Below are 576716 nucleotides of genomic sequence, written 5' to 3' on the forward strand. Positions count from 1 at the left end.
ACTATAGTGAGCGCTGTGAATTGTGTAGGACTGATGAATCACAGACCTGTACCCCTGAAACAAATAATACATTATATGTTAATTTAAAAAAAATTAAAAAAAAAGAAAAAACCCCAAAACAAAAAAACAAAAACAGGCTGCAGGCCAGATGTTGCCTGTGGGTCCATCACAGTTTGTCTATATCCTGCTTTAAAATAAACATTTAAGACTATAAAAAAAACACACACAACCCCCCCCCCGAAAAACCACAATGGCTTGCATCTAAGTGAAATTAACAAGCACGCAAAGAAATAGGAAAACGCAACCCTTAATGAGGAGAAAAATCAATGAAAATAAACCCAGAAATGACACAAATGGTAAACTTAGTAAAAAGGATAATAAAAGATTAATCATGACTCTATATATTCAAAAAGCTGGAGGGAAGACTGAGCAAATCAGACTTCAAAAGATAAAAATTATGATTTCTGAGATAAAAAATACACTGGATAGGATTACCAGAAGATTAGATAATAAAGCACAAAATACATATTAATAAGACATAACAATAGAAGATATCCATAATGAAACACAGAGAAAGAATACTTAAAAGTGAAAAAGTGTCAGTGAACCATGAGACAGATTTAAGCACCTAAGTATACATTAATTAGAGTCCCCTAAGAAGAGGATAAAGAAGGGGGACTGAAAAAAATATTTGAAGAAAAAGTAGCTAAAATATATCAAAAATTGGTGAAAATTATAAACATGTAGACCTGAAAGTTAAAAGAATCTTAAGTACAAGAAACACAAAGAAAATTATACCAGGTCACATGATAATCAAATTGCTTAAACCAGTGATAAAATTCAAAATCCCTTAGAAAATATATACCTTATGTACAGAAGAACAAAGGTATAGATTTCTCACTAGAAAGAATAGAAGAAAAAATAAAGGTGCAGTATTTTTAAAGCACTGAAAGAAGAAAATCTATCAGCCTACAATTACATATCCATCAAATATATTCTTCAGAAAAGAATATTGGGATACCAATTTTGACTATTCACAGGCTTCATTGGCTGAGGGTCAAAGTAAAACCAAATGGGCACTATATATATATTTTTTTCTTTAAGATTTTATTTATTTATTTGACAGAGACACAGCGAGAGAGGGAACACAAACAGGGGGATTGGGAGAGGGAGAAGCAGGCTTCCCGCAGAGCAGGGAGCCCGATGTGGGGCTCGATCCCAGGACCCTGGGATCATGACCTGAGCCAAAGGCAGACATTTAACGACTGAGCCACCCAGGCACCCCTGGGCAAAATATATTAACAAGTTTTCCTTGTGCACGTATGTGAGAGATTCCCTAGGGAACCTATCTGTGAATGAAATTTTGGATCAAAAGGAATTTCTTCACATGACTTCTGGAGAAGTGAGTTTGTCTCATTCATTCATTTGAGCATCGCAGTTACAAACCTGTAGTATATCATGGAGTTAATTTGGACCAAACTGTAAGGGAACTTATAATATTTCTAAAGCAAGATGTCTCTTTAAGGACCAGGCTGCACCACCATTCAGAACTTACAAATGTGATAAAGATAACTCATCAAGCACATAAATCAAAGACAAATTAACTTGTATTTGAAAAATGACAGACCCCTGTTAGAAGAAGGCAACACTCTCAAAGTTGTGAGAATCTGTGAGCATCTCCAATGAAACTGAAATTGCATTCTTCTGTGAAGAGGATTGAGAACTACAAAGCTCATCCCATTTCATCCTAGTGAAAACCTCATGGGGGCTTCCTTTTTTACAAAACTGTATTAAACTCTTTATTCCAGTAGTGAGGTTTTTGAAATTAACAAACTTAAAAAAATTTTAAAGACTTATTTTATATTACTTTTTTCATGCATACATAAGTTGCAATAATTCTTCACACAGAGATCTGCAGTGTAAGACATGTTAAGATAAGTCCTTCAAGAAGATGTAGATTATATCAGATGGAAACCTGGATCTGCACACAGAAAGGGAAAACAACAGAAACAGTAACTACATGGGTAAATATAGGGACTTTTCTTTTTCACTTTAAACACTTTAAAAGGTGATTAAGTCTTCAATAAAAAATAAAAATGCATTGGAATTTATACATAAATAAAATGTATGAAAGAAAAAGCATAAAGGCATAAAGGTAGAAGAGAATTGGAAACTTTCCTTTAAAGAAATTTTGTAAAAAAAATCTGTAATTTCTTGTATTATAAAAGAAATGATAAAATATCACCTAGAAGCAAATTGTGATAAATTTTTAAAGTGTATGATATAAGCTCTAAAGTAACAACTAAAATAGCATATATGTATATATATGTGTGTATATATATATGTGTATATATATACATATGTATGTATATGTATATATATATATACATATATATATAGCTGTTAAAACAAAAAGGAGATAAAATGAAATAAAAAATGCTCAGTCTCAAAGAAGACAGAAAAAGAGAAAAAAATAACCAAAGAACAGTTGGAGTATATAGAACAAAACTAACAAGATGGTCTGTTTAAACCCGAAGGTATTTAAAAATCACATTAAAGGGCACCTGGGTGGCTCAGTCAGTTAAGCATCTGATTCTTGGTTTCAGCTCAGGTCTTGATCTAAGGGTTGTGAGTTCAAGCCCTGCATTGGGCTCCATGCTGGACATGGAGCCTACCTAAAGAAAATTCAATCAATCAATCAATCAATCACATTAAATGTAAATGGTATAAATATCCTAATCAAAAAGTACAGATTGTCAAATTAGATAAAAAAGCAGGACATTATTATATGCTACCTATAAGAAACTTGCAAGAAACATTAAATATAAAGACACAGCTAGGTTAAAAATAAAAAGGATGGATACAATATATATATAACATAGTAACTTTAATCAAAAGAAAGCTAGGGTGGTTATCTTAATTTTAGATTTCAGAGCAAAGACTATAACCTGGAATAAAGAGGGTAATTCCATAATGTTACAATGGGTCAATTTATCAAGAGGAAATAAAATTTCTTCTTTTTTTTTTTTTTAAAGATTTTATTTATTTATTTGACAGAGAGAGACACAGCGAGAGAGGGAACACAAGCAGGGGGAGTGGGAGAGGGAGAAGCAGGCCCCCCGCAGAGCGGAGAGCCCGATGCGGGGCTCGATCCCAGGACCCTGGGATCATGACCTGAGCCGAAGGCAGACGTTTAACGACTGAGCCACCCAGGCGCCCCAGGAAATAAAATTTCTAAATGTTTGTGTACCTAATGACAGAGCTCTAAAAATAAATAAAGCAAAACTGGGTAGAACTGTACTTGACAAATCCACAATTACTAAATATTTTAATGCCCTATCTCAATAATTAACAAAACAAGTAGAAAACAAATAAAGATATAAAGACTTGAAGTGGGTATTGACCAATTTGAACTGTGTCCTTTATAAAATTATCCACCCAACAACAGGTACTTTTCAAGTGAATAAGTGAAAGCAAACACTTATTAAGGTAGACCATATTTTGAGCCATAAAACAAATCTGAATACATTTTAAAGGAGTCAGGTCATACTGTGTAATGTTCTCTGAACAAAATTTAATTTTAAATAAGTAGCCAATAACAGAAAGAGATCAGGAAAAACCACAATATTTAAAAACTAAAAAAAAATTTAGATTAAAAATCTAAAAAAACAAAAAACAAGCAAAAACCAGAGCTCTTGGGTATAAAGAGCAGATTGTGGTGGTTGCCTGAGGTGGAGAGTGGAAGGTGGGCAAAATCAGTGAAAGGGTGTGAAAAGGTACAGATTTCCAACTACAAAATGTATAAATCATGGGGATATACAGCATGGTGACTACAGTTAATAATACTGTATTGCATATTTGAAAGGAGGTAGGACAATGGATTTTGAAAGTTCTCATCATGAGAAAAAACTTTTATAGCTATGTATGGTGATAGGACCTACGGTGGTTATCATTTTGTGGTATATACAAATATCATTATGTTGTATGCACCTGAATTCATATAATGTTATATAGTTATACCTTAATTAAAGAAATTAAATAACATACTGCTAGTAATCCAAATTTCAAAGAAGCAATAAAAAATTAAAAATATTTTGAACTAAATGGAAATTAAAACAACTTATGAAAATATGTGAGATGCGGGGGGAAATTTGTAACACTAAACAACTTTATTAGAAAAGAAAAATAATTCTCAAATTAGTGATCTTAATTTTCATCTATTAAGAAGCTAGATATAGAAAAGCAAATGAAACCTAAATTAAGCAAAAGAAAGAAAATGATAAAGATCAAAGAAGAAATGAATAATATTGAAACATAAACCAAACAGAGAAAATCAATGAAAGTAAATGTTGATTATTTTTGAGGAGATAATAAAATTGATAAACCTCTAGCCAAAGTAATCAGGAAACAGAGAAGATGCAAATCATTAATACGAGTATTGAGTTAGGTGACATGATTACAGATTCTACAGACATTAAAGATATTAAGGGAATATATGAAAAAATGCCAATAAATATGAAAAATTAAGTGAGCAAATTTCCTGAGACCACAAACTTTCACAGCTCACAAAAGGAAAAAAAAAAGCCCCACACCAGATAATCAGATTAGCCCTATAACTATAGAATAAATTAAATTTTGTTTAAAACCTTTAGTTAACCTTTTACCATAGTCATCCAGTTTCCACTCTGACATGTAATGAGTGTGGAACTTATCCTTCAGATCCTCACGATGAGGAAAAGCTGAACAAATGGAAAATTAAAGACTTTTCTTGGGCCTTTTAGCAAGGTGAAATCTTAGGGCAAACTGCTACCCCCAAATCTGGAGAGATGGACACATCCAGAGAGATACAGAAATCAAAATCTGCTTACCTGGAAAAGAAACCACTGGAACCTTCAACTCTAGTAGGAACACTTGCATGGCAATTTGGATGAGTTGCTGAAGACTGTGTGGACTTGAGGAAGAGGGAGAAATTCTTGGGGCCAAAGCATTAGGGGCTCTCCACGTTTATAGTTAGTTATTTGGGAAATGCAAATTAGAACCACAATGGGATACCATGATACAATTATTAGGCTGGCTAAAATTAAAAAGATTGTTTGTATCAAGTGTTGATGAGTATGTGGATGAATTGGAACCATCATACACTGTTAGGAAGAATGTAAAATTTTATAACCACTTTGGAAAACAGTTTGGAAATTTTTAATAATGTAAATATATACCTTTCATAGTACCCCAGCACTCCATTCCTAATATTTTCCCATGAAAAATGAAAGCATATGTCTATACAAAGACTTGTACAAGAATGTCCATAGAAGCTTTATTTATAATAGCTCCAAACTGAAAAAACTCAAGTGCCCACAGCAGGTGAACTGACAAACTGTAGAACAGTCATACGGTGTTATACTACTCAGAAATCACAAGAAACCAAGTATTGATTAAAAACTTAAAAAAAAAAAAAAACAGTTTGGTTGAATCTTTAAACAATTATAGCTCAATGAAGTCAACAAAGAGTATATAATTTGTGATTCCATTAGTACAAGGATCTAGAAAATGCAGACTTATCTATTATGGTGGAAGGCAGCTCAGTGGTTACATTGGGGCAGAATAGGGTGTGGGTCAAGGAGAAATGGATTACAAATGGCACCAGAAACTCTTTTAGGTGATGAATATGTTAATGATTTTTATTACAGTAATAATTTCATGAATGCATAAATATATCAAAATTTATCAAATTGTTTACTTTATTCATGTGGATTTTATTTTTATGCCAGCTATACTTAATACGATTTAAAAAAATTACTGATCTAGGACTAGTGAAGGCTTTAGAACTTTTGCAGTAGAAATGCAGAACTTTATAGAAGCAACTCTTCTACAATCCAGAGTACTTGAGACTGTCCAGGAAAAAATAGCCCTAGAAGAACAGGTCACAAGAACAAAACAATTATAAACCATTCTGTGTGTTGTATGGAAGTGCTGAATCACTATATTGTACACCTGAAACTAATATTACACTGTATGTTAACTAACTGGAATTTAAATAAAAAAAGAGTGAATGTATTAAGTAGTAAATTAGGTATAATTAAACAGAGAATTAAGGAGCCAAAATTGGCACTGAAGGAAGTCATGTAGAGAACAGAATGAAGTGATTGAAAGTATAAAAGAGTGACTGAGAAAACAGAGAAAGACATGTATCATATGATCTCACTGATATGAGGAATTCTTAATTGCAGGAAACAAACTGAGGGTTGCTGGAGTGGGGGCTGGGGTGGGAGGGATGGGGTGACTGGGTGATAGACACTGGGGAGGGTATGTGCTCTGGTAAGCGCTGTGAATTGTGCAAGACTGTTGAATCTCAGATCTGTACCTCTGAAACAAATAATGCAATATATGTTAAGAAAAAAAAAAGAAGAAGGTAGCAGGAGGGGAAGAATGAAGCGGGGGAAATCGGAGGGGTAGACGAACCATGAGAGACGATGGACTCTGAAAAACAAACAGGGTTCTGGAGGGGAGGGGGGTGGGAGGATGGGTTAGCCTGGTGGTGGGTATTGAGGAGGGCACATTCTGCATGGAGCACTGGGTGTTATGCACAAACAATGAATCATGGAACACTTCATCTAAAACTAATGATGTAATGTATGGGGATTAACATAAGAATAAAAAAAAAAGTGACTGAGAGACATGGAAAACATTTTAGAATAAATATAAGAGATGGGCCGCCTCGGTGGCTCAGTCAGTTGAGCAGCTGACTTGATTTTGGCACAGGTCATGATCTCAGAGTCCTGGGATGGAGCCCTTCATCAGGCTCTGCACTCAGCCAAGAGTCTGCTTGAGATTCTCTCCCTCTCCCTTTGCCCCTCCCCTCCTTGTGTGTGCATGCACGCTCTCAAATGAATAAATAAATCTTTTTAAGTAAAAGGATAAATACAAGAGAGGTAATATGGAAAGAAGTAATGCGTAAGAATTTTCCAGAAATCAAGAATTCATTAGATAAATAAAAATAAATAGAAACCTGGACACATAGTGAACTTGCAGTACCTCAACGAACAAGATTTACCATTTAAAAAGCCACCGGAAAAGAAAGATCATCTGAAAGAAGTACCAATTAGATTGACACGAGAGTTCTTATCAGAAAAAATAGTGGCATAATGGAATTAAGCATAATTAGACATAATTAGGGCATAACAGAGGAATATATTGAAAATTCTGAGCAAAAAATAACTATCAACTGAGGATTCTATATATGTACTGTTTTCAAGAATAATACTGATCAGAGATTAATCCTCCATGAAAAATCCATTAAAAGTTTGCTTCAGGATGAAGAAAGTTGAATCAAGAAAGGAATACAAAAGTACCCAGGTGAGTAAAGAAATTAGTCAAGAGAGAGTTAAAACTAAACACTGACTGTGGAAAACAATCTTTAATACTAATTAATTTGAGAATTTTAAAAATAAGGTAGAAATAAAATTCTAGATGAAAATATCACATGGAATGTGTGGAGCAGCAAAGCAAGAATTCCAATGTCAGAAAAAACTGTTTCTTTAATTTGCCTAATTTAAACCTATAAAAGAAGAAAAAAATATGACTGTCTCAGTGGATATAGATAAGACATTTCATAATAGCCTAACAGCCATTTGTGTGGAAAAAATAATGACAAACTGAGCATAGAGGGTGATGTCCTTGATTTGGTAAGGAGTAATCTGTGTAAAACCAACAGGGAATATCACTTAAAATGATGAATTTTGTTTGAATGCTCTCATTAAAGTCAGCAACAAAACAAGAATGATTATTATTACTCCTGTTATGATCCCAGCCATTGCAGTTAAGATATGAAAATGGGTAAGATTTATAGTTAAAAACAATGAAACAAAATTGTCATTATTTGCAGACTACAATGTCCACATAGAAACTCCAAGATAATTGGCACATAATTAGAGTGAAGAGAATACAGCAAAGTTTCTTTCTTTTTTAAAAAAATATTTATTTTAGAAAAAGAGAGCACAGGGGGGAGGGGCAGCGGGAGAAAGAGAGATAGTCTTAAGCAGACTCTGAGCTGAGTGTGGAGCCCGATTTGGGGCTCGATCTCCTGACCCTAAGACCAAGACCTAAGCTGAAGAGTTGGATGCTTAACCGACTCTGCCACCCAGGCACCCCATTTTTTTTAAACAGTGTGATCTCTACACTGAACATGGGGCTCAAACTCACAGCCCCAAGATCAAGAGTTGCATGCTTTAGCAACTGAGCCACCCAGTATTATAAAATAATATTGTATTCTTATAGACCAGAAAAATTGAAAATAACGTTAAAAGGTTGATGTCTACAATGACAATAAAACTGTAATGTACTTGGGAAAAACTTAAATTAGTATACTATTTGATCCAAAAATAGATTGACAGAATAGAATAGAGGGCTCAGAACGAGCCCCATATTTATTGAAACTTGATATATGGAAGGTGGCATCTGGAGAGTGATTATCTGTGCATTTAAATTACGTGTAAGGGAAGAGGTTATCCAGGAGGAAGCAAAGTGAAATGGGTCTGTACTTCTAGTAAACTGTATTAAGTGTATGAAGTGGGTAAGTAGAAAATGACAGACACCCTCCTGGACCAGATTTGGTTCAGAGAAGCAGAGACAGGGCTACGCAAAGAACCACACAGACAAGCTACGTTTGTAGCAAACAGTCTGATATTTTAACTATCTGTAGTGTTAATGTTAATATCAACCCCATGCTTATCCAAGCTGGAAAGCATTTGTCATATTATTCTTGTATTATTCTATATGTTTAAAATATAAAAACGAAAACGAACCCAACATTAATGACCATTACTATATTTGAATAGAAAGCCAAATGGAACATTTGCAATGACATGGATGGAACTGGAGGGTATTATGCTGAGCGAAATAAGTCAGTCAGGGAAAGACGTGTATCATATGGCCTCATTGATATGAGGAATTCTAAATCTTAGGAAACAGGGTTGCTGGAGTGGGGGGGGCAGGGATGGGGTGGCTGGGTGATAGACATGGGGGAGAGTATATGCTATGGTGAGCGCTGTGAATTGTGTAACACTGATGAATCACAGACCTGTACCTCTGAAACAAATAATACATTATATGTTAAAAAAAAAAAAAAGAAGATCGTAGGAAGGGAAAAATGAAGGGGGGGAAATTGGAGGGGGAGACGAACCATGAGAGACGATGGACTCTGAAAAACAAACTGAGGGTTCTAGAGGGAGGGGGGTGGGAGGATGGGTTAGCCTGGTGATGGGTATTAAGGAGGGCACGTTCTGCATGGAGCACTGGGTGTTATACGCAAACAATGAATCATGGAACACTACATCAAAAACTAATGATGTAATGTATGGTGATTAACATAACATAATAAAATAAAAAAAAAAAAAGCCAAATGGAAGTATTGGCAAAATTCCCTCACATTGACACCAATTGTGGAATAGCAGTAACTGGTATGTTTACAAACTAGCATATCATTCAGTTTAGAGTTGATTGAATCCCATAGGTCTCGGATTATAAATTAGATATGTTATATAGAGGGTGCTTATATAAGAAATATCAGTGATTTTGGTTGTTCTCTTCTCTGTGAAAACTTACACTCCAGGGGAGGAGATTTTTGGTTGAGATGAACAAATATTAGGTGAGCCATAATTAAGGCTAAAGAAATAACTGCATATGAAGTGAGATTGGATTTATGATACAAATAAGAGGTTGTAGCTGAATGTGTATCTATACACAGCTTTTTCATTCAAAGAACAACTGATGTCTCTACTGATCTCTTACTGTTGCCTCACTGTTGATGGTGATATGATCTGATACACTGTCAGTCACCATGTCTGATTTTTGTTATGCAGTGTCAAATCCAGATATCGAGGAACCTCAAGCTTATACAATTTAGGAACCCTCTTGAAGAAAAATAATATGAAATTACAAATGCAAAATTAAGAACCAAACTTTATATTTTTCTCTTCTGTTTTCATATTCATCGTCTAAATATTCTTACATATTGTGATTCTTTTCCTGAGCTTCATGATTTTGAGGTTTTAATTTTTATTTAAGACTAAATAAAAGAATTAATGACATTTTGAAACTTCTGCCTGCCTACAGATCGACACTGTTAATACAGTATTGGGCGTATTTTAAAATAAAATCACCTTCATATGCTGTAATAGAGCATGAAGAAATCCTTTTCAGAACTGAATGCAGCCAAAGGAATCCAATTACTTCCACCATCTCTAAAGTTGGAATATTCAATCTTCTGGCATATGAATGTCATTTTTGATCTCTTTAATATCTTCTGGAATCCATAGTTTCTAAATCCACATTCCATCTTAAAAGACAAAGCTGTCTGGAAAAGAAAGACACTACACACTTACTGCGGGTCCCAATATTATTTTGAGTTTAGATTTTTAATTTTGTAGAAGTAAAAATTAAGAAACTTCCTGGATAAGAACCCATGGTTCAAGCTCTCAGTAGTCTGTATAAAAACCTATCATCTTACCTCTTACTGAAACAACTAATATTGTTAGTAAAATATTATTAATATGTAAAATGTATGCTTTTATTATTTAAATGTGTTATAATTCTCATAAAATGTTTACCTAAAATTGTTATTGGAAGCATATATACAAATGTCCATCTAATGATCCAGAGATATTACAATTTTGAGAAACATTCTTTAAGTTTCTTGTGACCCCTGAGAGAGTAAGATCTACTCAGCTGAAGACTGCATTAAAGGTCTGTAGGATGTCTGTCTTGATGGAAGAATTGCGCTCAATAGGGTGTATCATCAAGGATGAAGACATTCTTACCCACTAAGATTCTCTCTTTGGAGAAGATATTATCCACACAGAGGAAAGGCAGTAGCCATTATTAGATGCAGGGATATTAAGTAGTAGAAGTGAGCCCACACAGAGAGAAAGGTAAATAGGACACAGACAAGGCAGAAACACACCAGGATATGGAGTAACAGCTTGTTTCTGAGAAATGGTACGTTTACTGGGGCAGAGCTGCTGTAGGATCACTGGGGTGATTTAGGTGTTCTGAAGGATATTGAATGGTGTCTCTTCCCCCCAGCCCCCCCCATCCCCCCCAGTCCCAGAGCACGAGTGCTGGGATGGCTTTTTGTCTTACGTACTGTTGTGACTTTGTTAAATTAACATTTGTTCAGTAGAGCCCCAGTGTGTCAGATGGATTTAACAAAGGACCACAGAGGAAATAAAATAGAGAAGTTTATTACTCCCAAGTCCTGGAGGGCATGCCTGGCAGGGCCATGTGGGGAGGTCGAGGCAGCATGCAGGCAATGAGCACCCAGCAGGATCTGGGGCACGTGCCTTTTTTACAGTCCGAGGGTGAAGTGCTTTGGAGTTCCCCCGGCTAAGGCCAGATTGGTCGATACAAACCAAAAAGCGCTGGGTTTTGGTGAGCTTCTCAGGGGTCTTCTCTAAGGGGTACACCAAGGGAAGGCCCCAGAAGACAGGGAGAATGCTCTTCTCAAGGGCCTAAGGAGCAGTCATAGCAGGAAATCACATTTGCTTGTGACTCTGTGGGCTGTTACCTAGTGCATGCTCTGGGGGTGTGGTTGGGGGAGGGCAGCTCTGCTCTGGGGGTGTGGTGGGGGGAGGGCAGCTCTGCTCTGGGGGTGTGGTGGGGGGAGGGCAGCTCGTGTCAGTTCACAGCCCCTGCAGGCCCCTTGTCCCCACAGAACGGAGGCCGAGGCTGCAAAGGTACGGAGCAGTTTAGCTAAATTCTCAGCATTCGATTCACCCGTTAACATTCCAGTATTCCCATTAGTTAAGAGTGACTGCTCCTTGCAATCAAATAGAGCTTATTTCATAAAGAATAATTCTCATGATTAAAGTAGTCCTCTTAAAATCATCACTTTGTGATGAGGCATGCCACATTTGCAATCTTCATTTTCATATTCTTCCCATTTTTTTCGTTCCTCATTAATAATGTTCAGAATTTTGCTTTTATCCAGTAAAACCAGTTGTCTTTCTAGTGAGTTAAGGAAGTGCTAAATTTATCTAAAATTAAAGATTGGAATTTAAACTGAAAGCTAAGGAACCTGAACCCAAAGGAGCTTTTGTACATAACAGTGCTATGAATTCACTGGTGTTAGATTAACTGCATTCATGTGTAAAATGGCCCAGGGCTGAAGAAGGACAGCCTTAAAACATGAGATAGTAAGACATTGCCATTTATAACAATAAATGAATATATTACGTCCAGTTCAATATGGAAGGAATTTTAGAGCAAGGTGCAGTTATCAAAACTGGTCTTTGATCAGGACATGAGAGCTAAAAGCAATTATTAAAAGCTACATACTCCCATCCCTACCCTTTGTGAACTCAGATTGGAGATAACTTACAGACACATTACAACGTAAACAGCCTATGAAAGGTCCCATTCCAGAGCAGTTTGAGTTTCAGAGGAGAAATATTTTCTTTTTCCCAATGTGATTGCCAGAAATACTGTAAGCACAACAAAGCAACCCATTAGACTTTGATGCTCTCCACAGATTGGTTTGTTTTGGAAAGAAGTAAAATGCTGTCTTCCCACGGAAGCCACATTTCAACATTTTTCACACATACTCACACAGTCACCTCCTGGCCTTCTCATCACAGAAGCACTTAGGGAAACGCCCACCCTAGACAAGAAGAAGATCGGAGATGAATCTGTGTACAGAAACAACTCTGGATAACATGGACTATTTTGTCAGAGGGGTCTTATTTCATAGGAAATGTAAAGAGTGAAACCATGAAGCAAAACTTGCGTTTATAGGAAGTCTTGGAATTCATTAGTTCAAAATCATAGAACTTGAGAGCTAGAAGGAATCCTATGATTTAGGTCAATTCCTTCATTTGGCAAATAGAAAAACTGAAATTTAAAGAAGTTAAATAGCTTGCTTAAGGCCATCCAATTTGCTGGTGGAGATTAGAGACTACATAGAATCTCATCAAAGAAAGCTGAACATTTGATAAATACTTGTTTCGCTTTGTGCTGTATCTATTTATTTAAAAACATTAATTGAAGAGGGCATGTACTGAATGGAGCACTGGGTGTTATAGGCAAACAATGAATCATGGAACACTACATCAAAAACTAGTGATGTAATATATGGTGATTAACATAACAAAATAAAAAAATGTTAAAAATAAAAATAAAAAAATAAAAACATAAATTGATGACCTTTCAAAAGATACACAAAAGCAGAGAGAATAGCATACTGAACCCTTAATTTCCTATCACCCACCACCAATAATACGTGCTCATTATGGTTAATCCATAAATAAACCCTTTATCTATTCCTTCTTGAGCTTTGGTAGTTGGTATATTTCAAGGAATTCATCCATTTCTTATTATTCTTTGAATAGATGGAAGATCTGTAGTGATGTACCTCTCTCATTGCTGATATTGGTAAAGTGTGAATTCTCCACTTTTTTTTTCTGTATTGATCTGACTAGAGATTTATCTGTTTTATTGATCTTTTTAAAGTGTGAGTCCCCTAATTTTGTTCTTTTTCAATATTATTTGGCTATCCTGGGTCCCATAAATTTTAGGAAATATAAATTTTAGTATCAGCATTTTTGTTTTATGGCAGCTGGACAACTGATTTCTTTATGTTGATTTTGTATCCTGCAACTTTACTGAATTTTTGGATTAGTTCTGACAGTTTTTGGTAGAATCTTTAGGCTTTTGTATATATGAGATCATAGCATCTGCAAATAATGACAGTTTTACTTCTAGCTTTCTGATTTGGATGCCTTTTATTTCTTTTTCTTTCCTAATTGCTATGGCTGGGACTTCCAATACTGTACCAAACAGGAGTGGTGAGAATGGGCACCCTTGTTTTGTTTCTGATCTTAGAGGAAAAGCTCTCTACCCTTCACCATTAAGTATGTTAGCTGTGAGCTTGTCATATGGGGCCTTTATTTTGTTGAAATATGTTCCTTCTACACCTACTTTGTTGAGAGTTTTTATCATAAAAGGATGTTGTATTTTATCAAATGCTTTTTCTGCATCTATTGAGATGATCATATGGTTTTTATCTTTCCTTCTATTAATGTGGTGAATCACATTTATTGACTTATGTAAGTTGAAACATTCTTGCGTCCCGTGATAAATCCTGCTTGATCATAGATCAAGCTTAATGTGCTGTTAAATTCAGTTTGCTAATATTTTGTTGAAAATTTTTGCATCTATATTCATCAGAGTCATTGGCCTGTAGTTCTCTTTTCCTGTAATGTCCTTATCTGGCTTTGGTATTCAAGTAGTGAGGCCTTAAAAAATTGAGTTTGTGAGTGTTCTCTCCTCTTGAAGTTTCTGGAAGAGTTTGAGACGGCTTGGTGCTAATTCTTTAAATGTTAGGGACAAAGTGTTTTAACAGTGGGGAGAAACCTGGGAAGACTGTTTCATTAGAATCAGTCTTATAATAGGGTCTATGCTAGTGACTGACCTTGGATCTTGCAGAGGCAGTATGAACAAGAGTGTTGGTCCCAAGGTCCCAAGGAGCCAAAGGGAGATGGTGCAAAAGGATTTTGTGGGTATCCATTCACTAACCTAACACATTTGTGTAACTACCTGTTCCATATTGTCACAATTTCTCCTTTTTTCTTAAATCTGATCTCCACCAACCCTTTGTTTTTTACCACTATATGCAGGTATCTTCCAATTTTCCCTTCCATATGCACTGTCCCCCCTTTCTTTGCCCCAGAATGCTGACCCACAGCAATAGTCTTCCTATTCCTCGAGATTCAAGCTGAACTTGGCTGATGGAGAATTGCAGGTGTTGGGAGTGGTAAGGTCAGGGTATTTATTCTCCTGGGTCCCTCTCTTCAAGGTCACCTTGGGCTTGTTGCTTCCTCCTTGAATGATGAAAGACTGCAGTGCCTTCCACAGGACCCTCCCCACACAGTTGTGTCTCCAGATTCTAGTTATGTCTCCATCCCCTCACCATCATTATTCTGTGTGATTTCCCTGATGCCTGCTCAAACCTTTGTACATAACCCCTTTGTTAAACTCTCCTCAAATTCTCCCATTTGAGTGTACCAGCTCTTTCCTGCTGGGACCCTGACTGATATAATCACCATGTTCACCATCTTGCTGTCTTCCTCACTCTATTATCCATTCTTTATTTGAAGGAAACAAAGGATGAATGCCTTTTCCTTGCAACAGCATGTGTTTTAGTTAGATTTTTTGTTGTTGTTGGCTTGCTTTTTTGTTTGTTTCAAGGTTTCAAGTAGCTGAGACACACTCACCTTGCCTTAAGTAGTATGAGTTTATTATGTGGACATCAAGAAGATAGTAATTTCTATCTCAAAGTTAGCCTTTAAGAAGAAGAGCTGATATTGTACAAAGCTAGATCTCAAGGGAACTGGAAGGCAGTATAGTTTCTTTTAAGTCATAATCCTGACAGAGCACCAGGGAATTCTATACATATTTTTCTAGGTTCTCTCTTGACCTTAACCTCTCCATGGGAGATCCAGATCATACTCATACCCTTTGGAACCAATAAATTCAAGGCCATATGCTTAGTGGCTAGGTGTTCTGGCTCATAGCATCTGGTAGTCCTTGCTTGAATCTTGACTTTACTAACTGGCTCTGTGCCTTTGGGCAAGCTACTTCATATTTTCTTAGACTTAGTTAGGCCATTTGTAAAATGGGAATAATGACCAATCTTACTTTATTTGATTAATGGGAAAAATTCAATCCAAAAAATATTGCCTAATAAAGAATAAGTGCTCAACAAATAAATGTAAGGTACTGCTACTATCATTTTCATTAGAAGCAAAATTGTTTTGGCAATGATTTAGGGGAAAATAAATCACTGAACCCCCAGTTGAGCTACCAGCCCAAGGCAATAGACAAGCCTCTGGTGCTTGTATGATATGATCAAGGACTGTGTACAAAGTTGCTGAAATGGGCATAACCAGGGTCAAGATCAACTATTGTTAGGATACCTTGGGAGACTGGTTACAGCCTCAGCTAAACAGCGAACACTGGTAAACCTTGTGTCTCCGTTCCTAGGTGGGGCTCCTTCACTCCTCCATGGAGTTGGGTTGGAGTAGTCTTTCAATTCTAGGAGCAGATATTCTCATTCATCTCTCATGGCAGGGATCCTCTCCTCTCCTCTCCTCTCCTCTCCTCTCCTCTCCTCTCCTCTCCTCTCCTCTATCCTATTCTATCTCTTTAGTGTGATAGCAGCCTCTCACTTTGTCTCTGCTATATTATGGGTGTTGTAGTTTAGCTTTTGGGTCTTCAATTCTCTGTGTCTTCTGTTTGGACTTTCAGAGAAGTATATGATCAGTACAGGGGGTCACCACCTTCCCTACTGGGCAGAACTTCCTTGTTAACTCATTCCATGGGCCAAGGGATTCCTGTGGGCTGACTGCCTTTGGGTCTAGAGTCCATTCCTTATTAAATCAACTAATTCATAATATGAGGGGCAATGTGGTAGTAGCATGGTGTGAAAGTAGTTAAGAAGGAGCCCCTGGGCAGGAGTCCCTTAGAAGGAGATTTGCACATAATAGGTGTTTCAGAGATTTGGACCACCTAGTAAAAAATATAAATTCTACCACCCAGATGAATTTTATGGCATGTCAGTTATACCCAAATAAAGCTCTTTGATGGGAGTGGAGCAGAAAAGACAAATGATACTGAATAGAGTGTGTGTAATGACCACTGGGGCATCATTAACACCAAATATTTATTGACATCTACCGCATGTCAAATACCATATTAGCTGTTGAATATAAAATTTAAATAGATATATTCCCTGTCCTTGTTGAAATAATACTTGCGTATTATACTGGGGTGTTAAACCTTTATTTCACTTCTTGGTAGAAATACAAGGTAGATGGCATTATAACATAGACTTTGTTTCTCTGGGCATGTGATAAAAAGCTGTCTTTCTATATCTCGTCCGTTAAGCACAAAAATATTTATGGAGTGACACTAAGTGTGTCAAGGAAAATTATGTTTCAGATCAGGCAAACTTTTCCTCTATGCTATCACTTCAAATATAGAGTAGAATTATAATTTTGGTAACTCAATATCTAACTGACAATATAAAACTAACTGTACATATTTTTTCATTTCCTGGAGATGTCAAAAAATAGTTCTTGCCCTCATGACAATGGAAGTAATTTTAAAGCTGCTACTGTTGTAGGTATATAACATAATTATTTTCATGGTCTTGAAGCAATCTGTTTAACCTATCATTTCCGTGACTCACTCTTTCCTTCCTTCCTTCCTTCCTTCTGATCTGAGTTGAAGATGGGTGAGAGAATATATAAGAAATGTTTTGTTTTCCTAAAGGAGCATTTCCAGCTCCACTGTCCAACAAAGATAGTCATTATCCCTTTTTCTTTATACAGGCATACATTGATACTTTACTGTATTTACATATTGCTTAACATTTATTCACTTACCTGCTCAGGGAACAGTTTTAGTACTTTCTTTGTGTCAGGGTATGGCCTTGCTACTGGATATAAAAACACAAACAATGGTCCTTTTACAAAAAGAAATTGCTGCCCATTGAGTGAGAAACAGTGTCCTGAAGGTGGTCTTCCCTTTAAATTTTGTCAATACCTATGTGTCACAGTGTCTCAATACAGGGAAATAAAAATTTAATTCACAAAATCAGTCAGGAGCTGTATCATTCCACGGTCAAACAGCGTTCACTCTCCTAGTAAATGTATCACCCTGCTTGAGCTTTGCCGTACCAGACTCAACTCTTAGCTCATTGTGGTACTTTAGATATGGAATCTCGGGGACACAAAGTACCAGAGTTAAACTTTGGTAGGTTATGTCAAATTGCCCTCCAAAACTGCTGTAATAATTTGTGTTCTTCCCTACAATGTATAAAACTGCACTTCTCATAAACTTGCCAGTCCTGCAAATTACCAGTTTTGTGTGACATTTTAAGCTAAGCTCAGTTTGTAGAACAGATGGAGGCTGAGCTGTAGTTGAGATGAGAGTCTAGCTGGGGAGGGCCACAGCCCTGTCGAGTTGGCTTCCCCTCTCCCTTCCCTGTGGGTCCTTGGTTGCATCTTTCAGGAATCCCAGAACTCCATTAACCATGGTTTGAAAATCGTGGTTTACTAGTTTGCCTTCGTGGCCATAATTGGTCGGTTCCTCATGAGTTATAGTAATACATGTTTTCTGGCATTTGAAGTAAAGGTATTTAGCTTTCAGATTAACAGTGTGTTTCTTTTGTTGGTAATCTTTGACTTGAAGTGGTAAATATTATTTCTAGTTCTCCAGACACAAAACAAAAAGTCATTATATGCTTGTGCATTGTTTTAAAAAAAATTCTAACCAAGATCTCAGTAGGATGCCAATAAAAAAAGCGTTATTATCATCAGTGTTCAAGTGCCACCCTCATTACAAGTTAGGCCATGTATGTCACATTAGCTCTTTCAAGTCACAAGAGAAATATTTAGCAAACTCCAAGGGTAACATCTCTACATTTAATACATTAGTGTATTCCACTGTGGACTTTCAGGCTTTCCAAAGGACTGAACTAATGCCTTTGGAAATATTCAGGCTTAGGTTGGAAGGCTTGTAAATACCAGGACAGTCCAGGGAATGCACAGGGTTCTAACTACACTGTATTAGTCTGGCCAAGGGTGGAATTTGGAAAGATATATCGGTGACAGAGGATCTTTTGGATCACGCTCCCCACTTACCTTTTCCATGAAAGCACATCCTGAAATTGCATGAAGTCTGCATCGGCTATAAACATGGTCTGAAAGCACTGTGATGTATTTACTGGATATGAACTCTCCTAAAAGGGGTGGGTTTCCAGTTCCTCTACACTTGGAAGAAACGTGGAGGAGAGAGCCATGGTGCTCTGCCAATTCAGGAACTCAACAAAGTGGCTCCCACCACAGAGCAGTCAGCTAGCCTTGCTTTCAGAGATGTAAATGATGGTGTCACTGACCACCTGAGGGGTAGCCCCCAGTGATGCCAACTTCTAGGCATTTATACCACTGTGCCATTCTCTCTCAGTGACTGTGGGCTGGACTGAGGGGCTTACTTGTAGGGGACAGAGTATGGCAGATTGTGAGGTGTCATCTGTGAGATGAGGTTATAAAAAAACCGCATTTCTACCTTGGGTTCTCTCTCACTCTCTCAGATTGCTTATCCTGGGGAGAGGCCCTCCTGGTGAGAGACCAAGCCTTCTCAACAACTAGATGAATGGGATTGGAAGTGGACCCCTCAGTCCTCCTCTCCCATCAAGGCTTCAGATGAGACCACAGCCCCAGTTTACTGTTTGGATACAACCTTGTGAGAGACCTTGGGACAGAGGCCCCCAGCTAAGCCCTTCCTAGACTTCTGGCTCAAAGAAATTGCTTTGTTGTTGTTATTTTTAACTGTTAAATTTTGGGGTTAGTTTTTTACACAGCAATAGATAAACAAATAGATTGTTTGAAAAATACAGGAGCTTTCTACAACATTCTGAACAGGGTAAAGGTAAATAAAGGTCTATGCCGAGTGGTCCTCTGTTAGTAAAACTTCAGGAACCTTATCTTTGATGATAACTCATCCAACAGAGAGGCAGTTCACTTGGTCAGTATGACTGTCAGCCCATATTTCAGTATAGCCACCATCACTACTCATTTTATAGCACCTTGGGTTAGATTGAAATGATGAATATTTGACTGACACTACTTGAAATCTTATTGAAGACCAGGGTCCCAGGAGGTCACCTAGAGACTGCAACTTCCTCTCATTTAGTATTTAGAATTTGGTAGCACCATGCTGGGGGTGTCCTATATACTAGTCTATTTAATCTTTGCAGGGGTACCATGAAATATTGAAGTATTACCATTTTCTTAAAGATGTGAAGACAAATTCAGAGATGTTAATAGGTCGATCAAGGAATCATAGGTAGAAAAAGCTGTAGAGTGACTAAGAGTTCAGATCTGCCTGGCTCGAAAGCCAGAGCTCTTGCCACTTTACTACTCCTCCCTCACGTGTTGGGTTGAAACCTAAGGTGAGCAGGATGAACATGCAGGAGGTTATTCCAGGTGTAGAGGACTTTGAAGAGGTGAGCACATTTGATCTAACATGTTGTGCGGGGGACCCAAGAGGCCTGTGGGGAGGGGAGCGTGCACTTCGAGAGAGACAGGATGAAGACTGGAATTCATCAGTGCAGCTAAGAATGAGAGGAAATCAACCTAATCCCATTTGCTCGTGTGATCTGATGCAGCTTGGCCAATTCTAAGACAAAATGAACTGCCAACTACACCCCATTTGGCCTCTTACTATTCCTAATTTATTGTCCCTACGGAGGGGCCCTGAAGTGGGAGGTTGTTACAAATCTTAAAAAAAAATGCATTTTTACAGCAAATCATTCATCTACATTAAATGCACTTACATGCAGGCTTTAGCCTATTCTATTTTGTTGCATGTTGTTAGCCAAAATTATCAGGGACAGTTTTCATAATTATTTTCCTTTTTTTTTTTCAAGCAGTTACAATCTTTATGAAATTGAATTTAAATAATTACATCTTTCTGGGACTTCTTTTTTAAAAAGCATCATGTGTAAGGCTAAATTTCTGATGCTTCATTTAATGTTGCTGAAGGAAAGAACAGATACTAAAATATTTTGAGCTGGAGCTTTACATAGACAAAGAGAAACTTCAAATACTGATTACTAATTACATTCCTATTTTGCACCAAAAAAATCAGGAGGAGTTGCAGATACATTTGACAAGATTCAAACTATGGCATTAAATCCCTTGTGGAATTTTAAAAATTTGAAGCTGTTTTTTTTTTGGTACTTAAGAGTCCCAGAAGGTGAATCCTAATCTGAGTGGCCCCCTCAGGAGGGCTGGGAAAACAGGGTGGTCTATTCAGAGCCCTGTTAACATGAGGATATACAGCAACATGGCTGATGGAGGCACTCTGAAACACTGGGGCTGAGGTTTGTAAATAAAGTAGTGGTGGCGGAGATGGTAGGAAGAGTCAGTGCTGGTACCAACCCGTAAAGTGAAGTCCACAGAATTGTTCCTAAGCTCCCTCTTGGTTCCTTGGACTTGAATTTGGCTGGGTGTTGTGTCCTTTAAATGGTAATGACTTCAGCCTAGCCCAAAGTGCTATAAAATTTAAGGGCCAGCCTACCCTTTTGGAAGCTTAGTGAAAGAGTCAGCTCTTCATCTTCTGTCTGAGATCGGGTCCGAGGGGTTGACCTGGAGAGGACAGGGTCGGCATGTCCAGTCTTTTTTTTTTTTTTTTTTTTTAAAGATTTTATTTATTTATTTGACAGAGAAAGACACAGCGAGAGAGGGAACACAAACGGGGAGTGGGAGAGGGAGAAGCAGACTCCCCACCGAGCAGGGAGCCCGATGCGGGACTCGAGCCTGGGACTCCAGGATCATGACCTGAGCCGAAGGCAGTCGCTTAACCAACTGAGCCACCCAGGCGCCCTGGCATGTCCAGTCTTGATGGGAGTTGCTGGGACAGGACCTCTGGTGTGTCTGATTTGATATCATGGATATTTCACGATCTTCAAAACAACTTTCAGGTTCTCGCTCGTGGTGTCACTAAGCAGAGCCAGCAAATGCTTGCTCTGTCATTCCATCCAGACCCTTCACCCACCGCTGTTGGTGGCCTGTCTTGGATGTTTACTCCTGCTTCTCAGGGGCGTCACGCCTATCTCCCCAGGAGGAGGGAGGGCGTTCTTTTACACCAAGTGCTTGATAGGAAAAAAAACTGAAAGTGTAATTGCTGATTTCTTAGGGTCAAGTTAAAACGTGGAGATGTGCCTGTATCAGGTCAGCTTGTGAGAACATCCCGTATCTGGAAGGCGCAGCTGCTAAGAAAAGGCTCTCATATGTCAGGGTACAGGGTGCACAGACAGCAGAGCTGAGAAGGCAAAACAGCTCCACGGGAGAGTGAGTCACTGATCGGCACCTCTTTACCCTTCCCCTTCTTCCCTCACACCCTCCTCCATACCCCAAATCACCGCAGTAGGTGGATGCGGCCTGTGGACGCAAAGCTGGTCCCTTTGGAGGTTTGGGGTGAAAAGAGAAGACACAGAAGCAGCTAACATTTGTTGAACATGGAATATAAGCCTGGTGCTGTGCGAGCTGCTATTTCCTTCCCACTTAATCCTCGCAAAACCCCACCACGTAGATGAACACAGATCTCATTTGGAAGGATTAGAAATGGAGGGAGAAAGTCTAAATGATTCTGTAGTTATTGCTTGAGCCTGGTTTGAACTTAGGTTCATCCAACTCATGCGATCATCTCAAAAATTTCTGAGGGCATAGTCCTGTCCCCTTGAAATGTTTGGGCATCCTGAATTTTAGGAATTATGGTCTTGCAGGCTGCCTTTTATTCTGTGTGTGTGTGTTTGAATGAACATGTGTGTGTAATAGGTTTGATAAATGAGTGGAACTCCAGGGGATTGTGGGAGGCTGAGTTATTTAATAAGATTGATCATGGAAGATATGGGGCTAAATCTTTACTGATTTGTAATCTATTCTGGCTGAGCAGTAGAAAATAAAATTGATTCTCATTAACTTAGTTATCACAACTTAAAGGGTAATTGGCACTCTATTTAACTGTGGTTCTGAATTCTGCTTTGACAAAGTCCTGCTCTAAGTTAGAAATGTTTTCTTGAGGACTGTTTGCATGGTATTATTTTTCAATCAAGTGCAGTAAAGGGGCAATAATTAGAATTGAAGAGAATTACAGTTTGAGGCGGATCATATAGATTAGCTAGCTGAATTAAATTTGAAGGCCAAGCCAAAAGGAAAATTGGAAGTCTTGCCACTGTTGTTTATGCATAGCAAGAATAAGAAACAACAGCATGAAGGGAAGAGAGGAGGGCATCAGGAAACAACTTCTAAAAACAAATTCTAATACTTGCCTCTATTTTGAGCTCTTTTTTTCTAATGGATCTTTAAGCTTTTCATTATCAATAGTCATTCATGCAATTTTCAAAATGTGTTTTTTATAGGGTGTATACATTTCTAAGTTTATTAGGATTCCCCTGTTAATACTTGTGACTGTGGAAAAAATTTTAATCTCTCCCCTTCTTTCTCAAAAATGTCCCTGCTTGGGGGCACCTGGGTGGCTCAGCCTGTTAAGAGTCTGACCCTTGATTTTGGCTCAGGTCATGATCTTAGGGTCGTGAGGTTGAGCCTCACGTCGGGCTCCGCACTGGGTGTGGAGCCTGCTTAAGATTCTCTCTCTCTCTCTCTCCCTCTACCCCTCCTTCCCCTCTTGCTTGCACATGCTCTCTCTCTCTCTCTCAAAAAAAAAAAAAAGTGTCCCTGCTTGGATGATCAATTATATGGTTTCTCTACTGAACGCCTATTATATGCTAGGCTCTGGAGATGGACACAGAAGTGAACAAAACAAACATGGTTCCCAATCCCCACCCCTCCAAAAAAAAGTCACAGAAAAAATAAGCAAAAATTTACAGAGTAATATGAAGGAATGAAATGGGGATCTGAGATAGTAATTGGGGATGAAGGAACATCTTTAGAGTAACTAGAGAAAGACATTCTGAAGAGGTGTCATTTAGGCGAAAATCTAAGGAGTGAGGAGTTAGCCATACAAAGTCAGGGGAAAAATATCTCTGGCAGATGCAAAGGCCCTGAGGCTCTGGTACTATGGTATATTTGAGAAATTCAAAGAATACAATGAGGATATTGTTTATCAGCAGAGAAGAGTAGTGGACAGGGCCCAGATCATGCAAGGTCTAGGATTTAGACTATAGTAAGAACCCTGGATCTTATTCTAGATAGTGGCAAGCCATCAAAGATACTTTAAAACAATTGTAATTGTCATTTTTAGGCCTAGATTTTCTCTTTTTAAATTGTATAGCATTTAGTTGTTTGTATTTTAATACACAGAAATGCAAAAATTAAATAATTCAGTCTTCTTGCCCAGATAGCCTAATATTTTGATTAAAAAGAAAAGTTTTGTTTTTATACATTTAAATACCCACACGTATGTTTTGCTCTCTTGTTCTGATGCTCTTGCCCTTTTCCCAAGGATAGTCACTATTAAGGTTTCTTGTGTTTCCCTCAAATTTTATGCAAATACTTGAATATTTGTATATAAAAAACAAATGGGATCATGTTTACATTATGTTCTGTATCTTTTCACTGAGCAATATATTGACATGCAGAATATTGCATTCTTATAAAAAGCTGCATAATATTCTATTTTATGGATGTATGATCTTTTTTCTAACCAATTACCTATTGATAGATATTTTTGTAGCTTTCCTTTTGATTTGGTTTTGTCATAGCAGACAATACTGCCAAAAACATCCTTTTAAAAAGGTTTATTTATTTGAGAGAGAGAGAGAGTGGGGGGAGGGGAAAGGAGCAGCAGAAGAGGGGGAGAGAGAGAGAGAGAATCCTCAAGCAGACTCCTTGCTGAGCTCAAAGCCTGATGTGGGGCTTGATCTCACAACCTTGAGATCATGACCTGAGCCAAAATTAAGAGTCGGCAGCTTAATACACCGAGCCACCCAGGGTCTGTCTCCCCAAAACATCTTTGATTATAATTTGCAACGACGTGGATGGAACTGGAGGGTATTATGCTGAGCGAAATAAGTCAAACAGAGAAAGACATGTATCATATGATCTCACTGATAGGAGGAATTCTTAGTCTCAGGAAACAAACTGAGGGTTGCTGGAGTGGTGGGGGGTGGGAGGGATGGGGTGACTGGGTGATAGACACTGGGGAGGGTATGTGCTCTGGTAAGCGCTGTGAATTGTGCAAGACTGTTGAATCACAGATCTGTACCTCTGGAACAAGTAATGCAATATATGTTAAGAAAAAAAAAAAAGATAGCAGGAGGGGAAGAATGAAGGGGGGGAAATCGGAGGGGTAGACGAACCATGAGAGACGATGGACTCTGAAAAACAAACTGAGGGTTCTAGAGAGGAGGGGGGCAGGAGGATGGGTTTGCCTGGTGATGGGTATTAAAGAGGGCACGTACTGAATGGAGCACTGGGTGTTATGCACAAACAATGAATCATGGGACACTACATCAAAAACTAATGATGTAATGTATGGTGATTAACATAACAATAAAAAAATTAAAAAAAATCTTTGATTATAAATCTTGGGGCACTTTTGCAAGTTGATTATTGAGTAACATTATTATGTGTTTTTAAACTTTTGAATGATATTGCTGAATTGTCCTTCACCAGTTTAAAACTGCTACCTCCTGGGGCACCTGGGTGGCTCAGTCGGTTAAGCGTCTGCCTTCAGTTCAGGGATTGAGTCCCGCATCGGGGCTCCTTGCTTAGCGGGGAGCCTGCTTCTCCCTCTCCCTCTGCCTCTCCCCCCACTCATGCTTAATCTCTCTCTCTCAAATGAATAGATAAAGTGTTAAAGAAAAAAGGAAATTATGCCTGGTGAGACTGTAACAAATACGTTTTCCTAGTTTGATATTTTGCAATCCAGAGTTTTGATTTTCAAGCAGTCATATTTATCAAGTTGGTCTTTATGGTGCCCAGATTTAAACCATGATTAAAAGAACTTTTCCATTTTCAGATTATAAATAAATTATAAATAAACTCAACTATATTCTTATCTGGAACTATTATTTTGAATGGTTTCAAGCAAGGAGATGATTTGGTTTGGCTTGTATTTTAAGAGCTCATGTTTGGTTTTGTGTGATGTGTGGACCTGAGGAGAGCAGGGGTGGATGTGGAGAGAGAGACTTGCTGGGTGGCAGGTGGGTGGAAGGAGGTGGTGAGGGCTGGCTTAATGTGGTAGCTGGGGAGCTCTAGGGAAGTGGACAGTTGCAAGATATTTTGGAGATTGTGTTGATAGGACTTAATGTCCTGGGTGTGGGTGCTGCAGGACTGACTTGTATTTTGACTTCTGCGGTTGGGCAGATGTCACGTTACTCACTGAAATGAAGATAGCTGCTGTTGGCAGCAGGGGTGTTTTGTGAGAAAATCTAGTTCTAGTTTAGACGTGTAACTGGTGACATCTCTGAGAGACGTCAGGTTGTAGCTGTTCACTGGTAGGTGGGTAGCTGAATATATCAGTCAGGAGCTCAGACGTAAGGTGTCGCTTGGATGGTGCTTCAGTCACTGAGATCAAGCAGAGAGGAATCAGAGTCAGAAACTCTGGCTTAGGCCAGGATAAAAGAGAAAGAGCCAACAAAAGAGTGTGGGAAAGAATAGCTAGAAAGAGGAGAAGATCCCGGATAGAATGATATTGCTGAAGCCAAGAGAGGAGATTCTATGAGGGAGGGAGAAGTCCAGTCTATAAAGTGCTAGTGAGAAGACAAGTATGTGAGGACTGGATTTGGCCCATGAGCATCGCTGGTGATCCTCATGGAAACTCCCAGTGAGATTTGGGGCAGAAACCAGATTGGATGGATTAAATTGGATGCTGAATACATATTGATTATATTATTCTGCATCGTTCAACACTCACTGTGTCCTCACAGCACTCTGTGATCTGCAGTTACAGGAATAATCTTATGATCATTATCCATGTCATGTCTTTATTAGGACCCTGGTTCCCTGTTGTCTTCTCATTCCCATATCCAGATTCTCATAAGCACCTGTGTATCTCCTATTACATTCTCTTCTGTCTCTTCAACTCCTGAAATCCTTCCACTGTGCCCTCTGAAAATCACAGTCCATTAATGGCAAACGTTTGTATATCTTAACAATTTCTCTGAATGCCCCTTTCTCTTTCTTGCTCTAACTGAAATCTGGCCCTCCCCAGAGGGTCCTGCTTTCCCTAAAGAGATCCTCACTGGCGCTCATGTTCACTCCCATGGGCCCGCACGCCTGGAGATGGGGAATCCCTTGTGCCCTCCATTGCTGTTTTCAGACCTCACTCACTCTTCCCCTTCTAATAAATGTCCGTCTCTGACTCTCATGATTATGTTACCCAGTACCTCTCATCGTTCCTTTTATCTTCCTTCCCCTGAAGCCTTTTACCTACTCCCCACCCCCCACCCCCCATTTTAGCTCCTGCCTAACTGGAACTCTCTTATGCAGCTCACCAGAACTGTTGGTTTTTTCCCTATTTTTTAAATACCTGCACACCCATTCCTTGAGGTTGTCTTCTCCAAGGGTCTGGCCCTGAACCCGAGCAGCACATTTCTCAGGCACATAACCTGGATCTCGTTAACAGCTATACTGCAACCCTCCATCATCTCTCTTTCCACCTCATTGTGTAGTACTCCAATTTCAACATTCGTTAGTTCCACTAGGATCACCAATCTATTGCCTGATTTTTACCTCCTTTTCATTGATCTTCACCCCCTTGATGTCCTTCCCCCCCATTCCCCAGCTTACATTTTATGCTTAATTATTATAGTCACTCCCTTGTATGCTCTTTGACTCCCTCAACCCTCTTGTTAAACTCACATCCATGAACCCCAAGCATTCTCTTAGTGCTGCTTGACACTGTTTTCAGTCATTTTCACACTCTTTAGACAATTATTTCAGACCTTTTCTCTCCTTACACATCCAATGTCACCTTCCCCAAACTATTCTCAGCTTATGAAATGTTCTACTTCACTAAAAAATGAAAGTACTCAGACAGGATCTACCTCAGACACGGACTACCATTCCCACATTTATCCACCTCTCTCAACTCAACCTGTGTCCACATTTTCTGCTCTCTCGCTTGTTACCATATGTGACCTATCCATAGTCCTATTGAAGATCAATCTTGCCATTTGCTGACTACTTTCCTCTCTCACCCCGTCTTACCTACTCAGAGGTACTGCTCCAGCAACTCACCTTCTCTCCTACACGATCAACTGTTTCTCTGCATGGGAACATTCTCATCAGCACGCAGACATATTGTTATTTCTTCTTTCACAAAAACAGAGAAAAGGAAATAAAACAAAATTCCCTTACAGACTTACTTATTTACATCCCCTTTTCAGGAACACCTCACAGGAATTGTTGGTACTCAGGATTTCCACTGTTTCCTGTTATTCTCTTTGTCTCTTAAACCCATTTCAAGTATGCTTTCTCCTTCACTAGTTCACCTAAATTACTCCCGTCAGTGTCACCAATGACCTTCCTGTTGCTGATTTCAGTAGTCCATTCTCAGTTCTCATTTTAACCAAATTTTTATCAGCACTTGGAATTGTCCACTCTCTTCTGCTTTGTATACTTTCTTCCTTTGGACTCCAGCATACTGCGCTATCCTGGTTTTCTTCCTACTTTGAGAATTGCTTCTTTATAGTCTTTGGGGATCATCCTTTTCTCCTTCACCTCCTAATGTTGAATTATTTCATGGCTCAGTCCTTTGTTTTCTTTATTTTCCTGTGTGTATGGACTCCTTTGGTGATCACTTGATGACAATGATTTAGAACTGCGATCTCCAATCTGTGATCTGCAGTTACAGGAATAATCTTATGATCATTATCCATGTCATGTCTTTATTAGGACCCTGGTTCCCTGTTGTTTTCTCATTCCCATATTCAGATTCTCATAAGCACCTGTGCATCTCCTATTACATTCTCTTCTGTCTCTTCGATCTCCAGGATTGAACCGATCTCCACAATCTACACGATCAACTGTTTCTCTGCATGGGAACACTGCGATCTCCAATCGCAGACTTCTCCCAAACTCCAGACTTATGTTTCCAACTACCTACTTGTCATGTTCACTAAGAGACCTCCAATTCAGTATGTCCCCAAACTGAACTCACTGCCCTCCCAAACCTGCTCCACCTACAACATTCCTCATTTCAACTGGTGGCAACATTATTTTGTTCATGCAGCTGCTCAACCCAGATACAGTTATTCATGATTATTTTTTCCCCTTAATCCCCATATCCAATCTCTTGGATAATCTTTTTGATTCTACCTTCAAAATACATTTGAGATCAGACCATATCTCACATTCAAGATCAGTCCATATCTTCACCATATCTCATATTCCTAGTGCTATTATCTTTGTGTTTCTACAAATTATTGAAGTAGCCTCTTAACAGATCTCTCTGTTTCCATTCTTCCCAGCATCCTTCCCCAGTCCATTCTTAACACAGAAACCAAAGTAACTCTTTCCAACGTTAGTCAGATTATGCCACTCCTCTGCTCAAAGCCATGCAGTGACACTTTCTATCCCCACTTTACCCAGATATAACTCTTATAATGTCCTCCAAGACCCTATATGATCTGCACACTCAAATACCCCTCTACCTTTTTGTTGTCTTTTCCCTATTACATGGCATTTAGCTCACACTAGCCAAAATGGCTTCTGCAATGTTCCTTGAACTTTTAGGCATGGCTAAGTCTCTCACCTCCTTCATGTTTTTGTTTGAATGTCAATAAAGCCTACCGCAACCACCCTATTAAAAATGACAATCCCTTCATCTTACTATCCCTTTCATCCTACTCTATATTTTCTCCCCCCATTACACTCAACACATTCTAACATGCTGTGTATAGTTACTTGCCTCTTTATTTTAACTTTTGTTTATTCTTTCTTCCTGTTAGAATGTAAGCTCCAAAAGGATTTTAGTTCTTTGTTGGATCTCAAGCACGTAAATAGTGCCTAGAACATTGCCAGTACTCAATACATATTTTTGAATGACTGAATAATATTTTTGAATGAATGAATAAATTGCTCCAAAGTTACTAGTCAGTGGCAGAATCAGGATCCCATCCTGATAGTCAGGTACTGGAGGCTGAGCTCTTTCTTAATCAGCCAATTTCACTTCCTTTCAAAGCCTGTATGAGACAGAGTAGATGTTGCATGTACAACGGCAAGGGAAATTGGCTCAGACATTTATTACCCTGTAAGACATGACCAAATGGGCCTACTTATCATTCATAAAATCTCTAAAATCTATTAGGCTCTCTAGGGTCTGTTTACTGAAATCAATACTACAAGCCACATTATTAAAGAATTATGATGCCAAAATTGAGTGCTTGAGTGCTTTTGATATACAGCCAAAGATATAGGCAAGTGAAGCCAAAAGAAGACTCACTTTTTAATCTTTTAATCTTCGTGATTGGTTACTATGATCAGTGAATGTGAATTCTTCATAAAATATTTTGTTAACTGGAAAGGGAGAAAAATGCACAGTATCCAAGGTTGTGAGTCTGTGATTAAACTAACCCAAATGGTTCAGGAAAGTTGTGTAGACTAGACAGTCCTCTCTCTACTCACCTTTAAAGAGGTGATGATGATGACAGTGATGTTAATACCGAGGAAGGAATAATTCAGTTCTGCCTTTTAGTTAGATATCTAGATAAACTGGAATATTTAAATATTTCTCAATGCCAAGAAAGACTGTTTTCTTCCACACTGTCCTTGTAGATTAGACAGTGATTTGTTACTTTAGACACAAATTTAGCAACATTTTTGAAATAGAAAGCTTTTCCAAGTTAATTCCTAAGGTTCTAATCCCTCTTCTCCTAACAACGTGGGTGTGTACGTGTATGTGTGATGGAGGATATGCTTATGGGTGGTGGTATTCGTTGTGTGTCGAATATGCTTGCTATCATCCCTTTTCCAAAATACCGCATAATCCGTTAATTAATATTTATGAATTCCTATGTTCCCCTATGGGTAAATTTTTTATAGTCTTTCACAAAAGAGATATTAACCTAGCTGAAGAGCTGGGAGGCTCTGTGTGTGTGCGTGCGTGTGCGCGCGCACGCGCATTTTGGGGAAGAGATGTTGAAGCTCATGCTTGGAACTTAGAACACCTCAGGGAGAGGAAGTCTGTAAATAGGTCTTTAAAATCACCCTGGCATTAGCAGGTGGTGTTGGGGTGTGCTGGTGATGGAAGGTTCTAGAATTTTGGATGTGGGAAAGGAAGAAAGAAAAGAAGATGTTGAATAAATATGTGTTGAATAAATAGATAGTTCATGTATCAATAAAAGAATAAGTGATTGCATGTTCTCTGAGTCCAGAGGGTGACAATAAAATTATCTGACACATTTCACAGGATGTTTGTGGGTGTATATTTCAGAGATCACTGGTGACCGAAGAGTCTCTTACTGGGAGTGAGCAGAGCATTTTCAAAAGAAGTGGTTTTGCCTCTATTCTTCACCCTCAAATCTACAGAAACCATTTTCTATATTCTAATGGCTTTTCCCTTAAAAGAATTTCTCTTTGTTAATATTTTCAAACTTTCCCTTCTTCCTGACTTCTGAGTCAGAAAGATCAGATGACCAAGACCTAATAATTTTAAGTTGACCTTCCTTGCAGGCAGAAGATAGAAAAGAAGATGACTTTAAAGCTCCCCCTCTCTCTAAGTTTTAGAGTTGTTCCTTGTCTTTACCAAAGGTGATCTGTGGCTCTGAAGCTAAAATATAGAATAAATGTAGTGTTCATTCCTTTCTTGATGTGGAAATTTTAAAAAGATGCTTTTAGTTGTTTATTTTTTTAATGTGGGCTTTCTCTCTCCCTCTCTCTCTCTGTATTTATTATATATTATATATATTATAATGTAATTTTAGAAAGGAGGTAGCAAGTATATTTCATTCTCAATTTTATATATATATAATATATATAATTATATATTATAATTATTATAAACTATATATTATATATATAATAAAAATATAGAGGGGACATATTATATATTTATATATTCTCAATTTTATATATAATATATATTATATATAATTATGTGTATAATTATATATATATAATTATATATATATAATAAATATATAGAGAATATATATAATTTTATATACTTATATATATTCTAAAATACCTCAAAATCCACTAATACTTAATAATTCATATATATGTGTGTATGTAAGTGTAAAAATACATATTTTTTAACCTTTGGTATTCTGTTGGAATAGGCAGAGGGGATAAATTCTTAGGGTTTGTTCTTGAAGAAAACAAAGGCCAGGGCTTAGTCAATTTTTTGCTTTGCACACCTCCAAAGCTGAGGTTTATCTTAGAATATTCATGAGGTCATGTCTAGTTATGACACTTCATTTGAAATAATTTGAGGGTCTTGCTATGGGTAAAATTAAGTGGAAGACTTGCACCTGAATAGAACTCCATCAGATTCTGAAAAATCTACCATGGTTCTTTTTCAGAGCTGACTATTTATGCATCCAGAGTTTTCCTGACCCCAGAGCTGTGGCATTATATTTCAGTCTTAGTTACTAATACACCTGCTTCTTAAATAAGGCAGGTTTCAGTTTAAATTTGAAGATGTTTCTATCTGCTTTACGAAGCATCTTGACAAAAGAGTATATTAGGGTTTTCCAGGGAAACAGAACCAATACAGTGTGTGTGTGTGTGTATATCTATATCTAATTGCAGGAAACAAACTGAGGGTTGCTGGAGTGGGGGGTGGGGTGGGGAGGGATGGGGTGAACATCTGTCGCCAACATCTGTTGTTTCCTGACTTGTTAATTTTAGCCATTCTGACTGGTGTGAGGTGGTATCTCATTGAGGTTTTGATTTGGATTTCCCTGATGCCGAGAGATATTGAGCATATATATTGAGCATATTTACATATATAAAGAGATTTATTTTAAAGAATTATCTCATGCCATTATGGAGGCTGATAAGTCCCAAGATCCACAGTGGGCAAGCTGAGGCTCAGGAGAGCTGATGGTGTAGTCTGGGTCTGAAAGTGGGCAGGTTTGAGACACAGGAAGAACTGATGTTCCATTTCAAGTCTGAAGGCAGAAAAAAAAAACAGTGTCCCAGCTTGAACACAGTCAGGCAGGAGGAATTCACTTTTGCTGGGCAGCGGGGGGTGGGGGGGGGGTGGGAGGGGGAAGGGGAAGGGTCATCTATTTATTCTATTCAGGCCTTCACCTGATTGGATGAGACCCTCCTACATTAGGAAAGGCCATCTGCTTACTTAGTTCATCAATTTAAATGTTAACCTCCTCCAAAAACACCATTATAGAAACATTCAGAATAATGTTTGACCAAATACATGGGCATTCAGTGGTCCCAATTCGGCACCCCTACACCTTTTCTTAAGCCATACTTAATCTCCAGGTGCAGATAATAGCAAGGTCATAATTCTGCCTAACACGATACAACAGTCCTGCATATGGGTGGAATATTAGGGACTGAATGCGTGTGTCCCCCTCAAATCCATATGTTAAATCCCTGATCTCCCGTGTGGCTGTATTTGAAAATGGGATTTGGAAGGAAGTAATTAGGTTAAATGAGGTCCTACCGGTGGGGCCCTCATCCGATAGGATTGGTGTCTTTAACAGAAGAGGTCCTGGACTGCTCTCTTGAGCTCCCTCTCTCTGCGTGCATGCAACCAAGGAAAGGCTGTAAGAGCATATAGCAGGAAGGTGGCCTTCTCCAAGCCAGGAAGCATCCCTCACTAGAAGTCACATAGGCCAGAACCTTGATCTTGGACTACCAGCCTCTGGAACCGTAAGAAAATAAATTTCTGTTTAAGCTATCCAGTCCATGGTATTTTGTTATGGCAGCCTGAGCAGAGGAAGACACAGGGAAATTTGTGGACAGAGGAAATCTATTTCTTCAGGGTTCCTGATATCAGAGATTTTTTTTTTTTTTAAAGAGCACATTCCCTGCCAGTTTTATGACACATTAGGAAATGATGAAAGTCATTACAGAAATCCTTTTCGAGCAAGTGTTGCTGTTTGTACTTTGAACAAAATAGTAAGTTATAAACACTTCTTGGAAAAATGAATGAATCATTTAAAATGAATATTGAACATTTATAAATAATTCACATGAAAGCATTAAAAGTTACCTTCACATGGGTATTTCTTACATTACTCTAAATAAGGATACAGCGGAAATGATCTGAATTGTCTACCAGAAGAGGGGAGTTACATAATTTATGATTCCTCTTCTCAGTGGAACCTTATGTATTAACCAGATATGATAATTGTAAAACCCACTTGGAAAAATGGTTATCCTATATGCTAATGAGTAATATAAAATGTATTCTGCTATATTATACTTACTTAAAATTATGCATGCATATTGACAAGATCTCTCTTTTGTTTGTTTTTTGGTAATTTTTATTAGTACTGCTTTTACAAAAATGTTTAAAAGAATGAATATTTATTTAATGACCAAAGTGCCTCCCAGCTGCCCAAGTCTATCATGCTGTACAGCCTGTCCTTTACCATCTTTGCTTGGGCTATAGATCCCGGTGCCTGATGAGCCAGATGGCGTGCATCCATCAGAGAGAACTGGGCTTCACATCCATCTGAGTCACACTAAGTGTTTGTTTGGTTACATGATTTTCTTTCTGTAAGTCATCCTTATTAAGTACTTTCCCTAAAGAGCACATCTTTCCTTTTTCCCTCTGCAGAAGCACATGTTACATTGAAGAAGGGGAATGAAGACTAAAATGGTTAAGTTATCCAGAGGGGAGAAAACTTCGGAAAGTTGAACTGATATTTGCAGTCATCCTTATTGTTAAAGGGACAATAGTCAACTTTAGCATTAGATTATTGCTTCTTTTCTTTTTCTTTTCTTTTCTTTTCTTTTCTTTCTTTCTTTCTTTCTTTCTTTCTTTCTTTCTTTCTTTCTTTCTTTCTTTCTTTCTTTCTTTCTTTCTTTCTTTCTTTCTTTCTTTCTTTCTCACAGAGAAAGAGCACAAGCAGGGGAAGCAGTAGACGGAGGAGAAGCAGAGGGAGAGGGAGGAGCAGGGAGCCTGACATGGGGCTCGATCCCAGGACCCTGGGAACCTGACCTAAGCTGAAGGCAGACACTTAGCCAACTGAGCCACCCAGGCGCCCCTAAATTATTGCTTCTTCTCACACTATCCTTCCCTACTCACACAGTTTCATTTAAGTGTTTCTAAATGGCTCAACACATTCTTTGAGTTTATAGACCACAGTATTTAAAAGGGCCTGACGTATCTTTTATGGCCATGCCAGACCCTTCCCACATGCCTTTTGTGACGATCTTACCCAGGAGGTGACTTGGTACCTGACATTGGCTTCCGGCCATCAGTGCCACGGGGATCTGTGGGATAAAGTTTAGGGAGGTGTGCTGGTCTGACTGGACGCGGGGCTGGGGTTGGAGGTTAGAGAGGACAGGACTCCACAGGTGAGCAACACGAATGCTGATAGTGAGTGTGCCAAGCACACGTGGATCTTTGAGTCTTCAATATTTATGTTACCAGAAAATATTCTGCCTAAAAAGGAGGCTGGGAAAAAAAAAAAAAAGTAGGCTGGAAAGTCCCCAGAGGAAAAGGACAAGAATTTTTGGCCTCAGCACTGAGAATTTTCATAATTTCCATAACATATTGGTCATTTTCGTAGGTTTTTACTTTTTTTTTTTGCAAAATTTCCTCATCGGGAACATTCTCCTTCAGATGTTCTGACTTTTCTCTGTCTGACATTAAGAGGACGGGGAGGGAATTCTCTGATACGTTTCCTGGACATCTTGGGCACCACAGCATGCTCATTCAATTGAACATTCAGAGCATTCAGTGAAGATCCCTGATAGACAGTTGCCAGGGGCTAATCGAGGCTGGGAAGAAATAGATAAAAATCCCCCTTTGTGGAACATGGATTTCATAGAAAATGTAATTTAATCCTGGTAACAGGCTTAGTAGATCATTGTTATTCACATTTTTTAAAGAGGAGACCAAGGCTATGACGAGGTTAAGGGCCCTGCAGCAAGCTCATGTAATTGGAAGAGCCAAGATTCCATCCCCAGTCGGCCCGAATTGGGGGTCTTTCCTGCAGTTGTCCTGCATGACAGTTTCCTGTGCCTGAAATGGTGAAGACGTGTATGGATGGCCTTTCCCAAAGCAGCTAATACAATAAACAAAGATCCATGAGCTCATGTCTCGGTGCAACCAGTACCTCTGGAGCTGGGGACACAGACAAGACTAGATTGGATGGGGGCAGGAGGGATGCAGACAATAAACAAATGAACACATGTGTTTTGCTCTCACGTGATATAAGATGTGCTAGAATTTCAGATAGTGATGAAGGCTCTAAAAAGTAAGGAAATTACAGGGACATTCACTGACGTGGCAGGAGGTGTTTTTATGTGTGGTGGAAACAGAAGACCTCTCTTAAAAGGACATATTTGGGCAGAGACCTGGATGAAGTATGAGACCAGGCTATGACATTGCACTGGGGGGGGAGGGGGGGCGGGGAAGGCACCAGGTAGAGGAAATGAGGCTCTGAGGGGTGAACAAACTTTCCATGTTTAAGGACCAGCAAGGAGGTGAGAGTTGCTTGAGTGGGGTGAGTGAGGATTCGGGGAGGACAGTGGAGGATAAGGTTAGAGCACCTTCCTTCTATCTTAGGCCTGTCCTGACTTGTGCATTAGGAGCTTTGAGTTCTAAGTGTAATGGGAATACAAAATAGAGCTTTAAGCAGAGGAATTATGTTATTTATATCTTACAAAGGGATCTTCTAATAAAGGGATTTTTCGTCAGGAAACCCTTACCAGTTCCAACTGGATCCTTGCCAGACAACTGAGTCCTTTCCCAAACTGCTTCCTCGAATAATTTGGGGGCATCCAATCTCAAAAGCTTTTTGAGGGTTTAATAGAAGGAAACACGACTAAAGGGTTGAACAATAAACTTCCTGGGGAGTAAAGTTTGAAGAATTTTTTTTCCAGCTTCATTGAGACACAGTTGCCCAGTATCACTGTGAAAGCGTGAGGGGCACAGTGTGTTGATTTGATATGCTTCTATATGGCAGAGGCTTCCTGCTGTAGCATTAGCTAACATCCCCATCACATCACTTAATTACTCTTTCTTTTTTGTGGTGAGAACATTGAAGAGGTACCTCTTAGCAATTTTCAAGTATATGACACAGTGTTACTAACTATAGTCGCCAGAGTGAACACTAGATCCTCAGAACTTACCTTGTATCTGGTATTCTGAACCCTTTGACCAGTATCTCCTCCTTTCCCTCCCTTCCCAGCCACCAATAGCCACCTCTCTACCCTCTGTCTATGAATTTGGCTTTTTTAGACTCCACATGTAAGTGATACCATATGGTGTTTTTTTCTCTGACTTATTTCACTTGGCATAATGTCCTCAAGGTCCACTTATGTGGTTGCGAATGGCAGGATTTCCTTGCTTCTCGGGGCTTTTATGACACCACATCTTCTTTATCCATTCATGCATTGATGGACATTTAGGTTGTTTCCATAAATGTCTGTGAATAATGCTACAAAGGCTTTACATTTTTATCTCCTAACAAAAATGAGAGGGGGGGCGCCTGGGTGGCTCAGTTGGTTAAGCGACTGCCTTCAGCTCAGGTCATGATCCTGGAGTCCTGGGATCGAGTCCCACATCGGGCTCCCTGCTCGGCGGGGAGCCTGCTTCTCCCTCTGACCCTCCTCCCTCTCATGCTCTCTGTCTCTCATTCTCTCTCTCGCAAATAAATAAATAAAATCTTTAAAAAAAAAATGAGAGGAAGTTTCTGCAGGAGCATCTGTGGTTAGGCATGGCAGGGAGGCCAGGATGCGTCCGTGTTTGGCCCAGTGGTCAGACTCTTCGGAGAGAGAGCTCCAGGTAGATGCTACAGAAGCTCTTTTAGCAAAGGCATCTGGGAAACATGGGGCTGTAAGCTGTGCCTCTGCCCAGATGGGCAGTATTGGCGCCTAGCTCTGGAGAACTTGGTGAACACGAGTGTGAACACCCTTGGGGCGCTTTCCAGAGGGCTGAGGTATTGCCAGAGTTGGATGGGGCAATCCATACTGACGATCATGATGACTGATGTGCTTTCATCAGGGGGGTGAGACCTGGAAACAATGAGACATAAATCAGATATTGCCTCGATTCTACTTTAATTGTAAGTTGCGATTTTTCCTAAATAACAGCTCTTTTGCCAGGGTGTTGGGGGGGGGAGGGGGCAAGTCCACACAGCTACGTTAGACGTCCACACCAGTTTTAGGAGATATCCTGATTGCACAAACTTGAAAATGTGGAGGGAAAAAACATTCCTTAGAACCAAGGAAATAGGGCAATAAGATGGTATATATTATAATGTGGTTTACCAAATATAATGGCATATTTCACTGGTATCAACTCAGTTGCATCACTTTGTAACAAAAGCTTTGGAGTCAAAGAGACCCGAATTTGTCTCTTGGCTCTTCAGTGGCTGTAAGTTACTGAAGGATTTGGTTAAGCTCCCTGCACCTCAGTTTCCTTTTCGGTAAGCTGAGATCATAATGATTAATTGAGCATCAGAAGAGAGAATTCTTGTAAAGCACTTAGCATACTGAATGGCACACAGTAAGGGCCCTAGGCTATTAGGATTGATAATAAGAAATGTATGTGCGGTCTTTGTTTCTGGCACAGAGCACCTAAAACCTTCGGCATTGCCTAAGTAATGAGAGCAATAAAGATGTCTTTTGTTATGTTGATTAGGTGACTTTTGGCTCCCGATTAAGGGTGGGGCTGGTTGCCGGGAAAACCAACCACGTGATTAGAGGGTTGGAACTTCCAGCCTCACCCCTACCTCCCACCTGCAGAGGGGAGAGACTGGAGGTTGAATCAGTTGCCAATGGCCAGTGATTTAATCAACCACACCTGTGCAATGAAGTCTCCATAAAAACCTCAAACGGCTTGGTTCAGAGAGCTTCTGGGTGGAGGAGCTTGCGGAGATTCGGGGGGAAGCGATGTGCCCGGTGAGAGCATGGTCGCTCCTCTCCTTTCTCCATACCTTGCCCTATGCCTCTGTGCTCCTGAGATAGATCCTTTCATAATCAACTGGTGGTCGAGTATCATAGTAAAATGTTTCTGAGTTCTATGAGCTGCTCTAGCAAATTAAGGTAGCCCAAGAAGGGGGTCGTGAGAACCCCTGATGTATCGCCAGCCTGCCAGGTAACAACCTGGACTTGGGGCTGGCATCTGAAGTCCAGGGTTGGGGTTGTAGGAGCCCCCCGTCTACAGCCAGGAGGTCAGAAGCACCGGGGACAGCCTGGGCTTGTAACTGGTGTCTGAAGTGGCAGAGTGAGCCCTTCACCTGTGCAACCTGCTGCTCTCTGCAGGGGGATACTGTCAGAACTGAGGCGAAGTCTCCTTGAACACCCTTCTGGTGTCCCTGAATCATTTGTTGGCATTGTGGGAACCCCTCCCCCCGCGGGCATTGGAATTGGGTCCAGGACCCCAAAGAGGTAGAAAATGGTAGTTACTATTTTGCTTCTGTGTAGCAGAGAAGTCAAGTTTTACTAGGTACCAAATTACAATTTAAAAGGAACGTTAACATTTGTAGAAGGATAGCTAGGCTGGGGAAGGATCTATTAACCTAATACAAATAATTGCTGAGCAGGTGGGAATAATTTGCTGTGAATAAAGCAGGACGTGGATTGGTGAAGAAACAAGGCATAATTGGTAGCTGCAAAGGTGAAGTGTTGTCATGTATATAAAATGGGGCACAGATTTGTGGTGTAAAAAACCTCGATTTTTGGAAGATAAGCAATCTCATGCATTCAGGACTAGGAATTTTTTTTTTTAAAGATTTTATTTATTTATTTGAGAGAGAGCGAGACAGCGAGAGAGGGAACACAAGCAGGGGGAGTGGGAGAGGGAGAAGCAGGCTTCCCGCAGAGCAGGGAGCCCGATGCGGGGCTCGATCCCAGGACCTTGGGACCATGACCCCAGCCGAAGGCAGAACCTTAACGACTGAGCCACCCAGGTGCCCCAGGACTAGGAATTTTAAAATGTACCAAACTTTCTACATTCTTCCCCAGACCAGGCTCTGCTGGCTTATGTCTGGTCACCACTGCTTTGTCGGATGGACCACACACATGCTGCTTCTCTTTGCTCTTGCTCATTTTCAGATTTGCTGTGTATTGCTTGGAGCAAGAGTGAGACTGTCTGAGGTCAGTGCCTTGGAGATTTGAAACCGACCTAACGTGAGTAGGATTGGCTCCTTGGTTGTTTCAGTGGCTTTCCTCACGCTTTTATGTTGGGCCTCTTTTCTGGTGACGGTTATTAGGACGAGGTTGAGGATGTCTCCGGAGGAACACATTGAGTCCCGGCTGAAGCCAGCTGAGTTTTTGTGCTTGTAATCACCACAAATAGAACCTGAGAAACTTCCCTTTATTCTCTCACACTTCAAGCTCCTTCCCTGTAGAAAGAAATGAATAAAATACCTCCTGTAGAAGAGCGGTTTTCATTTAGGTCTGTTATCAGTTTGACACCACGCTGGAGTGAATGGCAGTGAGAGGAAGATCCTGGAGTGAGGAGGATGAGTATCGCGATGCCAAGATCACCGGGGTATCGCATGTGGCCTCTGGTGTAGGGTTATCCCTTGTGACTGATGGTGAACACTGAATCTTACTCCTCAAATGCGAACCATGGGCCTGGCAGCCTAGAGATGCTCTGTGGCAGAGCGCTGACTTAGTCTGTGTCTTTAATAAGCCTGACCCAAATGTGGCGTTAATAAAGGGCTCTGTGTGACACTGACCGAGAATAGTTTCTTGATAGTCGTGTACCTCCCTTGATCACGTTAATGACTGTGTTTAACGCGCAAGTTGGTATGTAAGTGTTGCATTCCTGGGATGGGAACAGGCACAGGTTTAAGGAGCTTCCAGAACAAAAATAAGGGCAAGCACAAAAGCAAGACAGAAGCATTACCAACCTCGAGCCTGGGACCCAGAAGCTTGATTATAATCTGCTGCTCTATTTCTGTGCTTTTGGCCAAGTGAGTTTTGCTGCTGAGGGCAAGTACGTTTGCAAGACTGCGAGGATGCACACTGAGCGCTAGGAGCTGAGGGTCATTTTGCATGAGCCGGATGGGAGTCAGTGATATGGTCTCCCCCAGCTGCGGAAGCAATGGTCTTAACAGTGTTCCTGAGCTACAGAAGCATCTCCTCATTACTGTGTGCAATTAATTACATGCCACCAGCTTATTGTTTGCTATAAATAGCCACAGATTTGTCTTCATTTACATTTTAGAAGGCTTACTCTTTGCCCAACAAAGCATCATTTTTCATTGGAGCGTGTGTTGGAGAGAGCTCTAAGGGAGATGTGGCAAAATCCTGGCGGGTCTCTGGTATTTTAAAACAGTAACTCTGGATTATCAAGGGTTTCCTATATTGTAATCATTAGGAATCTCTCTCTCTCTTTTTTTTTAGATTTTATTTTATTATTTTTGAGAGAGAGACAGAGAGACAGAGAGCGACAAGCAGGGGGAGGGGTAGGCAGAGGGAGCAGCACGCAGAGGGAGAAGCAGGCTTCCCGCTGAGCAGGGAGCCCGATGGGGGGGGGCGCTCGATCCCAGGACCCCGGAATCATGACCTGAGCCAAAGGCAGATGCTTAACTGACTGAGCCACCCAGGCGCCCAGGAAATCTCTTTTATTTCTTGTCTCCATCAAGCATACCGTGTTTTGAAAATTGTTGTCTATGAAGCTGTATGCACGAAGTAAAATTTCTTCCCATTTTAATTAATAATAGCAGCCGTAACTCACAAGTTCTGATCAGTTATTAAAATTATCGCTAAGAAAGAAAAAAAGAGTGATGTTTTAGCTAGGGTCTTGTTGACGTTTTAGAGACATAAAGTGTAATTTCCATGAATTATTCTTTGAAAATAGTGAAAAACAGTTCTCCAGCTTTTATTAATGCCTTCCGGGGCCCCTAGGAGTCCAGGCAGCTTAGACCACAGGCAACTCTGAATAACCAATGTTGCAGCATCACATAGCTGTTATATGATTATTCATTATTAATGTTAATTACACTTACAATTTCTACTTTTATACAGAATTTTCTTGTCGTATTTAACTCATCAGAATAATTTCTTCAGGTAAATATTTTGTTCCCATAATAGGAAGAAACTGTGAGTCCGAGAATACAAATGACTCGACCAATAGCGCGTAGCTTTTCTGACACTGCATCTTCAAAGTCAGGTTCAAGGCTCCTTTTCAAACATTTTGGTCATGTACATTCTAGAAGTTTTGAACAGCTCCGCACCCCTTCATGCGTTTTTTAGTGCAGGAAGCGGCTCTGTAAAATTTAAGTGGATATATAAAACTTTTCATCACAAGCTTCAAGAGTTACAAATGTAAAGTTTCCAGCATATTGTAGATGTTTCCATTTTAACTAGAAAGCCATTACAGCGGTCTTCTGAATGCATCTGATAGTATATTGTGATTGTGATTATTATCCACTTGCCAAACGCATGGACAAGCTCTTTTTTAATAATCACAAATTACAGGGATGCCGGGTGGCTCAGTCAGTTAAGCGTTTGCCTTTGGCTCAGGTCATGATCCCAGGGTCCTGGGATCGAGTCCCATGTCTGGGCTCTGTGCTCAGCGGGGAGTCTGCGTCTCCCTCTGCCCCTCCCCCTGCTTGTGCTCTCTCTCTCTCTCTGACAAATAAATAAAATCTTTTTAAAAAAATCACAAATTATACATCACTCTTTTCTTTAGACTTGTGGTTTTTATTCCATTTACCCATAGAATATTATTGTAAAGTTTTTATACTCAAACACATTTTATTAATCAGAACATTTTATGTCTTTGCAAACAAAATATACTTGATTCTCATTATTTGTTGATTCTGTGTTTGCAAATTCACTTGCTCACTAAAATTTATTTGTAAGCCCCACACTAATACTTGTGGCACTTTTCGCCATCACAGAGCAGTGAAAAATTTGACTTACCCGTGGTGCATGTTTCCAGCTGAGGCTGAAGGAGATGGTGCTCTGCCTTCTTGTTTCCCCTCTCATGTTATAAACAAAGGTCTCTTTTCTCAGTCTGTTTAGTTGCCACATTTTTCATATTTTTGTGCTTCTTTTTTTTTTTTTTGGTGATTTCCCTGTTTAAAATAGCTTCCAAGTGTAATGCAAAAGTGCTGTCTAGTGTTTCTAAACTCACAAACACTGTGCTATGCCCTCATGGGGAGTACAGATGTGTTCATTAGGCTTTACCCAAGCGTGAGTTGGCTGTTGGCATGAGTTCAATGTTAATGAATCAACAATATATATTAAATAATATATTTTTAAACAAAAACAACCAAAAAAAGTTATATGTTGTTCAGTTGACGAAAATGTTGTGACCAGAGGCTCATAGGAACCTAACTGGATTTCTCCTTGGAGCAATGGTTTAGCATTTGCTAATTCAGTGTTCCTAGCAAATTTACCATGAATAACACAAGTAATGAGAATTGACTGTACAGATATAATTTTAAAGTATTTTAAAAATACTTTATAATCAGAAGCTCTAAGTGTTAATGTATTTTTTCTGTACTGAGCTATCATTAAAATTATTTTTAATATGTAATTAATTAACATACACATATATACTGCACCTATTAAGTCAGTTTTATAGTGTGGGCAATTAAGAAAAAACAGAGGACTGTCAAGAGAAAAAGAAAGATGGAATGAGTGAGATAGAGGAATTATACCATTTATTTTTTACCATGTGCCAGGAAAAGAAAGGAATTAAAAACAGGGAAGAGAGATGGAGGAAGAGAAAGAGAATCAGAGGATGAATGAAGAGAGATGAGGGTAGAACCAAGGGACCAGGGGAAAAGAAAAGGGATTTTACTATATATTCAGGGAGAGTGAAATGTGGAAGAATTACACCTACCTGCAAAATGGAAGTCAGTGGGAATACACACACACCCACCCACACACACACATACACACACATCAAAGATGTCTAAAATGTATAAATCAAAATTCTCATTCATTTTTTAAAAAAACAGAAAGCCTTGGGGCGCCTGGGTGGCTCTGATGGTTAAGCGTCTGCCTTCGGCTCAGGTCATGATCCCAGGGTTCTGGGATCGAGTCCCACATCGGGCTCCCTGCTCCTTGGGAGCCTGCTTCTCCCTCTGCCTCTCTCTCTCTCTCTGTCTCTCATGAATAAATAAATAAAATCTTAAAAAAAAAATTAAAAAAAAAACCCAGAAAGCCTTAATTTGTATCACTTTATTGAAATATGTCACATACTATACAATTCATTTGAAGTATACAATTCAACCCTAAAAGACCTCCTACCCATAAGCAGTCAGTCCCTTTCCCCTCCCCCACCCTGGTCCTAGGCAATGTTAATCTACTTTCTATCTCTATAAATTTGCCTGTTTTGGACACTTCATCTAAATGCATTCATACACTATGTGATCTTCTGTGACCCACTTTTTCTCTTCCACTTTATTGAAGTTATAATCAACAAATAATTTTGTATATTTAAGATAATTTAAGGTAATGTTCTGGTATGCGTATACATTGTAAAATGATTACCACAATCAAGCTAATTAACATATCCAGCACCTCACAAAATTAAGGGGTTTTCTTGGTATGTATGGTGAGAACACTTAAGATCAACTCTTGTAGCAAATTTCGAGTATACGATACAGTGTTATTAACTATAGTTGCCGGACTGTTTATTGACTCTCCAGAACAACATTTAGTTAATCGATTCATTGGTCTATGGAAGTGAATGTCCAATAGTGTTATTTGGGATAAAATTTAGTGAGAAGTTTATGGGAATTATATCATCCAGTGGAAAAGAAGTGTTAGAAGCTGTACAACTTTGTGTTTATGATTTATCTTATTTTAAGAAATCCTCCAAAGGATAATTAAATGCGTCAAGCTGGTAAAGAAGAATCTTTATATTCCAAAATTATTCTTTTTTCAGCAGAGCTTTTTTGGTGGGTACCTTTTAAAGTATGGATGCTCAGTACATTTATACATGAATTATGATCAATTAGAAATAAAACATCTGTGAAAATGTATGATTAAGTATGTCATTTAATTCGTATGAAAATATTACCCAACCTACAAAGTAATTGAGTATATTATAAGAACCTATTTTATTACGTTAAAGTGTCTCTGCTTCTCCAAGGTTGTGTCATTTATATTTAGCTTCATATGTTTCCTTTTAAAGTTAAATGAAATGGTAATATATGAAATGGGTTCTTGGACTGTGTGTTATATTGTCTCAGTGGTGCAGTAAATCAAATGCTGGGCAATATTAAAGTATGTTCATAACTCACGTTATCCTCATGCTTGAATTTGCAGGCCACCTTGACACAGATCCAAATATAAATAATTTTGTAAATTACTGAAGTACCTAATTTAATCACATTCAGTTATATGGTCATGTATGAGTAAATCTCATTCTGATAATTATATATGAGTAATCATGATATTCAGAATCATAGTGTGGTTAACTATCTAAATTAGATAGAAAGAAATATCTATTTTGGATTGCATAGAACAAGTTTCATTTAGCATTGAAAGGTCAGGCTGAAGACATTTTTAAATGGCACTTCCAAAAACTGTAGCGCTTTTATTGCCAAAAGACAGTAAAAAATGCATTTCTCCACATAATTTTGAATGCAAAAAAGGAAATCAAAGAAGTAAGTTTCAGTTTCATCTTTTAGCTGAATGTCACTGATCAACAGGAATCTTTGCCCCAAACTGTCACTCCAAAGTTATAATGGCTGGTGAGATGGTAGACCAACACATTTCTGGTCTTTTTGAATGTTTTAACTTTCCTTATCTAGTTCCTGGAGGCGCCTTTTGGGCTGACTTTTGGTTTGCTGAGCCCAAAACCAAAAAGTTACACAAAGACTTGTTTTGAGACCGGTCTTCTGTGAAAACAGTTATACTGTGAGAAGTGGTTTGTTCAAGGAATCCACAATAGTTAATAGACACCTGTGAATGTCTCTATTGCCTAGCTCACTCACTTTTTCCAATCACATTTAGCCCAGTTTCTTTTGGCTCAAACATAACTTATGCCTACAGTTTCAAAAACACAATAGGACAGTGAGAGCCTTTAGCCACAGTTTGCTAGACTACCACAAGATGGGGCTAAATTATAAGGAAGCTCGCTAACTTTGGGCTCTATGAGAGCAAGCAGCTGCCTAATTTTATTTTTGCGTTGGTGCTGCGGTTGGGAAGGGAGGATGAGTTTATAACAATGTAAAGGTTACAAATTTTAACTAGCAATTGAAATATTTTAAAAAACAACTCTGGGAGAAGTATTTCTTCTTTCCAAATGATCTGGATTTTAGTGGATGTATATAATTTTTTCTTGCCAAATAATGAGTTTGAGTTTTTGCATTTACTATATAGATACCCTGAATTATTGTACTGATTATGCATCTTCATGTACAGCATAAAATGGTACTTCTAAAGAGATCTTTTATAGCCTTCCTTAAGATAAAATACCTCGTCCTAGCTTTCTTCCCCCATTCCTTCTCTTTCCTCCCTCTCCCTTCCTATCCCTCCTCCTCCCACTCCTCCTTTTTCTGTCTCCTTTTCCATCTGTCTCCCATTTTTACCAGATGACTAATATGCTAAGGATGTTTTTTTCATTTCCTATATCTCCTCCCACCACTGTGAATGAAAAGGCTGAGCTAGCCATGCTCAGATAGACCTGAAGGGGTTCTCTGGGTCGGAAGGAGCATGCACTGGAAGGATTTGGGGTCTGCTCTTATGTGCCCAATGTCAATGAAAATTAAATAAATTATATTGATAATCATTCATTAATCAACTATTCATTGAACACTGACTCTTAGCTAGGTAGTATCCTATATGTTAAATATGCATTAGTTATTAAGTATATGTAAATTGGGCGCCTGGGTGGCTCAGATGGTTAAGCATCTGCCTTCGGCTCAGGTCATGATCCCAGGGTCCTGGGATCGAGTCCCGCATCGGGCTTCCCGCTCCTTGGGAGCCTGCTTCTCCCTCTGTTTTCTCTCTGTCTCTCATGAATAAATAAATAAAATCTTAAAAAAAAAGTATATGTAAATTAATTATAGGTATTAAGTATATATTAAGTTAATAAGACAGACATGAGTTCTTTTATCATCAAGTTTTTATAAATGCACGATAAATTTTCAGTTTGATGACTTCTGAAGAATATATTTATCTGTGGGGCCAACAATCCAAGTCCAGATACAAACATTTCATCCCCTTAGGAAGTCTCCTCATGTCCCTTCGATCTATTTTAAGGCATTTCCCCCTGACCACCCCCTGCCTACAGCAACCATCCTGATTTCTATCCCTATAGATTAGCCTGGTCTCTTCTTGAACTTCATAGAAATAGCATGTGCTTTTTTCATATGTGACTTGTTTCACTCAGCATAGCATTTTTGAAGTTTATCCATGTTGTTGGGTGAATCAATAATGTGAGTTTTTACTGTAATGTTCTGTTGTATAAGTATACCACAAATTGCTTGTCCATTCTACTGCTGATGGATATTTTAGTTGCTTATGGTATTTGACTATCACAAAAAAGGATGCTCTGAACATTCTTGTACACATCTTTTGCAGACATATACTTCGATTTCTTGTGGCTAAATATCTGAAAATGGAATTGCTGGGTTGTAGAATAGGTATATTTTTAACTCCCATTTTATACTCTCAACAATAATATGAGCAATTTCCAGTTGTTCCATGTCCTCACCAACATTAAGTAGGGCCAGCTGTGATTTTAGCCACTGTGAAGATGCGCACATAAGTCAATTGCTAACCATACTTCCGTAGCCATGAAGGGCGTGGTGGGGAAACTTGGGAGGTTAAGAGTGAAAAGAGGAATCTTGTAGAGAAAAAACAAAGTAGCATTGGGATGAGATTATAGGTAAGAGGGGATAGATGATCCAAGTCCTTCAATTTGAGCAGCTAAGTAAGAGTCACTGCATGTGCAGGTAGGTGCAAGGAGAGATATCACCTATGTGGTACGTTTAGCTCTGTGTAGCCCAACTGGTAGTTTAAACTTTACAAAGTGTCTACATGATGGTGGAACGTTCGAGTTATGACAGCCCAGAACCTCTTCTTCGTCTTATTCACATGGTACCTTAAAATGCTGGTTATACTCTGTTAGAGTAACCAAGCCTAGTCATAGAAGATGTTTCATCCTGAAGAGTGTATCCTAATTTTAAATATACTCTTCACACTTTGCCCTTTACACAGCCTCACTTACAGATGGGATATTCTCTTTTGAAATAGTCTTTTAATCATAGCCGGAGAGGGGCTTTTTCTAGATCTCATAGTAAGATAAACACAATGCCTACTTAAAGTAGAATACAGAATTTATTGCTACCATAGGTCATCAAAACATTTTGGTGGACTTTTATTGGTCGTAGATATGATGGAGTTAATATATTTAGATCTTGGCATTAAAAAAATCACATCACTGTACTTACATTTCACCATCTCAAATGTTAAATTCTGAATTTTAAAACTTGCCAATGAACTTTATAAAAAATAAACATTTGGGGTGTCTGGGTGGCTCAATCGGTTGATCGATTGACTCTTGATCTCAGCTCAGGTCTTGATCCCAGAGTCATGGGTTCAGGCCCTGCATGGAGCCTACTTAAAAAACAATAAAATAAAATAAAAAATAAAGATTTACTTTGGGATAATTTTGGATTTATAGAAAAGTTATGAAGATAATACAAGAGTCCCATATACCCTTCACCCAGATTGCCCTAATGTTAAAAACTTACATAATCATGGTGCAATTGTTAAAAGTAAGAAATTAACACTGATACTTTACTGCTACTAAACTTCAGACTCTATAGTAGAGCATGGGACTCTTGATCTTGGGGTGGAAGTTCAAGCCCCATGTTGGATGTAGAGATTACTTAAAAATAAAACTAAAAAAAAATAAAAGAAACTTCAGACTTTATTTCGATTTCACCAGTTTTTCCACTAATGTCCTTTTTTTGTTCCAGGATCCAATCCAGAATATCACATTGCATTTAGTTGTCATGTATCCTTAGATTCCCCAGATCTCTGACAATTTCTTAGTCTTTGCTTGTTTTTCATGATCTTGATAGTTTTAAAGAGTCCTGATCAAATATTTTGTAGAACGTCCCTCAGTTTGGGTTGTCTGATGTTTTTCACATGATTAGGCAAGGATTATGGTTTGGGGGGACAAATATCACAGAGGTCCAGTGTCCTCGTCATATCATTTCAGAGATAGATGATATCAATATGACTTAACACTGGTGATTGATGTTGAGCTTGGTCGCTTGGACGAGGTGGTATCTGTCATATTTCTCCATGTGAAGTTCCTGTTTTTCCCTTTTCATACTCTGTTCTTTGGAAGTGGGTCATTAAACTCAGTCCACACTCAACACATGTGTACCTATGGTAGAGAGGTTGTGGAGGATGGACATTAAGTTTCATCTTGTGCAGCGAGCGAAGATCTACTTATATTATCTGGAAAAAGAAAATGTATTTTCTCTCCATTTATTTATTTATTCAATAATTTATATCAGTATGGATCATCAATGTTTATACTTTGGGTTATAGTCTAAAAATACATTTTTCTTCAAATTCATCTGGCGTTGGCCATTGGGAGCTATTTTAGGTTGGCTCCAGTGTTCTTTTGACCTACATATCCCCTATTTATTTCCCTTTTCAGTGCTTTTTTCTTTTTGGCACTGGAAGATGCTTTAGAATCATCTTGTTTTTTCTTCCATAGCAGCCCTAGAATCGGTTATTTCTTCAAGGATCCTTAGTTCCGTTATTGGAAAGTTGTATTTAGAACATTAAGATCTGAGCACTGGGTGTGCCTATTGATGCTGAAGTGTCACGACCTCTAGGCTCTCGCTGAGGACAGAGCTAGGGAGTATGTGTACATATACTAAAAAATGTATAAACATCACTCTGTAATCTATCAATCATCTATCTATCTAATCTATCTTCTTATCCATGCATCCGGCCATCCAGAACATTAGCTCATACTGATGTCTCTGACTCTAATCAAGTACCACAGAGTTTATCCTAGACTACGCTCCCCCATGACTGCTATTTGTAATTTCTTTCTCTGATAGTGAGAAACCTAGATCCTATTTATCTAGCGTTTATTTGCTTATTTTTTTCAATCCTAGTAGACATAAAAAATAGTTTCAGAATATTAACTGATACTCCTGCGAGAAACAAATTCACTGACTAGTGTGCTGTGTTTATGTACAGTTCTTTTTTTTTTTTAAGATTTTTATTTATTTGAGAGAGTGAGCAAGCGAGCGAGAGAGCACAAGCAGGGGAAGCGGCTGCAGAGGGAGAGGGAGAAGCAGACTCCCCGCTGAGCAGGGAGCCCAATGTGGGGCTCAATCCCAGGACCCTGGGATCATGACCTGAGCTGAAGGCAGAAGCTTAACTGACTGAGCCACCCAGGCATCCCTGTAAAAACGCTGTTTCGTTACTTAGGTAAACTTTCTTCACCTCTACTGCCTTCAGTGAGGTTATGTCATACACTTTTATTATAAGTAATTCATTATGCCAATCATCTTTTGTATCAAAAAGCTTATCCTTTCCTCTGTTGCTCTTCTTTTGTTTAGTACTCTATGTGTGCTGGTATATAGGTGTCCTTTATATTTTCAAGAGAGTTTAGTAGCCAAAGTAGAGTTTTCATGGGTAGAGTAGCTAGATATGAATTTGAGGACTGACTCACATACTTAAACTTCTCTGTGGAATTTAAGTTATAATACGGACTTTTCCTTCACAGAAGCAGAACGTTTCTCAATGGCTTGGGAAATACCTGGGCTGGAAATACAGTGGGCGGCGCCAATGTTACGAAAGGCACAAGGCTGATGGAAAATACACACCCTGCGTCCACACCCTGTGTAGAGCTTCTTTTGGTGGACGCAGGTGCTACAGGCTTGACAAATCACTGATGGAGAGTTGGACTAATTTTTCAGATGACTGAATTATATTTTGATGTTTATTTTTTTCAAAACAGAATTTATTGCTGGGGCGCCTGGGTGGCTCAGTTGGTTGAGCAACTGCCTTCAGCTCAGGTCATGATCCCGGAGTCCTGGGATCAAGTCCCACATCGGGCTCCTGGCTCAGTGGGGAGCCTGCTTCTCCCTCTGACCCTCTCCCCTCTCATGCTGTTTCTCTGTCTCTCTCTCTTTCTCTCAAATAAATAAATAAATAAAATCTTAAAAAAAAGAATTTATTGCTTTTAAGCTCTCCTCTTTTAAGATCTTAATCTGAAAACTATCTCTACCACAAGTACTTCTTCCACTAATCCTATGATTATTTGCCATCTTTTATCTTTTTTTATGTTTCCAGATTTGACTCTTTTTTTCTTTACCTAATAAGTCCTAATATTTTCACCACTAAAAAAAAAATCTCATAGAATAAAGCTAGAAATAAAACCTTACTTACATACCCGAACCTATTTTCCACTTTCCACCAGCTTATCCACCTAGCTGGTTAAACTGATTATAGTCCCCTGATCTTGCTCCAGTGATGTTTACTAATGTTGAGGTCTTTGAGACATTCACTTATTTCTTCTTCTCCTTTCAGAGTGAATTTCGGGCATCTGGGGGTCTTATTCCCCATCAGTGTTTTTGTTGTTGTTATTGTTGCTGCCTGAATGGTTTTTTTTTTTTCTATGCATTTTTCTATACTGTAGGGCTTTGTTCTTGTTTTTTTTTGTTTTGTTTTTTCTCTTTCTTCTACAGATTCTTCTCCTGTATGTGTTCAAATTCCTCGGCCATCCTATAGTATTTGACTGGATACCCAAGACCTTTACTGGTTGAGTATCACTTGACAGAGTAGTTGGGGGATATACATTTGTCCATATAAAAAATTATCTGACTGTTTTGTCCTCCATTCCTAAAATTCTGTGACTTGACATTCTCTTGATTTTTTCTGGCCCTTGTCTGATCAATTTTCCTCTTTCTCCTCTGAGGGCTGTTCTTAGAATGTGGTGTTGCTCAAGTATTTTTGTTTCTATTTTCCCAGTAATCTCTCCCTGTGTTGGTTTCCATATTGCTGATGTAACAAATTAACAACAAATTTAGCGGCTTAAAACAGCACAGATTCGGGGTACCTGGGTGGCTCAGTTGGTTAAGCGTCTGCCTTTGGCTCAGGTCATGATTTCAGGGTCCTGGGATCAAGGAATCCCACCTCAGTGGGATTCCCTGATCAGCGGGGAGTCTGCTTCTCTCTCTTCTTCTGCCCTGCCCCCCCCCACACACACTCGTGCTCATTTTCTCTCTTTCTCTCTCAGATAAAAAACAAATAAACAAAAACCAGCACAGATTCCTTGGGAGTGGAGTGGGGGGCGTTATTCAGCCTACCACAGTCTTATCAGTTGCCTTTATTCTTTTTAGAACCCAAATGCTAATGATTCCCATATCTGCATCTCCTATCCTGCTCACTCTCCTGCATTCAAGATCCGTATATCTCACTGTTTGCTAGACATTTTCATCTGAATCTATTTCCAATTCAATTATAAGGAAGAGACCTTATCATCTTTACCAGACCATGTCCTCTTCCTGTGTTCTCTGTATCAGTTGACAGTCTCCAAAACTGAAACATGGGGTCATTCTTAAATCTCAGCCCTCTCTCACTTCCTATATTAAATCAACCACCGTGTCCTAACTTCTCTATACTTATCTAATCTTTCCACTCTAATTCATTCTTATATTCAATTATCAGTTTCCTCATTTGCAAAATGGAATAAGTGTGTAATTCTTTTTTTAGAAAAGATTTATTTCTTTTATTTGAGAGAGAGAAAACTCGGGGAGGGGGAGGGGCAGAGGGGACGGGAGAGAGAATCTCCAGCAGATTCTCCACTGAGCACAGAGCCTGACAAGGGGCTCGATCCCATGACCCCGAGATCATGACCTGAGATGAAACCAAGTGTGACGCTTAACAGACTGAGCCACCCAGGTGCCCCTAGTGTGTAATTCTTATAGGCATTATTATGCCACCTTTACATTGAAAGAAATTGAAGCATAGGGAGATGAGGACCTTGTGTAATGTTACCTAGCGAGAGTTGGGATTTAACCATGGGGTCCAGCTTTTTCTACAGCTCGAGTTAAATTCCTCATATCTTTTCTGGGTTACTCCAATAGCCTCTGAACCGTTTTCCTTGATGACAGTTTAGGCTCCTCAAGGCTCTTCTTCACGGAGTCACATGATCTTTTTAATATGCAAATGTGACTCCTCAATGAGATATACAGGCTCCCTGTGATCTGGGACCTCTCTTCCTCTCATTACCATATCCTGCCCAGCCCTGCTTTTACTCCACACTCCAGCTACTCTGAGCTCCTTGTATTTCTTGATGCACATGTTGTTCTCAAGTTTGTGTCTTTCCTCTGGCTAGCTCGCTGCCTAGAACACTCTGCCCTTGAACACCTCTGCCTTCAAAGTCCTGTTTATTCTGCGAAATTCAGCTTAGACATCTTCATCTTCAAGAATGCATTCAAACTTTCTTTTCTTCTATGTTTGTATTAGGTACTTCTCTGTATCCTATGTGTATCTCCATTATTAAACCTGCCATTAAAACTTGTTTGTCATTTTTTATGTCTATTTCTTCCAAGGAGGTTTTTTTGTTGTTGTTGTTTTGTTTTGTTTTTTCCTTTTTAAACTCAGTTGCTGGGTCCTTGAAGAAAAAGACTGTGTTATACTCCTTTCTCTTTATAACACCTAGTATAGCGCCTGACACAAAATATTAATAAATGCTTGTAGAGGAAGGAATGAATCAACAGATGTATGTTAGTTTTACTATTTTTTTCCCAATAAAACCAGAAACAGTCCATGTGTTTTCTGCATGAAGCCATTATCTCTTAAGTCTTTAAATAATAATCGTAGTAAAGGCAATTACCATGCTGGAGAAAAGGAAACTTAATTCCATTCTTGATATGGATTCCTGTTTTTATAAGGAATTGTTTCACACAAAATAATAAAAATAAATCATGAAATTAATGGTAAATAGGAGGAAGAATGCTTTTATTACCCTTAAGAAAGTGTTTTTTATTTTTTTCCTGTTTAAATAAGTTGAAGGTATAACGAAGAGCAAATGTAAAGAACCTTTTTTCACACAATTTATATTCCTTATAACTAACTAATGGTAGAAGTGAAATCTTTTCCTGTTTGTATATGTATCCATTCAAACACGAAAGTATCAATAACTTGTTCCAAACGATCAGTTTACATAACAGAAATATGTCTCTTTTGTAGCTTAGGAACTGGGTAGGAATAACTTAGAGAAAAAGAAGAGCTTGTTTTTCTTTGTGACAAAATGTGTTACTTTGCTTTAGAGCATTGTAACTTGCCACAGTAGAATGCTAACTTGTCACTGATTGCTGTATTCCAGAGCATTTGATTGTGACAATCTAACTTTGCCAGTGCTGATGTTTACTTAATTTTCAAGTGTATGAAGAATATTATGATCTATTTTATAAATTGACACAGTTTTTTTAGTGATGACTATTGACTTCCCTTTAAATCTGGCCAGATAGCACAGAAATTATATTATGTCATTTGTATAATAAGAACAAATATATTGGTTTTTTTCTTTTGTTTTGTTTTTGCTAATGGAAAGCTACCAACAGAAAGCAAACAGCAAAAGCAAAGGTGTTCATTTTTGAATTAGGACACCAAATAGAGCAAGAACAACTGAGGAAGAAATTCTGCTAAGATAACTAGAAATCAAGGACACGGAGCATCTATGACCTCATCAGCCTGGAGACAATTAATTTTATTATGGTTCATTACATAACGTCCTGGAAATACAAGTGTCGCATAAACTAAGACAAATGAAGGAGCAATGAGAACCACGGATGGGGAGCAAGATGAGCATTTTCCTCTGGTCGCTTGAATGCTTTTGGTTTTGAAAGTACTTTAATTATCCTGTGGAAAGAACAGTTCAGAAGCAATTAATTGTGATATTTGGACAGGACATTTGCATTTATACTTGAGTCAAATTATTTGAAGAACTTTTTGAGGCACTTCTGAACAAAGTTGCAAATGGTGGCTACTTCCTTAAAATGGACAGTGTTTATGGGACATTTTGGGGATACCTCTTTTTCTTTTAAAAATTTTTATTTATTTATTTGAGAGAGAGAGAGAGAAGGAGCAGGGAGGAGGGGGAGAGGAAGAAGCAGACTCCCTGCTGAGCAGGGAGCCCCACAAGGGGGCTTGATCATCCCAGGGCTCAATAGGTGTCAGGGCTCCATCGACAGGGGGCTCCATCCCACTCGGGGTGCCACCCGGGACTCCAGGATCATGACCTGAGCCAAAGGCAGACCCCTAACCCATGGAGCCAGCCAGGCGCCCGCTGAGATGACTCTTAATTTCATAACCACCTTTCACTTGTTTTCACACACACAAGTAATGCACACTCTCATTTGTGCTGTCTCTGAGCAGAGATCCCAATTGTGAAAATGCTCATTAATGTGTTCAACGGCACTGTTTCCTAAGATGTTCTTCTGCGTGTTGAGCTCAGTTGGCAAACTTAACTAGTACGCATCAGTTTTCCTTCTAGTCTGGTCATTTCAGACACAGCGTCTTCACTCCTGTTGGCCAGTATTTGTTCTAGATTTGTATTCATGCTGATTCCATGATATCTGCCCCCCACCAGTTACCTTATAGTCATCTTGACAATCCCAGTATTCACAGGGCCATCTTTCTCTCTCTTTCTCCTCCTTCCTGCCTCTAGGATCTCCAGGACCTGGCTGACAATGTTTTCCAAATATAATTTGCACTGGCCCACTAACTGACAAGAAATTCCTGAGAGCCAATCTTTTCAGTTTGCATGATGAACATTCTCTTTCAGCTGAGGAAACCAAAGGCAGCAAGCTCACAATCTTTCTCTGATAGAAAAGGGAAATGTATTAGATTGAATGTGAGAGCACAATGTATTCGCTATGAAGCAAAGTGGGATGATTTTTCTTGACCAGTGTGGTTTAGAATCCTTTTCACTGAGTCAACCATGTGACTGTCTTAAGACACCAAATGATGGATTTTTGTGTTTGTCTGTGAAGTACAAGACAACACTGACCCTAACACAGGAGTGGGCACTTACTGGGTCTTTTAGGGGTTCCATTTTTTAAAACATGGGTTCTGGAGAGGGTAGCTGTTCCTCCTGTTGGTTTATTAATGACTGATGTGCTTTGAAAATGGGTCATTTTAGAGGATAGGAAGCTGAAATAGGAAGCTGATGTACTTTATCGGCTTGGATTATATCCTCGGATCGTATCATAGGCAGATAATATATAGCAAGTGTACGCCAAACTTGAGTGATATGGAAAATGGTTGTCTGAATGCGTGTGCATGTGTATGTGTGTATTTGGAGGGGGGAGATCATGAAGAGACGACATACTGAGGTTTTAATCACATGCAGCCGATTTCTTGGACAACTGAGGCAGTCTGTTTTGCTGATTTATGTTCTTGGAAATAATGGAGTTTAGAGAGGAATGCGTAGCTGTATAACACTGTCTTTTTTTTTTTTTTTTTTAAAGATTTTATTTATTTATTTGAGAGAGAATGAGAGACAGAGAGAGCATGAGAGGGGGGAGGGTGAGAGGGAGAAGCAGACCCCCTGCCGAGCAGGGAGCCCGATGCGGGACTCGATCCCGGGACTCCAGGATCATGACCTGAGCCGAAGGCAGTCGCTTAACCAACTGAGCCACCCAGGCGCCCCTGTATAACACTGTCTTAATGTCACTTCCCAGTCAAAAAGTTAATCAGTTTTTTCAGTGCTTGCCAGAGGAAGTCCAGAGTAAGGTCTTTTCCAATCTGGTCTTTGTTTTCTTATTCCATTTCCCATGATCGCTCAGTATTGATTCTCCTCCCTTGTTTGAATGGTGTGCACCATGTCCAGTTCGTGCATTTCCATCTTTTCAGATGTTATCCATTCTTCAAAGGCCCATTTATGTCTCATTCCCTTTATTTGGAAATAGGAGTTCATCTTTCTTTTTTTCTAAAATACTGTAACTTATTTTCCATAGGACCTCTAATCCGGTCCTATTTTGTACAGCCATTTAAGTTTTGATATTTTTTAACATTTCCTTATGCTTTTAGAGTATAAATTCTTCAAAGGTGGGGACCATGTTTTGTCTTTATAATGTCCACTGTCCTTGGTTTAATAATGTACTTTAAGTTACTTGCATATGTTGAGTATGAATGGATATGGGTGAATTAACTTAGCCATAACGGGCATGTGCAACTGGATTAATGCAAGCCTATTTTTACTCCCTGAGAAAACCCAGATAACATCCTTTACAAATAATAAGCTAGCCTTTTTTTTTTCTTCCTCTCTCCAAGGGAGTTTTTCTCAGAAACAATCTTCTACAGTAGAGCTATGAAATGAGATTTTACAGTGCTAAGAGCTCTACCTGTGATTAACTATGTGCCTTTGGACCATGGGCAGGTCCCTCAATCTCTGAATACCTCCATTTCTCTATCAACAAATACAGTAAAGTTCCTTCTTCCCTCTGCTTGACAGCAGACGTTAGAGGGAATAATGAGCCCTACCTTTGCCTTTCTTGTTCTAGTCAAACAGAGAATAGTTACCAAGATTTCAGGGTCAGTTTTTAAAAAGAAAAAAACATTAAAAAGTATTTCATGAGATAATATTGTTCTGCTAAACCATTAGCATATACAGCCTTTGGTAAAAAATTATATGTATAAGGAATATCAAAAGCAAATATTTTATGTGTCTTTCCAAATTATTTTATTTCTTACTAGGTATTAAAAGCTTTAGTTGATAGACAATTAATGAGTTGAAATATTATACATTTTAAAATCATAGAATAATGTACTACACATAAATCATACTTAAGGTAATAATCTGTACACAAACTTATTATAGCAGAAAATGACATTAAGATGGACAATTTTCATTTTTCATTTGTAAGCTCTTCATGTCTATTTACTCAGAGTCTGTAAATCGAGATAAAAGGCAAGCTTTTTTGGGAACTTTGGAAGGGCTGAGCAACCAGAATCCTGGTTCCCAAACTGGGCAACAACAGATCCCTGGATGCTGTGCTGAATGCACAGGGATGCAGGGGGAGATAATTAAACATTTGAGGGAAACACACCTATACTTAGCATCTGTTGAAAACTGACCAGACTCTTAGCTTGAAGTAGTTGATAGTTTTAATGCTGGATTGTGCCACATTATTTCACTCACTTCATACATTTGCAAAGCTGGGTTTTTGGAAGTTGCTCTGATAAAAAGCAGAAAGCCACAGGAGAATCAGCATGGAAGAGGAGATGAGGGTGACATGGCTCATTCCCATCCCAAGGTTTGAGAAGTTGTGCAGTCCTCAAGTTCATTAATCAGTTAGTTTAAATAATTAATTAAATAATTACAGTTATTTAAGAATGAATTCTTTTTTTTTCACTTTACACATATTTTTAATTGCCCAGTTGTTAGGATACGAGTTATTGCTTATTACACTGTTTGGGTGCAGGATACCTTATAAATTGAATTGTTAGTTATTGTTTTGGTCTAAGGTGCTGTTAAAATTATGTAGAAAACCTGAAAACCAAGAAAATTTTGGATTTTTCTTCTCAGAGATGGAAGTGCAAAGGCTTGGGGTGCCTTTGCTGGTTTAAGCATCTGCCTTCAGCTCAGGTCGTGATCTCCAGGTCCTGGGATAGAGCCCTGCCTCGGACTTCTTGCTTAGCAGGGAGTCTGCTTCTCTCTCTCTCCCTCTGCCCTTCCCCATTGCTTGTTCTCTCTTTCTCTCTCTAACTCAAATGAATAGATAAAATCTTAAAAAAAAAAAAAAAGGAAGTGCAAAAGCTTTTGGGTTGAGCAGGGATAGGTCCAGTTTATGTCTGCTTAACCTGGACGGAGACACAGAGTCACAGGTGGGGTTTTGGTGCAGAGGACGTGGGCTCTGGAGTTCCTGTCTACCCAGTTACATGGTGCTTGTTCAGAACCGAGGAGTTCTCTGCTTCTATGGCCCTGATGAAACCTTATTGTGAATTAGAGAAATGGAACATTTTCTAGTTCACTGTGGTCGTACAGATGCCCATCTATTTTGGTCCACCAAAAAGAGGAATTAATGCTCATTTTGCTCACTCTAAGGAGAACTGTCAGAAATGAGTAAACATATGCTTTATTTAAAAAGTTTCACATCTTTTGGTGGGGAAATGTTTTAGAATTATTTTAACCACTGTTTGTGCTTGAAGTGATCTGTTCACTCCTGAGGACACTCATTTCAATATCAACCTTGAAACATTTTCCAGAAATGATTATAACAGGAGTACAAATTGTGATTTCTTGATTTTTTAAATAATTTTTCCTATTAATTATTTTAAGGGATCTAAGTACATTACCATTTAATCATTGCTCGTAATGTTTATTTTATATCTAGTGAAAGGGCACATTTCATTCTTAATGGCAATACTTTTAAGAATTCTTGTATTTACATTAAAAGTGGATTTTAAAAGAATAGATTCATTGTTTTAAGACAATGATTAAATAATAGATTGCATATTCATGACAAATTGGGCATATTTAAGTAAATGTCTGTTAACATTAACAAGGTTATACCAACATACTCTTACTGATAATTCATACTTATTATTGTTAGCTGTCAGGCTTAGTAAATTGCAGACAGGAAGATATGATTCCTTTCTATAATATAATAAAGCAGACAGAAGAATTAGGTTATGAAAAGACAGGGAGATGGTGAACATCTAACCAAATACAATTGAGTTGAAATTTTTTTTTTATCCATTTAGTTCTGTGGACCATGTTCATGGCAGCCTTGTGTAAGGAGAAGGTCTTAGGCAGTTAAGGAGGTGATTTGCTGAGGACCTGTGTTCTCAGAAAGGATATGATAGCGAGGAAGAGAAGGTGACCTTATGATGGGTGTGGGGGGGAATTTTTCTAGGCACACAGGGTATGTCTGGAATGAAAATGAGTAACTACACAAATAGAAAAATTATAAAATCTTGGGGATTGATCATACCCTGGAGCTTTTGATTTAGAAGTGAGGGGTCTGGTCCCAGAGAAGTTAAGCAACTTACTTTTGGTCACATGGTTAGTAATTAGCAGTGCAGCTACTAGAGAGTAGAGCTTCTGCACAGATCAGTGGTTTTCCATGACATTTTGTGCCAGGGAATAATGCCAACATGTTAATTGTGTATGCAGTATTTATTTGTAATGCAATAAACCACTCACATTGTGATTTTAATTAATCAGATTTGTTTTTCTCTGTGTTTTTAGGTCGTTTGAGGACAGTTACAAGAGGCAGGCAGGAAAGGTGTTCCGTTTCTAAGCATAGACTTAGGACTCAGGACTGGAATGTTGACTAGTATTTATCAGCTCCATGACCCTGGGGAAGATATTTAAAATCTCTGTGCAAGAATTTTCACATCTGTAATACTGGGATAATACATCCTATGGTGGCATTGAAAAGATTAAATGAAGCAAATGAACAGATCCTGATCCATAGTAGGTTCTCAACAAATTTCAGTTCACCTTGGCTTACATAGATTTGGAAGGCAATGGTTTGGAAATAATTTGGAAGGTAAAAGGTTTGGGTAAAAGGGGGAAAGAGATATTTAGGAAAGTGAGTAAAGGCTTGGGTGGACCACCACTGAATCACTTATTGACAAAATATTGCTCTTATTAGACTTCTAAGAACAATTCTGTGGTCTACAAAAACATGTAGAAAATGGCACAATGATTTTGAAATATAGTCTGCACTTAGTATCTGAAAAAGAATCCCAACTTAAGTAAGGTGTAGAGAGCTAATGATGCTGAGGACAAAATGGCTGGGAACTATAGGAGGCATTGACTTCTAGGGTCTTTCTTTAGAGGAGGATAGATTTCTGCGGTGCATGATGGAGAATGCAAAGCCACTTAGAGCCACTTAAGGAAGAGAGTGTTGTCTGTCAAGACACCAAAAGACACTGATTACTTTCCCTTTTTCTTAACTTTCTTGGATACAGTAGCATCAAAAAGAAGCAGCCATCCCACTCATAACTCATAAGTATCTTTCTGGTGCAAATTCTACTAAGTGTTGCATTAACTTTATTACTTTCCTTCCAGCACCAAGCCCCTTTGCCTTTTCTTGTTTTGAGCGACAAGTACTTCATCATTTCAGCATGGTTTTATGACGGCATAGAACTATAGGATGATGGTCTGCATTGTCTTCCGTGTGTCCTTTAACATATGAACAAAGCGATGGTTCTTCTCAAGTTGCTATGATCCTTAATATTGTTTCACTTACAAAATTATGCAAAAATATGAAGCATGGTATCTCCACTCTTATTTGTTCACAAACTTTCACCAAGAAGGTGTGTTTGCCCTCTTTTCAAAAGGAGAGTGTGAGAAAGTGGGAGGTATAGACAAATCTCTTTCAGGGAGATGTGTCCATGGAGTTAAACTGCAGGTGAGGATTTGTATGTGTGTGTGTGTGTGTGTGTGTCTGTGTGATTATCTAGGTTAGGGATGCAGAAAAACTTGCACTAGTTAAGAATTCACCAGCTACTACATTTCATTAGAGAACTTGCTTTAATGTTATATGCACAGTTCCTGGGAGGTGCCAGATTTATGTAAAGACTGACTACAGGGAGAGATTTCCGCAGGTTTCTGATCTCAGGAAGTGCTCCAGGGAACACTTATGCAGATGTTGCAAGTTTTCTTGCTGGAGACTTAGATGGATGAAAAGAGATTAGGAAAGAGTTTGAAGCTCTGAAATGCAAAGAATTTGGGGAGTGAGGACTGACTGTAGTTTTGTTTGAATTTGATGGAGGTGATTTTTTTAAAAAACTACTCCGGGAAGGATGAACATCAAATTAAATGAGAAATGTAAATGAAAGGAGTTTATAAATAGTGATGTTGTAGATGAAGGTAAGGCACACACAACAGTTTTATGTTTAAAGGGGGACTAGTCACCATCTTAATTAAGGTGGAGAATCTGCTTGCTTTTTAAAAAACATTTTGGAACATTTCTTCCTTTTTTATTGAGGTCAAATTGGTATATAACATTATATTCATTTCAGGAGTATAACCTGATAATTTGGTTTTTGTATATGCTACAAAGTGATTATTACAGTAAATCTAATTATCATCCATCACCATGCAATTGACCCCCTTCATCCATTTTACCTACCCCTACCTGCCTCCCCCTCTGATAACTGCCAATCTGTTCTCTGTATCTATGAGATTTGTTTAATTTTTTTCCTTTGTTTTGTTTTTATAGATTTTGCATATAAGTGAAATCATATAGTATTTCTCTTTCTCTGTTGGAGTTATTTCACTTAGCATAATATCCTCAAGGTCCATCCATGTTGTTGCAAATGGCAAGATTTCGTTCTTTTTTATGGCTGAGTAGTATTCAACTATATCTATAACTAACATATCCTTTATCCACCCTTCCTTTGCTGGACACTTAGGTTGCTTCCATATGTTGGCTATTATAAATAATGATGCAACAAACATAGGGATGCATGTATCTTTTCAGATTAGTGTTTTTATTTTCTTCGGTTAAATACCCAGCAGTGGATTAGCTGGATCATATGGTAATTCTATTTTTAGTTTTTTGAGAGACCTCCATACCCTTTTCCATAGTGGCTATACCAATTTACATTCCCACCAGCAGTGCGCAAGGGTTCTCCTCCAAATCCTCTCCAACACTTGTTTCTTGTCTTTTTTGATAATAGCTATTCTAACAGGTATGAGGTGACAACTCACTGTGGTTTTGATTTGCATTTCCCTAATAATTAGTGATGCTGAGCATCTTTTCATGTGTCTGTTGACAATCTGTATGTCTTCTTTGGAAAAATGTTTATTTAGATCCTCTGCCCATTTTTTAATTGGATTGTTTTGTTTTTGTTTTTGTTTTTGAGTTGTTTGAGTTCTTTATATAATTAGGTTTTAATCCCTTAACAGATATATGATTTACAAATATTTTCTCCCATTTAGTAGGTTGCCTTTCCATTTTGTTGCTAGTTTGCTATGCAGAAGGTTTCCTATTTGAAGTAGTCCCACTTATTTATTTTTGGTGTTGTTGCCTTTGCTTTTATTTTATTTTTTTTAAAGATTTTTATTTGCGAGAGAGAGTGCATGTGACTGCACAAGGGGGGGGGGGAGGGGGGCGGCAGCAGAGGGAGAGGGACAAGCAGAATCCCTGATGAGCAGGGAGCCTGATGTGGGGCTTCATCCCAAGACCCTGGTATCATGACCTGAGCCGAAGGCAGATGCTTAACTGACTGAGCCACCTAGGTATCCCTTTTGCCTTTGCTTTTAGAGTTAGATCCAAAAATTCATTGCTAAGATGTCAAGGAGCTCACTGTCTCTATTTTCTTCTAAAAATTTTATGGTTTCAGGTCTTCTATTCACATCTAATCCATTTAGAGTTAATTTTTGTGTATGGTGTAAGATAGTGGTCTAGTTTCATCCTGTTGCATGTGACTGTCCAGTTATCCCAATACCATTTAAATGTCCATTCACCATTGTGTATTCTTGGCTCATCTGTCATAAATTAATTAACCATGAGAATCTGCTTTCTTAATAAGGAATCCTTTCCAATGCTCGATCAATCCAAATTGAGTCCTCAGGTACCCTCACCAGCCTCATAAACAAACAAAGTAAATTCCTGTATTTTCCTTTTCCAGTAGGCGACTGTGCTTTAAGGAATTTATTGGACTTGTGGGCATGAGTTTGTGCAAAATTTTTCCCCTAAAATCAGAGCACAAACTCTTCATTTTCAGTGGACCATTCTTTCCTAAAGTATTAGAATTCCTTATACGAGGCCTAAGGTTTTGCTTTGTTTTGTTTTTAGATTATGAGAATAGGTTGTATTTCCTTTTGAGTATAGAACATAGCATTCTTCATATTGAGAGCTTTTGAACCCTAGTCCTGCACAGAAATACAAAGGAAACTCTTGAAAGTAATGCAGATGATCTACTGTCTATATTTAGAGCTCCATTTGTTTATAGTTTAAAAATCAGTGGGAAAATCATGATGAAAGGCAGGGTAATTTATACAGAATATTGTAAGACCACTTCATCTGGCAAGGTTCTGTAAAGAGTCTTTGATTCAAATGGTTCACACAAAGCGGAAATGTCCCGATGGTCAGAGCTCTTTCTGGCAATAAACTTCCAGTGTAAACAGGAAGCCTTCTCAGGCCTCTTGTGGATTTTAGAAACAAATGATACTCGTTGCTGTTGTACTCAGTCATTTTCACTTTGAGACAAGAGTTGGAAAGTTTAGGAAATGTTCTGGTTTCAAGTCTGATGTACTGGTATTTACCATTACCATAAAAGAACTTGTGTGCTTGTGCATGTCCTCAAAGCAGTAGTTCAGTAGGAGAATGTGAAGGGTATGTTATTTAGTATCCTTAATAGAAGCTCTAAAATCCTGCGACTCTGAAGAACTGGCCAATTACATCATCATTACTAAAGAAGAGAACTAAGAAGTACAATTTATGCTGCGACGGATACCGCAAAGCAAGACTATTAAACAGTTTCTCCCAAGTTGGAATAATGTAATTTTCTTTCTTTCTTTCTTTTTTTTTTTTTAAAGATTTTATTTATTTATTTGACAGAGAGAGACACAGTGAGAGCAGGATCACAAGCAGGGGGAGAGGGAGAGGGAGAAACAGGCTTCCTGCGGAGCAGGGAGCCCGATGTGGGGCTCGATCCCAGGACCCTGGGATCATGACCTGAGCCGAAGGCAGACACTTAACGACTGAGCCACCCAGGCGCCCCGGAACCATCCATTGAATTTCAGAAAAAGAAGGACCAGAGAAACTTTTTCACAAAATCGATGACTATTCTTGATGATAAAAAGTATAATTTGTATCTAATTTTCAGTGGAAACAAATACATATAGAACTAAAGGAAGTAATGGAAAAATCAACAGAAGATACATGACACAATCAAAATAATCATGGTAATAATAACTTACAATAACTATTATGTATAATTATGTATAATAATAACTATAATTCTAATAATCATATTATTATTTTAAAAGAGAGGCCTGAATGTCCCGTCCTAAGAGAACCTATGCAATTAACAGTTTATTCAGCAGGTTAGGAAAGAATATATATATTTTTGAAGGGACGCATGTGAGAGCACACACTTTTTATAACCTTAATGCCTGTTTAAAATCTGAGAATAAGGGCTGTCTCTGAATTAACTGAGTGGATGTTTCCAAAATATAAAAGGAAACCTCAATTAGAATTTCTGTTTATTTGGGTCCTCATAAACAATTGGGAAGAATTAAAAGCACACTGGGGTTGGGTATAGAGTAAAGTTGTGTGTGTGTGTGTGTTTAAATAAACACAGCAAACAAATCCATCTGCTTTCACCTTGGAAGAACCAGTCCTTAAAAAACAAAAGCAAACAAAACACTTTGGCATCTGTATCCTTGGGGAGCTAAAGCTGGAGCCCCTGAACTTTTCTTCCCAGAGGAGTGGAGAAGGTGGGGAAGGTGCTCATCTGCTTTGCTGCAGGGGGACGCACAGCCTGGGACCCCTCTTTTGGTGACACTCTGATTTGCCCCTCCTTCCCATCCCTTCCCCTAATGTCAGAACAAATCCAGGGCGTTTCTGGAGCTAAATAAACAGGCGCAGCGGGGCCGGGCGCTGAGAGCGGCTGCTGGTTTGCCACGAGGCAAGCTTTGTGGCACGAAGGCGCTCCACCGCAAACTGGCGGCAAGGGATGGGCTCGCGCCGTGGCGAGAGCCTGTTCCTGGGCTTGAAAAAGCCTTTCTCCCCCTTCTCCTCGAGCTTTCGGAGCAGCATCTGCAGCCAGGCGCAAACAGGTCGCCTGCTGGGCGCGCAGAGCAGGGAGCGTGCGAGGCACGGAATCATGCCCGGTGTTCCCCGCCCCCCGCCCGGGTCTTAGGCAGTGGGGTCTACGGCCCGCGGCGCCGGCCGACGCGGCTGCAGGTGGCCGGCGGAGCTGTCCAGCACCGGCGCGGAGCCGGCGGGAGCCCCGGGCCCCGCGCGCCCAGCCCGCTGACGCTCAGCAGCAGGGCTCCCGCCCCGCAGATGCCGTCCTCGCTCGCTGCGGGCCCACGCGGCCTCGGCCCCGGCGAACGCTCGGGCGCACGAGCTGCTCCGGCAGGATGGGCGCGAGCCCCTTGCCCCTTCCCTCCCCTCCCCTCCCCTTGCGAGCGTCTCCCTGGAGTGGGCGGGCGGGACCCGCCGGCCTTCCCCTTCGCCTCAGAACTTAAATGCACTCGGAGGAGGGCAGGGGAAGGACAGCCAGGGACCCTGAGTGCCCCCTGCGCGCCCTCCGGCCTCCCGGGGTGGCTCCGCACGGGGGTCTCCCGCGCCGCGCCCCGCTCGGCGGCTGCCGCCCCCGCCCGCGAGGGCTGCGCGTTCCGGGCTGGGGCCCTCTGGCCGGGCCCAAGCCGCCGCGCGCTCCTCCTCGGAGGACGCGGACGTGGGCGCGGGGAGGCGCTCGGAGGACGGCAACCAAGAGTCCTCGCTGCTCCTGAAACGCGGCGACAGGCGCGGCAGAGGCTCGCCGTGGGTCGGCGGCGGCACGTGATGCGGCGGAGGGAGCGCGTGGGGGGCGGGGGGAGGACGATAAAGGGAGAGGGAGGGGGCGGGCGGCGAGAGGGACGGGGCGCGAGACCGGCGCGCGGGCCGCCGCGGCTCTGCCTCCCGACCGCACGCTCGCAGCCTCCCCGCGCGCCGCGCGCCCAGGCGAGCGCGGAGGCGGCGCGGCCCCGGCCCGGCCCGGCCCGGCCCGGGCCGCGAGTTCCCGCCATGAGCAGCCGCCCCCGCGCGCTCCGCGGCTCCGGCGACTCCCTCCCGGGCGGGCGCGACCGCCCAGCCCCGCGGCCCCGACGCGCCTAGCGCCGCCGCCCGCGTCCCCGCCGCAGCGCCGCCCGCAGCATGTCTCGGAGGAAGATCTCGTCCGAGTCCTTCAGCTCGCTGGGCTCCGACTGCCTGGAGACCAGCCCCGAGGAGGACGGGGAGTGCCCCCTGTCGAGGCTCTGCTGGAACGGCGGCCGGAGCGCGCCCGGAGCGCCCGGGCCCCGCGCCGCCGCCGCCGCCGCCGCCACGGCCGGGGCCACGGCCGGGGCCAGGAGCGCGCCGCGCCGGAGGCGGGTCGACCTGGACTCGCTGGGCGAGAGCATCAGCCGCCTGACGGCGCCCTCGGTGAGCGGGCCGAGCGCGGGGGCCGAGCGGGACGCGCGCGCCCGGCCCGGCCCGGCCGCTGGGGGGCGTGAGAGCGCGGCGGGCGCGGGGAGGCGCGCTCTGCCGGGGGCCCGGTCCCGCGGCCGGGACGCCCCCGCTACGCCGCGCCCCCGGCTCGGTGTCGGTCGCGCGGGCGGGCCGGAGCCGCTTCGCGCGCGGCTGCTCTCCGTCCCGCAGACTTTCCCAGGCCCTGCGTTCTGCACTTGCCCTCTCCAGGCCTCCCCTCTCCGTTCTCCGGGACCCCAAAGGAGCCCTACCCCTTCCAGGAAACTCTTGCGCTCCTTCTTCCCACACTCTCTTGGGCTTCGTGTGACCTTCTCTGACATCTTTGCATTCCGAAGGCGCTCTGCCTTCTGTGTTGCATCCCTTTTCTCAGGAAGCTTCAGGAACTGGCCGTTAGATCCTGCCTTCAAATGATGAAACCTCTGGCCTCTTCCTTTCTCCCCAACCCCCTGCCTTTTTTCTCCCACCCCCCCCCCCCCGAGCATTTACTGGCTCAACTTTGTTCTCTGGGTGAACCTGGTGTCTGCTTTTCTAAACCTGTCTGGTGTTTCTTGAACCCCTCCCTCCTCCTTCACTGCCTGTTCCCTGGGTTCTTCAGTGGTTTCTCCCTAATTTGTGTCGTGGCTACCTCCTGTTAGACCCTTTATAACTATCTGTTGAATTAATCGCTGTCTTCCTAGCCCTCTCTAAACTGGTGCTCAGTCGGGATGTCTGTACCAACAGTCCAAGGTGTACTCCAGATTCCCCCGCGTTCTAGACATTTTTCCGGAGCACTTCTGCCTCATCCCTGCTCAGGCTATTCGGCTACGCTTGACTTTTACAGATTCAGGGATGCCAGACCTCCGTTCCAGCCTTTCTCTGACTGATGAGCTCTGTTTTGAAGGAATCCACTCCACTGCAGCCAGAATCTTAAGGAGATTCCGTGTCAAACCTCCATCCACCTTTTATTCTCATGCGGGTCTTGGGTCCAAGGGCTTCAGTTGCTGACAGAACTTTTAGCTCTGCACCTCTGGGACTCTTCTTACTTTTTTCCAAGTTTCCAAAATGAATGGGAACATTGATCTTATTTGACTGCTGTGGAGTCTCGCTTTTCAAAGTACTCTTGCAGTCGAGGGTAGGAGGGACCTGAGAAAGAGTGGGATCCTGATCAGGGTATTAGTACCAGGCAGTCCTACAAATATCTCCATGGCCCTTGCATTAATGAAGAATGACCTTTTCTTTCTTTTAGCAATGAAACTACTCTCACTCATCTTATTTGCCGTGTGCATTTTCTCTTCAACGTATCTTTTGCCACGTCTTCCCCTGATAACCTAATAACAAAACTCAGAATGGGTTGGCTACTGTTTGCTATTCTTTACTGCAAATATTTCCCAAGAAGCATAATCTTAGGAACTACTTGATGTTGCAAATTGTTGAAATTATAAGCCTTTATGAAAGCAGGACAGTAATCCTGCACGTCTGTAGTTTTGTGTTAGTATCTAAAGTAACATTTGTGCAGTATAGTAATTCCTCAGTACAACAGATTCGTATCCGATACAGTGATTTCACTGAAGATAATGACTAGTTTGGGGAGGTTGTTCTTATAATCTCTGAGTTTTCTTTTTGCCTACAAATCAGAATTTACAAATCTCTATGGCATGTGCTCGGTAATGCCAATGTAACTGAAGATTATTCTTAACAACTTATGTGAGAGGTAGATAAACTAAACTGAATCCGAGTATTTACTGCCTGAATAAGAAGGAGGAAATAGTTTCTTGCCTTTACCTTTACAAGTCAAATTTGAATGACGCTAGCTTTTTGATGGATAAAAAGCACGTACCCACGTAATGGTTATGCTAAGATAAGGATAAGAAATCTATTAGCTAGCATGCTGACAACATACAGGTAAATATAATATAAATCTTTTCGGCCTCATAAGGCATGGATAAGCAAATGTGGCTTGGCTAACCATATCACCTATGGACTTGGTAACACAAAGATGACGGAAAGGTTATATTTCAAAGCAGTGACTTATTTCTGTGATCTCCACCCCTCTGTTTTTATTTGGCAATCTAGAACATTGCTTCAAGAAGTTTCAGTAGATTCATTTTCCTACGTGCCCAGCACTCTAAACTTCTCTGAAAACACTTGGGGAGACAAATGATGTCTTCTCCATTCTCTTTCATTAGAGCTGTCTATTTTTTTTAAATAAATAATTTCGTAAAGAATAGTTATAATTCGGAGGTGGAGATTTCTAGCTGTTTTGAGTATTGGGAAGCTTTTCTACATTCTGTCACAGTATGTTTCAGGAGAAACTGTCCTTGCTGTGCAAGTTCCTGCCTTCTTAGTGGCCTCAGCATGGAATGTCATCTCAGTCACTGGAGATTGGTCCTATATTCGGAATAATCTGGCAAGGAGGAAATGAATTTAATAAACACGAGGATATTGCCAAGTAATTAAGCTAGTTGTTTGATCATTGGAAAATGCTAACTCAGGTTTTTGACATTTTGACAGTCATTTTTAGATGCATTGGCTATAAATATTACAATACTTCACACCATTTTAATGATAAAAATAAATTGAATTGATGAAATTGAAACAAATTCCAGAATTTGGGAGACCTGGTTCTCATTCCCCATGCCTTGGATGACTAGCTGCTTACGTATTTCTGTGCACGTGACTTTCACTCTCTGGAAGCCTTCTCGTCCATAAGGTGTTATACTTATGATCCTTCCCTGCTCTCGCATTCTGTGAAGACATATTTTTCAAGCTTTTGATAAACTGTTACAAGAGCATATAAAAGAAAAGAAGGCACCCACCTATGAGTTTTAAAACCTTGAAGAGAGTAGATTACTTTCCTAAGTAGGGACCTCAAGGTTCTGTTAATTCCCTGCAATTATTACAAAATATCTGTGGCCATCCTGCCGGGCAAGTATTGCACAAAGTGCTGGTGATACGACTTCCAGCAAAACATTCCCATTCTTTGACCTCATGGAACGTCTTTATTATGGCCTTTATTTTAAGGAAGCTGTATTGAAGGAAAACATAAGATCTCCAACTGTCTTGGAGCTGTCTGGGGGAAGTTCATTCATCATTCACTTTGGATAATTTTGTTCCCTGTGAATCTCTGGGGCACCGCCATAACAACAAAAATAAACTTAAAGACCTGGCTGAAGATGCATAGATCGCTTATTACATTATTTATTTTGAAATCATTTACTTGGGAACACATATGGAGAAACAGCTGGGGATTTTACATCAAGGGTGAATTTAGTAACTCATTTATTTCTATTTTGTTCTTATAAATGGGAGTTGCTGAGAACCCTATCACTTAGACCCCTGTTACTGATCGGTTTGGGGTTTGCTAATGTCAGCCTGTCAGTGAAGATATTCCAGGAGACCAACTTAAGGCCATGGCTTCCCTAGTTTTCTTGTCAGAGAACTATGGGCTGTTACAGCCTTGTAGGTGGCCCTGAAGACTCCAGAGGCTATGGGGAGCAGAATGGCAGGAAGAAAAGTCGCAAGACTGGAATGGAAGGGTGGCACATACGGGGAGGAAAGCTACTGACAGAGAATAGTCCAAGAAACTGAGAGAACAGCGAGGAAACAAAATGGAAGGGAAGCCTGGATTCAAGTAGCAAGAAAAACCAGACATTGTTTCATTATTTGTGGAAAGGAAATGATATTGATACATGCTTAGGAAAAAGTGGAAGGACATAAAAATATACATATTTAGCCTCCCCTGATATGAAATGAATTCTCTGACATGGATAAATACTTAAAAAACCGCTTAGAATGTGACCATGTTACTAGCATGTAAATAATGAAAAATAAAGTATATTTGTGAGATAGGATGTTTTATCAATTTACATATCTTATTGAAGTTTTTACAGTTTGGGGCTCAATTGGCTAATAAAGTTCTGAGCAACACATTCATTAGAATTAAAAAGTTAGGCCAAAGGTATTCTAGTAGTTCTATGTTTTCATATTTGTAGAAATTAGATACTATTATCTGAAATCAGAACTTAATGGCCATCTAGGGCTTTTCTCTACTTCCTCCCTAATCATTGGGAAACAATACGGCAGAGCTGAAGGATTGGGAATTTGACAGCTGTGGGTTTGAATAACTCTCTGATGAGCCCCTTAGGAAGTGTGAGACCCGGGAAAGGCAACTCCTACATTCCCAGAGCCTTGGTTTTGTATTTTGTGGCATATGAATAATAATTACTTTGTAGATTTGTTGTGAAAGAGGAGGAGCACAATTCTTTGTGAGATTGCTTCAACTCAGTAAAATGTTAGTTTCAGACCAAGATCCATTAATTTCAACTGAAGTTGAATGTCTCCAAATGGTCTAAAGTTTTTTCTTTCTTTCTTTCTTTCTTTCTTTCTTTCTTTCTTTCTTTCTTTCTTTCTTTCTTTCTTTCTTTCTTTCTCTTTCTTTCTTTCTTTCTTTCTTTCTCTTTCTTTCTTTCTTTCTTTCTCTTTCTTTCTTTCTTTCTTTCTTTCTTTCTCTTTCTTTCTTTCTTTCTTTCTTTCTTTCTTTCTTTCTTTCTTTCTTTCTTTCTTTCTTCTTCCTTCCTTCCTTCCTTCCTTCCTTCCTTCCTTCCTTCCTTCCTTCCTTCCTTCCTCTCTTTCTTTCTTTCTGCTGCTATAATTTACTTGCTAGTAACCTTATGGAAAGAGTTTATGGGTTAACTGGTGTCATATACTAAAAAAAAAAAAAAAAAAGGTGATAAGAAGGAGTTTATGTTGTTGGCATTGCCCAGCCAATCCATTAAAAAAATTAAAACTGGAGTCCCATTTTGGCTCCCTGGCTGGGACTCCTGTGTGTGAACAAGCATCTGTAATCACTGCAGATTCAAATATTTCCAGCAAACTGCTGAATGCTATGTGGCAAGATGAAAACCACTCCTGTAAATTCTCTAAAAATACAAGGACATATATATTTGGTGGAATGTGGGTATTTCACAATAAATCACTCCAAGATTAGAAAGAAAAGAAAGAGGTGACAGAGAAACTGCTTATTTTATTTGCCTGAGCATTTCAAGCATTCCCCATCCATTGCATTCAAACTAGTTTGCACGTGTGTTCAGGGGTTTAGGCAACGGAGATGCAGTGGTTACCCAGCTAATGGCATTTTGTTTTGTGCACAGCACTCTATTCTTGTTTGACTACTGGCTCAGTTATTAAGCCTTTATTCTAAAGATGAATTTTGACGATGGGAAATGCCATTGGTGGTGATTATTAGTTTGTAGGCAGAGGTGATAAGTGATTATATATTCCTTCTTAGTATGTGATTTATCTACCTGGAAATACTTGGGGATGGGTGGGGAGAGTACTGTTATGTGTTTCCCTCTATGTCATCATCACTCTTGTCCTTCTCCTCTATTTTGTTGTGTTCCCTGTATCATATGGAGCTGAAGGTAAAAATTGAAAAAAAATACATATTTGATTGAGTATGATAGTAAAATAAATGCATTGTCTCTAGATATACACGTCATTTGCTGTGAGTTAGCAAGAAGATAGAATGATCTCTTTTGGAATTTCAGACCTATCTAGGAAGAAAAAAAAATTAACGGACATAAGCGGGGAGAATATTTGCTAGGGCTATCTGGTGACTAGGTTTCTCTGCAGGGCCTTATTTGATGCATGAGCTAGAGAGCTCAAAATTTAAAGTTCCTCTTTCTGAATTCTCTTACCTTGATGCTCTTATGTTTATCCCATATTTAGCACAGTACCTGGTACCTGATGGGTGTTCCATAAAATGCTAGAACAAATGAATGGAAGTTCTTTGTTTAGTTGTCCAATTACATTATTTCTATTGTGTTTGATGTTTCTTGTGTTATATTTGGTGCCATCGAAACAAAATATTTAGATTTTGTGCCCAGATACTTTCAAGCATGCAAACCTGTTGGAATTTTACTTACACCTGCCACGTAAAGCAAAACTTCAGGATGAAGTCGTGTTCACAGACAGCAGATGGAAGAGTTTCCTCCCCCTGGAACTTGTCGAGTGGCTCTTTTGTATTTTAAGAAATTAGGTAAATGTGATGACTCTCCTCCACTTTCCTTATATTTTCTGCTTAGACTTTTTGTGCAGTTCTCTCCCCAATGAGAGAGAAAAATGTTTGTCAGCAAGTGGGCTACTGTTGCCAAAAATGCACTGCCAGGGGATGGAATGACATAGTCTTGCTCCCCAAATATCGCTTCGGGACAGGATCTGAAGACCTAGGAGTATGTGCCCTAAGCTCAGAGCACCTCATAAAATTGAAAATTCCAGACTAGAGTGATTTAGGAAGCAGGGGAGCTGGAAATGTCTCCGAAGCCTGGAGATTTGTTGGGCTGTGGTGGGGAATTGAGAAACAGTGAACACTCCTATAAATAGAACAGTGAGAAGTCACTTTCTGTACAGGCTTTATTTGAGGCTTATTAAACAGCTCTTCCTTTATGCTAGTGGTTATCAAACCTCGGTGAACATAAGGAATACCTGGAGAAAGGTATGAAAATGCAGATTCCTGGGCCTTTTCCTCAGAAGGTCTAGTTTGTAGCTCTGGGGAGGGGCCGGGACTCTCATTTTAAACCATACTCCAGGTGATTTAGGCACACCAAAGTTGTGCCAGAAGGAGACTGAATTCTGTACCTTCAGAGTCATTGATCTAGGCTCAGTGAGCTCTGCAGACTGACTTTTTTTTTTTTTTTTTTTTTGGAAGGAATGAATCTGGAAGTGATTCCTTTGGGGTGAATATGTCCCGGGCAATTACTGCCCTAAGAGGAACAGAATAAAGGTGGTGACTAGGAGCCACATCTTATGTTGTATCGTTTGTGTTCAAAATCATCTTGTTGGTTGTGTGGTAGAAAGTATCCGAGGTGTACAGGTTTGATTATTTGTGATTCTCTTCCTGTTTTCCCTGAGGATGCTTTGTTAGCTTTCCCAAGTTCATGTTCAGTAGGTCACGTGTCACTGCCATCGATGTCCTGTGCCCTCTTGCCTCAGAATACGGAAGCAGCTATTCAAAACTGTTGGAGACAGTAGAGGAGAAGGGAGGAGAAGGGTTGTTTCGAGGGTCCACTTGACATTACACTCCGTGTCTGGTTTTCAGAGTGAGACTGACACGGCATTTCTCAAATGTTCCATCTACTGGTTCCTTTTGGAGCAATGACTTGTTTATATGCCAATACATTTTCTTTTTTAAAGGTGAAGGGAGAAAAAAAAGACAGATCTGGATGCCAGAAAAAAAAAAAAGGTTTTCTTAGAAAAGAAGCAATAGGACATTCAGATAGCAGACATAGAGAACCACCCTTCAAACCCTACCAGAGCATGGCAAATACAATAATGGTCGCTAATATCTGTATCTGTAGCCAATTAGTCTTTCTCTCTCATTCAGGGGCTAAGTTGGGTAGGAGTCCAGTTGAACTCTCCAAATAAATGGCGATCCAACAGTTCAAGCAATTTCCATTTACAGAAAACTCTAGAGCCAGTCTGTCATGAGAGGAGGCTGTCTGTGTGGAAATCCTGATGTTATCTTAATTGTAAGTCTTTGAAGTCACCTTGACTCCTTTCACTGTACTATATTGGTTATGTGTGAGTCTGCGGTGCCCGGCAGAGGAAATAAAAACGTTCTAAAACATGCTTCCATTTCTTGTTGCTTTATGCCCATGCTTCTTCATGCATGGCCCCTCCAATGTAATATCGGGAGAGAATGGTTTTTCTAATGAGTTTTAGGCAGACACAAGCACAGACAGACGGACAGACAGACGCACGTCAATCTTGTTTCTTGTCACTGCATTATTTTCCCTATAATGGAACACTAAGTTATCGCTCACATCTCTGTAGTAGGACTTGCTGTGTTGTAATGTGATTTTGGTTTATTTGGCCTCCTTGAGACAGAGATCTACGTATGTTCATGCCTGGCAGAAAGTCTGATTTAGAAAGGCACTCAGTAAATGTTAGGAGAATGAATAAATGTTGAATAAATCCTTGTAGAGTTTGTGGTATATCTGGTAATGCTTTGTAGGCTACCATGATTTTGTGCTACTGTATTTTATTTTATTTTATTTTATTTTATTTATTTATTTTTAAAGATTTTATTTATTTATTTGACAGAGAGAGAGATAGCGAGAGCAGGAACACAAGCAGGGGGAGTGGGAGAGGGAGAAGCAGGCTTCCTGCCGAGCAGGGAGCCCGATGTGGGACTTGATCCCAGGACCCTGGGATCATGACCTGAGCCGAAGGCAGACGCTTAATGACTGAGCCACCCAGGCACCCTTATTTTATTTTTTAAAAAAGATTTTATGTGTTCATTTGACAGAGTGAGAGAGAGAGAAGGGGAGAGAGAGACAGGGAGAGAGAGCACAAGCAGGAGGAGAGGGAGAAGCAGACTCCCCACTGGGGGTCTCAATCCCTGGACCCCGGGATCGTGACCTGAGCTGAAGGCAGCAGACTGAACCACCCGGGTGCCCTTGTGCTGCTGTATTTTAGTTGGTTATTTTAACTGCTCTGTTTGTAGTTTTTGCTCAATCACAAATAAGAGTAGATAGAGTATCAAAAACTAATGATGTACTATATGTTGGCTAATTGAATTAAAAGAAGAGTAAATACAGTTATAACATATTTTAGGGTGTGTTTTATTGTAGCTTCACAATAATCTATAGATTTTATGCCAGTTAGTTTGTACGATTATCTTAAATTATCTTAAATGCCTAAAGACACAGTAACTGTTGGGGGGAACATATGTACTCTCACTGACAGGCGTTTGTGTATTTTCTGTTAAAGAGATGTGGATCTCTGTAAGATACAAAAATAATATCTCCACTGTGCTATTTTATTCATTATTATTTCAAAGCATAAGAAATCCTGTGTTATCAAACAGTCTACTAAATAAAAATCTTCACAAACCAGCACATACCTATATCCACATACCTATCCTACAGTAACCACCATAGACATAATAATGGCACTGGGGCGCCTGGCTGGCCCAGTCGGTTAAGTGGTGGACTCTTGATTTCGGCTCAGGTCATGATCTCAGCATCCTGTGATTGAGCCCCGCGCTGGGCTCTGCACTCAGTGGGGAGTCTGCTTAAGATTCTCTCCCCTTCTCTCTGTGTCCCTCCCCACATTTGTGCTTTCTCTCTTTCTCTCTCTAAAATAAACAAGCCTTTTAAAAAAAAAAAATATATATATATATAAAATGGCCCTGGAGGGATAGAGTCCTTGGGAAAGTGGTAAAGTTAGAAATTGTTGATAGAAGGAATGGAGAAGAAAACTGACCAGGATCAGGTAGATGTATTATTGGGTATTTTTTGAGGGCCCAGGTGAGGTTAGAGATAATAAATTTGTAGCCTAAACTGAGATGGTGAGTATGACTTGGAGAGGTATGAAATGGTGAAGGTATGCACTGTATATTAAAAGGCCTATATGTCAGATTGAGTTTGTGGTGTTTGGGGGCAATCACTGAAGTGGAGGGTTTTTTGTCTTGGGAAATAATGAGAGTGAATGTCGAATGGGGCAGACTGTAATATTCAAAGGCACTTCTAGCCATCCTGTATTGGACGCAGATCTGATATCAAGCTTATTTAATTTATATCTGGGTCTTATTCTTTTGCTAGTGAATTCATTCTGTTAGAATAGCTGATTAGTCCCCCAGGTCATCCTCCCCCCACAAAACCCCCCCCCAGAATCAATAAGTCATATCGAATTAGTGATTGAGAAACTCAGTTCTAAATGCTTGATTGGAATTTACATTATGTTTTCAGAGTTAGAATTAATCCTTGAAACATAGAAGAACATTCAGTTACATCATTCTTTCATTATTTGTGGGCTCCTAGTTGCTACACAATAAGGTTTCCTCCACTCGGACTTGATACATTGCTTCTTGAGTAAGAAAGCCTACAGAACTTAGAGTAATGGTGGCTACCAATACATTTCTTATTATATTGGAGAACACAGTAGTCTTCCTTCCTTCCTTCCTTCCTTCCTTCCTTCCTTCCTTCCTTCCTTCCTTCCTTCCTTCCTTCCTTCCTTCCTTCCTTTTCCTAGCAGATATTTTCTTACCTGAAAAGGTAAAAAAATTAGTTTTGGTGAACCAATCATTCTAAGTAAACTGTTACATATGCAGTAGCAATTTGTGAATAGATGAAATTCAGTAAGATACTCTTAAGGGTTAAGCAATTTTTGTTGTGTTAATCAGTATTTGATAATCCCAGAGCCTGTCTTGAGGGTTTCAGGGCCTCCGTGTCATCATTATGCACTGTAATGACCGCCTTGCTGTAGGTGTGTGGACATTCTGGCAAGTGGAAAGTCCTAGATGACCAGACGCTTACTAACAGGATGTTTCTTCCACATGGAGGCACCGGAGAGCTCCATGGTTCTTGTGGCCTCAGGGAGTTTCTCACACTCCAGCAGGGGTCTCTTAGGCAAGGGGAGGCAGAGTAGGGGTGGATTTTAAAAGAAATTTTAATTTTGAGGTCTCTGTATCATTTGGCTAATGTGCTTGTCTTGTTTTCTTGAAAAATGCCTCGTGTGTGTGTGTGTGTGTGTGTGTGTGTGGACAGAAGCTACAATTCAATAAATGCTGCCTTCTTATTTTTGTTTTAAGTTGACTTTGGGGACATAACTTCCGTCTCTGTTTCCCATCTCTGAAATCACATGTAATAATATGAATCTCTTACTTAAGGATAAATATGTAATAAAACGTGAATAGTGAATTGGAGACATTGTGTTTAACTTTTATGAATTACTTCATTGTGCTGCTACGCTGATTTTTTGAGAACCAATGCTTGCTTCAGATTCTTTTACTCCCTGCATTCTGGGAAAAGAACAGGTTTTGGTTCAGACACGAACTCTGGTCATTATTTTGTGCATTCTTGGATAAGCCTCTATGAGACTTGGTTTCTTATCTATAAAATGACTTTTATAGAGTGGCTGGTTAGCTCAGTTGGTTAGAGCATGGTGCTGATAAAATGAAGGTAATACTTAGTTTATTGGATTATGAAGATGAGAAGGATAATGATAGCATAGTATTTTGAATACAGTAAATAATCAATGTTAGCACCTTTCTCCAGCCCCTACTTATCAGCTATTTTACCAATCTTCATATTGTTAATCACATCTCCTGATACTTTCAGTTACCTTCAGTCATGATTTTTGGCAAAATCTTGTAGATTCTCCCTTTCGTTATAGGGAGTATCTTATTCATCATTCTTGTGCTTTTTATGGGAAATATTTTCAACATTTTTGGGTATGCAACCTTTCAGGGTTATGAAATCTTCCAGGAATTCTGTCCTAGAAATCTAAAAACCAAAGGTGATCTCATTGGCCTCTTGTTCATTCATGCATTCCCTTACCTCTAGCATTCATTCATTCGGAGAGCACGTATTTAGCAGATGAGCACTTTGTGATTCATTCAGCGTGTGCTCAGTGTGTGTTAAACCACATGCATGAAGTAGGACATTCAGACAGAAATTCCATATGGTCCTTTCGGATTAAAAAAACATAAAAGCACATTTAAAAATTACCAAATAATGTCCATGACAGCTACTTCGGCCCCTCTCTCTCTTTCCCTTTCATCCTACCCAACTTTTCCTTATTTGGCATGATGCAGAGGATATATGAACAAAGGAACGGTTTGTGTGTAAAAAGACCATTTAAGCTACAGTGATGATGATGATGATAGTAATAATAATAGTATTGATTTATCAAGCCCTTACCACATGCCAGGCACCGCGCTGAGTGCTGTGCACATTTTGTTTAATTAGATACTCTAACAGTGATGCCTCACCATGGTCTACGAGACATCAAAGAGCCTACCTGTCTGACCTCAGGCAGAGTTCGGGTATAAAGAAGGACAACAGCTTTATTGCTTTGCGGGGGTGAGGGGTGCGGGGGGTGCGGGGAAGGAGACTGCAGCAGCTAAGGTCTTCAAAACTGCAAGCCCGCCGGGAGGGGGGAAGGGACTGCGGGGGGGGGGGGCGGTTTATAGGGAAATACAGGATCTAGTCAGTTTCTTTTTTTTTTTAACTAATTTTTATTTTTATTTTTAAAAAATATTTTATTTATCTGACAGAGAGCACAAGCAGGGAGAGTGGCAGGCAGAGCAGGAAGAGGGAGAAGCGGGCTCCCTGCTGAGCAAAGAGCCCGAGGACTGGGCCTGGATCCCAGGACCCGGGGATCATGACCTGAGCTGAAGGCAGACCCTTCACTGACTGAGCCCCCCCCCCCCACCGGGGACCCCAGATCTAGTCGGTTTCGACAGGAATTGTGTATGTGCTGTATTAGTCCTATGTTTTTAGGGTGGTACCGGGTTCCTGACAGAAAAGGGTAAGGGTAAGGAGGGAGGAGGGGAGGTTTGGGGAAGAGAGAGGAAAAAGGTTGGTTTGAAATTGAGCTTCCCTGAAGCATCAGTGCAACTGTTCTGCTTTTCCTTCAGCTTTCTGCTCTGAAGCGGTTGCAGGCTCGGCAGACAGCTGCCCTCCCCCACCCAGCTCTCGCACGCCACTTTCTTTTCATCGGGGCACTCACCTTCAGAAGTTATCCTCCCCATCTGTTTGCATATGTGTTATCTGTAATTTAAGTCTGGCCCCGGGGCAGAGACAGCCTCTGGTTGCTCTCGGTGGTCAGTGGCCTTTGCAGGGCCTTGAATAGTGCCGGCTGGAGGGTGGTTTGAGGTGCATCTTTATGGACTGAATGAGCAAGTGTTATTTTAAAAAGAAGTCATAGCACTTGGAAGACAAAGAACATCGTTTAAAAAAAAAACAAACACTAAACTTATAGGGTAGGAGGAGGAGAATTAACAAGTGTTAGGCATTTAAGTTTTCCTAATATGTATCTGTGAATTTGTAAAATAATCTTATCAGAGATTCAGAGAAGTTGAGTAACTTGCCTAATGATCACAGTTAATGACTGATAGAGAGATAAGATTAGAATCTTGGCGTGTTTGCCTCCGAACTCTGTATTCCTTCCACTATACTGTGTGTTTTGAGCCTCTGTGAGCGTGGTGGACATGGCCATGCAGCCCCCAGATGCCCCTTCAGAAATGAAGGGCTTATTCCCCTGGAGGCTAGCCAGGTTGCTAATAGCCAGCCTCCCCTGTCAGTCCCCTGGATGCATTGCCTGGACTGGAGACAGCTGCCTTGCCCAAAGTTGCTCCATTCCAGTGACTACTGAGCATGGCGCCATGAAGGCTTGATCTCCCTGTCCTCACTCAGCCAGCTCTGAAGGCAGAGCTCCATGGAGGGTCACCTGAGGCCTCCCTGGAGCGGGCACCACAGTCTAGCTCCTCCCTCTCTCCTGTTCTGCCTCCTTCTATAGTCTTGCTTGGGTATTGATCCCAGGAACACCTCCTCATAAGCTTTCTGCACGCTGATCTCAGAGCGTGCTTCCCCGGGAGCCTGACCTGTGACAGTGGGTCTGAGAGCCATGACAGTGTTAATAAAAACGCCACAGTCAGCAATGGAGGGGGGTGGCATTTGGGAGAACTATAATGATAACCTTGGATTCGGATTTTTTGAATTTGGGTGCAAATGGTTGGCTCTGTTGTGTGAGTTCTTTGAGGGCGCCTGGTGGTACCAGATCACCAGCCTCAGCATGCTCACTGTCACGCAGGAGGCAAGCCGCTCAATAAATGGACTGTTAGAGATTTGGGATTGGGTTTTGGTAAGAGCTCGTGGAGTTAGTAGCTAATATCTTGAAAACTGACAAACTCTCTGAGTGAAAGAGAGAGAAACACAATAATAGAGCACTGAGAAGCACTCTACAAAGAGAACCAGCAGAATGTAGGTGCCCAGAAGCTTTTTGTTTGTTTGCTTGTGGGTGTGGGAGGTGGCTGGGAGTAAGGGCTGCAGTGGTTGATATTTGTGAAGTGATGAGAAATTAAGGATGATATTTTCAAGCCCAGACCAAGATTCTGCTGGGGGCCTTAGAAAAACGATGTCCATCCCACCTCTGAGATAGAAACCTACTTAAAGAGGGAATATCTGCGGAGTACACAAAGGATTTCATAAGCATATATTTCTCATCCAAGACTTTTGGCAATACAAATAAAAAGAGAGAAACAGTAGGGTCTGTGAGGCCAAATCAAAGTGTACTAAAGTGGAGACTCGTGTTTGAGGGTAACAAAATAGTCAAAAGATGTTGGCGATGGATGAGAGAAATAGGCTTTGGGGAAGGATGGTATTTTTTTTTTTTTAAAGATTTTATTTATTTATTTGAGAGAGAGAATGAGAGACAGAGAGCATGAGAGGGAGGAGGGTCAGAGGGAGAAGCAGACTCCCTGCCGAGCAGGGAGCCCGATGCGGGACTCGATCCAGGGACTCCAGGATCACGACCTGAGCCGAAGGCAGTCGCTCAACCAACTGAGCCACCCAGGTGCCCGGGAAAGGATGGTATTAATCTAGTGACCTTTGTGAGCCCCTTTGCCAAGCGTGAGGATACTTTCTCTCTACCCAAGGGGAAAGCAATATGGCGGGTGCCCTAGGGGCCTGATGCAAAGGCAGTGGGCAGAGTTTGGTTTTACTTACACCTACTTTATTACAGTCTGGTCCTGATTTTATAACTCAGTGATTGGTCAGTGATTTTTTATACCTAACGAGTGTTGAATTTAAATTGTCGTGCTCTTTGCAGTTCTCTAGGTGTATTTTAACTATGGTAACCGCACTGATGATGGGGTATCAAATGAGGCCAGAAATGTCAGTAATTCACCCTTCAGAAATTTTATACTCCGATCATAAAGTACCTTTTTTCATTTGTGTATTCTACTGCACATAACTTTTGGGTTGTTTTATCAACCCGAAACGTCAGACTTTAAAAAAAAAAAATACTTTTAAAGATAGGATTTTGTAAGCTGAGCAGCTTGTGGGAGGAGCTGTGTTTTGATTTGTGCTTTTATTTGTGTGTTCTCTTGCAGTTTTAAAGGTAATTTCAGATATATATTTTATATATATAACCCCTGTTCTTACCCTCGCCATGCCTGATATGACTTTGTTTAGTGTTAGAGCTCTTCTTGACCCTGATGGAAAGGTCACTAATGGAAGGAAGTCTCTGGGGATTAGGAGCCAAGTGAATAGGACTCTACTTTGTTGTTATATCAAATGTATTTCACACAGTTGAAAGGCCATGTGGAAGGTAAAATAAGGCCAGCCAGGGCATATACAATCAAATGCAGCTTATTGGCTCTCTCCTTCTCCTCTTCTGGATGAATTTTGCTCAGTTTCATCAAACAAGGATTTTTGTCTATTTTTTATACTGCCATATCCCCAGTTTTCTAGTGCCTGGCACATAGTAGCTGGTCAATAAATATTTGTTAAATGAATACATTTAGAGTGAATGTAAGAATATTTATTCCAACCGTACTGTACAAATGTTGTGAGAAATAAGTGAGTTGATAAATAATGCACTTTAGGATTAAAATCAATAGCAGTAACAAAAAATAAGATTATACAGATGTAAGTAATTATTATGTCCTCTTATTTTTATTCCTTCATTGTGTATTTACTATATGTGCACTGTACATGCTTGACTTTATTGTGTCATGAGCCAAAACACAAGATCTGTGGAGGAGAAAATGGTGCTAGTAATCTGCAGAGTTGAAAACTAAATAGTGTTGGGTTTTCCGTAAGTACTCTTATAATCTGCTGTACCAAGTCCGCTTACATGATGTGCTGGGAGGAAGGAATAAGTTTTTTTCTACTTGATCAAACTATATTTTTTTTTAAAAAAAGAGTTGAACACTACTTCATTAAATAGATATTTGTTGTTGGCTTTTTCTGTGCCAGAAATCGGCGATGTCTTATTTACATGGGAAGAACACTTATAACCTCCCTTGCCCCACTTTTTCTTGTGATTCTGTTGCAAACATTTCAGGATTGAATCTTCAAAAAGATTTTATCTTTCTTCCAACCAATTTCTTGAGTAAAGTCTTCCCAAGGGAAAGCAAGAACTTTTGGAAAAAAAATTCACATTACCCCAACAGCAAATTTAAGGAGAACCTGCTGCTGTGCAAAAAGCCTGTCATCCTAATTCAGTACGTTTCTGGAGACCTCAACAAAAGAAAAAAATATTTTGTTTAAATAAAACCGAATTCTCCCATGACAGGGTTACTCTGTCTTCCAACTTCACGTTTTCCTTGTGTGATTGGATAAATTTGTGTATGAAGGATGTCTTGATTTTTGAACGTTGTCTTATGAACTATTTGATTTTTAGTTTAAGGAATTTATTTATTTGCTTTTCACGAAGGAAAGGATGCAGGGATTGTTTCAAATTTTGTTTTCATTATGGTGTTTACAGATAGAGACATGAATTTATTTGAAGAACATTTTTTTTTTTTTTTAAAGATTTTTATTTATTTATTTGAGAGAGAGAATGAGATAGAGAGAGAGCATGAGAGGGGGAGAATCAGAGGGAGAAGCAGACTCCCCACTGAGCAGGGAGCCCAATGCGGGACTCGATCCCGGGACTCCAGGATCATGACCTGAGCCGAAGGCAGTCGCTTAACCAACTGAGCCACCCAGGCGCCCCTGAAGAACATTTTTGATATTTACCTATTTATCTCTACGTATCTGTGTAACAAATGTGTGTGTGTGTGTGTGTGTGTGTGCATGTATGGATCTGTGTATCTATCTACTATTGATTATGTAGGGCAGAGGGGAAATGGCTCTGTCATTGGATTCTGAATTTAAAAATGCCATTCAGTAGAAATCCGGAGTAGCTGTAATTACTATCGTTGTGTCTTTTAAAAATTTGCGACAAGTAGTGAAATTGTCTCTTACCTCCTTAACAAAAGAATCTGCCTATAAAGGCATTTATTGTAAGGAGTGGTAATGATGAGATAATTGTGTTGTAATGGAACCCAGACTGAGGGAAAGAGTAAATTTTAGCGACTGACTATTGTAATTCCATCTGAAGCTTCAGACACATATGAGGGAGTTTCTAGCATGGATGCTGGAGAAGAGAGGTTTATTGTTTCCTCCTGATGTAAAGATCAATAAACACTTTGTGGACCTGACAGTGTTTGCAAGCTATGAAATCTCCTTCCCCCCCCCCCTTGTGTAAACTTACTGCCATTCTAAACACATTTCAAAGAAAGCCAGTCTTTCCTTTTGTTCTGAAATAAATTATCCAAAAGTGTGCTTGCAAAGTACGAACCTAACTTTGGTGCTGAAGGAGAATGGATGGCATTTATCCACAGCTTGCAAGGAGCCAACTGTGCAAAGTCAGGTATGAGGCTGCTGCCTGCTGGTATTTTAAGCACTTGGGCACTTCTCTCCTTATTCAGCTGCGTTCTAGGGATGGGAGTCAGGAGAAGATGGAGGAATTCAAATACTAAGTTAAGTTGTAAGTGTAATTTTCCACCATTAGCCTTGCATTCTTGACTGTTGAGAAAAATTGAGGTCTCAAATATCTAGTTAACACAGATATCCAATTATTCTGATTATAGCAGTGGGATATATCATCTTAATCAATGGCATTAACGATGACAGTAATGAAAGAAATGACCAATTCCATTGGATATGTAATTGGAAAAAGCATTTTACTACAAGTTACCCCAGGAGACAGAGTAATTTTTCAAAGAATACATATTACTAAGTCACTTTCAAATGCAGGTCAATAAAAACATTACCATTTTTATGGTAAAACTATAAAATATGAGGCTAAAAGTGTGAATCTAAAAATAAGATCAGACTGACAATTCTTGGCCATTAAATAAGGTATTCAGCTACTTTATGTGATTTATTAATCAAATCAAGATATGCCTGCCTGGAAACATCTTAAAAACCTAAGATAACAAAGTTTATTGTTTTGTTCTTCCAGAGTAACTAACAGAAATGAAGTGGAGGGCATATCAAAGTAAAGCATATCAAAGTTTCTGCCTTGGTGTTTTGTAGTAGTTTAAACCCTGATATGTTAGGAGTTAAGGTTGAGAAGAATTGTGAAGTAAGGACATTTATTTCTGGTTGTCCCTATTCTCAACCCCTCTCTCTCTCTTATCAAAATCTCATGCCACAAAAATCTCCCATAAGTCTCTCCCACCAGACAAATTAGACTGTGTATATTTTAAATATCTTATATTAAATTATTAGTTGAAAAATACCTCCCTTGATTTTAAGCACCTTAAAGGAGTGGAAACTAAGTTTGGGGCGGAGAGGACTGGGAATGGATGGATTGGAGATAATGCTCTTGGTGCCCCCCAAATCCTCAAATCAAACCTGGTTGTCTGGTCTCACAAAGCTCCAACATATACTGATGAGTATAGAAGTGATATCTGGCTGCTTCTCAGGCAGCCATCTGGAGGGTTCCTATAGCTACAGTAAATTATCAAATGTTCTTGGTCTGTAGAAATCAAGTAGATATATTGGGAGATATACACACACACATATATATAATTTTTGGTTATGTGGTATATTTATTAATTTGGTATCATAAACTATTGTGTGTTATTTTAAAGAGCTATTACTGCTATTTCAGGGTTTATTTGAAATAAAGCTCATAGGGCCAAATGAGGCAGATGGTGTCCTTATGTTTTATAATGCTTAGAGATTCTGGAGATTTTGCTCCTTAAATGAGTAAATTATGGACTGATATGTGTTGTGCCAATTACGGACGCCCCTGCAGTGGGTTTGCCTTGGAGACTCCAGTGAAGAGCCCTGGTACACATCAGGAAATTAAAGTGTTTTTGGAGCTGGGAAGTACTGAAAGCTGTCCCATCAGTACCTTGCTCCGAAGCATCATATCATTACAATTCTGTTGTTTGGTGTGAATGTGTAGACATGACTTGTGTGGGTCAACATGGTATTTGTAAAGCTGAATGGCAGAGTAAGACATTTAAAACTCGTGTAGTATTCTAGAAAGAATTTGGAAAAAATAATACTGTGCCAGAAACATTTCTCTTCTGTAGGCAGCTGTTCCCAATATCCTTTTCTTACTCACATCCTTCTACCCCCCCACTTCTTTTCCCACTTACTAATTTTCCGTTCGGTAATGAGACAAACAAATGGCTAAGAATTACTACATAGCTGAAAGTTTGGTTCTCATATGAGCAAGTTTTGATGTCTTTTGTTGGAGTTCTTCTAAAATGACCACATCAGTTCTTATTATGATGGCCATTTTTGTGATAAATGGCTTATTTTATTAGTTTTTAGGGTAAGCCGATTTGAAGAGAATTTTGAAAAATCAGGGGCTTTCACCAACTGTAATTTTTTTTCAACACCCAAGAACGCAAAGCACTAGTGACATTTTTTTTCCTTCTTAATTGTCCCCACTTCAGGACTGTGAGGGAATGATGTGCTGACCTACACTTTCCATACCGAAAAGCCACTAGCAATGAGTGACATCTGTTTAGAGTTTACAAGGCATGTTTTTAACACACATTATCCCCCCCGGATTCATGCAGGAAATGAATGAGATAGGCAGCGCAAGGATTATTATTAACTCCAATTTAAGGATAAGGAAACCGAAGTTCAGAGAGGAGCAGTGACTTGCCTAAAGTGAAGGAGCCAGAAACCATGTGCATTTTAGTGTCCACTTCTCTTGTGTCTAGCTCTTTCCACCATGATGTGTCTGTCCACGTGCCCACGAATTGTTCCAACCTCAACGTACAACGTACACATTGTACAGCAGAGACTCCCTATGTCGCCCCTCGTATGCTTCCTGCGTGTAAGACTTGCTAAGGGACGGCTGGTAGCAATTTCCTGTTGGTTTTCCTGAACCTAATCTCCTCTTGCCAGTTGCTGAGTTCCTGAGCGGGCTTTGAGTCCCCCATAGACCTGTGTTAGAAACCACAAGGGCTCTTTCTTCCTCAGGGCTCTGCTTCCAGGCTGACCTAGTTCTCCCGTCCATCTCATGTTTGTGCGCTCCAGGCTCCCATGGGTAAGGCAGCTATGAACGGAGTGACAAAAACCATCATGACCGCCAACTGCTTAGCTTACACTGCAGGGTCTGCAAAGATCAATGGCGTTAGTTTGATTTCTGAATATGAAGGAAGCCAGAGTATCCTAGAAATCGTTACATAAGTGAAGGTATATATATTCTCTTCACAGATTGCATAGAATTGTGCATAACCCACCCATACACATATCTTGGTGTAATTAAGTACTTGGCTCGAAGGAATGGGGAAGCAGTGTAATAGTTACTATATGATGGAGTGATCCCTAGATTAGAAAAAAGAGCTCACGTAGTGTTCAGTGAAAAAAAGTAAGGCTTTTCACATCATGCAGTATTAGCGTTCTCCTGCCTGCATGTTTTTTCCAGGGTGACGTGTGATGATTTTGTACCTCTGCTCAGGAATGCAGTGCCTCATAAACACTGATGACGTCACCCTCATTATCTGCCAAGTAAGCACGTTTCATATCCGTTTGGATCATCAGACTGTAGTTAACACTAGATTTGATGATAATTTAGTCCCTTGTTGGGTTTTATCTTCCCAGGGAGGTTGAAGCAGCTGAGCTGGACAGGACCCACCCGGGGTAGTATTTGGATGGTTCTGCATGGTTCAGTATCTGAGATTTTTAAACTCCAAGGACCTGTTCTTGTCAGTGTTCTGAAATCACCAGACTCGCAGCCTCTAACTGGGTAAACAAAATGGCCCTTGTCACTTTGGTTGGCATTTGCATGACAATTTACTTATTTACAGTGAGAAATGACTGGGAAATGAGGCTTGTTACTCAAAGTCTGTATGATCAGTACATCTCTTACACGAGGAACCAAGTCCTCATTAAAAATTTGCTTTAATCCACTTGGAGTCAAAGCAAAATGAGTTTTATGCCAAATTCTTCAAGCGGGTTTAAGGAGCTAGCTCTCCGGTTGTAGGGTTCAGCCTTGCTAAAGAGACCTGATACTCCAGGGCCGTTCATAAGAGTCCCTTTTAGTTAAGGTGGTTGGAGAATTTCCTTAGTTTAGAAATAATCTTTCTCAATGTGACAGAGGGCCAGTATACCCCTGTACAGTGTTGGATATAATGTTTCATAAACTATTCCCCTCCCTTCTCTTTCCTTTGGGCTGCCCTCTCTAACTTGGCCTTCTTTTCCTGCATCCCCTTTACAAATGTTTCTGTGGCTCGGTGGCCCACTTTGCCTGGAGCTGCACCTTGGGCTGGATGATTGGAGAGAATTCTCTGTTACCCCTTTACAAATTATTGTTTAAGCTGGTTCATTTAAGGTTGGCAAAACATTTCCCCACTTTCTGTGTTAATTTTGTAATTTAACTGTCAGGCAGGAAATATGACTTCCCTTATTTCCAAGCTCTTGTTGGGAAAACACCCACCCTGTGGCTCCCCAGCCCTGGAAACAATAGGGAATTCTTTGGAAATGCTCAAGCGGAGGCTGCAAAGAGGTTGTAAAGAGCTAGAAATTATTTCCTGACATGAGGACCATTGCTGTCCGGTAGGGTATTCAGGAGTCGAAATGGCACTAATTAGCTTTGCGGCATCTAATTGGCATCTTTGGGCTGTGAGGCATGTCTGGCAACCATCCTAGATGTTAGACATGGGCAGTTTAGTTCAATTTAACAATTTTTTGACTACTTGCTCATCAAGAGATTTTTTTTTTCATAGAATCATCATATAACACACATATGTATCATACTTTGTACTTTTATCTCATTTTGACCTTATAACAACCCTGAGCAATAGTTATGCTAGGAATTTCTCTATTTTATAAAAAAGGAAACTGAGGTTTAGAAAAATAAAATGCTGTTTCCAAAATCACACTATCTAGCCAAGAGTTAATTCCTTTCAACTGTAACCTTTTCTGCCTTGAAGACAGAAGAAGGTATTTCAGTTTAGAAAAGCAGATTAAAAGCTTGGCTCTTTGGAGGCAGGCGGACAGAGATGAGACACGTAAGTAGACTTAGACGCTACCTACGTGACTTTGGGCATGTTTTTTAACTTGTCTGGGATGAGTTTCCTCCACATTTATAACATTGGGGTAATACTTCTTCCTCTCTTACAGGATTTTTGTGAGGACTCAATGAGGTGTTGCGTGTAACATGCTGGGCTTAGTGTTCGACCCTTAGCAGTCAACAGCGTGTTTAATCCAGAAAGCCCAGCATTATTTCACTTTGTGGACTGACAACCCTGGGCGCTCTGTGAGATTCTTTGTGGTGTGAGCGTTTAGGACTAGAGCCATGTTCTCCACAGGTTTGTAGGATAGCATGATCCGCTGCCCCGAGAAGGTATCTAGAAACAGTACCATCTTGTTTCAGTATTTTTATTCGGTCATGATTTTTATTCAGAAGGCCAAGTGACCAAGATGTGACCAGTAAAGCATGTTTCTTCCAAAGTTACTGGATAAAGAAGTTAACCATCTTACCAGAACTATTTAAATAACAGTAACAACATTTGTGAATTTGGGAAAACACTATGACAACATTGTTTTCATATCCATTAAAAACAAATAAAAAGAAACAAGGGATAGATACATGGAAGGCTATTTTAATAGTTAGCAGAGCCAAGTAAGTTACTAATGGGGGAAGATGTGGAGAAAAATCACAGGAGACCTAACTTTTTGTCTTGTTGGTGGCTCTTTCCAGCCTTGTAGCTGAGGCAAAACACCTTGACCTCTCTGGATCTCCATTTTTTTCATCTGTAGAGTGTGGATAATTATATCTGAGACTCAGGAGGTTGTTGTGAATATCAAATGAGATGAAAGAAAAGAAAGTGATTGGTAAACTGTGAAGTGTTCTACAAACTGAAGGTGGTGGTGTTATTCGTTGAAAACATCCAAAATTCTTGGATAACTTAAATGTGCTCTTGCCTGAAGGTAGGGGAAGGACTGAATAAATCACCCTTTGGAGCTCTTTCAGTTTAAGCAATGTGTGTTTTCAGCTTAAATGGGTGTTTTTGGTATTAGGTCTTATATCAAATTGAAATTCAGTGGCTATTTTTGGAAAGGGGTTAAAATAACAAAGGGGGAAATGTTTGGAAAGCAAACATACTTTGTATAGGAAGACTTAATTATACTGTCGATTATGTGGTAGGTATATTCAGTTACAATCAGTAATTACAATGATTATAACCACTGTGCTTTGCTAATTAGAACATACTTCTAATAAGGCCAAGGTCATCAGTTTGAAGCCTTGTATGGGTCAATCAGCATAATGTCAGCCTTCACCCTAAGCTCTCGTGGGGCCACTCAGATGTATACTTGTGTTCACAAGGAGAATGAAACTGAGATCGAAGGAAATCATGCAGATTTTCCACCAGTGTGGGTAGGAAGAACTCTACCTTAGAGGGCATTTCTAGCTTTCATTTTTTTTTTTTTTTCTTTTAGCACACTTACCACTTTTGCTTTTTGTGATTAATTATCTGGACTACCAGTTTTGTTTAGCAAATTATTGGTATCATTCACTTGAAATGGTACTGCCCAGCTTCCTGAGAGATGGTGGATCTGACCCTCTGTTTTCAAGTGCTTAACTTTGCAATGCTTTTCCTCAAAATGACCCTGAGAACTACGAACTTCTTACTAGCTTTTTCAGATGGGAAAATAGAGGCTTTTTTTTTTTTTTCCCAAGGTTTCCTACTCCCAGGTGAAGAGATGTTGGCTAATTTTATAAAAAGGTCAGTAGCACAGCTGGGCTTGAAATACAGAGGTCCTGACTCAAAGTTCTATATTTAATTTGCCGTCTATTTTTTTGGGGGGGGGGGTTATATGTAGTAAGTTTAGTCAGAGGCTGGGAAAGTGAATATTTTGTCTGCATATTTAGCAAGATTGATGATTACTGCAATTACATCTCTTTCCAAAGTATTTGAGCAGCTTGTCGGAAGTGACCTATTGTTGTTGGACTAATTTTATTAGTAATACCAACCATATCATTTGATCCATTGGTGTCTACAGGCTTAGCCATAAAGACCGGGTAGCTACAATTTTGGTCACGTTCAATGACGGAATTTGGCATATCATGTCCTAATACACGAAATGCTCTTAGGTCCTGGAGAATGTGGCGGTCCCCATAGTGTGATGTCGAGGAAGAGAAGTGCTCCTGGCCCCCGGTTTAACTCTCACTGAGAAGCCTATTTACCACAGTCCCGCTGTTAGTGGTTCAGACCATGTTTTATCCTGTAGGGAAGCTCATTTTTTACCATCATCTACATTAGGACCGGGGATCACATTTTTGAGGAAATGGAGGTGTGACTCCTTCTGAGAACCATCGGAGATCAGGGTACTAAAGGGATTGACAATTTTGCTGAGAAAAGGAAGGAGAATATGCAATGGTGATTTCTGGAGACCTGTTTTGGGAGTTTAGGTGATGGGGGTAGGGATTTGGCCCATCAGAATGCAGCCTGAATGTATTAGATGTCCAGCTGGTAGGGAAGGGGTGAGCCAGAGGAGGGGGAGAAGCTAAGGGAGGAGAAGTGGAAGTGAGTCTTAGATGACTCGGCGAGTTTGCCCATGGCGTTCTTTGTGTATGCAGTTTCGATGGAAAGAATGTTCCGTGTGTTCTCAAGAAGCAGACAACTAATTTGGATCCATGTGATTCTTTAATTGTATGTTGACATTAAAAAAATGCTATCTTATTGAAGACAATTTCCGAAGGGAAGAGTTGCTGTCCTTGCAAAAGAAGACTCGTAACGTCTCTAACTTTGGTTCTTTTTCAGTCAGATGGTGATCATGGCACCAGCCGGACTATTCAACTGGACTGGTGCAAGGGTCAGTTGGGATACCATGCATTAGAAACTGTGAACTGTAAAGCGCTCAACCAAATACAGTTTTAAATGTTATGTGCAGTGTAGGTCGGAGATTATGTGCTTGGATTCTGGAGCAGATTACCTGGGACTCAACCCTGGTTTTGTCTCTTTTTGCGTGAGCATAGGGCAACTTAAACTTTGTGTGTCTTGGTTTTCTTAGCTGTAAAATAATAACCCCCGTCTCATGATGTGAGTAATTGTCCCACTAGCCGTGATGTTGTATGTATGTGTCCGCACAAAACCTAATGCTGACGTAAGTGCATGGGAGTGAATTACGTGGAAATTTAAAAAATCCTGTATGTATGCCTCAAGCAGTATAGCTCTTTGTTTATCTAAGAAATTCATATTGGGCGCCTGGGTGGCTCAGTCGTTAAGCGTCTGCCTTCGGCTCAGGTCATGATCCCAGGGTCCTGGGATCGAGCCCCGCATTGGGCTCCCTGCTCTGCAGGAAGCCTGCTTCTCCCTCTCCCACTCCCCCTGCTTGTGTTCCTGCTCTCGCTGTCTCTCTCTCTGTCAAATAAATAAATAAAATCTTTAAAAAAAAAAAAAAGAAACTCATATTTGATTATTAGCCGTTAGTGACAGTTAATGAACGAACTGTGTTGAATTTGGTGGTTATGTATGTACAGCTCTCAGAAGCTTACTTCTCTTGATATTTGAATAAAGAAACTGTTCTCATGAACACTGACTTATTCAGTTCAAGTAAGGTTTCTACAGGATTACTGGTCTTGATCATCATGTTTATACCTTAAACGAAAGGTTTTAAACCCTGACCGCACGTTAGAAGCAGACCAGTTGAACTGGAAAATTTGGAGGTGGAGCTCAGGCACTGGTATTTTTTAAAAGCTCCCCAAGATGATTTTAATGTGCAGATAGAATAGAAAACCACTGGCTTAGTCATCAGTAATTAAATGTATATCCCTATCATTTAGTTTCTGACATTCATATTTAATTTTCTCATGTTTAAGTAAATAAAATGACATGGCTATTTACAGGTATTTCTTTAAAGGAGGATGGATGTATGGTTTCCATCAATTCTATAGCAGATGGATCTGTGCCGTAAAGCAGAACTAGGAGAAGTTTGTTTTTAAATTGTGTGAAGTTGTGTCTGTTTTTGGCATGATGAAGTGCTGCCAATATTAAACAATATAGAATCCCAGAATGTTCAAGGTAAGAGGGACCCTCAAGGCATCTAGTAGAAGCAGGGCACACTTTAAAGCCAGTCCTGGCCTGCAGTGGTTTATTCACTTACTAGCTTTGTGATCACGGGATGTTCACTTAACCGGTCTGAGCCACAACTTCTTGATCTCTAAAATGGAGGTGAGCGTCTGCTCTATCTGGTGACAAGTGTGTGTTTCCTGTGCACGCACGCGTCTTGATTCCCTGCCTCCTGCCTGATCCCCAGTCCATCTGGTGCGGATCTCCAGAGCAGGGACTGTGCCGGAGGCTCCGGGGGCTGCTGAGCCTGCAGGGCCAGCTGCTGGGAACGGCTTCCTCCCACTCCTCAGGGACCACTTGTCTGGCTCTGCGGGGACCGTTTCAGGCCTGGCTGTTTGGATCCCATGACCTTCTGTGAGCATCACATTTAGTCTGCGGGGTCAGCACTGCTGGCCAAGCAGAGCGAAGCTGTTCCTGAGACTAGAGATGAAGGTGGCTCCTGGTGGCTACGTGATGGCAGCTTCTGAGTACCTTCTGTTTAACCCCAGACTATTCTTGTGCAGGACCCAGACCGCTGCCTCGTCTGTCCAGCGGTCTTCCTGTCCGGTGCTTCTTGGTGTTGAGCAGGGACAATAGGAGACCACTCTCTCTCTCTCTCTTAGTTTGGGGTGAGCAGAGAACAATCGCAGATCTCTTTGATTGTCTTTTTGTGAAAGGAAGAGTGGATTTTTGTCTTTTTCCCCATCCTTGTCTCTCAGATCCTCCAGCATCTGGCTATGAAATTATAAGGCCACCTGGTTCTTCTGTTGCACATTCTTTGTGTCTTAGGAAGGTGGTTCATGGCTTGTTTCTTACTTCTTTTAACGCTTAATGCTTGGGGTCCTGATCTCAGCTGTGGTGCCTTGGTGTCCTGCCCACTTGTAAGCCTGCTTTCTCGGTCTGTCCTCAATCTTCATTTTCAAAATTCTGCTTTTATCACCATCTCTGGACTGATCTGAAGTTTTCATTGGAAATATTTATACTTTCTGCTGCCATTTTTTAAATTGTTTCTTCTGTCTACTGAAATTGGCACTCCCTTACGGGTAGTGGTAATGGTAGCTTTATTGATTTTTTTAGGTGATAAGAATCTTGAAACATTACACTTGGGGGGTGGACAGTCTAACTTGTGCTCCTCCACTAGATTACAAGACTCTTGAGGGTAGGAGCCATGTTTTTCAGCTGAGCATAGTCATAACTATCATTTATTATGTATCTACTGTGCACCAGAGACTTTGCTTTATTTGAATTAATTTCCATGGAAAATAATGTCTACATAAGGAATTGATCTCGAGAGCTTAAGTAAACTACGCAAGGTCATCTAGCTAGTGAGTCACAGAGCTGGATTTTGAACTCACTTTGGTATTAAATCTTCTTTTCTAAAATCGTGTTTCTAAACTCCCTCTTCAAAGAAGGGACAGATACAGGTAAGAGGAATGGGATCTTGGCCTGAGGACCTGTTGAGTAGGGGACAGGTGTGGAGTTGCATTCTTAAAGAAGAGAAGGTCGGCATATCTTCAAAGTCCCCGTTTTTCCCACTAATACACTGACTTGCATCACTGGTGTATGTGAACACTAAGAAATGTACCCTACGACTCTCCAGGAAGGAGTCACCCCTGTGGAAGGCTTTGGCCCCCATGTGGGTCTTCGCTTCATGCTATTTTATTCAGGTCAGAGAGACACTGAGATTTCATGAAGATGTCTCTCACTGATAAGAGCCATTAGTTGAGCTGTCAGGGAAACTCTGGAGAGAATTCACTGAATCCACGGTGATAAGATGTTCTGGGGAGTCAGGTGTGTGTGGAAGTCAGCGTGCCTTGCTGAGGAGGAGGAGACACTCTGCACTCAGCTTCCAGGCTCCTGGTTTAGACCCTCAGAACGTGCCCATTGGCTTCGGCAAGCCATAGGAAGTATGTAAATGCTTTCCCAAGTTGAAGCTTTGTTGGATATGCCCAGAGAATGTTTTCTTTTTAATGTATTTGGAAACTATAAATTTAACTCCTGCTGGGGAAGAAAAGTAATTGCTTCACAAAAGAAAAAAAGTCAGCTCTTTAAAAGGCTCCACTCCTTTTACAATCATGTGCTTTTTAATGACTGGGAAATTCCTGGTGCAGGAAAAAAAATGTCCTTATGTACAAATGAGGTCATTCTGGTCTTTACTGGCCCTGTGCACTTGAGGTCCTGCTTTCTGTTCCATGTTTTGTGACCAGAGGTTATTGGAAGGATAATCCCTCTGTGCATATTCACTGCTTTTAGGGCATGTTGCCAAAGAGAAAGTTATCTTAGCTCACCAACTGCCAAGGCAGCGCAAGAGGCCCCTATCCCAGGGGTACTGAGCTAGTGCCTGATAACGACTTGGTTTGGGTTGGCCTCGCGTCCAGTTTTGTGAAAGCACGCTTTTCCTGTGCACTAGGCTTGCTGTGTCCGCTTCGTCCTCCTTCGATTTCTCAGCAGCTCCATTAGTTCTCGGTTCAGACATGATTTTTTTTCCTTAGGTACATTCTATTTACTTTGCTTTCATTCCATCCCGAAGAGCAGAGACATCTGTACCAGTCTGAAGCCTCCTGTTCATCTTTTTAACGTGATATAAATGAAAAACAGCTGTTGAAAGCATTCGCCCGGTACCTATTTCCTTGAACATTGGGAGGCTGATTCCTCCTAAAATTAATTTCTGATTTGGTTTGGCTAAAGGGAAGCCTTAGCTCTGCTCAGTGAAAGGGTAGCGTAGAATAGATTTCAGTGGATGCCCTTGATTTAATCGAAGTTCACTTTCCCCTGGCTTTAGAATAACCCTTTCTTGCCAAGATGGAGGCCGAAACTTGGAAGAGTATTGGGTAGGGAGGTTGCTAACTCTGTCCTGGATGTTTTCATAGAGAGGTGAATAGGGAAGGCATTCAAGGGAACCTGGACGACAACCTCTGCAGTCTTTTTTAAATTGTCTGTTTTAAGACAGTGACCTTTCTAGACCTCATCCAGGTTCGTGTGGTTAATCAGTGACAGCCCACGAGATTGCCAACTGCGGCCTCACATCTCGAGAACAGAGTGTCAGAGTCCTTAAATTCCCCTAAAATTCATCCATGGCTAAAATGAATCAATCTTTTGATAAGCCTGTGATAGATTATGCTCTGCCTGATTGACTCTGCATTTTTATATTTAAAAAATTCACACTCTTGCCACTGAAAATTAAGTCCTTACCACGATTTCTTAATTAAATCTTTGTTCTGGGATCTTCACGGCTCCCTGGGTCAGAAACTCCAAGCTCAGGCTCTGTTGCCTAAGTAAGTCTAAGAAAAATGTCTTGATCTGGAATTAAGAAAGGCTATCTTTAACTGTTATGGAGAAGAGAGAATTCTACTGTTCGGTCAGGAATGACTTAGATATTTGCCACAGACCCCGTTTCTTGCCCAGAGCACTTGTGGCCCCTCCACGAGGCTTTGGAACCCTTGCTTGGAATCTCTTGGGTCCTTGAAGAAGTCAGGTTTGACCTGGGCACGGCCCACGTTTCCTTCAGTACACCTCCCCTCCGTTGCCCCCAAGGCCTTGGTTTATTGTCGGCAGGCAGTGGATGTTTTATTGAACCTAAGACCCGGTATGAGAGAATTGGAAAAAATATGGCCAGGAGATGCTATCATACTTGAAACCGAGAAATTCTGGGTAATTGCTGAGTGCCTCGTATTAGTTCCTATGGGGAAAATACATGGCAAAATGTGTAATGGGTTAATATTGTAAAGCGAAAACGTGTATGAGATCAATCAGAAGGTACATAGCTGCCTCTGATACTCAGAATGGGAATGGCACTGATCTGCTGATAATATATTTTATTATTATTATTATTCTCCAGCCTCAGACGATACAGCAGACTCTCAAGAGGACCCTGCAGTATTACGAGCACCAAGTTATTGGGTAAGTAAAATGGATTTTGGTCATTATTTGGGGCAAATTAATTACTCAAACATAGCTGTTGAGCGTGTGGTTTTCTGCCACCTAGGTGGGTCTTATTTCACACTGGTTGTGCTCCCAGGGTGGGCTGGGGGCTCATCGGGACCCCTATAGTGATTTCCTTTGGCCTGTTTGTGTTTAATCCTTTTCAGTGAAATTCCCTTTTGGTATGGCCTTTCCCTTTTTTTTTTTTTTTCCCTTCTTGTGTTCTTACCCTTTTACTCCCATCCATTGAATCTGATGATTTTGCCCTGGGATTACGGTAAGGTTTAATGGTACCAACTGAAAGGCTTTAAATGGAATTTTAGAATTCTTTAGTAAACTTTACTCAAAGTCATTACAAGCCTAATGGTTCAGCGAGAGGCACTGGTTTAGTTAGAGTCACACGCTACCTAGTTTTCTTTCATCTTGCATTTCTTGACATCGTTGTGATACGGGGTAAAGTAAGAAGACAAGATGAAGAAACAGGAGCTCACGGCCTCACCAGCACGTAGAACTTTAAAGTAACTTCACCTGTTTTGCAAAGGATGACGATGATGGTAACAACTAATTGAGGATTAGATGCCATGGATAAATGAGGTCATTTCTTTTTTTTTTAATTAACATACAATGTTATTTGTTTCAGGGGTACAGGTCTGTGATTCATCAGACTTACACAATTCACAGCGCTCACCATAGTACATACCCTCCCCAATGTCCATCACCCAGCCACCCCATCCCTCCCCCCCTCCACTCCAGCAACCCTCAGTTTGTTTCTTGAGGTTAAGAGTCTCTTATGGTTTGTCTCCCTCTCTGGTTTCATCTTGTTTCATTTTTCCCTCCCTTCCCCTTGATCCTCTGCCTTGTTTCTCAAATTCCACATATCAGTGAGATCATATGATAATTATCTTTCTCTGATTTACTTATTTCCCTTAGCATAATACCCTCTAGTTCCATCCACGTTGTCGCAAATGGAAAGATTTCATTTTTTCGATGACTGCATAATATTCTATTGTATATATATACCACATCTTTATCCATTCATCTGTTGATGGACATCTTGGCTCTTTCCATAGTTTGGCTATTGTGGACATTGCTGCTATGAACATTGGGGTGCACGTGCCCCTTCAGATTCCTACATTTGTATCTTTGGGGTAAATACCCAGTAGTGCAGTTGCTGGGTTGTAGGGTAGCTCTTAAATGAGGTCATTTCAATGAGCATATTCTGTACATAGAAAGCTCCAAATAAGTGTAAGGTATACTTTCGATTGGCTATGGGAGGAAGCAGTTGGAAATACAGAAGCCTAAATTCACTTTCTGATGCAATCTAGCTTAAAATAAATGAATGAAACTCATGGACAGGAGAGGTGGTGCATATTTTAAATTCACATCGTTAATGTTCTGTATGCGCTACCGTTATTTATTTGTGTAAGGTTGTAAGAACTTTTGAGGAGTTAAGATTCAAACCCTGATACGTCTTGAGGTGCTGTTGAGCATCATTTAACATTTGGGGCTAATAGTCAATGCCATGGGGATTAAGGATGCATTTTTGGTTATTGGGATATAGTGTGATTTTTTTTTAAACAAAAACAGAAGAAAAGAAAATGGTGGAAAAATAATCTCGGTACCTAGTACAATGCTGTATACCTTAAGTACTTGGTGATTATGTTAATTGTCATTTCAAAGGGAATTGCTTTGAAACGTTGTCACATCAATTCTCAAAAGTGCAGTACTAGGAAAAGCATATTATTTAAACACATGAGATGGCTCTTAATTTGAGGCCATTTGTGATTTTAAATGGTTTCTCCTAATGGAGGTAAATGATGTCAAATTAATCTCTCCCCACATATTCTAAAATAAAACTTAATCACTCTCATTGGATCTGCTGCTTCCACAGTGTGGTATTCGGATTAAATTTTAGTCAATATATTTAGAACAGTTTCCTGTGTGTGGTGAGCACTATGTATTTGTTTGCTTTTATGTTTATTATTATTATTTTTAATATTTTAAGACAATACCAGTAATCAAATGCAAAGCATTTCCTGGAATAGTGAATGCCCTCTCTGTTTTGAAATGAAATCATAACTGGTCCAAGTCTCATTTGCGAACCAAGCTATGTCTTCACGGCAAATTGGAATGGGAGTCTTAGAACTATGATCAGAAGAGGTAACTAAACTATATTATCATAATCAGCAGAAGATTATTTTTTCCATTAGTAACATGTGACATAGGAAAAGACATTAGGGCTTGAAGCCGAAAGAATTCTTGAGACGTCTTTGGTGCAAAAAGGTGGTTTTATTAAAGTACGGGGACAGGACCCGTGGGCAGAAGGAGCTGCACTGGGGTCGTGAGGAGTGGGCTAATTATATACTTTGAAGCTGGGAGGGGGTTTGGGAGAGCGTAAGTCTCTAAGGAATTTTGGAAGCAAGCTTTCCAGGACCTCGAGGGGGCTAGCTGTTGTTAGGAAAAGGGCGTTTATTACTGTTTAATAAAACCTGAGTCATGAGACCCTTCAGATGTTTATCAGTGGGTCACATGCTTGGGAGATGATTGCCAACATGTAGCTTGGTGGGTGGAGTTAAAGGAAGTTTCCAAAGGAATTTTTATGTTAAGATAGACTTCCAGGATCCTGGGGGTTGGGCTAAGATTGTCTTTTGTCCTTAGCAAAGCATTGACATCTAAGCCGCTGAGTCCCTAGAGAAATGTCACTCTGGACTTGTCAATGGGCTGTAGATAGTAAGGACATTCAGTAATTTCTTTTCTGCCTCTGTTTCCCACATCAAGATGGAGTTCTCTTCTATCTAAATTACTGCCTCAACTCTCCTGTTTGCTCTGTGTACACCAAGCCTGTGGTGATTCGTGACCCCAAAATGGTCTTTTCTAGTTCTGCTGCTTGCCGACACAGTGTAAAGAAAACGGTGCACGTGACTCGGATGATGAAGAGGTGTCTTGATGTCCGGCCGGTTCCAAAGAGAACTGTGAACACATTTTCACCTGGGTGTGGGCTGCTCGCTGCCGTTAGTCATGTGCATGCTCATGAAGAGAAAACCAGCGGGTTAGCCGCAGGATCGTGACGTTTGCCTTTCGCGACTTTGTCTTCCCTTTTCCGCCTGTCCTGGCATCCCTGTCCACCTCCCTCTCTCTGCTGTTTCTCTTTATTACTGAAACAGGAGAGCATCTATTATGATGAGCACTTGAATTAAGTATCCACACCTGGGTGCAGTTCCTCTTGGGAAGACACAGGTAAGGCTCTTTATCTCTAACTGAAAAGGAATGTGTTCCTTCCAGTTAAAGGGATTTCAGGCAATTGATAAGAAGTGCTGAGTATTAGTTTACATAGTTCTGGGGGGCAGGGTGAGGATGGGACAGAGGTGGTTTTCCAAATCCCTAAAGCAGGGCTTTGCCTCAGGTTTGTCTTGAAGTAATTCAGCTTTTGGGTGCCTTAGGTTGTGAGGATGAATCAGGTTGGATAACAAGGAGTATGAGCTAGCCCTTCTTTTTTTTTTAATTTTTAAATTTTTTTATTTAAAAATTTATTTCTTATAAAACATTTATTTTAAATTTTTTTATTTTTTTTAAATAAAAACTTTAAATTCCAGTTAGCACAGTGTAATATTAGTTTCAGGTGTACAATACAGTGACTCAGCACTCCCATACATCACCCAGTGCTCATCACCCCAGGTGCCCTCCTTCATCCCCATCACCTGTTTCCCCCACCCACCTCCCCTCTGGTCACCATCAGTGTTTCCTCTGTAGTTAAGAGTCTGTTTCTTGGTTTGTCTCTCTTTCTCTTTCCTTTCAGCTCCCTTGTTTTGTGTCTTAAATTCCACATATGAGTGAAATCATATGGTATTTGTCTTTGACTGACTTATGTCCCTTAGCATGATATTCTCTAGCTCCATCCATGTCTAGAAGGGCACTAACCCTCCTGTTTTTAATTTCTTAAGTCAGCCTCTAATTACTGGCCTCCCAGCCTCCCTTTTCTCTCCTTTAAAATTGCCCTTGGACCTGCTTTATTTACCAGAGCCTCGGGATTGTCTACTGCTCCTCGATGCATTCTCACACCAGTAGTTCATAGAAACTCTCTGAGGCTTTTTCGTCTCCACGATGTAGACTAGGATGCAGGGAGCAGCTGTTCAAAGGATCACGCAGATGAAGGACTGGGAGGGAGTAACCCGTGGAGCCTCTGTCAGGGAGGGAGACAGCCTTTCTGTGCCCTGGGAATTTTGTCTTTAAACATTTGTTCTGTTCCTCAACTTGTCCAATCTCTCATTCACGGATTTACTCATAGAGATCATTCAAGTTGTTTGCACTGTCACTGCGGCTTCTAGATCCAGACCCCAACCTAGTGTTGTGGCTTCTACCCCTGTCCCTCAACATGGCATGTCCACCACCATAAAGTGGTTAAACAGATTAGATCATGCCACTTTCTCAAGTCGGACCGCCGGTTCTCAGGTGTTAACATGCATTAGAACCACCTGCAGGTTTGTTACAACCCAGATGGCTGGACCCCACCCCCAGGGCTTCTGACCCCATATATCCCGTGCTTGCAGAGAGTGGCGTTTCTAGCCGGTTCCCAGATAACCTTGCTGACTGATGCTGTGGGGCCAGGTATTACGCTGTGACATCCCTGCTTTCAACCATGTCATGACTTACTGTGATAGACCGAAATCTGAACTGTTCCTGTGATCTGCCTTCACTCACCTCTCTGCTATCCCCTCCACTTCCCCTTTCACTCCCTGCCTGCCCGGCCAGGCAGCTGTGGGTTTCCCAACTTCTGCTTAGCCTCAGGGTCTTGGCATATACCATTCCATTTTCCTGGAATGGTCCATCCCCATGTGTGCATGGGTTACTTTTTTTATACGTTCAGGTCTCTGTTTAAATGTCATTATCTTCAGAAAAATGTACTCTGGCCACCCAATCTAGAGAAACCCTCCTTCCCCTACTTCCATCTCCAACCCCGATCATTTTGTGTTCTATTCCTCTCTGCTATTACTTTTCATAGTGCTTATCAGAGTTTGTTTTGTTGACTTATCGAAATGATTTAACTCTGTGTTCCTATGCCTTTGTAATTGCTTGGTTCATAGGAGGGACTTACATGGTTTTTTGGGGCGAGGGGGGAGTGAATAAATGAAAGAAATGCACCCTGGAGGTAAATACATGGAGGTATGTGTACAGTGGATAGAAGAGTAGATTGTTCTTGGAAGGGGGTATAAAAGGAGGGCTCGAAATACTCTCCAGGATCCATTACATTTCTAATGCCAAGAGCCTTTCCTGTAGAGCATACATATTACTGATTTGCTTAATTTCTCATTTATGCTTAATGTTTTGCCGCTGTGTGTCAGATTGACTTCGTGGTAAGTTTCTTATATTTTTATTTTATTTATTTTTTTCTGTAAACTGCATGAGTGCACTCACCCAAACAGCGTCCTGGTCCTGTGGCATCGTCTTCTTGCCTCGATGTAAAGTGAGGTAAAGGGGCGCTGAGCGTACATCTTCGTGTACGTCTCTGTAACTCAGGCTTCTAGGGGATGGGCTCGCTTCCCGGACAGTGTGGCTTGGAAAGAACAGTGGGAAACAAGAGGGGTAAGGGGGAGGCAGGCCGGGTTCACCTTCAGAATTCAAAGGCACCGGGATTGAGGGAAGTCTGGTTTATGAGGACTCTCTCCTCTGATGTCATTTTTGCCATTATGCTGTGTCCCTGTGCATCTTTGTCCTGTGGTTTACAGCCGAGGGCTGGGAAAACGTGCCTTGGGAGTAGACCTACCACAGGGCAGATTTACTAGATTTAAAGTCAGATTCTGCTTTTGAATGGTTTAGGGCACTTGCCCTAACCTCCGCGAGCCTCCGTTTTCTCATTTTTAAGATGGTAGTAATAGCAGGGTTGGTTGGGCTGACGTTAAATGGAATGATAATGATAACCTCAGGTCACAGAATCATGTAAAGTACTACAGTGATTAGTACACAAAAGTCCTCAATGTGTTCACTGAATTATTATTATTGCCACTCTTAGTCTCTGACTCCTCCGTACCTCACTGTTGGATTGTCTTCCCCTTTGCCCTCCCTCTGCATTATTGCCCTGTGGTCCTTGAGTCTGTAGAAGTTTGGAATCCTTTGTTTACCATCAGGAGCTAAACATGCTCCGTTCGTCTTCTAGCTGCAGCTTCTTGTCACAGTTTGGATTTTTTTTTTCCTTCATCTACATTTCTGCGTCTAGAATGCCTCACCAGCCACTCTCACACGTGTTTATACCGCGAGACTCCCTCCCCGTCCGGTGCTCCCGAGGATGGATTGGGATTAGGACAGTGCAGACAAAGCAGAGATGTCTTTAAAACTATGACTGGAAAACACATGATAATCCAGCTTCCTGGGATGTAATGTTCAATCATTTTATATTTTAAAAACTGAAGTATGAAGAAATAGGTGTTCAGAATCATGCCACTCATTTTGTCCTTTTTTTTTTTTTTTTTTTCAAGCATAAGCATCATTATGCTCATCACAGGTGGGCCTGCTGCCAACCTCCTATTAGTTTGGGACAACATTTCCTATAGTCATCTAAAATTAAATTCTGTTATTCCAATTATCACTGTGGGCCCCGTGTTTGTTTTGTACACAGCCAACCTTCTGTTCTTTTTTCCTTTGCACAATTGAATAGGGATTAAGCTACAATAATTTCCAGAGAACACGAGAAGTGGGTGAACCCTGATTATTCTGGAAACAAACTCGAATGCTGTTTTATGGTCATGGTCAGATTGTGTAGCTCTACAGTATTTTATCTAGAAAGTGATCTAGCTTCTTCTTCATATATTTACAGAGAATATCTATCTGAATGAATGAAAACAAGGTTAGGTAAAAGCTATTATTGATCACTCTTTTTGAGGCAATGTACTGGGCACTTCACATCTTATTTTTTCTGTAATCCTGATCATCTGTTTCATAAGATCATTGTATAAAGCTCATTTTACAGATAAGGAAATTGAGGCTATGAGAAAAAATAATTTGTGGTCATTCCAGTTAAAATGAGGGAGCCTGATTTTACAATAACCCTGTATTTGTCTGTTTTTAATGACTGCCTTTCCCATTCCACCTTTTATTGAGTGATTCCTGCATTCTGAAAACCGTATTGAGCATTTTGCCAACCTGGTTTATTGGGGTCCGTTCTCGGCGAGATGTGAAAACACGAGGCTGTGTTATTTTTTTTCTCTTCAGTCATTTCAGACATGTGAGGATGGGTCCCCTTCGATGCTAGCTCGGGAAGATTGCCCTGATTTCTGGGAATTTCCAGGGAGTATGAAGTCCACTTCAGCTGAGTTCACACCTTCAATCCCATATCCAATCTCACCCTTACACCCCTCTCTGCCTGTGTCAGGCCTTAGCCTGAGGGACTGGGAATGCAGTGTAGAGGGGGTATCCTGTGGTTTCTCACTGCTGTGGGCCAGGCTGCCCCTTTCTGGGTTCCTCTCTCTTCTGATGTATCAGGCAGGAATGAAATGGAAAATGGCAGAAACCCTTTTTAATTCACTGATGTTTCCGACAGCCCTTTCTTGGCTGTGATGCCGTCAGTCAGGTCCATGTACTGCCTGGACTGCATCAGATGGCCCTACTCCTGGCCCTGAGGACTGTACTCCACAGTCTGGCCGGTGGGATCCCTCTCCTGCTGGCAGCCTCTAGATGGGGAAGGTAGTCAGCGGGGACAACGAAAGCACCCCTCTCTTTCCTCGTATCTCCCTCACCCATGGGAAACACCTGTTGTTTGCCAAATGGAGGTATGGTAGGCTGCTTCCGTTGGCTTCTCTTTCTTTTCCCCATTAGTAACTCTTTCTGGAACCTTCTCCCTCCACTCAGGAATTAGGCTACCTCTGCAAGCGTTCATGGTGGGATGCGATACCCAGCCCCCAATCTCAGTCAGGGTGCACCCTCTTTCCCCAGCTGGGCTTCTGCAGAAAACTTGTCCTTTCTCTTTTTCTTGGAGGAGAGGGGAGGAATAATAACTGCACTATCTTCCTAGGCCAGTTCCTTGCTCTTCTAAGGATTGCCTTTCTTTCTTTTCTTTTTTTTTTTTTTTAAGATTTCATTTATTTATTTGACAGAGAGAGAGACAGTGAGAGAGGGAACACAAGCAGGGGGAGTGGGAGAGAGAGAAGCAGGCTTCCCGCCAAGCAGGGAGCCCGATGCGGGGCTCGATCCCGGGACCCTGGGATCATGACCTGAGCTGAAGGCAGTCGTTTTAACCAACTGAGCCACCCAGGTGCCCCTAAAGACTGCCTTTCAAATTTGTTTCATTGCTTTGCTTCTCAATGGCAGTGACTCGAGTCCTTTCTTAAGTTCTGGCGGAAACGGCTACTCTTGGGGAACGTGGGAGCCTTAGGTCCCTGTTTGTCTTCAGCGTTGGTGCCTTGGCTCCAATCCAGAGGCGACTGGAGAAGTTCCAGGCAACACCTGATGACATGGGCATTTCGTCATTCTGTCCTCGCAAGAATGTGGGGTGGGGGAGGATCTCCATCTTATGAGGGAGGCTGGTTAGACCCACAGTGATGAGGTCCCTTGCCCCAAGTCTCACAGATGGACAATGGTAAGACCCTATTCAAGTTCTGTCAGACTCCAAATGCTTCCTCAGCGAATTTGTCATCCGTGCACCATGTTGCTATCCCCTTGACTGTGCGAGAGGTTGAGACGTGTTTACTTCTAACACTGTGCCCATGCACCAAGTAAGAACTGTGAGTTACGCGTTTTGCTCGCGTCTTCCTTACAGGAACAGATTACCCACTGCGGTGAAATGGAAACCCTCGTGCAGACTGCGGGATCTTCTGGCTCTCCTCCTCTGTGTTTGTCGCCCAGAGCTTCCTTCTTAAGGACGGCCTCCAGTTCCCGGTCCGCACCGTGAATGCTGATGTTAGTGGTGGCTTATGCCGGAAGCGGTGTCTAAAAGCTGCAGTTACTTTAAGATGCAATTTCACCGGGGGCACAGACGGCGTGCGCTTGTGTGTACGCATACGAGTGCCTTCGCAGATGGCTTAAAAATGGTCTCCGTATGCTAATTTTGTTTTCTTCTTAGTTACAGGGATGCAGAAAGGAATTTCCACAATATCTCCAACAGATGCTCCTATGCAGACCATTCCAACAAAGAGGAAATTGAAGACGTCTCCGGAGTTCTTCAGTGCGCTGCTAATGTACTCGGTATATTAACTATATATTAATATGGGTGAGAGAGGATGAGGGGAAGGTGGGAAGTAAGGTATAAGCATTTCATTTTCTACTAATGGGAGGTTTAGAGGTGAAGGCAAAGGAAGATGAAGACCTTGTCTTCAAGTGATTTGATTTCGACACTCCTGGAGATGTTTAAGTGCAAATTACATGCCTGCCATTTACTTCGAGGTTGAAAAACATAGTAATAAGAATACTCACATTCCAGGGAAACCTGGAATTGGTATGTTGGTATTAGCCTCCTGTGATCCATATTTTTCTGGCTCTTAACCTCGACTGAAGTTGGGGGTCTTCCTCTCCGAGCCCATGATTTCTAATATCTTATTATTTCTAATATTATTATCACTCTGTTACTTGTGAGAGGCCGTGGTTGGAGCGGAAGGGTGGCTCTCACGTCCTCCTAGTGGACTCAACAACTCAGAGACAGTGAGGCAGGTCATCTACTGAGATTTTTGTCCCTGCGTGTGCATGTGTCCATGTTGAAGATCCTAGTGTTCATGACAGCAGGACTGTTGCTGGATGCTCCCAACAGGGCTAAGAGGTGATGTTATAAGCTGTACTGAATCATGCTGCCTTAAGGCACCGTGAGTGCTATCTTACTATCCGATGTTCTTGGTGTGGGATAGCTACGTTTTATGATATGCAAAGTAGATATCATTGCAGGGGTATTTTTTGCCCTAATGTCTTACATGGGTTTTTAGTTTAAAAAAAGAAGAAAAAGCTTTTTCAATTTTGGGGGGAATCCTCCCTTTTCCTTATTACTCAGACAGATCTGTGGAATGTTGGTGGGGAACAACAAGTCTTAGTGAACGACTCTGTGTAGAACTCAGAATCCCCTTTCCCTCAGGGTCTGATGATGAAGACCCGGCAAACTTGTTTGCCTGATTTTCTTCTCCCCCTTAGAGTAAGTGCTCTCTTGGGAGACCTTGGGGTCCCTCCTACAAACAGATTCCGGGTGACCTCAAACCATGAGTCTAGGTTTTGCTAGTCCTAGTCCAGGTTTTTCTAAACATACCTGACTCCCAGAGGTAGATCTGGCTTTTACATTGGAGTCTTGATGACATCTACCCAGTGATAACATTTTCATCCTGGGCAAACAAAATATTCTATTAAGAACTTGGGCCTTTTGTGAGGGGTGGTTTGTCTATAATATAAGCAAGGGAGTGATGGACAGTGAAAAGGAAGCCCAAGGATTTATTTACCTTAGTCTTACTACGACTGCAGGGATGTCCTGCTACCCCAGTAAACTTAATTATTGCAGAAGAGGAGGGATGAAAATAACTGGGGGCTGGGGTTTGGCATTACCCAAGAGCTTTTTAGTTTTTTTATTTTCAAGAATTGTCCATCAGTTAAAAAAAAAAAAATAAGGTTGCCAACTTCGTCAAGTAAGGATAATTTGTTAAAGTGATCATGTTTTAATGCCACCATTTTATAAAAGGGACATTTTAACTCTCTCCAAAATAGGAAGGCCTAACCTCCAATAAAAGATGGGCATTTAAATGGAATGAATTTAGGTTGATGATGAAAAAGAAAAAAACCCAGATCCATCACTGACATTTATTGCTCTTGAGACATGGTGGGCTAAGATGATGCCCCATGAAGGGATGCATGAGAATCTTGGCAGAGGGATGTATACGATTTTGAAAAGTGGCTCTTGACTTACTCAGTTTGTAAATATTTCACAAGGAGGCCCTTCACACCTCCTTGCCTTATGCTCCCCACCTTGCCAATGAGAGGGGGTGCGAAGTGTTCACGGTAAATCTATGAGGATGCCAAAGGCATCTGCCCTGGCTTGCACATGGGTGTGCCCCGAGTCCCACAAACTCTAGGTCCAACCGTTGGGTGCGGTAACTACCAGGGGACGCTGTTGACCAAGCACAGCTTCGGTGCCTGTGGGGTTCCCTCAGTCGTGAGCGAGAAGAGCCTCAAGCAGTATTACCTGATGCTATTAGGGAAAGAGTGGTTTTAATAGACAAGAGAGATTAGATTTTTATTTATTTATTAGAGAACAAGAGAGAACATGAGCCAGAGGGAGAAGCAGACTCCCCGCTGAGCAGGGAGCCCGATGCGGGGCTCAATGCTGGGACTCCAGGATCATGACCTGAGCTGAGGCAGATGCTTAACCAACTGAGCCACCCAGGCGCCCTGAGAGGTTAGATTTTATTTTCCCCTTAGTACTAATGGGTTGTTCTTAAAATGTAAAAAGCATAATCTTGTAAAACTTAAATTTCTGAAGAATAAAACCAAATGTCTGCACTCTGTTGACCAGAGACTGGCATGGATCCCACAGGCAACGAGGTGCCTGAGTGTTATCTTTTCTCTTTTGAGTTCTGTCTTTTCGTGACTCTTGCAATATAGACTGCCCAGGACAAAGGTAACAGCTTTACTGGTCAGAGCCAATGAAAGCTTTGTTTTCAACAAGTCACTGAACTATGATTGATCTCGGCTTGCTCAGATTTCCTCTTGTTAAGTGACATTTAAATTCTCCTGTGCAATCATTTATGAGAATGCAAGAATCAATCAACTCCATGAACAGAAGAGCAGGACATGAGAGAGGAAGCCATCGTTTGAGTGAGGGAGTTTGACCTGGGAATAGAGAGTCTCAGCCAGGGTCAGAGAATCCTTCTAGGTGGGTACAGAGGGTGATTTCCCAACCGTATGATTTACATTCATTGCCTTTGGGGAGCATGGTTAGGAGATGGGTGTCTTGGGATGGGGGAATACATACAGCTCTCGTCTTCGTAACAAGGAGGTTGTGGTAGAGACGAGAAATGTGTGTGTTCACTCATCTGTATGTTACTTACACTTCACTTACTATCCAGAAAGATTGAAAGTCCTTGGGTCAGAAAATAGGACTAGCGAAAGCAAATTTTTCTTCTTTCAAAATGATCGTATCTATCAGCTTAGTGTGTATTCCTCTAGAGGCTGGCTTTTTAGGTTGCAGAGAGTGGGAGAAATCTTGCTGCAGAAAACCAGCTTGGCCCCTGCCCTGTATTTGCTTTGTGGCTTCCTCCCTAGGACTCCCTGGAAACATGTGCATCATGGAGTGGTTCATGCCCCTGCTATAGTAACGGGACAGAATCGTTTCCCAATCAACATTTTGCCATTTATTTCTCTCTCTCTCTCTCTCTCTCTCTTTTTTTTTTTTTTTGGCTTAGAAACTGGTTGTTGCTATTTTTTTGCCTCATCATTTACAAATTAGGGATATTAAGTACAGACTGCTCAGAGTCCCCTGTATTTGCCTCAATTTGGCTGGTGCTCTGGACGTCCCTGTGATAATGCGGGACTATACTCCAAAGAGGCTTTTAAACTCTGGGAAAGGCCATACAGAGAAATATAGCTGTGAACTCTGCCCTCCCTGCTGGAGGCTTTCTGTGTGAAATTTACTGCTTTATTTGGAATATATCTTCTGCTCACCAAAATGATCTAATTTTAGTTGCCTGAAAAATTATGGCTTTTCCAGTCGTAATCTGCAAAGCCCATTTTTAGCTCCAATTAAAAGTTGTAAAATGTATTTATATCCTTAGGTGTGACATTGAGTATTTTCTTGGATATCGAAATGCTTGAATGGTACAAAGGAGTATCTATGAGAAGGCGTTAAAGGATCAATATCGTGATCCATGTTTGTTGCTAAAGTGTTAGCACCTGGCCCTGTGGCTTAGGTGATATTGGGGGACAGAGATGGAGGAGGGAGAGTTAAGGGAGAAGGACAGTAAATTGCATAGCTTCCTTACATAATGCAATGCCAAATAAATGAAGGTTTTGGCTATTTCAGTTATTTGTTTTCTTCTGGCTTTTTCTTATCAACCCAGGCAGAGTCTAGGACATTCAGGATAAGCCTGACAACAGAAGGATGGATACCAAACTACTTTCATGCGCTCAATTGTTTCCTTGCAACAAAATAATCCTCTCTGTTCAGAAGGGCATCAATGATGTGTCTCCCTAAATAGGCAAGGTGAAAAGGCCTTAATCAACTCAGCAGTGCCTTCCCCAGCCTCCTTTGAGCCTTGGAGATAGAAAAAAAAAAAAGATGTTAACGTGGCCTTAAGTTTGGTCCTGTACTCTGGTGGGGCTGTTTCAGTCCTGGCCAGTTTGCCTTCTGTTGAAGGGGTTGTGGGTGTGGCATTTGGAGAGTGTCTGGTGATGTAGGATGGAGGAGATGGTGTAGGAAAAAGGTCCTTGCACAGTAGGATAGAAATCAGAACTGAGCGCTCTGGGCAATTCACTTACTGGGGAACGGAGAGCAAACTCGGGGTTGCTGTTTGAGTAACAGCATTTATTTAGCAAGTATTCACAAAGTATAGTTGTCTGCTACTTTTGCTAAGTGCATTTTCTCTCCAAATACTCACAAGAACATGAACGGTGAAAGAATATTCATCCAACCTTTCTCTCTTTTAAAGGTCCTCCGGGAGAGTAGGGCTTTATTGTCTCCAAAGAAACCTTAGCACGTCTTAAGTCAGAATCGGGACTGATGTCATGGGGATATTTGTTGGGAAAGTGCTAATGAGGAGGATGGAGGATCTGGCCTTTGGGGTTAGACCTCATGGCCTCTTCCTGGCATCAGGGACTCTGAAATGCTCTGAATGCAGAGCTCTCTATCACGTGCCGCCCATTCCAGAGTCATTAGCGGTTATAGAGCTTTTTGGTTTTTATAAGCAGTAATTGTTGTTTATAGGTTAACTTGTATGTGCTTTTTGGTTTATATTATGATTTGGAATGTGCATTTAGCAGCCTTCTAAATGACTATAAAACTGTGAAGGATTAGTTAGCCTTACTTAGGGTTAAGATTACCTTGGGGGTTTTCTTGGAATAACTCCTACACATACTCCAATTCACTAAACAATTACACGATTAATGTATTTAGAGTCTTGGAGAATGAGTTGGTGCGATGACCACCTCACATTTTCATTGATGAATTAAGATCAATAGCAACAGATACATTCTACTAATATAATTCTTGTTACTGTAACTTGGTGACTGATAATTTTTCTCTTACTGAAAGTAAATCATGTCAGTATGTTTATGAAATGGATTAGAGTTAAGGTGTTTGGAGGAGACTTGATTTATTAATTGATTTAATAATGGTATTATAGCATACTAGTGGTTCAGAGTAAAAATGAGCCAGACTATTTGGGTTGAATTTGCAGCTTAGCTACTTAGTGGCTGTATGGATTGGAACAAGTTGCTTAATCTTTCCCATACTTTACATTTCTCATTTTGTAAGATGGTTATAATATAACACCTTACCTCCTACAGTTGTTAGGAAGACGAAATTTAATTTATATAAAGTACTTAAGGCAGCCTGAGAACTAACAAATGCTACACAAGTGTTTGCTGTTAGTATTGGATATTCACAGAATAAAGTTTGCATCAGCCCTGGGAGGTCCATGTTGCTCACTTTTGTGGGTGAGGAAGTGGATATTTTGTGACGTTAAGTTGTTAGGTTTCCTTGTCAGGTTTCCTTGTCAGCCATGAGGAGGCCCAGAGGGAGGATTTAAACCCAGGTCAGTCTGATTACAAACCTCTTGTTCTTTCCAGTGGTTTATGCAGCCTTCCAGAGTCGTCGGACTGAGACTGCACTTTTTATCACTTCTCTCTTGCTAATTGCACAAGTCTTTCTGGGTCTGTGAACTGTGCATATTTTACTTAGGTCATTACTGTTCAAACGTGTACCCGGGATATTTGCTTGTATGTGATGAGTAGTATCCAAAGCTTTTCTCATTGGTACTGAGGAGAGGGCAGTTTTTTCATAATTTGGATCTTTTTCAGTTTAGAAATAGTATTTTCCTTTAGATTTCACGTGTTGACATGCAAATGAGGGGTGATGTGTTTGTCCTTATGACACAAACAGGGTTTCGGTTATGCTGTCGTATATAGTATGCCAGTTCTGTTGGCTGAGATTTCAAGCTGATCTTGGTATTTAGGTGGCTTAATACGTTAGACCTCACTGGTGGGGTGCAAAGCCTCTAAAAGGTTGTATTTCTTACGCCATTTTTTTTTTTTAATGGCTGTTGCCTATTAAGGTTTAGGAACACTGTCACAGTATCTCATTAGGAAAGTTGTTACAGTATCTTATTTAATAACATGAATAACAATTTAATTCCTAATCAAGGTCTTGAGGAGCAGGTCCATGTAAATTGGAACGAACTTCTGTTTTCTGCTCTCTGCTCGCATACTTGACCCGAAGTGATTAGATAGGGCAGGTGGGTCTGAGAAGGAATGAGACTGCTCGGGGCGCTGGGGGGGACCCACACTGGCTCCAATATGTGTAAAATTAATAAAAATGGAAACTTCACTTGTGCAGATCAGTTTTAGAAGATGGAAGTGTGTTGAACAGAGATGTGAAGTGCTTTCTCTCCTCCCATAATCTTTTTTATTTTAGGAGCATTTTCTTCTGAATCTATGACCAGCCTTTTCCCATTGGTCCTGCTGGATTTCTCCACACTTAGCTTCTACTCCTTACTAGAAAATCATGACCGTCATTTTTGTTCCTTTTTTTTGGTCTTCTTTGTTTATCTCTATTGCATTGTCTCCCTGCCACTACCAACTTTGTCTGGAACTTTGCATGGGAGGGGAACTTCTCACATCCTAAATTCCTCAGACTGTTGTTCTCTTTGCTGAATTTTTTAGTAGGTGGTTTTTGTTTTCCTTTTCCCTTTAAATTTTTAAAAAATTTCAGTATAGTTTTAGATTTATAGAAAAGTTGTGAAGATAGTTTATAAAGTTCTCATATATCCCATATTCCTTTCTTCTATTATTGACACCTTACATTACGATGGTACTTTGGTCCCAGTTAATGAATCCAGTATTCCTACATTATTACTGACTAAATTCCATGCTTTATTCAGATATCCTTGGTTTTTTTTTTTTTTTTTTTTTTTTTTTTTTTTTTTTTAACCTGTTTTCTGTTCCAGGATCCCACTCAAGATTCTGTATTACACTTACTTGTCATATCTCCTTAGACTCCTCTTGTCTGGGACACTTGCTCAGATTTTCCTTGTTTTTGATCTTGATGGTTTTGAGGAGTAGTGGTCAGGTCTTGGAATTGTCTGCTCTGTGCTTTGACGTGTGTGTGTGTGTGTGTGTGTGTGTTGAACGTTTTCTCACTTTCTAGCACTATAAGATGCTCCAGGCTCATCTTGTGTATTTTCTGCTCCAGCCCTGGAATCAGCTGCTTATCCAAGGAGTCCTGGTTCCTTTTATTGGAGAATCGGTGTTAGAAACCAAAATCTGGGTGCTAGGAGTACTATTACTATTGGGGTATTCTTGTTTCCAAGCCCTCTCAGCTGACAGAGCAGAGAAATATGTATATGTATAAAACTCACGTATATATGCCTACCAGTAAATATTTCTGTATGTGTTCCTCTGTATCTATCTTATGCTAAATGTGTGTCCGTAATGATCCAACCATAGGGATCCTTCTAATCTTTTCCCCTTGCTTGTCTGTAACCTCTACTATACCGGTGGCAAACTTGGCTCTCGTTAGCCATCCCATCAGTCTACTTAATAGTTGGATTGCAGTGTGCATGTAGAGTTGTTTCAGACTTGTTAATATGTATGCCCATGGGAAAAGATTTTATCAACCAGAGTATAGGGTTAATGTCCATTTTTGGGATATGAAGTTACGTATGGAGTTCCAGAGACTCCGCTCATTTCCAGTGTTACTTAGGTCAGTGCCTTTCTCCTCTACCACCTCCAGTGAGGTGTTTTTCATACACGTATAATACAGTAACATTCTTTTATCATATCCTTAATTCTGTCCCATGATTCTGTGTATCCTAAAATATATATAAATTTATATAGCAACATATAACATAGAAATGTATTTATATAAATATTTATATAAATATAAAATATATATAATTTGCATACATTAAGGTTTATTTTTTGTGTTGGAAAATTCTGAGTATTGATAAATGCATAGTGTCATGTATCTACCATTACAGTATCATATGGAATACTTGAACTGTCTTAAAAAAAAAAAATCCCCTGTGCTTCACCCATTCAACCCTGCCCTCCTCTTTGCATCAAACTCCTGGCAAATATGGATCTGTTTGTCTCTCTGTAGTTTTCTTTTTCAGAATGTCCTATAAATATTTAACCTTTTTACATTGGCTTTTTCTTTTTTTTTGCTTAGCAGTAGGCATTTAGGATTAATACACAACTCTGTGTGGCTTGATAGTCGATTCCTTTTTGATCTCTGAATAGTATTTCATCATACATATACACCACAGTTGGCTTATCCATTCATCTTTTGAATACAGCTTGGTGGCTTCTGTTTTTGGCCATTATGAATAAACCTGCTGTAAACATTCAACTGTGTTTTTATGTAGACTGAAGTTTTCAAATTCGTTAGGTCAATATCCAAGAGTATGATTGCTACACTTTATTAGCTTTGTAAGGAACTACTAAGATGTCTTCCAAAGTGGCTGCCATTTGTTGCTCATCCTATCCAGAAATTGGTATTGCCAGGTTTTGTTTTGTTTTAAAATTATATAATCCTAATTGATGTGCCTTTTCCCTTGAAATTTTAATAAACAAGGCCTGCTGTCTTACAATTTGAGCATATACAAAGGAGAGTTAAGAGTTTTTGTTTTTCCTGTTTTGTCATCCATTTTCAAGATCTTGTGACTGAATGGACACACTGCTTGAAAAATTTGGGTATAAATTTAAGTGACATCACTTGTAATCCTATTTGTTGGAAGTGTTAAAAATTGGAGATGCCCACAAACCGTCTTAACATCTTTTGTGCCCCCAGCCCCCAGAGGGCTGTAGTTTGAATTCCTTTCAACACTATCCGTGGCCAGTGAGTAATTCACTTAACTAAACCTCCTATTCCTCAGGTCATTCTCACAAGCACGTTTCTCAAATCTCTTAAATAATCTCCTATTACTCTTCTCAGGAGATAGTACACTTGCATTTAATATCTGCAACATTCCTAACATGGGAACAAGTTTGGTGTGAATTAGAGCAGAAGAAATGGGCGCGCAGATAGGTCAGGCTGCTCGCAGAGGGTCACCCTGTTAGCGCGTGGGGAGGGCAGCAAGATTGTGAGGCTCCCGTGTGAGAGTCTGGGGCATTGTTGACGGACCCCTCCACTGCCTATGTCAGAAAAGAGTAATGGCCATTTTTGCTTTTCCTCTGAGTTAGAAAGAAGCTTATTCTTTCCTTACTGTGTGAGAAAGAGGAGTGTGAGGCCAGAGCATTGCCCATGTCAGACTCGGAGCCCATTTTTGTTGCCATCCTTGGACCCATTTCACAGTGATTTGGCACAGTTCCTTTTTTAATCTAAATACTGTGTTTGGAGCCTTTTCACTCAAATGAACACACCACCTCCCCTTCTGCCTTCACTTTTTCCTTTTTATGTGATGACTTTTATTCATCAGATTAATCATTTCTACCTGGAGGTCTACTTTTTTTTTTTTTAATTTAGTACCTTATGTTCTGTTTTCATTGCGCTCTGCTACAATACATTTTAATATGCCGTTTAATATCCTGAAAATTAATGAAAATTAAGATTAGAGTTAAATTCAAACATCCTAGGTTCTGTAGGTAAGTTGTCATTCTTATTGCCTTGAGTTCAGATCTTGCGTCCGTTTTAAATGTTCTTGACAGTATTTCTATGAGCTATTTAAATTAATTTGGTGAGTAGAGTTTTATGAGTCACAATAAAAATGTTACTCAAATTAAGGCTTTTTATGTATGGTACATTCCTTTTATTATCTCACTGTTAGTCTATTTTTAAAAAGCGAAAGTATTAGTCTCTCTTGATTTGTTTTTCGTGAGCCTGCTCAAAGATGCCCATATGTTTTATTTTTGATGTGGGGATCTAGGGAGGATTCTGGATCATGGAGGATTTTTATAGGTACTTTAGAGTCCTTTTTGCCTATTTCTGTTCCCCCTAATGATAGGTCGAGTGCTATGAGATCCATTTCCAATGTAGCATGATTGAGCCCCAAATTCCAGTTTCTGGCCTATCCTGTTTTTTTCCTATATTTCGACCAACTCTGGTCTTAGCTTTGAAATGAGAAATGGTAATTTCCCCGAGTGGAGAGAGAAGATGTAGACCTGGAAATACTAGCCCCCTGTGATATAAATGAATTTTACTTAGCCCTTGTGGGCAGCATGGACACGGTTGGCCACCAGATCTACCATCCAGATCTGGCTGGGTAGGTCCTTGGGGGAGGAATGGCTGGGGACTGGAGGATTGGGCTGCACTTACCACATTGAACATGGGAGTCAGAAGAACCACAGTGGTGAGTCGCAATCACGGATGGTATAGCGAGGGTAGAGCGTTACTTGAGGTAAGGGAAGTGAGTGACAGATGCAAAAAGAAACCAACAGAGCCTAATAGCAGTCAGCTGAAGAAAAAGCAGACGTGATGTTCATAAGCAAGGGCGCTGAGGTAATTCCTGACTCCTACACACTGGCCAAGATTGAACATTGTCCAGAGCTAATGAGGAAAAAAAGGGGAAAAGCCAAATCTGAAAGTACCTATTTTTATTTTAACATTTACGAATTTATGGTTTTGTCTTTGCTAGGGAGATGTGTTTTGCATTACTGATTTGAATCCTAATCCCAGAAGTAATTATTTCTACTCCAGAGTCTAAAACAGTGAATTCCGCTAGTGGGTACAGTAGGATCATCTGGAGACATTAACTAAAAACAACACAAACAAAAAACCAAAAACACAACAAAGAAACCAGCCTGTGGACACTATATACTCTGTAAATACCAGATACTCTGATTCATCTAGGATGGGGACCAGGCATTTGTATGTTTAAAAATAAGCTCCCCAGAGAGTTCTGGTGTGCAGGCATGTCTTGATCCTTTAATTCCAAGGCTAACCCTGCTCTTGGGCAAGTGTGCTTATTAGGACACTTCGTTGAATTCATAGGGAATTTGATGCCCAGTTAACTTCTGCTAGCCGAGGTTCTAGAATCTGGGTTTCTCTTTCTGTCTTCTTTCTGAGAGTGGTTGCGCCTTGTACACCACTCGGTTCTTTTCACTTATTCTATTTCTCTTCAGGACTTTCAGTTCTGCTTCTGAACAGGAACAGGGGCCCTGCTTCCATTCTCTATCCTTTGTCTTCCAGATAAAGGTTTAATGCCTCCTGCTAGATGCTCTCTGCTCCAGTAAAGCTTGCTTTCTTTTTTCCCTTTCTTTATCTCTTTGCTAGATCTCTCTGATGCTGAGGACTGCTGGTTTCCACTGCCCCGTTTTGTATCATACATTGATGATACCATGTTTCCCCCCCCCCAATTGTTCTGTCTCTGCATCAATGGGCATATGAGTTAAGGGTCACTTCTCCCTCTCTTCATCCTACATCATGAGCTTTGCAAAGACGCGTGGTAGGTTGTTCATCCAGTGTCAGATATTGTAGGTTTGGTAAAATGCTGACTTTAGTAACCTTTTCCTCCCCCATCATACTAGCACCAGAAATCCTAATAATCACCAGAGGACAGAGTTGGCCTAGGGGGAGATAAAGTGGGCAGGAGAATGAGTTCGCAGCTGCAGTGGGAAGCAGAAGTTTATTCTTGTCTGCAAGCTTTCATAGAGCAGAGTCACTGTAGGATCTTTTCAAAGGAGAGACCAGGAGGGATTTCAGCCCCAGAACAAGCAGAGCAGTGACGAATGATCCTGATTCTTAGGAGTTACTGTGCCGAGTGACTGGTGCCCAGAAACATTTTGACTAAAGATACCCCTGATTGCCATCAATTTTTGACTTTTAATTCTGTTGCTCCTGAGTCTGTACTTCCTGCGATGTCTGCCACCTTTTACTTCTCTGTGCACATCTGGTACTTCACATTGTTCTTCATTTATCTGTTTGTGTGTTTGTGTTCACACCCTCTCTTCGTTATTCTGATTCTTGGTCCTACATATTAACCAAAAGGAACAGTGCAAACCTGCCAAGCATTTAAAAATTGGCTTCTCTTAATTTGTCATTATTTTCTGCTTTTGTGTCCTATTTAAGCTTATTGTTTTGGATGGCAAATTAATCAGGAGACTAACTTGTTGCAAATCTGTAAAAGTTGTTTAAGGTTCTCCATGATCATTGGGATTTGAGCTGGGCTACACTGTATTGTTGTTGAACTACAGGGAAATGTTTACTAATCCAGAGATGTGTATATAACATTGTAGGGAATGTTTGTCTTATGCAAGAGTTTGCAAGTATTTTGTTGCATTAATGCGAATATTTAGGTACCGTTCTAGGTGCTGGTGATCAGGGAGGAAAAGTGGGGAGACAGACTGCAGAAACACACAAATAACAAAGACAGCACCTTCAGAGTGATATGTGCGGTGAAGAGAAATAAGACCATCGGATGTACAAGAGGGTGGGAAGAGTTTAAATATGTTCATAATAATTTTTAATTCATTTAAATAATTATAATGGAATTTCTATGTGACTAGAGTGTTTCAATGGTATTTCTGGATTCAAAGTTTCAGGAATGAACCTTTTTTTTTTTTTTTTTTTGCCCTAAGGTTCAGGAGGTTGATGAAAGTTCAGGTTTCTCCACTAATGTCTCAGTAGCCATCACCTCCAGAAGGAGGCGGTGATGCTGTGTCCTAGTATTTTGGGCAGGAAATGGTCCCAGCAGGTGTTACGATCCCACAGATCCTTGATGGGTACTCTCTATGTACCAGGTCTGTGCTGCTTCCTGAGATCAGACTGTGAGTAAGGCAAACGTAATCTCTGCTTGCCTGACACCGTCCGTCTTAGGAAGCTCATGGCAAGACCAGGTGATGTGAGGAATAGAACTTCTCTGCTCAGTGAGCAGAATGGAAGGCTGCTTGTGTTTGGCTGTTGGAAGACAGCCATTCCAGGAGAAGTGAGAACATCACCCCCCAAATAGGCTGAGAAATTTGGGATTCAAAACTCTTGTGTGGTAATAGGGAGAACCCCATTAGAAAAAAAAAAAACATAAATCGAATGCATCCTTAGGCTTTCTCCTACTCATTCTTGTTCTGTCTCTACATACACATGTATACATATACACACTAGAGTAGATCTGTAGACACATGTAGACACACATACATACATTATACAGTGCTTTACCATTTATAAAAACTTCATATATATTATTTTGTATTTTGTTAAACTTTAAACTCTATAGTTGGCTAGTATCATTCCATTTTACAGATGAAATCACTAAAGCCCACATTGTAAGTAACTTACCCATAATCACTTAGCTAATAAATGATTGAGGTTTGATTTGAATATAGCTTTTGTAACTATAGAAAAATCTAGTTCTTACCATGTCACATTTTTGTTTCTGAAAAGAGTAATTTTAACACCTCTCCTATTTAAAAGAACCATCCTTGTTTCTTTTCTTTTTTTTATTAAAAGATTTTATTTATTTATTAGAGAGAGAGAGCGTGCACGCACAAGCAGGGGGCGCGGCAGGCAGAGGCAGAGGAAGAAGCAGGCTCCCTGCAGAGCGGGGAGCCTGATGTGGGCCTCGATCCCAGGACCCTGGGATCATGACCTGAGCTGAAGACAGTCGCTTAACCAACTGAGCCACCCAGACACCCTATCCCTGTTTCTTAAAAAGAGCAAAAATGAAAAAACAAAACAAAACGTGTGTGTGCACATGCACGTATTACCATAAACTGCCGTATAGTGCTCTATATTACTTCGGCCAACTTTTTGAACTAAAAGACATCTTACAAATAGCCTTTGTTAATGATGATTCTGGCTATAGAAGTATTTTCCTCTTGAGAGAAAAATAAACAGGGATCTAGAGAGAGCAAGGGTTTTGAATTGCTAAAAATGGGAGGAATCCAGCTTATCCTTCTACCTGAGCACATTTCATGGTGTACTTCCTTATCGTCTACACGTCTTTCTCTTCACCTGGATTGTGGGTACCTGGTGCTTAGGTGCTGTGTTTAATCCTTTGTAACCACCCCAACAACCCAGGGGACCTGGAAGGGTAGGTGTCTGAGAAATATTGTTTGAAGGACAAAGACTGAGGAACTCTTCCAGAGGAAGGAAAACTAAAGACACAGGACAAATTCAATGAATAATCCTGTGTTGGATCCTATACTAGGAAGTAGCTATGAAGAACATTATGGGGACAGTAAACAAAATTGGAATATGGACTGTGGATTAAATAATACTCTACCAAAGTTAAATTTCCTCATCTTTAAAATTGTACTATGGTGGGGGCGCCTGGGTGGCTCAGTCGGTTAAGCGTCTGCCTTCCGCTCAGGTCATGATCTCAGGGTCCTGGGATGGAGTCCTGTGTCAGGTTCTCTGCTCAGCAGGGAGCCTGCTTCTCCCTCTCTCCTTGCCCCTCCCCCCCACTCATGCACATGCTCTCTTGCTCTCTCAAATCTTAAAAAAAATTAAAATTGTACTGTGGTTATGTACAGGAGCCTCCTTGTTAGGAAATACACACTGAAGTATTTAGGGGGAAAAGGGGTAGGATGTGTGCCATCACTCTCAAATTGTGTGTGTGTGTGGGGGGGAGAGAATGAGAATAAAAACAGATGGGGTAAATTGTTAACAAATTGGTAAATCTTGGTAAAAGAGTATGGGAGTTTTGGGGACTATTGAAGGTTTTCTCTAAGTTTGAAATCATATCAAAATATTTCCAAAAGCTGTTGAACAAAATTATAATTAAGATAGATAAGTCCAAAGGGACTTTCTATTTCTATTTGGTTGTAGTTCCAATTAAAAAAAAATTCAAACCTAAACTAAAACACATGAATGAGTTAAGAGCTTTTAGTCTGTTTTTATATTTCAGTGTGTTCTATTTTTTTCTAATATCAGCCATGAAAGCACCAAAGTTTATATGTATAATCAACATCCAGATTGGAGCACATCTATGGGGCGTATTTCTTCAAGTTCTGTGGTCTTACTTATTAACCTGGTGTCGTGATAAGGACCTTGAAGATGAAATTAGAATAGTTACCTGAACATAATCCCACCCTGTTTATCTAATATTGCAAAGAATTGATAGTAGAATGGGTGATTCATTCCTCTGTCTCCCAGGTCATTTTACTGTTTTCCCACATAGAGAAATATTCAAGAATGAGAGCATCCGTTTCCAAACAATGAAAACGATAAAACTGCTGACTGCTTGTATTTCTCGTTACGTACTTTCCTGATGCTCTAGTAAATGACATCTATACTAGAAAACACTCCTTTCTCCTTGAATCCTTCTACTCTTAGGACATTCCTGGACTTCCCGAATACTTTCACTGGATTCAAAAGCCTCATCAGTCAATTGACATAATCTCTTCTGTAGACTGTGATTTTTTTGATTGCTTCCCTGACATTTTAAATGCCCAGGGTAAATTATTTTTCACGGTCTGTCATCAGTCGTTAAATACTATTGCCGTGTGCTATGCAAGTGTTTCTGTATTTAGCAGCAGTGATTTCTGCTTCTCTCTGTACCAGTGTGGACAGTGAAACAGGATTTCCACCTGAAGCAGGACATCACACTAAGGAGCTGTCGAGAGTTTAAGTTGAGCGAATACGAGTTTGAAGTGAACTATTTAGAAGGTGGTGGAAAATCCGGTGATGGTAACTATCTGTGGTTATGATGACCACGGCCCACTTGTTTCTAAATTCATGACTGGTCAGAGCATCCAGCACATGCTAGATGCTCATTTTCTTTTTGGTCACATGGAATACTTTTGGAAGACCGTATCCATATTAAATATCTATTTAATTCTCTAAAATCTTAATTGTTGCATAGAAATGTACTCTTTTTTTTTTTAAGGCTTTATTTATTTGACACACAGAGAGCACAAGCAGGGAGAGAGGCAGGAAGAGGGAGAAGCAGGCTCCCCGCTGAGCAAGGAGCCCGATGCGGGGCTCGATCCCAGGACCCCGAGATCATGACCTGAGCCGAAGGCAACCGCTCAACTGACTGAGCCACCCAGGTGCCCTAGAAATGTACTCTTATAAAATGTAGTGAATTACACTCAAGTGTGAAACTTTTTTTAGGATCATAAGCAAACCTATGAGGCAGATATATGTCATTTCATGTCTTTTCAGGTCTTCTTAACCATCTACTCCCACCCAGCACCCCCCCACATACATTTTCATGTTGTTACATACCTGACAATCTTGATCCTTAAGAGACACAGGTTTTAATTAAATGATGAGCTGATGGAAGGTGGAAATCCAGGTAACAGTGGTACTCAGAAACCAGTGTCCCTGTTTCCACTTGAGTATGGTGGGCAAATAGGAGGGATCTGTGGGGTAGAGTAAGCACAGGAGAGCTGGCCTGCTCTTGGCTTCCTTCTTGTCTTATTTACCCAAGTATTTGGATAGTTCTGCTAAGTGAAATAGGGATGTAAGCAAGCTTTACTACAGTGTAGATTCTGTAGACAGCAGAAGTTAAGTTTATTGCTTCACTGTTTTAGAAGATCTCCCACATTGTGAGATTTGCACTTAGAACAAGGTTGCTATGGCCACAAAGCTTAAAAAAAAATCTATTTGGCGTTTATGGCACCAGGCCAACCACTTCATTGTCAGTGGGATAGAAAAAACAAACTATGTTGACCGTTGACATCCTTCTGGAAGCTGGAAAGGAAATAGCAGTATTCTGGTGAGTTCCTGGGAATGGGCCGGAGAGAGAAAAGCCAGTATTTGGGTTTTTTTTTCTTTTGATTATGACTTTTTCTACAGCGCATTAAAGAAGTGCTTTGAAAAGAATGTGACCTCTTTCGTTGATGATAAATTTGAGATCTTACAGCTCTGTAATATCTTCTTCCTGTGAAGTCTTGGATTTGGTTGACCTTTGGATAATGCATTTTTGTTTGCTTTCAAATATTAAGAAAGATTTCTCATATAACCTTTTGTTTTCTTTAGGAGTTAGGGAGTGGTGGGGAAGTGATAAACATTTATGGGAAAAAGAAGAGCTCTGAATTCAGACGTTTTTGTGTTACGTCTCCTTTGGGTCAAATAGCCCCGAAACTGCTTATTAAGATATCTGTAAGAATAAACTAAGCTTTTGCTGCTCTTTTCTTCCTTCTGCATCTCCTACATCATGTGGTTTTCCCTCCCTCCCCTCCCTCAGAAGTGGCGTGTCCTCTTCTTTGTCCTCCTCTGCTCTCTTTTGGTGACCCCGGTGACAGGACATGGGATGGATGAGCAGGGCACGCTCACAAGGCTCTGATGAGACCCGCCTGATTTGGGAAATGATTCTTGCTGGGACATTTCAAGAGACTAGAACAGGACAAGATTCTTACACTATGTTTGTAGAATCTGCCAGTGCATCTCAGTAGACGTACCATGTTGAACTTCGCCTCTTCGTTCCCATCTGCCTCAAATATAATGATTTGGATTTTCACTAAAATCTTCCAGTCTCTGGCCCTCCTTTCCATGAATTTGTGGTATGTGACTTGTTGTGATGATAATAAATGTGGCTTACTGTTTTTTGGTTGATTGGATGCTTTTATTAGCTGTTACTTTATTTCTCCTTAAATTTTCCTCTTTGGTCCTTCTGCTAATTTCTACATAAAAAAGGATTTAATACATGCCTACACAGGCTGTTGCTTATACTACCATCCTCACTTTGGCTTTGGAATGGGACCAATTTAAGAACTTACAGCCAAAGGCTTATCCAGTCCATGTTTTTTGCATAATCTACGTTTCTTTGTTGATGAGCCCCCTTATATTTCAGTTAAAAATTTAAAGCAATCTAAATATTCATTTATTCATTCATACATCTATTGAACAAATATTTGTTGCCCACTGGTCACATTGTGTAGGTTCTGATTTACTCAGCCAACTGTAGTAGAATTCTGTGTAAGTTAATTGTAGACCCTTCTGTTCTCTTTTTCTCTTTGGGCCTCTGAAGCCTCCTTTTCTGAGTCTTGGGTCAAGACACTATAATATAGAAAATAGTCTGCCCAATTCCTTAGTATATCTTACTGTTAGACTTAGGTGTCCAATATTATAATCTATAAAGCTTTGGTATCAATAGACTGGAACCTTCAGATCTTCTTAGTAATGGCCCACATTTAAGATTTTTTTGTAAAGAAATAATTCAAAAGAAGAAGAGAAAACATTTAAAAATGGCATCATGGTGTTTATTGAATGCTCTTCATAATGGCAAAATATTGGCAACAAGCCGCAGTCTAACTATGAGGAAATGGTCAATTAAAATATGATAAATCTGTTTCCAAGAACATTATGCAGCTGTTGCAATGAGAGCGATGTGACAAGATTATGCTATAGCGTGGGGGAATGTTTATGATGTTGTCATAGCTCTGGTTCCCCGAGAAACAGACGCTGATGAAGATCTGTGCTCAGGATCCCTCGGGATCAATGACCCAATCAGGCAAACTTCATTAGGTTTCAAGTCCTGAGAATAATACTGTGTGGCTCACAGCTCCACCCTCCAGTCATCCTTCTTTCTAAAGTTAGGTAGCATGTGTTTGCACCTTCCACGTCTCACCAGGCCACTTCCTTGTGAGGTTGTGAAGAAAAGCGTGTGTGTCGAGGTGGTTGAGCTGGTGTTCACGTACCATCCAGCAAAGGTCTCGGCTCAACTTTTCCTCCTCCAGGAGGCAAGGAAGGCTTTATCTTAGTATTCCCGCTCACCTCCAAACCAACCGTCTTTGGATGTGTGCTGCCCTGGGGAAGGGACAGGACATTGGGCCAGGCAGTTTTCTTCAGCTGAAGGCAATTTCCAGAGCAAGACTTGGATCAGGGCTGACTGCTAAAATTACCTCCCGCATCTGCTAGAGAGAAAATATTACATGAGAAGAAAAAAGCCAAAACCAAAGTGCTTTGGTATTTATAATGAATCCAACTGTGTAAAGTATGTGTGGGCATATACAAAAACCAGAAGGAACATGGCTACATTACAAGAGTGAAAGAAGTCATAAGAACATAACCATCTCTCACCAAATAAGCCATGAATCCAAACAGACTGTAGGTTTGCTTACAATAACAGAAGAACTCCGGTGTATATTGTCTCCTCCTCTCTTGATTTAAGAAGATGACCATTTTTGTTAATTCTTGCATGGGTCAGGTTTTCCCTTGTGTTCTCTTTCCGGAACATGATGGACAGAGCTCAGGGTTCCTGTCAGATTCACGTCAAGATGCTAACACACATGAACAGTCGCTGTGCTTGGGGTGGTCCTTTCATCCCTTCCCAGGCTGGCCTCCCCCGTGATGCAGAAGAGGTGGAGGTTATGGGTTCAGTCCCTACATGTGCTGTCAGTACCTCCCCCCACCCCAACAGCCCTAAATTGCTTCCCTACCCAGCCTAACATCTAATGTATGCATGATCCAAAGAGAGCTGAGTATGAAAAATGTGGATGGAGCAGGGCGAATAAATCAAATATGATACTGAAAACCAGTTTGAAGTGTATGCTCTAGTGAGGAGAAACAAACACATCTATTTCCCCAAGTTAGAGTGCACGTTCACTCAAGACTGCAAGCCCGGTGTAAAGGCATCTCGCGTTAGCTCTCTAATCTGAAGCAGACCTCTTCTATCTCTGCTGCTCGCCTGTTTGTTCGACATCATAACTTGTAATGTCCTTCCAGATCACACCTACTCTCTCTTCTCTCTAATGTACTCTTGCTTTTCCTATCTATTTAAAATAGTTCTTTTGAGCTGCCTTTAATGCATTTTGAATTAGTTCTTTGAAAACAAGGTGGGAAGACAAAGGAGAGCATGTGAGCTATTTTCAGATGCTTTAAAGGATTTCTGTGGGGGAGAGCAGAGGATATAATAGGACCAGTGGACTAAAGTTATAGGAGTGGATTTTGCCTCTGTGGAAGAAGGAAGGAACTTCGTGATTACTAGAGATACTATTGGGAGAGCAAGCTTTAGGAGCTCCTCATCACAGGGGGTGTTGAAGTAGAGGAAAGGGGGCTATTTATGAGGACCATTGTATTTTGATGGAGGTTAGACTGGGTACCAGTGCAAATCCAATGTACTTGGTGACCTCGTGTGTTGATTTTCTGTGAAACAATGTAGCAAGAAATTCTCTTTTAAACAAACCTAGACATAATCCCATGCTATTATCCTCCAGAAATAGAAAACCATTAAGATTGCTTCTTTGTGAATGCCATTAACTCTGCCATATGTTACTATAAAAGCCACATTTGGATGTATGATGCACTAATTTCTGTCACACTTAAAATCTGATGCTATTTGGCTAAGGAAACACATATTTTAGCCTTAGGCTAACTATTTATTACCTAATTCGTTTGGAACGTTGTAAACATTTTCAGATTCCCATCAATTTTATTTCTTTACTACAACACAGCTTTGGTTCCAAAAATATGAATCCTTTCTGTACAAATTGGACAGAAGCAGAGCTCCCAAGACTGGGTTGGAGCAGTTGAGGAGGGTGAATCACAATTTAGCGATTGTAGAAAGCGTAATAATTAAAGAGGCATTAGCAGTGATTAACAGCTCTGAGTAAGCCCTCTGAGGATCCATCCTGGTGGAAATGACGCTTTCCCACTGCCGCTGTTGTGGCCTCCGATTTGAACAGGGCCAGTCGTCCTCTACAGATGCCAGAGTCCATGCATGTGCATCGTAATTCCCTCCCCTACCTTCTTAGCCATCAGGTGAAAGACTAGTAGAAGTACAGGTCTGAGAGATGATGAGTAGGTCTCTGCAGGGAGATTCCAAAGCCTGCGAGCCACTGCCGTATTTTTGCAATGTGGCAGACTGCCTTTCAGAAGCAGGGGCCTGGTGTGGGTACAGGGCTGAGACAGGTGCATGTCCAGCTGCTATGGGGAATGAGCTTGCGTAAAAAGGCCTGCCAGCAAGTATTGAAGGGGATGAAAAACAGCAATGGAAAAATTATACATATACAACATAGTAGAATGTATTTATTACATGTATTATATAAAATATATTTTATATATATGGGTAGTTACACACAGCTGTATTTATTCGTTTATTATTTATTCTTTTATCTGTTAATCAAAAAAATCCACTGTGGGCAAGCCAGTGTGTGAGTGATTAGAGTTCCAGTAGTGGTCTTTACTTTGCTTCTCTAAAATTCCATGTTGAGTTTCTCTTCCAGGAACTTTGCATAATGTTCTTTTGGTCTGGAATGGTTTTCTTTCTGTCTGTTCCTTCTTGGTTGCCTAGACGACTTTTATTTATCCTTCAGATGTGTCCCTTTTAAAGGACACTTTCTTTGACCCAGTAGATTTCATTAGGTCCCTGATATAAGCTCTCAAGCACTGTGCCCCTTATTATAACACTATCATCATGTGGTTTCTTTTGGATTATTGCTGGAATATATGTTCAATTTCTGGATTATTCAGTCTTTCATGTAGCTCAGTAAAGGGAAGACCCATGTCTATTCTGGTCACTATAGTATTCCCAGTACTCAGCACTGAGACTGCCTGACCAGGTGTTCTCTCTCTCTCTGCCTCTCTCTTTTTTATATAAAGGAATGAATAAATGTTGAATAGGACATAACTCTTGTCTTCACAGAGGTCATGTCTGGCTGAGCGGTGGACAAACAAGCAAGTGTTGTGTGATAAATGCTAGAGGGTAATCACAATGTGCTTGAGAAGCCAAAAAAGCAGAGGCCACTACCTCAGTATATATGTCAGGGAAAGCATTTTGGAGGAATTTAGGTGTGAGGATCTGCAAGATGAGTCTAAGCAGACAACTAGCTAAGTGGGTTAGGAGAACAGAATTCCATTAAGGAAACAAAACAAAATAGAAAGCACATACAGGAGCCTGTATGTGAGAGAGAGGTTGTTGGGCATGTTTGGGAAATTCCCAGTGGTTCCTGATGGCTTGCGTAGGGATGTGAATCGGGCAAATTGGGGGAGATGAGGATGGGCCCAGAGTGAAGGCTGGATCAAACTTTGCTGAGCTTGTATTTTGTCCTAAGGGCTGTGGACAATCCTGGGAGGGCTTTATGCAGAGAAATGATATGTAAGATTTATGATTTTGAGGAGTGTATAGAAAATGGATTGCAGAGAGACTGGAAAGCAGACAAGTTAGGAGGCTGTTGAAATAATTCTAGTCTCTGGATCATGGCGGCCTGAACAAAGTGACAGGACAGACAGGCAGGGAAGGTGAGTCATGCACACATACACATACACATGGATGTATTTACTAAAATAAAATTGTACTCTATACATTATTCTGACAGTTTTAATTTAGCTTTGTATCTTACCAACTCAAATATGTCTTTATGTCTTTTTCTGTGTTGGTTTGCCACTTTAAGGAATACATGTACTCTCCTAGATTTTCTTCTACAGTATTTATTGTTTGGTCTTTTACATCTTAAGCTTCTAACTGATCCTAAAATTTGATTTTGTTTGTGATGTGAGATGGGATTTAATTTTGTTTTCCACATGGCTGGTGTCATTTATTAGGTAAACCATTCTTTCCCCCATTGAATTAAAATGCTATTTGGTACTACATTAAAACTTCTCGTATACACAGATTTACTTCTGAATTCTCTATTCTAACTCAGTCTCTTTGTTTGTTCCTGTGGAAACAACAAACGTAGCTGGAGTCCATTTCATTTATTCTTGTATCTGGTTCCTCCCAGTAGTCTTTCTATTCAAACATTTTGGGGCTATTGTAGGCATTTGTTCTTATATGAGTCTTAAAATGATTGTACTGGCAAGAAGCCTTGTTGAGACTATAACAGGAAATGCATTACATTTATACATTAATTTTGGGAGAATTGATAGTTTTATAATAGAAAGTCTTCATATTCTAAAATATGGAGTATTTTTCCATTTGTTAGGTTTTGTTGGCTGTGTTAAGATTTTATAGTTTTCTTAACATAAGTTCTATGCCTTTCTCTTGAAATATATGACTTTACAGTTTTTATTTCTACTTTGAATATTTTCCCATTTCTACTTCTAGATTCTTGCTGCTAATACAGAGAAAAGCTATTGATTCTATATTTCATATTCTGCTACTTTACTACTGTTATAAAATTCTCATAGTTTTTTTTCTATAAAATGTGTGTTCTAAATGTTTTGAGCACCAAAGTGAGGGAAAGAAAGCAAGTAAGCAAGAAAGAGCCTCCAAATTAGAAGACTTTCTCGATTTTCTGAATGTACAATCTTCTTCATTATCAAAAATATAATTTTACTCTTCTTTCCAGTGTGTATACCAGTTATTTTACTTGCAGATCTCCTAGGATGCGCCGGAAACTCCAATATAACATTCAATAATAATGGTGATAGCAAGCACACTGATCTCATCTCTGGTTTTAGTTGAAACATGTTTAGTGTTTTATCCTTTAAGAGAAGCTTTGCTTCTGGTTTTTGGAAAGCAATATTTCTTGAGCAGTTTCTTTATATCCCTACGTTACTAAAAATTTTTATTAAAACAGTTAAATCTTAGACTTTTCAAAAACTACTGATACAATCATTTTCTCAATTTTATGAATGTGGTAATTTTTGCAGATAGATTTTCTGATATTGAACTACCTTTTTTTTTTTTTTTTTAAAGATTCTTTTTAAAGTCATCTCTATACTCAATGTGGGGCTCGAACTCAAGATCCCGAGATTGAGAGTTGTAGGCTCCCCTGGACTAAGCCCATCAGGCGCCCCAGACCTTTTCATTTCTGATATAAACACTATTGGGTTGGAATGTATTTTTCTATAAGTTTATAGATTCTATCTGCTACTTCTTCAACAAATACTCATGAGAGAAATTGGTTTTTACCATACTACCTCAAGTTTCGGCATTAAAGTTATGTGGTCTTAATAAAAATAATTGAGTCGTTTTGATTTTTTTTTCTATGGCCTGGAAATATTTAAATAACTTCCTAATAATTTATTTTAAAGACCAGGCAGAACTCAGATTGCCCATTTCTTGGTGAATTTTGGCCATTTATATTTCCCATAAAATTATTTAACATTACATTTATATATTTGATGGCAAAACATTGTGATTTTTTTATTCCTCTATTTTTTATTAATATGTAGCTATGTCATCTTTTTCATTCCTAATTTAGTATATTTTTTCTCTTAATTTCAGCTTTTACCTATTAGTTTTTTTAAAAGCTCAACAGTTCTTAATTTGGAAGCTTTTTATTTGCTTTTTGCTGAAAACATTGATGATGTATTCTTTTTTTTTTTTTCAGTACAGTTTTTTCTGTGCCTCAGGATTTGTATGAAGTAGTCTTTTCATTGATTTCTAGAAGTTATAATTCCAACTTTGGTTTTCTCTTTAATTCAAAGGAGTGTATTGCTGAACTTCTAATTAGATATGATTTTTGGTCATCTTTTTGTTATTTGTAAATATTTATTATTTTTGTTACTATTAGAAAATGTGATCTGCAAAATCTTTACTTAAAAATACCTTATGGGAATTTTCTGGCCCAGTATTTGAGGAATTTTTATAACTCTTCATATGCATACAAACACATATATGCAAGTACATAGATATATACATTGTGTACATATACATATGTGTTTGAATTTTGTTTATTAAATTTTATTTCAGTTTCATTTTTTCTCTGACTTTTTTATTAGGTTTTGCTTTTTATTGTTAATATGTATTCAATTAATCATTGACTTTGTTTTTTTTAATCTTTGATCTTTTTGGTTCTGAAAAAGGCACATTCAGGTTTTCCAGTATACTTTTATTTTTATAAAGTTTATTGTATATATTTTTATTTAATTTCTCTATGATTTTGCTTTTTAGTCTATTAGATCCATATGATCCTGAGAGATGTGTATTAGAGTCTCCCAAAATAATTGTATAGAGTTCTTTTATTCTTAATTCTTTAAATATATAAGAGCTTTACTGAAATATAATTCACATACCTTACATACCTTACAATTCACCCATTTAACGTGTATGCTTCAGGGTTTTTAGTGTAGTCATAAAGTTGGACAATCATCACTAAAGCAATTTTAGAACATATTTATCACTCCGTAAAAAAGCATGTATATGTTAGCAATCAATTCTTAATTGTTTTTGCTTTGTATATTTAGCTGCAATGTTGATTGGTTTATGCAGGTTTGTGTCTCTGAGGTCTTTATAAATTGTCAATTGTTATATAATGTTTCTCTTTATCCTGATTCACATTTTTAACTTTAATTCTACCTTGTTTGATATTAATATTGCTCCTTCCTTCTAGTTTCTTGGAATTCTTTGCCTACTGTCCACCTTTTATTTTTTAAATCGCTTCTTATGAGTGCCAGTCTTATGGGAGAAGTGAGAGTTCCTGCCACTGGATGGGAGGATTTGTTTATATTTACAGAAATACATAATTTACTTGATTTACTTTCTTCCATCTTGATTTTTGATTATTTATTTTGTATCTTTTTTCCTTATTTTTTTCTCCTGTATTGATCAAGTTGCATTAGCCTATGTATATATATTTTTACCTTCGTAATTTGAAAGTTCTACTCTGCTTTCCCATTATTGGTTATCTTCCTTTTGCTGTTATTCAAATTAGACCCACATGTTTTCCCGAGATGGTTTAGTTCCAGATTATGGGTAAGATGCACCTCACAGGAGTCAACAGTTTTTCTTTCCCTCTGTTTCATTAATTTTTATTTAACCTATATCAATCAATCCTGACTGCAACTTGTGCCTTTCCATCTGTAGACTCAGGATTCTCTATAGTTCAGAGGGAAATTATCTCTATTTTTTGCTTTAGTTACATTTCTTCCTCCATTGGTTTCTTTTTCTCATTCCCGATCACACTGTGTTTAGAGGTTGTACTTTTCAAGAGTTGTCCTACTAAATCGGTTTGCAGTCAACAGAGGAATCACAGACAAATATATATAATACAAGGGAATATCTGCTATTTTATATATGCTTTGCTACTTGAAAGAGTAGCAACTAATAATACTGGAGTGTAATTTTATGATGCTCTGCTTTTTAAAAAAAACTTAGATTAATTACATACATATTAAAAATTTCCAATCATACAACATTCAACCCCCAATTATCTCTATTTCATCATTTCCATATGATGTTCTACTTTTTAGATGTAGTTTCTGGGTGAAAAACGTATTCCAGACTTTTCAGTTTGGCTTCATCTCCATTGTGCCATGTTTCTCACTATTAAAATTTATATGCTATGCATATTTTAAAGCAGATCTTAGTATATTCTCAAAATTAAAAACTTGAGACTTAACCATCATAAATATTTTTGTTCCTAAAGCACTTAATATGCTTCTGATAATGCCTATTCCTTTGGGTATTCAAGAATTAATGTTAAATCTGTTAGAGGGTCCCCCATTGTTATTCTTAGCAAATTCTTTGATAGCTCAAAGATATTAAAACCCTGTTTTTTAAGAATTTGAATATATGTCCTGTTTTCTTTAAGTATATCATAAAATTTAAGACTATTAACTAGTTTTAGTTCATACTTAAAAATGAATACGTGACATAAGTTGTGTTCTTTTTTGGAAGGTCACAGAGATGCCACAAAGTCAGTGAAAGGAGAATGACATGCCTCTAAAATAGTAGAAAAGCATTGTTTAACTCTTCATAGATTAAGACCAAAATTGATAGGGGTCCTTTTTTGCATTATTATCCTAACACTTCTACTTACTTAACGACAGAATACTCTGAAACTACAAAAAACTACACTCCAACAGAGATTCAAATGAAACTGTATTGATAGATCAGATTGAAAACAATTTTCTTTAAAATTCGTTTCAGGCAGTGGGATTTTTTAAGAGCCTTTCTCCTTTGTTATTATTTAGACCTATGTGTATAATATTTACCGTTAAATCTCCTCTGGGTGGCCGAGACCAACTTCAGTCATTTCTTTGTAGGTTAGCTTGACACTAGAATAATAGTTTTATAGAAGTGTCATCAAACTAGCTGACAAACACCTTAGGGACTTGCTAGATAAAAGAATTGTTTCTGGACAAATACTATATACTATCACTTATGTATGTGGAATCCAAAAACGCCAAACTCCTAGAACGGTGGTCACCAGGGATTGGGAGGTAGAGGAATTGGGGAGATGTTAGTCAGAGCGTACAAACTTCCAGTTAGAAGATGAGTAAGTTTTTGGGATTGATTGTACAACTTTGTGATTATTGTTGACAATAATGTATTATTTACTTGAATATTGTTAAGAGAGTAGATCTTAAATGTTCTCACTACAAAAAAATGAGAACTATGTGACATAATGAAGGTGTTACCTAACACACCAAGGGCAATCATTTTGCAATATATAAATGTATCAAAAGAACACTCGGTGTACCTTAAAGTTATACAGTGTCATGTGTCCGTTATAGCTGAGTAAAGCTGAAAAAAATGTTTCTCTGAAAAGATAATTATCTCCTTAATATATATTGAAATCTCTTTACAGTTTGGACTTGAGATAGAGTTGTGCTTCAGTTACATTATTTAGATATTAGGTTGAAGAAGCCTAGTTAATTAAAAAATAATTATAGGGAGTCTACAGCTCACAGAAGTGTGTAGTTGGCAGGTTTTCCGCTCCTCAGTTGAACTTTATGCCACTTAAGGATACACCTGTTGCTTTGGTGTTTTTTCTGTGTTAGTGGAGACCACTGTCCTCGCTGGGTGACAAGGATGGTCTCTGGACCTAAAGACCCTCTTTTATTGATAGATCTTCCCTTAAAGGATCCAGGACCCTAGTTTATGCCGTATCTTTGGTGCCTTCTCACTCTATTTACTTGATTCTCAATGAAGGCAATATTTTCTTTTCCAAGTCTAGAGGTCAGATTTATAACGGTTTTACAAAGTGAGTAATTTTAGCATCCCAATACTAGTATTAATTCACCTGAAAACTATTTCTTTACCTGCCACACACTCCTTAACCCCTTACACCCAGTATTCTGCCCTTTCCCATCCAGTGAAATTGCTGTCAAAGTCCCCAAAGTGCTGACCGATCCAATTTACAGTTTTCTGTCCTTACCTTACTTGACATTGCTCTGGCATTTGGTAACTGTTGACTGTTCTTTGTAACTCCTTTCTGTTGACTTTAGTGATGCATTAATTCATTCAACATCTAGCTAATATTTATTGAGCACCTACTAAATGTCACACAGAATGCTAGGCATTGATCATATAACGTTGAGCAAGACATGCATTTCCCACCCCCACCCAGATGTCTTTCTCTTTTGAAATACTGTGCTTATTTCAAAGATGTAGTATTAGACATGCTTCACCCTGAAACCTACCTTTGCTACCTACCGTTGTGTGAGCTTGGGCAAATTTCTTAACATTTTTCACTTGTAAAATGAGGACAATTAAAAATATCTACCTGATAAGAATTTTTTTAAGTGTAAAGTGATCTATGAAAATGTTCAGCACATTGCTTAACACTCTTCTCACTGGGACTTCTCTAATTCAGGCCATATAATCTTTTAAAGACATTATAGTGTCTCCCTGGCTGGTGTCTTTGACTCTGGTCTTGGCACCCTCAAGTCCAGCCTCTACATTGCTCATCAATTACCAACTCATCCCCTCACTCCTGTTCCCCAGATGTATCCACTTACTTTTTGCCCTTCCCTGATTATGCCATTCCATTTCTCTGGCTCATCTGTATTCCATTAGTGTCCATTCATTAATGTGATTGTTCCTTCATTGTTGGGTTTTCGAACACCCACTTTTTCTTCAAGTCTCCGTTCAGACATTATCTCCCTGAGGAGAGAGTCAGACATTCTTTTCTGCATACCTTCATAGGTATTCCCATGTGCCTCTGTTACAACCCAAATCCCACTGTGATTTAATTATCTGTAGAGTCTCGTATCAGAAAAGAATGTGTCTAGTTGTCCTTAAATGTGGCACAAGTGTAGCTTTAAAAGCTTTATTATGTTTATCAAACAAATACTTAGAGGAAAGCTTAGTTTCTGTGAATGAAATCTTAGTGTCTATGTTGCCAGGCATTATGTTATTGATGGGTAGGCAGACATAAAGGGGATAATGTCCTTGTCCTTAAGAAGTGCACAATGTGAAGTCAGATGGAGAGCAGATGAGGGACAAAAGATTCTTATCATCGATGAATAGATTATTTTCAGCTAAAGGACTTCACGTTTAGGCTATTCATTTTTCTCAAGAGGTGAATTGACAGTAATTTAAAATTCTAACTTCTAACTTACTTGTTAATGAAAGCAGATTTTTTTAAGTTTTGCCCCTAGAGGAATGTATTCTTATAGACCCAAATGTCAAGCTGTCATAGCATTTTCTGTTATGAGAAGATGAGCATTGTCTATATGTTTTAAGTGATTTACTCTAAGTAGGGGGTTTGCATCAGTCGTAGGTACAGGCTTGGAAGTCAGAACTGTACCAGTTGTCTGAGCTGAAATACTTTCTCTGTGCTTCCTAAATTTTGAGATAAGGTTTAAAGTGTAAGTCTTGGCTATTGATTTATAGCATATTTGCAAGAGTTACGTGATCTTTCACTAGTTTTCCATGTTTCCAACTGGAAGAAGTTTTTTCTTCTTTTATGATCTTGTACATTTTCATAATTGTGAGAACAAAAATCTTTATTAGTTAATCAAGGATTGTGGTTTTATAGAATTGCCATGTATAGGATTTGAGTGTAATATTCAAAACATTTTAGCTTTTCTTTATTGATACAATTTGCTCTAGCAGCCTCGTAGGTCTTGGTGTCATCATTGCAGAATTAACAACCCTGTACCAAAGTGCTTTGTAAGACAGTGGGGATTTCTAGCTGATGGGATGCTGTACTCACAGAGTAGTTTTTAGCTTGTGCCTCTGGTGAATTTACTTGTTATTTTCTGGATGATTTGGGGGGATTTTGGCGCTGGAAATAGAGCATAAGCTTACCGTATTATGTTTATATCTATGTTCTTTAATAACTGAGGACATTTTCAGTGTTATGAAAAAAGCAAGTTAGAAGAAATTCGCTTTTCCTTTTCTGTGCATAAAGACCCTGAATCCTTTTAAAATCGGACTCTTCAAAGGATAGAAGCCATCCGTGATTTTTAATGGCACATGGGATTCTGTAGTTTAGCAAGTATAGTCAGCTTATAGGAATTTTATTTATTTGGAATTTAGTTTTAATTAGACTTTTATGAAGAAAAAACTTAATAGCAACCAAGAACATTGTTTTTGAAGGGATATCCATTTAATTTGTATTAGGACTTTTTAGTTATATAGTGATGATGATACAGGGATTTGGCATAGGAAGGTATTTTTGTGAAGGAATTTTCAGACAGATAGTCATCAAACCAAGAGAGTAAGGTTTTAGAAGCCAGAGAGAAGGGAGATTTAGGAGGATGAGATGATCAGTAGAGTCAAATTAAAAGAAAAACAGCGAACAAGGTTAACTGAGGTAGGGATCGAGCAGTATATATTGCCTGAAGCATTTTCAAAAGTAGTTTCAACAGAGCAGTGGGAACAGAAGCCAAATTGCAGTGAGTGTCCTCACCTTGCTTTTTTCCTTCCACACTGGAGAACTGGACAGATGAACACTATTATTCTCCGTTTGGGCTGACATTACTGTTAGTGAATGCAGCACATGCTGAAGGGCAGTCTCGTACCATGACCATGTAAGATGCACAGTCATGTTTTTAATCTCGATAGGTGACTGTCTCAGCTTGACTTGCATGTCGGATCTATGAAACCAAAATTAATGTGAAATTCTTCTTAATAAAAGGACTCTTTCTCACTTAGATTTTCTACCGCTTTTTGTTTCATTGCTTTTTTTTTTTTTTTTAAAGATTTTATTATTTGACAGAGAGAGACAGTGAGAGAGGGAACACAAGATGGGGGAGTGGGAGAGGGAGAAGCAGGCTTCCCGCGGAGCAGGGAGGCCAATGCGGGGCTCGATCCCAGGACCCTGGGATCCGAAGGCAGACGCTTTACGACTGAGCCACCCAGGCGCCCCTTGTTTCATTGCTTTTAAGAACTTTTTTTGTCAAACTGATTTCTTCACTTGGCTATCACAATGTTTATACTCTGTAGTACTGCCTCAAAAAATATATGATGCGTTTTGACTGTGTTTTTCAAATGGTATTGTTGACTGTTCTATTCCTGCATTTCTGCATGGGGAGAACCCTTAGGGAATGATAAAGGTAGGAACAGCAAGCCGAGCTGTAGACAACCGAGACTGCTCTGCACTTGAACAGGACACTAGCAAGGTGACCTCTGTCTTTTCCCAATCCTGCCTTACCTTCAGGACCTCCCTGTAAGCTGCAGTAGACGAGGCAAGAAAATATGAATACACAAACTTACATGTATTGATTCCAGCCAGAGTCAAAGGAGAAACAGAATGACTCCATATGGAAGATTCCTTTAGCACATACACTCAACTCTCATATATGCATTGTACTCTTCCTCTTTGGACCATAAATTCCCTCCATATTTTTCCTCAAATCATCCTTAAGGGTGGATCTAACTAGATCACGTGTGACTGGTTCTAATTTCTACATCATGCATTGTGTGTATGTATGTATGTATGTATTTTTTGTTATAATTCCATTGCTGTAACATAGAATTCCTTTGGCCATGGCATATGGAAGTATGAACTGAGAATACAAAGGCCTTTAACTCTTTCTAGTGAGATTCCTACTCCACTCTTGGCTACTCTCATTTTTGCGGGTGAAAGAATGCAAATCAGCCCACAGTTCTGCCATTTTTAGTTCCCTGTTTGGTCTCTCTCTCACTGGGGTCTAACTTAATTATTTCTGTTGACACTAGATAAACTGATGTCTTTCCCCACTCAGGTACCATAAATTCCCTCTCTGGGTGATATTTTCCACTTAACAAATGAATTTTGATAAGATAGTAATAGTGGATGGGCGCAATAGAGACACAACATTATAGTTGCTTCTGAAAAGTTACCCTAACGAAGAGGGAAATCATTAAGATGATCTTATTTCTGCTGATTACAGCAAATGCAGTAGGGTATTGAAGAGTTAGCAGCTAGATTAGCAACATTTGGAAAGTTTATGCTATAGGGGCTCAGGGGAGGGAGGCGTGAATAGGCAGAGCACAGAGGATTTCTAAAGCAGCAAAGCTACTTTGTATGATGCTACAATGGTGGACACATATCATTACACAGTTGTCCAAACCCAAGAGTGCAACCACCAAGAGTGAGCCCTAATGTAAACTATGGACTCTGGGAGATGATACTGTGTTATTGTAGGTTCATTGGTGGTGACACATGTATCAGAGTAGCCCAGGACTAATAGTGGGGTGAGGGGGAAGTTGTGTGTTTGTGGGGAGAGGGTTCTATGGAAAATATCCATACTTATTGTTTAATTTTGCTGTGAATCTAAAACTGCTCTAAAAAAATAAGACTATTTAAAAACAAACAAAAATACTAAAACAAGTTTATGCTTATTAACATCTTAGAAGCCTCCAGAAGATGAATTGAAATTTACTTTCTCTAATTCAAAATGAATTCATCTCTTTGGGAATTTGTGGGCCCAAGGGAATACTTCTGTTGCCTCACTCACTAGTTATCCCCTTTGATATGCATTAAAAAAAGCTATAAATTCGATTATTTCATTATACTTCTCTAACATTTCCTACCCGTTTACCTCCAGGTTTGAAGTTTGAGGAAATCCAAGAAAGATTTGGCGAGGAGTTCTTTAATATATGCTTTGATGAGAATGAAAGAGTCCTTCGAGCTGTGGGCGGCACATTGCAGGATTTTTTTAATGGCTTTGATGCTTTGTTGGAACACATTAGAACTTCTTTCGGAAAACAGGCCACTCTGGAGTCACCATCATTCCTATGCAAAGAGCTCCCTGAAGGCACTCTGATGCTCCACTATTTCCACCCTCACCATACTGTGGGGTTCGCAATGCTCGGGATGATTAAGGCCGCAGCCAAGAAGATCTACCGGCTGGACGTGGCGGTGGAGCAAGTTGCCAGTGAGAAGCTGGGCTCTGAGGCTTCGAACCCGGGCAACTGTGGCTGTCTTACCTTCCTTATCAAAGAATGTGAAAACACCACCATCACGAAGAACCTTCCCCAGGGCACCTCCCAAGTTCCTGCGGACCTCAGAATCAGCATCAGCACCTTCTGCAGAGCCTTCCCTTTCCACCTGATGTTCGACCCCCACATGTCCGTCCTTCAGCTAGGGGAAGGCCTGCGGAAGCAGCTTCGATGTGATGCTCACAAAGTGCTCAAGTTCCAGGACTGCTTCGAGATCGTGTCTCCAAGGGTTCATGCCGCCTTCGAGAGGGTCCTGCTGCGCCTGTCCACCCCATTCGTGATCAGGACCAAGCCCGAGGCTTCTGGCACTGAAAACAAAGACAAGGTAAGTGGCCACAGGCTGGAGCTGGGTGGTGGGAACTGGAAGAGTGCATAATTATTTCAGTAAATTACATGCTGCCTGGCTGTCCTTGTAATTATTTAGGCAAGAGAGCTTAAAGTGTCATTTTGGAAATCACTGGTGCCTGGATGTATGTAAAAAGATTTGGCCTTCTTCCCAGCCATTTTGCATAGTGTCTGCCTCTTCCATTAATTTATTTCAGCATATAAAAAGAAGATACTTATTAATACCAGCCATAGTAATTACAGAAATGATAGGACTCCCTTAAAGCCTGATACTGTAAACCCATGACTATTTCTACGGATTGAAGTCACACTACAAGACAAATGGTAAGACGGAATCCCACATCGTGGGGCCTGCTTGCCTTCTAAAATAAATAGGGGTGAAAAGCAAGCTCCACTTTGAATGTGCTCTGCTCTAAATTTCATAATTGAGGAACATCTGGTTTATATCCTATTTTTGTCTCAGTTTGCAGAAGAATGGATTTTCTAAAAGTTGTAAAATTAAGGGACGACCTCAAGACTTCTTTTCTAAATGGATTTTAGTATTAAAACAGACTCCTTCCTTCAGAACATGCTCACTGCTTGGAGAACACGGTGAACACTAGGAATTATTGTGAATTTCTTTGAATCCCCTTTTTGGAAAGTCTGGGTTATAAATTATAAAGAAACAAAAAGCTAAAAGCTAAATCTTGAATTCGTTTACACAAGTATGTTCCCTCAGGTAAATTTTTTTTTTTTTTTAGGAGAAGTCAACATTAGAATAATAAAATGTAAAGAAAGTCATTACTATTTTAAATAGGATAATAAATAATATAAATAATACTGTTCCAGAGTAGACATTTGCATATATGCGTGTTCAGCTTCTAGTAGAGCTATTCAGTATTTTGTATCGAGGACAATAAAGTTCTTTTAGGTGATTCAGCTTGTTCCCAAGCATTTTGGGGAAAGCTGTTGGCTTTTAGAAATGAACAGGCTTGGGGAACCTGGGTGGCTCAGTTGTTAAGCTTCTGCCTTTCGCTCAGGTCATGATGCCAGGGTCCGGGGATTGAGCCCTGCATCAGGCTCCCTGCTCCAGGGGAAGCCTGCTTCTCCCTCTCCCACCTCTCCCCTGCTTGTGTTCCCTCTCTCGCTGTGTCTCATCCTCAGTCAAGTAAATAAATAAAATCTTAAAAAAAAAAAAAAAGAAATGAACAGTCTGCTCTGGGCTAAAGGAAGAATTGTAGAGATGATTAAAAACTCAGTGAATGAATAATCACATATTCTGGAGCACCTGCCATCATAAGTAAACAAGGGAATAGCCTCCTGGAAGCAGAGCCAAAGACATTTTTGAGGATTTTATATAGCATTCATGTTAGAACTGATTTTTATCATTTTGAAATTCAGTGGAAAAATTTTTAACAAAATGCTTGAGAACTAGGGAATGATGCCCATTTATTCAGGATGTCTGGGTCCTGTGACTTACCATTTTTCATCATTTACGTTCAGTGATTTCAAAACATCTACGGATAAACCTGAAATTCCAGCTAGGCACATTTGGATATTTTAGTCTGAATGAATTGTTATTTTTCTATGCGATTACACATTTTAAATAATACTTTTCACATGTGCGTATTTTATATATATATTTATATGTTCAGTGATTGCTGCCCATTTTTGAAGCTGTTTAGAAAAAGAGGAAATCTGTTAAATGTGTGTTTTTTCCCATAGTTGTAGTTGATTTAAAAGGGGAATTATTCTATCTTTATAACTTAGAGAATATTAAAGCTGTTGGTTCTGTTTTGCAGAAGTGAAGTGTTTGGCTAGAAGGGTTTGAGCAGGTTTGGCCTCTGAAATTGGAGTGAATATTTTTGAAAATGTGCCTGAGGTGGAATATATTATTATCCATGTTAATTGCTCTCTATATTTGTAGATTTGAGAAAAATTAATTCATTTTAAAGTGATTGTTTCGGATTTTCCCCCCTATATTTCATCTGGCTTGTATTTCTATTTAACTTGTATACCAGGGTAAGGAATAGGCATAATGAAATGATGACTCAAATGTCAAGGCCCCCTGCCAATTCCAATAATAAGGCACTGTTCTCATTGAGAAGATACAGTTATAACTTAAATATGGCAGTGACAGCTTAAAAAGAATAGGCAGGATATTTAGTTAGAATAAGGATAGCAATCCTCTCATCCTTATGTTTCTGTTTTGTTTATTCACCTGGGTTTGCCACGTGGGACATTTGGGAAGCCATTCTTGGCCCAAATTGGAATGGTAGTCAATAAAGTTAGGGCATGGAGTCTTAACCAGATGAGTAACCTTTTTGAATTACTATGTTTCCAAATCCCAAATTTGTATTTTTTGAAGACATGGAAGGAGGAAAGAGAATCAAGTTTAAAAATTACAGGTCTGTTGATAAATTTGATCTCGATATTCATTATTTTCCCCATAAGGGCTCTTCTTGTTAATAAATAACTCCATGTTGTCTGAAGTTTCTAATTGTTTACTGGGCCTTGGTAAGAAAGGGCAATTTTAAAAATAATTTAGGATATTCCTTTGTCTAACAATGGAGGCTTTCATGATAATTTAACTATTTTGGCTATGCCCTTAATACCAATGAACCACCACTCCCGCAGTCCAGAAAAAAAAAACAAAACAAATGCAAAAAATGAAAAACAAGAGCTAATCATGCAGCTGAGTGACAATAAATCATTTGCAGAATGAACTGTAATGTTTTTGCTAAACCATGATCTTTTCCATTTTTGCTGTCAATCGTTGGTTTACTATAGACAGGAGGTAGGACACACTTGTGAGCAATTTGGTGATAGGCAAATGAAACAGAAAGCCAGGATCCTGGTTGTAGAGAATTTGCATCTTGATTGTGCAGTGATGAGTTACAAAGACAGAATGGTTGGTTACCAGAAGGGAGAATGTCACTGAGAGATATCTGATGCAGTCATCACTGGCAGGTCACAACTCAACAGAGTTCTGAACTCAGAAGGGACTCTTCCAGATGGACCGACCAAGCTTTGAGTCCCATTATTTGGCTCTTGTGCATCTTCTAAGCAATCACCCAGGTCTTACATAGTCTTCTCTCTCTCTCTTTTCTTGTCCTCCCATATGGCATTGCTGTGTTTCTATCGTTCCTTAAAGCTCAACTTCTTTTCTTCATCTTTCCTTATCTGATGTCAAGTATTAGAGATGAATGAATTAGTTCATTGTTAAAAAAGAACAGATTCAGCATTGGGAATTCATGGCAAATTATGAATCTATTTTAATTTGTGCTGTGCATTGTTAGGTCATTCAGATCTCACTATTATTCTGAGAATTTGGAAGTTAATCACCTAAATCTTTTGAGGCATCACTGTGAGTTTAAGAAGAAATTTGTTGCAGTCTGATGTGTAGTTTGGGGGATTACATCTAGTCATATAAATAAAAAATTGACATAGGTTCCAAAGCCTTGTTGTGTGGAGGAGGCTGTGTTTGTAAATAGGGCTGTTAGAAACCAGAGGAATGGCAGAGAACAGACACATAGGCCAATACTACATGGGTTTGCTTCAGCCACATGCAGAAGAATGAAACTGGACCATTTCCTTACACCACACACAAAATAGACTCAAAGTGGTTGAAAGACCTAAATGTGAGACAGGAGGCCATCAAAATCCTAAAGGAGAACACAGGCAGCAACCTCTTCGACCTCAGCCGCAGCAACTTCTTCCTAGAAACATCGCCAAAGGCAAGGGAAGCAAGGGCAAAAATGAACTATTGGGACTTCATCAAAGATAAAAAGCTTTTGCACAGCAAAAGAAACAGTCAACAAAACCAAAAGACAACCGACAGAATGGGAGAGGATATTTGCAAATGACACATGAGATAAAGGGCTAGTATCCAAAATCTATAAAGAACTCATCAAACTCAACACCCAAAGAACAAAGAATCCAATCAAGAAATGGGCAGAAGACATGAACAGACATTTTTCCAAAGAAGACATCCAACTGGCCAACAGACACATGAAAAAGTGCTCAACATCGCTCAGCATCAGGGAAATCCAAATCAAAACCTCAATGAGATACCACCTCACACCAGTCAGAATGGCTAAAATTAACAAGTCAGGAAATGACAGATGTTGGCGGGGATGCGGAGAAAGGGAAACCCTCCTACACTGTTGGTGGGAATGCAAGCTGGTGCAGCCACTCTGGAATACAGTATGGAGGTTCCTCAAAAAGTTAAAAATAGAGCTACCCTATGACCCAGAAATTGCACTACTGGGTATTTACTCCAAAGATACAAATGTAGTGATCCGAAGGGGTACGTGCACCCCGATGTTTATAGCAGCAATGTCCATAATAGCCAAACTATGGAAAGAGCCAAGATGTCCATCGACAGATGAATGGATAAAGAAGATTTAGTATGTATATACAATGGAATATTATGCAGCCATCAAAAGGAATGAGATCTTGCCATTTGCAATGACGTGGATGGAACTGGAGGGTATTATGCTGAGCGAAATAAGTCAATCAGAGAAAGACATGTATCATATGACCTCACTGATATGAGGAGTTCTTAATCTCAGGAAACAAACTGAGGGTTGCTGGAGTGGTGGGGGGTGGGAGGGATGGGGTTGCTGGGTGATAGACATTGGGGAGGGTATATGCTATGGAGAGCGCTGTGAATTGTGTAAGACTGTTGAATCACAGACCTGTACCTCTGAAACAAATAATGCAGTATATGTTAAGAAAAACAAAAAAGAAGAAGATAGTAGGAGGAGAAGAATGAAGGGGGGAAATGGGAGGGGGAGACAAACCATGAGAGATGATGGACTCTGAAAAACAAACTGAGGGTTCTAGAGGGGAGGAGGGTGGGGGGATTGGGGGAGCCCGGTGAGGAGTATTAAGGAGGGCATGTACTGCATGGAGCACTGGGTGTTATACACAAACAATGAATCATGGAACACTACATCAAAAACTAATGATGTAATGTATGGTGATTAACATAACATAATAAAAAAAAATAAAGAGAAGCAGAGGGGAATCTGACTTTTCAATCATGAAGAGCTCATCCTATTATCAGGACTAAGTTAAAGTAATTCTCTGACAGCTTAGGCTGCCTCCCTCACTTACTTGTGAGGATTAAATGACAGTCCATGTAACATTTTTCTATCTTCAGCCTCAGCGTCGATCACTGAATAAATGTTGATTATTACTTCTACCACTATTACTGTTCTTCACACTTGTAACCTTCCTATCTATCCATCTTCCTCCTCACTTACTGCCTTACAGAAGAAAGTACTGGACTCAGTAGCTTTAATAATTTTAGAGAAATATAGCCTACCTAGCATCTTCCTAAAATATGACTTAGGGATCTGCTTTTTCTTTAGAGACTATTATTGTTTTAAAATCACTAGTCTCCTTTTCAGATTCACTAAAGTTTGGAATCAAGTTTTTCTTACCTGTGGATATGCCAGTTGCCTTCCAAACTCAAATGGACTGGTCTGCGTAGGCGCAACCTGAAATAGCAGTGGATTTGAGAAATAATAAACAACATGAGTTCTTTTGACATTTTTTTCTTAGTAGCAACGCTTCAAAGAACTTTAATAACATTGTGGAAGGAGTCCAGCTTTTGAAATACATCATCCCTACAATGGCGCGATGGCCTTGTTATTCATCTTCACCTTTGGTCTCAGGGTGTTAATGTTAAAAGCATTAACAACAACACATTTCTTTGTCAATCCCTAGAAATATTCTCACATTTGTCTTACTAATTAAAAGCTGCAAAACAAATGCTGGGAAATCATTTTCAAAGAATAAAGGAGGAATTAACCTCTGATTTTCTGTGGCCAGATCAGGTTTCAAACTAGTCCTTTCTCTTTCCTGGACATGGGCCCATCTTCTGGCAGGATGATTAAAAAGTTGAAAATGTTTTTATTAATCTTACCAAACCTTAATGACACCGTTGAAAGACAGATTTCACCCGGCTGTCAAGAATACATATTTGACTTCAACGTAAATTTAATTTAATTTGGGAAAAGGGGAGCATTTCTCCTCTTTTCAGGTCAGAACATTCTGTTAGAGAATTCCAAATATTGAACAATAATTTTCGTGATGGACAAAATGTCATTAGGGCTTTCTCTATAAATTAGCATTAGAGAACATAGAAATAACTTCATTCAAAATTATCTGGAGTTTTCTTTGCTTTTGTAATTACAAATGAGCTCTTTATTTATTTATTTATTTTTTTTTTTGGTTTTTCTCTGGAACTGCTCCCTGACCATAAACTGCCTTTTAAAGTAGGTTAGACAAATTCAGATTCAGATGCAGGTATTGCTGAGGTTCATTCTGGCTCTTTCACTAAAAAAACAAAACAAAACAAAAAACCCTATAATGTTAAAATCCCCATACAGTGCTATGTTACTGTATAGTTACTGAATTCTGTGTAGTCAGAGGACAAGGTGGATGTTACATGGTGAATTATATATTCCCTACAGTGATCTTCATGCTTCAAGTGCCCATTTTACCATGTTTTTATTTTTGTTAGGAAAGATTGCACTCCTGAACTTACAAAGGAGGTGCCTCGTATCATAGATCAGACATTATTGAGTTCTACTGTGGTATGTGCTGGGTGGGGAGGATTGGCCCTTTTAGTCACAAATTGTTCAGAATCTTTCTTTAATTGCTCCTTTGGTTTTTAACTTAGAATCATTTCATTTTAACTGGTAGCTTTCAGTCTTAAAAGCTGAAGAGCTGTTTTGAATTCATTGCCTCCCTCATTTTTGATGGTGCTCTCTTGATTCACACGAACGTTTTTCATAAGCATACAGTGCAATGATTTTTGGTAAGTGTATATAATTGTGTGACTATCACAACAATACAGTCTTGGAACATTTTATCACCCTCCAAAGTTTCCTGTGCCCATCTGTGGTCAATCCTTGCTTCTACTGCTGACCCCAGGCAACCACTGGCCTATTTGCATCTGCATAGATTTGTCTTTTGAAGACATTTCTTAAAAATGTAATCATACAAATATGTCATCTTGTCTGGCATAATGTTTTTGAGGTTTATCCATGTTGCATGCATGAGTAACTTGTTCATTTTTAGTACAGTATTCCATTGCACAAATATACTGCAGTTTTGTTTTTTAACCCACTTACCAGTGGATGGACACTGGATTCTTTTCAGATTTTGGCTGTTAGGAATAATGTTGCAGTGAACATTTGCACATAAGTGTTTGTGTTGGATATATGTCCATTTCTCCTGGATAGATTCCTAGCAGAGGGATTGCTGTGTCATATGCTATGTTTAACTTTTTAAAGGAATTGCCACGCTGTTGAACAAAGAGGCTATGCTACTTGCTATTTAACCAACATATTTGGGTTCAAGTTTCTTCATGTTCTCCCCAACACTGGGTATTGGTACTCTTCTTGACCATGACCATCCTGGTAAATGTAAAGTAGAATCCTGGGTTTTAATTTACATTTCCCCAGTGACTAATGATGTGAAGCATCTTTTCTTGTGCTTATTAGCTATCGGTATAATTTCTTTGGTTAAATGTCTAATCGAATGTTTTACCCATATCTGTGTTGTTTGTCTTCCTGTTGAATTGTATTTTTTTAAAATATATAGATTCTGGATATTATATTGACTTCAAAAGTAACTATATTATGTTGACTTCAAAAGTAACTGTCTTTTGAAGCTCAAAGGTACTGTGATAGTACTATTATTTGCTTTTAGTCTGATAACTAATGAATCTTTGCATAATTCAAGGCCACAGAGATTTCCCCCTTTGTTTTCTTCTAGATATTTTCTAATTTTAACTCTTAGATTTGTGATTCATTTTGAGACATATTTTGTGTATACCATGAGGGCCCAAGTTTTTTTAAAATTTTTTGTTTAATTTTTTTGCACATGGACATCTAGCTGTCCCAGCACAGTTTTTGAGAAAACTGTTTTCACCATTGAATTGGCTTTGCAACTTTATCAAGAATCAATTGACCATAGATTTTTTTCTAGCCTTTCTGTTCTTCTCCATTTTAAAAAAATATCTAACCATATGGTGATAACATCGTGTTTTGATTACTATATCCAAATAAGTTTTGCAATTGGGTGTTTTAAGTCTTTGAAGTTTGTTCTTTTTCAAAGTTGTGTTGGCTATTCTTGGTCCTTTGTATTTCCATGTAAATTTTAGGATGCACGTGTCAATTTCTACAACAGCTTCTAGGATTTTGATAGCAATTGCACTGAATCTGTAGGTTTCTTTAGAAAGAATAGCTGTCTTAAAATATTGAGTCTTCTATTCCATGAAGATATCTCTCTCAGTTAATTTAGATCTTCTTTAATTTTTGTCAATAAAGGCTTGTTGTTGTTGTTTTTTTTAAAAGATTTATTCTAGAGCGAATGTGTGCAAGTGAGTGGGGGGAGGGACAGAGGGAGAGGGAGAGAGAGAATCCTCAAGCAGACTCCCTGCTGAGGGAGGAACCCAATGTGGGGTTTGGTCCCAGGACTTTGAGATCATGACCTGAGCTGAAATCAGGAGTCGGAGGCTTAACTGACTGAGCCACCAGGCGTCCTGGTCGACAAAGGTTTTATAGCTTTTGGTGTGCAGGTCTTGCACTATTTTGTTTTTTTCTTTCTTACTGTAACACAGAGAGTTTTGAAATTGCATTTTTATTAAAATATAGAAATACAACTTATTTCTGTATATTGATCTTGAGTCCTATGGCCTTGCTAAACTCAGAATAGTTTAATATTATAGAATAGAAAAAATGCTATTTTTGGGGGGGTAGATTCTTTAGGATTTTTTTTTACATAAGAGTCCGTGTAGTCTGAGAGTTAAGATAGTTGTCCTTCTAACTTTTAAATTTATCTTTTTCTCCCTCCTTCCCTATGTCCCTCCCTTCCCCCTACCTGAATCTTTCCTTACCTATTACACTGGCTAGAACCTTAAGTACAGTGTTGAATAAAAGTGGTGATCGTGGATATTCTTGCCTTTTTCTGAACTTAGAAAGAAAAGCATTCAGTCTTTTACCATAGGTGTGAAATGTTTTTAATCAGATTGAGGAAATTCCTTTCTGTTCCTAGTTTGTTGAGACTTTTTATCATGAGTAGGTGTTAGATTGTGTCTAGTCTATTTTCTCTATGTATTGAAATGGTCTTATGGCTTTGCCCTTAATTCTGTAAATAGGACATATTATATTAACAATTTCCAGATGTTGAACTAAAAATCTTGGGATAAATCCCACTTGGTCATGTTTATATGTTATAAACCTCTTTATATGTTGCTGAATTTGGTTTGCTAATATTTTGTTAAGGATTTTTGCATCTTTGTCATGAGAGCTATTGGTATGTAGAATTTTTCCTTTCTTTTAAAATTTTTTTCTTGTGATGTCTTTGGCCTCAGAGAATGAGTTGGGAAGAGTTTATTCTTACTCTTTTTCTGAAAGACTTTGTGTAGGATTGTTACCATTTTTTTCTCTGAATGTTTGATAAATAGTTTGCATGGTGTATCTTTTTTTGTCTTTTTACTTTCAACCTGTGTTTGTCTTTGAATCTGAAGGTGTTTTTTACAGATATAGTTGGCTTTCACTTTTTTATACAGTCTCATAATCTCTGCCTTTTGATGGAATTGTAGTATATTCACATTTAATGTAGTTGTTGACTTGGTTGGAATTACATCTGTCATTTTGTTTGTTTATACTGTGTCTCATGTCTTTTTGTTCCCTATTCCTCTTTTAAGAATTCTTTTGTATTAAATGAATATTTTTAGTTTGGCACTTTATTTCCTTATTGATTTTACAAATACATTTTTAAAGTTATTTTATTAGTGATTACTCTAGAGATTACAATGTAATTTAGCTTATAATAATCTTTTTTTTTTTTATTCACTTGAGACACAGAGATACAGAGAGAGAGAGAGAGCATGAGCAGGGAGAAGGCAGAGGGAGAGGGAGAAGCAGGCTCCCCGCTGAGCAGGAAGCCCGATGCGGGGCTCGATCCCAGGACACTGGGATCATGACCTGAGCCGAAGGCAGACGCTTAACCATCTGAGCCACCCAGGCGCCCCTCATAATCTCTTTCAAATTAACACTGCCCTAGTGTTGGTAGACAGTTTCGTTTCTATATAGCTCCATTCCTCCTCCCCACCATACATAAACCTAGTTATGTATAATTATTATGTATGTGATAATTATGTGTAATAATTTTAACTATATATTTGTTTTTTAAAAGGAGTTAGAAAAAGAAATGAAAAATATATTCCAGTGTGCTATATACTCTTTTTAAACGTTTTTATTTAAATTCCAATTAATTAACATACAGTGTAATAGTAGTTTCAGATATACAGTTTAGTGATTCAGTACTTCCATATATCACCCGGTGCTCATCACAAGTGCACTTCTTAATCCCCATCATGTATTTCCCGCATCCCCTCTCAGACCTCCCCTCTGGTCACCATAATTTGTTCTCTATACTTAAGAGTCTGTTTCTTGGTTTGCCTCTCTCTCTCTCCTTTTCCCTATGCTTGTTTGTTTTGTTTTTTAAATTCCACATATGAGTGAAATCATATGATTTTTATCTTTTTCTGACTCACTGATTTCACTTAGCATAATACTCTCTAGCTCCAGAAAAAAAAAAAGAACTCTCTAGATCCATCCACATCATTGCAAATGGCAAGATTTCTTTCTTTTTTACAGCCAAGTAATATTCCATTGTATACATATACCACATCATCTTTACCCAGTCATCAGTCATATACTCTTATATTTATCTACACATTTACCATCACCAGTCTATTTATTTCTTCCCATATATTCATATATTTTCTTTCAAATTGAAGGAGTTCCTTTAGTATGCCTTGTACTATTAATACCATCCACTACCAACAAGTTCTGTTAGTTTTTGTTTATCTGGGTATATCTTTATTTTACCTGCAGTTTTGATTATTTGGTTGTAGAATTCTTGGTTGGCAGTATCCTTTTTCAGGCAGTTTGAATATTCAGTTCAGTGTCTTTTGGCCTCTGTTGTTTCCAGTGAGAAATTAGTCACTAATTGTATCATTCTTCCTCTTTATTTTTAGGAAAGACGTAGCACATGGCTATTAACAGAGAGTGAGTGGCCTTAGGGGTTGAAGAGATTGATTGGGCAGAGAAGACCTCACTGTGAATGTGGCGTGTGATTTTTTAAAGGAATATCATCTATATAATATATACATATGTATATATATGTATACATATATATTCCTTTATATATTCCACGTGTGTGTGTGTGTGTGTGTGTGTGTGTGTAACTCATGAATTTCTCTCATATCTTGGTACTAATAAGATTCCCTGCGTGGTTCCATCATTACACCACTTGACACATTTTGTATCATTGTTAAACATTCCTTTGGGGGCATCCAGCATAATTTCTTTCTTTTTTCTTTTTTTTAAATTTTAAATAATAAAAGCTACATATTTTTTTTGGCTACTGCAGATTTTTGATCATATTTTTTCAATTTGTTACTGGACTCTTTATTAAGTTCTTTTATTATGAAATAGTTTATACTTTGTACAAATTTGGAAAATGCAGAACACAATGAAAAAAATCTATTTTTATTATTACTACTTTGAAATATCCACTGATAACATTTTGATTTACCTATTTTTCTTTTTCCTATAAAACTCATGATTTATATAGTTGTAGATGATTGGATTAAAAATTGTTTTTCTGATAAAAGAGTAATCTGTGCCAATTTAGTCTTTACAGTTTTTTTTTTTTTCAGATTATCTTTAGTAGTGCAGTTATTTTTGTGTGTGTCATATTTTCTGGTTACTCAGCAGCAGTCTAACATTTCAGCACATCTACTAACTCTATCCCTGTTAGTTCCCATGTAATTGTCTAGTACAATCTTTAATTTACTCACCTGTAAAAAGCAGTTATGGAGAAACTTTTGCTCAGGAACTTCTGTTCTGTACAAATGTAAGTCTAGCCTTTACCAGTCAACACTATTTGTATATTTTAGTATCTCCTTCTCTTGTACCTTGTCTTTTTTTATTCATAGCATTGGTTGAAATGACAGGTGTATCTCTGGGTTCTTTTTAATCTGCCCGTAGGGAACCCTGCTGCTGCAGTTGAACCACGAGGCCAGTATATACCTTTGGACTTCCCTTTTTCCCTCTGAGCAGCAACTGAATTAGGGGGCCAGTGGATTACTCCAAGATCATTAAACATTATTGACATGTCACTGTTGTTACAACAGGATGTGTCACCTAAGAGAGCACACAACAGTTGTCATAGTAAACTTCACCCTGTATTCATCAAAGGGGAGGACCCCAGAACCTGCCAGTTATCCTGTTAGCTGTGCGGTGGGAAGGTAGCTTGGATGGTCCTGATAACTGCTCTGCCTTACTGGAGATATCAGAGGCCTGGCAACACAATATTCTAGATTTTGTCTACTCCTTTAAACACATTACATCTTTGCTCTTCAAAGATTCTGAGATTTGTTATTACTGAGTTCCAGAACACCAATCAGGACTTATTTCTTGATTGTGTAGTGACTTGTAAGTCGTTCTATTTTTTAATTCATTATTTTATTTATTTTTATTTTATTATCACTTAGCCAACATATAGTACATCATTAGTTTTTTTAAAACTTTATTATGTCATGTTAATCACCATACATTACACCATTAGTTTTTGATACAGTGTTCCATGATTCACTGTTCGCATATAACACCCAGTGATCCATTCAATGCGTGCCCTCTTTAATACCCATCACCAGGCTAACCCATCCCACACCCCCCTCCCCTCTAAAACCCTCAGTTTGTTTCTCAGAGTCCATAGTCTCTCATGGTTCGTCTGATTCCCTCCCCGATTCCCCCCGCTTCATTTTTCCCTTCCTGCTATCATCTTCTTTTTTTTTTTTTTCTAACATATAATGTATTATTTGTTTCAGAGGTATAGGTCTGTGATTCAACAGTCTTACACAATTCACAGCGCTCACCATAGCACATACCCTCCCTAATGTCTATCACCTAGCCACCCATCCCTCCCACCCCCCACCACTCCAGCAACCCTCAGTTTGTTTCCTGAGATTAAGAATTCCTCATATCAGTGAGATCATATGATACATGTCTTTCTCTGATTGACGTATTTGGCTCAGCATAATACAGTTCCATCAACGTCGTTGCAAATGGCAAGATTTCAGTGTTTTTTTTTTTTTTTTTTTGATAGCTGCATAATATTCCACACCACATCTTCTTAATCCATTTATCTGTTGATGGACATCTTGGCTCTTTCCATAGTTTGGCTATTGTGGACATTGCTGCTATAAACATCAGGGTGCACGTACCCTTTCAGATCCCTACTTTTGTATCTTTGGGGTAAATACCCAGTAGTGCAATTGCTGGGTCGTAGGGAAGCTCTGTTTTCAACTTTTTGAGGAACCTCCATATTGTTTTCCAGAGTGGCTGCACCAGCTTGCATTCCCACCAACAGTGTAGGAAGGTTCCCCTTTCTCCGCATCCCCGCCAACATCTGTCGTTTCCTGACTTGTTAATTTTAGCCATTCTGACTGGTGTGAGGTGGTATCTCATTGAGGTTTTGATTTACATTTCCCTGATGCCGAGCAACGTTGAGCACTTTTTCATGTGTCTGTTGGCCAGTTGGATGTCTTTGGAAAAATGTCTGTTCATGTCTTCTGCCCTTTTCTTGATTGGATCATTTGTTCTTTGGGTGTTGAGTTTGAGAAGTTCTTTTTTTTTTTTTTTTAAAGATTTTATTTATTTGACAGAGAGAGACACAGCGAGAGAGGGAACACAAGCAGGGGGAGTGGGAGAGGGAGAAGCAGGCTTCCCGCCGAGCAGGGAGCCCAATGCGGGGCTCGATCCCAGGACCCTGGGATCATGACCTGAGCCGAAGGCAGATGCTTAACGACTGAGCCACCCAGGCACCCCGAGTTTGAGAAGTTCTTTATAGATTTTGGATACTAGCCCCTTATCTGATAGGTCATTTGCAAATATCTTCTCCCATTCTGTCGGTTGTCTTTTGGTTTTGTTGACTGTTTCCTTTGCTGTGCAAAAGCTTTTTATCTTTGATGAAGTCCCAATAGTTCATTTTTGCCCTTGCTTCCCTTGCCTTTGGCAATGTTTCTAGAAAGAATTTGCTGCAGCTGAGGTCAAAGAGGTTGCTGCCTGTGTTCTCCTTTAGGATTTTGATGGAATCCTGTCTAACGTTGAGGTCTTTCAACCATTTGGAGTCTATTTTTGTGTGTGGTGTAAGGAAATGGTCCAGTTTCATTCTTCTGCATGTGGCTGTCCAATTTTCCCAACACCATTTGTTGAGGAGACTGTCTTTTTTCCATTGGACATTCTTTCCTGCTTTGTCAAAGATTAATTGACCATAGAGTTGAGGGTCCATCTGTGGGCTCTCTCTTCCGTTCCATTGATCTGTGTGTCTGTTTTTGTGCCAGTACCATACTGTCTTGATGATGACAGCTTTGTAATAGAACTTGAAGTCTGGAATTGTGATGCCACCAGCTTTGCTTTTCTTTTTCAACATTCGTCTGGCTATGCAGGGTCTTTTCTGGTTCCATACAAATTTTAGGATTATTTGTTCCATTTCTTTGAAAAAGGGGGATGGTATTTTGATAGGGATTGCATTAAATGTGTAGCTTGCTCTAGGTAGCATTAACATCTTCGCAATATTTGTTCTTCCAATCCATGAACATGGAACGTTTTTCCATTCTTTGTGTCTTCCTCAATTTCTTTCATGAGTATTTTATAATTTTCTGAGTACAGATTCTTTGGTTAGATTTGGTTAACTCTTTGGTTAGATTTATTCCTAGGTATCTTATGGTTTTGGGTGCAATTGTGAATGGGATCAACTCCTTAATTTCTCTTTCTTCTGTCTTGTTGGTGTATAGGAATGCCACTGATTTCTGTGCATTGATTTTATATCCTGCCACTTGACTGAATTCCTGTATGAGTTCTAGCAGTTTTGGGGTGGAGTCTTTTGGGTTTTCCACATAAAGTATCATATCATCTGCAAAGAGTGAGAGTTTGACTTCTTTGCTGATTCGGATGCCTTTTATTTCTTTTTGTTGTCTGATTCCTGTTGCTGGGACTTCTAATACTATGTTGAATAGCAGTGGTGATAGTGGACATCCCTTCTGTGTTCCTGACCTTAGGGGGAAAGCTCTCAGTTTTTCCCCATTGAGAATGATGTTCTCTGTGGGTTTTTCATAGATGGCTTTTATGATATTGAGGTATGTTTCATCTATCCCTACACTCTGAAGTGTTTTAATCAAGAAAGGATGCTGTTCTTTGTCAAATGCTTTTTCTGCATCTATTGAGAGGATCATATGGTTCTTGTTCTTTCTTTGATTAAAGTATTTTATCACATTGATTGATTTGTGGATGTTGAACCACCTTGCAGCCCAGGAATAAATCCCACGTGGTCATGGTGAATAATCCTTTTATTGTACTGTTGGATCCTATTGGCTAGTATTTTGGTGAGAATTTTTGCATCCATGTTCATCAGGGAAATTGGTCTCTAATTCTTCCTTTTGATGGGGCCTTTGATTAATTTTGGGATCAAGGTAATGCTGGCCTCATAAAACGAGTTTGGAAGTTTTCCTTCCATTTCTATTTTTTGGAACAGTTTCAGAAGAATAGGTATTAATTCTTCTTTAAATGTTTGGTAGAATTCCCCTGGGAAGCCATCTGGCCCTGGGCTTTTGTTTGTTGGGAGATTTTTGATGACTGCTTCAATTTCCTTAGTGGTTATAGGTCTGTTCAGGTTTTCTATTTCTTCCTGGTTCAGTTTTGGTAGTTGATACATTTCTAGGAATGCATCCATTTCTTCCAGGTTATCTAATTTGCTGGCATAGAGTTGCTCATAATATGTTCTTATAATTGTTTGTATTTCCTTGGTATTGGTTGTGATCTCTTTCATTCATGATTTTATTTGTTTGGATCCTTTCTCTTTTCTTTTTGATAAGTCTGGCCAGGGGTTTATCAATCTTTTTAATTCTGTCAAAGAACCAGCTCCTAGTTTCGTTGATCTGTTCTACTGTTCTTTTAGTTTCTATTTCATTGATTTCTGCTCTGATCTTTATTATTTCTCTTCTCCTGCTGGGTTTAGGCTTTCTTTGCTGTTCTTTCTCCAGCTCCTTTAGGTGTAGGGTTAGGTTGTGTATTTGAGACCTTTCTTGTCTCTTGAGAAAGGTTTGTATTGCTATATACTTTCCTCTTAGGACTGCCTTTGGTGCATCCCAAAGATTTTGAACAGTTGTGTTTTCATTTTCATTGGTTTCCTTGAATTTTTTAAATTCTTTAATTTCCTGGTTGACCCATTCATTCTTTAGTAGGATGCTCTTTAGCCTCCATGTATTTGAGTTCTTTCCGACTTTCCTCTTGTGATGGAGTTCTAGTTTCAAAGCACTGTGGTCTGAAAATATACAGGGAATGATTCCAATCTTTTGGTACCAGTTGAGACCTGATTTGTGACCTAGGATGTGATCAGTTCTGGAGAATATTCCATGGGCACTAGAGAAGAATGTGTATTCTGTTGCTTTGGGATGGAATGTTCTGAATATATCTGTGAAGTCCATTTGGTCCAGTGTGTCATTTAAAGTCTTTATTTCCTTGTTGATCTTTTGTTTAGATGATGTGTCCATTTCAGTGCAGGGGGTGTTAAAGTCCCCCACTATTATTGTATTGTTGTCAATGTGTTTCTTTGCTTTTGTTATTAATTGGCTTATATAATTGGCTGCTCCCATTTTAGTGGCATAAATATTTACAATTTGTTAGATCTTCTTGTTGGATAGACCCTTTAAGTAAGATATAGTGTCCTTCCTCATCTCTTATTATAGTCTTTGGTTTAAAACCTAATTTGTCTGATATAAATATTGCCACCCCAGCTTTCTTTTGGTGTCCATTAGCATGGTAAATGGTTTTCCACCCCCTCACTTTCAATCTGGGGGTGTCTTTGGGTCTAAAATGAGTCTCTTGCAGACAGCATATCGATGGGTCTTGTTTTTTAATCCAATCTGATAGCTTGTGTCTTTTGATTGGGGCATTTAGCCCATTTACATTCAGGGTAACTATTGAAACATACGAATTTAGTGTCGTCGTATTGCTTGTAAGGTGACTGTTACTGTATATTGTCTGTGTTCCTTTCTTGTCTATGTTAGTTTTAGGCTCTCTCTTTGATTAGAGGACCCCTTTCAATATTTCTTGTAGGGCTGATTTCGTGTTTGCAAATTCTTTTAGTTTTTATTTGTCCTGGAAACTTTTTATCTCTCCTTCTATTTTCATTGACAGCCTGGCTGGATATAGTATTCTTGGCTGCATATTTTTCTCATTTAGTGCTCTGAAGATATCCTGCCAGTCCTTTCTGGCCTTCCAGGTCTCTGTCAATAGGTCTGTTGCCAATCTAATGTTTCTACCATTGTAGGTTACAGATCTCTTGTCCCAAGCTGCTTTCAGGATTTTCTCTTTGTCTCTGAGACTTGTAAGTTTTACTATTAGATGTCGGGGTGTTGACCTGTTTTTATCGATTTTGAGAGGGGTTCTCTGTGCCTCCTGGATTTTGATGCCTGTTTCCTTCCCCAAATTAGGGAAGTTCTCTGCTATAATTTGCTCCAGTGCACCTTCTGCCCCTCTCTCTCTTTCTTCTTCTGCGATCCCAATTTTTCTAATATTGTTTCATCTTACGGTATCACTTATCTCTCTAATTCTGCCCTTGTGATCCAGTAGTTGTGTATCTCTCTTTTTCTCAGCTTCTTTATTCTCCATCATTTGGTCTTCTATATCACTGATTCTTTCTTCTGCCTCATTTATCCTACTGGTTAGAACCTCCATTTTTGATTGCACCTCACTGATAGCCTTTTTGATTTCGACTTGGTTAGATTTTAGTTTTTATTTCTCCAGAAAAGTTTCTCTAATATCTTCCATGCTTTTTTCAAGCCCAGCTAGTATCTTTAAAATCATCATTCTGAACTCTAGTTCTGACATCGTACTAATGTCCGTATTGATTAGGTCCTGGCAGTTGGTACTGTCTCTTGTTCTTTTTTTTTTTTGAGATGAGTTTTTTGTCTTGTCATTTTGTCCAGAGGAGAATAGATGAATGAGAGAACAAAATGGTAACAGGGTAAAAATGACCCCAGAAAAATATACACTAAACAAATTAGGAGAGACCTGAAACCAGGGGAAAAGGAAGGGAAAGAAAAAAAAAAAGGAATATGATTAACTATGTTTAGGCTGGTCAATAGGTCAGTGCCACACTCTAGATTTTGGGCATATTTTGGTGTGTTAGAAGAAAGTGCCTCCCAAAATTTTAAGGAAAGAAAAACTTATATATGTAGGAAAATAAGGGTAAATAAAGTGAAGGGATGGAATATGAGTGTAAAGATGAAGATTATAAAAGATTTTATAAAAGGAATTGATAAGAATTTGATTGAAAAAAGAAGAAAAATTTTAAAAAAGGGAGAGAATGTGATTAGGTAGGAGACTAGAACAAAGCCATACACTAGAGATTTAGGGTATATTTTGGTCTTTTAGAAGAAAGTGTATCCCAAAATTTTAAAGCGAGAACAACTTCTATATATATCAAAAATAAGGTTAATTACAATGAAGGGATAGACTATAAGTCTAAAAATGAAAAATAAAAAAGAGTTTTAAAAAAGGGATTGATAAGATGTTGGTTGAAAAAGGGAAAAAGAAAAATTAAAAAAAAAATAGGAAAAGAAAAAAATTTAAAAAATTAACTTTGAAAGACTAAAGAATCATGGGAAAAAAGCCATGAATTCTATGTGCTGTATCCCCCTAGCGCTGGAGTTCTGCTGTTCTCATTGATTGGTAAACTTGTTCTTGGCTGGCTGTTCTCGCTGATCTTCTGGGGGAAGGGCCTGTTGCCGTGGTTCCCAAATGTCTTTGCTGGAGGTGGAATTGCCCCGCCCTTGCCCCACCAGGGCTAAGTAATCTCGGGTTTGCTCTCAGGAGCTTTTGTTCCCTGCAAGCTTTCCATTTGGCTTTGGAGGACGAGAGTGAAAATGGCGGCCTCCCAGTCTCTGCCCTGTAGGAGGCGAGAACTCGGGGCCCCGCTCCTCAGTGCGCCCTCAGAGAAAAGCAGTCAATCACTCCCGTCTCCCTGGTTTCCGGCCACACTCCATGCTCACCCAGCCTGTGACTGAGCGTTTCTATCTCTGGCACCTGACTCGGTGTGGAGTCTCCAACCCAGCAGATCCCTGCGGTGCACTCCCGCGCTGTTCCTCCCAGGGGAGGAAGGAAAGTCTCCCCGGATCTGCCGCTTATTGGGTCCCTCCTGGAGGAGCAGTGGCCTGACCTTGCCCCGGATCACGGTTTATGGCAACCCCTAGCTGAGAGCCTGCGCCTCTGCTCCATCTCTGCAGCCGGCTTCCTCAATCCAATACCTGGGAGCTCTGCTGCACTCAGGCACCCCCGGTCTTTCTGTTACCCCGAGGGTCCTGAGACCACACTGTCCCACAAGGGTTCAACCCCCAGCTTAGCCACTGGAGCAATGTCCCTCAGCGGAGCAGACTTCTAAAAGTTCCGATTTTGTGCTCTGTGGCTTTATCACTTGCTGGTCGCGGCCGATGGAGGCCCCCTCCCCCGCCGTCTATCCTCCCGAATATTGCCTCAGATTCACTTCTCCGAACGTCCTACCTTCCAGAAAATGGTCGCTTTTCTGTTCAGAGAGTTGCTGCTATTCTTTTCTTTGATCTCCTGTTGAGTTCATAGGTGTTCAGAATGGTTTGATCCCTATCTAGCTGAATTCCTGGGACCAGACAAAATTTAGGTCTCCTACTCCTCCACCATCTTGCTAAGTCATTCTTTAAGCTATATTGTCTTTCTTTTTTCAAGTGGATTTTATGATAGTGTGTACTTATTTTGATTTTGATTTTGATTGAAAGAGTTAGCTTTACATGTGTCTTGGTTGGGCATCTTCCTTGAGCAAGCACAGAATGGGTGTTGAGAGGCAGTACTGTGTGTGATTAAGAATGTAGGCTCCAGAGCAGAAGTTCCCAAGTTCAAACACTGTCTCTGTCATTTACTAGCCGGACGACCTTGAGCAATTTAACTTTTAAAAACTTGTTTTTCTTGCCAGCCTCCTGGCTGGTGGGCCTTTCTTGTCCCCTCCCATTTTCCTTGCAACAAGTATCACATTCTCCTGATGGCTACAGATAAGTTTACCACTTGTTTCCATTTTACCAACAAACTTATTAAACATTCCCTTGGTGGTTTTCTGTATCTTTAAATCTTGGTTTTGATGTACTCTATGTTTGTTAATTGATTTAAAAAAATCTTGGTTTTGATTAAGCCCTACTCCTGTTCTTAAATTTGAGTGTTATTCATTCTTAATGTGGTTTAATATTTAAAAGGTGTGTGTGTGTTTGTATTCATGCAAATCACTCAAACCATATCTGGGATACTGAAAGATATTAGATGCCTTGCATGAAAATATTTCATAAGAAAGATATGGAAACTGCCTTCAAATACTTGAATAGCTATCAAACAGAAGGAGGATACTATTTATTCTACTTTATTTCAGAAGGCAAAACCAGGATCAAATTGTAGATTATAAGGAAGTAGGTTTAGTTTAGGATTAAGAGGAACTTTTCAACAATTAGATGTATTTAAAACAGAGTGAGTTGCCTTGTGAGATAGTCAGCTCTGCAATACTTGGGAGTTCCAAAATATCTTAAATGACAACCTATTAGAGGTATTTTATTGAGGATTCAGAGAGGGAATCCCAAAATCTTCATAGGTAAATAACACCATATTATATTTATAATGCTGTTTTAGGAAATAAAAGTAGTACCTATCTTTTACTTTTTGTCTATCAGTAACAACATTATGCTTACATACTATGCTTACCATTTGACAGGTGGCACTGTGCTAAGGGTTTTTTTTTTCAAAATTTTTTAAATTTGAGTATAGTCGACACACAGTATTACATTACTTTCAGGTGTACAGTGTGATGGTATGACTACCTTGAACATGACCCTAGCTCACCAAAGGGCAGCTACCATTAAATTGGGCACTGCATATCCCCCTCCCATCCACTCCTTTTGCCTCCTCCCCTCTTCTCTGGCAACTGAAAGTTTGTTCTCCGGGCTTTACAAGTCTGTTTCTGCTTTATGTTTGTTGGTGTATTTGTTTTCGTTTCTTGAGATCCCACGTATGAGTGAAATCATACAGTATTTGTCTTTCTAAATCTGGCTTACTTCATTTAGCAGGAGTGGTACCTAACTTATGGACTTTCTGTGCTATTATGAGGATCAACATTGATACCATTTTATTTTCATTGTAGATATGATTTTACCCAGAAAACTCATGAATTTGTGAAATAGATTTGTAAAAGCTGTAATTCTATTTATCAGTCCTTGTTCTTTTAAAATGTAGTACATGGTGCCCTGCAAAATTCAACTCACTAAAGTATCTTTAAAATGCCACCTAGTTTAGCAGCCAGTTTTTACTGCTCAAAATGCAATGAAAATTTGATTTCTGTGATCTGTTATAGATAGGAAAACATAGTAAAAGCTACCTTTACAACATTTTTAACTTACAGGAGTACTTTATAAGAAAGTTATTTATGCTTTTTAGTACCTATGAAATTGAACCTTTAGGCAGTCTTGAAATACTAAATAAATCATTAGGATATGAGTTTTTCATAAGTTTTATTGAGACTTATTTATTAGAAAATAACAATTTTCAATTTCTAGTGTATTGGTGGTTAAATACTGATTTCTTATTAGGTTGTTTCTATGGTACTTTTGAAAAATAAGATGGAGAACCCTTGGTCATGTTTCACAGTATTTCCTTATCTTGTGAGAGAAGGAGTAGAGTTCACCACATTGTGTTTTTCTGAAAAGAATCACAGTATTTGTGTTTGAATCACACAGTTGTCTTTTTGTTTTTACTTTTCCTTTAAGACAGCATGTGTATTTTTCATGGAGGTTCAGAGGAGTCAAAATCTGATCTTAGCTCCAGAGACAAGCAGATAAAGAAAGTTAATCCCTAAACTCTCTCCCTTGAATGAGAGGTCAAGAACTGTATCTTGTCAGGACAGACTCATCTGTGATGTTGTTTATGGTGAATATCAAGAATGCTTATGACAACATGTACAACTCCTTAAAAGGATTGAGATTTTAAGTTTTGTGTCTCAAAATGATGAGTGAATGAATGGAATAATTATCTATTGAGCATTGAACACCAGCTTCAGAAGTACTACCACTTTAGTAATGATGTCCTAGAATCTGTCTCCATCTACATATACGGAGAATTTATACTAGGATCTGTGGTACCTTGCATTTCCATATTTCCTAATTTAGATATTCCTAGAAATGCAATACATGTACCTCTAACACTAGAATTTCAGTAAACAATTGTCAGAAATTTTTATAAGCATTTTACATTGAAAGGATTCTTGGCTACTCGGATGCATTTCCTAGGTATGTTATACATTTTTCTAATCTTAAGATCTTTCCGACACTAGTTATGACAACTATTTTCAGTGATTTAATTACCATTCAAATCTGCTCTGTAGTTTATTTTCCATACTTATTCTGTGAAATAATTTACATGTTATTTTATACATAATATTTATATTTTATATAAACTCAAAAGGAAATAAAGTTTTGTGAAGTTAGAGTCCTTATTTGTTAACCTCCCCCATTTACAGATACAAATAATATCTAATAAAATATTTACAGGTTCTGTTTTTGGTTTCTTTCTAATCCTTTTGATATATGGGACTATGTATTTCTTAGATTTTGCATGTCTGTCAGTTTTTCCATTCATAAGTAGATACTTTTTAAAAATTTTATTTCATCATAGTAAGAACATTTAATATAAGATGTACTCTCTAACAGATTTTTAAGTGTATGATACAATATTCTTAACCACAGGACAATGTTCTACAGCAGATCTCTAGAACTTACTCCTCTTGCATGGATGAAACTTATTCCCATGGCTGGGCCTTTGAAAACTTGAACCCATATTACTAAACTACAGAAGACAAGGAATAATTTTGTCTGTATGAGAAAAAGGATTCCAATGTTCTGTCCCTGATAAGGATCACTGGACACTATAAAAATATGTTTGATTTTCTTTTTTTAATCAAAGTCTTTTTTGTTTTTTTAAAGATTTTATTTATTTATTTGACAGAGAGACAGCAAGAGAGGGAACACAAGTAGGGGGAGTGGGAGAGGGAGAAGCAGGCCTCCTGCCGAGCAGGGAGCCCGATGTGGGACTCGATCCCGGGACCCTGGGACCACGACCTGAGCTGAAGGCAGACGCTTAACAACTGAGCCACCCAGGCGCCCCTTTGATTTTCTTAAAGAACATTATCCTGGAGACTTTTCATCTAGTTGGTCTCTTTAGCTTTCCCTAGGCATTTCTTTGAAGAGAACCACTGTTCTGCGGTGTGACCTTGTGAGGGCTGCCAATATTCAATTTATATGGCTGCTTCTCACCACTATCATATAACAATTTAAAGTAATTTAATTTAAAAAATGTGTTTTGAGAGTCGTCTTAAAGTCTAAATATACAGTATATGTACATCTGCTTTGTTTCCCTTAACCACTAATTTGATAATTCCAAGGGGAAGAAATTATTAAGTGGGTCTGGTATGAAATGTTCTTCATAATTTGGACAAAGGTTTGGTCACATGTTTCCTGGAGCAAAAAATTTCTCATAGATTTTGAAATGCTCCTGTTGTGTTTACAAAAATTGACTTAAGTACTTTATTATTTTCCTGTTTTTATCCTAATAGTTCTTGAGTCATAATACCTAAATTGCATTTACTTTTACCTATTACAGATCAAAGCTATGAGGATTTTTGTGGGTTAACTTTTGGTTATATTCCCTTCACTTTATATCTTAACAGTAATTGCTATCACCAAAATTTATGGTTTATTTTAAATTTTTAAATTTATTTTATTTGAGATACTCCATTCCCCAATTTGATCTGTCTCCTTTTTCATTGTGTGTATTCAGTGTTTGGGTTGGTTTTCTTGGTTTGGCAGAGCTGGATTGACTATGACACTATTTTTACATATTGTAAATTTGAGTCTATTTTTCAAAAGCACACTTGATGATTGAGAAGAAGTCTTATAGTATTGATAGCACAGATGCCAAAAGTCAGTATTAGACTGACCATTGATTTATTTATGAACTATTATGTGTCATAGTGTAGAAGGTATTTTTCTTATCAGTATAAAATGTCAAAAATCATTTCATTCAGCTTGTCAAGAATTAGGGTAGAAAATTATTCTATTTATTTTTCCCACTAGAATTAATCAAAACATTAAAAAATCAATTTTTATTTAACTTAAAGAGAGGCCTAGAACTCCTGATACCGTTACCCTTTCAAAACAGATAATTTACAATAGGTATAGGATTGGCTCACAGTAGGAGAGACAAGAATGTACTCTCAAATTCTATCACTGATGGTGCAGTATAAAACAGGTTTTGTGTGGCAGTTATTGGGAAGGATTTTTTTTTTTTAAGATTTTTATTTATTTGAGAGAGCAAGAATGAGCGAGAGAGAGCATGAGCCAGCGGGAGGGGCAGAGGGAGAGGGGGAAGCAAGCTCCCGCTGAGCAGGGGGTCTCATGTGGTTCTCTATCCCAGAACCCTGAGATCATGACCCAAGCTGAAGGCAGATGTTTAACCGACTGAGCCACCCAAGCACCCCAGTTATTGTAGAGGATTAATGAAATTAATTGAAGGTTTAAAACTAATATGAATTTCTTTAAAATTAGTGACCTCCAGTTTCTGGTCAAAAATCTTACTATATGAAAAAAAAAAAGAAAACATTGATCTATGGGACTAACCCTTTTGAAAACTTTATCAGGATTTTAATGTACTTTGGGAAAACAGCTTATAATAGCCAGATGGGTTACATCATAGTTCTTTGCTACCCTTTTGAGGACGAGGATTATGCCGGCAGCGATGATGTGACATATCGTGTGCTCACGGCCAGGTCCTCTTGTCAACATTTTCTGTGTATGATCCTGTTTAGTTCCCGTAACACTTCTGTGAGGTAGGTGGTGTTACTAAGGACCACCTTATAGACAAGAAAAGTAAAGTAGAAAAACGCTCAAAATTTTGCCAAGGTTCTAGAGCTGGTCCTTGGCAAAACCAATATTTGAACCCAAACAGTCAGGCTCCAGAGCCTCTCCTATAGTATACAGGCCTGGAATGAACTGCATCAGGGTATTCTGCTGAAGGTGTATCAAAACAGCAGATGTTTTTTGAGCATTTATTGCAAAAGGGACTGTTACAGGCACTTATAAAGTTTGTGTTCTCATAGATCAACTTGGGAAGTAAATATTTGTGAAGGTCGTAATTAATACAAAAGATACAAAGTTCTTGACTAAATGTCAGTGTGAGCTTATAATGTTTTCTTTGAGAGATGCTAACTTTCTGTTTAAATACCACATTTAGGTAATTCTTTTGATTGTCCTATGAGCACAAGTATAAATGATAACAAAATAACTATTATTATTATTATTATTATTTTTATTATTTTGTGGTATGAGCAAACTGTGCTAATTCAAGTTTGTTTCTTATCTGTTATAAAATCATGCAGGAAATTCTAATACTACCTTGATGGCTTTATAAGATATCCCTAAAATCTTAAGTCTACCATCCTCCTCTCTTTTATTCAGTAGAATTTTGATATATTGTTACTACCCCCATTTCATATTTTAATATTTTCTAAAATCAAAAATTTTTAAAAAGTCACTTCCAGTGCATCTTTTTGTCATATGTTTTTTAAAAAAGTTCCCATAAGATTGGATTTCCTGCCCATGATTCATGTCCTTTTGACAATGGCATGTTTAGGGGCATGTGACTTTGGGCTTTCCAAAGAAGTGCTGGCATGTGAGTTCATCTGAGCCAGTCACGTATGTATGACCCAGCATCACGCCTCATCTTCCCCTTCACATCAGAGTCAGGCCCTCAGGAAGTATTTGCTGAGGGAGGGAGGGAGTGAAAAATTTTTGATTCCTTCTGTTTTGTTAAGGCCAAAGTGTGAGGATACATGCGATGGCATTTGTGAAGTACTGTTGAATTGGGAAGTATTATTAGATAAAATTAATTCACTCTATAATTAGTGGTCATATTTAAACTTCCACTGTTAATGGAAAATAATTGGACTACTTAAACAATATTTCTCTGATTTACTTGTCTGCACAATCTGCCTGGCATAAGATGAAAAGGCCAGAAAAGGATCACAAGTAAAAATCCTAATAAAGTAATTTTCTGATAATGGGCCCCCATTTATAGATTATGAGTCCAGTTTCAGTCATTACCTAAAACATAAGTAAGTTGGTCTTTTTTTTTTTTAAGATTTTATTTATTTGTGAGAGAGAGAATGAGAGAGAGCACATGAGAGGGGGGAGGGTCAGAGGGAGAAGCAGGCTCCCTGCCGAGCAGGGAGCCCAATGCGGGACTCGATCCCAGGACTCCAGGATCATGACCTGGGCCGAAGGCAGTCGCTCAACCAACTGAGCCACCCAGGCGCCCATAAGTAAGTTAGTCTTATTACATAATTCTCCATCATCTGGCACGTTTCTACAATGGGTATTCCAAATTTTGACCTTATGTCCCTTGTCATGTTTATCTTCCTCCTTCCTTTGTGTTACTGCCTGGACCTATTAGGTCATGATTCAGTGCAAGAGCATCCAGTGAACACTTCGTTTCAAGCCTGTGGGAGCACACACATGAATGACACAGTTCCAACCCTTAAGGGCTCATTACCCGTTTGCATATATTTTTTATCATTATTGTTTGTTCCTGTCTCTCTCTCTCGTTGTGAGTGTAAGAACACATACTTTTTTTTTTAAGATTTTATTTATTTATTTGAGAGAGAGAGAATGAGAGAGAGCACGAGAGGGAAGAGGGTCAGAGGGAGAAGCAGACTCCCTGCCGAGCAGGGAGCCCGATGCGGGACTCGATCCAGGGACTCCAGGATCATGACCTGAGCCGAAGGCAGTCGCTTAACCGACTGAGCCACCCAGGCACCCGAACACAAACTCTTATACACTGTATTTCTTCAGTACTCCTAAACAGTGCCTGGCCTAAAATAGGCATGCCATCATCGATTGAATGAATAAACTCACAGAGACTTCATCCTTTATTGGGAGGGTACATGTAAAACCATTTCATGCATAAACCTCAGTTCAAATTCTTCTTTCACCTTCACATCTTAAAGAGGGCGGGTATTTGTTACCACTATTTTATTGTGGAAGAAACAGAGGGGCCCATGATAGAAATGATTTACCACATGTTGTGCTAATCCCAGCATCATTTCCATGAGGAAGGCAGCCCTATGCAAAAGCTAATTGTTCAGAACTTTTATAGGACAAATGCTTTTTTTGGAGTTGAGTTGATGTGCTCCTGATGACCAGATTCTAACTGAAAAAAGGAATGAGCTTCTTCAATTCAGTAACTTCCCTAATTCTTGAGAAGCTACTTTGTACGAGTCACCAGCTTGTGCTTGATGTGAAGGACACAGTGAGGAAGAAGCCATCTGTCGCTAAGGCGTTTCCATCCTGGAGAAGGGCAAGACCAAATTTATGGTGGTAAATACCCAGTACATTGTGGTAGTCCTTAAACTTGGCTTCCCTCCTTAGTTACTCTTTGTCAAGTGCTACCATGAGCGAGACCTTGGAGTGGACACATTGTCTCTATGGTCTCATTTAATTGTTCCAACAGCCCTCTAAGGTCAAACCGCTGTTCCCGTTTTACAGATAAGAAAATAGATGATGTAAATGTTATTTTGTGAGATCATCAAGGACTGGATCATAGGTTCTTTATAGAGGAATTGGAGAAGGAAATTGGGAATACAAGAAGGACATTATAATACTGGTCAAGGAAGAGCCTTGAGAGATTAATTGAAAGCATATTCTTGGGGCACCTGGGGGGGGGTTAGTTGGTTAAGCATCCAACTCGTGGCTTTGGCTAAGGTCGTAATCTCAGGGTCCTGAGATATAGCCCTGCATTGGACTCCACGCTCAGCCGGGGGTTGCTTGAAGATTCTCTCCCTCTGCCCCTTCCCCTACTTGTGCTCTCTCTCTCTCTCTCTCAAATACACAAATAAATCTTAAAAAAAAAAAAAAAAGAAAGCATATTCTTAATATGTGGCAGTTTTACACCGGAATTACTCTATTCTTTTAATCATCTTCGAAGCCATGTTTGGATCACATTTTGTCTTGAAGATCACATTTCTGGCACGCATCCCTGGGAACATGAGGAAAGGCCATCTTAGAATGTTCCAGTTGGCTGGAAGTGTGGAAACATCTGGGGGATTTTTTCTGGTCAGGTCCAGAAGGAACAGAAATCATATTGCAAGTTCTGGTCTTGGAGCATTTCAGGATATGGGAAATTGAGTTCAGTGAACATGGAAATAATGATGAGAAATCCATAAACAAGATTTAAAAATAGGTGACTTCCATGCCCTGTCCCTGGCTTTTTCCCATGATGTCACATAATCACATTTCATGGCACATGGACCGTGTAAGACAGTAGATGGCGGTTGGCCTTATAACCTGATACCTTTCACTGGCTTTAGGATGTATTACATATATCAAATCGATGATAAAATACGAAAAGAAAAATCAAAGCTAGGCTCATCATAGGATTCGAATATAGTGCAAGTTTCAGAGAAAGAGGCTCCATTGCTTTTTATTACTAGAATGTCCATGCTTTCTAATGAAGTACTGAAAGTGTCATTATTTGAGCGTAATCGCAATAAGGACAGTCTGAAGAAGGGGACTCATGAAATAGAGATATTTTTAAAAAGAAATGCAATTTTCTTACACTCCACTTCATTCAGCGTTGTGAAAGAAACCAGCAGGTTAATGTTCTGCTGCTCACTTGAACTATTAACACAGTGTAGGTGAAAAGCAGCTTATAGGACTTGCTATAGTGGCTGTAAAAGTGTCCTATGTCATTATGTTCCACAAATGGCAAACAATTGGAAATGGTGAGCCATTAAACATGGTTGAGTCTCTTTTACTAGATTAAAATTGCCCTGAAATAGCAATTTTGCTTACACTTTTAATGAGATTTAATAAATTTACACTTCACCCACACTGATATATTATACATTTTGAATTGATGGAATGTGATTTAATGACTTTTTCATTTATTTCCAGTGATAGAAGTGTAGCATTGAGTCTGCATTTTTGCATGCTAATTAATTCAGTTCCACTCTAATCCTGGGTATATCTGTCTTCAGTGTGTCTGCTTATCCTGGGTAAATATAGACAGCCTGACCTATTCTCAAGTTACCTTTTGAAAGATCGTGAAAGTACTGTAACTCTAAGTCATTTTTTTGGGGGGGGGGGACTAAGAATTGTAGATTTCTTTTTTTAAAATAAATTTTATTTTATTTTATTAGAATTGTAGATTTCTTAAGATCTTGCTCATGTGATAGGGTTTTAAGAGGTTGCATTATCCAGCCTGCTTCACCATTGGACAGGCTCTCATTTTGGCACTTGGTCCTGAAATGAACGTCATAGTCTAGATGTAGTCTGGGTTGGAAGGGTTGGGAGCTCTTGGTGTGGAAATCAGGCGTCTTCCATTAAGGCACCAGTGCTTCCTCCCTCCCCCTGCTCCCCGGAAACATATGCTTTGGGCTCCTGTCGGATTGGTAGTCAGTTTCCATGCCCAGATCATTTTGAAGTAAACTGTTTTAAATCAAGTCTTCCATTTGCCTTTGAATTTTGTCTTTGTGTAAATTATCACTGTGAAATCTCATCATCATAGTTTTAGCTTATTGCTCTAGTTATTGGAGTATTTTTGAACATTGATTCTGTCATTTGTGTATTAGAAATGCCTTCTGGAAGGCTGCATTTTAGCATATCTTCAAGAAGAGAAGGGAAATAGGGGAAAATATAATAGGGAAATCCTATCAAAAACCTATCCAATGATGGCATTGTGAACATTTAACAGTAATTGTTGGTATTATATAGTGTTTACTTCCCATTTCCAACATGGTAAAAAATCTCCATTCATATTTATATGTGCTCTCAGAAGTAACTACTAGCAATAATGCATCATAATTACACGATACATCTTTTCAAAGCATATACAACATCCTTGCTAAATATTTTTGCTTTCTACCAGGCTAACCTATATTCCCTACTTTAATTATTTATAAATATTTTTAAGTGAATTTAGTAAATGCATTTATGTGATTGTTGCCACGATTGACAGTTGAAAGCTCTTTTCTGTAATTACATTAGTGATGGATTTCACAGTGCTTTTAATTCTCTTCACAAAATGCTCATAAATTGTCAGTATTAAGCAATAAAGCAGCCTTGTTTCTCTATAGTCTCTTGGTTATATACTCTTTGATTATTATTATTTTTTAAATCTCCTATAATTTAGTCTCTAGGGCTTTAATGTCTGTTTCTATGGTCTCTGAAGTTTCAGGAGAAGATGTAAATAAACTGTATTGGATTATGCTCTACCTCACCCAGCCACATAGTGAGGAGCTGCTTGCTGTCATTCAGTATTCAGGAAATCCTTCCTCTCCCCACCCCCGTGAAGCTTTTCCTGACTCTGGTAAAACTGAACAACCACTCTGTCTTTAAATCCCCTCAGTGCTGCCCACATTTCTCACAGAGTACTTATGTAATACTCGATGATACTCCTAAGTATTCTTGTTATGCAGCAGAGTAGAAACACTCTTGCATCTTTTTATGCAGAATCTGTCCAGTGTCACTTCCCCGAGTGATGGGCCACGCCATAGTCCTCTCTCTGTGCCAGTACAAAGTCAGGTGCCGCAGAAACACTCAGTACATGTCATCAAATGAGAAAGCATGAGTGCACAGTCCTTCCCCTGCTCCCAGGTCTCTGTTCTAGAGCCCAGCTGACATGTTGCTCGTTCTCTACAACTTTCTCACGTTTTACCTCCTTTCAATTTGATTTTACCTCATTTTCCAATAGGAGAAATTTATTCTTGCTTTTTCTTGATAAGTGTGAATCAAAAAGAATAAAGTAATTCTTGGGTGGCTTTTTTTTTTTTTTTTTTTGGTCAAGAAAAAAATTTTTTTTCTCTTAAAAGGCTTACATTTGCTTTAAAATGTTACTGGGTCAATGAAGCTGGCTAAAAGATATTTGTGGACTCCTGTTTATGATGATTAGGTTATTCTTATGAGCGATTGCCCAAAGTAAGCCAATGCACAGCTAACTAGGAGGGAGATTACTACTTCTCTCTCTCATCTTTAGTATTTTTAATATAAAGGACTTTTTCCGCCTTTAAAATAACATCGATCTCTTAAACTTTAAAAAATAAACATGCTGTGCTCTGGTTTTAAAGAAGGTTTTTACAGTTTTCAGGAGAAAATGAGGACTTCTTGGTTAGGAGTGAACGGACTAGGAGTCTGTCCGGCTGGAAGAATGGACGGGATGAGCGACCATGTGCATGCCTTTCTAAGGCACACATTTACCCAAGTCGGCTGGACAGGCACTTGCCTGGGAGAAATGATCCCCAACATGTTGCAGATTTTAGCAAATAGATATAAAATTGGTATTTGCATGGTTTAGCAGCCCTGTGGTGAAAGGTGCAGAAACAGGCAATTTTCAGGGAGCCATAATGACTCGGCCTGAGGCGCTGTGGGGATGGTCACCAGGAGAGGTTTATGAGTGGCCAGTGAAAGTGTGTGCCATCTCTTCCTTCCCAAGTCACTCACCAGCCATGTCTTTGAATCAGCTTTCTAACGGGAAGTGGGTAAGGGGAAGGATGTGGCGTGAATAGAAAGGAAAGGGATGGAGGGAGTGAAGTCCGGTTAAAGGACTGTCCCCCACCATGCCCTTAATTCATTCAATATGCACTAAATAAATCCTATGGGTCAAGACGTGGTAGCTATACAAAATGTGGCTAATTTAATTCTTACAACATTGCTATGAAGTTTGAATTTCTTTTTCTTTATGAATGAGGAAATTGGAGCTCAATGAACTAAAGTGATTTCCCCAGGCTTCTGAAGACAGCCAACTGTAGAATCAGGTCTTAGGGCCCCAGTGCTAAAGCCCTCCCTCATAGAATTGCGGAAGGATTTACAAGCACTAACATTTGTGAGGAATCTTTTCCTAAATTCGAGATGGAATCGGTACTAGCAGTGTAAATGCTTTCTCTTTGGGAGCCACGGAGGCAGTCAAATACAGTCCTGGCTTGGAAGACTCAGAAGTGCAAATTCTTCCTAAGATCCATCCATACCACCAGACTGCTGACGAGTTCTAATTATTCAAGGGAACCAAGGAGTAGTTACAGAAAAAAAGATCCCAAATATATTGAGAGCTACTCTTTCTTATGCCAATTGAAGGAAAATCCTTGACAAAGAGAAAGGAAGAAGTGTAAGGAGAAAAGTCAAGTGTAATTGATGGTGCTAAAACCAGAATTGTGTTCTACACACTCTGGCTTATGATATCAGGGGTTGCTATTGTAGGAGGAACAGGGTACACATCTCAAGGCCCCAATGAGTGTGTTTAGTAGCCCACTCAATGACCTAACCGAGAGGTCTTTTAAAAAATTTTTATTTATTTATTTGAGAGAGAGAGAGAACGAGCGAGTACATGAGCAGGTGGGTGGGGCAGAGGGAGGAGGAGAAGCAGACTTCCTGCAGAGCAGGGAGCCCAATGCGGGGCTCAATCCTGGGACTCTGGGATTATGACCTGAGCCGAAAGCAGACGCTTAACGACTGAGCCACCCAGGTGTCCCCCAAGAGGTCTTTAATTGAAATTTAAGTTGGTAATTAATGTGAAGCTTAGACAAATTTTGGAAAATAGGGTGTCAGAAGGCAGAGAAAGGAAAATGCCTTTGCATGATAACTGACAGGAGAAAGCAGGGGAGAGGAGTCAAGAACAATTATTACGGTTTCTGATAGATATACAGTGATACACATTTGATGGGTGATAATATATTGAAATAGGAAGCATGATACATTACAGTCCCATGATAGCAGCATTGTAACTCCATTGAAAGGTAAATTTTGTTTTAGGAAACAGAAACAAGAGACACAGATGAACAAAGAAATAGATCTCTATGTAAACCCATTAGGCAAAACATGAAAGCATTACAGGTACAATTAAAAAGAGATAAATTGAAGTGGTGGTTTGATGGGCGTATACTCTAAGGAGAAGGTGGCCAGAAGATGTGACTGATGCTTCCCAGCAGAAATTGTTAAATGAACATCCAACTGAGATCTATGGAGGCCCCTTCATTTTGACAGTCTGTTGGCAGTGTGGCTGAAAACACAGCACATGGTGTAAATTATTTTACCTGCTTTGGTGAAAACTCCATCTTTTAGAACACATGAATGAAAATATGGTGTGGCTGGATCAGTTCTCTAGACCTGTTTCTTTCTAGCAAGGATGGTGGGTTATGGAAATGAAAGTGGTAAGAATCTCGGAAGAATCCATCCTAAAATTCATAATAGAGAGGAAAACTGGGTAGAGTAGAAAAGTACAGACCAGAAGTTCTATAAAGCTGAAAGTATGATTTCATAAAATAAGGTTCTAAAATACTCTTCAATGGAAGATAGTTTCTCTCTCTCTCTCTCTCTCTCCCTGTCTTTCAGATACATACATCCCACTCTTAGTATTTAGGAAGACTTTACTTAATGGGAACACTGAATAGTGAATAAAAAGAAAGAATGATCAAAAATCATTTGAAAAGTCCATATACACACTTTTATAGTAACTGAAGCTCATTCATGAATTTTTTCTGTATTCATTCATAAATTATAGAGCACTTTTTATGTGCCAGGCATATAAACAGATGTTCATCTTTTAAAAGTATTTGTTAAATAATAAATTATGAATTGCTTATAATATTCCTTTTAGCTTCCCCAAACTATTGCTAGTTTGGGATTTAAGGAGTCAGTCTAATTTAAAAATATATATTAAAATTTAGTAAGTTTTAGCAGTTATTATTTGGGAACTTTGAATTCATTTCCTTTATTTGTGTAAGGATTTGCCCTTTGTCTAGAAGTGGGAACATGGGCTGATTTTGTAAAATTCCCCCCAGCTTTAAAATAGTTTGTATGATTTCAGTGTTAAATTTGGGCTAGATGGACCAAAATGTTCAGTGTGAGGGATAGATTTTTTTCCCTGAACACTTAAATACCACTAATTTTTTTTTCTCTTTTTATCTTAAGTAATTTTTGTTAAATGATACTTTATACAGACAGAAGAATATATCTGTAACATTAAGGCAAGTTATGAAGAATAAAGATAAGATAATAACCTGTGAATCTACTCCTTAATGTGACAATTAAAACATTTCCAGTTTTCTACTGGGCAGCTTGCTGAATTTACTCTCTTTGCCCCACCCTTTGATCCCACATCACTCCACCTGCTAGGAGATAATTAATCATCCTGGGTTCATTGTTATCACTCCTGTAAGTTTTGGTTTTGTTTTGTTTTTAATGGCCTTCTAATAATATATATATATACACATATTATACACACATATGTGTCTATCCCTAGTGTATATTATTTCTGAGCTTTATTAGAATGTAATCATATCAGAGATTTTTGAGTTTAGGAATTAACTAGTTTATCTACGATTCTCTAAGGAGGAGCCAAACTGACATCTCAAAATCACTTCTAAAAAATAACTGCTAATAACTGAGAGACTACATTATGATCCAGGCCCAGGGCTCGATGCTTTGATTGATTACATTTAATAGAATAGCAGAATGGGATAGGTAGTATATCCCCATTTTACCGATGGGGGAGTAAATTATAGAGAGTCAGTAAATTATAATATTTATCTTGAATATACAGACTGATAACTTTGCAACAATGAGATTTTTAAGATTTAGTTTTTGCTAAACAGATATTTTTTCCTGTATAACTAAAGTGGATCATGAAGAGGATTGATGTAACAGCTGCTGTCATTTGTGATTTATGAAGTAGTCTAAATTTAATACTTAACTTAAAAAGCAATTTATGTGTTTGGCTAAGCGGTCAAATGAATCTTTCGTCTCTTAAGCTTTAATGAAAGGAATGCTTCTTGTGGCCAGTGTTTAGAAAGCTGATTTCCAAAACGAACTCACAGCTTAGTGCGCTGCTGTTGGTGTATTTTGATCATGTTCTTTGTGCATCTTAATTTTCCGACTGCTTATATTCCCCTTTATGTCTTTTTGCAGGGAGAGCGCTGTTAACCATGATAGATTAAATATGCTGTGTATGTGGAAGCTCCTCTGTTTCAGGTTAGGTTCCAGAAGACTCCCCCCACCCCACCCCCAGCTGATAAGTCCAGTGTGGCTAAGGGATTTCATCTTGTAGTGCTCAAATGCATTTCTCACAAACATGTGTGAGATTTAAAACGTACAAATAGTAGGAAATCTTAAAATTAGGCATAGTCTTTTTTTCACTTGGTTGACCTGGTTTATATTGAAATTGAATTGCAGCAAGAAGTCCCCTTTTTGGTGATCTCCAGAAGCGACTTAGAAATGCTAAGGTATGGATATGTCATAGAGCAATGGTTATCTCTATGAAATGGAATTTCAGATATTGATCATGTATTCTTTGTACTTTTTCATATGTCCCTAAGTGTCTTTAACTAATGTCTTTCATCTGTAAAAATCTAAAAAGGAATGTTGTTATTGATAATTTTAAAACTAATCTGGGGCGCCTGGATGGCTCAGTCGGTTGAGCGCTAACTCTTGGTTTCAGCTCAGGTTGTGACCTAATGGGTCATGGGACAGAGCCCCGTGCTGGGCTCTGTGCTCAGTGAGGAGTCTGCTTGAGAGTCTCTCCCTCTGCCCCACCCCCACTCGCACATGCTCACACTCTTTCTAAAATAGATAAATGTGTTTTTAAAACTTAAAAAAAAAAAAAAGTGCTTCAGTGGCTGTTGAGTCCCCAGAAAGACTGTCACCGTGTTTCCTTCATGTTCACGAGTGTTTACCTTACCGGGATTAACATAAGAACTCTACGGTATGCAATATTGTAATTACGCTTATAAAGATTTATTTACTTACTTTAGAGAGAGAAAGAGAGAGAGATTGAGAGTGGGAGTGGAGGAGGGCAGAGGGAGAGAGAGAATCCTCAGCAGGCTCTATGCCCAGCATGGAGCCTCACGTGGGGCTCGATCCCAGGACCCTGAGATCATGACCTGAGCCCGAATTAAGAGTCCACTGCTTAACCAACTGAGCCACCCAGGTGCTCCTTTTAGTCACACTTTTAAAAGTTTTTTCATGACAAATTGTTGATTACATAAACATGACATTTTCACATTTGTTGTGACTTCATCTTAGTGGTTGCTTTAGATTTTGCGATATCTGTTTACAACTAATCTTAAATCCCCTTTCAAATAACACTATACTCCTACACTTAGCACAGATACCTTATAGCAGAGGATGCCCCACTCCTTCCTCCCATCCCTTGTAACACTGTTGTCATTCATTGCACTTAACCCTGTGCTATATTCAGACAATACACTGTTACTGTTACCGTTTTGAATAAAGTTACCTATTAGGTCAATTAGGAACGAGAAAAATTATTTTACATTTATTCTTTATCTAGCACTCTTTCTTCATATAGATCCAAGTTTCTGACCTATATCATTTTGCCCTTCCATGAAGAACGTCTTTTAACATTTTCCTGTAGGGCAGGCTTGCTGGTAATGAATTCCCTCAGTTTTTGTCGATCTGACAAAGTGTTAATGTCTCCTTTACTTTTGAAGGAGTGCTGGATGTAGAATTCTAAGTTGATTTTTTAAAAATTTTGACACTAAATACTTCACCCTCCTCTCTTCTTGTTTGTATTATTTGATCCAAGAAAAGCTGTTGATTTTCAGTTTGTTCAGTTTTTTTCTTGCTGGAAGATGGGATGATTACTTCCGGACTCTTTACATTCACAAAATGGAAGTCCCCTTGTGACTTACTCTTTTTCCTTCAAAATACTTCTTACTATTGGAAAATTCCAAACCCCATACAGTCGTCTTAGTTTTCTCAGATTTTAATTGTTGAAGTCTTTATTTAATCCCCCTGGTACTGATTTCTCTTTTTATTAGCACTTTTAGTATTGTCACTCTGTTTGCACTTAATGGACATGTCATGGCTAGTAATACTTTCAAAATATCTCAAAATCAAACACCGAAATGACATGCCAACTGGAGACTGTTGACTATGTTAGTTGACTAACCGTGAGCCCTCATGTCTGTTAGCATCGTTTGCTAATGGCACCAGAGTCCTTCTGCAGTTAAATTTTACCTCTATAAAAATTTGAAATAGAGTCAATATCCCATGATTTATGTAGAGCATAGTGGAGCTGTGGACGGATATTTTTGAGAAGACCTTTGGGGTGGTGTGGTCTAATAAGTTCAAGGCCATGTCTCTGGAAGGAAATCTGTGTAGGGGCTGATGCCCTCACAGTAAGTTAATATGTATGCTTCCCTAGCATTCGGCATATACTTCCTGCACTGTATTTGCTTGTCTGACCTGCCTGTTTCCCATTCTGACCGCTTTTTCGCCCTTTCCCGATATCTGATATGAATCGACGATTGACAAACATGAGCACTCTTCTCGTCTTTACCCAAATTATACATGATGGGCAGCACTGAATCGGGTTTAGTACATTTTCTGTGTTGTGGCTACGGAATATTTTGGCCCTCGCATATAGGGCGTTTTCCCTTACAGGAAACCTATTTGAAATTTAAGAATAATTTACTGGAATAAACTTCACTATTTTCTTTAAATAATTTTGAGATAAAGCGAGTCATGACTATAAATTTACGTAGTACCTTAGGTCTACGCCTGTGTAGCCTCACATGGCTCCTGGATTTGTATTTTGAAGAACTGTATTTTGGTATGTGTTTCAAACTGTGTTGAAACATTTGCTTTTAGATCTGTTTCTATTAAAAAAAAAACAACAAAAACATCCCATGGCATAAGCAGATCACCAATTCACTTCCGTAACTACGTGTAGAATGTTGTGTCTAAAGCCAACATGTTTCCCTAGGTTTGGCAAACATCTTCACAGGGGGCTTGCCAAATGCAAATAGATTATGTCTATATGATGCAAAAATATTTGGTTGTTAGGATGAATGTAATGGTAGCAGTCGGTGTAGGAAGCAAGCAGACCAAGCTCCTGGTTGTTTGACTGTTTTTTACTACTCAGATGGTTCTAGTTCTGTGCAGACATAACTTCAGCCAGACAGGGAAACAGGTATCATTAGTAGGCACAGTTAACAATTTTCTTCTTGCTTTTTCTCTTCAAAGGTTGGCATTTCATCTGCATCATTTTAGTATCCAAGTGCAGTTAGGGCTTGGAGAGAGCATTTAATCTATTCTGCTGACAGGATTGTGCTGAGCTCCTTCCCAAGCCTTCACTGTGATCAAAAATAGAGAATCAGAGTCAGAGCTCACCTTTACTGCAGTTATCTCAACTTGAAGAGGAAAATTTAGTTCCTGAGTGTGTGTAGGTAGAAAACACTCAAGAATAGAGATTTACCTTGTTCCCTATCCTTCAGAGCCATTGATAGAGTTCAGGAGAGAATATCCTTTTAAACACAAAGAATATCTGGGTTGGAGGGGAAGGCTTGGGTTTAATTGAAAATTTGGCCTTCCTTGAACCAGTGTGTTTTAAAAATGGGTAAATTCATGAACCAGTGAACAGCTCAAGTATTTTTAAAATACTTTTTAAGTGGAGGGCAGCATTCTAGGCTGGGATGGGAATGGTTTTTGAGAAAATTTTATGTTAGTGGTTTTTGTTTCTTTTTTTTTAATTATGTTAATCACCATACATTGCATCATTAGTTTTTGATGAGTGTTCCATGATTCATTGTGTATAACACCCAGTCAGTGCTCCATTCAATACGTGCCCTCCTTAATACCCATCACCAGGCTAACCCATCCTCCCACTCGCCTCTAGAACCCTCAGTTTGTTTCTGAGTCCATAGTCTCTCATGGTTCATCTCCTGATTTCTCAGCCTTCATTTTTCCCTTCCTACTATCTTCTTTTTTTTTTAACATACAATGTATGATTTGTTTCAGAGGTACAGGTCTGTGATTCATCACTCTTGCACAATTCACAGTGCTCACCATAGCACATACCCTCCCCAGTGTCTATCACCCAGCCACCCCATCCCTCCCACCCCCCACCACTCCAGCAACCCTCAGTCTGTTTCCTGAGATTAAGACTTCCTCATATCCGTGAGGTCATATGATACATGTCTTTCTCTGATTGACTTATTTCACTCAGCATAATACCCTCCAGTTAGTGGTTCTGAGATGCATTTGCATTGAGAGCTGGTTACAAAAAAAGATGGAGTTGATGTAGAATTTAGGTATGAATTAAGAACCTGTGAGTTAATGTGAATTGTTAGGTATATATAAAGTGTTCAGGTGACTTATAAAACTTGTTATTTTTTCCAGCAGCTAGTTTGCTGGAGGAATAACCAAGAATAGGCAGTGACTATAGAATACAGATTTCTTATGATTTTGGATTTCTTCACAGACTAATTCTTAACAATAAAGCTATCAGTTCTTTTAAATACACTAGATGGATTCAATAATTTGAGCAACTCAATCCAGTGCAAGTGATTAATTGAAGTATCAGAAATATTAGAATATTTGGTTATCTTTTCATCTAAAACATTATCTCAGTGACTATAGAGTAAAACTTAAAATTTTATTTTAGAAACCTCTAAATTCTGAAGCTGATTTTATGTGTTTATGCATAGCTTTTAATAGTTTGCTTTAAAATGAAAAAAATGAACATCTAAAAAATATTTTCAAAGCATAGTTCATGTTTGCAGAGATTAAAGTCTTCTTGACGGTAAACAAAAACATTAAATGCTGTGCACACAACTTGGTATCATTTTGTGAAACCCTTAGTCTTTAAAGCCCTTGGGATTTTTCACATTATAATTTACATGCAAAACCAATGTTTGGGCATTTAAGGGATGATAATCAAATCTGAGGATTATCTAAATTCTGTACTTTAACTTCTGCTTCTGTTTATTTTTTATTTCTTTGCTAATTGGAATCTTGTCCGAGGAAGAGGGAGGAAAATTAGAGCCTGCAATAAAAATTAGTTAATTTTATGACTGATGGTTAGTTTTTGGAGAAAGAGTTTAAACAAAGCAGTTCAAGTGGGGCTTCACCAGATCAGCTCTCTGGCTTTCAGACAACTGACGGTTCTATTTTCCTGGATAGGAAAGAATTGCTTTTACTTTGGGCTTGGCTTCTTTGTAGTTTTCAAAGTGGCTGTTGTGAGATCTTGAAGCATTTTAAATATATTTCTATATTTAGTATATATGTTGAGGTTCCCCTGGGTAAACATTTTTCAAATTGGGCAGTTTGTTTTCGGTCTGAACTTCTTTCCTGAGTGTGCGTTTTCCTTCTTCAAGCACCTTTTCTACCATTTTTCCTTCCTTCCTTCATTCCTTCCTCCCTCCTTTCCCATAACAAACACTGAATGTCATCTATGTGTCAGGAGTCTATGTCTGCATATTTCTTAACGGTGGACCTCCTGGAGGAAATTTTTTTTTTCATGGCAAACCAAGGGCACAATCAAGTATGTGTCTCTGGATAGAATTGCTGACTGGTTTCAGTGCAGGTAGAATCCTCCTCCTGCAGAGTCATTATGTTAACTAGGCTAAGCTATATTGCTGTAACAACCATCACCAATATATGATAGCTCAAGAAAAGTTGAAGTCCTTCTCAAATAACAGTGCCTGGCAAATGTTCCAAATCAGGAGAATGGGGATTTGCTCTTCCTAGTCACTGAGGGACCCAGGCTGAGGCATGGCTTTTGGGCGTTTGCCATATCAGTCCTCGTAATGGGGAAGAAAGCATGGAGTGTTGTGCAGGAGAAGTTTACGGACCAGACCTGGGACAGTATACATAAGTTCCATTCACAGATTCACACTAAGTGCAAGAAAAACAGAAATGTAATCAAGCTCACTTTCTAGAAGTGAGGAATGGATTTTGATCTACAGTTAACAGTCATGGATCACAGTCATGGATGGCCATCTTGAGCCAGAACTAATTAGTAGCTTTCACAAAGATACACTCTATTATAACTAGTTTTCAATTAAAAAATCTTAAAATATAATTTCTGGCCTTTTCATTTCCAGTTTACAAAAAGTGCTCTTGCTCTTTGTAGATTTACTAATTACACACCCACACCCACACACACACACCCACAATTGAGGACAAGTAGGGAAATCAGAACAAGATCAGTGGTTGACTGTATTATTTTTGTGATATTATAATAAAGTTTTGCAAGATGTCATCATTGAGGAAACTGGGCAAAGGGAGATGAGATCTCTATTATTTCTTACAACCACATATTAATCTATAGTCTTCTCAAAATAAAAAAATTTAATTAAAAACAATGTGCAAATTTATCATGTAGCTTTAGTACTTTCTATATAATAATAGTTCTGTTGTTTGAGGTCTGTAAGGTTTTCTGTAGTTGTAATTAGGAAATTGTGCCTTTCTCACTCAATCCCTACTCTTCCTAGCTGATAGTTAAACATTTAAAATACAGGCAAGCCCTTATTATTTCTTGTTTCCATATTCTTTTACTTTTTAGCATTTTTTTCTAGTATAATTGCAATTCTAAAAAATATTTCCTCTTCCTCTAGCCCTGTTGTTTGGACATATGATCATGAATCTTTCACTGACATGTCTCTGGGGTAGCTCTGACCTCAGCCTCATTTTTAAATTTGCGTTTTTTTTTTTTCCTTAGACATAGAGTCATTGCCAAGAGACTTCTGCAACGTTCCTGATTGTCTTAGTGCATAATGAACCCTCTGTACCTACTTACAGGCTCTAGGTCAATAAGTAATGCTGTCAAGAGTGTTCTTTTATCAAAATAGAATCTTATTTTGTTTTGCAGGTTGTTCTACACAGGAGAACTGAATTAATGATATTCCTTATAGTCTCAGCTTATAACCCTTTTCTATTATCAGTCTCTGCCAAGTCCTTCTTTTCATACTTTATTCATTTGATTATCTTTTCTTCTTCTTTTTTTTTAAGATTTTTATTTATTTTTATTTGACACAGTGAGAGAGATAGAGAGCACAAGCAGGGGGAGCGGCAGGCAGAGGCAGAGGGAGAAGCAGGCTGCCTGCTGAGCAGGGAGCCCGATGTGGGGCTCGATCCCAGGACCCCGGGATCATGACCTGAGCTGAAGGCAGTTGCTTAAGCGACTGAGCCACCCAGGCACCCCCTATTTATCTTCTTTATTGCTGACTCCCGCTCCCATACTCCATATCCCAGGGTCCGTTTTCTGCTTTGGGCACGGATGGATTCGTGTAGAGCCTCTAGTGTTCTGTGCATATTTCACATTTCCAGAAAGGTTATTGTCCTGTGTGTCTTATATCTGTTTAAACGACATGGTTATTTTTGGGTCTCTATTATTTCATATAAATTTGAGTAAATTTGTTGAGGCCTTTAAAATATTTATTTAGAATTTTGGTTAGGATTGCCCTGAATTTTTAATTTGAGAAAACTTGAGTTTATCACTGTATGTAGTACATGCCTCCTAAAGAAAGGTCTACGTGATAGAGCATACACTTGATAAGGTCTCTTTTGCGATAAGGGAGCCCTAGTGTCGTTTGCCTGATGTCTTCTTGATGATGCTTTCAGTATCCAAGCCTGAGTTATTTTTACTGCCTTTTTCGTGCATATTGCTGTACATGCACTAACATTTAGGTGATTATTGTAACAGTTACACATAGGTTTCTGTTAAAATGCTTGTAAATGTTCCCTTATTATTGTTTTTTTTTATATAAATTTTAATTATAGCAGTCTCTCCAAAGGATTTGAAACTCTCTAGTTTCTTGAAATTGCTTGGATAAACTTACTTGCACGAAGATAACCATTGCCGTGTCATAACTATAGCTAGAACGGTCCCAGGCCCATGGATCTCGGCTTATTTGGACTTCTTTTTTTATGCCAGTGATGTGTGGTGGTCTCAGTTCTCTAAGTGCCAGGGACTGAATTATGTTGCCCCCTCCAAATTCATATGTTGAAGACCTATCCCCCCCCCCCGCCATGTGACTGTGTGGGAGATAGAGCCTTTAAGTAGGTGATGGATGAAGTCATCAGGGTGGAGTCTTGGGTCCTGCGTGACTGGTGCAGCAGTAAGAATCAGACACCAGACCTCTCTCCGCCACGTGAGCATGTGGCGAGAGGAAGCTGTCTGCAAGCCAGAAAGAGAGCCCTCCCCAGCCCTCATCAAGCCCCTGACCATGCTGGCACCCTGATCTCAGACTTCTAGCCTCCAGAACTGGAAAAAAAAAATCAATTTCTGTTGTTTACACCACCCAGTCTATTGTATTTTGTTATGGCAGTTTGAGCTAACACGCTAAGTCTGACACCCAAATGATTGCCGTATTAATTAATGCTCTGGCACATAGAGTAATGAGTCACCTTTCCATTAGAAATCATTTTATTAGAGTCTATTTTTGTTCCAGCGGGTTTAGGCATTAAAGAAAATAAATGAGCCATGGGTTATATCTGTTCCTGTTTGCTGACTCCTAATGAACTCTGTGAAATGGCGACGACATTTACTAGCCATCTTTGTGCCTTATATCATGGTTTGGCTTTATGCATCATTTCCTGGCTTTTCTGACACTCCAGCTATGAAATTATTTTGCTGTCTGATTTATTTAGGTCACCTGAGACACTTTAGTAACCTAGGCTTTTGAAGTGCAAAATAGTATTGCTTATATGTCTCCCCCCCCCCCCCCCCCCACAGATCAGGGGCCATTTCAAGAGTCAGCGCTACCTAGAAAATTAGATAATTACACTTTTATTGTTTTTGATATCAATTGGTATTGTACATATTTTTCCTCAAGGGAATATGTTACAACAATCCGATGTTTTTGCATACCTATTTTTGAGACCTCATTCTCTGATTGAATATATTAAATTGGTAGTAGATTTGGGATTTAAATAAAATATGGGCTTGGGACGCCTGGTGGCTCAGTCGGTTAAGTGTCTGTCTTCTGCTCAGGTCATGATTCCAGGGTTCTGGGATTGAGTCCCGCATCCGGGCTCTCTGCTCAGCGGGGAGCCTGCTTCTCCCTCTGCATACTGCTCCCCCTGCTTGTGTGCTTTCTCTCTCTCTCTGACAAATAAGTAAGTAAAATCTTAAGACCAACAAGCGAAAAACAACCATGGGCTTCATCGTAAGTATGGTAAAGAAATTTTGTCTTTATTTATCTTTCTTTAACACCTTCTTCCATGCTTGAAATATATATCCATGGTGGATATATTATTTGTTATACATATAAAACAACTTAAAAAACTTCATATCAAAATTAATCCATGTGAGAATTTGTAGTATTTTGACTTTGAGGTGTTTCTCACAGAATAATTATGGCAAGTTCTCCAAAGAGGTTTGTAAAAACTTCTGAGTTACTGGGATAGAGATGTTTATTAACAAAATAATCGATGATTACATATTCTAAACATCTAATCAACATAATGCTATATTGAGACATTATAGGAATTGAAACACTACCATTGTCATGGGAGGTAAGGAAAGCAGGTGAGAAAACTTCCTGTGATAAACACTTTCAGGAGGTTACTCATCTCCGTTTTGGCTACGATACAGGGAAAGTCCTCCAGACAAGTCCCCCAGAGCTGCACTCCACATTGTGGGAAAGTGGCCACGGCTTTACCCCGAGGACAGAGTGCAGGTCAAATGGGGAATAGTTTGTTTAGAGTTTTTGTTTGTTCGATTGTTTTGAGACTATTAACATCAATAACTCTGGCTTTGTCTCGCTATCCAGTAAGTTTGTTTGCTTAGAAAGAATCTTAGGTTCAATAAACTATGATAGCTATGAGTGACTTGAAAGGTTTCTGCAAGGTGGTGAGAATAATTCTGGTTCCTTCAGTTTGCTTTATGTAGTCAGTTTGTGATACAAAAAAGGGCGTTGAAGCTGGGGTGGAAAAATGCTTCTTACCCTGTAAGAAAATATTCTACAATAGTTGTTTCATTTTTATATGATTACCTGGGAATTATGGGGTACTATGTTGTGTTTTTACAAGAAGGCTTGCCAGCAATTACAATTTTACCCAAGTGTGACCATTGCTATAGTTTGATGGTAAATTAGAGGTAATACTTCACAGAAAACTCTTTGTCTTTTTCTAACATTTTCCCTGTCCTTGGGGATTTTGTTTCCTTTGCTATTTAGTTGATGATAGATTTCAGAATTTTTATTTAAAAAAAAAAATCCTACTCTCATTCATTGCTGGCAGGAGTGCAAAATGGTACAGACCTTTGGAAGACAGTTTGGTGATTTCATACAAAATGAAATGTAATCTTACCAGCAATCACACTCCTTGGTTCTTACTCAGAAGAGTTGAGAACTTACGTCCACACAAAAGCTTGCCCATGGATTCTGATAGCAGCTTTATTCACAGTTGACAAATTTGGAAACAACCAAGATGTCCTTCAATAGGTGAATGGATAAATAAACTTGGGTACATCCAGACAATGGGATATTATTCAGTGCTAAAAATAAGGAGCTATCAAGCCATGACAAGACACGGAAGAAGCTTAAAGGCGTAATACTAAGAGCAGCCTCTCTGAGAAGGCTACAAAGCATATACTTCCAACTGTATGACGTTTTGAAAAAGAAGCAAAACTGGGGAGGCAGTAAAAAGATTGGTGGTTGTCAGGGGTTTAGGGAGGAGGGAGGGATGAACAGGTGGAGCATGGAGGATTTTTAGGGCAGTGAAACTACTCTGTATGATACCATAATAATAGATAGGTGTCATTGTGCATTTGTCCAAACCTATAGAATGTAGGGCACCAAGAGTGAATGGTAGTGTAAGCCATGACTTTGGGTGATTATGCTGAGTCCCTGTAGGTTCATTAGTTATAACAGATGGACCCCTTTGGTGGGGGGGGGGGGGGCAGTAATAATGGGAGAAGCTATAGATGTGTGAGGGCAAGGGGTATATGGAACACATCTGAGCCTTCCACTCAATATTGCTGCGAACCTAAAAGTGCCATTCAAAAAAGTCTTAAAAAAAAAATCTTGAATCTGCATTTGAGTTGGTCTCTAGCAGTTCCAAACTAGGTAGCGAAGTCATAAAAAACCTGGCTTACCTTGGGGTGGTTAGCTACAGATTCCATCACGGCCTGAGGACTATGAATATTTAGAATGAACCCTGACCAAACATTCATGGTTTTGTCTGAAAAGGAAGTTCGGTTCTGGTTAAGTTGAAATTCGTTGTGGGAAATTTATGGGAAACCAATACTTCTTTGGTGTGGTAAACTGAAATTTACTGGCCTCCAGGGGAAATTCTGTAAGATTCCCAGTGGCCTTACTTTTATGTTGTGGTGCAAGATAATGCCATCGTGGGTCATGGAAAGGTGAAATGTAATACAAAGAAATTCTGTATCATTATTTCTTTAGAGACAGTTCAGTAAAGGTCAAATTTAGATTGAATCAAGATAGGGAAGTGGTGCGTTTGAATGGACAAGGTTGGATATGGCCGGGCAACAGTAGAATGAAATGGAGTCTGGCCATACAAAGCTTGAGAACTTGGTAATGAAAATTATTTTTTAATAATCTCAATGGATATAATCATTGTCAAATACATTTATTTAAGACTCACCTGTTTTGGGGACTTTGGTGGCATCTACTTAATGTTATACAGGTTTTACTTTTATTTTTTGAAAGTTTATAAAGAATGAAATCAAAATTTGAGGATAGGTCACTGGACATGTGTTAGAGGTTGGGTTAAAATGTGTGTATCTGAACAGTCTTTGCAGGACTTACTTTCATAATCAAGATACATGTGAATGCTTTCATGACTATAATGGAAAACAGGCACTCCTGCACATCTGATACAGTTTGGGACCACTGCCTTGATTTGTGTTAAGGTGACCGCAGTTTTATCCATCACTCTTCCTGCACTATCCATGAAAATGTCAACACAGCGAATAAGGCAAATAATGTCTTGGTATTACTTTGAAAACAAGTTTTACCTTGTGGATTCCCTGAAATTACTTCTAAAAATTCTGGAGGTCCGAGACTCACATTTTAAGTATGAAAGTTCTAGGTAGGATATCCAAGGAGGAGGGAAGGCATATTGTTTCTTTTTAGCTATTCCTTCTCTTTGATTTTGAAAGTCCAACTCTCTTCTTTGAAAAGTCCCTAAATTCCATAGCCTCAGGATTGTTTATTTTCCTTAATGCCTAAATTTCCAGTTTTCTCCTTTAGAAGAATGACAGTAGCTTTTTGGAAAAATAATACTTGCACAGTGTTTTGATCAAGTGTAAGACTAACCAATGTTTTTTTGATTGGTGATGAAACTAAGTTTCATATATTTTCTTAAAACATATTGCATTTATATAGGCATCTCATGGGAGATTGTAGCACCCTGAAAATACAGATGTTTTAGAAAAAAAAAAAAAGCCTTATCCTTAGAAACACCAAGATTCTTCTTCAGATTTCCTATAGGTATTATGTGTTTGAGTATAAATATATTGTTTTTTTCCTAAATTGGGCCATGCAATTACAGCTAACAGATTCATAATTATGCATGTTTTGTTAAAATATGATAGCAGTTACCAAAAATCATGCATTGATTGACTACATATGTCATAAGTTCTTAAACAAGGACATATGGATGTATTTTAGGGGCTCCTGAATTATTAATATGCAAAATTTTGTGTATAACTTTTTATGAGGAGAAGGGCCATCTGATTACCAAAAAGTTTTCTTAGAAGTACGTACTCCTGGCTATTTTATATTTAAGGAAGTGGCTACATATACTTTATTTCAATTCTTTGGGGAAGAAAATATGATTTTTAACACAGAATAGATTAAACAACTGGTTGCTTGAATTTTCTCCCTGTAACTGTTGTTTGGCATTATGTAGACAAAGTGCGAGTCCTTTAATTGTGTCTGAATTAATTTACAATACATGAAACTCACCCACACTTGTTCTATTTGTTGCTCCATGGAAACCACATGTTTTGGGTTGCTATTAAATTTCCCACATGCAGGACATTTCCGCTTTTACATTTAAAACTATATTCTTCTAGATTATATTGTTTCATTTAAACTCTTTTTGGAGAGGCAGTAAAGCTTAATTATCTTTTAAAAATGCATTTTGAATGATTCAGGTTTTCGTTGTGTGGATTGATGTCCTTGTCATGCCATATTGCAATATTTTTCTCCTATTTCTTGGTATCTTTTCCTTGAAAAAAAATTCTCATTTGGGGGACTTAAGTGTACTTTACATATTTCATGATGTATTTTTATTTTTATTGAAGTATAACTTACATACAGCAAAATGCCCAAATTTTAAATATGTGGCTCTATGTATTCATTTAATAGCCTGTTTTTGAGACAAATTTTAGGTTTACAGCAAAATCAAGTGGGAGGTACAGATAGTTTCCATCTACCCTTTGTACCTACACCTGCAGAGCCTTCTCCATTAACAGCATCCCCATCAAAGTGGTATTTGTTATAAATGATGAACCCACATTGACACATCATAGTCACTCGAAGTCCATAGTTTACATTACCATTCACTCTTGGTATTGTACATTTTATAGGTTTTGACAAATGTGTAATAACATGTGTCCCCCATTATAGCATCATACAGAGGAGTTTCTCGCTGTCCTAAAAAATTGTCAGTGCTCTGCTTATTCATCCATCCATTCCCCTCTGTCCCTTTGTGCAACCACTGATCTTACTCTCTCCATAGTTTTGCCTTTTATGGGTTGTCAAATAACCAGAATTATACAATATGTAGCCTTTTCAGATTGGCTCCTTTCATTTAGTTATATGCCTTTATTTCTCCATGTCTTGTCATGGCTTGATAGCTCATTTCTTTTATAGCACTGAATAATTTTCCATTGTCTGGGTGTACCAAAGTTTATTTATCCATTTACCTACTGAGGGGCATCTTGATTACTTTCAAATTTGTCAACTGTAAATAAAATTGCTGTGAACTTTCGTGTGTGGCTTTTGTGTGGACATAAGTTCTCAACTCCTTTGAGTAAATACCAAGGAGTATGATTGCTGGATCAACCATATGGTAAGATTACATTTAGTTTTGTAGAAACCATCAAACTGTCTTCCAAAGAGGCTGTGCCATTTTGCTTGCCCCTCCATGAATAAGATAAAGTTTTTGTTGTGCACCATTCTTGCCAACATTTGCAGTTGTCAGTATTCTGGACTTGGGCTATTCTAATAAATGTGTGGTATTTCAGTGTAGTTATAATTTGCATTTCTCTGATGACGTATGATGTGGATCATCTTTTCATGTTTGTTACCTATATATCTTCTTTGGTGAGATGTCTATTAAGGTGTTGGCCCATTTTAAAATCAGATTGTGTCCTTATCATTATGTCTTCATTGTGTATTTTGTATAACAGCTGTTATCAGATATGTATCTTATAGTATTTTTACCAAGGCTTGACAGTGTCTTTGAGGAGTAGAAACTTTGTATTTTAATGAAGTCTAGCTTATTAATTCTTTCTTTCATGGATCATGTCTTTGATGTTGTGTCTAAAAAGACATCACTAAACCCATGGTAATCTAGATATTCTCCTGTTACGTTTTAGGAGTTTTATAATTTTGTATTTTACATTTAGGTTTGGGATCCATTTTGAGTTAATATTTATAGAGGGTGTAATATCTTTGTTTATTTTTTTGCATGTGGGTGTCCAGTTGTTTCAACACCATTTGTTGAAAAGACCATCTTTTCTCCATTGTATTGTCTTTGCTTCTTTTTCAAAGATCAGTTGACTATAATTATAAAGGTGTGTTTCTGAGCTCTGTATTTTGTTCCATTATCTGTTTGCCTATTCATTTTCTAATACAACGTTGTCTTGATTACTGTAGCTTTATAGTAAACCTTGAAAGTTGGGTAGTGTCAGTCCTCCAACTTTACTGTCTCCTACAATATTGTATTGTCTATTTTGATGCTTTTGCCTCTCCATATAACTTTAGAATCAGTTTTTCAATAACCACAAAATAACTTGCTGGGATTTTGATTGGGACTGTATTGTAGATCAAGTTGGGAAAAAGTAACATCTTGGCATTATGGAGTCTTCCTATCCATGAACATGGAATATCTCTTCATTTATTTCTTTGATCAGAAATTTTTAGTTTTCTTTATACAGCTCTTGTATATATTTTGTTAGATTTATACCTAAGTATTTTTTGGGTGCTAATATAAGTGGTATTGTGTTTTCAATTTTAAATTCCACTTGTTTGTTGCTGGTATATTGGAAAAGTCATTGACTTTTGTGTATTAACATTATATCCTGTCACCTTGCTATAATTGTTGATTAGTTCCAGGAGTATCTTTTTAATTCTTTCAGATTTTCTACCTGGACAATCATGTCATCTGTGAGCAAAGACAATTTTATTTCTTCCTTTCCAATCAGTGTAATTTTTACTTACTTTTCCTCTCTTCACTAACTATGACTTTCAGTACAATGTTGAAAAGGAGTGGTAAGGAGGATGTCCTTTTCTTAGTTCCTGATCTTCGAATTGTTTACCTTTGAGTATGATGTTAATTGTAGGAGGTATTCTTTGTCAACCTAAGGAAGTTTCTCTCTTTTCTTGGTTTGAGAATTTTTTAGGTATTGAAAAGATACCTATTGAATAGGTATTGGATTGTGTCACATGATTTTTCTTCATCTATTGATAGGATCATGTTATTTTTTCTTTTTAACCTGATGATGTGATGGATTACATTAACTGATTTTTGAATTAACTGATTTTGAATCAGTTGAACCACATTACATATCAGGGATAAATCCCACTTGGTTGTGGTGTATAATACTTACTATACATTGTTTGATTTGTTAAGTTTTGTTCAGGATTTTTGCATTTTTGTTCATGAGAAATACTGGTTTGTGGTTTTCTTATAATGTCTTTATATGGTTTTAATGTTAGGTATTAATGTACTGCAGCTTCATATAATGACTTAGTAATTCCCTCTTCTGTCTTCTGAAAGAGATTGTAGATAACTAGTATAATTTCTAATTTAAATGTTTGGTTTAAATAACTGAAATGAAAAATACGCTAGAGGGAACAACAGTAGATTAACAGATGCAGAAGAACAGATCAGTGATCTGGAAGATGGTAATGGAAAGCACCCAAGCTGAACAGCAAAAAGAAAAAAAGAACTTTAAAAAAAATGAGGATAGGTTAAGGGATCTCTTGGACAACATTAAGCAAATAAACATTTGCATTATAGGGGTGGCAGAAAACTTCCTTAACCGAGGAAAGGAAATAGACTTACAGGTTCAAGAAGCACAGATAGTTCTAGACAATAATTAAAATGCCAAAGATTAAAGATAAACAGAGAATTTTTAAGAGGAGCAAGAGAGAAGCAAAGGTATGTACTAGGGAAACCCCATGAGTCTATCTGCTGATTTTTTAGTGGGAATTTTGCAGGCCAGAAGGGAGTGACATGATATGATATGATGACATGATATGATTCATCAATGAACCCTTCTGGGCCTTGTGCTTTTTGTTTTGGAAGGTTATTAATTATTCAGTTTCTTTAATAGATATGGGCCTATTCAGATCATGTATTTCTTCTTGTTTGAGTTGTGTCTTTTAAGGAATTGATCTATTTCATTTAGATTATCAAATTTGTGGGCACAGAATTTTTCATACTATTCCTGTATTATCCTTTTAACGTCCATGTAGTCTGTAGTAATGTCCCCTTTCTCATTTTTCATATTAGTAATTTGTATACCCCTTTTTACTTAGTAAGCCTGGCTAGAGGCTTATCTATTTTGTTGATTTTTCTCAAAGAACCAACTTTTGGTTTTGTTAATTTTCTCTATTAATTTCCTGTCTTCAATTTCATTATTATTGTAAAAAAATTATTTCTCTAATTTTTATTATTTTGTTTCTTCTTACTCTGGATTTTTAAAAATTATTTATTTATTTTAGAGAGAAGGGGAGAGAGAGCATGAGTGGGGGGAGGTGCAAGGGGAAGAATCTCAAGCAGACTCCCCACTGAACACGGAGCCCACTCAGGGGCTTGATCTCACACACCCTGGAGATCATGACCTGAACCAAAATCAAGAGTCAGATGCTTAACCACCCAGGCACCTCTGCTTACTCTGGATTTAATTTGGTCTTTTTTTTGTAGTTTTCTAATGTGGAAGCTTAGACTACTGATTTTAGGTCTTCTAGAACTTTCTTTTTAATATATGCATTCACTGTTATATATGTTTTCCATGCACTGCTTTCACTGTATCCCACAAATTTTGTTAAGTTGTGTTTTCATATTCATATAGTGAGAAATATATTAAAATTTCTCTTGAAATTTGTCTCGTGTTTTTTAGAAGTGTTTTTGTTGAATCTCCAAGTATTTTGAGATTTCCTCCTTATCTTTCTATTACTGATTTCTAGTTTAATTCCATTGTGGTCTGAGAGCTGACATCAATGATTTCTGTTCTTTTAAATTTGTTAAATGTGTTTTACAGATCAGAATGTGGTCTATGTTGGTGAATGTTCCATGTGAGCTTGAGAAAAATCTATATTCTGTTATTGAATGAAGTAGTCTATAGATGTCAATTATATCCAGTTGATTGATAGTGTTGTTGAGTTCACCTATGTCCTACTAATCCTGCCTGCTGGATCAATCCATTTTTAGTAGAGGGATGTTGAAATCTCCAACTATAATAGTGGATTCATGTATTTTTCTTCACAATTCTGTCATTTTTTGCCTCATGTATTTTGACACTCTGTTGTTAGGTGCGTACACGTTAAAGATTATTATGTCTTTTTGGAGAATTGATCCATTTATTACTATAATAATGCCCCCTCTTTATCTCTGATAACTTTCCTGGATATGAAGTCTTTTCTCGCTGAAATTAATATAGCTATCCTGCTTTATTTTGATTAGTGTTAATATAAAGTATGTTTTTCCATCCCTTTACTTTTAATGTTTCTTTATATTTAAAGTGTGTTTCTTGTAGACAACATATAGTTGTCTTTTTTTTTCTTTTTTTTAAATCCAGTATGCCAATCTCTGTTTTTTAACTGGTGTATTTAGACTGCTGATGTTCAAATTGATTATTAGTATAGTTGGATTAATATTTATTATATCTGTTACTGTTTTCTGTTGTTGTCCTTATTATTTGTCTGTTTTTCTTGCAGTCTTTTCCTCTTCTGGTTTTAATTGAGCATTTCATAAGATTCCATTTTCTCTCTTAGTTACTAGGTATTCTTTTATTTTTTTTAGTGGTTCTACAGTTTGCAATGTATTTTTATAAGTCAAATCCACTTTCAAGTAACACTGTATTGTTTATTAAGGGTAATAGGAGTACCTTATAATTTCAAAATATTTCTAATTCCTCCCTCTCATCCCTTTTATCATTGCCATTATTCTTTTCACTTATATATAAGCAAACATAATCAGACACATTATTTCTATTATTCTGAACAAACTGTTACCTGTTAGATGAATTAAGAATCAGAAATTTAAGGTTTTTATTTTACCTCCATTGGTTACTTCTTTAATGCTCTTCCTTTCTTTATATAGATCTGAGTTTCTGACCTGTACCATTTGCTGTCTCTCTCAAGAATTTCTTCCAACATTTCTTGCAAGGCAGGGTCTACTGACAATAAATTATTTCAATTTTTGTTTGTGTGAGGAAGTATTTGTCCTTCACTGTTGAAGGGTAATTTCACAGGGCACAGAATCCCAGGTTGTGGGTTTTTTTTTTTTTCTTTCTCTCTCAACACTTTAAATATTTTACTCTTTCTTCTTTCCTGCTTGGTTCTGAGATAAGTCAGGTGTAATTCTTACCTTTGCTCCTCTCTAGTTTAAGTTCCCCCCACTCCCTCTCTGGCTGCCTTTAGGATTTTTTCTTTGTTTTCTGTAGTTTGAATATGATAAGTATAGGCATAGTTATTTTTTTTAATGTTTTATTTATTTATTCATGAGAGTCACAGAGAGAGAGAGAGAGAGAGGCAGAGGGAGAAGCAGGCTCCCCGCTGAGCAGGGAGCCTGATGCGGGACTCAATCCCAGGACCCTGGGATCATGACCTGAGCCGAAGGCAGACGCTTAACCATCTGAGCCACCCCGGCGCCCCATTGTAGTTAATTTTTGGCATTTACCCTGCTTAGTATTCCCCGAGCTTCCTGGATCTGTGATTTGTGTAAATTCTCAGTCATTATTGTTTTAATTTTTTTTTTTTTTTGGTTCCTTTCTCTCTTTGTTTTCCTTCTGATATTACTATTACATATATATTACATCTTTTGTAGCTATCCCTCAGTTCTTGGATAGTCACTTTTTTTTGGCAGTTTATTTTCCTTCTTCCCTTTCTGTTATTGGAAGTTTCTATTGAGATATTTTCAAGCTCAGAGATTCTTTCCTCAGCTTTGTCTGGTCTACTTACAAACCCATCATAGGCGTTCTTCATTTATGTTGTGGTGTTATTGATCTAGCATTTGTATTTGTTTTTTTCTTGGTATTTCTATGTCTGCTTACACTGTGCATCTGGTCTTATGTGATATCCTCTTTATCCATTAGGTATCACGAGGCATATTAATCAGAATTGTTTTAAATTCCTGGTTTGATGATTCAGGAATCCCTGTCATATCTGAATCTGGTTCTGATATTTGTTTTGTATCTGTAAACTGTGTTTCTTGCTTTTAAATATGCCTTGTAATTTTTTCCTGACAGCCAGACATGATGTCCTTGGTAAACTGGACATTACCTTTAGTAATGTGGTGGTAAGGGGGAAGAGACATTCTGTCTTTCTATGATGAGCTCTGTCTTTTTGTGAGTCTGTGCCTCAGGACTAAGAACTTCACAAATCTCAGTTTCTTTGTGCCCCCCCTCCTACCTTAGGTGGAACAGGATGGTTCAGGTAGCCTGGAGTTGGGTATTTTCCTTTCTCCACATGGAAGGCTAGAGTTGTCTGAAGTTGGGTCTTTCTCTTCCTGCATGTCAGTTAGGTTTTGATAAAACCTCAGCTGGCTAGGCTCAGGTAAGGTAGTTTCTCCTATGGGCAGGCCTTGTTAAGAAAAGTATGTCCTAGTATATTTCAAAATGGCTCATTTTTCCTTTTCCTCAGTGGAAGCCTAGGGAATTTTTCTCTGATATTCACTATGAGAACCTGGTAGAGCTTTAGGAGGTAAAACTTACAAGATGCCTCCCCCGACCCTTCCCCATGACTAGACTCCCTGTGGTTTTTAATCTTTTAGACTTTAACACACCGAGCCTCCAGCAATTCATCCATTACAGTTGAGATTTTCCTACCCCATTGCTGGCTCTTGGAGCTTTCTGCTCATGGATTTTTGCTGTGGTTTGTTGTGTTTCTCTGTTTTCACCTGTAAACCTCTCAAATTTTGGGAGCAGAAATTAGCCCTGTGATTTCACTTTTCTTGTAGATCTAAGAAGAGTTGATTTTTCAGTTTGTTTGGAATTTTACTTGATGTCAGGACAGAGTGGCAACCTCCAAACATATGCTGGCCCAGAAATCAGAAGTCACCACCATATATTTTTAAAGTTATGTATCTCATGTAATTTACAGTTTTGTGTTTCATTATAGATGTCCCTTACATATAATAGCTTAGGGCTATTATATGACACAAATAATAGAACAAAATGAATTAGTTGGAATATTGCTTCCCCCAGATATTGAAGAAGCATATATTTTTTTCAGACACCAAATAGTTCATTTCTTTTTTTTTTTTTTTTTTAAAGATTTTATTTATTTATTTGAGAGAGAGAATGAGATAGAGAGAGTATGAGAGGGGGGAGGGTCAGAGGGAGAAGCAGACTCCCTGCTGAGCAGGGAGCCTGATGTGGGACTCGATCCTGGGACTCCAGGATCATGACCTGAGCCGAAGGCAGTTGCTTAACCAACTGAGCCACCCAGGCACCCAAATAGTTCATTTCTTACTCTGAGTTTGCGTATTTTGAGTTTAACCAAATACCTTTAGCCAACATACTTTTGATTCAGCAATTATGAATAAATATGTGGTGCTTTCCACTGTCAAATCCCTTTCTGGATTTGTCTAAATTGTGTCATTCATGTGATGTTAGTTCCCTAGACCTACAGAGAACTTCAGGGATGATCTTTAAAGATTACCTATCAGGTTTTTGTTTGTGTACTTGAAATGTTGAAATGAACAAATCACTTTAAAGTGCCCCTTAACTATTTTCCCTGATACTTTCTGGAGAAAAGCATTTGATAAGTATGTATCTTTGGGAATGCAAACTCATATCAATTAAAAAAGAAAAATAACGATTCTACTATCATTTCAGTTGAGTTGGCAATCCTAAAAGCAAGAAATGATTAGAAAATTTTCATTATAATCTGGCTAGGAGGATGAATGCAAATCTATTGCTAGCCGTAATGAGAGATTCATTAGTTGGGGGGAAATATCCCTAAATTTGTAGTTATTTTTTACTGCATCACTATGGACAAATCTATGTGCTGCCAGCAAACCATTGGAAAATGCAATAAATAACTATAAATAATTTTTTAAACCACTATTTCAATAGCAATAAATAATGTCTAGGAAATATCTAGGATACCTAGGTATCTGGGCTATCATTGGACAGAAATGACTAGGAAAAAATTAATAAAAGATGTACAAGTTCTCTGCACTCAAGACTGTAAAAGAAATAAAGGAAGACTTAAACAAATGGTGAAATATGCTATGTTTCATGGATTTGGAAACTGTTATTAAGATGTCAATCTCTACACATTGATCTATTGGTTCAGGGCATCTTAATCAAACTACAGCTAGAAGCAGATGACTCTAAAATTTATACAAAAATGCAAAATGGCTAGGATAGTTAAGATACTCTTGAAGGAAAAGAACAACATTGGAGAACATGCCGGATTCAAGAGTTACTACAAAGTGACAGTAATTATCACAGTGGGGTACTAGCACTATAATGGACAAATAGATTCATAGAACAGAACTGAGACTTCAGAAATAGGCCCAAACATATATATGATTTTTGACAAAGGACACCCAGACAATTCCATAAGGAGGAGAAGAACTTTCAATAAAGTGGTGTTGCAGTAACTGGATATTTCATATGGGAAAAAAATGAACCTTCACACTGATCTCCTATATAAACAAAAATTAATCCAAGATGGATCGTAAAGGTGAATGTAAGTGCTAACATTATAAAAGTTCTAGAACAAACCCCAAAATAGTTTCATGATCTTAGGGAAGGCAAAGATTTCTTAAGGGCATAGTAGGCACTAACAATAATGGAAAACAATTTAAATAGGATTTCATCAAAATTAAAAACATTATCAAAAAGCAGAAAGTGAAGGGCCATCCATAAGCTGGGAATGCATAGATCTGACAAAGGACTTGTATCTACAACATACAAGGAATTTCTGTATCTCAATAAAAAGACAACTCAGTGAAAACATGGGCAGAAATTTTGCTCACACATTTTTGTAAGTTGACAAAAAGTGTAGAAGACACTTAAAATGGTTGCCTTCACGATGATGTACCATTACAGAATGAGTCATATTAGAAAGACCAACAGTACTGCATGTTGACAAGGATGGGGAGCAGATAGAACTCTATACATACAATAGAGGATGTAGTTGGTTCAACCACTTTGCAAAGCTTTTTTGGTAATGGCTGATAATGTTAAACATATTCCTACCGTATGACCTAATGATTTCATTGCTGGGAATATGCGAGGGGAAATAAGGGTGATGTTCATGAAAGTATTTGCACAGGAATATTGCTAGTAGCTTTATTAACAACTACACAGACCTGAAAATGACCCAAATGTTCTTTAGTGGGTTGTAACATTACAATGTTCTTTTTCATTTTGTCCAACTTTGCTATATAATGCAACTCCAGTGGTTTCTGTAGACTTAAAGAGCCATCTTGATCAGAAGCCTAATGTTCTTCGAATGGTGTTTTTTTTTTTTCCCCACAATGTTTATGCAGGTACATAGAGCTGAGAAGACTGCATTTACATGCTAGGTGGTGTTACAGGTAACCTTACTAGATTAAATTTTGTGTAAAAGATGATTGGAGAGCATACTATCCAAGTGGTGCTATTCTGTGGCCAATAGAAATACAGTGCTGAAGGGTGGGACTTAAGGTCGTGAACCATCACCTATATAGGAAATTAGAATCTTGAACTTCCTAGAGTAGAGAAGCAATGTAATGATGGCCATTGGCTTAGCCATTTAGATAACTCAAGCTTTCCTTGGAAGGAGTGAAGAGGAGTTAGCCAGAGAGCAAGAACCAGCATGCTGAAGGATATCAGCAGAGAAGGAAAGGGTTGTGTTAATGGTGCCCTCTTGCTATTATTATTAGGTAGTAAGATTGAGAAGCATAATAGAGGAGAAGTCACAGGATTTAGGGAGGATAGGTTGGTGGCTATGCAAACACAAATGTAAGACCAGCGAAAGGTTTAGTGGAGGATTGAGTTTTAATGGAGTAGGTTTATTGGGTATAGAAAATAAATTAATAAATTTTGGCCTTAAAGACAGAAAACACAATGGCAGATTTAATGGTGGTGGACATCTGCTGACAATTTGTTATTACTTAATTGGGATGGTTAAAATTAGAAAAGACGGCCTGGGGCAGGTTCGATTGATGAACTAGGTGATGATATTAAAGTGTACTATACAATAGAAACAGTATTGGCATGTAATTGGAGATGCATCATTTTAGCAAAGTTGAGGGTCTGAGAGGTTGATACTTTTGTTTACATAAGATGTGCTCTGTTTGAAAGTTTCTGTGAGCTTGCATGTTTTGGTAACTGCTTTTCTATTATAAGTAAAAAAAATCCTCAGTAAGAATCCTGTGAAGATAAGAAATTGCATAATGCTAAAAATTCATATGCTTTGTCATGCTGAAGAAGCTTTGCTTCTAACATTGGTTTCTGTTTTTTTTTTTTTTTAATAAAGATTTTATTTATTTGAGAGAAAGCGTGAGAGGGGGGAGGGTCAGAGGGAGAAGCAGACTCCCTGCTGAGCAGGGAGCTGATGTGGGACTCGATCCAGGGACTCCAGGATCATGACCTGAGCTGAAGGCAGTTGCTTAACAACTGAGCCACCCAGGTGCCCCTGGTTTCTGTTTCTTTCAACACTTCTCAGCAAGTAATATAGAACCACATGTACAAGATGTCATTGACCGATACTATGAAACAACTGAAATTTTATTGGACAGCAGGAGGTAAAGCAACCAAGACAGACAATAATTTTGTAGACATGTCAAGAGATTTTGAAATTTAAAAAAATTAGCACTTGGAGTAAAATAAAATTCCCATGTTTCATCTTTGCTCTAAAATTACTTCAGGTTTCAAAGGTCCTGTAATAAATATGTCAATGCTGTAGGAGTGAGCCATGAGCTAGTAGAAATAGATTTTGAAGTGCCTGAGACTGAGAGGTTGGAGTTTGCCATACGGGTTGGATTTAGGCAGATCAAAGATTAGAAAGCCAAGGTTCTACACCTCTTCAGAAGTTTATTTGCTGTCAGGGCGCCTGGGTGGCTCAGTCGTTAAGCGTCTGCCTCTGGCTTGGGTCATGATCCCAGGGTCCTGGGATCGAGCCCCGCGTTGGGCTCCCTGCTCTGCAGGAAGCCTGCTTCTCCCTTTCCCACTCCCCCTGCTCGTGTTCCCTCTCTCTCTCTGTCAAATAAATAAATAAAATCTTAAAAAAAGAAGTTTGCTATCATGTGATTTTGATTTGTCCTTCTTCAAGCTTCTTTCTGGACTTTTTTTTTTTTTTTTTAAAGATTTTATTTATTCATTTGAGACACAGAAATAGAGAATGAGCAGGGGGAGAGGCAGAGGGAGAAGGAGAAGCAGACTCCCCGCTGAGCCAGGAGCCCGATGTGGGGCTCAATCCCAGGACCCCAGGACTGCTACCTGAGCCGAAGGCAGACGCCCAACCATCTGAGCCACCCAGGTGTCCCCTTTCTGGACCTTTTAAAATGTATGGGAGCTCATCCTGGAGAAAACAAAGCAAAATACCAAAAACATGATGCCTAACCCTTTGTGGAATGTGTGATGTGAGAGACAAGAGTTAAAGTACATTTTATCTGGGAAATATTATTAAATGACTTTAAATAATCAAGAAGAATAAGGAATAGAAAATGCAAACTCCAGAGGTATGGCATTGAAAAACACTGAGAGGACCCAGTTTCCATTTAATTTATGTGTATTCTGTGAAGAAGAGTACAGTGCACTGCAAATAATTTCTTTTTAGCTGATGGACAATTTGATTCTTTTTAAAACATAAAGAATGCTGGATTAAAATACAACCTTAGGGGCGCCTGGGTGGCTCAGTCATTAAGCGTCTGCCTTCGGCTCAGGTCATGATCCCAGGGTCCTGGGATTGAGCCCCGCATCGGGCTCCCTGCTCTGCGGGAAGTCTGCTTCTCCCTCTCCCACTCCCCCTGCTTGTGTTCCATCTCTTGCTGTCTCTCTCTGTCAAATAATAAATAAAATCTTTAAAAAAATACAACCTTATATGTTATACCTTTGAGGAGAGCTTTTCTTGCTGTCTTGAATAGCCATTTTGTACTATCTATGACTCATGCTGCCCTTCCTGTCCTCAATAAATCTTAAAAGAATTGGTTGTTCTAAAGTAGGGAATGGACCAAATTAGGAGGATACATCAAGATGCCAAATTGGAAAGGAAATCAATTGCTTTTCCAATGATCGAAGAGAATATGGCACCAAAGAAATGAACTTGTCCAACTATTCTTATGAGACAAACGAAAGATTGCGGTAACCACACCATCCAGCAACCAGAAATGATGAATTAGATATTTACTAAATCATTATCCTTATTGTGGCCCAAATACCTGTTGGCTATAAAAGAAAAAGTATAGCCCTTAAACGAAAGCAAAAGGCAAGGGAAATAAAAACAATTGTGTTACTTTCCCAACAGCACATGGTGATGAATTTCCTGCGCAGAGCCTGTGAACTAAAAATAGTGTCCTCATCCAGAATCTGCTTTAGGTCTGAGCATCTTTACAAGACTCTCTTCCGACAACTTACCCTGAGAACATAGTAGTTAGGGAAGGTCACTGTTCATTCTTTTTCCCTTCAAAGAGAGACTTTCTCAGGCAACTTTTTAAGTGATTTATCCAGAATCAGCAGGGTAATAACCGTCAGAGGCTGATGAAGAACCAGGCCCACTGGCGCAAAGATGAAGATGATCCTGTGAATTGCGGCAGTTGACAACCTGTAGTGAAAAAGTGAGAAAATAAGGCTAGTATTACTTCTGACTTGAGGGACTTAACTCTCTGGCTTTTACTGAATGTCAGGATCTTAGACTATTTTAGAAAGGAGAACTGACCTGCTTTAGTTTTTTTTTTTTTTTTAAAGATTTTATTTATTTATTTGACAGAGAGAGACACAGCGAGAGAGGGAACACAAGCAGGGGGAGTGGGAGAGGGAGAAGCAGGATTCCCGCGGAGCAGGGAGCCCGATGCGGGGCTCGATCCCAGGACCCTGGGACCATGACCTGAGCTAAAGGCAGACGCTTAACGACTGAGCCACCCAGGTGCCCCTGACCTGCTTTAGTTTTGATGCCTGCCACTTAACCTAAGAGTCCTCTCTGTCACCAGCTACCTATTCGTATTCTGGTAGCACCTAGCATTGTAAACAAATGATGAATTTGGACCAGGTGTAACAATGGGGTAGGTGTGACACAACATAAAGATGAGAGGAATGAGGGCATTAAAAGTGCAGGGCAGAGCGATGGAAATGTTTGAGCTGAGGTCCACGTTGGGCAGGAATGGAAGTGAAGCGGGAGTGGAGTTAATAACTGGAGAAAAGCATGAAGTCAAGGGATTGGTTGCTTAAGGGTGTTTGGTGGCTGGAAGGATGAGTAAGACAGCTTTCAGATTTTGAGATTTAAGATATCTTTGTGGATGAGCCTGTCTAAATTGAGGCCATGTAAGTGGGGAAAGGAAGGGAAATGAAATAAATGGAGTAAGGAACTATGACAACAGGGTACTGGGTGGTCATCCAGCTAAAGAGTGAGTAGAGCTGACTCCCATTAATTAGTTGATCAATTACTGAACATCCGTATGGGGTGATAAGCATGAAAGAAATTGGGAAACAGGGCGCCTGGGTGGCTCAGATGGTTAAGCATCTGCCTTCGGCTCAGGTCATGATTTCAGGGTCCTGGGATCGAGTCCCGCATCGGGCTCCCTGCTCCTTGGGAGCCTGCTTCTCCCTCTGCCTCTCTCTCTCTCTCTCTCTCTCTCTCTCTCTCTGTCTCTCATGAATAAATAAATAAAATTTAAAAAAAAAAGAAAAAAGAAATTGGGAAACATACTATTTTTAATCCCTAAGATGGTTGGTAACAGATTAGAAAATCAATCACAGTATGCTTGATGGTTATGATAGAGATAAGCTAGTACCTGCTACTCAGTACATACTTAAATTTTTGTTGAAGGAATAAGCACTTGCCTGAAGTCCTAAGGGGCCTGAAGGAACTAACCCAGCAAGGATAGCAGGGGAATGACTAAGGAAGGGTATCATGGAAAAACATTTAGTGGAGCTAAGATTTGAGCTGAATTTTGAAGGATGGTTAGCCATCTGCCAGCTAGATTTAGAGGCTGGGGAAAGGGATTCCCAAGAGGAAGAATGCCTCTCTGTGCACAATTAGGCAAGGTGAGGCTGGATTTTGGGATGCATGCAGGAGAGGACTCAGGGTGCTTCCTTAGGAAGGTACCATGTGCCTGCTGTCGTACTGGACTTTATCTTCAAGGAAGAGAGCGCCATTGGAGGATTTTAAGATGGGATGTGGTACAACCAGATTTGGAATTAGAATTTCTGGTAACTCTTTTATTAGCTGCGTAGAGATTATACTGGAGAATTTAATGCTGTTGGCCTTTTGGAGCATTCCACACTCAAAGTATCTGTTCCACTAAACAGTTGAATAGAAATAGTCTTTTTGTTTTATGTTAAGTGTGCACAGATATGTGTATATATATGTATTAATATTTGTGCTTGTGTTTATAAATGGTTGTGCATGTAAATAGAGGTAATGTAAGCAAACATGCTAATAAATACAACATGCAGATAGGCTGAGGTTTGCCTGTGAATAACTGAAGACCCCAAATAACAAAGATTTATTTCTCTCTCACATGAAAAACGTGTAGGCTCTCTAGAGTTGGTATATGTGTACCAGGAACCCAGACACCTTTTATGTTTTTGCTCCATTTCCCTCAGCTTCTAGGCTCTTCTTTATGGCCTGGATTTCAGCTTGAGTTCCAGCATCATATACACATTCCAACAGAAAGGACGAAGGGATGGAAGAAACAGATAACCTTTACTTTAAGAACCCTTGTACTCTAAGGACATATTAAACCTGATGTTTCAACTTACATCCCATTGACCAGAATTTAGTCTAACAGCCTCACTTGGCTGCAAGAGAAGCTATAAAATGTTATCTGTTCTGGATGGCAATACGCCCGGTTAACAGTGATGGCTCCCCAATGAGGAAGAAGGGAGGAAGGAATACAGCAGTGAGAGTGAGCAGTCCTGCCACAGAGAAGCGCTTAGTTTCTCCCCACTCCAGTCATTCTCTCTAGATAATATGGGCCTGTGCGTGTATGAAGTTGATATGTTCTTAGAAGTTCTTCCATTTGGAGACACATAAAATCACATATTTTATGGACAGTAATAACATTTTGCAAGTACAAGCATTTTCCAAATGATTTTTTTTATAGTTGGCTTAGTATGTACTACATGAGACGATTGTAGTCAATTGCATTTGTTATAGATATTTAAAAATGTTTACTAAGTACATTCACACCTCACACATCCACCTCATATACTCAATCTAGCATTTCTAAAGTAAATAGGATGACAGTACTCTCCCCATTTTATTGCCAGAGAAATGGAGTTATATGGTTTGATGTTGAAACTGGAACTAGTGTTCATTGGCCCCCTGCTCTAGGGCTTAATATAAGGGAATAATGGCATGGATTTTTGAAAACAGAGCATAATTAGAAAATAATTTATATTTTAGTTTGAATGAATGTATGCTAGTAATGGACATGATGTTTTTGTCATTTGAAAACGTAGCATTCAAGAATCTATTTTTTCCTCTCACTTACCTGAGCAATGATATCTGGAACATAGAGCATTGCATTTTCCCATAGATGTGACTGCTTCCTTTTCCCACCAGGACACTTCAAGTGTTTGGGGTTGCTCATTAATGTAAATATCAATCACTTCCCTGCCAGGGCAATACACAAAATGTATCTACATATTAATTGTCTTTTGATGTTTTCACTGTGCAAAATAATTCAGAAAAGTGAAGTGAACACTTTAAGTAACTGATTCAAATCCATGTGTTTCGTGCTGACACCATATATTGCTTAGGAGGATATAGTTTATAATTTCTCCTTCATGGGTCCTTCTAATTAATGCAGAGTGTTTTTAGCCTATTACCTATAGGAGTAAACTTTCTGAGGATACCTTTGTCTTAAAAGTAGCAAAGGGCAAGGCAAGCCATCGAGTCACTGACTGGGCCAGAAGTTGAGGCACAATTTTTGAAAAGATTGAATTTGTAGTTAAAAACTTAAGTGACATGGTTTAAATTTTAGTTAAAAACTTAAGCGACTTAGTTTGAATTTTAAACTTTCCTTTGATAAGAAGCAGACTGATGACTAATCAAGAGTTCAGACAAGATGATCTGGCATGGAGTTCCTCTGTTTTTAGTAAATATTGGTAGAAATTAGAAATACAGCTTTTTACTAACAATAACCATCTCCAAGAATGTGTCAGTCCTCATCATACCTCTCTGTTTCCTAACATCAACTCCTTCTAAATTCTCTCTACATCTTGAGACTTTTTTTTCCCCTTTGGTTTCTATAACTTTGCCTTCTTCCCCCCGCCCCCCACTTTCCAAAGACTTGCTTGGTTTATTTTACAGGCTCATCCTTGTCCATGAAGCCATGGGATGGGGCTTGTTTCTGAGCCCTTCTTCCCCTCCTCTCCTCTCCCCAACCACCTTTTGTTCTGTCTTGTCTTCCTCACCTCAGACCATTTGTCATGCCCTTCTCCTTGCCTGAAATACTCTGCTCTCAGATATTCACCCGGTTAGCTCCAATTAGTCTTTTAGATGTAAATTTAACCAACATGTCCATTTACTGTGAAATGATGGTGGGAAGATTGAAGATACTGTCAAATGAGAATGAACATCCATGCTCAGCGGTAGGTTCAAGATAGTTTCTTCTGTAGATTATATTTATGAAGTCCTAGGGGAATACTTTATGCCTGTTTTCACTAGATATTTTCAATCTTCAAATACACAGTTCATCTTAACCTAGCCATTGGGAAATGGTAATTTAGCGATTGTTTAAACAACCCTTTATCTTCCTCCCCCCCCAAACACCACCTTGTTTTAAGCTGCTTGTTATATATCATGACGGTGTTAAATAAATTCTTACATGAGTATTTTGGAAACTAGAGCCATTAGATAAAAGTGAGATGCACAGTTGACAAATCATCTGAATAAGTTGGTTCATGTAAAATTCCATTTTGAATAAGGCAAGTCCTATCCCACTCACTGTGTCTTTTCTTCAGCATCTCCACAAATTACGTAATAACCTTGAGTAAATTCTTCGGCCACTTGGATGATGGTGATACATCTCTAAACCTCCCACCTCCAGGTATTATGTACTGAAATGGAGTGTGGAGAGCTGAGTCAATTTTTATTTTCTTTTGGCAAATCAGAGAAATGAAAGAGAGAGAGAAGGAAAGAAAGAAAGGGAGGGAGGGAAGGAGAAGGGCTTGAGGGAGGTAGAGAGAGGATAGGGAGGGAGAGAAGAAGAAAGAGAAAGAGAGAAAAGTGCTTGGCAAAAATCTCCAATGGGGGGAAGTGACTCATCATGCTTTGCTGTTGATAAATCAGGGCAAAGCCTGGGATGTTATGAAGGAGCTTCCGACAGATGCTCTTCTCATATGTTGTGATGACGTTTGTATCATTACTCACTCATTTTCAGGTAAGTTATATAACAATATATAGCAAGTACATCCTTATTGGTGATTAACATTTCAAAAATCCTATGCAACAAAATGTGTTCATGCAGAGAATTTTGAAATAAAATTGATATATCAGAAATTATTCTGGACAATTCTGAAGAACTGGTTGCAATAGTATTTACTTCAGAGCTTTTCACGTTTATTTCTTTGTCTTACTTACTATTGAAAATACGGTTAGTTACCTCTGAGGAGAAGAGGAAGAATGCATTCAGAAAGAGGAGTCCTAAGGGGCTTCATCCTTATTGTCACCATTTTATTTCTTTAGGTGGTTGATGTGTATTTGTTGTCTTACCCTTTTCATGAGTAATAAAATTTTAACACTACATTTTCAGGCAGATTTATAGTCCCTAGTTTTGTGAATTTGAGCTAGCAAATTGTATAATTATTCTGGGTCGTTTTGGACTTTGTGTAAAAAAAAAAAAAAAAACAACACCCAAAACAATAAACATGATAATTCATGAAGCCAGATTGACTGAGGTATGGCCATTTTTGAGGACTACTCCAGTTGTGTGACCAGTAATTAGATCACTTGTAATTTACTCATCCTTTGTACCTTTATGGAGTAGCCAGTGTTCACATGCAGTTGATGCCGTAAGTAGCTCTGCTTTACATGTACATAAAGTTATAAGACTTCCAACATTTAAAATGGAGGTGCCTTTTCTAGAATCAAGTGTAATTGAAAATGAAAGTTGTTCATTGTCTGAACACAATCCAAACCACTGGGCAATTAGATTAATCCTGGGAAAATAGAATCATAGAAGGTTAGAGCTGGAAGGGACCTCAGAGATGATCTAATTTCCCCCTTCAATTATAAATGGGGAAATGATTACAGTCCCCAGAAGCTTTAGCCACATAGATAGTTAGTGGAAGAGCTAGTACTTGGAGATTTCAGAGCTTTCTTCACTGTATTGATAGTTACTGAACTGTCATCTCCAAAATTGTTGATATGAATGGTAACCAAAGCAAACAAACAAAACTAACAGCAACAACAAAACTAGGATTTTGAGGTGGAGTAACTTTTTGATATATTGCATCCCATATCCCTCTTGTGGATTTACAGGGCACTTTAGTGTAACAAAGGCTCTGAGAAGCTCTATAGTAAAGGATTCTCTAATTGTTTAATCCACTGTGGCCCAAATTTTTCAACAATGAAACCCCTATTGTATGAAACAGTACATTTTGAAGAAGTTTGAATGACATAAAATTAGTCAAATCACCTTGTATTACACAGTCTAATCAAATGAAAGATCAGTTTTTATTTATTTTTATTTTTTTTTAAAGATTTTATTTATTTATTTGACACAGAGATAGCAAGAGCTGGAACACAAGTGGGGGGAGTGGGAGAGGAAGAAACAGGCTCCCCGCTGAGCAGGGAGCCCGATGCGGGACTCGATCCCAGGACCCTGGGATCATCACCTGAGCCGAAGGCAGATGCTTAACGACTGAGCCACCCAGGCGCCCAGAAAGATCAGTTTTTAAAATTAGGTTAACAGAAATGAATCATGGAACACTACATCTAAAACTAATGATGTAATGTATGGGGATTAACATAACAATAAAAAAATTAAAAAAAAATTAAGTTAACAGATAGGGAGCCTATGGATCCACCTTGACATACACAGATAGTCTCTCAATAAGGAGGTCAGTGTTCCATAAGTGCTTGTAAAACTTCGCATTCAAGGCATAGTGAGGGGACTGAGGAGAGAGCATGAGGTTCTCTTTAATGAAAACTGAGCATGCTGATGAAGATGGTAGAAATTGTGAGGTAAATATAGGTGGTAGGCTTGGGTAGTGGAAACAGACCGAAGAGGAGAGAGGAGAGGAGTCAGAACCACTTCAGAGAGATAGGTTTCTGAGCTCTGTCCTTGGCTCACTGGGGTGATCCCCAAATCAAATAAAAATACCAGAAAGTGTCATGAGGAAGAGGATTAGCTTGAGGGAAGTAGATAGGAAGGAAGGACATCAAGCATAGGCATGATAAAGCTAAGTAGGACAGTATGCTACTTGTGTGAGATTATCTTGGAATCTCACAAGAAGACTCTTCCACATCTAAACTCCTAAAACTTTTCCTTCCTAACTGTCATTTTCTTTAGCCTGTCCTGGATTCTCATTGAGTTGGTCGAGTGTGTGTTTTATCACTCCCAAGATAGTTTTCTAGGGGACAAGGATATTAGTTCTTTGTACTATGTCCCCCAGGTTGTGGCACATTACTTTGTATGAATCCTACTCTCGAATGTTGGCTGACCGACTACATGATAGAACCAGCAAGCCTGCCTTGTGCATGTAGTACAAAACTCCAGTGGAGAATGTGAAGCATTAGTTCTGGTGATCCCTTCTGTCAAGAGGTTTCCAGGTCACTCAAGACAGCACACTAAAAAAGAAAGAACATTCTGTATCTAAGCCCTTGACAGAGGACATGTCCGTAAAAGAGAGAAGTCAGAGAAGTCTTCGTAAAGAATACGGTGTGGAAAATTATTACTTAGTGAAGATGGTGTTGGTGGATATATTCGTTTCTGACTGCTGTTGTAACAAATTATCACAAACCCAGTGTCTTAAAATAACACAGAAGTGCTAGCTTGCAGTTCAGGAGGTCATTCTTATGAGGCTAAAATTAAAGTATTGGTAGGACTGCATTCCTTCTGGAGGCTCCTAGGAGAGAATCCATTCCTTGCCTTCTCTAGCTTCCAGACACTGCTGACATTCTTTGGCTTGTGGCCCTTTATTGTATTTTTAATGCACATCCCTGCAACCTTTGTCTGCCTTGGGACCCTTCTGATTCTTTGCTAGAAGGACCCTGTGATTATATTGGGCCCACCTGGATAATCCAGAATAATCTCTTCATTTTAAGATATCCTTAATGATACCTGCAAAATCCCCTTTGTCATAAAGGTAACATGGTCACAACTGCTAGGGATTAGGACAGGAAAATCTTTATGGAGACATAATTCTTCCTACCCTAGTAGGGAATCAATGTGTGCCAAGTCCTGGAAGTAGAAAAGAGCACGGAGTGTATAGTTGAACAGTAAAATGATCAAAACAAGATGTAGAGTATGTGTTAAGGACTGTGGCGAACAGACTGGCTGCGAGGCAGGTCTGAGTTACAAAAGGGCTTTAAAATCGAGGATGGGAGATTTAGGTTTAATGCACTTACTACCAGGGAATCATTTCAAAGTTTTGTAAAGCAGCTAGCGTTGTGAAAATAGTATTTATAAGAGATTAGGTAGGTGGGATTTGTGGAAGAGCCCGGCAGAGAGGGAGATGGAAGCAGTGAGACCAGCCGGTACTGACTTGGATGTTTCCTTGCTGGATCCTTTCCATATAGGGACACTTAAGACATATCTGTAGATCATTTGATCAAAGACTTCAATTAGAGTGGCAGTCATTGAACGTCTCACATATCCGTAATTTTAGGTCTAATCTAAATTTGGGCACTAGTCAAGGTTCTTTCACGACCATGATGGTCTCTGAAGTGAGGCTCTAACTCAGGGATTAGTTTGTGTTTTTTCCTTGTTTCTCACAGTCTGGTGTTGCCCCCTGACATCTGTATTTCAATGGCTAGTCTGAAGGGGCTCTTTTTCTCAATTGGAGAAATCTCCCTTGTTTCTGTGGAAGTAACTTGTTGTAAAGAATGATCAGCTATGTCTTTTGACTTTGCTATACATTTTCGTCATCAATTCTTATCTTCATTAATTTATCTTCCTATATAGTAACTACTAGCTACATGGGGCTGTTTAATTTTAAATTAATTAATTGATTTATTCTTCACAGATGGAAGTTACTCCTATCAGACCGGATATTTAAATGCATCTGAACTGAAGCTTTTGTTGCTTTTAACTGGAAAAGTTCAAGAGTTAATAGGATAAGAAATATTAATCCTTCTAATTGTAATAGCATATCTTCTGTGATGTGTGGTGTTTTTTGTTTGTTTGTTTGCATTGTTACAAAGCCATGGAGCCTGAATTCTTTCTATTTAACATGAGTGTGAAGGGCCACATGGGCTCTGGCACCAGAAGGGAAAGGACTGTATGTATGGGAGATATTTATTGTTTTTGCTTGTCTAGCATCTATAGGCTCTCCCATCCTTTTCCTACTGCAATCCATGAGTTTTGCGCTTTCCCTAACCCACTCTTGATCGCCAATTAGTGTCAAAATCATGAGTTATACTGCTGGCTTTTAACCTAATTTGAATCAGTGAGTGTTAGACCTGAGACTTTTGCTAGAACTACTGAGGATGAAGTGCCACTCTATTTGGGTGGTTAAGCTGGTAGGGTATAGGTCTGGGCCGCTGAAAGTTGCCATTAGAGAGAGCTTCCCTTACAATAAAGCCAATGCAGAGAAAAGCAAAGCTCATGGGGAGGAAGGAAGGAAGGAAGGGCGGGCCTTAGTCCTGGTGATATTATTTGAGCCCTAGGATCCAACTATGACCAAAGCTGTAATTTTTCCTTGCATTTTTGGTTTATAAACCAGTATATTTTCTTCATTATTTAAACTGATTTTAGTCCTACATCTCTCAGTCTCAATCAGGATTCCGCTCTAATACCATACACATACAGCACCTAGAATCTCACCTGGGCTCTGTGTTCTCTTCAAGGTTTTCCTCTGGAATGTTGACCAAGGTCTTCAGAGTGTTTGCCCTGTTTGCTCACTTTTTACTCTCAGTGGGAATGACCTGGACTTCCTCACTACCTCCTGATGATTTGCAGCCATAAAAGTCTCTGCAAATATGATACTATTATTAGTAACACCAATGAAAGCATTTTGGAAAATAGAATTTCATTGTCTTAATGAGAGCTGGAACCTGGTTGATGATTCCTCTTCTCATATTTTTCCTGTTTACAGAATTAGGAGAATAGGCACATATATCCTTGTTCAATTCAATTGATTTAAATTTAATACAGGTCTAGCACAATTATGTATAAAGGTGCTTAAATATTCATTTTGTTTTTCTATGTTATCAACCCTTTATGTTTTTGAATCATCCATGAGTTAGATAAACATACCCTGATATAAATTTTTGATAAAACAATTTCCAAGTATGTATTATAGCACCCTGCAGAGCACTATAGACTACCCATCAAAGTTGATAATATGCAAAATATGCAATATGCATATTTTGGGAATTTGGCTAACCAGTTCTGAATTCACCTAAACCAGCTAATTAGGAGAGCAGAAATACGAAGTAGAAATAATGATAATGTTAAATGCCTTTTAAATCAAAGCACACTATGTCTTTGACGTTATCCAGATCAAGCAGTGTAATGGCCTTAAAGCAAATGAAAATATTATCAGTTTGGCATCCCTTTGTTCTTACTGAACATTTGTTAAGTCCCAGAAATTTCCATTTCATTTTCTGTGTGAATGTGACCTTATTTGGCAATGGGGTCTTTGCAGTTGTAATCAAGTTAAGATGAGGTCATTAGGGTGAGCCCTAATCCAGTGTAACTGGTGTCCTTATAGAAGGAGAAGAGAGCAGAGACAGACATACAGGAAGAAGGCCACATGACAGTCCAGACAGAGATTTTGTGATGTGTCTACGAGCGCACAGGAATGCCAAGGATTGCCAGTAACATCAGAAGTCAAGAGAAAGACATGGAACAGATTCTCCCCCTAAGCCTTTTGAGAGAGCATGGCCCTGTCAAAACCTTGATTTAGAGCTTCCTGCTGCTAGAACTGTAAGAGAAAATGTTTCTGCTGTTTTAAGCCACCGAGTTTGGGGTATTCTGTTACACAGCTCTAGAAAACTAATCCATCGAGGCATGGACGTAGTGTCCAGAATTCACTTGTACCCCCTTTTTGAAGTTAGGCCAAAATATATACTCATCTTAATTCTTTTGCAATGTTTTAGTTCTCTATAATTCTCCAAAGATTATTGAAGATGGATTGATAATGACATTTCCAAGTATTTTAATCCTCTAGGATATAATTTCTCTAGGTGTACACAATTTTCAAGTTGTGAGGTTTACCACCCCACTCTTCACTCATTTAAAACTATGGCTGCTAACTGTGTATTTGGGAATCAGCCAGGCACTGGAAATACACCTTCCTGGGCTTGAAGAGTTTATGGATAAATAAGGGTGATAGGACAGTTAAAATATCAGTACGACATAGAACCTTTGAAAGAGGAGTACCAGTAGTCCCAGGAGAAAGCATGAAGAATATGCCTACTTGGGAAAGCTTACCATAACCCTGAATTAAGATTTGAATACAGTGCGATGTGGGCAGCAGCCTAAGCCAAAATAAATAGATGAATATATTTATTAATTAATTAAAAATAAATCTGAGGAATGAAAGAGCATTAGGTATAGCATGGAGATATGAAAGAACAAGAAACTTTCTGGGAATTTGGATAAGTGGATATGTTGGGAATGCAGGGTCCATGTCAGGAAAGAGAGAGGGCTGGAGAAGGTGGCCAGAGCTCCTTCATGATAGAGTTTGGATGTTCTGAAGGTCATAGGCAGCCATTAAAGTTACTGTCAGCCCCTCCAAACAACCTGAGTACTAAGCCAGACTCCTCCAAAGGAAGCAAAGAACAGTGGAAAACCAAAACAACTTTGTTAATCCCAATTTTGACTTAAATTATTTTTGCTTTAACCTTAATTAGTTATGCATAGACATAGAAGTGTCTGGAATTTGGGGGGCACCTGAGTGACTCAGTCAGTTGAGCTTCTGGCTCTTGGTTTTGCCTCAGGTCATGATCTCGGGGTCCTGGGATGGAGCCCTGTGTGGGGCTCCGCGCTCAGCAGGGAGTCGGCTTGAGATTCTCTCCCTCTACCCCTCCCCCTGCTCCCTAGCACTTTCTCTTTCTCTCTTTCTCTCTCTAAGGTGAATAAATAAATCTTTTAAAAAAGTGTCTAGAATTTTTATGCATATAATTCATATACAATGAAAATAAATTTATAATCAAAATACCGTAACCCCATAAAACTAATCTATTTCAACTTCTAAATATTAATGTGAAAATAAATGATTTTTGGAGGCTAAATCATACCTGCTATACTATAAATTTGTTTTTTAAAAAATTTTAATTAGTGCTTTTATGTGAGTACATCTCTTAACCTGTCCACGCGACATTGATAAAGTCAGCATTCTCTTACGAACCTTTGGATGAAAATATGCAATTTCCCCTCTGAGATTTTCTAGTCTACCAAAATCCAAGAGCATATTTGGCATTTTTAATAATATTTAATGAAAATCTGTGATATAAATACATTTCTTTTGTATTAAAATTTTCATAATGGGACAAAAAGGAGTAAAAACTAACACTATCCAAGGCACATTCTTCACTATTTAACAAGAGGAAGTAGAAAAACTAATAACTCAACAAAAGTCCTAGCTTTTCCCCAATTACATGTTTTAAAACCTGTAGCCAAACGAGTAGCATTATTAGCTGTACTCTAGTTGTTACTACCGTCAGTCAGGGAATAACTCACTTCTGGCTCCAGCTTCTTCTCTTCAAGCCACTGTAAAACCTTCACCATCACATCCTTTCTGGTAACCTCTCTCTTTCACTTAGCACAGATGTGATCTGTGTTTTTCTCATAAACCTATGGCAAGAAAACAAAGACTCAAATACAAAAGCCCTTACATTGTTTAATTCTTTTTTTTTTAAGATTTTATCTATTTGACAGAGAGAGACACAGCGAGAGAGGGAGCACAAGCAGGGGGAGTGGGGGAGGGAGAAGCAGGCTTCCTGCCGAGCAGGGAGCCCGATGCGGGCTCGATCCCAAGACCCTGGGATCATGACCTGAGCCGAAGGCAGACGCTTAACCACTGAGCCATCCAGGCATCCCAAATTGTTTAATTCTTACTTATAACTCAAAATGTGCTTATACTAAATGTATTCTATAACATGACTAACATTTTATTAAAAATAGTTTGTCAATTGATCCTATTTGGAAAAATATTGTATTACAGCATTTTAAAGACTATTCATTCATTCCCTTGTTTAATAGAGAGATTGAGGGTGAACTGGGGGAGGAGCAGAGGGGGAGGGAGAGGGAAGGGGAGATAATCTCAAGCAGATTCTGCCCTGAGTGCAGGGCTGAAGTGGGGCTTGATCTCATGACCCTGAGACCATGACATGAGCATAACCAAGAGTGAAGGGTCAGATGCTCAACCGACTGAACCACCGAGGCGCCCATGTATGATGGCATTTTAAAGCAAGAGATGCTAAAGCAGCATTTTAAACTGGTATTGCCTAGTCACTACCAGGTTCATTTCCTTCTTTCCAGTTTGAAGACGATCCACATGGTTAGCAAAGACTTAGTAATAAAATAGGGGCAAAATAGGAATATTTTCTTTTTTTTTTTCATCTTTTAGCATTATATATTTATTCACGTATACAGTAATTGCTCAGGCATTCTGACAATTACTGAGGATATAGCGGTGGGTGAAAAATACCAGTGGTGGGTTAAAAATTCCTAAAGTTTAAGTCTTTATAGGTAATGAGTCAATCACTTTCAGTGCTGAGCTTGACTATTATCTTTGGAGAGCAGAATTAACATACTTATATAATAAGTTATGTAAGTTTTCAATGTGCAGAACTGTACTGTCTATATGGTAACTACTAGCCACATGGGGCTATTTAATTTTAAATTAATTAAAGTAAAATGTGAAATTCAGCTACCAGTTAACACGAGCCACATTTCAAATGCCCAGTAGCCATGTGGCTGGTAGCTATGATACTGGACAGCACTGATCATCACAGACTTGATAAAACACTGTAACTTATAACTGGATACAATACTTATAATTTGTTTTAGTTGACACGAAAGATGAATTTTACTTGAAATTAAACTATATTGTGTACTCAAGTTATTCTAAATTGCACTGTTTATACTCAATGCTTTGATTAATAATGGCTCTGGTTTGTTTTTTGACACTCTGAACCGTCTTACAGTTTTGATAACATAAATTGGATTTCAGATTTTTTTAAAAAAGAACTATTTCCAATATATAATCTTTGTAAATAGCAGGAGATATTCAGATACCAAATCAGAAGGGATTCACATATAAAAGTGTTTATTTTAATGTAATCTTTCTTGAATGTGAATATTAATATAACAAAATAATTTCAGTATAGGAGCTGTATTAGAAAACTCTTGTTAAGGAATTCTTCCTTAGCCAACCTCACAGACCTAGACTTTGTAAGTAACAGAGGATGTTCCTGAGGCAATATTGGAATTGTGGAATTTAAAAAAAAAATCTTTTTAAAATGTAAAAGAAAATTTTGCTTTAATTCCCTTGGTCTGCATGGAATCGGATACTTCTCAACGAGCTTTACATCCCTTCACTAAATATTTACATTAAGTATAAAGATGTTCTAAAAGCCACCTGTCAACAATACACTATGTTCACTGAGAATTTCCAGGACTATGTCTATGGTCATCACATTTATCTTTCAATGTCATTGTATTCCTCTGGGACCTCTGCGTACTCTCAAGCAGTATTTATGATCAAAACCATGCTGCTTGTAAGGTTACATACATGAGGTGTAGTTTTCCTTAATTGTAAATCATTTACTGTGATCACTACAAATCGCTTTACCTACTCAGTTTTGCCTTTTCCAAATACAGGCATGGCTTTGTAGCTCCCAGTTTTTATTTTTATTTATTTATTTTTAAAATATTTATTTATTTATTTATTTTAGAGAGAGAGAACAGGGGTGAGGGGTGAGGGGCAGAGGGAGAAGGAGAGAGAAACTTAAGCCAAGTCTGCAGTGAGCGTGGAGCCGGACGTGGGGTTTGATCTCATGTCCCTGAGATCACAACCTGAGCTGAAACCTAGAGTTGGATGCTCAACTGACTGAGCCACCCAGACACCCCTGTAGCTACCAGTTCTTAGGTTATGTCCCTGGGCCTGGATTTTATCTAGTTTTACCTAGTATTTTATCATGGATCTCATGAAATAAAAGAAGTCTATATTCGTGACTCATCTAAGGGATGTATAGAACTCTCAGGATTTCCTTTAAATTTGCTCTGGGTATCTGTAACCAGACCAGGGGAAAGTTTTTATGCGGGGAGGGAGTGATGGTGAGGGAACGCAATTCTTACATAGATTCAAGAATAAATTGGGAATTCATGTTATTCCATATTCAGACAAGCTAATAAATAATCCTGTGTTTACCAGCACTGAGCTACCACAAGATGGGCAGTAAAAACACTTTAATCTCCTCACTCTTCTTCTTTCTCTTGTGTTCTAAATGCTTCAAAAATTAGAAGAGGTATTCTTTAGATATGGTGGTTAAGCCAGTGCATTCATCTCTTAGTCTTTGGTATAAAATCAGCTGTATTTATAGTGCTTTACATTAAAAATTCATTTGGTCTAACTTTGTTTTGGAACTTTTAACTCTTCTGAGCAATCTATTTAACTTGAATTTTGCTTGTAAAGTATTACAGTGGCCCTTAGCATTCATACCGGGACTTTGAACTGGGATTTAATTTGTTCCATTTTATGTTCAATATGGTATAAGATGTATATGTATAAATATGGTATAAGATGCTGGTTAGGAATTTTGAATCTTGAATGACACAATACTAAAAATTAGCCAGTCTGAGTAAATTTTACCTCTAGAGGATTCTGTACACACTGAGAAATTGAAATGACTTCTCAACTAATCTCCTCTAGAGTGTGACTATGTTTCAGTGTGTGCTCTGCTTTCTCTTCCTAATTGGGGAGCCTCTCTGGCTCATGGTTTATGTTAGGGCCTGATATATGTATCCATCTCCCTGATAGTGCAGTGTTTTCACACTGGAGGGTAGTAGAAAATAAGATTGAGGTTGTGACTGCAGGCTGCTAGATATCTTTACGTCTCTTTTATTTCCCTCTGTTATTTTTTTTTTTAAGAAGTCTCCACACCTAGCATGGAACCCAACGTGGGATCTGACCTCACACCCTGAGATCAGGAGTTGGGCGCTCAACCGACTGAGCCACCCAGCTCCCCTCCCTCTGTAGTGTTTACCACATACCACCCTTTGGATGATGTTTCAAAAGTAAATCCTACATTTTTATAGTCAGCCAACTATAGTAGACATCGATAATTACCTCCTTATGAGAACCATCAGATGTTTTAGCTTCCTAAAGGAGTGAGCCCAGTAGCACTTTCTTTTTAATTAATTAATTAACCAGTTCATTCATTGGGGGAAATTCAAGTTAGGTTCAAAGTACATAGGTAGTCATTGAAAGAAATATTGGTTAACATTTGAATGTAGGGGAAGGGAGTATTGAAGGCTTGTGGAAATTTAGTGGACAGATATGATAGCTGTCTTTTAAAATAAATTTCATGGGGGCACCTGGGTGGCTCAGATGGTTAAGCATCTGCCTTCGGCTCAGGTCATGATCTCAGGGTCCTGGGATCGAGTCCCACATCGGGCTCCCTGCTAGGCGGGGAGCCTGCTTCTCCCTCTGCCTCTGCCTCTCTCTCTCTCTCCAACTCTCATGAATAAATAAATAAAACATTAAATAAATAAGTAAATAAATAAAATAAATTTCATGTATTGAAAAAGGTTTTACTACTATCAGCTAGTAGCAACGTAATTGATTGCTGGAGGTTGTTACTGCAAGATAAGATTTTTGTTATCTGCATTTCAGAAAAGACTTTCCTTTCCTGCTCTATTCCGTGGAGCAGTGCATAGACACTCGAAACCGTGAAAGTGCACAGTCCTGATGCTGTGCATTTTAATCCACTGGTTCTCTCTTCACCTTATGAATTACAAAGACGAGGAGCTAGACGGATGCTCAGGCCTTAGCAAATAAAGAGAAACGTTTCACTATTACCACAGGCCAAATAAAAGAAAAGGTACAGATGTGCTAACTCAACGTAGCAGGACCAACTTGCAGAATGACTGGAAATGGGTCATTTTCACTGGCTCATCCACATTCTCTGTCTTGCATCTGTCTGGGATGGAAAGTTTCATTCTTGGTCCACATCCTTTTTAATTCACCAAAGTCTGTCTTAAAACAGTGGCAGTAACTTTCCCATTCTCTGAAGCCATTAACTGACAAGTATGCTTCCTTAGGGAGTTTTCTGTGATTGAATTTTGTCTGATAGAAGCCCTCTTTCTCTCCTTCCTTCCTTCCTCCCGCCCTCCCTCCCTCCCTCCCTCCCTCCCTCCTTCATTTTAGAGCTCAAAGTTGGATTAGAGATAATCCAATTCAACTTTTTAAATTTGAGGCAGTGAAGGCCCAGATAGATTGAGCAGTGCCAGGGCTAGAACTAGACCCTACGTTTTTCTGATCCAGGTCTTTTTGCAGCATACATGTCGCCTCCATATAATACAAGCAAATGCTGTGAGCCTGAGCACCTCCTGCATTATAAGGTGCTATAATCCAAAGGAAGCGGCTAAGACAGAGGCTGTTTGCTCCAGTAGTTTGCATTCAGCCAGAGGCAATAAGTCACATATATGTGATCATTGCCTTTTTTTTCTTTTTTTTTTTAATCCTAGGTAAGCAGGATTTAAGTCTAGGGTCATCTTTTACTTCCCTCTGCTTTTGTCTTATTACATATCTCTTTATTACCAGCTTACCCAGAAGCCCAGGCAGGGAGAGTGGGTGGGCAGAGTCAGCACCAACCACATCCACCTCAGCCCCTGGTGAGAGATGATTCACAAATGCTCCAAAGCTGGAAGAATCCCTCCCCCACCTTGGTTTACAAAGTATAGCATTTTTCAGAAGAAGTCTCTGGGAGTCAAAAGAGAGCAACTGTGGAAGCATAGAAAAAAGAAGAGTTCACACTGACCAAGTTCCTCATCCTCATGGATCTGAACACCCAGCCAGAGGGGTCTGATGAGTTTACAGAGCCCCCTCCATACCTTCCTTCTCTTAAATCCCAACCCTCAGAAAGGAACCAGAGAACTTCCGACTCCTGTTCCCTCCTCATCCCATATTGTGCTCAGGGAAAGGATTGGACCAGAATTTCTAGTCACTGTGGCAAAACTGTATAAGAGAGCATTAACTTTCTAAGGGAGAAAGCAATTACTGTCTTTCTCTGGGTATCCCCTAGGATGCAAAGGAAGTCGTAGATATTTCTTCCTCTCAGGGAGGTACGCTTCCTCTGGCTTTCACCATGGGGTGTCTCTTCAGAAAGAATTGCCTGACATTCCACAGCTGTTCAGAGAAGAGTGAGATGCTTCTGGCTGGGGTACGAGGGTAGCTGCATGCTAACACCACCACCAGCTACCATACCATTTAATCTCCTTGCTGGTACTGGAAACTAATCCATTGTCTGTGTTTTCTACATCTTACTTAATCCTCACCACAGTTATATAAAAGTGCTACAATTACTTCCATTTTACAAATGAGAGGTAAGTGACTTCTCTGAGGTCAGTAAGTAATAGGTCTTTGGTTCAAGCAAGTATCTTCCCTGCCTTCCAAGCCCATCCTTACATCCTCTTTCCACTCCCAGCCTTGCCTCTCTTGAACAAGCTCGCCTTCTACATCTGCTGATGGGATGGATGGAGCAACTCCTCTCCTTGTGTGTTGCTCACACGGTGCACTTGAGGACATCTCTGTACACTGTTGAAACAGCTTGCTTCCTTTTGGGAGGAAGAAAGAGGCCAACTACATAATTTCTCAATTTTAGCTTATTGTGTCTAAGTACAAATTTTTCTACAGTGTTCAGTGGGGAGGAAATCCAAATAAGATACTTAACAACTGCTTTTAGAAATTTTCCTCTTTCATTATTTGGCAGAGACTGACTTTATAGAAGATTTGGTATAAGAAAATGGTTTTCTGACAAACTGAGGGTTCTAGAGGGGAGGGAGGTGGGAGGATGGGTTGGCCTGGTGGTGGGTATTGAGGAGGGCACGTTCTGCATGGAGCACTGGGTGTTATGCACAAACAATGAATCATGGAACACTTCATCTAAAACTAATGATGTAATGTATGGGGATTAACATAAGAATAAAAAAAAAACCAAGAAAATGGTTTTCTGTACATACAAGGGGTGATTTTTTTTTTACTCTATGCAAATTATACTTCAGTTTTTAAAAGTAGAGTTCAGATAGACCTAGGTTTAAATTCTGGCTCTACCTCTTGGTGATGTGTCCTTAAACAAGTTTCTTTCCTCCTTCCTTCCTCCCTCCCTCCCTCCCTCCCTCCTTCCCTTCCTTCCTAAGATTTTATCTATCTATCTATCTATCTATCTACCTATCTATCTATCTATCTATCTATCTATCTATCTATCTATCTATCATCGAGTGAGCAAGTAGGGGAAATGGTGGAGGGAGAGGGAGAGAGAAGGGATCTCAAGCAGACTCTGCACTGAGGCTGGATCTCATGACCCTGAGATCATGACCTGAGCCAAAATCAAGAGTCAGATGCTTAATCAACTGAGCCACCCAGGCGCCCCTTTAGACAAGTTTCTTAATCTCCCTTTGTGTCAGTTTTCTCTTCTATAACACAAAGATAATAATTGTACCTATTTCGTAAGGTTGTCAAGAGGATTAAATGGAATACCTCACTTGGAATTGTGCCTAGCACATACTGTGAGCATGTGATAATTGTTACCATTATGGTACCCTAAGTCCTTTACTATGGTATCCTGCCAATCTTTTCAACTTTACAAATTGCTTCTCATTCTAAATGATCTTAATCTACCTTTTTTTCCCCTGCCAAATAAAATTATTCATTCTTTCAATGTAATGGAAAGAGTTCAGGTGGAACTTAGAAGGAAAGCAATTTAATTATATTAAGTTTTTCTAAGCTCTGAGTCACTGGGAGCCATAGCCCTTCAAGAATTATTTATGTTTTAAGAAGAGATTTCTGATTTTCTTCAATATAATTAATTGTTGAAGATGCAGGCAAGGAAATAATTCAAAAGAAAGGCTGTAGACAACATAAGAACATGGTAGTTCTGTGGCACATTGCCCATCCAGACTGATTGGCACTGCTCAGAGGCTTAGCTCACAGTCAGCAAGCAGAAGTTTAACCTTTTTGTCATAGTTTTTTTTTTCTTCCTCTTCTTAAAGCATACATTCTTCAAAAACTATGACGACTTTGCCAGAGGCCATGAGACCTACAACAGAGGGAAGGGTTGGGAGGGCAGGATATGAGCAGCATTGGTGACTGATTTTATGTAGTCAGGTGTAAGTAGGGGACAAACTTTATTCTCAAGGTTAGAGCAATAAACACATTAATTCACTTCATGCTAGGTTTGGACATACAGGTAGATATGTAGCAGCTCCTTGGGTAATTCTGTAGGTAAGAAATAGTCCATTTTATGAAAAAAAAAGTTATTTGGAGATTGGCTTTTTTTCTAAACAGTGAAAAGCATGATGGGGATTAGTCTTCACTGTTGAGGTTAACTGAAAAAAATGTCCAGGTAATGGCTGGTTTTCTTATAAAGACAATTTTATTGGTGAGTAGGGAACTTGGCACCGCTCTGACTTCCACTTTTGGTAGTAAAACGTTTGGGAGAACGAGTCCTGGGAACAGAAGAAATCAGGTAGTACATTGATTGCCACAGGTACTCCTTTCAGGACAGAGTATGGCAACCACTGTGGCTGATTGGCCCTCTGCTCAGAGGCTTAGCTCACAGTCAGCAAGCAAAAGTTTAACCTTTTTGTCACAGTTTTTTTCTTTCTTCTGCGGTTGCCATATTTGCCCCAGGGACAAAGGTGAGGGTACCAGGCTTGCTTGTCAGATACTTCATGAAAATTCCAACTGTCTGCAGATAGAATTTTCCATAGTAGAGCCGAGAAGACTTGAACAGAATGGGGTCTAGTGGAATGGCACTTCCTGGTTACAGAAAGCTCATACATCTATTGTTTCACTTAATCTTCAAAAACAATCCTTGAAAATAGATAGAATGGATAGTTTCACCTCTAACAGAAACATAGAACTCTATGTTCTCTAACTCACCTCTAACAAACAGAATGTTAGATTGCCAAAAGTCTGTTTCTCAATAGCAGAATCAAGGACAAAAACACAGGTCTTCTCTATTCCCTGTAGATCTTTCTATTACCATGTTATTTTTATACAAAACCAATGAAACAGAGCAATGCCTAGACTTCACTGGTGAATTCTACCAAACATTTAAAGAAGAATTAATACCAACACTTATAACCCCTTCTGAAAAATAGAGGAGGTGGCAAAACTGAAATATTTTATGAGGTCAGTATTATTACCTTGATACCAAAATCAGACAAAGACATCTCAAGGAACTAAGAGCACAGATTAATATCCCTTACAAATATAGTTGCAAAATCCTTAGCAAAATACTAGTAAACTGAATGTGGCAACATTTAAAAATGATGATACACCACGAGCAAGTAAAATTCATCCCAGGAACATAGGGTTTGTTTAACATCTGAAAATCAATTAGTGTAATACACCCAAGTAATGGAATAAAAGGCAAAAGCCTCACCAGCATCTTTATAAATTCAGAGAAAGCATTTGACAAACCAGCATCCTTCCAAGATAGTGATATTCTGTACGCTAGCCATAACAAGGCAGCTTTCTCAACCTGCTGAAGAGAATCGGGGAAAAGTGCAGATCGTAGCTAATGGTTAAAGAGTGCCTGTCTTCCCCCTAATTTCAGGAACAGCACAAATGTATCTGCTCTTTTATTCAACATTGCATGGGAAATTCTTACTTGGGCAATGATTTAAGAAAAAGATACAGTAGACATTCAAATTGGAAAAGGAAAAAAAAAGTGTAACGGTCTCTATTCTTCGATGGTATGATCTTCTCTATAGAAAAACCCTAAGGAATCCACACACAAAAAAATTACAACTAACAAACAACTTTATCAAGGTTGCAAGATGAGTACTATAAAATCCACTGAATTATACTTTTTAAAGGGGTGAATTTTTTGATACATGAATAATATCTCAATAAAACAGTTTAAAGTGAAGAAAACGGAGTCTCCTCACCTCTGTATCACGTACTTTAGCCTGTGAGATTTCTCCTAAATTTTCTCCAATATTATGCCTAGTTGAGACCAATTACCACTTCTGCTTTTACTGAAATTATCAGGTAGATTTGGCTATATCAGGCATTTCTCAAAAAACAGTCTTTAAATGGGAGCCACCTTTCCTTTGGAACAGTATACAGTTATTCTGAAAATAGCTGCAGACGTTTGATCAAAGATTTAATTTTGGAGCTAGGAGGAAGGATGATTTACATTTTGTGGCACATGTTTTTCTACTTTATTTCTTAAAATACAGATGAATAAATTGACCATAATAGCTATTTACTAACTTGGAAATACAACAGCTAAATTCATGAGCTATACTGATTGCTACCTCTTCTGAACCTCTGTGCCTTTTTTTTTTTTTTTACCCAGAATTTGTCAGTTAGCATATGTGGGCTTGTAGAGACTTCAATATGTATGTGTATATTTACATATCTTGTATATAATATGTATTACATATACATATCCTATATATTCAATACATTTTAAAGATTTTATTTTTATTTATTTGAGAGAGAGAGAGAGAGAGAAACAGCATGAGAGGGGATAGGGTCAGAGGGAGAAGCAGGCTCCCCGCCGAGCTGGGAGCCCGATGCGGGGCTCGATCCTGGGACTCCAGGATCATGACCTGAGCTGAAGGCAGTCGCCCAACCAACTGAGCCACCCAGGCGCCCCTATTCAATACATTTTAATATTGTAAGTCTGTAGAAGACAGAACTTTTCTGTTTCTTGAAGACCTAACAATTCTCTCTCTATATGAGCTAACCAGTAAGAGTTTTAGTTGGATAGTTGATATGCCAGTCTCCACACCAGGGAGGAGGAGTTGAGTATTAATCCCTGTGAGCGGCCTTTTTGGTAATTCAGAAAATTATAGAATGGATGAAGATTAAGGATGCTCTCTACCCTCTTACAGGGCTCATCATTTAGTGGTCAGCTTTTTTATCCAGAAAATGGTAACTCTTTGTAAAATACACCTGGCCTAGGAGACTTTGACTCCCTCGAATTCTAAATAAGTTTCAAAATATAAATTTTCCTTCCAGACATATTTCAAAGTGAAAAACAAATACTTCATGTTGGTTAAGTTCCTATACATATGCAAGTGGAATATAGCAATAAGATAGAATTTTCAATAAATGACCAAACATTCACGTAGGCATCTTTCAGAGCAGGGTCTTGGCAGGTGACATGCTTTTTTCCAGTAATGGTGAGGTTACAAAAGAATTTTTGGGTTTTCCTCTTGAAATTTCTATCAAAGCCACTGTACAAATTACATGAGTAAGCCCTCTTAGTACTGCTTAGTCATATCTGGTTGGTAACCAAAATTATATTACTCGTCAGTCAACTACTTTATTCTAGGCTAGCTCAGAATCACTTTAGGGTTCTTCCAAAATTATATCCACACTCAAAGAAGGACGACGTGCTACCAATAACAGTTTTTTTTTTTAAATGGGTTTTGAGCTCTGCCCTATAGCAAATGGGTCTCTTGGCTCACTGCCAGGCACACTTTGACCACTCAGTTCAGTGTTGCTTGACTGACTGACTGACTATCATGTTTATGTTACTTTGTATTACTTTGAGGAGAATAATACTCCTTTAATAATATCTTTATATGCTTCTCAAAAGTAAATTATTTCACATTCATAGTATGCACATACTGATTCTTTACTTGCTGTTTGAACTCTTTTTTTCCCTGCTCATGAAATGGCATTTGATCTATTCATATTGGCATATGTTCTATTCATTTATCTCCTTCTGCCTCATCATAAGAACAAAATCTAAATAATGACTGAAAGAAAACTTGTTGCATGGTTCTCACCAGCTACCGTGCCTTCCCTGTCTGACGTGTAGAGCTGATGCCTTCAGCTCATTTCTAAATGTCTGTGTGGAGAACATCATTGGGACTACAGATTTGAATGTACTTAGTTAGTTCAAGTAATCAGCGTCTGTATCCTTCCCTATTTTGTTGTGGTTTCCTACAATCTTAACAGCAGTGGCACTGTCCTGGTAATTAGAGCTGACCTTCACAGAGAGAGAGTTAAAAGGTATTGCTGAAAGTCTGTAATCTTCTAGTCATTTATCATGCTCTTGCCTCCCCATTTAATAAATTGGTGGCATTTCTCATTCTCAAAAAGTGTTTATTTCTTTTAATGGCTTTCAAAACTTGTTATTCATTGTTTTGCCTCTCCTTTCCTTTACCATCTTATTCCATGAAAAACACACATTTGCTGAAAAAAAGGAAGAAAATAAAATGGATTTATACATCTTTCAAATTTTTCTAGGGCTCTTCCTCCACAAACTCAAATGTTTAACTAACAGGTCATCTGTCTTTGCGCCACAGAAATTTACGAAGGGTGTCTGGAAAGAAGCCCCACCTCTTGATCACGCCTCCATTGATGGGGCTCAGCTGAAATGATCTGCCCTTCCTTTCGGTCCCCAGAGCTGTCTTGGCTTTTTAAACATTTGCCTTATTGGAGTTATGTGTGTGCAATTCTTTTTTTTTTTAACCTATTTTTTATTGTTATGTTAATCACCATACATTAAACCATACATTACATCATTAGTTTTAAATGTGGTGTTCCATTGTGTGTGCAATTCTTAGTCGTCCTACGTAATAAAAAATTAAGAAGGACTCTTGATTAAGCATTTCCTTAGAGCCAGACATTGATATTATAAGATCCTGTTTAATTCTTAAAACTACCTTGTGGTGACAGTGTTATGATCATCTTCATTTTATCTTACACATATATATGGCTATAGATATTATATATAAAATATTGTGTACATATAAATATCATATATAAATATGTTTTAGACATTTAAATATATCTTTATAAACATAAATTATACACATATACATATGTATATGGCATGGCACTGTGGTTTTTATAAAGATTATTTCTGTCCAGAATGAAAAGTCAAATTATTCTGGGCAAGATATCCTTCGGTCACATTTTTTTCTCCTAAGGAATTTTTTCCCTGGCATCTAATTCTTTGCAGGGATGTTTGAAACAAGCCTGGTTTTGATCCCTTGAAGAAACTTGCTTTTTTTCACTGCTTGAGTGCCTGAAGAATTTTGTATTTAATCTTGAAGTTTAATAAGCTTTTCCCCTGATACATGGTATGCCATTTTTGTCTGAAGTTTGAGTTCTCTCCTTATTTCACCAAAAATATCCTGTGTTATAGCTTTGAATAGTTTTATATTTCATTGTTTCATTCTCTATTTCAGGGAAATACAAAATGATTAGATGTTCAAAGGTATTGGGCATTAGAAAGAGCAAAGAGTAGGAACAATTGTGATATATAGAGTTTAAGATAATTACTGTTGAAAAGGTCAGACTGTCTGTCTGGGAAGCCCACCCAAAACACTTCCCCTGAATACCTCCTTAACGTGTGTTAACCATCATAGAATCTTTGCAGCAATACAAATCAAGGACTGATTCCTTTAACTGGTTTTTAAAATTAGTATTTAACAGTCATTTAGTGTGAATTTACCATGTGCCAATTTCTGTGAAGATGTTAATATTCTAACTCAAAATCTGAAATTTTTCCACCAAACTTTTATTAGAAAGCTTTAAGCTTCTTGAAAAGTTGGAAACTAGCAAAATGCAGTTTTGATATCTAGATTTACTGATTGTTAACACTGTACTATTTTTTTATGAGTCATCATGAGTGTTGATTTCACAAAACAATAAATACTTGGTGTCAGAAAAGCAATATCATTTTAGCTATATTCATAATTTACGTGTAGTTAGGGATTTTTCATGTAATTAGGGTCATTTTTTCCAATCTCTGGTTTACATGATAGCATTTAAAAATTTGTTATATATCAAAATAATTCTTTTTTTCTTCTTAAAAATATTCATTTTCTAATCTTATTAAATGTAATTTTTATTTTGCTTCTAACTCCTTTTGAATCATAGCTAATGGGTATATTAATACTGTGACACTAGGAGTAAAACAAATGTTTTAAAATTAATATTATATGGCTGAGTAATATTCCATTGTATTTCTTAGCCATAAAAAAGAAAGAAATCTTGTCATTTACAACAACATGGATGGAGCTAGAGAGTATAATGCTAAGCAAAATAAGTCAGTCAGACAAAGACAAATACCATATGATTTCACTCATATGTGGAATTTAAGGAACAAAACAAATGAGCAAAGGGAAAGAAAGAGAGAGAGGCAAACCAAGAAACAGACTCTGAATTGTCCAGAACAACCTGATGGTTACCAGAGGGGAGGAGTGTGGGGGGATGGGTTCGGTAGGTAATAGGGATTGAGGAGAGCACTTGCTGTGATGAGCACCAGGTATTGTATGAAAGTGTTGAATCACTATATTGTAAACCTGAAACTAATATTACACTGTATGTTAACTTACTGGAATTTAAGTAAAAACTTTAAAAAATACTCTTTAGATAATAATAAAATAAAAAATTAATATTGTAGCTTATTGCATCCTTGAGAATAATATTTTCAAATTAATTGGAGTGATGACATAATTTGCTAGATTTTTTGTTCTTTTTACATGTATATTAGACCATTTTTTGTATTTTCCCCATGTATCTGTTATGGGTTGACTTGTGTTTAACACCTAACCTGTGGGTTAGGTGTTACACAGGGTGAGATTATATAGGGTCTTTTTATTTATTTTTTAAGTTGTTATTTTACTTATTTAAACTAAAACAAAAAACAATATTCACCCATTTCTTCCACTTCTTTGTACACCCTACCTCTCATGAATACCTGTCTGTTCTTTGTATTTATGAGCTTGGTGTTCTTGTTTTGTTTTAAGATTCCACATATAAGAAAGATCATATGGTATTTGTCTTTCTCTGACTTTTCACTTAGCCTAATGCCTTTGAGGTCCATACATGTTGTCACAAATGGCAAGATTTCCTTTGTTAATGGTTGAGTTAAATATATATTCATATATATAAATTCATTATATGTATCTTGCATTCATCCATTGATGGACACTTAGATTGTTTCCCTATCTAAGCATTATAAATGTGCTGTAATGAACATGGGGATACATACATCTTTTTGAATTAGTGATTTCATTTTCTTCAGATAAATATCCAGAAGTGGAATTACTAGATCATATGGTAGTTCTATTTTAATTTTTTGAGGCACCACCGTACTGTTTTCCATCGTGGTTGTACCAGTTTTCGTTTCTACCAACAGTGCACCAGGTTTCCATTTTCTCCACATCCTCGCCAACACTTGTTGCTTCTTGTGTTTTTGATCCTAGCCTAATAGATGTGATATCTCATTGTTCTGATTTGTGTTTCCCTGATAACTAGTGATGTTGAGCACCTTTTCATGTACCTATTAGTTATCTATATATTTTTGGAAAATTTCTATTCAGATCTTTTGCCTGTTTTTTAATCAGGTTGGTTTTTTTTGTTTTGTTTTGCTATTGAGTTGTATGAATTCTTCATAAATTTTGGATATTAGCCCCTTATCAGATCTATGATTTGCAATTGTTTTCTCCCCTTCAGTAGGTTACCTTGTCATTTTGTTGATGATTTCTTTTTCTGTGCACAATCTTTTTAGTTTGATGTAGTCCCACTTGATTATTTTTGCTTTTGTTGCTTTTGCTTTTGGTGGCATTGCCAAGACCTTTGTCAAGGAATTTCCCTCCCATGTTTTCTTCTAGGAGTTTTATGGTTTCAGGTCTTAAGTTCAAGTCTTTGAGTTAATTTGTGTGTGTTGCATAAAGTGATAGTCCAGTTTTATTCTTTTGCATGTGGCTGTCCAGTTTTCCCAGCACCATTTTTAAAAAGACTGTCTTTTCCACATTGTACATTCTTGGCTCCTTTGTTGTAAGTTAATTGACCATGTATGTGTGGGTGTATTTCTGGGCTCTCTATTTTCTGTTCCATTGATTTACATGTCTGTTTTTATGCCAATACCCACTGTTTTAATTACTATAGCTTTTTAAAAATATTTTAACAGTTTATTTTGAAGGTCATTTTAAAACAAAGTTAAAGACAATCTGAGAAAAAATTGTACAGAGTATTCTCCACCATACTCATTAAGTATGGTGATTAAATGAAAATAAGGGAAATATGTTTTCTTTTGCAATTCTGGAAATAAGTTCTGTGGTCCCGAAGGGTCTTATACATCCAAAAAGGAGAAAACTCATGGCAATGAAAGCTGCCTCTTAATCATGTAAACCTACAGTAAGAACCAGATTTTTCTGTTCTTACCAGTAAGTCAGTTTTGATCTTCAACCTGTGCCTTGTTTTTTTAAAAGATACGATGCTAGAAATTCTTTGGGATTTGGTGGTTTTTCTTTTGCAAGCACAGCAGCTCCCTTTAATAAAACAGGCATAACTGTCTGATCTAGGTAGGCACAAGTTGGTAAAGACTGGAGATCCACTTTCTGTTTTGATGACCTTTCTGCCTTAATCTTCTCATTGTCTACTATAGTAGATTGCTTTGGGTAGTATGGACATTTTAACAATATTATTTCTTCTGGTCCGTTAGCATGGAATATCTTTCCATTTGTGTCCTCTTTAATTTCTTTCTTTAATGCCTGGTAGTTTTTTGATACTTCTTGGTTAAATTTATTCCTTTTTGATTGCAATTGTAAGTCAGACTGTTTTCTTAATTTCTTTCTGATAATTCATTACTAGCATACAGAAACACAGATTTTTGTGCATTGATTTTGTATCTTGCAACTTGACTGAATTTGTTTATTCTGACAGTTTTTGGAAGGAATCTTTAAGGTTTTCCATTACGTGATATCATGTTTTAGGCAAATAGTGAGAGCTTCACTTTTTTAGTATTTGAGATTCAGTCCCACCACCTAATCCCTAGGATTTTAGCATCTCTCTCCCAAAGCCAAGATTCAACTACGTGATCGTAATACCATTGTCAAACCCCCAAAGTTTAACTTGGAAAGTATATTATCTAAAATATAATTTATAATAAAATTTCCCCACTTGTCCCCCCAATTTTATTTCCGCTAGGCATTGAGCATATAATTGAGCATTATATGTTATATTTGGTTTTTGTGTTTTTTAACCGCCTTTATTCTAAACAGACTCCCAGGGGACGCCTGGGTGGCTCAGTCAGTTAAGTGGCTGCCTTTGGCTCAGATCATGATCCCTGGGTCCTGGGATGGAGCCCTGTGTTGGGGTCCCTGGTCAACGGGGAGTCTGCTTCTCCCTCTGCCCCTCCCCCCACTCATTTTCTCTCTCTCTCTTACACTGTCTTGCTCTCAAATAAATAAATAGAACCTTAAAAAAAATAATAAACATGGGGCGCCTGGGTGGCTCAGTCAGTTAAGCGACTGCCTTCGGCTCAGGTCATGATCCTGGAGTCCCGGGATCGAGTCCCACGTCGGGCTCCCTGCTCAGCAGGGAGTCTGCCTCTCTCTCTGACCCTCCCCCCTCTCATGCTCTCTATCTCATTCTCTCTCTCAAATAAATAAATAAAATCTTAAAATAATAATAATAATAAACAGATTCCCATTATTGTTCTTATGACTTTAGCATATTTTCAGAAGTTCCATGATCTGAATTTTTCTTGTTGTTTCCTCATGAGTCAGATTAGGTTAAAGGTGTTTTTTGTTTGTTTTTTAATTATCACAAAGTTTTTTTTCTTTAAGGCCAATTAAAGTGCTTTCACAGTATTATCTGAGTATATTAAAACCACAGAACACTTTTTGTTTCTTTATTTAAAATTTATTTTAATTCCAGTATAGTTAACATACAATGTAATAGTAGGCTTAGGTGTACAATGTAGTGACTCAATACTTCCATACGTCACCCACCCACACATCACTCCTTCATACCCGTCACCTATTTCCCCCATCCCCCTGCCCACCTCCCCTCTGGTGACCATCAGTTTGTTCTCTGTAGTTCAGAGTCTGTGTCTTGGTTTCTCTCTCTGTCTCTTTCTTCAGGTTAAAGGTTTTTGGCAAGAATATTGGTATGGCAATATTGTGTACCTCCTATTGTATGACACCGAGAAGCAAAAATATGCTGAGCTTCTTCTTTTTTCTGTCTAGTGGATTAGCATGAGATCTCTTTAATAAAAAAGACTTAAGTGCTGTTAGATGTCTGCTGGACACCAGGAACATAGATAAAGTGTACTTACATTAACCTGCGCTCTAACTTCCAGTATGGGAGGGGAATTCAACCAGCATATAAATAATCTTTAAGGAAAACAAAGACAATCCACATAACATGTTTTTCTCTGGTGCTAAGGCTTAGATATGTTTATCTTCCTTCAAGTAAAAAGTAAATATCCAGTGCCAAATATTAAAATTATTCCAAAAGATAAGGGAGACCGATACCCTAAGGACTCAGAAATTGATTTGTTGCAGGAAAATGGAGAGAGTATTTGAGAAAACATCTGCCTCAAGTTTTTTTGTTTTGCTTTTTTTTTTATTTGTTGTGTTTGCTTTGTTTGGCTCTTTTAAATAAGAAGAGAATATTGCATCCATGAAACATGAGTGAGCTGCTTTCTCATTCCCTTGGTCTGGTGTGGACCTGGACCCTGGAAGCTGATACCTTAATGTCTCTCCAATGATGTTAATGTGCAGCCAGGGCTGAGAACCATTAGGGGAAGAAGTAGTAGCTCAGCTTGAAAGATAGGAGGAAGTTGGAAACATAGAGATTGAGGGAGGTCCCTCCAAATGCAGATAGGCACATGAGCAGAGGCGAACTGCCTGATGGCAAAGATTGGCTCTTCTTTTTCCTCTATGAGATCTTTTTTCTTGGCACGTTTACCTGAAAGGTAACTTGAAAGATGATGTAATAAGGTTCTTTCATTTGAAAGGCTCAGGCAGAAGGATTGCTGTGATTGCGTTATTTAGAGAAGATTAAGATACTCTTCTTGATAATGATATCCAGCCTATCCTTTGTAGCATAGCAAGCTCTGTCACCTCAGTCCTGGTAGGCCCATTTGCAGGACATTAGAGCCTTTGCTAGGTAGCAGGATAGTAAGCAAAACATGGTTTATTGAAAATATGTTCTGACATAGCTATGATATTGTAAAAGTCAAAAAAGTCCAAGCTTGGTTTTCATGTTTCTGCTTTAGCCACAGGTTTGAAAAGTGGATTTCAAGCTTGTAAATACTGGTTATGAGACACAAGAAATAGAATGTAAATATTTTGAAGGGATATTAATCAAGAGCAGTGAGTCACGGATAGTGGATAAAAAGCATAAAACCAACCATGTCAGGGCTTCAGATCAGAGTAAGGTTTCAATTTTGGTATCTACTGAAAATGACAAAATTGAAGATGAATATGAATAAATACTGATACTTACAAACTATTAAATTTTTCTAGTGATGTGTTTCTTGGGTTTTGCACATATTCCTATTGTAAAAATACATATATTATGTAAAAAGGTGGAAAGAAACCCTTTGGAAATGTTTCCTGTTCCTCTATTATATTTTCAGAAAAGCACAAGTTTTAGAGAATCAGATAAGCAGAATAGCAGGCAATATGGGGTCCTGAGGCTAAAAATATTTATGTCCACATATTCCAGAATACAGAGGAAAAGTAATGTCAGCCAAACTTGAAACATAAGCACTATTTTTTCTCTGCATTTGCCAACATTACCTAGAGTAATATGCACCCTTATAAGAAGGTAGTTACTTTGAGTGCCCTCCGACAGGATTATAAATTATTTTACAATGCTACACCCCATTCCCTGGAAAGTTCTCAGTGCCCCCAGATGGGTCCAGTCATGCTGGGACTCAACAACCCATGTAAACATGAGTAGATTTTTCTCACAATTTCCAAAGTACTGCAATATTCAAAACAGAAATAAGGAAAAGAGAAGAAAAAAGAACCAGAGTCCGTAAAGAAGACTAATTGGTTGTTGTGTCAGGACCTGAATTCTAGTTGTGTCTCTGTCACCAGTTAGCTATGACTTAGAGTAAATCATCTGACCTCTTGATGTCACTTGCGAAGTGAGCATCAGGCTAGTATTGGAGTAGTCCATAAATGTTTAAAGAGATAGTCATGAAATCTTATTTGGAATCATAATATGTAAAACTGCTGAAAGTCAAGATGCTAGGGGAGGAAATCCTTTCTCCCCGGCTCCCGCATACTTCTGAGACCCACTTGGAGGCAGGACCACAGACACTGGAGGATATTGACCCTCAGAATGTGGTCAGCAGCTGCAGCAGCTGATTGGAGACACAGAACCTCAGAAGCTAGTTAGGGATGGGGAGTCTCAAGCCCCCGCTGGACTCGCTGAATCAGAGTCTGCATTCTAATAGGTGCAGCAGGGATATGTTTCACAGTGAAGTTTGAGAAGCCCAGCTCTAGAAATGCCTGGAACTCCACTTGAAAACTACTGGACTAGTTAACCCACAGGGATTCATGGTACTTTTTTGTCTTTTGATACACCACACTGACCAATCCTCAGCTGGAAGCCCACTGGGCGAGAAGAACAGGTAGTGGTGGACGCCATGCCATTTTTAGAGTCTTGGAGTCAAGAATGCAGTTGTATTTGATTTCTCCGACAGACAGTCCAGTGCCCTGTCCGTTCCACAATATCGTTTCAAGGAGGGACTATGTGATGGTCTTCATGTATGGTAGTCTATCAGTCAAGGGCCCAGCAGGAACTTAACGACATACTCAACTAAGATAACTGACAAGCCTTTCTAATAGAAGGGGCATTTACAGTGTTTGGGCGGGGTTAAGAGAACCCATAAGAGATGGTGAAGTGCCCAGCGACTAGCAGTGGTGGGAACTATTGACACTCCTAATCTTGATGGAGCAAGGAAAGGAAAAGTGCCTTGGGAGAGCTTCAACTGTAGGAGGGGCCCCCTGCAGAAGCTCTTGCTTTAGGCGGAAGGATACAAACATGGCCATACCACACCTCAGCATGGAGCAAACCAGAAGAATAAATAAAATACACTTTTCCCGCTCTCTTACTCACCTCCTGGTGGCTACCATTGGCCAAACCCAAATGGAAACCGGAATGCAACTGGAGAGCCAACTGATGAAGTCCATGTAACCTGTCCTTCTGGGGCACAGAGCAAGGTACAGAACGTTAGTGAGTGATTCTGGAGAAACATTTAGAATGGCCAACACAGTAGCTAAGATGGTTGGATTTGTAAATAGGGTAACAGGAAATAGAGTAAAATTGTAATGGAAAGGTTTGTTTTGTTTGTTTGCATATATATTTATACATATATATATATAATTGTATGTTATACAATGTATAACACAAATGTATATTAAACAGCAAGAATAATTTTCTAGGAAAAAGTGAGGTAGCAGAATGTGCACTTTGAAGTATTTTTATACTTCTGTGAAAAGTTTTAAAACAGAATGATGTTAATCTGTATTAAATGCATTCTCTTTGATAGGTACTACTAAAGGCACTCAGGTACAAAACATGGACCCCATCTTCAGGCTACTATAGGTTAAAAGCAAAAAGATGAAATATATCTAGAATATACGTATGGTATATATTTAGTTGCATTTATTCAGTTGCAGTTATTCAGCCAGTATTTATTACGCATCTGCTGAATACCAAACAATATCTTTGTGACTAAATTTTTCAGAAATAATGAGTCAAAAATGATATGGCCCCTATCCATACAGAATTTATAATCTCATTGGGAAGATTAATAATAGTTATAGTTCAAGTATGATAAAAAGAGAGATATAGGGTTCTTTGGGACTTTATAACAGGTATACCTAATTTAGACTGGAGATCCAGAAGAAGACATCTTGAGGCATTTGAGATCTGAAATAGAAATAGGAAGTCAGCCAGGTAATGGAGGGTAGTGATGGTGAAGGGCGGTTGAGGGAAGCAGCGGAGGTGAGGATGTGTGTGGGTGCCGGAGAGAAGGCAGCGTGGGGTGCTCCAACCAGAGCAGATCATAAGCTCAGAAGGATTAGAGAGAACAGAATATGCCATATTTAACAAATGGAAGAGAACCTCTTACACATGGAACAGAAAGCAAAGGAAGCATGGTACCATAAAGCCATGTGAAACTATTGAAATATTATAATTAGTGAATCACTTGATCAAATGGGAAAATTATGAATATAAAATATTGGATTTACTATTGCCACTTCAGCTAAAACTTGAATTCATTGTCTACTGGAAGTTTTTCTGAAAAGGACAGAGAGGCATTTTTCTCAAAATTTTCCCCAAGTTTAATTTTTTCCTTTAATGTAGGAAAATAGCTGAATTATTCTGAATTTTCTGTCATATTTTGCTGTACATCAACCTAATAATATCTTTTTTTTAAAAGATTTTATCTATTTATTTGACAGAGAGAGACACAACGAGAGAGGGAACATAAGCAGGGGGAGTGGGAGAGGGAGAAGTAGGCTTCCCGCCGAGCAGGGAGCCTGACACGGGGCTCGATCCCAGGACCCTGGGATCATGACCTGAGCCGAAGGCAGATGCTTAACGACTGAGCCACCCAGGTGCCCCTTTAATAATATCTTTTTAAAGGAAATTTATGACTGTGTTCTTTATTAACAACCTTATGAAGACAGAACCATGTTTAATTGGTTATTGCCAAAGTAGGATGAGAAAAGTATCATAGAATCAGGTTGACAATTAGCAAGTAAATACCATGCCTATCTGTGTGTGTGTGTGTGTGTGTTATGCTTATTGTTGAAAATTCTTAATTCTCTTTATCGGTAATAGAGCTCACCTAAAGGGTCCTTCATCATCCACCTCTGGCACTTGATGCGTCTATAACAATGCAGTTACTTTGCCTTCTGGAGAAGATACATTATGGTCAATATGTATTTCTCTGAATGCTAGCCAACTGAAAAGGACATAGAGTATCTCTTGTGCTAGAATCATCTATTCAGACACTATTATTTCATAGAAATATTTATTGTAAAATTCTATCATAAGAGCACTATCAGAAGTGTTGCAGATGCTGCCAGTCATCTTTTTCTCTGTCTTACTTTTCCAAGTGTTTTCTTTTTCCCTTTTTTTTTTCTTTTACCACTAGAGTAGTCCTGATGGATCCTGACACAGGGAAATAAATAATGCAATCAGTAACACTTTATTTCTTTCAATACCAAGAACTGTCATTGTTGGTGCTGATGAGAGGTAATATATTATTCTCAGACACATGAATCTATACATGGATGGATATGATTGAAGGAATGATCTCCTCCTCCTCTTCTTCCTCTTCTTCCTTCTTCTTCACTATTCAGTGATTTTAAATTTATTTGCAAGGTTATGAAACACTAGCAAAATCTAGTTTTACAACATTCTTGTTACCCCAGAAAGGTCCTTCTTGCTCACCAAATCAATTCCCAATGCCACCCAGCACCTGGAAACCATGAATCTACTTTCCAGCACTATAGATTTTTCTATTCTGGATATTTCATGTAAAGGGATTTATACAATATGTGGCCTTTTGTGCCGGTTTCTTTAGCCAGCTTAATGTTTTTGAGGTTCATCCATGTTGTAGTGGGTATCAGTGCTTTGTTCCTTATTTATTTATTTATCAGAGAGAGAGAGAGAGTGTGTGTGCGCACAAGCAGGGGGCGCAGCAGGCAGAAGGAGAAGCAGGCTCCCCACTGAGCAAGGAGCCCGATGTGGGACTCGATCCCAGGACCCTGGGATCATGACCTGAGCTGAAGGCAGACGCCCAACCGACTGAGCCACCCAGGCCTCCCCTTTGTTCCTTTTTATGGCTGAATAATATTCCTTTGTATGGTTAGACCTCATTTTGTTTATGTATTCTCCAGTTGATGGACATTTGTGTGGTTTTCACTCTTTGACTATGATTAATAATGCTGCTGTGAACATTTGTGTACAGGTTTTTGTGTAGACATGTTTTCTGTTCTCTTGGGCCTATGCCTAGGAGTAGAATCGCTGGTCATAAGTCACTCTACTTAAGCAGTTGGAAAACTGCCTGGTTGTTTTCTACAGTGGCTGCACCATTTCATATTCCCACTAGCAATGTATGATGGTTTCAGTTTCTCCACAGAAGGAATGATTTCTTAACCAGCTTATGGTGTCGTATTTTTCAAGCCTTATGGATTCAGTAGCTCTTTTTAAATTATTTTAAAGTAGATGTTTTTCACATCATGAAGAGCACAGGAGAAGTTGTATATAATAGGCTCTGATCTTGCCAAATGTGGAATTTCTCTAATATGTAGTTTATAATAGATTAGACCATTTTCTCAGGGTCTCTGTTTGTTTATAAAGATGGAATCTTATTGGCCCATTAGTTATTTGCTAAATATAAATATGGATATATAATTATAAATGTATATACACAGTCTATGTAGTTTGCAAGTGATTGATCTCTCATATTGTTCGTGAAATTTTACTTGTTTTAGAGATGTTTTCCATTTCATACATTCACGCATTTATTCATTCCACAAATATTGAAACTCTGCTCTATGTAAAGTCCCATGCTAGGCTCTGTTTTTAAAATTTACTCTTAAATAGATCTTGTTTTCAACAAGCATGAAGTCTAGTAGGGAGATGAGATGTGAAGAGTCATTGTAAGAGAGAATGAGCTAAGTCCCAAAAGAGAAGCTTGAGTGAAACCATGCTGCTTCTGAGGTAAGAGAGGTTGTTTCTACCTGAGAAGGTAGGGCTGGAGGTCAGGAACGATTTCTTAAAGGAAGTGACAGTTGGAAAGCCTCTCTCAGAAAGGATAGGACTGAGCCATGGTAGGATTGGAGAAAAGCACATTTCTGTCTGTGAATAAAGTATTAGCATAGCATATGTGCTTAGAACAGAGTGGTTTGGTTTTGTCAGGAACATAGTGAAAGTAAGGATGCAAAGTATGCAGTAAGATCGGATCTTGAGAAGGCTTGGAATGGTGTCTAGATTGCATGTTCTGCAACAGGCAAATGAACAAAAACTTAACTATTCAAAGAAATAACAGAGGTAGGTTTCTTAGGAAGAAACTGAGAATGCCCTGGGGATTATTTATTTATATACTATATATTTTACAAGAAAGAAAGAATTGTAAGGTAGCAGTGACTGTAAATTTACATGCCCTGATTTTTCACTCTACTTTTCTCATTCATAATTTACTTTTTTTATTACCTCTGTATGGTCTGTAAAACATTTTCCATTACATCATTGTTTCTTAAGCATATCCAGTAAGGAAAAAAAAAACCATCTTGGTTGCTTGTAAAAAAGTAGAATACTACAATTTCTATAAACATTTCATGTCCTATTTCATAGACAATATATTTTTTTAGAATTACCTCCTTTTTGTTTACCATCTGTTTTTCCACCATAGACCATCCTTCTGGGTTTGTTTTCTCTTTTTTCCCTCCAATAATATATTTTGTGTGTGTGTGTGTGTTTATTGTTCGTAAATCTGTTGACTTATGTTTATCTCATTAGCATTTTTAAAATATAGTTTTTTCTGAGTACACCATTCTGGGGTGACAGTTAGTGTTTCCCAGTCCATTCGAAATATCATTAGATTGTCTCTGGCTCCTAATGTGGCTGTCTGTTGTCATTCTGTCATTTGCAGGTGATCTTTTCTGTTTACTCTTATGATCTTTGTCAAAGCTGGGTATCCTGCAGGTTCATTGTAATGTGTAAGTGTCTAGTTCTGGATTTCCACCTATTTCTTTTTCCTGGATATTGGGCTTGGTGGTGTGGATTGATATACTTCATTCATTCAGGAAGATTCACAATCATTAGTGCTACAAATATTACCTTTACTTCTTTTTCTCTATTCTCTCTCCCAGGTACTCTGGTTAGAGTTAGGTGAGATTTTTCACATTTTTTTCTTATATATCACTTGATCTGTCTTCCATATTTCCTACCTTTATGTCTCTGTGACATGTCACAAGATTTTCAGATCTATATTCAGATTCTAGTTCACCAATTTTTGGGAGGTGGCATCTCATACTCTCTTTAACACATCTGCCCTTTGGTTTTATTTAAATTTCAACCATTACATTTTTCAATTATAAAGCTTATATTTTCTTCTTTTTTAAACCTTCCTAGTCAGTTTTGGTCATCTCTCACTGCATGTTTGGGGTGTTACCCTTTATTTCTTTAAACATTTCATACATATTTTGTAATACTGAGACCTCAGTATCTGATGTCCTGGGTGGTCGGAATCTATTTTTTTTCATTTCTTCCAAGTCTCATTTCTAGTGGTAGTTTCCCTGAACATTTTGTGATTGTTGGCTGTTATCTCCTGTTTGACATTATTTTATTGTGAAGAAGAACTTGGAGCCTGAATGCAGTGTATGTTCCATATGAGAGAGGGTTTGTGTGTTTCCACAGGGACTGTGGGGACATTGCAGACTGGGACCATTTGAACCCTTTGAGGGTCTCTGGTGTAATCCAAGCATCTCAGGTTCACCTCCCCATTCCCACTGCTAATGGAAAGCTGTATCTCCAGAACTTGGTGCTGATGTTGGCGTTTACCCTCAAGCTACTCCTTTAGTTTGCACTGTAGCTCACGGTTAAAATTTTAGCTCAAGATGAGGGCTTTTATTTTTGCTGAGGCCCCTTGGAGCTTTACTTCACCTATTTAAAGCTCAGCAATGCTATAAAAATTACGTTTTGTACAGGATCTACTTTTTTTTATTCTCAAGATACTCTTTTAGAGCCTGAAAATTGCCTGCTCCTGGAAGCTGAATGATAGATCATTGTAGCCCAGTAGCAATATGGGAATACCAAAATAGTTTAGTCAATATAAATAAGACAAACAGGAATATTTTAGAACAAACAAACACTAATTTGGCATTTTAATTTGTCCAGTTTTGTTACCTATACCAGATCTTGCTAGTTTGTGCCTTTTAGATATTACCCAAAATATTGTATTAATAAAATATTTGAAATCTTCTTGTTTAACAGAAGAAATAACTAGGCCACTGGGAGACTAGGAGACTACTAGTGGATAACTCTTATTAAAATTTCTGTTTGCCTTACTTTAATATGCTTTAGAATGTTCAAAGGAAGGGAAAAGTGGGAGTTGGTCCAGTAAGAAATCTCAGATCTGTGAAGTCAGGCCAAAGATGTCATATGTCCATTTTTCCATTAGGTAATAAAATCTTTATCCATTTAGGCATGGTTCCTTTCATATCAATTTATTTAATAATTTTATTAATATTTGTAGATTGCCCACTATATGGCACATAGTATTCCATATGATAGAAAACACAGGAAGGCACAATTAGAAGTCTCTAGATGTACAGATCTTCCTTTCTATTCTCAGGACAGACATAAACAAGGAAGAGTAGGGAGATAGTATGGGAGGATGGTAAGGGCTAGGGAGAACAGTAAACATTGCAAGAGGAATAAAGTATGGTGGGCTAAAAAAACGACAGATAGATGGATTTGCTGGTTCTGAGCACTTGGCTAATGAACCTTAGAACCTGGTCTGATGTGTCTTGGCTGGAACACTCCCATGGTCAGGTGAACAGATCGTTTAGGAAGTTGGTGTTCTCAGTTAAATTGTGTCCTCCAAAAAAGAGGTGTTAGAGGCCTTGCCCATAGTACCTCAGAATGTGACCATATTTAGAGATAGAGTCTTTACAGAAGTAATTTAGTTAAAATGAGGTCATTAGGACAGCTTTAATCCAGTATGACTGATGTCCTTATAAACACAGAAAAGTTTGGACACAGAGATGGACATATCCACAGGGAAGAACACCACTTGAAGATGAGGGTCATGCTGCCATAAGCCAAGGCTCCCCCAGAAGCTAGGAGAGAGGCATTTAGAGTAGCAGGGCCTTGATCTTGGACTTCTGGCTTCCAGAACACTGAGACATTCAACTTTTGTTGTTCAAGCCACTCACATTTGCAGTACTGTGTTAAAGTAGTCCTCACAAACCAAGGCAATCAGTAATTCATTGTAACTAAAGCTTCACAGTGTGTTGGATACTAGGAGATGACAAGCAAAAGAGTTCAAGAACTGCTGATAGCCTATTATGAGCCAGGAGGTTTTTATTTAATGAATATATAATGTCTATTTTATGCCAGTGACTATTCTAGATAATTTGTAAATATTAGCCAGTATGTATCCAAATAGCAATCCTATTACAGAGGTTCGCCCATTATTGTCATTTTAAAGATGTGGAGTCACATTTTGGTCATGCTGTCTACTTCCCCAGAGAAGAAAAACATTTGAACAAACTTTACATGACCATGCAGAGATTCTTGGGCCTTGAATAGGAGATTTTCCTGAGGGTTTCCCACACACATGGAAACACACAATTTTTTGAAGTCTTGTTTTGGTGATAGACATGCATGGAAAAGGCATGCCCAAGATGAGGACATCCATGTTCTAGTCCCACCTCTGTTTCCTTAGCCACAGACCTTGGGTACATCACTTAGCTTTCTTCCGTCTCCATTCTTACACTTGCTCATATTAACTGGATAACTGTAAAATCAAATCAGAGGATAAATTTAAATTTAAAAATAAACAACAAAGAAATAGTCTCCAATCCATAGTTTGCCCTAGAGATTTTTATTTTTCAAGGAACTATCCCCTCAATATCTCCCAAACAATGTATTAATTTATATCGTTTAAACATTTAGATCTAAGAACACATTTCAATTATTTATCATATACTTGAAAGGCTTTGATATCATCTCACTGGAATGAAAGATACACATGTAATCTAGTTTCAAAGAGATAAAAAAGGTTGATAGCAAGTTATGATTCATGTTGGGTAAGCATAAAACCAACCATATGTTAGTCCTTTATGCAAAGCTTTAGATTCAGAATTATAGATTGAACTATGTGTTAATCCCAGGACTCTTCTTGTAATTCACTGACGGCGTAGAACCTTAGAGAGGGAGTGATATTAACTAGAATGATAGTGAATAAAATCAGGTTGCCATGATGGATTCTTTTCTCCAAGGTCGTAGAATGGAGGTGGTATAACTCTAGACCCTTTCTCAAGTGTGTGATGGAGATGGGGGAAAGTGATCTTTTACCAAGACCTGGTGCATTAGTCGAGGTAAATAATACCGTGACAATCTTCAAATCCCACTCCCTTGACACAGTGAAGATTGATTTCTTGCTCTCATCATAGGTGTGGGGGCTGGTTAGGTATCTGAGCAGCTGGGTTGCAAGAGAGACTTCGAAACCCAGGCTCCTCCTCCTTATTCCACCATCTTGGACATGTGTCCTCCATGGTTACAGAGGAGAGAGGAGAGGGAGGACTGGAGAGTCACATGGCGAGGCTCACATCCAGTGGTCATGACTCACTTGCGTGGCCTTGACCTGACTAGACCCCTTTGCTCCCTGTTGTGATCAGTCCAGACCTTGTTGAGTGCCCTCAGTGTGCTAAGCCCTCTGTTTTCTCTGGGCTTTTGAATTGACCTTCATCCACCTTGGAACTCTTCCCTTGCCCCCTGCCGACATCTGTGCTTTTCACCGTCATGAACAGCCTCCAAAGCACGCTTCTTCAGTTGAGTGCTATTATCTTGACAAGGAATTCTTACACATGGTTCATGTTCCTGGCGATGTTTACAAAGACAAATACTGATTATGTGTGTCTGAGAAATATTGCCAGTGCAAAGTCAGCCTTCATTGTGATATTTTAATTATGGTAGCATTTTGTATGATTTGTGAAACTTTTTTTTTAATTGATGGGACATAACTCATTTAAGTAGAAATCTATTACAGACATTTAAGTTGCTTACTATTTTTTTTTACTGTTACTGAAAATGCTGCAGTGAATAAAGGGATGTATTTTTAACCCATATCCCATGCCTATTCAGTATAGCTTCATAAAATGTATTCTCATCATAATTTCTTCAACATAATTGCATTATCATTTCTTATTTGTGGTGTGTCTCTAGCATCAGCCGCATCATCATTACCATTGTCATAATGCTTAATAGCAAGAGTAACAATAATATAATAATAATCACTGAGTGCATGCATCTGTGGGTACTAGGCTAGGCTTTTTATGCATACTACCTAATTTAAACTTCATCCTAATGCTATTCCATTAGAATTGTTATTATTCCAGTCTTACAGGTGGGGTTGCTATGGCCCCAAGGGGCCATGTGATCTGTCTATGGTTACTCAGCCAGCAAGTGGTGGAATTAGGCTCTAAACTATCATTTTTAGTTTCAAAGCTTTCACTCCTTTCATCCATCGCTCCACACTATGCCTTGGTCAGGCCATCCAGGCTCCTGTTAGGGCTCCTAACTAACCTACTGTGTGATCTCTGGACTCAGGCCCCCCTAGTCTCAGCTTCCCTAACTATAGTAACCTTGATGGTGTGCTCCTTCCAGTGTCAGAGAGCAAAGGGCAGCAGTGTCTGTAGAAACATTTTGAAACTTGTACAATTCCAAGGGATAATTAAGAGATATTACTGGGTCACAAATAGGCTTTGTCAAGCAGACCCTTGGCAAATGTTAAGGATACACCCGGAAAACTCAAATCTCTAAACTGGATAACAAAACATTCTTCTTGTAAAATGCAGTGGTGTGCCAATGGAAAAAAAAAAAAAATGTAAGGGACCCCCTTCACACCTTTAATGGTTCCACAAAAATGGAAGTCATTCATAAAGTTGTCACAACAAATACTGTCTAGAGTGTTTGTTGAAACAGTTTTGGGATTCACCTTTGATTAATGAATTTATGGGCGCGTTGATGTCCTAGCTCTGAGCCATCCCTGAACTTCATGTTCCTTCCTGCTTTATTCAGAACACATCTTCCGATGCTGAACTATACATAGTGAGTCTGTGTATGTTGAGAGGTCTGGTTCGAGTCCTTGCACTGTTACCAACATGCGTGGCACCCTCATGCAAGCTGTCCTCCCCACGTGTCCTTTTCTTCATTTACTTGTATGAGATGGATAGATTGGACAAGACGACATTTGAGACAGTAGTTGCCAAGTCTAGCCAATTTTCAGAATCACATGAAGGTCTTGTGAAAAAAGAAGCCATTTCTGAGCCCAACAACTGGGTGTTCTGATTCCGGACCTTTGAGGCAGGGTCAGGATCCACAGTGAGTTGCCTAACAGTTACTGAAGGCTAATTTGTGCAGATATTGTGCTCAACATGGTGTATAGGACTTTTTGTATCATTACAGTGGTTTGGGGTAAATGCTATTCTCATTCGCATTATGACCTATGCCAGGCTTTTCACTGCTTGCTCGTTGCTAACAGGCTCCAGGGGCTTGCGTTTCTTTGTGATTGATTCCTTACTTATACGTATGTTGTAGCTCTAGGTTCTGAACCTGACAATCTTGGAGATCTGAATCTTGTGCTCATTGTTTCCATGCTTTTGCCTATTGCTCGAGCTTATTCAAATCAAGAGTCTGGAGAGCCTAAGTTGGGGAGGGGTTAGTTGCCTGTGACTGAGGACCACTGCAGCCTTCTCTGAGGGTGGAGCCTCAGCTCCGAGTGTGTAACCAGGCTCCCTAACCACGCACATGTCCCAGGTCTCAGAGTCCCCAGAGCAGCGCCCTCTCCTCTTGGCTCTCAGGGCAGCCTGGCTTCTCTCTGCTCCTCTCAGGGATCCAGCTCAACATCTCAATTTTTTTGTTGGCTTACTTGTTTCCTTTGTTTTTATTTGGTTGTTCCATTTTCTGGTGTGTGTCTGTGGGAGTGTCCTTGGAAACCTCTCCTACCTCTTAGAAGATCACCACTGCCTCAATAGGATGTTTTCATACGAGCAACTTGTTCTGCAGCAGGAAGGTCCCTTAGCTCTCCATAACCTGTCCATTCTTTCCTCTTTCTTTCTTTTTTTAAATATATGTCTCGTCCGTTAGAGTATAGCTCCTTGAAGGTAGAGACCTTGATTCTCTTAAACTCAATTCTATGTTTAGTACTGAGTAGAGTTCCTATATGTAATACATTCTCAAAGCTTCTATGTGACGTTGTTAAAAGCAAAAACATCTCTGTGACCCAAATATCAATTCATTTTTTACCCACAAGGAAATGAAAAATGATACGTGGACCAAGTGATGGACTGAATATCGGAGCCATGAATTTTACTTCAGCGCCATGGTGTCCAACACGTTAGCGAGTAGCCTTATGTGGCTATATGCTTTTTAGTTTAAATTAATGAAAATCAAGTAAAACTTAAAATTTAGTTCTTTGGTCATCCTCTTTTCAACATTTCAGAAAGATCTCCTGGATAGTAATCCTCTATATAAAGGTTTCCATCCTCTGTACAAAAACTAGATTCCACAGCTGTCCATATGTGTTTCGCCATGGGATGTACCCCACAATGAGCAACTGCCTGGTTATTCCATTAGGAAACTCCTTCTGTACGTCAATATCCTTAATTCTGCTTTTCCAACAGCCCCGATTCTCAGTATATAACAGTGGGTTTTGCCAACCTGAGTCTAAGCGCAAACCCTAGTTATTTCTTTTAAATGTTTAATGCAATTGAGTCAAAATGCAAAACACTATTCCTATTACTAAAAATAGCCACCCTCGATCTTCCATTTGACCTCTGATTCACAAGAACGAAGTGAGGCATGGGAGAACAAATATTTTAACATAAATACACACATACACATAAATAACAGTAGAATTGGATAATTGGAAGTTAGGGGTTTGTTTTGTTTTTCTTTTGAGGCCTTATCAGATTATTCTCACATTAAATGGGCTGGGTGAGAATGGCTAATATTTTCTATAATCCAGATTCTTATTAATTATTTGTACTCTGTTACTATGAGGAGGCTTCCTTCATACTTAACAATGAGGTGGTGCTTTGTGCAGGATTATTTTTGTACTATTTCCTTGAAGAGGCTATGGAACATCCCCTCTTGGCAGAATATTTTAGTGGTGGTTGCAGAAATTTACTACAGCTTTCTGAAGTGTAGTTTTATCAGCTCATTATATAGAAATGTAACCCAAATCTCCCATGGGACGTGTAAGTGGCAGGGTGGTGACGGAGGCGCCCCAGAGGTGAGGCTCACTGTGGGTGTTAAAGGAGGGAGGACTCAGTGCTCTGCCTTGAATGTGTGTGATTTACTGCTTGTGTGAATGTGATGAAAAAATAAAATCATTTGCGCTCTTTGGGAGAAAAGGCAATCTCTGCACGCAAGGTCTTCAAAACCGTGTATCAATTTCATATTCCCCACATCGTGTGAGATTCTTAAATTAAAAAAAGTGAATCTAAAAGCAGAACATAAGCCTTTTACATTTGGAAAATTTGCACAACAGAATACCAAAACATTTGCTGATGCACTTCTTTCGACTATGAAGCATAAACCTATTTCCCTTAAATATTATATGAATCCTGTGATTTAAAAAGAAAAGTGGCATCTAATCATGGAACATTAAATCGACTTTGTTATGTGGTTTACTGGCTTATCTATCAAAACAGAATTCAAATCCATTTATAGAATGAAGTTTTGAGATTGCAAGAATAGCAATGAAAGTAAATACAAACACACTGGGGGAAAAGGAAGCATTCCAATGCTAAGCATTTCTATTCTAAGATAAAATCTTCTGGAGGGTTATGTTGTTGGTTTTTTTTTTTTTTTTTTTTTTTTTTTTTGCTGATTTCATCAAGAAACAGTATGAATTTTATTGTGTCTCATTTCAGTCTACAGAATAAGTATCATAATTAGCTTCAGATATTAATATTCCCCCAGATATATATACTTTACTATTAAATTTGCTGTTTAATTCATTAAAACTGCAAAGATGTTCTGCTTAAATTCCTACATATTTAAAGTAAGTAGCATAGTACTGATAGGTCGTAGATATTAAGTAAATATTTGTAAAACAGATGAATAGATAAATAAGTGAATGCTTTTAATTTCTTTTATATTTGGTGTACTTAAGAATTTCCATATTGCCTCTTTAGGGAAGAATATTTAATGAAGGATTCTTGTCAGAGAAAATCAAGACAAATTTTGCAGTTTTTAAAAATTATAGCTATTATAAATGCAGATAGTAGGTTAGAATTTGGAAAAACCAATAGCCCCCTGGGAGAAAATTGGTTTTATTTCAAAACACTTTATTTCTCTGGATAATTATAGTCTTAAGAATCGAAACACAAACAAGTGAATGATAAAAATAAGCAAAGCAGGAAAACGAAACTCTGCCATTTTATCAACTGAGCAATTTTTCACTTAGTATAATTCCCTACAGATTAATCCACAATTTTGCTTATGTCAGTAGAATATTCTTTATATTCCTAAATAATATTCCATGTTCGTTTAACCATTTACCCACTAAAATACATCTGGATTATTTCCACTTTGGGCCACTGTGAATACGTCTTACGGTGATTGATTTCTACTTTTATTCGGTGTAGAACATACTATATACACTTTCAATTTAAAACAAAAATTTTTAAAGATTTAATTAATTAATTTAGAGAGCATGTGTGAGTGGGGATGGGGCAGCGGGAGAGGGAAGGAATCTCAAGCAGACAAGTCGCGAGCACGGAGCCCGGCGCGGGGCTTGATCTCAGCATCCTGAGATCATGACCTGAGTGTTGTGGTGGGTTGCTTTTTTATGTGGCCCAGGATACGGTCTGGCTTAGAGTATGCTCCATGAGTTCTTGAAAAAAAAATGTGTACCGTATTGCTGTCAGGTGGATCATCCTGTATCTGTCAGCAACATCGCATTGGCTCATTTTGTTGTTTCAATATGTAGTAGTTTCTCATGGTTACTGTAACCAATTCCCACAAACTTGGGAATGTGAAACAACAGAAATTTTTTCTTACACTGTCCTGAAGGTTGGAGTCTGAAATCACAGTGTGGGTGGGGCCGTGGTGTTTCCAGAGGGTTTGGGGGAGAATCTATTCCTTGAGTCTTCCTGCTTCTGGTGGCTGCTGGCTCGCCTTGGTGTTTCTTGGCTTGTAGTGACATTACTGCCTGTGTTTCTGCCTCCACATCCTCATGGTGTGTGTGCGTGTGCATGCGTGTGCATGCGTGTGCGTGTGCATGCGTGTGTGTGTGTACAATCTCCCTGCGTTTCTCTCTTATAAGGACACTTGGGATGAGTGCAGATGGTGTTATAATTTTTGTTTCAATCATTATGTATAATTTAGACAACTCAGGAGAAGGATACTCTCTGGTAATTATCCATATTTCTAGTCTTTCTGTTTTGTTTTGTTTTTTTTCCTTCCTGATGCTCTAAGATTCCTTCTCTTAATATCTTTCTGTTTGAAAATTTTTTTTGGCCATTCTTTTTTTTTTTTTAATTTATTCATGAGAGACAGAGAGAGAGAGAGAGAGAGAGGCAGAGGGAGAAGCAGGCTCCCAAGGAGCAGGGAGCCCGATGCGGGACTCGATCCCAGGATCCTGAGATCATGACCCGAGCCGAAGGCAGACGCTTAACCATCTGAGCCACCCAGGTGCCCCTGGCCATTCTTTAAGAGTAGGTCTGTTAGGACACAGACTTTTAGTTTTTCTTCAGCTACATATGGGTTTGTTTTCCCTAGGTTCTTCAAGAATAGTTTCCCCAGATGTAGAATTCACATGGACACTTCTTTTCTTTTGATATTCAAAAAAGCATGCTCCTTTCTTCTGGCCTCCATAGTTCCAGATGAGAAACCCACTTCCATTCAAATTAGTGTTCTCTGCAAGTAATGCATCCTTTCTCTGTGGCTGTTTTCAAGATATTTTCTTTGAATTTAGTTTTCAGGAGTTTAATTAGGGTATGAATTAAAGTGGGTTTCTTTGCAATTACCCTGTCTGAGGTTCACATAGCTCGTGGAATCTGTGGATTTATATTGTTCATCAAATTAGAGATTTTTTCAGCCATTATGTTTCCAAATGCTTTTTCAGTCCTATTCTTTCTCCTTTCCTCCTGGGACTCCCATAATATAAGGTTGGATTTTTGTTGTTGTTGTTGTTGTTCTGCAGGTCTCTGAGGCTCTGTTTATTTTTATTTATTTATTTTAGTCTGTTTTCTCTCTCTGTTCAGACTGAGTAAATTCTCTCAAACTATCCTCAAATTCACTGATCGGTCCCATCATGTCTACTCTCATTTTGAGTCCACCCAGCCAATTTTCTACTTTCGTGGCATTTTTCAGCTCTTTGATCAACACTTGGTTATTTTTATATCTTCTATTGCTTTACTAAGATTTTCTAATTTTTTGTTCTCCTCAAAAGAATTTGTAATTGCTTGTCGAAACATTTTATGATGGGTTCTTTAAAATTCTTGACAGATAATTCCAGTATCTGATCCATTTCAGCGTTAGCATGGATTGATTGCCTTTTCTCATTCAAGATGTGATTTTCCTGGTTCGTATTATGACGCGTGGCTTCCTATTGCAGCCTGGACAGTTTGGCTGTTATGTTAGAAGATAGGAGAGCCTGTTGCAGTTTTTATTTTCACAAGTGGTCGCTCTGTTTAGGTTTGGCATGCGGGTCCTGGCCTCCTTGCGTGGGCAGTGGCTGTAATGACTAATTTTCAGAGCTTACATGGTGCTCTTTTCATCTGTTGGGTTCATTTAATGCATCGGGGGCTCCCACTGGCTCTTGTTAATGCTGCTTGAGGGGGAAGAACTAGCTCCCAGAGGTGAGATGCCCTGGTACCTTTATGCAAAAGAGGAGGTTTTTCCCAAGCATGTGGGAAACGAGTACTTCTTGACGGGGCCCTGGTGGCGAGATCCTTATTCCTGGTGGCTCCTGCCATGTGCCTCGGGAGGGGCCTTGAGAGCAGGAGAACCTCAGCACTGTGAGGACATACAAGTCTCTCAGGCTGCGCATGTGTCTGCTAGTGTTTCTTTCTTTTTTTTCCTTCTGGATCTAATTCTTCAAAGTGAATATTCCTCTGTGAGAACAAAGGCCCACCTGGACACCAGGGACGAATCATTCTGCCTCTGCTTGCGTAAGCTATACCCTAAAGATCTGAAATATCCAAAATCACATCTCGAAGTGACTCTTCCACTACACTGATGTAGGGCGAGAGGCATGCAGGTAGCTATTTAAATCTGCATCAAGAGCAGCAACTTCTGTCTTTTCTCCTGCCTGTTGTGAATATCTCATTAAGGGTATTTTGCTATCACATTGGTTTGCGTGTAGAATTATTACTGCCCCCTCGGCCCCCACCCAACACCCTTACCCATCCTGCTTCTTCAGTGGTTAAGAGCACATCCTCTGGAGTCCATCCAACTTGGGTTTAAATGCTGACCCTGCTGTTTATTAGCCTGTGCATTCTAAGCAAGTCTCTTACTTCCCTAAGTCTCATCTAAAAAATGAGGACAGTAATAGGGTAAAGTAAAATTTAATAACAACATGTCTGTTAAGTCGGCGTAGTACCTACCTGGTGGCAAGCACTCAGCACATGTGATGAATTAGCTGGGTGCACGTCCTCATCAACATCATTATCATTTCATCTCCATTTTAGAGATAAACCAAAGCTTTGAAAGTATAAGTAACTGAGTCGGTTTGCCCATGTAAGTTCAAGAGAGCTGGAATTCAAACCCAGGTCGGACTTTCTACAAATCCTCTTTGCTAACCATTGGACAAAACCATGCCACCAATGATTATCTTGGCGAGACTTGAGTCTCCATGGGAGCATGGGTTTGTTAGTCCATGTTCAGGATATGCAGAAATACAAGGATGTACAATTGTATGATCCAGACATATTCAATTTTCAATTAATTATTATTTATAGTGGTAAATATTTTTATAGAGCTATCTGTGCATAAAAATAAAAGTAACCCACCTGGTTTAATAGAACCTGATCACCAAACTTTGTAAAAGGATGACTTTAACCCTTTTGCCCAGTCAAATACTCCTTTGTATGATGCTTACTAGTTTTTGAAATCTGATAGTTTTTAAATCTGATAGTTTTTCTTAGTCATTATGCTCTTTCATTTAAATTTTAGTATAATTTGAGATGCAGTAAAAACTTAGATGTTTCCATTTTATGCAGTTTTCCACAAATCTTCTTCTACATAAGAATATATAGTTTCTATAATAGTTTTGCACATTGCTAGATGAACAAGTGAGGATCATGGTGAATTCCTGAATTTATAATTACAATGGAACAGAAGGAAATCAGGAGGAATAATTTGTTATTACCAATTAAAGTAAAAATGCATTTATGATAGAGACACAAATACTCCAGTTGCATTTGCCCATTTATTAAATATGGGAAAAATTCACTGATGAAAAATATAAAAAAAGGAAGTTATTTCCTGGATACATTGGGGTTCTTTACGAGTTGCTATTCTGTAGTGTAGGAGGTAAGCAGTTACTTTTTCCCTTCTCAGGCTCTGCTGATTCAGAGATTTCAAAAAAACAAAAACAAAAACAAAACAAACCAACTAATGGCCACACATAGATCATGAACCTACTTGTTTTATATTTTTGAGATAGGAATATTAGATATTTGACTCAGCTTCTTTGTAAGTTAAATGAAAACACTATTATTTATTACATATAGCAAATAATACATAATGTTATTAGTGCATATACACATAGGCTGATTCCACATTTGACATAAAGAGAGAGATGGAGGCAAAGGAAGAAAAGAAGAGGGTCCATTTGTGATGGGACACGTGGAGGTTGATACTTTGGAAGGAGGAGCAAAGAGAAAGGCACTGAGGAAAGGAGGGAAGGGGGAAGGAGTGCATGGGGGGGAGGGGGAGACAGGCAGCAGAAGAGACAAAGACTGAGTGGAGAGAGGATGCTGGAAGGAAGTGTAAGTCCCCAGAACAGAAGGGAGAAGAAAGCTAGATGGTGAAGAAAAAGAGAATAACTAGAAATGGCGGGGGGGGGGGGGGGGGGGAGAGAAATAGAGAGAGAGACCACACACAAGTCTAAATCCCTGAGTATCAGAGGTTTGCTTTTACCGTAAATCTTAAGAATAAGTTGAATATGCTCAGTTTTTAGCTACGATGTTGTACATTTTGTGTCTTCCTTATGACACCTTCACCATCCCAACAATGGGAAAGTATGTATCATTAACAATACCCTTCCCCCAAAAAGCATACTAGGTAGGTAGAAAACGACCTGGAAATTCTTCTCAGAACAATTATTTCTGTCTGTAGTCAGACCATAGTCTGCAGGCTTGGGAGCCCACCTTGCGTGGGAACTGGAAGTGTCTTCTGCACACTGTTCTCTGGCCCCCACCACCATCCTTTGGTATCTCGGAGATGGGGAATCTTCTTTTATCATTTTATGCTTATCACCCAGAGCAGTGTGAGTGAAGAGAAAACAAATATCTCAATGAACAAATGAGAGTATTATGTACCAAAGGAGGAAATACTAGCAGAAACTTCACAGAAGATGAAGCGAACATTTCATTTCGTAAAAATTACAGCGTCAAGCAAGGACTCAATTTTATTTCCGTGCCTGTACTGGATCTTAGTGAACGGTGAAGGGGGAACGAAGTACAAGATAGATGTAGGCTTCAAAACCCAAATGCGTGCAGTTTTATCGCATATTTGTTCTGTGCCTCTAGTTTCATCAACCAGCCTAGCTACTTCATGCTTATGAAGAATAAAGGAAAATGGGACACCTGGGTGGCTCAGTTGGTTAAGCATCTGCTTTCGGCTCAGGTCATGATCCCAGGGTCCTAGGATCGGGTCCCGCATCGGGTTCCCTGCTCAGCAGGGAGTCTGCTTCTCCCTCTGCCTGCCACTCCCCCTGCTTGTGCTCTCCTGCTCGCTCTCTCTCTCTCTGACAAATAAATAAAATCTTTAAAAAAAATATTTGGAAAAAAAAAAGAATAGAGGAAAATAAATTTATTGAGCACATTCCACTTGGCAGTGGAAGATGACTTAGGTTAAATGGATGTGCAGTCTTGGCTGGTCAGCTCCGAGGCTGTCCTTTCTAGGTCATTCCACCCACTCTCCTCTCCAGGTGTGCTGAGATCCCCTACTCTGACCCGGATAACTGTATCTGTATAGACACATCCTAAGTGTGCTTCCTTTCCTGTGGCTGCTCCTTGCCTTGGAGGGCCTTGGAGGGCGCCAAGCTGAGATAGCATCAATCTGTTCCCTAAGGGAAAACACGAAACCTCAGTCCCCCAAGTTCTCCAGTCAAAGAGCACAGAGAGGAGGGACCCTCTTCAGATTCTTTATCTTCTTACCTGAATTCCTTTCGTTCTAGTCTGACGTGGGGGCTTATTTTCAGCTTATAGTGAACATGCCAGTTGACTGATAGTTGCTTCCTCATAATCCTGACTTATCATGTCTCGTTTTTATTTTTAAGATTAAGTGAATCATTCCCTAGTCAGTGCAAGAACTACTGTATATTCAAAGGTCTACAAACTGCTTGAAAAATGACTTACTTAAGGCCAAACAATTATTTTGATTTATTTTAATCTTCTGGACTTTTTCCCCTGAGTGTTATTTTAATGACAGTTGACTATAGTTGTTCTGACAGATGGATTTGTCCCAATTTTATTATTAAGCAGGCTGAAAGGTGTTAAACTGACTCATGAGCCTGTTTCGTGCTGTGCCTGAGTGTAATTTCATTTTGAATAAAACATGTTTCCCAGATTCATTTCTCATTGATCTCACTCTTTGTTTCATCATTGTCTTTAAAAAGTGGCCAAGTGGGGTGTGGTAACAAAGATTTCCATTCAGAACGGTGAATTTTACATGGGCTGTAAACCATACTGAAATTTGCTCCTACAGATGCAGAAATTCAGCATAGCTCATGGTACATTTCTTGCTCCTCCTCTTCAGATAGTAAGTTAAATTTTTGTGAACCTACTATGTGAAGAAGAGCACGGATTAAAATTTCATGTTCCTTCTGCAGGTGATGGAAGTCAAAGGACAGATGATCCATGTCCCAGAATCAAATTCCATCTTATTCCTGGGCTCTCCGTGCGTGGACAAGTTGGACGAACTCATGGGCCGAGGGCTGCATCTCTCGGACATCCCGATCCATGATGCCACCCGAGACGTCATTCTGGTTGGTGAGCAGGCAAAGGCACAGGATGGCTTGAAGAAGAGGATGGATAAATTAAAGGCAACCTTGGAAAGAACTCACCAGGCCCTGGAAGAAGAAAAAAAGAAAACAGTCGATCTTCTGTATTCTATTTTCCCTGGTGACGTCGCCCAGCTGTTGTGGCAAGGACAGCAGGTGCAGGCCAGGAAGTTTGACGACGTCACCATGCTCTTCTCGGACATTGTTGGATTCACAGCCATCTGTGCTCAGTGCACCCCCATGCAGGTGATCAGCATGCTGAATGAACTGTACACCAGGTTTGACCACCAGTGTGGATTTTTGGATATTTATAAGGTAAAGGGGTTTAGTTACTCATCCATAAATATTTTATATATATGTGTGTGTGTGTATATATATATATATATTTATTATTAACATATAATGTATTATTTGTTTCAGAGGTACAGATCTGAGATTCAACAGTCTTACACAATTCACAGCGCTCACCATAGCACATACCCTCCCCAGTGTCCATCACCCAGCCACCCCATCCCGCCCACCCCCCTCCACTCCAGCAACATCCACAAATATTTTTTAATCATAAATTATCTTAAATTGCTAGGATGCAGTTTTTTTTTTTTAAATTAAACTTGGTAGCTGTAGAGCTAATTCTTCAAGTTCATTATTATTACAGAATTAAATTGCTGAGCTCCTGGCAACTTTTCAAACATAATTAATCATTCTTAGAGAACAGGATTCCAATATAAACCAAGAATTTTCCTTTGACAGTTAAGAAGAAGAAGTAAATTATGTTAAAATATGCATTGCATTATCAGTTAAATGATGATTAATATGTTTTTGCACTGCATTGTCAAATAAGGTAGGTCCCTCTAATTCTGAAGGAATACTTGTAAATATTCTAGCTATTACCAAATGACCAGTGGTTTTTAGTGGAAGCACTTTAATTTGTCCAACTAAATAGTGGAAGAACTTTGAAAATAGTTACCCATCACCATTTTTGGGGTCTGATTTGTTGAACTCCTAATGAATTTCTTACTAAAATCAGAGCAATCTCTTGAGTGATTCAGCCTCATAGCTACCTAATGAATAACTCTGTAACTTTTCATAATTTCACATGATTACACAATGTTGGGGTACGTGGGTTTTTTTAATATAAAGGACAGAAAGTGCTTTTAGTATAAATAGTAGTGAACTGTAGGCTTTTATTTTCTCTTTACTAATCCATTTAAACTGCTCCTTCGTGTTATAGTATGATCTACACATAAGATGACTTGGAAAGAAACATTGTAGTTTCATCTTATTATCCCAGAGGGTGTTTTCATTAAGGTGTCTCTCCTTTAGAGAAACATGTTCTGTAGTTCCATTATGTATAACTTGCAGCCAGTGCTAAATATTTTAGTGAGTCCCTTCGGAGGGGTGAACATTCACTGTGCGGTATATAGGAGGGATTTGCCTTGTACAAAATGAGTTCTTATAAATTATCTTCAACTTCCTTATAATTTGTTGTTATATGATTTATGATAGAGGTAGCCGAAAGTCTGATCTTAAACCAGAGAGACACTACAGTGAGTTTGTCACTGTTACACTCAGTCATTTCCAGGAAGTAGAGCGATTGGCCTGAATTTGCCAGTGCGTTGCTTTCTCCAGGCTGGGACTCTACTGCACTAATCTCAGCAATGACCAGTCCCCTTCCTCTGTGAACCCCTGATTTGCTGTGATAGCTTTCTTGGCCTAAAGTAGTCATGTTATTTTGGCCCTAAACTCTTACAACTGAATGAGAGTGATAAGCAGATAAATAGAGTCTTCCTTGGAAAAGCGAGGGGATCCGTAAGTTAAATATAAGCATCAGGTTTTGAGAAAAGAAGAAATGTGGTGTTTTCCTGAGGATACCACAACAGCCTCAAGGTTTAAGAATACGGATTTCACAGACATCAAGTTTCCTTTCCCTTCAGATAAGCTAGGACACCTCACACACACACACACACACACACAAAATGCATGGCAATATCCTGCAGGATCCTCAGATTTTTCTGTATGTTTTTTACACCACGGACAGTTCCATATAGTGATACATAACTATCAGCCAGTTTTAACTTACAAAGTGGATTTACAATTTCCCCGATACTCAAGACTGGCTTTCCATCCTTCATGTATAAACAAAACATTCCTGGTTCACAAATTCTGTTAAACAGAACTTGCTTATGAAATTTCAGCGATAAATGTATAAAGTAATACAATTTCAAGGCCAGGTGTTTTTAATATCCGTCTGTATCTTGAATAGGTGTCTGAGGCAGTTTTCATGTTTACTCAGGTTTATGGGTGTTGAGTTTAGGGTCCAGACAAGGAAACATGTTATGTGCTGAGGCAGGAGTGTTGATGACATGGCCAGAGAGAGGGAAAGACAAAATAAAGAGATCCTTGCATAGGATAAAACAATGTACCTTATAGGAAATGCATTAGGAGGAATATAAATTAGATATCCTCTTACATGCCTAATTTGAGATTTCTAATCATCATAAATAGACTAGCTTATTTTTTTAGAAAATTTATACAGTGCTGTTTTATACCATGAGCTATCTGCTAGATTTTTAATGGCTATTGAAAAAAAAATTCCAAAGTAGAATTTTTAAAGGACCATACACCCACTGATTTCATAAGTACTTGCTGGACTTAAAGTACATTTAAAATATTTGTGGAATAATCATACTGCAGAGAAAAATATGGTGGAGCCCACTTTTACGCTAGAAATGTGAAAGGAAACCAGGTGGAACTGAATGCCAGGAAAAACCTAGAGAGAGTGCCCCACAGGGGGGCATTTAAAGTCTGTTCCTGCCTAGTGAGACTCTACTTTCCAAATTGATGGTTGTCCTTTTCTTGATCATCTTATTATTCCGTGTTTACCTATCGTTAGGGAAGATGATGCAGAGATAGATTATAATTCCAGGGGTAGAATTCAGCTAAATTAGGCCATAATGAGAAACACACCTTCTATACAGAAGGAGGTGTAAGAGAAAGCTATAGATTTTACCATGCCTATTTCAGGTATGGGGAAAATTAAAGCCTTTACAATGCTTGGCTGCCAAGATGTTACAGGTGTATGAATACTAAATAAAAGCTAGGTAAATTGAAGGAAGCATGGGTTATAATTTTGATCCTCTTATAATTAGAAAAGCAAATATTTAGTAAAAAGTCAACATAAAGAGTGCGCTGTATAATATTTTGCTCTTTAGGTTTTATAGGGTATCGGGGATGAACAAAGAACCGGCAATTCTAAATTTCTTATTATTGGCATATAGATAATGATGATGATGATGATGATGGCATTGGAAATTGAAGCAACCTAATGAGGGTTTTGCCTTATTTTATATTTTTGCCTCTGGCAAGACCATTGGTTAGAAATAAGGGAGAAGCAAGAAGGGTTAGTGAGCCCTTCATGCTCCTCTCATTCCTTTGAGCCGAGGGTACCGCACCCCAGTGCTATCTCAAATGTATTCCTTAGACATCTCTTCTTTGCACCTTTAAAGACTTTTTAAACTGCAATTTCTCCATTTCTGTCCCCTGTAAAGTTAAGATACTAAATGTCCCCACCCCAGAGTTCCTGTTGTATTTCAATGAGCTGATAGGGGCAAAGTGCTTAGAATAGGAGTAGGAGTGAATGTCCTTGGGAGCTGTCCTTGTTAGCTCTCGGCCAGGTGCATCTGGACCTACCTGAGCGTGAATATGTGACTATCAGTGCGTTTTTGTATGTGTGTAACAGTGCACCCAGTGCTGATGACAAAAGAATGAAAAATCATCTCACTTAATCTCCCATGATTAACATGTGGGGTTGTTTCATTATGTCCATTGAGAAAGGTTAAATAATCCAGACAGTGTGACTCATAAATCAGAATTTGAACTACAGCTGATTCTATCTGATTCTAAAAGCCTATAATATTTTCACAAGTCTGGGCTGTTATCTAGACAAAGATAAAATAATAAAAAGAAAAAGTGGAACTGGTTTTAAAACTATGTTGCAGGATCAGTAACTAGAATTAGGCTGTCAACTATTGAAGAAAAGTTCTGTGATTGCATTGCCCAAATCTTCCCACTTCCCTTCTAGTAGCAAATAGTTCAGAGTTTTGAGAAGCTGCATTTAAAAGTTGGGGGCTCTTGGGCGCCTGGGTGGCTCAGTCAGTTGAGCATCCGACTCTTGATTTCAGCTCAGGCTGTGATCTCAGGGTCGTGAGATCGAGCCCCACATTGGGCTCCATGCTGGGTGTGGAGTCTGCTTAAGATTCTCTCTGTCCCTCTCCCTCTGCCCCTCTCTTTCCACTCGCTCGCTCTCTCAAAAAAAAAAAAAAAGTTGCGGACTCTCCCATCTGCCATCCTCCTTTTTTGTCAGAAACCAGTAGCATCTTCTCTCCTAATTCTTTTTATGGAGAAACAACATACCAAGAATGGAACAGTGGGCAATAGGCAATATAGTTTTAAAATAATAAAATGAATAAAAGTTGATTTTTAAAAATCATCTTGCCCAGGAAACCCTTAAAAAATGTTAGTAATAAAATCTTCTCTTTTGTGGTGGGGGTAGAAAGAGCATTTCCATTGCAAACCCCAAGCTTGGTTTGCAGATGTCAGTGAAGTTAAACATTGAGCATCACTGTCCAACTTGGGTTGGGGAGAAGGGGTAGAAAAACAAGACAGAGCAGCCAGAAAACGCCAGAAGATCTGTTAGATCAAGGAACCTGATGTTTATCATCTAAAAAATGACACAAAATTCATATTGACAAGGGAATGCAAGTATTCTAAGTTAATGTGGAAAAGCTGAGTACAGCAAAGTAGGAAGGAACAGAAATCCAGACTCATTCTTAGGGGAACAAGACCTCGGCACTGAGCATTAGGAGACCGGATTCCAGGAACTGGAAATCGGGCACTGTGTCCAGGCAGCAAATATGAAGATAGACATCAGGACCAACTGATACAGAACCAGAGTCTTTTCCCTCTCCAGGACCAGCCTGAGAGCCAGTGGATGCATAGGAGCCCCCCTGTAGAGTCAACGGGTAACCAAATAATGCAGCCTCATCGAAGGATATAGGGATGTCTACTGAGCTTTTAAATGCTGAAACAGGGATTAGACCCACAGAGAAACTGGAGTTAGCCGGTTAATTCTATCCATTCTTGAAAATGAATAGAACGTATTTGGAAGGACACTCTTGACATTAATATAATTTGAAAATTGCCAGATAGCTTGAGTTCTGAAAATCTCTGAAAACCAGTGGAAACACTGTTGACTTTATAACCTCCAAATGTCTATAAATACACCACCAATAAAAAGACCTAGAAATCCATTAGGATCATATGCATTTCACATAATTTATATAAGTAGATTGTTCTGCTTTGGTCTATGAGCTATAGACTCATTCTAACTGTAACTCCTGAACGGTTTTGTGGAAAAAGCCTGTACATCCTAAAAATGAATACAGAATGCAGAAGTAAAAGGTGATAAATATCCACAATAGAAAGGCTTATATATCAGGTGGACAGAGTTCAGTTTTGAATAGGCATGTTAATACCCCACGGAAACTGAGAGGCACCCCTTTGGATTCAGATGTCTTGGTGAAGACTGCGTATGCTTTGCACTGATAAGCTAGTGGTTTGTAAACTGGATAAAGCAGACATTTTGCAAATTTACCAGGCTACAGAACTCGATGCCTCGAGAATTTTGATTTGTCTTGTCTTTTGACAATATGGAGCACTCCCACAGCCTTTGTTCACTGGACCTTCAGCCGGCTTTCAGAAAATGAAGCAGAATCTCAAGGATATCACTCTAGCATGAACTGGATTCTGCAGGACAAAAAAAAAAAAAAAAAAACTGAACTGCCTTTCTTCCCCCTTGGTTTGTTTTATGATAAAATAGCTTTTTAAAATACTTAAGCACTTAGGTTATTCTTGGAATTTTAGAAATATGTATCTATCATCTTACTCCATTTCCCAGCACAGAATGCCAGTTCCATTTGGTAACGAGTGAGTGACTGGTTCATTTTTTTTTTCCCCCTGAGATTTACATATTTTCTGCTTTAATGATCAGTGCACATACTTTTGAAATTAAAGTTACCAAAGATTTGTACTAGTTCTTCTCAGGGCTTTCCATCAACATCAGTGCCACTGATTTTTGCTAGAAATGAAGTCACAGCGTCTTCTCATAAGTCTAGAAAACAGGAATTTCTGAAGTGAATATATATATATATATATATATATATATTTCATTCATTCACTTAATAAACATTTTTGACTCACTCGCTTGGCAATAGGGTATGACTCCCATGGAAGCTTATAAAATGTGATGGAAATTAGTATATATTTTTAGCCCAATTTTAATGAGTAGAGAAGAACTAATTTATATGCTTTATAAGGTAAGGTGAAAGTCACAGATAAGCATTCTGTTCTGATATCTTTTCTACTAGGGGGATTGTATTGTCACTTTCAAAATACATTAATGCCCTAAAAATTACCTGACCAGGGTTTTGCCTCATTTAAATTTTTGCCTTGAGCAAGTACTTAGGCTGGAGATTAGGGAGAAACAAGGGGAAGGGCAGATGCTTTTGCCTTCAGCCAGAGCTGCTGAACTCTGCTGCTAACTTGCCCTGCATTCCTCGGAGTTCTGGTCCTGCTACATTTAACCCCTTACTTACCATCTCTGCTTGAGTTTCACCATCTGTAAATAAACTAATTTCATCTACCTCATAGTTATATTTTATGAGCTTTTAAATGAAATACCTATAAAGTGCTTATTGCAGTGTCTGGTCCATGGTAGTAAATATCCATGCTAACTGTCCTTTCTCAAATAGGTGTTTCTGGGCATAGATGGTGAGTAGGTATGTGTTTTCTATACACATGCTTGTATGTGTGTGTGTTTGTGTATAAATACGGTGGAGCCAGTGCTTATTAGAAATAGATGAAATGCTCATTTGCTTGGGTGCATTCTTTCAGGTTATTAGAATTACATTGTATACCAGAGAAAGTGGATGAGGGAAGGGTATGGAGAGAGGTCAAAGTAGGGGCTAAGAGAGAAGCTCCCTGACACGCATTTTTTGTAGCATCGTCACTGGGTCCTTGTGGATCCTCATTCCTGAAGATGGGTCCATAGTCTGTCTTCATTTTTATCTGAATAACCCAAGTTACAAAATGGAATTTATGAAGATGACAGTGTTTTTCTATAATATTGACTCATGCAATGTCTATGACCAACACTATGAAACTGAACCTAAAATGTTTATTTTTTTTATGTTTTAATCTGACATCCCAAATGATGTTCCTTCTATATTCTAACATTTTCTTTCATGTTGTGACAAATTCTGAAACACAGAGAAGGCTACAATAACTTGGATCACCAAGCAGAAATCGAAATTGATGAAGTGTCTTGCTGACTTTATCAAACAAAGTGTTTGCGGGTGGTTCTTTTTACCCCTGTTGATTTTTAATCTTCTAAAGAATGGTGGCAGCTGCTAAGAGATTGGTGTTTTTTATTTTTATGCTACCAGGTGTTATGGGCTGAATATTTGCATCCTCCCAAAGTTCATTTATTGAAACCCTAACCCCCAATGTGATGGTATTTGGAGTGGGCCTTTGGAAAGGTTATTAATTAGGTTTAGATGGGTTTCTGAGGAAAGGACCCCATGATGGGATCAGGGTCCTTATAAGAAGAGGAGGAGACCGGAGTTCCCTCTCTTTCTGCCAAGTGAGGACACAGGGAGAAGGTAGCCATCTGCAAGCCAGGAGGTGCACCCTCACCCGGGGACTGAATCAGCCGGCACCTTTATCTTGGATTTTCCAGCCATCAACACTGTGAGAAAGAAAGTCCTGTTTTTTGAGCCGCCTAATCTATGGTATTTTGTTATAGCAGCCTGAGTGGAATAAGACACCAAGGAAATGTCTCTCAACTCTAAAAACTGTCTGGAAATGCATGACACAAGAATCTAGCAGGTCTTCTTATTATACGAAGCCCATGTTGCTAGAATTTCCTGTAGCTGTAAGGGTAATGTTACCCCATGGACCAAGTGAAAGATTTTTCACTAGCCGTTATGGAGCTTATGTTATTACAGAGTTTCTTTCCATTGTGTTTCAATAAACTGTGAAGAAGTTAAGCTCTGAGCTCGCCAGCATGTTTGCCCTCGTCACTAACACCTTGATCAGAACACTGTGAGCACCTAGCTTTTACTTTGTATACCTTTTGCACTTCTAAGCTTACCACCTAGTCCGTGAGTTACTCTGATGTTTATTCAAAAATTTCATTTTAAAAATATCAATTTCTCTTTGTAAAAAATTATTGTCATTATATAATCATTTCTGCTACCCTGAGGCCATTTAGCCGACGATTTCCGGCAAGCTTTAGAATGTCAATATGTCAGTTGTATTCCCATCAAGGTTTGTAATACCTGGGTATTGGATGAGCTTACTAAAATGGAAGATGATCTTCTAGTCAGGACAACTGCCTGTCACTTATTTGATGGGATAGCCTCAGTGCAGTCTGCAAATCTTTTTGAATCGGATTGTTTCTGTTACCTTCCTCACCAACCTTTAATTAATGTTTGTTATGTAGCAGAAATGTAGTACATAATCTCCCACTTTTTACCACTTAAAACAGTGATTTAAATATGAAAATTTCTGAAAGCAAATGGAACTAAAAAATGTAATTCACATATACTAAATATAAACTGTGTTCTCTCTTTTTTTAAGATTTTATTTATTTGACAGAGAGAGAGCGAGAGAGGGAACACAAGCGGGGCGAGTGGGAGAGGGAGAAGCAGGCTTCCCGCCCGCCGAGCAGGGAGCTCGATGCGGGGTTCGATGTGGGGCTCGATGTGGGGCTCGATCCCAGGACCCTGGGATCATGACCTGAGCCGAAGGCAGACGCTTAACAACTGAGCCACCCAGGCGCCCCTATAAACTGTGTTCTAAACACAGTGCTAAACGCCTTAATTGTGATATCTTATGTATTTTCCAGAAGAACACTGTGGTATTGGTGTGCTTATGTCCCTTTTGAAGATGAGTTTTAGTAAGTAGCAGAGATGTCATTTGAATTTAGTTCTGATTCAGCTAAAAGTTTATATTGTAGAAAACTGGTTGAAGTCAGTCATGTATCAAATAGCTGCCATTCCTAATTAGATGCAGAAGTAGGATCAACGATTGTTCCAGCTTTTATATATGTATATTTCATAAATTGGTATCCTGCATCCAGTAACTGAAAATCACAAGACAAATTTCATACCTTACAATGAGAACATTGGGTATGTCACAGGACTGTTGAGAGAGCAAAAAGAATAGCCAGAACCCTTTATCATGAACACAAGGCTCTTGAAATAATAGTTGAAGGATGAGTTTGAAATTTTAAATTGCCATTTGAATTTTAGCCTAGAGTTAAGAATATAACTAGGTCTCCTTTTTAAAGGCATTCAGCAAATCTGTACCATTTTTTATTATGTGTTGGATTTCATAAAGACTCGGTCTCTTTGGTTCCGGGAGGTTAAAGAGAATCTTTATGCAGAAGTTAAAAAAAAAAATACTTTAAGCACGGTAGAATATCCTTATGAAAGTCAGTGTTCCCAAAAATGAAATAGATTGGCTAGAGCTGTATACTCTGGTCACTGGAGTGATTCAAACACAAACTACAATCTTTTGATGGAATAGGTAGAAGGAAATCTCAAAAGGTCACTTCATTCCATGAGATTCTAAGATTCTAAATATTCCGTGTTAGAGCTATATGTAGTTGGCTAGGAAAATGTTCCCAAAGTGAAAATCAACCCTGCTGATTGTCTATTAATAGGTTATTCATATATGACAAATTTGAAATGATTTGGGTTTGTTTTTGTAAAGGTTTTTTTAAGGTGGAAAAATGAGAATTTAAATTTGTTATCTTAAGTTCAAGTATTTGATTATAAACATTTGCCTATTTTGATACATTTTTCAAGCTTTGAAATTGTTAACAGGACTTTTAATAATCTAGAAAACTGTAAGAAATCAGCTGAAGCAAAATTCTTATTGGACTGCTGATTCAGCTGTGTATCCAAATGTTGGAACGTATGAAAGCTGCCTGTTAAGATAATGCTGTTCTTAAAATAGTCCAAAGCAATATTTTTAATTTCCTATTTTCCTTGGATACTCAAAGTTTGATACTGTATAGATTTCTTGTGTCATGGAAAGAAAATTTTATACTTCTCCCTTTTTCCACTTAACCTAATTTCATTACTCATGCCACTGCCTCATGGTAGGGCATATTTCAGCCCTCTGATGAAAGAAGTTTCTTTGACTCTCCCAGGGAGGCCAGATGAGACTGTTGACTGTGCAGTGACATTTAAGTGTAGGGGGAAGGGTATTGGGTATCAAGCCTGAAAAGCTCTTTTTTTTTTTTTTTTAAGATTTTTATTTACTTATTTGACAGAGACACAGCGAGAGAGGGAACACAGCAGGGGGAGTGGGAGAGGGAGAAGCAGGCTTCCCGCTGAGCAGGGACCCCAATGCGGGGCTCCATCCCAGGACACTCGATCATGACCTGAGCCGAAGGCAGACGCTTAACGACTGAGCCACCCAGGTGCCCCTGAAAAGCTCATTTTAATTCTGTCTTGTTACTTAATTAAGTCACATTACATACCTTCTGCTTCTACAAAGTGGGAACAGTAGTACTGATCTAACATTTTTGTCACAGTGGACACATAAATTGTGCTCAGCAGATTATTGTTGTTGGGATTTTTTTCTATACATAATTCAAAATAATGACTATCTGTAGTAAATACCTTGTGAATTAATGAACAGTGCAAGCAGCTGACTCCATTTCCACTCAAATGAAAGAAGATCAGGGCTAGAGAGTATCGTGGGGAATTTGCTATGAAGGGAGGGAAGAAGAGTGTCTGAGTCCATTTGGATTGCTGTAACAAAAATACCATAGACCAGGTAGTTTGCAAATAACAGAATTTTATTCCTCCCAGTTCTGGAGGCTGGGAATTCCAAGATCAAGTTGTCAGCAAATTCAGCATCTAGTGAGGGCCCACTTCCTGGTTTATGGATGGCTGTCTTCTTGCTGTGTCCTCACGTAGTGGAAGGGACAAGGATGCTCACCTTCTGAGGTCTCTCTTATAAGGGCTCTAATCTCATGCATGAGGGTAGAGACCTCCCAAAGGTCTCTGATCACTTCCCCAAAGTCCTATATCCCAACATCCTTACACTGGGGATTAGGTTTCAACATAGGAATTTGGGGGGACACAAACATTCAATCTACATTGATATTTGTTGAATGCCTCCTGTGTGCCAGGTACCATGCTAAATTCTCTATATATGCTTATTGATTTATCTTCAACAAATAATTATTGATCACCTACTGTATTCTACAGACTAAGCTAATAAGCCTTGGAGCATAGTGGTGCCTAGGCAAGCATGGTCCAAATTCTTAGGTGCTTATAACTGAGCATTGGGGTTAAACATTAAACAAATAATTACATAGACAGTTAATGATTAATTAAAATTATGGTTATCACTAGAGAGGTACAAAATTATTTAATCTTTTCAGCAGCCTTGTAAAATAGATATTATCTGCCTTTCACAGAAGATGAAAATGAGACAAAAAGATTAAAGAACTTGTTTGAGGTCACAAAGCTAATAGATGGTGGATTGAGCATTGCTCAGGCTTCTTCCATTCCAGAAGGGTGCTTGGGGAGGTCTCAAGATTTCAAGATCTTAAGGTGGTCCACAACTTGACCAACTACTTTCACCCATTTATACCTTAAAGAAATGTTTCTTGAGCACATATCATGTGTCAGGCACATGGTCTGTCAGGCACTCCCTGCCCCCGTAGCCTTATCCATTATCAACATCAGTCACCAGAATGGTGCATTTTTACCAGTGATGAAGGTCACAGTCTAATGAGGAAGACAGTGATTAATCACTACTCAAAAGACATGTAATTATAAACTACCATAAGAATGACTGAGAAAAATTATGTGGTGTTATGAGAGCCTGTGTTAGAGATACCTGCTTTAGTCTAGGAGTTCAGGAAGGCATCCCTGAGGAGATGACCTTTAAATAGAGATCTGAAGGATGAGAAGGAGCTAATTGGGTAGGAAAGATGTTGGGAGTAGAGGATTCTATGCAGTGGGGTCAGGATATGTAAAGGCTCTGAGTCAGAAAGGAACATGATGAAATTGGAACAACTAAATGAAGATCACCATGGTCAAACTTAAATAATGCAAGAGTAGCACAAATTAAAGATGGAGAGGTAGGTAGGAACTAGAACCTATAGGTGTTTTAGCCATTATAAGGATTTTGGTCTTAATCATTGGAACAAAGTGAAGTTATTGAAGGATTTTTATAGAGGATAGAGGAGTGACACAAGTAGATTTGCTTCATAAAAATCACTTTAAAAATTATGTGGGGTACAGATCTCAGGTGGGGAGTTAGTGAGCAAAAGCAGAACATAAGGATATTATTACCATCATTCAACTGAGAAATGGTGGTAGCATTCCCTGGGGTGGCAGGTGAGTATGAGAGGCTTGAGTCAATGTTGGAAACCTGAAGGAAGTGGTTAATTTTGTCTACTTAATAGAAATACTTCCATTATTCATGCAAATCGCCTGATCACCTGAATATGTTCTTGATTTGGTATTATGTAGGCTTAACCTGAGTTGATTGTTAACAATGACTTTGATTTTGAAAAGTAATTTATACATTATCTATATTGACCTAGCTAGCTCTTGATAGAGATGTTTATAATACAATTTGATGCAGTCATAATTCTCTAAGCATCTACTGTGCTAGCACTCTATTAGCCCCTGCAGGACTTAAAAAGATAACCAGGATATTATCCTGGCCTTAAAAAGTAAATGACCTAGTAATCTAGACAGGGTGATAACAAAGTACAAACACAGATGACTGCAGTGTATGATATGCTGAAGCCAAGCTTTACTGAGTTTCTACGAAAAGCAAAGATAACATTCTACTGAAGGATTTGAAGGATCAGAAAAGATACAGCATGGGGGCGCCTGGGTGGCTCAGATGGTTAAGCGTCTGCCTTTGGCTCAGGTCGTGGTCCCAGGGTCCTGGGATCGAGTCCCACATCGGGCTCCCTGCTCCTTGGGAGCCTGCTTCTCCCTCTGCCTCTCTCTCTCTCTCTGTCTCTCATGAATAAATAAATAAAATCTTTAAAAAAAAAAAAAGATACAGCATGAAAATGGACTTGGAAGCATGTGACACGTTTGACTCATGGAAGAGGGGATGGGGAAAGCTTGTTTTCTAAGCAAAATCTAGGAGGAAAAAAGATAATAATTCCTTCGATACCTGAGGCTATTGGGATTTATGGAGATCATATTCCTTTAAGAAACAAATTTGTAATGACATATTTCCATTTGATTTGCTCATTGGGCTGCACTGTTCACTTTTTAAAAGAAGCCTTAATTTTTCTAGAGCAGTTTTAGGTTTACAATAAAATTGAGAGGAAGGTACAGAAATTTCCCATATACTCCCTGCCCCCGTAGCCTTATCCATTATCAACATCAGTCACCAGAATGGTACATTTTTACCGATGATGAACTTACATTGACACATCGTAATCACCACAAATCCATAGTTTGCCTTACAGTTCACTCTTGTATTGCACATTCTATGGGTTTGGGCAAATGTAAGATGACATATCTTCATCATTTTCACTGCCTTATTTTAAGGCAGTATTTTCACTGCCTTAAAAATCCTCTGTGCTCCGCCTAGTCATCCCTGTCCTTATCTGTCAGTCACCGTCAACCACTGATCTTTTTACTGTGTCCATAGTGTTACCTTTTCCAGAAGGTCATATAGTTGGAATCATACAGTACGTAGTCTTTCCAGATTGGCTTCTTCTACTTAGTAATATGCGCTTAAGTCTCTGTGTCTTGTGGTTTGATAATTTCTTTTTAGTGCTGAATAATATTCCATTTCTGGATGTTCCACTCTTTATTTTTTTATTTACCTACTGAAGGACATCTTGGTTGCTTCCAAGTTTTGACAGTTATGAATAAAGCTTCTGTAAACATCTGTGGGTAGGTTTTTGTATGGGCTTAAGTTTTCATTTCCTTTGGTAAACACCAAGGAGTGCAATTGCTGGATCATTCATATGTTATCAGTCATAGAGTATATTTAGTTGTGTAAGAAGCCATCAAAATGTCTTCCAAAGAGGCTTTATCATTTTGCATTCCCAACAGCAATGAAAGATTTCCTATTGCTTCACATCCTCATCAGGATTTGGTGTTGTCAGTGTTCTGGATTTTGGCTATTCTAATAGGCATGTAGTAACTACTACATTATTGTTTTAATTTGCATTTCTTTGATGACCTATGATGTGATGTCTCTTTTCATATGCTTATTTGCCATCTATATATCTTCTTTGGTGAGGTGTCTATGAAGGTGTTTGGCCCATTTTTTAATTGGGTCATTTGTTGTTGTTGAGTTTTAAGAGTTTTACAAGTCCTTTATCACATATGTCTTTTGCAAATATTTTCTCCCAGTCTCTGGCTTGTCCTCTCATTTCTCTTGATATTATCTTTTACAGAGCAGAAGGCTTTAATTTTAATTAAGTGCACTTTCAATTTATCAGTTATTTCTTTCATAGAGCATGTCTTTAGTATTGTATCTAGAAAGGCATCAATCACCACCCCCAAGGTCATCTAGGTTTTCTCTTATCTTCTAGGAGTTTTATAGTTTTCCAGTTTACATTTAGGTCTGTTAATTTTGAGTTAATTTTTTTGTGGAGTGTGTCAGGTCTGTGTCTAGATTCATTTTTTTGCATGTGGATGTCCGTTTGTTTCAGCATCATTTGTTGAAAGACTATCTTTGCTCCATTGTGTTTCCCCTGCTCCTTTGCCAAAGATCAGTTGCCTATATTAATGGGAATCTACATCTGTATTCACTGTTCTGTTCCACCGATGTATTTGTCTATTCCTTCGGTATTATTGTGCTTTGGTTACTATAGCTTTATTGTAAGTCTTGAAACTATTTTTGTGACATCAATTCAACAACATTTAACTCTTATGTGTTTATGAAAATATAGCAGACATTCACTGTTCTCTAGGGACAGTGTTTAAAGTTCTGTCAAATCAGGAATCTCTAGAAAACTTTTCTTGAAAATAATAGACTCAGTAATTATTTTCTAAAGAGTGAATGGATGATTCCAAGTAGAACAGTAACCCAGTATGAACATGGTGATGGGAGATACAGAAAGTTTGCCAAGAACTTTGAGTTATTCATTTTGATTGGAGCATAGAGTAAATTAAAGTGGTGGTGCGGGATGAAAGTGGAAAGTTGGAGCCCTGTCATTGATGATCCTACAAGAAATTACAAAGAAATTTTGACTGGGTATTTCAATGTATTTTTCTTTGTTCACATGACCCAGTATTCGATAACTTTTACTGTAAATAACCTGGGGCCTGACAACAGCGTATTCCACATGGTTGAGATCCCTGGGAAGAAAGTGGAGTTTGCACTGACGGATCTACTGAGTGTTTTATCAGGAAAAAAGCTTTCTTTGATAGGCAGTCATTTGGAATCTATTTTCCCTCATTTGGGAGTAGTTCACAGGCCAAATCACTGTTCTATTTATATCCATGACCTCCTTTCCAATGCTGTATCGGCTGAGCACTGTAGAGACATCCTTAAAAGAAGTAGTATTTGGGTCAGAAAATCAACCAAAATGAATATAATTAGACAGATTTTTTTTTGTAAAGAATGAGGGATTTTTTGAAATGGCTTTTATTAGTAATTCCTTGAAGTTGTTTCCATTCGAACTGCTAAACCATTATACACAATTGATGTGGATGTATTTAATTGAACTCAACAAACTTTCTTTGGGTCATTGAATGCCTGCTATGCCAAATGACTCAGCATTTTGGGTGTGTTGGCAGGATGGAGGTTGTGTCTGGGCTAGGAGTTGTAGTTTAAAGTTCTGGCAGATAAGGAAATGTCTAGAGAAGTTTACTGCCCTACGGATAGGGTAGAAGACAGAGCAGGAGTATATAGGATGGCTCGGGTTCAAGAGTAGCAGTGATGGGGCGCCTGGGTGGCTCAGTTGGTTGAGCGACTGCCTTCGGCTCAGGTCATGATCCTGGAGTCCCTGGATCGAGTCCCGCATCGGGCTCCCTGCTCAGCAGGGAGCCTGCTTCTCCCTCTGACCCTCCCCCCTCTCATGTGCTCTCTCTCTCTCTCATTCTCTCTCTCTCAAATAAATAAATAAATAAAATCTTTAAAAAAGAAGAGTAGCAGTGCTTTTCTTTCTTCCTTTCAAGAGCTCTTTGGGTCTTGGGAAAAAAAAAGGTGAATATCTGGGTGAAAATTGTAGTGTTTTTAGCTCACGTAATATACCAGAAGTCTTCAAACCTTGGAAATCATAAAATATACCTGAAAACATGTGAAAGTACAGATAGCTGGGCCTTATACCTATATTTTGATTTAGTAGATCTGGGTGTGAGGCCTTGGGGATCTCATTTTGGGCAAGTTATCCTCTGGGTGATTTTTATATAGGTGGTCCTGAGTTTTGCATTTGAAAACTTGACAGTTCCAACCTATAAATGTAGAAATTAGATACAGTTTAAAGCACTCAATAAAACTCTTAAAGACCATCTTGCTACTGTGCTAGGGTTCAGACATAGAAAAAGTTAAATAAGTATCTAGTAGGGGTAGAATATAAACACACAAACACACCCACATACACCAACATGATATCATGCTAGAGAGAGAAATTTATCCATTGGATATGTGTCTTCCAGTTTCAGTCCCAGAAGGAGGGAAAAAAAACTTGAAAGTAAGGCCTCCTTCTTGAGATAGACTTTGTTTGTATAGTTTGCTGTGCTGGGAACGTGCCCTAAAAGCTGTGTACCCAGTGAGGTAGAAATAGTTTTTCGTCTTCTCTTTGTGAGCCATCTTTCAAAATAATGAGCATATCCACGAGGTTTTCAAGGTTTCAAAAGAGTAAATAAAGCTGGTTTCAACCCATCCTCTGAGTCAGGATCTCTGAGGATAATCAGGCTGTGACTTAAAAGCTATCCTGGGGAGAGCAGCAATCCACTGGTAGCAATGACAGTGGACTTTAGGAGCGGATGACCTTTTATTTTCCTGAGAGTGTGCAAAGAGTCAGTGTCTGTGTACGGAGACTCCTCACTCCGAAGTGCCAGTCTGGTTAATGACTATGCCAAATGAAGACTTCAGTTCCCATGTGACAAGGGGTAACATCGATAGAGATAGAAAGTTAGAAGTATTATGAGGTCACTTTAATGACTCATCACAAAGACGGCATAAGGACCAGTACAGAGTGCTAGACTTTGCAACATTAACTCATTAATACACCAAAATAATTTCCAGAATATCAACCTTTATCATCATGAAATAGGACCCTATAATGAAGGTGCTCATATTGGATGACTACAAGATTATTTACAAAAACTAAAAAGGACAGCTTAATAATTTTGCTTTCTGATAACCATATTGTATAGGAAGGGTATTAATATGTGCAGGTGGATTCCCAATATAATGTCTAATTAAATGAATATGTTAAGGAGGTGTAGGGTGCTTCTTGACCCCCTCTGTGGGAGATAGGACCTCTTTTTGCTGAGTTGAAGTTCCTGTTCTGTCTAATCCCAGGAACTGGGACCAGTGGTGCCCCCTCCTTTAGAGCTGGGGTGGCCGGGGTGTAGCAATATCCAGGCTACCCCATCCTGCCAGCCATCGCCTGTGAAACCTCAGTTTTGTCCCGCACCTCTGGTCCTGGTGAGTGACCTACCTTCAGGAGGGTGTCCCCCCACCACACCCTGTTAATGTTAGGTGGAGTGCCTGCAGAGATCTGGTTCATGGTGTCCTACAGGTCTCAGGTGATGACTGAGGACTCAGGGGACAACTGAGGTGTGCCACCTTCTCCATGGCAGCAGAAGCAAGTAGTGGATGAAAAGCTGGAGGAGAGACAGGAATGCTGGAGAAGGAAAAATTGAAGGAGGATGTAGAGGAGAAGACAAGGGAGGGATGTTCCTGTGAAGGGAAGAGAGATGGTGAAGGAAAATGAAGTAATAAGAAGTGAAGGGAGCAGCAAGGTCCGGCCCCTGAATGTGGTCTCTTCAAGAACTTTGTTGAGTGTGGAGTGGGGACAGTGGGTGCCCAGGCTGACAGGGCCTTCCTCCAGCTGGAGCCCAGGTTGGGGTAAATGCAGTGGCACTTGGGTGAGGCCATGAGATTCGTCAACCAAAATATACCCATGGTGTGAGACCCCCACCTTTTGAACCAGCCCCCACCTAACAGCCATGCTCAAGGGCCACAGGGCAGATTTGCTAAGGTTTTATACCAGTAATTGATGAATGAGTTCAGACATCTCAGGACAGGCTACAAGTTCAAGGTCTTCGGAACAAACTCACTGCAGAAGCAAGGCGATCATTAAGGAACACGATGAGGTCAGATCTTCTGGACAAGTGTCATTCCTTTCCATTCTAAACCTAGGATCAGGACCCCATGCTCCAGTCTTTCATTTGCAGGAACAGGACATCCCCTGTAGCTCCGTCACCTTCTTCACCTCAGACTACAGCCTCCTTGACTCTGACAGAGTTGCTGTTATTGCTAAAGGGGAGCTGTGGCCCAATTCCTACAAAACCACCCACTGTGTGAAGGAAAATCGGACTACTTTCGGCAGGGTGGCCCACGGAGGTACTCAAGTTATTTGGGTGCTAGTGTGAGTCACTTCTACCTTTGGAGATTGTTCTTGCTCCAGATGACCTGCCATGAGTAGTCGGACCTCTGTGTGGCCAGCAGTGGTGTGCATTTGCTGGCTTCTCTGTTACCCCCCCACCCCCCCTTCAGCGCTCTCATCCACAGGAATGTAGCTCTTATGACATGGCCATCGTTGTGTCTAAGCCAAGGAAATGACGCTGAAGACAACAGCACCTTCATCTACTTGCTTGAAGCCTTGTCTGAGTCAGGGCCCTCCCACCTTCTTCTCCTTCTCCCTCTTCCGCTTCTTCCTTCTCCTCCTCCTCCCTCCTCCCTCCCTCCTCCTCTTCCTCCTCCCTTCCTCCTCCCTTCCTCCTCCTCCTCCTTCTTGATTTATTTTTGAGAGAGACAGAGCATGTGCTGGAGCTGGTGGGGGGAGGGAGAGGGAGAAGCAGACTCCCTCCCTGAGCAGGGAGCCCGACGTGGGGCTCGATCCCAGAACCCTGAGATCACGACCTGAGCCGAAGGCAGACACTTAACGACTGAGCCACCCACCTGCTTCTAACTTAGGTTCTTAAGAATCATATTTAAAGAGGATCATTGTATCTTCAAGAACCCCAACCTCTAGAACAGTGAAAAGCTGGGTTCATGTCTAATGTCTGTGGCAAGTTGCTCATATTCCAGGGGATCATTCCATGGCCCTAAAACATCTGGTTGGTGACCACCACCTGAATTTTCATCTTTGGACAGGCGCTCATTTCACCCACCCTGCTGAGTATCTGGGAAAACAGGGACATAAATAATGGAAAGCTGCTGAGCCTGTGTGAGGTGAAGGGCAATATGTAAGGGACCTCAATCTACCCAAGTCCCAAGTTTTTCCTGAGTTTTTGGTACTAGTAAGTCTTCATAGAGGCCTGTTCCATGCTCTCCCTTTTCTCTCCAGCCTTTTGGATAATCTGTGTCCAGACCACCAGCAACCCCATTGTCTGGTTTCTATGTGATAGGGACCTTCAGAACCTCCTGTGGACTCAGGCTCCCTACCAACCACTGGGAAACTCTTCTGTCTAGCCCCCTTTCACTGTCATTCAGGAACCATACCTGATGACAGACAGGTGATTGTGTGACTCCATGCTTTCAGCAAGGGTGAATGTGGTATCCTTTCTAGGAATCACATGTTCTTAGCCACAGCCAATGAGCCCATGAAGAATGTGGCATGTTTCTTAGCCCCCTTTCACCCATGTGATCACAACTGGGTGACCAAGTCGTGGAGAGACCTGGAGAGAAAAGACGTGTTTCATTTGTAGACTTCATCTGTCTGCCTACACCTCTCTCCAATACCTCTCTACTCTTCTCTGTCTCTATCTCACCCTTTCTCTCCTTCTCTTTCTGTTTTTAATGACTTTAGGGACCAAAACCAGAAAGCAAACAACTAGATGGCAGACTTGCTCATTTGCTTCTCTTCCTGATGCTATCTAGAGGGAGAGAGGGAGGTTGTCAGTAAAATAGGCTGCCAGATATCTCTGACCCTCTCCCCAAGCTTTCTTTTACATGTCTTAGAAAGTTCAAAAGAAGACAGACCCAGGACTGTGGGATTGAAGGACTGAGGTGGGTGTGAGGCTTGTGGGACTGGGATTATTCATTGTCCCATTATATGCAGTGTTCTTTTAGGCTCATCCTAGCCCAATACCACAACACACACACACACTGCTGCCTCCTCACTGTGCCCAAATTTCCAAGAAACCTCGTAGATATTTCATGAGCAGTAGCCTGGAGGGGAGGGTAAAGAATGTTACAGGAATTCTTTTAAATGATTACTTTGAAATCAAAATAGATTAAATAAAAAGGATAAGTGCACAGCTCTAAGAAGTTTATCTGCATCACCTTTATTTCTGGAATAATGTGCAGACTTTTACTATAAAGGGTTGAAAAGATGATAGTCCAAGATGGGTACATTTTTTAGTATGATAAAAGCATCTATAATAATATATGGGGCAACAGTTGTACATAATATTTTTAGTGCATAAACCTCCTCTTCTGTGTTCAGAAAAGGATGCAAGGACTATCTTTTCCATCTCCATGACTAGGTTAGCCAATCTTTATTCTTCTCTAATGTCATTCAAGAACAGGTTGGAGACATCAAAAATAACTGAGATGCATTATTTTAGATGGTGTCTGTTGTATTTAAGATCTTATTTAAAACCACTGAGTCAGTTGTAAAGGAATTCAGAACATAGTCAACTTTCCAGACAGGTTTTTATTTTTGTCTTTTTAGTATGTTTACAATGTCCACCTGTTTAACTGGTTTAACTCAAGGAAACCACCTCAGGAGCAAATGTAATGGATATCTAATGTTTTTACTTTTTCTGCTCCCTGTGAAGCAAAATCAGCTAATGTTTTTGAAGGGAATCTGCTAAAATTTGCACATATACTTAATTCTGCTAAACTTGCACAGATCTGAATTAAATGAAGGGAGAGGAGAGAAAAATAGAACTTTTGTGGAAGGATGTATTACTAATGTGGTAGCTTTTTTGTCAAGATTTTCAGGTTAAGATGCTGAATATATCTGTAAGGAAAGAGAAAATATCATAGAGATACATTACCTGCACTTTACCGACATCTGGATGTTTGAAAAATTTTAAGCTATTACCTATTCGTTCATGTGCTTACTAGTGCTGCTCATCAAATATTTCTGGCTCGTGTCTGGGCACAAGGGTGGTTGAATTTTCCCATCTCCTTTACATTAAGCTTGGCCATGTGACTTGCTTTGGTGAATGAATCCGGAGAAGCTCTGTATGTCACTCCTGGGAGAAAGCTGCACGAACTGGTGCACCGTTTGTCAGAACCTGTCTTTCCCTGCCATGGCAACCAGCCCCAGTTGGGGACCTTCTGTTAGCCTTGTTCCTAGAGTGAAGAGACATGGCACCATATTTCTCCCCTGTCCTCCAATCCCTTAATCCACATGAATTCATAGCATGAATCAAAAATCAGCCTTTGTTATGCATGCAGATTTGGAAGTTAGGTTGTGATTGCAACATAATCTAGCCTAGCATGATGGAACCATCTTTTAGATTTTTTCTATAGGTTGGGCATTTATTATGAGAATTGTACATCTTGATAGGGGCCATTATTTTTTGATGTCTGTTTTCTTGCCTAGTTCTTGATCCTGTTGTTTCTGAGAGTTAAACTGACTTCAAATATTTGAGAACTAAGTAGTGTAAAAGCTTGCATGATCACATATAGATTTTAATGTGAATTTATTCTTTTGTGTACACATTTGTCTTGCACTTTATTAGATTTATGTGTCATATCCATTGGTAACCTATTGATCCATCTTCTCCATACTTCTACATTATATACTGCTAAAAGAGAAAGTGCAACATATAACTCACCTGTATTCTTATGGTAAAAATTCTAGAAATACACATTTCATGGAACTCAATAAACTTTTGCTAAAATGATAATGAGGATGATATTTGCTGAGGGAGAGGAGGATAGGGATTTCAAGAAGTGGTCATGCTCCAGGAGCATGCATGTTCACAGGGGCTGTAAAGCAGTTTGTTTATACAAATAATTGCCTATGTGTTCTGATATCTGAAAATCAGAAGTTAGTTTCAAAGCACATAGCTCACAGCATGTAGTATATGTACACAATGGAATATTACTCAGCTATGGAAAAGAATGAAATATTGCCATTTGCAATGGCATGGATGGAGCTAAAGAATATAATGCTTCACAAAAGAAGTCAGTCAAAGACAAGTACCATATGATTTCACTCATATGTGGAGTTTAAGAAACAAAACAAGTGAGCTAAGGGGAAAAAGAGACAAACCAAGAAACAGACTCTTAGCTACAGAGAACACTTTGATGGTCACCAGAGGGGAGGTGGGTGGGGACATGGGTGAAGTAGGTGATGGGAATGAAGGCGTGCACCTACGTGATGAGCACCGGGTGATGTATGGAAGTGTTGAATCACTCTATTGTGCACCTGAAACAATATTACACTGTGTGTTACCTGGCATTTATATAAAAACATAAAAAATCAAAGTGTATAGAAATACAAAAGGATGAGATAAATATGAGGATTAGAAGAGATCCCTGTGTTTCTAGGGGGAAAACAGTAAATTGACACATTTTTTTAAAGATTTTATTTATTTATTTGACACAGAGAGAGCACAAGCAGGGCTAGCGGCAGAGGGAGAGGGAGAAGGCTTCCCGCTGAGCAGGGAGCCCGATGCGGGGCTCGATCCCAGGACCCTGGGATCATGACCTGAGCCGAAGGCAGACGCTTAACCAACTGAGCCACCCAGGTGCCCCAGATTGACACATTTTAGACATTTATTTTTTACTGGATATCTTCCTCAGTGGGAATACCTTGGGGGAAGTATATTTCAGCCTTTGGAGTAAAAACTTTGCTGACTCACATTGCACTGTTTTTCTTTTCTTACCCTATGATTTTATTTCCATTTTTCTGGCACGAGAAAACAGGTCTTGAAGTGAAAATGTTGAAATTAATGATGAGTCTGAGGCTATCGGAACAATTTTCGATGCATATTTCCTTATAAGATTTTGGTGACCAAATGGTCTTTTGGCATTCCTAGCTTAACGGTTCTCACCATATCCCCTAAATTAGCACCCACAGAATTTAATTCAGTACATCTTTTTAATACTATATTGTTAGAATGCATTCAGCATGAAATCTAATTATGGTTATTAAATCTTTAATAGCATATTTTGTAAGCTTTGGTATATTTATGATAAAAGCATCTCTAGTCATTCAGAGACAATTTTTTTCTGCACACATGTACATGTGCTCATGAAATGAATGGTGAAAATGAACACACAATTAGAATGACTTATTAAAATCATAATAAACATGGCTGATTTATTTATTCATTTGGTAGGTGTTTATTAAATAGCTATATTTTAGAAACCATGATAAGCATTATGAATATAGAGATGAAAAAAATAGTCCCATTCTTAAAGAGCTGACATCACAGTTGGGGATACATCTTGATCATAACCTATGATGAAAGCCTGTAGCAAAGAGGTATGAAAAGTGCTGTTGAAACAGAACAGCAGAAATGGTTACCTCTGCTAAAATCCAATGGAAGGACCATGGAGGGTTTCATAGAAAAGGTGGTATTGGATTTGGACATTTAATAAAATATTTAATCACTTTGCTCTAATTAAAATATTAGAATCATTGAGGATTTTATCACCATATACTTTTTAATTTCAGTATAGTTGACACACAATGTTACATTAGTTTCAGGTGTTCAACTTAGTGATTTGACAAGTTTATACATTATGTTGTGCTCACCACAATGCAGCTACCATCTGTCCCATTACATTGCTATTACAGTAACATTGACTGTATTCCTTATGCTGTTTTAATTCCCTTGACTTACTCATTCCATGACTGGAGGCTTGTATCTCCCACTCCCCTCCACCCATTTTACCCACCTCCCCCCTCCTCCCCTCTGGCAACCAGCAGTCCTCTGTATTTATAGTTCTGCTGCTTTTTGTTTGTTTATTCATTTTTTTAAAGATTTCACTTATGACTGGAATCATAAGGTATTTCTTTCTCTGACTTATTTCACTTAGCATAAATACCCTCTAGGTCCATCCATGTTGTCTCAAATGGCACAATCTCATCTTTTTTATGGCTGTGTAATATTCTGGGGTGTATATATCCCATGTTTTCCTTATCTGTTCATCTACTGATGGACACTTAGGTTGCTTCTCTGTCTTGACTAACTATAAATAATGCTGCAATAAACCTTCAGGTGCATGTCTTCTCAAGTTAGTGTTTTCCTTTTCCTTCAGTAAATACCCCAAAGTGGAATTATTGAATCATATGGTAGTTCTATTTTTAATTTTTTTGAGGAACCTCCATACTGTTTTCCACAGTGGCTGTACCAATTTACATTTCCACCAACCGTGTATGAGGGTTTCTCTTTCTCCACATCCCCACCCACACTTGTTACTTCTTGTCTTTTTGATTTTGGCCATTCTGACAAGTGTAAGGTGATATCTCATTGTGGTTTTGATTTGGATTTCCCTGCATATTTGTGATGCTGAGCATCTTTTCATGGGTCTGTTGACCATCTGTATGTTTTCTTTGGAAAAGGGTTTTTCTGGTCCTCTGCCCATTTTTAATTGGATTATTTGTGTTCTTTAGTGTTCAGTTGTATGAGTTCTTTATATTGTTTGGATATTAACCACTTATTAGTTATATCATTTGCAGATTATCCAAAGTATACCACCATATACTTTGGATAATTAGAGAACTTTCCTCTGAAAATAAGTTGTGCCCAGTTTTTATACCATGCTATATGCTTTGGAAATTTGAGGAGTTTAGTCTGGGGTAAATACTTAAAATATTATAACAAAAGCAGTGGCTATTTAGAATGGAATGGATGCTGACAATAAAATTAGAATAGGGTCTGAAAAGACTCTGACAGTGTCTGTTAACTCTCTATTTGTAAGATTATGGATGGGTTTCTGCACATCAGTTTCTCATCTCTTAAATATTACCAGTATTGGAAGTTTGAAGGAAACAAGAGGGTGGCTTTGTAAAAGGTCATTATTTGGAAATTGTTCAGGCAAAATACTGGCAATTCTTTTTTTGTGGAGGATAATTGTTCTATATTCCAGTTGTTCCCAATTTCAGTGATCATCTATGGTGATAACGTGGATGAACAGCCCTAGAGTGAGATGTCAGTATTTGGCTAGCCGTCTGCAAATTCTGCTCTGATTACACTCAGTTGTCTAATTGCTTAATTTATTGATGTTTTGCTGACATGTTTTCAGCAACATTTGTGATTGCACATAACTAATCATTTCTCTTCTGGCTCATTATCATATGTTTGCATTTGATTTGTCTGATGGCTGCAGGTGGAAACAATAGGCGATGCGTACTGTGTTGCTGCAGGACTCCATAGGAAAAGCCTCTGCCATGCTAAGCCCATTGCTCTGATGGCACTCAAGATGATGGAACTTTCAGAAGAGGTGCTGACACCTGATGGAAGACCAATTCAGGTAACCTTCTCTGCAGTTTGGTTTGAGTAGTAGCATACCTTTAACGGCGGGTGGGGCGGGGCGGGGGCAAGAAATTCTGTTCTGAGTTCTACTTATGTAACTTACACATTTAAACAAGTAGGTTACTCAAGAAGGATGAGGGTTAACTAGAGATAACTCATAGATCCAAGAAAAGAACAAATGGAATAATGTCCAAAATGGGAAAATGTATGTGAAAGGCTCATCGCCTTGGAGAAAAGAAAGCTGAAGTGTTAGACCAAGGAAAAACTTGTCAGTGACCAACTCAACACTACCAACCAAGGATGGTAGTGAGAATCGGAGTTGCAGAGATAATCCAAAAAAGCATGAAATGAAGAGACAAGAAAATGGTGGATCTGAACAGCTTCCTTCAGGTAATGTACAGATGTTCTTGATGAAGCCTCAGCACTCAGGGTTACTTCTGCATTTTTTTTTTTTTTTAATGTGGCAGAGCTTGAAGGTTGGAGCCCAGTAACTGAGGAAATTTAAAAATGGTAGAAAATTAGCTCCTGGTACACTGTACTCTTTTTGGTACTGATGGCTCTCTGCAATCTAAGATCTACCTCTAAGAATGGATGAGGTCACCTACCTATAGTCTTGCCAGGACCCAGTGGATCCCAGGAGTATTATTACTGTGAACTCTTATAAACCAGAAATCGTGTATTTGGAGAAGTAACCATGAATGTAAGGCAGCCCTTTTATAACAGCTCATCAAATTTGAGTTAAAAATATAGAGAAAAGAAAGCCTCAAAATGTGGTACATTCCTAATTCTGGAGTTATGGCAAATTAGATATTCTGAGTGTCCCTTCTGACTAAAATTATTAAAATGCTGTGTCAGAATTTTTTAAAAAATATTTAACACTATTTAACATTTTTAAACCTATTGAGCACATCACCGAACTAATGGGAAAAAATGTTCCAGTTGCATTACGTGTGTAAACTGACAAAATCTAAGTGGTGAATTTAAATTAATTGCTCTGTCATGAGCAGTGGTAACAGGAGACTAGGAAACACTACTTCTTTCTGGAGGAGGTCAACTTCAATCCCATCTTCAAAGAATTTCCACAGGTAAAGTACTCTGGGGAATGAATGGCTAATACTAAAAACAACCCCTTCCTCCCCCCACAAAAAAACCCCAAACCCACACATTCACACAAGAATTCAAAGTATTATGGGTGAGAATCAATGGGAACAATAGATAAGAAAAATGGTGAAGTGCTGTCAGATATCAAAATTTTCAGATGGAATCAAAATGACAATATTTGATATAATTAAAGAAAAAAAGAAGAAGCTTAATAATGTGAGGCAGGAACAGTAGATTTGAAAAAGAACCAGAGAATTACTAATCAAGCAACATAATACTTCAGAAAGAAAATGGTCAGTGGATGAGTTTAAAAGCAGATTAGACACAGCTGAAGGAAAAATAAGTACACCGAAAGGTAGAACTGAAGAAATTACACATCATTCGGTCCAGAGAGTTAAAAATGTGGAAATATGAATAAGATAATGTAAAATATAAAATATGTGGGAGGTATGGAGTACAGAGTGGGAAAATGTATGTTCATTTGGGCTTCCAAACGTAGGTACAGAAGGAATGCATAAAAGGGATTTTTTTTTTTTCTGGAACAATTAAAAGACACCAATCAGTTCTCAGACACAGTAATCCTAAGGGATTCTATGAAGGTAAATCATAGGAATTCAAAACTAAACATGTCTTAATAATGCTGTAGTGCCTCAGAGAAAAGGGGGAGTGGCTCAGTGACAAACGTGACGTTGATAAGTGGTAAAAGGATGGGCTGTTCCAGGAAAGGTTGGGGACAGCTGGTTATGCACATGGACAAAAGTATTAAAACTGGATCTCTATTTCATGAGTCTGCACATAAAGTAATTCCATCTGGGTTAAATGTGAAGGGCCATACTATTAAACTATAAATCTATAATTTGGAGCTTTTAACTTAGTGGAAGGAACAATTTTTTTTTTTTGTAAACCAGTCTAGTCAAAAATTACCAAATCATAAAGGAAAATATGTGTAAATTTTACTACACTAAAGTGAAAACCCTGTTTATCAAATAGCACCTAAAAAGAAAAAAAGATAACCACAGACTAGGAGAATTTTTTTTAAAGATTTTATTTATTTGTTAGAGAGAGAGTGAGAGAGAGAGCCCACAGGTAGGGGGAGGGGCAGAGGGAGAGGGAGAAGCAGGCTCCCCGTGGAGCAAGGAGCCTGACGTGGGACTGGATCCCAGGACCTTGGGATCAGGACCTGAGCTGAAGGCAGACACTTAACTAACCGAGCCACCCAGGCGCCCCTAGGAGAGTTTTTTGGCAACACATTTAACCATTAAAAGTATCTGACAGTGCCGTACTCCAAGTTTCCCACCTACTGGTTTGGTCCAACTTCGGTACTCTGACCATGCGGTCGTTAGTGAGGCTCTGGAGCAGCAAGAAATCACATACAGCTGGTGGCCGTGTAAATGGTACTGTGTCCTTGGCATTCACCAGTAAAGTTTAATTTGTGCCTTTCCTACCACCCAACGGTCCCTTCCCTAGATGTTTGCCCAGGTGTGGCTAAAGTCACAAGGGTATTCACGGCCATACTTTGATAAGCGCCTCAAACTGGAAATAAATAACCATCTAATAGAATAGATGAACTGTCATAGATTTATACCATGGTGTGCCATACAGTTGGGAAAATGAATGGCTTTAGCTACTGACATCCACATGGATGGATGTCAAAACCTTAATAGTGAGCAGAAGAAGCAAGTTGTAAAAGAATGCTATAGTATTATTCCATTTAATTAAGTTTCAGAACTGGGAAAATTGAAACAATATGTTATTCAGAAATATCCACATTGATGGGAAAAGTGTAAAGGAAAAAAGGGAATGGTTAATGCAAATTCAAGGTGCTGCTTCACTCCAAGGGAGAGGAAGAAGATGGTGGGAAGAGGGAGGCTGCAGTCGGGAAAGTGCAGGCAGGGGTAGAGGACAGAATGACTCCTTTTATCGCTACTTTGTGTATACAATACGTTTACATTTGGCAGTTTTAAATGTGTAAAGAGAGTTTTCTAACCACTCCTAGTAGTGAAAATAGGAAAGCATGGAGCATTAAAAAAATAATATAAGTACCCTCAGGACATAATTATCAAGTTATCAAGTATGTGCATGACACATCTCCCACGGCCAGGAAAAACAAACCGGAGGGATGCCACCTCAGATCTGCTGCAAACTGCAAATACACATGGTCCAGATCGAATTCCTATCAGTTCTTAAATTTTTAAGACTACTAGCTGGGCAGTCTTCTCGTTTGGGATTGTTTTTCTATGTTGGATTTTCTTTTATAGGAGATAGATGATTTGTATTGATTCAGCCCTGTCAAAGCAAATTTAAATTACCATAGAACAAAACCAGGGAATTGTGTGTTTGCGTGGGCTCATCCATATTTTCATTTGTGGGATATAACGTGACTCTGTCTTATGAGTCAGATAGTCTTATTAAATCAGAAGAGGAAATGTCTATAAAGATTTAATAAGAATGCAGAAAGAGAATTCACCTTAATAATTTTAGCTTCATTACTAATTCATATTATTTGCATGGTTTGGGATTGTTTTTGGCCTATTAATTTGACTTTGAATTGGCTTCCAACTTGGTGCCATTGGAACATTTCTAGACTTATTGAAAGAATCTTTTATTAATAATGCTTGAGTGTGCAGTAGGGTTGTTATGTGACCAGCTGACTATTTACTTCAAACTGTGTAAGTTTTAGGCTGTGTTTAAAATTTAAGCTATTGGAGCTGCAATAATTATTCAAAAGAAAACTCCCTCAAACCTCTCACATTTTGAAAAATAAATTGATAATGTTTATATGACTGTATAAACCTTCCAGGCACCCCTCATGACAGGAAATATGTACCTGAATTATCAATTATAATTGCTTGCAAATGATTGGTAATGTCCTTGAATCACTAAATCTAAAATTGGGTTAATTTAAACAATTTTAAAAGTAACAAAAGAAAATAATTTCATTTATTAGCTTTATAATACTCAAGCAAATCAGTTTTTATAAATAATGAAACTCAGAGGCTAGTTATAGACTGTATCTACAAAGCAAACACAAACATGGTCTATTTATATAGCAAATCTGAAAAATCAGCCACAGGGACTTTAATTAAGAGTGCTTTTAAAAATAATGATTAGAATTTTTAATACTTTCTCAAACAGTGTTTGAGTCTACTGGCTGAATTTATAGAAATGTCAGCATTATGCTTATTCCATTTTTTCCCTCCCTAGAGGAAATCTGATTTTCTTACATCTTCAACAGTAGACACTTGAAGAAAAGTAATACTGAGTTTATATTCTTTCTCTTTTGAGCTAGCCATATTGTGATTTCACTAAAAAATTGTATGATTTCATGCTATTCTTTAACCTTGTGATCCTAATCTTACCAAAGTATTTTGACCAGTTTTTAATGCTGAAAGGCTAACTTTTACTAATAATTTAACCACTCTTTAATGAAAATAACAAAATGTTTATTACTGCCTATGCTTTATTCCTTGAAAATGAAAATGTTGACAGGGAAAGAGAAGCTCAACTGAGAACTGACTAGGGAATGTGATTAAATATATATTGGAAAGACAAGTAGCATTTTCATGATTTAAGGCTTTTGTAGAAGATTGAGTAGAGTGTCCAAATATCTAAGTTTTACTTCGGGACTTCAGTTTTTAAAAAATATTTTCATTGAATTTTATCACACAGGCACATAATTCAAATTTGCTTCATCAGTTTAGAGAACAGTACATTTTATATAATGGGGCAATTATACAGAGATGGTGAAAGAGAGTTTAAAAAACAATGTATAATCATGTTGTAATACTAATGTGCTTAGCAATCTCAACTGCAAATCAGGGAAACGCTGTGAATCTTTTCTAACAGCATAGTCCAAAGGCAGGAATACTAACACACAATTTACATATACTTACAATTTGCATGTAATACATTAAATTGTAGCTCCTTTAAGCTTCAACTTAGTCTTCTAATGAGCTTACAGGATTTTTTGAGATTATGAAATAATTATTCTCCAATTAATTTTTAAATACTTGTTATTTATAGAGGAAATCTGATGCTGTTACTTTGATATTTGGAGGGATCTGTTCTTTGCAAATATTGTGGTATTAAATTAACCCCATGAGAATATAACCGAAGATTGTATTTAGGAAAAAAAAAACTAATTGATAACTGTGGATAAAATTCTAATATGTACTTTTACCCTGAAGTATGTATACTTACCTAAAATGTTCTATCTTTAGAATTTAAACCTAAGGATTCAGAAAGAACTACTTAGGCATTATATGAACTCACTGTTAGTTAAGATACTGAGCCCAGCTATTCTCACCTCCCATGTTTATCCAGTAGACACATTTGAAATTGCTTTTAATCTTTTAGGTAATGAAATCGTTGTAATTTTAGTAAATTACTGTTTTGTTGTAGCAATACTATACAAAATTACTATAATATTACTGGTGAAATTTATGGCTAAATATATTTTCTAATCTGTTCTGTATAGTGAATTTATTTGGTACTAGAAAGATGTTTCTGTTTTTTAAAGAATATGTTTAAAGTATTCATTGAGAGTTTACCAGTACATGAGATGATAATAGATTCTCCTCTTTGCTTCTGTTTAATTACTAGAGCTTGAGTCTGTATATTCTGTCCAGATCTTCTCATTAATACTCCCCTCAAATGGTTATGAAATTCATCCATTAAACCCATCCACTTGATACTTAATGTGGTAGCAGTTGATAGTTTTTTAAGTTTCCATTCATCTGACAAAAATTTTCATACTGTTTTTATTTATTTCCTTGACTGTGTCAGCCGTAATTAATTTTAAATTCTTTGCTTGATAAATCCCTTCTCTAGAGTCTTGTGGTCTATTACATTATCTGTCCTTTCACTTCATTTTTGGTCATGTTACATCTCTTGTGTGCCTAATTATTGTTATTTTTTGTTTGAGTGCTAGAGATTGTGTATAAAAATATTATAGAAATAATTTCCCTCCCGTAGGGAAATTTTACATGTTCTTCTGGTGGGAAGAATGGTAGGAGCTCTAGCAATCAGAGATCAGAAGATTTAATGCTAGGATTTATTCTCTGTGGGGACCAGCTTAGTTCAGAGTCACCTTCTGTTTCTGGTATCACCCTTATACCTTTGGTGTTGGCTGTCAAGGTCTCATCTCAAAGTCTGGAGGGTTTACTGAGGCTTCCCCCTTTGGCAACCCTCAGACTCTGGATTTTGTGTCCATGGTTCTGTAAGACTGTTACAGTACCAAAGGTCCTGCTCAGTTCCTTAACCTTTCTGAAGTCAGAAGATACCTGTAGTGGACAAGCACCCTCAGATTTAGCACTCACCTCTCCTTGACGTTCATTTCCCTCCTTATCTTGGTGTAATAATTTTTCATTGCCTTGTGAGCTGACCTGCCGGAGGGTGCTCAAATTATATAATCTGCTCTTACTGGAAATAGAAGTTCAAAGTCATGTACATTTTTATAAGAGTTTTATTTTACTAATAATGATTCATCCTCACTAATCTACCTTTGTGCCTATTTTCGACCCAAGTCACAGATGACATTATCTTTAAATAGAAAAGACAAAAACATCTAACTGTATTTAAACTAGCTACTGCAGAGTAACAATAAATAAACATCTATTGAAACACTTAACTGTGTGCCAGGCAGCACTGATCCAAGTCCTTGCCATGTAATAGCTCTTCTTTTTTTTTTTTAATTTAATTTAATTTTATTATGTTAGTCACCATACAATACATCATTAGTTTTTGATGTAGTGATCCACAATTCATTGTAGCTCTTCTGAGTCTCACAAATCTAGGAGGACTGTATTGCTATTATTTCTATTTGACAGTTGAAGAAAAGAATTTAAAAAAATTAGCTAACCAGCACTCCTAATTACTGCACTCTATAGGCTTATTTAATGGAAGTGGGGTAAATAAATTTCATATTGTCAAATTTTTCTTAGTGCTTGCATATTCCATTACCTAACAAATTAGACTTTTCATGGCTCCAGTCAAGAAAATGTAAACTTATATTAGATGTCCTCTTCAAGAGAATGGAAATGAGTAATGTGTTTTAGAGATATTCCATCCAAAATGATTAATTTTTAAAATCATAAAGTGAGAGAGGTAAGTTCATTGATGTGTGCATGGGCAGGGAATGGCTGTGTTCCCATCATTCTTTCAAAAATTAGAATCACCAGCCAGATTGATTGGACGCACCCATCAGCCAATTTACTGCATTCTTTTTTCTGTTTTCTTTCCCTTTGTTTATTGTGATTTTAATACAGAAGGTCCATATTTCAAAATGTTATATTTACATTTTTTTCATAGGGTAGTCTTTGAATTTTAAGGTGGTGTTTTATACTCAAATTATTTATTTATTTATTTATTTTTAAAGATTTTATTTATTTATTTGAGAGAGAGAGAATGAGAGAGAGCACATGAGAAGGGGGAGGGCCAGAGGGAGAAGCAGACTCCCTGCAGAGCAGGGAGCCCGATGCGGGACTTGATCCAGGGACTCCAGGATCATGACCTGAGCCGAAGGCAGTCGCTTAACCAACTGAGCCACCCAGGCGCCCATCAAATTAGTTATTTTTATATGTTGCACCAGAAATTTGTTTTCATCACAGAATTGGTCTTCTGGTATGATGCTGAAGTATTGTGCTGTAATAGGGCATACTTATTGCCTTAATAATCCTTCTATAAAATGTTGGCCTAATGATTTAATAGACATTATTATTTATGCGATGTGTATGTCAGTGAGATAGAATTCCCTTGCTAGTTGATTTTAGCTTTTATCTTTAATCGTGATTGATTCTAGTAATAATTTAATTAGACTGTTGATCACCTTTTCAATCTGTGGAAAAAAATAGTTTATCAGGCACACACTTTTGAAAGTGCTGGGCTTGCTGAAGAGTTTTGTTATGATTTTTGTCCAACAGATTTTCCAAGCAGTCCTTTTGTGAAAGTATTTGCCTCTTTTTGCTACATGAAAGAAAAATAGCAATAATAAGTTTATGAAAGGGAAAACAAAACCAAGCAAGGAAGGGAGAGCTAAATTGATTTGCATGAAATTGTGCATGAAAAATACAAAATCGCTAGCTTGGTTTTGTGTACCAGTCTTCACACCCGCACGTTTTCAGAAGAGAAATGCATTCTTTAGCGGAGGCACAGTTTAAATGTTTCATAAAGTTACTCTGTTAGATAATATCACTATGGGGTAAACAAGCCTCAAGAAGTTACAATCTGTTTCATTTGCTTTAGCCTGTCTGCAGAGAGGGTCCCTCCCAGGAATATTTGTACAATGTCCTAAGAAGAGGCTAAAAATTATATTTGTAAAGGGGTTCATTTTTATTTGAGTCTTGTGTGGTATGTTTCAGAAGTATGAAGCCACTGAGTAGTTAGGTAGCTCATGTTTTTATCTGAGTTTTATGTAAAGAATAATAATCTTTGTCTGCCAAGTCTTGCCCCTAAAAAGACATTAATTTGTGATTTTACCAACCCATCTTGGGGGGTAGGTTAGCCCATTGTATTTTAGAATATGGTCTCTTTCTCTGGCATTACTGAACAAGAGAGCTTTTATCTTTTACTGCCAATTTAACTTAATCTCTTTTAGAGTTAATTGGGACATGTATGTATGCCAACACCAATAGCTCGGATCTTTTTTCTTTTTTTAAAGATTTTATTTATTTATTTGACAGAGAGAGACCTAGCAAGAGAGGGAACACAAGCAGGGGGAATGGGAGAGGGAGAAGCAGGCTTCCTGCAGAGCAGGGAGCCCCATGTGGGGCTCGATCCCAGGACCCTGGGATCATGACCTGAGCCGAAGGCAGATGCTTAGCGACTGAGCCACCCAGGCGCCCCAAGCTCGGATCTTATAATACCAAAAGTGATGTGAAAATAGCAAGATGGAATAATATGTAAGAGAGTAATGTGCTCTCTGCATGCTAACCATACTGTTAGGATTTATGTTTTTGGTTTGTTATGCTGCCTTGAAATCTAATATCTAGCTCCAAATAAAAATTTAAAAATTACTTCAAAGTAATTTTTTTCATTTTCCAAAACTACAAAAGGTAAAATGACCTCTGAAAACTGACACACAGAAGAGAGTCAAGATCACCTATAATTTACCAACACACCATAACCACATATTAAATTTTGTTGCATATTCTAAAAGGCTTTTTTCCCCATGAATGCACAAACACATAGAAATAGAGTTTACAGACTTGAAAAGTAGATTCTTTTAAAAATTGAATGGACTTCTTTCAATGAAGTAAAGTTAGACGACTGTGTACCGTAGATACACCTGCATCCTAAATACACAGCGCAGACTTGGGAAGTCCTAGGAAACATCTCTCGTTGTTCTTAACTCACTTTGATTTTGCATTTTCCTGTTCTGACAGTTGAATTTTCAAGTCACGGAAAGCCAACTCTTTAATCACCTGAGTTGCAAATGTGGTAGGAACAATTCAGTGTCACGAGTGCTTTTAAAAATCTGTTACGCTTTGTGTTGATGTCATGTCAAGCATGTGGTGATTGTTTGGGTCACCACTATAATATTCCTCATTTGGGATGTGGTTTCCTAGCAACTGTCGCTTTTTCCGAATGGCTGAATTGATTTCAGCACATTTGTAATGCTTTCTACTGCATCAGAAATTGTCACCTTGTGTGTAAATGTTACAACATCAAATTTACACGTAGATTCAATTCTAAGAAATTATTCTGCTTTATCACTTGCCTTTAATGTGCTCATTCAAAGGTTAATCCAACCATAAAAAATAGATTTAGTAAAACCTGATTAATTCAGATTGCACTCTTCGGGGAAATATGGTGAATTTGATGACAATGTCCGAAATACTTGCAAATAGTTCCTAGCCCGAGGCCTGGCGAAGTTGAAGAAACAGACTAATTTTAATGGTCAGATGACCAGGTAATCAGCAGGTTGGTAGGAACATAGGCCTGGACTCTGCTCTGAATGTCTCAGGGGCCAAAAGGGCTTTTTCTTTGCAGGCAGTTTGCAGTTTGCTGATTCTGTGTGATCCTAGCTGGAGCATTGCCAGGAGTGACTTTTACTCCTGTTCAACAAATGTTTTTTGAGTACTTATTATTTTCTAGACCACTGGTTAGGCACTGGGGATGTAAGGGCAATTAAACCGGATATGGCCCTGACCCTCCCAGAAATTACAGTCTATGGAACCAACACCCATAAATGAAAGACTTAGTTATCGAGTGGAAATAGACACGTGGATTTTTCTCAGTACTGTTTCCATCTTGAGTGAGAAGTTTTTGTTAGGTTCTTGAAAATATGTAGCAAAGACCTTAAATTCTTCTTAGGAGATTCAAGATACTGTTGCTGTACATTCAGATCTACATTATTTTGGTGTCTGTAGATTTTGTATGTATCTAGGGAACTGGAGTGGAAAGACAATGAAAACCAAGTATGTGCTGGTAGCTGGGTTGATAGTTTATGTATCATCCCATTCAGTCTCTGCAACAATCCTATGAAGCTTACAGGTACAGTTTTTATACATTTTAAAGATGAAGTAAAATGTCAGGGGTTAAAGAATCTGTGTAAGATCATGGAAAAATAATATATATATATTGTGCCTCTTCTCTATGTCAGACTTTGTGCCAGGTGCTCTATGTACTTTATCTCTTTTAATCCTGCCCACCCCCAAAACCCTGCAAAGTACATTTAATCTTATTATTTAATTCTTCAATCTTATTTTACATTTAAAGAATTTGAGATCCAGAAGTTTACATGATTTGGGGCGCCTGGGTGCTCAGTTGGTTAAGTGTCAGCCTTCGGCTCAGGTCATGATCTCAGGGTCCTGGGATCGAGTCCCGCATCGGGCTCCCTGCTCGGCAGGAAGCCTGCTTCTCCCTCTCCCACTCCCCCTGCTTGTGCTCTCTCTCTCTGAAATAAATAAGTAAAATCTTAAAAAAAGCAAGGAACTTTATATGATTTGACCAAGATTATGCAGCTGGTCAGTTGCAGGACTAAATTTGAACAAGGATCTGTCTGCTTGGGAAAAAAAAAATCCTTGAACTTCTTTCTACCAAGCTGGCCAGAACCTCACCAGAATGCCCAGACTACAATTCTGTGATCTCAACATTTAGCAAGAGTTCCCTCTCATCGAGCACTTACTATGTGCCCGGCATTATGCTAAGCCAGAGTGTGTGCATGCTCACTCTTTCTCTTATCTGTCTGTACACATGCATATGTACATATACATATGTGTGACTTACATGCATGCATGTGTGTTATAAGCATGTCTTCATATTTGTGAAATCTACAGATATTGAATATTATCAGGTAAGCCCTACAGCAACCATGGACCATGAATAAGATGGCATCCTTATTTAAAAATGAGAAAACCAAGACTCAGAGAAGTTAAGGGATTTATTGTCAAATAAGAGTGAATAGATAAATAAGAGTAGATTCTGAATTAGAATTTAAATCTGTTTGACTTCAAAGTCCACGATCTTTAACCATCTCCCTACACTGCCTCCACAATATAATGAGAACATATGATTTTCTAATCTTACGACTAAGTTAATAACTTTAATCTCCCTTGAAAAAAAAAATACTGTTTTTCTGTCTTCCTTAAGAAATGTTCAGATGCAGTAGCAGAGCAATGACTTGAAGGCATTCTAATTTGGGGCAAACTCTATTGACTATAACTGTCCATGAAGATGTTAAACTAATGAGGATAATTATGTCTGCATTTAAAAAGAGGGAGCCAAAAATTGGTAGTTTTATAAAATTTCAAAATCTCTGAAGGAAAAATTAATTTGGGAATAATATTGAAATATGAACTTCTGTAATATTAGCTTCCTCTGAAAAAAAAGATGTGATCTCTTCTTTGTGGCAGTATAATAATCCCAAACCAGGAAAACAGAGATTTAAAACCATAGCAGAGAATCCAAAAGAAATATTGTTCTTTAAGACATATTCTTTTCCAGATGGTATCTGTTGATTCTTTTGTATGTTAAGTTATCCAAGATCACTTTTTTGTTTACAATAACCAAAGCACTGATGGGAAGTGGAAAAATATAGTAAAATGGTTTGATCACCCAGCCAGCAAGCATTTACTGAATTTCTCTCATGTACAAAACTACATAGTTGAGTTGCAGACTGCACTGCGGGCGTGCCAAATACTAATCTGCTTTTTCCTTGGCTCTCATTAAGTAAAAATTCTGTCTGCGCAATACCACAACATCTGGTCACTTAAATCCATTCAGTCAAAAATGCAATCAGCCGCCCAGATTTTCAGAGTCTAGGATTCCGTTCAACTTGTTTGCTTTAATTATTAGTTTATCTGAAAGCGATGTCAAGTAGTCAGTAGCCTGTATGTAGCTATTTCATCGTGCTTGGCAGGCACCTCACCTAAGGAAAGGTTCAGACATGGAAGAGAGAAATGGCAAGTCCTGCTTCTCAGGGGCCCTCAGTCCAGAGTTTGCAGAGACCTGTGTGGTGTTCTCTGCTGTCCGTTCTGGTTACCTGCTTGTGAGTTTGTTTTCCCCATCCCTAGCCCACCAGACCCCCGGAACCCCCCATATTTCCTTTCTCTTCCCATTTCATAAATGTGCTTGTCATTCTCCCATGGGCTACCCTAGAATGACACAAAATAATATCGTTATGACTCATGCACATAAAACCATTGATACTGGTTCATTTAGGAGAACGGGCCTTTTCTACCTTTAACCTTCAAGTTTTCTATTTGCTTAAATTTTCCAAATGTGGGCATGGATTACTTTATGTATTCATTTTTAGTATCCATAGCAGTTATCCCGGCTGTGCTATAATGGACTGCTTTTCTTAACTTCTTTATAGGTATCTATGATTTTTAAAATATAAATATAGTTTAAAAATGAAGTAAGCCCAAATGTTCACCTGTGTATTCAATTCATAAGGAGTAATCCAGCAGATCATGCCTAAAACTGAACAGAGCAGAAGAATTTTATTGGCTAAAAAGTAATCTTCGGCAAAATTGTGCACTAAAGCATTTGGCCAGGAAAATGAGGGTTGGTAGAAGTAATGGTCATAGAAGAAAAGTATGCTGGCAGAAATTAATATTAGCAAAGATCTGATTACTGAGTCACAAATCGTCACTGTAAATTTTAAATGGGAAAGAATTGATGCCAATTAAAATATTTTCAGAGGAATGCAACTAGGAATGTAAAGCATTAGAATCAGTTTAACTGTGTTATATAGAGAATAGATCAAGGAATTAAATTTACTTAATGGCAATTAGTTCAGAAAGTTCTTCATGATAAACTTCAGCATTGGTAAATTGCTGCCTTCATTTGTTGTAGTTCTTTGCTGGAATCCAAATGCCTCAAACTGTCACTGTTTTATTAGTCATAGGAATTATTTGATGTTCTAGACATCTATGCTCAATAAATGGAATTAAATTTTACCAAGTGGGGAAAGGAGAAAGTAAAGAATTTAGTTGTCACGATATTGATAGCTATCTTACTTTGCTTGTGTGTATACAGTTTCTTCTCTCTGATCTTCCATTGCACAAGTCAATATACTTTTACATTTGCAAATTTTTTGCCATGTCACTTACCTGGTGTACAAGTAGATGCACTGACTTTTGGTGTTTGTATGAATTTAGAGTGGTCTCCATTTTTTTGATATTCTCATATTACTCTTTTGTTTTCTAAGTTTTCGTATTCCGAATTACATCTTTTGAAAAGTGCTAACTGTATCCCAGGCCCCTGTTTCACCTTTACCACTTAAGGCAGAAATTAGTAATTGTGCTATCAAAGATATAATGAAACAAAGTAGGACTTCTTCATCATGCCGATGCTGAGGATGTATATTATGGGGTTATGATCCACTGTGATGAAGTCTCTACCCTGTGCTATATTGAAATCATTTTACTCTAGCTGTGCTATTATAGGAAGCTGTAGCCAAACATTATTGCCTATAAATGTCCTTTTCCTTTTCTTTATTTTTAACTCTAATTTATGAAAATGCTTATTATCTTATGATTAAAAAGGCATGCTCAGGGAAGTAAGAGTGGTGCCATACCATACACTCTATCGGGAGTCTAAGCATACTATATTGGCCATAAACAACAATGGCAAAGCTTCCTTTTAAGGTGGATGCTTCAGGGGTTGTGTATGACCTCAAATATTTGCTCCAAAATCACTAATCCTTATTTTCAGTTGGAAAAGTTAGTAGTGTGTTAAATAGATTAGTATTTTGATTTGCAAAATTATCGAAAGCGAACATGTTTCTCTCCAGCTCTTTGGCATTGTTCGGGTGGCCAATTAATGCCAGATTCTAGAGCCATACACATTTGTCTGAAGATTCCAGATGTTTTCTGATTTGCTGTTGCTGTCTGGTAAAGCCATACAACTATCAATTTAATTTCAGGTTTTTGGCTTTACTAAGCTGGGTATAAAATGACCTTCCTTTTTTTGTTTTTCTTTCTTCTAGTCTAATTTAGCCAGAACTAACCAGAGATAATTTACAAAAGGATAATTATATGGGAGCTTAGGAGATTCAGTTGTGAATAATTAACAATTGGTAATTGTTGATTGTAAAAATTAGAAGATTTGAAGGACAGTTCTCTCATGCCACATGCAATAAAACAGGTAGAAAAAAATTAGGTAACTAGTTAGCAGGGGAATCTCAACATTTGAGATTTACCAAGAAAGCTAATGAAGAAAATAAGGCCAGACAGAAGCAGGAAAAATAATTTTGCAGTTTCTGTTTTTTGTCCCAGCAACTGCTCATTGTGATAGAAGAAATATCATTTGGAGTCTTTTTGAGGTTATTATATTAAAGAAGTAGAAAACATTGCACAAAGCTGTGTCAGGGAAGTCTAATTATTTTGACCTCTTGAGTGTCATTTCTGTTAACAAACTATTGCCATCTTTACCGTTTCATTTAATTCTTGTAAAAACTCTTTTCTCCCAGATCCTGAGTCTTCCGTCTGTGAGAGACCCTCATTATGATTTTGGGGGCAACTCTTCCCACAGAACTCGGTCAAAGTTGACAAGTAGGTTTCTTCTTTTAACCTTCAGCTTTTCCTGCTGTAAGCTGGGTCAGTTGTTAGTTTGCAAAACATCAGTACGTGAGTGCCCTTCTGAATCCCCCATGCCTCTCCGTCTCCTCTCTAAAAACGTATTTATTTTTGAAAATAGTGGAGTGTCGTGATGTGTCTTCGGGTATGAACATTTTTCATTATCTCTTATATTTACTGTCATCTTCAAATTTATCAAAGAAATTAATTACAGAAGAATTATTTTTAGACACTTTGCCTAAGTATCAAGTTATAAATACTATGAACTTATTATAAGAAGCTATTCTAAGGAAAAATTATGACCATGTAAAAATTTATGCTCACATGAATGATAATTCTACATTTGCCTGTTGTTAGAACCTACTTCAGAAATCCACACACAGCCATGCCTCAGGACACATCAGAGCCTAGAACTGCTCCACCTCCTGATGTTCTGCCCTCTCACGACCTCTTGTTCTTCCGCCATTTAGTATTCTGCCATTCCCACTGATCACCAAGACCTCCAAGCTTTATCCATTCATAGTTTTTCAGTCTGTAATTTGTCTTCTGGCTATTTGCCTTCTGTGTTAGTTTGCTATGGCTGCCATAACAAAGTACCACAAATTGGGTGTCTTAAAATACCAGAATTCTATTGTCTCACACTTCTGAGGCTAGAAATCTGAGATCAAGGCATCGGCAGGGCCAAAAGTCCCTGAAGACATTTGGAAAGGGTCTGTCTGTAGTTCTTCGGCTGTGACAGCATAAATTCAGGCCTCCACATGGTGTTCTCCCTGCTTGCCTGTCTGTCTGTGTCCAGATTTCTCCTTTTTATCATAGCATCAGTCTTAGTGGATTAGAGGACCCCACCCTACTCCAGTACGACCTCATCTTAACCAGTTCCATGTGCAATGACCCTATTTCCTACATTATATTACATTCTGAGGTACTGGAGGTTAGAATTTCAATGTGTGAATTTGGTGGAACACAATCCAACCCATAAACACCTTATCTGGCCAGGTTCCCATTCTCTCCTATCCCAGTCAACACTGTTCCTAACAGCCTTCTAGTTTGACTCTTCATTATCCCCTGTCACACCGGACTACCAACATAGACCATTCTGGGTCTGGAATTAATGAACATTACTGGAGAAACGGACACAATCATGGTAATTAAATATCCATTACAAATGCATACCTTTGAATGCATCTGGTCCCTAAATTCTCCGGGATATCATTTTACTATCCCTTCTTGGTGACTCTTGCTAGTATTTTTCACTCTTTAAAAGGGTTTGTCTCTTATCCTTGCTGCTTTGATTCTTAACAGACTCTTGCTTTCCCAATTGAAGGAAATGTTGGAAGATCTCAGTATGAATGATTTTACCTTTTCTTCCACACTGCTCGCCAGTTCTTTCTTCAGGCATTTTCTCCTTTGCCTCTTTCATCTCTACTCCTCAACTTGTCCCCATGTGTCAGCAAAATTTCTTCTATTATTAACCTAAAATTTTCATTTTCTTTGAAAGCTTTCCTCTCTAACTATGCCATATTCTGCTTCTCTCTTTGTGACCAAACAACAACAAAGCCATTTGGTTGGCTCTTGATTGCCTGTAAACGAGGGACTGAATCCTCATCAATACCTTTAATCTGTCCCCCAGCTATCTTTTCAGACCTCCATCCAGTTAAATAAATAACATCTCACCACAATATCATGGCATTAACTATATCAGGCTAATTGCTGTTCTGTACAATCCTGCCTCTTTACTTCAGCCATATTGTTACTGGGTTGTTTTGTTTGTTTGTTTTTCCTATTCTCTCCATCCTTCTTGGCCCAGCTTAACTCCTGTAAAGTCATTACTGACGCTTGTGTTCCCTTTAATGGCATTATTTGCTGATGCTTTAGGAAATCTATTACCTCTGCCACATTTAACTATTGATATTTATCATATACTATCTTGCAAATAAATTGCTTATGTATATTTTAGTCACCAATTATGGGCTCTGTAGTAAAATGTCCTGCTACATAGCAAATTTAAAATAATAAATTTTGGGATTTACCATTAAAAATTGTTTATGTATATTCCTGTGTGTTATGAATTAGACTGTAAAAATGTTCATATCTGGAATTGTGTCTTCATCTTTGTGCATTATACTGGAAGCGATTTATAATATTTGTTGAATTAAGTTAAAACTAATACACTAATGCAGAATATTCATTCTGTAGGGAAAATAATATCCTGATATATACTTATTAATTCTTTGTTTTTTCATACATTGCTATTCCATCTAAAATATTTGTCAAGATACTACTCTGTGTTTGATACCAGATATTCGATAAGTATAGAAAAAAAATGCAATTTATTATATAATTTCATTCTATAAATAAATCCATAACAATAGCATCAATAGCATTTGGGTAGTATATATGACTTTATATTTTAAACTAAAACAAAAAAGTTGATAATTTTTTGTAGCCATGCATCTAATTGAATGTATTTGTGAACTTCTATAATTTTATCTTGAATATATTAATAATTATTTTGCACAACCTATCTTCCTTCTCCCCCATATTTTTCTTTTAATTTTTTATTCAGGTATAATTAGTATACAGTATTATATTAGTTTCAGGTCTACAATATAATAATTCAACAACTCTACATTACTCTGTGCTCATCATGATAAGTGCACTCTTAAACCCCATCACCTATTTCCCCGATCCTCCTACCCACCTTCCCTCTGGTGACCATCAGTTTGTTCTCTGTAGTTCGTCTTTTTGGTTTGTCTCTTTTTTTCCTTTCATTCATCTGTTCTGTTTCTTAAATTCCACATATGAGTGAAATCATATGGTATTTGTCTTTTTCTTATTTCACTTAGCATTTTACCCTCCTGATCCATCTGTGCTGTTAGATATGGCAAGCACTCATTCTTTTGTCATGGCTGAGTAATATTCCATTCCATCTTTTTTATTGATTCAACTATGGATGGACATGTGGGTTGCTTCCATATCTTGGCTTTTGTAAATAATGCTTCCATAACGTAGGGGTGCGTATATCTTTTCAAAGCTTTTTTTTTTTTAATAAATCAGAAATTTTTTGTGATGTTTGCATGTGGTCTGTTAATAACCATAGCTCAGGACCCTGGGTTGTAACATCGTACTATTCATATCAGTAGTCAGACACATTGGAAACCAGGTCCCTATGTCAAGTCCAATGAACTGAGTCCCTGAGGGGTCAGAAAAGTGGTGTATAGGTGGGTGATGTTTGGAAGTGTACACCTGAAACTAATATACCACTGTAGGTTAACTAACTAGAATTAAAAACTTAGAAAAAAAAGAAAGGTGATATAATCTAATGACCAGATGGATGCCACTAACTGAAGGAGAGCAAAACTTCATAAGAGAGTCCCATAAACTGGGCTTAATTAAACTGATCATGTCCATTTCTATTGTACATCCTTTACTGCCCAACCTGACAAGACTCTAGAAATAGAACAGATTCTTCCTTTTGATTTGTGTACATTTTAATGTCTTGAATCTAGAGGCTGCTTGTGAAATTCACTGAAGTTACCAAAGACTGAATAATTAGCCCTTTCTCTCATCAACTATTATTAGAATCATTATCAGCCCTTTGCATTGAAAAGTACAAAATGTACCAATGGTTGAGATTTTCAAACATTTTACAGGGTGACATTATCCTATTAGGACAGTATCCTTAAAGAGGAGACATGTGAATTAATATGCAGGGACACAGAATTAACCAGGCATCATCTTTTCATTTAAGGAGCACTCACATGATTAAATCTGAGTTTAAAATTCATCCTTAAAAGTTAAACTGTAGCAGAATAACTGATTTTACTTTATAGCTGTCAACTTGATTGACAAGTAGGACCCATCAAGTATGTTTCTATTCCTGTAATTCAGGGGCACCTTGAAAATATTTCCTGAGAGAAAAGAAAGAAATATATGGAGGGGGGAAAAAAAGCAAACAGCCTTTCTGATTAAGAACATATTCAAGATAAAATATAGACATTTTTCTATATCCACTATGGTGCTAAAACCACTAGACTGGAAAATGCCTCAGTTGTGGGACGATTGGTATAAATCAAATACTTCATTCTTACTTGGCAATCATTTATAGTACTGCATAATTCATTTAATTTTTAGTGGTGTCATTCTGTATTTTCATGCAATTGGAATTGGTACTTTATTTTGTAATTGCGGGAAGGGCTTATCTTTCCTGTACAAGAATTCAGAATTTTAGTTTTGTAATAGCTTATTGAAATAGTCAATATTTTATTATGTTGTTATTACTGGTACCTTTAGCTCTTGGTGTTTGCATGTGGCTGTGCTCTGCTGGAGGTCATCTAAGCCATGTGAGTAGATGTGGTTTTCATCACCCACTTCTGTCAGTGAGACAGACAGACAGACAGAAGTGCAGCTTTGGAGCCTGTGTTCTCTGTGGCATTTTATTGCTCCATGTCCTTCTGTCTTGGTGTAAGAGAGACTGGAACTTTGACACTGTATTTTTTTTAATGAGCTTTAATTAACATATAACATTCACCTTTTGAAAGTATACAGTTTGGTGGTTTGTAGTATACTTAATTAGTATTCAACGTTGTTCGACCATCACTATCCAATTCCAGAACATTTTTGCCATCTTAGAAAGGAACTCTGTACTTACTCATTAGCAGTCACTTCTCATTTCCCCACCCTCTCCCTGCCTCTGACACTGTTGATCGTTCTGTCTATGGATTTGCCTCTTGACGACATTTCATATAAATGGAATCATACAGTCAGTGGTCTTCTGTGACTGGCTTCTCGCACTTAGCATGAAGTTTTCAAGGTTGATCCACGTTGTGGTTTTGTGGCTGAACAATACTCCATTGTATGGCTCTGCCTACCATGTTTTGTTTAGTAATTCATCCATTGATTGTGCTTTTGGTTTTCTTTTTTTGTTTATTTTTTTGCCACTGTAAATACTGCTGCTCTGAACATTCCTGTAGGAGCTTTGGTGTGAAGATGTATTTTCAACTCTCTTGAGTCCATGCCTGGGAAGACCGTTGCTCATATGAAACTCTGTAACTTTTTGAGCAGTTGCCACACTGTTGCCCAGAGCAGCTGCACCATTTTGCATTCTGACCAGCCACGTTAATATTTACTCATCCTCACCAACCTTTGTGATTTTTGTCCGTCTTAAATGCCATATTTTTAAGTAAAAATTTCATTGAGGGCTTGCATGGTCTTTTTTGCATGTGGATTTTGAGGAATTCCTAGCTTCATGTAGTATACATTTCTTCTAGAGATTTTATTTGGTTGGCAGCTACTTTTTCAAACCTTTTGAAATATAATGTCACTCTAAAAATGGTGATGCTCAGTCTCTTCCATAAAATTTTTTGAAGAAAGCTTATTGTGCATTATTTAAGATCAATACTTTGGTGATTCTATGAAGAGCTATCGGTGAAATGGATGAGTACATTTCTTTACCTCACAGATACTGAACTTTCCCCACCTGCTTTTCAATAAGGGCAAATGGTGATATAATTCCAATATCCCAAGCTTCACTCTCCTGCACTTATAAAAATAGATTGAAGGAAACATATCCTTTCACACGAACAAACAAACAACAGAAACCTTCAGGCCACTTTTATATTTTTCTTGTTTCTACTTATTAGTGACAATAATAAGTAGAAAGATAGTTTCCTAGAATATTTCCATAAAAATTAAGCTGCATGATAAATACTTGATGAAAACTGCACCTGGTTCTTTCAGACATTTCAGAAGTATTTACTACTAAATATTAGTGCAACTGACAGGAGTGTGCGTATTAATTGGAAATACAGCTACTTCAAAGATAAATAGAAGACCCTTTGTCAGTGAAGTTAACCCAAGTTGGATCCTGGAAGTAGATGACTTCTCAGGAATCTCCCAAACTTAATACTTGATAATTCTAGGTTGAAATGTAGATGTAATGGCATGAGTTCCTTGAAAGAAGAGTCCGGAATAAGACCTTAGGTGTAGGTGGTTTGTTTGGAAGGTAATACCAGCACTCAGAAGTGAGAGTAGAGAATGAGACCAAGAAGGAGGAAAGAACAACATAAGGTTACGTTTTCAAGGTCACACTCCTGTGAGCAGTGTGGACTGGATTCTGCTGGGGGTTCCTCCCAGAGGGCATAGGGAATGCCTCTGAAACTCTCTGTCTAGGGAAAGGCAGGCAAAAGCATAGACCACTGGCTCCATCCTATAACAACAATAAGGAAAAATATATATATCATGAATGTACTGGGCATACAAAGACAAAAATTTATTGAACAATGTATACCTTTAACTGTGTACAAAGCAATCTAATCTGTACTATGCTATTATTTTGTTCTGTTTTCTTCTTAATTTAAAACAGCTGTTCATAACTCTAAATTTTTGAAATTAATCCATAGTTTGGAAAACACTGGCTGAAAAGATAATTTAACTTACTAAGAAGTTAAAAAAAATAGCATGCTAGTATAATTAAAATCATTTGAACTGGAGCCACATACAAGGAAATTTTTAGAAATCAAGGTCATACTATCAAGGTCAGCTAAAAGAGTAGGCTGAATTCTTAAGAAGTTAGGAAATAGGGTTGCTTGGGTTCATGTTCCATGGTTCTAAATTTCATCTGTCAGTGTTTCAGAATCTATAAATGGGTAAAGAACATCTAGCTCCCTAAGAGAACGAACAGGGTGGGAACACAGAAGGGCTGAATAATGAGGTGCTGTGTCTCCTGTTTTTCCCTCGGCCGCTTTGTTTCCTGCTGTCCAAGTGCATGTGTGTGCAGGAGGAGACCTCATGCACGTTCTGCGTGGGTCCGTGCATCTATTCACAGCCAGCTGTATGGTGCTTGTCACTAGAGCTAGCTGGTGTATTACCTCGGGATCCTTTTGCATTTTATGTTTGTTTCAGGTTTATTGTTTTGACAGTTGTCATTTTTTAAGCTTCTTTTCTCCTCTCATAGAGGAAGAGCTTTTAGTCTCATAAGAGCAGAGACCTATTATCATAATCACCTTTCAGAAAGGAGAAAATTACCTGTAGTTTTTATGCTCTGAAGGTGTATCATAATAATTCAACCACCCACCTCACGCTCCAAATCAAATGGTGCTTTTCTTGAAAAAGGAACTACTTCATTCTTTCCTGTTTCTTCATGTTCTTTGGAGGAAGTGAGAGATCGAGAATCTGGGAAATCCCATGAAGCTTCCATGAACTTTGGTTGCCTCTTCTCACTGTTAGCTATTGTGATTAAGAATGTCTTTGCCGGGCGCCTGGGTGGCTTAGTTGGTTAAGCGACTGCCTTCAGCTCAGGTCATGATCCTGGAGTCCCGGGATCGAGTCCCGCATCGGGCTCCCTGCTCGGCAGGGAGTCTGCTTCTCCCTCTGACCCTCCCCCCTCTCATGTGCTCTCTCTCATTCTCTCTCTCTCAAATAAATAAATAAAATCTTAAAAAAAAAAAAAAGAATGTCTTTGCCATGGGATGGGGCGCCTGGCTGGCTCAGTCTGTTAGGCACCCAGCTCTTGATTTCAGCTCCGGTCATGATCTCAGGGTCATGGGGGGGGGGTGGTAGAGGCAGAGAGCCCCCTCCTCCCTCTTCCCCTGCCCCTATGCCCCCCCTGCCTGCACACTCTCTCAGAAAAATCATTGCCATGGGAATCCACAAGCAACAGCAGTTATAACACATTCTAATAAAAGGGCACTGTTAAAGGGGATAGTAACCCTCACATCAGCCGTAACCTTTTCATAAGGGCTTTCACATATGGGAACACCACCTTTGCTGGTGTAGACAGCCCCTTCTGGGAGCTCCCCCCACCAGCACTCCTGTAAATCCATCTCATGGGAAAGATAGCAGATGTATATACATGGGCGTGCATGCATGCACGTGCACACGCACACACACACCACTAAATCTGCAGGTTACTTATCAGTATTAAGAGCTCATAAAATTCCAGTTGTAATTGATTATCTTCCAATATTGGAGGAAAAAAACAAAGGGATTGGTGGGGGTATGGGAAAGCACCTTTTACCATTTATTGCTGGATGTCCTCTGCAACTGGGATCACACCTGTTTCTAAGAAGCATCTTTAGTAGTAACCCTTGGGTAGCCTTTGCATTCTTCACATTACAGTGGAGCTTTTAGTACAACAGCCCTGAAACTGACTTCATGTGACGTTACATGGGTTTCATTTGAAACTTGAGTTTGGTCATGACGTGACTTTGGGAGGTGCTGCCTACTGCGTGAGCACTTGCAAAGCAGGTGAGCATTTTCAAGATTCTGACAAGTCTCAAGGTTAAGAAATTTGACTTTTTAAACCCAGTATTTCCCAGATATATTATTTCATAAACCATCTTTTGATATCTTGAAAGACAGTGGTTATTTGCATAACTCTGTATGGAAAACAGGGTTGGAACCAGAGTGCCATTCTGTTTTTTTCCTAGATGACCTTGCCGTCGCTTTTTCTACAATGCTTTTTTATCTTCAGTTCCCTTGGGAACTCTCTCATCCCTTCAAACAAGGCTTCCTCTGCTGGATAATTGCTTTATTGTACCCCCATAGTCTGTGTCAGTGCTATTAGATATAAGCTACACAATCATGCCTGTTTGTATATGCAGATTTAAAAAGTTCCAATATTGATTCTTGATTCTTGTCCTTTGATTCACTTGGCACATCAAGGTGGCTTTTCATACTGCAGAGGAGTGAACTCCTCTGCTTCCCCCCCTCCATCCAGCAGTTTTGGATCGCTGTGAAAGCCTAATAGAGTTTGGGTGCTGGAGGGGTGAGGGACTACACTCTGAGGAAAAGGCAAACAGAGAATATAGATGTGCATTTGGCTATTACCTTACTTCTCTGATGATGATCTTCATTTAGCCGTTCAGACATTGTCATCATCATCATCATCATCATTTTGTTAGTAGGAGGACTAGTTGTTGGATGAGTGTTCACTTCATGCCAAGCACATGTGAGAACGTATGTCAGCGTTAATTTTCTTCCGTCCTCTCAGCACGCCCATAATGTGTGCTTGGTCTTCTCACTTTACGAATAGGCTCAGATCAATGAAGTGACTTGCCCACTCACATGGTAATAAATGGCAGAGCCAGAAATCAAACCTAAGCCATTAGAGCGTGGAACTTTTTCCCCCACCGTGACCTGCTGCTCCCCAGTATTGAACACCCCTTAGGTGCCCGGTGCTGACATGCTCCCCGATTTCAGTGGCTCACGTCGCGGTTCTGCTTTACCAGGACTGTGCCTGAACTTCAAGCCAAAAAGAAAACACTTTTATTCTTGAATCTTAACCGTGGGGCTAAAAATGGAAACTCACCATGTGTTTCTCTAACAGATATTGATGGTGACTCTCAAAATAATTGAAAATATGCAATTTTGAAAACAAAGGCCTAAGAAAGGGTATAATTTAAAGTTACATTAGATGGTAAACATATCTTGTGGGCTCAAAATATATCCCTTTGTTATTAGTGAAGAACCTTGGCAGCATTTAAGGAATGCTTGAGAAACTTATTGACAAAAGATATAAATTGCTATTCAGATGCAAGACATTACATTGACCATGAGGGGCCAAAGTTGCAAATACAGTTTATTCTAACAGTGGCTGTGTTGCATATTAGGGCAGTCTTCTTGTGCGGTTACTTATTATTTATCGAGTATCTGTTATGTACAAATGGGTGACTAGTTGAAAGGAAGTATCCATTAGCTTTTATTGTTATGGAATAAACACTGATTAATGTTTATGCCATGTCATAAAAGGCATTTTAATATGAAAATCTCAATCCACTGAAATACTGGTATGTAGCAACAAGGGATAATTAAATACTTGATAGGATTTCATTGTTTAAAAGTGGGATGCAATTTAATGAGGGATGTAATACACAGTGGTATAATAAAATGGCTAATAAATAAGTATTTTTTGGAAGAAGGTAAAAGCTAATTAGACATTTCTTATTTTTTTAAAAGTGCGTGCGTGTGCGTGCGTGTGTTTGTGCATGTGCGTGTGTACAACTATTTCTACACGTTACCCAAGAATTGTGGAGTCTAGTAAGACTCTTTAAGTAAAGATACCATTAAATAAAAATACAAGAGCTAAATAATTTTTAATTTGAATATTATATTCTGGTAATTGCCAGTCCCACTTGCTATGAACTGTGGAGTATGAGCGAATCTATGCCAAACAGTTCAGTCCTTCCTTTACTTTGTACATACTCTGTTAACTAGTGGAGAATTTAACTTACTTTTCTCTTTCCACAATCTCATCATGTTTATTCTTTTTGTGTGTGTGATTAACAATGTTTTAGCATTTTAAATAATTTTATACCACGTGGTTTACACTCAGGAGCTTAACAAAAAGAAGAAAATATTTGGGCAAGCTTTTTGGAAACGTCAAGGTAGAAACATAATTTAAAAGGTAGTAGCTCAGGGCGCCTGGGTGGCTCAGTCGGTTAAGCGTCTGCCTTCGGCTCAGGTCATGATCCCAGGGTCCTGGGATTGAGTCCCGCATCGGGCTCCCTGCTCCTTGGGAGCCTGCTTCTCCCTCTGCTTCTCTCTCTCTCTCTGTCTCTCATGAATAAATAAATAAAATCTTAAAAAAAATAAATAAATAAAAATAAAAGGTAGCAGCTCAAGGACAAAGAAAAGCCAATCCTTATCCACTTTCGACAATGTAAGTACATACTGAAATACAGTTTTTGAGGAAGTATGTAATTAGTTGTTTTTTTGTGGACCATAAAATGAATCCTGCCCCTAGCCCCCAGGTCATCATTCTGTGATGACAAATCATGATCCTCAAATGTTAAGGAGGTCTTAGGTGCCTCTGTTTTCACTCAGTAATACAGGTTCTCAATTGCTCTTCAAAGAGCTCATAAAACAGGCTCGTTATATGACATGACAAGGAAAACTCTTCTACTCACTACTTTTCATAAGCCTGTCTTTCAAAAAGGCCTAAGAAAATGTAAGGGTCAGAAGAATAAGCGTGGGGAAAGTGTGTACAAAATAAAGTTAAATCCTTCAGGAAGGCAACAGATCTGATCATTTAAAAAATTAATTTAATTTAAAATTCAATTAAAAAAAAAAAACCTTCATTTTGATGAACACACAGGACAGTATTTGCTAAATGAAAGTTTCCAAAGTTTCCTACACACTCCCCAACTGCCTTGTCTTCAGTGCTCTGAAACAGTCCTGAGTGATTGCGAACCATTTTCTCCCCTTAATGAAGTAATGGATAATGGATACATACACTCATTGTTTAATAACGATGTACATTGTACATCCAGGATTTTCTTGGTAGTTCATTGACTTAGTTTTTAATTGGAACATGATTCATCTAAGATTGGGGGGGGATTCTTAAACTAGGAACCTAAAAAAAAAAAGGTAACGTTTTAGTTTCTAGAATATTATATTAAACTCTGGAATTTTGTCTCCAACCCTGTGCATGTTCATAGATTTAATTCATTTTGACAAACATGTACTTAGTGCCTTTTAGGTGTGAAACACTGTTCTGAGAAATTAGGTTCTTGAATGGAGAAGATCCTGGTATATGTTAAATTATGTGAGGAACTAAAGATTAAAAGAAACATTAATGACTTTCCCTGACCTCGGTGAGCTCAAACTAGTGGGAGAGACAGACATATAAACACATGATGATATGTAAGTGAAAAATTAGTGTGTGGATAACATATGAAAGATCAAGGAGGACCCAAATCCAAGCTAGAGTCAGGAAAAACACAGGTTCAGTGTTTGCACAGAGTGAATGAAGGGTAATCAAGGACACGAAATGAGACATAGAGGGCAGACAGCACATCACGGAGGGCTCTGCAGTCAGGCTGAGGAGCATGACTTTTTCCAGGCAGGGAAAGGACCACTCGGGTAGCTCTGTGGCTCATGAATTTGAAGGGAGAATCTTGAGAACAGAAAGATAAATTAGGAGATTATTGTAGGAGTCCTGTGAGAGACGATGTGAGTCTGAACTAAAGTAGCAGTATTGGTGGAAAGGAAAAAGGGTTCAAAACCACATATGACTCTGAACTGACAGCAATCACTCTTTGATTAGACAGGCTGCATGCGGGAACAGAAGAATGCTCCCAGGATCCTGGCTTGGGTGGCCGCAGTTGAGTGATGCTATACTATGACCTTAATAGGAAGCTGTCAAAGGCCAAAAGACCATTTTTACTTACTTTTCCTTTTTATTAAAACCTGAAGAAAATGTTTAGGTTAACAGACAAATACCAAAGGAAAAAAAATACCAAATGAAAATTGGATCTTCATGGAAAGAGCACTTCTGAAGCTCAGCATTTTCAATATCTCTTTACCTATTGAGATGTCATCCAATTGAAATTCTGGGTGCTTTTTTTTTTCCCTCCACTTATTATTTGATTTTGTTGAATGTATTTTGATAACAACATGAACTGTGGCAAAATAGCTCAAATGATAGTCACTTGAAAGACCGTAAGTGCTAAGTCATACTAAGTAGATGTGGTGGGGTCATTTCTTCTTATGAAATAATAAATCTGTTAGCCTGAGGAAAGAATAACGAGCAGGCTTCTTACATATTCATATGTCATAAGTTTATTCAGGCTTGTCTCTTTAGCCATAGGCACTATATAGAAATGAATATTAGTCCCATTCAGGAAGCGGTTATCTAGATTAAGAACTAAAAGGATTCAGTGCACTTGATTGTGACTTTTTTTTTTTAAGGTTTTATTTATTTATTTGAGACAGAGAGAATGAGAGACAGAGAGCGTGAGAGGGAGGAGGGTCAGAGGGAGAAGCAGACTCCCTGCCGAGCAGGGAGCCCGATGCGGGACTCGATCCTGAGACTCCAGGATCATGACCTGAGCTGAAGGCAGTCGCTCAACCAACTGAGCCACCCAGGCGCCCTGTGACATTTTTATTTAATGGTAGAATCCATCATGTTTGCTGTAATTGCTGGTGTTTGCACAGGGTGAGGTCACATGTATTTGTCATGACCATAGTAAATTTTCTTCTAAATGCCTGTATGTGGGTGATGCTAGAAGAGGTTCCACACTTTTGCAGAAAGCATTACATTTCTTTCCTTCAGGATAATTTGACAGCAGCATGGAACTTGCCACCCCTTATTTTAGTCCCTCATATTCTCTGGTTCCAGTAATTTCTCTCTTTCTACTAAGGAAACACCATCTCTGATTCCTTGCTCATCTTCTCATCGCACTGCCATCTTCATCTGGTAAAAATGTAAGGTCTGCCTCCTATTCGAGCTTGAGCTGCTCTGTCCGGCACTCCAGCCCTGAGCCACAGTGGCGAGTGGGCAATTCAGACATAGCTACTCTGAACTGAGGTGTGCTGTGAGTGAAAACCACCAGATTTCAAATGCTTCTTATAAGGGACGCCGGGTGGTCATTCCGATGAGCCTCTGAATCTTGGTTTCGGCTCAGGTCATGATCTCAGGGTTGTGAGATGGAGCCCCACGTCAGGCTCCATGCTCAGTGGGGAGTCTGCCTGAGATTGTCTCTCTCCCTCCTTCTGCCCTTGCCCCCTGCTTGTTCTCTTTCTAAAAAAAAACAAAAACAAATACTGCCTATAAAAAAAGGAATATAAAATCTCAATTTTCAATTTGATTGATTGCATTTTGAAATGGTTGTATTTTGGATATATTAGGTTAAATAAAACGTACGATGACCTGTTTCTGATTTTTAATACAGCTCCTAGAAAAGTTTAAATTTCGTATGTGGTGTGCATTGCATTTCTCTTGCACAGAGTTGCAGTAAATGTCACTGGAGTTAAAGATGTCATGCTTTCTGCTCTGAGGTGACAGGATTAGAGGTGAGGGGAACACCATCAGCATCATGTGGTGAGATCCACCTAAGGGTGTGAAGAGGACAGTGAGTCATCGCTTCTGACAGAGCGCCCGAGGACGGATCTTCAACCATCCTAAGAGCAGGACATTAGCATTTTGGTAGAGAAAACCACACTGGTAAAGGCCTGGTGACAAGAAAGCCTGCTGAAGTAGGTTCCTCACGTGTTATTGATCCCATCTCCTTAGAAACTGAACATCTGTCTGGGAAATATTTATAGACCTTAGCAGTGGCCCTGAGCAGCATGTCTCCCCCGCCTGCCGGCCTCTTGCCAGCCCAGCCCTGCAGGTGACGATGGGGACGAGGGACTGTGGAGGCACTGGTCAGTCCTGCTGGTTGGGAACTATGCAGAGCTCAACTCAGCTTGTGGCTCCTGAAGGGGGGAAGGCAGGATGCAGCTCCCCTGACACCTGTGGGTAACCCCCCTAGGGAATGGGAAGAGGAGAGCAGGATTCCTAGTAGTGTGTCTCCTGAGAATTAGGATAGCTTAGTGTTCACCACAAAGTATTTCATGAGTGAGGAAAGTGAACACAAGAGATAGAGACAGAGAAAAGAATGAAGGAAGGTGGGGGGGCAGTTTCCAAAAGGAATGTTTTATAGACGGAGATAAGCCCATGAGAGAGGCTGAGAGGATAAGAGAGAAGTGAGGGTCATAGCTGAGGCAGTGGGGTGTCTTGAGGGTTTGGATGCAGGCTTTGGCATGCACTGCCTTTTGATCGGGGGCACGTTGCTTTATCTCTGAGTTTCAGTTTCCTGATCTGTAAAATGTAGAACAAAGCCTCCCATGCAGACCAGTAAGAATTAGAAATAACATGAGATGCAGTGTCTGGTACCCTGTGGTATTCAATAACTGTCAGCTATTATGTTTGACCACTCTTGGTTAATGAATTTTGAATATTTTTCTGACTTTGGCTGACTCCCAACAAGGAATTGGGCTGGTTAAGTGTCTTCATCCAAATCTGTCACTGATTATTATTATTTTTTTTTAGAAAACTGGTATTTATTCTTTTTTTTATCATGTTCTGTTAATCACCATACATTACATCACTAGTTTTTTATTGTTATGTTATGACCATACATTACATCATTAGTTTTTGATGTAGTGTTCCATGATTCATTGTTTGCGTATAACACCCAGTGCTCCATGCAGTACGTGCCCGCTTTAATACCCATCACCAGGCTAACCCATCCCCCCACCCCCCTCCCCGCTAGAACCCTCAGTTTGTTTCTAAGAGTCCATAGTCTCTCATGGTTCGTCTACCCCTCCGATTCCCACCCCCTCATTCTTCCCTTCCTGCATTCTTCTTCTTTTTTTAACATATAATGTATTATTTGTAAGACTGTCATTCAACAGTCTTACACAATTCATAGTGCTCAACATAGCACATACCCTCCCCAGTGTCTATCACCCAGCCACCCCATCCCACCCAACCCCCCACCTCTCCAGCAGCCCTCAGTTTGTTTCCTGAGATTAAGAATTCCTCATATCAGTGAGGTCATATGATACATGTCTTTCTCTGATTGACTTACTTCACTCAGCATAATACCCTCTAGTTCCATCCACGTCGTTGCAAATGGCAAGATTTCATTCCTTTAGATGGCTGCATAATATTCCATTGTATTTATATACCACATCTTCTTTATCCATTCATCTGTCGATGGACATCTTGGCACTTTCCACAGTTTGGCTATTGTGGACATTGCTGTTATAAACATCAGGGTGCACGTACCCCTTCGGATCCCTACATTTGTATCTTTGGGGTAAATACCCAGTAGTGCAATTGCTGGGTCATAGGGTAGCTCTGTTTTCAACTTTTTGAGGAACCTCCATACTGTTTTCCAGAGTGGCTGCACCAGCTTGCATTCCCACCAACAGTGTAGGAGGGTTCGCATCCCCGCCAACATCTGTCATCTCCTGACTTGTTAATTTTAGCCATTCTGACTGGTGTGAGGTGCTATCTCATTGAGGTTTTGATTTGCATTTCCCTGATGCTGAGCGATGTTGAGCACTTTTTCATGTGTCTGTTGGCCATGTGGATATCTTCTTTGGAAAAATGTCTGTTCATGTCTTCTGCCCATTTCTTGATTGGATGATTTGTTGTTTGCGTGTTGACTCTGATAAGTTCTTTATAGATTTTGGATACTAGCCCTTTATCGATATGTCATTTGCAAATATCTTCTCCCATTCTGTCAGTTGTCTTTTGGTTTTCTTGACTGTTTCCTTTGCTGTGCAAAAGCTTTTTATCTTGATGAAGTCCCAATAGTTCATTTTTGCCCTTGCTTCCCTTGCCTTTGGCAATGTTTCTAGGAAGAAGTTGCTGTGGCTGAGGTCGAAGAGGTTGCTGCCTGTGTTCTCCTTTAGGATTTTGATGGCCTCCTGTCTCACATTGAGGTCTTTCAACCATTTGGAGTCTATTTTTGTGTGTGGTGTAAAGAAGGGGTCCAGTTTCATTCTTCTGCATGTGGCTGTCCAATTTTCCCAACACCATTTGTTGAAGAGACTGTCTTTTTTCCATTGGACATTCTTTCCTGCTTTGTTGAAGATGAGTTGACCACAGAGTTGAGGGTCCATTTCTGGGCTCTCTATTCTGTTCCATTGATCTATGTGTCTGTTTTTGTGCCAGTACCATACTGTCTTGATGATGACAGCTTTGTAATAGAGCTGGAAGTCCGGAATTGTGATGCCACCAGCTTTTCTTTTCTTTTTCAACAATCCTCTGGCTATTCGGGGTCTTTTCTGGTTCCATACAAATTTTAGGATTATTTGTTCCATTTCTTTGAAAAAAGTGGATGGTATTTCGATGGGGATTGCATTGAATGTGTAGATTGTTCTCGGTAGCATTGACATCTTCACAATATTTGTTCTTCCAATCCATGAGCATGGAAAGTTTTTCCATTTCTTTGTGTCTTCCTCAATTTCTTTCATGAGTATTTTATAGTTTTCTGAGTACAGATTCTCTGCCTCTTTGGTTAAATTTATTCCTAGGTATCTTATGGTTTTGGGTGCAGTTGTAAATGGGATGGATTCCTTAATTTCTCTTTCTTCTGTCTTGTTGTTGGTGTATAGGAATGCCACTGATTTCTGTGCATTGATTTTATATCCTGCCACTTGACTGAATTCCTGTATGAGTTCTAGCAGTTTTGGGGTGGAGTCTTTGGGGTTTTCCACATAAAGTATCATATCATCTGCAAAGAGTGAGAATTTGACTTCTTCTTTGCCAATTTGGATGCCTTTTATTTCTTTTTGTTGTCTGATTGCTGTGGCTAGGACTTCTAATACTATGTTGAATAGCAGTGGTGATAGTGGACATCCCTGCCGCGTTTCTGACCTTAGGGGGAAAGCTCTCAGTTTTTCCCCATTGAGAATGATATTCACTGCAGGTTTTTCATAGATGGCTTTTATGATATTGAGATATGTACCCTGTATCCCTATACTCTGAAGAGTTTTGATCAAGAAAGGATGCTGTACTTTGTCAAATGCTTTTTCTGCATCTATTGAGAGGATCATATGGTTCTTGTTCTTTCTTTGATTAATGTAGTGTATCACATTGATTGATTTGCGGATGTTGAACCAACCTTGCAGCCCAGAGCTAAATCCCACTTGGTCGTGGTGAATAATCCTTTTAATGTACTGTTGGATCCTATTGGCTAGTATTTTGGGGAGAATTTTTGCATCCATGTTCATCAGGGATATTGGTCTGTAATTCTCCTTTTTGATGGGGTCTTTGGTTTGGGGATCAAGGTAATGGTGGCCTCATAAAATGAGTTTGGAAGTTTTCCTTCCATTTCTATTTTTTGGAACAGTTTCAGAAGAATAGGTATTAATTCTTCTTTCAATGTTTGGTAGAATTCCCCTGGGAAGCCATCTGGCCCTGGGCTTTTGTTTGTTGGGAGATTTTTGATGACTGCTTCAATTTCCTTAGTGGTTATAGGTCTGTTCAGGTTTTCTATTTCTTCCTGGTTCAGTTTTGGTAGTTGATACATCTCTAGGAATGCATCCATTTCTTCCAGATTATCTAATTTGCTGGCATACAGTTGCTCATAATATGTTCTTATAATTGTTTGTATTTCTTTGGTGTTGGTTGTGATCTCTCCTCTTTCATTCATGATTTTATTTATTTGGATGCTTTCTCTTTTCTTTTTGATAAGTCTGGCCAGGGATTTATCAATCTTGTTCATTCTTTCAAAGAACCAGCTCCTAGTTCTGTTGATCTGTTCTACTGTTCTTTTGGTTTCTATTTCATTGATTTCTGCTCTGATCTTTATTATTTCTCTTCTCCTGCTGGGTTTAGGCTTTCTTTGCTGTTCTTTCTCCAGCTCCTTTAGGTGTAGGGTTAGGCTATGTATTTGAGACCTTTCTTGTCTCTTGAGAAAGGCTTGTATTGCTATATACTTTCCTCTTAGGACCACCTTTGCTGCATCCCAAAGATTTTGAACAGTTGTGTTTTCATTTTCATTTGTTTCCATGAATTTTTTTTAATTCTTCTTTAATTTCCTGGTTGACCCATTCATTCTTTAGTAGGATGCTCTTTAGCCTCCATGTATTTGAGTTCTTTCCGACTTGCCTCTTGTGATGGAGTTCTAGTTTCAAAGCACTGTGGTCTGAAAATAGGCAGGGAATGATCCCAATCTTTTGGTACCAGTTGACACCCGATTTGTGACCTAGGATGTGATCAGTTCTGGAGAATGTTCCATGGGCACTAGAGAAGAATGTGTATTCTGTTGCTTTGGGATGGAATGTTCTGAATATATCTGTGAAGCCCATTTGGTCCAGTGTGTCATTTAAAGTCTTTATTTCCTTATTGATCTTTTGCTTAGATGATGTGTCCATTTCAGTGCAGGGGGTGTTAAAATCCCCCACCATTATTGTATTGCTGTCAATGTGTTTCTTTGCTTTTGTTATTAATTGGCTTATATAAGTGGCTGCTCCCATGTTAGGGGCATAGATATTTACAATTGTTAGATCTTCTTGTTGGATAGACCCTTTAAGTAGGATATAGTGTCCTTCCTCATCTCTTTTTACAGTCTTTGGTTTAAAATCTAATTTGTCTGATATAAGGATTGCCACCCCAGCTTTCTTTTGGTGTCCATTAGCATGGTAAATGGTTTTCTACCCCCTCACTTTCAATCTGGGGGTGTCTTTGGGTCTAAAATGAGTCTCTTGCAGACAGCATATTGATGGGTCTTGTTTTTTAATCCAGTCTGTTAGCCTGTGTCTTTTGATTGGGGCATTTAGCCCATTTACATTCAGGGTAACTATTGAAAGATAGGAATTTAGTGCCATTGTATTGCCTGTAAGGTGACTGTTACTGTGTATTGTCTGTGTTCCTTTCTGGTCGATGTTACCCTTAGGCTCTCTCTTTGCTTAGAGGACCCCTTTCAAGATTTCTTGTAGGGCTGGTTTCGTGTTTGCAAATTCCTTTAGGTTTTATTTGTCCTGGAAGCTTTTTATCTCTCCTTCTATTTTCAATGACAGCCTAGCTGGATATAGTTATTCTTGGCTGCATATTTTTCTCATTTAGAGCTCCGAATTTACATGCCAGTCCTTTCTGGCCTTCCAGGTCTCTGTGGATAGGTCTGTTGCCAATCTAATGTTTCTACCATTGTAGTTTACAGATCTCTTCTCCCAAGCTGCTTTCAGGATTTTCTCTTTGTCTCTGAGACTCGTAAGTTTTACTATTAGGTGTCGGGGTGTTGACCTATTTATATTGATTTTTGAGGGGGTTTCTCTGTGCCTCCTGGATTTTGACGCCTGTTTCCTTCCCCAAATTAGGGAAGTTCTCTGCTATAATTTGCTCCAATATACCTTCTGCCCCTCTCTCTCTTTCTTCTTCTGGGATCCCAATTATTCTAATGTTATTTCATTTATGGTATCACTTATCCCTCAAATTCTGCCCTCGTGATCCAGTAGTTGTTTATCTCTCTTTTTTCCAGCTTCTTTACTTTCCATCATTTGGTGTTCTATATCACTGATTCTCTCTTCTGCCTCATTTATCCTAGCGGTTAGAGCCTCCATTTTTGATTGCACCTCATTAATAGCCTTTTTTATTTTGATTTGGTTAGATTTTAGTTCTTTTATATCTCCAGAAAGAGTTTTTCTTATATCTTCCATGCTTTTTTCAAGCCCAGCTAGTATCTTTAAAATCATCATTCTGAACTCTAGTTCTGACATCGTACTAATGTCCGTATTGATTAGGTCCCTGGCAGTCGGTACTGCCTCTTGTTCTTTTTTTGAGATGAGTTTTTCATCTTGTCATTTTGTCCAGAGGAGAATAGATGAATGAGAGAACAAACTGCTAACAAAACAACAACCACCTCAGAAAAATACACACTAAACAAATCAGAAGAGACCTGAAACCAGGGGATAAGAAAGGGAAAGAAAGAAAAAAGAAAAAAAAAAGAAAAAGATAACAAACAAAAAACAGAATATGATCAAATATCGCGCTAGTGCATAAATCAGTGCCACACACTAGATTTTGGGTATATTTTGGTCTGTTAGAAGAAAGTGCCTCCCAAAATTTTAAAGAAAAACATATATGTATAAAAATAAGCATAAATACGATGAAGGGATGGAATATGACTAACAATGAAAATTATAAAAGATTTTATAAAAGGAATTGATAAGATAAGAAGTTGGTTGAAAAAAGAAAGAAGAGGATTTAAAAAAAAAAGGCAAGAATGTGATCAGGCAGGAGACTAGAACAAAGCCATATACCTGAGATTTAGGATATATTTTGGTCTATTAGAAGAAACTGTATCCCAAAAATTTAAAAAGAGAACAACATATATATATATATATATATATATATATATATATATATATATATACACACACACACCAAAAAATAAGGTTAACTACTATGAAGGGGTAGAATATGACTCTAAAAATGAGAAATAAAAAAGATTTTTTAAAAAAGGGATTGATAAGATGTTGGTTGAAAAGGGAGAAAGAAAAATTCAAATAAAAAAAAAAGAAAATTAAAAAAATTAACTTTAAAAGACTACAGAATCATGGTAAAAAAGCCATGGATTCTATGTGCAGTGTTCCCCTAGCGCTGGAGTTCTGCCATTCTCATTGATCGGTGAACTTGGTCTTGGCCGGCTGTTCTCGCTGATCTTCGGGGGAGGGGCCTGTTGCCGTGGTTCCCAAATGTCTCTGCCGGAGGCGGAAGTGCCCCGCCCTTGCCCCCTCCCGGCTAAGTAATCTGCTCGGTTCGCTCTCCGGGGCTTTTGTTCCCTGCGAGCTTTCCGTCCAGCTTTGGAGGCGGAGAGTGAAAATGGCGGCCTCCCAATCTCCGCCCGGAGGAGCCGAGAACTCGGGGCCCCACTCCTCAGTGAGCCCCCAGAGAAAAGCCATCAGTCACTCCCGTCTCCCCGCTCTCCGGCCGCCCTCCGTGCTCACCCGGCCTGCAACGGAGCATTTCTATCTCTGGCTCACAACCCCGGGTGGAGTCTCCAAACCCAGCAGATCCCTCCCGCGGGGCTCCTCCCGGGGGAGGAAGGTGAGTCTCCCCAGATCTGCCACTTGTTGGGTCCCTGCTGGAGGAGCAGTGGCCCAATTGTGCCAGATCACGGTTTATGGCGACCCCGAGCTGAGAGCCCGCGCCTGGGCTCCGCCTCTGCAGCCGGCTTCCCTGCTCCGATCCCTGGGAGCTCGGCCGCCCTCAGGCACCCCCGGTCTTTCTGTGACCCCGAGGGTCCTGAGACCACACTGTCCCGGAGGGTCCCACCCCCCGCTTAGCCACCAGAGTGACGTCCCTCGGCGGAGCGGACTTCTATAAGTTCCGATTTTGTGCCCCGCGGCTCTATCACTCGCCAGAAGCGGCCGTCGGAGGCCCCTCCCCCGCCGTCTGTCCTCCCGAATATGGCCTCGGACTCACTTCTCCGCACGTCCTACCTTCCGGAAAGTGGTCGCTTTTTTGTTCAGAGTTGTTGCTCTTCTTTTCTTCGATCTCCTGTTGAGTTCGTAGGTGTTCAGAATGGTTTGATCCCCATCCAGCTGAATTCCTGAGACCAGAAAAAATCCCAGTCTCCTACTCCTCCGCCATCTTGCTCTTCCTCCCCGTATTTATTCTTTAATTCAAAACCCTGGCTCCCAGAGCATTTGGGGGAACCCAGCCAATGGTGTCACTGAAGAGGTGGTGGCCATAGCAGCCCAAGCAGAGTCTCTAAATCAACTGCAGGGGACAGAGCCGTGAACTTTGCCACTGGGCTGAATAGTTTCAGAAGGACACCTTCAGCTGAGGCCAACCCACCAGGAGCCCTGGAGAAATCCTGTTACCAATTATTTTTGAAGGGAAAGTAAAAAGACAATACAAGGAAAATGTATTTTATTTAAGAATTATAAAACACCTAGTCCCCCACCCCGCCCCATTTACGTCGGTGGACCTCCGAGCTGTCTTACAGTAGTTGTGTCGTAATCACGTCCCCCAGGCTGACATCTTTGGTACCGACTGTGTATATGTAGCGTTGTTACTGTTCCTGGTGGTATGTGTACATACATGCAACCCTAGATACCTCGATCTATAAACCATTTCAAGACGATTTGAGGAAAGACTATGAGTCATAGTAATTGTTTGCAAACGATCCTTTGTTCATATTTTGGTAAAATCCAGACCTTTCAACATTCATGCTTGCTGAGGAATGGAACCTGTGGTCACAGAGGATGACACAGATGAGAAACCATGGACAGCAGTCATTTGGAAAATGAGTCAGAAGAGTCCGAGTCTGAACATGAGGAACTCTTAGGAATAGCTTCACCCAATTATTTGGCTCCTACTTTTTTTTTTATGGGTGTGCAGAGTGAGTGTGATAAAAAATTTATACCTAAATAAGTATAAAGAAATATTTTGGTATTTGTTGCAGGAAACTGTAAGAGATATGAAAACATTATGTTATGGTTTAATTGCTTGTGTTTTTTCCCCCTTTCTTAATGGTACATAAAATAATCATAACTTATTGAGTCTTCGAGTTTATGAAATACAGTGTTTTTTCAACCTATTGTGAAAGAATATAAGTAAACAGATGAAGCCCCAAATAATATCGTCAGGTTTGCGGAACGTTCTTAGTGTAAATGCCGTGAAATGCCTCGGCGGGCCAAGGGCAAAGCCATGAAGTAAGGAAAGTGTATCTTGGATTTTGGCTCCTTTTGTTCTTTCTCAAATGGAAAAGCAGGTCAGTACAATCAAAGGGCAAAGGATTTGGAGTGCAAAGACTCATGTTTGTAGTTCTTGCTTCAATAATTGCTGGATTTTTTAACTGTATGGGTCATATCCCCTCTGGGTTTTCTCTGGGGAAAATAATATACCTGCTTTGTGTTCTGTAGAAGGTAGTTACATAAAAAGCATATTTGAAAAGCACTCTACAATATTAGTTACTATTGAATGGTCCTTCTTGTTTTACCAATAAAATAGGACCTCAGACTGATTTGTCTGGAGGAGATGGGGTGGAGGAAGATTAATATATTCTTCTCTGTTCACACCCACAATCATATGCTAGGACTGAGCAGTTAATCTACAGGCTATATGTGGCCCAATGTTTTAGGCTCCAGGAGTTAGAGGAATACTCCTCTAGGAGCTGATGAATGCATGCTCAGGAGAAGACATAATATTTCTAAGAGATACTCCCTGATTTCTTCTGCTACTCAAGTTAGGGCATTGCTCCCCTGAAGTTCCTCCTCCTGGCCCAGCATCCTCACTGTTTCCTTCTGGCTATTGAGGAGACCAGGTCCCTGCCCTTTCCTTTACCAGTTAATGTCCCTTGCTGGTCCCCCCACCACTCCATTGGCTCTCTCATTAGGAAGATGTGGTATTTGTGCTCAGTATCTCTTATTCCCTTAGAGCCAGTCTTTCTGTGGCTTCAGTCTGTTAAATAGCTAATATCATAAAGTAGACTTTAAAAATCATCTCATTTTAATAAAAATCATTACTTTAAAAACGATCTTGAAGCAGACTTTTTTTTCAGTCCTAAAGAAGTATCAGTGGAAGTGAGGAGATATTGTTCAAAGGGTATCAATTTCCTCTTATAAGATTAATAAATTTAGGGATCTAATACACAGCATGGTGATTATAGCTAACAATACTACATCATGTACTTGACTTGTTGGTAAGAGAGTAGATCTCAGATGTTCTTATCAAAAAAAGAAATGATAACTATGTCTCTGAAGCGAGATGGTAGCTAATACTATGGTGGTAAATCAAAGCAACATGTTACGCGCCTTGAAGTTGCAGTGTTCTGTGTCAGATGCCTCAGTAAAACTGCAGGGGGCACTGATGGTGAGACTTCAAGGTGAGGTGGAAAGAGCATGGCGCTTTGGCCAGTGTTAGGGAATAAACTTGCTGAGAAAATAGTGCCTAGAGTCTTCCCTCAACTTATTAGAAGGCTTCATTTAGTTCATTTATACCCTGAGTTAATGTTGCCTCAGAGAATTTAAACATTTCCGTTAAACATAGTTAATATATTCATGTTCTTTAAAATGATGGTTTTCAAATGGTCTAACTATAAGGCATGATGAATAAATTTTACACTCTGACCCACTGCACACGCATATGTTCATGTGTGTATGTAAGGTATACATAATTAAAACAAAAGAATAATAAAACAAAACTTAACCTTACAACTCACTAAAAGATTGGAAGCAGCGGTTTAAAAAGCACTGATTTAGAAAATAAGTTCTTTTGGCAAGCTTGATCAGAAATATGTTTGGAAGCCTGGAAGTTACTTTGCTGGAAAATAAGTATTTCAGAAAGCATTACAGTGCTAAAGTGTAACAAATAATCTTAGATCACAGTCGTCTGTGACTATTCCAATTCTGAATTTTCCATTCCTGCTTGCCTTTGTCTCAGGGACTAAATTTCTACACATGATTTTGTAACGGATAGATGAGAGACAGAGAGTAAGGGTATTGTTTTTATAAAATCTAGTTTATACTTTCTACTCTCTTTGATCCTATCTTGGGCTTCGTTCTTACTTACCTTTGCTTAAGTGATTTCCGGACCCATTTGCCTTGTTCACGAATGAGTCCACTCTCTCTTACATTCTGTAGTGAGAAAAATCATCCATCTTAAAGTCAGAGCTTGAAGGATTTCCTGCTCCCCATATTGGTTTCTCACAAAGTGTAATCCCTTTAAACATTTCAGGGTTAGGGATAACATATTTTTTTTCCTTCAAGGAAATGCTTCATCATCATCATTTTTGCCTAAATATGTTGTTGGCAGTATGGAAAGGCAATCATAATATTTGATATTTAATATCATGGGTTAAAGATTTATTATTCCATTTTGTCATCATGAACAAATTCAGCAGAGGTGGATAAATGTCTTATGAAGCTAACTGTATGTACCTAAAATTGAAGAATGTGAATATAAAAATACTGTATTTTGATTAAAGGAGGATGATAGCCATTTAAGGAGTGACTTCTCTTCCTTATCACTTTAAAATGATATGCTTGGTTAAGCCAATGTAGAAACACAGAAAGATAGCTTCTGGGGATTCAAGGTATACATGGGCCCAAGAAGATTACAATCTAGAATAGGAAGCAGGCTTATAAAAATAATTAAAGTACAATGTTATCAATGAACCAGTTGAAATACATACAGAGTACAGTGGTACTAAATGCCATGAGAGAAGCATTCAAAAGAGGAGTTCCTTAAGCTGGATCTTGGAGGAATGTAGAGGGGAACTGATTCCAAAGGAGAGAGAGTTGTGAGAAACTATCAAGCTGTTTTCCATCTTCCTAGCCCTGCCATAATTAACTGTGATGATTCTGGCAGGTATGACATCCTCTAAATTTATAAAAAGAGCTAATTTGTCATTGAAGGAGTCATTTTTTCCCTTGCTGATTTTACAACAATTGGCTGGCTTGTGTCATCGTAGAAAATGGTCTCTAATTAAGTTTTACTGAATTTCTAAAGGGAAGTTTCCACTAGATAACTACATATTTTTTCCCTTTGGTTTCTTCAGCTAAGTCTCTCCCTATGACAAAAGGAAGACCTTTTTACCTCTCAGGTTCCTGGCAAAGTTGTGTGTTTGCAAAGTCACACACCCAGCCCAGAGAAATGAAAAATTGTTTTGGTCATTCAGTTGGCAATGTTATTTATACAAACAGGCTCAGAACACTACAAGGATTTGAAAAATATTCAAGATCTGAAATTGCAAAGCTCAGAGTTTGTCTTGTGCAGTGGAAGCAGCAGAGAGTGGAGCAGTTCTTCCCTCCTAACTTCAACCCCCATATCTAAGTTTTTATTAGGTTTTAAAAAGAATAGATGAATTTTTAAAAACATGAATTTGTGGTAGTATGAGATTTTTATTTGCTTATTATATGTCCATTAGATTGCAGATGTCATCAAAGCATAGACCTCATCTTATTGTATTTATTCTTGTCTCTTCAATACATAGAACCTTGTATAGCTATATTAAGAACTCTACAAATATTTGGTTTGTGAATGAATATATAAATGAAATAAATCAATACTGAATGAATTACATCTTCTAGCAATAATACTATTTATAAATAGGAAGACACAGTTACATTCTTCTCAAAATAGGGGAGAAGGAAATGAGCATTTTGTGATTTTTTTTTTTAACATTGCAATTGAATTTCGGGTATTTGGTTCATTTATTCATTTAAAATTTATTAAACATTTACTATTTCTCACATAAAAATAAATAGACACAGTCTCTGTTCTCGTGGAATGTAGATTTAGATGGGGTGGCAAATGTTTAAACAAGTAAGTGCTATCGTATTGATTCTTGGTATTTATAACATTTACATTCTCAGTTTCAATTATTCACTAGTGAGTACAGGGTAGGTATACATCATAAATAATATTTTCACCTAGATGTAGGAGTAGTCAGTGACCTTGAATTGTTGTTCACCATCTACACATTTTGTGTTCTGTTTCCTTTTTTAAAAATTTTTTTTAAATTTAAATTTAAAAATTTAAAATTTTTAGGCGGGGAGGCGGGGAGAGAGAGAATCTTAAGCAGACTCCGTGCTGAGCGCAGAGCCTGACGCAGGGCTCAGTCTCACAACCCTGAGATCATGAGCTGAAATCAAGAGTCAGATGCTCAACTGACTGAGCCACCCAGGCACACCCCTCTTTTTTTTAGAGGTGGGGGAGGGGCAGAAGGAGAGGGAAAGAAAGTTTCTCCTTCTTAAATAAACATTTTCAGGAGAAATTATTTGATGACGTAGTATTGTGAATTTAGAGATTTCCTAAGATTTGTTTGGATTGCCAAAGAAATGCCCTCTTCATCTCTTCAGTAAAATTTTAAGAGTCTACTATTATTTATACATGGGTAAAGTAGAAGAGTGTACAAGAAACCAAGATACAGGAGAGGATGGCATGATAAACTATGGCTGGTGAAGGGTGGGAAGAGGGAGGTCAAGAGAGCAGGAAAATCTTTATTAAGAGGGAATTTGAAATGAGTAGTGAGGATTAAATAGAATGAATCGGAATTTCTCAGGTAATTGAGGTGGGGAGGACAGTACAAGCAGAAGAAATAACATGCAAAATCCCAGAAAAGTGAAATTATTCAGTGAATTTAGAAAACAACAAAGCACGGGGTGTTTTAAGAGCAAAACTATAAGTAGTATCAGATGAAATGGGACCATTGTCAAGGAGCCAGGCCATTAAAAAATATGAATTCTTTGCAAAGGGGTTTGGATATTATTCAGGGGGAAGTTAGGAGCCATTGGGGGATTTTAATTGGGGAGAAACCTTTTCAGATGAATGTCTTAAAATGTTTTAGAAAGTACCATTGGCAGCTATGTATTGGAAGATTGACGAGGAACCAGGCTAGACACAGGTAGACAAGCTAGGAGATCATTGTGACAGTGTAGGTAAGAGAATGACAACTCCAGCCAAGTGGGAACAGAAGGAATGGGGAAGAGAAGTCAAATAGAGATTTCTAAGTAATTTCAGTGCACCACGTCTAGTTTCTGAATAGGAGTTGTTTTTCTTTTTAAGAGATCTGTGATATTTTTTCCATAAGTGTTACAGTATTTTTCTTCTTGTTGAATTCTTTTAAAATGACTGGGGCAAAGGAACAATTCAAAAATGTGACCTTAGTGCTGTGTTTAGTAGATTGAAAATTCTTCTGAGGTTTAAGAAATTAAGAATGTCTGTGGTTTCCTTCCAAGATCAAGAGAAGAAGGTCACCTAATTGAGAAGCTCATGCCTTCCATTGCATGTTCTCATCTTGCAGATGTGGGAAAATGCCAGTGGCTGGATTTTGTTCACCAGATGCAGTGAGTCTGGTTCAGGGGACTCTGAGCAGGGAAACTCTCCAGATGGGCTTTCTCAGGACATCTCTTGAATTTGGTCTCCCATTGTCAGAATGAGTCCCCGAGACTTTGCTCACCACAACATAGATTCCTTCCTCCCTGCCTTCTTCTTTCTCCAGAACTTAGGCAGTCTCTGCTAAGGGACTGACTCTTGTTTTGACAGGTTTTCTTTATTATCAAAGTCCCCTTTCTTTCATGGCCTCAAACTTCATTACTTAACTCCTCATGCATCATCTACTTCTTGGTTTTGTCCTGCCATTTTGCTCTGATCTACAACTCCTACATATGTCTGCTCTACAATTTCAGACTCTTGACTTGGGTTCAGATCCTTGGTTTTACTTTGATTATGAATCTTTTAAATATTTTTGTTCTTCAAAATTACTTCACCAGCTCTATTTTTTTCCTTCCCCCATACTTCACTGGTTAATCTGCCAAAGCCAAGGCTTCTGGAACCGCTTCAGAGCGGCTATCTCCTATTCAAATCTAACTCATGCTTAATGCTCCCATTCAAATCTTCATCTCACCCAAAGGCATGTCTTCTTTCTTCTATAGCCCTTATGACACCCGGCACACTAATCCAGTTTGGGGCATCCTCCCCTATAATTCTTCTTTTATCCTTACCTGCATTCATTCACCAAGTCCTGCCAATTGGCTGCCTGCATGTCTCTGTAAAAAGGCTCCTTGTTTCCATCAACATTATCACTCTCACATTTCACTAAGAACTCCTTTAGCCTGTAGTCTTGGTTGCTTAGCCAAAGTCTGAAATCATTTTCCACCCTGTAGCCCATATTAATACTCTAAGTCAGAAATATGATCTGCCAATGTACAACTTAAGTTTTGCTTGTTTGCCTAATACATAAATATTTATCAGTCGCCTATTTATAAGACAGACACAGTTGAGTCTCAGTGTCCTGATGGCTTTCTGAATCACATCAGAGGTCCTTATCATATTTAAAATCCACAGTCTGTTCTTCCCTACCTATTGAAAAAATGGGAATCATACTGGATAAGATATGCTTTTATTTGGCTTCTCCCCCCACCCCCCAAAATAGTACTGCATAGTCCATGCATGGCTATAGAGAAGGGACAGAAACAGTCTGGTGTAAGAAGCTAGGGTCCATTGCTGTCACTGTGATAGTCCTTAGAGATTCAGGCACTTAATTGAACATGCAAATGTCTGTTACCATCTACCTCTTGAGTTCATAATACAAACTGGTATCTTAACATTTCTGGTATTTTGTTCAGAGTACTCTGAAACACTTCTGACTCCTTTCAGTGAGAATATATTCTTCATTAATATTGTGACAGAAAGCAATTACCTATTGAAATGTGTTATTTTATACTAAAAATGATATTCTACCATGGCTTGATTTTTGTTTTGATAATACTCTTCTCTAATTGAAATAGCTTTAAGATATATATATATATATATATGTTTAAAATTGCAGTATTTGGTATAATTTTGGTAATTGTTGGAGATCCGTGTCCCCCGTCGTACACCAAATAGACATCACAGCTCCCTATCTTAGTGACTAGTGTCCATAGAAGGTAGGTTTTGGCTGCATTTTGCTGTGTGCCTGGCTCCCGGTTACAACTCTCACAGGCAACCCTTAGGTTGTTCCACAGGGCAAGTGCCTTTGCTCAGATACACTCACTTAGCCTGACTTAGTTACTTCTGTTTGTTCATGTGATTGTTTTTAACTCGGTAGAAGAAGTAAAGTGAAAAGAAATAGAGGAATACCTTAGGCAAGTTTCTGGCAAATTATTCTTTACTTAAATCCATTTTTTTGGGGGGGGGATATTTCTTTTATGAAGAGGAACAGTTGAAGAAAACAAAATACATTTCACCTATCTAATTCAGAAGGCATAGTAAGATTCTGAGGTGTTTAAAGAAATTACTTATTCATATTTCACTTCAGTATTTATTAAGCCAGTACTATGTGCAGAACGTTCTGGTACGTGTTGGGCTATAACAGTGAGCTAGACAGATGCAATCCTGTTTTCCCAGATTTAGCCCCAAGCAGACGGGATAGATAAAGAAAAAGATTAATAAAATGTAGTAACTGTTGGGGGAAATACGGTGACTACAGTTCATGCCAGGGTTACCTGTCTTCCTGACGAAAGGCTACCTGGGAGAGGTGATATGTAAGCTGTGGTCTGAAGGATCAGAAGCCATCCAGATAGGTCAGGAATGAAGGAAAGCAGCGGGAGCAGCTGATCCACAGGCATGAGGGCACAGATGTTGGCTAAGCTGGGTCTCTGAAGATGATGGGAATTACCCCAGAGAAGTGGGAAAAGGAAGTCAAATCAGTTAAGAACCAACAATAAAGGCCCAGGGGAGTAGAGCAGGCTGGTATTTTTAGGTACCTGTAGGTGACTTGGTACCATAATAAAATATATCAAAAGAACTATATATATATTTTAATAGTTTTATAAAGTCATACATTAATAAACCACAAAGTAAGAATCAGAAATCTTTTTTTTTTAACTAAAAAATGGTTTAGTTAAAGCTACCAAGTTCTTATCCTGCTCAGAAAATGGGTTCAAAACAAATCCATAAACGCTAACTGTTCCAGGAGTTCATGTGTGAAGAGATTCCTTACAGTTAACATTGTATGCGACACACAGACACACACACACACAGACACACACACACACACACAATTGGTCTTTGATGACTGCTTTGTATAGATTCTTCATTTATCAAGTTACCTTTTCGAAGAAAAAAGTTTCCTACTCTTTTTTCTTCGGCTTGCTTGGATGGCGTCAGGGCCAGGCTAATTAGAAGTAAATATTACAAAGCCTTTCATTTCAAACCTCAGAGCTTTTTCTCAAAACCCAGGTTAAAGGCAGAGCCCTAGTTAAATCAGATGACTTACCCTAGTCCATGGACTCATTGATTCATGAGAATCTATTATCCTTGTATTTTGTACGAGAGAACACCATCAAAAATAAAAACATCACAGCTGGACTGAAGCAGCCCTAAAAGAACAATTTTGAGATTTGAATAGTAATTTTAGCTCCAGTTGCTAAGCTTTTTGTTTTCTTTTTGAGCCATTAACTAGTTTCTACTCATTTTTAGCCAGATTTGGGATGATCTAAAGATACTTATAAAGTTCTGGGATGATGTTACTGTATCAATTACTAGACCAAAAAGACAAGCAGAGGCAGGATCATATATAAAACATTGATTCAAGGTCCATTGTTTAAAAGATGCTTTCTATTTGTAGTTTGCAAATATTGATGATAGTTACAAAGATAAATAAGTATCCAATAACTTGAGTGGTAAAAATATACTGCGGTAAGTTATTCGAGGAAGGAAAGGGGGACATTTGTGTTCAGCATAGAATTTCCTTTTATTAATTCTTCTGATCAGTTCACTTATTCAGTCAACAAACTTTTAAAGATTGTGTACTAAATACAAAATTGAGTGGTAGGTGTTGAAGATACAGACATGGTTTGAAACTGAAAGGAATATTAAAGTAATGGTTCTCAAATATTGGGGTATCCATGCCTCTTTCATAAAACTGATAAAAAGGATGGATACAGCACATATGCAATATCTTCAGGAGATCTGTAGATGCCTTGAAGTCCACCATTGGACCCCTTGGGATTTATGAATCTGCTTAATGATTTCTTAATTTCTAGTTTAGTTTATTGTTTGAATTTTGCCTCCCAACCCAAGGTTTACTTAAACTTCATTATGGGGTTAACTGTGTTTTCAAACAGTTTACCTTTAAAATTAATTTTAGGCCAAATCTTCCAGATGCACCTCCAGTTGAGAGATCTGTTGCTGATATTCAGAAGCCAACCTGCTCCGTAAAATGAGCATGAGCGCCATCTAATGCCCAAATGGAATAAATGTTGGTAACAACAATAGTAACACAACAGGATTAGGGTATGTAATCTTTGTAAAGATAAAAAAAAAATTGTACATTTGTCCTTTTATTGGTGGAGGATCATATGATTTACATTTTAAAATAAACTTTTTATTTTCTAACACTTCTGGATTTTCAGAATAATTACAAAGATAGTACAAAGAGTTCCCAAAACTATATCCAGTTTTTCCCCCCAAATAGTATGGCACTATTGTTACAATTAATAAACTGACATGGATACATTATTATTAACTAAAATCTATAATTTATTCAGATTTCCTCAATTTTCCCTTACTGTCCTTTCTCTGTCCCAGGGTTCCATCTGGGATAGCACATTGCATTTAATGATCACATCTTCTTAGGGTTAGTTATGACAATTGTTGTATATTTGAATTTTATTGTAACTTTCTGTTAGTTTATAAAATATTTCTTAAAAATTTTCAGAAGACAATTTCCCTTGTTTTGTTCCTTTGATAATAATGTGTAACTATTTAAGCAGATTTTATGGAGGTTCGTATAAATATAAATTATCATTGTGCATTTTCTTCTCTTGTAATGATGAAAAAAAGATTAAGAAAGAGAATTACCAAAATGTTATTATACAAAGACTAATGCAGTAGAAACTTTAAGAATTATGTTTCCACTTGGAGTCTCATCCTCACTACTTGTGTTCTTTAGCAGGCCATTTACCCTTTTGCTTGTTTTCGTATTTGTGGAATAAGGTCTGTGAACCAGGAAATTCCCCAGCCCTTGCACTATGAGAAGATTAAAAAAATATTTTCCCAGTGCAAGTTAATAATCCTAATGTTTCATATTGGATATGAGTGAAGATTTATTAGGTACCTACCTAAGCTGATGCATTATCTCTATATTATGGATGACAACATTTAGAGAAGTAATTTGCCCAGGACCATTTAGCCAAGAAATGATGGGTCAGATTCCCAGTATGACAACTTCCAAAGAGACAGCACCCCTTTCAGTACCCATAAGCCTATAGTGCACTCCATCCCAGCTGCCATGCTTACGCTAGGACTCCTCTAATGACCAACACTCCAAGATGAGATGGTTTTTCTTTATAATCCTATTGCCCCTAGCCATGTGAAACTCTATGAAATGCTATATATGAGCCTGGGTTGCCAACCACCGACAAACAGATGTGATGACCTCTCAAAGAAACCTTTGTCACCAACCAACTGAAATGCATTAAGTCTGAGGAGTATTCACAGTTCTACCCTATTTGCTAATTTTTAAAAAAATTTTATTATGTTAATCACCGTACATATCATTAGTTTTTGATGTAGTGTTCCATGATTCATTGTTTGCGTATAACACCCAGTGCTCCATGCAGTACGTGCCCTCCTTAATACCCATCACCAGGCTAACCCATCCTCCCACCCCCCTCCCCTCTAGAACCCTCAGTTTGTTTCTCAGAGTCCATAGTCTCTCATGGTTCATCTCCCCCTCCCATTCCGCCCCCCCTTCATTTTTCCCTTCCTGCTATCTTTTTTTTTTTAAACATAAAATGTATTATTTGTTTCAGAGGTACATGTCTGTGAGTCAACAGTCCTACACAATTCACAGCACTCACCATAGCACATACCCTCCCCAATGTCTATTACCCAGCCACCCCATCCCTCCCCCCCACCGCTCCAGCAACCCTCAGTTTGTTTCTTGAGATTAAGAACTCCTCATATCAGTGAGATCATATGATACATGTCTTTCTCTGATTGACTTATTTTGTTCAGCATAATACCCTCTAGTTCCATCCACGTCACTGCAAATGGCAAGATTTCATTCCTTTTGATGGCTGCATAATATTCCATTGTATATATATACCACCTCTTTATCCATTCATCTGTCGATGGACATTTTGGCTCTTTCCACAGTTTGGCTATTGTGGACATTGCTGCTATAAACATCAGGTGCATGTACCCCTTCGGATCCCTACATTTGTATCTTTGGGGTAAATACCCAGTTGTGCAGTTGCTGGATAGTATGGTAGCTCTATTTTCAACTTTTTGAGGAACCTCCATACTGTTTTCCAGAGTGGCTGCACCAGCTTGCATTCCCACCAACAGTGTAGGAGGGTTTCCCTTTCTCCGCATCCCCGCCAATATCTGTCATTTCCTGACTTGTTAATTTTAGCCATTCTGACTGGTGTGAGGTGGTATCTCACTGAGGTTTTGATTTGGATTTCCCTGATGCCGAGCAATGTTGAGCACTTTTTCATGTGTCTGTTGGCCATTTGGATATCTTCTGTGGAAAAATATCTGTTCATGTCTTCTGCCCATTTCTTGATTGGATTATTTGTTGTTTGCGTGTTGACTCTGATAAGTTCTTTATAGATTTTGGATACTAGCCCTTTATCTGATAGGTCATTTGCAAATATCTTCTCCCATTCTGTCAGTTGTCTTTTGGTTTTGTTGACTGTTTCCTTTGCTTTGCAAAAGCTTTTTATCTTGATGAAGTCCCAATAGTTCAGTTTTGCCCTTGCTTCCCTTGCCTTTGGCGATGTTTCTAGGAAGAAGTTGCTGTGGCTGAGGTCGAAGAGGTTGCTGCCTGTGTTCTCCTTTAGGATTTTGATGGCCTCCTGTCTCACATTGAGGTCTTTCAACCATTTGGAGTCTATTTTTGTGTGTGGTGTAAGGAAATGGTCCAGTTTCATTCCTTTGCATGTGGCTGTCCAATTTTCCCAACACCATTTGTTGAAGAGACTGTCTTTTTTCCATTGGACATTCTTTCCTGCTTTGTCAAAGATGAGTTGACCATAGAGTTGAGGGTCCATTTCTGGGCTCTCTATTCTGTTCCATTGATCTATGTGTCTGTTTTTGTGCCAGTACCATGCTGTTTTGATGATGACAGCTTTGTGATAGAGCTGGAAGTCCGGAATTGTGATGCCGCCGGCTTTGCTTTTCTTTTTCAACATTCCTCTGGCTATGCGGGGTCTTTTCTGGTTCCATACAAATTTTAGGATTGTTTGTTCCATTTCTTTGAAAAAAGTGGATGATATTTTGATGGGGATTGCATTGAATGTGTAGATTGCTCTAGGTAGCATTGACATCTTCACAATATTTGTTCTTCCAATCCATGAGCATGGAAAGTTTTTCCATTTCTTTGTGTCTTCCTCAATTTCTTTCATGAGTATTTTATAGTTTTCTGAGTACAGATCCTTTGTCTCTTTGGTTAGATTTATTCCTAGGTATCTTATGGTTTTGGGTGCAGTTGTAAATGGGATGGATTCCTTAATTTCTCTTTCTTCTGTCTTGTTGTTGGTGTATAGGAATGCCACTGATTTCTGTGCATTGATTTTATATCCTGCCACTTGACTGAATTCCTGTATGAGTTCTAGCAGTTTTGGAGTGGAGTCTTTGGGGTTTTCCACATGAAGTATCATATCATCTGCAAAGAGTGAGAGTTTGACTTCTTTGCTGATTCGGATGCCTTTTATTTCTTTTTGTTGTCTGATTGCTGTGGCTAGGACTTCTAATACTATGTTGAATAGCAGTGGTGATAGTGGACATCCCTGCTGCGTTTCTGACCTTAGGGGGAAAGCTCTCAGTTTTTCCCCATTGAGAATGATATTCACTGTGGGCTTTTCATAGATGGCTTTTATGATATTGAGATATGTACCCTGTATCCCTATACTCTGAAAAGTTTTGATCAAGAAAGGATGCTGTACTTTGTCAAATGCTTTTTCTGCATCTATTGAGAGGATCATATGGTTCTTGTTCTTTCTTTGATTAATGTATTGTATCACATTGATTGATTTGCGGATGCTGAACCAACCTTGCAGCCCAGAGCTAAATCCCACTTGGTCGTGGTGAATAATCCTTTTAATGTACTGTTGGATCCTATTGGCTAGTATTTTGGGGAGAATTTTTGCATCCATGTTCATCAGGGATATTGGTCTGTAATTCTCCTTTTTGATGGGGTCTTTGTCTGGTTTGGGGATCAAGGTAATGGTGGCCTCATAAAATGAGTTTGGAAGTTTTCCTTCCATTTCTATTTTTTGGAACAGTTTCAGAAGAATAGGTATTAATTCTTCTTTCAATGTTTGGTAGAATTCCCCTGGGAAGCCATCTGGCCCTGGGCTTTTGTTTGTTGGGAGATTTTTGATGACTGCTTCAATTTCCTTAGTGGTTATAGGTCTGTTCAGGTTTTCTATTTCTTCCTGGTTCAGTTTTGGTAGTTGATACATCTCTAGGAATGCATCCATTTCTTCCAGATTATCTAATTTGCTGGCATACAGTTGCTCATAATATGTTCTTATAATTGTTTGTATTTCTTTGGTGTTGGTTGTGATCTCTCCTCTTTCATTCATGATTTTATTTATTTGGATGCTTTCTCTTTTCTTTTTGATAAGTCTGGCCAGGGATTTATCAATCTTGTTCATTCTTTCAAAGAACCAGCTCCTAGTTCTGTTGATCTGTTCTACTGTTCTTTTGGTTTCTATTTCATTGATTTCTGCTCTGATCTTTATTATTTCTCTTCTCCTGCTGGATTTAGGCTTTATCTGCTGTTCTTTCTCCAGCTCCTTTAGGTGTAGGGTTAGGCTATGTATTTGAGACCTTTCTTGCTTCCTGAGAAAGGCTTGTATTGCTATATACTTTCCTCTTAGGACTGCCTTTGCTGCATCCCAAAGATTTTGAACAGTTGTGTTTTCATTTTCACTGGTTTTCATGTATTTTTTTAATTCTTCTTTAATTTCCTGGTTGACCCATTCATTCTTCAGTAGGATGCTCTTTAGCCTCCATGTATTTGAGTTCTTTCTGACTTTCCTCTTGTGATGGAGTTCTAGTTTCAAAGCACTGTGGTCTGAAAATATACAGTAACAATCACCTTACAGGCAATACAATGGCACTAAATTCATATCTTTCAATAGTTACCCTGAATGTATTGGGGCTAAATGCCCCAATCAAAATGCCCCAATCTTTTGGTACCAGTTGACACCCGATTTGTAACCTAGGATGTGATCAGTTCTGGAGAATGTTCCATGGGCACTAGAGAAGAATGTGTATTCTGTTGCTTTGGGATGGAATGTTCTGAATATGTCTGTGAAGTCCATTTGGTCCAGTGTGTCATTTAAAGTCTTTATTTCCTTATTGATCTTTTGCTTAGATGATGTGTCCATTTCAGTGCAGGGGGTGTTAAAGTTCCCTACTATTATTGTATTGTTGTCAATGTGTTTCTTTGCTTTTGTCATTAATTGGCTTATATAAGTGGCTGCTCCCATGTTAGGGGCATAGATATTTACAATTGTTAGATCTTCTTGTTGGATAGACCCTTTAAGTAGGATATAGTGTCCTTCCTCATCTCTTTTTATAGTCTTTGGTTTAAAATCTAATTTGTCTGATATAAGGATTGCCACCCCAGCTTTCTTTTGGTGTCCATTAGCATGGTAAATGGTTTTCCACCCCCTCACTTTCAATCTGGGGGTGTCTTTGGGTCTAAAATGAGTCTCTTGCAGACAGCATATCGATGGGTCTTTTTTTTTTTATCCAATCTGATAGCCTGTGTCTTTTGATTGGGGCATTTAGCCCATATACATTCAGGGTAACTATTGAAAGATAGGAATTTAGTGCCATTGTATTGCCTGTAAGGTGATTGTTACTGTATATTGTCTGTGTTCCTTTCTGGTCTATGTTACTTTTAGGCTCTCTCTTTGCTTAGAGGACCCCTTTCAAGATTTCTTGTAGGGCTGGTTTCGTGTTTGCAAATTCCTTTAGGTTTTGTTTGTCCTGGAAGCTTTTTATCTGTCCTTCTATTTTAAATGACATATTTGCTAATTTTTAAAAGATTTTATTTATTTATTTGAGAGAGAGAGAGAGCAGGGGGAGGGGCAGAGGGAGAAGGAAAAGAAGACTCCCTGCTGAGCAGGGAACCTGATCCCAGGACCCTGAGACCATGACCTGAGCCAAAGGCAGATGCTTAACTGATTGAACCACCCAGGTGCCCCACATTTGCTGATGTTTAATTAAATGTATATTTTTACTGTTTTCAAAAGTCTTCAAGAGATACACAGGAATGTTGTCTTCTGAAAGCCTATCAGGATATGAATGTGAAAGTATTTACACTGTGTTGACTAAAACCATTGGCTGGGAAAGAGAAGTGCCTTTGAAACTACTTGGCTCCTGCAGTATTGATAATTTGTTAATATATCTGTGAAACTTAAATGATGTTCTACACTTCTGGTTCTCAACTTTGGATGCACATTAGCAACTCCAGAGTTAAAGTCCCCACATCCACGTCTCATTTCAAACTCATTAAATCAAAATCTCTGGAAGTGAGAAACAAAACAGCAATTTTAAAGCTCCCTAGTTGATTCTGATGTGTAGCCAAGAGTTATACATTGTAATGCAGGAGTTTAATTGTTACTTTCCTTTTATTTGGGGGGTAAACTTGTCCATGCCATCAATTCTTATAAATGAGAAAGGTATGGATTATAAAAGAGGATAATCACTAAAGTTCAATAATCAAGCTCATTAAAGTTTTTTTTTACTTAACACATCTATCAAGTGCATTTTTTCCTGAGATATAGAACTTTTAAGACGTGAAATGAACTAAATTTTCCCTGAAGAAATTCGATTATCAGCGTTAAGCATGGACATCATAATAAAATATATGCCATTTTCTCATAGAAGAACTTTGTTTTAAGTAGTATCTAAGTGGAAAATCATGTATTTGCATATTTTATTTTTAATTTTTGTAACATAGTAATTTTAATATCTAAAATTTTGAAGGTGGTATTTGTTGACCACATGTATATTTTTTTCTTAAATAAGATTTCTGTCTTAACTTTGTAAAATCTGAGGTTCCTTGAAGTGAATAAGGTCTTTCTGTCCTTCCTGTCTTCCACAATGCCTAGTAAGTGTTTGAGATTGAATTGTTACATAAGAACCTTTGGAAGAGAGAAAGAGAGAGGGGTATGCAGGGAAAGGAAGACATGGGAGCTAAGGAAGGAATGGGGGATGGGAGAAGGGCAAACAAGTTCTCACATTTTGTGTCTTACAATTCTTTTGAGGTATGAAAAAGCTGGGGTTATTTTCTGTTCTTTGAAATTGTGCATTTCACAGGTTACTATTAAAAGGGCTCAAGCTTCGGGATATTTTTGTTGAAAGGAAAGTAATTCTATTGGCTGACTTTGGTCCTTGGTCTTGAGAGTAAGATATAAATAAATAGATAAAAATATTAAAAATAGAAATAAATAAAAACATAAATATAAATTGTTTACAGTTTAGATGGATTAATTTATAAATTGATAAATACACACTCCTTACTATTAGAATTCTTAGCTAAATCCCATTATCCCATTTCTACATATTTAAGCTTTTTTAAAATCATTTTTTTGAATCCACAATATTGTAAAGTTTCTTTTAGACTAGAAATTTGCTCCAGATTATCTGTTAAAAATCTGCTTTCTGACAGAAAATGATTTACATCAGTTAACAGAATTAGTAGCAATATTTTTTAGTGGTAGTCTTGAAATAGAAGCTTCTAAGAGCTTTGAAGTTTAAGCAATTAACAGACTTTGTTAGTTAAAAATGAAGCCATTAACAAGGAATGCCTTTATGATATTAGAAATAAATTTCAATCTGTGTGATTAAATAGCAAAGATGTATGTGATACAATGATTTGATTAATGTTATGATTAGTAGAGTGTTTCCTTAGCATCCTTGGTTAGATAGCCAAGATTGGATGTTTCTTAAAAAAAGTTTTGAATTCTTTTCTGCATGTCAGAATGAAAATCAAATGCTGGTAGAAAATAGTATCAATCACTTTCTCAAATTTCTAAAATACTCTCTTTAATTCTGCTATTGTTATTATAATGAGCAGTTCCTTATGTTTTAAGTTGTAGCACTATGTTAAGGGATGTATCAACTGTCCATATTTCTGGCACAAAATGGTATGTTTCTCAACTGCTCATTATATGTTGGTTATTCCTAAATATATGAACTTTTAACTTAAATATGTCAATTGCTTTAAATCAGTTTCTCCCTTTGAGAAACAATTCTTAAAGCATTTTTTTCTGCACAAAGGTAACTTTCAGATTCAACTTAGAGGCCTTAATAATAACTCTCCAAAAGTTCAGTCAAGTTTAAATTTTTTTATTAGGCATGTATTTAAATAATTTAACCACATACATAATGATTAGTGCCCCATAAGAAGGTGGTGGTGATGAGCTATATTGCTGTATCCCCTTCACAGTCTCCAGTAACATTTTCAGTGGTGTCTGTTGGAGGATTCCAGGCATGCCCTCCTAATCATCTTTTGTAAGGTCCTATCTTTCCCCATCAAAAACACATAAACAAGATTACAAATTCACTTTCTCCCCTAACTCTAAAGTACCAATTATTTGAAATTTCACCATTTTATTTTATAGAAGTAACTATATTTCTTGTGTCTGAAATTATAGGTTACCATACCAGTGATGAGAACCTTTTTTTTTTTGGTCAAATATTTCTGTAAATTGAAATTATCTATGAATGGTACTTCTGTAATGTTTAAAGTAAACAGAGTAAGACATTTTGCCCAAAGTGCTATTTGTCCAAGCGTATTACTTGAGAATGTGACACTTTGACACCACCGGTTGGAGGCTCAGTCCCCTGATAGAAGGAAAAATGCCACATATCTATAGAGATTATTTCTCCCTGTTTTCTTGCACATGGGGGAAACAAGGAGAAATTGTAAAAATCTACATAGGTTATATGAGTTTATTGTATTCTGCCTAAGAATCTTGAGCTCTTAAAATTAGAATTTAAAACATTAATTGATATTTTCTTGTCAGGGAGATAGTGGTTATTAATAACAAGATAAAATATGAAGATAAATTTCATTTATTTTTATTAGTGAAAGGAATATTTTATGATAAAACTTACGCATGTTAACACTGATAGAAGGACGAAGTACTTATTTCCTAACCCTGTTTCCTAACCATGCGAATCATGATTTTAGTGTCCTGACTATTAAAACGGTTAATTAACTATTTTTAACAGCTTAAAATCTTAACTACATGAATCTAAGAATAATACTTAAATGCAAACATGAGTAAAACACTAACTGGCTTTTTCTACTGGAAGTCTTTCCTGTTTTTTCTACTATGGACCTTCTGTTTTAATGTGGAAATTCTGTCTTGCTCAAATAGGACTATTTCAGCACAAACTGGTATTTGTTTAATAACTTGCTGGCTCATAACTCATGTTAATCATGGTTTCAGTTTGATTTGGCCATTGGGGAATTAGTAAATCTATTTACTGAATTATAAATGGGTCTGTAATATCATCCTTGACACCATAAGCAGTGCAATGGGTACCATGAGGTATGGGAAGGGAACTGACATTTTTTAAGTGCCGATTATGGACGATAATTGCTCTTTTTCATTGTGTTCCTCTGGACTTCAGTTTATTTGTGAAATGAGCCTGACTAATGAATCCGTGCTGCCCTCCCAACCCGAAGATTCCTTCTTGACTAAACCAGGGAGAGTTTTGGCTAACTGAGGTTGAACTGCATAAGCCTTCTATTTTTAGGAGTCGTGGGAGAAATGTTATCTAAAAATGCAGTTGTTTATGTGCCTCAGCTAATGAATGATCAGTACAGTATTATGAGAATAATTGCATCTTTTGATAATTGGGGACTTTGATGTTTCCCAGAGTTGTGCAGTATTTCACACATATAGGTATAGGAGATGGGGTAACAGATATCCTAACCTCAGCATAGACCCAAAAGTTACTGTGTTTTTCAGTAAATCCCTAGGACAAATACTATTTTTTTTCCATAAATGTTCTCTAAAAAATGAAGTCTGGTGTTACAAAGCTTTGATCTGATTATTTTGCATGTGTGTTGGTCTACTAAGTATCAGTTGCCAGAAGTCTGTTTAGTGCAGGGTTTCTCAGACTCCACACTACTTATACGTTGGACTGGAAGAATCTTTGTTGTGGGGAAGCTGTCCTGGGCATCTCTAGCTCGACTGAATAGATGCCGGTAGCAGCTCCCCATCCCAGTTGTGAAAATAAAAAATGTCTCAAGACATTGCCAGATGTTGACTGAAGGGCGCAAATGTCCCCCGTTAACAACCACCAGTTTAGTGCATGGTACCCCTCTTTAGTTAAGACATACTGGGCAGAGAGATGCCAATGTGACTCACTGGTTAAATTATTTAAATAATGTTAAATCCTTTCGAAGTGAATCTAAATTCCTCCTTGAGCGTTAAATGCAACTATTTTGTGTAACTTCTAGATGTTCCTGACATACTCTGAGGGAGGCAATCATTTACTTCCGAGGCAATCATTTATTTCCGAGGCAATAATTCCTCGGAAATCTCAATAAGTTGTCAAAGGAAATGCAAAATAGAACAGTCTGATGATTCAGTCTGTAAGTTCCCAATGATATCTCCTTACTTCCAAGATTAAATAATTCTCTGAGTTCCGTTTTATTATATGGTAGAGACAATGACAACAAATTTGTGCTATTTGTGTGGTTGTTGATATCTTTGTGCATGTTTTAAGTGGCCTTCTAAAAGATAATTTCTTTTAAATGACCATTTCTCCATCCACCAACCACCCCCCTTCCCAAGGATATCAGGGTTTTTATTGCCAACATTTTTCAGGTTATAATAATTCTCCTTTTGATAATTTGGTTTAAAAAAAACCCTCAGGTCTTTTGAAAGGAGGCATTGGTAGAACCATATAAACCTTCTATATAGTTGGTGTGGGGTGTAGAGTCTTTTTCTCAAACAAAAAGCACAGAATAAAGAGGCCGTGAGGTGTGTCAATGGGATACTCACTTCTTTTTGCCTCCTGCTTAAAGGGATCAGTACAGTGATCATAGGCCCAAACTGATAATCTTTGTATCTGAGGTCTGGGTGTTTTTCAGGCAAGCCTGTGTTACACAAGGGAGTTAAATATAAATAGGCCTTATAAAAGCAAAAAAATCCTAAAGAAATATAATATTATTGCAAAATGCTTTGCTAACTTTAGAGAAAGGTGTTTTATAATTATCTTGATTAAAAAGACTATTATTATTCAGCATTTATTTTTTACCTTTTTAAACCCAAATAGACAGTCACTCATCAGAAACAGGCCTACATTTTTCAGAAAGTTAGGTTTCTTAAAAAAAAAAAAGTATTATCTCATTTCTGCTTCCACTTAATATAGAATAAGAGACACTGGATTTATATTCCTACCTTAATTAAAAATCTGGAGAAAAATTCAGTAGAACAGTGTTTATGACACTGGCTACTAGGCAGTAGAAAACAGTGATCCCTGAGAGATAGGAAACAAATAAGATGAGACATATGATTTCCCTGGTATATTGCTTTGAGGACATCCAGGCTATGGTGCAAGGAGAAGCAAACCAGGAGGCATCCAACAAACTCCCGGAGTGGAAGAGATGGAGCTGAGAATCTGGGGAGATGGAAGAAGTTAGAGGTCACAGACAGTACGAGCAAGGAGAAAGTTGCACAGACACCACCAGAGATCTTGCAAGGGGTCTCCTATGTGTTCTGCATGGGTTATTGTTTGTGTGTGAGAAGACTACCTGAACCCGACAGGGAAAAACACCTGTAAGGACTAGAGGAAAAAGTTCCTGGCACTCACACAGTACCTGGACAAAAAAATACCTGTTCCCATCAGGAAGACTGGAGAACCTCCTAAATCATGGGCACTGGGTACAGGGTATTCTTGCCTCAGTAGTGGGGAAAAACTAGCCCTACATGAAATACTGCTCAGGTCTTGCCCAACAAATCTTAAAAAGCAAGACTTGAAAAAAACAAATTATTTCCAAGTAACTTGATTGCATCCCTAAATAGAACTCAAGAATACTTATAAGAATATAAAAAATCGGGGCACATAGGTGGCTCAGTGGGTTAAGCGTCTGCCTTTGGCTCAGGTCATGATCTCAGGGTCCTGGGATCAAGCCTCGCATTGGGCTCCCTGCTCAGCAGGCAGTCTGCTTCTCCCTTTCCTCTGTCCCTCCCCCTGCTTATGCTCTCTCTCTATCTCTCAAATAAAATCTTAAAGTAATATAAAAAATATCCTGCACTCAACAAAGTCAAATTTATGATACCTAACATCCAACCAAAAATTACTAGCATACTGTAAAGCTGAAAAATATGACCCATGATGATGAGAAAGACCAATCAAAACTGAATAGACCAACAGATGTTAGAATTATCAAAATATTAAAACAGTTATTTTAACTGTATTCCATATGTTCAAAAGGTAATTTGATACCTGAAAAAGAAAAAGAATTTCCAAACTGAACTTCTAGAGATGAAAATCCCAATGTCTGAGATGAAATATGCCCTGGATGAGGTTAACAAAAGATTAGACATTTCAAAAGAAAAGATTAGTAAGTTTGAAGGCATTACAATGGAAGTTATCCAAAATAAACAGAAAAATATTTTAAATGAATAAATTAGTCAACCATGGAAATACTTCAAGTATCCCAATAGACATGTATTTGGAGTCTCTGAGAAAGAAACAGAAAGGTGGATAGAAAAAATATTTGAAGAAGTAATAGGTGAAATTTTTCCAAATTTGATGAAAACTATAAACCAACAGATCCAAGACACCCAACAAACCTCATACATAAGAAACATGAAGAAAACAACATCAAGAGAAATCATAAATAAATTTTGCAAAACTAGCAAAAAATAGAAAAACTTAAAGCAGCCAGAAGAAAAAAGATCTATTACATATAAAGGAATTAGGATAAGCATGGCAGCAATGTTTTCATAGGAAACAATGCAAAGGAGGAGACAATGGAGCAACATCACTAAAGTACGGAAAGGATAGGGGAAAAAACTATCAACCTAGAATTCTAAACCCAGTGAAAATATCTGACAGAAAGGAAGGCAAAATAAAGACTTTTTCAAACATACAAAAGCTGAAAGAATTCATCATCAGTGGACCTATAGTGCAAAAGTTCTTTAAGAAATTCTTTTAGAAGGAAAATGATAGCAGATGTAAATCTGGCTTTTCCCAAAGGAATGAAGATCACCTGAAAAGGCGATCATGACTTTTCCCCTGGACAGAAAGGGTCTATCTTGCCCCATCATGAGTTAGAACATGAGGGTGCTCCTGATTCAGCTTCAAGTTTCCCAACAAGGAATATGTGACAAGCATGAGGAGGAACATGATGATAAGGAACTGGTCCCTGACTGAACAGAGCTTCCTGACAATCTGGACCACTCACCTGGAAACTATTACTGAGAGACTAATAAAAGTGTACTTTTTAGAGTTTCTGTATTTTAGAGTATTACTGATACTGGACATTGACCTTTACCTTATTTAAAACAATTATTTTTAAAGCTGTAAAGTTGTGCCTTCTACATTAAGATATTTAATCTACTTGGAATTTTTTTTTCAACATAAAGATAGAGTTGATTCAGAGCATCCTAATGAAAATACCATCTTTTTCTCACTAATCTGAAATGCCAACTCTATCATATACCAATCATATATGCATGGAAGTCTTCCTGTCCTATCTCTTCTCTTAGTCTGTTTCTCTGTCTATACACCAGTATTATGATATCCATGCACTAATTAGATATATTTATACTAATAGGGAAATTATTCTTTCTTCTTTCTGAAATGAACATGGTTCTTCCTAGCATGTTGAATTTCCAAATAAATGTTAGGATCATTTTTTAAAAAGTAGATGAAGAGGTTTATTAAGAGTTGCAGCTGGGGGGCGCCTGGGTGGCTCAGTCATTAAGCGTCTGCCTTCAGCTCAGGTCATGATCCCAGGGTCCTGGGATCGAGCCCCGCATCGGGCTCCCTGCTCGCCGGGAAGCCTGTTTCTCCCTTTCCCACTCCCCCTGCTTGTGTTCCCTCTCTCGCTGTATCTCTCTCTGTCAAATAAATAAAATCTTTAAAAAAAAAAAAAAAAGAGTTGCAGCTGGATCACATTGGTTTCAGCCTGTCTTATTAATAGTTGATAAGTACCGAACTCTCCAGTCCATGACAAAGGTTAGTCACAGAATAACTTCTTGTCTTCACAACCGCAGGGGCAAAAGCAGATATGGTAGTGAAGAGTGATACTTTACTTATGTAGTAGGCATCTAGGGGTCAGATCTCTTCCTTCTCGCCCACATTCCCCTAGGACTAAGGATATCATTCCCCACTGGGTCAACATTAGCTTCAGTTATTTTGGTGTAGACTGTGTAGAAGCAACTGCATTGCTGTAATCACATTTAAGTGTATATCAGCTGCACATTGAGGGCTCCTTCAAAGCATGGGCCAGACTAATATTTATCAGATTCACAGAGTAAAATATACAGCACTTATTTTCCAGGGTTTTCAATAGGCACTTCTTGACTGACTCAAGGGTTAAATTCTCTGTAACTTCATTTTAATATAATATTGAAGAATTTTGACAATTTATCAACAATTACCATTTACTGTTGAGGGCCTGCTTTGCTCTATGTACAATACTAAGTACTGAATATTCAGCAGTAAGGAAATAGATATGGATCCTTCTCGCATAAGACAATCCAACATTTAAACAAAATAAACAGAAATTATATTTAATTTATAATAGTGCTTAATTCTGTGAAAGGAAAATAGGGTCATATATAAGAATAACTGGCGGGAGAATAATCCATCTTTTATATATTAGAACATGTTCTGTCCAAAAGAAATGTGATTTGACTTGTAATATAGCTGGATTTATGTAGCAAATTAAACATAATTTTTCCTATAGTTAATTTATTCATTTATTCCACGGTATTCATGTTCATTGTCTCTGTAATGATCCAGATATCAGGCTCACAAAAATGACCAAGACCCAGTTCCTGTCTTTGAGGAGATCCAAGTTCAGTGGCTTACAAAATTACCTTTCACTAAAATAACTGCATACCAAAAGAAAGTATAAATATATCCTTGTCATTTTTTCTTTTTTAGATGAGGATAGGCATTCACTCGGGTTCCGTGCTCGCTGGAGTTGTTGGGGTGAGAATGCCACGATATTGCCTGTTTGGAAATAATGTCACTCTGGCAAGCAAATTCGAATCAGGAAGTCACCCTCGGCGCATCAATGTCAGCCCGACCACTTACCAGTAAGTGTTCTCTGACCTCTTCTCCTCCTCCTGTCTTTGGCCTTGCCTTGAGCTAATAATATCCTGTCATTTGTGAGACCCTGTATATTTTTTTTTATCCTGTGATTCTCTAAGGTAATAGGAGTAGATCCACCCAGTCTGAAAGATAGCAATTGTGACATAAACATTTATGTGTACCCTGAGAGAGTGCACGAAGAGCGTGACTTGACTGAGAGGTAAACATAGGTTTGTCATTTACCACAGTTGCCGTCCTTCTGAGGTACACCTGTTTAAATACAGGAGAACAAGTGTTGAAGATTGGCATTACACCCAGAGTCCTCACATTTTCAAAATGTTCCTCAGTGTTTATAAAAGTCAAAGAATGAGATAGAAAAGACATTTTATCTGCTTTTATTCTTTGGAATAATTAAGGTAAATAATGAATCTCTAAAGTTAAATATATATTGGGCACAGAGTAAAACTTCGAACTCTATTTATCTTAAAGATTGTATTTGACAACTCTACACACACAGTTGACAGCCAAACACATCTGTATTTTCTACCCGGTGGAGGTCCTCTCACCTGCTAGTTACTACACTTCCTACGGGCAGGGACCATGCCTGTTTTAGCTCATCATTATATTCCCAGAACTTATAAAACATGCTTAACACATAATAAGCACTCTCTAAATATTAGTTGAATTAATGAATGCATTGGTAGGATCGACTGCTCTAGATTAAGAAGATGGTATGACTATCTCCTGTATGCTAGACATTGGTTTTATGCTGGGCATTGTTGTGCAAGCTAATTGGTGCCATAGTTTGGATAACTAAAAAGTCATATTGTAAAACTGTAGAGTGGAAATAGTGACCATTGATATTTTTTATTTTCTACTGAAGTATAATTAACATACAATGTTATATTAATTTCAAGTGTATGACATATTACTTTGACAATTCTATACATTACTCAGTGTTCATACAATAAGTGTAGTCAATCATAAGTCACCATAAAATGTTTTTATAATATTATTGACTATATTCCCTATGCTGTAGTTTTCATCCTTGTGACTTATTTATTTTATATTGGAATTCTGTACTTCTTTATCCTCTTTATCTATTTTACCCATCCTCCCACCCACATCCCTGATGGCAATCAGCAAGTGTTCTTTGTACTTAAGCATCAGGGGTTTTTTTGTCTCTTTCCTTCTTTGTTTTGGTTTTTAGATTCCACATATAAATGAAATCCTATGGTATTTGTTGTTCTCTGACTTATTTCATTTGGTGTCATATGCTCTAGTGTGGTGCCCAGCTGGACTGTCTCTGAATCAAATGGGGGCCTCCAAATGTGGGGCAATGGTCAGCTGGAAGCTGCTGGCAAGGGAGGTGAAAGGATTCACCCAAGGCAGAACAAAGGAGATAGAAGCTTATTGAGTACCCCACAAGGGAGCGGTGAGCAGGACAGTAGAGGAGAGGTTGTCTACCATGAGGCAATGGGTGAGGGCCGCTTGTCTACCATGAGGCGGAAGGTGAGGAGGTGTGGCGACATATGGAATTCTCCCTTTTTTGGTAACTGTGCCTGGTTGTAAGTAGCCCATTGGTCAGCTAGGGCCTAAGGATGTTTTGAGGTGGGTTGGGTTCCTGATGGGCATATCTGTAGTCATCCAAGTGGTCCATGTGGTCCTTTTCTCATCCCATTGCTAAAGCCTGTTTGCCTAAAAGTGGCCTCTGTATTTAGGTCCATTAATGTTGTTGCAAATGGCAAAAACACATTCTTTTTTTATGTTTGAATAACACACACACACACACACACACACACACATATATATACCCCCCATATTTATCCATTCATCTGTTGATGGACACTTGGGCTGCTTCCAGATCTTGGCAATTGTAAATAATGCTGCCATAAACATAGGGGTGCATCTATCTTTTCAAATTAGTCTTTTCTTTTTCTTTGGATAAACACCCGGTGGTGGAATTACTGGATCATAGGGTATTTCTGTTTTTAATATTTTGAGGAAACTCCACTTTATCTTCCACAGTGGGCTGCACCAGTTTACATTCCTACCAACAGTTGCCAGGGTTCCCTTTTCTCCACATCCTTGCCAACACTTGTTGTTTCTCAGCCTTTTGATATTAGCCGTTCTGACTGGTGTAAAGTGATGTCTCAGCGTGTTTGGGTTTTTTGTTTTGTTTTGTTTGGGGGGATTGTTTTTTGACATTTCCCTGATGATGAGTCTGTTGGTCATCTTTAAGTCTGTTTGGAAAAATGTCTGGTATCACAGTAATGCTGGCCTTGTAGAATGAGTTAGGAAGTTTTCTTCACTTTTATTTTTTGGAACAGTTTGAGAAGAGTAGATATTAACTCTTCTTTAAATGTTTAGTAGAATTTACCTGTGAAGCCATGTGGTCCTGAACTTTTGTTTGTTGGGAGTTTGTTGATCATTGATTCAATTTCATTACTAGTAATTGTTCAGTTCAAATCTTCTATTTCTTCCTGATTCAGTTTTGGAAGATTGTATGTTTCTGGAATTTATCCATTTGACTAAGTCATCCAGTATGTTAGCATATAATTTTCCATAATATGTTCTTATCATACTTTGTATTTCTGTGGTGGCAGCTGCTACTTCTCCTTCATTTCTGATTTTATTTGAATCCTCTCTTTTCCTTGATGAATCTGGCTTAAATTTTTTCAATTTTGTTTATCTTTTTAGAAAACTGACTCTTGGTTTCATTGATTTTTACATTGTTCTTTTAGTCTCTATTTTGTTCATTTCTACACAAATCTTTATTTCTTTCCTTCTACTAACCTTGGGTTTGTTTGTTCTTTTTTTTTTTTTTTCTTTGTAGCTCCTCAAGTGTAAGGTTAGGTTCTTTATTTGAGAATTTTCTTGTCTTTTGAGGTAAGCCTGTATGGCTATAAAATTCCCTATTACTGCTTTGTTGCATCCCAAGAGTTTGGACTGTTGTGTTTTCATTTGTCCCTATGTATTTATTGATTTTTTTCTTTGATTTCATGGTTGACCCACTGATTGTTGAGTAGCACGTTATTTAGCCTCTGCATGTTTGTGTGTTTTTTCCCCAGATTTTTCTTATAATTGATTTCTAGTATCATACTGTTATGGTTGGAAAACATACTTGATATGATCTCAATCTTCTTAAATTTACTGGAACTTATTTTGTGGCCTATCATGTAATCTATCCTGGAGAGTGTTCCATGTGCATGTAAAAGAATTTTTATTCTGTTGTTTTGGGATGGAATGTTCTGCATATATGTCAGGTTCATCTGGTCTAACGTGTGTTTCAAAGCCACTCTTTCCTTATTGATTTTCTATCTGGATAATCTGTTGATGTAAGTGGGGTGTTAAAGCCCCTACTATTATTGTATTACTGTCAATTTCTGTTTCTGTCTGTTAATATTTGCTTTATATATTTTGGTTTTCCTATGTTGTGTATACAGATATTTACATTTGTTATATCCTCTTGCTGGATTGTTCCCTTTATCGTTATGTAGTGCCTTTCATTGTTTCTTGCTACAGTCTGTTTTGAAGTCTACCCTTTGTGCACTTTCATTTGCATGGCATATGTTTTTCTCTCCCTTCACTTTTAGTCTGCATGTGTTTTTAGGTTTGAAGTGAGACTTGTAGGCAGATACATATGGGTCTTGGTTTTTTTTATTCATTCAGTCATCCTATGTGTTTTAATTGGAACATTTAGACCATTTACATTTAAAATGATTGATAAGCATATACTTGTGAATTGTTTTCTGGTGGTTTTTATAGTTCTATGTTTCTTCTTCTCTTGCTCTTTTCCCTTGTGGTTTGATGGCTTTGATTAGCGTTATGCTTAGCTTTCTTTCTATTTTTTGTGTGTATATTATAGGTTTTTGATTTGGGTTACCGTGTGTTCATATGTAACATCTTATGTGTATAGTAGTCTATATTAAGTTATAGTTCCTTAAGTTCAAATACATTCCAAGCACTAAATTTTTATTCCTCCTCCATGTTTCATGTTATGATATTGTATTTTACAGCTTTTTATTTTGTGTATTCTTTGACTAATTTTTGTAGATATAATTGATTTTATTACCACTTTTGTGTTTTAACCTCAATACTGACTTTATAAGTGATTGATCTATTTTTATTATGTATTTGCTTTTACCTGTGAAATTTTTTCCTTTCATAATTTTCTTCCAGTTATGGCCTTACCTTTATACTTAAAGAATTCTAACATTTTGTATAAGGCTGGTTTAGTGATGAATTCCTTTAACTTTTGTTTGGGAAACTCTTTTTCTCTCCTTCTGTTCTGGATGGTAGTCTTGCTGGATAGAGTACTTTTGGTATTTTTGTTTTGTTTTGTGTTTTGTTTGTTCGTTTGTTTTTTGACTTTCAGCACTTGGAATATATCCTGCCAATTTCTTCTGGCCTGCAAATTTTCTGCTGAAAAATCAGCTGATAACCTTATGGGGTTTCCCTTGTATTTTGTTTGTTTTGTTTGTTTTTGTATTGCAGCTGTAAGATTCTTTATCATTGCTTTTTGCTGTTTTAATTGTTATTTGTCATGGTATGGACCTACTGGGTTTATCTTGTTAGGGGTTCTCTGTTTCCTGGACCTGGATGTCTGTTTCCTTCCCCAGATTTGGGAATTTTTCAGCTATTATTTCTTCTAATAAATTTTCTTCCCCCCTCCCCCCGTTTTTTAAAAGATTTTATTTATTTGTCAGAGAGGGAGAGAGAGTACAAGCAGGGGGAGCAGCAGGCAGAGGGAGAAGCAGGCTCCCTGCTGAGCAGGGAGCCCAATGCGGGGCTTGATCTCAGGACCCTGGGATTATGACTTGAGCCGAAGGCAGACACTTTACTGACTGAGCCACCCCAGGCGTCCCTCTTTTCCCTTCCTTATCTCTTCTCCTTATGGGATCCCTATAATGTTAATGTTATTATACTTGATGTTGCTGAGCTCCTTTAACTTTTTCTCATTTATTAATTTTTTTTTCTGTTTGCTGTTCAGCTTGGTTGCTTCCCATTACCCTGTCTTCCAGATTACTGATCCATTCTTCTGCATCCTCTCATCTGCTGTTGATTCTATGTAGTGTATTTTTTTATTTCATTAATTGAATTCCTTATCTCTGAGAGGTTATTTTTTTCTATTTTCTGTATTATTGTTGAAATTCTCATTATTTCATCCACTCTTTTCTCAAATCCAGTGAATATCTTTATGACCATTGCTTTGAATTCTTTATTAGGCGTATTGCTTATCTCTGTTTCATGTAGTTATTTTACTGTGATTGTGTCTTTTTATTTCATTTGGGACATACTCTTTAATCTCCTCATTTTGTCTGACTCTTTGTGTTTGTTTCTATGTATTAGGGAAGTCAGTTATGTCTCCTGGTCTTTAAAGTAGTGGTCTTTTGTAGAAAAGGTCCTGTGGTGTCCTATAGGGATATCCCCTTGGTCACCAAAAGTAGGTGCTCCAGGGGTGTCCCTTTTGTGGGCCACATGTCCCTTTCCATTGTGGCTGAGCCATGATTGCCTCCAGCCCAGCCTGCTGCAATGACCTGCTTTACCTAGCGTTGCTGCACTGAGCAGTGTTTAGTTTCCCCACTGTTGAGAGACCTGAGGCTGCTGTGGGCTCATTAGTGGGCCAGTTTGGAAGTCCAGCTGACTGTCTGCAATTAGGCTTTCTGCCAGAACTGCAGGTAGTACCAGAGGGCAGGATTTTCTCCCTGTTAGTCCAAGCGGTTCTCAGCGGGGCATGAGCATCTCTGCCACAGCTGTTGGCACAGTGAACGGCAGGGCTTCCTGCCTCTGCAGACAGCTAAGAGGCCATGATGCTGGACTTGAGGGCACTCTGGTGTGTGGGGTTATCTTACCTCTTCCCCAGGGCGGTGGGAGTGGTGCTTACCCTTGCTGGAGCTATTTACAAGGTGTGGCAGGGCAGGAGCTGCTTTGGAAGGGTGTCTTGCTAAGTTCGGTGGGTTGAACTGTGGTGGTCACATAGGAAAGTGCGGGCTGGGTACGCAATTCTAGCAATGTAGATAGAAAGTGTTAGTGCTGGCTCCTGTAAGTGTCCAGCTACCTAGGGGAGGGAAGAAAAATGATGCCCACCAGCACTTTTCTCCTTGGAGAAATCTCTTGAAGATCCCTGCCCGTCCAGACCATATTCTGAGATTAGTAAATAAGTCTCCTTCACATATACCCCAAGCTCTTTTCAAACTGCTGTTTCTGTGTTGTTTCTCAGGGTGAGTTATTATACTAGCTCTTGAAGGGTGGGGTCTCAGTTTCCTACTGCTCTCCATGCTTGTGAAGTCCCTTCCACTTATAGTTAGTCTTGCTGGGAGTTAGGTTCCCAACTATACCTCCACGCCTTCTCCCTTATTCAGTGTAGCCTCTTCTCAAGAATTAATTGTTCAGGATTTGCTCTGCCAGTCTTCAGGTCATTTTCAGAGTTAGTTGCGGTCAGGGGAGCTTAGGATCCTCCTATTCTTCAATCTTCCCTGAATTTCCCTTGATTTTTAAAATTATATCTTAAAAAAAAACCTGAAGCAAAAAATTTGTATATATAGATAACAAAAGTTGATAATAATCAAATGGTGATACTTTGAAAATTTTGATACTCTATAGAGAAAGTTACTCTTTTAGATGAAAGAAATATCCAGATTTCTGAGGTGATGAGAAAAGGAATTGAAATTTCAAATATAAATTCAAGAGAAAGTTGCTTAAGAACTACCTGTTATTTAAAGGGTATTTATATAAGGCTTTTGCCTCTTTTAAACTTATTCCACTTTTTCTAACACAATTCTGGGCATAATACAGATGATCTGACAGTTTCCATATTAAAATTTTTCTATTTTAAAAAATGACATGTAAAGAATGGATTAACTGTTTGTGAGGAGTTCGTGCCCTGAGCTGAGACATGATAGCTGTAAATGGTTTTGTTTACACGTGAACAGAAAGGAAACCCCCACAAGCCACACAGGACCCATGCCCTTGGGTTCTACCTCTTTCATACTCTTTTTCACACTGAGTTTATGATGATCCTCAGTGAGGTGATCGATAAGGTGTTCAGCCTGAGTCATTTCAGTCACTGTAGGCACCAAAACATTTTGTTGTGTTATTGTCTGCCCCCCCCCACTCCCACCCACAAAAAAATCAAATGGAGCCATGGACAAACACATTGAGCTGCCATGTGGATAGATTCTAAAAGATATTTTTTCTGATTGGCCCCAAATCATGTCATTCCTACTAATGCTTTATAAAAATATTTTTACATTTACCTCATTTTACAAAAAACCCCCACCTTTTCTTCCTCTTTCCCCGTGTTCCCCACCGCCCCCCTTCCCTTCTTTTAACAAACACTTGCTGAGGACCTCTTATATTCCAAGCAGATAGGCACTAATATAACAATGATGAACAGCATAAATAGGATCTATCCCCTCATGGATGAGACCAGAGACTAGATGATAAATGTACCTGAGTAAAACAATTAATTACAATAGACTGATGCTGAGGTGAAGTAACCCCAATTAGAATGTTAGAGCAGGAGGAGTGAGCTAAAATGAAGCTGGTAGGTCATGTTTAGAGTTTTCAGCCTGATACTAAGAGCAAGAAAAGATACTGAAGACTTTTTTTTTTTTTTAAAGCTTTTATTTATTTGAGAGAGAGAGAGTGCACAAGCAAGGGAGGAGGTAGAGGGAGACTCAGGCTCCCTGCTGAGCAAGGAACCTGTGCTGGGATGGAGACTGAGCTGAAGACAGAGACTTAACTGACGGAGCCACCCAGGTGCCCGATACTGAAGACTTTTAAGCTGAGGAGTGACTTGACCAGATTTGTGCCTTAAAAATCACCAAGGTTGTAGAAAGGAGACCAGATTAGGGGGTGCAGAGGGGCAGCACTCCATTGATTGAGGGCACAGCTTAATGATACTGCAGAGTCCTTTTGCTATTTCTACTTGTCATCCCATGCTTTGGAAGAGCAGTTGGACTCACTGACCTTTGACATCCATTTAAATCTGGGATACCATTTAAAAACAATGCACCTTGGGTCCTGGCAATGATCTTGGTGTGACTAAGTACCTTCTGTTGGTTTAGTCTATGCTAATTCGCACAGTTCAGTCACTGCACAAGGTGACTTGTAAACCCACAAGTATAGAAAGTACTTCCCTTTTCCAAGGATGCTGGAAGTTAAACACCAGGATTGAATTCTCAGGGACATTCTCTATGAGGAGGCAGTTTGCACTTTTTTAGAGCAAATGGGAATTTGTAAATTAAAATTGAAAGTTTAGCTCATGAGAGCTTGAAATTTCCAGTTTTCTTTCCTGAATTAGAACGTCCAATATTGTCTGGACGTCCAATATTGTCTGGTTATCTTAAAATCTTCAGAGAGGTTTATATAGACTTTATTTTTAATAAGACTATATGATTATGATAAACATTGAGTAGATTATTTGCATATTATGATAAACTGAAATAATTTTCTGAATTGTTCATTTTAAATACATTTTGCCTGAAATACTATTTTTTTAAATCAATGAACTTTTATAAATATTTTGGAGCACTAAAAATTAACAGGAATAATACCCCGGATCTCAGCACTGGTTTAATACTTTACTATATTTGCCTCAGGTATTACTTAATAAAATATAACTTTTCCGAGGCACCTGGTGGCTCAGTCGTTGGGCGTCTGCCTTCGGCTCAGGTCCTGGTCCCAGGGTCCTGGGATCGAGCCCCACATCGGGCTCCCTGCTCTGCGGGAAGCCTGCTTCTCCCTCTCCCACTCCCCCTGCTTGTGTTCCCTCTCTCGCTGTGTCTCTCTCTGTCAAATAAATAAATAAAATCTTAAAAAAAAAATACAACTTTTCCTTGGGAATTTTTACTCCCTTTCATTGCGACAAACACCCTAATGAATTTGGTGTGTTTAAAGTTTACTGTTCTATGCATTAACTTTCTCAAAAATATCCATACACAATAGAATTTTATATATTTTAATTGCATAAGTGATATCTCACTATATGAAAATTTCTCTAACATTGGTTTTCATTTAAACAAAACTTTGTATGTTTAAGATCAATACTATGATGAGACTTGTTCATTATTTTAATTATTATACAACCTTCTATTGTATGACCACACCATATTCTAGTATTTATTCATCTGTTCCTCTATTGATCAACACTCATTTTTTCCCTAATTTTAACCATTACAAAGTGTGTTCCTATGAATATTACTTACATGTAATTACTTAAGCCACTTTACATTTCATATCATATAAATTGAGTTTCTTATACAAGAGTTGGAATGATTGGGTATTTTCTCAAAATTTTGTAGACATAAGGAATAAAGTTTTAAGAATCATAGTCATAACTTCTATATGATAAGTCTTCATTTTTTTAGACCTTTTGTGCGTGAGTCATCTTTATTGCATGCAGTAATGGCCAAGGACCATTCCTTCTTCACCTAGAGCAGTTTATTGCTTGTTTTATTTCTGGAAAAAAAGAGAAATAATTAGTTTTTAGTTTTCTATGTTTGATGTTTTCCCCTTTTTCTCCAATAAATGTGAAGTTTATACCCGTCTTTATTCTCACTCATCCCAGTTTTGAAATAGTGCACACTTAATAAACACTTGTCTCTTGTCATTATGTTACTGATCTGTGAAACCAAAATAATTGATTATATTAAGGATCGTGTTAGCAAATTTTGAAATGGCATGAATTATCAAATGATTTGCCTAAGCAAAATTGATTTCCTTGCTAACTGCAAACTAAACATGTGCAAAGACTCTTTAACTACAGTGATAGGAAATAGTTTCCTTAACCTTCAAACAATTTTCGCTTTTCTCATTTTACAGTTGATGTACTTCTCAACTTTTGAAAATACCTATTTTTCATTCACAGTGAAAGTCTCCTCTTAAAACCAAGTCACCATGTGACTACTGCCATATGGATAGCTCATCACATTAGGGGACCTATAATAGATACGATAAGGTAGTGGTTGAGTGCTCAAGTTTCATGACCAGAGTGCCGAGGTTGGAATGCAGGGTCTAAAGCTTAATGTCTGTATGAAATTTAGCAATTTAATTTCTTTGGACCCAGTTTTCTCATCTTTAAGATTGGTACCTATTTCTAATGATTATTGTTTGGATCAAACATGTTGTTTATAAATCTCTTAATACTTTGAACATAGTCAAAATTCATTTACTGCTTCATCCCATTCTTTTTTTTTAAAATTGTAGCTGACACACAATGCTAAATTGGTTTCAGGTGTACAACATAGTGACTCAACAAGTCTATGTTATGCTCACCACAAGGGTAGCTACCATCCATCACCATATAACACTATTAAAATACCACTGACAATATTGTCTATGCTGTATTTTTTATCCCTGTTGACTTACTCATTCCATAGCTGGAAGCCTGTATCTACCGCTCTCCTTCACCCATTTCCTCCATCCCCAACTCCTTACCTCTGGCAACTACCAGTTTGTTCTCTGTATTTATGGGCCCACTTCTGCTTTTTTGTTTGCTTATTTTGTTCCTTAGGTTCCACATATAAGTGAAATCATGTGGTATTTGTCTTTCTCTTCTCTCTCTTAGCATAATACCCTGTAAGTCTATCTATGTTGTTGCAAATGGCAAGAGCTCGTTATTATTTATTTATTATTTTGGCTGAAAAATATTCTATTGGATATACACAACATCCTCTTTATTCAGTCATCTATTAATGGACATTTACGTTGCTGCCGTAAACATGGGGGTGCATATATCTTTAGGAATTAGTGTTTTCATTTTCTTTGGGTAAATACCCAGTAGTGGAATTACTGTTACCACATTATCTACACCAATTTATATTCTCACCAATAGTGCATGAGGTTCTCTTTTTCTCCACATCTTTGCCAACATTTGTAATTTTTTGTCTTTTTGATACTAGCCATTCTGACAGGTATAAGGTGATATTTCATTGTGATTTTGATTTACATTTGCCTGATGATAAGTGATGTTGAGCATCTTCTCATGTGTCTGTTGGCCATCTGTATGTCTTCTTTGGAAAAAATGTCCAATCAGGTCCTCTGACCAGTTTTTAAAATCATATTTTTGTTTGGTGTTGACTTGCGAAAGTTCTTTATTTTGGTTGTTAACCCCTTATCAGATATAACATTTGCAAATACCTTCTCCAATCAAGTAGGTTGACTTTTTTACTGTGCAAAAGGTTATTTTTTTAGTCTTGCTACTTTATTTTTTATTTTGTCTTCTTTGCCTGAGGAAACACATCTAGAAAAATGTTAATAATTAGGTTGATGTCAAAGAGATTACCACCTGTATTTTTTCTAAAAGTTTTATGGATTTGGGTCCCACATTTAGATCTTCAGTGAATTGTGTTTGTGTATGGTGTAAGAAAGCGGTCCAGTCTTCCCAGTACTATTTATTGAAGAAACTGTCTTTACCCCATTGTATATACTTGCCTTCTTTGTCATAGATCAATTAACCATGTATGTATGGGTATATTTCTGGAGTCTCTATCCTGTTATATTTATCGGTGTTGTTTTGAGTACTATAGCTTTATAGTAGATCTGTAAATCTATGATTGTGATACCTCCAGTATTGTTCTTTTTCAAGATTATTTGGGGTATTCAAGGTCTTTTGTGTTTCCATATAAATTTTAGGATAATCTGTTGTAGTTTTGAAAAAAATGCTACTGGTATTTTGATAGGGATTGCATTGGATCTTTAGATTGCTTTGGGTAGTGTGGACATTTTAACAATACTGATTCTTCCACTCCATAAGCATGGTATAGCTTTCCTTTTTTTTTTTTTTTTTTTAAGTTGTCTTGAATTTCTTTCATCAGTTTTTTATAGTTTTCAGAGTATAGGTCCTTCACCTCCTTGGTTGAGTTTATTCCCAGGTATTTGATTCTTTTTGGTGCAAATATAAATGGAATTATTTTCTTAATTTCTCTTTCTGCTCCTTTGTTATTAATGTATAGAAATGCAGCTGATTTCTCTGTTTATCTTGCCACTTTATTGAATTCATTTAATAGTTCTAATAGCTTTTGGTGCTGTCTTTAGGGTTTTCTTTTTTAAAAAATTTTTGAATTTATTTATTTGACAGAGACACAGTGAGAGAGGGAACACGAGCAGGGGGAGTGGAAGAGGGAGAAGCAGGCTTCCCGCTGAGCAGGGAGCCCGATGCGGGGCTCAATCCCAGGACCCTGGGATCATGACCTGAGCCGAAGGCAGACACTTAAGGACTGTGAGCCACCCAGGTGCCCCTGTCTTTAGGGTTTTCTATATATAGTATCGTGTCATCTGCCGTAGTGACAGTTTTACTTCTTCCTTACCAATCTGGATGACTTTTATTTCTTTTTCTTGTTTGATTGTGTCATTAGGACTTTACACTGAATAAAAGTGGCAAGAGTGGACATCTTCATTTTGTTCCTGATCTTAGAGGAAAATCTCAGTTTTTCACCATTTAGTATGATGTTAGCTGTGGGTTTTTCATATATGGCCCATGTGGGCCTCATATATAGCCTGAAGTATGTTCCCTCTAAAACTACTTTGTAGAATTTTATCATGAAAGGATGTAGAATTTCATCAAATGTTTTTTCTACATCTACTAAGATGAGCATTCACTTTATCGTGGTGTATCGATTGACTGGATTGCAGATATTGAACCATCCTTGCATCCCTGAAATAAATCCTACTTGATCCTGGTGAATGATCCTTTTAATGTATTGTTGAATGAGGCTTGCTAATACTATGTTGAGGATTTTTACATCTATATTCATCAGAGATATTGGCTGGTAATTTTCTTATTTGTGGTGTCTTTATCTGGTTTTGCTATCAGGGTAATGCTGTCCTTGTAGAATATATTTGGAAGTTTTCCTTATTCCTCTATTACTTTTTGTTAATAGTTTGAGTAGAATACGTATTAACCCTTCTTCACATGTGAGGTAGAATTTGTCTCTGAATCTATCTGGTCCTCGAGTTTTTTGTTTTGTTTTGTTTTTCATTAGTAAGAAAATTGAATGGTAATTAGTCTGTTAAATTTTTCTATTTCTCTCTGATTCACTTTTGGGAGATTGTATATATCTAGGAATTTATCCATTTGTCTAGGTTGTCCAATTTATTGGCATATAATGTTTTTGTCCTGGTTTCTTAAAATCCTTTGTGTTTCTATGGTGTAGGTTGTTATTTCTCCTCTTTCACTTCTGAGTTTAATTATTTGGGCTCTCTGTTTTACTTGATGAGTCTGGCTAAAGGCTTATCAGTTTTGTTTATCTTTTTATTTATTTTTATGTTCAGTTAGCCACGGTATAGTACATTAGTTTTTGATGTAGTGTTCAATGATTCATTAGTGGCATATAACACCCAGTGCACATCACAACACATGCCCTCCTTAATGCGCATCACCCTGTTACCCCATCCCTCCACCCACTCGCTTATGTAACCCTCGGTTTGTTTCATGGAGTCGAGTCTCTCATGGTTCTTCTCCCTCTCTGATTTCTCCCCATTCAGCTTTCCCTCCCTTCCCCTATTATGGCTTATGTTCCACATAAGAGTGAAACTATATGATAATTGTCTTTCTCTGCTTGACTTATTTCACTTAGCATAATCCCCTCCAGTTCCATCCATGTGGATGTAAATGGTGGGTATTCATCCTTTCTGATGGGTGAATAATATTCCTATATATATATATATATATATACCTTTTTTTTTTTTTTTTTAGATTTTATTTATGTGACAGAGAGAGACACAGTGAGAGAGGGAACACAAGCAGGGGGAGTGGGAGAGAGAGAAGCAGGCTTCCTGCGGAGCAGACAGCCCGATGTGGGGCTTGATCCCAGGACCCTGGGATCATGACCTGAGCTGAAGGCAGATGCTTAACAACTGAGCCACCCAGGTGCCCCTATATATATATATACCTTTTTAAAGAATTAGCTGTTTTACTGATCTTTTCTCGTATTCTTTTTACTCTATTTCCACTATGATGTTTATTATTTCCTTCCTTGTGTTAATTCTGGGCTCCATTTGTTCCTTTTTTTCTAGTTCATTCAGGTGTAAGGTTAGATTGATTGAGATTTTTCTTGTTTCTTTAGGTAGGCCTGTATCACTATTAATTTCCCTCTCAAAAGTGCTTTCACTGTGTTCCAAAGATTAGGGACCATTGTGTTTTCATTTTCATTTGCCTCCATGAATTTTTTAATGTCTTGGATTTCTTACTGATCCATTGGTTGTTTAATAGCATATTGTTTAATCTCCATGTGTCTGTGTTTTTTTCCAGTTTTTTTTTTCTTCTTGTAATTGCCTCAGAGAAGAGACTTGATAGGATTTCAGTCTTCTTAAATTTATTGAGACTTGTTTTGTGGCTTAACATATGATCTGTCCTGGAGAATGGTCCATGTGCACTTGAAAAGAAATTATGTTGTGCTGTTTTTGGATAGAGTGTTCTGTATATATCTGTCAAGTCCATCTGGTCTAATGTGTCATTTGGAGACATCGTTTCCTTATTTATTTGCGGCCTAGATGATCTATCCATTGATGTAAGTGGGGTGTTAAAGTCCCCCACTATTTCCAGATTATGGTCAATTTTTCTGTTTATGTCTGTTAATATTTGCTTTATGTATTTTGGTGCTCTCATGTTGAGTGCATAGATGTTTACATTTATTATATTCTCCTCAGTATTTAGTGCCCTTCTTTGTCTCTTGATACTGTTGTATCATATAGATGGGTCTTGTTTTCTCATCCATTTTGTCACACTGGGTGCTTGGAGTATTTCAACCGTTTTCATTTAAAGTAGTAATTCATAAGTATGTACTTCCTGGCATTTTGTTCATTGTTTTGTGGTTGTTTTGTAGTTATTCTCTGTTCCTTTTTTCTTCTCTTGCTCTCTTCCCTTGTGATTGGAGACTTCTTTAGTGTTATGCTTGGTTTTATTTGGTCTGTATCTATTACAGGTTTTTGTTTTTTCATTACCATGAGGCTCATATATAACATCCTAAGTATATGGCAGTCTATATCAAATTGATGGTCAGTTAAGTTTAACACATTCTAAAAAATCTTCATTTTTACTGCTAGCCTCCACATTTCATGTATATGTTGTCCTACTTTACATATAATTTTGTGAGTCTGTTTTACTAATTTTTTGATAATAGATTTTACTACTTTTATTTTTTAACCATCATACTAACTTTATAAATTATTGCTCTACCACCTTTATGTTAGCTTGTATTCATGAAGGTTTTTCCTTTCATAATTTTATTCTAATTATGGCATTTTCTTTTCCATTTGAATAAGTCCTTTAACATTTCTGCTAAGGCATGTTTAATGATGAAGTCCTTAATTTCTGTTTGCCTGGGAAGCTATTTTTCCTTCTATTCTGAATGATAATTTTACCATGTAGAGCATTCCTAGTTGTAGTGTTTTTTGTTTTTTTTTTCCCTCTTTTAGCACTTTGAATATATCATGTCACTCCCTTCTGGCCTGCATAGTTTCTCCAGAAAAAAAAAATCAGGTGATAGCCTTATGAGCTTTTGTAGTATGTAACTAGTTGCTTGTCACTTGCTGTTTTTAAATTCTCTCTTTATGTTCCACGGTGTGAACTTCCTTAGGTTCATCTTGTTTGGAATTCTGTGTGCTTCCTGGACCTGGATGTCTGTTTCCTTTCCAGGGTTAGGGAAGTTTTCAGTCTTTTTCTCTCTTTTCTCATTTTGGGACCTCTATAATGTGAATGTTTGTTCACTTGTCCTAGAAGTGCTTGAACCTATCCTCATTTCTCTTTATTCTTCTTTCTTATTGTTGTTCAGCTTAGGTGCTTTCCATTAGCCTGTCTTCCCAATAGCTGATCTGTTTTTCTGCCTCCTCTAATGTATTGTTGATTCCCTGTATTTTTCAACTTTGGTTCTTTTTTTATATTTTCTATCTCTTGAAGTTCATCCACTCTTCTCTCCAGTCTGGTGAGCATCTTTATGACCATCAACTAGATTGTTTATCTCCATATATTAATTCTTTTTTCTTAGGTTTTATCTTGTTCTTTGATTTGGGACATTTCACTGTTTCCTTATTTTGCTTGACTTCTTATGTTTCTATGAACTAGTCAGAAATGGTCTTGTGGACTGCTGTGTCCTGTGTAAACTGCATGTGCTTGGTAACTTTGGTGGGCTGGAGTTTTGGCTGTGATGGACTGGGGATGTTGGTGCACTTCATGCTGGGGCATCCCTGGTGGGATATATGGAGCTACACTTGCAGGCTGAGGCAGTTCCAGGCTCTCTGTGCAGAAGGTGCCCTGGCAGGACCCCTGGAGCTCAAGTGATTGCAGATGGGGGGAATCCTGTGACTCTCCACACAAAGGACACCCAGGTAGGAGTGCTGAAGTGGGTGCAAGGTAGGGTGCTCTGCACAGGGTGCTGTCTGGCAGTGTGGCTGGAACCATGGCATGCAAGGGCTGGGGGTTTCTGGGTTCCTCCACATAAAAGACACCCTGGTGAGTTGCTGGGAGCCTAAGTGGGCATAGCTGGGATGTGCTGTGTTACTTTGTGCTGGGGGTGCCCTGGCATGCCCTCTAGAGCCAGAGTGGTACAGGCCTGGAGTATTCCATGATGCTTTGTGCTGTGTCACCTTGGTGAGATGCCTCGAGCTGTAGTGAGGGCTGCTCTAGCAGAAACAGTGATGCTCTTCAGCCCTTCCAAACTAGAGAGAGTTCCAGCAGCAGCCTCCCCACCCCCGCCCCCATGATTTGGCAGGCTTCTGACTGGTTTCTTTATATTCTAGTTGCCCTTTTATATTGGGACTTTTTGTGTGTGGCCCAAAGCGGACATATCTGCTCAGTGTTCCTCAGTACTATCCCTCCTCAATGTAGTTCAGTGTTGGGATGGGATTCCTTTCCTTACCATGTCTCTGTTTCTCTTGCCATTCTCTCTGTGGCCTGTGGTTTGATGTGTAGAAGCTGTTCAGTGAGCCTTCAGTTCTTCTATAGGAGGAATTGCTCTGTAAGTAGGTGTAGATTTGGTGTGTTTGTGGAGGAAGTGAGTTCAGGGTCTTCCTACATCACCGTCTGGGACCAGAACTCCATCCTGTTATTTCCATGAAGGAATAGATCATCTTATTTCTGGACTTGACTCTCATTTTATAAATTTAGCCATGTTGAATTATGTGTGATAGTTGGATTACAGGCCTCATCTGGCAATCCCAAAGAAACACTGTTGGTAATTTGACCAAAGCCCTTTTAAGCCATGACTCAGAATTGAACTACAATCAGCTTATTCCTACAAGTTTTTATTAGCAAAGGCCTCTTCCTGATGACTAAGTCATAGTAATGTGATTTTTAAAAAATAACCTATTTTCTTTTCAAATTCCCAGATTTAAGCAGAGGTACATAGATTACCACATAGTTTTTGGCTTAAATGATACAAGTTCATTATCTTGCGGTTTTGTAGAACAGAATTCTAACATGGGTCTCACTGGGCTAAAACCAAGTTGTCATTAAGGCTGCATTCTTTTCTGGAAGTTCTAGGAGATACTCAAGGCCACCTGTATTCCTTGGTTCATTGCTTCCCTCCTATATCATAAAGCCAGGAATATCGCATCTTTCTAATGCTGCTTCTATTGTCACATCTCTTCAATCTGACTCTTCTTCCTCCCTCTTCCACTTTTGAGGATCCTTGGGTCCACTGGATAATCCAGCAACCTTAATTCATCTTTGTCAGTATCCTAACGTACTCAGTTTCCAGACATTAGGACATGGGCTTTTTTTTTTTTTTTTTTTTTTTTTAGTGAGGTAGTAGTTTATTCTGCCAGTGACAAGAGAAAAAATCCAAGGGCTAAATCTGCCTAGAACTATAGCTCTGTCATAGTCTGGGCAGCTTATAGACAACTGAAATGTATTTCTCACAGCTGTGGATCCTGGAAATCCAAGATCATGGTGCCAGCATGGTTGGTTCTGCTGAAAGCTTTCTCAGGGCTTTCAGATGGCTGGCCTCTTCTTACATCTTCAGAGGGGAAGCCAGTTCTCTTACTACTACTATAAGAGCACTAATTTCATGACCTCACCTAATCCTAACTCCTTTCCAAAGGTGCCACCCCCTATACCATCACACTGCAGGGTAAGGCTTGAACAAATGAAGTCAGTCCATAATAAGGACTGAATTACACTTCTCCATTTAAGAAGTAGTGGGGGCCTTTCCTTGAGGAGATTAAGGATTACCCTCCCCAATGTTTATCACCCATCCCTCCCACCCCCCACCACTCCAGCAACCCTCGGTTTGTTTCCTGAGATTAACAATTCCTCATATCAGTGAAACCATATGATACATGTCTTTCTCTGATTGACTTATTTCACTTAGCATAATACCCTTCACATCATTGTAAATGGCAAGATTTCATTTTTTTTATGGTTGCATAATATTTGTTTTCCAGAGTCCATAGTCTCTCATAGTTCATCTCCCCCTCTGATCCCACCCCCTTCATTTTTCCCTTCCTTCTCCTAATGTCCTCCATGCTATTCCTTATGTTCCACATATAAGTGAAACCATGTGATAATTGACTTTCTCTGCGTGACTTATTTCACTTAGCATAATCTCCTCCAGTCCCATCCATGTTGATGTAAAAGTTGGGTATTCATCCTTTCTGATGGCTGAGTACCATTGTATATATGGACCACATCTTCTTTATCCATTCATCTGTTGAAGGGCATCTCGGCTCTTTCCACAGTTTGGCTATTGCGGACATTGCTGCTATGAACATTGGGGTGCATATGGCCCTTCTTTTCACTACATCTGTGTCTTTGGGGTAAATACCCAGGAGTGCAATTGCTGGGTCATAGGGTAGCTCTATTTTTAAATTTTTGAGGCACCTCCACACTGTTTTCCAAAGTGTCTGTACCAACTTGTATTCCCACCAACAGTGTAAGAGGGTTCCCCTTTCTCCACAACCTCTCCAGCATTTATTGTTTCTTTCCCTGTCCATTTTGCTATTCTAACTGGTGTAAGGTGGTATCTCAATGTGGTTTTGATTTGATTTCCCTGACGGCTAATGATGATGAACATTTTTTCATGTGTCTGTTAGCCATTTGTATGTCTTCTTCAGCGAAGTGTCTTTTCATATCTTCTGCCCATTTTTTGACTTGATTATTTGTTTTTTGGGTGTTGAATTTGAAAAGTTCTTTATAGATCTTGGATACCAGCCCTTTATCTGTAGTGTCATTTGCAAATATCTTCTCCCATTCTGTGGGTTGCCTCTTTGTTTTGTTGACTGTTTCCTTTGCCGTGCAGAAGCTTTTTATCTTGATGAAGTCCCAAAAGTTCATTTTTGCTTTTGTTTCACCAGCCTTTGGAGATGTATCTTGAGAGAAGTTGCTGTGGACGATGTCAAAGAGGTTACTGCCTATGTTCTCCTCTAGGATTTTGATGGATTCCAGTCTCACATTGAGATCTTTCATCCATTTTGAGTTTATCTTTGTGTATGGTGTTAGAGAATGGTTGAGTTTAATTCTTCTGCATGTGGCTGTCCAATTTTCCTAACACCATTTATTGAAGAGACTGTCTTTTTTCCATTGCATGTTTTTTCCTGCTTTGTCGAAGATTATTTGACCATAGAGTTGAGGGTCCATATCTGGGTTCTCTATTCTGTTCCATTGGTCTATATGTCTGTTTTTGTGCCAGTACCATGCTGTCTTGGTGATCACAGCTTTGGAATATAGCTTGAAATTGGGCAACGTGATGCCCCCCAGCTTTGTTGTTCTTTTTCAACATTTCCTTGGCGATTCAGGGTCTTTTCTGATTCCATACAAATTTTAGGATTGTTTGTTCCAGCACTTTGAAAAATGTCACTGGAATTTTGATCGGGATGGCATTGAAGGTGTAGATTGCTCTGGGTAGCATAGACATTTAAACAATGTTTATTCTTCTGATCCATGAGCATGGAATATTTTTCCATCTTTTTGTGTCTTCTTCAATTTCTTTCATGAGCGTTCTGTAGTTCCTAGAGTATAGATTATTTACCTCTTTGGTTAGGTTTATTCCGAGCTTTCTTATGGTTTTTGGTGCTATTGTAAATGGAATAGTTTCTCTAATTTCTCTTTCTACAGTTGCATTTTTAGTGTATAAGAAAGCAACTGTTTTCTGTGCATTGATTTTTATCCTGCCCCATTACTGAATTGCTGTATGAGTTCTAGTAATTTGGTGGTGGAGTCTTTTGGGTTTTCCACATAAAGTATCATGTCATCTGTGAAGAGAGAGAGTTTGACTTCTTCTTTGCCAATTTGAATACCTTTTATTTCTTTTTGTTGTCTGATTGCTGTTGCTAGGACTTCTAGTACTCTGTTGAACAATAGTGGCGAGAGTGGGCATTCTTGACGTGTTCCTGATCTTAAGGGAAAGGCTCTCAGCTTTTCCCCATTAAGGATGATATTTGCTGTGGGTTTTTCATAGATGGATTTTATGAACTTGAGAAATGTTCCCCCTATCCCTATACTCTGAAGTGTTTTAATCAGGAAAGGATGTTGTATTTTGTCAAATGCTTTTTCTGTATCAATTGAGAGGACCATATGGTTCTTCTCCCTCCTCTTATTAATGTGTTCTATCACATTGATTTGTGAATGTTGAACCACCCTTGCATTGCGGGGATAAATCCCACTTGGTCATGGTGGATGATCCTTTTAATGTATTGTTGGATCCTATTAGCTAGGATTTTGTTGAGGATTTTGGAATCCATATTCATCAGGGATATCGGTCTGAAATTCTCCTTTTTGATGGGGTCTTTGCCTGGTTTGGGGATTAAGGTAATGCTGGCCTCATAGAATGAGTTTGGAAGTTTTCCTTCTGTTTCTATTTTTTGAAACAGCTTCAGTAGAATAGGTATTATTTCTTCTTTGAATGTTTGGTAGAATTCCCCAGGGAATCCATCAGGCCCTGAACTCTTGTTTTTTGGGAGGTTTTTGATCACTGCTTCAATCTCGTTACTGGTTATTGGCCTATTCAGGTTGTCAATTTCTTCCTGTTTCAGTCTTGGCAGCTGATAGGTTTCCAGGAAGGCCTCCATTTCATCCAGGTTGCTCAGTTTATTGGCATATAGTTGTTGGTAATAATGTCTAATAATTGTTTCTATTTCCTTGGTGTTAGTCATAATCTCTCCCCTTTCATTCATAATTTTATTAATTGGGGTCCTTTCTCTTTTGGATAAGTCTGGCCAGTGGTTTATCGATCTTATTCTTTCAAAGAACCAACTTCTAGTTTCATTGATCTGATCTACTGTTTCTGGTTTCTAATTCATTGATCTCTGCTCTAATCTTAATTATTTCTCTTCTAATGCGTGGCTTAGGCGTCATTTGTTGCTTTTTCTCTAGTTCTTTAAGGTGTAGAGTTAGTTGGTGAATTCGGGATTTTTCTATTTTTTTGAGTGAGGCTTGGATGGCTATGTATTTCCCCCTTAGGACCACCTTTGCAGTATCCCATAGGTTTTGGACCGATGTATTTTCGTTCTCATTGATTTCCATGAATTGTTTAAGTTCTTCTTTGATTTCCTGGTTGACGCAAACATTCTTGAGCAGAGTGGTTTTTAGCTTCCAAGTGTTTGAATTTCTGCCAATTTTTTTCTTGTGATTGAGTTCTAGTTTTAAAGCATTGTAGTCTGAGAATATGCAGGAAATAATCTCAATCTTTTGGTATCGGTTGAGATCTGATTTGTGACCGAGTATGTGGTCTATTCTGGAGAAAGTTCCATGTGTGCTCGAGAAGAATGAGTATTCTGTTGTTTTAGGGGGGAATGTTCTGTATATATCTATGAGGTCCATCTGGTCTAGTATGTCATTCAAAACTCTTGTTTCTTTGTTGATTTTCTGCTTAGATGATCTGTCTATTGCTGAGAGTGGAATGTTGAGGTCTCCTACAATTAACATATTGTTACCAATATGACTCTTTATTTTGGTTAACAGTTGGCTTATGTAGATGGCTGCTCTCATGTTGGGGTCATAGATATTTAAAATTGTTAGATCTTCTTGTTGGAGAGACCCTTTAAGAATGATATAGTGTCCTTCTGTGTCTCTAACTATAGATTTTAGTTTAAAATCTAATTTGTCTGATATAAGAATTGCTACCCCAGCTTTCTTTTGAGGTCCGCTGGCATGGAAGATGGATCTCCATCCCTTCACTTTCAGTCTGGATGTATCTTTAGGTTCAAAATGAGTCTCTTGTAGACAGCATATGGATGGGTCCTGTCTTCTTATCCCATCTACAACCCTGTGCCGTTTTATGGGAGCATTTAGGCCATTCATGTTGAGTGATTATTGAAAGATATGAATTAATTGTCATTAAGTTGCCTGTGAAGACGTTGTTTTTATAGATTGTCCCTATAAATTTCTGTTGTATATCATTCTTAGGGTCTTTCTCCTTTTATAGAACCCCCCTTAATATTTCTTGCAGGGACGGCTTAGTGGTCACATATTCTTTCAGCTTCTGCTGGTTGTGGAAGCTCTGCATCTCTCCATCCATTCTAAATGAAAGCCTTGCCAGATAAAGTATTCTTGGCTGCATGTTCTTCTCATTTAGTACCCTGAATATGTCTTGCCAGGCCTTTCTGGCTTGCCAGGTCTCTGTGGATAGGTCTGACGTTATTCTGATGTTCCTCCCTTTCCCCCTAACTGCCCTTAAGATGGTTTCCTTGGTTCTAAGATTTGCAAGTTTTACTATTACAGCCGGGGTGTTGGCCTGTTTTCCTTTATCTTGAGGGGGGTCCTCTCTGCCTCTAGGACACGAATGTTTGTTTCATTCCCCAGATTAGGGAAGTTCTCAGCTACGATTTGCTCAAATATATCTTCTAATCCTCTCTCTCTCCACTCCCTCCGGGATTCCAATAATTCTGACATTGGAACGTTTCATGGTGTCACTTATTTCTCTATTTTCATGGATTCTGAGTTGTTTTTCCCTGGCCTCCTCTTTTCCCTTTTTATCTGTTAAATTGTCTTCCAGGTCACTAATTCGTTCTTCTGCCTCACTTACCCTAGCTGTTAGATTATCTAGATTAGATTGGATCTCACTGATAGCATTTTTAAGTTCTGCCAATTCAGCTTTCATTTCTACCCTTAGAGACTCTATGTTGCCATTAATCAATTTCTCCATTCTTGCTATTGTCTTCACAGTTTCTAGCCTGAATTCCATCTCCAACATCTTGGTTATATCTGCATCCATTTGTAAATCTGTGGCATAAGTCATAATCTCTGAGTCTTTTGGGGTTCCTCCTCCTAGTCATTCTGTTGATGGGTGGTTGAGGGGATGTATAGAGTCCAAATTATTGACCAGAACCCAAGCAAGATGCACCTGTTTTCTAGGGACCTTAGGGTTGCTGGCCTCCTGTTTTCCCAGCCTGTCTTCTGTGGGAGGGGCCTGCTGCACTGTTACTCAGGCAACACTGTTTGGGCAGAGTTGACCTGCCCCCGGTAGCAGGGGATGGGCTCATTGGGAATAGTTTTTTTGGAGGGGCTTTTGTTCTCTGGTGGCTTTCCCTGGCTGCTTTCCATGTCTCTTCCGAGAGTCAGAGCAGAAGAGACCATTTCCAACCCTCTGCCTCAGAGCAGAGAGATCGCAGGCTGTTCTTCAGTGAGCTCCCCAGGCCATGCTATCTCCATTTCTGTCTGTGCTGCTATAAACTGCAGCATCCTGGGTTGTGCACCCCTCCACAGTGCCCCCAGTCCTGCCTCTAGGTCGGGGCACGTCTCTGCCCTTTGTGCTTCTAAAACCACCAGCCGCTCCCAGTTCGCACAGGTGACCACACCACTCAGGGTTTCCGTCCTGGGGGGCTTCCCTAAAGTCCTTTCCCCGCTGAGACCCATCCCCAGTGTGCAAGGCTGTCGCTCACCAGCGGTGTAGGATCCCCATGGCCAGGCTCCCTCCCGCTGCCATTTATCCTCCCATATCTGCCTGCGGATTCAGGGGTCCCTGCTTTGTACCTTGAAACCAACCGCCTGCGATATTCTGTTTGTAGAGACCAGATCTTCTTACATCTCAGGCTGATTTTGTGGGTACTCAGAGTGGTCTGGTAGATATCCAGCTCAATTCCTGGGACCAGTTGGAATAGGGTCCCCTACTCCTCCGCCATCTTTTCTCCCTCTAGCCTCCTGTTTTTAAAAAATCAAAATGCTCATATGCACCAGTCACTCAATGTTTAAAGAAAATAAGTATTTGGTCTGTTATTTTATGCTGTCCTGCCAGCCTCATAACTGACTTTATTGATCATCTTATCCTTTATGGAAGCATCAAAGCAGTAAACACGATGTTTTACGAAAAAGAAAAATAATCATTGAAGACAAGTGACTTAATGGTTTTCCCAAAAGGAAAACTTGAGTGGTGCCTCAAGAATTATATTTCTACTTTTCCAATTACAGACAGCAACATTAATATTACCCTAGTAAATATGCCAATAAAAGTCTCATCTAGCTAAATTGAATGATCTATGGATTCTCAACCTGCACTAAATGTTAGAAATATTTTGATTGAATTTATTTCAAAGCTTATTTATGCTCTTTTTCCACAAGGAAATTGGGAACCAGAGAACTTAAGTGATTTAATCAAGGTTATTTGCTAATTTGTTCTTATGTCACCTGTATGGGGAAGGGACGCTAAAATTTAAGAGATCAGATTTACATAGTTTATCTACCAGCCTCTTCTCCTGTATCATTTCTATTACTCCCTTACCATATTTGCTCCCCACAAAAATTAGTATTTTTGAGAAGCATGACCTTAGGGGAAGTTGCAAGGAATGTTTGCTTTCGTTTTTTAGCTTCTAAATATTTTCCTCATGCTGCCTTGCCTTCTTTGGGTCTGAACTCATTAAAACTCTTTACTAGGCGAATTCTACATCTGATTTGTTCAGGAATATTTAAAATAGAGAACAAAGACTTCCTTAAAATTGACTGTGGTCACAATTTTTAAAATAATGAAATCAATGGAGAATTGTCCATTTTTCAAAATAAATGTTCATATGTTCTTTCTACTCTGTCCCTTCTATAAAAAATGGCCAGTATGGTGATGGACTTGTTCTTAAGAAATAATTTTGGTCAGAGAGAAGTGAAAAAATGTGAGGCAATTATTTAATTGACAAGAACTGACTACAGTTATCTTTTCTAATCTCTCATTTGTCATCTCTTAAGTTCTGCTTTTAGACATGGAAAACTTTTTAGTGTTTTGAATTTTAAATCCCTTTGGTATTTGGTCTGTTAGATGGAGTTTTTAGGCTGGTAAAGGTCAGAATTGACAATGTCTGCAGAATCCACTGGGGCTGAATCATCTTTAGCTATTTAGTATCCTGAAATTCATGAATTTAAGAGGCATTTATTTTGACCTTCAAATAGGAAATGCATACCAGAAAAAAGCACCAGGCATGCAGACTATGGAGTCCATAGTAAGCACTTTGCTGTCAATATTTAACTATGGGTGCTTCCAGAAAAAAATGAGTCACAGTGTCAGAGTAGGGCTCTCTGCCCTATACTTTTCAGAGAACATACAGGAAGACTATCCCTTTTTGAGAACTTAACTTGAATTTTAATACCCATAAATTGATAATCCTATAGAATTGCCACAAAATCTGCAATTTCTAATGTTTGTAACCTTAAAATGCATACAAATTTGGTGAGATCCTTCTGTTTTCATAGTGAGCTAGAGTCTTACTTTCCTTATTTGAACAGGAATGTTATTTCCAGAGCACGAATTATTGAATTTCAAGGGATTTTAGGCTGTCTAGCTGACTCAATAACTATAGTTTCATTGGACCTATCTTCAAACTGCATCAGATCATGGAGCAATGAAGCACAAAGCAAAAATACAGAGCAGAGTTCCATTTCTTCCACTCAGTTGGAAAGAAGAGGAAGAGGAAAAATTCAAGACCTACAGAACACTTAGGAAAATACAAAGAATCTTCATCTTTTTTTATTTTCATTTTTCAGAACTGTCATTCTTCTCCAGCACTCAAACGTATCACGTCTAAGGCCATTATGATACTATCAAAAAGATATTCAGATAACTAATTAGCAAAAGAGACCTGTAATTTAATACAGCAGATTGAATGCCTGAATTTATCTTTTTTTTCTGAAACAATAGTAACATGATGGTAAGCATATAAAAGAAGTATAGCCCTCTCCCAACATATACATACAAGGAATGGAAGACAGCAAGATGGAAGGTGCATTCATGAGTGGTATTTGGCTTCGTACAGAGGCGAAAGCTGAAGTCTCAGGTTCAAATGAAAAAGGTACAGATAAGGAGCAACCATATTCACTCTAAATCTAAATATTGGTTGATTCACACACACACACACACACACACACACTAAGAGAAAGGAACTAATTACTGGATTAATCCACCAAGTGCAACGTAAAACTGAGAGGATTTCCGGAATAAGAACAAGAAGGATAAACTGCCCAGGTATTTTAAGCAGGAGGAGTTTTCATACAATGAATGATATGCTTACAAAATCAATAAAAGGGGAAAAAGAGCAGATTCTAAACTGAATATCTCTAAACGATGCCCCTAAAATATAGAACTGGCCAGTTAGGCAAGCTCCAACCCCTGAGGTTACCACTCGAGCCATGTCCACAACCATACCTGCCTCTGAACATCAGGAAACTGAAAAATGGATGCCTTATATATACATTCCAGTGATTAGAAAATTAGGTGAGAAAGTTAACAATACGGGGCCATTTTTTGACACTCAGGAAACTAGGAACTAGAGACATCTGCAAAATTCTAATCTTGACAGTGCTAATTGTTGCTAAAGGAAAATGGAGTCTACTTCACTTCTGCCATGCAAATATTAGACAAATACATCTAAGAACCCAATAATCACACACAAACAGTTGCCAGGAATTTTTAGAAGTACGGTTTTGTTTTGTTTTTTTTAGTTGGGTAGTTATGTGCTTACCTGAAGCTCCATTACTAAGAAAGAATAGATTTGAGGGGACAAGTAACTCTAGAAGGATATAAGAGGTCTGTGTTTCTTGAGATATTGAACCAAAATTGTTCTAAATTTCGGTAGGTGAATATAGGGGATTGAGTAAAAGTCCACATACTGAACAGTGAAATTTCTAGCTCATTTCCTCCATTCTGTGTCCAGAATGCTAGAAGCTAGGTGTAATGCAGTGGGCATGATTGCAATATTAGTATTTGGGCAAATTAGCCCAAAGGAATACTCTAAATGTATATATAAATACTAAATGTATTTATATTTAGAGAACATAATGACATGGTCAGGGGAAATCTACAATTCCACACAATCTAGCTACTTTTATCATAAAGCTTCCAATCAAATTTTAACACCTAACAGTTAAGTAGAGAATCCCAAGCATACTAGTCATTTCCTGAATGCTTTTAACATGGAAAAGAAAGACCAAAATAAACACGAAAATAGCAACTAGCCAATTAACATCTGGAGAAGCAGAAACAATACAGAGAAAAACAACCAAAGCCAAAAATCAGTAAAAAGATGATTAGTATTGTCATAAGTTTCAGATGGTAATTAAGAGCACAGCAGAGTAAAAAACAATCATGTAACACAAATTAAGTTTGGAAATTAAAAATGTGATAGCTCGACTTTTAAAATTCTATTGAATGAAGATAATACTGAAGGCAATCTCGCAGAGAGTAGAAAGTAAATCAGAGAGAAAAGAAAACAATTGAAGAATCAATACCAAGTCCAATATCTGACTAAGCGGAAATACAGAAGAAGAACACATACAGAAAAAGCATAAGAAATTGTCAAAGAATTAACAAAAAATTTCCCAGAACTGAAAGATAGAACTTGCTATATTAAAAGCTTCCACTAGGGGTCATTTTAATGATTAAAAAAGGTGCACTGATGGGAGTTGTGGACCAAGATGGTGAAGCAGAAAGACTGCACTCCCCTCCTCCATGGACACACCAAACCTACATTTATAGAGCAGTTCCTCCTAAAGAACTGAGGGCTGACTGAACAGCATCTGCACAACAAAAGACAGACCACCTAAGAGAATGGCAAGAGAAACAGGGACATGGTAATGAAAGGATTGCCCACTCCCCAACACCACAAACAGCAGTGGGGAGGAATAGTACTGAAGAAGGTAAACTAGAATATAAAGGAAACAGAACCCAACCCAGAACCCTGCCATATGATGGAGGGGCTGGTGAGGGCCACCGTTTGCATTCCCTCTCCAACTTGATAGCGTGGACAGACCAGAGTCTGGGTATAATAACCAACCAGCTGCTTCAGTGAGAGCTGGATCCCTACCCCACAACAGCCACAGATAGCCTGAGACATAGAAAAAAAAAGGCATGGTTTCAGAGAACAACTAGAAAATAAAGGATCCAGCCCTAGAGCACTACCAAATACCAGGGGGACCTGCTGGAACTCCCTCCATGTGGAAGGGACTGGCAAGTACCATAGTTTATATCCCTACCCCCTTACACACCTTGACAGCAAAGACAGGAGCACTGTCCGGGCCTCCTTGCCAACCTACCACCTCAGTGACTCCTAGGCATCAAGCCCACACTCGCCTCACCTGTTTTACCTAGGCAGCCCCCACAAGGGACACAACAGGACACCCCCGATCAGTGCTCACTATAGGTCCAGCCATCTCACCAAGGTGACAGAGATGCAAAGCAGCCAGTAACATTCCAGGTCCACATAACTTTGGCTCCAAACAGAGTACTCCAGAACCCCTCATCTGTGCCTGTTTGGGCTCCAGCCAGCAGGCCAGAGGGCCCTTGCATGGAGTTCCCCAAGAGCTTCCCACCCACACACCTGCCTCTGATCCAGTTGTTCCCATCAGGACACCGCCTGTGCAAAGCACTCAGGGAACCACCAGCCCACCCCTGTCTTGGCTCTAGCTAGTCCACCACGGTGCCCCTGTTGTAGGGCACTCCAGGACTCTTGGCTTGTACTCACTTCAGCTTCACCTGTCCTCCCAAGGGCCCTCTGCCTAAAGAGTCCCAGGTCCTCCCTGGGCAATGCCCACTTCAGCTGTCCTGCCAGATTTCCTTTTGTGCAGAGAGCACTGGGACTCCCTGGTTTGCACCCATTTCAGCTTCAGCTCTCTGGCCAGCATACCCTTTGTGCAGAGCCCTAGGACCTCCCCAGCCTGCATTCAACTTCAGCTCTAGCTGCTCCTCTAGGGTGGTCTCAACTCAGAATGCTCTGGAAGTTCCAGGTCATGACAGCCACAGTTCCAACCAGCTAGCCAAAGTCACCAGGTACAAACAGTGTACACAGGAGATGACCATATAAAGAGTATTCCTTCAAATTTAGTTCAGCCTAATTCGTAGAACCAAACACAGAAAGTCAAGAAAAATGAAGAGACAGGAATATGCTCCAAATGAAAGAATAAGGCAGAATCTTAGAAAAATAACTAAATGAAATGGAGATAAGCGATCTACCTGATAAAGAGTTCAAAGTAATGTTCATAGAGATGCTTACTGGACTGGAGAGAAGAGTGGATAAATTCAATGAGAACTCCAACAAAGAGAAAATATTAAAAAAAGAACTAGAGTTGACAGAATAACTTAAATAAAAAAATACACCAGAAGGAATCAGTAGTGTATTAGAGGATGCAGAAAAATGGATCAGCAATCTGGAAGACAAGGTAATGGAAAGCATCCAAGCTGAACAGCAAAAAGAAAAAAGAATTTTTAAAAAATGAGGAAAGGTAAAGTTCTTTTGAAGTGAAAAAACATTTGCATTATAGGGGTGTCACAGAGAAAGGAGCAGAAAAATTGCTTCATAAAATAATAGCAGAAAACTTCTTTAATTTACATCTAGGTTTAGGAAGGACAGAGAGTTCTGAACAAGATGAACCAAGGAGGTTCATCTTGGACCCATCATGGACCCAAGGAGGATCACACCATGAAATATAATAATTAAAATGTCAAAGATTAAAAATAAAAAAGCAACTAGTTATGTACTGTGAAAACTCTATAAGCCCATCATCTGATTTTTCAGCAAAATCTTGGCAGGCTGGAAGGGAGTGGCAGGATACATTCACAGCAGCAAGGAAAAATCCTGCCACCAAGAATGTTCTACTCAGTAAGATTATCATTCAGAGTGAAAAGAGAAATGGAGATTCCCAGACAAACAAAAATTAAAGGACTTAATCACTAAACATGCCTTAGCAGAAATATTAAAGGGACTTACTAAAGTGGAAAAGAAGAGGCCATAATTAGAAATAAGAAAATTCTGAATGGAAAGAATTGCAATCGCTTATAAAGCTAGTATGAAGGTTAAAAATGAAAGTAGCAAAATCAGTTACATCAAAAAAATTAGTTAAGGGGACTCACAAAATCAGACGTAAAATAGCACAACATATACATGAAATGTTCTTTCAGAATGTGTTCAAACTTAACTGACCATCAACGTAATATAGACTTCTGTATACTTAGGATGTTATATAGGACCTCATGGTAACCACGAAGCAAAAACCTATAGTAGACACAAAAAAGAGCCAAGCATAATACTAAAGAAGCCATCACTCCCAAGGAAAGAGAACAAGAGAAGGAACAATAACAACCAGAAAACAAGTAACAAAAAGCCAATAACTGTACACTTATCAATCATTACTTTAAATGTAAATGGTCTAAATGCTCTAATCAAAACACATAGGGTGATAGGATGGATGAAAATACAAGACCAACCAAATGCTGACTACAACAGACTCACTCCAGACTTAAAGACTTACAGACTTAAAGTGAAGGGATGGTAAAAGAATTTCACACAAGTGGAAGCAGATAAAAGCCTGGGAAGCAAAACTTCTATCAGACAAAATAGATTTTAAACAAAGACTGTGACAAGAGACAAAGGAAGGTACCACATAATGATAATGGGATCAACCCCATAAGGAGATAAAATAATTATAAATATCTATGCATCCAACGTTGGAGCATCTAAATACATAAAGCAAATATTAACAGACATAAACAGAGAAATTGACCATAATGCAATAATACTAGGAGATTTTAATACCCCACTTACATCGGTGGATAGATCGATCATCCAGAGAGAAAATCACTGAGGAAACAGTGTCTTTGAGTGACACATTAGACCAGATGGATTTAACATACATCCAGAACATTCTGTCCAAAACCAACAATATTCTTTTCAAGTGCACATGGACCACTCTCCAGGATAGATCACATGTTAGGCAACAAAACAACTCTCAATAAATTTAAGAAGACTGGAATCATATCAGGCACCTTTTCTGACCATAATCACGGGAAACTAGAAATCAGCTATAAGAAAAAACTGGAAAAAAGGCCTACATATGAAGGGTAAACAACACATTATTAAGCAACCAATGTGTCAGCAAAAAATCAAAGAGAAAATTCAAAACCAAAAAAATACAAGGAGACAAAAGAAAATACAATGGTCCAAAATCTTTGGGATGAAGTTCAAGCAGTTCTAACAGGGAAATTAGTAGTGATACAGGTCTACCTCGAAAAACCAAGAAAAATCTCAAATAACCTAAGTTTACACCTAAAGAAACAAAGAAAGAATAAACAGAGCCCAAAGTCAGTAGAAGAAAGTAAATAAAAATAAAAAATTGACAGAGTGGAAATAAGAGAAATAGAGACTAAAAAAACAATAGAAAAGATCAATGAAAATAAGAGTTGGCTCTTTGAGAAGGCAACATTATCAAAATTGATAAAGCTTCAGGTAAACTCCTAAAGAAAAAAAAGGGAGAGGAACCAAATAAATCTAAAATGCAGAAAAGAACCTATATCACAGAAATACAAAGAATTATAAGAGAGTACTGTGAAAAGGGACAATTTCAAAGAAATGGACACATTTCTTGGAACATGCATTCTTCTAAATGGAATCAGGAAGAAATAGAAAATTTGAATAGATCAATTACTAGTAACAAAATTGAATTGGTAATTAAAAAAACTACCAAAAAACCAAAGTCCAGGACCAGATGTATTCTCAGGTGAATTCTATCCAATACCTAAGAACAATTAATACCAATTCTCTTCAGCTAGTCCAAAAAATGTAAGACAAAATCTTCCAAACACATTTTATGAGGCCAGCAAAACCAGAAAAGGACACCACATGCACACAAAAAGGATAATTATAGGCCAATATCGCTGATGAAGATAGACGTAAAAATCCTCAATATACAAGCAAACTGCATTTAACAATACATTATTAAAAGGATCATTTACCACAATCAAATAAGATTTATTCTGGGGTACAAGGATGATTCAGTATCTGCAAATCAATCAATACACTATGGTAATAAAATGAATAAAAATCATATACTCATCTTACTAGCTGCAGAAAAACCACTTGACAAAACACAACATCCTTTGATGACAAAAACTCTCAAAAAAGTGGATTTTTAGAGGGAACAAACCTAATAAAGTCCATGTGTAACAAATGCACAGGTAGCATTTACTCAATGGGGAAAACCTCAGAGCCTTTCCTCTAAGACCAGGACTAAGACAAAGATGTCCATTCTGACCACATTTATTCGACATTGTACTGGAAGTCCTAGTCACAGCAATTAGACAAGAAAAAGAAAAGGCATCCACAATGGTAAAGAAGGAGTAAAACTGTCAGTATTTGCAGGTGGCATGATATGTAGAAAATATGGAAAACCCTAAAGACACCACCAAAAAAGTATTAGAGGTAATAAATAAATAATGTTGTAAGGTACAAAATTGAGAAATCAGTTGCATTTTTATACGCTAATAATGAAGTTGCAGAAAGAGAAATTAAGAAAACAATTCCATTTACACTGGCACCAAAAAGAATAAGATATGTAGGAATAAATTGAACAAAGGAGTTCAAAGATCTGTACCCAACAATTATAAAAGATTGATTAAAGTAATTGCAGAGGACACAAAAGAATGGCGAGACATACAATGCTCATGGATTGGAAGAATAAATATTGTTGAAATGTCCATACTATACAAAGCTATCTATAGACTCAGTTGATGTCTATAGAAATACCAACAGCATTTTCCAAATAACTAGGCAAATATCTCTAAAGTTTGTATGGAACCACAAAAGGCTCTGAATAGCCAAAGCAATTTTGAGAAAGAAGAACAAAGCTGGAGTTATCACATTCCCAGATTTCAAGATATACTAAAAGCTACACTAACCAAAACTATATGGTAGTGGCACAAAAAAAGACACATAGATCAACAGAATAGAATAGTCTAGAAATAAACCCACACTTATGTGGTCAATTAATGTACGACAAAAGAGATAAGAGTATATAATGGGGAAAAGACTGTCTCTTCAACAAACTGTATTGGGAAAACTGGACAGTTACACACCCAAAGAAGGAAACTGGACCACTTTCTTACACCATGCACAAAAATAAAAGCAAAATGGAATAGAGACCTCAATGTGAGACCTGAAACCATAAAACTCTTAGATGAAAACGTAGGCAGTAATCTTTTTGACATCAGCCTTAGCAACATTTTTCTAGATCTGTCTGTTTAAGGCAAACAAAAGTAAAAATAAACTATTGGGACGACACCAAAATAAAAAGCTTTTGCACAGCAAAAGAAACCATCAAACAAAAAGGCAACCTGCTGAATGAGAGAAGGTATTTGCAAATGATATATCTGATAAGGGGTTATTATCCAAAATATATACAGAACTTAATCAACCTAACACAAGAAAAATAGTCTTATTAAAAATTGGGCAGAGGACCTGATCTGACATTTTTTTAAAGAAAGATACAGATGGCCAACAGATAGGAGAAGATGCTCAACATCACTAATCACTGATCACCAGAAAATGCAAATCAGAACGACAATGAGTTATCAGCTTACACTTGTCCTAATAGGCAGTATCATGAAGAGAAGGAATAACAAGAATTGATGAGGATGTGGATCTAAAAGAACCATCATGCACTGCTGGGAATGTAGCCACTGTGGAAAACAGTATAGACGTTCCTCAAACATTAAAATTAGAAATAATGTATGATCCAGTAATTCTACTATTGGGTATTTACCCAAAGAAACCCCCTAGATTTTTGCAGCATTATTTACAATAGTTAAGTTATGGAAGCACCCTAAATATCCATAGATGAATGTAAAAAATATGTGGTATATATAAACATTCCACTATTACTCAGCAGTAAAAAAGAATGAGATCTTGCCATTTGCAACAACATGAGTGCGCCTAGAGGGTACTATCCCAAGTGAAGTCAGTTAGAAAGACAAATACCCTATGATTTTACTTATATGTGGAATCTAAAAAATGAATAAAGGTGAAAAGCAGAAACAGACCCGTAATACAGAAAACCATCTGGTGGTTGGTAGAGGAGGGGGTTGGCAAAGAAGGGTAGGGGGAGCACCTGGGTGGCTTAGTTGGTTAAGCAGCTGCCTTTGGCTCAGGTCATGATCTCAGTGTCCTAGAATCAAGTCCTGCATCTCCCTTCTCCCTCTGCCCCTCCCCCCGCTTGTGCTTTCTCTCTCTCTCTCAAATAAAATCTTTTTAAAAAAATGGGGATGGAGGGGAGTGGGAGGTACAGACCTCCACTTATGGAATAAGTCATGGGAATACAAGATACAGTATGGGGAATGTAGTCAGTGGTAGTGAAACAGCATTGCACGGTGACAGATGGTAGCCACACTCGTGGAGAGCATAGCCTAACATGTAGAGTTGTCCAAACACTGTGTTGTACACCTGCAATTGTTACATTGTGTGTTAACTGTACTTCAATAAAAAAGAGAAAAAGATACATTGAGATATACTGTCATTAATTTTCCTACACCAGAGACAGAAAGATGATGATGAGACAGACTGATGGACATACAAGGAGAAAAATCATATCCACTGGAGTGGAAAACAGAATGACATCTGAATTTCTAGCAGCAAATTTTGAGGGGAAAGTCATTTCCAAACAAGAATTTAATGCCTAATGAAACCAATCAAGCTGGGAGTGAACTAAAGACATTTCAGACACCCAGATCTTTAAAAGGCCATTTTGCAGATACTCCGTCTAGCCCTGAGCTCTGAAAGACGCAGCACATACTACTTTATCTCGCCTTGGTCTTACAGCATCTTTTGGTAGCAGAGTAATTAGTGGACAAGCTAGTGAGCACTCTGGTAGAAAGCGTTCTGGATTGTCACTGTATCAGAGCTCTGCACATTACTCAGGCCTTTTTGGTTGCTGAAACAAAGGTTTTCCAATCTCACATGATGACTTCATACAGGCAGGTCTTAGAGGACCGCATATACTAGTTGGTCACTGTTTGAGGCTACAGCTAGCCGTATTAATTTCAGCAAGGTTAGCTGTGTCTATGGAATTGTCTACGGTGTCAACTCAGGTAAAACAAAATAAAAAATACGACCACTTTATGGAAAGACATCTTCAGCCAAAATAAAAATTCTTTCTCTCTCAGTCTTCTGTCCCATAACTAATATGATCAGAAGCAGGCGTGCACTGGGTCAGCACTCAGCTCATAGAAGGTGTTTAATAACTGTGGACTGGCCACCTGCTGAACTCACTGACCAAAGACTGCATGAAGGTGAAGAGAATTACATGATTGGTTATCTTTCCTAATTCTGCAGTCTAGAGCAGTATGGGAAATGCACATAGCAAATGGCCATGAGGACCACCCTAATTCACAATGAAATCAATGTATAGAGTTGGAGAAAAGTATGTAGAAGTGTATAGAAGAATAAAAGACTGAATTCTGACCTTAGCCTATAGGGAACCAAGCTGTACTTTATATAAGCCAATTTAAGTATGATCTGCAGAGGATGATAAATCCCAGAATAAGTTGCCTGAAATGTCATTGTTGTAATTTCACTATCTTTTTAAAACTCTGGGTCTTGTGTTAAAAATGTAAATTACATTTAGGTCACTTGTACCTCGGTGTGAGTAAGTTTCAGGTCATTTACAGGACAGATACAGGATAGAGCACAGAGCTTGGTGCAAATGGGCAGAAATGGGCATGCAAGCAAGGACTGAATGAGTCAGAGATGGGCAGTGAGGGTGCAGGTCCATGGACCTCCAAAGTATCAAGCTCCCCTCACATGCTGGGGGGCCATTCAGTGATCCAAAGCAGCAGTGAATTCTCATCATGAAAATCAATTGGTTAAGAAAAATTTTGTTGAGAGGAGGAATAGTTACAGGCAGGTGAGCTAGGATTTGTGTGGCTTCCAAATACTTATTAAACATGTTGCCAAAACCCCCAGGTTGTATATCAACCAGCTGGGGATTCATTTAGATTTGTGTGGAATCTAAGCTTCCCTATCCGTCCTGAGTTGCTGAAGAAAGGGATTGTTAGAGCTTTGCAGCCAGCCCAGGGACTTGGACTTACGCATTTCAGAGGGGATCAGAGGTTCTGGGGTGATCAGGGTATAAATTCCTAATCTCTGTATACACATTTAATCATTTATTCAGCCCCACGACTCATCATCACCAGGCATGCTGTGTGAAATATTTCCCCTGACCTCTCGCACAGCCCCACCAGTCGCTCATTCAGATTGGCCTGTTGGAAATCATCTGAATATTGCACATGAGTGTTCATTCATACAAAGGCTGCTAAACCCTGGATAACACAGGAGATTGGATCAATTTACGCTTCCGTGCTCTCATTTATATTACTGAAATTTAAAACTGCATTTCATTTATTAATACCAAAATGGTTATCTGGAAAAGAATAAAGCCCCATAGAAGCTGCTGTCTTTGTCATTTTAGCACAGTAAAAAGGAGATGTATTTAAAATGTCAGGAGATCAAGTCATTGTGAAGAGTTTCCTACCAAAGTGCAGTGAATTATTTAAAAGTCCTGGCATCCCAAGCAGGTAGTGCACCTTCTTTCCAGTCAGGTACAAGTACTTCCGTAGATGTCAACTCGGTGCTCGTTCTTACTGTCAGAACATCTCAAGTACAGCAGAATATGAAGACCTTGGTGTGTCAAATAAAGCATGAAGAAAATAGAGGGTTTAACATATAGGGAGAGAAGAATGCAGCTCATGTGGAGTCCTACCTATTTCCTGGGCCTTTAAGGAACCTTGTTTCAAAGATTGGGGTTACGCTTTATTTTATAATTGGTAAGCGTGAACTTTATGCTCTGGTTCTTGACTTTTGTACTAAGATCCACAGTCCTCATTTCTCCATGGACCCTATAGAATTTACTCCTTTGGATTTTATCATATGTTTTCCTATATGCTGTCTTGCATTGCTGCTAATTTGTTCCTGTAAGTATTTCTTGCCCTTTTAGTTCTACACTAACTTGTTCTGCGCATCCCCACACCCTCTCCTCCATTCAGAGGACTATTAGGGCATGTCACCAGCACTCAACACGTTTGTTGATTGACATCATTGATACCCAGATTTCACAATGATGACTGTTGTATTTGAGCTAAGCAAAATTATTGTGGAATTCAATGCTAAATTTAACTATTGTTTAGGAAATTTACATTTTACTTCTGAAGTAATTGTTTATATGTTACATGTAAAGAAAACTGACATCTGTAAAAACAGAAATCAAACCATACCAATGACTTTCATTCCGATTGTCATTAATGCCTTACCTACATCTCAGTTTTGTGAAAGAAAGCGATCTTAGTGTAGTCTTACTATTTCTTGTAGGGCTGAGCTTAACTAGGAGTTAACAAATCCGGATTCTAGTTCCAATGCCATCGCTGTCTGGCTGCACCTATGAGCAAATCACTCTAACTTATTCTGGACCTACTTTTACCTTTCATAGATTTGTCAGAGAAGAAAGAGCATGTTTAGATTTTTAGATAGGGTTATATGGATGAAATAAGGTATCTGAAAGAATTCTGAAATATCAGAATGAGCCTCATTTCTTTATACCCCAAATTAGTGTATCATTGTATAACTCTTTTAAAGAAATAGTCAATTAAAACTTTAAACAAAAATCCTTTATAAAGAAGAATGGTAGAACTCCCATTTGTAAAAGTAAAAAGAGATTGCTCCTAATGTGAGAATTCTTAGTGCTACCAACTGTTATTTTCAGATATTTTTATCCATTAAGAATCAAAGAATGATTTTTTCCCTTCTTAGTGTAAAGGTGATAGTGATCTCGCACTTCCACACATCCTCTGTTCTCGCACTCCCGCCTTTCTGACCCTGCCTTCTGTCACCACGATTCCTCCTCCCTGACCCACCTCTTACATGCACAACTTGCATCTGCTGTTAACATCCACCTGTCTTAGGAACAGGAGTTGTTTTTAGGAAAAAGGGGATGATGGGTTTGGCTCCAAACAAAAGTCTAAACATTAAGTTTAGTATTTCAAAACTTCATCTTACCCTACTCTATCAGCCTTCACTCTCACTCTCTTCCCTCATTCTATAAGGCTACCAAAAGGTTGGACACGTGCTGATACTGATCCTAAGTTTCTGTATTACCTTGGGCTTTTGCTTGTTTGCTTTTCAGTCTTTAATTCCCTGTTTCTGTCTCTCTTGACAAAACATGGTGTTCTATTCAACATTATATTCACAAGAGTGTTTAGGAGATTGTTCTTGGGCAATGAGAAGCCGTCCACAAGAGCTGTTGAATTAAAGTGAATTGCTGGGCCATGTTTTGAGTTCTGGGTATCAAATTTAACATGTCAGGGACCTGGACAGAGAGTAAGTCTCTAGTGTTAGTGTGCTAGAAAAAAGTCTCTAAGTGTGACTAGAAGGGAAGAGTTATGCTGTCTGACCAGTAAATGCTGGAGCTCACAATACACGAATTGCTAGAAATCAGTCACCTATGGCAGACACTCCGAGTCATGAGTGTTATTCTACAATGCTCAGGAATTGTTTGATGTCTTTGACACACAGGATACATTTAAAGCCTCTGGAGAGTCTATAGAACATAAGAGGTATGCTTCAGAATTTAGGTAGGTTTTAAAAACAGAAAGGGTAAATACTCCATGTTTGAATAAAAATTTCATTATACAGTCTCCTTCATCTTTTGTTTAGGAAAAAAAATCAAACTTGAAAAAAACATTTCAAGTGGGACAAGGCACAGCTGCTATTATCATTATTATTATTATTATTATTATTATTATTATTATTACATGAAGGTATCTTTCTCAAGAAACATTTCCTAGCATTTGGGGCCCTGTGAAGGCCACATCTATATGAAGAAATAGGGGTGTTACCTTGAACTTTGTCATTGATAGGCTTCCCAAGCCTTTAAATTTTCTGTCCATTCATTCTCATCTATCCTGCCTGTTTGATTCACATTGTATTTTCTCCTTAGATTATTAAAACGGGAAGAAAGTTTCACATTTATTCCTCGGTCCCGTGAAGAGCTTCCAGATAACTTTCCAAAGGAAATCCCTGGGATCTGCTATTTCCTGGAGGTAAGGACTGGTCCTAAGCAGCCAAAGCCTTCTCTTTCTTCCTCGAGGATAAAAAAAGTTTCCTACAACATTGGCACCATGTTCCTCCGGGAGACAAGCCTCTGAGACCTACCGCAGATCAAAGACTCCTCCAAAAAGCACAAGCCCAGAACATGGGTCATGACAGGAGAGTGGAATGAAATGGTTTCTCTTTCACTACTTGGCTGAGAACAAGCAGTGGAATTTCTGTGTTATGTTAGGCAATAATCCTAGAAAAAGGTGGATGATGACTGTCAATTAAAAAAAAAATGGAGGGGGGAGGTAATGAGATGTGTCCATCCATGTGAGTGTTTTTTGGTCATATATATATATGTATATACTATATATATACATATATATATATATATTTTAAGTATGGGCCCCCTTTCACAACTAATAAATAGATTCCATGTTTTCTTGTTTGTCACACATACAGGTATCTTTCCCCACTTATCTGTATCACTTTTGAGAGCCATTTTTGATGATATATTCCTACATTTAGTGAGTTGGTGTGTGAGGACTATTTTCTAATTTTGTTTTTCCGAACAGACATTTCATACATACATCATGGCAGTGTGGTCAACTTCCCAGAAGGAAGAACTGTAACTCAGCAAAATATTTTAGGGATATTACCTATTTTTATACATCTCTCTTCTAGATAATTACATTTCACACAACATTCCTCGATTTTCAGAATCTGCTACTGTGTAGTTGGTATATTATGTAACTGTAACCTATTAATCAAATATACTTTCACTTATTTATACAGATTAGTGCTTGGACTGAGAATACATATAACCAAGGACTTCAGATGCTGAGAAAGCATTGTATGTCTGCTTAGTAAATGTACTTTTTAGATTTAATTAATGTAGCATGGAATCCAGAGGAAATAGAATTTCCCAGTAAGAGATTTATCTGTAATTAGGATTACAGAAAATCTTGTTGCCATCTTCTAAAAAACGTCAGTTAAAATGAAATGCTTTGCTGCATTGGACCCTTTTCAACTTAGCACTTATAAAATAGGTAGTTTGTACAATGTACTCAACTATATTCTAGTAATTTCCATGACTTGTTACTCCTCCCCCCACCTCTGCCCACTCTGCCCACTCTGCCCCCTGGATGCCTCCTAAGGGCTACCTGACACTGGGAGCAAATTCCTAGATGTTGGCATTAGTGAGAAAGAGGTTGTAGGACGTTTTGCCGAGAATGTTGTTTCTTGCAAAATAAGGGGGGAAGAAAACCTGTGTTTTATGGCTTTGAGATTAAAAAAAAAAAAAAAGGGGGAATTTTTCTTCTGCAGTTTGATTGATGTGGCTTTAAATTCAGTGAATCACCTTCATGAACACTGAAGTAGGTCTAGCCTCCAGGCCCAGTCATTGGCCATAGTGACAGGCTTCTATCACATGTGGTGCTAAAATGAAGACCTGTTCCCACTAATTAGCACTGCATGAAAATATTATCACACACTCACCCTGAAATTAGGAGCATAGTACATCCAGAGTTTTCCTATTTTGGATCTAATCTAAAACCCAAGTTTCTACTGAGGTTAATGAACTGGAAATATTTGTTTCCGTGAGACCTTGGAGTGGCCGTTTTTCTCCAGACGATATAATCATTGAGAGCTATGTCTACTGAATGTAATAGAGTGATTTCTCTGGTCAGGCATTTTGGCTGCATTAGGATTTGTTTATGCTGTAACTCAGCTACGGAGCATATTAACTGATGTCCAGTGTAGTCTGTGAGGCTTGTTAGTGTTTTTAAGTTCTCTAAGTGTGTAGCTAGAAAACATTTATCGATGTGCAAAGTATTTGTTGTAATGGCGATCACTTCTGTAATTGTTGAACTCTGTTTCACCCCAAGGCTTAGGAGGACACTGGTGCAACAGATAGTTTGGAGACAGGATCTAGACGAAGAGCTTTCTGAAGCCTGGCCTATCCCTCTCCTCCCTGGGTCTAGGTCTCTGTTTTTAACAACGTGGGGGGGCCAGAAGGCCAGTGTGTTTATTTGAGGGGAGTTTTATAGACTGGGGACAGGGTGCTCTCATGGGGGTAATTACAAAGGAGTTTCGTCAGAGGACTGGGAAATTAACCCACTTCCTTCACGGGGAACAAGGCGGAGGTTTACAGTTACTGTGGACAGAACAGGCTGGGAGCACCTCAGTCCTCACACTGAAAACAGACAACACTTTAGCCAGGTGCTCTGTACAGCACAGGAACATGGGGAGAGAACCCAGCTTCACTGAAATAATTTATGCTTATTTTGCATAGGAACTTAGAGCTTATTATGATAAACTAAATCAGTAAATGTTTTGGTGGTAAGCAATGTGTTTCATAACCATAAGGCTGCAAGGGACTTCCAGTAATCATCCAATCTATTTCTCTGCTTTTTGTGAAGATTTGTCTAAGCAACTACTCTAGATATATCATCATTCTCTCTATACTTAAGAATATCTGTGGGAAGCATATTTTAAAAACATCATTGAAAATCCACTTCATTATCCAGTACTTGGTAATAGGCCCCAAGACACGAATTGTATATACATTCAATTTGTCGAAAGAATAACAAACTCTTTTAGTTTATATGGTTCTTAGAGAAGAAGTAGCCATTTACATTGTCACAAATGTTACAATGAAAAATATACCAGAGATCTATTATATATCACAGAATATAAACTACACTTTTCAAACAATATAATCTAAATGTATCCTTGAAGCTATAGTCTGAGGCACTAGTCTAATCTGTTACCAGATTGCCAATTATTAGTTACACTGTTGCTATGTGTTTGCAAGTTACTGCATAAAGTGGCTGTTATTTCTAGCTGCACTCATAGAAGTTAGAAGCTGTGAAAAACTATTATATTTTTATTTGTCCTATGTAATACAGTCTACATATCCTCCGTTTAGGAATTGTGACTGCAACACTGGGTCATAGTTAGTATTTCATTTGACCAATATCTGTACAGTATTCTTACCTAAAAATTATTGCAAACATCATGCATTTTAGTGTGGCAGATTAAAAAGAATGTAAATGGATGTCCTATTAGAAATCAAGGTGATATTAAATTAGGGAAATGGCTTTGACCCACTCTAAAAGGGATACATTAAAATATAATCTGGTACTTACAGCTCCTCTGGTTTGGTGGTTTTTTTTTAGGCAACTCATTTGAAGAAGTCACTTTATGACTAGGCATCAGTATTATTTTGATAGAAATGAAGTCATTGCAAATAAATCAGTTACCCCACAAAGTCACATAGGTACCCCCAAACAGTGCACAGTATGTGCTCTGGGAATCTTAATAAATAGGTACCATTAGCCATAATAAAAAAAAGAATACTCCTCAATGCCTGCAGAGCATGAATCGTTGCATCTCTCCGCTATATAGCATGGTAAATAGCGAGGGAAAGAAGATAAAGCTTCTACGTAACAGGTGACCAAACTGTCTAAAACCTGCCTTGATATTCATTTCTTCTACTTTAAATTATTCTGGATTTCCCTTTTAATATATGACTCTGTGGAGTCCAGTGAGCCATGACCTATTATGACTGAGTCAGGCTCCTCTGCCTGAGGCTTAGAGTGGGACCACGGATTCAGCACTTCAAATGTAAACTCTCACAGTCTCACGCTTGGTTCTCTTGTCCAGGGATAACAGTATCAGAGACAGTGTTCTGTTGTTAAAGTGCAAAGTGTGTCTCTCCGGGAAACACAGAGCAAAGCAAGGCAACAGCTTAGACAAAATCTCATTCACAAGTGCAGCCCGGCTTTTAATTTTGTAAAATGCTCCAAAGATTTCCAGCAATAAAGCAAAATTAAATTGATATATACAAAAGGCAAGCCTCAGAGTTTGGAAAACCACCAAACTCTGTGTTTTGTACAGAAATATTGCTGCCAATTGATATCACATATTTGAGGTTGTGAGATATCAGGAAGGAAATCAAGATCACGACTGTAATTAAATATATTCACTGAAGGCTCCTTGGGATCCTGGCTTGCTGAGGGAAGGTGTTATGGATCATTAGGGCAGAGAAGAAAACTTGTACACGTGGGTTTCTGTCTTATCAAGCATTTTGAGCACTACTGAGCCCATGCCCAGACCCTGTCTACTCCGTGCTGCCAGTGGAAACCATCTCACTCCCTCAAACCTGGCCCCAACAAACGCTAGCCTCTCTGCACCTCTGAACCTCACGTGGCCATGGCAAGAGTTGCTGATTTCAGGCAGACAGGAAGACCCACGTAACGATGCGCTTCTGAAGTGGACGAACCATTCCCATTTGTGCTGGGGCATTGCTAACATCTGAAGCTTTTCCCTGTGCTTTTTCTTCCAAAAACACTCTGACTCCAAGCACTTGGTGTAACTTTACCAAAAATTCACTCGAAGTGAATTATATATGGTCCTGAATAGGCTTTGGGGGACACCAGAGGCCTTTTAGCCAACAATGCCTAGAAACTCAAGTCCAAGAACCAAGAACCAGTCAATAGCAACCTAGGTATTGTTATTATTAGGTTACAGATCCTCATCTATAAAAATTATGTTATTTTAGGGGCTTCTATAAGCCTATCTTACCAGATACAGCTGGAAAAACATGGTGCATGAGAGACTGAGTAATGAGAATTTAACATATGTCGGTCTGCATGACGATTCCTTACGGGCAGCTCTAGATATGCATACACGTCATTCACAAGCAGCTGATTTCATATCTACATAAAGTGTGTTAACATGACTGAACAAACTTTACTGTTACATGGGTAAATTGGCCCCAGCAGTGGACTCAGTTTGAGGGTCCTCGAGGTGGTGAATGAAGAACAGACACGGGTATTATATACAGATGAACATAAATCTTGTCAGAATACACTGAGATAGTGTGCAAAATTCCTTTCTCACACTTGAAACCTAAGTATTACTGTCCTGTCCTTTCTGTTTCCTTCCTTTGTTCCTTTTCCCTTTCATAAAAAAAAAGTCAATGATACAGTCCATCTCATGTTGTAAAATAGTTTGTTTTCTAAAATAATGGGTCCTTTTTGTGGGTGGATGTAGGGACGTGTGCATGTGTGTGCTGCATGTAGATATTACGTGATTAAAAGGAGTGACATTTTGGAAGGGCCTGGAATGTCGAGAAGTTTGCATTTTTATTTCCCATATGTTGTGACCAGAACACAGCTTCAGTCAAGTGCTTCATTGCATTCCCATCCTTATTAAGAAATGATCCTGTTCAATGGTTCAACTCATCAGCATGACAGTATCTTGCTGCCCCTGGAAGAATTACCTAGGAAGCCTCCAGAAATACAAATTACTGAGCTTTACACCTGCAGAGATTTGGATTCAGTAGGTGGCAGGTGTGGCCTAGGAGTCTGTATTGAGAAAATCACTCTAGGTAATGAGACTAAAAGCCAGATTTGGGCATCACTGAAGAGCATTCAAATAGTCCCAATTACCAGGAATAAAAGCAAGTTGACTAAGAGAGTAGTATATTATTTCATTTGTAGTTATTTTGAAAAGCTAAGTATTCTGGGCTTTGTAGCATTATTTCTTTCACAAGTTCGAATTTTAGCTTTGGTCTCAAATTTACAGTCTGCTTTTGGAGCAGGAGACTTCAAACTTATTAGAAACAGAAGTCAACACTAAGAAGCATGAGGAGAGACTACTGCTCACCCCAGGGCAATGAGGCACAGTAGACCCAGTGCCGTTTTCTGAGTTACCCCCGGAGCTGTGCGGTAGCTCACGGTATTTACCGATCCGCACCACCAGGCTATGAACTACAAACTTTGGGACGGAAAAGTGAATGTAAAAGTGACAGCCTGATTTCTGAACGCTTTGATTTTTATGTTATAAAGAAATCACCAACTTAACACTTAGTCTCACTCTGTCCTTCTCACACTGAATTGTGCATTCATCTAAAAATGGTTTCCAAGCAATACTTTATTACAACCTTTCAAGCAATAATTTAAGCCGTTGTATGATGCCATATAAAACCTGCACTTCTGTGCACTTCATAGAACCTTTAGGGAAAGAGAGACGTGTTTTATACAGCAATAGTATAGCTAGCTGGTGGGACTTTCAGAGGATAGTCGTGACTCTCCTACAGCAAAATGAGCAAGTGATAACTTGGATAAAAATTATCTGAGCAAATGACATGGTTCATCTATCTCAGAAGCTCATTTGCACACATGCTATAAAGTAATAGACTCCCATCATGTTATTTCTGTTGCATAATTTTAAAAATACCTATCACAGTAAGATTTCTATTCCTCTGAAGAGATCTGTGTATGTAATGTTGCCCAGACTTTCGGGTCTTTGTAGAACATAATGGTGCAGACTATTTAAGGATGGATACATGAGTAAAGGTACAGCATAGGTTGGATGAGTTGATTGAGAATGTAGGCTTTGCAAAAATATAGATGGATCTTGGGATAAGTTAATTCAATTCTTGCTTTGGTAAGGTCTTAGAAGATGAAAGATTAAAGATAAAAAGAGCTTATTACTACTGGTTTCTATGATAGCAAATATTTAGTAAATATAATAGTATGGTTGGACATCATCTGTAGTATAATTAATAAACATCTGAAAATGATTAGCCATATTGGAAATAACTTGCTCTTCTCAACTATTTTGATGAAAGCACTAAAGCTTATATATTTCAAAATGAGTAATTCATATTTTTAACCTTAAAATGTAATTTTAATCAAATATAGCATAGTCAATAATAATCAGTCCTTTATAGTTAGATTACTCCTCCATCATTTAGCATAACATAGCTCAAGGCAGGTGGTAAACTTATGTTACAATGAGGGATTTCTAAACATCAGATTGTTATTTAGCAAAGTCATATAAATTTAGGATCCATTCCTAAACCTCTAAATAAGATTACAGCTCCTATTATTGCCTCTCCTCTCTGCGTAAACTCTCTTCTAATCATGAATCTGAATACAATTGGAGTGGTGGGTGGGTTTGCTGCTAGTTTACCTTCCTGTTAACCATTGCAAAACTTAAGGTAGCATCCTTCTTTTCACAATTTAGAACCCCCTCCCCGTAAAAATCCAACAGCATTGTTGATTCCCTGAGAAAGTTTTTGATAATTATCTTTTTGCATATCATTGGATGCTTAATTCTTTTTTTAAAGATTTTATTTATTTATTTATTTATTTGACAGAGAGAGAGATAGCGAGAGCAGGAACACAAGCAGGGGGAATGGGAGAGGGAGAAGCGGGCTTCTTGCCGATCAGGGAGCCCGATGAGGGGCTCGATCCCAGGACCCTGGGATCGTGACCTTAGCCGAAGGCAGACGCTTAACGACTGAGCCACCCAGGCGCCCGGATGCTTAATTCTTAATAAACATGCTTTTCATTGTTAACAAATAATGGAAAATACTTAATTTGAATCTATTATAGTGAATTTATCCTTTCATTTAATTCATCTAGCTGGTGATCAGATCATTCTAAATATTAGACTTATGTACTGTTGCTTATTATTTGAAAGCAGAAAAAAAGCAAGCCTAAGTAATAGCTTGTTTCTGAGTCTTGATGCATAGTTTAAAAATAAAGGAATCAGTTCATATTCAGCCTTCTTCTGTGGCCTTTTCACTATTTGGAGATAAAGAGGGGATTCTACTAAATCTATTTTTACTGTGGTCTATTAAATGTAATTAAATATAAGAAGGACCATAGTGCATTAATTGGGGGTACTATCAGAAATGTGCAGAATTGCTTCTTCACACCACCCCACTTTTTAAAGACAAGCCTCATCTTTTTCTGCCTGGCAGTGGTACATCAGACTCAGGACCCAGGGACAGATGGAGAGGGTGGGGATGGGCCCGAGCTTTAGAAGAGATGGAGCAAAAAGATTTAATTTTTTTCTGCATGAAGGTATAGATACTCTTAAAGGAGAGGCAGTTTCCACAATAGACACATGTGGTTTGATGAAAACCAGATGACTTATTTGACTGCTGGTCATTCTTATTTTAACAAGAAAAGAGGAAAATAAAATCCTTCACAAGCCATTTTCAGTTTTCCTGGGAGGTAATGTCAGCCTCTCAGCAGCTGCACAGATCAGTGCAACTGGGATTAGCATCTCACAGAGCTATAAATAGAAACTCTCTGAAGGTGGCAGGTAGAACTAGTCTTGGTTACCGTGATGAAGGTAAATGAAGATGTCAGAACATCTGGACTGAAGGAACAAAGGAGGCCAAATACCAGCTCTGCCGGAGGTCACAGAATAGCCTGCTAAAATTAGCACCAAAGAACCAACTACCAGTGTGCAAGTGATATTAAAACATTTTTTTTCCCCGTTTATAACACGCCTGGCTGAGCTAACACTCCGTGAGAAGAATACAGTTTGATTTTACACACCCTTTTTCTGTGTGTTCTGACATTATAGAAATGAGCTCTTTCCCTAGTTGGGAAATTTAATCACAAAGAATGACGAATACGCTGTGTTCTAGAATCAGGAAAATCATTTTTGGAGCATACTCTATTCCATATTCTTCTCCACATCGTCCTCAACTGGGGCTTGGGCTGCTAGCAGAACAAGTGTTGGACTTGAGATAGAAGCCTTCCGGACCCGAGCGCAGCCAGCTCCTGCAGGGAGGCTGCAGGTGGAGCCGGGAGGAGTCACCCCAGCAGGGGGGCGTTCTGCGGGAGAGAAGAGGCGAGCTCGGTCTTGCGCAATTAGAAGCGGTCAGGTAGCTCTTATCCACACTGAAAGATGTTCCACTTATATGTAATGGGTTAATTCGGGCAGAGATGGTTTAGAACAGAAAAATTTTTAAGGGAGTAAGCAAATCTGAATCACTTTTCATCAGAATTATCAGCTAGAAAAAGAATGTAGGACAAAGATTTGCTGTCTTGAAAGAGTCAGCTTACATCCCAAAGTCAGAATGCTAGATCCTTTTGAACGCTTTCTAAATGTATCAGGTTCTTCAGCACTGAGAAAGAAAAAGAATTTTACTGGTGGATTCCTTAAGGCTTTATCCCCTGGAAATAACGTATAATCATAAAATGCATTTAAATCATTTTTTTCTCTATGTTTTCCATTTGTGGCAGAAAAGATACAGAGGATGTCACAAAAACAGACTTACAAATTGTGGCATTAAGCCATGGTTTGCGAATTTGGCAACATTCTTTTACTTAAAATACTAAGCTGTTTTTAATGACATAAGGGATAAGAAGAATAGTCAAATAATACTGTATTAAGGCTGTTCACATTAGGATTATTCATATCCATATTCCTATTATTCTCAGAAAATCTAAGTCAAAGCTAATTTATATTCAAATCATTTGAACAATAAATATAAATATTCTACATCACCTCTGACTAACAGGAATCTATATATGTCTGAACCCAATGAGATATCAAATCCTAGAACTGCTCTACTTTTATGGTCTCTCCTTTATGCTCAGTATTGCTAACTTTCAAGAGCAGCAAGAGAAGATAGCTTTCTTCTGAGGGTGGGGGTGATCTGGATCAATATATTTATGTATAACCACTTAAAACTTTTTTTTTTTTTGCTTTTTTCATTCAAATCTCCATGAAGTGAAACAAAATATTGGAGTGGCCAGAAAGTTTATCAACAACATGAAACCCCACTTCCAAATTTTATTGGTATAAATTACCATGTTGAAATTAAAGCCAAAGCTTGGCTTGGAGTCTCAGATGAATTTTTATATTACTCGACTACAAAGAACTATCAGGAAAAAATTAACTCTTATGGTAGATCTCATTCTAGCCAGGAGGATCTCAATAACCTACATGACTGTATAACTTTCTACACTAATTAATTCAGAGAGGTGTTTTTAAAAATTCTTTAATTTTTGTTCTTGTTGTACAGAGATGATTAGTGGATGACAGTCAAAATTATTATTCCTTTTTTAAATCTGTTTCAACTGTCATCAGGCACTTGTAAAGTCCATCCCTTTCTTTGTTATACCACTCAATGACCTGGAATAATGAGACCTCATTGCTTTTACTTTTGATCCTTAAAAACACTTTATTCCCTATCTAAAAGAATCCTCCTATGAACATGCAAATGGATACCTGACTATAGGAGGTATCCTATTTTATGTGCATCTATCAAATACTTTTGGCTGGATTCAGCTGGACTGCAGGAAAAAGGATAGCAATAGGGAAGATGAAGAGAGACAGAAAAATCCAATTTTGCCTACATTAAAATTATAGCCCAGCCCCATTAACCCAGAAGAAAGCTGAAAAAAAAAAAAAACCCTGATTATAATTTTTAAATACAGTGTTCATATTTAACAGAATGTCAAAGTTCATCATGTCAAAACTTTGATAAACAAACTTTAAAAACATGCTCATCAGAGTGAATCTATTTAAAAGTACAAGAACTTCTTGCCTTATAGATGCCCCCCGCCCCACCCCCATACAGAATTTGTCTTCTGTTGGGAATATGTGGTACTATGTCTTCAGTCAGTATTTGCCACACGTCCTCACTAAATGCTAGTATAGTCTTTATGATAATGAGAAACAGTGAAAGGGTCCAAATCTCAAGTGTGGCTATAACTTGAGCATCAGGAGAATTCGATATTGTTTCTGAGGCAGGCTCTTGGCAAGTGTAAGGGCCATGGCCTCTGTGTCCAGGTGTTGTGGGCAGGAAACTAATCAGGCCCTCAGAGGTGGCCAGCATCCTCAGCTTCTTGCTTTTTTTCCTTTCATTCTTTCTTTCTCTCCTTCCCCTTCCCCACTTCTTTTCTCCTTCCTACCTTCCTTTCTTCTTTTCTTATGAAAGATGTGAAAGTAGTGCTTCACTATTTGGCTTCTATTTTTCTTTTTTTTTTATTTTTTATTTTTTATTTATTTATTTGACAGAGAGAGACACAGCGAGAGAGGGAACACAAGCAGGGGGAGTGGGAGAGGGAGAAGCAGGCCTCCTGCAGAGCAGGGAGCCCGATGCGGGACTCGATCCCAGGACCCTGGGATCATGACCTGAGCTGAAGGCAGTCGCTTAACCAACTGAGCCACCCAGGCGCCCTGGCTTCTGTTTTTCATTTGCACATTACTGAGCACAGTGGCTTCAGGAGATAAGAAAAACAAGGTGCCCTCTTAGAGGTCATTTGGGGATGGAAATGACCGAGGTAACTGAGATGCTGGCTTCTCAGTTCACAAAATGGGAGAGTAAAATACATCTATGTTCTTTTACACTGAACTTGAAGACTTTCTCAAGAAGTACCAGGGTCAAGCTTTTCGGACAACCTCCTATTTTTGCCCCACGGACATCTTCATTTAGAAAATCCTCTTATTTTCAAATAGTAAATTTTTATTTGGGTACCACACTGCTCATCACTGATATAGAAAAGAAGCTTCTTCCACTTGTAAGGACATTGCTTTTTAAAAATGACTTTCCAGTAAGGCCAATGCTACTTGATTTTCCTGGGTCTTTATCTACAGGTGACCGTTATCCTGTCCTGCTTCCTGTGTACCCCTCTGTGACTTAGTTTGGCATAGCATGGTGTTTGGGGTTCCTTTTTGAGGGTCTGAAAACATTTGCCATCAATTTTGCAAGTCTACTGTATTGAAAAAGCAAGATACAATGTATCCCCTATTTTTAGCTCTCTGCCTTTGAGATCCTAGTGTATGTTCAGATAGCTGTTTATAACCACAATTTCCACTCATTCACCAGAATTAACTAATTACCATGCTCTTGAATACAGACAGACACAGGTTGGATCATTTTCAAGTCCCAATTCAAAGCCATTTTTTTCCCCCCAGGGAAAATTCAGTCATTTCTAACAAAGTATTTTATTCTTGAGGGAAAAGAAGTGAATTATCTTATTTAAAAGAGTAAAAATGAAGAAGACATTATGCTTTTCATTTTAGTTATGCTCAACACTAGAATAATTTGAGCAAGTATTGAATAAGATTTAAAGAATCTTTAATCCCTGAACTGAAAATATTTTCATTTTTTGTTAGTGTATTAATAATATAGTCAAACTCCTTATCAAGTAGTCTCCATGATGTGTTTGTGTTAATTAACAGAAAATTATATAGAAATAATACAGCTTTTGTATTTTTCTGGAAAGATATGCTTCTGTAAGTCAAATATCTTTGAATTTTGGTTTTCACTTCTCATTTAGACTTTTTTTTTTAGTACATCTCAAGGGTCTTCTACTCTAACAGATCAGGTAGTCAGTACAGGGAAGGATATGACAACTTCAGAAAAATTAAAAACTTGAAAAGGGTAAATTTCAATGTCAATTGACATTTATTTATTTCACACTGACTTACTGTGAAATTGTGAAGAAAGAGGCAGCTACCATATAAATTGACACTTAGGAAAATACAAAGTACTTTCTTCCTGTGATTTCCAGTGTTAAGAAAGCCTGTGTCTTGAGATAATACAAAATATTAATACTTGTTTGCCTTTAATGCCTTTACCATTTTTATTTCTTGACGGAAATATGTTTAATAATCACTGTAAAAATAGTATAAATATGGTTAAGGAAAACGGGAGAAAGTAAGATCATATGTGAACAGCAGTGACCCACAGTCCTATTTTCTCCATTTTGTTGTTCCTGCTGAATTGGCATCTAAGGCCCAGACTGGCAGATCACTGTCTAATCACTGTCTCCTTTAAGAATTTGGAGATAAGCAAAAATTATTCCAACTATGTGGACATTAATTCAGCCATCCTGGCAGGTTTTGACTACCACGAAAATCAGGTTAGGTTCAAATTTGAAAAATGGACCATGGAGAGAAAGACTTGCTTATTTTTCTTAGAGATGGATAAACAGCTTTTCCCTTATTTAAAAAAAAAAAAAATATTCCTCGGAGTTTGGCCTTGGAAAAACTCTGACGTTTTCTAACATCTGCCTGTAACTCCATTATAACTTTGGTAATCAAGTCACGGAACTGTCTCATTATGCTTTTAAAATGTACCAATTAAGTGCATTCCAGAAATAACACATATCATTCTTCATTTCAAAATCAACCTACCTGAATTCTGACTCTTCGACTGTGAGTAGCCATTTTACAAAACCAAAGGGTCTCATTTCCCAAAACCATACTTTAGATAAAAAAAAAAACAACAACAAAACACCAAAAAACAAAACTTGCCTGTTCATTTCAGTGTATAAGATAAATAGGCAGTGCATTTCCATCAAACATTCTGGCACTCTGTAATCATCGATAGGCTTCCTAACTCAATAAAAACACATAGTTACAATGTGCTAGGCCTTCATTCGCTTCCTCTGCATGGGGTAGGTTTTATGTAATGAGATACCTTAATTATTTTAATCCTTTGGCCAATTCATTTGCTGTAATTTCATGGGTCTAAATTTTTGGTTTGGCTTGCAATGTAAATACTATTGTACATCTGCTATTTTGCTATCAGATTATTCTTTGTGAGTCATTTCTTTTAAAAATCTAGTTATCAAACGAATTACACTGTCATTAATAATATCAGGTAAATATACTAATATATCTGTAAGGCATGGTTAAATTGCATATATTTTGAAATGTCAAGCTATCTTTTTTAAAGATGAATGCATCTCTTAAACCTGTACCATTCATTAAAAAGTTTCATTTGTTTCATATTATATTTTAAAATATTTTCCTTTAGTAGTACAGGTTTAGAGGACCTTTTTTGAATGAAATGATAAAATATGCCTCATTTCACTAGAATTTTAAGAATACTAGTACGTGTAAAAGTATATAAGCACTTACAGGATTAGAAACATCCACTGTATCTTCTTTGGTTTTCATGTAACACCACTTTTTACTCATGTGATTATTTTTACTTGTAATTACTCTAAATCTCACACAGTGTAAATAGCATGTTTCATTATGAAAAATGTCTTTGTATTTACAGACTGCAGAATAAGGTAAATTTGTATATGAAAAATAATTGATGAAAGCCTGGGGTTCTTATAAAACAAAGTGGAAATGACAGTTCTGTGTTATATTTACATAATTCCTTACAAAACTAAGTCATGCATTTATTTACGTTCTAAGTCCAAACTGTCACTTATAAAATATTTAAATCAATAAATGATACCAAAAAAGAGGAGTCTGTAGATTCTTTTTAGCATATTCTTTCACACCGAGTGACAATGACTAAAAATACGAATGAAGAGTAACTGAATGTTTTCAATGCATTATCATGATGGCTGCAGATGATGTTAATGACACAACTGTTTATTTTTACAATATGAGATCTCCTAATTCTCTTACAAAACCAAACAGCACAGGTCACCATTTCTATAGTTTTATGCACTCTGAATATATATCACACCGAAAAGGCATGATTCACTTGCCTTATGGTCAGTTTGCTTTCCAGAAAGGACAGAGAAATGGGATCATTTTACTGTCATTATTAAATGTCAACTGAACACCCACTGGGTGCTTCATCCAACCATTAGATTAGATGCTGCACGTACCTAAAATAAGACCATTTAATCCCGTGTTCCTATATTTCTGCAGTGAATATATACAGAATCAAGTTATCTTTGTTACTGTATTGGCCCTCTCCCCCATAACCATGAGATCTCAACTGTACAAATCTATTTCTAGCTATTTCTAGCAGTTCCCAAGGGGGTGTCGGTCCTTTGTCCACCAACAGAGCTGTTCTCATCTTCTGTCCTGGTCTTCTGATAGACATCTGCTGTTTTGAGGTCATGCCACTGAGAACTACTTTTCTGAGCCCGTGACACTAAGGAGGCAGAAAAAAGTAGAGAAAGTGTGTACACACACATGCACACATGCACGCGGGATGATTCCAACGAAAACTTCCTCAGGAAATAGAAGAAAGTTCCTGGGTGTGCAGCAGGGCTGGCTACACCGGGTGAGCCATGGGGCAGCCGTCCGTCGTTGGCCACGTCTCCCTATTGAAAACAGCTGCCATCTTTCAGAAACCGTGCCTATGACAGTAGCCATGAGGGTGTCTTGGTTCTCTAATTCTCATGGACAGAGACCTTCTAAACAAGTTAACCGTGGTTTACAGAGGGAGCAGATTATACAGTTAGCTTATGGCAATAAGAAACATCTTTTTGATTGGCTATTATCCAATGGGGAAGGGGTGGAGTGGATTTGGGGAGGTTGCCATAATGGTGCAAAATATCTCAGGGTTACTTAGTCTCCTTATGGGTCACCAAGAACATGCAGCCTCTTGGACACATCTGGCATCCCAGTGCAGCCAATTAAACGTATTAGAGACATTTGCATTTGTATTTCAAAGTAGGAATCAGCTGCCCTGTTGAGATGTGGCATGGAGGCTAACACTTCCGGATGAAGGACAGTTTCCAGCGTCCTTCAGATCACATCATGTAGGTAGCCTTCTGCTCTGTGCATGCACACCTCTGTGAGCAGACATTATATAATGTGAGGTTTTCTGTCACTGCTAAATCATACCACTTTTAAATTATTAACTGCACTGAGGGCAGAGACTTTGGGACAGAACCTACCATGTGAAGAGATATTAAAACCTTAATCTAAACAGATTTTTTTAAAAGGTTCTCTTGTTCTTTCGGCTCATCGTCTTTCAGCTAGAAGTCCTGCATGCTCTCTCTGGGAGGAGGTTCATGCTCAAGGGGATACTGAACTTGAGGGAACAGCTGTCCCTATATGGCCAGAAGGCTGAGTTTTCTCAGGATAACAGGTGAAGCACTTCATTATCAAGATGCCTTATTAAGATAATGTAACTCTGAGCTTATTAGTGCTAATGTGAGACAGTGAGAAGTGATTGAAATGCTTAATATTAACACTTTCAAATATAGAACAAGCTTTTCAGCTACTGAGATGAAGTGAAATCTTCAATGAGACTGCTGTTCTCCCTAGACTCCTAGGTAGGAAATATTTAAACGTAGGAAATATGTAAATGGCCAACTTGTCCAGCCCCTACCTCCAGTCAGGATGACTCAAACCCACTGGGCATCTTTTTTTTTTTTTTAATTTCATTTATTTATTTGAGAGAGAGAGAATGAGAGAGAGCATGAGAGGGAGGAGGGTCAGAGGGAGAAGCAGACTCCCTGCCGAGCAGGGAGCCCGATGTGGGACTCGATCCCAGGACTCCAGGATCATGACCTGAGCCGAAGGCAGTTGCTTAACCAACTGAGCCACCCAGGCGCCCCCCACTGGGCATCTTCACAGTGGCCCCAGACGCAGGCCTCCAGCAGAAGCCAACAAATCCCCCCAACCTCGCTGGTCCATTCTTGCACATCTTCATACTCAGGAGGGGTTTCTTCAGAACAGTCTACTTTTTTTCACCTGAGTAAATTCTCTTCTAAAGTTTCCCAGATGAAGAAGGGCTATGATTACTAGTAAATCTGGACTATGTGCTGGGTCCTATTGTATATTCTTTAATTTACTTATCCCCATAGTAACCTTACCAGGTGAGCATTATTGTCAAAAAAAATAGAAAGACAATGGGCAACATTTCCAAAATCACTTGATAAATTACAGAGCTAACCATATGATTTAATGCCCTTCCCTGTATTTTCCCAACACTTACAGAGGGGCATTATTTTTCCTTTTCACATTTTTCTTCATTTTAAAATCAGCTTCAATTTTCTTCACCGTAACATTACAGAGCCTCCATTCCAGCACTTGAATGTTATATGCTAAGTTGTTATCATCCTCCGGGCTCTTCCTTTATTCATCAAATAGTTACTGAACATAAACTTTGTGCCTGAAACTGTACTAGGTTCTGGGAGCATCATGGGTAAGCAAAATATACATGTTTTGTCTTGTGATGAAGCTGAGTAAATGGTGGGGGAGACAAAGATTCATCAGAATAGCATAGTGATCCATAATCAAAAATTGCAAATAATATGGAATGGAAAACTTACAAAGTGCTGTCATAGTATATAATAGAGATGGGGAAATACATCACCAAGGATGTAAATTTTGAGCTGAGAACTGATGAGTGAGTAGGAATTCTATAGAAAATAGTAGGGGACGATCTCTAGCCCTGGGATAGAGGAGACAACCGGAAACCACTCTTCTAAAAAAAAAAAGAGCTAGAAATGAAGGATAAGGTAGATAGCTTGGGGAACAAAGTAAGAAGATGAAGTAGAAGCCCAAAATAAAAGGAATATGTGAGCATGCAGAAGTCTGACTGTGGTGTGGGATGGGAGGGAAGGGGGAGGGGAAGCTTGGAAAGGTTCATTAAACAAGGGACTTTAATACCCAAAAGGCATGAGGATAGGCCACACGGAAATGGATACCCTCAGGATAAAGCCAGAACTCACATGGGATCGCACTATCAATAAAAAACAGACCAGAAAAAAAAAAAATCCACCCTCAGCTGGAAAATTGCATGGAGGAAGTTTTTCTGTTTCAGTATTGCTCAGGTGGGACAAAAATTATAGTTTCCTTCAAGAACTGATAACTAGAAACCACAGTTAGGATTTTTAAATTTTTTTTTTTAATTTAAGAATTTTATGTTTTAAACGTTGAACTACTATAAAAAGTTCCCTGTCCTGGTGACATCCCTTGTGCTTCTATCAATCAAGAGAAAATGCAAAGCATCTCTGGGGTGACACCATTTCAACCCAGAGTAAATTAATGCTTTTCTAAACAAAGCTTTCTCAAACCTAGCTCATAATCTAATATTTTAAAACATAGAGGCGGGGGAAACTGCCACCAGGAAGAAACAAAACAGAACAATAGGGGGAAAACACAGAGGGAGAGGGGTTCTTGATTTCAGTCAATGTAACAGAATCATCTTACACAAGCACAGAACTTAAAAGCAATTGGAGGAAAAGGCAGATGTCCTACAAGGAAATAATAATTAGACCAATAGCATGTGTCTCAGTAGCCATGACATAAGCCAGAAAGAGGTTGGCATATTTCAGTGTGCTGAGAGAAAGAGTTTGAATTTAGAATTCAGGCAGAATAAAGACATTTTTACATAAAAATAAACTCATTAGAAGAGCTTAAGAATATACTTCTGCAAGAAAGCAAAGGACCTCAGAAAAACTTTCTGAGATATAAGGAGAATAAGCAGCAAAGATACCAATGCATATGTTGGTGAATCCAAACAGGCACTGACCCTATATATAAATAATAACCATAATGCCAATTAAAGAGATTTTTAAAAGTTGAGATGGGATTCATACAAAACGTAATGACACGGGAGGTGGGAGTGAAGGATCAGTGTGAAGTACATTAAGGTCTTCAATGGTCTGAGAAGTGGGTATGAGTGTTAGCATTAGGTTTGCTATGGTAGCTGTCTGTCAGAACTGAAGAGTAAACCTGAAAGAAACGGAAAGAAGTTGTAAAACTGCCAAATAGAAAAAAAGGAGGGGAGAAAAAAAGAAAACTCAATTAATACAAAGAAACGGTGAAAAAGCATAAAGTATGGTCAAGAAAAGATACAAAGTAGAATGTATCTAAATCAAATATAAGACTAATGACAATAATGTAAACCAATATCACCCGTTTGAATATGAGACTTTTCACCTTAGATATTGAAAAAACATGTTCAATTTGTTCAATTTCTAGAAATATGGCAGTTTAGGTACCTGGGCCCTCCTGTGGAAAACTAAAAAATAATGTGAAATATATCAATATCGTGTATATGTGTGTGTGTGTATATATATATTTATATATACACACACACACACGTATATATGAAACAAAATCATATTCTTAAATATAGCCAACTTTCCTCTTGAACACATCACTATGCCCCGTGAAAATGAACATTTGTAAGTTGAGGACTTGTAATATCAGAAAACAGAAGATGAATCCATCTTGTGCTCTATCAACTCAAACGCACAGAACCATATGGTTAATGTAGGGGTGAACTAATATATGATTTCTTCCTCCCAACCATATTCTACCAACCAGAAAATAGCAAACACATTCATCTGTCTCACTCACTGATACTGATTAGAGGAGGAAATAAAAGTCTCCTTGAGCAATTAAAGCCATATTATGACTCACACACAGGTGTGCAAGCCAAAATGACACTCCCTAAGTTGGCTAAATAACCTCAAACCAAGAGTTATTATTTTTTCCAAACCAAGAATTATTTTGAGTCATCTGAGACTCTATTCTAAACACCTGAGAAGCGCATAGAGACACTTTCTACAGGAACTTATCTTTGCCCTGGCCACAAAAACTTTTGCTCAGATAAGTTTCAAAGAAAGTAGTATCTCACAGATAAAAATAACCAAATGCACAAGGAAATAAGGCACTATTATGAAAAAGCGGCAGCAGAAAAAAGTGGCAAAGCTGATACTGTGAAACCTTTGGATGATGGAATTAATGCAAAACAATATAACATGAGTATATTTAATATGTTTCAAGAAATTGAAAGAAGCCTTACAGGGAGAATAAACAGCAAACAAAATTTAAGCAGACCTAAGAAAAATTTATAGAAATGCATAATATAATAATGTAACTTAAAACTCAATCTTTGGCCTAACAGCAGAATGGATACATTTAACAAAGAATAGTGAAGGGGAAAATAAAGAGATTAAGGGAAGGCAGACCAGAAAAACAAAGAAATGGAAATATAAAATAAAGACCAGGTGCATGGAGGACAGTTAGAAGAATTTATGTGTCTTAACTGGAATGCCACCCAGGGGGAGAATGGGCCAGAAGTAATATACAAACAGAAAATGGCTTAGACTTTTCAGAACAAGGAGAAGCCAAACAATACAAAAGAAGAACAAGTAAGAAGAAATCTAAACCTAGACAGAACTTCGGATACAATGATTTTTAAATTAGTGAGGAAAAAAAAAAAGAGGTTGCCTACAAAGGAGTGAAGAGTAGAGTAACAGCAACAATGGAAGTCACAAGACAATGGATGGTTTCCACCGTAGGCAGATGGAGGACAAATGTCAATTTAATGAGAGTTCTATTCAACACAAAGTTTTCTCAAGAATGAATGCAAAATAAAACCTTTTTATAAGGCAAGAGAAAATGGGCCAAGTTTGTCTCTGGCAGAAATGTATTAGGAAAAATACTAAAGGATGTTCTTCAGGTGAGAAAAAATCTGAGACTCCACAATAAACTAAAAAAAATAATAAAGTGAGAAACTGTGAATAAAAAACATTTGCCATGTAAAGCAATTACAACAATATTTTGAGGTTGTAAAACATAAGATAAAACCAGAATATCTGACAACAATGGCACATAGGTTGGGATAGGTTGATCAGAAAGATAATATGGAGGATATTTATACATCTTTAAATGTTCTAAAATTAGATCTTTATGTTATTTGTTAGAGTCTAAACAAAGGCATTGATTAATCTGAGATTTGGGGAAGTTATGTATTATCTTTAAATGTATAGAATAACATTACAATAATAAGAATAGATTATGAAATAACAAAATCAGCAGATCAAAAATATAATGAAAAAATGAAATAGTCAATCAAGGCAAGAAAATAAAGAAAAAGAAATAGAAAATGCTGGGCAAAAGAAAGCACAAAATCATGTTAGAAATAAATCTAAATGTGTCAGTAATTGTAATAAAGCAAAATGAATTTAGAAGCCAAGTTAAAAGAAAAAATTCTCAGACTGGGAAAAAGGTGGATCTATAAATTATTTACATAAAATATGTTTATAATATAAAAACACAGAAAGGTAGGAGTAAAAGAGCAGACAAAAGATATATTAAGTAAATGCTATACTTAAAAAATATAGCTATATTCTAGGTACCCCTGTGTTTACAGCAGCATTATTTGTGATAGTTAAAATATGAAAGCAACCCAAGTGTCCAACAATATGAGAATAAAAAAGATGTGGCATGGATGTGCACACACACATGAATATCACTCAACCATAAAGAATGATGAGATCCTGCCTTTTGTGACAACATGGATGGACCCAGAGGTCCATGCTAAATGAAATACGGCAGAGAAAGACAAATTCCATAGGATTTCATTTATACATGAAACCTAAAAAGTAAGACAAATGAATAAACAAACAAGCAGAAACCGACCTATAAAAACAGAAAACAAACTGATGGTTGCCAAAGGGGAGAGTGATGGAGGGATGGGCAAAATGGGAGAAGGGCAGTGGGAGACCCAGGCTTCCAGCTATGGAAGGAACAAGTCATGGAGACACAAGGAAGTATTAGCCAGTGTTAATTATAGGTGGTAGCTACAGTTGTGAGCCTAACAGGTAGAGGCTTGTTGAATCAGTATACTGTACACCTGACATTAATGTAACATTGTGTCAACTGTACTTCAATAAGAACTTTTTTAATTAAAACATTTAAAAATAAAATCTGTTGAACAAATTGCCAGATCAGATCTCAACAGAAAAAAAATTTAGCTATATCTGTATTATGGAAATTAGCAATTTAGGCAAAAAAAATTACTGGATGTTGAAAAGTGATTTTCGTAATTATAAAATGCTTGGTCACTTCTAGATAGTAAAATCGTAAACTTAAACTTTGTAAAAAATGGTGTTAGATACGCTAAAGATAAATATGATTATAATTATATATAAAAGTATATTTACATTCCAATAAAAATTGGCAGAACTAAGAGGTAAAATAAGAAAATCAACAATTATAATGAAAGATATTTTTTGGACACTGCTCAGTAATTGATGGATTGAGCAGATAAAAGATCCACAAGGATGTGGAACATTTAAATAACACACTTAACACCATATATAGAATACCTAATTGCTGCAAAATATTCTTCCTTTTCTAGTGCATAGAATAGGTTTGAAATTGTACCACAGTGGGCCATAGGATGTCTCAACAAATTCCAAAGGATTAGTTTTCAGTTTTAAATATTAGTCAAATTCCCTTATGTTTGTTCTTTGACCTATAAATCACTGGATTTTGTAATTTCAAAACTGTAAAACTTTCTACTGATCCTTGTAACATTCGTGTTGAAAATTTAAATTAGACTTCATATCATACACAGGATACATCCCAGGTGGTTTAAAGATTTAAAGGTACAAGGAAAAACTATAAAACTTTTAGAGGAAAATAGAGCAGAAAATCTGTATGATCTTAGGTCAGCAAATAATTTCTTAATGAGACCCAGAAAGTGTCATAAAGAAAAATACATTTTAAGAATCACAAAGTGGAAAAGCAATGTCAAATTGGAAGACTATATCTTCATTGCATATAATCAACAGAACATTTATAACTAGCATGTATTAAAGAACTCCAACTCATGAGAAAACAGTAAATAAACAAAAGGGAAAGGAATTTCACAGAAGAGAGTACAACTGACTCAAATATAGGAAGAGTGTTAAATCTCATGAATAGTTAGAGATATACAAATCAAAACCACCATGTGATTTTCCATTCTTCAGAGTGGCAAAATTTAAAAGTCAAACATTATCAAGTGATGGCTGGGATGTGTGGAGGAATAGAAATATTCATCCACTTCTGATGGGAATGTAAAACAGTAAAGCTATTTTGAAAACCAGTTTGACATCACTAATTCAGTTGAAAATACAAAATAAACCTATAACCTCAGACCTATTAACTCCACTATTGTGTGTATACCTTAGAGATTTTTTTTCCCACATGCACCATAAGTCAGGTTCAAGAATATTTACAGGAGCCTTGTTATAAAGAAAAAAACTGTAACTATCTAAATGCCCATCAACAATGGAAAAATTAAGTCACTTATGGTATATTCTTAAAATTATCTACAACAAAGTATACAAAATTAATGAAATAAAATGGTTCAACACTGATGCATTTCTAAAACATAATGTTGACCAAAAGAAACATGTTTCAAAAAATTCATATAATATGATTTTAGTTACAAAAAGTTCAAAGGAGATAAATCTAAAAATGTATTGTTTGGGGATACACAAATATGTGGTTGGGTTTTAAAACTACCAAGGAAATGCCAATTAAGATAATAAAGATATCCCATTTCAAATCCAGATGTTGGCAAAAATTACAAAGTGTCACAAACCACGATTTGGCAAGGATATAAAGCCAATTTAAAGTTTCAGATGCCCACATCTCCAAATCCAGCAATTCTAAACCTAGGTTTATATCCAGGGGAAATTCATGCATATGGGCACAAGAAGACAAGTACAAAAATAAAGAATGATAAAGTTATACAGTATCCTTCGAATTAGCTAGAACTCGAATTTTAAGAATCAAGGTGGTTAAATCTCAAATTCACAACAGTGGCTACCTCTGATGACAGATGGTCAGGAACAGATGCCCAGAAGGTATCACTTTATCTGTATGGCTTAATATTTTACTTCTTAAGAGAGACGATGGACTCTGAAAAACAAACTGAGGGTTCTAGAGGGGAGGGCGGTGGGAGGATGGGTTAGCCTGGTGGTGGGTATTAAAGAGGGCACGTTCTGCATGGACCATTGGGTGTTATACGCAAACAATGAATCATGGACCACTACATCTAAAACTAATGATGTAATGTATGATGATTGACATAACATAATAAAAAAAAGAGAGAGAGAGTGATGTGAAGCAGGTTAGGCAAAACTGACAGGATTTGATAAAGTTAAATGATGGGATGGCACATGGTATCCATGATATTATTCTCTATATAATTTTATGTGTTTGACATATATACGAATAATAATTTTGTATTAAAGGTAAGGATAAAAATAGGAACAGACACAGCAGGATACCATCCATGGGTATAGGCAAGAGCAGAGACTGTTCTGGTATCCTGGTCTTACTTCTCTGACTTGTGAAATCTGACATCCTCAGAACTCACCTGAAGTATCTATCATCTCGTCTGTGACCTGTTTCTGAGGCCCATAGAAACAAATGCTAGCTATCTCAACTACACAGCTACACAGTATTTATGACACAGAGATATGGGTCTATCATCCATTTGCAAGATGCACAGTAGCTTCAAGGAAGGACTGTGTCCTCATTGTTTATTTTCCTAGTGTCCAACGCAGGGTGTTTGGAACAGGGAAGACAGTCAGTCAACAAGTGTTAATGCAGTTGAGATGATGGGGCTGTCTTTTATGAAAAATCGTACAATTTTAAGACCTGTGTTCTCCTTAACATCCTAGGTCTGCTCTCAAGTATATTAGGCAAATTAATTAATCTCTCTGGATTCCATTTTATCAATTAAGATAACATATTGATTGCCTACTTCTACCCCAGGAGATTAGGGGTAAAGCAAAATGTTCAGGTCATTTAACAAACCATACATTTATTTTATAATTGGATGGTATAGCTACCTATAGAAAAAAAATTAATCCTGTAATCGAAAATGTCTTGAAATATGTGAAGTGTTTTTATTTAGATGTTTCAACATAGTGCCACTAAGTAATATATTTAGAGCTTAATAGGAGTAGCATGGAGGGTAGGGAAATAGCCTACTAATGCTGAAAAAATGTTGGAGGTCAAAAGCACCAAGAAGAGGCCGACTAGAAACTCTGTGGTATGGCTCAACCTGGTGGCTTATGACTGGTGCCCATTCTGAAGGAGTTAGGGCTGGGGCCGCACTGTTTGTTAAATACTTGGGCTATCACTCTTCCTTTGAAATAGTAGGGTTTAATCAAACATTTTAGTTAACATAAATTCCTGTATATGCCACTCAAAAATTGTCAGGTTTTAAATAGGTCAAATGAAATGTATTCAATCCTAAAGCTTTATCCAAATAAAAGCAGATTTTGCTTTTTAAATTTTTTGGTGGTTCCAGTATTTTTTCATTTCTTGAAGTGCTTCAGGGCTACTTAATGCATCACAATATAATGGTTGAAAGAAAGGTAGGCTGACAGAGCCTTTTAATTCAGAGTCCACTGTTGGATGCATTAAATTATTAACATTATCTTACCCTAGACACACATGTGAACAGATGGAAGCAGAAATAGAACTGAGAGTAAGATTTAACATCCTAGCTTTGATTGAACTCGTAAGTTTTTTATGGTACAGTTTTACAACTTCTTGGTAAGTATGCATATTGGTACGTGAAGGAAAGGCAAGAGGCCAGCTATCACTAATTCAACAACAGAAAGCTGAGAAATCGGAAACAAGTTTTTCTCCTAAAATCTAGAAAAACAATGCTTTCCCTGAGGAGCTAGTTTAAGATGAGAATCTAACATTCTACGAGTAGGATGAACTGTAGGTCTCTGAAGATAACTAAAAGGATCAAAAGCTTCCCAGAGAGGAGTTAGAGGAAGAGGCTGGGAATGTCAAAAGCATATTAAGGGATGAGACTGGGAACACTTCTGCTGTGAAGAGTGTTCAGAAAATACTTTGTGGGGTGCCTGGGTGGCTCAGTCGGTTAAGCGACTGCCTTCGGCTCAGGTCATGATCCTGGAGTCCCGGGATCAAGTCCCACATCGGGCTCCCTGCTCTGCGGGGAGCCTGCTTCTCCCTCTCCCCCTCCCCCTGCTTGTGTTCGCTCTCTCGCTGTGTCTCTCTCTGTCAAATAAATAAATAAAATCTTTAAAAAAAAAAAAGAAAAGAAAATACTTTGTGACAGAGGGGTCTCAGATTCTTCTGTTCAAAGCAAATGTTCTGTTCTCAGGTAAATGACTCCTATGAATCCAAATCTCAATGTCCACTCATGGGGACAGAGTGTGCACAGAGAAATATATTTTGAGGAAGCCTCCGCAGAGCCCGTCAAACATCACTCAAGCACAGAATTTTCTAGGCTTTACTGACTTCAGAAGTGCTGATAGCAAAAGGAACAAGTGGGATAGATCAAATACCCGGAACGGGCCTGAAAGTGTGATTGCCTTTTCTTACTTCCCTCATCAAGCACTAGAAATGTTTGCAAGCGAGAATAGAAGCATTTGAGTGGTGGAGAGGGCTGAAGATAAAATAGGATATTTTATCTCCCACTGCAGGTCTGAACCTATGTAGGAGAGGTTAGGATTGGCAAACTCTAGGAAGGCAGGGCTTATGGATTTGTTTTGAAGTAGTATTTGTATACAAGCACACTGGTTTTATGCATTGCTTTTATGGTAAGTAGAGACCTACATCTTCTAACATTATTATCCTCATTATCACTGTCAGTATCATTATTTGAGGGAACTGTGGTACTGATGGAGATTATGGGAAACACAAACTACCTCCTGGCATTGCCAGGAGGATCCCAGAATCCAAAAAGCTGAATTAGTGTCAAAGAGTTCCTTAGCATTCTAAGGAGACAGGTGAAGGAAAGTTAAAATCTGGGTAATTCGAATGCATGAGTCTCATCTTCTCTCAAAGGAGATGCAGAATAGTGTAACATTATGCTTTGAAAATGTTGTGTCATTAGTGTTTTCTGCATATATTAGGTACAAGAAGTAATGACATTGGGTCTCCTTTAAATGTTTAAGCATTTTAAACATACAAAAACCAGAACATAGTAAAATGACACTCCATATTACAGCCAGCCAAAATCAACAAGTTTTTTTTCAGAATGGGTTTCATCTATAATTTTGTGTTGCTATTTGATTTTTTTACATATAATTTATACACAGTGAAATGTACAAATCTTATATGTAAAATTCTAAGAGCGTTGATGAATGCATTCACTGTCTTATCAATGAATTTCTATCACCCCAGTAGTTCTCTTATGGCTAATAATCAATTCCCACTTCCCAAAGGCAACCACTTCTTTGATTTCCATTGCAAGAGATTAGTTTTATGTGTTTTAGAATCTTATATAAATGAAAGATCCAGTAATTAGCCTTATTTATCTCACTTCTTAGCCCAAAATAATATTTGTGAGATTTATCAACACAGTTGCACATACCAGTAATTCATTCTTTTTTATTGCTGAGCAGAAATTCATTAAATGAATATATTAGTTAATTCATTCTAATAATTTTTTTTTAGATTTTGGCTATTATGAATAAAGAGTTATATAAACATATTGTACAAAGTCTTTTTGTGGATATACAGTTTTAGTTCTCTAGAGTAAATACCTAGAAATGGAATTGCCAGTTGATAGGGTAAAGGTATGTTTAAATTGGAAATAATTTTCCAAGTTGGCTTTCCAATATTTCCTCTCACTAACAATGTGTGAGTGCCCTCACTGTCCTGCCCACTCATCAACACTTGGTGATGTCAATTTTATTAATATTGGCCATTTTAGTGTGTGTGTAGTTGTGTTTCACTGTGGTTTTCATATGAGTTTTCCTGACAACTAATGATGTTAGAAATGATTTCATGAGCTTATTAGCCATTCCCTTTGGAAGTATTCTCTCATTATTTTTAGTTTTTTTAGGAATTTTATTATTGAGTTTAAGAGTTCTTTACATACTGTGGATATAAATTCTTTCTTTGTCAGATAAACATATTGCGACTATTTTCTTCCAATTAATGGATGGTCTACTCATTTTCTCAATATATTTATTCCTGAACAGATTTTAAGTTTAACAAAGTTCAAAATACTTCTCTGTGTCCTAGGAAATCTTTTGCCTATACCCAAATTTTGAAGATATTCCCCTTTGTTTTGTTGGAGAAGAACGTTACAATCCATCTCAAATTATTTTTGAAAATGGGGGTTAAAATTTAGTTTTCCATATGGATATACAACCATTCCAGAACCTGTTGGTGAAAAGACTGTCCTTTTCCATAGTTGCTTTTGGTGCCTTTGTCAAAAATCAATAGACTGTGTAAGTGTGGGTCATTTTCTGGACCTCTATTCCATTTCATTGATTTATAATGTTTTCCTTACATCAATTTCCTACTGCCTTGATTAATGTTGCTTATAGTAAGTCTTATAAATTATGCAGCATAAGGTGGTGCAAATCTTTTGATTTTGTATTTAAAAATGATTTAATCAAGATATTTGAAATCATTTGCATTTCCACATAAATTTTAGAATCATCTTGAGAATTTCTACAAAAGGCCTCCTGATATTTTGAATGTGATTGGTATTGCTTTGAATTAATGGAACTTGGGAAGACTTGAAATCTTAATAATATTAACTCATCTAATCCATAACGATGGTATTGCTCTCCATTTAATTTTCCTTTATTGTCTATCACTGATATATTTAAGTATAAAAATCTTACTCATCTTTTATTAATCATTATTTAATAATTTTGATGCTATTATAAATGGTATTTTTTTCATTTAATTTTCTAAATGTTTGTTGATAGTACACAGAAATGCATTTAATTTTTGTATATTGACTTTGTGTCCTGAAATCTTGTGAAATTGGCACATATAAGTTCTGGTAGCTTTTTTGTAGATTCCTTAAGATTTTCTAGGCATACAGTCATGTCTTCTGCACAAAAGAGAATTTTTTTTTCTTCCCAGGATTTTATTATACCTTCATTTATTTCTTTTAAAATATTTGTTTTTAGTTCATGTAGATCTAAGTGTCTGGTCTATATAGCTTTCCTTCTACCTGAAGAATTTAACTTTTCTTGCATGGCAGGTCTGCTAGTAATTCCCTTAATTTAGGGAGGGAGTCTAGAAAATCTTTTCATTGTCTTCACTTTTGAAGAATTTACTGGGTATACAATTCTAGATCTTTTAACACTTTAAATAGCTCCATTCTCTTCTTACTTGCATGGTTTTTAAATGAGAAGTCCAAACTAATTCTTATTCCTGGCCAAAAATAGGATGTTTTCTTTCTATGACTTCATTCAAGATTTTCTCTTTGTCTTTGGTTTTCAGCAGATTAAGTATATTATGCCTGTATATAGACTTTTCATGTTTATACTCTGTGGTGTTCTCTGGACTTTCTATATCTGTGGTTTGCGGTCTATCCTTAATACTTGAAAATTCTCATTCATTAATTCAATTACATCTTCTGTTCTCTCTTCTCATTCTGCTATTCTAATTATGTTTATGTTAAATTTTTTAGAAAATTTCTCACAATTCTTGAATAATCTGTTATAGGTTTTTTTTTTTTTTTTTCCTTCTCTTTTTCTGCTTTGAATTTCAGTTAGGAAATTTCCTATTGACTTCTCTTCAAGCCCCATGTTGGGGCTCAATCCCTGGACCCTGAGATCATGACCTTGATTTCAGCTGAAATCAAGAGTCAGACGCTTAACGGACTGCACCACCCAGGCACCCCAGATTTCTACAAGTTCTAATAGTTAAAAAGTTCTTTCCTTGAATATAGAGGATTGTAAAATTTCCAGTTAGAGGAACTACTTTGTTATCATTATTTATTTTGTTGTAAATTTCCAGTTTATAGCATTGGACAGGGGATATTTTACGTATTCTTTCTTCTTTGTCCTTGAGTCCTAGTGAGGGGGGTGTGTGTGTGTGTGTGTGAAAACATATGGTCAGTGTTTGAAAAATGTTCCATGTATACTCAAAAGGAAAATGTATTCTCCATTACATGCATTTCAGGTTTTATATTTAACCAGAAGAGCCACCTTATGACATTTTTTTTTACAGATTTTATACAATTACTATTTTGCTACACACTGACACTTTCTAATATTAAGAAAAGTGTGTTAAATTCATCTATTCTAGATTTGTCCATTTTTTTTCTTTCCTCTTTTGATCTCAGCATTCTAAAAGTAACTGCTGTTGGTTTTTTTCTTTGGGGGGGATATTTCATATTAATAACTTATGTATTTTAATGAATCTAGCTCAAATGTTAAATAAATTTTTAGAGTTTAAATATTTGCTGCCCTTGATATTACTTTTTAAAATTAACAGACTCCCAGTTCTAGAAATAATTCTTAAAGATTTACCCTTGGAACATTATTAACATCCACATGGTTGTTAGTGTGCTTAGAGATTCTCTACACACTTCTTTCAACTACTGTGTTCATGGGTCACTGACTAGCATGAAGGGTATTATCTGAACCACATAATGTATTTAAATGACTAAGTTGAGATGAATGCATTCACCAGCCCTTCCCATTTCCTTTTTTTTTTTTTTAAACACCAAGATTGCTTCTGTTATAAAGTATTACCTACATAAGTCCCTGTAATTGTCTCTAACAAATCACCTTAGATCCCTGGCTTTGTTTGGTCTAAATAAACTGCTTGGTGAATCAATTTCAATCATGTGCTCTGTATCTCTTTGAGTACTCTAGCCCCTTCCTTTATCATGGTTTGGTATATGTAAACAAAAATCATTTTGTAAGAGGCAACAAATGGATCTTGGTGTCTGGCTGCAACTAGCTGAATTTAAACTTTACCAAAATAAATTTTAACCATATTAGATTTAATAGGATATGACTCTACCAAAAGAAATTGCAGGGAGCTGTTCTTTCAATTCAAACCAGCCACTAAATGCACCTGTTACCTGCAGTACTTGTCATCTGACACAGTGCTGTTAAGTGGTTTGTTACAGGGATGTCCTTTTGATCTTTACAGAAATATCCCTGTAGCAGTTTTCTTACATTCTTGGAAATGTTCATGTTTACCTAGTCCTTCTAGACTTCACTATGGCAATATATTATTGCTGCTATTCCTGCATAACAAAAATGACCTTGAATTTCTGCAGTTCTTCTCACTTTCAGCTCACAAGCAAATTCCTGGCTAACTTGGTATCCTCTCCATTCTGCCTTCCTAAATGACTCCAAAATCCCAGGCCTAGGATTGCGGTGGACAGGGTCTTGGGTAATTAATAGAATGTGGCACTCCAGAACTGTGATCTATCAAACTAATCTTGTTTCTATCAGCTCCACCATCCTTAACAGACATGTGAGATGCAGAAATAGAGGTGGAAGCCAAAGCTTAATGCTGACCCAATCAGCACACGGGCAGAAAGCCAATAGCCACCCTCACCTCCAATGTCTTAATATCCAAAATTCTAATACTGATCATTTATTTCTTCAGATTAAACTAGTTTTTGGCCACAAATAACTAAAATGTCACTGAGTGAACAGAAGTTATTCTGAAGAATTTTTACCTCTGTTTTAGCAGATTTTAAAGTATTTTCTCAAGTGTTGGTTATAAAGTAAGTATTGTCTGACCTAACTTGCTGTTGACAGCAAATGACAGTTTAAATTTTGTATGTATAGACACATATTTGTATTTACATTTTATCAAACCTGTTCCATAGTTTTTATTGTTATGTTAATCACCATACATCATTAGTTTTTGGTATAGTGTTCCATGATTTATCGTTTGCGTATAACACCCAGTGCTCCATGCAGAACGTGCCCTCCTTAATACCCATCACCAGGCTAACCCATCCTCCCACCCCCCTCCCCTCTAGAACCCTCAATTTGTTTCTCAGAGTCCATAGTCTCTCATGGTTCGTCTCCCCCTCCGATTCCCCCCTTCATTCTTCCCCTCCTACTATCTTCTTCTTTTTTTAACATAAAATGTATTATTTGTTTCAGAGGTACAGGTCTGTGATTCATCAGTCTTACACAATTCACAGCACTCACCATAGCACATACCCTCCCCAATGTCTATCACCCAACCACCCCATCCCTCCCACCCCCCCATCACTCCAGCAACCCTCAGTTTGTTTGTTCCATAGTTTTTAATAGCATTTTTACCCTGAGGGGGGTATACTGTGAGCATAGATGTGATGGTTAATTTTTTTCTGTAAACTTAGCCGGGACACAGAGTACCCAGGTATTTGTTTAAACATTATTATAGGTATGTCAGAGTGTTTTGGGGTGAGATTAACATTTGAATCAGTAGATGGAGTAACAGATTGCCTTGAGCAATATGTGCAGCCCTCATCCAATCTGTTGAAGGCTTGAAGAGAACAAAAAGTTCAACAAAAGAGAACTGGCTCTCTGCCTGATACTCTTCAGCTAGGGCAGAGGTCTGGTCCTGCCTTTGGACCCAGACTGGAACTCGACACTATTATCCTTCATGGTTTTCAGGCCTTTATGTGGCAGACCTATTACTTATAATAAATCTTTCTTCTCTCTATATATAAATGATAGATGAATAAGCTACCTATTGAGATCGATCAACCAACCGACCGACCTACCTACTTTCTATTTGTTCTGTTTCTCTGAAGAACACTGGCTAAACCAGTAGACTAGCCCAGATCTTTATACAGCCCAGAAGTACTGGGTTGCAATTCCTGTTTGTACATGTAATTGGATTTGGGGAGGGGGATACAGTCAATCACAGGAACTTGAATAACTTTGAGCTATTAACGTTCTATTTCTTTTTTTTTAAGATTTTATTTGTTTGACAGAGAGCGAGAGAGAACAAGAGCGAGCACAAGCAGGGGTAGCAGCAGAGGGAGAGGGAGAAGCAGGCTCCCCGCTGAGCCAGAGCCCAACGCGGGCCTCCATCCCAGGACCCTGGGATCATGACCTGAGCCAAAGGCAGACATTTAACAAACTGAGCCACCCAGGCGCCCCTAAACATTCTATTTCATTAATATCTATGCCATTAAAGAAGACAATAGACTCAGAGTAAGATATTATTTTATATTACAACCATAAGATGTTGCATTTAGAAATGAATCAAGCTTGGTGTGGAAGCACATGGATCCAAACATAGCCATGGATCCAAACATAGGCAGTGTAAGGAAGGGGTGTGGGGCATGCTATGCACCTGATGTATTATTCACAGAGATCCTTTGTTAGCACAGTCTTTCCATAAAAAACATTTTTAATTTTTTTGGCAAAATCATTAAGGATGCACCAAATTGTCCATTTGTCAATTTGCTATTCTGTGGGGGAGAAAATGATACATAATATATGCTCATTATAACGACTGTGTTCTCCCCAAAGCATTTTTCAGGTGTATGAATGCTATTTTGGGCACAAAACACTGTTGCCTATTTCCATAGAGAGTGCTCACTGCTTCTTATTCTCCCTACTGCCTGATTAAAAGAAGAAATAAATAATTTAGCCCACATTTAAAACCAACTCGTAATGAGGAGAATAAAGGAAATGCTGGCTAGGAACGACTAACAACAACACTTGGACGCTACCTGGATGATTCCTGACAGGGGACGGCATTGAGGGTCTAATGACCTGAGGAAGTCTGTTCCAGGACCTCAGGTGCAGAGAGAGGTCTGGGAAACTGAGAAGGTGCAACTATCTGCACACTGGAAATGGGAACGTGTGAACAAAAAAAAAATCTGTTGCCTTGTAACAGATTATCATAAGGTTTTTACTTGCCAGTAAATCATAAATAGAAGGCAGACTCATTTGGGTGAACGTTCTGATTCTCCTTCCAGAGCCAGTCGGCATGGAAGAATGTTTTGGAATCCATACTAGAAAAAACAAGAGATTCCAGGGGAGCTGTGTGATCGTATATATATATGTAGCTCATTTATTTATTTATTTTTTTATTCTTATGTTAATCCCCATACATTACATCATTAGTTTTAGATGAAGTGTTCCATGATTCATTGTTTGTGCATAACACCCAGTGCTCCATGCAGAATGTGCCCTCCTCAATACCCACCACCAGGCTAACCCATCCTCCCACCCCCCTCCCCTCTAGAACCCTGTTTGTTTCTCAGAGTCCATCGTCTCTCATGGTTCGTCTACCCCTCTGATTCCCCCCCTTCATTCTTCCCCTCCTGCTATCTTCTTTTTTTTTTTCTTAACATATATTGCATTATTTGTTTCAGAGGTACAGATCTGAGATTCAACAGTCTTGCACAATTCACAGCGCTTACCAGAGCACATACCCTCCCCAGTGTCTATCACCCAGTCACCCCGTCCCTCCCACCCCACCCCCCACTCCAGCAACCCTCAGTTTGTTTACTGAGATTAAGAATTCCTCATATCAGTGAGGTCATATGATACATGTCTTTCTCTGTTTGACTTATTTCACTCAACATAATACCCTCCAGTTCCATCCACATCATTGCAAATGGCAAGATCTCATTCCTTTTGATGGCTGCATAATATTCCATTGTGTATATATACCACCTCTTCTTTATCCATTCATCTGTCAATGGACATCTTGGCTCTTTCCACAGTTTGGCTATTGTGGACATTGCTTATGTAGCTCATTTAATACCAGGATTTCCCAGTCTCGACCTGGCACTACTAACATTTGGGACGGAGTCATTCCTTGTTGTAGGAGCTGTCTCCTGCTTATGCTTAGTAGCACCTCTGGCCTCCGCTCACTCCTTACCCTGACCCCCAGCTGGGACAACAACAAGCATTGGCAGGCATTGCCAAATATCCACCAGGGGACAGAACTGCTTCCACTGTGAGCCCCTATTCCACATGGAAAAGATTTATTCCCTTGAATGATTAAAGTTTTTAATATTTTTCTGAATCGGCTGTTTTAGTAAGTTTTTTTTTTTTTTTGCATGCCAATGGCTTAAGACTTCTACACATTTTTGCCTTATTTTTTAAAGAAGGTTACTGTTAAAAAAATTCTGTTTAAAATTTTATATTTTCTTAAAAGTTAGCATGACAATGGATTAAAACAAGGGTCAGCCTTTTTTTTTTTTTTTAAGGGCCACAACTAAATATTTTGGGCTCTCATGCAGTCTCTTGCAACAGCTGAACCCTGCTGTTGTAGCATGAAAGCAGCCTTGTCACAGATAATATGTAAAAGTATGGACATGGCTATATTCCAATAAAACTTTACTTATAAATGCTGTCCCTCTTAATTAGAAGGTTAGTGTCTAACTTAATTATTGAGTTATAATTGACATACAACATTAGATTTGTTTCTAATCCAAGGTGTACAACATAATGACTTGATAGCCATATATATTGCAGAATGATCACCATAACTGGTTAATATCTGCCACCATACATGGCTACAGAATTTTTTTTCTTGTGGCAAGAACTTTTAAGATTTACTTTGTAACCAACTTCCAAGTATGCAATACAGTGTTATTAACTAGAGTTGCCATGCTGTCCATTACATCCCCATGACTTATTTATTTTAGAAGTGGAAGTTAGTACCTTTTGACCCTTCACCCATTTCACCCACCCACCCCACCCCCATCTCTGGCAACCACCAAAGTTTCCTGTATCTATGACTTGGAGCTTTCCCCCATCCCCAGATTCCACATGTGAGATCAGACTCCATTTGTCTTTCTCTGACTTATTTCACTCAACATAATGCCCTCTAGGTCCATCCATGTTGTCACAAATGGCAAGATTTCATTTTTTTATGGCTGAATAATATCCCATTATACACACACACACACACACACACACCCCTCAATTTATTTATCCATTTATCTATTGATGGATAGATTGTTTCTATATCTTGGCTATTGTAAATAATACTGCAATAAACATGGGGGTGCATATATTTTTCTGAATTAATGTTTTCAATTTCTCAGATAAATATACAGAAGCCAAATTGCTGGATCATGTGATAGTTCAATTTTTAATATCTTGAGGAACCTCCATACTGTTACTACAGTGGCTGCACCAATTTACATTCCCACCAATACCGCACAAGGGTTCCCTTTTGCCCATATCCTTGCCAACACTTGCTATTTCTTGTCTTTAAAATACTAGCCATTCTGACAGGTGTGAGGTGGGATCTCATTGTAGTTTTGATTTGCATTTCCCTGATGAGTGATGTTGAGCATCTTTTCATGTGTTTGTTGGCCATCTGTTTGTCTTTGGAAAAATGTCTATCCAGGTCCTCTGCCCGTTTTTTTTTTTTTTAAGATTTTATTTATTTATTTGTCAGAGAGAGAGAGAGAAAGAGAGAGAGCACAGAAGCAGAGGGAGAAGCAGGCTCCCTGCTGAGCAGGGAGCCCGATGTGGGGCTCAATCCCAGGACCCTGGGAGAATGACCTGAACTGAAGGCAGACACTTAACCTGACTGAGCCACCCAGGTGTCCCCTGACCATTTTTTAATTGGATTTTTTTTTTTTTTTGCTACTGAATTTTGTAAGTTCTTTATATATATTTTGGATGTTAATCCCTTATTGGATATGTGATTTTCAAGTATTTTCTTCTATTCTGTAGGTTACCTTTTCATTTTGTTGTGGGTTTCCTTTGCTGTACAGAAGCATTTTACTTTGATGTCATCCAACTTATTTTTTCTTTTGTTGCCTTTGCTTTTGGTGACAAACCCAAAAATCATCATCAAGACTATAGTCAAGGAGTTTACTGCTTATGTTTCCTTCTAGGAGTTTTATATTTTCAGGTCTTACATTCAAGTCATTGATCTATTTTGAGTTAATTTTTATGAGTGGTGTAAGATATGAGTCTGGTTTCATTCTTTTGCATGGGGCTGTCCAGTTTTCCCAGTGAAATTTATTAAAGAGACTCTCCTTTCCACATTGTAAATTCTTGGCTCCTTTTTCATAGGTTAATTGGCCATATATGCATGGGTTTATTTCTGTGCTTTCTACTCTGTTCCACTGATCTGTGTCCATTTTTATAGCAATACCTTACTATCTTAATTACTATAGCTTTGTAATATAGCTGGAAATTAGAAAGCATGATGCCTCCAAACATACCGAAAGATATGGGATGCAAGAAAACTGTCCTAAGTGAGAAGTTCACAGCAATAAATACCTACTTCAAAAAACAAGAAAAATCTCAAATAAACAACCTAACTTTATAACTCAAGGAACGAGAAAAAGCAAACAAATCTCAAGTTTAGGAGGAAGGAAATAACAAAGATCAGAGAAGATGTAGATGAAATAGAGACTAAAAAGACAATAGAAAAGATCAATGAATCCAAGAGATGGTTGAGGAGAAGTTACAACTGATATCATGGAAATGGAAAGGATCATAAGGGACAACTATGCACAATTATATGTCAACAAATTGGACAATCTAGAAGAAATGGATACATTCTTAGAAACTTACAAACTTATAAGACTGAATCATGAAGAAACAGAAAATCTGCACAGAGCAATTACTAGTAAGGAGAGTCAACAAGTAATCAAAAACCTCCCAAAATCCAGAACCAGATGGCTTCGCTGGTGAACTCTACCAAACATTCAACGAATTAATACCAATCTTTTTCAAACTCTTCCAACAAATAGAAGGGGAGGGAACACTTCCAACTCATTTTATAAAAACCAGACAAGGACACCACAAAAAAGGAAGGCCAATATCCCTGATGAACATAGAAGCAAAAATCCTCAACAGAATATTAACAACCTGAATTCAGTTGTACATTTAAAGAATAACACACTTGATCAAGTGTGATTTCTTCCAGGGATGCAAAGATGGTTTGACACCTGCAAATCAGTGTGATGCACACATTTTTAAAAAAATGAAGGATAAAAATCATGATCATTCCAACAGATGCAGGAAAGACATTTGACCAAATTCAACATCCATTTATGCTGAAAACCCAACAAAATGGGTGTAGAGGGAACATGCCTCAACATAATAAAGGCCTTATATGACAAACCCACAGCTAACATCATACTCAATGGGGAAAAGTTGAAACCATTTCCTCTAAGATCAGGAAGAAGACAAGGATGTCCACTCTTGCTGCTTTTACTCAACATCATATTGGAAATCCTAGCCAGGGCACTTAGGCAAGAAAAAGAAATAAAATGCAGCCAAATCAGAAAGGGAGAAGTAAAATCGTCATGATTTGCAGATGAAATATTATATAGGGAAAACCCTAAAGACTTCATCAAAAACTGTCAGAACTAATAAACAAATTCTGTAAGGTTCCAGCGTGTAAAATCAATATATAGAAATCTGTGTTTCTATACACTACTAACAAATTATCAGAAAGAGAAATTAAGAAAACAATCCCATTTATAATTGCACTAAGAAGAATAAAATACCTAGGAATAAATTTAACCAAGAAGGTGAAAGATCTGTCCCCTGAAAACTATAACACATTGATGACAGAAATTGAAGAGGACACAAATAAATGGAAAGATACCCTGTGCCGATGGACTGGAATAATATAATTAAAGTGTCATACTATCCAAAGCAATTTACAGATCAATGCAATCTGTATCAAAATTCCAATGACATGTTTTTCACAGAAATAGAACAATTTCAATTTTTTTTTTTTTAGATTTTATTTATTTATTCATGAGAGACAGGGAGAGAGAGAGAGAGGCAGAAGCAGGCTCCCTGCTGAGCAGGGAGCGCGATGCGGGACTCGATCCCAGGACCCTGGGATCATGACCTGAGCTGAAAGCAGATGCTTAACCATCTGAGCCACCCAGGCGCCCAACAATTTCAAAATTTATATGAAACTATAAAGTGTAAAACTTTGAAGCATCATATTTGTAGGGTAGTTTCTGTTAACACATTTGCAATAGAGAACAAAGAGCAGAAGAGATTTAACATACACATCATAGAATACTTCCAAATGTAATAGTATAGGAAGCAAAGGATTATTCATTGACTACTTCATGACATGCACTATGTGAGTATTTTCGCACAGATCTTCAACTGTGTGTGTGGGTTATTATCCTTAAATTACATACAAAGATACCAGCTCAGAAAGCTTAAGCTATTTGAATAAGGTCACACAACTAGTAAGTGACAGAGCCTAATTCAAACACAGACGTTCTGACCTAATTCTTGAGCCCTTTTCTTGCTTGCCTCACTTCTGCTCTGAAAGACAACGCAGTATGAAATCATCTTTCTTTTAAAAACGCTGCTAAGGGCGCCTGGGTGGCTCAGTTGGTTAAGCGACTGACTTCGGCTCAGGTCATGATCCTGGAGTCCCGGGATCGAGTCCCGCATCGGGCTCCCTGCTCGGCAGGGAGTCTGCTTCTCCCTCTGACCCACCCCCCTCTCATGCTCTCTATCTCATTCTCTCTCTCAAATAAATAAATAAAATCTTTAAAAAAAATAAAAAATAAAAAAAAATAAAAACGCTGCTAAAAATAGTCTCCTCAGCCTGGATTTTTATGATCTAGTAGTATTGTCATAAAGAGAGTTTTATAGCAGACATCAATAGCATCTATTATAATATTTTATGGTCATTTTCTTAACATTGCATTAGGGCACTCAGAGGCTTTATTGTAGAAGAGGAGTTAGGATAACTTTGTGAGACTTTCAGCACCAAGATGGCTGAATGGGGGGGTGCCTGAGTGGTGTGGTCAGTTGGGCATCAGACTCTTGATTTGAGCTTGGGTCTTGACCTTAGGGTTGTGAGATCGAGCACCGCCTTGGGCTCCCTGCTCAGGACAAAGTTGGCTTGGGATTTTCTCCCTCTCCCTCTGCCCCTCTGCCCTTCTGCCCCTTCCTGCCCTTGCTCTCTCTTAAAAAAAAAATGGCTGAATGGGCTTTGATCATTACTTCTCTCAATCAATATTTATTAAGAACATGCAGTGTGCACTGCCTTGTTCTAAGTGTTGAGGATATGATGGTGAAGAGAGCCACTGAAATCCTTGATCTCATAATTTTACATTCCAGTGCAAGAGACAGCCAACCAAACACATGAAATAAGCAAGCCAGCAGGATCATTTAAAACAGTAATCAATCCTACTAAGTATAAAATGTAGGGAGATATGGTGTGTATGTAATAAATACTTTTCCCAGGGAAGGCATGGATGAATATGGGACATTTGAAGGGACACCTCAATGACCAAAAGAAACTAGGCATGAAAATGTATTTCAAGGAGTTCCCAGTTATACAGAACAAATACAGAGGGTTTTTTTGTTTGTTTTTTTAGAGAAGGGGGAGAGGCAGAAACAGAGGGAGAGAGAGAATCTTAAGTAGTCTCTAGGCCCAGCACGGAGCCCCACGTGGGGCTTGATCCTACAACCCTGAGATCATGACCTGAGCTGAAATCAAGAGTCGGATGCTTAACAGACCGAAGAACCCAGTGACCCCAAGTACAGAGTTCTTGATCCGGGAAAAACTGTTGGTCTTAAAATGAAGTCTTGCTGTTCAACAAACTCCATCTATGTTTCCAGTTAGCATTTTCATTGTCTACTTCTTAAATATAAATGGACAACCCAACATCACCTGTTATTTGGGGGAAAATTTCAACATGAAGAAAAAGTAACACACATACGCACACACCTAGAAAAAAAGATCATGACCTGAGGTAAAACAAGAGTTAATTCAAGGCAGGGGAGGGGAATGTTACTTTAAAAGCAAATAACTCAAATAAGTATTTTTAGTTAGACTAACAGATATCTCACCTATAAATCAAGAACAGGATGCTAGGTAAAGGAATAATCAGACAAAGAGGTCCTGAAAATTACTGTACACTGAATGTCAGGAATATTCACTGGGGAGCCGTCTTTCCAGTTGAGTGGCCAGTCTGTCATATGGCTCCCAAAGAGTCACATAACCCTCATGTAAAATAAACCCACTGTGTTCCACCCCCAAAACTTCATTCCTGTAAAGGATGGGGAGAAGGGCTGGGTGTTAAGAACCTGTTTTCTAAATGAGGTCCTGGTGTGGATAAAGCTCTTTGGGTAGGAGTCCTGTCCTACCATCCCCCAATACACGGTGATGAGACAGGGACAAGAGGACCACAACAACCACTCCCTTCACCTGGAGGAAGAACACAGAAGCAGAAGGCAATCACTCATTCCCAACAAATGTCAACTGCGGCCGGGAACTCGTTGCCAGTTCCCCACAAAGGCCCATCCTGTTCCTTGGATGGAAGTCATTCTGCAATGCCTTTGGGCTCCAGCCTCTGGGTCATTTTTCATTTTCCATAAGAAATAACCCATTTCATAGCCTCAGCCTGCTTCCTGTCCATAAGGATTTAGGGCCTCCAAAACCCTTTTGCATTTTGAATAGCCTCTCACCTTTTCAGTCCCAAAGGCTATACTTCCTTTAAAAACTCTGTCAGCCTTCTGGGATTTCAAATGATAATTTGACAAAAACCAAACCCACACATCTCTTCAAGACAAGGCCCTCTTCACATTGGGTTTAATGTTAGGGTGCTAGGAAACCACACCCTTAAGGTTTTCAAAGCCCCTACATGCACTGAGAGGGTCTGTAAGGGACCACCTTTGAGATCCTGAGCAGAAGATCACATTTCAAGTGAGAGACTCTGAATTTCCTGTTTCCCTCAAAGCCATTTCTTATGTGGAGATTCTTTTTCCAGGGATCCGGAAGGTTCCGACTTGGAAATGTTTCCTCTGCTTAAAAACCAAGTAGTTCCCACTAAAATCAGTCCCTTTCTCTATATCTACATCCTATTATGTGAAGCTAAAGGGGCACAGATGGTGCTGCCAGCATCATGCATGGAAATTCCCTCAGCCCAACCTACCAAGTTTGCGAGGTACAGCTTCTATTTCCATGTTAAAGCTGAAGACAGTGTTGACACTTACCCATCCTCACATTACATGGGTCACTGACTGCAGCCTCCTTGGACAGTCACCGCGAGGCCTTCTCGCCTCCATATGCTGCCCATATGCCCAAAGCCAGTGACAAATGTGTAGGGTTTCATTAGAGCAGTAGCCCAGCGCCAAGTCACGTTTTAGTTATTTACTGCTGCCCAACAAACCATCCAAAAACTTAGCGGATTAAAATAATACTTGACTGTCTCTCATGGTTCTGTGGATGAACTGGACTCAGTGGGTGGTTCTTGCTCTGGCTGTTTTCCGTGCTTACCGTCGGATGGCAGCCCATGAGAGTCTCAGGCCTGTCTTCTCCATGTGGCCTCTCCAACTGGTCTCTCCAGCAGGGTAACTACATGTGGCTCATAAATCTCAGATGCACCAAAGTGCAAACTTCGAAACCTCCTTAATGCTTAGGCCCAGAGTTGGCACACGTCACCTCTACCACATTTATGGGTAAAAGTTAGTCATAAGTGAGGCCATATTCACTGCTGTAGGCACCTGTATAAAATTCCTAGAGGCCTAGTCCATTGGGGGCCATTTTTGGAGACTAGCTACCACACGGATGTTATCTTTTGTGTCCAGGTTCTTCTACTTAAGAATATGTATGTGACATTCATTCATGTGGTTCCACGTAGTTGGAGTTCAGGGCCTTTTTATGGTCATGTTTTATTTCATTGCATGAATATGTCACAATTTACTGTTGAGGTCATTTGGGTTGATTCTAGTTTTTGTCTATTATGAGTAATGCTGTCATGAGTCTTCTTCTGCCTGTCCTTTTAGTGCACATGTTAACTAAACACTAACTTTCTGTACATAACTAAGCACGGAATTGCAGTCTAGGATATACTTACGTTTGACCTCAGGAGATAATGCCAAGCATTTTTCCAAAATCACCTGCCTCCTTCAAATTTGCCTCCCTACAATTTACCCTGCACATAGCAGCCGTTTGTATTTTTAAATTTAAGCTTGGTTATGTCTCTACTCTGCTTAAAAACCCTCAAATGATTCACACAACATTTAGAATAAAGCCCACACTTCTTACCCTTGCTTATAAAGCTCTCCACAGCCTTGCTTCTCTTGACCTCTGCAAGACAACTTCATACCATCTCCCCCCACAGTTACGGGGTACAGCTACACTGATCTTCTTTCAATTTCATAAAAATGCCAAGGTCACACCCACTTAAGTTCTTTTCTTTAATTGTTCTCTAACTCTGGAATGCTACTTTCCCTGATTTCTTATAAAGGACTCTTTATCAATTCATGCAAGAATTATTTACTGAGCAGCTATTATGTGTCAGACACTATTGTAGGTTATCAGGCTACATTAATGAACAAAAGAGACAAAAATCGCTCAGAGCTTACATTCTAGCAGAATAGACAAAATGAATAACACAGGTAAATTATGTAATTCCTTAGGAGATGAAAAGTTCTACAGAAAAGTAATAGAGGAGATTTAGTGTCAAGGGAGAAAAATTAGAGCAGGAATAGATATACAGAGCGAAGGGGATGTTATAGTTTTAAATACCAAGCTCATGATAGGCTTCTTTAAGAAAGTAACATATGAGCAGAGGTCTGACGGAGGGGCAAGATTTCAGATGTGGATATGTTGGGGGGGGGGGATGGAAATGTCCTAGTAGAGGGCAGGGACTGTGTGCAATGGCCATAAGGTAGAAGCCTGTCTGTTCAATGAAGACTGGGAAGTCCAGTGTCGATAAAGCAGACTGCAACAGTCCGGGGGAGAGATGATGTGGCTTACGTTATGGGCGTAGCAATGGGCTGCTGTGAAGATTAGAGACCGTTGAATGTAGAGCCTAAATGTATGTGGGACATAGTAGAAACAGAGGTTTTGGGATGAGCTACTGGAAAGATGCCGACATCATCCAGTGGGATGGAAAAAACTGTAAGTAGGTTTATGGGAGATCAGGAGATCAATTTGGTACATCTGGAACTAAAATTTGATAGAAATCAAAGCAGAGATATTTGATAGGCAATGGGATATATGAACCTAGTAATCAGGAGAAAAAAAAAAAACATGTGAGATATAAATTTGGGGGTCCGTTGCCATATGAGTGTTATTTATTTATCTATATATTTATTTTAAAGATTTTCTTTATTTATTTGAGAGAGAGAGAGAGAGAGGGAGAGCATGAGCAGGGGCAGGGGCAGAGGGAGAAGCAGACTCTGCTGAGTGTGGAGCCTGCTGGAGGTGGGGCTCGATCCCATGACCCTGGGATTGTGACCTGAGCCGAAGGCACACACTTAACCAACTGAGCCAGCCAGGCGCCCCATCAGTTATTTAAAGGCAGGAGACTGGATGAAGTCCTCACAGGAATGAGTATGAAATGAGTAGAAAGGAAAACCAAGGATGTGAGTTGTACAGCAGCTCTGATATTTACTAGATCTCTGACCTCGAGTGTGTTATTTACCCTCTCTGTGCTTCAGTTTATCCGTATAATGAGGCTAACTAGGGTGTGCTAGAGAGTAAATGAGTCAATAATACAGAATATGTAAATACGTAGGACATTAGCAGAATAGGCACTATACAAATATTACTTATTATCTGGTAGAACATAAATCCCTTGGTAGCAGGGATTTTTCTTTGTATTTTGTTTACTGCTATGTTCTTTAGGACATAGGACTTAGCACTTAGGACTTAGTGCTTATAATAGGATTTAGCACTTAGGAGAGCTTATAATCCATAGTTGGCACTTAGATATTTGTTAAATGAATTTTTGGACCTGATTATAATGATGAAATCCAGATAAGTGGTAATATAAGGTGATGAGAGAAAATAATTTCTTTAGATGTATTATTATGATTTTCAAAGTACAATTGTTTCTACAGGAGCATTTGTTTCTATCTGAGTTAGAGGTGAGGGAAAGATGGGGGAGAAGAGTCACAGTTCTGAATTGGTAAAGCAGAGACTGACCAAGGAAATGAGTCAGTTTGGAAGAGGGTCTGGGACCATAGAGTATTTGCTTAGAATTCTTATTCAATTCTCATTTGGAATCTGAATTTAAAGAAAGTCTCTCATTCTCTACTCACTGGTAGGATACCTATTTAATAAGCAGATAGACATAGTATTTTAATTCTTGGTGCCACAGGCATAACGCCAACTTCTCTCAAGTTTGCATGCATATATTTTTGTTTTACTTGTATGAGAAAGCCTCCAGCTGGAATTTATAGTATTCTCTATAATAAAATTATACCCATGAGCTTTCTTTTTAAATCCCAGAATGCTTAAGGTGACTCTTGGAAATGAATTGATTTTAATAATGCTTGGAATCTGAAGGTTGTACAACTGGTGGACAGAGTCTGTGGTGCTGGCCAATCTACTAAGTAGTCATTGGTCTTGGTTTTAGTAATTGAAAGGTCAAGTTCAAGACTTTTATAAAACAGTACACATGAAACTGTTGGCTTCCGAATCAGAATCAAGGTGGAATGTGACTATAGCGAACAAAAGGATGGTTACCAGAGGGATGGTGGGAAGGGGATGAAGGAGGACACTTGTCTTGATGAGCACCAGGTGATGTAAGTAAGTGATGAACCACTAATTTCTACACCTGAAACTAGTATTACACTGTATGTTAATTAACTGGAATTTAAATAAAAACTTATACAAGAACCAAATGAGTTTAGCAAGGTTCCAAGATACAAGATCAATATGCTAAAATAAATTGTATTTTTATATATTAGCCATGAACAACTGGAAACTGTTTTGTTTCTAAAAAACTGCTGAAAAAAAGATGGACTGTGGAGCCTATCTGTTTCAACATAAGATCACAGCCATTACTTTGTTTCTCTCACTTGCATCTGCTTTAGCAAACATCTGTTTTTGGCAAGCTTATTTGATATCAGGTAGTCAATTAAGCTATACCACATTGGCATCCAAATCTTAATCTCCTTTAAAGAGCAAAAGACAGAAGAACCAAAGGACTTGAACTACACCTGGCATCGTTTGAAACAACCTGTACCTCTAATCACCATTGATGAGCAAACCCAGCACCTGGCATTAAAGCAGCTAATGAACTACAGAAAAGCATCTAGGAGTTCCCTTTGGTGCACTGCTGTTTGGAGAGAAGATTTAAATGTTTACCAAATAAAGTTCTGTTTATGCGCTAATATTCTGACTTCCGCTGTGGGAGTGCCATCTCTGAGTGCCCTGAGGGGTAGGGAAAACACAACATAAAGGAGCAAGAGCCCTGGGTTCTAGGATTTTGATTGAGTTACTCTTTCTTTCTAGGATTTTGTTTCCTAATCAGTCAAATGAGCATGGAATTGCTCATCTATAAAAACTTCTAGATCTTTATGTCCAACTCATTACACATCTCACACTTTCATGTCCAAATAGCAAAATATAGCAAGTTCCAAATCAATCTCATTATATTTCCTTCCTCTTTCTTTATCATAGTTATACCTGAGCCCTTGAGTGGTGTGAGCTAGTATTCTAGAATCATATTCAACTGTGTCATCTCTCTAGTCCTACCATCTCTCCTATGATCACCACTATCTGCATTTTACCTCAGAAATTTGTCTCCATTCTGTTATCCTCTGCTATGGTCTGAATGTTTGCATTCATACCTCGAAACCTAATACCCAACCTGATGGTATTAGGGGCTTAGGTCAAGAGGGTGGAGCCCTCATGAATGGGATTAGTGTCCTTATAAAAGAGACCCCACAGAGCCAGCTTATTTCTTCCAAGTGAGGTTAAAGCTAGGTGCCATTTATAAACCAGAAAATGGACCCTCACCAGATACCAAATCTGCCAGTGCCTTCATCTGGGACTTCCCAGCCTCCAAAATGGAAAGCAATAAATGTTTGTTGTTTAAGCTAACCTGACTCTGGAATTCTGTTATAAGAACCCACGCTGACTAAGACACACTCCATTTGCACTAGTACTATATTAGTTAAAGGCAAAAATATAAAAAATATATATATTTATTTTCTCTCCCACACTCCTGGCAGGCCTTGATAATGGATCATCTACTCTTTCCTGCTTAATCTCTGCAGCCTCAGAATTCTACTGAATATACTCAGGCAGCCAATACCATGTTTGTTATACATGCTTATTCTCAAATTATTGGGGAGTACAAAACCTATATCTGACAAATAGCTAGGGTTCTGTATATATATATAAAAAAACTGCAACAACTAAGAATAAGACAACCCAATAAAATGGGTCAAAGTTTTGAAAAGACCCTCAACTCTCTGGTCAACTAACCTTTGACAAAGCAGGAAAGAAAAAAAACAGTCTCTTCAATAAATGGTGATGAGAAAATTAGACAGCCATATGCAGAAGAATGATACTAGACCATTCTCTTATACTATACACAAAGATAAACTCAAAATGTATGAAAGACCTAAATGTGAGACAGGAATCTATCAAAATCCTAGAGGAGAACACAAGCAGCAACCTCTTCGAACTTGGCCACAGCAACTTCTCGCAAGACACATCTCTAAAGACAAGGGAAACAAAAACACAAATGAACTATTGGGACTTAACCAAGATAAAAACTTCTGCACGGCAAAGGAAACAGTCAACAAAACTAAAAGGCAACCTATGGAATGGGAGAAGATATTTCCAAATGACATAATAGATAAAGGGCTGATATCCAAAATCTATAAAGCATTTATCAAACTCAACACCCAAAGAACAAATAACCCAATCAAGAAATGGGCAGAAGACATGAACAGACACTTCTCCAAAGAAGACATACAAATGGCCAACAGACATGAAAAAATGTTCCACATCCTTGCCATCAGGGAAATACAAATCAAAACCACAATGAGATACCACCTTACACCAGTTAGAATGGCAAAAATTGGTGAGGATGTAGAAAAAGGGGAACCCCCTTACACTGTTGGTGGGAATGCAAGTTGGTACAGCCACTTTGGAAAACAGTGTGGAGGTTCCTCAAGAAGTTAAAAATAGAGCTACCCTATGACCCAGCAACTGCACTACTGGATATTTACCCCAAAGAAACAGATGTAGTGAAAAGAAGGGCCCTATGCACCCCAATGTTCATAGCAGCAATGTCCACAATAGCCAAACTGTGGAAGGAGCCGAGATGCCCTTCAACAGATGAATGGATAAAGAAGATGTGGTTCATATATACAATGGAATATTACTCAGCCATCAGAAAGGAAGAATATCTTCCATTTACATTGATGTGGATGGACCTGGAGGGTAAAATAAGTCAATCAGAGAAAGACAATTATCATATGATTTCTCTCATAGGTAGAATATAAGAAATAGTGCAGAGGATCATAGGGGAAGTGAGGGAAAACTGAAAGGGAAGAAATCAGAGAGGGAGACAAACCATGAGAGACTCCTGACTCCAGGAAACAAACAGAGTTGCTGGAGCGGAGGTGGGTGGGGAGATGAGGTAACTGGGTGATGGACATTAAGGAGGGCATGTGATGTGATGAGCACTGGATGTTATGCACAACTAATGAACCATTGAACATCACATCAAAAACTAATGATGTACTATATGTTGGCTAATTGAATTTAATTAAATTGTAAAAAAGATATTTCACAAAGATATAGAAATGACCAGTAAGCACATAAAATTCTGCTTAACCTCATTACTCATCAGGAAGATGCCAGTTAGAGCCACCCATAGGTGATACCATGGACCCATCAGAATGGCCAAAATTTAAAAGACTAACAACTGCAAAACTAGTGAAAATATGGAATAACTGGGATCTTCATACAATGTTTGGTGGGGATGTACATGGAATACAACCACTTTGAGCAATGATTTCACTATTTCTTTATAAAACTGAACATGTATCCACCCTATGACCCTAAAATTCCACTCCTAGGCGTTTATTGAATAGAATTAGACATGTGTTCATTTAAAAAAAAATGACTTGCACAGGGATGCTCACATCAGTTTTCTTAATACTAACCAACTACTGGAAACAGCTCAGGTGTCCCTCAATAGGAAAACGTATAAACAAAATGTGGTATATTGACTCACACAGAGGAATATTACTACAGTGAAAAGAAAGGTGCTCATAATACATACAACAGTATGGCTAAATCTCAAAAGTTATGCTGAGTGAAACAAATCTTACACAAAAAAGTACATATTGTATAATTTCATTGATAAGAAATTCTAGAACAGCCCAAACAAAATCTATGGTTGAAAGAAAACCAGAGTAGCATGTGTCTATAACAGTGGACTCAGGAGTTGACTGGGCAGTAATAGATTTTTTTTTCTGAAGTAAGGACAATGTCTTATGTCTTGATAGAGGTTATCTATCAATTTGAAAATACTAATTACAGGTATTTTTAAAAATTCAGTGAACATTTAAGGTTAGTGTAATTTATTATACATAAATGTTACTTCAAAACATAAAAGCATATCAAATACTGAACTCTGGGGAACAATGTGATACCAGATATGCAGGGAGAAGGCATGTGTTTGGAATTCAGTTTAGAACGACTAAAAAAATAAAACGAATAGTTGGATAAAGGAATGGATGTGTAACAAGGCAAGTTTAGTCAAATATTAACAATAATGTGTAGCTGGTGGACATATGGGTGCTCACTGGAAAATTCTTTCAACTTTTCTGTTTATTTGAAAATTCTCAAAATGTTTTTAAAAGCTCTTAGCTACCAAGAGCTCAGGCCCTCTTCATCATTCATGTTGACTTCTGCCTCCGTCTTTTATCTGACATCCTCGCCACTGATACCTACTTTCTCTGATCCATGTTCATATTGGTGCCAGAGTCTTCTAACAAAAAAGAAAACCATCCCATTTGTTTCAGCTTGAGATAAAATGTCCTTCAAAACCTAAGTCCTTTCTAACTCCTGCATTTACCTACCCTGATTCTACCCCACATGCATTGTGCATCAGCCATATGGGATCTCCATGACTTCAAGGTACATCAAGGTTTGGAGGATAATCTAAGAAAGCTCTCTACTTATCCATTCCAGCCCAGATCAAATGTTACCTTTGATGTGAAACCTGCTCAGCTTTTCTGGTAACCTCATCTGGGTTTTTACACCACATACTCAACACTATTCTTAGAGCCGGGATTATGTGTCTGTGCCGTCATCTGTTTGTTTCTGTCTCCCCTATTAGCCCAGTTACTAGTCCTCCAATTATAGCATACACCAGAATCACCCAGAGGGCTTGTTAACCTGCACATTGCTAGGAATCATCTTAAGAGTTTCTGATTCTGTAGGTCTTAGATGAGGCCCAAGAATGTGCATTTCTATCAAGATCCCTGGTGATGCTGATGGATCCAGAGGTCACACTTTTAAAACCCCTATATTGAACAGTCACTTCCTTGAAGGTAGATGCTATGGTGTATTCATTTTTGTATCCCTAGAGTGTAGGGCAATGCTTGGAAGAGAGACAACACTGAATAAATCCATGATGAATTCTCAAATAGCAATTTATGTGAAGAATTTTAAAAAATAATAATACTGAATATGGAATGTAGGGTGAGCTTTTGGGACATATAAATTAGTTCCAGAGGGCTGTGAGAGCTGCACATGAAACACAGGCACATGGGCTGTGCCAAGCTAAGAAATCTGCAATCCCTTCTTGACAATTTCTTTGTGGTAATGACGTTAGTTGTCTATGGAAGACATTAGCTTTTTGAGTAGTCAGACCCAACACTTTCCAAGTTACGCAGACTAGAATAGAAGCAATATCAACCTCCCCCTCCTCCATAAATGTGGCCAGGCTGAATAAAACTCACATATGGGAATTGCTGATTCATCTTCACAGGTCAAGCTCTTAGGTGAATGTCTTAGAGATGGCTGTTTTGTGAAGATGGCCACAAACTAGACAGCCCAGAATGGATGGATGGAGGTGGGGAAATCCCTACAAATGGCTACCACCTTCCCCTCCACCTGTAATTACAGCACAGATTTGTTATGGGGGTGAGCCAGTTAGGCCAAGGCAAAAAACTGGAAGATTTATAGGACTGTTGTATGAGGCTGCATAATGCTCTTCCCCTGAGAAGTCCACATCCCAATTCCTAGAATTTGTGAATACGGTACCTTACCTGACAAAAGGGAATTGGTGATTAAGTTATGGTCTGGAGATGAGGAGATTATCCTGGATTACACAAGTGGGTCCAATAATATCATGAGGGGCCTTACAGGAGGAGGCAGGAGGACTAGAGTCAGAGATCAAAACATGACAAGAGAAGAAGAGATTGGAGTGATGCCGGGCCATGAGCCAAGGATTGAGGGCATCCTCCAGAAGCCAGACAAGGCAAAGAAATGCTTTCACTCCTTGATCATTCAGAAATACTGCAGCTCTGCTGACTCTAGTCCACTGAGACTGATTGCCGCCTTCTGATCTCCACATCTTCAAGGTAATAAATTTGTTTCATTTTGAGCCACTCAATTTGTGGTTAACTTGTCACAGCACAATAAGTAGCTAATACACCCTGTCTGATAAAGCTGTTCATGGCACAGTAGTCTATGCCACAGAATTAGAAATTTGTGAAGAGTAGTGAGAAGAGAAGATATTTAGGATTTTCCTCATTATCATTACAGTAGAGAAACAAGCTTACAAAACCTCACAGAGAAAAGTGAAATTTATTTCAACATTACCACCATAATTAATAAAAACTGTCTTAGCCCAGGGAAGAAAAAAATCAGGTATGTCATTACAATAAAGTATCAGTGCCTACCTTCCTACATTAGAGAAATTATATATGTATTCTGATACTGTTTAAATTATTCCACTGTGTTACACTTTAGTTTCATTTTTCAAGTCCTATCAAGTGGAATATTCATCTCATTTTGTTTGCCAGGCCAAGGAGGAATTGCTCTTGCAGTTTATGACCCCAGTGTAGATAAAACCGTTCCTCCACTCCGCCTCATTTTTCTCTTTCACGGCTTTCATAGACATTCCCTAAACTGTTCCTGGTGGCGACTACTTCCTGAAGCAGCCAATTATATCTGGGTAGAGGAATGAATTCCTAGGTTTTATCATCTGGACAAGGTACAAAAGGGAGCTTGTTTACCATCCACCTGGTCCCTTCGCTTTTATACTCTACCCATTTCAAACTGTGTTTCTGACCCATCCATCTGGTCGTTGCAGAATTTCTGTCCGGAGGAAGAAGATAAATGTAGAGAGACAGAGGAAGGTGTGAGAGTACAGGGAGAGACAAATGGGGCATCTGAAAGATATCCACATGTATTTGTAATAGGGGGGCGGCAGGAATGTCACCCTGTCCGTCTGCTCTCTGGCTCCCAATAATTCTGGCAATTGCTAATGTGTATTGATTGACTGTGATCTGCAGGATGCTGTGCCTGCTTGCCATGTGCACAGTGACGCCTTACACACAGATCTCATCTCTTCCTTACAACTCTGGGAGCAGGGCACTAACATTTTCTAACTCTTGCAGATTAGAGCACCACGGGCCAGAAGGATTAAGTAATACTTCACAGTTAGTAAACAACAGTAGTTACTATTGTTATGCCTAGTTACCAGACAAGCCCAACACCTATCCATAGCCCTTCAAAGCCTGTGGTCTTGCCCCTGCAAACGGTTTCTCATTGACACATCACTCCATTCACTTCCTCAAGTTTCACAGATATTCTTGCTGTCTCACCCCCACAATTCTCAACCTCCAGCATTTTTCTAGTATTTTCAAGGGTACTGAAAGTGAACCATTTCAGATATCATGGCTAGATAACTGGCTCTATTTGCCACACATTGTGTTCCACATTCTGACAACCCAACTTCAGAAAAATAAATGAATAAACTACACAGGTTCGAACTCCCAGCATTCCAAATTTCCTTTATGTAAATGAATAGTTACGCTGCATACTCCTGCTCAGATCATCCTTACCTGAGATCTAGGACCGTCCTGACACAAGTAAAGGGTGCAGCTGTGTCTCAGGATCTGTTAGACTAAGTGCCTCTATTCCCTCTTTCATTATTCCTTTTACTAAATGTGCTTCTGACCCATCATCTATTGGAGAAAATTGTCAAGATTAGATTCAGAAGCAACTGAAGCTCAGAGAAGTCAAAAGCTGACACAATTATAAGGCCTCTTTTAAGATCTTGATATAGAATGCTTTGGGTTACCACAGACATGGTCTGTACAATCCAGGCAGGTCAGTACCATACAGATAAATGCAGGAGGAAAAAGTAAAGTAAGCAACCCCTATGTACTACAATGTACTTTAATCCCCAGTACAATCCTGGGAGGTGAATATTTCTTGACATATTCAAAGCTATTTATTAACCATATACCATATATTAGGCACTATTCTATGTACTAGGGATAGAGCAATGAACAAGATAGGTCAAATTCTAGCTCTTACAGTTCTTATACTGGGTGGAATCATATGATAAGAAAGAAAACAAAGAAATAGTGTTTCTGAGAAAGCAAATTGTAAGCTCAAACTCAAATGACAAGAAGGTCCTAGTCATGAGCTGATCTAAGTGCTGGATATCCTAGGTAGAGGGCAAAGACCCTATGGGTCCTGCATTCTAGGATTGACCAAGTGCCTAGAGTATAATGAAGGGTAAGTTAAGTGAGTCAAGTCAGAGACTCATGGCGAGGTCAGGAGGGCCTTACAGGCCAGTTCTTCTCAAGCTTTAATGTACATAAGAATTATCTGGACACCTTGTTAAGAAACAGTAACTGTTTCAGGAGCTCTGTGGTAGGGCCTGCAATTCTGTTCCCAGGCGATCTGATGTTGCAGGTCTTGATAAGAAGTTAATATAAAATTACAAGTGTCACTGAAGCCACAGAAGGGTTTTAAGTAGGCAATGAACTGATAGGATTTACTTTTCAAAAATGTACTCTGGGTGATGGCTTTTATGAAAGCAAGAGTAAAGCATGAGACAGATAATGATGCAGAAGAAACCACTGTTTAGACATGTTCAACAATTCCAAGATCTTCCGGTAGATTCATAATGCATGTCCAGGATTATGTGACCCAAAGCCTGGGATCCTTTATCCCTACGTCATTGCCTGGACATGAGAATGCTTATCTTAGAAGAGACACACTCGTGATGGAAGTAGCCCAAGGCAAAGCCAAAGTGGTTCATTGGCTTTACTATGAATGTTTTTAATAGTTATCTGCCAAAGAGGTGCCATTCGTTGGGTGCTAGGAGTGTTTTATTCATTCTAATTATTTGTGGTGAGAACATCCTTTGTACTTGGCACACTAGAGAAGAGGCCAGCTTCTTAGCATGGGGAACCCACTCCTTTTATCTCTGTCTTGGTGGAGGTGGAGCATTTTTCAACAACTCCCAAAGGTGTCTTTGATAGCTGAGCTGTTGACTTCTTTGTTAGAATGACCACACGCAGGAACCAAGTCCAAACAGAGCCAGAGGGAGCGTTCACAACTATACCAGGTAGCAGAGACATTGCTCAAGCACCGTCTGAATGGCTGGAGCGTGAGGACAACAAAACAGGAGCAGCTGCTTAACTGCATGTGTCGTCACTAAAAACGAGTTCCACGTTTCTACGCAGAAGAACCTCTGAGCTGTTTCACTTCTCCCACAGCCTGCTAGGCTCTCAGGTCATCACAAGGTTTGATCATGGACTACAAATCGAGCCATTTATTTCATGAGTCACCTTTAGAAAAATGCCATGTCTTTTCACATGTGAAAGAATCTGGTATCTTTTCCAGAAATGCCAACATTGCTACTTCCTTTATGTTTTTCTTCTAAACTTCCTCACTTATATTTTTCCTCACCTCAAATACATCGATGTAAGGCATAGGATTATAACTTCTTTCTTTCATTCCATTTTGGGCTCCTTCAACATGATATGTCATCACATGAGTGTGCATCTGCTCCCACCTGATAGGATTCATCATTATTAACATTTATGTAGCAAGTACTCTGCATGAAGCACTGTGCTAAATGCCCTACAAATATTATCTTAAATTTCACAGGAGCCCATACCCAAAAAATACAAAAACTAATTCAAAGGGGTGCATGCACCCTGATATTTATCGCAGCTTCATCTAATAGCCAAATTATGAAAGCCGCTCAAGTGTCCATGGATAGCTGAATAGATAAAGAACATGTGGCATATATATATATATTATATATGGAATATATACTCAGCCATCAAAAAGGATGAAATCTTGCCATTTGCAAAAAATAGATGGAGCTAGAGAGATTATGCTAAGTGAAATAAGCCAGTCAGAGAAAGACAAATACCATATTGTTTCACTCAGATACGGAATTTAAGAAACAAAACAAATTATCATGGGGAAAAAAAAGAGAGAGAGAAGCAAACCAAGAAACAGACCCATAGAGAACACACGGATGGTTACCAGAGGGGAGGTGGAGAATGGGTGAAATAGGAGAGGGGGATGATAAGCAGGGCATGATAAGGAGGGCACTTATCATGATGAGCACTGAGTAATGCACAGAATTGTTGAATCACTATATTGTACGCCTGAGACTAATATAACACTGTATGTTAACTATAATGGAATATAAAAAATAATAATAAAATAAACTTCATAAGAGCCCAGAAAAGGAGGTTCTGTCTATTGCACAGCTGAAGAAGCTGCAATTTTAATGAAGTTCTGTAAGCTGCCTAAGTTCTCACAGGTGTAGAGTGAAATGGTGAGAATTTTAACCTACATGTTACTGCTCCCAGGCCACTTTTTACCACCAGACCAGGGATTTTTCCAAATGTTGTTCCTGGATCTTTAGCATCAACATCAACTAGGAACCTGTTAGAAATGCAAATTCTCAAGTTCTATCTCAGACTTACTGAATCCAAAACTCTGGGGGTGGCAGTCAGTTTTAGAAAACCCGCCAAATGATGCTGATGCAAGCTAAAATTTGACAACCTCTGATCTAAACCAGTGTCTGCAGACTGAGGCCAGAGATAAATTTAGCCTGCAATCTCATTGTAGGGCCCTGAGACAAGAATGGTTTTCATGATTTGAAAGATGGTAAAAAATAAACAAGAATATGTGACAGAGAATGTATGTGGCCAATGAGGCCAAAAAGAAAAAGTCTGCTAACCCCTGACTTAGATTATGCTTTTCAGGGGGCTGGACTTGACTTATTCGTATTATTTAGTTTCCAGTAATTGGTAATAAGTAATTCCCAACACTGCCTCCCTCACTTTCTCTTGACTCTACTAGTTTTTACCCTAATATTTTTAACAAAGTGCCAGCACTCTGTTTTATAGATTGCTATCCCTTTATATTGACATATCTTTACAAATATAAGTTTGTAGGAAGTGTTCTAGAATTTGTTTACTTCCTCTGGAGCACTTTGGTTTCAAGCACTCAACTTCCCTGGTGGCTTGGAGAACTTTTTTATGGTCTTCTCCTTCATCCCTCTAAGCTCCCAAAGTATTTATTAATATAGTTATGGAAGTTTTTCTTATGTGAAGATACACATAGAAGGTAAAGTAAGTACTCTTATAAAGTAAGTACGCTTTTCATTGATTCTAAAACATATGAGTTTTTGGTATATCTTAAAATCTTTGGACTAAGGATACATGTTAAAATCCATGGGGCAATTCACAGTGCTCACCATTGTGTAAGACTGTTGAATCACAGACCTGTACCTCTGAAACAAATAATACATTATATGTTTTAAAGAAGAAGAAGAAGAAGAAGAAGAAGAAGAAGAAGAAGAAGAAGAAGAAGAAGAAGAAGAAGAAGAAAAAGAAGAAGAAGAAGAAGAAGAAGAAGAAGAAGAAGAAGAAGAAGAAGAAGAAGAAGAAGAAGAAGAAGATGATGATAGCAGGAAGGGAATAATGAAGGGGGGGAAATTGGAGGGGAGACGAACCATGAGAGACTAGGGACTCTGAGAAACAAACTGAGGGTTCGGGGGGGGTGGGGGGATGGGTTAGCCTGGTGATGGGTATTAAAGAGGGCACGTTCTGCATGGAGCACTGGGTGTTATACGCAAACAATGAATCATGGAACACTACATCAAAAATTAATGATGTAATGTATGGCGATTAACATAACGTAATAAAAAAAATACACAGGAAAAAAAATTATCAATGCAAAATATCTAAAACAAACTGGATCCAAACTTGTATATGTGGGGTGTGTGTATATGCATAAAAGAAAAGGAGAAAAAACCCAAATGTACCTAAAGATAAAAAATATATATATATGAAGAAAAATCCATTTGGAGGGAATAAAAAATAAATATCTTAAGAAAAAAAAAATCCATGTGGCTTTCAGCTCTTTGGGATCAGGCAGAAGTCATGCCATTGTCTTCTTTTCCTACAAGGATGGACTAGGACTAGAAAATATATTTCTAGAGTTAGGAACATTGGCAATTACTAATTGAGTTGAGTTTTATCTAAATGTTGAGTTTTATCTAAAATGTATTGAAAGATTTCATGGTGGGTTTTTATAGAAAAGAAAAAGCTTCTCTTTATTCAAAATGATAAAGAAAAGAAATGAGTGAAGCAAATATCCATTGTTTGGAGAATAACCACAATTCCATATTGTCTTTCAAAATAATGACCAAGTGTTGTTATAGGATCAAAGAAAGGAAGACACTTATGAATAGATGAAATTGTGGTACATCCTGTTTGTGAGAAACGTGAAGAATTGTCTCAAATGTGTGAGGCACCACAATGAAGTTGGGGAAAACCACCATGATCCTTAGAACAGAGGAAAGTAATTTCTAAGCAATAAGAGGCTGTCAACAATTCATGCATCACGGAAAATTTTCTTTAGTGCATTGTGCCATATTTTGGCAGAATTTTTGTTTTTCTCAGTGGTTCATAAAATAATAGTGGGTCTTGCAACTGATGTTGTCTTAAATTTTATGAAGCAGAGTCTTAAAAATTGTATGAATGACTATTGCTAAATATTATGCAATTATATAGTAATTAAAGCAATTTGAATTTAATAGTGCCTATTTTTAAAATGCCAATATTTGGATGCTACTAAGCCTACATTCAAGCAGCTAGAATCAAGGTTGCCCACAAATACAGATATCATCAAGTGTTGCTCAATTAACTGATCTCATTCTAGCTTAATTAGAAATTTTTTTCTTATTCTAAATCTATTAAGCTCTGTATTTTTCCTGAGATGAAAAAGGCCAGTATGCTCTTGATTAATGCTGTGTCAAACTCTTGCAGGTTGCATCTTGTTTTTGTTTTACATCTTATTTTCAAGCAAGACTTTTTTTTAGAGTATGATCATTTTATTTATTTACTTTTAAAAATATTTATTTATTTGACACAGAGAGACACAGAGAGAGCACAAGCGGGGGGGCAGCAGAGGCAGAGGGAGAAGTAGGCTCCCCGCTGAGCAGGGAGCCCGAAGCAGGGCTCGATCCCAGGACCCTGAGATCGTGACCTGAGCCGAAGGCAGACGCTTAACGACTGAGCCACCCAGGCGCCCTGAGTATGATCATTTTAAATTATCTCTTTTTTTCTTTTTATTTAAATTCAATTAGCCAACATATAGTACATAATTAGTTTTGATATAGTGTTCAATGATTCATTAGTTATGTGTAACACCCAGTGCTCATTACATCATTTGCAAGACTTTTAAATACCTGTCTACAATCCCCCGGAAGAAAAGCTTAGATTACTTTTCCACAGTAGCCATTTTCAACTCCACTTTCATCATAGGGAGCAGAAACAAAGAAAAAGAAAGATCATTCCCTGTCATGAGCACACTGGCTCTTTTACAAGCTCACATTGACATATTTCACATTAAGTATAAAGGAGGTGGCTATCCATCCTCACTGTCAGCCTGTCTTTATTGAGAAGACATCATTGCTTCATCCTTCTATTTGACATTTGTCCCCTTGCCAACTATAACATGATGACCTCTGAACACTGCTTAGCACTAGGAGGGAAAAAACCCAAATGAAAGTCAAAATCTACCAAGTTATTCATATTTAAATGGAGTATGCATTTTTAAAATTAGAATATATTGGTCTTTTCAAAAAGAACACTAACACTTGAACCCACTCAATGCCCCCTACTTGAATCAAGAGAAATCCAAAACTTATTTCCTCCTTGACCCTCCAAATCACTATAGAGCAAATTGCGCTGTGAACGTGGATGGGTGATAATTTAAGATTCATATGCTGTCCTGCCTGATAATGATCTAGTACTATGTGAGTGCTTCTAAGTGAGGGAAGATATATCCCTACACTTGCAATTACAAGACAAGTAGCACTTGAATTTTGTGAGTAGAAGATTGGCATTGGTAAACCAACAGCATCCTAGCTTTAGCTCATCTGCCCTGAATTTCATTTAAGAGCATACTTTGCAATAAAAGTTGTCCTGATGAAATTGCCACCTGCCCAACCAGTGATGTAGAAAGGAGACGAACAACGCTTGAAGTCCAGCTCCAATGGAGAAAAATACGTACAGCATTTCAATGTTAGCATTTCCATGATGAAAATAATAGAAAAATAAGTCTCTTCCTGATTCAGGTACCTCTTGTCTGTCTCACAAAAGCTTTGTGAGGGAGGTCATTTTCTCTGCTTAGTTTCCTCGACATCCATATTATAATTTGAAGAAAATTGTGACCCAAGATACCTGGCTTTCTGAAGTGTGGGCACAAATCTACATTAGAAAGGAGAAAAAGGCTTGAAATATTCTTTATTTTCTTCATTGTATGGTAGCAATACACCGAAGATTTGTCTAGTACTTGAAAAAGTTTTAGGTAAATCCTTTAAGGTTTCCTTGATTAGCTTGTAATGAATAAACTAAATGGCCAGTTGGTCAGGGCGATTAGGCGTCCCTTGATAAGATCCTGCCTCATCATTTGGTGTAAGATAACTGGTATACGTAATATGCTATAACCATAACACATGTAATAAAATGCAGATAGGAAGGCAGAAAGGGTAAAATGGAAGAAATAGAAGGAGAGAGAGAAAGAGAGAGGAAAGAGCTAAAAGAGAAGAAAAAAGATAAGAAGGAGGGAAAGGGAAGGGAGGGAGGGAAGAAGGGGAGAAAATGCTAATTTAAAATGTGTTAGACAAATACTTAACATTTTAGCTGATTTTCCACAATACACAGACTTATGTAACAACAGAATCCAAACTGAATTAAAAATAAAAAAGAGCTTTGGCTATTTCAATTATGAGTCATAGATTGGAACTAAGCTGCGGTGATGATTTCTGTCAGAGGTCGGAGACTCGGAGATCAAGCACACTGTGAAAACTGACATATCTCTACTTTTGGAGGGTAAGCGCATCCCCTAGTATAACCTTAATGAGATGTTCTAACTTTGTATTCACCTACTGGGGGAGACTAAACCCAAAATTATACATGAGTTGAGGCTGGATTTATTTTTGCTCCTTGAGCAAGACTAAAACTTGTTTTTTCCTTGACTCTGGGAAATCTGCGGGGGCTACACAGACAGGATTCTACACAGTATAGACATGGGAAGCCCACTCCCAGACGGACTGGGAGCAGCACCCCTCACTCCCCTATACCTCCTCTCCTCTCTGTTAGTCTGGGTCCTTTAGCATTGATGGAACCCGAGGACTTGACAGGGTTTGGGGGATGACTCACTAATTAGCAGTCTCTGAACTTTTTTGGTATAGAGTAAAACCATCAGTGTGGCTACTTTTATGTTTCTGAAGTTGAACAAACACAGCAATGCTAATAGTTCTCATTTAAAATGTATTTGGCAAATTGCATCCTGTTTGGCATAATTTGAAGTATTTGAAAATGACATTGGTTTTTTGCTCTCATGTAAAGTACTCACTGAGTTCACCCAAGCTAGAAGTGGTAAAGACAGAGAGGAAAACATTAAGATTAAAATATAAAAAGAATAATAACAAAATACTGTGAACATACTTTTGTTTTCTTGAATAAGAAAGGCATTTAAAAGGACACACAGAAATTCCTTGTTAAGCAGATTAAAAATTCTAAGAGAACAGTCAGTTCTTCCTTATTTCACACAAAATGAGCAGTGGGTAAAATGTGCCATCAGATAGAAATTTAAATATTGGACTCTGCTCACCATACTTAAACACCTCTTTTTGCTTTATTAAAAGTCTGATGCGTCAGTATCTATGAATTTCTTAGCCCTGACTCTGTCCACATTATGCATTTTATTGCCGGGTATACTTGGAAACTTGAGTATTTTATGAATTCCAAAATATTAGGTTTTTTTGTTTTTTTGTTTTTAAAGATTTTATTTATTTATTTTGACAGAGAGAGACACAGCGAGAGAGAGAACACAAGCAGGGTGAGGGGGAGAGGGAGAAGCAGGCTTCCCGCCGAGCAGGGAGCCCGATGCGGGGCTCGATCCCAGGACCCTGGGATCATGACCTGAGCCGAAGGCAGACGCTTAACGACTGAGCCACCCAGGCACTCCTAGTTGGTTTTTTTTTTTCATTTCAGATTACTATGATTCTCAGAAATGAGAATTTAAAAATTGCTAACATTTAAAGTTTACCGTATGAAATGACATACATTATCACCCGTGTTAAAAAGAAATCCACCGGACCCCAAATGGAGTCACTTACATTAGGGCCCCACATCAGCAAACCAAAATTTAACACCCCACTTCCCGGAGGTTTCAATCCCGGGGAATGTGACCTTTCACCAGGCAGTCCAGGGTTTCCTGCTCTGTACTAGGAGGAGATCCAAGGAAAGACCCCTTCTGTTCCCCTCAGGACGGAAACGTTACCTAAAACAAGGCATCCTGGGCTAATAATTTCCTTTTCTCTTTTCCTTCTCTGCCTTTAAAAACCTTTCCTTTCCTGGCAGCTCAACCCAGCTCCTTTTTTTTTTTTTTTTTTTTTCCTAGATGGGATGCTGCCTGAATCAGGCATCATGTAATAAAGCTGATTAGGTCTTCAAATGTATTTAGTTGAATATTTGTTATTTAACACCAGTCTTCATAGTAACTGTGCCTAGTGAGTTTCTTTCGCTTTATTTTACTGACAGTACGTAGTACATACAGTACAGTGAAGAGGGTGGGGTTTATGGTCTCAAAGACCTGGGTTCAAATCCCAGCTCACCTCCCTTCCTATTACGTTGAACAAAGGATGTAATGCCTCCCTCATATTCTTCATTCATGAAGTGGAATGATCAGTACTTAGTTCAGGGAGGCACTGTAAGGATCAAACTGACAATGGGCTGGCATATGGTGACTGCACTTTTATATTTTTCTACTATACCACACCACTCAAATCAGTACAAAGGGATATTTCACATACATTTAAGGTGTGCAATGAGTAATACATAAATTCACTACCCTTCAAGTACAAAGAAAATAAATTCCTATACAGTCAGTGCTTTGTTACCAGATTTTTAAAAAATAATCTTAAAGCCCAAAGGATTTCAGATGGCTTACTGTGAGTACTATTTATTAAAACCTGAGATCGCCTTTAACTACACACCTGAAAATAAATTACATTGAGTACATTTGCAAGCAAAACTTGTCAGATAAAACTATGAAGGGATAAATTCTTAAAATAATAGTAATGAAATACAGCTCTTTTAGAGGTTCTTACATTCTGCATGATGTTATGCTAGGCCTTTAAATACCCTCTCTCAATTGTTCTTCCAAATAAAATTCATGGGGTAGTTCACATATTCCTCCCAATTCATGGCAGAGCTGTGGAGGCTTGAAGTCCAATAACCCAGCCAAGTGGCAAAGCCAAAATTTGAGTCCAAGTGGGCCTGATGCCTAACACTAGGTTTTTGGGTTCATTGCTCATTGTTTGGTATTTTCACACAACTTTTATTCTGCTAACATATTTTGGTATTCATCACAAGGTCACTTTAACAGCAAGTTTTTTTCATCACAAGGTCACTTTAACAGCAAGTTTTTTTCATGTGTTATTAAGTCACATTGTATGGAACAATGAAAGCCTGGTTTCTAATCTTAAAGCAAAAGTGAATTCAATGGGACATTTTAATTAAGGCACAAGGAGTTATTTATAGCTCTGGATAGAACCAGATGGGAATCTCAAAGGAAAGAAGTTCCAAATTACCTAAAAGGGGTGCCTGGCTATTTCATTTGATAGAGCATGCAATTCTTGATCTTGGGATTAGGAGTTTGAGCCCCATGTTGGGTGTAGTGATTATTTAAAAAGAAAATGTTTAAAAAAATAAAATAATCAATTACCTATACAACTCTCAAAAGAACTATTTCATTCAAGGGCTGTTTTACCCAGGCTGCTTCCAGGCTCCCAGCCATGTGGGTCCTTTCCCCCAGATGCCCTAGGCCTCCCTGGTTAAACATCATGAAGCTGTAGCAGACCCAGCCACCATGGGCTGTGGAGGTTCCAGCACCAGGTCAACGTCCTTTCCTGTCACTTCTTGTGAAGGAAGTTTTCTTCACTGGCCGAAAATGGTCACAGAGCAACTTCTGGTCTACCTGCGGGGCAAAGGCAATCTAACCATCTCACCTTGGGACCTGAGATGGAACCTATATGGGACCTGAGCTCTCAAGGTTATAAACCACCTGGCAGCCTTGTCATTACTACCACAGGCCACAGTGTGTGTTATTCTTCAACTCACAAAACACTGAGAGAGAGAAACAGAGAACTCTTTCCAGGCTGTTAGGGCTGATCCTTGATGTACTAGTTGATATCGTTGCCTACTCAACCTTTCCTCAAGGTTTGTCTCAACCTCCTCCCCTCCCTCTGTATTGACAAAGCTCTTAGGAGAATATTTACCTCTCAACGTTGTTCATTAAATTTTAGATATGCTTATTATTATCTCCCTCATCGATTTTATCCATGGCCATACCTCTCTGCCTTGCCCCCCACCCCCAATATATTCAACTGGCTGCAGTGGGTTTAGAGGACCACATGCAGATTCTCAAATGTTCCATGATGTCTCCTAACTCAGGGTCTCTCTCCCTGATATGGGGCTTCCCTGCTCCCTTTTTTCATTTCCCAGTTTTTGAACCTTAGCTCCTGCATCATTTCTCCTTGAAAAGTCATTTCTGACCATTCTGTATAAAAATGAACACTCCCTTCTTTATATCCTTGATTAACCCTATGCATATTTCCTTTTTTAGTACTTAGAATGCTTTATTGCACTTATTTTTACTCATCTCTTCTGTAACTAGATGACGAATTCATTAACTTCTCCTGGAGACCAACTATAATCCGCATTTAGTGAAATTAACTCTCTCCTTCCTCCTTAACTCCACCCCTAAGTCTCCCCTCCAGATGTAATCGGTGCTACCAGAAATCTTCCATGCATATGCATTTATATTGATAATATTTAGATTTCTATAGATGTTTATATACTTAAAATAGTATGCAAATAGGTGTGAAGTTTACTTTTTTTTTTTAAGATTTTATTTATTTATTTTGACAGAGAGAGACACAGCGAGAGAGAGAACACAAGCAGGGTGAGGGGGAGAGGGAGAAGCAGGCTTCCCGCCGAGCAGGGAGCCCGATGTGGGACTCGATCCCAGGACCCTGGGATCATGACCTGAGCCGAAGGCAGACGCTTAACGACTGAGCCACCCAGGCGCCCGTGAAGTTTACTTTTTAAAATATATTTAACACTATCATGGACATTTTCCCACATCAGTATAGCTCTATGATATTCTATCATATGGCAGATACCTTGTTTAAACAGAAGGAAAGGATCTCACTCATTTTCTAAGGGGGCTTAGTACCCAAGCTCACATCACAAATGTGAGGAGGATCGTCAGTACCATTATCCAGACAGTAACACAGGCTTTTTCCACTCCCATGAGGTGGCCTTTTGCTTGTACAAAGTCACAGCAGTTTGCCCCTGGCTCTTTCTATATTCTGCCTTCCAATTCCTGACTTTTTTTGGAACAGGGTTTGGGACTGAATAACCATGATTTTATCCTTTGAATATCTGATGAAGCCTGGCTTTTTCATTTCTTTCTTTCTTTCTTTCTTTTTTAAGAGGAATACCTTCTGGACAGAGACAGAATACCTGATCCAGAAACTGATCCCAGCCCCAGGACCGCTTCAGCACCATCCCTCTGAAATGAGGACGTGCCAGGGAGTCACCAGTAACACTGTCCTGATCATCTGCTCTGCTCAGATTGGGGCTCTGGTCAAGGAAATGCAGATTCGACTTGGGGGTTGTCTTAGTCAGCTCAGGTTGCCATGACTGAAAGCCACAGACGAGGTGGCTTGAAACAACAGGAATGGATTTTCTCCCAGTTCCAGAGGCCACAAGTCCAACAGCAAGGTGCTCACAGTGCTGCTTTCTGCTGAGGCCTCAGGGCCCTGCCTTTACGACCTTATTTCACTTCCCCTTCCTCCTTAAAGGCCCTGTGTTCAAATGCAGTCACTTTGGGGGTGAAGGCTTCCATCTAGGAAATTGGGGAGACACAATTCAGCCTGGAAGTGAGAACACACCTACGGTAATCGAATGTCCTGGTTGCCTGAGACTGTTCCCAATTCTGTCTAGTATCCGGAGTTTCATTCACTGAGCAGTCCCCTGCACTCTCAATAGCTATGGTCAGCCCCAGCGTTCTCTTTCTCCTTCAGGCTGTGCTCTCTCTCCCCCAGGGGACAAGGCGGAAACTGAACCACGGAGAAGCATCATTCTGAGCCCTACACCTGCCTCTTTGGTATGAACTGTGTCATTCTGGTCTATAAAAGTGGCTTGTAAAGCACAGATTTAAGGCTGTTGTCTATGCGTGGACTATTATTTCTGTTTATTTCACTCGCACTGCCAATCAGTTATTGTTCCTTTGGTCTTGAGGCTGATGTGGCTTTGCACTCCTTCTGGCAAACCTTTCTCAGGGAGAGGTCTCAGGTGTAACAGTGTAGACCAGGGGCTCTGTGTGAGCACAGACGGGGATAAGACATCTGCCTACATTCCAGACTCAGCACACGATCCCCAACATCCCTTTAATGCTTGTGCTTCTGACTTGGACCACTCGTCTCCTCAAACGGTCTGCTGAGGGCTTTTTATTTTCTTTCTTCCTTTCTTTCCTCTCCTGCTCTTCCTCCTCCCTCCTCCTCCTACTTCTTCTGTGGTGTATTTGTTTGTGATTCTGAGCAATGCTATCCCTTCCCCAACCCCAGCCCTCTCTCTGAATACTGGCCTGGTCCCTAGGCCTTCTGCACTGTGCTCTTCTTAGATCTTTGCTTACAGAGATTACACGGATACTTTCCTCTGCATCCACCACTGAACCTGAGCCTGAACCTATGGTACAGACATAGCTCCTGGTCTCGAATGACAGGAAGGAACACCTCTGAGGTTGCCCCATGCTCTCACTCAGCAAGTGTCTTTACCTGGACCACAACTGGGTTCTATGAGCTGGCTGCACCTGATTGACATAGAGTTTCCCTAACACTGACAAAACTCAGTGGGAAGTAAAAATTCAGTGAGATGCCAGCCTCACTATTGAAGACAGGTAAGACCACCCTCAATGGGGTGCCAGCAGACTCAGTACATATATACAGTAGGAAACTCACTTTGTTCTGACCAAGTGTTACTACAGTAGTGCAAGAGTATTTTCACATTAATTTGTTCCTTTGTTCTTTCAATGCACAGTTACTGAGCACCTACTACAGTGTGCTAGGTACTATTCTAGGTGCTGGGGATCCATTGGTAAATAGAATAAAGACATAGTGTGTGCCCGGAAGGAACTTGGATTAAGCAAGAAGAGTAAAAACTAAATCATTAGAGCATAACAATTTTGGGATCCCCAAAATGAGGCACTTAATTCAACATGGTGGCATTAAATCTTGTTTAGTCTTGAGTAAGTCTATGCCTCTTAGATGGCCCCATGGTTCAGAGATTGGGAAAGCAATCAAGTACTGTGGGTGAGAGTAAATGGGGGACTATCTCTGCCTCTGCTTTCCAATAGTACTAGTCACCAGTTATATGTAATTAAGGGGCACCTGAAATGTGGTTAGTGCACTTGAGGGATTGCCTTTTTATTTTATTCCAATATATTCCTACTTAAATTGAAAAACTGAAGCAGTATAAAACATTTTCAGTTAAACCAAACTTTGTTTTGATAGGATTCTACTTCACTTCAATTGTGGATATTTAGCAATTATACTGAGATGTGCTGTAAGTGGAAAATACCAGATTTCCAAATTTGGTATGAGAAATAATCATTATATTAGAGAATAATATATTAGTAATTGCTATATTTATTACTTGTTGAAATGATAAACATTTTTGTACATTGGATTAAATACAGTATATTATTGAAATTAATTTCATCTTTTTAAACTTTTTAAAATGTGGCTTCACCATTACACCTATTGGACTGGCACAGACAAAAGCAAACACCCTGCATACCAAGTGCTAGCAACAATAGAAAACCACTGAAACTCTCATACAATGCCATGAGAATGTAATATGGAGCAGCCATCTGGGGAAACAATTTGACAATTTCTTATGAAGTTAAATATAACACTTGTTCTATGATCCACCAATCCTACCTCTAAAGTATTATCTAAGAGAAATTAAAACTTACGTTCACAGCAAAATGTATATGAGAATGTCTATAGCAACTTTATTCGTACTCACCCCAACTGGAAATGACCCAATTTTCCACCAACAGATAAATGAATAATTATGATGTAGTCATACAGTGGAACAAAAAGGAATGAACTACTGATAGACATTACAACACCCATGAATCTCAAATGCATTGTGCTAAAAGAAAGTAGCCATGGGGAGCCTGGGTGGCTCAGTCGTTTAGCGTCTGCCTTCGGCTCAGGTCATGATCCCAGAATCCTGGGATTGAGCCCCGCATCGGGCTCCCTGCTCGACGGGAAGCCTGCTTCTCCCTCTCCCACTCCCCCTGCTTGTGTTCCCTCTCTCGCTGTCTCTCTCTGTCAAATAAATAAATAAATCTTTAAAAAAAATAGAATAATAAAATAAAGTAGCCATATTCAAAATGCTACACACTGTGAATGACAGCCAAAGAGAACGTGCGGAACAGATAGATCTGTGAAGAGATAAAGCAGATTCATGACTGTCCAGAGCCAAGCGTAGGAGACTGGCACAAAATGGCGAGTGACAGCTAACTGCTCCAGGGTTTCTTCTGAGGATGATGAAAATATTTCAAAACTGATTCTGCTGATTATTGTACAATTCTGTCAGTATACTAAAATCCACTAAATTATAGGTTTTAAATGGGTGAATTGTATGATAGATCAATTATGTATCAATAAAGCTGATAAAAACAAGTAAATAAAAATGAATTATTAAAGGGCACCTGGGTGGCTCAGTCGGATCCTTGATTTTGGCTCAGGTCATGGTCTCAGAGTCATGGGATTGAGCCCGAGTCTGGCTCCGTGCTCAGCGGGGAGTCTGCTTCTCCCTCTCTCTCTCTTTGTCTATCCCTGCCCATGCTCAGACTCTCTCTCTCTCTCAAATAAATAAATCTTTTAAAAAGTGAGTTATTAAAGTACATGTCACTGGTAGAAAATTTTAAATTTCATAAAAAATTTTTTTTACATGTGTGGTTTTTTATGTTCCTACTGGGCATAGCTTGCCTAACATTTAATTAGTACTAGAGTGAAGCAAACTCTGGGAGTAGGAAGAAAAATGTAGTGATAAATCTAACATTCATTTCTCACTTTCTTTTTTTTTAAGATTTATTTATTTTTAGAGAAAGAAAGACAGCATAAGCGGAGAGGAGGGGTAGTGGGAGAGGGAGGAGCAGGCTTCCTGCCGAGCAGGGAGTCCAAAGTGGGGCTCGATCCCGGGACCCTGAGATCATGACCTGAGCCGAAGGCAGATGCTTAATGACTGAGCCACCCAGACACCCCTTGTTTCTCACTTTCTTAATCACATCACTTACTCCTCTTTCACCTGTGTTCTTCCCTATACTTTAGAGAATGTGATTCTACTAGAATCCAGAAATGGTAAATGGATTAAATAATTGAATGACCAAGGAGCCATTTTTGAAGACTTTTTTCTATTTACAAAAAAGAGTTAAGTCACAGACTACACTTAAAACAGTGTTACCGAGTGTTTAAAGTTCATTAATTTCTAAAATGAAGAAGTGAGACAGATTTAAAGATCACCTTTTTTATTATTTAGACTCCAGCTGACTTAATAACACAAATGAAATCACAAACCTGAGAAGGCAAATGAAGCTAGCCGAAGAATTTCTTTAGGTCACTATTGGAGATAATCACCACTAAGTTAGAATTTTCTCTGTTTTAGGTAAATGTTATAGCTGGTATTTAATTTAGCACTCACAGCAACCTTTACAGGGAAAGATCCTACCTAGGCTTAGAGAACTCTTAACCCACTATACATGTAACCTGTCCGCAGCCTGGATGCCATGAGGATGGAAAATCAGAGCAGGTGGCCAAAGAAGGCCCAAAACCCAGGTGACAGAACATGATCCAGAAAGCCAGGTTGGCATCATGGAGGTCTCAAAGTATGCAGAAAGAATTCACTGAAGATGGGCCAAGATCCATGTAAGGAAATGATAAAAGCAGGAAATAGGCAGAGGACTGGAGAGGTAGGTAGCCTGCTCCAAAGGTCTGGAAGTAAGTCACAAGGATCCAACCAAAGTAGCCAGATTCAGGGGCACAAAGCTACCTCCTGACTGGAGAGAGGATATAAAAGTTTTCCATTTTCAAAGAAATGGAACTGTAGACAGCTCTTGCCATAACGAAGGAGGTGCATTCTTGAAAACCTAACCCCAAAATAAATATACCGAAAGTAAATTTTCCATAAGAGATGATAGTGAAAGACTTCGTTATTTAATTTTTAGGGTACTAGATATAGAGATACATTCATCACCTAAGGAGCAACTAACATCACTCATCCTAGACCCAGTCCCCTCCATTAGATCAATTACCCTCTTATTAGTCTGCTTCCTGTCACAGTCAAATATCTTACACACACACACACACACACACACACGATCTATGAAAGTTGCCTCCACTTCTTTACCTTTGATCCACTCAAATACGGATTCTACTACACCATCACACCAAAACTGTTCTCCTAGTGGTCACCAATGACTTTTACACTGCCACATCTAATGGTAGCTTCTTTGTCTTCCTCTTATTTAACCCTTTAGCAATATTCACCATTGTTGACTACTACTGCCCTGCTTTAATACAGTCTTCTCTTAGCTTTCCTAACTAACATCACAAAGTCCTGATAACCAATCTCCCACCTTTCTGGCCACTCTTTCTCAACATATTTGGCTGGTGGCTACAACTCCTGCACCAAATTCTATATATAAGGGGTACTCAGGATTTGATTCATGCTCTTTTCTCTATCTACAGACTTGCATTAGAGGATTCATTTACATCTGTGACTTCAAATAGCTTATAAACGCTAATGATGTCTAGATTTTGATGTGTGGCTTGGACCTCACTCTGAGCTCCACACCCATCATGTCAACTAGCCCACATCCATCTCAATCTATAGGCATCCTCCAAAGCCCTATGATTGGTCAGCTAGGTCTGCCATGACCAAATGACATGACAAAAATACCTATGATGTTTTAAACATATGAATGTCTTAAACAATAGGAATTTATTTCTCGGAGAGGCATGGAAGTCCAAGATGAAGGTTCAGCCAATTTGGTTTCTGATGAGAGCTCTCTTCCTGGCTAGCAGATGGCCACCTACTCACTGTGTCCTCATGTGGCAGAGTGAAAGAGAATTCTAGGTTCTCTTCCTCTTATAAGAGATCTAGGCCTACCCCGTATGACCTCATACCTTTACCACATCCTCACAAGGCCCTCTCCCATTATAGTCACACGGGGGGTTAGGACTTCAACACAGGAGTGTGAGGGGGCACAATTCAGTCCAGACCACCCTCGTTCTTCAATCTTCCCCATCTCATCAAATGGCACTACAAGGCAACCAACAGCTTCAACCCCATTGATGGTTTTTGCTTCTGTTATACTCATAAATAATAGAATGGCTGATAGACTGGATACACTCCCAAGGGGTCTTCCATCAATTCACTATTCCTTATTTCCATTGCCCCCACTCTCATTTAAAGTCACTTTACTGTACATTCCCTCTTGACTCTCTTTATTTCATTCCAGTGATGAGATCTCGCCATCCCTGGCTCAGAATTCACGAATAGATGGAGCCCCAACCTGTTAATGGGAATTCGGAGCTCAGGCTACTGTGGCCAGTCTTGCCTTGAGCCACTTTATCCAGAGATTTCTATGGGCCAGCTACTCTGACTTTTCAGTTCCCCAAATACAAAATTTTTCTTCCTCTTTCACAACCATCCTACCTAACTCCTACTTAACATTCATTTCTTTACCTAAATGCTGTTTTCACATAAAGGTGTTCTTGGATTCCCAACCTCAGGTATGCCTTCCTCCTCTCCCTCTCACAGCTCTCTACAGCCCTTCACACGAAAATGATCAATGTGACCGTCTTCCCCACTGAGCTAAAGTAGGGACTGTATCATTTTGACTTACATCTGTATCCCCATATCTAGCAGAATACTTGGTATATAGTAGGTGTTTGATAAACATTTACTAAACATTTGCTGTTTCTTGAGTGAATGGCTGAATAAATAAAAGAATGAATAAAGTTAAATCCATCCATCAGTTGCTCACTTAAAAAAAAAAAAAGCTCATCCTTAGTAGTTGACATTTCCTTCGGTGTTAACTGCCAAGATATTCATCAGGTGACATGGGCAGCACTGCATATGGCCAGGAGACACTCAGCGTGCATGATTTCCAATATGAGGCCAAACTATTTCCATGCCCAGAACTGATTTATTGGCCACAGATAACATCTGGCCACAGATAACATCTCCTGGCTGGAGATTAAGCAACTGAAAGATCTTGCTTACCTTCCTTACCCCAGCTCAGATCTTGAGCTTTCGAGGAATAAGTCAAGTTGGTTAAAAACAAAGAAATAAACTGTGAAACTAAGTTTCATTACACTCCTAAGTGGTGATAGCTACACCTTGAAAAGTCTAAAAATTTAAATGGAAATTTTGCACATTAAGGTAAGATATTAAGACAATTAAGATAAAAATCACCCCAAACTTTCCACTCCCACAATATTAAAGCCAAGAAAATATGTCAAAAGAAATCTAATTTTTTTCATTGCATTGTTGACTTTTCTTCATCCTCCTTGTATTCATTAGAAAAAGCAGTTTGTCCTTCCTGGAAATGGATCAGATATGCCCTATGTAAATCTCTAGCGGTAAGCACACATCAGAATATGTAATTTTTGCAAAAACTAACTTTGACGTGATCAAAAAAATAACTAATAGTTGTTTTTCCTTCAAGTAAGAGAAAATAAACTGAGTATTCTAACTTTAGAGGAAAAAATTAGCTAGAAGATGAAATTAAAACCACAGAAAAACAGTGCATCCAAATATTAAGATTTTAATTACTCCATTGGCTCATATATATTCTGAGAATCTCAGTAGGACCCAAATGCATGATGTTTTGGAAATCTTTACATTTACTAGTAAAATCCAAATGCATTCTTATCATTATTAATGTAAAATATAAGCAACTCCTCACTTCAGATTTGGGGGAAAAGAGTGTTAACCGGAAACATGTTAGAAAGGTATAAACCTTCATTAGGGAACGGAAGCAATCCAAGCTCAGAGGACTTTTGATAAAGAAAGACATGGATATTGGAGACATCATCCAGTTTTTAAAAATACACCCCCATTGCAGGAGATTGAAAACTCCAGTTGTGGCCTCAACACTGTCATTTGAAAGCTGGTTATCTATTTCCTGAATTTCATACTGATCTGGAAGAGAAGGGAAAAAGAGCTAGCACTTTGGGCATCTCTACACAGGTCCATACAGGATACAGGATAGGTAATTTGTATCAACGCGTTATGCAAACATTCTAGGAGCACTCACCCAGGCCACACTGCCTTTTCTGGAATGTATCCCATTCACAGCCCCTTTTGTAGGAAGTGACTCCTCAGCACTAGCTGACTTGGCTAGGGTTGAATGCAAACACAAGAAGAACCAGTGAAGGGACTGAGTTGAACTAATTAGATTCTTTCTCTTGAGAAGTTGCACTTGGAGACGTAGGGGTTGTTATTTAGAAGGTAATGGACAATGGAATTTTCAGGGCAAGTAAAAGAATGTGGAACCACATGAAACTCAACAAGAGAAAAAAGAAAGAAGCAGATATAAGGGAGACTCTCTTGCTTTAAAACACAAAGAATGAGCATGCAAAAGATTTTTCTGTTCTAGTGTCTGTCCCCAGGCTCTATTTCTTTCTTTTTTTTTTTTTTTTAAGATTTTATTTTTTTTGACAGAGAGAGACATAGCGAGAGCAGGAACACAAGCAGGGGGAGTGGGAGAGGGAGAAGCAGGCTTCCCGCTGAGCAGGGAGCCCGATGCGGGGCTCGATCCCAGGACGCTGGGATCATGCCCTGAGCCGAAGGCAGACGCTTAACGACTGAGCCACCCAGGCGCCCCGCAAGGCTATTTCATTTCTTATCCTTAAATGCCTATGAGGTTGCCTGTTTTAGGCTAAAACTAAACTCTCCTTACCTTAAGCTAGTTTAAATGGGCTTTATCCCTTGCAACCTGATTCTAGGGTGATATGTTAATTTCCGGAAAGGTCTGTGGCCGACGGTAACTAGCTCCCTGTCCTCTAACCACTGTGTGTGTGCAGACATGGCTTGGATGGGTATAAATGGACTCTTGGCTCCTCTAATCAACAACATCACTTCTACTGGCCAGTCCTTACACTTCCAAATTGACAATGGCCATGAAAGACAATTTTCCAGAATCAGGCAAACTCTCATCCTATTTCTTCCTGGCAGATACAAAATTCAAGCAGCATCCTTCAGGAACAGCAGGAGTGAGTGACTGCATCTGGGTGTTTGGGACTCTCGATGCCAATTTCCCAGCACTGGTGGGTAAGGTCTTTGAAACTCCCTCCTAAAATGGGTTCACAATTGTCTACACAAGAAATCTCCTGCTGACGTCAATGGGAGTTTATCCTGAGGGCCTAAGAATTAGGCGAGTATTAATAAATGTTGCTGAGTTATTTCAATCTGATCTGAAAGCTTTAGCTTTTTCCTTCCCGAGAGTGGGTGGGAGAAGAGGAGGAGGTGACTATGTGGGAACACGTTGATGTTCCCTGTGTTTTACTTAGAGATTTTACTTAGGAAGTTCAAGTTGGAAGAAACTCAGCACAGGTTCTTAATCCTCTATGCTCTGACGCTCACCTCCCTTCCCTAACTTCCTTCCCCTCCTTGCATTTCTCTTGCACGATTTCAATTTTCACCGATTACCAGAAAAACTTCTGCAAGTGATATGTACATTTAAAAGCAGATGGCCCTGCTGATGTTGAATATTTAATCATTAGGTTTGGGGGTCTTGGTGTACTTGGTTTTTTCTAAACTTATTTTATTTTTTTATTTTTGAAGAAGTCTGTTTTTTGGCAGACTGGGCGTGAGCACTCAAATTGATTAATTTCAGTGGAACTATCAAATTAGGTCAAACCTTATACATATAGAGAAAGGAGAAAACCTTGTAAAGTAAAAGAAAAGCTATAGCTTTGAAAATGCATAGTGTTTTTTTTTCCCCAAAACAATATGCATATGAATAAGCCAATCGCCATCTTTTTTTTAATTTTAGGAGAGAGAAGGAGAGGGAGAGACTTTTTTTTTTATTATGTTATGTTAATCACCATACATTACATCATTAGGTTTTGATGTACTGTTCCATGATTCATTTTTTGCGTATAACACCCAGTGTTCCATTCAATACATACCGTCTTTAATACCCACCACCAGGCTAACCCATCTCCCCACCCCCCGCCCCTCTAGAACCCTCAGTTTGTTTCTCAGAGTCCATAGTGAGAGAGAGACTCTTAAGCAGACTCCATCTCATGGTTCTGAGATCATGAACTGAGTTGAAATCAAGAGTTGTGCGCTTAACTGACTGAGCCACCCAGCCGTCTCTTCTCCCCCCACCCCCAGTTGAAATTCTTATTGCATGGACTAAAATTCATCATTGGAAAGACATATTTCTCTAATGTTTCAGGTATCTAACAAAATAATGTTACAAATACACATAAACTTGTAATTTACTGCCCAAATAGGACTCTTTGGGAATGAAGTGGTGCTATTAAGAATACACTAGGACAAGAGGTATAAACCAGTTTATTTCACAAATAAGGCCCTGGCTGTCATCATTTTCCCCTAAAAGATCAAAATCAATGACAACAGTTCTCACTTCCCAAACAAAATGATTGAAATATTCTTTACTTAAAAAAAAAAAAAAAGAAATATTCTTTACTTAGTTCATAGAATTGATTTCAGTAAAGTTTGCCTTAATATAGACAACTTGAAATTCATCTTGCTTCAGTTTTTAATTTAGCATTAATTCTATTTTTTTTACTAGTGACTCAGCCTTCCTAATTTTATTTTTTGATATTTGATTATGGTTTATTGTGAATTATTGTAGACATATACAAAAGTACATAAAATACAAGTATTTTGCAATTATAAAGAAAATACCTATATAGTCATCTCCCAAGTAAAGAGATGGAACGTTGCCATTTCTGTGAAGCCCCTGGGAGGCACTTCCCAATAAAATCCTGTCACCCCCAGAGAAAACCACGTCTATACTAAGGAAATTAATTAAATATTTGACTTTTTTTTTTGTAGTTTTAACTCTGAAGTATAAATTCCAAGTATTACTTTTTTAGACTTGCCCAGTTTATTTGAAATTTATATAAATGAATATGTTTTGTGTATGGGTCTGGCTTCTTTTGTTCAATATTACATTTTAAAGAATCATCTATATTGTGGTGTATAGACGTATATGTACATTATTATATTTATCATTGCTGTATGCTATTTCATTACTTGAACACCCCACAAATTGTTTTGCCATTCTACTACTGATGGGTATTTGGGTTGTTTCTAGTTTTGGGTCATTAAAAATAATACTGCAGGGCACCTGGGTGGCTCAGTTGGTTAAGCGTCTGCCTTCGGCTCAGGTCATGATCCCAGCGTCCTGGGATCGAGTCCCGCATCAGGCTCCCTGCTCCATGGGGAGCCTTCTTCTCTCTCTCCCTCTGCCTGCCATTCCCCCTGCTTGTGGGCTCTCTCTCGCGCTCTCTCTCTGTGTCAAATAAATAAATAAATAAAAACCTAATAATAATAATAATAATACTGCAAAGAAACATTCTATATAGGTTTCCTGGTGCATACAAATATGAATTGTTGTAGGGAACATACTGGGGGAAAAACTGTTGAGTAATCATGTATAACCACCTTTAGCACTTAATACTGAACAGGTTTCCAAAATAGTCCTAACCAAGTGCATTCCCACACTTGTGTTATCAGCACCACCTGGAGACTTGTGAGAAATACAAATTCACAGGCCCTTCTCCAGGACAGCTGATCAGGAATGTTAAGGATGGCGCTCAGTAATATTTGTTTGAACGAGTTTTCTGATGTAAGCTCAAGTCCCTCAACTCTACTGCACGGTGGAATTATTTGGGGATCTTTGGGAAAAAAACCACAGTGCCTAGTCCCCTTGCTCTAGATATCCTAATTTAATTGATACAGGGTATATATAACCTGGACCTCAGGACGGAGAGAATAGTTTTCAATCTCTTGTGTTACATTAAAACCATCCTGGAAACTAAAAAGAAAACGATACCCAGAAAACCTGCCCCCTGCAAAGATTCTGATGTAATTGTCCTTGGGGGATGAAGAGCTTAGGTACTGATCTTTGTTTGTTTTGTGGTTTTCATTTAAAAATAAATCCCTTGGTAGTTTTAACACACAGCCAGGATTCAGACCACTGCCTTAGGGTGGTTAATGAGAGCGTATTAAATGTCCCACTCTTCTCAATTATCTCTATCTCTCCACTCCCTTCCCATCATCCACTATTACTTTCTTCAGTACAGTTCAGCTCAGTTAGGAAAAACAAACACAAACACAAAAACAAAAACAAACCTAAAAAACTAAACCATACAAATGTGTGAACCACAAAGAGCTTCAGAGTCCTAGAATTATTTCTTATTTAATACTGAATTATCTAAAATGAATCTCTAATTAGCAGAATTTCAGGTAGAATTAAAAAAAATGAAATAAAGGGTAATTTGGAGCAGAAACAGCTCTTCAGCAGCTCTTAAATCACATAAAACATATTCCATTTGAGAATGTGATGCTTCTTTTTTATTGCTGAGCGCCACCCTTAACATTCCTGATTCAGCTGTCCTGGAGAAGGGTCTGTGAATTTGTATTTCTCGCAAGTCCCCAGCTGGTGCTGATTAGAAGAAGTGTCCTCTTCTAATTTCTTTTGTAATCTGGTGGAGATTATTTTATCTCTTAGTCATCTACTTCCCCATTGAAAGGTGTCTCTATTCCCTTCAATAGGGCATTTGATGGAACACTTTGATAATGTAAAGTACTTTATGCACCTTAGTAGAAAAAAGAATCATGTAAATTCAGTCTATTTCAAAAGGCTACATGGGTACCAACTTTCCACCATTTAAATCCAAGGCAATGATCTAAAAAATTAGATACAAAATCAACCAAAATTTCAGAAAAGCCAAAAAAATTGTTTAGTATTTGATCTATTATTTAAAGTGGCTCCTAAATTCAAAATTATTTATTTCTGCAACCCACGATCCACATAATGTTCAAAACTAAAGATAGAGTTCTATTTCAGCATGTTTGTCCCAACTTTGTGAGTTCTTTGTTACCTCACAGCAATTTACAGTGTAGCAGGGAGTGAAAAATGTATCCAATAACTTTTTTAAAAGGCTTTTTTACAGCCCTGCTGATTTAGTCAGCATCTTTCTACAGGCTAGAACAGTCAAGATTCTTAACCAAAACCATGTATTTCATAGCTATGGGATGATCTGTTAGTGAGGACTGGTCTGTGGAAGTGGGGTCACATTCTCCTCTCTGATTTCTGCTTGAAACTCTAGCATGGGCCCAGATCCCTTGCCATTGTTGATGCAAAAATGCAAGAATGCAACAAAATATTAGCAAATTGAATGTAATGAAGTATAAAAAGAATTATATATCACAACCAAGCAGGATTTACCCCAGGTATGTAAGTCTGGTTCAACAACTGAGAATCAATAAATGTTCCATTACATCAACAGACAAAAAAATAAAAATAAAAATCACAAGACCCTATCAAGAGATTCAGAAAAAGCAACTGACAAAATCCAACGTCCATTCATGATAAAAACTCTCAGTAAACTAGGAATAGGATGAAACTTCCTCAACTTGATAAAAAATATCTATAAAACAACCTAGTTATCACTTAATGGTGAGAAACTCAAAGCTTTCCTAATAAGATCAGGTACCAGGCAGGGATGTCCCTTCTCATCACTCCTTTTCAACATCATAGTGGAAATTCCAGCTAATACAATAAGGCAAGAAATGGAAATAAAGGCATATATATATACTGGAAAGAAAAAAAATTGACTCTGTTCACAGATGACATAGAACTGTCTATATGGAAAATCAGAAAGAATCTACCAAAAAACTCCTGGAAATAATAAACAAGATTTATAAATAATAATAAATAATAAACAAGGTTATTATAGCAAGGTTGTAGGATATAAAGTTAATATATAAAAGTTAATTGTTTCCCCCATATCAGCAATGACAAATGGAATTTGAAATTAAAAACACAATACCATTTAAATTAGCTCTCCAAAAAATAAAATAAAATTCCAAAGTATAAATCTAACTGGATAAGAAGACAGTATTTTCAAGATGTCAGTTTCTCCCATCTGTAAATTCAAGGCAATCCCAATCAAAATCCCAGGAAGTTATTTTGAGAAGACTGACAAACCGTTTCTACAGTTTATATGGAAAGGCAATAAAGACCCAAAGTAGCCAACACAATATTGAAGGAAAAGAAAAAAACTTAGAGGACTGATCTGACCTAACTTCAAGATTTACTATCCAGCTACAATAATCAACACAGTGTGAAATTGGTGAAAGAATAAACAAATACATCGGTAGAACAGAATAGACAGCTCAGAAAGATGCACATAAATATGGTTAACTTATCTTTGACAAAGGAGCAGAGGAAATACAATGGCGTAAAGACAATTTTTTCAAGAAATGGTGCTGGAACAATTGGGCATCCACATGCAAAAAAAGAAAAAAAGAAAAAAAAAGAATCTAGACAAAGACCTTACACTCTTCACAAAAACAAAACAAAACAAAAAGACACTCAAAATGAGCCACATACCTAAATGCAAAATCTAAAACTATAAAACTCGTAGAAGATAACATAGAAGAAAATCTAGATGCCTTTTTAGATAAAACACCAAAGGCAGAAATGGTGAAAGAAAGAATTGATAAGCCAGACTTCGTTTAAATGAAAAACCTCTCTTATGTTAAAGACAATGTCAAGGAAATGGGAAGACAAGCTACAGGGTGGGAGAAAATATTTGCAGAGACACATCTTATAGAGGATAGTTATTGAAAATATACAAAGAACTCTTAGAATTCAACAATAGGGCGCCTGGGTGGCTCAGTTGGTTAGGCGACTGCCTTCGGCTCAGGTCATGATCCTGGAGTCCCGGGATCGAGTCCCGCATCGGGCTCCCTGCTCGGTGGGGAGTCTGCTTCTCCCTCTGACCCTCCCCCCTCTCATGCTCTCTCTCTCTATCTCATTCTCTCAAATAAATAAATTAAAAATCTTTAAAAAAAAAAGAATTCAACAATAAAAAAACACCCAGATTAAAAAAAAATGGACCAAAGATCTTATCAGACACCTCACTAAGAAAGATACTACTCCATATGCCATTAGGAAAGTTCAGATGAAAACAACGTCATGCCACTACACAGCTAATAGAATCGTCAAAATCCAGGGCGCTGATAACACCCAATGCTGATGAGAGTGTGGAGCAACAGGAACTCTTAATTCACTGTTGGTGGGAATGCAAATGGTATGACCACTTGGGAATGGTACAGCCAATGTAAAATGGCACCAGCCTACGCCTCCAAGTGGGATGATGGGAATATGATGGACTACTGACTTTTCTTTATTGTTGGTCCTGGCCAAAGTGTCATAAAATTCATCTCAAACCCTTGAACTTTACAAGGGGACGACCAGAAGAAAACCAAATGGCAAAACATTTTTTAAAGGGCAGATTCAGGTTCACATCAAAATTAAGAGAGAAGTACTGAATTTCCTATATGCCTCCCTACTCCCATACTATGACATTTTATTTCTTTTTTATAGTGGTAAAATACACCTAACATAAAACCTACTAAATTTAAGTGTATAGTGGCATTAAGTACATACACATCATTATGCAACCATCAACACCATCCATCTCTGGAATTTTTTCACCATCCCAAACTGTAATCTATATGCATTAAAAGGCAACTTCCCATACCTCCTCCCACCAGTCCCTAATAACCATTATATATTCTACTTTCTGTCTCTATAGATTTGACCATTCTTATACCTCGTGTGAGTGGAATAATAAAGTAATTGTCCTTTCGTGTCTGGCTTATTTTGCTTACCATAATTTTTTAAGGTTCATGCATGTTCTAACATGTATCAGAATTCCATTCCTTTGAAAGGCTGAATGATATTCCAACATATGTATGCACATACCACATTTTTCTTATCCATTTATCAAGTGATGGACACTTGGGCTGCTTCCACATTTTGGCTATTGTGAATAATGTTGGTATGAACGTGGGTGTAAAAATATCTGAGTTCTTGCTTTAAATTCTTTTGAGTATAAACCCAGAAGTAGAATTGCTAGATAATATGGTAGTTCTATTTTTAATATTTTTTTGAGAGACTACCATACTGTCCTCCTTAGTAGCTACCTGATTTTATATTCTGACCACCAGTGTGTGTGGATTCCAATTTCTCTACAACCTCACCAACACTCATTTTTTAAATTTTTTTTTTTTTTGCTTTTTAAAAATACGTAGCCTAGCGAGTATGAAGTGGTAACATATTGTGGTTTTGATTTGCTTTCCCTAATGATTAGTGATGTTGAGCAGCTTCTCTTGTGCTTATTTTGCCATTAGTATGTCTTTTTTGGAGAAATGCCTATTCACATTCTTTGTCCATTTTTTTACATTGAGTTTTTGTTGAGTTGTACAACTGTTCTTTATATATTCTAGATATGAATCCTTTGTCAGATTGATTCGCAAATATTTGCTCCTATTCTGTAGAGATTGTATTCACTCTGTTGACTGAGTTCTTTAAAGTATAGAAATTTTAAATTTTGAGGTAGTCCTATCGATCTATTCTTTTTTGTTACTCTTGTCTGTGCTTTTGGTGTCATATCCAGGAAATCATTGGCAGGTCCAATGCCATGCATGAAGCTGAACTCCTATGTTTAATTCTAACAGTTTTACAGTTTCAGCTCTTCTGGTTAGGTCTTTGATTCACTCTGAGTCCATTTTTACATATGTGTAACATAAGGGTCTAATGTCGGAGCTGTCAAGCTTTAGGACTAAGAATCCTTTTCCTCTGCCTCTAGGCTCTTAATCTGCCTCCAGCCTTGATAGCACCACCTCACCTCTTCAGCTTCCTCTCCCCACGTCCTTCTTCTGTACCACCATGGGCATGGCGTGCATAACCTGCCTCTATTCCATCCTCTACACCTGTTGTGCTGATGGCTGTGCTGCTTCCACCCTCTCTATCCGTGAGCAAAAAATCACCCCAAGTGGTTGGGCCACCCCCTTATGAGGTTCAAACAGGAACACCTCCCTAATCAATATGAAGGCATCCAGGACTTAAACCTTCCCTGGACTTAAACTACCCACTTCAGATTTTCCCACAGGCACCTAGGTAAAAATTGACCATGGGAGACAAACTGAGTGACTTTTTTTTTTTAAATATATAAAGATTTATTTATTTATTCCAGAAGAGGGAGCAAGAGTGAGGGGGGTAGGTGGGGGTGGGAAGAGCAGAGGAAGAGGGAGAGAGAATCTCAAGCAGACTCCACACTGAGCAAGGAGCCTGATGTGGGGCTTGATCCTAGGAACCTGAGATCATGACCCGAGCCAAAATCAAGAGAGTTGGCTGCTTAACCGATTGAGCCACCCAGGTGCCCCAAATTGAGTGACTTTTAAGTGGACATAGGTGCAACGTATTCTGTGTTGCAACTAAAGTTTGTTAGTTTAATTAAGATAGACATGTTTTTAGAGTTATCAGCGTCAAATGTAAAACTTTTATTCTACCAAGGTTTACTGAAGGTCAAATAAGTTCGTGTTATTTCTGTTGCAATTTGTCAGCAAAAAGATGACTTAAAATGATGATTAATTTTGTCTGTCTCAAAGTTTTCATGTGTAATTGTTAAAAAACAAGTAGGTTGAATAAATAAAAAGGTTCTAGGTTTCAAAATATTTGGTAACCTTAAACTTTAAACTTCTGCTTAGATGATAAATTGGATTGAGTTCATTGGATATCTAAGTCTTTTCCAAGTAAGATAAAATACTAAAGCATTGATTACTGAACGTAGGTTTGTGTTTTTGACTTCTTATTGCAGAGAAACTGAAGATCCTTGGGTCTGTTGGTAAACATGCTTTGTGCTTTAAGACTGTACTGTGGAAAAGCATGTTTCTAGGTACTATAAAATATATTTATAAATCTCAGAGAGAATTCTGGTGTAATAGTTCACAATTGGTCACCACTTAATTTTCCCTAGAGACAGGTTTCTGAAAGTAAAAGTTCTGATAAATGTGGTTGAGACTGCTGGGGATAAGGGAAGAAGCAACTTTGTATGTAGGAAAATAGGAGATATATGAGAAAGATATGAGGAATAGGAATATATTTTGTTGAAGGAAAAAGAAAGTAACTTTGCCCTAAAATGAGACTGGTTATTTAGAGAGAAAAAGCTTAGGACAAAATGTGAATGAAGAAGAAAGTTGTAGAAGGTTTGTGAAGGGAAATCCTTGCAAAAGAATTTTATGTATGATCAGGATTAAGGTCGAAACGAATGGACTTTAAAAGTGCACTGGTGTAAGACCGAAATTCTGCTTTTCTCTCTGTTAAAAAGAAAGTTTTCTTGGATTGTTGGTCTAAAAAATTTTATTTATAATTCCTCATCTGCCCAGAAAACCAAGGTTTCTATGTTTTGTTTTTCTGAAATCTTTGATTACTTAATAAAGTCAAAACTTCCATACCAAGCATCTATAAATAATAAATGTGGCCAAAATGTCTATTCTAAAAATAAATAAATGAAGTCAAAACTTCCACAATATTAAAGAAGCTACGTTTTACTAACACTGTATAACTTCCTGTAGAATCTCTTATTGCCACCTTGGTTAAATGTAAATACTAATTTTATTATCATCTGTAATCTGATTTAGGCTTGAGCTTTAGAATTCTGAGGGCTTTAACAAACTTCACAAGATTTGAATTGTAAATGAAGTCTTTTTGACTAATTGGGCTTGTTTATTTGTTATATTAAGTCACTTGGGAAACACTGTCAAATAAATGATGATAAAACTTACATTGTATTGTTGGGATAAACGGTATAACTGTTCCAGAAATTATATAAAATTCCTAAAGTTTTAATATGTTCTGGTATAAGGTCATCACTTGATATTCTGATCAGTGAAGTATTACATGTCACAGAAATAACCAGATTTCCTTGTCAGCTATATTATAATGAACTCTCAAATCAGATCTTTAACCATGTCCATTTTTGAATCTTTTGTCATTTATAGTCATTGTTCTTATTCTCTTGCAAAATGTGTTTCACCTTCAAAGAGATTCATGAAAATGACTTTTGACAAATACAGGTTTTTGATATCTTTAAAATCATCAAACTAAAATGGCTAAGAATTTCCAGAACTAACAGAAAAAGCTGCATTCAAGCTGAACAAGAAATACTAACATGGGACTAAATGAAATGAGGAAGATGATTACAGTTTTTGTGACTCTTATTTGAAACATTGCTGGTTCTCTAAAGTTTGCTCTTCCAGACTAAGGAAACTTTCTCTTAAGACATCCATGATATACAAAAACATGCTATAACATTCCTTTCTGAACAAATTGAGCATTTAACTTTTCTTCCTACCTGAACCCTCTGAAACTCATAAACTCTCAGTGAGTATTCTGTCTTCCATGGCGATTATAATTATTTGCAGAAGTTTAATGAGAATCTGTTCTCCTTGTAACAGGACACCATTGGAAACACTGGTTATATGGCCAAGGCTTTGACTAGAATGTCCTATTTGAGAGAGACATGCATAGATTCAGATATGACCAGACAGCTTTAAGGAACTAAGGTTGGCTTTATGGAGCCATAAAGCCCTTGGAAGTGCTGGCCTGATACCTTGCTTACAGAGTTCCCAGCAACCTCACCAGGTGAGTAGAGAATGTCACTTCCTAGCCAGTGCAGGAACCCCAGGATATTTTGGGGCCCTCGAGAAGAGGGATTTGCCCAAATCTACAGGCACTGCAGGCAAGCCTGATGGCAAGTATTTGGATCGGCTTCTGGCCTCAAGAGATGATTAACAGTTCAATCTAGAGATTCCTTCTGAAAAGTTCCAGCAAAGCAGATTTTAAAAGATCTATATGATCAATCAATAGTCTTGCTAAGCTTATATAAATAATTAGGCCAAGTTTATTAAAACTGGACTTGTTTTATAAACAAATTAGTCTTGATTTGGCTATCTGATAAAAATGAGGATGATTATAGAGAGAAAGTATGTTTCAATAACACATCTTCGTAGATGTTAGATTTTAAGTACTCTTTATTGCATATGGGACTAGATTCTGAATTGTTCTGGTTTCTTCAACTACCTGGCTATGGGTCTCCAAACTAAGGTTTCCAGTCTCTTAATGTCATTGAAAACTAAAACTGCCGTTTTTTCCTGAAGTCTTGAAAACTGATGCTGGACAACTTGAGGTCAGCTTCAGAGAAATTACCACAAAACTCATGTATACACAGTCTTTGTTCCTGTTGCTCTGTGGGCCATTCCGAAGGATCACCAAAGACATCTGAACTACAAGCCAGAAAAACGCACCTGATCCCCGCCGCCTGCTCCCACTCTGTCCGAGGATGCTTCAGGCCTGACCTTCAAAACCTCACTGGCAGGACCTGAAACTCAGGCACTGGGTTTGTAAAGTGCTCCAACCAGTAACTTAAGTTTTTCTTTTGTTTCCATAGAAGTTCCTCTCTTAATTACTTGATTGCTTGCTAAACAAAACAGGGTCTACATGATGGCTAACCCCACCTGCTATACAATTAAGGCCTTAAGTGATTCTCAAAAGAGCATTACATTATTAAATACTGAAGTAACTCAAATGTGTAAAGCAGTCCTACAAAACTGAATGGCCTTAGATGTCTTGTCAGCAGCACAAGGAGGAACATGAGCCATTGTTAAAACAGAATGTTGTGTCTATTCCAGGTTATCACAAAAATATAATAGGACTGCTGAAAGAAATGGGTGGGTGTTTTAAATGATCTCTACTTTAGTGATGGGTTATATTCCTGGACTGGAGGTGGGTTTTGGACAACGATCAGGTCTTTTTATTAGGCTTATTTTTTTCATAATATTAATCTTATGTTGTTGTGTTTTTTGACGTCTCTTTGCCTGGTGCCGAGACTCCTTCTCTGCCATAACTTCCAGATGACAGATGATCCTTTCTACTCAAGGAGGTTCATGTATGTTGTCTGCCTTGCATTTGGCTGCCTCTACCTTCGGTAACTCTAATGTATAAATTCCTCATCTGACCACTGTTGACCCATAGGTAGGGACATCTCTACACCCCTATTCAGCAGGAAGATGTTACAGGAGATAAGACCTTCCACTCCCAGCAACCTTAAAGATTTAAGGGTCAAAATTTCTCAGGGGGGAAAATGAGGAGAACAAAGACAAGAGGAATGTAGATAAAATTAAATGTCCTGACAAATTGCAGCCCATTGATAAATACCTGAGACATGCAGAGTGTGACATTCCTCAAGAAACTCACACAGCTGCCTTAATGTTTAATGCTTTGCTAGAGACTAAAATCAATCTTAGTTTGACAATAGCCAGACCTCCAGGATCTGGTAGGGGCTCTCTAACATATGGAAATCCCTTTAGAGACTTCAGTTATCTCTACCCCACGCACCTACCCCAACTTAAAAATATATAATCAGGCATACCTCACAATCCCCAAGGGGTCCTGTCCCTGTGCTGTATTATTTTTTTTTAAGATTTTATTTATTTATTTGAGAGAGAGAGAATGAGAGAGAGCACATGAGAGGGGGGAGGGTCAGAGGGAGAAGCAGACTCCCTGCCGAGCAGGGAGCCCGATGCGGGACTCTATCCCGGGACTCCAGGATCATGACCTGAGCCGAAGGCAGTCGCTTAACCAACTGAGCCACCCAGGCGCCCCTCCCTGTGCTATATTAAAAAGCACATTTTTGGACCATAAAATATCTCAAGAATTCTTTCTTGACCATTGCACTCAACGACCCCACATCAGTTATATTATATATTTATGGTAAGTATGTTTACTGTCTGGTTTTCACAATAAAATGGAAGCTCTGTGATGGCAGAGACTTTTTCTTTCTCAGCACTGTATCATCAATCCCTAGCACAATGCAGGGATCTCCTGGATTTAAACAAAAAAAAACAACAACGAAACCTGACCATTTGCTATTCTCAAGACAGCAGAGAGGGGAAAATATTCTTTTATTCTGTGGCCAGGCCTGGGCAAGAAAGCCAAAGGGTACTGGCCCCCTGGATGGCTGTTGAAGAGAGAGGGCTACGGGGAAGGAACGTGGGAGAACACCAAACACAGATGGCTTTACCGTCTCTGAAGTTGGAACTCAATTTTTATTCCCTTTTGACATTGATGTGTCTATATTAGGGCACATACTGGGTAGAGCCTAGGATCGCAAATATTCCACGGAGGGGTTTGGAATTTTTTTTCTCCCTCTGATTTCATTCTACTATGGATGCTGACGATCACATGTTAACTTTCTAGGCTGCTGATGAAACTAAAATCTGAACAATGGAGGGTATTCCCCTAGGAAGCCTGTCTTGGCCCTCGTTTGAAATAGTCAAATCCTTTCTCTCTTTCTCAATATAGTACATTTCCTGAGGGCCACATTCCAGTTAAGTTAAAAACCAAATCCCAAGTTCTCTCTGCTTCCTATTTGCAAACTCTGCAGCCCCATGCTGCCCTCGGATTCTGGGATTACCTCAAGCAGCTGCACAAGCCCACGGGTGGGAAGACTCTTGCTCTCTCGCCGGCTAAACTTGAGAACAAAGTTTTGATTTCTTTGACAACCTGGTTTTATTTTTAGAGATATTAGGATGACTCACCTCTCCCGACATTTGTTTCTATAAAAACTAACTTTAAAATATCACACTTCCAACTCTGTACAAAGAGTAAGAGTAAAAGCTGCAAAAGCAATTGAACCCGAGGAGGATTCCACTTCAGAGTTGCTTTCATCCTGCTTTGTCTGCCCTCCCTCCCCTTCTCTTCTGAGATCCATGTGCCCCTCCCGACCACCCCCGCAGAGCCACATCCTGCAGGTGTTGGTTTGCGTGAGCGACCTGACCATGGACCTCCAGGAGTAGGAAAACAGTGATAGAAGCCAAAATAAAATGAGCCATGTTAACATCACTGCCTCTGCACAGGAATTACTGACTACAATATTAACAGCATACATGTGGTTCACAGAAATATTAAAAGCAATTGTTTGAAGGATATACAACAACACAGAAAATTGTTCCTGATAGAATATTCAGTACATAGCACCTTCCTTTTCTTTCATTTAAACCTCTCAGGGGAAGGTGACAGACTCAAAGCCGAGAGGATAACAAAGAATATGAGGGAACTGGTAAGTACGTCATGAAAGATTTCCATATGAAGTAGAAAAGAAAAAGTCAGGCTCCAAAATGAATAGATAAAAAGGGGAGGGAGAAGTGGACAAAAATGCAATCATACTTCCAGATGCAAAGTTTATTGTGAAGCTGGAATTAGATTTTCTCTTCTCTGGCAAAAATTTCTAATTTCCATGTGTTACTTTTAAAATGAAAAAGTATAACAAACTTGAAAAAAATGCTATTTGAACAATGTTCTCTAAATGAATACATGTGTGTATATTTAAAATGTATTTACTTTTAATATTTGTGAATTCCTGGATCGGTTACAGTAAAGGATTCAAGGTGTCCGGTAACCAAATGGTACAAACAGAAATCTACTCTGGCTTAGTGTGCCAACCAAAGAGCCATTACAGGAGCGAGTTGGGAGAACAGGGAGAATGGGTTCTGGCTGGCAGACAGATGCAATACGAGTCTGAAACTGCTGAGAAAGGTCTTCTCATCAATCCAAATTAACTAAAGAATAAGAGGAATAACTCAACTGGAGTTCTAACCTGGGGACAGTGACTCTACTAAGCAGCAAACCGATTTGAAATATTTACCAAGCACTTACCATATGCTAAATCTCCATATCTGAGTTCCATGAGGAAAACACAGGGATATAACAAAGTGTGTCAGTTTTTGAGGTATACACAGTCTGGAAATTTTACAGACAGCCACTCTTCAAGGCTTAAAAGATGTGAGGCCATTGTATATGCAAAGGGATCTCCGGTAAGGGAAAAACGGGGGAAATTCCAAAAACCCTAGATGACAGGGGGACTTTTCCTGAATCCTGAGTGATGGGAAAATGTTGAGGTTCAGGAATGAATGGTCAAGAAAGGAATCTGGAGACATCTTTGGTGCAAAACGGGTGGTTTTAATAAAGCACAGGGACAGGACCCATGGGCAGACAGAGCAGCCCTGTGGTTGTGAGGAGTGACTGATTACATACTTTCAAGCTGAGAGGGTGTTAGGGGTAGCATATGTCTCCAAGGAATTTTGGAAGCAAGGTTTCCAGGACCTTGAGGGGCTTGCTGTTGTGAGGAAAAAGTCATTTACCACTTAGTCATGAGACCCTTCATGACTTAGTCATGAGACCCTGCAGATGTGTTTCAGTGGGCCATATGCTTTGGGGATGATTGCTAACATATATCTTGGGGGGCAGAGATAAAGGAAGTTTCCAAAGGAATTTATGTATGTTAAAGTAGACTTACAGGATCTTGGGGGTCAGTCTAATGTTAAGCTAAGGCTCCCTTTTTGCTCTTAGCAAAATATTAACATTGAGGCATTTGAGTTCCTACAGGAAGGTCACTCTGCCTGTTTCAAGAACTTGCCAATGGGCTGTAAGTTGTAAGGAAATTTAATTTTTTTGCTTTTGCTTTTGTTCTCTATGTCATTGAGGATGAGTGAAAGAAGGAATAGTATTAGAAGTGGAAAATCAGTCTGCCTTGTTATGGATGGATAGTATGACGCCTTGAGATAAGCTGCATTTCAGTTTCCAAAGACATTCACAAATTCTCAATAAATATGGTATTATAAGTGAGTGAATGAATAAGTGAATGAGTAAACAGTAAGTACACTGTGAAGTGCACTGTGTGTATTTAAAGATGGCAGTGAGGCTTGAAAACTTGTGCGCACTCTGCCTCTGACACTTTACTCATTCCCAGCAGGGTCATGCCATGAGTATTCAAGTCTATGACTCTTACACTGAGGATCAGGAATATCTCAAGTCCCTGTTTTCCAGCATCTGATTCAAAAGGTCTTTTTTCAGATCCCCTTTGTTCTTCGTTTTAAGTGTCCCCCTACCTTTCTATTCTTTGTCTATGCCTGCTTGATTTGTTGACTTGTTTTAGATTGTGTCCAGCCTAGAATTCTCTAGACATTGTCTTCACTCTCCCATCATCTCTCATGCTGCAAAAATGGGGCAGGGGCAATCCCACCACTGTTCTTGTATCCAGGCTTCCAGGGCCCAGGTCTCTAGAGTTTTGTCTGGAAAAGTTTTCCTAAATTGTGCTAGGAATCCACTCCACTGATGCTATGGTGAGTATGCAAGGATAGAAGGCTGGATTCTAGTTACAATGACTCCATTAATTAATTCTGGGTTCTATAATTCAGTTGGGAACAAAACAGATATAGTCTCTCCCTCATGGAACTTACATTCCAGTGAAGGAGAAGATGAGGAACACAATGATAAGTTTGGAGTTAAGTGAAAGACATCATTAAAGGGTGTTAGGTTCAGCAGTGACACAATCCCAATTATGTTCTAAGGGATTACTCTTGCTATTGTGCACAGGAGATGGGTTGAGGGGGCCAGGAGTGGACGGTAAGATGGTCAGTTAGGTGACATTAGAGTAGACCAAAGTAGAAAAGGTGGTAGTTGAGACAGACAGAGAGTGGAGATGGAGAGATATGAGTGTATTCAATAGGTATTTGGAAGGTAAATTTGACAGGACTTGTCATTGCAATGGATTTGGGTGACAGGAGGCAAGGACAATGATTCTTGGGAAATCAGTGGAGTCTCAGGGCTCTACTGGTTTAGTATTTGACTCACAGAAGCAAGGCAAGAGAGACTTACATATTAATATTACAACCAGTCACTTCCACCCAACAACTTTTTCAGCCTAAGTCATTGCCCTAATATAAGTAAGCCAAATTTCATTATCTCTGTAGTTTGGTGGTACTTAGACTAGAACTCTGTCCAAAGCTATGAACATACAGTGCCCAGATTCAACACCATCTGTTGGGTGGGATACAACTCACTCAGAAGCAGATCATCTATATTTAGCAGTGGCCAGCGGCCAAACACAGATGAGACAATTATAAACCAAAGGAAGCAGTTGGTGTTTCCCTGAAAGAGGTGATTTTTGAAAAAAGATCATAGCAATTCCTACTCTTTGAATTGTTTCCTCTAGTGACTTAAAAAAAAAAAAAAGTAAGGAATTATAGGAAGCTCTTTGAAATAGCAGGGTGAATGACACCTGTCTTGGTCCATGAAAATATTTCGGCAGCCTGGTTGACTTTTTACTTAAAAGACAATTATCTCCAGGCCATCATTTCTGCTGAGAGATCATGACCAAATTTACAGATAGTACAAGCCTCAGTGCACTGGCCTCCATAGTGGATCTCCATCCTCTGGGCTATAAAAGGGCTACAGAAAAATTCCCTGGTGTACACTGGGGATACCACATTTTGTCATGAAGACCCCAAATATTGAACAGCTAAGGGAAATTCTCTTCAGCTCACTTGGCCTATACTGTCAAAGCTGAACATGATTTCTTTACTTGTCTCTCCAGAAGTTCCAAAGAACACAGAGGAGATAGGAGAAAATGTACTCTCCTTCAGTTCCAGGGCCCCACTACACAAGGGGTCAACTTTCTTAAAAAAATTATTTTTACAGTGAAAGATGAAGAAAGATGACCAGGCAGAAAGGCACTGATGCTAGTATTAGGGTGATCAGAGGTGGGAGCGATCACTTTGAAGGATTAGGGGGTGATAATACTACTTCCATTACCAGAGTGTCTGCTATGCACTGAGTTATGTTAGAAACTTTACATCTGTTTTTCCACTTACATTTTAAAATAACCCTTTAAAATAATTGTTGTTCCTAATTTATAAAAGAGGACTCTAAGGCTCAATCACTCTATGGATACAAAGATTGAAGGAAAATATTCTAGTTGAGTCAAACGAATGAGAAATATATGTATGAAAATTGCAATTTGCAATAAATATTGGGGTTAGGACACTGTTCTTCTGGAGCCCTAGGTAATCCGAAGAAACTGTCTGAGAGAAAGCTAACTTTATGGGATTTCATGGCTCTCAGAGCATACCATGCCACTGAAGTCTTTATCACTCAGATGGCTGAGATAATATGGACAAAACAATTATTTTATTCTCTCCACCCATTTGCTTAATGTGTAGCAATCTGATAAATATATCTCTCCTCTCTCTCTAGTATGTAAAAATTCACGCTTGTCACTCTAGCATTATTGTGTCTTGCTAGACTAAAGGTCTTCTCCACTCTGGATTTATTACATAAAAGTCATTGTTAATATATAAATGTTAGCTTAAAAAAGTAAAAGAGAAAGATGCAATAGGTAGTTTTAAACATCTTGGTTAAATTAGTTTTAACAAAGGAAAGAACAAGAAGCAGGGCATAGTGTGTGTTGTGGAATGGGGGCTGGGGTGAGTGGAAGAGCAGGTTATTCAGAATTTAGTATAAAGGCAAGGCAAGAGTGGAGGAGCAAGAGAGGGAGAGAAAGAGAGAGAAGGTGACAGGAAAGGGAGGGAGGAGGGGGGGAATAAGAAAGAGAAGAGGGCAGGAGGCAAGGAAACAGATAAGAGTATTGAGTATAAGATGCACCTGACTCAAGTTTTGTGTAAATTGCTCAATGTACAAAAACAATGACACTTGATTCTTGAACTCTTCAGTGTTAAGACTGCTCTCTTCCTAAGGACTGATATCACACAATCAGGGCACTTTTTTAAAAGGGCGTATTACTTTTAAAACAATTATCGCTGAAAATATACTACAGTGGAGACTAATCTGTGGGGCTCTAGGTTAAATACATCTTTGTTCCTTTGGAATTTCACTAGTCATTCTTGAGAATGGATGCTGCCATTTTTAAGTTTGCACACCAGGAGAAGAGGAAGAGAAAGAAAGAAGAACCATTAAGCTGCCTGGATTTACCTTGGCCTAGGTGATCCAATTTCCAGGGCTGATGAATGTAACCTTTTCCTCCAGTGATCTAAGACATAGGAAGATAACAGTCATAGGAGAGGTTATCCTAGTGTAGGTAGCTTTAGTCTTGCAGTTTTTGTATTCTGCTAGAGAAAACGTGTTATTTCTTGAGATTGTTAAAGCCTTAGAGACCCACCTGTGCTGTCATGGGTTTCCAGGCTCATTGAAATGTGACCTACTGTTCTTTCCTTTCTGTTCAAGCAGGACCAAGAATTTCCTTCAAAAAATATTTATGGACTGTCATTAAATGCCAGGAGAAGACTCAGTGCTAAGACTGAAATAATGCATAAGGCATAGTTTCTGTCTTTAAGGAACTCTGTTAATTGTACCCAATATTTAAGGTTTTCTTCATGCCTAAGAATTATGTAAGTTTTGTTGCTAATTTATATTTCAGTGTTGCAGTGGCAGCCTAAGGAAACTGATTATTTTCCCTTGGATACTTCATTTGTAGTTGACCCGTGGCCAATGGTTCTATGGTAGTACCATAGACATTTTGGTTCATGGAATGAGCAGCAAAACCTGAACTCTTGCCTGTTACTCACCAGTGCCAGGGCCCAGCAGTGTTCCTGAATCTAGTCTTTTCTAGCTTGCAGATCTCTGGATTAGTGTCTATTAATACAACTGTGAGCTTCCACTGAGCAGGAGTAGGAAAGTGGTCATTTCTGTCGATCATACTGTGTCAATCAAGATAAAGTACAGTATAACAATCATTGTTTGATAAGAGATTGAAATGAAGAGATCTGCTTTATAATCTATTTGACTTTCACATCTACTACTTCAAGGTGCTAATTTATGATGAGGCTTATAATAATAAAGCAAACTAATCATAAAAGGAAAAATTAAATGATACAAGGAGAAATGTGCAACATCTGTATTGGAGTATTTTAGTATATTTTTCTCAGTAACTTATAGACCAAGAAGACAACAAAAAGTTACCAAGACTAAATATGGAACACCATATTTACAAAACTGACCTAACACACTATGTACAACACTGTATATAAAGTTCTAGAATACTCATTCTTTTTAAGTGTACATGGGACATTTACTAAATTGACAATATAAAATGTGGTAAGTTAGTCTGAACAGATTTAGGAAGATTCAAATCATACCAGGTATGTTCTCTGACTACTGTAGAATGGAATGATATTAAAAATCAAACTAGAAAATTCTATCATATTTGGAAATTCTACAACGTACTTTTAAATAACTCATGATTCAATGAATAAATCACAATGAGGATTAAAAAATATTTTGAACTGAATCATAATGAAAACAACATATCCGAAAACAAATGATATATACCTAAATTCATGCTCGTAGATTTATAGATGCACATGTGTAGATTATAAACTACAATCAATTACCTAAGCATCCATATCAAGAAATTGGGAAAAGAACAGAAAATTAACCCCCCCAAAAATAGAAGGAACAAAATAATGAAGATAAGAAATAATAAGTAATAATAAGTAATACTGTAAGGATAAAGTGAAAAACTTTCTGGCTACATATGGATGGAATGGACAAAAATCCTAGAAAAACACAACTTGCCAAATGTGTCCCCCAAAGAAACAGAAAATCAGATTATTCTTATATTTATGAAATAAATTGTATTCATTACTCAGAACCTTCCCCAAAAGAAAATTCCATGCTCAGGTGTTTTGTTGCAAATGTTTGATGATTTCTAATGAACAGTTAAAGAAATGATGACATCACTGTTATAGATATTTTCCAGAAAGTAAGAATGTTGTAGGTGATCTGTGTAATCTTGATACTAAAACCTAGGGAAAAGAAAAACATAGACTCAACATGATTTCTTTCAAAATTCCAGGGTGTGTGTGTGTGTGCATGCGTGTGTGTGTGTGTAAATTGGCAAGCCATTTCTAAAATGTATATGTAAAACTTCACCAATAACTTGATGAAGAGGAGCACATATGGAAGACACACGATGTCATATATCAAGATGTATTATGCATTACTTTAAGTCATATGCTATTTCTGTAAAGATAAACAATAGGCCAATGATTTAAAATAGAGATTCTAGAAAGAGGCCCATACATATATGGACATTTGATTACAAAAAATAGGGTTATAGGTAAAGGTTGCTCAGAAAATAATATTGGAACAATTAGTTATCTGTGGGGGAGGTGGAAATCAATTCTAGCTCATAACGAAACATAAATTCCATGTGAAATTAAATCTAAACATGAAGGGTAAAGCATAAAATATAATTTTTATATTTTTAATTTTTACTCTTGACAAAAAACATTATTTTGACTATATTAAAATTGAAATATTTCCATTAATAAAAAGATTCCACTAAGAGAGTGACAAAGAAAATCCACAAATTAGAACACACTCTCAATAATTACATCTGATAAAAGGCTCATTTCTAAAAGATATAAAGAATTTCCACAAATCAATAGAAAAGTAAAATCATTAAAAAAATTGGCAAAAAAAACCACCCCACAACAACCTTGAAGAGTAACTTCCAAAATGAGCACATCCAAATGACCAATGAGCACCGAAAAGATGTTTTTCCTCCTTGCTTATCACCACAGTGACAATCTACTATGCATTCACCAAAATGACTAAAATTTAAAAAACCGGCAATGCCAAGTGTATGTAAGAATATAAAGTAACTCAACTCTCACAGATTGCTGAACAGGAATATAAATTGCGACAGCACTTTTAAAAACTCTTTAGCAGTGTTCACTAAAGTCGAAACACACACATATCCTTTGACGCAGGTATTTTAGCCTTGCTCTAGCCAATAAAGTACATATAAATGTGCAGTTGTAATAACACCAAACAGGATACATTTCAAAAGTCTATCAATAGTAGTTGGGAAAAAAATGTTGTATATTATATTATACAGCAATGAGAATGAATAAATTCTAGTTTAATGCAATAGTATGGATAAATATTAATAGCCTAACATTAAACAAAAGATGCCAGACATGGGGGAAGGGAGCCAAGAAGACTGTGGAGTAGGAGGATCCTGAGATCAGATTGTTCCATGGACACACTGAGGTAACCTCTATATCTATGCAAATAACTTTGAAAACAGTGTTAAGATTCATAGAATAGACCTACAATTAATCCTAGAGAGGAGACCACATCAAAAAGTCTAGGAGGGCCAGAGTTGGGACTGGGAACCAACCCCCCTGTGGGACTAAACACAGCTGGGAGAAGCAAGAGACTCAGACCCCACACCAGTCACCTCTGGCACAGGGGACCCACACGAGGAAGATGAGTCCCCATCTTATCTGGCTTTGAAAACTAGCAGGGCTTAACTATGGGAGCTTCAAAAGCCAGCTTAATTTGGGAGCTTAATTGTGGGAGAGCTAGAGGGTGAAAGGAGATGGAATGCCTGCCCTTAAATAGTCAACATAATACATACTTCAGCCCAAGACTTAGCCAGAAGCAGCCGTTTGCAAAGTGCTTCAGGTAAAGTGAAGAAGATTTACTGACTAATCTAAGAATGCGTGCTGGAGGGCAAGTGTCTTCAGGAAATTTCTCCAGGGACGGTACTGCCACGGGTGACATTCCTCTCTGCCTCCCCAGCCTAGATGACCAGACACTTGCAGGGGCAGTTCTGCCCTGCCACAGTGCTTCTCTGCAGACCTGCGCAACATCCTCACCTTGGCTGGCATCCCTCCAAAATGGCTCCTGCCCCACCACACCCTGCAGGAGCCCCAGCAGGGACCAGCACCCCTCCAAGGTAACTCCTGCCCTGGGGAGGGAGAGGATTAATACTACACACCAGTGTACCCACAGTTCCAGCAGTGTGGCCTCTTAGCTGATGGCACAGAGAGCAAGCCCTGCCTTTCAGTGCTCAGCAGCTGTGGCAGAGACTAATGTGGACAGCTGGTCTGGGTGCCAGCCCCACTCACCAATGAGAGCCTCTCAGTTGGCTATGCATGGAACAAGCCTACCCTTTGGTGTTCCAGCAACTGTAGCAGAAAAACTAATTGTACATCTTTGGGGTAAATACCCAGTAGTTCAATTGCTGGGTCGTACGGTAGCTCTATTTTCAACTTTTTGGGGAACCTCCATACTGTTTTCCAGAGTGGCTGCACCAGCTTGCATTCCCACCAACAGTGCATGAGGATTCCCCTTTCTCCGCATCCCCGCCAACATCTGGCGTTTCCTGACTTGTTAATTTTAACCATTCTGACTGGTGTGAGGTGGTATCTCATTGAGGTTTTGATTTGGACTCCCCTGATGCTGAGCGATGTTGAGCACTTTTTCAAAAAAAAAAAAATAACAACCCCTCCCCCAAAACCTAATTGTATAATCTAGGCTGACTGCCGATTCTACCCACTAACTAGAGTCTCTCAGTTGGTGGCCTCAGGGAGATCTCTCAACAGCGTGGGCAACAAATGTTGCCGTGTATCCACAGAAGGCAAAGTAGGTCATTTCAGCCAGCTGGGGTGAAGGCAATTATGGCTGAGCTACAAGAGTAGGGTGCATGCAGCCCACACAATGGGCACTCCTTAAGCGCCTGGTTCTGTGGACCGGGATAGATTACACTAGAGGGCACTACAGGACCTCTTCTACACAAGACCACCATTCTCAAGACCAGGAGACATACCTGACCTACCTAATACATAGAAACACATACAGACAACAAATTGTAAGACAGAGGAATATGTCACAAATTGAAGAACAAGGCAAAATCACAATAAAAGAACTAAAGGCAATGGAGAAATCAATATGTCCTGATAAAAAATTTGAAGTAATGTTTATTAAGATTAGACTTGAGAAAGGAGTAGATAAACTCAATGAGAACTTCAGCAAAGAGGGAGAAAATATATAAAAGATCCAGTCAGAAGGGAAGAATCTTAATAAATGAAATAAAAATATGTGCATACAAATGAAATGAAAACACTACAAAAAAAAAAAAAAAACCACAGGCCACTATCTTTGATGAACATAGATACAAAACCCTTGACAAATTATTAGCAAGCCAAATTCCACAGTACATTAAAAAAATCATTCACCACAATTAAATAGGATTTATCCTAGAAATCAAGGGTGGTTCAATATTTGCCAATCAATGTGATATATCACATTAATAAAAGGACAAAACACATGATCCTCTCACAAGGAGCAGAAAAAATCATCTGACAAAGAACAACAACCATTTATGACAAAAACCCTCAACAAACTGGGTACTTCAACATAATAAAGACCATATATGAAAAACCCAAAGCAAATATCATATTCATTGGTGAAAAACTGAGAGCTTTTCCTCTAAGATCAGGAAGAGGACAAGGACATCCATTTTCACCACTTTTATTCAACACAGTACTAGAAGTCCTACCTATAGTGACTGGATAAGAGAGATAAAAGGCATCTAATTGGTAAAGAAGAAGTAAGGCTGTCACTATTGGCAGATGGCATGATACTACATATAGAAAACTCCAAACACCAAAAACTATTGGATCTGACTAATGAATTCCATAATGTTGCAGGTACAAAATTATAATAATGAAATCTAGTGCATTTCTGTACACTAATAACAAAGTAGCAGAAAAATTAAGAAAACAATCCCATTTACAATTGTATGAAAAAGAATAAAAAAACCTAGGAATAAATTTAACCAAGGAGGTGAAAGACGTACACTTTGAAAGAAATTGATGACAACACAAACAAATGGAAAAATATACCATGCTCAAAGAATGAGGAAGATCATTAAAATGCCCATACTCCCTGAAGCAATCTACAGTTTAATTGCAATCCCTATCAAAATACCAATAAGATTTTTTTATAAAATTAGAACAAATAATCCTTAAATTTCTATAGAACCGCAAAAGACCTCAGATAGCCAAAACAATCTTGATAAAAAAGGACAAGGCTGGAGGCATCACAATCCCCGATTTCAAACTATCTTACAAAGCTACAGTAATCCAAACAGTATGGTACTGGCACAAACATATACACAGAGATCAATGGAACAGGATAGAGAGCCTAGAAATAAATCCACAACACCCCATATGGCCAATTAATCTAGGATGAAGGAGGCAAGAACATAAAATGGGGAAAAGACAGAATCTTCAATAAATGGAGCTGGGAAAACTGGACAGATACAAGCACAAGAATAAACCTGGATCACTTCCTTACACTATACACAAAAATAAACTCAAAATCGATTAAAGACCTAAAACCATAAAATTCTTGAAAGAAAACATAGGCAGTAATCTCTTAGACACTGACCTTAGCAACATTTTTCTAGATATGTCTCTGATATGTCCCTTGTCTCTAAACATGAGGCAAGGAGAAATCAAGCAAAAATAAACTATTGGGACTAAACCAAAATAAAAAGTTTCTGCACAGCAAAGGAAACCAACAACAAAATGAAAAGGCAACCTACCAAATGGGAGAAGATATTTGCAAATGAGATATCCTATAAAGAGTTAATATCAAAAATACATAAAGAACTTCTACAACTCAAAACCAAAAAAAATCAATTCTCTTAAAAATGGGTAGAGGACCTTAACAGACATATCTCTAAAGGAGACATTACAGATGGTCCACAGGCACATGAAAAGATACTTAACATCACCAGTCATCAGAGAAATGTAAATCAAAACCACAATGACATATTACCTTACACCTGTCAGAATGGCTATTATCAAAAAGATAAGAAATAACATGTGTTGGTGAGGATGTGGAGAAAAAGGAACCTTTGTGCACTGCTGGTAGGAATATAAATCGGCACAGCCACTGTGGAAAACAGTATGGAGGTTTCTCAAAAAAATCAAAAATAGAAATAATATGATCCAATAATTCCACTATCCATGGAATACACACACACACACAGAGGAATATTACTCAGTCATAAAAGAATGAGATCTTCCTTATTTACGTCAACATGGATGGACCTGGAGTGTATTATGCTAAGTGAAATAAGTCAGAGAATGACAAATACTATATAATTCCATTTATATGTGGAATCTAAAAAATGAAACAAACAAAAAAAGAAACAAAAACAGGCTTCTAAATACAGAGAACAATCTGGTGGTTGTCAAAGGGTCGGGGTGGGGGAATAGGTGAAATAGATAAAGGGATTAAAAGGTTATAAACTTCTAGTTATAAAATAAATTAATAATGGTAATAAGAAGTACAACATAGGGAATATAATCAATAATATTGTGATAATGGTACATGGTGACTATACTTAAAGTGAGCATTGACTAATGTATAGAATTATTGAATCAATGTTATATACCTGAAACTAATGTAACATTGTATATTAATTATACTTCAATTTAAAAAAAGATGCCATATGGGCGCCTGGGTGGCTCAGTTGGTTAAGCGACTGCCTTCGGCTCAGGTCATGATCCCAGGGTCCTGGGATCGAGTCCCACATCGGGCTCCCGGCTCAGCAGGAAGCCTGCTTCTCCCTCTCCCACTCCCCCTGCTTGTGTTCCTGCTCTCGCTGTCTCTGTCAAATAAATAAATAAAATCTTAAAAAAATAAAATAAAATAAAATAAAATAAAAAAAGATGCCATATGTAAAAAGAATTTAAAGTGAATGAATCCCTTTATAAAATTTTCATCAACATTCTATTCCATAATTAATTTACAGAGTTATAACAATAAATTAATCCATAGAGTTGCAAGAATTAAGCGGGTCATTGCAATATCTTATCCAGGAAACTATAAAGGTCTCTTCTAGAATCATAGCGTCTGGAAAACAAAAACAGTGCTGGTACTGGAGAAGAAAGGAAATTAAACAAATTTTAGGTTTCCCCGAATTTTTGTTTCTGCAGTGCATTTTTTTTATTGGTCTTAACCAACACACTCATACTCAATATGTCCAATGATGTATTGATAAACAAGCTCTCAAAATAAAAAAGGACCCTCACTTGTAGCACTTACTGATTTCCACAGTGTAAATATTCCCAACATGGACAATTTCAAGTTACCCAATGGGATGCCACAGAACCCAAGGTTGGGAAGAGATGCACACAGTCAGCTTGCTCCAGTATACCACTGAATGTAAGCCATCATTAATAACACATTTAAGACTTCACAAGCGGCGTCCCATAATTTTAAACTAATAATTCTTTCAGTGTAACCAGGCTAAAAGCCATTTTGTGCTGTTTGTAATGAAAGAATTTGTTGAGGAAATTGTAATGAAAGAATATTGAGGAGATGTAGTGATAGCATAGTGCAGTGGGAAAGGCAAAATACAGGGAATCGAAACCCTAAAGCAAACATCGCTTATGATTTTAACATTCTCAACACTTACTCTATTTCTAGGAACACACCTGCAAGTTTCTGCCATGCATTGGCAGGTAATTTTGCAGGCATGTTAATTTGTAATAACTATGTGTTCTCTTAATAATTTATTTCCTTTTTGGGTTTTAATTCCTTTTATACAATGTTTGATCTACCCTTTCCTGTTAGTATATTGTTCTTAATGGCAGAGAAGAGAGAAGTAAAGTAAGGGTTGAGTCACTCTGCTTACTCTGTCATTTGCTAAAATTATAGCTTTATCCAAGCAAGAGATCTATCCGATCTCACTGATCTAAAGTAGTCGAGTGAATATTTATGTTGCATTCAGAGTTTTACATGTCAGCTTATTCAGTGCCTGGTGGAGAGGTCCACACTTAGGATGCATTTAATGAAATAAAGTATTTGTCAGAATAAATACATGAGAGGAAATAAAAATAAATAAATGAACACATTCTGGGTTCTAGTATTGAAACTATATTCAAATAAGTCTATGTCACTTAGCTCTAGTTTTTCCTAGCCAACTATAACCCAGGTTCTGTACATGATCTATTAAAATTTTAGCAAAATGGACTGATCACTACTTAGCAACCAAGGATTCTTTCATTTATTTCTCCCTTCCAAAAATTATTTAAGATACAACTGTTTATACAAGTATTGATTTTATCCTACTGAGATATTTTCTATATTTGGATCTTTGCCTGTGGGAGTAGATAAATCTAGTATCTTTATTTTTTCAGTCTGCTTTTCTAAAGTGTAGGTAAGTGATTTAGCAAATTACATCAGAGGTAAATCACCATGTAACTAAGGATTCCCTTAGATCAGTAATTCCAAGTCCTGGCATTTTATCAAAATCACCTTTTAAGTTTTTTTTTTAGCAATTCCTAGATCTCACCTTCAAGAGTTGCTTCCAGTAAATCCGGCCTGAGAGGCTGGCAGGTGCATTTTTTTAAGGTGACTGGGATGTACATAGTCGGACTTGCGCAGAGCTTCTCAAACTTTATAGGCATTTGCCTCACCTGGGATCTTGGTAAAGTGCAAATTCTAATTTCAGAGATTATTTTAAAATTCCAGTAAGCTCTTGGGTGAGCTCTTTGAGATCAAGAGTCTAAATTAAATATGTCATCTCATTGGTTTGAATTGGGGCATGATTGCATATGTTGTGACAGCAAACTGAATTGCTGTTTAAATTTTACATATAAGAGCACCCAGGACTCAATGAACATACAGTAAATAGCTAAAGGCAGGATATTTGAGCAAATGAGTATTTTTCTGTTCTTTTTTTCTTTTTAAAAATTTTCTCTCAAGAAAAATACCAACAGATGTATGGATGGGTGGTTTAATATGACCCTGTCCAACTAATGCATTCAATTATTATGAATGTAAAAAAATATTTATGGAATGCTTCAGGGTCCTTTCTTTGTTCACATATAACTTGTAACTACTCTATGGTCTCAGTGGTTTCACTGAGGTAGCCTGGTTTTTCCCTTAGAAAATCAGTCTTGCTTACTGCATGCAATTCATTGATATGCAATGACTCTTAAGAAAGCTTTTGAGAACACCGAATCTTTTTTTTTTTTTTTTTTTAGGGGAGGAAAAGAGAGAAATTATTAAAAGCCACCAAAATGAACACAGCTTCTCAGAATTTAAATTTAAATTTAAATGAGAAAAGGAATTTGTAATTATTTACTACTTGTCTCAGCTGGAGGCATAATTAGAGGTTTTTACTGGAGGTAATAGTACAATACAAAGTATAGAAAAAGTTTCCCTGTGACCGCCCAGCAACTTGTAGACAATGAATTATAACAGAATACAGTGCTGTGGCACATAACTTGAAAACTAAGGGATGGAAGTAATTCACACTCGTGAGTTCCCAGGGCAGAAAATGTGTTCCTGTGCACCAGGCGGGGCAGGGTGGGGGCAGGAATTTATCTTTCACCCTTGGCCTTGTATACAGTGGATCTGCGCTATGCTTCTAGAGAACCTGACCAGTAATTAATAATCAAATTTGTCTAGCATTCATTTGTCTACCATACCCATGAATTAAATAGACCGTGGGCTGGATTTGCATACTCAGGGACAACATATTCCTTGTGCAGCAACAGCAAAACAAGAACAAAGAAAGCAGAAAAAGCTAACAATTTTGGAGAGCTCACTGTGTACTAAGCTGTACGTTAATACTTTACATTAATTATGACTTTTAGTATTTATAACATCCCTAATAAGATAGTGGGATGCAAAGAGTATCAGGGGTTCTCTGGGTAAAAGGGTAAAACCGCAGAAAGGGGGTCTGCTGTTGGGACAGTTGGAGGCAGGGACCTTATCTTCTCCATGAACAAAAAAAAGAATTAACTCCTTTTTCCTCTGCAAGATAAGGATGTTGCTCTGTTTACACTTGTTGTGGTTCAAAAACCAAGAGGGCTCTGGATACCTTAATTCGTTCACTTAAAATATGTTAATTTCTAACCACTTTTTTTTTTTTCTAACCACTTTTTACCTGGACATTTACAGAAGTTTCCTCACTAATGATAATTTTGAACTTCACTGGAGCCCCTTAGTCCCGGAAAGCAGCTATCGTTAAAGGAATTCCACTACCCCTTGTGTATTAGGAAATAAATGATTTACCATAAGAAGCCAAGATTCCTAAATGTCTTAGAAAGACTTGTGAATAACCAGCCCCATTGCTCACCTTAGGACAAGGCCACGCACAGACCCTCCCAATTCCCAGTTTTTACTTAATCAGTGATTAGCTGAGCTGTTTGTCCCCAATGGTCAATAGTAACAAAATGCTTGTGGATTTGATTTTGAGATTCTCCTCTCCCCACATGACCCTGAAATTTGACCCGAGCCTGACCCAGCATCATAATGCAAAACTGTTCTTCCTTAGGACCCCTCCCATGCATCTCTGTCCTACCCACTCATCTTGGTTCTTTCTAGCCTCGCTTCCTCCTCCTTATATAAAAAAGGCCTTTTTCTGTCGGACCTTGAGACACTTATCTTATAGTCAGAGTTTCTCCCTATTCCCATATTCTTTTCAGATACGGTCTCTCACTTAAGTTTAGATTTGTTTTTATTTCACAGATGTCTCCCTGCCTCCAGGAGCACCTCTCCAATCTATCTGCCATGCTTCCACAAGGCACACAGTTCCAGGGGCCACCGTTTCCATGGCAGCAAGGTGAATGGCATTCCCGGACCTGTATAAGCATAATGTTTGTGGTCATACGTGATAGTTTGGGCCTCAGGAGTGACGTCTTTCAGTCTCAAACTGACCACTTTATTCCCCTGCCTGAAACTCTGTTAGTGACTCTAAAGACTCTATAGGAAGACTCCAAACTCCTTTATTTGACTTACAGGGACTTTTACCAGTTGGGTCCCACTTATATCTCCGGTTCATCTCCTATTACCCTTTCTGTGTGCATTTTAATAATCTCAGGATCCCTCATTCCCAGTCACTTCTTTCTGTCATTGGACCAACTCTTCTCTCTGCCTAAAATGCCTGTTCCCTCATTTCTACCTGGCGCACTCTTGCTTTTTACTCAGGGTTACATGTGAGAGTCACCACTACTGCCTTTCTTTAATCCTCTCTGTGACTTCCAGTAAGAGCTGGGCACCCGTAACATGGATAACTGTATCCTAAAACATTAAAAAATAGTCCACAGATACATTATTAGAATTAATCACTGAATTTAGAAAGGCTGCTGGATACCAGGGTAATATTTAAAAATCAACTGTGCCTCTCTATATACGAGCAAAAAGTAAATAGAATAAAAAATATTAAAGATGTATTTTATAATAGTATTAAAAAGCATCAAACATCTGGGAATAAATAAATTTCAAGACCTCTACATAGAACACTTCAAGACAAACTGCGAGAAGATAAAGAAGGAGACTTCCTTTCCAGCTGTGGTAGATTTTTTTTTTTTAAGATTTATTTATTTATTTGGGAGAAAGAGAGCACACAAGCAGGGGGAAGGGGGAGAAGCAGAGCCCCCTCTGAGCAGGGAGCCCGATGGGGGCTCGATCCCAGGACCCTGAGATCATGAGCTGAGCCAAAGGCAGACCCTTAACTGACGGAGCCACCCAGGCGCCCTCCAACTGTGATAGATTGATGGATTTCTTTTTATATGCAAATAGATAGAAAAATGAAAACAATCTTGGTGGAATCTTAAAAAAGCTGATTTCATAGAAACAGAACAGAATGGTGGTTGCCAAGGGCTGAAGGAAGGGAGAGATGGGGAGATTTAAGTCAAAGGGTACAAACTTTCAGTTATAAGAACAGTTCTGAGGACTGAATGGGAAGCATGGTGACTACAGTTAACAATACAGTATCGCATACTTGGGAATTCTGAGATTAAATCTCAAGCATTCTCACAGCGACAACAACAAAAAGTTACCTATGTGAGGTGATGGATGTTTACTTATCTTGATCTTGGTAATCACCCCACAAGGTATATGTGTATCAAATCATCGTATTGTACACTTTCAATATATACAATTTTATTTGTCAATTATTCCTCAAAGCTGGGGAAAAAAAAAAAAAGAAAACTGGAAACAATATATAAAACAACTCCTGGGCAATAGGCAGCACAGGATTATGATCCCTGAGAGAAAATAAACTAAAATCAGGGTTTGTTATAGTATATAATTGCAAAACAAATTACACACATATCAGCAGCTTGCCTATATCCTTGTACTAACCCCATAGTAAAACAGGTTGTTTCCTCTAATCAAAAGCACTATGTATTTTAAGGAGTAAGTGGGAATGCCAGCAGTATTTAATATCATCTAAAGCTGAACCCATGATGTGGAGGAAAGGGAACCCTTGTGCACTGTCCGTGGGAACGCAAACTGGTGCAGCCACTGTGGAAGACAGTACGGCGATTCCTCAAAAGGTTAAAAATAGGATTACCCAACAATCCAGCAACCGCCCTGCTGCATATTTACCAAGAGAATATCAGAACACGAAGTCAAAGGGATACACGCACCCTGGCATTTATAGCAGCGCTATGTACAACGGCCAGGTTAGGGAAGCAGCCTAAGTGTGCATTAACGGATGCGCGGGTGAAGAAGATGTAGTACGTACACACACACACGCTGGAATATCATTCAGCCACAAGAAAGAATGAAATCATGCCATTTGCAAGAACATGGGTGGAGATAGAGAGGATAATGGTGAGCAAAACCAGTCAGAAAAAGACAAATGCCATATGATCACACTCGGACGTGGAATTTAAAAAAACAACAACAAAGGAGCAAAGGGGGAAAAAGAGAGAGAGAGGCAAACCAAGAAACAGATTCTTAACTATAGATGGTGACCAGAGTGGAGGAGGGGGGGATGAGTGAAATAGGTGATGGGGAATGGGCACGAAGGTGAGCATCAGGTGATATCTGGAATGTGCTGAATCACCATATTGTACACCTGAAACTAATATTACACCGTATGTTAACTAACTGGAATTTAAATAAAAACTTCAAAAAATGAAGTAAAACCCTTGTATTCTTAAAAAAGTAAAAAAAAAAAAGTTGAACTGATAAGCTAACAATTCCACCCTTTGGTATATATACAATAGGTTGTATGTGTGTGTTGTGTATGCATGTTGTGTTCACCAAAGACACGCACTAGAATGTTAATAGCAGAACAATAGCCCAAACTGTTAATACTCAAATACCCACTGATAGTGGAATGGATAAATGAGTTGTTATATACTATACAGCAATGCAATTGTAGGCTACAACTACAGTCAATAACATGGATTCAGCTTACAAAAATAACATTGAAAAAAAGAAGTCTATTACCAAAATAGTGAATATGATTTCATTCCACTTATATAAGGTTTAAAAAAAAAAAAAAAGACAAAAGTAATCAGGAAGAAGCCCAAATAGTGGCTATTCTTGACAAGAGATAGTAAGTAGAAGCGAATGCAAAAAAAACCCATTAATGCTTGAAATATTTGACTTTGGGATCTGGGTAATATTTACACTGGTGTGTTCAATTTGTGAAATTGACTGAGCTGTAGCTTTATAATAAATGCAATTTCTTGTCTTTAAATTTTGCTTCAACGATATTTAAAAAAATAAGGAATTTCTACATTGTTAAAATTAGCTCTAGTAAACTTAGTGATGTTTTAAATAACTGAACTGTAAAATCTCTCAAACTTCGCAAAAGCATGAAATTAACAACTATCTGCCTCATATTCCAAAAGCCTGACAGGGATTTTCTGACAGTGCCTACTGAAGAACAAGAGAAATAATTTGGCACATGTCATCAATTCATTAAAATTTTCCACATTTTTATCCCTTTGTCATTCAGTTGAATGCCTAACCTAGAGAAGTCTGGACTGGATTGAGCTCATTCCACATTTTTATTTTTTACAAGTCCTGTGTATAATATAGAGCAGCGTTTTCCCTGCGCTGGTGTGTATATCCGGATGCTTTTGTCCCATAGTATACACTCCTTCTTCCAGAAACAACATCTCCCATCTTTCAAGGAGCTAATCCTCCCTCTCTCCCTGAATGGCCAAAGAGAAAGAGACTGACAATGCCAAGTATCAGAAAGGATGTAATCCATTGGAACACTCACTGTGGTCTGAAAGGGAGGCTGTGGAGAACACCTGTCCTGGGAGAAACCAACGAATATGTCACACAGAATACATTCTGTGTCACCTTGGAGAGTAAAAGAGATAATAAACAAAATAAGAAAAATACAGAGTATAGTAGATGATAATAAATGCTATATTAAAAAAGCATAGAAGTTTGACCAGCATACCTCTTGTAGGGGACACAGGTAACAGGACAGGTTATGTATGTATGCAGATAGAATGTATATGGGAAACCTCTGTGCCTGCCTCTCAATTTTGCTGTCAATCTAAAACTGCTCTGGAAAAAAAAATGTCTTTAAAAAAATGGAAGAAAGAGGGAATGTTGGGGTGAGGGGAAGTGTGATTTTAAGATACTAATAAAGGAGGCTTTCTTGAGGTGACATGGTGCAGAAAGCAAAGGGAATGTGGGAGTGAGCTTAGGGGATATGTTGGGGAAGAGTGTTCACGTAAAGAACAGAGTGGGGCGCCTGGGTGGCTCAGTCATTGGGCGTCTGCCTTCAGCTCGGGTCATGATCCCAGAGTCCTGGGATCGAGCCCCGCATCGGGCTCCCTGCTCAGCGGGAGGCCTGCTTCTCCCTCTCCCACTCCCCCTGCTTGTGTTCCCTCTCTCGCTGTCTCTCTCTCTATCAAATGAATAAATAAAATCTTTAAAAAAAAAAAAAAGAACAGAGTAAGTACAAAGACTGAAACAGGACAATGCCTGGTGTCTTCAAGGACTAGCAAAGAGGTCAGTGTTAGTAAACAGAATGAATGAACTGCATGATTAGTTTTATTTCTCATGTTTGTTTCATTATTACAACAAATATTTATTAAACATAAATTGTGTACAGGTCTCTCACCCAGGTGCTACTGATAACAGGGATAACAAAGCCAACCACTGTAGCTCAAGAAACTGCTCTAGAGCATTCAAGTCTCCAAAAGGCTTTTAGAAGAAGGTCCAAGTCCTTGGAGAAACCTAAAAAGCAGTTCACATCCTCACCCTGGCCTCGTCCCTCTCCAGGTTCATTAGTGTAAACAAGGTGCCCACTCTGTTCCATTGATTCTAAGCTACTATCTTTTACTGTCGCATAGTTGTTGGTTTTTTACCTTTATTAATGTTTGTTCAGTTCAAATCTCTTTTTATTACAGGAATTCTAAAAAAAAAAAAAAAATTAACTCCAGTTAAAGGCTTGCATATATGGTGGTGGTGGCGAGAAGGGTAACGAGGCAGGACGTTGAGAAAAAGTACAGCCAGGCTTAATGGGAAACAGAAAGCTTCCTTCAAGAACTGTAACTGCTGCTGTCTTAGTGCCTTTTGTTCTCCAGAAGCTTCTTTTTGCTCATCTCTTCTACTTCCGACAGTTTTCTCTGCTCAAGCATGGTGTCTGATCCTACAGCATGTTGGCTTACAAATGACTCCGGTTCACTTCCTTCTCTCCAGTCTGTGTCAGCCTTGTCACGATGTGTCCTACTGGAGCAGCAAACCGTCACCACATGGACACCATCATGAATATACTCTTTTTGCTGACATTCTTGGGAGACAATCTTACTGACTCAGCTCCGCGTGCTGACGTGTCCAATGTGGGTCACGTTAGCTGTACTTGGCAGCTAGGAGGGAACCACATGTTTCAGGAGCTACCGGCAAAGCAGGTTACGAGAAAGAGTCTGGCAAAATGCGAGTATACTGCACCCTCAGTGTCCCCTCTTTCCGGCTTATTGGAGGGAACGTGGTTATGAGGACTCTGATACAGAGCCCGATCTCCATTCTGCTACTTATTTACATGGTAACCTTGACCAATCTAACTGATCCTGTTTCCTGACATATAAAATGTAGATAATGTACCATCCAGGGTTATAGTGAGAATTAAATAAGAAAAAGATCATAAAGTGCCTTGCACAGGGTCTGGCTTACAGTGAATACCGCTAAAATATGAAATTACCCTTTTTTTTAATCTACACATTTCAGCTCGAGTATCATCTGATCTTATAAATCTGCTGGAACTTCTTTCCAGCATCATACAGAATTATAAATCGCTTCTTTCTGTGTGCTATTCTAACACTTCTTATTATTTATCTTAATGTATTAAATTAATTTATTAAATAATATTTTATTAAATTATTATACTTTCTGTATAGGCAACTTGAGGTCAGAACCCTTTTTTTATTCATCCTTATATACTCACAGCCAACATGTTGCTTAGCGTAGAGTAGAAATTCAACAAGTACTTTTGAAATAAATATGTGAGTGGATAGAAATGAGTGACAGTGGAATAAAGCCAACCACTCTACAGGGCAATGCCACTGGTCACCAGTGAGGTTAACATTCCTCTTCTACCCACCCTGAAAGGGAGCAGCTCCAAGGACCAAGCCCGAGTCCCAGTTCACAAACAGAATAGTTTCTTTTTTTTTTTTTTTAAAGATTTTATTTGTTTATTTGACAGAGAGAGACACAGCGAGAGAGGGAACACAAGCAGGGGGAGTGGGAGAGGGAGAAGCAGGCTTCCCGCCGAGCAGGGAGCCCGATGTGGGGCTCGATCCCAGAACCCTGGGATCATGGCCTGAGCCGAAGGCAGATGCTGAACAACTGAGCCACCCAGGCGCCCCCAGAATAGTTTCTATCAACGGCATCACATTCTGTTTCTTTTTTTTTTTTTTTAAGATTTTATTTATTTATTTGAGAGAGAGAGTGAGTGACCACAAGATGGGGGAGCGGGAGAGGGAGAAGCAGACTCCCTGCCGAGCAGGGAGCCCGATGCGGGACTCGATCCCGGGACTCCAGGATCATGACCTGGGCTGAAGGCAGTCGCCCAACCAACTGAGCCACCCAGGCGCCCCACATTCTGTTTCAAAATATTTTTCTTCCAAATGGAAGCCCAGGAAAAAAGAGGCTAAATAAAAAGCTGCTTAGGCATTAAAGAAGAAACAGAAACTTGGAGTGATGAAGTAAGCCCCATTTCAACTTCAGATGAAACACTAGTAAGACTTTCTGTGCTCATGAGGGAGGGGATTATAAAAACCTGGAGGCTCTAAATGTGATCATCTTTTCATATTTTTTTAAAAAATCTTTTAATCCCCTAGAGTTTTCAGTGGTTTTTTTTTTAAGTATTTGCTACTTATATTCCTACTCTATCTAAATCTGCTAATGTCCTACTTCAAACTAAAGAGATAAACCACTGCATTTTCATGGGTGAAAATCTTAAAGCAATGAACACTCACCACCCTGAACTTGTATTTCTCAACCAGTGCTGTGGACAATTCAGGCTGGATAATTCTTTGTTGTGGGCATTTGTCCTGTGCCTTGCAGGATGCTTAGTAGGATCCACACCCTCTACTCACTGCATGCTGGTAGCACACTCAACCCCCAACTTGTGACAACAAAAGAATGACTCCAGACATTGCCAAGTATCTTCTGGGAAGCAAAATCACCCTCAGTTGAAAAGAAGAAGAAGAAGAAGAAGACGAAGAAGAAGAAGAAGACGAAGAAGACGAAGAAGAAGAAGAAGACGAAGAAGAAGAAGAAGAAGAAGAAGAAGAAGAAGAAGAAGAAGAAGACGAAGACGAAGAAGAAGAAGATGATAATAGCAGGAAGGAAAGAATGAAGGGGGGGAATCGGAGGGGGAGACGGACCATGAGAGACGATGGACTCTGAGAAACAAACAGGGTTCTAGAGGGGAGGGGGGTGGGAAGATGGGTTAGCCTGGTGGTGGGTATTGAGGAGGGCACGTACTGCATGGAGCCCTGGGTGTTATATGCAAACAATGAATCATGGAACACTACATCAGAAACTAATGATGTAGTGTATGGTGATTAATATAACATAATAATAAAGAGAACCACTTTATTAAATATTTGATAGACAATTATTTAGAACACTTGATCTTTCCTTTCCTCAGTCAACGAAGTCATATTTTTTGTGCCAAAATAGTCTTGAGATGGCATCTAGTTCCTCATCTGATTTTCCAGGGAGATTACACCTACATCACCTCAGACCAACCACTGGTAATCTAATGCAACACTGGCCATGTTACTGAAGGATATTTTAATCATCGAGGATTTTGGTAGAAGTAGTGTTTGAGAACGTGAGGGGGAAGTAGCATGTAGTTAAAACCTTCAAGGAGTAAGGAGGAGTTACACAGAGCCAGATCACTGAAACAAGCAAGGTTTCTGGATGGTGCTGTTTAATGACATGAGATTGTCAGCTGGTATGTTCATGAGAAAAGGGATAGGAGAATAAGTGGATGAGGCAGTGAGGAGCCCCACCTCCAGGTCCAGAGGTAAGAGGGGTATGGGAGAGAACACATCAACCACTGGAGAGGACCAGTAGAGAAGCTATGCTCAGAAAAGAGAGACAGGTTTATGTTAGAGAAAGAAAATGAAGAAGATGTTGGAAAGAGAATATGGGAAATTTTGTTGATGATTGATTCTGAGATGCAGGGAGTGAAGGGATTCAGAAGACAGGTAAATGTGGAAGACGGTGTCAGAGAAAGGAATGTATAGAACCATTTGGGAGTTACAGTCTGTAGGACAGTGCATGACTAGGGAATCCTGGGCTTCCTGTGGTGACATATGTAAATAGGAAAAAAAAACATGGTAAGTCTGATGGTCACCAAGCAGCTAGACATAGGGGTCTAGCCAGGAGCACACTCAAGTCCTATGGATCCATTTGAACCTCAGCTAATGGAAGCAGAGAAACTGGGGAAGAGACAACTTACAGGATCCTTACTGATACCTACTGACAACATCAACATTAACTTCAGTCCCTTGACCACTTCTCTTCCAGTAACATTGTCCTCCGCTCCACTTCAGGCAGTGCTGCCAATGGACACATCCTATTACCATATAATTATCAATAACTGAAACCCCTCTGTAGACTCAATTTCAAGTGCCATAGCCTTTAACTACCACTTCCTACTTAGTTCATTCCCTCCAGTTCTCCAACTCCAGCAACTCTTCAACACAACAAAGAAGCTAAAATCCATTTATCCTATCAACTTTTCACTGTCCTTTATGCCTCACTCCCCTTTTCCTTCCACAACTTGCTAAATTGCTCATTATCAATATAATCACTCCTTGTTTATACCCTCCACTCTTTTGCCCCTCCTTCACTTTGTTGCATCCACTTTTGTAAACCAAACCAAAAGTTGAATTCACATGATAACCTAGTTGATGTCTACTGTATTTGTCTGTTCCACACATTCTCCTACTTAGATGACTATTTCATACCGCCTTTTCTCTCAAATTCCAACATCTCTTCCCCATTGTCATACTCAGCTGATGACCTTCCTTTCAATTTCACTGTGAACATAGTAGAAATAATCAGAAGTTTCCACCCCATTCCCACAGCACATTTCCCTCCTGCCTATATCTGTGTCCAAGGAATCAGCTCCCCCTTCTCTCTATATGGATATCAGTGATCCTAGTAAAGATGACACCTTACACTTAAGCAGCAGACCACAGCCCCTTTCCTTCACTCAAGGTTATGGCCCCAGTGATTCATTGGATCTTTGTTATCAGCCAACAAATGTACTTTTATTACCTGCATCTTTAAAAAAAATTTTTCTTTGATTTCACTTTACCTCTCAGCTACTGCTCCATTTTTTCTTTCTACAGCAAAAATCCTTGGAAAACCTTTCTGTACTTCCTATTTCCAATTTTCCAACGCTCATTCTATCTTAAAGCCATTCTAATCTTGCTTTCTCTTATAACACGCCACTAAAACCTCTTTGATCTAGTGCTAAATCCAAGAGTAAATTCTCTCTACTCGATCTAGCTGTAGCATTTGACATGGTTGATTATTTCCTGTTCTCTGTTCCTGAAACACTTGCTTCATGGGTCTGCCAGACCCCTCTTCTGGTTTTATTTCTGCCCCTTTAGCTGCTCCACCTTAATCTCTTTTACTGGTTCCTTCTAATTCATCACCTTGTTAAGGTCAGCATGTGATTGGGCTTAGTGCTTAGACTTCTACTATTCCCAATTTCTATCCATTTCCTTGGTGACCTCATGATATCATGCTTTTAGGTACAATCTATATGCTGATAATTCTGAAATCTACTCAAATCTAGATTCTCAAATCTGGTTGTGTCCTCATGTGGCATAGAGAGAGGAAGCAAGCACTCTTGTCTCTTCTGTTTAAGAGCACTAACCCCATCATAAGAGCTCCACTCCCATGACCCAATTACCTTCCAAAGGCATCATCTCCAAATACCATCATATTGGGGATTAGGGTTTTAACATGCAGATTTGGGGAGGGGGGGCAGAAACATTCAGTCCATAACAAAAACTACCTCAGCTCATAGCACTCCTCTGCTGAACCACCTCTCCCATTCCCCAACAGATTTCAAATGGACTGTAAGAAAAAGCCTAAATTCTTAGTAAGGCCTGAGAATCTTATATAACCTGCTCCCTTTTACTTCTCTGCTCTTATGTCCTTTTATTCTCTGCTATACTCATCTCCAAACACAAAGTTTCCTTGCTGTCTTTCAAACCTTCTAGGCCAGCATCTCTACACTTATTAGTCCTTCTGATTGTTCATTGCTTCCCAGATAGCATAAGTCCCTCACCTTCTTTAGGCAAATTTTATCGCCTCAAGCCACTTCTGACCACACTAACTCAAACTTCCCCTTCCCCAAAACAATCCTTGTTTGTTTTCCTCTACTTTAATTTTCTCTTTATCACTTGTCCTAATGTAGCATTTTATAAATTCATTTCTTTGACTGGTTTTATTTGCTTTCCCTTCCAGAAATTAAAGCGGATGATACTGGCCTCTAATGTATATTTTACTTAGGTTTAGTTTGGGTTAATATTTTCATCAGTAACCGAAAGCAGCCTAAAAGGGAAAGCTATCATTATTGGCAAAACTAAGAAAAAAACACCCACTCATGTTGCCAAGGTTTTAAATTTGCCATCAGTGATCAGAGTTGCAAGTTCTACTTAAAAATACCATTTTGCATGTCATCATTTACAGAAGGCTTATGAAATAAGTGATTTATGCTGTCAGTTTTCTATTTTTTTTAATTTTTTATTCTTATGTTAATCCCCATACATTACATCATTAGTTTTAGATGAAGTGTTCCATGATTCATTGTTTGTGCACAACACCCAGTGCTCCATGCAGAATGTGCCCTCCTCAATACCCACCACCAGGCTAACCCATCCTCCCACCCCCCTCCCCTCTAGAACCCTGTTTGTTTTTCAGAGTCCATCGTCTCTCATGGTTCGTCTACCCCTCCGATTTCCCCCGCTTCATTCTTCCCCTCCCGCTACATTCTTCTTCTTCTTTTTTTTTTTTCTTAACATATGTTGCATTATTTGTTTCAGAGGTACAGATCTGAGATTCAACAGTCTTGCACAATTCACAGCGCTTACCAGAGCACATACCCTCCCCAGTGTCTATCACCCAGTCACCCCATCCCTCCCACCCCACCCCCCACTCCAACAACCCTCAGTTTGATTCCTGCGATTAAGAATTCCTCATATCAGTGAGATCATATGATACATGTCTTTCTCTTTTTGTATGCTGTCAGTTTTCTAATAGTATGGTAAAGTTAAATGCAGAAAGAAATCATAAGGAAGAAAAACATTTGAAGATGTAAACTAATAAAAAAGATGAACTTTTCAGCTAGTTTTAAATAAAGCAAAGTAGAAATATCAAGAAATAAAAAAAGAGGGAAAGAAATATGCTGTGTGTGAACTTTGTAAAAATAAAAAAGTTGTAGATCTGAGAAGCTATAGAGGCAGTAGAGCCTGGAAGAAGTTTGGTCTAGTTCAAATCATTGCTTTAATTACTTAAAGACAAATAGAAAAAAACTGGTAGCTGGACATAAACATCTAATAGGGAGACTTACAGTTCAGCAGTAGACTTCATGTATATAAACATATAAAATATACACATATAATCCTATATAAGGGAAAGCTAAAAAATTTGATATTTTAGTGTTTTCGTTATGTCTTCCTGTACTATATATTAAAAAAATATACTATGAATGCTACAAAAGAGGTAGAAGAGATCAGATGAATGTGCTAGGCTTAAAATACACACTGAGACTCAGCAAAACATTTTTAATATAATGATAACGAATGCAATCATCAAGAACATTAGTGTAGTTAAGAGCAATGATCCAAGGGTGCCTGGGTGGCTCAGTCGGTTAAGCGTCCAACCCTTGATTTCGGCTCAGGTCATGATCTCAGGGTCATGCGATCAATCCCCACGTTGGACTCCATGCTCAGTGTGGAACCTGCTTAAGATTCTCTTTTTCCCTCTTCCTCTGGCCCTCCCCTAACTCGTGCGCATGCTCTTTCTCTAAAATAAATAAATAAAATATTTAAAAAACTAAAAAAAAAAAAATGAGTAATGATCCAAAGACCAAGACTTCTGATTCTTGAGGTTGAGCCCAAGAAGCTGGGAGAGAGGAGACCCTGGCAATGCAAACTGAAAAAGACTACCCTCAGTGTTAAGAAGCCTGGAGAATTGTGTTTTGGCAGGCAAAGAAGGCTTGTCTTGTTTTGTTTCTTGAAATTAAAAATAAACTGTGTGAAATATTGTTCTTAATTCATGGAAGATGAGAACTGAGAACTTATATTTAGCAAAGTAGAGATATTTTTGTAACTTTGATAATAGCAAATCTGATAAAGCCAGATTAGAGTGGGACTCAAGAGAATATCAAGGAGAGATACTGGAGAAAGTAAGGAATTTGACTGCATGGGGAAGGAGAGAAATGTCCTTGTAGATGAACAAGAAGTTAACTGTCAAGAGGTATTTTTTTAAATGAGAGTATTAAAAGTAGGTTTGTAAGCTGGTGAAAAAGATACAAGAGGAGTGAAAAACTATTGATGCAGGAAATTAAAAGAATTTCTGGAGCAATGTTTATGAATAGAAAAGAAAGTAAGTAATGCACAGAGTTTGGAATGTGTAACAGAAGAGAAGTCTGAGACTATGGGTACAGAAACAGGCAATTTAGTAGATGTAATGGTGGGAATTTGTGGACATCTCCCTAATGATATTCTTGATTCTCCTCCAAGAAGATATAGTTTGTCGGAGCTTAAGAAACCCATTAGTTGACTGTTATACTTTATGATGATGCATCTTGTCATATTTTTGTGCCTTTATATGTGCTTTTGTATTTTCTATATTAATATGCAAATACCTTCAGCATGGGAACATCTTTAATTGATCATTTTTCTTTCTCTTTAGTTACTAGGATCACAGAACTTAAAACACAGAGTGTGATTTTCTGCATTACATTGCACGTATAATTCCACTGCAGAATATAAATAATACATCTTTTGAAATCCCTAATATATAATAAATGGGGACCCTCTCTTTGGGGAGCATCAAATATTGGTCTCTAAAAGACTATTATTTAAGGAAGATGGTAGATTATACAAAATGGACTGCTCAGCGAGAGCAGAATCTAGATAGACCTGAATCTAAGGGGACAAAATAATCAAATTCCAAAAACAGTGACTTCAATTCTGGTCGAGATAAAATAACCAGGACTGGATTCACCCTTCTAACTGACACAGCTAAATGAACTGAACAAACTAGGAAAATCAATGGCTTGAACATGAGACAAAAAAGGCTGTGATGTTGACAGAGGAAAAATAAAGGAGATGAATCTTCTAATTGTCCCAGCTTAATGTCTAAGTTTGTTTTTATGCTTGGTTGCAGGAGGACAGGGAGGAAAACCAAGGTAGACCTGGACACACTGCCAGAGTTACAGACATAGAAATCTGAAGAAGCCAACGCAGCCTGTTCACAGGGCAGAGTACTGGAAATGAGGAAGGCACAAAGAGGAATCACTCCAGAGATAGATACAGGGTCCTCCCAATGATCTCAGGTGAGAACTTACAAGTACAACTTTGTGGGGAAACCTTCTAAGGCCAGGGAAAAACTATTAGAAAAGGACATTTAAACATCCCGTATGTTCAAGAAACCAGAGGAAACATTGAGTAGAAACAGCAAATATATTTTAAAAGGAAGCAAACCAAACTTTTAGAGATAAAAACTATCATGTCTAAGTTGAAAAATACAGTGGATGAAATTGATGGCAGATTGGATTGAACATTGTAGAAGAAACCGTGGACTTGAGGACAAAGCAATAAAAAATATCCAAAATGAAATACACAGAGAAAAAAAAAAACTGAAGAGAAATGAAAAGAGAATCAGTGAGTCGTGGGGAAAGTTCAAGCAGCCTAAATACGTGTAATTGAAGACAAAATTATATAATGTAAATAGGACTAAAAATTTTCCAAATTTGAAACCCAACAGGTCCATGAATCACAACAAACCTATTAGAATGGCGGAAATTATAAAGGGTAACTATTGCAAAAGTTAGTGAGGATGTGGAGAAATGTGAACTCTTTCATAATGCTGATGCAAATATAAAGTAGTACCACCACTGTGGAAAACAATTTGGGAGTTTCTTAATATTAATGTGGAACATACACCTATCATAGGATATGTGTTCTAATATTTATCCTAGTTATTTATCCCAAAGAAATGAACAAAAGCACATGAGTATTCACAGCAATTTATTTGTAATAGTCCCAGTGCCCATCATGGGTGAATGAATTTTGGTATATCTATGGAAAGAAGTTTTGGTATATCTATAAAATGGAATATTACTTGGCAACAACAAGGAATAAAGTTGTTTCTCAATATCTTTTACCACATGAAAGTAGATAGACAAGATAAGAGTACATACTTTCTGATTCCATTATATGGAATTATAGCAAGTACAAACTAATTTACAGAAAGCAGATCAGTGGTTGCCTTGGAGTCAGAAAATGGATGGTAAACAGTAATGAGGGATTAAAAAGCACCATGAGTAACCTTTTGGTGGTGATGGGTATCTTCATTTTCATGACTTTTGTAAAGTTTTCATGGGTGTATACGCATGTCAAAATTTATCAAATGGCATAGTACCCTGTATGTCCATTATGTCTCAATAAAGCTATTGAAAGAAATTAACATAACATTCCAACAGCACATGTTCTTTCACATGCAAACACACACACAGACACATTCATATATCCATACCTGAATGACAACATACAGAGCGAAACAAAGGAGGCTGGTATCACCTCTTCTATTACTCAGTATATGGTCACTGTTCACCTGCCTTGGGCTAAAAGCTGTACTATATATATTTAATGTAATGGGAATCAGACATAACTACATTGACAGTCGTGTTGCCACTCTTGTAACTTTTTCTTCTTAAGGGTTACTTTAAACTAACCACAAGTTTACTCTAAGTAGGGACCATCTGGGAGCTGGGATTATCTCAATCTCATTTGTTGCTTTATCTCAAGATTTCTCAGCCTCAGCATTATTAATATTTGGAGTTCAATAACTCTTTGTTATAGAGAGCAGTCCTTTGCATTGTAGGATGTTTAGCAGCATCCTTGGTTTCTACACACTAGCATTCCTCCCCTCCCCAGGTGAGACACCAAACACCTATGTGGATACTGCCAAGTGTCCCCTGGGGGCAAGACCGGTCCCAAGAGAAAACCATTGCTCTAGCTCTAGTCCATAGCATAACAATGGAAACACAGGTGCTCAATACATGTTTTTTCAGTGGATAAAAGATATCATTTGTACAAACTTCATAAATCTCATTAGTAATGAAACAAATGTATATTTAAACAATATTTTCATATTTTTTTAAAAAGAGATGAAGAAGAAGACACACAATGTTAGAAATGGCCAATGCATAGATATCTGCAATGTAGATTGGTAGAATTTTTGTGGGGAGTAATTTGGAAATGCAATTGACCCATTTATATGTATCTTAGGAAAATAAAAATCTTCAAAACTTTATATATATGCACATATATATGAGCACTATTCATTTCAATAAAAACAAACAATTGAGAAGTCCTACAGAAAAAGGAAATCACTAAATGAAGCTATCTTTATTTATACTTATTTCACATCTTAATATGAAAGCATTATGTAATTTTTTTGCATTTATGTTAATACGGTTTTTAATAATATGGAGACATAATTTTGGTCTGAGGTTAAGAGAAAATTCTAAGTACACCTATCACTAACGTAAACTGTTGGGGGGGGGAATTTTTAGTAGCAATGTTCTCAAATATCTAAAAATTGCATTGGAAGAAACATTTTAGCTGTGGATGTTTTAAGTAATTAATTGGTTTATTAGGTTATTCTTAAAATATTATTGTTCAGACACCTGGGTGGCTCAGTTGGTTGGGCGACTGCCTTTGGCTCAGGTTATGATCGTGGAGTCCTGGGATGGAGTCCAGCATTGGGCTCCCTGCTCAGCAGGGAGTCTGCTTCTCCCTCTGACCCTCCCCCCTCTCGTGTTCTCTCTCTCTTTCTCTCTCTCAAATAAATAAATAAAGATCTTTAAAAAAATATTATTGGTAAATATGTTTGGGGAAACTATTATGTTAGGAATTTAGGTTTTCTTCTTTGAAATAGTTAGCTTATCCAACTGAGTTAAAGGAGATTTTGTGTTTGTCCAAATGACTCCATAACAGACTATTATTTGCTCTAAAATTCTACTGTAAATGTTAACTAATACATCATTTCTAACAACAGCAAAGAACAGAGCATGGGAAAAGAGGAAATACTGACAGATCAGATTTTAAATGTCACTGATAATATTAGCAAGGAGCTAAGAAACATACAAAAAAATCAATAAAAAAGTTCCAGAGTATTTCTAAAATATGCAAAGTTTCTGAAAAGTTAATTATTCATTAGGCTACAGTATAATGCATCAAAATGTTGAATTAAAACTGGGTACTTAATAGCTGTAGTATACACTCATATCAACTTTAAAGGTCAAATTATTCCCTCTAATCTTCATGACATATAGTGAAGACAGTTTTAACACAGTATATGCTGGTATATGGTAGCAAAATAGGTACTTTTCACTCCATGCAAGGGGAAGAATTATATGCTATGAAACCCAGAAATAAAATTCTGAACTTCTAAATTCTAAAATAAGTTTATTTTTAATTTTATAATCAATAATCTTTTATTATGCACATACTCTGTACCAAGACTGTCTGAGGTTCTGTGGCTGTCAAAGGGTATAGCAAAGAGCCCAAGCCTGGGAGAAAGACAAAGATACAAGCGATTTAAATATAGAATCCACCACAATCATACATACATGGGATGATAAGGAGACATGTAATCAAAGCTGGAAGTTAAGAGGAGGGGAGAGGTCAGGAAAAACATTTCCAGAGTTGAAGATAACTGAACTGAGTTTATAAGGAATAGTAAGATGTAGCAGAGTCAAGATGGAAGAAGGGCAGGAAACACAGGGAGTAGAAACCATCTGAGCCAAAGAAGCGGGCGGGGGCGGGGGGGGGGGGGGGCGGAATCATGGCACATTTCAGGCTTTGAAAATAGTCATAGGAAAAAGGTCTTTATTAATAGTAGCATCATTATGATTAATTTTGGTGTTTAAAGGCTGAGGCAAGAGCTGGCTTCATGAGCATGCAATATGTACAGTCACGTCAACCCCACATTTGGTTTAATGCTTTTCTATCATCATCTTGAAATTCTTTTTTTTTTTTTTTAAAGATTTTATTTATTTGTTTGAGAGAGAGAGACACAGCGAGAGAGGGAACACAAGCAGGGGGAGTGGGAGAGGGAGAAGCAGGCCCCCTGCGGAGCAGGGAGCCCGATGTGGGGCTCCATCCCAGGACTCTGGGATCATGACCTGAGCCGAAGGCAGACGCTTAACGACTGAGCCACCCAGGCGCCCATCATCTTGAAATTCTTAATACTTTAAAAAGTCACCTGTGTTTTCATTTTGTGGTGGGCCCCACAAATGCTGTACCACTTATGGTTGGAACTCCAGCAAGTTAGCACGAGCAGGAGTGAGGACTGTGAGAGCTCAGCTCATAACATGGCTTCAGCGACATGATTTAGAATTTGAGTTTTCCTTAAAAAACTAACAGGTCCTAATAAAGATAACTTAATTTAGGCTGTGGGTGAACACAGTCAGTTGTATATTTTGTAACAAAAGCATTGACTGAAGTATAGAGGACGAATTGAATGTGGGCAAGGCTGAAGGTAATGAGGAGGCCACCACAGTGCCTCAGAAAGGAATTATTACCATATGAAATCATGCAGTGACAACAGAAATAAAAAGAGATTAAAAAAAAATTTCCAGAAATATTTAGGAGGTATAATCAAAAGCCTTGGTGACCAGCAGTATAAATGAGAAAAGAGTTAGAAATTATTCTAGACCATGCCATTCACCAAAACAAAATATTCACGAAGAGGCAGATTTTGGGAAAAGATAATGTCCTTTATCTTGTTGTATTCCAGCTGTACTCACAGCACATGAGTGAGACAATCCTGCCTACATGATGTGGTCTCGGAGGCTCCGAATGTTCCAACACCAGTCTCTCCCCATAGGGATGGGTAATGGCAGGTGGCACCATTGATCACCTTCCTTTGGGTTAAAGCACTGGGAAAAGAAGACCTCTGGCGAAATTGCAGATACGTTACCTGACAGTGATCACCATCAACTTCCCATTTCTTATGGAAGTTGATGGGGGGCGACTTGATGTGGGGAGCAGTCATAAGCATGATTTTCTTGTATGATGGGATGGGTAGTTAGAGTTGGAAAAAGAATCTAAAAGAGAAGCAAATGAAAGGCTAATTTGTGTGACAAGGTGGTTCTGCATAGAATATATTTTTGGAGAACATGGTACAAGGACCATTTTAATTTGCTTACTAAATTATCCACTAGACTCATGTTCAATAATACGCAACACAACCAAGACCTTTAATGGCTTTGTCCTTCCTTTAGGAAGCTTGTATCTTAGTTTAGATTCGAACATAAAAACCATAAATATTTGGCTATTCTGAACAGTACACTATGAAGGAACACCAATGAAAAAATCTTTACTGTAGATGGAACTGAATTAGGAATGTGGAAGAGTTAGAGAATTTATAGAGGCATTTTGTTGGTAAAAATGTTTACAATCTATGCATTATGAATCTTATACATACAAACACACCCACATTCACCACAAATCCCCTCCTTCAAGAGACTATCATGGAGAAATCTCCAAGAAAATAGAATACCAAAGAGCAAGATCGAAAAAAAGGTGAGAAAAAATAGAAAAAAATATAAGATCAACTTTACAGTTTCTAAAAGGGAAAATAAGACTTCCAGAAAGATATAACAGCTATCTAAAGGGAGCAAATCATCAAAATAACACATTAAGAGAGATTTCTAAAACAGAAAGGTCAAAGTTTCCAGGTTGAAAGTGCCCTTCAATTGTCTGGCAAAATGGATGAGAAAAGGACACAGCAATATACATCATCATGAAATTTGAGAACACTGTAGACAAAGAGAAGATCCTAAACTCTGAAACATAGAAATATACACTAGAGAGGGTGAGAGGAGGAGGAAGGGGAGGAAGGGGAGGGAGGGAGGGATTATGTCCAAAGTGTCTAGAATTAAAATGCCATCAAATTTATAATGGTAAATGTGGAAGCTACATTAATATGGCTCAGTGCTTTCAAACTTTTGAGGAAAAATTATTTCAACACAGGATTCTATATACAGCCAAAGTAATCGAGGGTTAGGATGGAATAAGGATAGTTTCTGTCATAAAAGCTCTTTACAATTAATCATCCATGCATTTGGGGGGAGCTATATGGGAGTACACAAAGAGGAAGGAAGATAAATGTTTCAAAGAAAAAGATGAGACGGATACATTATTCAGTACCTTTAAACCTATCAGTGAGATTTATATCAATGGTAGAGAAATTGTGGACAAGTTAGTGCTAAGTATTTAGAAAACACAGCAACTAAGAATCAATCAATTCTTAGCTCCATGAAAAAGAAAAGATTATACAAGAAAATAAATGTACCCTATGTGGTTTAGTTGTCATTAATATTTACATTGTTATAATAATGTACATGCTGAGGAGTTACCACACTAAAACTTACAAGCATATAAACAATCTCGGAAGCATGGAGAAGAGAGGGAAAGTGTAAGTGGACAGAGAAGGAAGCTCGCATAGTGGGAGGCCAGTTAAGTATGAATGAAAATAAAAATATAAAGTAAAATGGAAGGATACAAATTTTATATGAGGCAATATGGACATAAATATCCTAAGTAGCAGCCACAACAGTTGAAAACAGTTGCCTCTGAGAAGCAGAAATAAGATTGAGGAGAGGTAAGGACAATCTGTTTTTTAAAATACTATTAAATTAATGGATACAAATGAAAATTTAAAAATCAGGTGTTGATGGGACAGTTATGGGTGTGGCTTCCCTGTGGAGGGAACAGTATGAACAGAAAAGTGTGATGATAAATGGTATCATTAGTCACAATCATGTGTGACCCAAATAAAGGGCCAGACAGGGAAAATAAGTAGTAAAACACGATGCTGAAAATAGAGGTTGAGACAAGATCCCTGAGACATGTGAACACTGTCTGAAAGAGTTTGGACTTTTACTTACACCTGTGATGGCCACTTTGTGCTCTGCACCACCCTTCTCCCAGAACTGCCCACTCCCTCCCCAGGGGAAGACTCAAAGAAGCATGTTTCTGCCAGTTAACCCTGTAACCATAGCTGACTACTGAAGGGTGGATTTGCTGACCCTTTTATGGACAAATGATTCTTCTTAAGAATTCAGAATTTTAAATTTGGAAACACAGGGGTAAGAGTTATTGGTAACTGAGTAACATTACTTGCATTATTTAGAGGAAAGCTCTACAAACTCATTAAACTCCCACGGATGCTCTGATTCCTGTTTTCCCTAAGCCTGCTCTGGAGTTTTTGATACAGAAATACTCCATCAATATATTTATTTTGCATTTTAGCTCTCAGAGTCTGTTTCTGTTATTTATGTCTTAACTAATGCATAGGCAACTGAGAACATTCTTGTTTTTCATAATAAAACATAAATATTGAACATAACTGAACAAACTCTTCCTTTCAGTGATAGCAGTTCCTTAGAAGGCTCATAGCCCCTTTAAATGAGCTCCCTATCACCAGAGGTATCCAAGTTGAAACAGGATGACTTCTTGTCAGGAATCCTGGAGAGTGGTTATTCAGAAGAAAATACCTTCAAAGGATCCTCAAGCATCCTTCAGTGTCTGAATAGATCCAGAGCCTCACTCACACCCCTAAAAAAATCAACAACCTGTTGCCATTTTTCCTAAGACTAACCCTGAGCTAAGAATCTCTTCTTCTCATGGTGGGTACAAAGTCCGGTCCTTTCATACTATTCATGGGTCCGCTTCTCAGGGACTGTGGTACATCTATATTTCAAAGGTTTAGGGCTTCCCACGTCTGCCTCCCCTTCGAAGAGAAAGAGCTCCACCTAGGGCATTGCCGAGGGGATAGTGACTAAATTTTGTACCAGAATATGCTGGTGCCGTTAGTCATCGACTGTCAGACAAAGTTGGACACTTGACCTAAGTACAGTGAGCCAATTGGCAAGCTGACAAATTATAATCTATACTTTTAAATCCATGGCTTGGTGTGAAAAGGTATACTGAGGCAATCAATTTCCTCTCTAGGAATTATTGCATTGAAAATATTAGAGAGAAGACAAAATTTGTCTAGAGGAATCCCATGAGGAACCTCCAGGCTAGAATGGTCATGGTAAAGCAAAGTTGAAATTTTGAAGAAACAGAATTTTTACAAGTGTAAAAAATGCTTATTGACACAGAGAGGTTCCTAAAGTAGATTCACAGAGTAAAACAAAGAAGCTAAAAGAGGATACTGTAGTAACAGAACTGTATAGCCAATCCCTAGGGCTGCCTTAGTCCCTGTTAATGTTTATTTTCTAGTTCACTGGTATTGGTATTGGTATTGGTTCATTGGTTCATTGGTATTTCCTTGACTTAGTGTGAAAATATGTTTGTTCACTGCAAACAAATAAGCCATCAACTTTAAGCAACCAAAGACCTAATTAGGTTTTAATGTAACCTACAGTCATTTGCTTATATTCAGGCAGTGGGCAAGGTTGGTAGTATACTGGGGCAGGGATGATGAATAGTGCTTTGCTTGTTTGGAGTTAAGGATGCATTTAATGGAAAAGTTAACAAAGTTTTTGCATAATAGTAGATTGTTTAAAGCAATTAGGTAAAACAATCAGGGCCAGTTTTCTTAAATCAGCCCATTTCAGGAAAAATAGTCAAGGAGGTGAACTCCTGAACCAATCAAAATAAATGAGAAAATGGGATTGCACTGGACAGAGTAAAAAAATAAATAGTAATGAGGAACATTACAACTGGATTTAAAAAAAAGGAGCAGTGAATAAATGAAATTAACCAATATCTTAGTTTGGGAATGGGAAAGTCACATTAAAGTAGAAGTCTGAAGTCTGGATTTGTGTAAATAAAATAAATGTATTCAAATCTATAGTCTTGAATACTTAACATCTGAGTTATATCAGGAATGGACTTGTTTTGGACATTTCATGAATGACTTGCTTCTGGAACCCCAAGAGGCAAAGACCCCAGGCAAGGTCTAGGTATGTTTTAGAAGGGGAGAACAAGAAACATTTGAGAAGAAAGTCTGATGATGTTCAGCCACAGGACTGACTCACTATTTTGCTGATAAGCCACTGAGCTACATTGTTTAGTGTGCATGCAGGAGAGGACAGGATCTGAATGCTTAGGAGGAGCTGTGTAAGGGACCCCAAGACAATATTACCAACCCATCTTTCCACTCTTACTTCCACTGATTCTCTACTCCAGGGTTGTCAGTCTGTGAACTGAAGAATTTCATTGACTGTTCAGTGCTTTTCATTTATTCTTCTTACTGCCTGGCCTTCTCCCTGCTTTCTATCTTTTTCCCCCCAGACCCAACATCAAGTCCCATCTCTTTTAGAATGCCTCTCTGGTGTCCTGTGATAAAATGAAATCTGTCCACTTACAACTTTTTCAGAACTCACTGTTCTTACTTCTCTCTTGAAAACTATATTACTTTTCAAAGCATTTCTTATTTTGTTAGTTTTAAAATTAGGTTGGGTGTTGACTTTTCCTATTTGATTTTTCATACGGTCAGGCTTGTTTTATCTATGTAACATGATTTATGTTACAAGGTCCTAAATATAGGACCTAGCCCAATGCCTACTATCAGGTTACTAGTGTTGATTCAGAACCCATGCTATGAAAGAAGGTGGCACACCACCCATTCCATTCCATTCTAACTCCAAGGCTTCTTTCAGTGTGACTCCCAGCCCATTAAGTTCTCAGGTTACAGAAAATGTGCCTAAATCTGTGATCCTGTGGGATATGGTTCAATGTCAGCTTTTGTTATTCATGTAGGCAGTCTTTAGCCTACAGTTTCTGTTTCCGTGGCTTCTAATTTTTCTGTTGAAAGAGAATCAGTACTATCTAGAGTCTGTCTAATTCCCTGAAGTAAATGGAGTAGTACTTGCCCTCATTTTGAAAATTTTGATGCTACTTTCCACTCAATTCTCAAACTTTACATGACAGCATGACTTTCAGAGCTTCAATTCAATTTAACTTAATTTAATTTGATTAAACTTAATGTAACTGCGAGACTGGAAACCACCTCCCCACTTCCATACCAGACTGGGAAAAAGGTCAGTACCAGGTCTGGAACATAATTGGGTCTTTACAAATTACAATTTTAAAGCCATGACATGAACTATTTATAGCTAAGGGATATGTCATTAAAGGGTGTGTGGCTCACGGACTCTTTTTATTTTTTCTAATATGTTCAACAATCTTTATTTTGGACCAAGATGCCACTGAGGAGAAGGAACTACCACCACCCTGCATAATAATATAAAGGACCAATTGACCAAGTTTAGAAGCTGAGTTGCAGTTATGAAGCAGTTAGAGATACGTATTTTCCCCCTCAGTAGACCATGAAACGGTAGAGTATTCATGATAACCCTTGGGAGGAGGGGTGTGTGTGTATGTGTACCTGTACTTCCGTGTGAGATCAACAGTTTGACTCAGACTTAGAGAAATGTACTACAATAGTTATAATTTACCATCAACTTCCCAGAATATGCCATCCCAGAATGTGCTGCTGTGGCATGTGGATTCTTTTCTTTTCTTTTTTAAGATTATTTATTTATTTATTTGAGAGAGAGAGAGAGCACAAGAGGGGGGAGGGTCAGAGGGAGAAGCAGACTCCCTGCCGAGCAGGGAGCCCGATGTGGGACTCCATCCAGGGACTCCAGGATCATGACCTGAGCGGAAGGCAGTCACTTAACCAACTGAGCCACCCAGGCGCCCACATGTGGATTATTTTAAGCTGAAGACAATAAAGGCCCAGCAGATTTGGAGAGAGCTTTTAACCACCCCTTAAGTGACTAAAAGAATTTAGATAGGGGGCCTGTATCAGGAAGAAAGCTATTACCAGTGGTAATTTTAACATTTGTTTACCCAATATTTGTTCTCTTTTTCCTGTGAATTGCTTTCCTCCCTGTTGAAGCTCTAGACACCTACCCTCTACTCCTTAGCTCAGGATATATAAGTCTCAATTACCTGACAGTGAGGGAGTCCTATATTTTTATGGGGCTACCATACATACAAAATTTGTTTTTTTCTCCTGTTAATCTATCTTATGTCAGTTGAATCATTAGACCAGCCAAAGAATCTAGAAGGGAGGAGGGAAAAGTTTTCCACCCCTACATGTGGAATTTTATAAAACAGATATCAGAATAAAAGCTAGGAAGGCATTATTTCCTGTCTTGTCATTCCATTTAGTTTCTTCTCCTTTTACCTGTTCATGAAGTTTGATATAACAGTACAACTTGGTGTGGTAGTGGGTGAAAATGAGATTTAAGGACTGCCCATGGTAACTTCCAGCCCCCAGCGAGCAGAAAGGAGGCCGTGGTGGCCTGTGACACAGTGCAGAGGGTTGGGAGACATGGAGAAGCACCACAGGGGCTCCACCAACCCTAACCCACCTGCCTTCCTTCAACAACCTTCAATAGTTTGCCAGAGTTGTTTCATCTACTACCCTCCTTTTTGGCTGCAGCAGTTTAAAACAATGTCCAGTCATCATGATTTTTACTCCCAGGGATCTCAACACCTGGAGGTGGCAAGTGACTTCTTACAGCATCATGATGTCATGGTGTCATCTCTACACTTATCAACAATTCTTTAATATCACCTAATGCCCAACTAAACTTCACCCAAGTAGTCCCCAGACTGCCTTTTTTTCAGTTAATTTATTTGCATCATGCTTTTTAAAAGTCAACTTAAAAACCATTTTAATCTGTTTTAGTCTCTTTTAAACCCGTTTTAATCATTTTCCAAAACACTATTGCAATGTTGAAGAAACTGCAGCAGACCCCATATTCTGGATTTGGATAAGTACTTCCCCTGATATCAGTTGACTTGTTTTTGATCTCCTGTGTTTCTCGTTGACTAGAGATAAGATTTAAAGTCTTGATATATGCATATACAGTATACATTATAATATAATGTTCTACTAATTATATATAATATGTACAATATATAATAAATCATATAGAACACATAATATAATTATATAATATAATAACACATCTCTGCATTATTTTGCAAGAATGCATCATAGTACTGAGCTCTTCATCCTACCTCACATCAGAAGGCACACTATGTTAGATTGTCTTTTGGTCTGCTAAAACTGATCAGTGAATTCAGACAGTGACAGGCTGTTCTCTTCACTGTCAGGTTCCTGAGCATAGGATGACCTGACATACCTTTGCCTGGATTGCCTAGTGCATGCTTGTTGTCTTGCATAATTATTCACAGTACATCTTCCACTCATAAAGTGTCTCTGTTTGGACAACAAATTACTCATCAACCTCACATTTAATAATTTTATCATCTACTGATGATGATTACCTGTTAGTTACTTCATTAATGGTTGCATAACAATTTTCTAATTCCATCATTCTTTCTGCATTTATTAACTGGGAACACTTCTATATGAAATTCTTTCCTACATCCATAGGACCTATGGGATATCCTGAAATACCATTTACTTCCAGATGGCAAGGTAAATGCTGAGTTCATTCCCTTCAGTTGCCAATTTTCAGAATATTGAATTGGTGCCCAGACAATCTCTAATGGATGTCCAAAATTCAATGAGTTTTGGTTTGTTTTTCTTTTTTTAAGATACAATTATGAATGCATCACTTTTTGTATATTAAATGTCTTAATCAATCACAGTTATTATTATTTTTGAAACTCAAATTGTCCCTTCATTGGACAGTGAGAGCCTATTTGAGAGGTCATTTCGACAATACCTCATTTCTCTTCACAGTCCTCTTATTTTCTGGAAAATGCTTTTCCAGGCTTATTTTTCTATATTTCTTCACTTCAACCTAAAATCAAGTATTTCACAGGAGCAGTGATTAAGTGGATAAGGTAGAAGAGAGCTTCAGGCAACCTCTCTCCTGCTTCTCCCAAATATTAGAAGAAAAAAGCCTTTAAGGAAAAAGAAAAAGAAAAAAATTGACTCTTGGGTTAATATCAGCACTCCACTGTGAGAATATATAAAGCTAGTGAGTGTCAACAGAGCTACAAACAAAACAGATATGGCTGTGTCTTTAAAAAGTTTTGGATTAAAAGGAAAATCAGACTTCTTCCAGTAATTGTAGATGAATTTAGTGTGTTATAAGCTCTCCAGCATTGCAGAACTAGAAAAATTTTACTTAATTCATTTGTATATAAATAGCATACACTAATGTTTTGATTCTCTACTAATTGACTTAACAATCATTTTTCCCTAAACATATGGTTTTGATGTTTCCCTGGCTGAATAACTTGGTAGGGGATTTACAGTCTCTTTAAACAGATGAGAAAATGTATATATTCACTTCCCTTCCTTCTGACTTTTCCAACTACTATAAATATTTACAAAAAAGCTACCAGTTCACATAGAAGATGTCAGAGGTCTCAGTCTACTGAGAGAAATAAACAAGTGTCTTTCATTATCTCGAAAACATTATGATGACAGGAATTTTCACCCACCACACTTCTCCCTCGGAGTCCAAAACCTCAGATGAAAAATCTCAGAAATGACTGCTTTTTAATATTTAGAAAAACAAGAAAATACTTCTTTCTCTGGTAAGTCTTCAGTTCTAATGACCTAGAGCTTTGCAGAAGTCAAGGCTTTTGTAGGAGGGTGGGGAAAATCTGCTAAATAACAAGGAATGGTTTCGGCTTGTTAAGAGTTAAAATATGCTCTACTGTTTGCCACATGACTATCAGAGTCTGCCCTGAACACCCAGCTCAGAAGTGAGTCCTCTTTAAACTCACAGGCATTTAGCTGGCTCTGAGAACTGGTGTGGAGCCTTTGAATAATTGGCAGGGATTAGTACAGAGCTAGCCTGTTTTATCAGGCTTAGGTTTCTAGCTGTTTTATATTCATTTTTTGCTGTCCTTCTTACCATTTTCTCAGCAACATGGACGAAATAATCAATCCAAGTCTTACAGAAAATAAAGGTTAGAGCTCATAATGGAAAAACATGACTGACTGCATGAATCAGTGTATTCCGTTATTCACCCCATGAGACAGAATTTTGCTCATTCAGTTTTTTCCTTGCATTCATTCACTCAGATATCCTGCACCCACTTAAAAAATATTTATGATAACTTTAGTCAATTGCACCAGATGCTATACTTGGCATTCAGAATAAAAAAACTTTGTAATACACAATTCCTATCTTTGAGGTACTCATGGACATGTGTGAGACAGTCTCCTAAGTAATTATAACATAACTCAGAGAGAATCAATATTATCAAGTATTGTGGTAGTACTCTGCTTAGGAAGGCTGAGTAAGGCTTTACAGAGCTGGTGCTGTGTGAGCTGGGTGGGAAGAATGAACAGAAGCCACCAGATAAAAAGGGGCTACGTGGTTAGTCAGCAGGTACGGCATATGTCAAGTTATTTATGTAACAGGCCATTAAGTATAAATCAGAATTTCAAATATTTGAGACTGTGCTCTAATAAGCCTGAACTATATGTCCTAAAAAAAAAAAATCATTTAATAGATAACTAAGAGAAAAAAGGAAGAGTATTTTCCTTCTCATATACTGTTTTTGAAACAAGCGACAGGGGACATCTTCATTAAAAAACGTATTGCAATGAGCACTGGGTATTATACCTAAGGGATATATATCCTAAGGGATATGCTGGGTCCCAATGAATCATGGAACACTACATCAAAAACTAATGAAGTACTGGGGCACCTGGGTGGCTCAGTCATTAAGTGTCTGCCTTCAGCTCAGGTCATGATCCCAGGGTCCTGGGATCGAGCCCCGCATCGGGCTCCCTGCTCAGCGGGAAGCCTGCTTCTCCCTCTCCCACTCCCCCTGCTTGTGTTCCCTCTCTTGCTGTCTCTCTCTCTCTCTCTCTCAAAAAATAAATAAAAATCTTTATAATAAAAAAAAACTAATGAAGTACTGTATGGTGACTAACATACCATAATAAGAAAAAAATAAAATTAAAAAAAACTAAACTAAACTTAGAATTGTAAAGACTATTTTGCAAAAGAAAGAATGAATTAATGCAATTTAGTATTTCTTCCACTAAGCACTTATTTTACATCATAATCCTTGTTTTGCTTTTCCTTGGTAAACCATGAAGGGATTATTTACTACCGCCCACCACCCCCAGTGAAGGGGGCCTTCTTCTCCCTAGTGCGCTCCATCTCTTCACCCACACTCACCCCCTGCCTCATAGAGATTCTCTCAACTTTGCCTCAAGTGAGAGAAACAAAGAAAGAAACTCAGATTTCTTTCCCCCTAGCTGTATTTTACAAGCTATCTTGCGTCCTTGCAAAGAAAATTGAGATATAACTCTACTTTCTCTTATATTTTTTTAAGTTTAAAATTCGCCTGGGTTTTATTGTTAGTCTAGAATAAAAGCTCTGAGTGCTTATAGCTCTAAGATCTTAAAATAGATATATGTAAACTCTTTTAATTTCTTTAATTATAAAATAGAGATTTTATTTCCTTACAAAGCTGGCAAGTCAAGAGTATCTTCATAAAGGTTGTGGCTTCCCTTTCTAACTTTTTATAGAACTTGAAATCTGAATTTAGTGGTTTCTGTAGCAACCAGCATTTTCTGACGAGATGTCTGCAGATTAAAATTTAGGCTAAAAATTGTTTCTTGAAAGCATCTTTATTTATTTATTTTTTTGGCCAGGATGTCATTTAAAATAAATATTTCAGTAGACACAATAACATAATTTAAACATGCATAATTGGTCTTTAAGACACAAACTTGCAATATGGGGACTGTGGTCTTAATTTTAAAAATAGGAGTTCTAAAATTGTTTTGAATAATGACAGCACTATTTTAAAAAAATAGGATTTTCAGAATTAGATTTGAATGGGTACTGTCTAATATTTATTTGAAGGATGAAGTTTGAATATTTTTTATATTCCATGAGGGGGAAGAGCCTAACTTTCCTTCAAACCAGTCATTTATGTTTTTGACATTTATTTACCCTGTGAATTAGGAAATATATATATATATATATATATATAATTAATTACTTTATTAATGCAAAATTCTATAAATAAAGCAAATTTTGGTACAGCAGAGGGCAACATCAGTGAGTGAAAGAATATAAACTATGAAGTTAGCAGCCCTGGAATTTGATCCTGTTTTCCATGCTTATTGAGTTGAGTACCTGTTTCTTCATCTTTTTAAATTGAGGAATATAGCTATTCCTTACAGTGGACACCTCCCTTCCTCCCTTCCTTTCCTGCTTTCCCTAACTTCAACCCCATTCTCATTGTTTGGGATACTTCTTTTTGGCAAGTGCCACAAACTCTCTGACTTTGAGAACCAGACGCTTGATGCATGACCTGGGCTGAGCCAACCAGCTGCCCTCGGGGAAAGCTTTGAATCTTGATCAAATAATTCAAAGGCAAAAATCTGATTACAATTTATTCACAGTGGCATTGTCCTGGGGCAGAATGTACCTACTGCCTAGCCTCTGGTCACTCCCTCTTTGTTCTTCACCATTTCTTCAAACTGAATTTCAGGTCTCCAGTTGTCAGCTTCCAGTACCTTCCTGCAATAGATTCCTGCTCTTCCAAGGCAACCAGGGTCTGTTCCTGTTGCTTACAAGCAAATGCTCTTACTGACACCCCTACAGTGGTAGGCTGAATAATGACTACCCACGGATATGAAGATCCAATCCCTGGGACTTGTAAATATTGACTTACTTGGGAAAAGGGTCTTTGCAGATGAAATTAAGGATTAAGAATTTTGACATAAGGGAACAACAAATGTCCTCATAAGAGAGGCAGAGAAAGACACATACAGGGAAGACTCTGTGAAGAGAAAGGCAGCAACTGGAAAAATGGAGCCACATGCCAAGGAACAGTGAAGCTGCAAGAGGTCAGGAATGCAGTCTCCTCGAGAGCCCCTGAAGAAGAGATGGCCCTGCTCCAACACTGAGAGTGGATTTCTGACCTACAGAATTATGAAACAGAATTTCTGCTGTTTTAAGACTACACTCCTAATTTTGATGTTATGTAACTCTAGACAGACTGACTAGGATCTAAAATCAGAGCCTCTGGGCTTCAAAGACAAAAGTTCTTTTCTCTCTAGATTTGGTCCCTCAACTCCATCGATGATGGAATCTGGAAGTTTGGGAAGAAATAGGTGATTAAATAGAAGCGTTAATCTGAGAAAGCAGGATTGTTGAAATCTGAGACTTTTGATAAACCATGGCAAATTGAGCATGTTTATTTCTTCTCTTTCCCCAAATCTCACTAAAGTGGTAGTAAATAAATTTAAGGACTAATTTAAGGAAAAAATATCAGGTAAGAAGTTATGGAGTACAGAAAGCATGTTTGTGAATGGCAACTATTTTGACAAAGAAAGTAATTTCTCTGACATCAACCATAACAACATCTTTCTAGATATGGCTCCTGAGGCAAGGGAAGTAAAACCAAAAATAAACTATTAGGACTACATCAATATAAAAACCTTCTGCATAGTGAAGGAAACAATCAACCCCCAAAACTAAAAGGCAACCTACGTAATGGGAGAAGATATTTACAAATGACCTATCTGATAAAGGGTTAGTGTCCAATATATATAAAGACCTTATACAACTTAATACCCAAAAATGAATAATCCAATTTAAAAATGGGTGGAAGACATGAACAGACATTTCTCCAAAGATGACAGCAAAATGGCCAATAGACACATGAAAAGATGCTCAATATCACTCATCATCAGGGAAATGTAAATCAACACTACAATGAGCTACCACCTCACATCTGTTGGGATGGCTAAAATCAAAACCACAAGAAACAACAAGTGTTGGCAAGGATGTGAGAAAAAGGAACCTTCGTACACTGTTGGTGGGAATGCAAACTGGGGCAGCCACTCTGGAAAACAGTACGGAGCTTCCTCAGAAAGTTAAAAATAGAAGTACCCTACAATGCAGGAATTGCACTACTTGGTATTTAGCAAAGAATACAAAAACACTAATTCAAAGGAATACATACTCCACTATGTTTATTGCAGCATTATTTACAATATCCAAATTAATTCAGTGTTTTCTCCCCATTATAGTATAGAATCCCTCATTAGTCATTAAAATTTCTACCTTAGTAAGTGTTAATTTACTGTATCTTTATTAGCTCTTTTTTATAGAAAATAAAACAGATTTTAATAAAAGATTTAGAAATGTTTATATGACTCTCATTTTAAAATAATTATCACTAGTCTACATACTCCTTAATAAAAAGAACCCTAGTTTGCTTATTATAAAATCTCCACAGTTGGGCCCTGACCTTCACATGGCAGGAACTCAGTAAATATTGAACAGATAAATAAATACATTTTCAAAGTATTTTTAAAAAATCCTTGAATCTTCAACAACAGTAATTATGCCTTGAATATTCTGAGGCAGTGTATTTCTATTGGAAAGAACATTGAGCTTTGGCTCAGACATAGGTTCCATATGTTTTATCAGCTTCCTCATCTAAAAAAAATCTTTCATAACTTTGGCATTAAATTATACAATATAATAATATAGGTATTATGATTTCATCAATGTTTGTGGTAGATTGGATCATTGGCCCTAAACCACCGTTCCCTATAACTAATCCCTTTGTTATTTAACTTGGAAATTCCTCCTCACAAATGTTCTTTGATATAGGGCTCAGTTATGTGACTTGCTTTGGCTAATGGAATGTAAGCAAACATGGTACAACAGGCAATTGACACTGGCTTGCACACTAAGCATATCCTCTTGTGCATCTGCCATCCTCACTAGAACATCTCCTGGATAGATTGCTGATCCCAGGAGGAGCACGAGCCAATGTGCAGCAATATTTTACTAGTAACCTGTTCTATCCTGTCCAATTAAAAAATCATTCTTGACTGTTGCAACATTTTTCTAGATACATCTCGTCAGCCAAGGGAAACTAAAGCGAAAATAAACTATTGGGATTATACCAAAATAAAAAGTTTTTGCACAGCAAACCATCAACAAAATGAAACGCAACCTACTGAATGAGAGAAGATGTTTGCAAATGATGCATCTGATGAAGGGTTAACATCCAAAATATATGAAGAAAACTCACACAAGCCACACTAAAAAAATCTGATTAAAAAATGGGCAGAGGACCCAAACAGACAATTTTCCAAAAAGTTATACAGATGGCCAGCAGACACATGAAAAGATGCTAATCGCCACGAATCATCAGGGGGATGCAAATCAAAACCAAAATGAGATATCACCCTAAACCTGTCAGAATGCTTAGTATTAAAAAGACAAGAAATAACAAGTGTGGGCAAGGATGGGGAGAAAAAGGAACCCCTGGTGCAGCCACTGTGAAAAAGAGTATGGAGTTTCCTCAAAAAAATTAAAAATACCAAATGATACAGTGATTCCACTACTAGAACACTAATTTGAAAAGATATATGCACCCCACATTTATTGCAGCATTATTTATAGTAGCCAAGATATAGGAGCAGCCCAAGTGTCCATCAATAGATGAATGGATAAAGAAGAAGTGGTGTGTGTGTGTGTGTATACATATATATATATAATGAAATATTACTCCATCATAAAAAAGAATGTGATCTTGCCATTTGTGACAACATGGATGAATCTAGAGGTATTATGCTAAGTGAAATAAGACAAAAACAAATACCTTAAGATTTTACTTATATGTAGAATCTAAAAAACAAAACAAATGAATAAACAGAAAAAAAAGTAGAAATAGACTCATAAATAAAGAGAACAAACTTATGGCTGCCAGAGGGGATGGGGTAGGGCAGACGGTTAAAATGGTGAAGGTTTGTGGGAGGTTCAGGCTTCTAGTTATGGCATGAATAATTCATGGGGATGGAAGGGACAGCACAGGGAATATAGTTGATGGTACTGTAAGGTGTGTATGGTGACGGCTGGTAGCTCTACTGTGGTGAGCACAGCATGATGTACAGACCTGTCAAATTACTATGTTGTACACCCAAAACTAATGTGGCATTGTGTGTCAACTACAATAAAAAAAAGTCCATTCTCCATTATACAGAGACGGAGAGGGAAAAAAAAAACAAGCTCAGAATGTTTTTACTTATTCTAATCTTTAATAGTATTCTATCTGTCCCAAGTACTAGGTCTTTGTTCATGAAAATTTCAGCAATCCTCATAAGTTTTGTCACTATGTCCTTGGTTAAAACACCCTTTCTTCCACCTGATGTACAAGCCCTTTGAAAATATGAACATAAATCTCCCACTTCTCTTTCTCATCCAGAACCCAGTTTGAGAATCTCCAACTCCTCCAGATCTATCTTCCCTTTATAGGTTTATGCTCTTCAATGATCTTTGCTATATTTGTTACTCTATTGTCTTGGACACCTGTTTCATATCCTAGCTAATAGATGGTTGACCTGGAAGAGTTTTCAAGTTCAAACTCTTGAGCCATCCATACCCATCGACTCTCAGGGAATGGGATCAGAAAATCTCTTTTTGAAAATTTCTCCTCAAAGGATTCTTGTACAGCAATTTTTTTCCCCTAACAATCTGGCCCAGTTTTCTTTTTCTTGTCTAACTAAACTAAAGAATGACATAATGATCCCCCCCCCCAATATTGCCTTCATTCCCTCTTTACTAACTGGTTCTTTCTTGTTTATCAGAGAAGACACTAGTAAAGCATTTTTCTGTCTCTACTTTTGACAGAAGAGTATTTCTAGTAAATACGTATGAATGGCTAATGTCTTTCATCATTGTTCTAATTACACTGTGAGATGTCTTTATTTTTATTTTTTATTAGAAAAGCCATGCCCATCCGTGTCTCCCCAGTCAGGCATTCTGATATCCTTTTTGGATTATTTATATGTCTATTGTTTCTACTCTCTAATTTATGGGTTTCCTCTCCCACCAAAAAAAAAATATATCAGGTCTTTTACCTGTACAAATTCATTCAATCTTTAAAAATATATAATGACATACAGGTGAATGAACCCCACTTTGCAAATGAGGACACCGAGACTCAGACAGATTGGTAGTTACTTGTTCCACACTGTGCAATTTACAATCAGCAAAGTCTTAAATCAAGACCGGTTTTATTCCAAAAAGACCATCTTTCTACCATGCCACACTGTCTATATGCTAAGTCAAGTTAAATTAAAATTATACTTGCAATCCCTTCTTTGTTTCCAAGACAACTTGTTTGATTTTAAATATATATGAAATAAAGTTTCTCTCCCCATATATATCATGAAAATTTTATTTTATATATACTATAAAAATTCCCTGATTGCTAAAAAATATATTTAGCATCTTCCAGCTAAAATATAAAAAGCAACAGTTTGAAAAGAGCAGCATGCAAATAAAGGCTGTTAAAATCAAAATCCCCCAAATAAGCTGATATTTTATATATTCCTTGTACCTTTTAGTTACCCACAATTTAATTATTGCCACACAGCCTCAGGAGTATATTTGCCAATTTGACGTGGGTGTTATTTGTGTTAACATTCCAGATGAATGGCGAGTGCACCTCAATGTACAAAAAGGATATCCTTGAAAATTTCAAGTTCCTGCTTTCTTTACTAGGTTCTCAAGTTCTAACATTTAGAAAATATCACATTCAAACATCAAGCAAATTAGTTATTAACAGGGAAAATGACCTAAATAATGACCAGTTTTCTAAAATTGTGAGGGCCTCTTTTTCTTGGTTTCTTCTTTTTGAAAGAGCAGCAGTGACCCCATTAAAAATATTCATTGCTTAGAAATATGCCAAGCACTCATTGATTTAGTCCAGGCATTATCAGTCTGGTGGGTTATACATTTTCCAAACTATTCATGCATCTAGTTTCTCTTTCTGCCTGATTCTCTCTCCCTTTGGTTCATTATCCACCTCATTAAAATTTCCATCAAGGAGAGGACACCTAATTCAATCTGGTCACTTGCTAACTGCTCTTCCAGCTGCTGCATGTGTTGGCAAATTAAAAGCAATGAGCAACAAATAAGGTGTTGTTTTTTGTTTTTTGGCTAACGTGTGTGTTGAGCCTCGCTTCTATTTTCATGTTTTCATTATGAGCTAAGGAGCAGCAAATGCTCTTTGAGTGAACATTGTGTTCAAGGTGGTCCATTAAGAAAAACTGAATTCCCAGATTGCTCTGTCCATAGGGAGCTTGTGATAAAGAATAGAGAAGGCTGGGTTTTATGCACCAGGCAATGAAAAAGGCAAAGGTTTAACAGATGTGCTTATGCATGCATATGTGTTTGAACATGTGCTCTGAATGCAAATAAATACCGTCAGGCTTAATGTACGTGCATAAGGGTGGATGTACTGAACAGAATTCCTCTAGTACCAGCAATGTAAATGGAGTGAGATGGCAATCCTGCCAAAGCAAAGATCAGACTAGGAAGATTTAAGGAATAAGAAAAAGGAGATGGTAAACATATTGAAAATTGCACACAGCCAAGTGTTGCTGTGTGATCTTTGGGTCAATGAAGGGAACCCAGCAAAAGTGATGAAAAGCAATACAACCCTTTGGCTGTTTTCACCCTCTCTGCCCACAGCTCCTTATTTTCAGGGGCTTTACACATTTGATGAAGTCTGGGAGCAAAGATAAGCAAATGTAATCACCACGATAGATCACTACTCTTTTTTCTTAAACCAAAAACCTGGTATCTGAAATTAGGAAGGAATCTAGAAATTATCTGGTCCCAAATCCTATAAATTAGAACAATACTTTGGGTGACGAAGAAACTTGCTGAGCCTGCCCCCCACCTAGGTTCTCATTTCATGTCACCACCCCCCTCACCAGAGCACTGAAAACTTCTGCAACTCTGATTGCAGAAAACTTCAGTCATCTTTGAGATATCACCAAAAATGACAGAGGAGCCAGGGACTGAAGACTGGTTGTTTTTTACCAGTGAATCTGATGTTGATCCATGTCTCATGTGTTCTAAAAGTAATGACCCAAGATAACAGGATCAAAGATGAATTCACTAACTGTAATTCAATTCAAACTAACCTTTTCTTCCTCCCAATTTTTATTATGTTAGCAAAGAACCTATCAAAATAAAGACTGCAAGTCCCTGATCAGGTATGTAATTCACAAATGTTTTCTTTCAGTCTGTGGCTTGGAAGAGCAGGAGTTCTTCATTTTGATGAAATCCAATTTGTCAATTTTTTTTCTACATGGATTGTTCTTTTGTGTTATATTTAAGGAATCGTTCCCTTACCCAGGGGTACAAATATTTCATATTTTCTTCTAGAAGTTTCACAGTTTTAGATTTCATGTTGAGGTCTATAATACACTGTTTCTAGTATATAGATATACACTTGATTTTTTTCTTGTATGGACTTTATCTTGCAAATGTTGCTAAACTCACTTACTAGTTCCAATAGCTTTTTCTGTAGATACCATAGGGTATTCTATGTAAACAATCAAGTCATCTATGAATGAACAATTTTATATCATCCCTTTCAATCTGGATGCCTTTTATTATTTTCTTGTTTTACCTTATTGCACTGGTTAGAGCTTCCAGTACAATATTGAAAAGCACTGATGAGAATGGGTATTCATTCCTAATTTTAGGTGGAAGCAGTTAGTCTGACACCAATAAATACAATGTTAGTTTAGGTTATAAAAATTCCCTTCTATTCCATTTATGCTAAATGATTTCTTCATAAATAGATGGCAAATATTAAACCTTGCCAAATACTTTCTCTCATCTATTATGATGACTACAGTTTTTTTTTCTTTTCCAGAAAGATTATGTTATGATAATGAATTAAATTGATTTTTAAATGTTCAATCAACCTTGAATTCTGGAAATAAATCATGCTTTGTTGTCATGTATTATTCTTTCTATACTTTTGGGTTTAAAGAGTTAAAATTTTGCTAAAAATTTTTCTATCTATATTCATCATAGATGTTTTGCTTATTGGAATTTTGTTTAATGTTTTTGTTTTGGGAATCAGGATAATGCTGACCCTATTGAATTAATTTGGAAAAAAATCACATCTCTCCAATTTCTGGGGGAATAATGAGTACAGTTGGTCTTATTTCTTTAAATGTTTGGTAGATTTATCAGTTAAGTACTGGGATTTTCTTTCTGGAAAGTATTAAAATTTAAATTCAGTTTTGTTAGTAGATACAGGACTACTCAGGTTACATAATTCATCTTGAATGAGTTTTGAGAGCTTATGTTTTTCAAGGAGTGTCTATTTCTTCAATTTTTTTTAGTTTATTGATAAAATTTGTTCATAATATTCCCTTATCAAACTTTTTAAATATTTGTAGATTCTGTAATGATATTACCTTTATCATTCCTGATACTAGAATTTTTTTCTCATCAGTAAGGCTAAACATTTAATAATTTATAGTGAACTTAAAGAAACAACTTTTGTTTTTTATCAATCTCTGTTTTTATTTTCTATTTCATTTCTATTTCATTGGTCTTCCCTCTGATTTTTCATATTCATTTCTTCTGCTTTTATTGGAGGGGAGAGAGGAGAATGTTATTTACCCTCCTTTTTCTAGTTTCCTGAGTCAGAATCTGAGTCATTAAGTTGACACTTTACTTTCTAGAACAGATATTTAATGCCATAATTTTCCAAGTTTTGCTTTAGCAAGTCATAAATATTGATAGTGACTTCATTTTCAGTTAAAAACATTTTCAAACTTTCCTATTGATTACTTTGATACAAGTGTTACTTAGAAATGAATACCTATCTAAGTATTTGTTCATTTTTCAGAAATATTTCTGTAATTTTTAAATAATTTAATTTTATTGTGGTAAAATAACATACTTTGTTTGGCTTGAATACCTGTAAATTTATTGATACTTACTTTTTGGGCAAGAATAAGGTCTGTCATGTTAAATATTCCTTGCACTTTTGAAAAAAATATGCTCTAGTTGGATGAAAGAGTCTGTAAGTGTCAGGTCAAGTTGTTTGCTAATGCTGCTCAAGTTTCCTGTATCTTCATTGATTTTTTTTTTCACATTCTAACAAGTGTGAAGTGATAACTCATTATGATTCTGATTTGCATTTGCATAATGATTAATTACATTGATCATATTTTCATGCGTCTGTTCATCTGCATGTTTTCTTTGGAAAAATGCCTATTTGGATCTTCTGACCATTTTTTGATCAGTTTTTTTATGCTTTGAATTATATGAGTTCTTTATACATTTTGAGTGTTACCCGCTTATCAGATGTGATTTTTAATTGTTTTCTCCCATTTGGGGAGTTGTCTTTTCATTCTACTAATGTTTCCTTTGTTGTGCAGAAGCTTTTTAGATTGATGTGATCTCACTAATTTTTGCTTTTGCCACTGGTATCAGAGTCAAAAAAGTCATTGTTAATACCTATTGTCAAGGTTACCACTTGTTTTCTTCCATGAGTTTTATGGTTTCAGGTCTTACATTTAAGTTTTAAATATTTTGAGTTAATTTTTGTGTACAATGTAAGATAGCGGCCCAGTTTAATTCTTTAGGATGTGCCTGTCCAATGTTTCCAACACCGTTTATTGAGACTGTCCTTTCCCCATTGTATATTCTTATATTAGTTCACCTATGTGCATGGATTTATTTCTGGTCTGTCTATTCTGTTCCACTGATGTATGTGTATGTATTTATGCCAAAACCACACTTTTTTAATTCTGTACTTTTGTAATATAGTTTGAAATCAGGAAACATGATACTTCCAGCTTTGTTGTTCTTTCTCAAGATTGCTTTGGCTATTCATGGTCTTTTATAGTTTCATACAATTGTTAGTACTGTTTTTCTAGTTCTATGAAAAATATCATTAGAATTTTGATAGTGATTGTACTGAATCTGTAGATGGCTTTGGATAGTATAGACACTTTAATAATTTTAATTCTTTCAATCTTTGAGCACAGAATATCTTTCCATTTATTTGTGTTATCTTCAATTTCTTTCATCAATGCCTTGATATTTCAAGATGCAGGTCTTCTACCTCCTTGATTAAATTGATTCCTAGGTATTTCATTCTTTTTGATGCAATTATAAATAGGACTGCTTTCTCAATTTCTCTGATAGTTCTTTATTAGTGTACAGAAATTGAGTTTTTTTTAATAGAAATGCAATAGGTTTTATGTATTGATTTTGTATCCTAAATGACTAAATTCATTTATTAGTTCTCAGGTTTCTGAGGGATTCTTTAGGGTTTTCTATGTATAACATCATGTCATCTGCAAATAGTGACAGTTTTCCTTCTTCATTTCCAATTTGGATATGTTTTATATCTGTTTCTTGCTTAATTGCTCTGGCTAGGACTTACAATACAATGTTGAATACAACTGGGGAGAGTGAGCTCCTTGTCTTGTTTCTGATTTTAAAGGAAAAGTTTTCAGCTTTTCATCTTTGTGTATGATGTTAGCTGTAGGCTTATCATATAAAGCCTTTAGTATGCTGAAGTACATTTCCTCTGTACCCACTTTGTTGAGAGTTTTTAATCATAAAAGGATATTGAATTTTTTTAAATGCTTTTTATGCATCTTTGGAGATGATCATGTAATTTTTATCCTTTATTTTGTTAATGTGTTTCACATTGACTGATTTAGGGATGTCAAACTATCCTTGGATCCCTGGAATAAATCCCATTTGATCAGATATATAATCTTTTTAATGTATTGATAAATTCAGTTTACTAATGTTTTGTTGAGGGTTTTTGCATCTACGTTCATCAGGGATATTAGCCCGTAATTTTCTTTTTTGTGTGGCATACTTATCTGGTTTTGGTATCAGAGTAATGTCAACCTTGTAAAATGAGTTTGGAGCATTCCCTTCTATTTTTTGGAACAGTTTGCTGAAGACTGGTATTCTTTGAATGTTTGCTAGAATGCTCCAGTGAAGCCATCTGGTCTTGGACTTTTGTTTGCTGGGAGGTTTTTGATTACTGATTCAATAGCCTTACTAATAATTGGTCTGTTCTGATTATCTATTTCATCATGGTTCAGTCTTGATAGCTTGTGGTGTTTCTAGAAATTTATCCATTTCTTGTAGATTGTCCAATTTGTTAGGATATAATTGTTCCTAGTAGTCTTTTATGAGTTTCTTTCTTGTGGTGTCATGTGTAATACCTCTTTCATTTCTGATTTTATTTATTTCAATCCTGTTTTTTCTTAATGAGTCTAGTCAAAGCTTAGAAATTTAGTTTATCTTTTCAAAGAACCAATTCTTACTTCAATTTATTTTCTATTGTCTTTTTAGTCTTCATTTATTTCTTCTTTCATCTTTGTTATTTCCTTTCTTCCATTATATATGGGGTTTGTTTATTCTTTTTCTAGATACCTGAGGTGAAAAGTTTTTCATTTTAGACTTTTATTGTTTCTTGAGGTAGGCATTTACTGCTATGAATTTCTCTCTTAGAACTGCTTTTGATGTGCTCCATAAATTTTGGTATGTTATATTGCAACTTTCATTTGTCTCAAGGTATTTTTTAAATTTCTCTTTTGACTTCTTTTTGACCCACTGATTGTTTAGTAACATGTAGTTTAGTCTCCACATATTTGTGAATTTCCCAGTTTTCACGGTGTAATTAATTTCCAGTTTCATACCACTGTGGTCAGAAAGATTCTTGATATGGTTTCAAACCTCCTAAATTTATTAAGACCTGTTTTGTGGCCTAACATGATCTATCTTGAAAAATCTTTCTTGTGCACTTGAGAAGAATGTGTATTCTGTTGCTTTTAGATGGAATATTCTGTAAACATTTGTTAATTTCATCTGGTTTAATATCCTGTTTAAGGCCAAGGTTTCCTTATTGATTTTCTGTCTGAATATTTTATCCACTGATGTAATTGGAATATTAAAGTCTCCTACTATTCTTACACTGTGGTCTATTCCTCATTTTAGGGCTATTAATATATTTCTTTTTTTAAAGATTTTATTTATTTTTTATTTTAGAGATAGAGACAGAGAGTATGAGCTGGGGGAGGAGCAGAGGGAGAGGGGAAAGAAGACTCCACGCTGAGTGCCAGTGTAGACCATGGGAAGATGGCAGAATAGGAGGATCTGGAGCTCCCCTTGTAAGATGGACACCTTGTAAGGAAACAGTGACTTCTATGCAACTAACTCTAAAAATGACCTGAAGACTGGCAAAACACACCTTCCACAGTTAATCATAGAGAGGATGCCACATTAAAAAGAGTAGTAGTGATAGAGATGCAGTTGGGAACCAAAGTCCAGGTGAGACCAACCACAAATGGGAGCGATACCACAAGCATGGAGAAGGGAGATGACAGGACCCCTCCACTAGGCACTGCTGGCACTGGGGACCTGAACTGGGAAGACAAGTACTCATACCATCTGGCTTTAAAAACCACCAAGGCTTAACTTCAGGAGCATTTAAAATCAGTGGGGCTCAATTCTGGAAGAGACAGAAGGTGATAGGAAACTGAGTCCCTGCCCTTAAAGGGCCAGCATAAAAACTTGACCTAAAACACAGCAAAGAAACAGCAATTTTAAAAGTGCCTGGGGTATACATTATTAACTAATCTTAGACTATGTGTGCTGTAGGGGCAGGGATTTTCGTATTTCTCTCAGAATAAAAGTGCCTCCCACAGCCTAGTTAGAAAGCCAGATACTTGCAGGAGCCAGGACTAACACTCTCCCTCATCTAACTTGTTAGCACTGCATGTTCTGACACCATGTTCCCCTGTAAAACTGCACTATCCAACTCACCTACCTCATTAAGAATCCTTCCAAAGTGGCTCCTTCCCCACCACCTCATGCAGGCAGCCCTGGCAGAGATTGGTGCCATTCCAAAATGTCTCCCTCCCTGGATGGTGGGGGGTAGATAACTCCACACAAGAGTATACCTGCAGTTCCAGCAGCTTGGCCTCTCATTGGGCCATGCAGGGAGAAAGCCCTGTGCTTCTGTATGCCTGAAACTGTGGCATTGAGCATAACTGCAGACCCCTAGCCTGACTGCTGGCCTCACTTACTGACAAGCCCAATGATGGCCTCAGATAAGCCTCTCAAGAGCATGGGGACCAAAACCTGCTTACTGTGCCATTGGCACCAATAGGCCATTGAGGCAGGCTGGGTTGGAGGCAATCACACCTCAGCCAGAATAGGGCACAGACAGACCACACAAGTGGAAAGGAAAGGCCATAAATAGAATTATGAGGGAAAATCATTTCCAGGTAAAATCAAACATATAGCAAAGGTAGCACATTAAACACTTATAAAACCAATATAAAGGTTAAAATACCAAAGTTGCCAAATCTGTTATATCTATAAAAATTAGTGAAGGGGTACACAATGTAAAAAGATTTAAAATATGGCATTATATACTTAAAATATAGAGGAGGAAGGAGTAGAAATTTAGTGCTTATAGAAGCTAGTGTTTGAACTTAAGTGACCATCAACTTAGTATAGACTGCTATACATGTAAGATGTCATATATAAACCCAATGGTAACCACAAATCAAAAACCCCCATAATAGATACACACACAAAACCAAAGAGAAAGGAATCCAAGCATAACACTAAAGAAAGCCATCAAACCATGAGGGAAGAGTGCAGAGAACCACAAAAATAACCAGAAAACAATGAACAAATGGCAATAAGTACATAACTATCAATAATTACTTTAACTGTAAATGATCTAAATGCTCCAATCAAAAGACATATAGTGATTGTATATATTAAAAAAAAGAAAACAAAAAACCAAGGCCCTTCTCTATGCTGCCTACAAGAGACTCACTTCAGACCTAAAGATTTATACAGACTGAAAATGAAGGGATGGAAAGGCATATACTACGTAAATAGAAGTAAAAAAAAAAAAAAAAAAAAAAGCTGGGCTAGCATTGCTTATATCAGAAAAAATATATCCTTTAAAACAAAGAGTTTAGGGGTGCCTGGGTGGCTCAGTCATTAAGCATCTGCCTTTGGCTCAGGTCATGGTCCCAGGATCCTGGGATTGAGCCCCACATCTGGCTCCCTGCTTGGGGGGAGCCTGCTTCTCCCTTTCCCACTCCCCCTGGTTATGTTCCCTCTTCCGCTATGTCTCTGTCAAATAAATAAAATCTTTTAAAAAAATTTTTAAAAATTAAACAAAGAGTTTAGCAAGAGACAAAGAAGGGCATTATACAATGAAAAAGGCAGCAATACAACCAGACAATTTAACAATTGTAAATACCTAAGCACAAAACATTGTGGCACATAAATACATAAAGCAAATATTAACAGTCATAAAGGGAGAAATTAATAAAACAGTAATAGTACAGGATTTTAAAACCTCACTTACATCAATAGATAATTTAGACAGAAAATCAACAACAAAAAAACGCCAGGGTCTTTGAACAACTCATTAGACCAGACAGACCTAACTGATACGTATAGGACACTCCATCCAAAAATAGCAGAATACACATTCTTCTCAAGTACACATAGAACACTTTTTAGGATAGATCACATTAGCCTACAAAACAAGTCTCAATAAATTTAAGAAGACTGAAATCCTATCAAGCATTTTTCAACCACAAGAGAATCAAACTAAAAATCGCACGCGTGTGCACACACACACACACACACACAAATCTGGAAAAAACACAAACACATGGAAGCTAAATAGCATGCTACCGAAAAATGTACGAGTCCACCAAGAAATCAAAGAAACTAAAATATACATAGAGAAAAACAAAAATGAAAACACAATGGTTGAAAATCCTTGGGATGCAGTGAAAGTTCTAAGAGGGAAGTTCATAATGATATAGGCCTACTTCAAGAAATAAGTAACATCTCAAATAACCTAGCCTTATGACTAAAACATCTAGAAAAAGAAGAACAAACAAAACCCAAAATAAGTAAGAGGAAGAAATTAAGATTAGATTATAGCAGAAATAAGTGGAATAGAGACTAAAAAAACAAAAAAAAAATACTAGGAAAGATCAATGAAACCAAGAACTAGTTCTTTGATAAAATTGATAAACCTTTAGCCAGACCCATTAAGGAAAAAAAGAGAAATGACTCAAATAAAGAAAATAAAAAATGGAGGAGGAGAAATAAGTCTGACATCATAGTACTAAAAAGGATTATAAGTGAATATTGTGAAAAAAAGAATATTGTGAAAAATTATATGCCAATAAATTAGAAAACTTAGAAATGGATAAATCCTAAAAACAATCTTCCAAAAATGAATCAGAAAAAAACCCAGAAAATTTGAACACACTGATTATTAGTAATGAAATTGAAATCAGTAATCAAAAAACTCCCAACAAACAAAAGTTCAGGACCAGATGGTTTCACAGCTGAATTCTAAGAAGAGTTAATACCTATTCTTCTCAAATTCTTCCAAAAAATATGAGGAAGAAAAACTTCCAAGTTCATTCATGAAGCCAACATTACCCCAATACCAAAACCAAAGACACATACACACATACACAAACAAAAACACAAACATACACACACACACACACAAAACTACAAAACTACAGGCCAATATCTCTGAGGAACAGAGATGCAAAAATCCTGAACAAAATATTAACAAATTGAATTCAACAGCACATTAAGAAATTTATTCACCACGATCAAGTGGGATTTATTCTAGGGATCCAAGAGTGGTAAATATTCACAAATCAGTGTGATACATCACCTTAACAAGAGGAAGAATAAAAATCATACAATCATCTCAATAGATACAGAAAAAGCTTATGATAAAATACAATATCAATTCATGATCAAAACTCAACAAAGTGGGCTTAGAGGGAACATGTCCTTAACAACATATTTATGGATATGTTTCCTCGGGCAAGGAGATAAAAGCAAAAAATAAATTATTGAGATTACCTCTAAATAAAAAGCTTTTGCACAGCAAAGGAAACCATGAACAAAACAAAAAGGCAACCTAGTGAATGGGTGAAGATATTTGCAAATGACATATCCAATAAAGGGTTAATACCCAAAATATATAAAGAACTTACACAACTCAACATAAAACAAAATCTGAAAAAAAATGGGCAGAGAACCTGATCAGACATTTCTCCAAATGGCCATCAGTCACATGAAAAGATGCTCAACATCATTAATCATTAGGTAGATGCAAATCAAAACCATAATGAGATATCCCTTCATAGTAGTCAGAATGGCTAGTTTCAAAAAGACAAGAAATAACAAGTGTTGGTGAGGAGTTGGAGAAAAGGAACCCTTGGGCACTGTTGGTGGGAATATACATCGATAAAACCACTGTGGAAGTAAGTATAAATCCTTAAAAAATTAAAAACAGGTACAACATGATCTAGTAAATCCACTATTGGGTATTTACTCAAGGAAAAGAAAACACTAATTTAAAAAGATATATGCATCCCTCTGCTTATGGGAGCATTATTTGTAATAATCAAGATATGGAAGCAACTCTAGTGTCCATTGGTAGATGGCTGAATAAAGAAGATGTGGTATTAATATATAATGGAGCATTACCCAGCCATAAAAAAGGATGAGATCTTGCCATTTTTCACAACATGGATGGACCTGGAAGGTACTATGGTAAGTGAAATAAGTCATCAGACAAAGACAAATACCAGATGATTTCACTTACAAGTGGAATCTAAGAAACAAAACAAATGCAAAACAACAAAAAGAAAAAAGATTCTTAAATACAGAGACCTGGTCATTGCCAGAAGGTAGGTGGGTGGGGAGATGGGGAAAAAAGATAAAGGGAATTAACAGGTACGTACTTTCATTATAATATAACTAAGTCATGGAAATGAAAAGTACAGCATAAGGAACATAATCATTTGATATTGTAATCATGTATGCTAACAGATGGTAAGTATACTTAGTGTGATGAGCACTGAGTAATATACAGAATTGTTGAATCAGTTTATTGTCCAGCCAAAACTAGTATAGCATTCTATGCTAATTATACTTCAATTTTTAAAAACTCAAGGTGTCAGAAGGGCTGTGTTAATTTCTGGAGGCTAGGAGAGAATCCATTTAATTCCTTTTTCCAGCCTCTAGAGGCCTGCACATTCTTTGACTCATGGCCCTTAATGTATAAATCAAAGCCAGCATGTCTGATCATTCTTTCATACTCATATCTCTCCTTTCTTCTCTTCCCCCTTCCACTTTTAAGGAAATCCCAATTCCACTGGTCCTGCCCAGATGTAATATCAGGTCAGGTGACTAACAATCTTATTATATCTACAAACTTAATTCTCTTTTGTCATGTAATGTAACATAAAATGTGGCCATCTTTGGAGAACCATTATTCTGCCTACCACATCATCATAGTCTAATATAGTATAACCAATCTAGCTTCCTTTTGATTTATGTTTGTATGCTTTATCTTTTTTTTTTCCTTTTACATTTTACCTTTTTGTGTTTTTATATTTATAGGGGGTTTCTTGTAGGTACCATTTATTTGGGTCTTGCCTTTTATATTCAATCTCACAATCGATCCCTTATTTTATTTTTTTAAAGTAAGATCTATGCCCATCACAGGGTTTGAACTCAACACTCTGAGATAAAGATTCACATGTTCTACTGACTGAGCCAGCCATGTGGCCCCTGACAATTTATCTTTTAAATGAAATTTGGGCTATTTACATTTAGTGTGATAACTGATGTTTTAATAATACTATCCTACTTGAAATGGTTAATTTTGTCAATTGGACTGGCCCACAGGGTACTCAGATGTCTGGCTAAATACTATTTCTGCATATGTCTGTGAAGGTGTTTCTGGTTGAGATTAACATTTGAATCAGTTGACTGAGGGAAGCAGATTGCCCTCCTCATTGTGGTTGTACCTCATCGAATCCAATGAAGGCCTGAACAGACTAAAAGGTTAAGTAGGGAAAAATCCACCCTCGTCTTCACTCTGGGACATCAGTCTTCTCCTGACTTTGGACTTGGACTAGAACTTAGATTATTGGCTCTCCTGGTTCTTAGGCCTTCAGACTCAGATTAGAATTTACACTGTAAACTCTCCTGCTCCTCAGACTTCCTCAGGATTATACCATCAACTCTCCTGGTCTGGATTTCCCAGTTTCCACAATTGCATGAGCCAATTAGAGCCAATTACACACACACAGCACACATAGATACTGATGAATACTCTGCTACATGTTTTCTGTTTGTTATTCATTCATTTTGTTTTTTCTGCATTTTTGGTGATCATAATTTCACTTTTTTCCTTCATTAGTGTATTTGCTATAACTATTCATTGTGTCATTTTAGTGGTTTTTTAAGGTTAAAGTATAAAACTTCAATTTAGCTTAAATGATAGCATTCGACCTCACATGTAGTTTAAAATCCTTAAAATCGTGTATTTCCAATATTCCCTTCCCACTTCTGTAGTTTTGTCATACTTCTACATAATTTTAAGTTTGCACATATGTTACTATTTTCATTTTGAAAAGTTAATTTTCTTTGAAAGAGATTTAAATAAAAAATAGTCTTGGTTTTACCCAAGTAATTATCACTTTTGGTGCAAGGACATCAGCATTGTTCTTTGTAATGTTTTTGAGTGGTTCTCTCCCTGCCTTGAGTGATTTTTCTCATGCATATGAACTGACTAGCATTCAACTGGATACTCAAGGGAGACCACCTGCACACGTCCAAAATTTTCTTTCTGTGTGTTTTTCCCTTCTGGGACTTTGTGAACTCTAGCTTCTTTGGCTTTCCTGGACACACAAATCCTTAAATCAGGGAGACTTGTCCACACTCTGCCTCCATTCCCCTCCTTGCGCGGTGGCCTGCAAGCTTTCACCAAGCAGGAAGCTCAGGCAGGTGTAGGGCTCCCCCTTCTGTTTTCATCTTGCAGGCTTTGTTATCTTCTGTTGTCTAATGGTCAATGTCCTGAGTGTCACTGTTTCATATATTTTGTCCTATATGTCAAAGGATATTTGACCATTGTCCTATTGTATTTTACCCTAGTCAGATCATATCCGGAGCTTTTTATTCTAGAAAGTCTGGTTTTAAAGAGAGCACTGACAGCAGGAGCATTGATAGCAGGAATAATTCTCGAGGAGAATTGATGAAATGGAGAGTGGTTTATAGAGTGATTTACTATCTTTGTGGAATGACTGAAACAATTAATGACAGTTGGCTTTGATAAGAGATGACTTTAAGAAAGCATAATATCATATCAAGTAGGGTTATGGACTTAGTATGTACCATAAAATAGATGCAACTGCTTTTGCTCAGCATAAGCAGAAATATACTAGCAGATTCCGTCACAAAGGTAAATGGTTAAGTGAAAAATATTATGGCTCTGGAAATATTCAAACAGACATTTATATGGTCATACATCAAGGAGCTATGGAGAGCAATGTAAAAATCTGAAGAAGCTAGCTAGAATGCCCTATCGATTTTCTTCTTAGTTTCTGAGGTCTGGTGTTTTCTGATTTGTGCTTGTCAGCCTAAGAGTTCTGAGTTCTTTCAGAGACTACAACAAGGACTAGAGGATGTTAAATGGGACCTTCCCATCCTCACCTCCTACTCCTACTCTAGTCAGGGAAGCACAGCTTTTCATTGCTTTATCTGTTGACTTTCTCATGAAAAAGTGGAGAAAGATTTTGAAGAAAGAAGTGCATGGATACAAAGACTTGAAAATCCAGAGAAGTAGCTCTATGTGAATTTACCTTCTGATTCTTTAGTTAGCAATAATTCTAAAAACTTTTATATTGGAATGATAAAATGTTGCAAAACCAGAGAGCTCATTTATCTTGTGGTCACTTCTCGATTGGTGTTAAATAAAAATGTCACATCATTTAAAAGCATAAAAGGTCCAATTCACACAGTACAATGAATTCAATTCTATGGTGGCACTTCCAAGAATAATTCTTTTGTTCAATTCAAAATAAGAAGTGAGGGATAATTTTTCCATTTCACCTCCATTAGAGAATATGTTTTTTAACGTCACACAAGAAATGTCTATGATAAAGGGAAATAGAAATTACTCAGGTAGATTCAGAGCTTGTGCAGGGAAAATCTCAAAGAAAGAGTTGAACCCAGTGTTGTGAAGATGAAAACCAATGTTCTCTTCCTAACAGGATTATAAGCAGAGATCCAATGTTCATCGGACATCCTGCATCTCTACAAGTTATTTGTGTTATAAGGAAAGATTTTTTTAGCACAAAAGCTTTTGTTTGTCCAGTTAACAAGGTGTTCTATCTTTCAAATACACAATTTTCATTACAGTCAAAACTTCTTTGAAACTACGGAAGTAAAAATACAGCAAAAGGACCCAGGGTCCAGCTTATGGATAACATAGCGCTTGTTTCAATGTGGCTGTGTCAGAAATTGTCACATACTGATTCAGTGTACACAGTTCAACACTCATTCCTGGCAGCTTTTTTCTTGGCTTCTGCTTTTCAAATGTATCTGTTCTGTGGATAACAAAGGTTTTCTAACATTCACCACGAGATGAATAATAATTAAAGTATCTTATAATTAGTGCTTCAAAAAGTAGGAAAAAAACTAGATTGGCCACTTTTAGGTATGTGGATTTGGGGATTATAATTTTATATGAAGATCAGTTTCCTAATCTATGAAAGTTTTGACATTTATTTTTATTTTTTTTAAGATTTTATTTATTTATTTTTTTTTAAAGATTTTATTTATTTATTTGAGAGAGAGAATGAGATAGAGAGAGAGCATGAGAGGGGGAAGGGTCAGAGGGAGAAGCAGACTCCCTGCCGAGCAGGGAGCCCGATGCGGGACTCGATCCCAGGACCCTGGGATCATGACCTGAGCCGAAGGCAGACGCTTAACAACTGAGCCACCCAGGCACCCTGAAAGTTTTGACTTTTAAATGAATAACTAGGATATAATAAATGCCCTGTGATTTCTAGTATTGTTATTATTAACAGTTTATTCTATTGTTCTTGTTTGCCTAAAATTCAAGAACTCTTTCTTTTTAAATGTTTTAATCTTTGAAGACTATACTTGCTTCTTGGACATAATGAATATACTTTATTTTTGTTCGCTAGTGACCAATTTAGCATACCCTCAAATATAAACAGTATACTATTAAGTTCAAAATTACAAAATCGTAAGTAAAACATGTACCTCTACCTCATTTTCAGATGAGTCCCTTCACCATTTCAGGTATTTCCTCCATGACCCCAAACACAATGAAACAAGACTTTGTCCACAGGCATGACCTAGTACTCCAAGTATTTCATTTCATCTCTTTTTTTTTAAGTGTGAGATGATATTGTTGATGAAGAATACATGTAAACTGATACAACTGAAGTATGCAAAATGCTGTTACTGTTACCTGTTTGTTAACGTATTCCAATAGAATTAGAATGACATTGTATTGGATTATATCATCATCCCTCCAGAACTATTTAGATACTTATAGAGAATTTCTAAGAGTTAGTATACATTACATTTTGGAAGATGCTTTGAGTCACAGACATACACACCTAAACCAGGCTCCTCGCTTTAAAATAAAATTGTATCTAGTGAGAAGCAACAGCTCTGTAGGAGGGAAAGAGTCCTGAAAATGTCTCAGAACTTCACAAGAAACAAGTGTAGTGACTGAAACAGGAGATGATGTTGGAGAGATGAAGAGCAATTAACACTATGGTGCACGGCTCGAATTTCATACCAAAGACAACAGAAACCAGTGTAGGATTTCCAGAAGGAATGGAATCTGATCCAATTTCCACTGTTGAAACCTCACCTCAGCGGTAGTGTAAAAGATAGTAGACACAGGAAAACAGTTAAAGCCAAGAACAAAAATAATAAGAATGTGTTCTACGAAAGAAGCAGAGGGTACTTGCAGGAGGGAACCAACTGAAGGCTTATTTAGAAACTAACTCAAGAGGCCTTAACAAGTTGAAAATGATATAGAATGAAATATCTTGGATTACTGTGTGCTGTAATTCACTTAAATGGGAAATATAGAACAAGAAAGCATTTCTGCAGTGCAAGAAATGATGAATTTAGGTTTGAATAAACTGAGCTTCAGATTCTGCGTGGAACACTAAATTAAGAATATTCAATAGGCAGTTGTATATATGGATCTGGCATTTATATCAATATATAGCTAATATCAATAGGATAGTTCAGAACAGAGTAGGGTGAAAAAGGCCTAAAATAATTTCAGAAAAATACTAATGTTTAAAAAAGAACAGAGTCCAGGAAATAAATCTGAGGAGTGACTACAGAAACAGATCACTGAGGAAGAGCCATAAATACCAACGGAGAGAGTTCCTAATCTCCTCTAAGAGGTCAGGTAAGGCATGGACAGCAGTGTCCACTGTATTTGACAATTAACTGGTCTGTGGCCACCATAGTGAGAATGGTTACAACAGTGTTGTGAGGGAAAGAGAGAACCAGGTGAGCTGAAGAGTGAACTTCCCTGAGAGCTGATCTAGGAAGAATGGACAATCCTCCAACATAGCTGGTACACAGCAGAGAGGAAGCTGAGAGGAAATGTATAAAGTATTTCAGAACTGAATGGGTGACAAAAAGAAAAATCTTTTTATCTCAAAGAGAGGCTTTAAAGAGAATAAGGTGGGAAGTGGGTGCATTTCAAGGGGGGGAAAAGGTGTCTTAAGGGGCCAATCTCTTTAAGAAATGAGGCACCCTTGGGCGCCTGGGTGGCTCAGTCGGTTAAGCGACTGCCTTCGGCTCAGGTCATGATCCTGGAGTCCCGGGATCGAGTCCCGCATCGGGTTCCCTGTTCAGCAGGGAGTCTGCTTCTCCCTCTGACCCTACCCCCTCTCATGCTCTCTCTATCTCATTCTCTCTCTCAAATAAATAAATAAAATCTTAAACAAAACAAAACAAAAAAAAAGAAATGAGGCACCCTGATTAACGTAGGCCACTGCTGAGTTTTCTATTTTCTGAATTTTTTCACTTTCAAGGAACCGATGAGTGACCCCAAAGATCCTGTCCCATCATCAGACTCACCATTGGTATCTTCCTTCCAGAGGCACCCAGAGTTTGCTGAAGCAGCAAAGGATGAGGGTGTACCAGTTTGAGGACTTTCCTCAGGGTTTCTGGGGGGGCGGGGATTACAGACATTTCTCTTTAAAAGAGAAGAGGAAAAAAAGCTATCAGCAGCCTCTGGTACCTTAATGTATGGAACTGCTCAATGTTCAGCTGAAGGTCCTCCTGCCTACCATGCCCACTCCCTATGCCAGAAACATCGCTGAGGGCACTGTGGCCAGTTCTGGGAAAACCAGTTCTCATTTCTGCCCAGTTCTTGGCAATGTCAAATAGAAAATACCCACACACTCCAAACCACTTGTTCCCTTGTATAATTTGAGGAGAGGGTTTGTGAGTGTAGAGTTTGTATTTTCTGGTATAATCTGTAAAAGGCATGACATTCATAAAAGTAACAGTATCAGTGCTATTCTTTGGGGGTTTGGGGAGAGACACAAAATGAAAACACCCTATGGGCTAAAGTTCCATGATTTCTCATTTGTAATTTGTTGTTCTCTTCAGAAGTAAGCTATATCAAGCAAGATATTTTTGGTTGCAAAGAACATAAATCCAACTCAAAATAGTTTAAGCAAACTTTATGGCTTGGATAATCCAACCATGAACAGGCAGAAGGAGGTTTGTTCTTAGAGATGTCTGGATCCAGACACGAAGAAACTGCCCATCATACATTTATATTTCTCTCAGTTTACTGGCTTTGTGGTCTTCAACTCTAAGTGTACTTTCTCCACAACTTGGTAACATGACTTTAGTTACTTTGATTGCCAGAGATATATATCTTGTCTCCATCGTATCCTATCAAGGGAAAAGTTCAACGTTGCTCCCTGTGTGTTATATATCTACCTACCCCTAGAACCAGTCACTGTGTCCAGGTAGATGAGACCCACACGTGGCCGAGCCTGGGTCATGTCCCACCTCTGTGGTAGCAGTTGCAGGGTCTGTTGCCATAGAAGGTAACAGAGGCAAGGTCACTCGGAGAAGCCTCATCATACAGATCAACCTCTATTGTGTCGAGTCCAGGAACAAAGACCAGTACATGTACCAGTATTAATAGAGAATGTAGCCCCCCCCTTTTTTTAAAGATAAAGGAAGCACTTGTAAGACTAAATATTGCTCATAAAGCAGATGCCTTCCATCAAGTGCCTGGTAAGACGATAGGCAAAGGCAACCTAGCTAGTAAAAAAGAGAAAGCCCCTGATACGCAATCACAGAAACCTGGGCTTTGTGCTTACTGCCTTTGCGATGGCGAGCAAATTGTTTAATTCCTCTAAATCTGTTTTCTTAGAGGTAACAATTATGCATTAAATACCCAACTCCTTTTTTTTTTCAGACAATTAAGCAAATTATTTTTTTTTAAGATTTTATTTATTCATTTATTTGAGAGAGTGAGAGAGACAGAGCACATGAGAGGGGGTAAGGTCAGAGGGAGAAGCAGACTCCCCGCCGAGCAGGAAGCCCGATGCGGGACTCGATCCAGGGACTCCAGGATCATGACCTGAGCCGAAGGCAGTCGCTTAACCAACTGAGCCACCCAGGCGCCCCAGACAATTAAGCAAATTAATGAATGTAAAATTTCTTGATAGAAGCCTATCCATACACATGCTCCATATAGCTCCTCTCTCTTCCTGACATGTTCCCTCTGGGGTGATGGGAATCTGTCTAGGGTAGCATTTTCACATACTGTTGCTAAGATTATCCCACCAATAAAATCAATCTTTTCAACCTGTTCTAGAGGCAGGTATCTAATAAATTTCCACTGCCTTTACTAAATGTATGTACATATGACACTGCTCAGTTTTGACCCTGATTTTAATCTCATCATGTTACCATCTTTCTCATTAGAAAGAACTGCCACTGCACTCCTTGTGGGCAGTGAAGCAGAGAAAAGCAATGAGGAAAACTCTCCACAGAAAGGAAACATGCTTTCCATGGGACGTGAAGGGCTGCATTAATTTGTGTCATTATAGAGTCCTAGCCCACAGGATAAACACTTAATATCTGTATCTTGGAAGGATGTATAAAGAAAGTGGAATGGCATAGACTTTTGAGTTTTTCTGCTACAGATTTAATACCTGGCTCTCCATTACTAACTAGGTGACCTTGGGAAAGTTGCTTAGCTATTTTGAGACCCAGTGTCCACATTTGCCGAAATGGACATAATAATAACTATCTTAGAAGGGAGAGAGATAATAAACAGATGCTGAAATAGAATATATGCATGACTTCTGAACTGAAATCCAGAAAAAGTTGCCAAGAGTTTTAATCCCCCAGGGACACAGGGAACCAGGACCCAAAAAAACCCACAGGTAACAAACAGAACCAGCCTCACAGGATCATGACTTCTGCCCCAAGTGTGGGGACTAAAAACTTTTCTGGAGCTATGGCCTTCACCTTCAGGCTTCTGTATAAGTGAAGAGAAAGAAACAGAGAAAGCTGGTCAGGTAGGACGTGCAGCAAGCTGCTGCTGGTTAAGAACCTGGATTTGTGATACTCTAAAAGAAGAAAGCCTGCAAACATCAATTTAATACCTGATTTTGAGCTAAGGACAGTATCTAGATGAAGGCAACAATCAGATCAACAGATATGAAAGGAAATTAGAAAGAAGAAGAAAAAAATCCTTTTACTCAAGGCTCACAAAGAAAATCAACAAGCACAACAGCCAACAAATTCAACAATTGGGAAGCTTTATTGGAATTCTGGTTAAGAACATGATCTCTGGGTATATTAGTTTTGCATCCCAGACATACTATTTACTTAAGTCCTTAGGAACATACTAGTTTACCTGCTTGTATCTGAGTTTTCTCATCTATGAAATAGACATAAAATAGCATCTACTTGATAGAGTTGCAGCATTAAATGAGTTGATATGAGTAAAATACTTAAAACAGTGCTTTGTTCATACTAGATGCTATTACAAAACAGTGTATTATTATAATTTGGTTTTGAGGAAATCCACTCTGGTGTGCTATTTGTGGTTTTATTTACGTAACAAGCTGAAACTTAACTTAAAATTAATCCATTTAAAATCCTCACAGAAAAAAGAATGAAATTGTAAAACAAAACCAGAAAATAAAATACATAATTAAAAGAAAAAACAGAAAGGGAAAACAGAAAACAAATAGCAAGAAGATAGATTTAAACCTAACAATAGCAACAAGCACATAAAACTTAAATGGTCTAAAAACTAAATAAAAGATATTGTCTAACTAGAATTTTTAAAAAGATCCAATTTTGTCATGCTTACAAGAGACTCGTTATAAATATAAAAACGCAAATAGGTTACAAGTAAAAGGAAGGTGAATGATACACCAAATGTAGCACTCAAAAGATATGTCCATCTGGAACTTCAGAATGTGACATTATCTGGAATCCTTTGCAGATGTAATTAAGGTAAAGAAATTGAAATGAGATCATCCTGGATTAGAGTGAGTCCTAAATGTAATGACAAGTCCTTGTAAGAAAGAAGAGGAAGCAGACCAAGACACAAAGAAGGGAAGGCCATGTGAACAGAGTTAGAGATTAGAGTGCTGTGTCTACAATCCAAGGAATGCTAATAATGGCTAGTTGTTAGTAGCAACTAGAAGCTAGGAGAAATGCAAGTAATGGATTCTCCCTCAGAGCCTAGAGAAAAAACTAACCTTGCTGGCACCTTGATTTTGGACTTCTGACCTCTAGAACTGTCAAAAGAGTAAATTTCTATTGTTTTAGGCCATCCTGTTTGTGGTATTTTGTTACAGAATTTCTTGAAAACAATATACTACATTAATACAAATCAAGAAAAAGTTGGTGTGGCTATATATTGTAAGACAAAGTGGATTTCAGAGCAAAGAATATAAGCAGGGATAAAGAAGTCCATTTCATAAAAATAAAGGGGTTAACTTATAAGGAGGACCTAATAATCCTACACATTTATGCATCTAATAACACAGCTCCAAAATCCATAAAAGAAATGCAAATGCAAGGAGAAATAGGTAAATCCATAATAAAAGTCAGAGATTTCATTATAGCTCTCTCAGAGATTGACAAAGCAAGCAGATCGAAACCATAAGCATGTATAGAACTTGAAAAAAAGCAATCAACTTGACCTAAATGATATTTATAGAATTCACTCAAAAATGACATTTACAGACTACTTCAACAACCTCAGAACATCTACCAAGGTAAACCATATTCTGGGATAAAAAGAACTTAAGTCAAAGTATTTCTCTGACTATAATGGAATTAAATTAGAAATCTTTATCAGAAAGATTTTTGGAAAATCTCCAGATAGGAGCTAAATAATGCACATCAAAAAAACCAAACCAAACAAAAAAACCCTATAGGTCAACAAATTAGCCTTAAGGAAAATTTAAAAGTAGTTTGAACTCAATGAAAATGAAAATAGAACATACTAAGATGTATGGGATGCTCCTAAAGCAGGAACTGAGAGAAAATTTAGAGCACTAAGTGCCTATACTGGAAAAGAAGGAATCAATCAAGGACCTCTGGTTCCTCCTTAAGAAACCAGGAAAGAAAGGTCAAATGAAACTCAAAGTAAATAGAAGAAAGAAAACAGCGTTGCCTGGGTGGCTCAGTCAGTTAAGTGTCTGACTCTTGATTTTGGCTCATGGCATGATCTTGGGGTCATGAGATTGAGCCCCGCCTTGGGCTCTGCGCTGAGCATGGAGCCTGCTTAAGATTTTCTCTCTCCCTCTCCTTCTGCCCCTCCACCTATTTGCACTCTTTCTCTAAAAAGAAAAAAAAAAAACACAGGAAAAAAAAACAAGAAAGATCCAAATGGAGATCATGAAGCAAAAACAAGAGAGAAAAATCAAGGAAAACAAAATTGTTTCTTTAAGACCAATAATGGATAACTTCTGGTCATATAGATGAAGGAAAAAAAAAAGAAAAGCATGTTACCAATATCAGGAAGAAAAAGTGACATTATTACATATATTAAAAGGATAGAAAGGAAATATTATGAATAAGTTTATGTCAATAATTCCAACAAATTTAGGTGAAATGGATGAATTCCTAAAAGAACCTACCAGAGCTCCTTCAAGAAGAAATAAATAACCCAAGTAATTCTATATCTATTGAAAGAATTGTGTTTGTAGTTAATATAATTTTCATAAAGAAAACTTCAGGCTGAGATGGATTCACTTTTCAACTGTAGCAGACATTTAAGAAATAAATAATACCAATTCTCAACAAACTTGACCAGAAATTGAGGAAACCATCACTAACCTGATGGCAAAACCTGACCAAAACCATTACAAGAATAGAAAACTATAGACCAATATCCTTCATGAACACATGTAAAAATTCTAACAAAAATTTAAACAATAGATTCAATATACAGAAAGCCTAATTCATCATGGCAAAGTAGGTTTTTTCTTGCAAATACAAGGTTGATTTAAAATTCAAAAATCAGTCAAGGCAATTCACCATAAGAACAAACAAAATAAGAAAACCTAGTGATAATTCTCAATAGAAGCCACAGTGCTTTCAACAAAACCAAGTCCTCTCCTAAAAAACAAACAAGCAAAACAAACACAAAACAAAAACCCCAAAAAACAGCAATTTAGGAATAGAAAGGAATTTCCTAGAACAGATAAAAGGCATTCATACACAAATCTCCAGTTATTACATTTAATTGTGAAATACTGAATGCTTTCCTCCAAAGATTAACAAGAGAAGAATGTGTCCCTTCTCTCCCCCAACTACAACATTGACTGCAGCCCTAACCAGTGAAATAAGGCAAGATAAACAAATCAAATGCATCCAGATTGGAAAGGAAGAATTAAACTGTCTTTATTTGTAGATGACATGATCATCTATGTAGAAAATCCAATGGATAGCAGGAAGGGAAAAATGAAGGGGGGGAAATCGGAGGGGGAGATGAACCACGAGAGACTATGGACTCTGAGAAACAAACTGAGGGTTCTAGAGGGGAGGGGGTTGGGGGGGATGGGTTAGCCTGGTGATGGGTATTAAAGAGGGCACGTCCTGAATGGAGCACTGGGTGTTATACGCAAACAATGAATCATGGAACACTACATCAAAAACTAATGATGTAATGTATGGTGATTAACATAATAAAATAAAATTTAAAAAAAACAAGAAAATCCAGTGGACTTATAAAAACATTACAAGAACTAGCAAGTCAATTTAACAAGGCTGCAGGGTATGAGATCAGTATTAAAAAAATCAATTGTATTTTTATACAGTTGCAATGAACAATCAGAAATTGAAATAAGTATTATATTTATACAGAATTATGAACATGAAATACTTAGGGATAAATCTGACAAAACACATGGAAGACCTGTGCACTGAAAAGTACAAAACAATCCTGAAAGAAATTGAAACCTAAACAAATGTAGATACATAGCACATTAATGGATTTGAATGCCTACTATTGTAAAGATATCCATTCTACTCAAATTGAACTATAAATAAAATACTATCTAAATCAAATACCCCACCAATGTTTTTATAAAAATCTTCATGCTAATTCTAAGATTTGTATAAAAGTCTTAGAGGATTTTTAAAAAATCCAGAGGACCTGATGGTTGAAACCATTTCAACAAAAATAATAATATTGGAGGATTTAGGCCAACTTTCCTTCAAGATATATTTAAAAAGCCATAGTTATCAAGACACATATTGGAATAATGATAGTCATAAAACTCTATGGAACAGAACAGAGTGCACATATATATTGCCAACTGATTTTTCAACATGGCAGTCAATGTAATTAGGTGGGTAACAGAAATTTTATTTCTTTTTTTTTTTTTTAAGATTTTTTTTTTATTTATTTATTTGAGACAGAGAGAATGAGAGACAGAGAGCATGAGAGGGAGGAGGGGCAGAGGGAGAAGCAGACTCCCTGCCGAGCAGGGAGCCCGATGCGGGACTCGATCCCGGGACTCCGGGATCATGACCTGAGCCGAAGGCAGTTGCTTAACCAACTGAGCCACCCAGGCGCCCCAGAAATTTTATTTCAAGTGGAGCTGGAGCAATGGGATATCCATGTTGTGAGCAAATAATCTCAACCTCTATCTCACAAAATAGGCAAAATTAATTTTAATTGGATTCTTCATCTAATCATAAAACTTCTAGAAGAAAACATAAAATTGATAGCCTGGAGTAGGCAAATATTGCACAGAACCCAAAAGCATGAAACATAAAAAATTAAATTGATAAGCTGGACTTTATCAAGTAATATATACTATATACCCTTTGCAGAATGCTGTCAAGAAAATGAAAATTTAAGTTGCAGGCTAGGAGAAAATAGTAGAAACTCCTATATCTGACATAGGAAATTTACCTAGAATACAGACAGAGTTCTCAGAAGTCAATGAGAGGACATTCCAATATATAAATAATACAAAAAATTTGAACAGACATTTCACAAATGGAATTATACCAGTAATGGTCAACGAGCACACATATAAAATTGTTCAGCATCATTAGTAATTAAAAAACAAAAACCAAAATTGCATCAAGATAACATTTTTTAACCCATGAGAATGACTAAAAGTAGAAAGACTAGCAATTCCAAGAGTTGGCAGAGACTTAGAACAACTAGAACTCTCATACATGGCTGGTGAGAGTGTAAATGGTACAACCACCTTGGAAAACCATTTGGTAGTTCCTTACAAAGCTAAATAACACATTTAGTATGTAACCCAGCCTTCCCTTGGGTCCACATGGGCACTCTGGCTTGCACCGGGCTCCCTGGGGTCTCACCAGCAGGAGTGTGGGCGGGTGGGCCAGTCACCTTAGAGCCTCAACCCCCAGAGGCATATGTCTGCTTCATAAATTATGGTTGAATCTCACACACATACTGAGAAGCAGTGCCATTTTTTGATATCTGGGGCATATGTAGCTAATCTGTTATAGTAGAAATTAGATCAGTGGTTGTATATACTACAGAATAGGGGAGTGTGATTACAAAACGGGATGACCAGACTTTCTGAGATGTAAATGGTCTATAATTAGATTAAGGAGATAATTATGTTAGTATATGCATTTACCAAAAATCACTGATCTTGCAATTAAAAGGTGCTATTATATTTTATGTAATGTATTCCTTAGTAAAGTCAATTTTTCAAATACAGTAGAAAAAAAAGGATAGTAAACTCAGAATTTAAAATAAAGTTTGCCTTGTGGCCAAGGACGACATGGTAGGAGGAGGCATATGGTAAGATGTACATTATTTTCAGGATCCTATTGTTACTGAGATAGTTGATTTTATACTATACATTACAAAAAAACAATAAACATACAAACAAAACATTTGGACCAATGTTTAAAAGTGTGATGAACAAAGGATTATAACAATACCATTCTGTTCAAAGTCCAGTAAAAATAAAAAGATAAAATGTTAGATACCTACCTAATATCATCCATGAAAATAAAAACAAATTACAACAGAAATATTTTTTAAAATTATTAATCTATTAGAAGGAATTATAATAATCATTTTATGAACTTTTTGGTAGAAAGACCTTGTTAAATAATATGCACAATACATATTTACAAAGAACAAATTTATTTGATCATACTATATTTTAAGACATCTATAAGATAGAAAACCATTAACAGAGTTAAAACACAGGCACCAAACAGCAGAAAATTATTTGCAAATAATATATTAGACCAATCAATAAGAAAAATATGGAAAACCCAATAAAAATGGGAAAAAATAGGAAGAGATAATTTATAAAGGTGGACAATACCTTAATATGTATGATACACAAACATATTATAATTTTCTAGAAGGCAGCAAATACAAGTTGAAATAAAAAGGAGTTATTTTTCAACTTTCAGATAAAAAATTAAAGATAATAAAATCATTATTGACAGGAAGTGAGGAAAAAGATTGTTACATATTTCTAGTAGGTATGTAAATTGGTACAGCCACATTGGAGAATTATATTCATACCCTGTAAATAATCAACTCCATTTTTTGAAACCTACCCCAGAGAAACATGTATACAATAAGGTATATTAAAAATTATTTGTAGTAAAAAAAAAAAATTATTTGTAGTAGCCAAAAAATGAAAATGATTTCAAAATCCATCAATGAGAGTTTTTTTAAATAAAATATGATCCATCCTTTCCATGGATACTATGTAACAGTTTTTCAAAAAGGTGGTAAGGAGGTAAATCTGTATGTGCTAATCTGAAAACTTCTAATATAGAGGCAAGTTGCAGTAATACATAACACAATTCATTAAAATAGTGCATGCATGTGTGTAAAATCTATACGTATTTATATGCACACATATATGTGCATATATATGCATGTATCTGCATATACACACACACATATACATAGTTCAATATGTAAGAGAACATTTTCTTTAAATTTCTCAATTGTTTTTCTTCCCATTCCCACAGAGAATTCATAAATCCTCAATGTGGTATCTAGTCTACAACTTCCTCCATGTGTGTATAATGATGTATGATACATGAACATTGGCTTTTAAATTTTTTAATTAAAACTGGATCATGTTATATAAATTTATACAAGAAAATTTTGTTATTTAAAATAAACTAAAGGAATTCTTCAATACGTTATTGATGTATACCATATATTCAAATAAGTATACGAATCTTAACCTGTATTTGGCTTTTTTTTTTTTTTAATTTTATTTATTTATTTGAGAGAGAGAGAATGAGAGAGAGAGAGCACATGAGAGGGGGGAGGATCAGAGGGAGAAGCAGACTCCCTGCCAAGCAGGGACCCCAATGTGGGACTCGATCCCGGGACTCCAGGACCATGACCTGAGCCGATGGCAGTCGCTTAACCAACTGAGCCACCCAGGTGCCCTGGCTTTTTTTTTTTTTTTTAACAAATGCAGATACCTGACTAAATGAAGATATGTAATATTGCTAGTTCAATGGCTTGCTCAAAACTATTTTATAAAGCTGGTGAAAATCAGAGTCAAGAATCAAACTTAAGATTTCAAATATCAACTTTATGTTCCTCCATGTTATTTGGTAGGTTAATAAAAAGACAACTGATAATAACTTGGGATTCAGAGGACTAAGCCTTTTTGCAAACAAGTACTCCTTTATCATAACAATTTCTTCACTGTTTGAACATAGTAAAAATACCTGCTTATTGATACTTTTATTCCATATGATTATTCCAATAGTTTTGCTCCCTTCATTATGATAAAACTTTATAAAGTGGGATTTAATAGAAGAAGGAAATGCTACTTTATGTCTTTTCCCCTTTGCAACATGTATTTATCGGTTTGCAGATTTAAAAGTTCCTGGTCTATTTAATTCGGTTTGCTGTTTGTGATTCTGCGGTGCTCAGTACCATCGCTGTACATTCTAGGCACAGCCACATGACCTAGTTAATGAATACCCTGAACGCTCTAAGCAGAGGATGCTGATGCTATGCTGTGCTCAGGCCAGAGCACAGGATGAGGCCTGAGAAGGGTTCATTTTCTCTCTTGGCTACTGATTTGCTATGTAAACTTCAATATTATATTGAGTCTCCTAAGCCTAAACTCCTCCCAGGCACAAGGCTAATAATAACAGAGTATTTGATGGTGAAGCACTTTGGCAAACTTGTTAGAAAAGCAATGGGAGTACACATATTTATTATTTATAAGGGCTAAGAAATATTTAATGGTAACAGTTTTGTTATTCTACAAAAATTATTTCCATAGAAATGGATAAACCAATACTGAACTTAATATAGAAAACCCAGTGAAAAAGATTAGAAATAGTATCACCTTGGTGATTATCTTCAGCATTAATTTTAGTCTTTGTTCATACACCATGTTCATTTCATGTCACCAGTGATTTATCTACCATCTATTGAGATAAATGTTCATGTCTAATTAATAGTGAACATGAAGTAAAAAGCAAAAACAAAACACCACCACCATCAAAATATCAATTGCATTAAACTATTTTAACAACAAATGCAACAAATGCAATAAATGAATGCCTATCTATTGTTAATGTTGATTAGATTAACTACTGGAAAACTGGTTTATTACCAGCATTCAACTGACTATCTTGTATATCTGGCCATATTCAAAGTTCTGTCTTCCTGTCTCAACAGATGGTCATACCCAAAACACCAACTATTCCATGAATGTACTCCTCTCTTAGTTGTCTCCCCTTATAATGACAAGGTAACACTAAACAATGTTGGCATTATTCAATAAAAATTTAAGCAAAAACTTTAGTTAATTTGTACCTTTCTGTAAGGAATTGGAGAGGTCACTGGGAAATCTACAGCACATATCATGGAGATTTTCATCACTGTGGTCTGAGTTGAAATGTAAAATCTCCTCTATTTCTTCACACATATAGAATGGTAGATAAAATAAATTTCATTTTATAAAATGCATTAGCAGGATTAAAATTAAGTGCCAGAATTAAAAGGTAACTTATAAATAAGGGTGAGAAGTAGTTCAAGTTTTCTGGCTAGGGATTAACCAAACCAGGGATAGAGAGGTTGGGTTAGTGGTTTTGACAACCATATGGAATAGATGAACATTGGGCTACAGGTCTTATGCCCAAAAGATGGTCTGGAACTTCAACACAGAAGTTTAGGAATAGTTGTCCCATCCATGAATAGTGGCTTGGAAACCTTAGCTCTCAAGTCCAAGGATATGGCACAAAGTTATGCTGCTTATCTGGGGTTGTGGTAATAACAGAAATGGCAGTTTATTCAGAATGCAATTTTTGAACCATAGGTCTTGCTTAAAATGTGGGAAATGCTGAAACCTAAATCAAAGAAATTAATATTTAAAAATAAACTAGAAACAAGAAATTAAAGAGTATTATTAGCACAGTCCCACATGAAACCATGTCACAGGAGTACTGTCAAATCCATGGCTCACAAAAAGCCCCCGAAGAAGATATTTGTCAATGTAGATGAGCCCCCAGACAAAATTACAAAGTATGCAGTGAAATCCATTGCCGTGAAATACACACAGCTGATATAAAAGTCAAACTCATGAAACTACAGGATAATAGAGCCAATGAAAAGAGACCGTGGGATAAGAATTTCAAAATGATAAGAAAATAATAAAAGTAATGAGGCAAAAAATAGCGTATTATGAAGTAAATAAAATGGAAGCCTAGAAATACAAAACCTGAAAGGTGAAATTTAAAAAAAATACTCAGTGATTCTTTAAATGGTATAGTTGATACAATTCAAGAGAGAATTAGTGAATTGAAAAATAGTTCTGAGTACCTCACCTAGAAAGCAACAGAGAGAAATTTTTTTTCTTTTTTTTAAATCTGAAATAGTAATTATGAGGCATGGAGAACAGACAGAATTGCCAAGTTACATCTAATGTTGTTTCAGAAGAAAAGGCAATATTCAAAGAATTAACTATGGACAAATGTGAAGAAAGATGGAATCTTTGGAGGAAGATGCCATGACATAAGTAAGTAAATAAATAAAATAAAGAAATGCAAAGCCACATGAAATGATTCTCTAACTTAAAAACAACAACAACAACAACAAAAACACACTAGAAAATCTTTTTTAAAACTCCAGAGTTAAGGAGACAAAAGAATGACTATCCAAAGAATGGTATATTTCTCATGTAAAATACTAAATGACAAAATGATGTTGTGATGCTCAATAAATTAAAATTATATATCCAAATATATTATTATTGACAAGTCAATGTGATGGAATGCAAAGACTTTTTCAAGAAAACAAAAATGAAAGCTTTTATTGCTGACAGACCATTATAGAGGAACTCCTCAGTATGGGAGCACAGCAAGAAAGAAAGAGTGCAAAGAAAAAGATTTCAGGAGGAGTTAATAAAAGTCTACAAGTGTGTATATATATATATATTTTTTCCACTTAAAATGCCATCAATTCATCTATTTTTGGTGGGATTTAAAGGTATTCTTTTATGTGTTTATTCTCTGTATTTTATAACTTTTACTCTCAACATATATTACTTTGTAGTAAGAAAAGAGTACAAATTTTCTTAAAAGAGTTTATCACAGGTAATCCTCAGCCTCTGCTACAGGCCTATCACCTAGGAAATTCTATGGTTTTCTGAGAATTGTTGACTTAGTACCACTGGAGTTGCTTGGGTGTTAGAATCAAAATTGACATGGGGATGAATTTCAAAATAATCTATCATGAAAGTAGAAGAGCACTAATGTTCAGAGAAGTTATTCCATGTCAAAGGATAGGGATAGCTCTACAGTAAAAGATAAAAATACTTAGATCAAGTATACCACTGAGAGACTTCAAAGGATATTGAAAAAATATGTAAGAAAATGTCCTGCTTATGTCTTGGGATGTTGCCATGCTAAGGGGTCATAACAGAAGTAATATATGATGCGATTATGGGGATAACTAAGGAGCCCCTGGGTCACAACCCATCATGAAGTCAACCAGGCCTTTTCACACCAGAACAAGAGCCCAAAGCCCTGTTTCCTTCTATAGTTTTGGTGGGAGTCCAAATCCAGGCAGACAAGTTTAGACCCCCTTACATCATGTTTTCCTATCATCAGTCACAAAACAGTGCAAGGAAGCACCTTCTGGTCACCTGTTCCATCTAACTTTTCATGACTATCAAGCCTTGAGAACTTAGTTCCTTGGCTTTAGAGCCCTAGCCATCCCCAGGAGTGGTCTTTGCGAAGCATGGAAGAGCAGAATGGACCATTTATGCCCTGTTCTCCTCAGCTTTTGGTGGAAAACAATAGAAAACCATAGGGCATCTTAAGCAAAAACAAAGGGATGTATTGTAAGGGTTGTTGTAAAAAACAGGGCAAATTCATAGAGAACACGCCAAGCTTGATGCAGCCGTATCCAACAGGGAAAGCTCTTGGACACAGAGCAGCATCCTTTGAGCTGTTTTCCTGTTGCCCAGGACATTCTAGTTCAGGGCAGAGATCCAGAGCAAACTCAACGGACAGACTTCAAGGAAGGGACTTCAGTCCTTTGTCTGTTTCTTCATCCTGCCAGCTCAGTACTCACGTTTGGGTGAACACAGGTCTCTTCCCTAATGTGACCACAGACTGAGTGGGTCCAAGCCTTTTGGTTGCAGCCAGGTAATAAGGGCAATCTAGCCACGGGGTTTTTCACAGTGGTAAATATTAGAAAGCACCAGCCCCTCTTCTAGTGTGATCAAGGGCTGAGTCCAAGCCTTGCTCCTGATACAGTTAACTGCTTTCAGCACTAGACCGTAATAGGTTTCCATGGATTTCTGTAGGAGGCCAACTCCTTTTCTGAATCCAGCTTGCAAAGAATCAATCAAATTAACCCTCACCACTTAAAGATATAATATATATTTCAAAGACTATGATTAGAGAGAATAGCCAGGCACAGCAGTGGTTTAGAGTCAAGAACTGAGAAGCTGCCAGAAACCAAGGCAGCCCTCTCCTCCCTCCCTCCTCCTCCATCCCTCTTATCTCCTCTCTGCTTCCCTATGTATATTCATCTCTTCTCACTTCGAAGACTAGCTTTCTTTGTTTCTCCCTACACAGAGCGGGATGACGACACCACCCGCACTTGGATTTTCTATGTTCTCAGTTTCAGCAATAAGTACAGTCCCAGTCCAAATTTCACACAGAAAGAACATCATTGGCTTTGAGTCAAGAGTTCATCCCTGTTCAATAAACTATGGCCCAGGGAGGCAGGATAACATACACGTATATGCTTTCTAGGAGTGGGAAAGAGGAGTGTTCAGAGAAAGCACAGAGCTATAGCGGGAGAGAGCCGGCTCTGTCACAAAACCCGCCCCCAACCACATCTTACCTCAATGAATTTTAATCAGTTTTAACTCAAGCCAGACACATGAGCATGATTTCTACTACTCTTTTATCCTTATCTTCTCTATATAATCAATCACTAAATCCTGTCAATGCTGTAACTTTAATATTTTTCAACTTCTTACAGTGTGAGAAAACCTTTGCTTAAGCAGGGCATGTCTTCTCATCCACCTCTACAGGCCAGAGCTCCTCACAATATAACCACTAAGAAGCAAACCTAGGGTATCCAATACAACTGCGAGAGAAACTTTTGACTTTTTTTTCTTAAAAAAAATTTTTTTTTTTGGTTTAGCCACCCAACTCCCCATTCTAGTTTTTTGTGTGCATAGAAGTCTCATAAAGATGAGTCTGCTTCTCCCTCTCCCTCTGCCTATGTGATCTCTCTCTTTCTCAAATAAATAAATAAAATCTTTAAAAGGGGGGCACCGCCTGGGTGGCTGGGTCAATAACCATCTGCCTTCGGCTCAGGTCATGATCTCAGGGTCCTGGGATTGAGCTCCACGTTGGGCTCCCTGCTCAGCGGGAAGCCTGCTTCTCCCTCTCCCACTCCCACTGCTTGTGTTCCCTCTCTCACTCTCTCTGTCAAAATAAATAAATAAAATCTTAAAATAAAAAGAAGTATTATAAAGATCATTAGACCTGAAATTAGTCTTAACTTCAAGAACTTTCACTGTGACCTGGGAAATTCACATATATCCTCTAGGCCACTTTCTTCATTCAAATTCAACCTCTTCACCAGGACTTCCAAAAAGCAAACTTTGAACATATCACTTCTCTGTCAAATAATTCCTCTCCATAATTTGTGCACTTATGACTTTGGTTGAGAAGGGAAAGAAATCCAACCAAATTAGGTGATGGAATTTTTGAAGGGTTAAACAACAAAAACAGCTTCCAGATTTCATCTCATATAGGTTCCATGAGAGAGAGGAACTAACTGTTCCAATTTGAAAGATCTTGGGTCAGTCACCTCCCCTGAGCCAGCAGACAGCAACGTAGTTTGAGGACGTCCTCTGGAGACAGCAGGCTCAGCAACAGCTGTGTAGACAACAGGCTCACTCCAAAAGGATTAAGAATGCATTTCGGGGCAGATGCATTCTACATCATAAGGTCCACAGAGACAGATACTATTTAACTTGAACTGCAGGACAGGAGAAGGGAAAACAGAACTACAATTTATTTCTTATGATCGACTTCCATACATGTTTCCAAAAGAGTACGTATTCAACATTCACAATACTATGAGGAAGACAGGATCATTTCAGGAAACTGAAAATTATAGAAGCAAAATACAGTCCCCTAGCTTAGACTTTGGATCTAAGTTGGTCTCATTCCAAAGTCCATTCTCTTGTTACTGTATTATACTTCCCCTTATTCTGTTCCAGGAGTTCCTGGACACTCAAATGCTTTTGTGTTGGTGGAGATGAAAGAGACATTTTTCTCTTTCTTGTCCCTAGGGTATAAAATGAAACATAATTTGCATAAGTGGTGCCAGTCAGGTTATCCAGAAAGCCACATGTCCTAGTGCACAATTCCAGCAGACGGCTTGAGCAGACATTTATGCCTATGGGGACGAGGTTGCAGAATTTACAGAGAAAGACCTCAGTAAATATCCACTGAATGACTATCGAATAACCTATCAACAGCTAGCCCTGTCTGTTCCATAATCAGGTATGTGTCATTTCACCACTAGTCCCAAGGATACTAAAGAGGTACTGGCCTTCTTGAAATTTATTCAAGACTCTTTGAGTTAAGGAGACCCTAATGCATTATTTCACTTCATCAATATTAAAATTTCTCATGCTGAGGCACCATGATGAAATAAAATAAAGCCCAGTGATGATAAATAGCTCATGAAAACTACAGGGGAACTAAAAATATTCTTAAGATATAAAAGCTACTTATTGATAACTGGTGATATTGTATGTTAAACAACTTATAAATTCACTTCTACACTCATAAATAACTTCTGAAACATGTAATTAAAAATTCGATCAATACATCCTCAATTAATAAAACTGTGAACAATGAGAAGCTTATAATTTATAATGATAATGTGGTTCTAACATGTTTCACCTTGAAAATGATTCACAATGTGTAGAAAATTTCTTTCCCAAGAGGCATGTCCATATTCAGTTTAACCACAATTCTTTTGCTCTTAAGATGCTGCTGGTACAAGATGAAAATATTACAGAATTATTTCTTATTCAACAGTTTCATTCAACAAATTGTTACTGAGTGACCTATTAGTCACTGAACACTGAAGATTACAAATACTATGCTTTAATTCTTTGATTTCATACTTTTTTTTCTTTTTTGATTCAGTAAAATCTTTTTCTCCTATAATACTGAGATCCAGGTGACTATTAAAATATATTTTTAATTGAGTGTTAATATTTGCCCTTTTTACTGTTTAATTACATAAGTTTTGACAATCACATATGGTCCCATAAGAACTACCATCATGCCAAGGTACTAAACATTTCCATAAGTCAAAAATTCCTTCATGACCCTACCCTAACCCTTGGAAACTACTTATAAGTTTTTATTTCTATAAATATATCTATTCAATAATGTAATATAAATGGAATCACACAGTATGTAACCTTTTGAGTCAGTTTATTTGCCTCAGTATAAATCTTTTGAGATTCATCCACATTGTTGCACGTATTAGTAACTCATTCCTTCTGCTGAGGTATTCTACTCTATACTAGTATTCTACTCTATACTAGTTAATGTTTTCAGTTTTAGAGAATTATGAATAAAGCTTCTATGAACATCTGTGTAGAAGTGTTTATATCAACATATGGTTTCATTTCACTTGAGCAAATACCCAGAAGTGGGATGGCTGGGTCTTATGCAAGTGGGTATTTAACTTTATAAGAAATTGCACTGGGGTGCCTGGATGGGTCTGTCAGTTAAGCATCTGACTCCTGATTTTGGCTCAGGTCATAATCTCAGAGTCTTGAGCTCAAGCCCCACATCTGGCTCCAGGGTCAGCAGGGAGTCTGCTTGAGATTCTCCCGCTCCCTCTGCCCCTCCCCCTGCTCATGCTGTCTCTTTCTCTCTCTCAAATAAAAAAAATAAAATAAAATCTTTAAAAAAGAATAAAAATTAGAAAAAAAACTGCACTGATTTTCAAAGTTGCTGTACCATTTTGCATTCCCAAACCAATGTATGAGACTTCAAGTTGCTCTATAAATTTGCCAGTTTGTTTTTGTTTAAAGATTTACTTATTTAAGAGAGAGAGAGAGAGCATGAGTGGGGGGGGGGGCAGAGGGAGAGGGAGACAATCTGATGCCCTGCTGAGCAGGGAGCCCAATGCAGGGCTTGATCCTAGGACCCTGAGATCATGACCTGACCTGAAATCAAGAATCAGTTGCTTAACTGACTGAGCCACCCAGGTGCCCTAGTTTGTTTTTTAAGCCACTTCAAGGTTATCTAAATTCTAAGAAATATTGTTAATGATTTTAATTTGCATTTCTTAATATCTAATGACAGTGAGATTCTTTTCATATGGTTGTTTGTCATCTCTGTATCTTTTTTGTTGAAGTGTCCGTTCACATCTGTTTTTCCTATTTTGTATGGGTTTATTTGATTCTAGGTATTGAGCTGTTATGTATTTTTGATATAACACCATTACCAGATATGTGTTTTGCAAATATTTTCTCCCAGTCTGTTATTTGTTTTTATGTTCTCTCAACTGTGTTTTGAGAAGCAAAAGTCTTTAATTCTGAAAACATCCAAATTTTATCAATTTTTATGGATTGTGCATTTTGTGTTTTACCTAAGACATCTTTGTCTAATCCAAAGTGACCAAGTCTTCCTTGTGTTTTCCCTAACAAGTTCTAGAGCTGTAGGTTTTGCATTTAGATGTGTGATCAATTCTGAAATAATTTTTGTATATGATGTGATGTGCGTATCATGTGAGTACATCATTAGGGCTGATTTTTTTATATACATATTCCAGCATCAGTTAATGCAAAGAATATTCTTTCTGAGCTGATTTGCATTTCCACCTTTATGAAAATCAATTAGCCATATATGTGTGGATCTATTTCTAGTTTCTGTTATTTTTCCTTCACATATGGGTCTTTCTTTTGCCAACACTGTCCTGATTACCATAGCTCGATCTCAAGGCTTGAAATCAATAGTATGAATTCCTCAACTTTGTTCTTCCAAGAAATTTATTTAGCTCTTCTAGATTCTTTCTTTTGAAATATGAATTTTAGAATGAGCTTCTTCATTTCCATTAAAAATCCTATGAGATTTGATTGGGATTACACTAAATCTATAGATCAGTCTAATATCTTAACAACATTCAATCTTCCAGTCTATGAACACTATCTATCGCTCCAGTTATTTAGGTCTTAGACTTTTTTCTTCTGTGTTTTGTAGTTGTTTTTTTTTTTTTTTTAAAGATTTTATTTATTTATTTGAGACAGAGAGAATGAGAGACAGAGAGCATGAGAGGGAAGAGGGTCAGAGGGAGAAGCAGACTCCCTGCCGAGCAGGGAGCCCGATGCAGGACTCGATCCCGGGACTCCAGGATCATGACCTGAGCCGAAGGCAGTCGCTCAACCAACTGAGCCACCCAGGCGCCCATGTGTTTTGTAGTTGTTAACATACAGGTCTTGCACATACAAATACTTATGTTTAGATTTCCATTTCTGTGAAGGTAGATAGATGTACTTTTCCCTGTTCATCTCACTTAAGCACAACTCAACACCTCGGACATTATATATAAAAAAAACATATGAAGGCTCTGAAAGACAGAGAGAAGGATGAGGAGAAACTAGGGAGCTTGGGACCAAGGAACAAAATGGTGGTGAGCTCCTTAGGTTTTCTTTTTGATTTACATATCCCAGATACTGAAGAAGCCAGCAAACCAGAAATACCAATGGGCACAGACCGGTGGAAAAACAAAAAGCCCAAAGAAAGCTGGCTCTTCCTTAAGGACCGGGAGAGAGACAACATAGCAAGAATGCAACTACTGCACTCCAGCCAAACATCATGGGGGTGGGAAATGGGGACCCACTTCCAGTCACAGCAACAAAAGTAGTGTGACAAGGGGGAAGAGAAGACACAAATTATCAAAATCAGGAATCAGAAGACATCAATACAGCCCTCACAGACACCTGGATGCTATTAAGGGAATACTACAAACAACTCTACACACATAAATGTGACAGCTCGAATAAAATGGACACACTTCTTGAAAAGGGCACAATACAAAACATGAAAAATATATTTTAATAGCCCTATAATTAATCAGGAAGTGGAGGTCATAATTTTAAAACTCCTAACAAAATCTCTAGGCTGAGATGGTTTCACTGGAGAATTCTACCAAATGTTTAAAAAATAATGCACAGTAATTCTCTACCATCTCTTCAAGAAAGTGCAAGAAACACTTCCTAATTCATTTTATGAAACTAGAATTCCCCTGATACCAAAACTAGACCAGCACAGCTTGAAAAGGGAAAACTATAGACTGTTATGCTCACAAATACAGATGCAAATATTCTTAACAAATAAATTTCTGCAATATACAAAAAGAACTACAGGCAATATCCAAGTTGGATTTATTCCAGCAATGCAAGGTTTTTCGATATTTGAAAATAAATCACATCATTCCACCATAATAATAGGCTACAGAAGAAAAATCACATGGCCATCTCAACTGATGCAAACACACACCCGCACAAAGGATTAGCAAAAAGTTCAAAGTATGTTTATAAAGTATCTCAGGGAACTAGGCATATAGAAGCATTTCAATTTGGTTAAAAACAACACCAACTTATAGCTAACATCATACTTAAAGGTGAAAAATTGAAAGCTTTCCCGCTAAGATTTCCCTTCGAAAGACTTTCAACTTAGTACTGGAAGCTCCAGCCAGCACAATGAGGTAGGAAAAGCAAATAAACAGCATACAGACTGGAATGGAAGAAAACAGGACATGGTTGTCTATGTAGATATCAAAAATAATGTTCGCAAAAAAGATTTTAAATTTTACTGGAATGGTTTACTAACTTAACATTAAGTGAAATGAGAACATTTTCTTATGTGTGTATGCATATACACATGTGTTAATTTTACCTCTGTTAAAAATATATTAAAACACTAAAAAAAGTATATGACAAAATATATATCATGTTTGCCTTGTAGTGAAGGGATCACTGGTAAATATTTTTCCTCTTCTTGACATTTTCTGGTACTAATTTTTTTTTTTACAACTAGAAAAAAAGTTTTAAAATGCATGAGTATGCCAGTCACCATTTTCTGTTTTTAATTCCTAACTTTGTTTTCTTTGGTATCCTCATCAGATCATAAGTATCTTTATCACAGTTGTGCTAAGCAATAGAAGGATAAGACCAATGTAGAAACAGTAACTAATCACCTGGAAGCATTTATTACAACAAACATATTATGGATATCAGTCATTTTAATATGTCCTGGGAAATAAAAATAAATGAGATATGGAAACTGCCCTTGAGGAGTTCACTGTATATTAGGGAAATAAATACTCTGTTACAAGCCAGACAATAATTTAGTTTTGGAGTAATAAAGTTTTAAGCAAAGTGCTAAGCAAAGTTGAGGAGAGAGACATACATTCTAAATGCAAAGATTGGAGATTTCAAAAAGGAGAAACTGAGGAAACTATACTTTTATACATAACCAGTATTTGGTAGGAGATCATCTGATGATTATGGTGAGCAACGGGGACCGTATCTAACATTAAGCGCTGATCATGACATAGACACTATTTGCTTTAAGCATACATTATCTCATTTAATTTTTACAATGGCTTTATGGAGTAAAGATTATTATTATTTAGGTTTTACATAGGACGAAGCTAAAATTTAGAAACACTAAGCAAGCTGTCCTAGGTCATATAGCTTGTACATAGTTGTGCAAGGATTCAGATCAAATCTAAAAGATTCTAGAGGCGATATCTTCACCGTTATACAATTGGCATGTGCAAACATACAGACAAGTACTCACAGAAATCACTACTGAGATATCAATCAATTAGACCCAGGCATTAACCATAAATAAACTAGAACCCCATTTAACAACCCATGAAGACCCAGATATGGTCACTTTACCTGCTAAATCTTGTCTCCCTGTTCCCAAACAGCTGAAATACAGGAAATTTGAGGTATAGCACACAACAAAAATTTCATACTGTAAGCTCACTAATATTTTAAAGTGGTTCTTCTATGTGTGTTCGCAAATTCTACTGTCTCCCTCTATCAAGTTAAGACTCTCCACAAAAATGAAATCTGTTCTGAGACTGAGGATCTTCAGAAATCAGGTCCAGCATTTACTAGCTGAAGCTAATCCAGAGCGCCTACTTCTGAATTTTCTCCAAATCGAGTCATCAATCAATACTGAAAGATGTTGAAGCCTTGTTTAAAAAAGGGACTGATAATTGGATACTAAGTTCAAGGGTTTACCTCCAGGATATTAGATACTTATACAAATAGGCATTTAATTCGATATGCCTCATTTTCTTTTAAACCACAAATTCTCAGATCTTCACTTTGTGCTCAGTCAGTCATACAAAGTTGTATCTGTTTTACAGAGAAATGCTGGATCAGAAGTCTGTTGAGCTGAGCCACTCCTCAAATAGATCCCTCACTTATTCCCTTTGCTGTCAGTGTTATCTCCTAAACTGATGTGTGAAATTCTTGAGGGAAGTCTCAGGCTCTGTTATGCGCTGTACCCTTGCTGCCTATAAATGAACTGGGCTCTTTGCTCTATTTCAGTTTTTACCTATTCTCACTCTTCCTTCCTCAGGCTGCTAAGAGTTGGGGCCCCAGAACATTTATTCTAGTATACTTTCATTTGATTTTCAGGGAAAAAAATGACCCAGTAACTTTCTAGACTTCAAGTTGAGTAGGAAATGGCTTAGGTTTCCATCACTCCCCACTCTGTGAGTTATGCTTTTCCTGCTGATGGGGATCATGACTCACCAGTATTAGGCACAGCTATTCCCAAAGGCAGTCTTGTTATAAATAGGCTACTGGCTATGTGAAATTGGAAAGATTTTTGAAAATATTTGCCAAAAAAGAGTAAACAGAAATAAGCAAAGCTTAGAAACTGTAAAATGAAAGGAAAACACAAAAGGCCTTTCTTTTCACTTAAATGGATGGCTTTTTCTTGTTGCTGGGATGGGCTCTACAGCCAGCCATGCTTCTCTGCTCCATGGGAGTCATCCGCACACTTATTCAACAGTTAGGGCAGAAGACCAGGCTCTGGCACTAACCAACGGCATTGTTAACCCAGTAATTCTCAAAATGCTTTAGATTACTGGATCTTTTAAAAATACCCCAGTGTTCATCCTGAGCCTCTCTGGGCCTCCATACTGAAGTGGTAATGGGCCTATAAGAGGGTTAGTATCAAAAATGCATCAGGCCAGGAAGTTCATGTAAATAAGCAGATTTTTTCAAAGCCTCAGAAATGTATATTTTCTCTCATTTTTCTGTAAACATGCAGCTTCAGCTACCTTTTCTTTTCTTTCTTTCAGGTGTAGAATTTAGTGATTCATCACTTACATACAACACTCGGTGCTCATCACAAGTGCCCTCCTTATATCCCTCACCCATTTAGTCCACCCTCTGCCCACCTCCCCTCCAGCAACCCTCAGTTTGTTCTCTACAGTTAAGAGTCTGTTTTCTGGTTTGCCTCTCCCTTTCCCCCGCCATGTTCATGCGTTTTGTTTCTTAAATTCCACATAGGAATGAGATCATACGGTATTTATCTTTCTCTAACTGCCTTATTTCATTTAGCGTAACACCATCTAGTTCCATCCATGTCATTGCAAATGGCAAGATTTCATTCTTTATGAGTAATATTCCATTGTATGTACACACACACACACACACACACACACCACCTCTTCTTTATCCATTCATCAGTCGGATACTTGGGCTGCTTCCATAATTTGGCTATTGTAAAAAATGATGCAATAATTATCAGGGTGCATGCACACCTTTGAATCTGTATTTTTGTATCCTTTGGGTAAATACCCAGTAGTGCAATTGCTGGGTCATAGGGTAGCTCTATTTTTAACTTTTTGAGGAACCTCCATACTGTTTTCCAGAGTGGCTGCACCAGCTTGCATGCCCTACCTTTTAGGGGTTTTGTTTTTTGTTGTTGTTGTTTTTAACAGCAGTAGAGAAACCTGAATATATAACAGTTATCACTTTCTGATTCTATCTGAAGCAAAACTGAAAGGCAAGCATTCATCATTAATGGCATCTCACACTTGGCTTTATTGGGAGTAGTGCAGTAAGAAATAGTGAGAATTGCGGTGAAGTGGAGAGTATAGGCTATACACTACTTTATGCCATATTACGTTATGCTGTACTATCCTATTCTGAAGCTGAAATCCAACCGACTTGTTTTTCATAAAAAAATTAAGCAAAGCAAAACCCAGGTCAGATCTCACAATTTAAAAAAAGCTACAAATTCAAGAACATGTGTGAAGTAACTTGATTTTAAAGTGTTGGCAATTAATTGACAAGCAAGATGAAAACATTACGCAGGGTCACATAACATCAGCAAAATATGAGTTTTTAGACCTTCTTATGGCCCATGGGATGCCAGATTAAACTCAGGGAAACTGCCTACCGTAGACTGTCAAGTCAGACCGGAGTCCAAATCTTAGTTCTATCACCTACTGGTCAACACCTGACTGGAAGAATAGTAAGTGCTCAGTAGAAGTGATTATTATTAATATTCTATAATTTTTCTTCTCTAGCAATTTAAGTCCCTGTCTTAATTTTTTCACTTTAGGATTTTCTTAGAACTTATGTGCGATCTAAGCAATTGAAAAGTGCAAAGAACCAGATATGTCTGTACGTTTTATGTATTCCTTATTTTTTTTTTTTAATGAAAAGAGATGGGTAATGAGGATTTATTCAAACAAGGCTCTCCCATTCCAACCTCTCATTCCTCTGATATCCAGTCTCAAGAAGTAACGTTTATATAATGACTGTTGCCTCGTAACATATTTCAGCACATCAATTCAAAACAGTAAATAACATTAACTATTTTAGCATTTAATGTATCTATTGTGTTCCAAAAGTTTGAGCAATAATTAAAATTTCTTTATTGCTAAATATAATCAGATAGCCCCCAAGATTTATGGAAAACTAGAAACTTAGACATTTCATTTCTAGTGGGGGGGAGGGAGGGAGTACAGTTTTTCTATGTAAGTTTATCTGAAGAAGCCACCACACAAAATGTCTTATACATCAGGCTTCTTTCCTTCCTAAGCTCAATGGGATATTTAAGAATAGAAACAAGAAAAACAGTGAAGCCACTCTGAAATGTTCTTCTACTTCCTGGCTGAGAGTTGGAATGAAGTCTGAAGACACAGGAGCAATTAGTATTGAGAGACCCTGACCCTTAGCATGAAAGGAACAGCTCCCCCACACGGTGGAGCAGGGGAGACTCCTATGTGTGGTCTCACTCTCCCCCTTCCATAAACCAAGCACCTCAATGTCTCTCCACTCCCACTGACACCACCCTTCTCCACCTCTTGCCTAGTTTCTTTAGTCAACCTCTTAAATTACATCCCTGGGCCCCCTCTTCCCAATTATTTGCTGTACTGTCGGCAGAGTAACACCTGCCCTTTCCCCACCATGCTTTGAAACCCTTCAAGATCCCTGTTTCATTCTCACAATATAGTTGAAACTCCTTCAGTTCCTGGCTCCGATCTAGCTTCCCCTCCTCACCTCCTGCCATGCTCTACCTCACACAGTGAGCGTCATCCGGATCTACAATTTCTGTCTTCCACAAAATCTCTAGGATTTCTCCTGTGCTCATGCCTGGACTTCAAAATTCCCTTCTCCTCTTAAAGCATTCTTTCTCCTACCCTTTAACCTCATTATTCTTATTTTAGGTCTTGGGTGATACCTATCGCCTTCAAAAATGTTTCCCAGCAACCTTCCTGGAATACCTGGCACTTCCCCTAGCATTAACTCTGATGGCACTTACTGCATGCACTCATTATTCCTGCCTCATATTCTCCACTGGACTGTCAACTCCGTAGACACATACTCCATCTTATTCCCCCAGTGTCAACTCTAGAGCCTGGAACATAGAAATATTGGATGCATGTTTACTGACTAAACATAGAATGCTGACTTTCTCCGTGAACAGGAACATGTGAGAATGTTGTATGTTATGTCCGCACTTCACAGGCTTTGGCTTATGTATTATGGAGCTTAATATCTAAATTATGTTCTAAAAGCAATTCCTTTTATGGATAGAGAGCTTTATAGTTTTCCAAGGGCTTATCATGCCATGGATGTCTCACAGAAATTCTGAGAGCAAATTGAGGCAGTTGCTCTTATCTGCACATAATAGTCAAGGAAATGGAGACTCAAAAAGACCATGTGACTTAATTAAAGGAAAGAGCAAGGTTTCATACTCCAATCTTTCATTTCTAAGAAAAAAAATATGCTTTTTCCTTATGGCAATGCAAAGTCTCTCAATGCATATGGAATTTTCCCTGCTCATTATTTTTGTTTGTTTTGGAGATACATGCATCTGTACCCGTAGCTGCTCATCTCCCTTCTCAATTATGTCTAGCTTAACTGATATTAAAATGAGTGTTCAGAGAGCACATATCAAATCAGAGCTAAGCAAGGCAATCAAAACCTGTTCTATGTGGTGGCAGGACGCGTTCTGGAATCTAAAATCTAGCCAGAGAAAATCCACAAGATAAGTGAGCCACAAGCAGAAAGTCAGGAAATGAATCTCGTCTCCATAAAGGTTCTGTATATCCACAAACTACCTTTTCCCCCATGATCCTGTATACAGTGCAGTTTTATAAGCACATCCTGAAGGTATACACTTGTAGGTCTACCTCTGCCTCATTCATTCATTCCTTCATCCATCCACCTACCCATCCATCCATCCATCCTTCCATCCATCCATTTATTCAGAATTACCTCATTCTTCTATTTCCCCCAGAACTATCTACCTCCCTTTGGAGAGATCCTATTCTAGTGGGAGAGATGGACTGAAGATAAATAATTACAGAATTTAATAGCTGCTACACAGTCAAAAGAGAGGGTGTGGTACAGAAGAGGGTGAAGATGTTGTTCAGATGGAAGGCTTCTCTGCCTGGAGACAATCAAGGCTGAAACCTGACAGATAAAAAGGGACCTGGGGGCGAATAATAATAAACATTCCAGATAGGTGGAGGAGCAGGTGAAGAGCCCTGACACAAAAAAGAGCACCTTAGCTTTTCTTTATACGTCGCAGTGTTGGTTCAGGATCCGGGGAAGGGCAGGGGAGAAAGACCCTTCCCACTTCCAATCCAAAGCCAAGTGATTTTGAGGCTGTGGACAGGAATAGTGAGTCCAGTGATTCCTGTGATTTACTTCCTATTTCATTTCCTTGGGTGCCTCCAGATTACAATCTTTGGGAAGGTAGTCAGTACTCATCTACTCTTCCCAACACTTAAACAGTACACAGTGATTTGCAGTTACATAACTTTGAGCTATAAAATACACAGGCATGCTTGAAAAAACTGGATGTTCCCCACATTTTTCATAAATTAGGTTTCAAAAACCTTGAGGACACTTTCCATTAAAAAGAGTAAGAGAAAAATATTTCTTTTATATTAAAACAACTTCATGCTGTATCTGTTCAGTTAAATTGTCTTTTATTAGGCTCCTTTAAGAGCAGTAAAATTCTTTAAGGGCACTGACCCTCTTATCTTTAATGGCATGCAAGTCAAGACATCCCGGGACATAGTTTTCCTCCAGAGTCAGTTTCCTGGGACATGGAACATTAAAACAACTGAGAAGTTCACAAATATAATCTCCTCACAGTTAAGTTCTGACAAGATTTCCTATGTTAAGCCAAAAGAAGCATACTAAGTATTGCAAAGTTCATTTTTAAAGGTGCCATATGCATGGTTCACAATACACCATTACCTGAGTCATTTACTCAACTGGATTTCATTTATAAATAATGTGAAAATAGGAGACAATTAGAAACTACAAATCTCAGTGTTGAGCTTGATTACAAAAGGGTGCCATTTTAAAGTTCTGCTTCCTGAAGAGACTTGTTCTGTTTAGTTTCATTGCTTATCTACTGGAGCCATTTTTACAACTTCAGCCTTGCCTGACCAGGAAGGTCATTCTAATAGTTGTATATCCAAACTTAGCAAAGTCAGTGATCCGTCACCCTCCTGCTGAGTTTAATCATATTCACTTCAGGAAACTATTTGCCTTGGGATTGTTCAGTGTGTTGTGGTGCTATAATTTATTATTTGAGGGAAAGTACCCATTTATACACTGCCAGCAAATCCTCCAGGGGAAAAAAATTGATAAATATCACATTGTTTCTAAGCCCAAATTAACATTTTTATCATTTAAATGTCACATCTCTGTAATATACAAGACAAAGCAAAATAAGAAAAAAGTTTAAAAATATAGCAAAACCCTAGATATAAAACATAAATTTTAAGTGTATTTAAGATATTATAGAAAACACCCAGTTCTGTTCACTTGATCCTTACAATAATTTTGCCAAGTAGGTATTGTTATTCTCATTTTACAGGAAGATAAATAGGCCACAGGAGACCCAAAAGTAGTGTCAAGATTACACTTTGAGAAGAAGCCCATGGTTGTTCCCACTATTCTGAATAGCTTTTAATGCAAATGGGGAAGAATATGCAGAAAATTTACAAAACAAATATAAAAATGATGCATGCACTAGTGTAGGACTAATACTGGATAAGAGCAAGAATTCACAGAATCTTCACAGATATTCATAGAATTCCATCTGCTTCTCCCTGTCCCAGAGTGAGGAACTTTGACAGAGTTTTGGTTCTCTGGGAAACCTGAGCTATTAAAAGGCCCATAGGGAAGTCCTTTGGTAAATCTTAGTCTCAGGGCTGGTGCTATTTTTTTCCCCACAGAAGATACCTGCTCACTGGAGATCCTGCCCCATGGTAGGCACAAGGTCCTTACAAGGCATGTTGTTTATCTAATGCTATCCAGTGTCCAGCTTAATACTGTAGAGCAACAACTATGTCATTATTTCTCTATGTCATGGTTCTTTGGGTTGACTAGGCTCAGCTAGATGGTTCTTCTGCTCCATGTGATTTCAGCAATGGGCCATAATCATCGGGGGGCTTATTTGGTTGGAATGTCAAGTGGACTGGCAGTTGATGCTGGCTCTCAGCTGGGAATTCACGTGAGATGTCAACTGGAGTAACATTGTTTCTCCATGTAACTTGGGCTTCTTGCAGTATGGAGTCTGGGTTCTAAGAGGGATCATTCTGATAACAAATAGTTCAAAAGGAAGCCACAAGCCCTCTCGTGCCTGGGCTTAGAATTCCCACTATACCACTTCCCTGCTTTCTGTTGGCTAGTTTCTATTTAGGGAGAAGAAAATAGGTTCTACCTCTTGATGTGACCATCAGCATGAACATACAGAGGGGAAAAATTGTTGGGAGGCCATCTTTGCAGTCAAACTCCCACAAAAGACCACACCTTCAGTATAGAGAAGCTATAGATATGACCCTTTAAGAATGCCTCCCAAAAATCTTCCCATTAGGACAATGCAATATGCATTGAATGTCAAGGTACACTGTTAATATATATTCAAAAATTATTAGAACCAGGTCAAGATTATGGAAGACTTTTTGAAGGAGGTAATATTTCAAGCCTCATCTGACTGAGATGGTGTACAGATTGAACAACTTTAGTGAGGTAATAGTTAGCTTATGTTTATATAATAGAAGCAAACCAGACTGTAATCCGTAATAGTGATATTTGCCCAAGTTGGTATTTTCAGCATAGAAGAAAGCAGCCTGTGTGCATGTGTGTGTGTGAGAGAGAGAGAGGGAGAGAGAGAGAGTGAGTTTTATTGTAAAGACAAGCTGGAGCAAGTCAGACAGACTATATTTTAAGGTTCTGTTCTAAGGTAGATTCTTATAAAGCCCTCTGAATCAATCTGGATCAAACTTTAATGGTAACCGAGTAACATATTTGTGACAGATGGTGGACCAGATGACTGAATATGCATTACATTGGTTCCCTGCCAAACAACTTTTAAATACACAGCCTATCGAGCAACTGAAAATGAGTCATGGATTTATAGAATACGTTATATTCATAATAAAATAAAACTAAGAAAGATCCATTGAGGCCAAAAAGAGCATCTTCTGCGGGGAAAAATTCTGGACAATGCAATGTAGTATATATCCTTGTAACAATTCCATACGGTTATTTAAAAGTCATGGCCAGAGGCTGCAGTGAGCACAGTGTTAGCATTCTGATAAGATGAGACAGAGCTGGAATACCAAGCAGGTGTGAGGCAAGCATGGTCTCAGAAACAGTCAGATACGAGGGCAAAGAAAAAGGGGGGAGGATAAACAAGGAAATGATTAAAATTACCCAGGGTGGATACTCTCACGTAGATTCAATCTCAAAGCTAAAACTTTAAGAATAGAAGTCTTCCTGCACAGAAATTATAAGAAATTTCTAATTATTTAGTTATTACTAGTACAATTAATTTTTTAAAACAGCTATTTAAAAAGTCCAACCAAAAGAGATTATTGTTAGCATTATTATTGTTTTGTTAAAGACGAGGTAGGACTAGAGAGTGACAAATGATACTGAGTGGTAGGAGCACCTGGTTAGTTTTGTGGATTTCAATGCAGTGCAGATGACTACACATACACATTCATTCACATATTACATACCAGGGAGACAAGGTGGGGGGGCTCAGTAATTTATCTACAGAGAACTCCTACATAAGACAGACCCGTCCAATCCTTCCCTGGTGAGGTCCGTCTGCTTCCTCCAGAACAAAAGGCTACCAGATTAACGACACTCCCATTGTTCCTTCTCCACCCCAATGCCCATCCAAGAACAGCCCCCCTCCCCGCAAGGTGTTGTGCAAGGTGAGAGCAATCTGTCTCTGTGGCTAAGGCACATACTGGTTTAGCTACCAGTGGAGAGCCTGTGTGTGGCTGGGAAGGTTGAAGGGGAGAGCCTTATTTTAACACTTTAGATTCACCAGGAGCACTGTGTCTCTTCCCCAACACAAGTTAGATGCTCTTAAACATAGTATGAGTCTCAAGGCAGATGAGGGATGAACCCTTCATACAACAATATCAGCAACTGGCTACCCACTCAGCTCACAGCTCCATGCAAATTCCCAGTCTAGTGGGTGGCTGTAAAGCTATGGTTTTATCAACTCTCTCTTTGCAGAACTGCAGGCCTGTTACAGTCATAAAGACAGAGAAAAAGGTTTATGCATTTGACAAGAGTCTAGTCACCTGGGCTGCTGCCCCCTATGCACTGGACAGAAGCCCAGAAGCAAGGTCACCTCACTCCTGGACTTGAGCAGTTAGAATGGCTTTATGACCACATGGCCTTTGAGTCTGCTATTTATGGGGAAGAGAGAGGAAGTATCCAGTCCTAACATGAGAAAACCATGAAAAAAAGCCCAAACTTTATATGAAAAATAGCTATCTTTCTACTGTTCCTGCTGTGGAGGCTCAACAGGGCAAAGTGTATCACAGGTCCTCCTTCCACCCCTGGCACCATGCATTGTCTGCCAATAAAGGAGAGAGGCAGAGCACTTCAGCACCTGAGTCCTCTGTGAGGGACTCCTCAGGACTGAACCTCCCTACCCCCAGCTCCCCACTGGAGGTCACCAGCCATAGAAAAGCAGCATTCAGGGTGGGCAGCAGGGGCACAGAAGGAAAAGGAAGTGATCCTAAATGCAGTACAACGGTTGAGTGCTCACCACACGGGATTAGCATTTTAATTCAAGATGGGTGACTAGGTGAACTGGAAACTCAAGAACTCACACTCATATTAGCAGATCCCCTTTGCGTGGGCCTCCAAAAGCTGACTGATGAGAGAAGTGCTCACAAGGAATGCCACATAGGAGGGCAGGACTTGTAGCAAACAAGCCCAGCTTCTAGGCACTCTTTTCCCGAAGGAGAAAACCTGAGCCCCTGAATACAAGAATGACCCCATTCTGAAGAATCCCCGCTCATGAGGTAAGATCATGATTCCCTTTCGTCAGCTGAGAAGAGCATGGAAGAGGGAGAGGTAACAAGAGTTTTGAGATCTCTGATGATAGTCCTTCTCCTCAGAGAGATCTCCCTGAATCTACAATGTAGAATAATCCCTTCCCTATAATCTCTAATAACACTCTATCAAACTTTCTTCAATGCATTTGTCACTATCTGATATATACTTGTTTCTTATTTCCTTCCACTAAGTGTAGATGTCAAGAGAACAGTGCCCTTATCTGTCATTTTTCACTGATTTCTCTCAGTTCCTCAAACAGAACCTGGAACAAAGTGAACATTTAGCAAACATTTTTGTATTTGTTTCCCTTTCATTTTTCCTTGCATAAATACTTACATATTTTTGCAATTACTTTGTGTATATAATTTTTACATCTTTTTCTACTAAGTATTGTGTGCATTTATTCACATAGCCACACAACCTTTATAATGATAACTTGAAACGACTGCTTAGTATTCTGAGTGGCATGAGTGTACTGCTATTTCTGGGCTTCTAATTTACTTCCATTTTGTATATTATTGCCCCCAAATTTATAATAAACATATAATTTAGTATCTTTTGCATATGATTTTTATAGTCTCTTTAACTATTTCTTTCAATTAAATGAGATGACTAAATAGATGGATTTAAACATTTTCACGAACCTTGATTCATAGCAACCGATTCCTTTCCCAAAGAGTTGTAGCAATTTAACAGACTCAAGACATGATGCAAAGCACTTTCCCACAAAGAATTCCTAACTCAGTAGTGCTTTACTTTCTTCAGTGTTCACGTCTACTCAAATATCTCCAACAGTGAGTGCAGACAAACATCTATTGCATTCATCAATGTGGTAGGCAAACATCTCATCCGTAGCTGAGAAAGTCCTACCTGAGATAGGACCTTCATTTATGTAACTACATTCAGGCCTGCATGTTGGCTACAAGAAGATTTAGAGCTTACAAGACATAGTAGGGAAATCATGTGGGACCATATTTTATGGGCAAAAATGGCTACCAGAAGCCAGGAGAAGATGATTGGAGGCAGTTACAAAGATAACCTCCTGCCTTGAGCCATCCCGTACAGCTACATAACTTGGAAAACATTTCCAAGCCTTGCAAGAGCTTTTCTAAGAGTTACATGATAGATGTTTTCACTTTTCTTATCCTATAATCCATGACTTTCTTGAATCCAACAGGACACCTTGCTAGGCTCCCAAATCAAGAGTTAACTGAACAAGAGGTGAATGCTTCCATTTACCGTGAGCTGAAGGCTTGAAGTTATCCTGTGAATTTATATTACCTTTCCTCTGAGGGCCATGAAGGGCTTCTTATATATTGGTTTGTTTGTCCTTGGTGCAACAGGGGGTAGAAAAGCATAATTACCTCCATTTTTCATGGTTGTTGAAGTAAACTCAGAGAGTCAAAAAAAAAAAATATGCCAGCTAGCTTCTATTCTTGAGTTCTAGTCTAGGATGTATTTTATTCCACTTCATTTATTAATTTTATTATAAGATCATTGCTCCGCAAAATTTCCTATTTCTAAACTTCATCACTCTTGTTTAATTGCCTTCCCTTGGAGCAAAACAGTGAGTACAACAGTGATTTCTAATACTCGGCATTTTGAACAATGCTGAATATTGAATAAACTACAAGTCTCTTCAATTTCATATAAAATAATTCACATGGAGCTAATTTCTCAGCCTAACAATTAGATATGGTTTTGCTTGAATTCCATGCACTTACACTCTTGTCTTTTCACTGATTTTCTTTTGTTCCCTAAGAATACCTCTGATTTTCTAATTTAACATTGATTAAAGTTTAGCCAACATAAAAATACATCTTCTCCAACCTCCTGGAACCTAAGGTCTGAATATTTCCTTATTTTTTTCTCTTAAGTGTGAATCATTATCAGTCCCTCCTTCAGGCCATGTAGTAACCATTCAGATAGGATTCAGAACCAGGCATCAGAGACTTAGAAAACCCAAAAAGTCTTACCTTCTATACTTAGTGGCTCTTAAAATTACAAACTGACTATCAGACAGAAATATCTTTAACTTCTATTCCCTTTTGCTTATTTTTGCAGGACAGGTTTCAGATACTGATATTGATAAAGGATACTATGCTCTAAAATACTGAGAAAAAATATCAAAATACTGGCTTGTTGCCACTTAAGCTTCTCCTGCTATTTAAGCTGTATGCTCATAATGAGTTCTAATTAAATTTATTTCAGTCATGTCACAGCAAAATAAAATAAAATTTAAAAACTCCATTACTATACAGTGGCCATAATTATCTGGCTAGAGTCCAGTTTGCAGGAGCAAAGTCAGCTAGTTGAAAACAAGAAATGCTTTTGCTTACAGTAGTTTTTGCAGGCTTTCAGAATCTTTTCTTCCTTTCTCCCTTTCTTCCTTTATGCCTTTTTATAGCTTCATAAATTTACTGGCTAAATGACTATATGGTCATTAAATGGCTTTCTACTCAAAAGTTGAGAAGGAAAGAACTCCTTGTTTCCACATGAAAAAATATCAATTTAGTTTTCAAGGAGTCTAAATTAACTCTCAACTCTCAGGAAGGAGCTCACACTTCCTTAACCATACCTTTGAGTCAGGAACAAATGTGTCTAAACAACATATTCCTAACAACAACTCAGGGAGTAGGAAAAGATCTGAGAACATTGAGTGGAGTCTGGAAAGGGCTGAGAACAGCCAGGCTTTCCATCCTTTTTCTTGATTTCTCTTCTGTTGAAGGTGCTCTGACAGATCCCAAGGATGGCATTGGGTGTCCAGAAGACAGAACAGGACAACATTTTAAATTATTCCCTCTCTTGGTCTAATGGGAACTTAATGGCATTGCATACGGTAGTGAATAAGCACTTTGTAAGAGCTGGAATATCCTATTTTTCCCAATTGCTATAGAATCAGTTCTATAAAATAATAAGCCCAAAGCCAATTGTAGTGAAAGGAAAAATTTCTAGCACACTGCGTGACTCTTCTTTTTAAACTTTCATCCTTCGTTATTGGTATTTCATATCACCTCTACAAACACATCTGGGAAATAATGCTAGTTTTGGAGTTAGGCCTAGCTATTGTACTTAGACTATCATTAACTTCTTCATAGCATTCAACAACATTTCATTCCCATAATTGTTTGATGACTCACTGCCTCTCTAAACTCTAAGATCTTTGGGCAAAGGAACCAGGTTTTGTCATATCCACTGTCATAACTCCAGTTCTGAGCACCAGTAGGCAAGCCATAAATATTTTTGAATGGATGAATAGGACACCGAATAAATGAATAAATATATAGTTTAAAGGTCAGCCCAAGTCTGAAAGATTTCCAAAGAACACAAGGAATGCACTGTAATTGTTCTGTACACAAAAGGGGATAAAGATACATACACACACAAAAAAATGTGTCATCTTCAAGCTCATCTGTAAGGTGTTTGGCAAATATTTGAACCCTCATCACACGTCTTATCCTTAATCAAAACAAATATTTGTTCTCAAAAGCTTCTTTCCCTGTAGGTGTATATATTTTAACACAGGTGCATCTAAAAGACCTTTTTATATACAATTTTCCAATTCTGTAACAATTTATTCAGACATTTCAACATGGGAGCACCTGGAGGAATTTTAGATAAGAGCCCTTGCTTTTCTTCTCCTTTCTTTTCCCCACCATATCATAGAACTCATGCTTTGTTCATTGTAAACAGTCTCCAATCTATATTGATCCTGGATTCATATGTTTACTCAGTCTGAAAAAAAAAAAAAGGTGTTTCTACATTGCTGATTGCAAATACAAATTAAGCACCAGCTGGGCCTATGAGTCAGTGTTTAAGGATTACTGCAGCCTTATATCATTGCATAATTCCAGTTGTAAGATCAATCATGTATAATAAATACTCAGCATAAGCTGAAGGTTTACTCTGAAGAGTTTCAGAAATGAGGACGAAAAGTTTTGAGCAAAAATAAAGTTGAAGAAGGACATCTTTAGCCATCACCACTGATGTTTTAACTTTCCTGATTTAACAGGCTGTTCCTTTTCTGAAGAGTGGTGAAAACACACTGGCTGAAAAATAACACCATTTGTCTGACTCACTGCAATCTAGGAGGAACAGTGAAAAGACAACATTTGAATACAGAGGAGCTGGTGAGAAGCCCCAACTCTGCTACTTCTTTGCTTGTTTTATGACTCTCAACAACTACTAAACACCTTTGAGCCTAATTTAGCCCCTTCCTCTGTCAGAGCTTGAGCTCTGCCTCTAGCTTGGTAACTATGAGCCAATTACTCAAGCCTGTAAGACTGTTTCCTTATCCATAAAATGGGGATACTTACCCTACCCATCTCAGAGTGCTACAGTGAGGATTGAATGGTTATTTGTACAGCACTTGGAACATAGGCTGGAACAAAATTAACACTCTATAAATAGCTGTTACTATCATTCCAATTATATAGTCTCTGTGAACAGAACGTACATTCTGTTTTTGCATAAGTTTAAAGCACACTAAAATCTGATGATTTAATTCACTTATGTAGGCAAAATTTGGGGTCAGAGGTAGTCTGCAATACCTCTGTCCCCCTGCTCTATCAGCCCTAAACCTTCATGCAGTATTTTCAAAACCTTAGACCACTGTATTAGTCTCACCCATAACAAAGTAACCACAGACTGGGGGGCTTAAACAACAGAAGTGTTGTCTTACAGCTCTGGAGGCCAGAAGTCTCAGATCAAGCTGTCATCAGGGTTGGTTTCTTCTAAGTCCTCTCTCCATGGCTTGCAAATATCTGTCTTCTCACTGTGACTTCACATGGTCTTTCTTCCCAACCTGTGTGTGTCCTACCTCCTCTTGTGATAAGGACTCCAGTTGTAGTAGATTAGGGTCCAATCCTAAAGACCTCATTTCAACTTAATCACCTCTTTAAAGACCTTATGTCACGATACAGTTACCTTCTGAGGTGCTGTGAATATATGAATTTAGGGGACACCATTCAGCCCACAAAAATCACTAACTTTAGTTCAGCTATTAGTCATGGGTTTCTGTTTCAAGTCAGCCCTGGTAAGCACTGAGTTCCTTCCCTGTTATTCGTCTCTTGGAAGGGGACTAGTATGGAAGAATAAGCTCAACCCATAAGGTGAACACAGAGGCCTTATTCTGCAAGGATCAATGATTTTCTGCAGCATATTTCAATGACCTGGAACTAAGCATGGAAGAAAGGAAAAAGAAATTAAGTTTACTTTGCCCCAACCAATAGAAGCTGCAATTCTGCCTCAAACCACCCATCCTTTCAAGGTCAGCTTCCTTCAGACAAGTTTCCAAGGCCGAAGAGCCAGCCTCTAGCATGCCAATGTCAGAAGTCTGCTGGGATTTCACATTTTCCACCAGTGGCCAGAAAATCCCAAACCAGCTAACCACACATAGATGTTAAGGACTTGGCCCTTTGCTCTGGGCATTTGCCTCAGCCAGCTCAGATTATTCTCTCACAGCTGTTCCTTCTCTTTAACATACGTGGTCTTGGTCGCCACCGTACCTTGCTACTGCCACTTCATCCTTGCTGTTCCTTCGGGGGTGAGCTGCCTGGGTGCTGTTCTTCACTCCCATCAGGAAGGTGCTGAAACCCTTGGCAGAGTCTGTTGTATTTATCTCTTGGAAAGTCAGAAAACTTAGCCCTAAGCTTTACCCCCAGGAAGCTCACCCCAGGGTAGCTTTATTCCAACTTTTGGAGTACCTCCTTTCTTTATATTGTAGGAGGTCTGAGGATCACTCCTAAAGCAGCTCAGCCACTTCTGCAGAAACCTATTTAACAAGAGCGAGCTCAGTATTAAGCAGGTATGTGCATTCTACAGATAGAATTCATCTAAATTCTCTTTCTGGGAAGGAGAGGAATATAGTGAATGAAAAGTACATAGGCTTTGGGATTCAAAGAACTGATTGAATTTTGGTTCATCCACTTTATTCCTTTTTGGAATGAGTCCTTGGCAAGAGCCTACTATGTGCCCTGCAGCTGTGACCTTGAGTAACATTAATACTCTGCACTTGTTTTTTTATCCACAAAATGAGCACATAATTACTGTCTTGCCTAGTTCTTATAAAAATTCAATGGCATCAGGAATGGAAAGGCCTTGGCTTACACTGGAGATTCTCAATAATTCTTAACTAATATTATTATTGATGTTAGTGTTATTATTTTGTGCAGATTAAGGGTGAACATCAGCAAATAGACCCACAGTACTTTGTACTGGACCTGCCATCTTATCAGCTCTGGCCCTTATCCCCCCTTTCAGTGAGGTCTTCTTTTTTCTATGTTTCCTTCAACATTTCTCATTTGTCCATTCAACATACCCATTTTGAATGTCAACCATGCCCCAGATACAAAGCCAAACCCAGGGGATACAACAGTGAACAAAAAAGGCATAGTTCCTGTAAGCAAGAGTCTTACAGGGATATGGAAAACACAGACATTACATTCAGCCAGTGATTCCAGATGCGGTATACACTATGCAGGGCTATGGAGTGCTTTGAGGACCTTTATCAATAGGACCCATGTGAATGACATAGGAACCATTGCCAGGTGACACCTCCAGCTGTCACATAAAATTAGGTTAAGAAAACACCTACAGTCTCCAAACTACGCACTCACACGGGTAACAGTTAAAGGCGAGCTAAGTTGTATTAGTATCCCTGCAGTAAATTCTGCTTTCTGGATATTCCCACGACTTGGGTACATTCTTCCAAAGTGACAGTGATAGGAAAGGCATGTCCTATCACTCCTGGGAATATATGTGCTGTTGTTTCATGAGACTTGGCTTCCACAAAAGAAATGATAAAGACCTGACATGGCCTTTCGTTATGAGAACATTCTTTCCAGGCCCATTCCTGGCATTATAATTTCATTTCTGCAGAGGCTTCCTAATGCATACCACGTTGACCCAGCCAGAGTGGAGGTAGAAGATTGCTCATATTGAAAACCACAGCCAGTTTTCCAATCAAAATAAATGAGGATGAACCCAGACTTCTGCTTCCAGTCCTTCCCATGACCCTTACACATCTAAATTATAGGTTGGATTTGTTTAGTCAGGGCTTTTTTTTTTTTTTTTTGGCTTTGCTTTTGTCTCTTTTCCTCTTTCTTTTTGTTGTTGCTTTAGTACTGTTAGAAAGAATTGAGGAGTCAAAATGGGGTTGCAGAGACAAAGGCAATGGGTCCACCATGCCCTGACTTGATACTCTCTGGAAAATACATTGCAAATTTTCACCCACCAGAGTGGAGCAATGGACAGTTTCCTCCAGTCATCCAGTCAGGGACCCAGATCTCTCCAAGGAGAAATAGGAAACAATCAGCACCAAGTAATTGTAGCATAGTAGCTGTGCAATAGCTCTTTATGAAGCAAAGAGCTTAAACAAGCAGGAATGTAAATCACATAAGCCAAACTAAAGCATAAATGGATAAAGCAGCTTACACACTATGACTCCTTATATAGCTTAAGATCATCCTGGACATGTAAGGCAGCAGGTCTTCTAAGAGGTGCCAAAGAGGGTTATTTTTTGCACACTATGATCTCCATCTGATAACAGATACAGTGGATCTCCTTGACAACTAGGAAGGCATTCCAGAAGCTAAAAATCTATTTGGTAAAACAAAACCATAATGATCATTTTGAAAAAAAAAAAAAAAAAAAAACCTGTCCTTTTTTATTATAAAATTAATATATTTGAAAATACTTTCTAAATATAGTTAAGAAAATCTGAAAATACGTTGAATGTTTTTAAAATACAGTGATGCAAGAAGAAAATATGTATGGGTGTGTAAACTTTCATGCATTTATAGGCATCTCCCATTTTTTTTTAATGATTGAATAAAGATTCTTTGTATGGAAGTAACATAAGTTAATTAAGCAACCTTGCATTGATAGATACTCAATTATAATTTTTCTCCATTATAATTAAGGCTGCGATAACTCCTGCTTTGGTGAACAGCCATTAGTTATACACTGCATAGTTCTGATTATTTCTAATGACATTTTTAAAAAAGATTTATTTATTTGAGAGAGAGAGCATGCATGAGCGGGGAGGGGCAGAGGGAGAGGGAGAAGCAGACTCCCTGCTGAGCAGGGAGCCCCTGACGTGGGGCTGGATCCCAGGACCCTGAGATCATGACCTGAGCTGAAACCAAGAGCCAACCACTTAACTGACTGAGCCACCCAGGCACTCCAGCTCTGATTATTTCTTATATTTTTCTAAAAATGGAATTGCTGGGTCAAAAATGTATACATTTGAAAAGTTCTCAGATAATTACTGGCAAATTTCCCTGCAGAGGGGTACTTCTTTCCCCTTTCAGCAGCACAGTCTAGGAGACTCCACATTTCCTGGGGACATGTTCTAAATAAAAACAGTGATTTCCATTTTATTTCTTATTTCTTATGCACAAACACAAACCAACTCTTGCTCATTTTTTTCTCCCCTGCTAGTTCTCCTATCCTATCCTCTCTCAGACTGCTGCTTGAAATTCTTCCCACCTAATTCTCTGTGTGTGGTCTAGGGGAGTTGGCCCTTTTCTGTGCAGACACTTTATTCTTTATCAGAGAGGAATGCCATGCTTCATCTGACCCTGACTTGACAGCTCTGAGGTTTGGCAATAAACTCTTTTTATCCTGCTTATCGGATCTGAAGGTCAGAGGTAAGCCTGCAAATCCAAGTGCTATTTTTGACACAGAAAAGCCAAACATTCCCTGTTCATCAGAAACATCACAAACCTTCTTTGTTCTCTTTTACTAAATGCACTCCTGGGAACCCTTGATTTATTGTATTCTTCTCTCGGTCCTGTGTAATGACCTGCTACTGTGTGATAAGCAAAGATTGATTTTGCTTTCCTCTTGTAAAGAAAACACAACTTCCTTATTTGAAAAAGCATCCATGCTAGGAGCTGTGAACTGTGGTACCTCCCAGCACCAGCTCTCTTTGACCTTGGCACCAATTAGCAGGAGTACTTCTGAAGTCATGGCCTCCTGTCCACCACCACAGCAGGAAACATGGAGGTGACAGACATACTGTCCAATCCAGTAACCATTAGCCACATGTGACTATCTGAGCTCAAGTTAATTATTAAATAAATTTGAAAATCAGTTCCTCACCAGCACGACCCACATTTCGAGTGATCAATAGGTCAATGTGGCTAGTGGTTACTGTGTTGAACAATGCAGATTACAGAACATTTTCATCAACAAAGAAAATTCTGTCAGACACCTTTCATCTAGAGATTCATTTCTGGTAATCATCAGAAAAGGGCTGAGGGTAAATTGAGAAACAGAATTTGTAATTTACTTCTTTAGTCAGCTTCAGGTCTTTTTTTGCCTATATTTTGCCCTCTTCCCCCAAGTTCAAGTGTTTCTTCTTCCAAAGCATCCTATCCTCCTTAATTCCAACACTGCATCTCTGGTTCATACACTGCTTGGGAAGGAGTATTTATCCGTTACTTGCAGTGAAGAAATTTGATTATAGCAACAGAAGGAATAAAACGCAGGAGACAAATTCACTGTGTCAGCAGCATTTCCATTCCAGACCAGTATTCCTAACTCTGGATCCTGTCTCTCTTACTTTCTGCATCCTTACCATGAACCAGCAGTCTTAGAGGAAGCCTCAGGGCAAGGCTACCTAATGGTCTCAGTTAAGTCATTTATTCAGTACAAATTTATTGAGCACTTACTACATGTCCAGCACTGTCCCCAGCACTGAGGATATAGTAATGCTTCCAACAAAGTATCTGGCATCATAGAGCCATGCATTTTAGCAAACTACTGAGCACCACGATCTATGATTTTATGGCTTTCTTGAATAGAGCAAGCCTCTTTTAAACTTCTCACATATTATTATTTTCACTTTAGACTCCAAACGATTCTCCATTTCACACTCAGTCAGCTTGGATAACTTTGCATCTTCCCTTCATAAAAATCCCTTTATTCTCATTTAATACCCGCTTCAACATGCTACTTTCAAAAGAGAATTTAACTAGGTTAACAGAATCAGAATTATCACTCCCAGATAAAGAAATTGTTCTTTCCATAAGATCTACATTACATGAAATATGAGTTTATTTCAAGCCAAATTCATAATGACCAGAAGAATAGCTTTGTAGAGTCCATCCTGCGTACCACAGGGATATGATGGATAGGCACCAAACATGAGCTTCTGACAAAACCTGCAACAGTTTTTATTCTCTGTCCAAATATAGAAAACATTGCTTACTCCAAACACATCGATTAACCAGAGTAGATAAAAACATGATGTCATGGGAAAGTGGAATTCATACAGTGTTTTCAGTATTTACTCAAAGGAAGTCCTATGACCACTGTCTCCACTCCCCCCCTGCCCCTGTGGATGGGTGTACATGAACTTATTTCAAATGCTACCGTGATTCAGGTTTAGCCAGCTGACGGGGTCAGAAAGAAATGGGTTTTACTGGTTCTTTTCTCTACCAACAGACATTCAGTTTCAAGGGATGAACACGTTTTGGAATCTGTTCAAAAATAAGAATGCTAAATCATTCTGAAGACATAAAAGGGAAAGTCTC

The 576716-nt window shown here is 38.3% G+C and overlaps 1 protein-coding gene and 1 non-coding gene across 4 annotated transcripts; one reads left to right on the top strand and one right to left on the bottom strand.

Moving 5' to 3' along the window:
- Positions 1-66342: 66342 nt before the first annotated feature.
- GUCY1A2 (guanylate cyclase 1 soluble subunit alpha 2) lies at positions 66343-452662 on the top strand. Of its 3 annotated transcripts, none has more exons than XM_064577515.1 (9): positions 66343-66742; positions 96469-96530; positions 105601-105722; positions 138187-138905; positions 252443-252928; positions 278168-278311; positions 340327-340481; positions 379640-379742; positions 443547-443771. In XM_064577515.1, exons 1-9 carry the CDS (start codon positions 66476-66478, stop codon positions 443754-443756), a joined length of 2268 nt encoding a protein of 755 aa, XP_064433585.1. In that variant the 5' UTR covers positions 66343-66475; the 3' UTR covers positions 443757-443771. The 3 variants fall into 3 exon arrangements, with proteins under 3 accessions (XP_064433585.1, XP_045751093.2, XP_045751094.2); XM_045895137.3 differs by lacking the exon at positions 443547-443771 and adding an exon at positions 452373-452662 and having other exon boundaries at positions 66344-66742; XM_045895138.3 differs by lacking the exons at positions 66343-66742; positions 96469-96530 and adding an exon at positions 104694-105437.
- Positions 131534-131653, bottom strand: LOC123858145 (small Cajal body-specific RNA 7). Its single transcript, XR_006794101.1, has one exon. It is a non-coding gene; the product is annotated as a small Cajal body-specific RNA 7 (non-coding RNA).
- Positions 452663-576716: the final 124054 nt, after the last annotated feature.

This window comes from Mirounga angustirostris, unplaced genomic scaffold, assembly GCF_029215605.1.
Source record: "Mirounga angustirostris isolate CCGP_5_RB_7025 unplaced genomic scaffold, mMirAng1.0.hap1 SCAF_13, whole genome shotgun sequence".
NCBI classification, from domain to species: domain Eukaryota; kingdom Metazoa; phylum Chordata; class Mammalia; order Carnivora; family Phocidae; genus Mirounga; species Mirounga angustirostris.

Excerpts from the sequence above, each read along its gene's own strand:
- GUCY1A2 (XM_064577515.1), top strand. The coding sequence starts at position 66,476 with ATGTCTCGGAGGAAGATCTCGTCCGAGTCCTTCAGCTCGCTGGGCTCC. Across the intron at positions 66,743-96,468 it reads GCCGCCTGACGGCGCCCTCG|CCTCAGACGATACAGCAGAC; the intron begins GTGAGCGGGCCG and ends ATTATTCTCCAG. Across the intron at positions 379,743-443,546 it reads GGATCTGCTATTTCCTGGAG|AGGAATACCTTCTGGACAGA; the intron begins GTAAGGACTGGT and ends TTCTTTTTTAAG.